The following is a 570,512-nucleotide window of genomic DNA, read 5'->3' as shown; positions in this document are numbered from 1 at the left end:
GTACCGAAGTGAGAGACAGTGCCTGTAGAAGTGAACCCAATTGAGAATCTGTGCCTGTTGAAATGTACACCAGTGAGGGTCAGTCACTGTGGAAATGTACCCCAGTGAGAGTCAATGCCTTTAGAAGTGTACCCCATTCAGAGTCAGTGCCTGTGGAAGTTTACCCCATTCAGAGTCAGTGCCTGTGGAATTGCACCCCAGTGAGAGTCAGTGCCTGTGGAAGTGTCCCCCAGTGTGAGTCAGTGCCTGTGGAAGTTTACCCCATGCAGATTCAGTACCTGTAGAAGTTTACCCCATTCTGATTCAGTGCCTGCAGAAGTTTACACCATTCAGAGTCACTGCCTGTGGAAGTTTACCCCATTCAGAGTCAGTACCTGTGGAAGTGTACCCCAGTGAGCGTCAGTGCCTGTATAAGTGTACCCAAGTGAGAGTCAGTGCCTGTAGAAGTGTAGCCCAGTTCGAGTCAGTGCCTAGCGAACGGTACCCAAGTGACAGTTAGAGCCTGTGGGACTGCACACCAGTGCGAGTCAGTGTGGGTTGAATTGTAACCCAGAGAGAGTCAGTGCCGATAGAAGTGTACCCCAGTGAGAGTCTGTACCTGTAGAAGTGTACCCCTGTGAGAGTCAGTCCCTGTTGAACTGGACCCGAGAGAGTGTCAGTGCCTGTGGAAGTTTACCCCATTCAGAGTCAGTGCCTGTGTAAGAGTACTCCAGTGAGATTCAGTGCCTGCGGAAGTTTACCCCATTCAGAGTCAGTGCCTGTGGAAATGTACCCCCGTGAGAGACATTGCCTGTGGAAGTGTACCCCATTCAGAGTCAGTGCCTGTGTCAGAGTACTCCAGTGAGATTCAGTGCCTGTGGAAGTTTACCCCATTCAGAGTCAGTGCCTGTGGAAATGTACCCCACTGAGAGTCATTGCCTGTGGAACTGTAACCAATTCAGAGTCATTGCTTGTGGAATTTTACCCATTCAGAGTCAGTGCTTGGGGTAGTTTAACACAATCAGATACAGTGCCTGTGGAAGTGTACCCCACTGAGAGTCAGTGCCTGTGGAAGTTTACCCCATTCAGAGTCAGTGCCTGTGGAAGTGTACCCCACTGAGAGTCAGTGCCTGTGGAAGTTTACCCCATTCAGAGTCAGTGCCTGTGGAAGTGCATCCCAGTGAGGGTCAGTGCCTGTGGAAGTTTACCCCATTCAGAGTCAGTGCCTGTGGAAGTGTACCCCAGTGAGAGTCAGTGCCTGTCGAAGTGTACCCAAGTGAGAGTCAGTGCCTGTGGAAGTCTACCCCATTCAGATTCAGTGCCTGTGGATGTGTCCCGCAGTGAGAGTCAGTGCCTGTGGAAGCTTACCCCATTCAGATTCAGTGCCTGTAGAAGTTTACCCCGTTCAGAGTCAGTGCCTGTGGAAGTGTACCCCAGTGAGAGTGAGTGCCTTTGGAAGTTTACCCCATACAGAGTCAGTGCCTGTGGAAGTTTGCCCCATTCAGAGTCAGTGCCTGTGGAAGTGCCCCCAGTGAGAGTCAGGGCCTGTGGAAGTTTACCCCTTTCAGAATCAGTGCCTGTGGAAGTGTCCCCCAGTGTGAGTCAGTGCCTGTGGAAGTTTACCCCATGCAGATTCAGTACCTGTAGAAGTTTACCCCATTCAGATTCAGTGTCTGTAGAAGATTACCCCTTTCAGAGTCACTGCCTGTGGAAGTTTACCCCAGTGAGAGTCAATGCCTGTCGAAGTGCACTCCAGTGAGAGACAGTGCCAGTGGATTCTTAACCCATTCAGAGTCAGTGCCTGTGGAAGTGTACCCCAGTGAGAGTCATTGCCTGTGGAAGTGCACGCCAGTGAGAGACAGTGCCTGTGGAAGTTTACCCCTTTCAGAGTCAGTGCCTGTGGATGTTTACCCCATTCAGATTCAGTACCTGGAGAAGTTTACACCATTCAGATTCAGTGCCTGTAGAAGTTTACCCCATTCAGATTCAGTACCTGTAGAAGTTTACACCATTCAGATTCAGTACCTGTAGAGGTTTACCCCATTCAGAATCAGTGCCTGTGGAAATGTACCCCATTCAGATGCAGAGCCAGTAGAAGTTAACCCCATTCAAAGTCAGTGCCTGTGGAAGTGTACCCCAGTGAGAGTCAGTTCCTTTGGAATTTTACCCCACTCAGAGTCAGTGCCTGTGTCAGTGTACCCCAGTGAGAGTCAGCGCCTGTGAAAGTGTACCCCAGTGAGAGTCAGTGCCTGTGAATGTTTAACCCATTCAGAGACACTGCCTGTGGAAGTGTACCCCAGTGAGAGTCAGTGCCTGTGGAAGTTTACCCCATTCAGAGTCAGTGCCTGTGGAAGTGTACCCCAGTGAGAGTCAGTGCCTGTGGAAGTTTACCCCATTCAGATTCAGTACCTGTAGAAGTTTACCCCATTCAGATTCAGTGCGTGTGGAAGTGTACCCCATTCAGAGTCAGTGCCTGTGGAAGTTTACCCCATTCAGAGTCAATGCCTGTGGAAGTGCACCCCAGTGAGAGTCAGTGCCTTTGGAAGTTTACCCCATTTAGAGTCAGTGCCTGTGGAAGTTTACCCCAGTGAGAGTCAGTGCCTGTTGAAGTTTACCTGATTCAGCTTCAGTCTCTGTAGCAGTTAACACCATTCAGATTCATTGCCTGGAGAAGTGTACCCCAGTGAGATTCAGTGCCAGTGGAAATGTATCCCTGTGAGAGACAGTGCCTGTGGAAATGTACTCCAGTGAGAGTCAGAGGCTGCAGAAGTGTACCAAAGTGAGAGTCAATGCCTGCAGAAGTGTACTAAAGTGAGAGTCAGTGCCTGTGGAAATGTACCCCTGTGAGAGGCAGTGCCTGTGGAAATGTACCCCAGTGAGAGTCAGTGCCTGTAGAAGTGTACCCAAGTGAGAGTCAGTGCCTGTGGAAGTCTACCCCATTCAGATTCAGTGCCTGTGGATGTGTCCCGCAGTGAGAGTCAGTGCCTGTGGAAGCTTACCCCATTCAGATTCAGTGCCTGTAGAAGTCTACCCCGTTCAGAGTCAGTGCCTGTGGAAGTGTACCCCAGTGAGAGTGAGTGCCTTTGGAAGTTTACCCCATACAGAGTCAGTACCTGTGGAAGCTTACCCCATTCAGGTGCAGTGCCTGTGGATGTGGCCCGCAGTGAGAGTCAGTGCCTGTGGAAGCTTACCCCATTCAGATGCAGAGCCTGTAGATGTTTACCCCATTCAGAGTCAGTACCTGTGGAAGTGTACCCCAGTGAGAGTGAGTGCCTGTGGAAGTTTACCCCATACAGAGTCAGTGCCTGTGGAAATGTACCCCAGTGAGAGTCAATGCCTGTGGAAGTTTACCCCATTCAGATTCAGAAACTGTAGACGTTTTCCCCATTCATATTCAGTGCCTGGAGAAGTTTACCCCATTCAGAGTCAGTGCCTGTGTAAGTGTACCCCATTCAGAGTCAGTGCCTGTGGAAGTGTAACACAGTGAGAGTCAGTGCCTGTGGAAGTTTACCCCATTCAGAGTCAGTGCCTGTGGAAGTGTACCCCAGTGACAGTCAGTGCCTGCAGAAGTTTACCCCAGTGAGATTCAGTGGCTGGGGAGTGGCTCTCCATTAGGAGTCACTGCCGATAGAAGTGTTCCCCACTCAGAGTCAGTGCATGTGGAAATGTACCCCAGTGAGAGTCAGTGCCTGTGGAAATGTACCCGAGTGAGAGTCAGGGCCTGTAGAAGTGTACCCAAGTGAGAGTCAGTGCCTGTAGAAGTGTACCCAGGTGAGAGTCAGTGCATGTGGTAATGTACACCAGTGAGAGTCAGTGCCTGTAGAAGTGGACCGAAGTGAGAGACAGTGCCTGTAGAAGTGAACCCAATTGAGAATCTGTGCCTGTGGAAATGTACACCAGTGAGGGTCAGTCACTGTGGAAATGTACCCCAGTGAGAGTCAATGACTTTAGAAGTGTACCCCATTCAGAGTCAGTGCCTGTGGAAGTTTACCCCATTCAGAGTCAGTGCCTGTGGAATTGCACCCCAGTGAGAGTCAGTGCCTGTGGAAGTGTCCCCCAGTGTGAGTCAGTGCCTGTGGAAGTTTACCCCATGCAGATTCAGTACCTGTAGAAGTTTACCCCATTCTGATTCAGTGCCTGCAGAAGTTTACACCATTCAGAGTCACTGCCTGTGGAAGTTTACCCCATTCAGAGTCAGTACCTGTGGAAGTGTACCCCAGTGAGCGTCAGTGCCTGTATAAGTGTACCCAAGTGAGAGTCAGTGCCTGTAGAAGTGTAGCCCAGTTCGAGTCAGTGCCTAGGGAACGGTACCCAAGTGACAGTTAGAGCCTGTGGGACTGCACACCAGTGCGAGTCAGTGTGGGTTGAATTGTAACCCAGAGAGAGTCAGTGCCGATAGAAGTGTACCCCAGTGAGAGTCTGTACCTGTAGAAGTGTACCCCTGTGAGAGTCAGTCCCTGTTGAACTGGACCCGAGAGAGTGTCAGTGCCTGTGGAAGTTTACCCCATTCAGAGTCAGTGCCTGTGTAAGAGTACTCCAGTGAGATTCAGTGCCTGTGGAAGTTTACCCCATTCAGAGTCAGTGCCTGTGGAAATGTACCCCCGTGAGAGACATTGCCTGTGGAAGTGTACCCCATTCAGAGTCAGTGCCTGTGTCAGATTACTCCAGTGAGATTCAGTGACTGTGGAAGTTTACCCCATTCAGAGTCAGTGCCTGTGGAAATGTACCCCACTGAGAGTCATTGCCTGTGGAACTGTAACCAATTCAGAGTCAGTGCTTGTGGAAGTTTACCCATTCAGAGTCAGTGCTTGGGGTAGTTTAACACAATCAGATACAGTGCCTGTGGAAGTGTACCCCACTGAGAGTCAGTGCCTGTGGAAGTTTACCCCATTCAGAGTCAGTGCCTGTGGAAGTGTACCCCACTGAGAGTCAGTGCCTGTGGAAGTTTACCCCATTCAGAGTCAGTGCCTGTGGAAGTGCATCCCAGTGAGGGTCAGTGCCTGTGGAAGTTTACCCCATTCAGAGTCAGTGCCTGTGGAAGTGTACCCCAGTGAGAGTCAGTGCCTGTAGAAGTGTACCCAAGTGAGAGTCAGTGCCTGTGGAAGTCTACCCCATTCAGATTCAGTGCCTGTGGATGTGTCCCGCAGTGAGAGTCAGTGCCTGTGGAAGCTTACCCCATTCAGATTCAGTGCCTGTAGAAGTTTACCCCGTTCAGAGTCAGTGCCTGTGGAAGTGTACCCCAGTGAGAGTGAGTGCCTTTGGAAGTTTACCCCATACAGAGTCAGTGCCTGTGGAAGCTTCCCCCATTCAGGTGCAGTGCCTGTGGATGTGGCCCACAGTGAGAGTCAGTGCCTGTGGAAGCTTACCCCATTCAGATGCAGTGCCTGTAGATGTTTACCCCATTCAGAGTCAGTACCTGTGGAAGTGTACCCCAGTGAGAGTGAGTGCCTTTGGAAGTTTACCCCATACAGAGTCAGTGCCTGTGGAAATGTACCCCAGTGAGAGTCAATGCCTGTGGAAGTTTACCCCATTCAGATTCAGAAACTGTAGACGTTTTCCCCATTCATATTCAGTGCCTGGAGAAGTTTACCCCATTCAGAGTCAGTGCCTGTGTAAGTGTACCCCATTCAGAGTCAGTGCCTGTGGAAGAGTAACACAGTGAGAGTCAGTGCCTGTGGAAGTTTACCCCATTCAGGGTCAGTGCCTGTGGAAGTGTACCCCAGTGACAGTCAGTGCCTGCAGAAGTTTACCCCAGTGAGAGTCAGTGCCTGTAGAAGTGTAGCCCAGTTCGAGTCAGTGCCTAGGGAATGGTACCCAAGTGACAGTTAGAGCCTGTGGGACTGCACACCAGTGCGAGTCAGTGTGGGTTGAATTGTAACCCAGAGAGAGTCAGTGCCGATAGAAGTGTACCCCAGTGAGAGTCTGGACCTGTAGAAGTGTACCCCAGTGAGAGTCAGTCCCTGTAGAAGTGTACCCCTGTGAGAGTCAGTCCCTGTTGAACTGGACCCGAGAGAGTGTCAGTGCCTGTGGAAGTTTACCCCATTCAGAGTCAGTGCCTGTGTAAGAGTACTCCAGTGAGATTCAGTGCCTGTGGAAGTTTACCCCATTCAGAGTCAGTGCCTGTGGAAATGTACCCCCGTGAGAGACATTGCCTGTGGAAGTGTACCCCATTCAGAGTCAGTGCCTGTGTAAGAGTACTCCAGTGAGATTCAGTGCCTGTGGAAGTTTACCCCATTCAGAGTCAGTGCCTGTGGAAATGTACCCCACTGAGAGTCATTGCCTGTGGAACTGTAACCAATTCAGAGTCAGTGCTTGTGGAAGTTTACCCATTCAGAGTCAGTGCTTGGGGTAGTTTAACACAATCAGATACAGTGCCTGTGGAAGTGTGCCCCAGTGAGAGTCAATGCCTGTGAATGTTTACCCCATTCAAGTCAGTGCATGTGGAAGTGTACACCAAAGACAGTCTTTGACTGTGGAAGTTGACCCCATTCAGTGTCATTGCCTGTGGAAGTGCATCCCAGTGAGGGTCAGTGCATGTGGAAATGTACCCCAGTGAGAGTCAGTGCCTGTGGAAATGTACCCCATTCAGAGTCAGTGCCTGTGGAAGTGTACCCCAGTGACAGTCAGTGCCTGTGGAAGTTTACCCCATTCAGAGTCAGTGCCTCTGGAAGTTTACCCCAGTGAGAGTCAGTGCCTGTGGAAGTTTCCCCCATTCAGAGTCAGTGGCTGTGGAAGTGTCCCCCAGTGGGAGTCAGTACCTGTGGAAGTGTACCCCAGTTCGAGTCATCGCCTCTGGAAGTTTACCCCATTCAGAGTCAGTACCTGTGGATGTTTGCGCCATTCAGATTCAGTGCCTGTGGAAGTGTACCCCAGTGAGAGGAAGTGCCTGTGGAAGTTTGCCCCATTCAGAGTCAGTGCCTGTGGAAGTGCCCCCAGTGAGAGTCAGGGCCTGTGGAAGTTTACCCCTTTCAGAATCAGTGCCTGTGGAAGTGTCCCCCAGTGTGAGTCAGTGCCTGTGGAAGTTTACCCCATGCAGATTCAGTACCTGTAGAAGTTTACCCCATTCAGATTCAGTGTCTGTAGAAGATTACCCCTTTCAGAGTCACTGCCTGTGGAAGTTTACCCCAGTGAGAGTCAATGACTGTCGAAGTGCACTCCAGTGAGAGACAGTGCCAGTGGATTCTTAACCCATTCAGATTCAGTGCCTGTGGAAGTGTACCCCAGTGAGAGTCATTGCCTGTGGAAGTGCACTCCAGTGAGAGACAGTGCCTGTAGAAGTTTACCCCTTTCAGAGTCAGTGCCTGTGGAAGTTTACCCCATTCAGATTCAGTACCTGTAGAAGTTTACACCATTCAGATTCAGTGCCTGTAGAAGTTTACCCCATTCAGATTCAGAGCCAGTAGAAGTTAACCCCATTCAGAGTCAGTGCCTGTGGAAGTGCACCCCAGTGAGAGTCAGTTCCTTTGGAATTTTACCCCACTCAGAGTCAGTGCCTGTGTCAGTGTACCCCAGTGAGAGTCAGCGCCTGTGGAAGTGTACCCCAGTGAGAGTCAGTGCCTGTGAATGTTTAACCCATTCAGAGTCAGTGCCTGTGGAAGTGTACCCCAGTGAGAGTCAGTGCCTGTGGAAGTTTACCCCATTCAGAGTCAGTGCCTGTGGAAGTGTACCCCAGTGAGAGTCAGTGCCTGTGGAAGTTTACCCCATTCAGAGTCAGTGCCTGTGGAAGTTTTCCCCATTCAGAGTCAATGCCTGTGGAAGTGCACCCCAGTGAGAGTCAGTGCCTTTGGAAGTTTACCCCATTTAGAGTCAGTGCCTGTGGAAGTTTACCCCAGTGAGAGTCAGTGCCTGTTGAAGTTTACCCGATTCAGCTTCAGTCTCTGTAGAAGTTAACACCATTCAGATTCATTGCCTGGAGAAGTGTACCCCAGTGAGATTCAGTGCCAGTGGAAATGTATCAATGTGAGAGACAGTGCCTGTGGAAATGTACTCCAGTGAGAGTCAGAGGCTGCAGAAGTGTACCAAAGTGAGAGTCAATGCCTGCAGAAGTGTACCCAAGTGAGAGTCAGTGCCTGTGGAAATGTACCCCTGTGAGAGGCAGTGCCTGTGGAAATGTACCCCAGTGAGAGTCAGTGCCTGTAGAAGTGTACCCAAGTCAGAGTCAGTGCCTGTGGAAGTCTACCCCATTCAGATTCAGTGCCTGTGGATGTGTCCCGCAGTGAGAGTCAGTGCCTGTGGAAGCTGACCCCATTCAGATTCAGTGCCTGTAGAAGTTTACCCCGTTCAGAGTCAGTGCCTGTGGAAGTGTACCCCAGTGAGAGTGAGTGCCTTTGGAAGTTTACCCCATACAGAGTCAGTGCCTGTGGAAGCTTACCCCATTCAGGTGCAGTGCCTGTGGATGTGGCCCGCAGTGAGAGTCAGTGCCTGTGGAAGCTTACCCCATTCAGATGCAGTGCCTGTAGATGTTTACCCCATTCAGAGTCAGTACCTGTGGAAGTGTACCCCAGTGAGAGTGAGTGCCTTTGGAAGTTTACCCCATACAGAGTCAGTGCCTGTGGAAATGTACCCCAGTGAGAGTCAATGCCTGTGGAAGTTTACCCCATTCAGATTCAGAAACTGTAGACGTTTTCCCCATTCATATTCAGTGCCTGGAGAAGTTTACCCCATTCAGAGTCAGTGCCTGTGTAAGTGTACCCCATTCAGAGTCAGTGCCTGTGGAAGTGTACCCCAGTGACAGTAAGTGCCTGCAGAAGTTTACCCCAGTGAGATTCAGTGGCTGGGGAGTGGCTCTCCATTCGGAGTCACTGCCTATAAAAGTGTTCCCCACTCAGAGTCAGTGCATGTGGAAATGTACCCCAGTGAGAGTCAGTGCCTGTGGAAATGTACCCGAGTGAGAGTCAGGGCCTGTAGAAGTGTACCCAAGTGAGAGTCAGTGCCTGTAGAAGTGTACCCAGGTGAGAGTCAGTGCATGTGGTAATATACACCAGTGAGAGTCAGTGCCTGTAGAAGTGTACCGAAGTGAGAGACAGTGCCTGTAGAAGTGAACCCAATTGAGAATCTGTGCTTGTGGAAATGTACCCCAGTGAGGGTCAGTCACTGTGGAAATGTACCCCAGTGAGAGTCAATGCCTTTAGAAGTGTACCCCATTCAGAGTCAGTGCCTGTGGAAGTTTACCCCATGCAGATTCAGTACCTGTAGAAGTTTACCCCATTCTGATTCAGTGCCTGCAGAAGTTTACACCATTCAGAGTCACTGCCTGTGGAAGTTTACCCCATTCAGAGTCAGTACCTGTGGAAGTGTACCCCAGTGAGCGTCAGTGCCTGTATAAGTGTACCCAAGTGAGAGTCAGTGCCTGTAGAAGTGTAGCCCAGTTCGAGTCAGTGCCTCGGGAACGGTACCCAAGTGACAGTTAGAGCCTGTGGGACTGCACACCAGTGCGAGTCAGTGTGGGTTGAATTGTCACCCAGAGAGAGTCAGTGCCGATAGAAGTGTACCCCAGTGAGAGTCTGTACCTGTAGAAGTGTACCCCTGTGAGAGTCAGTCCCTGTTGAACTGGACCCGAGAGAGTGTCAGTGCCTGTGGAAGTTTACCCCATTCAGAGTCAGTGCCTTTGGAGGTTTATCCCATTCAGAGTCAGTGCCTGTGGAAATGTACCCCAGTGAGAGTCAGTGCCTGTCCAAGTGTACCCAAGTGAGAGTCAGTGCCTGCAGAAGTGTACCCAAGTGAGAGTCAGTGCCTGTGGAAAATTACCCAAGTGAGAGTCAGTGCCAGTGGAACTGTTCCTCAGAGAGAGTCAGTGCCAGTAGAAATTTGCCCCATTCAGAGTCAGTGCCTGTGGAAGTGTACTCCACTGAGAGTCAGTGCCTGTGGAAGTTTACCCCATTCAGAGTTATTGACTGTGGAAGTGTACCCCAGTGAGAGTCAGTGCCTGTGGAAGTTTACCCAGTCGGAGTCAGTGCCTGTCAAAGTGTACCCCACTGAGAGTCATTGCCTGTGGAACTGTCACCAATTCAGAGTCAGTGCCTGTGGAAATTTACGCCATTCAGATTCAGTGCCTGTGGAAGTGTACCCCAGTGAGAGTAAATGCCTGTGGAAGTTTACCCCATTCAGAATCAGTGCCTGTGGAAGTGGACTGCTGTGAGAGTCAGTGCCTGTGGAAGTTTACCCCATTCAGGTTCAGTGCCTGTGGAAGTGTACCCCAGTGAGAGTCAGTGCCTGTGGAAGATTACGCCATTCAGATTCAGTGCCTGTGGAAGTGTAGTCCTGTGAGTGTCGTTGCCTGTGGAGGTTTACCACATTCAGAGTCAGTGCCTGTGGAAATGTACCCCTGTGAGAGTCAGTGCCTGTAGAAGTGTACCCCAGTGAGATTCAGTGGCTGGGAAGCGGCTCACCATTAGGAGTCACTGCCGATGGAAGTGTACCCCACTCAGAGTCAGTGCATGTGGAAATGTACCCCAGTGAGAGTCAGTGCCTGTGGAAATGTACGCCAGTGAGAGTCAGTGCCTGTGGAAGTGTACCCAAGTGAGAGTCAGTGCCTGTGGAAATGCACCCCAGTGAGAGTCAGTGCCTGTGAAAATGTACCCCAATGAGAATCGGTGCCTCTGGAAGTGTACCCCAGTGAGAGTCAGTGCCTGTGGAAGTTTACCCCATTCAGAGTCAGTGCCTCTGGAAGTGTACCCCAGTGAGAGTCAGTGCCTGTGGAAGTGCACCCAAGTGAGGTTCAATGCCTGTGGAAGTGTACCCCATTCAGAGTCAGTGGCTGTGGAAGTGTCCCCCTGTGAGAGTCAGTGCCTGTGGGAGTGTACCCCAGTTAGAGTCATTGCCTCTGGAAGATTTCCCCATTCAGAGTCAGTACCTGTGGATGTTTACCCCATTCATAGTCAGTGCCTGTGGAAGTTTACCCCATTCAAATTCAGTGCCTGTAGACGATTACCCCATTCAGAGTCAGTGCCTGTGGAAGTGTACCCCATTCAGAGTCAGTGCCTTTGGAAGTTTATCCCATTCTGAGTCAGTGCCTGTGGAAATGTACCCCAGTGAGAGTCAGTGCCTGTCGAAGTGTACCCAAGTAAGAGTCAGTGCCTGTGGAAATTTACCCAAGTGAGAGTCAGTGCCTGTGGAACTGTTCCTCAGAGAGAGTCAGTGCCAGTAGAAATTTGCCCCATTCAGAGTCAGTGCCTGTGGAAGTGTACTCCACTGAGAGTCAGTGCCTGTGGAAGTTTACCCCATTCAGAGTCAGTGCCTATGGAAGTTTACCCAGTCAGAGTCAGTGCCTGTCATAGTGTTCCCCACTGAGAGTCAGTGCCTGTGGAAGTTTACCCCATTCAGTGTCAGTGCCTGTGTAAGTGTACCCCAGTGAGATTCAGTGCCTGTGGAAGTGCACCCCAGTGAGAGTCAGTGCCTGTGGAAGTTTACCCCATTCAGAGTCAGTGCTTGTGTAAGTGTACCCCAGTGAGAGTCAGTGCCTGTGGAAGTTTACCCCATTCAGAGTCAGTACCTGTGTAAGTGTACCCCAGTGAGATTCAGTGCCTGTAGAAGTTTCCCCCATTCCGAATCAGTGGCTGTGTAAGTGTACCCCAGTGAGAGTCAGTGCCTGTGGAAGTGTACCCCTGTGAGAGTCAGTGTCTTTGGAAGTTTACCCCATTCAGATTCAGTACCTTTAGAAGTTTACACCATTCAGATTCAGTGCCTGTAGAAGTTTACACCATTCAGATTCAGTGCCTGTCGAAGTGTACACCAGTTAGAGTCCGTGCCTGTGGAGGTTTACCCCAGTGAGAGTCAGTGCCTGTGGAAGTTTGCCCCATTCAGAGTCAGTGCCTGTGGAAGTGCACCCCAGTGAGAGTCAGGGGCTGTGGAAGTTTACCTCTTTCAGAGTCAGTGCCTGTGGAAGTGTCCCCCAGTGTGAGTCAGTGCCTGTGGAAGTGCCCCCCAGTGAGAGTCAGTGCCTTTGGAAGTTTACCCCACTCAGAGTCAGTGCCTGTGTAAGTGTACCCCAGTAAGAGTCAGTGCCTGTGGATGTTTGACCCTTTCAGAGACAGTGCCTGTGGAAGATACCCCAGTGAGAGTCAGTGCCTGTGGAAGTTTACCCCAATGAGAGTCAGTGCCTGTGGAAGTTTACCCCATTCAGATTCAGTGCCTGTGGAAGTTTGACCCTTTCAGAGACAGTGCCTGTGGAAGATACCCCAGTGAGAGTCAGTGCCTGTGGAAGTTTACCCCAATGAGAGTCAGTGCCTGTGGAAGTTTACCCCATTCAGATTCAGTGCCTGTGGAAGTGTACCTCTGTGAGAGTCAGTGCCTGTGGAAGTTTACCCCATTCAGATTCAGTGCCTGTGGAAGTGTACCTCAGTGAGAGTCAGTGCCTGTGGATGTTTACCCCATTCAGATTCAGTGCCTGTGGAAGTGTACCCCAGTGAGAGTCAGTGCCTGTGGAAGTTTACCCCATTCAGATTCAGTGCCTGTGGAAGTGTACCTCAGTGAGAGTCAGTGCCTGTGGAAGTTTTCCCCAGTCAGATTCAGTGCCTGTGGAAGTGTACCTCAGTGAGAGTCAGTGCCTGTGGAAGTTTACCCCATTCAGATTCAGTGCCTGTGGAAGTGTACCTCAGTGAGAGTCAGTGCCTGTGGAAGTTTACCACATTCAGATTCAGTGCATGGGAAAGTTTACCCCATTCAGAGTCAGTGCCTGTGGAAGTTTACCCCATTCAGATTCAGTGCCTGTGGAAGTGTACCCCAGTGAGAGTCATTGCCTGCAGAAGTTTACCCCATTTAGAGTCAGTGCCTGTGGAAGTTTACCCCAGTGAGAGTCAGTGCCTGTGGAAGTTTACCCCTTTCAGCTTCAGTCCCTGTAGAAGTTTACACCATTCAGATTCAGTGCCTGTAGAAGTGTACCCAGTGAGATTCAGTGCCAGTGGAAATGTACCCCTGTGAGAGTCAGTGCCTGTAGAATTGTACCCCAGTGAGATTCAGTGGCTGGGGAGCGGCTCTCCATTAGGAGTCACTGCCTATAGAAGTGTATCCCATTCAGAGTCAGTGCATGTGGAAAGGTACACCAGTGAGTGTCAGTGCCTGCAGAAGTGTACCCAAGTGAGAGTCAGTGCCTGTCGAAGTGTACCCAAGTGAGAGTCAGTGCCTGAAGAAATGATCCCAAGTGAGAATTGGTGCCTGTTGAAGTTTACCCCATTCAGATTCAGTGCCTGTGGAAGGGTAACCCAGTGAGAGTCAGTGCCTGTGCAAGTTTACCCCATTCAGATTCAGTACCTCTAGAGGTTTACACCATTCAGATTCAGTGCCTATAGAAGTGTACCCCACTCAGAGTCAGTGCATGTGGAAATGTACACCAGCGAGAGTCAGTGCCTGTGGAAATGGACCCCAGTGAGACTCAGTGCCTGCAGAAGTGTACCCAAGTGAGAGTCAGTGCCTGTAGAAGTGTCCCCAAGTGAGAGTCAGTGCCTGTGGAAATGTAACCCAGTGAGAGTCAGTGCCTGAAGAAGTGTACCCAAGTGAGAATCAGTGCCTGTGGAAGTTTACCCCATTCAGATTCAGGGCCTGTGGAAGTGTACCCCAGTGAGAGTCAGGGCCTGTGGAAGTTTACACCATTCAGAGTCAGTGCCTGTGGAAGTGTGCCCCAATGAGAGTCAGTGCCTGTGGAAGTTTACCCCATTCAGAGTCAGTGCCTGTGAAAGTGCACCCAAGTGAGGGTCAGTGCCTGTGGAACAAAAACAAGAAATGCTGGAATCACTCAGCAGGTCTGGCAGCATCTTTGGAAAGAGAAGCAGAGTTTACGTTTCGGGTCAGTGACCATTCTTCGGAACTGACAAATATTAGAAAAGTCACAGATTATAAACATGTGAGGTCGGGGTGGGGCAAGAGATAACAAAGGAGCAGGTGCAGATTGGACCAGGCCTCATAGCTGACCAAAAGTTCACGGAGAAAAGGCAAACAATATGTTAATGGTGTGTTGAAAGACAAAGCAATATTGTTTGCCTTTTCTCCGTGACCTTTTGGTCTGCTATGTGGCCTGGTCCAATCTGCACCTTCTCCTTTGTTATCTCTTGCCCCACCCCCACCTCACTTGTTTATAATCTGTGACTTTTCTAATATTTGTCAGTTCCGTAGAAGGGTCACTGACCCGAAACGTTAACTCTGCTTCTCATTCCACAGATGCTGCCAGACCTGCTGAGTGATTCCAGCATTTCTTGTTTTTGTTTCAGATTTCCAGCATCTGCAGTATTTTGCTTTTATTTCAGTGCCTGTGGAAGTTTACCCCATTCAGAGTCAGTGCCTGTGTAAGTGTCCCCCAGTGAGAGTCAGTGCCTGTGGAAGTATACCCCAGTGAGAGTCAGTGCCTGTGGAAGTTTGCCCCATTCAGAGTCAGTGCCTGTGGAAGTGCACCCCAGTGAGAGTCAGGGTCTGTGCAAGTTTACCTCTTTCAGACTCAGTGCCTGTGGAAGTGTCCCCCAGTGTGAGTCAGTGCCTGTGGAAGTGTACCCCAGTGAGAGTCAGTGCCTGTGGAAGTTTGCCCCATTCAGAGTCAGTGCCTGTGGAAGTGCACCCCAGTGAGAGTCAGTGCCTGTGGAAGTGTACCCCAGTGAGAGTCAGTGCCTGTGGAAGTTTGCCCCATTCAGAGTCAGTGCCTGTGGAAGTGCACCCCAGTGAGAGTCAGGGTCTGTGCAAGTTTTCCTCTTTCAGAGTCAGTGCCTGTGGAAATGTACCCCATTCAGATTCAGAGCCAGTAGAAGTTTACCCCATTCAGAGTCAGTGCCTGTGGAATTGTACCCCAGTGAGAGTCAGTGCCTTTGGAAGTTTACCCCACTCAGAGTCAGTGGCTGTGTAAGTGTACCCCAGTGAGAGTCAGTGCCTGTGGATGTTTGACCCTTTCAGAGACAGTGCCTGTGGAAGTGTACCCCAGTGAGAGTCAGTGCCTGTGGAAGTTTACCCCATTCAGATTCAGTGCCTGTGGAAGTGCCCCCCAGTGAGAGTCAGTGCCTGTGGAAGTTTACCCAGTCAGAGTCAGTGCCTGTCGAAGTGTACCCCACTGAGAGTCATTGTCTGTGGAACTGCAACCAATTCAGAGTCAGTGCCTGTGGAACTTTTCCCCATTCAGATTCAGTGCCTGTGGAAGTGTACTGCTGTGAGAGTCAGTGCCTGTGGAAGTTTACGCCATTCAGATTAAGTGCCTGTGGAAGTGTACTCCTGTGAGAGTCAATGCCTGTGGAAGTTTACCACATTCCGAGTCAGTGCCTGTGGAAATGTACCCCTGTGAGAGTCAGTGCCTGTAGAAGTGTACCGCAGTGAGATTCAGTGGCTGGGAAGCGGCTCTACATTAGGAGTCACTGCCTATGAAAGTGTACCCCACTCAGAGTCAGTGCATGTGGAAATGTACCCCAGTGAGAGTCAGTGCCTGTGGAAATGTTCGCCAGTGAGAGTCAGTGCCTGTAGAAGTGTACCCAAGTGAGAGTCAGTGCCTGTGGAAATGCACCCCAGTGAGAGTCAGTGCCTGTGAAAATGTACCCCAGTGAGAGTCAGTGCCTCTGGAAGTGTACCCCAGTGAGGGTCAGTGCCTCTGGAAGTGTACCACAGTGCGAGTCAGTGCCTGTGGAAGTGCACCCAAGTGAGGGTCAATGCCTGTGGAAGTGTACCCCATTCAGAGTCTGTGGCTGTGGAAGTGTCCCCCTGTGAGAGTCAGTGCCTGTGTGAGTGTACCCCAGTTAGAGTCATTGCCTCTGGAAGATTTCCCCATTCAGATTCAGTCCCTGTGGATGTTTACCCCATTCATAGTCAGTGCCTGTGGAAGTTTCCCCCATTCAGATTCAGTGCCTGTGGAAGTGTACCCCAGTGAGAGTCAGTGCCTGTTGAAGTTTACCCCATTCAGAGTCAGTGCCTGTGGAAGTTTACCCCATTCAGATTCAGTACCTGTAGAGGTTTACCCCATTCAGATTCAGAGCCTGTAGAAGTTAACCCCATTCAGAGTCAGTGCCTGTGGAAGTGCACCCAAGTGAGGGTCAGTGCCTGTGGAACAAAAACAAGAAATGCTGGAATCACTCAACAGGTCTGGCAGCATCTTTGGAAAGAGAAGCAGAGTTAACGTTTCGGGTCAGTGACCCTTCTTTGGAACTGACAAATATTAGAAAAGTCACAGATTATAAACAGGTGAGGTGGGGGTGGGGCAAGAGATAACAAAGGAGAAGGTGCAGATTGGACCAGGCCACATAGCTGACCAAAAGTTCACGGAGAAAAGGCAAACAATATGTTAATGGTGTGATGAAAGACAAAGCAATGTTGTTTGCCTTTTCTCCTTGTCCTTTTGGTCTGCTATGAGGCCTGGTCCAATCTGCACCTTCTCTTTTGTTATCTCTTGCTTCACCCCCACCTCACTTGTTTATAATCTGTGACTTTTCTAATATTTGTCAGTTCCGAAGAAGGGTCACTGACCCGAAACGTTAACTCTGCTTCTCTTTCCACAAATGATGCCAGACCTGGTGAGTGATTCCAGCATTTCTTGTTTTTGTTTCAGATTTCCAGCATCCGCAGTATTTTGGTTTTATTTCAGTGCCTGTGGAAGTTTACACCATTCAGAGTCAGTGCCTGTGGAAGTGTCCCCCAGTGGGAGTCAGTGCCTGTGGAAGTGTACCCCAGTTCGAGTCAATGCCTCTGGAAGTTTGCCCCATTCAGAGTCAGTACCTGTGGATGTTTACGCCATTCAGATTCAGTGCCTGTGGAAGTCCACCCCAGTGAGAGTCAGTACCGGTGGAAGTTTGCCCCATTCAGAGTCAGTGCTTGTGGAAGTGCCCCCCAGTGAGAGTCAGGGCCTGTGGAAGTTTACCCCTTTCAGAATCAGTGCCTGTGGAAGTGTCCCCCAGTCTGAGTCAGTGCCTGTGGAAGTTTACCCCATGCAGATTCAGTACCTGTAGAAGTTTACCCATTTCAGATTCAGTGTCTGTAGAAGATTACCCCTTTCAGAGTCACTGCCTGTGGAAGTTTACCCCATTCAGTGTCAGTACCTGTGGAAGTGTACCCCATTGAGAGTCAGTGCCTGTGGAAGTTTAACCCCATTCAGATTCAGTGCCTGTGGAAGTGTACCCCAGTGAGATTCAGTGCCTGTGGAAGTTTAACCCCATTCAGATTCAGTGCCTGTGGAAGTGTACCCCAGTGAGAGTCATTGCCTGTGGAAGTGCACTCCAGGGAGAGACAGTGCCTGTGGAAGTTTACCCCATTCAGAATCAGTACCTGTAGAAGTTTACACCATTCAGATTCAGTGCCTGCAGAAGTGTACCCCATTCAGATTCAGTGCCTGTGGAAGTTTACCCCATTCAGAGTCAGTGCCTGTGGAATTGCACCCCAGTGAGAGTCAGTGCCTGTGGAAGTGTCCCCCAGTGTGAGTCAGTGCCTGTGGAAGTTTACCCCATGCAGATTCAGTACCTGTAGAAGTTTACCCCATTCTGATTCAGTGCCTGCAGAAGTTTACAACATTCAGAGTCACTGCCTGTGGAAGTTTACCCCATTCAGAGTCAGTACCTGTGGAAGTGTACCCCAGTGAGCATCAGTGCCTGTATAAGTGTACCCAAGTGAGAGTCAGTGCCTGTAGAAGTGTAGCCCAGTTCGAGTCAGTGCCTCGGGAACGGTACCCAAGTGCCAGTTAGAGCCTGTGGGACTGCACACCAGTGCGAGTCAGTGTGGGTTGAATTGTAACCCAGAGAGAGTCAGTGCCGATAGAAGTGTACCCCAGTGAGAGTCTGTACCTGTCGAAGTGTACCCCTGTGAGAGTCAGTCCCTGTTGAACTGGACCCGAGAGAGTGTCAGTGCCTGTGGATGTTTACCCCATTCAGAGTCAGTGCCTGTGTAAGAGTACTCCAGTGAGATTCAGTGCCTGTGGAAGTTTACCCCATTCAGAGTCAGTGCCTGTGGAAATGTACCCCCGTGAGAGACATTGCCTGTGGAAGTGTACCCCATTCAGAGTCAGTGCCTGTGTAAGAGTACTCCAGTGAGATTCAGTGCCTGTGGAAGTTTACCCCATTCAGAGTCAGTGCCTGTGGAAATGTACCCCACTGAGAGTCATTGCCTGTGGAACTGTAACCAATTCAGAGTCAGTGCTTGTGGAAGTTTACCCATTCAGAGTCAGTGCTTGGGGTAGTTTAACACAATCAGATACAGTGCCTGTGGAAGTGTACCCCACTGAGAGTCAGTGCCTGTGGAAGTTTACCCCATTCAGAGTCAGTGCCTGTGGAAGTGTACCCCACTGAGAGTCAGTGCCTGTGGAAGTTTACCCCATTCAGAGTCAGTGCCTGTGGAAGTGCATCCCAGTGAGGGTCAGTGCCTGTGGAAGTTTACCCCATTCAGAGTCAGTGCCTGTGGAAGTGTACCCCAGTGAGAGTCAGTGCCTGCAGAAGTGTACCCAAGTGAGAGTCAGTGCCTGTGGAAGTCTACCCCATTCAGATTCAGTGCCTGTGGATGTGTCCCGCAGTGAGAGTCAGTGCCTGTGGAAGCTTACCCCATTCAGATTCAGTGCCTGTAGAAGTTTACCCCGTTCAGAGTCAGTGCCTGTGGAAGTGTACCCCAGTGAGAGTGAGTGCCTTTGGAAGTTTACCCCATACAGAGTCAGTGCCTGTGGAAGCTTCCCCCATTCAGGTGCAGTGCCTGTGGATGTGGCCCGCAGTGAGAGTCAGTGCCTGTGGAAGCTTACCCCATTCAGATGCAGTGCCTGTAGATGTTTACCCCATTCAGAGTCAGTACCTGTGGAAGTGTACCCCAGTGAGAGTGAGTGCCTTTGGAAGTTTACCCCATACAGAGTCAGTGCCTGTGGAAATGTACCCCAGTGAGAGTCAATGCCTGTGGAAGTTTACCCCATTCAGATTCAGAAACTGTAGACGTTTTCCCCATTCATATTCAGTGCCTGGAGAAGTTTACCCCATTCAGAGTCAGTGCCTGTGTAAGTGTACCCCATTCAGAGTCAGTGCCTGTGGAAGTGTACCCCAGTGAGAGTCAATGCCTGTGAATGTTTACCCCATTCAAGTCAGGGCATGTGGAAGTGTACACCAAAGACAGTCTTTGACTGTGGCAGTTGACCCCATTCAGTGTCATTGCCTGTGGAAGTGCATCCCAGTGAGGGTCAGTGCCTGTGGAAGTGTACCACACTCAGAGTCAGTGCATGTGGAAATGTACCCCAGTGAGAGTCAGTGCCTGTGGAAATGTACCCCATTCAGAGTCAGTGCCTGTGGAAGTGTACCCCAGTGACAGTCATTGCCTGTGGAAGTTTACCCCATTCAGAGTCAGTGCCTGTGGAAGTGCACCCAAGTGAGGGTCAGTGCCTGTGGAAATGCACCGCAGTGAGAGTCAGTGCCTGTGAAAATGTACCCCAGTGAGATTCAGTGCCTGCAGAAGTGTACCCAAATGAGAGTCAGTGCCTGTGGAAGTTTACCCCATTCAGATTCAGTGCCTGTGGAAGTGTACCCCAGTGAGAATCAGTGCCTGTGGAAGTTTACCCCATTCAGAGTCAGTGCCTCTGGAAGTTTACCCCAGTGAGAGTCAGTGCCTGTGGAAGTTTACCCCATTCAGAGTCAGTGGCTGTGGAAGTGTCCCCCAGTGGGAGTCAGTACCTGTGGAAGTGTACCCCAGTTCGAGTCATCGCCTCTGGAAGTTTACCCCATTCAGAGTCAGTACCTGTGGATGTTTGCGCCATTCAGATTCAGTGCCTGTGGAAGTGTACCCCAGTGAGAGTAAGTGCCTGTGGAAGTTTGCCCCATTCAGAGTCAGTGCCTGTGGAAGTGCCCCCAGTGAGAGTCAGGGCCTGTGGAAGTTTACCCCTTTCAGAATCAGTGCCTGTGGAAGTGACCCCCAGTGTGAGTCAGTGCCTGTGGAAGTTTACCCCATGCAGATTCAGTGTCTGTAGAAGATTACCCCTTTCAGAGTCACTGCCTGTGGAAGTTTACCCCAGTGAGAGTCAATGCCTGTCGAAGTGCACTCCAGTGAGAGACAGTGCCAGTGGATTCTTAACCCATTCAGAGTCAGTGCCTGTGGAAGTGTACCCCAGTGAGAGTCATTGCCTGTGGAAGTGCACTCCAGTGAGAGACAGTGCCTGTGGAAGTTTACCCCTTTCAGAGTCAGTGCCTGTGGAAGTTTACCCCATTCAGATTCAGTACCTGTAGAAGTTTACACCATTCAGATTCAGTGCCTGTAGAAGTTTACCCCATTCAGATTCAGTACCTGTAGAAGTTTACACCATTCAGATTCAGTACCTGCAGAGGTTTACCCCATTCAGAATCAGTGCCTGTGGAAATGTACCCCATTCAGATTCAGAGCCAGTAGAAGTTAACCCCATTCAGAGTCAGTGCCTGTGGAAGTGTAAACCAGTGAGAGTCAGCGCCTGTGGAAGTGTACCCCAGTGAGAGTCAGTGCCTGTGAATGTTTAACCCATTCAGAGACACTGCCTGTGGAAGTGTACCCCAGTGAGAGTCAGTGCCTGTGGAAGTTTACCCCATTCAGAGTCAGTGCCTGTGGAAGTGTACCCCAGTGAGAGTCAGTGCCTGTGGAAGTTTACCCCATTCAGATTCAGTACCTGGAGAAGTTTACCCCATTCAGATTCAGTGCGTGTGGAAGTGTACCCCATTCAGAGTCAGTGCCTGTGGAAGTTTACCCCATTCAGAGTCAATGCCTGTGGAAGTGCACCCCAGTGAGAGTCAGTGCCTTTGGAAGTTTACCCCATTTAGAGTCAGTGCCTGTGGATGTTTACCCCAGTGAGAGTCAGTGCCTGTTGAAGTTTACCCGATTCAGCTTCAGTCTCTGCAGCAGTTAACACCATTCAGATTCATTGCCTGGAGAAGTGTACCCCAGTGAGATTCAGTGCCAGTGGAAATGTATCCCTGTGAGAGACAGTGCCTGTGGAAATGTACTCCAGTGAGAGTCAGAGGCTGCAGAAGTGTACCAAAGTGAGAGTCAATGCCTGCAGAAGTGTACCCAAGTGAGAGTCAGTGCCTGTGGAAATGTACCCCTGTGAGAGGCAGTGCCTGTGGAAATGTACCCCAGTGAGAGTCAGTGCCTGTAGAAGTGTACCCAAGTGAGAGTCAGTGCCTGTGGAAGTCTACCCCATTCAGATTCAGTGCCTGTGGATGTGTCCCGCAGTGAGAGTCAGTGCCTGTGGAAGCTTACCCCATTCAGATTCAGTGCCTGTAGAAGTCTACCCCGTTCAGAGTCAGTGCCTGTGGAAGTGTACCCCAGTGAGAGTGAGTGCCTTTGGAAGTTTACCCCATACAGAGTCAGTGCCTGTGGAAGCTTACCCCATTCAGGTGCAGTGCCTGTGGATGTGGCCCGCAGTGAGAGTCAGTGCCTGTGGAAGCTTACCCCATTCAGATGCAGTGCCTGTAGATGTTTACCCCATTCAGAGTCAGTACCTGTGGAAGTGTACCCCAGTGAGAGTGAGTGCCTGTGGAAGTTTACCCCATACAGAGTCAGTGCCTGTGGAAATGTACCCCAGTGAGAGTCAATGCCTGTGGAAGTTTACCCCATTCAGATTCAGAAACTGTAGACGTTTTCCCCATTCATATTCAGTGCCTGGAGAAGTTTACCCCATTCAGAGTCAGTGCCTGTGTAAGTGTACCCCATTCAGAGTCAGTGCCTGTGGAAGTGTAACACAGTGAGAGTCAGTGCCTGTGGAAGTTTACCCCATTCAGAGTCAGTGCCTGTGGAAGTGTACCCCAGTGACAGTCAGTGCCTGCAGAAGTTTACCCCAGTGAGATTCAGTGGCTGGGGAGTGGCTCTCCATTAGGAGTCACTGCCTATAGAAGTGTTCCCCACTCAGAGTCAGTGCATGTGGAAATGTACCCCAGTGAGAGTCAGTGCCTGTGGAAATGTACCCGAGTGAGAGTCAGGGCCTGTAGAAGTGTACCCAAGTGAGAGTCAGTGCCTGTAGAAGTGTACCCAGGTGAGAGTCAGTGCATGTGGTAATGTACACCAGTGAGAGTCAGTGCCTGTAGAAGTGTACCGAAGTTAGAAACAGTGCCTGTAGAAGTGAACCCAATTGAGAATCTGTGCCTGTTGAAATGTACACCAGTGAGGGTCAGTCACTGTGGAAATGTACCCCAGTGAGAGTCAATGCCTTTAGAAGTGTACCCCATTCAGAGTCAGTGCCTGTGGAAGTTTACCCCATTCAGAGTCAGTGCCTGTGGAATTGCACCCCAGTGAGAGTCAGTGCCTGTGGAAGTGTCCCCCAGTGTGAGTCAGTGGCTGTGGAAGTTTACCCCATGCAGATTCAGTACCTGTAGAAGTTTACCCCATTCTGATTCAGTGCCTGCAGAAGTTTACACCATTCAGAGTCACTGCCTGTGGAAGTTTACCCCATTCAGAGTCAGTACCTGTGGAAGTGTACCCCAGTGAGCGTCAGTGCCTGTATAAGTGTACCCAAGTGAGAGTCAGTGCCTGTAGAAGTGTAGCCCAGTTCGAGTCAGTGCCGAGGGAACGGTACCCAAGTGAAAGTTAGAGCCTGTGGGACTGCACACCAGTGCGAGTCAGTGTGGGTTGAATTGTAACCCAGAGAGAGTCAGTGCCGATAGAAGTGTACCCCAGTGAGAGTCTGTACCTGTCGAAGTGTACCCCTGTGAGAGTCAGTCCCTGTTGAACTGGACCCGAGAGAGTGTCAGTGCCTGTGGAAGTTTACCCCATTCAGAGTCAGTGCCTGTGTAAGAGTACTCCAGTGAGATTCAGTGCCTGTGGAAGTTTACCCCATTCAGAGTCAGTGCCTGTGGAAATGTACCCCCGTGAGAGACATTGCCTGTGGAAGTGTACCCCATTCAGAGTCAGTGCCTGTGTAAGAGTACTCCAGTGAGATTCAGTGCCTGTGGAAGTTTACCCCATTCAGAGTCAGTGCCTGTGGAAATGTACCCCACTGAGAGTCATTGCCTGTGGAACTGTAACCAATTCAGAGTCAGTGCTTGTGGAAGTTTACCCATTCAGAGTCAGTGCTTGGGGTAGTTTAACACAATCAGATACAGTGCCTGTGGAAGTGTACCCCACTGAGAGTCAGTGCCTGTGGAAGTTTACCCCATTCAGAGTCAGTGCCTGTGGAAGTGTACCCCACTGAGAGTCAGTGCCTGTGGAAGTTTACCCCATTCAGAGTCAGTGCCTGTGGAAGTGCATCCCAGTGAGGGTCAGTGCCTGTGGAAGTTTACCCCATTCAGAGTCAGTGCCTGTGGAAGTGTACCCCAGTGAGAGTCAATGCCTGTAGAAGTGTACCCAAGTGAGAGTCAGTGCCTGTGGAAGTCTACCCCATTCAGATTCAGTGCCTGTGGATGTGTCCCGCAGTGAGAGTCAATGCCTGTGGAAGCTTACCCCATTCAGATTCAGTGCCTGTCGAAGTTTACCCCGTTCAGAGTCAGTGCCTGTGGAAGTGTACCCCAGTGAGAGTGAGTGCCTTTGGAAGTTTACCCCATACAGAGTCAGTGCCTGTGGAAGCTTCCCCCATTCAGGTGCAGTGCCTGTGGATGTGGCCCACAGTGAGAGTCAGTGCCTGTTGAAGCTTACCCCATTCAGATGCAGTGCCTGTAGATGTTTACCCCATTCAGAGTCAGTACCTGTGGAAGTGTACCCCAGTGAGAGTGAGTGCCTTTGGAAGTTTACCCCATACAGAGTCAGTGCCTGTGGAAATGTACCCCAGTGAGAGTCAATGCCTGTGGAAGTTTACCCCATTCAGATTCAGAAACTGTAGACGTTTTCCCCATTCATATTCAGTGCCTGGAGAAGTTTACCCCATTCAGAGTCAGTGCCTGTGTAAGTGTACCCCATTCAGAGTCAGTGCCTGTGGAAGAGTAACACAGTGAGAGTCAGTGCCTGTGGAAGTTTACCCCATTCAGGGTCAGTGCCTGTGGAAGTGTACCCCAGTGACAGTCAGTGCCTGCAGAAGTTTACCCCAGTGAGATTCAGTGGCTGGGGAGTGGCTCTCCATTAGGAGTCACTGCCGATAGAAGTGTTCCCCACTCAGAGTCAGTGCATGTGGAAATGTACCCCAGTGAGAGTCAGTGCCTGTGGAAATGTACCCGAGTGAGAGTCAGGGCCTGTAGAAGTGTACCCAAGTGAGAGTCAGTGCCTGTAGAAGTGTACCCAGGTGAGAGTCAGTGCATGTGGTAATGTACACCAGTGAGAGTCAGTGCCTGTAGAAGTGGACCGAAGTGAGAGACAGTGCCTGTAGAAGTGAACCCAATTGAGAATCTGTGCCTGTGGAAATGTACACCAGTGAGGGTCAGTCACTGTGGAAATGTACCCCAGTGAGAGTCAATGCCTTTAGAAGTGTACCCCATTCAGAGTCAGTACCTGTGGAAGTTTACCCCATTCAGAGTCAGTGCCTGTGGAATTGCACCCCAGTGAGAGTCAGTGCCTGTGGAAGTGTCCCCCAGTGTGAGTCAGTGCCTGTGGAAGTTTACCCCATGCAGATTCAGTACCTGTAGAAGTTTACCCCATTCTGATTCAGTGCCTGCAGAAGTTTACACCATTCAGAGTCACTGCCTGTGGAAGTTTACCCCATTCAGAGTCAGTACCTGTGGAAGTGTACCCCAGTGAGCGTCAGTGCCTGTATAAGTGTACCCAAGTGAGAGTCAGTGCCTGTAGAAGTGTAGCCCAGTTCGAGTCAGTGCCTAGGGAACGGTACCCAAGTGACAGTTAGAGCCTGTGGGACTGCACACCAGTGCGAGTCAGTGTGGGTTGAATTGTAACCCAGAGAGAGTCAGTGCCGATAGAAGTGTACCCCAGTGAGAGTCTGTACCTGTAGAAGTGTCCCCCTGTGAGAGTCAGTCCCTGTTGAACTGGACCCGAGAGAGTGTCAGTGCCTGTGGAAGTTTACCCCATTCAGAGTCAGTGCCTGTGTAAGAGTACTCCAGTGAGATTCAGTGCCTGTGGAAGTTTACCCCATTCAGAGTCAGTGCCTGTGGAAATGTACCCCCGTGAGAGACATTGCCTGTGGAAGTGTACCCCATTCAGAGTCAGTGCCTGTGTAAGAGTACTCCAGTGAGATTCAGTGCCTGTGGAAGTTTACCCCATTCAGAGTCAGTGCCTGTGGAAATGTACCCCACTGAGAGTCATTGCCTGTGGAACTGTAACCAATTCAGAGTCAGTGCTAATGGAAGTTTACCCATTCAGAGTCAGTGCTTGGGGTAGTTTAACACAATCAGATACAGTGCCTGTGGAAGTGTACCGCAGTGAGAGTAAGTGCCTGTGGAAGTTTACCCCATTCAGGTCAGTGCATGTGGAAGTGGACACCAAAGACAGTCTTTGACTGTGGAAGTTGACCCCATTCAGTGTCATTGCCTGTGGAAGTGCATCCCAGTGAGGGTCAGTGCCTGTGGAAGTGTACCACACTCAGAGTCAGTGCATGTGGAAATGTACCCCAGTGAGAGTCAGTGCCTGTGGAAATGTACGCCAGTGTGAGTCAGTGCCTGTGGAAGTTTACCCCATTTGGATTCAGTGCCTGTGGAAGTGTACCCCAGTGAGAGTCAATGCCTGTGAATGTTTACCCCATTCAAGTCAGTGCATGTGGAAGTGTACACCAAAGACAGTCTTTGACTGTGGAAGTTGACCCCATTCAGTGTCATTGCCTGTGGAAGTGCATCCCAGTGAGGGTCAGTGCCTGTGGAAGTGCACCACACTCAGAGTCAGTGCATGTGGAAATGTACCCCAGTGAGAGTCAGTGCCTGTGGAAATGTACCCCATTCAGAGTCAGTGCCTGTGGAAGTGTACCCCAGTGACAGTCAGTGCCTGTGGAAGTTTACCCCATTCAGAGTCAGTGCCTGTGGAAGTGCACCCAAGTGAGGGTCAGTGCCTGTGGAAATGCACCGCAGTGAGAGTCAGTGCCTGTGAAAATGTACCCCAGTGAGATTCAGTGCCTGCAGAAGTGTACCCAAATGAGAGTCAGTGCCTGTGGAAGTTTACCCCATTCAGATTCAGTGCCTGTGGAAGTGTACCCCAGTGAGAATCAGTGCCTGTGTAAGTTTACCCCATTCAGAGTCAGTGCCTCTGGAAGTTTACCCCAGTGAGAGTCAGTGCCTGTGGAAGTTTACCCCATTCAGAGTCAGTGGCTGTGGAAGTGTCCCCCAGTGGGAGTCAGTACCTGTGGAAGTGTACCCCAGTTCGAGTCATCGCCTCTGGATGTTTACCCCATTCAGAGTCTGTACCTGTGGATGTTTGCGCCATTCAGATTCAGTGCCTGTGGAAGTGTACCCCAGTGAGAGTAAGTGCCTGTGGAAGTTTGCCCCATTCAGAGTCAGTGCCTGTGGAAGTGCCCCCAGTGAGAGTCAGGGCCTGTGGAAGTTTACCCCTTTCAGAATCAGTGCCTGTGGAAGTGTCCCCCAGTGTGAGTCAGTGCCTGTGGAAGTTTACCCCATGCAGATTCAGTACCTGTAGAAGTTTACCCCATTCAGATTCAGTGTCTGTCGAAGTTTACCCCTTTCAGAGTCACTGCCTGTGGAAGTTTACCCCAGTGAGAGTCAATGCCTGTCGAAGTGCACTCCAGTGAGAGACAGTGCCAGTGGATTCTTAACCCATGCAGAGTCAGTGCCTGTGGAAGTGTACCCCAGTGAGAGTCATTGCCTGTGGAAGTGCACTCCAGTGAGAGACAGTGCCTGTAGAAGTTTACCCCTTTCAGAGTCAGTGCCTGTGGAAGTTTACCCCATTCAGATTCAGTACCTGTAGAAGTTTACACCATTCAGATTCAGTGCCTGTAGAAGTTTACCCCATTCAGATTCAGAGCCAGTAGAAGTTAACCCCATTCAGAGTCAGTGCCTGTGGAAGTGCACCCCAGTGAGAGTCAGTTCCTTTGGAATTTTACCCCACTCAGAGTCAGTGCCTGTGTCAGTGTACCCCAGTGAGAGTCAGCGCCTGTGGAAGTGTACCCCAGTGAGAGTCAGTGCCTGTGAATGTTTAACCCATTCAGAGACAGTGCCTGTGGAAGTGTACCCCAGTGAGAGTCAGTGCCTGTGGAAGTTTACCCCATTCAGAGTCAGTGCCTGTGGAAGTGTACCCCAGTGAGAGTCAGTGCCTGTGGAAGTTTACCCCATTCAGAGTCAGTGCCTGTGGAAGTTTACCCCATTCAGAGTCAATGCCTGTGGAAGTGCACCCCAGTGAGAGTCAGTGCCTTTGGAAGTTTACCCCATTTAGAGTCAGTGCCTGTGGAAGTATACCCCAGTGAGAGTCAGTGCCTGTTGAAGTTTACCCGATTCAGCTTCAGTCTCTGTAGAAGTTAACACCATTCAGATTCATTGCCTGGAGAAGTGTACCCCAGTGAGATTCAGTGCCAGTGGAAATGTATCAATGTGAGAGACAGTGCCTGTGGAAATGTACTCCAGTGAGAGTCAGAGGCTGCAGAAGTGTACCAAAGTGAGAGTCAATGCCTGCAGAAGTGTACCCAAGTGAGAGTCAGTGCCTGTGGAAATGTACCCCTGTGAGAGGCAGTGCCTGTGGAAATGTACCCCAGTGAGAGTCAGTGCCTGTAGAAGTGTACCCAAGTGAGAGTCAGTGCCTGTGGAAGTCTACCCCATTCAGATTCAGTGCCTGTGGATGTGTCCCGCAGTGAGAGTCAGTGCCTGTGGAAGCTGACCCCATTCAGATTCAGTGCCTGTAGAAGTTTACCCCGTTCAGAGTCAGTGCCTGTGGAAGTGTACCCCAGTGAGAGTGAGTGTCTTTGGAAGTTTACCCCATACAGAGTCAGTGCCTGTGGAAGCTTACCCCATTCAGGTGCAGTGCCTGTGGATGTGGCCCGCAGTGAGAGTCAGTGCCTGTGGAAGCTTACCCCATTCAGATGCAGTGCCTGTAGATGTTTACCCCATTCAGAGTCAGTACCTGTGGAAGTGTACCCCAGTGAGAGTGAGTGCCTTTGGAAGTTTACCCCGTACAGAGTCAGTGCCTGTGGAAATGTACCCCAGTGAGAGTCAATGCCTGTGGAAGTTTACCCCATTCAGATTCAGAAACTGTAGACGTTTTCCCCATTCATATTCAGTGCCTGGAGAAGTTTACCCCATTCAGAGTCAGTGCCTGTGTAAGTGTACCCCATTCAGAGTCAGTGCCTGTGGAAGTGTAACACAGTGAGAGTCAGTGCCTGTGGAAGTTTACCCCATTCAGAGTCAGTGCCTGTGGAAGTGTACCCCAGTGACAGTCAGTGCCTGCAGAAGTTTACCCCAGTGAGATTCAGTGGCTGGGGAGTGGCTCTCCATTAGGAGTCACTGCCTATAAAAGTGTTCCCCACTCAGAGTCAGTGCATGTGGAAATGTACCCCAGTGAGAGTCAGTGCCTGTGGAAATGTACCCGAGTGAGAGTCAGGGCCTGTAGAAGTGTACCCAAGTGAGAGTCAGTGCCTGTAGAAGTGTACCCAGGTGAGAGTCAGTGCATGTGGTAATATACACCAGTGAGAGTCAGTGCCTGTAGAAGTGTACCGAAGTGAGAGACAGTGCCTGTAGAAGTGAACCCAATTGAGAATCTGTGCTTGTGGAAATGTACACCAGTGAGGGTCAGTCACTGTGGAAATGTACCCCAGTGAGAGTCAATGCCTTTAGAAGTGTACCCCATTCAGAGTCAGTGCCTGTGGAAGTTTACCCCATGCAGATTCAGTACCTGTAGAAGTTTACCCCATTCTGATTCAGTGCCTGCAGAAGTTTACACCATTCAGAGTCACTGCCTGTGGAAGTTTACCCCATTCAGAGTCAGTACCTGTGGAAGTGTACCCCAGTGAGCGTCAGTGCCTGTATAAGTGTACCCAAGTGAGAGTCAGTGCCTGTAGAAGTGTAGCCCAGTTCGAGTCAGTGCCTAGGGAACGGTACCCAAGTGACAGTTAGAGCCTGTGGGACTGCACACCAGTGCGAGTCAGTGTGGGTTGAATTGTAACCCAGAGAGAGTCAGTGCCGATAGAAGTGTACCCCAGTGAGAGTCTGTACCTGTAGAAGTGTACCCCTGTGAGAGTCAGTCCCTGTTGAACTGGACCCGAGAGAGTGTCAGTGCCTGTGGAAGTTTACCCCATTCAGAGTCAGTGTCTGTGTAAGAGTACTCCAGTGAGATTCAGTGCCTGTGGAAGTTTACCCCATTCAGAGTCAGTGCCTGTGGAAATGTACCCCCGTGAGAGACATTGCCTGTGGAAGTGTACCCCATTCAGAGTCAGTGCCTGTGTAAGAGTACTCCAGTGAGATTCAGTGCCTGTGGAAGTTTACCCCATTCAGAGTCAGTGCCTGTGGAAATGTACCCCACTGAGAGTCATTGCCTGTGGAACTGTAACCAATTCAGAGTCAGTGCTAATGGAAGTTTACCCATTCAGAGTCAGTGCTTGGGGTAGTTTAACACAATCAGATACAGTGCCTGTGGAAGTGTACCGCAGTGAGAGTAAGTGCCTGTGGAAGTTTACCCCATTCAGGTCAGTGCATGTGGAAGTGGACACCAAAGACAGTCTTTGACTGTGGAAGTTGACCCCATTCAGTGTCATTGCCTGTGGAAGTGCATCCCAGTGAGGGTCAGTGCCTGTGGAAGTTTACCCCATTCAGAGTCAGTGCCTGTGGAAGTGTACCCCACTGAGAGTCAGTGCCTGTGGAAGTTTACCCCATTCAGAGTCAGTGCCTCTAGAAGTTTACACCATTCAGATTCAGTGCCTATAGAAGTGTACCACACTCAGAGTCAGTGCATGTGGAAATGTACCCCAGTGAGAGTCAGTGCCTGTGGAAATGTAGCCCAGTGAGAGTCAGTGCCTGAAGAAGTGATCCCAAGTGAGAGTCAGTGACTGTGGAAGTTTACCCCATTCAGATTTAGTGCCTGTGGAAGTGTACCCCAGTGAGAGTTAATGCCTAGGGAACGGTATCCAAGCGACAGCTAGAGCCTGGGGGACTGCACCCCAGTGAGAGACAGTGCCTGTGGAAGTGTACCCCACTGAGAGTTATTGCCTGTGGAAGTTTACCCCATTCGGATTCAGTGCCAGTGGAAGTGTACCCCAGTGAGAGTCAATGCCTGTGGATGTTTACCGTATTCAGAGTCAGTGCATGTGGAAGTGTGCACCAAAGAGAGTCTCTGCCTGTGGAAGTTGACCCCATTCAGTGTCATTGCCTGTGGAAGTGCATCCAAGTGAGGGTCAGTGACTGTGGAAGTTTACCCCATTCAGAGTCCGTGCCTGTGGAAGTGTCCTCCAGTGAGATTCAGTGCCTGTGGAAGAGTACCCCAGTGAGAGTCATTGCCTCTGGAAGTTTACGACATTCAGATTCAGTGATTGTGGACGTTAACCCCAGTGAGAGTCATTGCCTCTAGAAGTTTACGCCATTCAGAATCAGTGCCTGTGGAAGTTTACCCCATTCAGATTCAGTGCCTGTGGAAGTTTACCCCATTCAGAGTCAGTGCCTGTGGAAGTTTACCCCATTCAGATTCAGTGCCTGTGGAAGTGTCCCCCAGTGAGAGTCAGTGCTTGTGGAAGTTTACCCCATTCAGATTCAGTACCTGTAGAAGTTTACCCCATTCAGATGCAGTGCCTGTAGAAGTTTACCCCATTCAGAGTCAGTGCCTTTGGAAGTTTACCCCATTCAGAGTCAGTACCTGTGGAAGGGTACCCCAGTGAGAGTCAGTGCCTTTGGAAGTTTACCCCATACAGAGTCAGTGCCTGTGTAAGTGTACCCCAGTGAGAGTCAGTGCCTGTAGAAGTGTACCCCAGTGAGAGTCAATGCCTGTGGAAGTTTACCCCATTCAGATTCAGTAACTGTAGAAGTTTACCCCATTCAAATTCAGTGCCTATATACGATTACCCCATTCAGAGTCAGTGCCTTTGGAGGTTTATCCCATTCAGAGTCAGTGCCTGTGGAAATGTACCCCAGTGAGAGTCAGTGCCTGTCGAAGTGTACCCAAGTGAGAGTCAGTGCCTGTGGAAAATTACCCAAGTGATAGTCAGTGCCAGTGGAACTCTTCCTCAGAGAGAGTCAGTGCCAGTAGAAATTTGCCCCATTCAGAGTCAGTGCCTGTGGAAGTGTACTCCACTGAGAGTCAGTGCCTGTGGAAGTTTACCCCATTCAGAGTTATTGACTGTGGAAGTGTACCCCAGTGAGAGTCAGTGCCTGTGGAAGTTTACCCAGTCGGAGTCAGTGCCTGTCAAAGTGTACCCCACTGAGAGTCATTGCCTGTGGAACTGTCACCAATTCAGAGTCAGTGCCTGTGGAAATTTACGCCATTCAGATTCAGTGCCTGTGGAAGTGTACCCCAGTGAGAGTAAATGCCTGTGGAAGTTTACCCCATTCAGAATCAGTGCCTGTGGAAGTGGACTGCTGTGAGAGTCAGTGCCTGTGGAAGTTTACCCCATTCATGTTCAGTGCCTGTGGAAGTGTACCCCAGTGAGAGTCAGTGCCTGTGGAAGATTACGCCATTCAGATTCAGTGCCTGTGGAAGTGTACTCCTGTGAGAGTCAATGCCTGTGGAGGTTTACCATATTCAGAGTCAGTGCCTGTGGAAATGTACCCCTGTGAGAGTCAGTGCCTGTAGAAGTGTACCCCAGTGAGATTCAGTGGCTGGGAAGCGGCTCACCATTAGAAGTCACTGCCGATGGAAGTGTACCCCACTCAGAGTCAGTGCATGTGGAAATGTACCCCAGTGAGAGTCAGTGCCTGTGGAAATGTACGCCAGTGAGAGTCAGTGCCTGTGGAAGTGTACCCAAGTGAGAGTCAGTGCCTGTGGAAATGCACCCCAGTGAGAGTCAGTGCCTGTGAAAATGTACCCCAATGAGAATCGGTGCCTCTGGAAGTGTACCCCAGTGAGAGTCAGTGCCTGTGGAAGTTTACCCCATTCAGAGTCAGTGCCTCTGGAAGTGTACCCCAGTGAGAGTCAGTGCCTGTGGAAGTGCACCCAAGTGAGGTTCAATGCCTGTGGAAGTGTACCCCATTCAGAGTCAGTGGCTGTGGAAGTGTCCCCCTGTGAGAGTCAGTGCCTGTGGGAGTGTACCCCAGTTAGAGTCATTGCCTCTGGAAGATTTCCCCATTCAGAGTCAGTACCTGTGGATGTTTACCCCATTCAAATTCAGTGCCTGTCGACGATTACCCCATTCAGAGTCAGTGCCTGTGGAAGTTTATCCCATTCTGAGTCAGTGCCTGTGGAAATGTACCCCAGTGAGAGTCAGTGCCTGTCGAAGTGTACCCAAGTAAGAGTCAGTGCCTGTGGAAATTTACCCAAGTGAGAGTCAGTGCCTGTGGAACTGTTCCTCAGATAGAGTCAGTGCCAGTAGAAATTTTCCCCATTCAGAGTCAGTGCCTGTGGAAGTGTACTCCACTGAGAGTCAGTGCCTGTGGAAGTTTACCCCATTCAGAGTCAGTGCCTATGGAAGTTTACCCAGTCAGAGTCAGTGCCTGTCATAGTGTACCCCACTGAGAGTCAGTGCCTGTGGAAGTTTACCCCATTCAGTGTCAGTGCCTGTGTAAGTGTACCCCAGTGAGATTCAGTGCCTGTGGAAGTGTACCCCAGTGAGAGTCAGTGCCTGTGGAAGTTTACCCCATTCAGAGTCAGTGCCTGTGTAAGTGTACCCCAGTGAGAGTCAGTGCCTGTGGAAGTTTACCCCATTCAGAGTCAGTGCCTGTGTAAGTGTACCCCAGTGAGATTCAGTGCCTGTAGAAGTTTCCCCCATTCAGAGTCAGTGCCTGTGGAAGTGTACCCCAGTGAGATTCAGTGCCTTTGGAAGTTTTCCCCATTCAGAGTCAGTGGCTGTGTAAGTGTACCCCAGTGAGAATCAGTGCCTGTGGAAGTGTACCCCTGTGAGAGTCAGTGTCTTTGGATGTTTACCCCATTCAGATTCAGCACCTTTAGAAGTTTACACCATTCAGATTCAGTGCCTGTAGAAGTTTACACCATTCAGATTCAGTGCCTGTCGAAGTGTACACCAGTTAGAGTCCGTGCCTGTGGAGGTTTACCCCAGTGAGAGTCAGTGCCTGTGGAAGTTTGCCCCATTCAGAGTCAGTGCCTGTGGAAGTGCACCCCAGTGAGAGTCAGGGCCTGTGGAAGTTTACCTCTTTCAGAGTCAGTGCCTGTGGAAGTGTCCCCCAGTGTGAGTCAGTGCCTGTGGAAGTGCCCCCCAGTGAGAGTCAGTGCCTTTGGAAGTTTACCCCACTCAGAGTCAGTGCCTGTGTAAGTGTACCCCAGTGAGAGTCAGTGCCTGTGGATGTTTGACCCTTTCAGAGACAGTGCCTGTGGAAGTGTACCCCAGTGAGAGTCAGTGCCTGTGGAAGTTTACCCCATTCAGATTCAGTGCCTGTGGAAGTGTACCTCAGTGAGAGTCAGTGCCTGTGGAAGTTTTCCCCATTCAGATTCAGTGCATGGGAAAGTTTACCCCATTCAGAGTCAGTGCCTGTGGAAGTTTACCCCATTCAGAGTCAGTGCCTGTGGAAGTGTACCCCAGTGAGAGTCATTGCCTGCAGAAGTTTACCCCATTTAGAATCAGTGCCTGTGGAAGTTTACCCCAGTGAGAGTCAGTGCCTGTGTAAGTGTACCTCAGTGAGAGTCAGTGCCTGTGGAAGTTTACCCCTTTCAGCTTCAGTCCCTGTAGAAGTTTACACCATTCAGATTCAGTGCCTGTAGAAGTGTACCCAGTGAGATTCAGTGCCAGTGGAAATGTACCCCTGTGAGAGTCAGTGCCTGTAGAATTGTACCCCAGTGAGATTCAGTGGCTGGGAAGTGGCTCTCCATTAGGAGTCACTGCCTATAGAAGTGTATCCCATTCAGAGTCAGTGCATGTGGAAAGGTACACCAGTGAGTGTCAGTGTCTGCAGAAGTGTACCCAAGTGAGAGTCAGTGCCTGTCGAAGTGTACCCAAGTGAGAGTCAGTGCCTGAAGAAATGATCCCAAGTGAGAATTGGTGCCTGTTGAAGTTTACCCCATTCAGATTCAGTGCCTGTGGAAGGGTAACCCAGTGAGAGTCAGTGCCTGTGCAAGTTTACCCCATTCAGATTCAGTACCTCTAGAGGTTTACACCATTCAGATTCAGTGCCTATAGAAGTGTACCCCACTCAGAGTCAGTGCATGTGGAAATGTACACCAGCGAGAGTCAGTGCCTGTGGAAATGGACCCCAGTGAGACTCATGCCTGCAGAAGTGTACGCAAGTGAGAGTCAGTGCCTGTAGAAGTGTACCCAAGTGAGAGTCAGTGCCTGTGGAAATGTAACCCAGTGAGAGTCAGTGCCTGAAGAAGTGTACCCAAGTGAGAATCAGTGCCTGTGGAAGTTTACCCCATTCAGATTCAGGGCCTGTGGAAGTGTACCCCAGTGAGAGTCAGGGCCTGTGGAAGTTTACACCATTCAGAGTCAGTGCCTGTGGAAGTGTGCCCCAGTGAGAGTCAGTGCCTGTGGAATTTTACCCCATTCAGAGTCAGTGCATGTGGAAGTGCACCCAAGTGAGGGTCAGTGCCTGTGGAACAAAAACAAGAAATGCTGGAATCACTCAGCAGGTCTGGCAGCATCTTTGGAAAGAGAAGCAGAGTTTACGTTTCGGGTCAGTGACCATTCTTCGGAACTGACAAATATTAGAAAAGTCACAGATTATAAACATGTGAGGTGGGGGTGGGGCAAGAGATAACAAAGGAGCAGGTGCAGATTGGACCAGGCCTCATAGCTGACCAAAAGTTCACGGAGAAAAGGCAAACAATATGTTAATGGTGTGTTGAAAGACAAAGCAATATTGTTTGCCTTTTCTCCGTGACCTTTTGGTCTGCTATGTGGCCTTGTCCAATCTGCACCTTCTCCTTTGTTATCTCTTGCCCCACCCCACCTCACTTGTTTATAATCTGTGACTTTTCTAATATTTGTCAGTTCCGTAGAAGGGTCACTGACCCGAAACGTTAACTCTGCTTCTCATTCAACAGATGCTGCCAGACCTGCTGAGTGATTCCAGCATTTCTTGTTTTTGTTTCAGATTTCCAGCATCTGCAGTATTTTGCTTTTATTTCAGTGCCTGTGGAAGTTTACCCCATTCAGAGTCAGTGCCTGTGTAAGTGTCCCCCAGTGAGAGTCAGTGCCTGTGGAAGTGTACCCCAGTGAGAGTCAGTGCCTGTGGAAGTTTGCCCCATTCAGAGTCAGTGCCTGTGGAAGTGCACCCCAGTGAGAGTCAGGGTCTGTGCAAGTTTACCTCTTTCAGAGTCAGTGCCTGTGGAAGTGTCCCCCAGTGTGAGTCAGTGCCTGTGGAAATGTACCCCATTCAGATTCAGAGCCAGTAGACGTTTACCCCATTCAGAGTCAGTGCCTGTGGAAGTGTACCCCAGTGAGAGTCAGTGCCTTTGGAAGTTTACCCCACTCAGAGTCAGTGCCTGTGTAAGTGTACCCCAGTGATAGTCAGTGCCTGTGGATGTTTGACCCTTTCAGAGACAGTGCCTGTGGAAGTGTACCCCAGTGAGAGTCAGTACCTGTGGAAGTTTACCCCATTCAGATTCAGTCCCTGTAGAAGTTTACCCCATTCAGATTCAGTGCGTGGGAAAGTGTACCCCATTCAGAGTCAGTGCCTGTGGAAGTTTACCCCATTCAGAGTCAGTGCCTGTGGAAGTGTACCCCAGTGAGAGTCATTGCCTGCAGAAGTTTACCCCATTTAGAGTCAGTGCCTGTGGAAGTTTATCCCAGTGAGAGTCAGTGCCTGTGGATGTATACCCCTTTCAGCTTCAGTCCCTGTAGAAGTTTACACAATTCAGATTCAGTGCCTGTCGAAGTGTACCCAGTGAGAGTCAGTGCCAGTGGAAATGTACCCCTGTGAGAGTCAGTGCCTGTCGAAGTGTACCCCAGTGAGATTCAGTGGCTGGGAAGCGGCTCTCCATTAGGAGTCACTGCCGATAGAAGTGTATCCCATTCAGAGTCAGTGCATGTGGAAAGGTACACCAGTGAGTGTCAGTGCCTGCAGAAGTGTACCCAAGTGAGAATCAGTGCCTGAAGAAATGATCCCAAGTGAGAGTTGGTGCCTGTGGAAGTTTACCCCATTCAGATTCAGTGCCTGTGGAAGTGTAACCCAGTGAGAATCAGTGCCTGTGGAAGTTTACCCCTTTCAGAGTCAGTGCCTGTGAAAATGTACCCCAGTGAGAGTCAGTGCCTGCAGAAGTGTACCCAAGTGAGAGTCGGTGCCTGTGGAAGTTTACCTCATTCAGATTCAGTGCCTGTGGAAATGTACCCCAGTGAGAGTCAGTGCCTGTGGAAGTTTACCCCATTCAGAGTCAGTGCCTCTGGAAGTGTACCCCAGTGAGAGTCAGTGCCTGTGGAAGTTTACCCCATTCAGAGTCAGTGCCTCTGGAAGTGTACCCCAGTGAGTGTGTGTGCCTGTGGAAGTGCACCCAAGTGAGGGTCAATGCCTGTGGAAGTGTACCCCATTCAGAGAGTGGCAGTGGAATTGTCACCCTGTGAGAGTCAGTGCCTGTGGGAGTGTACCCCAGTTAGTGTCATTGCCTCTGGAAGATTATCCCATTCAAAGTCAGTACCTGTGGATGTTTACCCCATTCAGTGTCAGTACCTGTGGAAGTTTGCCCCATTCAGAGTCAGTGCCTGTCGAAGTGTACCCCAGTTCGAGTCAGTGCCTGTGGAAGTTTACCCCATTCAGAGTCAGTGCATGTGTAAATGAACCCCAGTGAGAGTCAGTGCCTGTGGAAGTGTACCCCAGTGAGAGTCGTTGCCTGTGGAAGTTTACCTCATTCAGAGTCAGTGCCTGTGGAAGTTTACCCCATGCAGATTCAGTACCTGTAGAAGTTTACCCCCATCAGATTCAGTGTCTGTAGAAGTGTACCCCTTTCAGAGTCACTGCCTGTGGACGTTTACCCCATTCAGTGTCAGTACCTGTGGAAGTGTACCCCAGTGAGAGTCAGTGCCTGCAGAAGTGTACCCAAGTGAGAGTCGGTGCCTGTGGAAGTTTACCTCATTCAGATTCAGTGCCTGTGGAAATGTACCCCAGTGAGAGTCAGTGCCTGTGGAAGTTTACCCCATTCAGAGTCAGTGCCTCTGGAAGTGTACCCCAGTGAGAGTCAGTGCCTGTGGAAGTTTACCCCATTCAGAGTCAGTGCCTCTGGAAGTGTACCCCAGTGAGTGTGTGTGCCTGTGGAAGTGCACCCAAGTGAGGGTCAATGCCTGTGGAAGTGTACCCCATTCAGAGAGTGGCAGTGGAATTGTCACCCTGTGAGAGTCAGTGCCTGTGGGAGTGTACCCCAGTTAGTGTCATTGCCTCTGGAAGATTATCCCATTCAAAGTCAGTACCTGTGGATGTTTACCCCATTCAGTGTCAGTACCTGTGGAAGTTTGCCCCATTCAGAGTCAGTGCCTGTCGAAGTGTACCCCAGTTCGAGTCAGTGCCTGTGGAAGTTTACCCCATTCAGAGTCAGTGCATGTGTAAATGAACCCCAGTGAGAGTCAGTGCCTGTGGAAGTGTACCCCAGTGAGAGTCGTTGCCTGTGGAAGTTTACCTCATTCAGAGTCAGTGCCTGTGGAAGTTTACCCCATGCAGATTCAGTACCTGTAGAAGTTTACCCCCATCAGATTCAGTGTCTGTAGAAGTGTACCCCTTTCAGAGTCACTGCCTGTGGACGTTTACCCCATTCAGTGTCAGTACCTGTGGAAGTGTACCCCAGTGAGAGTCAGTGCCTGTGGAAGTTTACCCCAGTGAGAGTCAGTGCCGGTGGAAGTTTAACCCATTCAGAGTGAGTGCTGTGGAAGTTTACCCAAGTGAGAGTCAGTGCCTGCAGAAGTGTACCCAAGTGAGAGTCAGTGCCTGTAGAAGTGTACTCAAGTGAGAGTCAGTGCCTGAAGAAGTGATCCCAAGTGAGAGTCTGTGCCTGTGGAAGTTTACCCCATTCAGATTCAGTGCCTGTGTAGTGTACCCCTGTGAGAGTCAGTGCCTGTGGAAGTTTACCCCATTCAGAGTCAGTGCCTGTGGAAGTGTACCCCAGTGAGATTCAGTGGCTGGGGAGCGGCTCTCCATTAGGAATCACTGCCTATAGAAGTGTACCCCATTCAGAGTCAGTGCATGTGGAAAGGTACACCAGTGAGAGTCAGTGCCTGCAGAAGTGTACCCAAGTGAGAGTCAGTGCCTGTAGAAGTGTACCCAAGTGAGAGTCAGTGCCTGAAGAAGTGATCCCAAGTGAGAGTCGGTGCCTGTGGAAGTTTACCCCATTCAGAATCAGTGCCTGTGGAAGTTTACCCAATTCAGAGTGAATGCATGCGGAAGAGTACTTCACTGAGAGTCAGTGCCTGTGGAAGTGTAGCCCAGTGAGAGACAGTGCCTGTGGAAGTGTACCCCAGTCAGAGTCAGTGCCTGTCGAAGTGTACACCACTGAGAGTCATTGCCTGTGGAAATGTAACCAATTCAGAGTCAGTGCCTGTGGAAGTTTACCCCATTCATAGTCAGTGCCTGTGGAAGTGTACCCCAGTGAGAGTTAGTTCCTGTGGAAGTTTACCCCATTCAGAGTCAGTGCCTGTGGAAGTGTACCCCAGTGAGAGTCAGTGCCTGTGGATGTTTACCCCATTCAGATTCAGTGCCTGTAGAAGTGTACCCGAGTGAGATTCAGTGGCTGGGGAGCGGCTCTCCATTAGGTGTCACTGCCGATAGAAGTGTATGCCATTCAGAGTCAGTGCATGTGGAAATGTACCCCAGTGAGAGTCAGTGCCTGTGGAAGTTTACCCCATTCAGAGTCAGTGTCTGTGGAAGTGTACCCCAGTGAAAGTCAGTACCTGTGGATGTTTACCCCATTCAGAGTCAGTGCCTGTGGAAGTGTACCCCATTCAGAGTCAGTGCCTGTGGAAGTGTACCCCAGTGACAGTCAGTGCCTGCGGAAGTGTACCCCCGTTCGAGTCAGTGCCTTGGGTACGGTATCTAAGTGACAGCGAGAGCCTGTGGGACTGCACCCCAGTGAGAGACAGTGCATGTGGAAGTGTACCCCACTGAGAGTTATAGCTTGTGGAACTGTAACCAATTCAGAGTCAGTGCCTGTGGAAGTTTACACATTCAGAGTCAGTGCCTGGGGAAGTTCACCCCATTCAGATTCAGTGCCTATGGAAGTGTACCCCAGTGAGAGTAAGTGCCTGTGGAAGTTTACCCCATTCGGATTCAGTGCCAGTGGAAGTGTAATCCAGTGGGAGTCAATGCCTGTGGATGTTTACCCCATTCGGAGTCAGCGCATGTGGAAGTGTGCACCAAAGAGAGTCTTTGCCTGTGGAAGTTGACCCCATTCAGTGTCATTCCCTGTGGAAGTGCATCCCAGTGAGGGTCAGTGCCTGTGGAAGTTTACCCCATTCAGAGTCAGTGCCTGTGGAAGTGTCCCCCAGAGAGATTCAGTGCTTGTGGAAGAGTACTCCAGTGAGAGTCATTGCCTCTGGAAGTTTACGCCACTCAGAGTCAGTGCCTGTGGAAGTTTACCCCATTCAGATTCAGTACCTGTAGAAGTTTACCACATTCAGATTCAGTGCCTGTCGAAGTGTACCCCAGTTAGAGTCAGTGCCTGTGGAAGTTTACCCCATTCAGAGTCAGTGCATGTGTAAATGTACCCCATTGAGATTCAGTGCCTGTGGAAGTGTACCCAAGTGAGAGTCAGTGCCTGTGGAAGTTTACCCCATTCAGGGTCAGTGCCTGTGCAAGTTTACCCTATACAGATTCAGTACCTCTAGAAGTTTACTCATTCAGATTCAGTGCCTATAGAAGTGTACCCCACTCAGAGTCAGTGCATGTGGAAATGTACACCAGTGAGACTCAGTGCCTGTGGAAATGTACCCCAGTGAGAGTCAGTGCCAGTGGAAATGTACCCCAGTGAGAGTCAGTACCTGAAGAATTGTACCCAAGTGAGAATCAGTGCCTGTGGAAGTTTACCCCATTCAGATTCAGTGCCTGTGGAAGTGTACCCCAGTGAGAGTCAGTGCCTGTGGAGGTTTACCCCATTCAGAGTCAGTGCCTGTGGAAGTGTGCCCCAGTGAGAGTCAGTGCCTGTTGAAGTTGACCCCATTCAGAGTCAGTGCCTGTGGAAGTGCACCCAAGTGAGGGTCAGTGCCTGTGGAACAAAAACAAGAAATGCTGGAATCACTCAGCAGGTCTGGCAGCAACTTTGGAAAGAGAAGCAGAGTTTACGTTTCGGGTCAGTGACCCTTCTTCGGAACTGACAAATATTAGAAAAGTCACAGATTATAAACATGTGAGGTGGGGGTGGGGCAAGAGATAACAAACGAGAAGGTGCAGATTGGACCAGGCCACATAGCTGACCAAAAGTTCACGGAGAAAAGGCATACAATATGTTAATGGTGTGTTGAAAGACAAAGCAATATTGTTTGCCTTTTCTCCGTGAACGTTTGGTCAGCTATGTGGCCTGGTCCAATCTGCACCTTCTCGTTTGTTATCTCTTGCCCCACCCCCACCTCACTTGTTTATAATCTGTGACTTTTCTAATATTTGTCAGTTCCGAAGAAGGGTCACTGACCCGAAACGTTAACTCTGCTTCTCTTTCCACAGATGCTGCCAGACCTGCTGAGTGATGCCAGCATTTCTTGTTTTTGTTTCAGATTTCCAGCATCCGCAGTATTTTGCTTTTATTTCAGTGCCTGTGGAAGTTTACCCCATTCAGAGTTAGTGCCTGTGGAAGTGTCCCCCAGTGGGAGTCAGTGCCTGTGGAAGTGTACCCCAGTTCGAGTCATTGCCTCTGGAAGTTTACCCCAGTGAGAGTCAGTGCCTGTGGAAGTTTGCCCCATTCAGATTCAGTGCCTGTGGAAGTGCCCCCCAGTGAGAGTCAGGGCCTGTGGAAGTTTACCCCATGCAGATTCAGTGTCTGTAGAAGATTACCCCTTTCAGAGTCACTGCCTGTGGAAGTTTACCCCATTCAGTGTCAGTCCCTGTGGAAGTGTACCCCAGTGAGAGTCAGTGCCTGTGGAGGTTTACCCCAGTGAGAGTCAGTGCTTGTGGAAGTTTAACCCATTCAGAGTCAGTGCCTGTGGAAGTTTACCCCAGTGAGAGTTAGTGCCTCTGGAAGTTTAACCCATTCAGAGTCAGTGCCTGTGGAAGTGCACCCCAGTGAGAGTCATTGCCTGTGGAAGTGCACTCCAGTGAGAGACAGTGCCTGTGGAAGCTTACCCCATTCAGAGTCAGTGCCTGTGGAAGTTTACCCCATTCAGATTCAGTACCTGTAGAAGTTTACACCATTCAGATTCAGTGCCTGTCGATGTTTACCCCATTCAGATTCAGTACCTGTAGAAGTTTACCCCATTCAGATTCAGAGCCAGTAGAAGTTAACCCCATTCAGAGTCAGTGCCTGTGGAAGTTTACCCCATTCAGAGTCAGTGCCTGTGGAAGTGTACCCCAGTGAGAGTCAGTGCCTGTGGAAGTGTACCCCAGTGAGAGTCAGTGCCTGTGGAAGTTTACCCCATTCAGATTCAGTGCGTGTGGTAGTGTAACCCATTCAGAGTCAGTGCCTGTGGAAGTTTACCCCATTCAGAGTCAGTGCCTTTGGAAGTTTATCTAATTTAGAGTCAGTGCCTGTGGAAGTTTACCCCAGTGAGAGTCAGTGCCTGTGGAAGTTTACCCCATTCAGCTTCAGTCCCTGTAGAAGTTTACACCATTCAGATTCAGTGCCTGTACAAGTGTACCCCAGTGAGATTCAGTGTCAGTGGAAATGTATCCCTGTGAGAGTCAGTGCCTGTGGAAATGTACTCCTGTGAGAGTCAGAGGCTACAGAAGTGTACCAAAGTGAGATTCAGTGCCTGTGGAAACGTACCCCAGTGAGAGTCAGTGCCTGTGGAAATGTACCCCATTCAGATTCAGTGCCTGTAGAAGTGTACCCAAGTGAGAGTCAGTGCCTGTGGAAGTTTACCCCATTCAGATTCAGCGCCTGTGGATGTATCCCCCAGTGAGAGTCAGTGCCTGTGGAAGTTTACACCATTCAGATTCAGTACCTGTAGAAGTTTACCCCATTCAGATGCAGTGCCTGTAGAAGTTTACCCCATTCAGAGTCTGTGCCTGTGGAAGTTTACCCCATTCAGAGTCAGTCCCTGTGGAAGTGTACCCCAGTGAGAGTCAGTGCCTTTGGAAGTTTACCCCATACAGAGTCAGTGCCTGTGGAAGTGTACCCCAGTGAGAGTCACTGCCTGTGGAAGTTTACCACATTCTGATTCAGAAACTGTAGATGTTTTCCCCATTCATATTCAGGGCCTGGAGAAGTTTACCCCATTCAGAGTCAGTGCCAGTTTAAGTGTACCCCATTCAGAGTCAGCGCCTCTGGAAGTGTAACACAGTGAGAGTCAGTGCCTGTGGAAGTTTACCCCATTCAGAGTCAGTGCCTGTGGAAGTGCAACACAGTGAGAGTCAGTGCCTGTGGAAGTGTACCCCAGTGACAGTCAGTGCCTGCAGAAGTGTACCCCAGCGAGATTCAGTGGCTGGGGAGCGGCTCTCCATTTGGAGTCACTGCCCATAGAAGTGTACCCCACTCAGAGTCAGTGCATGTGGAAATGTACCCCAGTGAGAGTCAGTGCCTGTGGAAATGTACCCGAGTGAGAGTCAGGGCCTGTAGAAGTGTACCCAAGTGAGAGTCAGTGCCTGTAGAAGTGTACCCAATTGAGAGTCAGTGCCAGTAGAAATGTTCCCCAGTGAGAGTCAGTGCCTCTGGAAATGTACCCCAGTGAGAGTCAGTGCCTGTAGAAGTGTACCCAAGTGAGAGACAGCGCCTGTAGAAGTGTACCCAATTGAGAATCTATGCCTGTGGAAATGTACACCAGTGAGAGTCAGTCACTGTGGAAATGTACCCAATGAGAGTCAATGCGTGCAGAAGTGTACCCCATTCAGAGTCAGTGCCTGTGGAAGTTTACCCCATTGATAGTCAGTGCCTGTGGAATTGCACCCCAGTGAGAGTCAGTGCCAGTGGAAGTTTACCCCATTCTGAGTCAGTGCCTGTGGAAGTGTCCCCCAGTGTGAGTCAGTGCCTGTGGAATTTTACCCCATTCAGATTCAGTACCTGTAGAGGTTTACCCCATTCAGATTCAGTGCCTGCAGGAGTTTACACCATTCAGTGTCACTGCCTGTCGAATTTTACCCCATTCAGAGTCAGTACCTGTGGAAGTGCACCACAGTGAGCATCAGTGCCTGTATAAGTGTACCCAAGTGAGAGTCAGTGCCTGTAGAAGTGTACCCCAGTTCGAGTCAGTGCCTAGGGAACGGTACCCAAGTGACAGTTAGAGCCTGTTGGACTGCACCCCAGTGCGAGTCAGTGTGGGTTGAATTGTAACCCAGAGAGAGTTTTTGCCGACAGAAGTGTACCCCACTGAGATTCTGTACCTGCAGAAGTGTACCCCTGTGAGAGTCAGTCCCTGTTGAACTGGACCCGAGAGAGTGTCAGTGCCTGTGGAACAGTTTACCCCATTCAGAGTCAGTGCCTGTGTTAGAGTACTCCAGTGAGAGACAGTGCCTGTGGAAGTGTACCCCAGTCAGAGTCAGTGCCTGTCGAAGTGTACCCCACTGAGAGTCATTGCCTGTGGAACTGTAACCAATTCAGAGCCAGTGCTTGTGGAAGTTTACCCCATTCGGATTTAGTGCCTGTGGAAGTGTACCCCAAAGAGAGTCTTTGCCTGTGGAAGTTGACCCCATTCAGTGTCATTGCCTGTGGAAGTGCATCCCAGTGAGGGTCAGTGCCTGTGGAAGTTTATCCCATTCAGAGTCAGTGCCTTTGGAAGTGTTCCCCAGTGAGATTCAGTGCCTGTGGAAGAGTACCCCAGTGTGAGTCATTGCCTCTGGAAATTTACGCCATTCAGAGTCAGTGCCTGTGGAAGTTTACCCCATTCAGATTCAGTGCCTGTGGAAGTGTAGCCCAGTGAGAGCCAGTGCCTGTGGACGTTTACCACAGTGAGAGTCATTGCCTCCAGAAGTTTACGCCATTCAGATTCAGTGCCTGTGGAAGTTTACCCCATTCAGTTTCAGTGCCTGTGGCAGTCTACCTCATTCAGACACAGTGCCTGTGGAAGTTTACCCCATTCAGAGTCAGTGCCTGTGGAAGTGTACCCCAGTGAGAGTCAGTGCCTGTGGAAGTGTACCCCACTCAGAGTCAGTGCCTTTGGAAGTTTACCCCACTCAGAGTCAGTTACTGTGTAAGTGTACCCCAGTGAGAGTCAGTGCCTGTGGAAGTGTACCCCAGTGAGAGTCAGTGCCTGTGGAAGAGTGCCCCAGTGAGAGTCAGTGCCTGTGGAAGTTTACCCCATTCAGAGTCAGTGCCTGTGTAAGTGCACCCCAGTGAGAGTCATTGCCTGTGGAAGTTTACCCCATTCAGTTTCAGTGCCTGTGGAAGTGTACCCCATTCAGAGTCAGTGCCTCTGGAAGTGCACCCAAGTGAGGGTCAGTGCCTGTGGAACAAAAACAAGAAATGCTGGAACCACTCAGCAGATCTGGCAGCATCTTTGGAAAGAGAAGCAGAGTTTACGTTTCGGGTCAGTGACCCTTCTTCGGAACTGACAAATATTAGAAAAGTCACAGATTATAAACAAGTGAGGTGGGGGTGGGGCAAGAGATAACAAAGGAGCAGGTGCAGATTGGACCAGGCCACATAGCTGACCAAAAGGTCACGGAGAAAAGGCAAACAATATGTTAATGGTGTGTTGAAAGACAAAGCAATATTGTTTGCCTTTTCTCCGTGACCTTTTGGTCTGCTATGTGGCCTGGTCCAATCTGCACCTTCTCCTTTGTTATCTCTTTCCCCACCCCCACCTCACTTGTTTATAATCTGTGACTTTTCTAATATTTGTCAGTTCCGAAGAAGGGTCACTGACCCGAAACGTTAACTCTGCTTCTCTTTCCACAGATGCTGCCAGACCTGCTGAGTGATTCCAGCATTTCTTGTTTTTGTTTCAGATTTCCAGCCTCCGCAGTATTTTGCTTTTATTTCAGTGCCTGTGGAAGTTTACCCCATTCAGAGTCAGTGCCTGTGGAAGTGTCCCCCAGTGGGAGTCAGTGCCTGTGGAAGTGTACCCCAGTGAGAGACAGTACCTGTGGATGTTTACGCCATTCAGATTCAGGGCCTGTGGAAGTGTACCCCTTTCAGAGTCAGTGCCTGTGGAAGTGTCCCCCAGTGTGAGTCAGTGCCTGTGGAAGTTTACCCCATGCAGATTCAGTACCTGTAGAAGTTTACCCCATTCAGATTCAGTGTCTGTAGAAGATTACCCCTTTCAGAGTCACTCCCTGTGGAAGTTTACCCCATTCAGAGTCAGTGCCTGTGGAGGTGTACCCCAGTGAGAGTCAGTGCCTGTGGAAGTGTACCCCAGTTCGGGTCATTGCCTCTGGAAGTTTACCCCATTCAGAGTCAGTACCTGTGGATGTTTACGCCATTCACTTTCAGTGCCTGTGGAAGTGTACCCCAGTGAGAGTCAGTGCCTGTGGAAGTTTAACCCATTCAGAGTCAGAGCCTGTGGAAGTTTAACCCATTCAGATTCAGTGCCTGTGGAAATTTAACCCATTCAGAGTCAGTGCCTGTGGAAGTTTACCCCAGTGAGAGTCATTGCCTGTGGAAGTGCACTCCAGTGAGAGACAGTGCCTGTGGAAGTTTACCCCATTCAGATTCAGTGCCTGTGGAAATGTACCCCATTCAGATTCAGAGCCAGTAGAAGTTAACCCCATTCAGAGTCAGTGCCTGTGGAAGTTTACCCCATTCAGAGTCAGTGCCTGTGGAAGTGTACCCCAGTGAGAGTCAGTGCCTTTATAAGTTTACCCCACTCAGAGTCAGTGCCTGTGTAAGTGTACCCCAGTGAGAGGCATTGCCTGTGGAAGTGTACCCCAGTAACAGTCTTTGCCTGTGGATGTTCAACCCATTCAGAGACAGTGCCTGTGGAAGTGTACCCCATTCAGAGTCAGTGCCTGTGGAAGTTTACCCCATTCAGAGTCAGTTCCTGTGGAAGTTTACCCCAGTGAGAGTCAGTGCCTGTCGAAGTTTACCCAAGTGAGAGTCAGTGCCTGTGGAAATATACCCCAGTGAGAGTCAGTGCCTTTGGAAGTTTACCCCAGTGAGAGTCAGTGCCTGTGGAAGTGTACCCAAGTGAGAGTCAGTGCCTGTGGAAGATTACCCCATTCAGAGTCAGTGCCTATGGAAGTGTACCCCAGTGACAGTCAGTGCCTGTGGAAGTTTATCCCATTCAGAGTCAGTGCCTGTGGAAGTTTACCCCAGTGAGAGTCAGTGCCTGTGGAAATGTACCCCTGTGAGAGTCAGTGCCTTTGGAAGTGTGCCCCTGTGAGAGTCAGTGCCTGTGGAAGTTTACCCCATTCAGAGTCATTGCCTGTGGAATTGCACCCCAGTGAGAGTCAGTGCCTGCGGAGGTTTACCCCATTCAGATACAGTGCCTGTGGAAGTGTACCCCATTCAGAGTCAGTGCCTGTGGAAGTGCACCCAAGTGAGGGTCAGTGCCTGTGGAACAAAAACAAGAAATGCTGGAATCACTCAGCAGGTCTGGCAGCATCTTTGGAAAGAGAAGCAGAGTTTACGTTTCGGGTCAGTGACCCTTCTTCGGAACTGAAAATATTAGAAAAGTCACAGATTATAAACAAGTGTGGTGGGGGTGGGGCAAGAGATAACAAAGGAGCAGGTGCAGATTGGACCAGGCCTCATAGCTGACCAAAAGTTCACGGAGAAAAGGCAAACAATATGTTAATGGTGTGTTGAAAGACAAAGCAATATTGTTTGACTTTTCTCCGTGACCTTTTGGTCTGCTATGAGGCCTGGTCCAATCTGCACCTTCTCCTTTGTTATCTCTTGCCCCACCCCCACCTCACTTGTTTATAATCTGTGACTTTTCTAATATTTGTCAGTTCAGAAGAAGGGTCACTGACCCGAAACGTTAACTCTGCTTCTCTTTCCACAGATGCTGCCAGACCTGCTGAGTGATTCCAGCATTTCTTGTTTTTGTTTCAGATTTCCAGCATCCGCAGTATTTTGCTTTTATTTCAGTGCCTGTGGAAGTTTACCCCATTCAGAGTTAGTGCCTGTGGAAGTGTCCCCCAGTGGGAGTCAGTGCCTGTGGAAGTGTACCCCAGTGAGAGTCATTGCCACTGGAAGTTTACCCCAGTGCGAGTCAGTACCTGAGGATGTTTAACCCATTCAGAGTCAGTGCCTGTGGAAGTGTACCCCAGTGAGAGTCATTACCTGTGGAAGTGCACTCTAGTGAGAGACAGTGCCTGTGGAAGTTGACCGCATTCAGAGTCAGTGCCTGTGGAAGTGCACCCCATTCAGATTCAGTACCTGTACAAGTTTACCCCTTTCAGAGTCACTGCCTGTGGAAGTGTACCTCAGTGAGAGTCAGTGCCTGTGGATGTTTAACCCATTCAGAGACAGTGCCTGTGGAAGTGTACCCCAGTGAGCGACAGTGCCTGTGGAAGTGTACCCCAGTGAGAGTCATTGCCTCTGGAAGTGTACTCCAGTGAGAGTCAGTGCCTGTGGAAGTTTACCCCATTCAGATTCAGTACCTGTAGACGTTTACCACTTTCAGATTCAGTGCCTGTCGAAGTTTACCCCATTCAGAGTCAGTGCCTGTGGAAGTTTACTCCATTCAGAGTCTGTGCCTGTGGAAGTGTACCCCAGTGAGAGTCTGTGCCTTTGGAAGTTTACCCCATTCGGAGTCAGTGCCTGTGGAAGTGTACCACAGTGTGTGTCAGTGCCTTTGGAAGTTTACCCCATTCAGAGGCAGTGCCTGTGGAAGTGTCCTCCAGTGGGAGTCAGTGCCTGTGGAAGTGTACCCCAGTGAGAGTCATTGCCACTGGAAGTTTACCCCAGTGAGAGTCAGTACCTGAGGATGTTTACGCCATCCAGATTCAGTGCCTGCGGAAGTGCACCCCAGTGAGAGTCAGGGCCTGTGGATGTTTACCCCTTTCAGAGTCAGTGCCTGTGGAAGTGTCCCCCAGTGTGAGTCAGTGCCTGTGGAAGTTTACCCCATGCAGATTCAGTACCTGTAGAAGTTTACCCCATTCAGAGTCACTGCCAGTGGAAGTTTACCCCATTCAGAGTCAGTGCCTGTGGAAGTGTCCCCCAGTGGGAGTCAGTGCCTGTGGAAGTGTACCCCAGTTCGAGTCATTGCCTCTGGAAGTTTACCCCATTCAGAGTCAGTACCTGTGGATGTTTACGCCATTCAGATTCAGTGCCTGTGGAAGTGTACCCCAGTGAGAGTCAGGGCCTGTGGAAGTTTACCCCTTTCAGAATCAGTGCCTGTGGAAGTGTACCCCAGTGAGATTTAGTGGCTGGGGAGCGGCTCTTCATTAGGAGTCACTGCCTATAGAAGTGTTTCCCATTCAGAGTCAGTGCCTGTGGAAGTTTACCCCATTCAGTGTCAGTGCCTTTGGAAGTGTGCCCCAGTGAGAGTCAGTGCCTGTGGAAGTTTACCCCATTCAGAGTCAGTGCCTGTGGAAGTGCACCCAAGTGAGGGTCAGTGCCTGTGGAACAAAAACAAGAAATGCTGGAATCACTCAGCAGGTCTGGCAGCATCTGTGGAAAGAGAAGCAGAGTTAACGTTTCGGGTCAGTGACCCTTCTTCGGAACTGACAAATATTAGAAAAGTCACAGATTATAAACAAGTGAGGTGGGGGTGGGGCAAGAGATAACAAAGGAGCAGGTGCAGATTGGACCAGGCCTCATAGCTGACCAAAAGTTCATGGAGAAAAGGCAAACAATATGTTAATGGTGTGTTGAAAGACAAAGCAATATTGTTTGCCTTTTCTCCGTGACCTTTTGGTCTGCTATGAGGCCTGGTCCAATCTGCACCTTCTCCTTTGTTATCTCTTGCCCCACCCCCACCTCACTTGTTTATGATCTGTGACTTTAATAATATTTGTCAGTTCCGAAGAAGGGTCACTGACCCGAAACGTTAACTCTGCTTCTCTTTCCACAGATGCTGCCAGACCTGCTGAGTGATTCCAGCATTTCTTATTTTTGTTTCAGATTTCCAGCATCCGCAGTATTTTGCTTTTATTTCAGTGCCTGTGGAAGTGTCCCCCAGTGGGAGTCAGTGCCTGTGGAAGTGTACCCCAGTGAGAGTCATTGCCACTGGAAGTTTACACCAGTGCGAGTCAGTACCTGTGGATGTTTACGCCATTCAGATTCAGTGCCTGTGGAAGTGTACCCCAGTGAGAATCAGGGCCTGTGGAAGTTTACCCCTTTCAGAGTCAGTGCCTGTGGAAGTGTCCCCCAGTGTGAGTCAGTGCCTGTGGAAGTTTACCCCTTTCAGAGTCAGTGCCTGTGGAAGTGTCCCCCAGTGTGAGTCAGTTCCTGTGGAAGTTTACCCCATGCAGATTCAGTACCTGTAGAAGTTTACCCCATTCAGATTCAGAGTCTGTAGAAGATTACCCCTTTCAGAGTCACTGCCTGTGGAAGTTTACCCCATTCAGAGTCAGTGCCTGTGGAAGTGTACCCCAGTGAGAGTCAGGGCCTGTGGAAGTTTACCCCTTTCAGAGTCAGTGCCTGTGGAAGTGTCCCCCAGTGTGAGTCAGTTCCTGTGGAAGTTTACCCCATGCAGATTCAGTACCTGTAGAAGTTTACCCCATTCAGATTCAGAGTCTGTAGAAGATTACCCCTTTCAGAGTCACTGCCTGTGGAAGTTTACCCCATTCAGAGTCAGTGCCTGTGGAAGTGTCCCCCAGTGGGAGTCAGTGCCTGTGGAAGTGTACCCCAGTTCGAGTCAGTGCCTGTGCAAGTTTAACCCATTCAGAGTCACTGCTTGTGGAAGTTTACCCCAGTGAGAGTCATTGCCTGTGGAAGTTGACCGCATTCAGAGTCAGTGCCTGTGGAAGTTTACCCCATTCAGATTCAGTACCTGTACAAGTTTACCCCTTTCAGAGTCACTGCCTGTGGAAGTTTACCCCATTCAGTGTCAGTGCCTGTGTAAGTGTACCCCAGTGAGAGTCATTGCCTGTGGAAGTGTACCTCAGTGAGAGTCAGTGCCTGTGGATGTTTAACCCATTCAGAGACAGTGCCTGTGGAAGTGTACACCATTCAGAGTCAGTGCCTGTGGAAGTTTACCCCAGTGAGCGACAGTGCCTGTGGAAGTGTACCCCAGTGAGAGTCATTGCCTCTGGAAGTGTACCCCAGTGAGAGTCAGTACCTGTGGAAGTTTACCCCATTCAGATTCAGTTCCTGTAGACGTTTACCACATTCAGATTCAGTGCCTGTCGAAGTTTACCCCATTCAGAGTCAGTGCCTGTGGAAGGTTACCCCATTCAGAGTCAGTGCCTGTGGAAGTGTACCCCAGTGAGAGTCTGTGCCTTTGGAAGTTTACCCCATTCGGAGTCAGTGCCTGTGGAAGTGTACCACAGTGTGTGTCAGTGCCTTTGGAAGTTTACCCCATTCAGAGTCAGTGCCTGTGGAAGTGTACCCCAGTGACAGTCAGTGCCTGTGGAAGTTTACCCCATTCAGATTCAGTACCTGTCAAAGTTTACCCCATTCAGAGTCAGTGCCTGTGGAAGTTTACCCCATTCAGAGTCAGTGCCTGTGGAAGTGTCCCCCAGTGAGCGTCAGTGCCTTTGGAAGATGACCCCAGTGAGAGTCAGTGCCTGTCGAAGTGTACCCAAGTGAGAGTCAGTGCCTGTGGAAGTTTACCCCATTCAGAGTCAGTGCCTGTGGAAGTGTACCCCAGTGACAGTCAGTGCCAGTGGATGTTTATCCCATTCAGAGTCAGTGCCTGTGGATGTTTACCCCAGTGAGAGTCAGTGCCTGTGGATGTTTACCCCATTCAGCTTCATTACCTGTAGATGTTAACCCCATTCAGATTCAGTGCCTGTGGAAGTGTACCCCAGTGAAAGTCAGTGCCAATGGAAATGTACCCCAGTGAGAGTCAGTGCCTGTGGAAATGTACCCCAGTGAGAGTCAGTGCCTGTAGAAGTGTACCCCAGTGAGATTCAGTGGCTGGGGAGCGGCTCTCCATTAGGAGTCACTGCCTATAGAAGTGTATCCCATTCAGAGTCAGTGCCTGCAGAAGTGTACCCAAGTGAGAGTCAGTGCCTGTAGAAGTGTAATCAAGTGAGAGTCAGTGCCAATGGAAATGTACCCCAGTGAGAGTTAGTGCCTGTGGAAATGTACCCCAGTGAGAGTCAGTGCCTGAAGAAGTTTACCCAAGTGAGAGTCAGTGCCTGTGGAAGTTTACCCCATTCAGATTCAGAGCCAGTAGAAGTTACCCCCATTCAGAGTCAGTGCCTGTGGAAGTTTACCCCATTCAGAGTCAGTGCCTGTGGAAGTGTACCCCAGTGAGAGTCAGTGCCTTTGGAAGATTTCCCCACTCAGAGTCAGTGGCTGTGTAAGTGTACCCCAGTTAGAGTCATTGCCTGTGGAAGTGTACCCCAGTGAGAGTCAGTGCCTGTGGATGTTTAACCCATTCAGAGTCAGTGCCTGTGGAAGTTTACCCCATTCAGAGTCAGTGCCTGTGGAAGTCTTCCCCAGTGAGTGTCTGTGCCTTTGGATGTTTACCCCATTCGGAGTCAGTGCCTGTGGAAGTGTACCCCAGTGAGAGTCAGTGCCTGTGGAAGTTTACCCCATTCAGATTCAGTACCTGTAGAAGTTTACCACATTCAGATTCAGTGCCTGTCGAAGTTTACCCCATTCAGAGTCAGTGCCTGTGGAAGTGTACCCCAGTGACAGTCAGTGCCTGTGGAAGTTTACCCCATTCAGATTCAGTACCTGTAGAAGTTTACCACATTCAGATTCAGTGCCTGTGGAAGTTTATCCCATTCAGAGTCAGTGCCTGTGGATGTTTACCCCATTCAGCTTCAGTACCTGCAGATGTTAACCCCATTCAGATTCAGTGCCTGTAGAAGAGTACCCCAGTGAGAAACAGTGGCTGTGGAGCGGCTCTCCATTAGGAGTCACTGCCTATAGAAGTGTATCCCATTCAGAGTCAGTGCATGTGGAAAGGTACACCAGTGAGAGTCAGTGCCTGCAGAAGTGTACCCAAGTGAGAGTCAGTGCCTGTAGAAGTGTACCCAAGTGAGAGTCAGTGCCAATGGAAATGTACCCCAGTGAGAGTCAGTGCCTGTGGAAATGTACCCCAGTGAGAGTCAGTGCCTGAAGAAGTTTACCAAGTGAGAGTCAGTGCCTGTGGATGTTTACCCCATTCAGATTCAGTACCTGTAGAAGTTTACCACATTCAGATTCAGTGCCTGTCGAAGTTTACCCCATTCAGAGTCAGTGCCTGTGGAAGTGTACCCCAGTGACAGTCAGCGCCTGTGGAAGTTTATCCCATTCAGAGTCAGTGCCTGTGGATGTTTACCCCATTCAGCTTCAGTACCTGCAGATGTTAACCCCATTCAGATTCAGTGCCTGCAGAAGTGTACCCCAGTGAGAGTCAGTGCCAGTGGAAATGTACCCCTGTGAGAGTCAGTGCCAGTGGAAGTGTACCCCAGTGAGATTCAGTGGCTGGGGAGCGGCTCTCCATTAGGAGTCACTGCCTATAGAAGTGTATCCCATTCAGAGTCAGTGCATGTGGAAAGGTACACCAGTGAGAGTCAGTGCCTGTAGAAGTGTACCCAAGTGAGAGTCAGTGCCTGTAGAAGTGTACCCAAGTGAGAGTCAGTGCCAATGGAAATGTACCCCAGTGAGAGTCAGTGCCTGTGGAAATGTACCCCAGTGAGAGTCAGTGCCTGAAGAAGTTTACCAAGTGAGAGTCAGTGCCTGTGGATGTTTACCCCATTCAGCTTCAGTACCTGTGGACGTGTACCCCATTCAGAGTCAGTGTCTGTGGAAGTGTACCCCAGTGACAGTCAGTGCCTGTGGAAGTTTACCCTATTCAGAATCAGTGCCTGTGGAAATGCACCCAAGTGAGGGTCAGTGCCTGTGGATGTTTACCGCATTCTAAGTCAGTGCATGTGGAAGTGTACCCCAGTGAGAGTCAGTGCCTGTGGAAGTTTACCCCATTCAGAGTCAGTGCCTGTGGAAGTGCCCCCCAGTGAGAGTCAGTGCCTGTGGAAGTTTGCCCCATTCAGAGTCAGTGCCTGTGGAAGTGCCCCCCAGTGAGAGTCAGTGCCTGTGGAAGTTTACCCAGTCAGAGTCAGTGCCTGTCGAAGTGTACCCCACTGAGAGTCATTGTCTGTGGAACTGCAACCAATTCAGAGTCAGTGCCTGTGGAACTTTTCCCCATTCAGATTCAGTGCCTGTGGAAGTGTACCCCAGTGAGTGTAAATGCCTGTCGAAGTTTACCCCATTCAGAATCAGTGCCTGTGGAAGTGTACTGCTGTGAGAGTCAGTGCCTGTGGAAGTTTTCCCCATTCAGATTCAGTGCCTGTGGAAGTGTACCCCAGTGAGAGTCAGTGCCTGTGGAAGTTTACGCCATTCAGATTAAGTGCCTGTGGAAGTGTACTCCTGTGAGAGTCAATGCCTGTGGAAGTTTACCACATTCCGAGTCAGTGCCTGTAGAAATGTACCCCTGTGAGAGTCAGTGCCTGTAGAAGTGTACCGCAGTGAGATTCAGTGGCTGGGAAGCGGCTCTCCATTAGGAGTCACTGCCTATGGAAGTGTACCCCACTCAGAGTCAGTGCATGTGGAAATGTACCCCAGTGAGAGTCAGTGCCTGTGGAAATGTTCGCCAGTGAGAGTCAGTGCCTGTAGAAGTGTACCCAAGTGAGAGTCAGTGCCTGTGGAAATGCACCCCAGTGAGAGTCAGTGCCTGTGAAAATGTACCCCAGTGAGAGTCAGTGCCTCTGGAAGTGTACCCCAGTGAGGGTCAGTGCCTCTGGAAGTGTACCCCAGTGCGAGTCAGTGCCTGTGGAAGTGCACCCAAGTGAGGGTCAATGCCTGTGGAAGTGTACCCCATTCAGAGTCTGTGGCTGTGGAAGTGTCCCCCTGTGAGAGTCAGTGCCTGTGTGAGTGTACCCCAGTTAGAGTCATTCCCTCTGGAAGATTTCCCCATTCAGATTCAGTCCCTGTGGATGTTTACCCCATTCATAGTCAGTGCCTGTGGAAGTTTCCCCCATTCAGATTCAGTGCCTGTGGAAGTGTACCCCAGTGAGAGTCAGTGCCTGTTGAAGTTTACCCCATTCAGAGTCAGTGCCTGTGGAAGTTTACCCCATTCAGATTCAGTACCTGTAGAGGTTTACCCCATTCAGATTCAGAGCCTGTAGAAGTTAACCCCATTCAGAGTCAGTGCCTGTGGAAGTGCACCCAAGTGAGGGTCAGTGCCTGTGGAACAAAAACAAGAAATGCTGGAATCACTCAACAGGTCTGGCAGCATCTTTGGAAAGAGAAGCAGAGTTAACGTTTCGGGTCAGTGACCCTTCTTTGGAACTGACAAATATTAGAAAAGTCACAGATTATAAACAGGTGAGGTGGGGGTGGGGCAAGAGATAACAAAGGAGAAGGTGCAGATTGGACCAGGCCACATAGCTGACCAAAAGTTCACGGAGAAAAGGCAAACAATATGTTAATGGTGTGATGAAAGACAAAGCAATGTTGTTTGCCTTTTCTCCTTGTCCTTTTGGTCTGCTATGAGGCCTGGTCCAATCTGCACCTTCTCTTTTGTTATCTCTTGCTTCACCCCCACCTCACTTGTTTATAATCTTTGACTTTTCTAATATTTGTCAGTTCCGAAGAAGGGTCACTGACCCGAAACGTTAACTCTGCTTCTCTTTCCACAGATGCTGCCAGACCTGGTGAGTGATTCCAGCATTTCTTGTTTTTGTTTCAGATTTCCAGCATCCGCAGTATTTTGGTTTTATTTCAGTGCCTGTGGAAGTTTACACCATTCAGAGTCAGTGCCTGTGGAAGTGTCCCCCAGTGGGAGTCAGTGCCTGTGGACGTGTACCCCAGTTCGAGTCATTGCCTCTGGAAGTTTACCCCATTCAGAGTCAGTACCTGTGGATGTTTACGCCATTCAGATTCAGTGCCTGTGGAAGTCCACCCCAGTGAGAGTCAGTACCGGTGGAAGTTTGCCCCATTCAGAGTCAGTGCTTGTGGAAGTGCCCCCCAGTGAGAGTCAGGGCCTGTGGAAGTTTACCCCTTTCAGAATCAGTGCCTGTGGAAGTGTCCCCCAGTCTGAGTCAGTGCCTGTGGAAGTTTACCCCATGCAGATTCAGTACCTGTAGAAGTTTACCCATTTCAGATTCAGTGTCTGTAGAAGATTACCCCTTTCAGAGTCACTGCCTGTGGAAGTTTACCCCATTCAGTGTCAGTACCTGTGGAAGTGTACCCCAGTGAGAGTCAGTGCCTGTGGAAGTTTAACCCCATTCAGATTCAGTGCCTGTGGAAGTGTACCCCAGTGAGATTCAGTGCCTGTGGAAGTTTAACCCCATTCAGATTCAGTGCCTGTGGAAGTGTCCCCCAGTGAGCGACAGTGCCTGTGGAAGTGTACCCCAGTGAGAGTCATTGCCTCTGGAAGTGTACCCCAGTGAGAGTCAGTGCCTGTGGAAGTTTGCCCCATTCAGAGTCAGTGCCTGTGGAAGTGTACCCCAGTGAGAGTCATTGCCTCTGGAAGTGCCCCTGAGTGAGAGTCAGGGCCTGTGGAAGTTTACCCCATTCAGTATCAGTGCCTGTGGAAGTGTCCCCCAGTGTGAGTCAGTGCCTGTGGAAGTTTCCCCCATTCAGATTCAGTGCCTGTGGAAGTTAACCCCATTCAGATTCAGAGCCTGTAGAAGTTTACCCCATTCAGAGTCAGTGCCTGTGGAAGTGTACCCCAGTGAGAGTCAGTGCCTTTGGAAGTTTACCCCAGTGAGAGTCAGTGCCTGTCGAAGTGTACCCAAGTGAGAGTCAGTGCCTGTGGAAGTTTACCCCATGCAGAGTCAGTGCCTGTGGAAGTTTACCCCATTCAGATTCAGTGTCTGTAGAAGATTACCCCTTTCCGAGTCAGTGCCTGTAGAAGTGTACCCCAGTGAGAGTCAGTGCCAGTGGAAATGTATGCCTGTGAGAGTCAGTGCCAGTGGAAGTGTACCCCAGTGAGATTCAGTGGCTGGGGAGCGGCTCTCCATTAGGAGTCACTGCCAAAAGAAGTGTGTCCCATTCAGAGTCAGTGCATGTGGAAAGGTACACCAGTGAGAGTCAGTGCCTGCAGAAGTGTACCCAAGTGAGAGTCAGTGCCTGTACAAGTGTACCCAAGTGAGAGTCAGTGCCTGTGGAAATGTACCCCAGTGAGAGTCAGTGCCTGAAGAAGTTTACCCAAGTGAGAGTCAGTGCCTGTGGAAGTTTACCCCATTCAGCTTCAGTGCCTGTGGAAGTGTACCCCATTCAGATTCAGTGTCTGTGGAAGTGTACCCCAGTGACTGTCAGTGCCTGTGGAAGTTTACCCTATTCAGAGTCAGTGTCTGTGGAAGTGTACCCCAGTGACTGTCAGTGCCTGTGGAAGTTTACCCTATTCAGATTCAGTGCCTGTGGAAGTGTACCCCAGTGAGAGTCAGTGCCTGTGGAAGTGTTTTTTTTTTAGAACATTACAGCGCAGTACAGGCCCTTCGGCCCTCGATGTTGCGCCAACCTGTGAAACCATCTGACCGACACTATTCCATTTTCATCGATATGTCTATCCAATGTCCACTTAAATGCCCTTAAAGTTGGCGAACCTACTACTGTTGCAGGCAGGGCGTTCCACGTCCTTACTACTCTCTGAGTAAAGAAACTACCTCTCACATCTGTCCTATATCTATCACCCCTCAACTTAAAGCTATGTCCCCTCGTGTTTGCCATCACCATCCGAGGGAAAAGACGCTCACTATCCACCCTATCTAACCCTCTGATTATCTTAAATGTCTCTATTAAGTCACCTCTCCTCCTCCTTCTCTCCAACGAAAACAACCTCAAGTCCCTCAGCCTTTCCTCGTAAGGCCTTCCCTCCATACCAGGCAACATCCTAGTAAATCTCCTCTGCACCCTTTCCATAGCTTCCACATCCTTCCTATAATGCGGTGACCAAAACTGGACGCAATACTCCAGGTGCGGTCTCACCAGAGTTTTGTACAGCTGCAGCATGACCTCGTGGCTCCGAAACTCGACCCCCCTACTAATAAAAGCTAACACACCATATGCCTTCTTAACAGCCCTATTAACCTGGTTAGCAACCTTCAGGGATTTATGCACCTGGACACCAAGATCTCTCTGTTCATCTACACTACCAAGAATGTTCCCATTAGCCCAGTACTCTGCATTCCTGTTACTCCTTCCAAAGTGAATCACCTCACACTTTTCCGCATTAAACTCCATTTGCCATCTCTCAGCCCAGCTCTGCAGCCTATCTATGTCTCTCTGTACCCGACAACATCCTTCGGCACTATCCACAACTCCACCGACCTTAGTGTCATCTGCAAATTTACTAACCCACCCTTCTACACCCTCTTCCAGGTCATTTATAAAAATGACAAACAGCAGTGGCCCCAAAACAGATCCTTGCGGTACACCACTAGTAACTAAACTCCAGGATGAACATTTGCCATCAACCACCACCCTCTGTCTTCTTTCAGCTAGCCAATTTCTGATCCAAAGCTCTAAATCACCTTCAACCCCATACTTGCGTATTTTCTGCAATAGCCTACCGTGGGGAACCTTATCAAACGCCTTACTAAAATCCATATACACCACATCCACTGCTTTACCCTCATCCACCTGTTTGGTCACCTTCTCGAAAAACTCAATAAGGTTTGTGAGGCACGACCTACCTTTCACAAAACCGTGCTGACTATCTCTAATGTACTTATTCTTTTCAAGATGATTATAAATCTTGTCTCTTATAACCTTTTCCAACATTTTACCCACAACCGAAGTAAGGCTCACAGGTCTATAATTACCAGGGCTGTCTCTACTCCCCTTCTTGAACAAGGGGACAACATTTGCAATCCTCCAGTCTTCCGGCACTATTCCTGTCGACAATGACGACATAAAGATCAAGGACAAAGGCTTTGCAATCTCCTCCCTAGCTTCCCAGAGAATCCTAGGATAAATCCCATCTGGCCCAGGGGACTTATCTATTTTCACACTTTCCAAAATTGCTAACACCTCCTCCTTGTGAACCTCAATCCCATCTAGCCTCGTAGTTTGAATCTCAGTATTCTCAACAACATTTTCTTTCTCTACTGTAAATACTGACGCAAAATATTCATTTAACACTTCCCCTATCTCCTCTGATTCCACACACAACTTCCCACTACTATCCTTGATTGGCCCTAATCTAACTCTAGTCATTCTTTTATTCCTGATATACCTATAGAAAGCCTTAGGGTTTTCCCTGATCCGATCCACCAATGACTTCTCGTGTCCTCTCCTTGCTCTTCTTAGCTCTCCCTTTAGATCCTTCCTGGCTAGCTTGTAGCTCTCAAGCGCCCTAACTGAGCCTTCACGTCTCATCCTAACATAAGCCTCCCTCTTCCTCTTGACAAGCGCTTCAACTTCTTTAGTAAACCACGGCTCCCTCGCTCGACAACTTCCTCCCTGCCTGACAGTTACATACTTATCAAGGACACGCAGTAGCTGCTCCTTGAATAAGCTCCACATTTCGATTGTTCCCATCCCCTGCAGTTTCTTTCCCCATCCTACGCATCCTAAATCTTGCCTAATCGCATCATAATTTCCTTTCCCCCAGCTATAATTTTTACCCTGCGGTATATACCTGTCCCTGCCCATCGCTAAGGTAAACCTCACCGAATTGTGATCACTATCACCAAAGTGCTCACCTACATCTAAATCTAACACCTGGCCGGGTTCATTTCCCAGTACCAAATCCAATGTGGCATCGCCCCTGGTAGGCCTGTCCACATACTGTGTCAGAAAACCCTCCTGCACACACTGGACAAAAACTGACCCATCTAAAGTACTCGAACTATAGTATTTCCAGTCGATATTTGGAAAGTTAAAGTCCCCCGTAACAACTACCCTGTTACTCTCACCCCTGTCGAGAATCATCTTCGCTATCCTTTCCTCTACATCTCTGGAACTATTCGGAGGTCTATAAAAGACTCCCAACAGGGTAACCTCACCTCTCCTGTTTCTAACCTCAGCCCATACTACCTCAGTAGACGAGTCCTCAAACGTCCTTTCTGTCGCTGTAATACTCTTCTTGATTCACAATGCCACACCCCCCCCTCTTTTACCATCTTCTCTGTTCTTACTGAAACATCTAAATCCCGGAATCTGCAACATCCATTCCTGCCCCTGCTCTACCCATGTCTCCGAAATGGCCACTACACCGAGATCCCAGGTACCAACCCATTCTGCAAGCTCACCCACCTTATTCCGGATGCTCCTGGCGTTGAAATAGACACACTTTAAACCAGGTTCTTGCTTGCCAGTGCCCTCTTGCGTCCTTGTAACCATATCCCTGACCTCACTACTCTCAACATCCTGTACACTGGCACTACAATTTAGGTTCCCATTCCCCTGCTGAATTAGTTTAAACCCCCCCCGAAGAGCACTAGCAAACCTCCCACCCAGGATATTGGTATCCCTCTGGTTCAGGTGAAGACCATCCTGTTTGTAGAGGTCCCACCTACCCCAGAAAGAGCCCCAATTATCCAGGAAACCAAAACCCTCCCTCCTGCACCATCCCTGCAGCCAGGTGTTCAACTCCTCTCTCTCCCTATTCCTCGCTTCGCTATCACGTGGCACGGGCAACAACCCAGAGATAACAACTCTGTTTGTTCTCGCTCTATGCTTCCACCCTAGCTCCCTGAATTTCTGTCTTAAATCCCCATCTCTCTTCCTACCTATGTCGTTGGTGCCAATGTGGACCACGACTTGGGGCTGCTCCCCCTCCCCCTTAAGGATCCCAAAAAGACGATCCAAGACATCACGAACCCTGGCACCTGGGAGGCAACACACCAACCGTGAGTCTCTCTCGTTCCTACAGAACCTCCTATCTGTTCCCCTAACTATGGAGTCCCCAATGACTAATGTTCTGCTCCTCTTCCCCCTTCCCTTCTGAGCAACAGGGACAGACTCTGTGCCAGATATCTGTACCCCATTGTTTACCCCTGGTAAGTCGTCCCCCGCAACAGTATCCAAAACGGTATACCTGTTGTTGAGGGAAACGGCCACAGGGGATCCCTGCACTGCCTGCTGGTTCCCTCTCCTTCCCCTGACGGTAACCCATCTACCTACTTCTTTTACCTGGGCAGTCAGTTACCCTGGAAACACATTACTCAGTTACCCCGGAAACAGGGTGAACAGTAACCCTGGAAACAGATTCGTCAGTTACCCCGGAAAAAGGGTGATCAGTTATCCTGGTAACAGGGCAGTCAGTTACCCCGGAAACAGGGCAGTCAGTTACCCTGGAAAAAGGGCAGTCAGTTACCCCGGAAACAGGGCAGTCAGTTACCCCAGAAACAGGGTGATCAGTTACGCTGGAAACACATTAATCAGTTAACCCGGAAACAGGGTGAACAGTTATCCTGGAAACAGGGCGGTCAGTTACCCCGGAAACAGGGCAGTTTTTTACCTTGGAAACAGGGCACACAGTTATCCCGGAAACAGGGTGATCAGATACCCTGGAAACAGGGCAGTCAGTTATCCTGGAAACAGGGCGGTCAGTTACCCCGCTAACAGGGCGGACAGTTACCCTGGAAACAGGGCAGTCATTTACCCTGGAAACAGGGCAGTCAGTTATCCTGGAAACAGGGTGATCAGTTACCCTGGAAACTGTGCAGTCAGTAATCCTGGAAACAGGGTGATCAGTTGCCCTGGAAACTGGGCAGTCAGTTAACCTGGAAACAGGGCAGTCAGATACCCTGGAAACAGGGCAGTCAGTTATCCTGGAAACAGGGCATTCAGTTACCCCGGAAACTGGGAGATCAGTTACCCCGGAAACAGGGCATTCCGTTATCCTGGAAACAGGGCAGTCAGTTACCCTGGAAACAGGGTGGTCAGTTACCCCGGAAACAGGGTGATCAGTTATCCTGGAAACAGGGCAGTCAGTTATCCTGGAAACAGGGCAGTCAGTTATCCTGGAAACAGCACGGTCAGTTACCCCGGAAACAGGGTGGTCAGTTTCCCTGGAAACAGGGCAGTCAGTTATCCTGGAAACAGGGCAGTCAGTTATCCTGGAAACAGGGCAGTCAGTTACCCTGGAAACAGGGCAGTCAGTTATCCCGGAAACAGGGCGGACAGTTACCCCGGAAACAGAGCGGTCAGATATCCCGGAAACAGGGTGATCAGTTACCCTGGAAACAGGGCAGTCAGTTATCCTGGAAACAGGGTGATCAGTTACCCTGGAAACAGGGCAGTCAGTTACCCTGGAAACAGGGCAGTTTTTTTACCCTGGAAACAGGGCACACAGTTATCCCGGAAACAGGGTGATCAGTTACCCTGGAAACAGGGCAGTCAGTTATCCTGGAAACAGGGCAGTCAGTTACCCCGAAAACAGGGCGGTCAGTTACCCTGGAAACAGGGCAGTCATTTACCGCGGAAACAGGGTGAACTGTTAACCTGGAAACAGGGCAGTCAGTTACCCCGGAAACAGGGCTGTCACTTACCCTGGAAACAGGGCAGTCAGTTAACCCGGAAACAGGGTGATCACTTACCCCAGAAACAGGATGAACAGTTACCCTGGAAACAGGGCAGTCAGTTACCCCGGAAACAGGGCAGTCAGTTCCCCTGGAAACAGGGCAGTCAGTTACCCTGGAAACACATTACTCAGTTACCCCGGAAACAGGGTGAACAGTTATCCTGGAAACAGGGCGGTCAGTTACCCCGGAAACAGGGCAGATTTTTACCTTGGAAACAGGGCACACAGTTATCCCGGAAACAGGGTGATCAGATACCCTGGAAACAGGGCAGTCAGTTATCCTGGAAACAGGGCGGTCAGTTACCCTGGAAACAGGGCAGTCATTTACCCCGGAAACGGGGCAGTCAGTTATCCTGGAAACAGGGTGATCAGTTACCCCGGAAACTGGGCAGTCATTTTTACTGGAAACAGGGTGATCAGTTACCCTGGAAACAGGGCAGTCAGATACCCTGGAAACAGGGCGGTCAGTTACCCCGGAAACTGGGAGATCAGTTACCCCGGAAACAGGGCATTCAGTTACCCTGGAAACAGGGCAGTCAGTTATCCTGGAAGCAGGGTGGTCAGTTACCCTGGAAACAGGGTGGTCAGTTAACCCTGAAACAGGGTTATCAGTTATCCTGGAAACAGAGCGGTCAGTTTCCGCGGAAACAGGGCAGTCAGTTACCCTGGAAACAGGGCAGTCAGTTATCCCGGAAACAGGGCAGTCAGTTATCCGGGAAACAGGGCGGTCAGTAACCCTGGAAACAGATTACTCAGTTACCCCGGAAACAGGGTGAACAGTTATCCTGGAAACAGGGCAGTCAGTTACCCCGGAATCAGGGCAGTTTTTTACCTTGGAAACAAGGCACACAGTTATCCCGGAAACAGGGTGATCAGATACCCTGGAAACAGGGCAGTCAGTTATCCTGGAAACAGGGCGGTCAGTTACCCCGCAAACAGGGCGGTCAGTTACCCTGGAAACAGGGCAGTCATTTACCCCGGAAACGGGGCAGTCAGTTATCCTGGAAACAGGGTGATCAGTTACCCTGGAAACTGGGCAGTCAGTTATCCTGGAAACAGGGTGATCAGTTACCCCGGAAACTGGGAGATCAGTTACCCTGGAAACAGGGCATTCAGTTACCCTGGAAACAGGGCAGTCAGTTTCCCTGGAAACAGGGCAGTCAGACACCCTGGAAACAGGGCAGTCAGTTATCCTGGAAACAGGGCGGTCAGTTACCCCGGAAACTGGGAGATCAGTTACCCTGGAAACAGGGCATTCAGTTACCCTGGAAACAGGGCAGTCAGTTTCCCTGGAAACAGGTCTGTCTGTTATCCCGGAAACAGGGCAGTCAGTTATCCCGGAAACAGGGTGATCAGTTATCCTGTAAACAGGGCGGTCAGTTACCCCGGAAACAGGGCAGTTTTTTATCCTGGAAACAGGGCACACAGTTACCCCGGAAACAGGGTGAACTGTTACCCTGGAAACAGGGCAGTCAGTTACCCCGGAAACAGTGCGGTCACTTACCCTGGAAAGAGGGCAGTCAGTTAACCCGGAAACAGAGTGATCAGTTACCCCGGAAACAGGGTGAACTGTTACCCAGGAAACAGGGCAGTCAGTTACCCCGGAAACAGGGTGATCAGTTACACAGGAAACAGGGAGATCAGTTACCCTGGAATCAGGGAGATCTGTTACCCTGGAAACAGGGCAGTCAGTAACCCTGGAAACAGATTACTCAGTTACCCCGGAAACAGGGTGAACAGTTATCCTGGAAACAGGGCAGTCAGTTACCCCGGAATCAGGGCAGTTTTTTACCTTGGAAACAAGGCACACAGTTATCCCGGAAACAGGGTGATCAGATACCCTGGAAACAGGGCAGTCAGTTATCCTGGAAACAGGGCGGTCAGTTACCCCGCAAACAGGGCGGTCAGTTACCCTGGAAACAGGGCAGTCATTTACCCCGGAAACGGGGCAGTCAGTTATCCTGGAAACAGGGTGATCAGTTACCCTGGAAACTGGGCAGTCAGTTATCCTGGAAACAGGGTGATCAGTTACCCCGGAAACTGGGAGATCAGTTACCCTGGAAACAGGGCATTCAGTTACCCTGGAAACAGGGCAGTCAGTTTCCCTGGAAACAGGGCAGTCAGACACCCTGGAAACAGGGCAGTCAGTTATCCTGGAAACAGGGCGGTCAGTTACCCCGGAAACTGGGAGATCAGTTACCCTGGAAACAGGGCATTCAGTTACCCTGGAAACAGGGCAGTCAGTTTCCCTGGAAACAGGTCTGTCTGTTATCCCGGAAACAGGGCAGTCAGTTATCCCGGAAACAGGGTGATCAGTTATCCTGTAAACAGGGCGGTCAGTTACCCCGGAAACAGGGCAGTTTTTTATCCTGGAAACAGGGCACACAGTTACCCCGGAAACAGGGTGAACTGTTACCCTGGAAACAGGGCAGTCAGTTACCCCGGAAACAGTGCGGTCACTTACCCTGGAAAGAGGGCAGTCAGTTAACCCGGAAACAGAGTGATCAGTTACCCCGGAAACAGGGTGAACTGTTACCCAGGAAACAGGGCAGTCAGTTACCCCGGAAACAGGGTGATCAGTTACACAGGAAACAGGGAGATCAGTTACCCTGGAATCAGGGAGATCTGTTACCCTGGAAACAGGGCAGTCAGTTACCCCGGAAACAGGGTGATCAGTTACCCTGGAATCAGGGAGATCTGTTACCCTGGAAACAGGGCAGTCAGTTACCCGGAAACAGGGTGATCATTTACTCTGGAAACAGGGAGATCAGTTACCCTGGAAACAGGGCAGTCAGTTATCCTGGAAACAGGGCAGTCAGTTCCCCTGGAAACAGGGCAGTCAGTTACCCTGGAAACACATTACTCAGATACCCCGGAAACAGGGTGAACAGTTATCCTGGAAACAGGGCGGTCAGTTAACCCGGAAACAGGGCAGATTTTTACCTTGGAAACAGGGCACACAGTTATCCCGGAAACAGGGTGATCAGATACCCTGGAAACAGGGCAGTCAGTTATCCTGGAAACAAGGCGGTCAGTTACCCTGGAAACAGGGCAGTCATTTACCCCGGAAATGGGGCAGTCAGTTATCCTGGAAACAGGGTGATCAGTTACCCTGGAAACTGGGCAGTCATTTTTACTGGAAACAGGGTGATCAGTTACCCTGGAAACAGGGCAGTCAGATACCCTGGAAACAGGCAGTCAGTTATCCTTGAAACAGGGCGGTCAGTTACCCTGGAAACTGGGAGATCAGTTACCCCGGAAACAGGGCATTCAGTTACCCTGGAAACAGGGCAGTCAGTTATCCTGGAAACAGGGCAGTCAGTTATCCTGGAAACAGGGCGGTCAGTTACCCCGGAAACAGGGTGGTCAGTTACCCTGGAAACAGGGCAGTCAGTTATCCTGGAAACAGGGCGGACAGTTACCCTGGAAACAGGGCAGTCAGTTATCCTGGAAACAGGGTGATCAGTTACCCTGGAAACAGGGCAGTCAGTTACCCCGGAAACAGGGCAGTTTTTTACCCTGGAAACAGGGCACACAGTTATCCCGGAAACAATGTGATCAGTTACCCTGGAAACAGGGCAGTCAGTTATCCTGGAAACAGGGCAGTCAGTTACCCCGAAAACAGGGCGGTCAGTTACCCTGGAAACAGGGCAGTCATTTACCGCGGAAACAGGGTGAACTGTTAACCTGGAAACAGGGCAGTCAGTTACCCTGGAAACAGGGCAGTCAGTTAACCCGGAAACAGGGTGATCAGTTACCCCGGAAACAGGATGAACAGTTACCCTGGAAACAGGGCAGTCAGTTACCCCGGAAACAGGGCAGTCATTTCCCCTGGAAACAGGGCAGTCAGTTACCCTGGAAACACATTACTCAGTTACCCCGGAAACAGGGTGAACAGTTATACTGGAAACAGGGCGGTCAGTTACCCCGGAAACAGGGCAGATTTTTACCTTGGAAACAGGGCACACAGTTATCCCGGAAATAAGGTGATCAGATACCCTGGAAACAGGGCGGTCAGTTACCCTGGAAACAGGGCAGTCATTTACCCCGGAAACGGGGCAGTCAGTTATCCTGGAAACAGGGTGATCAGTTACCCTGGAAACTGGGCAGTCATTTTTACTGGAAACAGGGTGATCAGTTACCCTGGAAACAGGGCAGTCAGATACCCTGGAAACAGGCAGTCAGTTATCCTGGAAACAGGGCGGTCAGTTACCCCGGAAACTGGGAGATCAGTTACCCCGGAAACAGGGCATTCAGTTACACTGGAAACAGGGCAGTCAGTTATCCTGGAAGCAGGGTGGTCAGTTACCCTGGAAACAGGGTTATCAGTTATCCTGGAAACAGAGCGGTCAGTTACCGCGGAAACAGGGCAGTCAGTTACCCTGGAAACAGGGCAGTCAGTTATCCGGGAAACAGGGCGGTCAGTAACCCTGGAAACAGATTACTCAGTTACCCCGGAAACAGGGTGAACAGTTATCCTGGAAACAGGGCAGTCAGTTACCCCGGAATCAGGGCAGTTTTTTACCTTGGAAACAAGGCACACAGTTATCCCGGAAACAGGGTGATCAGATACCCTGGAAACAGGGCAGTCAGTTATCCTGGAAACAGGGCGGTCAGTTACCCCGCAAACAGGGCGGTCAGTTACCCTGGAAACAGGGCAGTCATTTACCCCGGAAACGGGGCAGTCAGTTATCCTGGAAACAGGGTGATCAGTTACCCTGGAAACTGGGCAGTCAGTTATCCTGGAAACAGGGTGATCAGTTACCCTGGAAACTGGGCAGTCACTTACCCTGGAAACAGGGCAGTCAGATACCCTGGAAACAGGGCAGTCAGTTATCCTGGAAACAGCGCGGTCAGTTACCCCGGAAACTGGGAGATCAGTTACCCTGGAAACAGGGCATTCCGTTACCCTGGAAACAGGGCAGTCAGTTACCCTGGAAACAGGTCTGTCAGTTATCCCGGAAACAGGGCAGTCAGTTATCCCGGAAACAGGGTGATCAGTTATCCTGGAAACAGGGCGGTCAGTTACCCCGGAAACAGGGCAGTTTTTTATCCTGGAAACAGGGCACACAGTTACCCCGGAAACAGGGTGAACTGTTACCCTGGAAACAGGGCAGTCAGTTACCCCGGAAACAGTGCGGTCACTTACCCTGGAAACAGGGCAGTCAGTTAACCCGGAAACAGAGTGATCAGTTACCCCGGAAACAGGGTGAACTGTTACCCAGGAAACAGGGCAGTCAGTTACCCCGGAAACAGGGTGATCAGTTACACAGGAAACAGGGAGATCAGTTACCCTGGAATCAGGGAGATCTGTTACCCTGGAAACAGGGCAGTCAGTTACCCCGGAAACAGGGTGATCAGTTACCCTGGAATCAGGGAGATCTGTTACCCTGGAAACAGGGCAGTCAGTTATCCTGGAAACAGGGCAGTCAGTTCCCCTGGAAACAGGGCAGTCAGTTACCCTGGAAACACATTACTCAGTTACCCCGGAAACAGGGTGAACAGTTATCCTGGAAACAGGGCGGTCAGTTACCCCGGAAACAGGGCAGATTTTTACCTTGGAAACAGGGCACACAGATATCCCGGAAACAGGGTGATCAGATACCCTGGAAACAGGGCAGTCAGTTATCCTGGAAACAGGGCGGACAGTTACCCTGGAAACAGGGCAGTCATTTACCCCGGAAACGGGGCAGTCAGTTACCCTGGAAACAGGGCAGTCAGTTAACCCGGAAACAGGGTGATCATTTACCCCGGAAACAGGATGAACAGTTACCCTGGAAACAGGGCAGTCAGTTACCCAGGAAACAGGGCAGTCAGTTCCCCTGGAAACAGGGCAGTCAGTTACCCTGGAAACACATTACTCAGTTACCCCGGAAACAGGGTGAACAGTTATCCTGGAAACAGGGCGGTCAGTTACCCCGGAAACAGGGCAGATTTTTACCTTGGAAACAGGGCACACAGTTATCCCGGAAATAAGGTGATCAGATACCCTGGAAACAGGGCAGTCATTTATCCTGGAAACAGGGCGGTCAGTTACCCTGGAAACAGGGCAGTCATTTACCCCGGAAACGGGGCAGTCAGTTATCCTGGAAACAGGGTGATCAGTTACCCTGGAAACTGGGCAGTCATTTTTACTGGAAACAGGGTGATCAGTTACCCTGGAAACAGGGCAGTCAGATACCCTGGAAACAGGCAGTCAGTTATCCTGGAAACAGGGCGGTCAGTTACCCCGGAAACTGGGAGATCAGTTACCCCGGAAACAGGGCATTCAGTTACCCTGGAAACAGGGCAGTCAGTTATCCTGGAAGCAGGGTGGTCAGTTACCCTGGAAACAGGGTGGTCAGTTAACCCTGAAACAGGGTTATCAGTTATCCTGGAAACAGAGCGGTCAGTTACCGCGGAAACAGGGCAGTCAGTTACCCTGGAAACAGGGCAGTCAGTTATCCCGGAAACAGGGCAGTCAGTTATCCGGGAAACAGGGCGGTCAGTAACCCTGGAAACAGATTACTCAGTTACCCCGGAAACAGGGTGAACAGTTATCCTGGAAACAGGGCAGTCAGTTACCCCGGAATCAGGGCAGTTTTTTACCTTGGAAACAAGGCACACAGTTATCCCGGAAACAGGGTGATCAGATACCCTGGAAACAGGGCAGTCAGTTATCCTGGAAACAGGGCGGTCAGTTACCCCGCAAACAGGGCGGTCAGCTACCCTGGAAACAGGGCAGTCATTTACCCCGGAAACGGGGCAGTCAGTTATCCTGGAAACAGGGTGATCAGTTACCCTGGAAACTGGGCAGTCAGTTATCCTGGAAACAGGGTGATCAGTTACCCTGGAAACTGGGCAGTCACTTACCCTGGAAACAGGGCAGTCATTTATCCTGGAAACAGGGCGGTCATTTACCCCGGAAACTGGGAGATCAGTTACCCTGGAAACAGGGCATTCAGTTACCCTGGAAACAGGGCAGTCAGTTACCCTGGAAACAGGTCTGTCAGTTATCCCGGAAACAGGGCAGTCAGTTATCCCGGAAACAGGGTGATCAGTTATCCTGGAAACAGGGCGGTCAGTTACCCCGGAAACAGGGCAGTTTTTTATCCTGGAAACAGGGCACACAGTTACCCCGGAAACAGGGTGAACTGTTACCCTGGAAACAGGGCAGTCAGTTACCCCGGAAACAGTGCGGTCACTTACCCTGGAAACAGGGCAGTCAGTTAACCCGGAAACAGAGTGATCAGTTACCCCGGAAACAGGGTGAACTGTTACCCAGGAAACAGGGCAGTCAGTTACCCCGGAAACAGGGTGATCAGTTACACAGGAAACAGGGAGATCAGTTACCCTGGAATCAGGGAGATCTGTTACCCTGGAAACAGGGCAGTCAGTTACCCCGGAAACAGGGTTATCAGTTACCCTGGAATCAGGGAGATCTGTTACCCTGGAAACAGGGCAGTCAGTTACCCGGAAACAGGGTGATCATTTACTCTGGAAACAGGGAGATCAGTTACCCTGGAAACAGGGCAGTCAGTTATCCTGGAAACAGGGCAGTCAGTTCTCCTGGAAAAAGGGCAGTCAGTTACCCTGGAAACACATTACTCAGTTACCCCGGAAACAGGGTGAACAGTTATCCTGGAAACAGGGCGGTCAGTTACCCCGGAAACAGGGCAGATTTTTACCTTGGAAACAGGGCACACAGTTATCCCGGAAACAGGGTGATCAGATACCCTGGAAACAGGGCAGTCAGTTATCCTGGAAACAGGGCGGACAGTTACCCTGGAAACAGGGCAGTCATTTACCCCGGAAACGGGGCAGTCAGTTATCCTGCAAACAGGGTGATCAGATACCCTGGAAACAGGCAGTCAGTTATCCTGGAAACAGGGCGGTCAGTTACCCCGGAAACTGGGAGATCAGTTACCCCGGAAACAGGGCATTCAGTTATCCTGGAAACAGGGCGGACAGTTACCCTGGAAACAGGGCAGTCATTTACCCCGGAAACAGGGCAGATTTTTACCTTGGAAACAGGGCACACAGTTATCCCGGAAACAGGGTGATCAGATACCCTGGAAACAGGGCAGTCAGTTATCCTGGAAATGGGGCGGACAGTTACCCTGGAAACAGGGCAGTCATTTACCCTGGAAACTGGGCAGTCATTTTTACTGGAAACAGGGTGATCAGTTACCCTGGAAACAGGGCAGTCAGTTATCCTGGAAACAGGGCGGTCAGTTACCCCGGAAACTGGGAGATCAGTTACCCCGGAAACAGGGCATTCAGTTACCCTGGAAACAGGGCAGTCAGTTATCCTGGAAGCAGGGTGGTCAGTTACCCTGGAAACAGGGTGGTCAGTTAACCCTGAAACAGGGTTATCAGTTATCCTGGAAACAGAGCGGTCAGTTACCGCGGAAACAGGGCAGTCAGTTACCCTGGAAACAGGGCAGTCAGTTATCCCGGAAACAGGGCAGTCAGTTATCCCGGAAACGGGGCAGTCAGTTATCCTGGAAACAGGGTGATCAGTTACCCTGGAAACTGGGCAGTCAGTTATCCTGGAAACAGGGTGATCAGTTACCCTGGAAACTGGGCAGTCACTTACCCTGGAAACAGGGCAGTCATTTATCCTGGAAACAGGGCGGTCATTTACCCCGGAAACTGGGAGATCAGTTACCCTGGAAACAGGGCATTCAGTTACCCTGGAAACAGGGCAGTCAGTTACCCTGGAAACAGGTCTGTCAGTTATCCCGGAAACAGGGCAGTCAGTTATCCCGGAAACAGGGTGATCAGTTATCCTGGAAACAGGGCGGTCAGTTACCCCGGAAACAGGGCAGTTTTTTATCCTGGAAACAGGGCACACAGTTACCCCGGAAACAGGGTGAACTGTTACCCTGGAAACAGGGCAGTCAGTTACCCCGGAAACAGTGCGGTCACTTACCCTGGAAACAGGGCAGTCAGTTAACCCTGAAACAGGGTTATCAGTTATCCTGGAAACAGAGCGGTCAGTTACCGCGGAAACAGGGCAGTCAGTTACCCTGGAAACAGGGCAGTCAGTTATCCCGGAAACAGGGCAGTCAGTTATCCCGGAATCAGGGCGGTCAGTAACCCTGGAAACAGATTACTCAGTTACCCCGGAAACAGGGTGAACAGTTATCCTGGAAACAGGGCAGTCAGTTACCCCGGAATCAGGGCAGTTTTTTACCTTGGAAACAAGGCACACAGTTATCCCGGAAACAGGGTGATCAGATACCCTGGAAACAGGGCAGTCAGTTATCCTGGAAACAGGGCGGTCAGTTACCCCGCAAACAGGGCGGTCAGTTACCCTGGAAACAGGGCAGTCATTTACCCCGGAAACGGGGCAGTCAGTTATCCTGGAAACAGGGTGATCAGTTACCCTGGAAACTGGGCAGTCAGTTATCCTGGAAACAGGGTGATCAGTTACCCTGGAAACTGGGCAGTCACTTACCCTGGAAACAGGGCAGTCAGATACCCTGGAAACAGGGCAGTCAGTTATCCTGGAAACAGGGCGGTCAGTTACCCCGGAAACTGGGAGATCAGTTACCCTGGAAACAGGGCATTCAGTTACCCTGGAAACAGGGCAGTCAGTTACCCTGGAAACAGGTCTGTCAGTTATCCCAGAAACAGGGCAGTCAGTTATCCCGGAAACAGGGTGATCAGTTATCCTGGAAACAGGGCGGTCAGTTACCCCGGAAACAGCGCAGTTTTTTATCCTGGAAACAGGGCACACAGTTACCCCGAAAACATGGTGATCAGTTTCCCTGGAAACAGGGCAGTCATTTACCCCGGAAACAGGGTGAACTGTTACCCTGGAAACAGGGCAGTCAGTTACCCCGGAAACAGTGCGGTCACTTGCCCTGGAAACAGGGCAGTCAGTTAACCCGGAAACAGAGTGATCAGTTACCCCGGAAACAGGGTGAACTGTTACCCAGGAAACAGGGCAGTCAGTTACCCCGGAAACAGGGTGAACAGTTACACAGGAAACAGGGAGATCAGTTACCCTGGAATCAGGGAGAAATTGTTACCCTGGAAACAGGGCAGTCAGTTACCCCGGAAACAGGGTGATCAGTTACCCTGGAATCAGGGAGATCTGTTACCCTGGAAACAGGGCAGTCAGTTACCCGGAAACAGGGTGATCATTTACTCTGGAAACAGGGAGATCAGTTACCCTGGAAACAGGGCAGTCAGTTATCCTGGAAACAGGGCGGTCAGTTACCCCGGAAACAGGGCAGTCAGTTACCCCGGAAACAGGGCAGTCAGTTATCCCGAGAACAGGGCGGACAGTTAGCCCGGAAACAGAGCGGTCTGATATCCCGGAAACAGGGTGATCAGTTACCCTGGAAAAAGGGCAGTCTGTTATCCTGGAAACAGGGTGATCAGTTACCCTGGAAACAGGGCAGTCAGTTACCCCGGAAACAGGGCAGTTTTTTACCCTGGAAACAGGGCAAACATTTATCCCGGAATCAGGGTGATCAGTTACCCTGGAAACAGGGCAGTCAGTTATCCTGGAAACAGGGCAGTCAGTTAAACCGAAAACAGGGCGGTCAGTTACCCTGGAAACAGGGCAGTCATTTACCCCGGAAACAGGGTGATCAGTTACCCTGGAAACAGGGCAGTCAGTTACCCCGGAAACAGGGCAGTTTTTTACCCTGGAAACAGGGCACACAGTTATCCCGGAAACAGGGTGATCAGTTACCCCGGAAACAGGGCAGTCAGTTATCCTGGAAACAGGGCAGTCAGTTACCCCGGAAACAGGGCAGTAAGTTATCCCGGAAACAGGGTGAACAGTTACCCTGGAAACAGGGCTGTGAGTTACCCCGGAAACAGGGCCGTCAGTTCCCCTGGAAACAGGGCAGTCAGTTACCCTGGAAACAGGGCAGTCAGTTATCCCGGAAACAGGGCAGTCAGTTATCCCGGAAACAGGGTGATCAGTTACCCTGGAAACTGGGCAGTCTGTTACCCTGGAAACAGGGCGGTCAGTTACCCTGGAAACAGGGCAGTCAGTTATCCTGGAAACAGGGTGATCAGTTACCCTGGAAACAGGGCATTCAGTTACCCCAGAAACAGGGAGGTCAGTTGCACTGGAAACAGGGCAGTCAGTTACCCCGGAAACAGGGTGATCAGTTACCCTGGAAACAGGGCAGTCAGTTACCCCGGAAACAGGGCAGTTTTTTACCCTGGAAACAGGGCACACAGTTATCCCGGAAACAGGGTGATCAGTTTCCCTGGAAACAGGGCAGTCAGTTACTCCAGAAACAGGGCGGTCAGTTGCACTGGAAACAGGGCAGTCAGTTACCCAGGAAACAGGGCAGTCAGTTATCCCGGAAAAAGGGCAGTCAGTTATCCCGGAAACAGGGTGATCAGTTACCCCGGAAACAGTGCGGTCACTTTCCCTGGAAACAGGGCAGTCAGTTAACCCGGAAACAGAGTGATCAGTTACCCCGGAAACAGGGTGAACAGTTACCCAGGAAACAGGGCCGTCAGTTACCCCGGAATCAGTGGGGTCAGTTGCCCTGGAAACAGGGCAGTCAGTTACCCCGGAAACAGGGTGATCAGTTACACAGGAAACAGGGAGATCAGTTACCCTGGAAACAGGGCAGTCAGTTACCCCGGAAACAGGGTGATCAGTTACCCTGGAAACAGGGAGATCTGTTACCCTGGAAAAAGGGCAGTCAGTTACCCGGAAACAGGGCAGTCAGTTATCCTGGAAACAGGGTGGTCAGTTACCCCGGAAACAGGGTGGTCAGTTACCCTGGAAACAGGGCAGTCAGTTATCCCGGAAACAGGGTGAACAGTTACCCTGGAAACAGGGCTGTGAGTTAGTAGAAGTTACCCCCATTCAGAGTCAGTGCCTGTGGAAGTTTACCCCATTCAGAGTCAGTGCCTGTGGAAGTGTACCCCAGTGAGAGTCAGTGCCTTTGGAAGATTTCCCCACTCAGAGTCAGTGGCTGTGTAAGTGTACCCCAGTTAGAGTCATTGCCTGTGGAAGTGTACCCCAGTGAGAGTCAGTGCCTGTGGATGTTTAACCCATTCAGAGTCAGTGCCTGTGGAAGTTTACCCCATTCAGAGTCAGTGCCTGTGGAAGTCTTCCCCAGTGAGTGTCTGTGCCTTTGGATGTTTACCCCATTCGGAGTCAGTGCCTGTGGAAGTGTACCCCAGTGAGAGTCAGTGCCTGTGGAAGTTTACCCCATTCAGATTCAGTACCTGTAGAAGTTTACCACATTCAGATTCAGTGCCTGTCGAAGTTTACCCCATTCAGAGTCAGTGCCTGTGGAAGTGTACCCCAGTGACAGTCAGTGCCTGTGGAAGTTTACCCCATTCAGATTCAGTACCTGTAGAAGTTTACCACATTCAGATTCAGTGCCTGTGGAAGTTTATCCCATTCAGAGTCAGTGCCTGTGGATGTTTACCCCATTCAGCTTCAGTACCTGCAGATGTTAACCCCATTCAGATTCAGTGCCTGTAGAAGAGTACCCCAGTGAGAAACAGTGGCTGGGGAGCGGCTCTCCATTAGGAGTCACTGCCTATAGAAGTGTATCCCATTCAGAGTCAGTGCATGTGGAAAGGTACACCAGTGAGAGTCAGTGCCTGCAGAAGTGTACCCAAGTGAGAGTCAGTGCCTGTAGAAGTGTACCCAAGTGAGAGTCAGTGCCAATGGAAATGTACCCCAGTGAGAGTCAGTGCCTGTGGAAATGTACCCCAGTGAGAGTCAGTGCCTGAAGAAGTTTACCAAGTGAGAGTCAGTGCCTGTGGATGTTTACCCCATTCAGATTCAGTACCTGTAGAAGTTTACCACATTCAGATTCAGTGCCTGTCGAAGTTTACCCCATTCAGAGTCAGTGCCTGTGGAAGTGTACCCCAGTGACAGTCAGCGCCTGTGGAAGTTTATCCCATTCAGAGTCAGTGCCTGTGGATGTTTACCCCATTCAGCTTCAGTACCTGCAGATGTTAACCCCATTCAGATTCAGTGCCTGCAGAAGTGTACCCCAGTGAGAGTCAGTGCCAGTGGAAATGTACCCCTGTGAGAGTCAGTGCCAGTGGAAGTGTACCCCAGTGAGATTCAGTGGCTGGGGAGCGGCTCTCCATTAGGAGTCACTGCCTATAGAAGTGTATCCCATTCAGAGTCAGTGCATGTGGAAAGGTACACCAGTGAGAGTCAGTGCCTGTAGAAGTGTACCCAAGTGAGAGTCAGTGCCTGTAGAAGTGTACCCAAGTGAGAGTCAGTGCCAATGGAAATGTACCCCAGTGAGAGTCAGTGCCTGTGGAAATGTACCCCAGTGAGAGTCAGTGCCTGAAGAAGTTTACCAAGTGAGAGTCAGTGCCTGTGGATGTTTACCCCATTCAGCTTCAGTGCCTGTGGACGTGTACCCCATTCAGAGTCAGTGTCTGTGGAAGTGTACCCCAGTGACAGTCAGTGCCTGTGGAAGTTTACCCTATTCAGAATCAGTGCCTGTGGAAATGCACCCAAGTGAGGGTCAGTGCCTGTGGATGTTTACCGCATTCTAAGTCAGTGCATGTGGAAGTGTACCCCAGTGAGAGTCAGTGCCTGTGGAAGTTTACCCCATTCAGAGTCAGTGCCTGTGGAAGTGCCCCCCAGTGAGAGTCAGTGCCTGTGGAAGTTTGCCCCATTCAGAGTCAGTGCCTGTGGAAGTGCCCCCCAGTGAGAGTCAGTGCCTGTGGAAGTTTACCCAGTCAGAGTCAGTGCCTGTCGAAGTGTACCCCACTGAGAGTCATTGTCTGTGGAACTGCAACCAATTCAGAGTCAGTGCCTGTGGAACTTTTCCCCATTCAGATTCAGTGCCTGTGGAAGTGTACCCCAGTGAGTGTAAATGCCTGTCGAAGTTTACCCCATTCAGAATCAGTGCCTGTGGAAGTGTACTGCTGTGAGAGTCAGTGCCTGTGGAAGTTTTCCCCATTCAGATTCAGTGCCTGTGGAAGTGTACCCCAGTGAGAGTCAGTGCCTGTGGAAGTTTACGCCATTCAGATTAAGTGCCTGTGGAAGTGTACTCCTGTGAGAGTCAATGCCTGTGGAAGTTTACCACATTCCGAGTCAGTGCCTGTAGAAATGTACCCCTGTGAGAGTCAGTGCCTGTAGAAGTGTACCGCAGTGAGATTCAGTGGCTGGGAAGCGGCTCTCCATTAGGAGTCACTGCCTATGGAAGTGTACCCCACTCAGAGTCAGTGCATGTGGAAATGTACCCCAGTGAGAGTCAGTGCCTGTGGAAATGTTCGCCAGTGAGAGTCAGTGCCTGTAGAAGTGTACCCAAGTGAGAGTCAGTGCCTGTGGAAATGCACCCCAGTGAGAGTCAGTGCCTGTGAAAATGTACCCCAGTGAGAGTCAGTGCCTCTGGAAGTGTACCCCAGTGAGGGTCAGTGCCTCTGGAAGTGTACCCCAGTGCGACTCAGTGCCTGTGGAAGTGCACCCAAGTGAGGGTCAATGCCTGTGGAAGTGTACCCCATTCAGAGTCTGTGGCTGTGGAAGTGTCCCCCTGTGAGAGTCAGTGCCTGTGTGAGTGTACCCCAGTTAGAGTCATTCCCTCTGGAAGATTTCCCCATTCAGATTCAGTCCCTGTGGATGTTTACCCCATTCATAGTCAGTGCCTGTGGAAGTTTCCCCCATTCAGATTCAGTGCCTGTGGAAGTGTACCCCAGTGAGAGTCAGTGCCTGTTGAAGTTTACCCCATTCAGAGTCAGTGCCTGTGGAAGTTTACCCCATTCAGATTCAGTACCTGTAGAGGTTTACCCCATTCAGATTCAGAGCCTGTAGAAGTTAACCCCATTCAGAGTCAGTGCCTGTGGAAGTGCACCCAAGTGAGGGTCAGTGCCTGTGGAACAAAAACAAGAAATGCTGGAATCACTCAACAGGTCTGGCAGCATCTTTGGAAAGAGAAGCAGAGTTAACGTTTCGGGTCAGTGACCCTTCTTTGGAACTGACAAATATTAGAAAAGTCACAGATTATAAACAGGTGAGGTTGGGGTGGGGCAAGAGATAACAAAGGAGAAGGTGCAGATTGGACCAGGCCACATAGCTGACCAAAAGTTCACGGAGAAAAGGCAAACAATATGTTAATGGTGTGATGAAAGACAAAGCAATGTTGTTTGCCTTTTCTCCTTGTCCTTTTGGTCTGCTATGAGGCCTGGTCCAATCTGCACCTTCTCTTTTGTTATCTCTTGCTTCACCCCCACCTCACTTGTTTATAATCTTTGACTTTTCTAATATTTGTCAGTTCCGAAGAAGGGTCACTGACCCGAAACGTTAACTCTGCTTCTCTTTCCACAGATGCTGCCAGACCTGGTGAGTGATTCCAGCATTTCTTGTTTTTGTTTCAGATTTCCAGCATCCGCAGTATTTTGGTTTTATTTCAGTGCCTGTGGAAGTTTACACCATTCAGAGTCAGTGCCTGTGGAAGTGTCCCCCAGTGGGAGTCAGTGCCTGTGGACGTGTACCCCAGTTCGAGTCATTGCCTCTGGAAGTTTACCCCATTCAGAGTCAGTACCTGTGGATGTTTACGCCATTCAGATTCAGTGCCTGTGGAAGTCCACCCCAGTGAGAGTCAGTACCGGTGGAAGTTTGCCCCATTCAGAGTCAGTGCTTGTGGAAGTGCCCCCCAGTGAGAGTCAGGGCCTGTGGAAGTTTACCCCTTTCAGAATCAGTGCCTGTGGAAGTGTCCCCCAGTCTGAGTCAGTGCCTGTGGAAGTTTACCCCATGCAGATTCAGTACCTGTAGAAGTTTACCCATTTCAGATTCAGTGTCTGTAGAAGATTACCCCTTTCAGAGTCACTGCCTGTGGAAGTTTACCCCATTCAGTGTCAGTACCTGTGGAAGTGTACCCCAGTGAGAGTCAGTGCCTGTGGAAGTTTAACCCCATTCAGATTCAGTGCCTGTGGAAGTGTACCCCAGTGAGATTCAGTGCCTGTGGAAGTTTAACCCCATTCAGATTCAGTGCCTGTGGAAGTGTCCCCCAGTGAGCGACAGTGCCTGTGGAAGTGTACCCCAGTGAGAGTCATTGCCTCTGGAAGTGTACCCCAGTGAGAGTCAGTGCCTGTGGAAGTTTGCCCCATTCAGAGTCAGTGCCTGTGGAAGTGTACCCCAGTGAGAGTCATTGCCTCTGGAAGTGCCCCTGAGTGAGAGTCAGGGCCTGTGGAAGTTTACCCCATTCAGTATCAGTGCCTGTGGAAGTGTCCCCCAGTGTGAGTCAGTGCCTGTGGAAGTTTCCCCCATTCAGATTCAGTGCCTGTGGAAGTTAACCCCATTCAGATTCAGAGCCTGTAGAAGTTTACCCCATTCAGAGTCAGTGCCTGTGGAAGTGTACCCCAGTGAGAGTCAGTGCCTTTGGAAGTTTACCCCAGTGAGAGTCAGTGCCTGTCGAAGTGTACCCAAGTGAGAGTCAGTGCCTGTGGAAGTTTACCCCATGCAGAGTCAGTGCCTGTGGAAGTTTACCCCATTCAGATTCAGTGTCTGTAGAAGATTACCCCTTTCCGAGTCAGTGCCTGTAGAAGTGTACCCCAGTGAGAGTCAGTGCCAGTGGAAATGTATGCCTGTGAGAGTCAGTGCCAGTGGAAGTGTACCCCAGTGAGATTCAGTGGCTGGGGAGCGGCTCTCCATTAGGAGTCACTGCCAAAAGAAGTGTGTCCCATTCAGAGTCAGTGCATGTGGAAAGGTACACCAGTGAGAGTCAGTGCCTGCAGAAGTGTACCCAAGTGAGAGTCAGTGCCTGTACAAGTGTACCCAAGTGAGAGTCAGTGCCTGTGGAAATGTACCCCAGTGAGAGTCAGTGCCTGAAGAAGTTTACCCAAGTGAGAGTCAGTGCCTGTGGAAGTTTACCCCATTCAGCTTCAGTGCCTGTGGAAGTGTACCCCATTCAGATTCAGTGTCTGTGGAAGTGTACCCCAGTGACTGTCAGTGCCTGTGGAAGTTTACCCTATTCAGAGTCAGTGTCTGTGGAAGTGTACCCCAGTGACTGTCAGTGCCTGTGGAAGTTTACCCTATTCAGATTCAGTGCCTGTGGAAGTGTACCCCAGTGAGAGTCAGTGCCTGTGGAAGTGTTTTTTTTTTAGAACATTACAGCGCAGTACAGGCCCTTCGGCCCTCGATGTTGCGCCAACCTGTGAAACCATCTGACCGACACTATTCCATTTTCATCGATATGTCTATCCAATGTCCACTTAAATGCCCTTAAAGTTGGCGAACCTACTACTGTTGCAGGCAGGGCGTTCCACGTCCTTACTACTCTCTGAGTAAAGAAACTACCTCTCACATCTGTCCTATATCTATCACCCCTCAACTTAAAGCTATGTCCCCTCGTGTTTGCCATCACCATCCGAGGGAAAAGACGCTCACTATCCACCCTATCTAACCCTCTGATTATCTTAAATGTCTCTATTAAGTCACCTCTCCTCCTCCTTCTCTCCAACGAAAACAACCTCAAGTCCCTCAGCCTTTCCTCGTAAGGCCTTCCCTCCATACCAGGCAACATCCTAGTAAATCTCCTCTGCACCCTTTCCATAGCTTCCACATCCTTCCTATAATGCGGTGACCAAAACTGCACGCAATACTCCAGGTGCGGTCTCACCAGAGTTTTGTACAGCTGCAGCATGACCTCGTGGCTCCGAAACTCGACCCCCCTACTAATAAAAGCTAACACACCATATGCCTTCTTAACAGCCCTATTAACCTGGTTAGCAACCTTCAGGGATTTATGCACCTGGACACCAAGATCTCTCTGTTCATCTACACTACCAAGAATGTTCCCATTAGCCCAGTACTCTGCATTCCTGTTACTCCTTCCAAAGTGAATCACCTCACACTTTTCCGCATTAAACTCCATTTGCCATCTCTCAGCCCAGCTCTGCAGCCTATCTATGTCTCTCTGTACCCGACAACATCCTTCGGCACTATCCACAACTCCACCGACCTTAGTGTCATCTGCAAATTTACTAACCCACCCTTCTACACCCTCTTCCAGGTCATTTATAAAAATGACAAACAGCAGTGGCCCCAAAACAGATCCTTGCGGTACACCACTAGTAACTAAACTCCAGGATGAACATTTGCCATCAACCACCACCCTCTGTCTTCTTTCAGCTAGCCAATTTCTGATCCAAAGCTCTAAATCACCTTCAACCCCATACTTGCGTATTTTCTGCAATAGCCTACCGTGGGGAACCTTATCAAACGCCTTACTAAAATCCATATACACCACATCCACTGCTTTACCCTCATCCACCTGTTTGGTCACCTTCTCGAAAAACTCAATAAGGTTTGTGAGGCACGACCTACCTTTCACAAAACCGTGCTGACTATCTCTAATGTACTTATTCTTTTCAAGATGATTATAAATCTTGTCTCTTATAACCTTTTCCAACATTTTACCCACAACCGAAGTAAGGCTCACAGGTCTATAATTACCAGGGCTGTCTCTACTCCCCTTCTTGAACAAGGGGACAACATTTGCAATCCTCCAGTCTTCCGGCACTATTCCTGTCGACAATGACGACATAAAGATCAAGGACAAAGGCTTTGCAATCTCCTCCCTAGCTTCCCAGAGAATCCTAGGATAAATCCCATCTGGCCCAGGGGACTTATCTATTTTCACACTTTCCAAAATTGCTAACACCTCCTCCTTGTGAACCTCAATCCCATCTAGCCTCGTAGTTTGAATCTCAGTATTCTCAACAACATTTTCTTTCTCTACTGTAAATACTGACGCAAAATATTCATTTAACACTTCCCCTATCTCCTCTGATTCCACACACAACTTCCCACTACTATCCTTGATTGGCCCTAATCTAACTCTAGTCATTCTTTTATTCCTGATATACCTATAGAAAGCCTTAGGGTTTTCCCTGATCCGATCCACCAATGACTTCTCGTGTCCTCTCCTTGCTCTTCTTAGCTCTCCCTTTAGATCCTTCCTGGCTAGCTTGTAGCTCTCAAGCGCCCTAACTGAGCCTTCACGTCTCATCCTAACATAAGCCTCCCTCTTCCTCTTGACAAGCGCTTCAACTTCTTTAGTAAACCACGGCTCCCTCGCTCGACAACTTCCTCCCTGCCTGACAGTTACATACTTATCAAGGACACGCAGTAGCTGCTCCTTGAATAAGCTCCACATTTCGATTGTTCCCATCCCCTGCAGTTTCTTTCCCCATCCTACGCATCCTAAATCTTGCCTAATCGCATCATAATTTCCTTTCCCCCAGCTATAATTTTTACCCTGCGGTATATACCTGTCCCTGCCCATCGCTAAGGTAAACCTCACCGAATTGTGATCACTATCACCAAAGTGCTCACCTACATCTAAATCTAACACCTGGCCGGGTTCATTTCCCAGTACCAAATCCAATGTGGCATCGCCCCTGGTAGGCCTGTCCACATACTGTGTCAGAAAACCCTCCTGCACACACTGGACAAAAACTGACCCATCTAAAGTACTCGAACTATAGTATTTCCAGTCGATATTTGGAAAGTTAAAGTCCCCCGTAACAACTACCCTGTTACTCTCACCCCTGTCGAGAATCATCTTCGCTATCCTTTCCTCTACATCTCTGGAACTATTCGGAGGTCTATAAAAGACTCCCAACAGGGTAACCTCACCTCTCCTGTTTCTAACCTCAGCCCATACTACCTCAGTAGACGAGTCCTCAAACGTCCTTTCTGTCGCTGTAATACTCTTCTTGATTCACAATGCCACACCCCCCCCTCTTTTACCATCTTCTCTGTTCTTACTGAAACATCTAAATCCCGGAATCTGCAACATCCATTCCTGCCCCTGCTCTACCCATGTCTCCGAAATGGCCACTACACCGAGATCCCAGGTACCAACCCATTCTGCAAGCTCACCCACCTTATTCCGGATGCTCCTGGCGTTGAAATAGACACACTTTAAACCAGGTTCTTGCTTGCCAGTGCCCTCTTGCGTCCTTGTAACCATATCCCTGACCTCACTACTCTCAACATCCTGTACACTGGCACTACAATTTAGGTTCCCATTCCCCTGCTGAATTAGTTTAAACCCCCCCCCCGAAGAGCACTAGCAAACCTCCCACCCAGGATATTGGTATCCCTCTGGTTCAGGTGAAGACCATCCTGTTTGTAGAGGTTCCACCTGCCCCAGAAAGAGCCCCAATTATCCAGGAAACCAAAACCCTCCCTCCTGCACCATCCCTGCAGCCAGGTGTTCAACTCCTCTCTCTCCCTATTCCTCGCTTCGCTATCACGTGGCACGGGCAACAACCCAGAGATAACAACTCTGTTTGTTCTCGCTCTAAGCTTCCACCCTAGCTCCCTAAATTTCTGTCTTAAATCCCCATCTCTCTTCCTACCTATGTCGTTGGTGCCAATGTGGACCACGACTTGGGGCTGCTCCCCCTCCCCCTTAAGGATCCCAAAAAGACGATCCAAGACATCACGAACCCTGGCACCTGGGAGGCAACACACCAACCGTGAGTCTCTCTCGTTCCTACAGAACCTCCTATCTGTTCCCCTAACTATGGAGTCCCCAATGACTAATGTTCTGCTCCTCTTCCCCCTTCCCTTCTGAGCAACAGGGACAGACTCTGTGCCAGATATCTGTACCCCATTGTTTACCCCTGGTAAGTCGTCCCCCGCAACAGTATCCAAAACGGTATACCTGTTGTTGAGGGAAACGGCCACAGGGGATCCCTGCACTGCCTGCTGGTTCCCTCTCCTTCCCCTGACGGTAACCCATCTACCTACTTCTTTTACCTGGGCAGTCAGTTACCCTGGAAACACATTACTCAGTTACCCCGGAAACAGGGTGAACAGTAACCCTGGAAACAGATTCGTCAGTTACCCCGGAAAAAGGGTGATCAGTTATCCTGGTAACAGGGCAGTCAGTTACCCCGGAAACAGGGCAGTCAGTTACCCTGGAAAAAGGGCAGTCAGTTACCCCGGAAACAGGGCAGTCAGTTACCCCAGAAACAGGGTGATCAGTTACGCTGGAAACACATTAATCAGTTAACCCGGAAACAGGGTGAACAGTTATCCTGGAAACAGGGCGGTCAGTTACCCCGGAAACAGGGCAGTTTTTTACCTTGGAAACAGGGCACACAGTTATCCCGGAAACAGGGTGATCAGATACCCTGGAAACAGGGCAGTCAGTTATCCTGGAAACAGGGCGGTCAGTTACCCCGCTAACAGGGCGGACAGTTACCCTGGAAACAGGGCAGTCATTTACCCTGGAAACAGGGCAGTCAGTTATCCTGGAAACAGGGTGATCAGTTACCCTGGAAACTGTGCAGTCAGTAATCCTGGAAACAGGGTGATCAGTTGCCCTGGAAACTGGGCAGTCAGTTAACCTGGAAACAGGGCAGTCAGATACCCTGGAAACAGGGCAGTCAGTTATCCTGGAAACAGGGCATTCAGTTACCCCGGAAACTGGGAGATCAGTTACCCCGGAAACAGGGCATTCCGTTATCCTGGAAACAGGGCAGTCAGTTACCCTGGAAACAGGGTGGTCAGTTACCCCGGAAACAGGGTGATCAGTTATCCTGGAAACAGGGCAGTCAGTTATCCTGGAAACAGGGCAGTCAGTTATCCTGGAAACAGCACGGTCAGTTACCCCGGAAACAGGGTGGTCAGTTTCCCTGGAAACAGGGCAGTCAGTTATCCTGGAAACAGGGCAGTCAGTTATCCTGGAAACAGGGCAGTCAGTTACCCTGGAAACAGGGCAGTCAGTTATCCCGGAAACAGGGCGGACAGTTACCCCGGAAACAGAGCGGTCAGATATCCCGGAAACAGGGTGATCAGTTACCCTGGAAACAGGGCAGTCAGTTATCCTGGAAACAGGGTGATCAGTTACCCTGGAAACAGGGCAGTCAGTTACCCCGGAAACAGGGCAGTTTTTTTACCCTGGAAACAGGGCACACAGTTATCCCGGAAACAGGGTGATCAGTTACCCTGGAAACAGGGCAGTCAGTTATCCTGGAAACAGGGCAGTCAGTTACCCCGAAAACAGGGCGGTCAGTTACCCTGGAAACAGGGCAGTCATTTACCGCGGAAACAGGGTGAACTGTTAACCTGGAAACAGGGCAGTCAGTTACCCCGGAAACAGGGCTGTCACTTACCCTGGAAACAGGGCAGTCAGTTAACCCGGAAACAGGGTGATCACTTACCCCAGAAACAGGATGAACAGTTACCCTGGAAACAGGGCAGTCAGTTACCCTGGAAACAGGGCAGTCAGTTCCCCTGGAAACAGGGCAGTCAGTTACCCTGGAAACACATTACTCAGTTACCCCGGAAACAGGGTGAACAGTTATCCTGGAAACAGGGCGGTCAGTTACCCCGGAAACAGGGCAGATTTTTACCTTGGAAACAGGGCACACAGTTATCCCGGAAACAGGGTGATCAGATACCCTGGAAACAGGGCAGTCAGTTATCCTGGAAACAGGGCGGTCAGTTACCCTGGAAACAGGGCAGTCATTTACCCCAGAAACAGGGCAGTCAGTTATCCTGGAAACAGGGTGATCAGTTACCCCGGAAACTGGGCAGTCATTTTTACTGGAAACAGGGTGATCAGTTACCCTGGAAACAGGGCAGTCAGATACCCTGGAAACAGGGCGGTCAGTTACCCCGGAAACTGGGAGATCAGTTACCCCGGAAACAGGGCATTCAGTTACCCTGGAAACAGGGCAGTCAGTTATCCTGGAAGCAGGGTGGTCAGTTACCCTGGAAACAGGGTGGTCAGTTAACCCTGAAACAGGGTTATCAGTTATCCTGGAAACAGAGCGGTCAGTTACCGCGGAAACAGGGCAGTCAGTTACCCTGGAAACAGGGCAGTCAGTTATCCCGGAAACAGGGCAGTCAGTTATCCGGGAAACAGGGCGGTCAGTAACCCTGGAAACAGATTACTCAGTTACCCCGGAAACAGGGTGAACAGTTATCCTGGAAACAGGGCAGTCAGTTACCCCGGAATCAGGGCAGTTTTTTACCTTGGAAACAGGGCACACAGTTATCCCGGAAACAGGGTGATCAGATACCCTGGAAACAGGGCAGTCAGTTATCCTGGAAACAGGGCGGTCAGTTACCCCGCAAACAGGGCGGTCAGTTACCCTGGAAACAGGGCAGTCATTTACCCCGGAAACGGGGCAGTCAGTTATCCTGGAAACAGGGTGATCAGTTACCCTGGAAACTGGGCAGTCAGTTATCCTGGAAACAGGGTGATCAGTTACCCCGGAAACTGGGAGATCAGTTACCCTGGAAACAGGGCATTCAGTTACCCTGGAAACAGGGCAGTCAGTTTCCCTGGAAACAGGGCAGTCAGACACCCTGGAAACAGGGCAGTCAGTTATCCTGGAAACAGGGCGGTCAGTTACCCCGGAAACTGGGAGATCAGTTACCCTGGAAACAGGGCATTCAGTTACCCTGGAAACAGGGCAGTCAGTTTCCCTGGAAACAGGTCTGTCTGTTATCCCGGAAACAGGGCAGTCAGTTATCCCGGAAACAGGGTGATCAGTTATCCTGTAAACAGGGCGGTCAGTTACCCCGGAAACAGGGCAGTTTTTTATCCTGGAAACAGGGCACACAGTTACCCCGGAAACAGGGTGAACTGTTACCCTGGAAACAGGGCAGTCAGTTACCCCGGAAACAGTGCGGTCACTTACCCTGGAAACAGGGCAGTCAGTTAACCCGGAAACAGAGTGATCAGTTACCCCGGAAACAGGGTGAACTGTTACCCAGGAAACAGGGCAGTCAGTTACCCCGGAAACAGGGTGATCAGTTACACAGGAAACAGGGAGATCAGTTACCCTGGAATCAGGGAGATCTGTTACCCTGGAAACAGGGCAGTCAGTTACCCCGGAAACAGGGTGATCAGTTACCCTGGAATCAGGGAGATCTGTTACCCTGGAAACAGGGCAGTCAGTTACCCGGAAACAGGGTGATCATTTACTCTGGAAACAGGGAGATCAGTTACCCTGGAAACAGGGCAGTCAGTTATCCTGGAAACAGGGCAGTCAGTTCCCCTGGAAACAGGGCAGTCAGTTACCCTGGAAACACATTACTCAGATACCCCGGAAACAGGGTGAACAGTTATCCTGGAAACAGGGCGGTCAGTTAACCCGGAAACAGGGCAGATTTTTACCTTGGAAACAGGGCACACAGTTATCCCGGAAACAGGGTGATCAGATACCCTGGAAACAGGGCAGTCAGTTATCCTGGAAACAGGGCGGTCAGTTACCCTGGAAACAGGGCAGTCATTTACCCCGGAAACGGGGCAGTCAGTTATCCTGGAAACAGGGTGATCAGTTACCCTGGAAACTGGGCAGTCATTTTTACTGGAAACAGGGTGATCAGTTACCCTGGAAACAGGGCAGTCAGATACCCTGGAAACAGGCAGTCAGTTATCCTTGAAACAGGGCGGTCAGTTACCCTGGAAACTGGGAGATCAGTTACCCCGGAAACAGGGCATTCAGTTACCCTGGAAACAGGGCAGTCAGTTATCCTGGAAACAGGGCAGTCAGTTATCCTGGAAACAGGGCGGTCAGTTACCCCGGAAACAGGGTGGTCAGTTACCCTGGAAACAGGGCAGTCAGTTATCCTGGAAACAGGGCGGACAGTTACCCTGGAAACAGGGCAGTCAGTTATCCTGGAAACAGGGTGATCAGTTACCCTGGAAACAGGGCAGTCAGTTACCCCGGAAACAGGGCAGTTTTTTACCGTGGAAACAGGGCACACAGTTATCCCGGAAACAATGTGATCAGTTACCCTGGAAACAGAGCAGTCAGTTATCCTGGAAACAGGGCAGTCAGTTACCCCGAAAACAGGGCGGTCAGTTACCCTGGAAACAGGGCAGTCATTTACCGCGGAAACAGGGTGAACTGTTAACCTGGAAACAGGGCAGTCAGTTACCCTGGAAACAGGGCAGTCAGTTAACCCGGAAACAGGGTGATCAGTTACCCCGGAAACAGGATGAACAGTTACCCTGGAAACAGGGCAGTCAGTTACCCCGGAAACAGGGCAGTCATTTCCCCTGGAAACAGGGCAGTCAGTTACCCTGGAAACACATTACTCAGTTACCCCGGAAACAGGGTGAACAGTTATACTGGAAACAGGGCGGTCAGTTACCCCGGAAACAGGGCAGATTTTTACCTTGGAAACAGGGCACACAGTTATCCCGGAAATAAGGTGATCAGATACCCTGGAAACAGGGCGGTCAGTTACCCTGGAAACAGGGCAGTCATTTACCCCGGAAACGGGGCAGTCAGTTATCCTGGAAACAGGGTGATCAGTTACCCTGGAAACTGGGCAGTCATTTTTACTGGAAACAGGGTGATCAGTTACCCTGGAAACAGGGCAGTCAGATACCCTGGAAACAGGCAGTCAGTTATCCTGGAAACAGGGCGGTCAGTTACCCCGGAAACTGGGAGATCAGTTACCCCGGAAACAGGGCATTCAGTTACCCTGGAAACAGGGCAGTCAGTTATCCTGGAAGCAGGGTGGTCAGTTACCCTGGAAACAGGGTTATCAGTTATCCTGGAAACAGAGCGGTCAGTTACCGCGGAAACAGGGCAGTCAGTTACCCTGGAAACAGGGCAGTCAGTTATCCCGGAAACAGGGCAGTCAGTTATCCGGGAAACAGGGCGGTCAGTAACCCTGGAAACAGATTACTCAGTTACCCCGGAAACAGGGTGAACAGTTATCCTGGAAACAGGGCAGTCAGTTACCCCGGAATCAGGGCAGTTTTTTACCTAGGAAACAAGGCACACAGTTATCCCGGAAACAGGGTGATCAGATACCCTGGAAACAGGGCAGTCAGTTATCCTGGAAACAGGGCGGTCAGTTACCCCGCAAACAGGGCGGTCAGTTACCCTGGAAACAGGGCAGTCATTTACCACGGAAACGGGGCAGTCAGTTATCCTGGAAACAGGGTGATCAGTTACCCTGGAAACTGGGCAGTCAGTTATCCTGGAAACAGGGTGATCAGTTACCCTGGAAACTGGGCAGTCACTTACCCTGGAAACAGGGCAGTCAGATACCCTGGAAACAGGGCAGTCAGTTATCCTGGAAACAGCGCGGTCAGTTACCCCGGAAACTGGGAGATCAGTTACCCTGGAAACAGGGCATTCCGTTACCCTGGAAACAGGGCAGTCAGTTACCCTGGAAACAGGTCTGTCAGTTATCCCGGAAACAGGGCAGTCAGTTATCCCGGAAACAGGGTGATCAGTTATCCTGGAAACAGGGCGGTCAGTTACCCCGGAAACAGGGCAGTTTTTTATCCTGGAAACAGGGCACACAGTTACCCCGGAAACAGGGTGAACTGTTACCCTGGAAACAGGGCAGTCAGTTACCCCGGAAACAGTGCGGTCACTTACCCTGGAAACAGGGCAGTCAGTTAACCTGGAAACAGAGTGATCAGTTACCCCGGAAACAGGGTGAACTGTTACCCAGGAAACAGGGCAGTCAGTTACCCCGGAAACAGGGTGATCAGTTACACAGGAAACAGGGAGATCAGTTACACTGGAATCAGGGAGATCTGTTACCCTGGAAACAGGGCAGTCAGTTACCCCGGAAACAGGGTGATCAGTTACCCTGGAATCAGGGAGATCTGTTACCCTGGAAACAGGGCAGTCAGTTATCCTGGAAACAGGGCAGTCAGTTCCCCTGGAAACAGGGCAGTCAGTTACCCTGGAAACACATTACTCAGTTACCCCGGAAACAGGGTGAACAGTTATCCTGGAAACAGGGCGGTCAGTTACCCCGGAAACAGGGCAGATTTTTACCTTGGAAACAGGGCACACAGATATCCCGGAAACAGGGTGATCAGATACCCTGGAAACAGGGCAGTCAGTTATCCTGGAAACAGGGCGGACAGTTACCCTGGAAACAGGGCAGTCATTCACCCCGGAAATGGGGCAGTCAGTTACCCTGGAAACAGGGCAGTCAGTTAACCCGGAAACAGGGTGATCATTTACCCCGGAAACAGGATGAACAGTTACCCTGGAAACAGGGCAGTCAGTTACCCAGGAAACAGGGCAGTCAGTTCCCCTGGAAACAGGGCAGTCAGTTACCCTGGAAACACATTACTCAGTTACCCCGGAAACAGGGTGAACAGTTATCCTGGAAACAGGGCGGTCAGTTACCCCGGAAACAGGGCAGATTTTTACCTTGGAAACAGGGCACACAGTTATCCCGGAAATAAGGTGATCAGATACCCTGGAAACAGGGCAGTCATTTATCCTGGAAACAGGGCGGTCAGTTACCCTGGAAACAGGGCAGTCATTTACCCCGGAAACGGGGCAGTCAGTTATCCTGGAAACAGGGTGATCAGTTACCCTGGAAACTGGGCAGTCATTTTTACTGGAAACAGGGTGATCAGTTACCCTGGAAACAGGGCAGTCAGATACCCTGGAAACAGGCAGTCAGTTATCCTGGAAACAGGGCGGTCAGTTACCCCGGAAACTGGGAGATCAGTTACCCCGGAAACAGGGCATTCAGTTACCCTGGAAACAGGGCAGTCAGTTATCCTGGAAGCAGGGTGGTCAGTTACCCTGGAAACAGGGTGGTCAGTTAACCCTGAAACAGGGTTATCAGTTATCCTGGAAACAGAGCGGTCAGTTACCGCGGAAACAGGGCAGTCAGTTACCCTGGAAACAGGGCAGTCAGTTATCCCGGAAACAGGGCAGTCAGTTATCCGGGAAACAGGGCGGTCAGTAACCCTGGAAACAGATTACTCAGTTACCCCGGAAACAGGGTGAACAGTTATCCTGGAAACAGGGCAGTCAGTTACCCCGGAATCAGGGCAGTTTTTTACCTTGGAAACAAGGCACACAGTTATCCCGGAAACAGGGTGATCAGATACCCTGGAAACAGGGCAGTCAGTTATCCTGGAAACAGGGCGGTCAGTTACCCCGCAAACAGGGCGGTCAGCTACCCTGGAAACAGGGCAGTCATTTACCCCGGAAACGGGGCAGTCAGTTATCCTGGAAACAGGGTGATCAGTTACCCTGGAAACTGGGCAGTCAGTTATCCTGGAAACAGGGTGATCAGTTACCCTGGAAACTGGGCAGTCACTTACCCTGGAAACAGGGCAGTCATTTATCCTGGAAACAGGGCGGTCATTTACCCCGGAAACTGGGAGATCAGTTACCCTGGAAACAGGGCATTCAGTTACCCTGGAAACAGGGCAGTCAGTTACCCTGGAAACAGGTCTGTCAGTTATCCCGGAAACAGGGCAGTCAGTTATCCCGGAAACAGGGTGATCAGTTATCCTGGAAACAGGGCGGTCAGTTACCCCGGAAACAGGGCAGTTTTTTATCCTGGAAACAGGGCACACAGTTACCCCGGAAACAGGGTGAACTGTTACCCTGGAAACAGGGCAGTCAGTTACCCCGGAAACAGTGCGGTCACTTACCCTGGAAACAGGGCAGTCAGTTAACCCGGAAACAGAGTGATCAGTTACCCCGGAAACAGGGTGAACTGTTACCCAGGAAACAGGGCAGTCAGTTACCCCGGAAACAGGGTGATCAGTTACACAGGAAACAGGGAGATCAGTTACCCTGGAATCAGGGAGATCTGTTACCCTGGAAACAGGGCAGTCAGTTACCCCGGAAACAGGGTTATCAGTTACCCTGGAATCAGGGAGATCTGTTACCCTGGAAACAGGGCAGTCAGTTACCCGGAAACAGGGTGATCATTTACTCTGGAAACAGGGAGATCAGTTACCCTGGAAACAGGGCAGTCAGTTATCCTGGAAACAGGGCAGTCAGTTCTCCTGGAAAAAGGGCAGTCAGTTACCCTGGAAACACATTACTCAGTTACCCCGGAAACAGGGTGAACAGTTATCCTGGAAACAGGGCGGTCAGTTACCCCGGAAACAGGGCAGATTTTTACCTTGGAAACAGGGCACACAGTTATCCCGGAAACAGGGTGATCAGATACCCTGGAAACAGGGCAGTCAGTTATCCTGGAAACAGGGCGGACAGTTACCCTGGAAACAGGGCAGTCATTTACCCCGGAAACGGGGCAGTCAGTTATCCTGCAAACAGGGTGATCAGATACCCTGGAAACAGGCAGTCAGTTATCCTGGAAACAGGGCGGTCAGTTACCCCGGAAACTGGGAGATCAGTTACCCCGGAAACAGGGCATTCAGTTATCCTGGAAACAGGGCGGACAGTTACCCTGGAAACAGGGCAGTCATTTACCCCGGAAACAGGGCAGATTTTTACCTTGGAAACAGGGCACACAGTTATCCCGGAAACAGGGTGATCAGATACCCTGGAAACAGGGCAGTCAGTTATCCTGGAAATGGGGCGGACAGTTACCCTGGAAACAGGGCAGTCATTTACCCTGGAAACTGGGCAGTCATTTTTACTGGAAACAGGGTGATCAGTTACCCTGGAAACAGGGCAGTCAGTTATCCTGGAAACAGGGCGGTCAGTTACCCCGGAAACTGGGAGATCAGTTACCCCGGAAACAGGGCATTCAGTTACCCTGGAAACAGGGCAGTCAGTTATCCTGGAAGCAGGGTGGTCAGTTACCCTGGAAACAGGGTGGTCAGTTAACCCTGAAACAGGGTTATCAGTTATCCTGGAAACAGAGCGGTCAGTTACCGCGGAAACAGGGCAGTCAGTTACCCTGGAAACAGGGCAGTCAGTTATCCCGGAAACAGGGCAGTCAGTTATCCCGGAAACGGGGCAGTCAGTTATCCTGGAAACAGGGTGATCAGTTACCCTGGAAACTGGGCAGTCAGTTATCCTGGAAACAGGGTGATCAGTTACCCTGGAAACTGGGCAGTCACTTACCCTGGAAACAGGGCAGTCATTTATCCTGGAAACAGGGCGGTCATTTACCCCGGAAACTGGGAGATCAGTTACCCTGGAAACAGGGCATTCAGTTACCCTGGAAACAGGGCAGTCAGTTACCCTGGAAACAGGTCTGTCAGTTATCCCGGAAACAGGGCAGTCAGTTATCCCGGAAACAGGGTGATCAGTTATCCTGGAAACAGGGCGGTCAGTTACCCCGGAAACAGGGCAGTTTTTTATCCTGGAAACAGGGCACACAGTTACCCCGGAAACAGGGTGAACTGTTACCCTGGAAACAGGGCAGTCAGTTACCCCGGAAACAGTGCGGTCACTTACCCTGGAAACAGGGCAGTCAGTTAACCCTGAAACAGGGTTATCAGTTATCCTGGAAACAGAGCGGTCAGTTACCGCGGAAACAGGGCAGTCAGTTACCCTGGAAACAGGGCAGTCAGTTATCCCGGAAACAGGGCAGTCAGTTATCCCGGAATCAGGGCGGTCAGTAACCCTGGAAACAGATTACTCAGTTACCCCGGAAACAGGGTGAACATTTATCCTGGAAACAGGGCAGTCAGTTACCCCGGAATCAGGGCAGTTTTTTACCTTGGAAACAAGGCACACAGTTATCCCGGAAACAGGGTGATCAGATACCCTGGAAACAGGGCAGTCAGTTATCCTGGAAACAGGGCGGTCAGTTACCCCGCAAACAGGGCGGTCAGTTACCCTGGAAACAGGGCAGTCATTTACCCCGGAAACGGGGCAGTCAGTTATCCTGGAAACAGGGTGATCAGTTACCCTGGAAACTGGGCAGTCAGTTATCCTGGAAACAGGGTGATCAGTTACCCTGGAAACTGGGCAGTCACTTACCCTGGAAACAGGGCAGTCAGATACCCTGGAAACAGGGCAGTCAGTTATCCTGGAAACAGGGCGGTCAGTTACCCCGGAAACTGGGAGATCAGTTACCCTGGAAACAGGGCATTCAGTTACCCTGGAAACAGGGCAGTCAGTTACCCTGGAAACAGGTCTGTCAGTTATCCCAGAAACAGGGCAGTCAGTTATCCCGGAAACAGGGTGATCAGTTATCCTGGAAACAGGGCGGTCAGTTACCCCGGAAACAGCGCAGTTTTTTATCCTGGAAACAGGGCACACAGTTACCCCGAAAACATGGTGATCAGTTTCCCTGGAAACAGGGCAGTCATTTACCCGGGAAACAGGGTGAACTGTTACCCTGGAAACAGGGCAGTCAGTTACCCCGGAAACAGTGCGGTCACTTGCCCTGGAAACAGGGCAGTCAGTTAACCCGGAAACAGAGTGATCAGTTACCCCGGAAACAGGGTGAACTGTTACCCAGGAAACAGGGCAGTCAGTTACCCCGGAAACAGGGTGAACAGTTACACAGGAAACAGGGAGATCAGTTACCCTGGAATCAGGGAGAAATTGTTACCCTGGAAACAGGGCAGTCAGTTACCCCGGAAACAGGGTGATCAGTTACCCTGGAATCAGGGAGATCTGTTACCCTGGAAACAGGGCAGTCAGTTACCCGGAAACAGGGTGATCATTTACTCTGGAAACAGGGAGATCAGTTACCCTGGAAACAGGGCAGTCAGTTATCCTGGAAACAGGGCGGTCAGTTACCCCGGAAACAGGGCAGTCAGTTACCCCGGAAACAGGGCAGTCAGTTATCCCGAGAACAGGGCGGACAGTTAGCCCGGAAACAGAGCGGTCTGATATCCCGGAAACAGGGTGATCAGTTACCCTGGAAAAAGGGCAGTCTGTTATCCTGGAAACAGGGTGATCAGTTACCCTGGAAACAGGGCAGTCAGTTACCCCGGAAACAGGGCAGTTTTTTACCCTGGAAACAGGGCAAACATTTATCCCGGAATCAGGGTGATCAGTTACCCTGGAAACAGGGCAGTCAGTTATCCTGGAAACAGGGCAGTCAGTTAAACCGAAAACAGGGCGGTCAGTTACCCTGGAAACAGGGCAGTCATTTACCCCGGAAACAGGGTGATCAGTTACCCTGGAAACAGGGCAGTCAGTTACCCCGGAAACAGGGCAGTTTTTTACCCTGGAAACAGGGCACACAGTTATCCCGGAAACAGGGTGATCAGTTACCCCGGAAACAGGGCAGTCAGTTATCCTGGAAACAGGGCAGTCAGTTACCCCGGAAACAGGGCAGTAAGTTATCCCGGAAACAGGGTGAACAGTTACCCTGGAAACAGGGCTGTGAGTTACCCCGGAAACAGGGCCGTCAGTTCCCCTGGAAACAGGGCAGTCAGTTACCCTGGAAACAGGGCAGTCAGTTATCCCGGAAACAGGGCAGTCAGTTATCCCGGAAACAGGGTGATCAGTTACCCTGGAAACTGGGCAGTCTGTTACCCTGGAAACAGGGCGGTCAGTTACCCTGGAAACAGGGCAGTCAGTTATCCTGGAAACAGGGTGATCAGTTACCCTGGAAACAGGGCATTCAGTTACCCCAGAAACAGGGAGGTCAGTTGCACTGGAAACAGGGCAGTCAGTTACCCCGGAAACAGGGTGATCAGTTACCCTGGAAACAGGGCAGTCAGTTACCCCGGAAACAGGGCAGTTTTTTACCCTGGAAACAGGGCACACAGTTATCCCGGAAACAGGGTGATCAGTTTCCCTGGAAACAGGGCAGTCAGTTACTCCAGAAACAGGGCGGTCAGTTGCACTGGAAACAGGGCAGTCAGTTACCCAGGAAACAGGGCAGTCAGTTATCCCGGAAAAAGGGCAGTCAGTTATCCCGGAAACAGGGTGATCAGTTACCCCGGAAACAGTGCGGTCACTTTCCCTGGAAACAGGGCAGTCAGTTAACCCGGAAACAGAGTGATCAGTTACCCCGGAAACAGGGTGAACAGTTACCCAGGAAACAGGGCCGTCAGTTACCCCGGAATCAGTGGGGTCAGTTGCCCTGGAAACAGGGCAGTCAGTTACCCCGGAAACAGGGTGATCAGTTACACAGGAAACAGGGAGATCAGTTACCCTGGAAACAGGGCAGTCAGTTACCCCGGAAACAGGGTGATCAGTTACCCTGGAAACAGGGAGATCTGTTACCCTGGAAAAAGGGCAGTCAGTTACCCGGAAACAGGGCAGTCAGTTATCCTGGAAACAGGGTGGTCAGTTACCCCGGAAACAGGGTGGTCAGTTACCCTGGAAACAGGGCAGTCAGTTATCCTGGAAACAGGGCAGTCAGTTATCCTGGAAAGAGGGCGGTCAGTTACCCCGGAAACAGGGTGATCAGTTCCCCTGGAAACAGGGCAATCAGTTTTCCCGGAAACAGGGCGTACATTTACCCTGGAAACAGGCAGTCAGTTATCCTGGAAACAGGGCGGTCAGTTACCCCGGAAACTGGGAGATCAGTTACCCCGGAAACAGGGCATTCAGTTACCGTGGAAACAGGGCAGTCAGTTATCCTGGAAGCAGGGTGGTCAGTTACCCTGGAAACAGGATGGTCAGTTAACCCTGAAACAGGGTGATCAGTTATCCAGGAAACAGAGCGGTCAGTTACCGCGGAAACAGGGCAGTCAGTTACCCTGGAAACAGGGCAGTCAGTTATCCTGGAAACAGGGCAGTCAGTTATCCCGGAAACAGGGTGATCAGTTGCCCTGGATTCTGGGCAGTCAGTTACCCAGGAAACAAATTACTCAGTTACCCCGGAAACAGGGTGAACAGTTATCCTGGAAACAGGGCAGTCAGTTACCCCGGAATCAGGGCAGTTTTTTACCTTGGAAACAAGGCACACAGTTATCCCGGAAACAGGGTGATCAGATACCCTGGAAACAGGGCAGTCAGTTATCCTGGAAACAGGGCGGTCAGTTACCCCGCAAACAGGGCGGTCATTTACCCTGGAAACAGGGCAGTCAGTTACCCTGGAAACAGGGCAGTCATTTACCCCGGAAACGGGGCAGTCAGTTATCCTGGAAACAGGGTGATCAGTTACCCTGGAAACTGGGCAGTCAGTTATCCTGGAAACAGGGTGATCAGTTACCCTGGAAACTGGGCAGTCACTTACCCTGGAAACAGGGCAGTCAGATACCCTGGAAACAGGGCAGTCAGTTATCCTGGAAACAGGGCGGTCAGTTACCCCGGAAACTGGGAGATCAGTTACCCCGGAAACAGGGCATTCAGTTACCCTGGAAACAGGGCAGTCAGTTACCCTGGAAACAGGGCTGTCAGTTATCCCGGAAATAGGGCAGTCAGTTATCCCGGAAACAGGGTGATCAGTTATCCTGCAAACAGGGCGGTCAGTTACCCCGGAAACAGGGCAGTTTTTTACCCTGGAAACAGGGCAGTCATTTACCCCGGAAACAGGGTGATCAGTTATCCTGGAAACAGGGCGGTCAGTTACCCCGGAAACAGGGCAGTTTTTTATCCTGGAAACAGGGCACACAGTTACCCCGAAAACATGGTGATCAGTTTCCCTGGAAACAGGGCAGTCATTTACCCCGGAAACAGGGTGAACTGTTACCCTGGAAACAGGGCAGTCAGTTACCCTGGAAACAGTGCGGTCACTTACCCTGGAAGCAGGGCAGTCAGTTAACCCGGAAACAGATAGATCAGTTACCCCGGAAACAGGGTGAACTGTTACCCAGGAAACAGGGCAGTCAGTTACCCCGGAAACAGGGTGATCAGTTACCCTGGAATCAGGGAGATCTGTTACCCTGGAAACAGGGCAGTCAGTTACCCCGGAAAAAGGGTGATCAGTTACCCTGGAATCAGGGAGATCTGTTACCCTGGAAACAGGGCAGTCAGTTACCCGGAAACAGGGTGATCATTTACTCTGGAAACAGGGAGATCAGTTACCCTGGAAACAGGGCAGTCAGTTATCCTGGAAACAGGGCGGTCAGTTACCCCGGAAACAGGGCGGTCAGTTACCCCGGAAACAGGGCAGTCAGTTATCCCGGAAACAGGGCGGACAGTTACCCCGGAAACAGAGCGGTCAGATATCCCGGAAAAAGGGTGATCAATTACCCTGGAAAAAGGGCAGTCTGTTATCCTGGAAACAGGGTGATCAGTTATCCTGGAAACAGGGCAGTCAGTTACCCCGGAAACAGGGCAGTTTTTTACCCTGGAAACAGGGCACACAGTTATCCCGGAATCAGGGTGATCAGTTACCCTGGAAACAGGGCAGTCAGTTATCCTGGAAACAGGGCAGTCAGTTACCCCAAAAACAGGGCGGTCAGTTACCCTGGAAACAGGGCAGTCATTTACCCCGGAAACAGGTTGATCAGTTACCCTGGAAACAGGGCAATCAGTTACCCCGGAAACAGGGCAGTTTTTTCCCCTGGAAACAGGGCACACAGTTATCCCGGAAACAGGGTGATCAGTTACCCTGGAAACAGGGCAGTCAGTTATCCTGGAAACAGGGCAGTCAGTTACCCCGAAAACAGGGAGGTCAGTTACCCCAAAAACATGGCAGTCATTTACCCCGGAAACAGGGTGATCAGTTACCCTGGAAACAGGGCAGTCAGTTACCCCGGAAACAGGGCAGTTTTTTACCCTGGAAACAGGGCACACAGTTATCCCGGAAACAGGGTGATCAGTTACCCCGGAAACAGGGCAGTCAGTTATCCTGGAAACAGGGCAGTCAGTTACCCCGGAAACAGGGCAGTAAGTTATCCCGGAAACAGGGTGAACAGTTACCCTGGAAACAGGGCTGTGAGTTACCCCGGAAACAGGGCCGTCAGTTCCCCTGGAAACAGGGCAGTCAGTTACCCTGGAAACAGGGCAGTCAGTTATCCCGGAAACAGGGCAGTCAGTTATCCCGGAAACAGGGTGATCAGTTACCCTGGAAACTGGGCAGTCTGTTACCCTGGAAACAGGGCGGTCAGTTACCCTGGAAACAGGGCAGTCAGTTATCCTGGAAACAGGGTGATCAGTTACCCTGGAAACAGGGCATTCAGTTACCCCAGAAACAGGGAGGTCAGTTGCACTGGAAACAGGGCAGTCAGTTACCCCGGAAACAGGGTGATCAGTTACCCTGGAAACAGGGCAGTCAGTTACCCCGGAAACAGGGCAGTTTTTTACCCTGGAAACAGGGCACACAGTTATCCCGGAAACAGGGTGATCAGTTTCCCTGGAAACAGGGCAGTCAGTTACTCCAGAAACAGGGCGGTCAGTTGCACTGGAAACAGGGCAGTCAGTTACCCAGGAAACAGGGCAGTCAGTTATCCCGGAAAAAGGGCAGTCAGTTATCCCGGAAACAGGGTGATCAGTTACCCCGGAAACAGTGCGGTCACTTTCCCTGGAAACAGGGCAGTCAGTTAACCCGGAAACAGAGTGATCAGTTACCCCGGAAACAGGGTGAACAGTTACCCAGGAAACAGGGCCGTCAGTTACCCCGGAATCAGTGGGGTCAGTTGCCCTGGAAACAGGGCAGTCAGTTACCCCGGAAACAGGGTGATCAGTTACACAGGAAACAGGGAGATCAGTTACCCTGGAAACAGGGCAGTCAGTTACCCCGGAAACAGGGTGATCAGTTACCCTGGAAACAGGGAGATCTGTTACCCTGGAAAAAGGGCAGTCAGTTACCCGGAAACAGGGCAGTCAGTTATCCTGGAAACAGGGTGGTCAGTTACCCCGGAAACAGGGTGGTCAGTTACCCTGGAAACAGGGCAGTCAGTTATCCTGGAAACAGGGCAGTCAGTTATCCTGGAAAGAGGGCGGTCAGTTACCCCGGAAACAGGGTGATCAGTTCCCCTGGAAACAGGGCAATCAGTTTTCCCGGAAACAGGGCGTACATTTACCCTGGAAACAGGCAGTCAGTTATCCTGGAAACAGGGCGGTCAGTTACCCCGGAAACTGGGAGATCAGTTACCCCGGAAACAGGGCATTCAGTTACCGTGGAAACAGGGCAGTCAGTTATCCTGGAAGCAGGGTGGTCAGTTACCCTGGAAACAGGATGGTCAGTTAACCCTGAAACAGGGTGATCAGTTATCCAGGAAACAGAGCGGTCAGTTACCGCGGAAACAGGGCAGTCAGTTACCCTGGAAACAGGGCAGTCAGTTATCCTGGAAACAGGGCAGTCAGTTATCCCGGAAACAGGGTGATCAGTTGCCCTGGATTCTGGGCAGTCAGTTACCCAGGAAACAAATTACTCAGTTACCCCGGAAACAGGGTGAACAGTTATCCTGGAAACAGGGCAGTCAGTTACCCCGGAATCAGGGCAGTTTTTTACCTTGGAAACAAGGCACACAGTTATCCCGGAAACAGGGTGATCAGATACCCTGGAAACAGGGCAGTCAGTTATCCTGGAAACAGGGCGGTCAGTTACCCCGCAAACAGGGCGGTCATTTACCCTGGAAACAGGGCAGTCAGTTACCCTGGAAACAGGGCAGTCATTTACCCCGGAAACGGGGCAGTCAGTTATCCTGGAAACAGGGTGATCAGTTACCCTGGAAACTGGGCAGTCAGTTATCCTGGAAACAGGGTGATCAGTTACCCTGGAAACTGGGCAGTCACTTACCCTGGAAACAGGGCAGTCAGATACCCTGGAAACAGGGCAGTCAGTTATCCTGGAAACAGGGCGGTCAGTTACCCCGGAAACTGGGAGATCAGTTACCCCGGAAACAGGGCATTCAGTTACCCTGGAAACAGGGCAGTCAGTTACCCTGGAAACAGGGCTGTCAGTTATCCCGGAAATAGGGCAGTCAGTTATCCCGGAAACAGGGTGATCAGTTATCCTGCAAACAGGGCGGTCAGTTACCCCGGAAACAGGGCAGTTTTTTACCCTGGAAACAGGGCAGTCATTTACCCCGGAAACAGGGTGATCAGTTATCCTGGAAACAGGGCGGTCAGTTACCCCGGAAACAGGGCAGTTTTTTATCCTGGAAACAGGGCACACAGTTACCCCGAAAACATGGTGATCAGTTTCCCTGGAAACAGGGCAGTCATTTACCCCGGAAACAGGGTGAACTGTTACCCTGGAAACAGGGCAGTCAGTTACCCTGGAAACAGTGCGGTCACTTACCCTGGAAGCAGGGCAGTCAGTTAACCCGGAAACAGATAGATCAGTTACCCCGGAAACAGGGTGAACTGTTACCCAGGAAACAGGGCAGTCAGTTACCCCGGAAACAGGGTGATCAGTTACCCTGGAATCAGGGAGATCTGTTACCCTGGAAACAGGGCAGTCAGTTACCCCGGAAAAAGGGTGATCAGTTACCCTGGAATCAGGGAGATCTGTTACCCTGGAAACAGGGCAGTCAGTTACCCGGAAACAGGGTGATCATTTACTCTGGAAACAGGGAGATCAGTTACCCTGGAAACAGGGCAGTCAGTTATCCTGGAAACAGGGCGGTCAGTTACCCCGGAAACAGGGCGGTCAGTTACCCCGGAAACAGGGCAGTCAGTTATCCCGGAAACAGGGCGGACAGTTACCCCGGAAACAGAGCGGTCAGATATCCCGGAAAAAGGGTGATCAGTTACCCTGGAAAAAGGGCAGTCTGTTATCCTGGAAACAGGGTGATCAGTTATCCTGGAAACAGGGCAGTCAGTTACCCCGGAAACAGGGCAGTTTTTTACCCTGGAAACAGGGCACACAGTTATCCCGGAATCAGGGTGATCAGTTACCCTGGAAACAGGGCAGTCAGTTATCCTGGAAACAGGGCAGTCAGTTACCCCAAAAACAGGGCGGTCAGTTACCCTGGAAACAGGGCAGTCATTTACCCCGGAAACAGGTTGATCAGTTACCCTGGAAACAGGGCAATCAGTTACCCCGGAAACAGGGCAGTTTTTTCCCCTGGAAACAGGGCACACAGTTATCCCGGAAACAGGGTGATCAGTTACCCTGGAAACAGGGCAGTCAGTTATCCTGGAAACAGGGCAGTCAGTTACCCCGAAAACAGGGAGGTCAGTTACCCCAAAAACATGGCAGTCAGTTACCCCGGAAACAGGGCTGTCACTTACCCTGGAAAAAGGGCAGTCAGTTAACCCGGAAACAGGTTGATCAGTTATCCCGGAAACAGTGTGAAAAGTTACCCTGGAAACAGGGCTGTGAGTTACCCTGGAAACAGGGCCGTCAGTTCCCCTGGAAACAGGGCAGTCAGTTACCCTGGAAACAGGGCAGTCAGTTATCCCGGAAACAGGGCAGTCAGTTATCCCGGAAACAGGGTGATCAGTTACCCTGGAAACTGGGCAGTCTTTTACCCTGGAAACAGGGCGGTCAGTTACCCTGGAAACAGGGCAGTCAGTTATCCTGGAAACAGGGTGATCAGTTACCCTGGAAACAGGGCATTCAGTTACCCCAGAAACAGGGCGGTCAGTTGCACTGGAAACAGGGCAGTCAGTTATCCCGGATACAGGGTGATCAGTTACCCTGGAAACTGGGCAGTCTGTTACCCTGGAAACAGGGCGGTCAGTTACCCTGGAAACAGGGCAGTCAGTTATCCTGGAAACAGGGTGATCAGTTACCCTGGAAACAGGGCATTCAGTTACCCCAGAAACAGGGCGGTCAGTTGCACTGGAAACAGGGCAGTCAGTTACCCCGGAAACAGGGTGATCAGTTACCCTGGAAACAGGGCAGTCAGTTACCCCGGAAACAGGGCAGTTTTTTACCCTGGAAACAGGGCACACAGTTATCCCGGAAACAGGGTGATCAGTTTCCCTGGAAACAGGGCAGTCAGTTACTCCAGAAACAGGGCGGTCAGTTGCACTGGAAACAGGGCAGTCAGTTACCCAGGAAACAGGGCAGTCAGTTATCCCGGAAAAAGGGCAGTCAGTTATCCCGGAAACAGGGTGATCAGTTACCCCGGAAACAGTGCGGTCACTTTCCCTGGAAACAGGGCAGTCAGTTAACCCGGAAACAGAGTGATCAGTTACCCCGGAAACAGGGTGAACAGTTACCCAGGAAACAGGGCCGTCAGTTACCCCGGAATCAGTGGGGTCAGTTGCCCTGGAAACAGGGCAGTCAGTTACCCCGGAAACAGGGTGATCAGTTACACAGGAAACAGGGAGATCAGTTACACTGGAAACAGGGCAGTCAGTTACCCCGGAAACAGGGTGATCAGTTACCCTGGAAACAGGGAGATCTGTTACCCTGGAAAAAGGGCAGTCAGTTACCCGGAAACAGGGCAGTCAGTTATCCTGGAAACAGGGTGGTCAGTTACCCCGGAAACAGGGTGGTCAGTTACCCTGGAAACAGGGCAGTCAGTTATCCTGGAAACAGGGCAATCAGTTATCCTGGAAACAGGGCGGTCAGTTACCCCGGAAACAGGGTGATCAGTTCCCCTGTAAACAGGGCAGTCAGTTTTCCCGGAAACAGGGCGTACATTTACCCTGGAAACAGAGCGGTCAGATATCCCGGAAACAGGGTGATCAGTTACCCTGGAAACAGGGCAGTCAGTTATCCTGGAAACAGGGTGATCAGTTACCCTGGAAACAGGGCAGTCAGTTGCCCCGGAAACAGGGCAGTTTTTTACCCTGGAAACAGGGCACACAGTTATCCCGGAAACAGGGTGATCAGTTTCCCCGAAAACAGGGCGGTCAGTTACCCTGGAAACAGGGCAGTCATTTACCCCGGAAACAGGGTGAACTGCTAACCTGGAAACAGGGCAGTCAGTTACCCCGGAAACAGGGCTGTCACTGACCCTGGAAACAGGGCAGTCAGTTAACACGGAAACAGGGTGATCAGTTACCCCGGAAACAGGGTGAACATTTACCCTGGAAACAGGGCAGTCAGTTACCCCGGAAACAGGGCAGTCATTTCCCCTGGAAACAGGGCAGTCAGCTACCCTGGAAACAGGGCAGTCAGTTATCCCGGAAACAGGGCATTCAGTTGTCCCGGAAACAGGGTGATCAGTTACCCTGGAAACAGGGCAGTCAGTTATCCCGGAAACAGGGTGATCAGTTACCCTGGATACTGGGCAGTCAGTACCCCTGGAAACTCGTTACTCAGTTACCCCGGAAACAGGGTGATCAGTTATCCTGGAAACAGGGCGGTCAGTTACCCCGGAAAAAGGGCAGTTTTTTACCTTGGAAACAGGGCACACAGTTATCCCGGAAACAGGGTGATCAGATACCCTGGAAACAGGGCAGTCAGTTATCCTGTAAACAGGGCGGTCAGTTACCCCGCAAACAGGGCGGTCAGTTACCCTGGAAACAGGGCTGTCACTTACCCTGGAAACAGGGCAGTCAGTTAACCCGGAAACAGGGCTGTCACTTACCCTGGAAACAGGGCAGTCAGTTACCCTGGAAACAGGGCAGTCAGTTATCCCGGAAACAGGGCAGTCAGTTATCCCGGAAACAGGGTGATCAGTTACCCTGGAAACTGGGCAGTCTGTTACCCTGGAAACAGGGCGGTCAGTTACCCTGGAAACAGGGCAGTCAGTTATCCTGGAAACAGGGTGATCAGTTACCCTGGAAACAGGGCATTCAGTTACCCCAGAAACAGGGCGGTCAGTTGCACTGGAAACAGGGCAGTCAGTTACCCCGGAAACAGGGTGATCAGTTACCCTGGAAACTGGGCAGTCTGTTACCCTGGAAACAGGGCGGTCAGTTACCCTGGAAACAGGGTGGTCAGTTATCCTGGAAACAGGGTGATCAGTTACCCTGGAAACAGGGCATTCAGCTACCCCAGAAACAGGGCGGTCAGTTGCACTGGAAACAGGGCAGTCAGTTACCCCGGAAACAGGGTGATCAGTTACCCTGGAAACAGGGCAGTCAGTTACCCCGGAAACAGGGCAGTTTTTTACCCTGGAAACAGGGCACACAGTTATCCCGGAAACAGGGTGATCAGTTTCCCTGGAAACAGGGCAGTCAGTTACTCCAGAAACAGGGCGGTCAGTTGCACTGGAAACAGGGCAGTCAGTTACCCAGGAAACAGGGCAGTCAGTTATCCCGGAAAAAGGGCAGTCAGTTATCCCGGAAACAGGGCAATCAGTTACCCCGGAAACAGGGCAGTTTTTTACCCTGGAAACAGGGCACACAGTTATCCCGGAAACAGGGTGATCAGTTACCCTGGAAACAGGGCAGTCAGTTATCCTGGAAACAGGGCAGTCAGTTACCCCGAAAACAGGGAGGTCAGTTACCCCGAAAACAGGGCAGTCAGTTACCCCGGAAACAGGGCTGTCACTTACCCTGGAAAAAGGGCAGTCAGTTAACCCGGAAACAGGTTGATCAGTTATCCCGGAAACAGTGTGAAAAGTTACCCTGGAAACAGGGCTGTGAGTTACCCTGGAAACAGGGCCGTCAGTTCCCCTGGAAACAGGGCAGTCAGTTACCCTGGAAACAGGGCAGTCAGTTATCCCGGAAACAGGGCAGTCAGTTATCCCGGAAACAGGGTGATCAGTTACCCTGGAAACTGGGCAGTCTGTTACCCTGGAAACAGGGCGGTCAGTTACCCTGGAAACAGGGCAGTCAGTTATCCTGGAAACAGGGTGATCAGTTACCCTGGAAACAGGGCATTCAGTTACCCCAGAAACAGGGCGGTCAGTTGCACTGGAAACAGGGCAGTCAGTTATCCCGGATACAGGGTGATCAGTTACCCTGGAAACTGGGCAGTCTGTTACCCTGGAAACAGGGCGGTCAGTTACCCTGGAAACAGGGCAGTCAGTTATCCTGGAAACAGGGTGATCAGTTACCCTGGAAACAGGGCATTCAGTTACCCCAGAAACAGGGCGGTCAGTTGCACTGGAAACAGGGCAGTCAGTTACCCCGGAAACAGGGTGATCAGTTACCCTGGAAACAGGGCAGTCAGTTACCCCGGAAACAGGGCAGTTTTTTACCCTGGAAACAGGGCACACAGTTATCCCGGAAACAGGGTGATCAGTTTCCCTGGAAACAGGGCAGTCAGTTACTCCAGAAACAGGGCGGTCAGTTGCACTGGAAACAGGGCAGTCAGTTACCCAGGAAACAGGGCAGTCAGTTATCCCGGAAAAAGGGCAGTCAGTTATCCCGGAAACAGGGTGATCAGTTACCCCGGAAACAGTGCGGTCACTTTCCCTGGAAACAGGGCAGTCAGTTAACCCGGAAACAGAGTGATCAGTTACCCCGGAAACAGGGTGAACAGTTACCCAGGAAACAGGGCCGTCAGTTACCCCGGAATCAGTGGGGTCAGTTGCCCTGGAAACAGGGCAGTCAGTTACCCCGGAAACAGGGTGATCAGTTACACAGGAAACAGGGAGATCAGTTACACTGGAAACAGGGCAGTCACTTACCCCGGAAACAGGGTGATCAGTTACCCTGGAAACAGGGAGATCTGTTACCCTGGAAAAAGGGCAGTCAGTTACCCGGAAACAGGGCAGTCAGTTATCCTGGAAACAGGGTGGTCAGTTACCCCGGAAACAGGGTGGTCAGTTACCCTGGAAACAGGGCAGTCAGTTATCCTGGAAACAGGGCAATCAGTTATCCTGGAAACAGGGCGGTCAGTTACCCCGGAAACAGGGTGATCAGTTACCCTGTAAACAGGGCAGTCAGTTTTCCCGGAAAAAGGGCGTACATTTACCCTGGAAACAGAGCGGTCAGATATCCCGGAAACAGGGTGATCAGTTACCCTGGAAACAGGGCAGTCAGTTATCCTGGAAACAGGGTGATCAGTTACCCTGGAAACAGGGCAGTCAGTTGCCCCGGAAACAGGGCAGTTTTTTACCCTGGAAACAGGGCACACAGTTATCCCGGAAACAGGGTGATCAGTTTCCCCGAAAACAGGGCGGTCAGTTACCCTGGAAACAGGGCAGTCATTTACCCCGGAAACAGGGTGAACTGCTAACCTGGAAACAGGGCAGTCAGTTACCCCGGAAACAGGGCTGTCACTGACCCTGGAAACAGGGCAGTCAGTTAACACGGAAACAGGGTGATCAGTTACCCCGGAAACAGGGTGAACATTTACCCTGGAAACAGGGCAGTCAGTTACCCCGGAAACAGGGCAGTCATTTCCCCTGGAAACAGGGCAGTCAGTTACCCTGGAAACAGGGCAGTCAGTTATCCCGGAAACAGGGCATTCAGTTGTCCCGGAAACAGGGTGATCAGTTACCCTGGAAACAGGGCAGTCAGTTATCCCGGAAACAGGGTGATCAGTTACCCTGGATACTGGGCAGTCAGTACCCCTGGAAACTCGTTACTCAGTTACCCCGGAAACAGGGTGATCAGTTATCCTGGAAACAGGGCGGTCAGTTACCCCGGAAAAAGGGCAGTTTTTTACCTTGGAAACAGGGCACACAGTTATCCCGGAAACAGGGTGATCAGATACCCTGGAAACAGGGCAGTCAGTTATCCTGTAAACAGGGCGGTCAGTTACCCCGCAAACAGGGCGGTCAGTTACCCTGGAAACAGGGCTGTCACTTACCCTGGAAACAGGGCAGTCAGTTAACCCGGAAACAGGGCTGTCACTTACCCTGGAAACAGGGCAGTCATTTACCCTGGAAACAGGGCAGTCAGTTATCCCGGAAACAGGGCAGTCAGTTATCCCGGAAACAGGGTGATCAGTTACCCTGGAAACTGGGCAGTCTGTTACCCTGGAAACAGGGCGGTCAGTTACCCTGGAAACAGGGCAGTCAGTTATCCTGGAAACAGGGTGATCAGTTACCTTGGAAACAGGGCATTCAGTTACCCCAGAAACAGGGCGGTCAGTTGCACTGGAAACAGGGCAGTCAGTTACCCCGGAAACAGGGTGATCAGTTACCCTGGAAACTGGGCAGTCTGTTACCCTGGAAACAGGGCGGTCAGTTACCCTGGAAACAGGGCAGTCAGTTATCCTGGAAACAGGGTGATCAGTTACCCTGGAAACAGGGCATTCAGCTACCCCAGAAACAGGGCGGTCAGTTGCACTGGAAACAGGGCAGTCAGTTACCCCGGAAACAGGGTGATCAGTTACCCTGGAAACAGGGCAGTCAGTTACCCCGGAAACAGGGCAGTTTTTTACCCTGGAAACAGGGCACACAGTTATCCCGGAAACAGGGTGATCAGTTTCCCTGGAAACAGGGCAGTCAGTTACTCCAGAAACAGGGCGGTCAGTTGCACTGGAAACAGGGCAGTCAGTTACCCAGGAAACAGGGCAGTCAGTTATCCCGGAAAAAGGGCAGTCAGTTATCCCGGAAACAGGGTGATCAGTTACCCCGGAAACAGTGCGGTCACTTTCCCTGGAAACAGGGCAGTCAGTTAACCCGGAAACAGAGTGAGCAGTTACCCCGGAAACAGGGTGAACAGTTACCCAGGAAACAGGGCCGTCAGTTACCCCGGAATCAGTGGGGTCAGTTGCCCTGGAAACAGGGCAGTCAGTTACCCCGGAAACAGGGTGATCAGTTACACAGGAAACAGGGAGATCAGTTACCCTGGAAACAGGGCAGTCAGTTCCCCCGGAAACAGGGTGATCAGTTACCCTGGAAACAGGGAGATCTGTTACCCTGGGAAAAGGGCAGTCAGTTACCCGGAAACAGGGCAGTCAGTTATCCTGGAAACAGGGTGGTCAGTTACCCCGGAAACAGGGTGGTCAGTTACCCTGGAAACAGGGCAGTCAGTTATCCTGGAAACAGGGCAATCAGTTATCCTGGAAACAGGGCGGTCAGTTACCCCGGAAACAGGGTGATCAGTTACCCTGTAAACAGGGCAGTCAGTTTTCCCGGAAGCAGGGCGTACATTTACCCTGGAAACAGAGTGGTCAGATATCCCGGAAACAGTGTGATCAGTTACCCTGGAAACAGGGCAGTCAGTTATCCTGGAAACAGGGTGATCAGTTACCCTGGAAACAGGGCAGTCAGTTGCCCCGGAAACAGGGCAGATTTTTACCCTGGAAACAGGGCACACAGTTATCCCGGAAACAGGGTGATCAATTTCCCCGAAAACAGGGCGGTCAGTTACCCTGGAAACAGGGCAGTCATTTACCCCGGAAACAGGGTGAACTGCTAACCTGGAAACAGGGCAGTCAGTTACCCCGGAAACAGGGCTGTCACTGACCCTGGAAACAGGGCAGTCAGTTAACACGGAAACAGGGTGATCAGTTACCCCGGAAACAGGGTGAACATTTACCCTGGAAACAGGGCAGTCAGTTACCCCGGAAACAGGGCAGTCATTTCCCCTGGAAACAGGGCAGTCAGTTACCCTGGAAACAGGGCAGTCAGTTATCCCGGAAATAGGGTGATCAGTTACCCTGGATACTGGGCAGTCAGTACCCCTGGAAACTCGTTACTCAGTTACCCCGGAAACAGGGTGATCAGTTATCCTGGAAACAGGGCGGTCAGTTACCCCGGAAAAAGGGCAGTTTTTTACCTTGGAAACAGGGCACACAGTTATCCCGGAAACAGGGTGATCAGATACCCTGGAAACAGGGCAGTCAGTTATCCTGTAAACAGGGCGGTCAGTTACCCCGCAAACAGGGCGGTCAGTTACCCTGGAAACAGGGCTGTCACTTACCCTGGAAACAGGGCAGTCAGTTAACCCGGAAACAGGGCTGTCACTTACCCTGGAAGCAGGGCAGTCAGTTACCCCGGAAACAGGGCAGTCAGTTCCCCTGGAAACAGGGCAGTCAGTTATCCCGGAAACAGGGCATTCAGTTGTCCCGGAAACAGGGTGATCAGTTACCCTGGAAACAGGGCAGTCAGTTATCCCGGAAACAGGGTGATCAGTTACCCTGGATACTGGGCAGTCAGTACCCCTGGAAACACGTTACTCAGTTACCCCGGAAACAGGGTGATCAGTTATCCTGGAAACAGGGCGGTCAGTTATCCCGGAAAAAGGGCAGTTTTTTACCTTGGAAGCAGGGCACACAGTTATCCCGGAAACAGGGTGATCAGATACCCTGGAAACAGGGCAGTCAGTTATCCTGTAAACAGGGCGGTCAGTTACCCCGCAAACAGGGCGGTCAGTTACCCTGGAAACAGGGTGGTCATTTATCGCGGAAAAAGGGTGAACTGTTAACCTGGAAACAGGGCAGTCAGTTACCCCGGAAACAGGGCTGTCACTTACCCTGGAAACAGGGCAGTCAGTTAACCCGGAAACAGGGTGATCAGTTACCCCGGAAACAGGATGAACTGTTACCCTGGAAACAGGGCAGTCAGTTACCCCGGAAACAGGGCAGTCAGTTCCCCTGGAAACAGGGCAGTCAGTTACCCTGGAAACACATTACTCAGTTACCCCGGAAACAGGGTGAACAGTTATCCTGGAAACAGGGCGGTCAGTTACCCCGGAAACAGGGCAGATTTTTACCTTGGAAACAGGGCACACAGTTATCCCGGAAACAGGGTGATCAGATACCCTGGAAACAGGGCAGTCAGTTATCCTGGAAACAGGGCGGTCAGTTACCCCGCAAACAGGGCGGTCAGTTACCCTGGAAACAGGGTGATCAGTTACCCTGGAAACTGGGCAGTCATTTTTACTGGAAACAGGGTGATCAGTTACCCTGGAAACAGGGCAGTCAGATACCCTGGAAACAGGCAGTCAGTTATCCTGGAAACAGGGCGGTCAGTTACCCCGGAAACTGGGAGATCAGTTACCCCGGAAACAGGGCATTCAGTTACCGTGGAAACAGGGCAGTCAGTTATCCTGGAAGCAGGGTGGTCAGTTACCCTGGAAACAGGGTGGTCAGTTAACCCTGAAACAGGGTGATCAGTTTTCCTGGAAACAGAGCGGTCAGTTACCGCGGAAACAGGGCAGTCAGTTACCCTGGAAACAGGGCAGTCAGTTATCCCGGAAACAGGGCAGTCAGTTATCCCGGAAACAGGGTGATCAGTTGCCCTGGATTCTGGGCAGTCAGTTACCCAGTCAACAAATTACTCAGTTACCCCGGAAACATGGTGAACAGTTATCCTGGAAACAGGGCAGTCAGTTACCCCGGAATCAGGGCAGTTTTTTACCTTGGAAACAAGGCACACAGTTATCCCGGAAACAGGGTGATCAGATACCCTGGAAACAGGGCAGTCAGTTATCCTGGAAACAGGGCGGTCAGTTACCCCGCAAACAGGGCGGTCAGTTACCCTGGAAACAGGGCAGTCATTTACCCCGGAAACGGGGCAGTCAGTTATCCTGGAAACAGGGTGATCAGTTACCCTGGAAACTGGGCAGTCAGTTATCCTGGAAACAGGGTGATCAGTTACCCTGGAAACTGGGCAGTCACTTACCCTGGAAACGGGGCAGTCAGATATCCTGGAAACAGGGCAGTCAGTTACCCTGGAAACAGGGCAGTCAGTTATCCCGGAAACAGGGCAGTCAGTTATCCCGGAAACAGGGTGATCAGTTGCCCTGGATTCTGGGCAGTCAGTTACCCAGGAAACAAATTACTCAGTTACCCCGGAAACAGGGTGAACAGTTATCCTGGAAACAGGGCAGTCAGTTACCCCGGAATCAGGGCAGTTTTTTACCTTGGAAACAAGGCACACAGTTATCCCTGCAACAGGGTGATCAGATACCCTGGAAACAGGGCAGTCAGTTATCCTGGAAACAAAGCGGTCAGTTACCCCGCAAACAGGGCGGTCAGTTACCCTGGAAACAGGGCAGTCATTTACCCCGGAAACGGGGCAGTCAGTTATCCTGGAAACAGGGTGATCAGTTACCCTGGAAACTGGGCAGTCAGTTATCCTGGAAACAGGGTGATCAGTTACCCTGGAAACTGGGCAGTCACTTACCCTGGAAACAGGGCAGTCAGATACCCTGGAAACAGGGCAGTCAGTTATCCTGGAAACAGGGCGGTCAGTTACCCCGGAAACTGGGAGATCAGTTACCCTGGAAACGGGGCATTCAGTTACCCTGGAAACAGGGCAGTCAGTTACCCTGGAAACAGGGCTGTCAGTTATCCCGGAAACAGGGCAGTCAGTTATCCCGGAAGCAGGGTGATCAGTTATCCTGGAAACAGGGCGGTCAGTTATCCCGGAAACAGGGCAGTTTTTTACCCTGGAAACAGGGCAGTCATTTACCCCGGAAACAGGGTGATCAGTTTCCCCGAAAACAGGGCGGTCAGTTACCCTGGAAACAGGGCAGTCATTTACCCCGGAAACAGGGTGAACTGCTAACCTGGAAACAGGGCAGTCAGTTACCCCGGAAACAGGGCTGTCACTGACCCTGGAAACAGGGCAGTCAGTTAACACGGAAACAGGGTGATCAGTTACCCCGGAAACAGGGTGAACATTTACCCTGGAAACAGGGCAGTCAGTTACCCCGGAAACAGGGCAGTCATTTCCCCTGGAAACAGGGCAGTCAGTTACCCCGGAAACGAGGCAGTCAGTTATCCTGGAAACAGGGTGATCAGTTACCCTGGAAACTGGGCAGTCAGTTATCCTGGAAACAGGGCGGTCCGTTACCCCGGAAACTGGGAGATCAGTTACCCCGGAAACAGGGCACACAGTTACCCCGAAAACATGGTGATCAGTTTCCCTGGAAACAGGGCAGTCATTTACCCCGGAAACGGGGCAGTCAGTTATCCTGGAAACAGGGCGGTCAGTTACCCCGGAAACTGGGAGATCAGTTACCCCGGAAACAGGGCACACAGTTACCCCGAAAACATGGTGATCAGTTTCCCTGGAAACAGGGCAGTCATTTACCCCGGAAACAGGGTGAACTGTTACCCTGGAAACAGGGCAGTCAGTTACCCCGGAAACAGTGCGGTCACTTACCCTGGAAACAGGGCAGTCAGTTAACCCGGAAACAGAGTGATCAGTTACCCCGGAAACAGGGTAAACTGTTACCCAGGAAACAGGGCAGTCAGTTACCCCGGAAACAGGGTGATCAGTTACACAGGAAACAGGGAGATCAGTTACCCTGGAAACAGGGCAGTCAGTTACCCCGGAAACAGGGTGATCAGTTACCCTGGAATCAGGGAGATCTGTTACCCTGGAAACAGGGCAGTCAGTTACCCGGAAACAGGGTGATCATTTACCCTGGAAACAGGGAGATCAGTTACCCTGGAAACAGGGCAGTCAGTTATCCTGGAAACAGGGCGGTCAGTTACCCCGGAAACAGAGCGGTCAGATATCCCGGAAACAGGGTGATCAGTTACCCTGGAAACAGGGCAGTCTGTTATCCTGGAAACAGGGTGATCAGTTACCCTGGAAACAGGGCAGTCAGTTACCCAGGAAACAAATTACTCAGTTACCCCGGAAACAGGGTGAACAGTTATCCTGGAAACAGGGCAGTCAGTTACCCCGGAATCAGGGCAGTTTTTTACCTTGGAAACAAGGCACACAGTTATCCCTGCAACAGGGTGATCAGATACCCTGGAAACAGGGCAGTCAGTTATCCTGGAAACAAGGCGGTCAGTTACCCCGCAAACAGGGCGGTCAGTTACCCTGGAAACAGGGCAGTCATTTACCCCGGAAACGGGGCAGTCAGTTATCCTGGAAACAGGGTGATCAGTTACCCTGGAAACTGGGCAGTCAGTTATCCTGGAAACAGGGTGATCAGTTACCCTGGAAACTGGGCAGTCACTTACCCTGGAAACAGGGCAATCAGATACCCTGGAAACAGGGCAGTCAGTTATCCTGGAAACAGGGCGGTCAGTTACCCCGGAAACTGGGAGATCAGTTACCCCGGAAACGGGGCATTCAGTTACCCTGGAAACAGGGCAGTCAGTTACCCTGGAAACAGGGCTGTCAGTTATCCCGGAAACAGGGCAGTCAGTTATCCCGGAAGCAGGGTGATCAGTTATCCTGGAAACAGGGCGGTCAGTTATCCCGGAAACAGGGCAGTTTTTTACCCTGGAAACAGGGCAGTCATTTCCCCCGGAAACGGGACAGTCAGTTATCCTGGAAACAGGGCGGTCCGTTACCCCGGAAACTGGGAGATCAGTTACCCCGGAAACAGGGCACACAGTTACCCCGAAAACATGGTGATCAGTTTCCCTGGAAACAGGGCAGTCATTTACCCCGGAAACGGGGCAGTCAGTTATCCTGGAAACAGGGCGGTCAGTTACCCCGGAAACTGGGAGATCAGTTACCCCGGAAACAGGGCACACAGTTACCCCGAAAACATGGTGATCAGTTTCCCTGGAAACAGGGCAGTCATTTACCCCGGAAACAGGGTGAACTGTTACCCTGGAAACAGGGCAGTCAGTTACCCTGGAAACAGTGCGGTCACTTACCCTGGAAACAGGGCAGTCAGTTAACCCGGAAACAGAGTGATCAGTTACCCCGGAAACAGAGTAAACTGTTACCCAGGAAACAGGGCAGTCAGTTACCCCGGAAACAGGGTGATCAGTTACACAGGAAACAGGGAGATCAGTTACCCTGGAAACAGGGCAGTCAGTTACCCCGGAAACAGGGTGATCAGTTACCCTGGAATCAGGGAGATCTGTTACCCTGGAAACAGGGCAGTCAGTTACCCGGAAACAGGGTGATCATTTACCCTGGAAACAGGGAGATCAGTTACCCTGGAAACAGGGCAGTCAGTTATCCTGGAAACAGGGCGGTCAGTTACCCCGGAAACAGAGCGGTCAGATATCCCGGAAACAGGGTGATCAGTTACCCTGGAAACAGGGCAGTCTGTTATCCTGGAAACAGGGTGATCAGTTACCCTGGAAACAGGGCAGTCAGTTACCCCGGAAACAGGGCAGTTTTTTACCCTGCAAACAGGGCACACAGTTATCCCGGAAACAGGGTGATCAGTTACCCTGGAAACAGGGCAGTCAGTTATCCTGGAAACAGGGCAGTCAGTTACCCCGAAAACAGGGCGGTCAGTTACCCTGGAAAAAGGGCAGTCATTTGCCCCGGAAACAGGGTGATCAGTTACCCTGGAAACAGGGCAGTCAGTTACCCCGGAAACAGGGCAGTTTTTTACCCTGGAAACAGGGCACACAGTTATCCCGGAAACAGGGTGATCAGTTACCCAGGAAACAGGGCAGTCAGTTATCCTGGAAACAGGGCAGTCAGTTACCCCGAAAACAGGGAGGTCAGTTACCCCGAAAACAGGGCAGTCAGTTATCCCGGAAACAGGGCTGTCACTTACCCTGGAAAAAGGGCAGTCAGTTAACCCGGAAACAGGATGATCAGTTATCCCGGAAACAGGGTGAACAGTTACCCTGGAAACAGGGCTGTGAGTTACCCCAGAAACAGGGCCGTCAGTTCCCCTGGAAACAGGGCAGTCAGTTACCCTGCAAACAGGGCAGTCAGTTATCCCGGAAACAGGGCAGTCAGTTATCCCGGAAACAGGGTGATCAGTTACCCTGGAAACTGGGCAGTCTGTTACCCTGGAAACAGGGCGGTCAGTTACCCTGGAAACAGGGCATTCAGTTACCCCAGAAGCAGGGCGGTCAGTTCAATGGAAACAGGGCAGTCAGTTACCCCGGAAACAGGGTGATCAGTTACCCTGGAAACAGGGCAGTTTTTTACCCTGGAAACAGGGCACACAGTTATCCCGGAAACAGGGTGATCAGTTTCCCTGGAAACAGGGCAGTCAGTTACCCCAGAAACAGGGCGGTCAGTTGCACTGGAAACAGGGCAGTCAGTTACCCTGGAAGCAGGGCAGTCAGTTATCACGGAAAAAGGGCAGTCAGTTATCCCGGAAACAGGGTGATCAGTTACCCCGGAAACAGTGCGGTCACTTACCCTGGAAACAGGGCAGTCAGTTAACCCGGAAACAGAGTGAGCAGTTACCCCGGAAACAGGGTGAACAGTTACCCAGTAAACAGGGCCGTCAGTTACCCCGGAATCAGTGGGGTCAGTTGCCCTGGAAACAGGTCAGTCAGTTACCCCGGAAACAGGGTGATCAGTTACACAGGAAACAGGGAGATCAGTTACCCTGGAAACAGGGCAGTCAGTTACCCCTGAAACAGGGTGATCAGTTACCCTGGAAACAGGGAGATCTGTTACCCTGGAAAAAGGGCAGTCAGTTACCCGGAAACAGGGCAGTCAGTTATCCTGGAAACAGGGTGGTCAGTTACCCCGGAAACAGGGTGGTCAGTTACCCTGGAAACAGGGCAGTCAGTTATCCTGGAAACAGGGCAGTCAGTTATCCTGGAAACAGGGCGGTCAGTTACCCCGGAAACAGGGTGATCAGTTACCCTGGAAACAGGGCAGTCAGTTTTCCCGGAAACAGGGCGTACAGTTACCCTGGAAACAGAGCGGTCAGATATCCCGGAAACAGGGTGATCAGTTACCCTGGAAACAGGGCAGTCAGTTATCCTGGAAACAGGGTGATCAGTTACCCTGGAAACAGGGCAGTCAGTTACCCCGGAAACAGGGCAGTTTTTTACCCTGGAAATAGGGCACACAGTTATCCCCGAAACAGGTTGATCAGTTACCCCGAAAACAGGGCGGTCAGTTACCCTGGAAACAGGGCAGTCATTTACCCCGGAAACAGGGTGAACTGTTAACCTGGAAACAGGGTGAACATTTACCCTGGAAACAGGGCAGCCATTTACCCCGGAAACAGGGCAGTCAGTTCCCCTGGAAACAGGGCAGTCAGTTACCCTGGAAACAGGGCAGTCAGTTATCCCGGAAACAGGGCATTCAGTTGTCCCGGAAACAGGGTGATCAGTTACCCTGGAAACAGGGCAGTCAGTTATCCCGGAAACAGGGTGATCAGTTACCCTGGATACTGGGCAGTCAGTTCCCCTGGAAACACGTTACTCAGTTACGCCGGAAACAGGGTGATCAGTTATCCTGGAAACAGGGCGGTCAGTTACCCCGGAAAAAGGGCAGTTTTTTACCTTGGAAACAGGGCACACAGTTATCCCGGAAACAGGGTGATCAGATACCCTGGAAACAGGGCAGTCAGTTATCCTGGAAACAGGGCGGTCAGTTACCCCGCAAACAGGGCGGTCAGTTACTCTGGAAACAGGGCAGTCATTTACCCCGGAAACGGGGCAGTCAGTTATCCTGGAAACAGGGTGATCAGTTACCCTGGAAACTGGGCAGTCAGTTATCCTGGAAACAGGGTGATCAGTTACCCTGGAAACTGGGCAGTCAGTTACCCTGGAAACAGGGCAGTCCGATACCCTGGAAACAGGGCAGTCAGTTATCCTGGAAACAGGGCGGTCAGTTACCCTGGAAACTGGGAGATCAGTTACCCCGGAAACAGGGCATTCAGTTACCCTGGAAACAGGGCAGTCAGTTATCCTGGAAACAGGGTGGTCAGTTACCCTGGAAACAGGGTGGTCAGTTACCCCGGAAACAGGGTGATCAGCTATCCTGGAAACAGAGCGGTCAGTTACCGCGGAAACAGGGTGATCAGTTACCCTGGAAATAGGGCGGACAGTAATCCCGGAAACAGGGCCGTCAGTTACCCTGCAAACAGGGCCGTCAGTTCCCCTGGAAACAGGGCAGTCAGTTACCCTGCAAACAGGGCAGTCATTTATCCCGGAAACAGGGCAGTCAGTTATCCCGGAAACAGGGTGATCAGTTACCCTGGAAACTGGGCAGTCTGTTACCCTGGAAACAGGGCGGTCAGTTACCCTGGAAACAGGGCAGTCAGTTATCCTGGAAACAGGGTGATCAGTTACCCTGGAAACAGGGCAGTCAGTTACCCCGGAAACAGGGTGAACAGTTACCCTGGAAACAGGGCAGTTTTTTACCCTGGAAACAGGGCACACAGTTATCCCGGAAACAGGGTGATCAGTTTCCCTGGAAACAGGGCAGTCAGTTACCCCAGAAACAGGGCGGTCAGTTGCACTGGAAACAGGGCAGTCAGTTACCCTGGAAACAGGGCAGTCAGTTATCCCGGAAAAAGGGCAGTCAGTTATCCCGGAAACAGGGTGATCAGTTACCCCGGAAACAGTGCGGTCACTTACCCTGGAAACAGGGCAGTCAGTTAACCCGGAAACAGAGTGAGCAGTTACCCCGGAAACAGGGTGAACAGTTACCCAGGAAACAGGGCCGTCAGTTACCCCGGAATCAGTGGGGTCAGTTGCCCTGTAAACAGGGCAGTCAGTTACCCCGGAAACAGGGTGATCAGTTACACAGGAAACAGGGAGATCAGTTACCCTGGAAACAGGGCAGTCAGTTACCCCGGAAACAGGGTGATCAGTTACCCTGGAAACAGGGAGATCTGTTACCCTGGAAAAAGGGCAGTCAGTTACCCGGAAACAGGGCAGTCAGTTATCCTGGAAACAGGGTGGTCAGTTACCCCGGAAACAGGGTGGTCAGTTACCCTGGAAACAGGGCAGTCAGTTATCCTGGAAACAGGGCAGTCAGTTATCCTGGAAACAGGGCGGTCAGTTACCCCGGAAACAGGGTGATCAGTTACCCTGGAAACAGGGCAGTCAGTTTTCCCGGAAACAGGGCGTACAGTTACCCTGGAAACAGAGCGGTCAGATATCCCGGAAACAGGGTGATCAGTTACCCTGGAAACAGGGCAGTCAGTTATCCTGGAAACAGGGTGATCAGTTACCCTGGAAACAGGGCAGTCAGTTACCCCGGAAACAGGGCAGTTTTTTACCCTGGAAATAGGGCACACAGTTATCCCCGAAACAGGTTGATCAGTTACCCCGAAAACAGGGCGGTCAGTTACCCTGGAAGCAGGGCAGTCATTTACCCAGGAAACAGGGTGAACTGTTAAACTGGAAACAGGGCAGTCAGTTACCCCGGAAACAGGGCTGTCACTGACCCTGGAAACAGGGCAGTCAGTTAACCCGGAAACAGGGTGATCAGTTACCCCGGAAACAGGGTGAACATTTACCCTGGAAACAGGGCAGTCAGTTACCCCGGAAACAGGGCAGTCAGTTCCCCTGGAAACAGGGCAGTCAGTTACCCTGGAAACAGGGCAGTCAGTTATCCCGGAAACAGGGCATTCAGTTGTCCCGGAAACAGGGTGATCAGTTACCCTGGAAACAGGGCAGTCAGTTATCCCGGAAAAAGGGTGATCAGTTACCCTGGATACTGGGCAGTCAGTTCCCCTGGAAACACGTTACTCAGTTACCCCGGAAACAGGGTGATCAGTTATCCTGGAAACAGGGCGGTCAGTTACCCCGGAAACGGGGCAGTCAGTTATCCTGGAAACAGGGTGATTAGTTACCCTGGAAACTGGGCAGTCAGTTATCCTGGAAACAGGGTGATCAGTTACCCTGGAAACTGGGCAGTCAGTTACCCCGGAAACAGGGCAGTCAGTTCCCCTGGAAACAGGGCAGTCAGTTACCCTGGAAACAGGGCAGTCAGTTATCCCGGAAACAGGGCATTCAGTTGTCCCGGAAACAGGGTGATCAGTTACCCTGGAAACAGGGCAGTCAGTTATCCCGGAAAAAGGGTGATCAGTTACCCTGGATACTGGGCAGTCAGTTCCCCTGGAAACACGTTACTCAGTTACCCCGCAAACAGGGCGGTCAGTTACCCTGGAAACAGGGCAGTCATTTACCCCGGAAACGGGGCAGTCAGTTATCCTGGAAACAGGGTGATCAGTTACCCTGGAAACTGGGCAGTCAGTTATCCTGGAAACAGGGTGATCAGTTACCCTGGAAACTGGGCAGTCAGTTACCCTGGAAACAGGGCAGTCCGATACCCTGGAAACAGGGCATTCAGTTGTCCCGGAAACAGGGTGATCAGTTACCCTGGAAACAGGGCAGTCAGTTATCCCGGAAACAGGGTGATCAGTTACCCTGGATACTGGGCAGTCAGTTCCCCTGGAAACACGTTACTCAGTTACCCCGGAAACAGGGTGATCAGTTATCCTGGAAACAGGGCGGTCAGTTACCCCGGAAAAAGGGCAGTTTTTTACCTTGGAAACAGGGCACACAGTTATCCCGGAAACAGGGTGATCAGATACCCTGGAAACAGGGCAGTCAGTTATCCTGGAAACAGGGCGGTCAGTTACCCCGCAAACAGGGCAGTCAGTTACCCTGGAAACAGGGCAGTCATTTACCCCGGAAACGGGGCAGTCAGTTATCCTGGAAACAGGGTGATCAGTTACCCTGGAAACTGGGCAGTCAGTTATCCTGGAAACAGGGTGATCAGTTACCCTGGAAACTGGGCAGTCAGTTACCCTGGAAACAGGGCAGTCCGATACCCTGGAAACAGGGCAGTCAGTTATCCTGGAAACAGGGCGGTCAGTTACCCTGGAAACTGGGAGATCAGTTACCCCGGAAACAGGGCATTCAGTTACCCTGGAAACAGGGCAGTCAGTTATCCTGGAAACAGGGTGGTCAGTTACCCTGGAAACAGGGTGGTCAGTTACACCGGAAACAGGGTGATCAGCTATCCTGGAAACAGAGCGGTCAGATACCGCGGAAACAGGGTGATCAGTTACCCTGGAAACAGGGCGGTCAGTAATCCCGGAAACAGGGCCGTCAGTTACCCTGCAAACAGGGCCGTCAGTTCCCCTGGAAACAGGGCAGTCAGTTACCCTGCAAACAGGGCAGTCAGTTATCCCGGAAACAGGGCAGTCAGTTATCCCGGAAACAGGGTGATCAGTTACCCTGGAAACTGGGCAGTCTGTTACCCTGGAAACAGGGCGGTCAGTTACCCTGGAAACAGGGCAGTCAGTTATCCTGGAAACAGGGTGATCAGTTACCCTGGAAACAGGGCATTCAGTTACCCCAGAAGCAGGGCGGTCAGTTGCAATGGAAACAGGGCAGTCAGTTACCCCGGAAACAGGGTGATCAGTTACCCTGGAAACAGGGCAGTTTTTTACCCTGGAAACAGGGCACACAGTTATCCCGGAAACAGGGTGATCAGTTTCCCTGGAAACAGGGCAGTCAGTTACCCCAGAAACAGGGCGGTCAGTTGCACTGGAAACAGGGCAGTCAGTTACCCTGGAAACAGGGCAGTCAGTTATCCCGGAAAAAGGGCAGTCAGTTATCCCGGAAACAGGGTGATCAGTTACCCCGGAAACAGTGCGGTCACTTACCCTGGAAACAGGGCAGTCAGTTAACCCGGAAACAGAGTGAGCAGTTACCCCGGAAACAGGGTGAACAGTTACCCAGGAAACAGGGCCGTCAGTTACCCCGGAATCAGTGGGGTCAGTTGCCCTGTAAACAGGGCAGTCAGTTACCCCGGAAACAGGGTGATCAGTTACACAGGAAACAGGGAGATCAGTTACCCTGGAAACAGGGCAGTCAGTTACCCCGGAAACAGGGTGATCAGTTACCCTGGAAACAGGGAGATCTGTTACCCTGGAAAAAGGGCAGTCAGTTACCCGGAAACAGGGCAGTCAGTTATCCTGGAAACAGGGTGGTCAGTTACCCCGGAAACAGGGTGGTCAGTTACCCTGGAAACAGGGCAGTCAGTTATCCTGGAAACAGGGCAGTCAGTTATCCTGGAAACAGGGCGGTCAGTTACCCCGGAAACAGGGTGATCAGTTACCCTGGAAACAGGGCAGTCAGTTTTCCCGGAAACAGGGCGTACAGTTACCCTGGAAACAGAGCGGTCAGATATCCCGGAAACAGGGTGATCAGTTACCCTGGAAACAGGGCAGTCAGTTATCCTGGAAACAGGGTGATCAGTTACCCTGGAAACAGGGCAGTCAGTTACCCCGGAAACAGGGCAGTTTTTTACCCTGGAAATAGGGCACACAGTTATCCCCGAAACAGGTTGATCAGTTACCCCGAAAACAGGGCGGTCAGTTACCCTGGAAGCAGGGCAGTCATTTACCCCGGAAACAGGGTGAACTGTTAAACTGGAAACAGGGCAGTCAGTTACCCCGGAAACAGGGCTGTCACTGACCCTGGAAACAGGGCAGTCAGTTAACCCGGAAACAGGGTGATCAGTTACCCCGGAAACAGGGTGAACATTTACCCTGGAAACAGGGCAGTCAGTTACCCCGGAAACAGGGCAGTCAGTTCCCCTGGAAACAGGGCAGTCAATTACCCTGGAAACAGGGCAGTCAGTTATCCCGGAAACAGGGCATTCAGTTGTCCCGGAAACAGGGTGATCAGTTACCCTGGAAACAGGGCAGTCAGTTATCCCGGAAAAAGGGTGATCAGTTACCCTGGATACTGGGCAGTCAGTTCCCCTGGAAACACGTTACTCAGTTACCCCGGAAACAGGGTGATCAGTTATCCTGGAAACAGGGCGGTCAGTTACCCCGGAAAAAGGTCAGTTTTTTACCTTGGAAACAGGGCACACAGGTATCCCGGAAACAGGGTGATCAGATACCCTGGAAACAGGGCAGTCAGTTATCCTGGAAACAGGGCGGTCAGTTACCCCGCAAACAGGGCGGTCAGTTACCCTGGAAACAGGGCAGTCGTTTACCCCAGAAACGGGGCAGTCAGTTATCCTGGAAACAGGGTGATCAGTTACCCTGGAAACTGGGCAGTCAGTTATCCTGGAAACAGGGTGATCAGTTACCCTGGAAACTGGGCAGTCAGTTACCCTGGAAACAGGGCAGTCCGATACCCTGGAAACAGGGCAGTCAGTTATCCTGGAAACAGGGCGGTCAGTTACCCCGGAAACTGGGAGATCAGTTACCCCGGAAACAGGGCATTCAGTTACCCTGGAAACAGGGCAGTCAGTTATCCTGGAAACAGGGTGGTCAGTTACCCTGGAAACAGGGTGGTCAGTTACCCCGGAAACAGGGTGATCAGCTATCCTGGAAACAGAGCGGTCATTTACCGCGGAAACAGGGCAGTCAGTTACCCTGGAAACAGGGCGGTCAGTTATCCCGGAAACAGGGCAGTCAGTTTTCCCGGAAACAGGGTGATCGGTTGCCCTGGATTCTGGGCAGTCAGTTACCCAGGAAACAAATTACTCAGTTACCCCGGAAACAGGGTCAACAGTTATCCTGGAAACAGGGCAGTCAGTTAACCCGGAATCAGGGCAGTTTTTTACTTTGGAAACAAGGCACACAGTTATCCCGGAAACAGGGTGATCAGATACCCTGGAAACTGGGCAGTCAGTTATCCAGGAAACAGGGCGGTCAGTTACCCCGCAAACAGGGCGGTCAGTTACCCCGGAAACGGGGCAGTCAGTTATCCTGGAAACAGGGTGATCAGTTACCCTGGAAACTGGGCAGTCAGTTATCCTGGAAACAGGGTGATCAGTTACCCTGGAAACTGGGCAGTCACTTACCCTGGAAACAGGGCAGTCAGATACCCTGGAAACAGGGCAGTCAGTTATCCTGGAAACAGGGCGGTCAGTTACCCCGGAAACTGGGAGATCAGTTACCCCGGAAACAGGACATTCAGTTACCCTGGAAACAGGGCAGTCAGTTTCCCTGGAAACAGGGCTGTCAGTTATCCCGGAAACAGGGCAGTCAGTTATCCCGGAAACAGGGTGATCAGTTATCCTGGAAACAGGGCGGTCAGTTACCCCGGAAACAGGGCAGTTTTTTACCCTGGAAACAGGGCACACAGTTACCCCGAAAACATGGTGATCAGTTTCCCTGGAAACAGGGCAGTCATTTACCCCGGAAACAGGGTGAACTGTTACCCTGGAAACAGGGCAGTCAGTTACCCCGGAAACAGTGCGGTCACTTACCCTGGAAACAGGGCAGTCAGTTAACCCGGAAACAGAGTGATCAGTTACCCCGGAAACAGGGTGAACTGTTACCCAGGAAACAGGGCAGTCAGTTACCCCGGAAACAGGGTGAGCAGTTACACAGGAAACAGGGAGATCAGTTACCCTGGAAACAGGTCAGTCAGTTACCCTGGAAACAGGGTGATCAGTTACCCTGGAATCAGGGAGATCTGTTACCCTGGAAACAGGGCAGTCAGTTACCCGGAAACAGGGTGATCATTTACCCTGGCAACAGGGAGATCAGTTACCCTGGAAACAGGGCAGTCAGTTATCCTGGAAACAGGGCGGTCAGTTACCCCGGAAACAGGGCGGTCAGTTACCCCGGAAACAGGGCAGTCAGTTATCCCGGAAACAGGGCGGACAGTTACCCCGGAAACAGAGCGGTCAGATATCCCGGAAACAGGGTGATCAGTTACCCTGGAAACAGGGCAGTCAGTTACCCCGGAAACAGAAATGTTTTTTACCCTGGAAAAAGGGCACACATTTATCCCGGAAAAAGGGTGATCAGTTACCCTGGAAACAGGGCAGTCAGTTATCCTGGAAACAGGGCAGTCAGTTACCCCGAAAACAGGGCGGTCAGTTACCCTGGAAACAGGGCAGTCATTTACCCCGGAAACAGGGTGATCAGTTACCCTGGAAACAGGGCAGTCAGTTACCCCGGAAACAGGGCAGTTTTTTACCCTGGAAACAGGACACACAGTTATCCCGGAAACAGGGTGATCAGTTACCCTGGAAACAGGGCAGTCAGTTATCCTGGAAACAGGGTGATCAGTTACCCTGGAAACAGGGTGGTCAGTTACCCCAGAAACAGGGTGATCAGCTATCCTGGAAACAGGGCGGACAGTTACCCCGGAAACAGAGCGGTCAGATATCCCGCAAACAGGGTGATCAGTTACCCTGGAAACAGGGCAGTCTGTTATCCTGGAAACAGGGTGATCAGTTACCCTGGAAACAGGGCAGTCAGTTACCCCGGAAACAGGGCAGTTTTTTACCCTGGAAACATGGCACACAGTTTTCCCGGAAACAGGGTGATCAGTTACCCTGGAAACAGGGCAGTCAGTTATCCTGGAAACAGGGCAGTCATTTACCCCGGAAACAGGGTGATCAGTTACCCTGGAAACAGGGCAGTCAGTTACCCCGGAAACAGGGCAGTTTTTTACCCTGGAAACAGGGCACACAGTTATCCCGGAAACAGGGTGATCAGTTACCCTGGAAACAGGGCAGTCAGTTATCCTGGAAACAGGGCAGTCAGTTACCCCGAAAACAGGGAGGTCAGTTACCCCGAAAACAGGGCAGTCAGTTACCCCGGAAACAGAGCTGTCACTTACCCTGGAAAAAGGGCAGTCAGTTAACCCGGAAACAGGATGATCAGTTATCCCGGAAACAGGGTGAACAGTTACCCTGGAAACAGGGCTGTGAGTTACCCCGGAAACAGGGCTGTCAGTTCCCCTGGAAACAGGGCAGTCAGTTACCCTGGAAACAGGGCAGTCAGTTATCCCGGAAACAGGGCAGTCTGTTATCCCGGAAACAGGGTGATCAGTTACCCTGGAAACTGGGCAGTCTGTTACCCTGGAAACAGGGCGGTCAGTTACCCTGGAAACAGGGCAGTCAGTTATCCTGGAAACAGGGTGATCAGTTACCCTGGAAACAGGGCATTCAGTTACCCCAGAAACAGGGCGGTCAGTTGCACTGGAAACAGGGCAGTCAGTTACACCGGAAACTGGGTGATCAGTTACCCTGGAAACAGGGCAGTCAGTTACCCCGGAAACAGGGCAGTTTTTTCCCCTGGAAACAGGGCACACAGTTATCCCGGAAACAGGGTGATCAGTTTCCCTGGAAACAAGGCAGACAGTTACCCCAGAAACAGGGCGGTCAGTTGCACTGGAAACAGGGCAGTCAGTTACCCTGGAAACAGGGCAGTCAGTTATCCCGGAAACATGGTGATCAGTTACCCCGGAAACAGTGCGGTCACTTACCCTGGAAACAGGGCAGTCAGTTAACCCGGAAACAAAGTGATCAGTTACCCCGTAAACAGGGTGAACAGTTACCCAGGAAACAGGGCCGTCAGTTACCCCGGAATCAGTGGGGTCAGTTGCCCTGGAAACAGGGCAGTCAGTTACCCCGGAAACAGGGTGATCAGTTGCACAGGAAACAGGGAGATCAGTTACCCTGGAAACAGGGCAGTCATTTACCCCGGAAACAGGGTGATCAGTTAGCCTGGAAACAGGGAGATCTGTTACCCTGGAAAAAGGGCAGTCAGTTACCCGGAAACAGGGCAGTCAGTTATCCTGGAAACAGGGTGGTCAGTTACCCCGGAAACAGGGTGGTCAGTTATCCTGGAAACAGGGCAGTCAGTTACCCCGAAAACATGGTGATCAGTTTCCCTGGAAACAGGGCAGTCATTTACCCTGGAAACAGGGTGAACTGTTACCCTGGAAACAGGGCAGTCAGTTACCCCGGAAACAGTGCGGTCACTTACCCTGGAAACAGGGCAGTCAGTCAACCCGGAAACAGAGTGATCAGTTACCCCGGAAACAGGGCGAACTGTTACCCAGGAAACAGGGCAGACAGTTACCCCGGAAACAGGGTGATCAGTTACACAGGAAACAGGGAGATCAGTTACCCTGGAAACAGGGCAGTCAGTTACCCCGAAAACAGGGTGATCAGTTACCCTGGAATCAGGGAGATCTGTTACCCTGGAAACAGGGCAGTCAGTTACCCGGAAACAGGGTGATCATTTACTCTGGAAACAGGGAGATCAGTTACCCTGGAAACAGGGCAGTCAGTTATCCTGGAAACAGGGCGGTCAGTTACCCCGGAAACAGGGCGGTCAGTTACCCCGGAAACAGGGCAGTCCGTTATCCCGGAAACAGGGCGGACAGTTACCCCGGAAACAGAGCGGTCAGATATCCCGTAAACAGGGCGATCAGTTACCCTGGAAACAGGGCAGTCTGTTATCCTGGAAACAGGGTGATCAGTTACCCTGGAAACAGGGCAGTCAGTTACCCCGGAAACAGGGCAGTTTTTTACCCTGGAAACAGGGCACACAGTTATCCCAGAAACAGGGTGATCAGTTACCCTGGAAACAGGGCAGTCAGTTATCCTGGAAAAAGGGCAGTCAGTTACCCCGAAAACAGGGCGGTCAGTTACCCTGGAAACAGGGCAGTCATTTACCCCGGAAACAGGGTGATCAGTTACCCTGGAAACAGGGCAGTCAGTTACCCCGGAAACAGGGCGGTTTTTTACCCTGGAAACAGGGCACACAGTTGTCCCGGAAACAGGGTGATCAGTTACCCTGGAAACAGGGCAGTCAGTTATCCTGGAAACAGGGCAGTCAGTTACCCCGAAAACAGGGCAGTCAGTTACCCCGGAAACAGGGCTGTCACTTACCCTGGAAAAAGGGCAGTCAGTTAACCCGGAAACAGGATGATCAGTTATCCCGGAAACAGGGTGAACAGTTACCCTGGAAACAGGGCTGTGAGTTACCCCGGAAACAGGGCCGTCAGTTCCCCTGGAAACAGGGCAGTCAGTTACCCTGGAAACAGGGAGGTCAGTTACCCCGAAAACAGGGCAGTCAGTTACCCCGGAAACAGGGCTGTCACTTACCCTGGAAAAAGGGCAGTCATTTACCCCGGAAACAGGGTGATCAGTTACCCTCGAAACAGGGCAGTCAGTTACCCCGGAAACAGGGCAGTTTTTTACCCTGGAAACAGGGCACACAGTTATCCCGGAAACAGGGTGATCAGTTACCCCGAAAACAGGGCAGTCAGTTACCCCGGAAACAGGGCTGTCACTTACCCTGGAAAAAGGGCAGTCAGTTAACCCGGAAACAGGATGATCAGTTATCCCGGAAACAGGGTGAACAGTTACCCTGGAAACAGGGCTGTGAGTTACCCCGGAAACAGGGCTGTCAGTTCCCCTGGAAACAGGGCAGTCAGTTACCCTGGAAACAGGGCAGTCAGTTATCCCGGAAACAGGGCAGTCTGTTATCCCGGAAACAGGGTGATCAGTTACCCTGGAAACTGGGCAGTCTGTTACCCTGGAAACAGGGCGGTCAGTTACCCTGGAAACAGGGCAGTCAGTTATCCTGGAAACAGGGTGTTCAGTTACCCTGGAAACAGGGCATTCAGTTACCCCAGAAACAGGGCGGTCAGTTGCACTGGAAACAGGGCAGTCAGTTACCCCGGAAACAGGGTGATCAGTTACCCTGGAAACAGGGCAGTCAGTTACCCCGGAAACAGGGCAGTTTTTTACCCTGGAAACAGGGCACACAGTTATCCCGGAAACAGGGTGATCAGTTTCCCTGGAAACAGGGCAGACAGTTACCCCAGAAACAGGGCGGTCAGTTGCACTGGAAACAGGGCAGTCAGTTACCCTGGAAACAGGGCAGTCAGTTATCCCGGAAACAGGGTGATCAGTTACCCCGGAAACAGTGCGGTCACTTACCCTGGAAACAGGGCAGTCAGTTAACCCGGAAACAGAGTGATCAGTTACCCCGGAAACAGGGTGAACAGTTACCCAGGAAACAGGGCCGTCAGTTACCCCGGAATCAGTGGGGTCAGTTGCCCTGGAAACAGGGCAGTCAGTTACCCCGGAAACAGGGTGATCAGTTGCACAGGAAACAGGGAGATCAGTTACCCTGGAAACAGGGCAGTCATTTACCCCGGAAACAGGGTGATCAGTTAGCCTGGAAACAGGGAGATCTGTTACCCTGGAAAAAGGGCAGTCAGTTACCCGGAAACAGGGCAGTCAGTTATCCTGGAAACAGGGTGGTCAGTTACCCCGGAAACAGGGTGGTCAGTTATCCTGGAAACAGGGCAGTCAGTTACCCTGGAAACAGGGCAGTTTTTTACCCTGGAAACAGGGCACACAGTTACCCCGAAAACATGGTGATCAGTTTCCCTGGAAACAGGGCAGTCATTTACCCTGGAAACAGGGTGAACTGTTACCCTGGAAACAGGGCAGTCAGTTACCCCGGAAACAGTGCGGTCACTTACCCTGGAAACAGGGCAGTCAGTTAACCCGGAAACAGAGTGATCAGTTACCCCGGAAACAGGGTGATCAGTTACACAGGATACAGGGAGCTCAGTTACCCTGGAAACAGGACAGTCAGTTACCCCGAAAACAGGGTGATCAGTTACCCTGGAATCAGGGAGATCTGTTACCCTGGAAACAGGGCAGTCAGTTCCCCGGAAACAGGGTGATCATTTACCCTGGAAACAGGGAGATCAGTTACCCTGGAAACAGGGCAGTCAGTTATCCTGGAAACAGGGCGGTCAGTTACCCCGGAAACAGGCCGGTCAGTTACCCCGGAAACAGGGCAGTCAGTTATCCCGGAAACAGGGCGGACAGTTACCCCGGAACAGGGCAGTCAGTTATCCCGGAAACAGAGCGGTCAGATATCCCGGAAACAGGGCGATCAGTTACCCTGGAAACAGGGCAGTCTGTTATCCTGGAAACAGGGTGATCAGTTACCCTGGAAACAGGGCAGTCAGTTACCCCGGAAACAGGGCAGTTTTTTACCCTGGAAACAGGGCACACAGTTATCCCGGAAACAGGGTGATCAGTTACCCTGGAAACAGGGCAGTCAGTTATCCTGGAAAAAGGGCAGTCAGTTACCCCGAAAACAGGGCGGTCAGTTACCCTGGAAACAGGGCAGTCATTTACCCCGGAAACAGGGTGATCAGTTACCCCGGAAACAGGGCGGTTTTTTACCCTGGAAACAGGGCACACAGTTATCCCGGAAACAGGGTGATCAGTTACCCTGGAAACAGGGCAGTCAGTTATCCTGGAAACAGGGCAGTCAGTTACCCCGAAAACAGGGAGGTCAGTTACCCCGAAAACAGGGCAGTCAGTTACCCCGGAAACAGGGCTGTCACTTACCCTGGAAAAAGGGCAGTCAGTTAACCCGGAAACAGCATGATCAGTTATCCCGGAAACAGGGTGAACAGTTACCCTGGAAACAGGGCTGTGAGTTACCCCGGAAACAGGGCCGTCAGTTCCCCTGGAAACAGGGCAGTCAGTTACCCTGGAAACAGGGAGGTCAGTTACCCCGAAAACAGGGCAGTCAGTTACCCCGGAAACAGGGCTGTCACTTACCCTGGAAAAAGGGCAGTCATTTAACCCGGAAACAGGGTGATCAGTTACCCTGGAAACAGGGCAGTCAGTTACCCCGGAAACAGGGCAGTTTTTTACCCTGGAAACAGGGCACACAGTTATCCCGGAAACAGGGTGATCAGTTACCCTGGAAACAGGGCAGTCAGTTATCCTGGAAACAGGGCAGTCAGTTACCCCGAAAACAGGGAGGTCAGTTACCCCGAAAACAGGGCAGTCAGTTACCCCGGAAACAGGGCTGTCACTTACCCTGGAAAAAGGGCAGTCAGTTAACCCGGAAACAGGATGATCAGTTATCCCGGAAACAGGGTGAACAGTTACCCTGGAAACAGGGCTGTGAGTTACCCCGGAAACAGGGCCGTCAGTTCCCCTGGAAACAGGGCAGTCAGTTACCCTGGAAACAGGGCAGTCAGTTATCCCGGAAAAAGGGCAGTCTGTTATCCCGGAAACAGGGTGATCAGTTACCCTGGAAACTGGGCAGTCTGTTACCCTGGAAACAGGGCGGTCAGTTACCCTGGAAACAGGGCAGTCAGTTATCCTGGAAACAGGGTGATCAGTTACCCTGGAAACAGGGCATTCAGTTACCCCAGAAACAGGGTGATCAGTTACCCTGGAAACAGGGCAGTCAGTTACCCCGGAAACAGGGCAGTATTTTACCCTGGAAACAGGGCACACAGTTATCCCGGAAACAGGGTGATCAGTTTCCCTGGAAACAGGGCAGACAGTTACCCCAGAAACAGGGCGGTCAGTTGCACTGGAAACAGGGCACTCAGTTACCCTGGAAACAGGGCAGTCAGTTATCCCGGAAAAAGGGCAGTCAGTTATCCCGGAAACAGGGTGATCAGTTACCCCGGAAACAGTGCGGTCACTTACCCTGGAAACAGGGCAGTCAGTTAACCCGGAAACAGAGTAATCAGTTACCCCGGAAACAGGGTGAACAGTTACCCAGGAAACAGGGCCGTCAGTTACCCCGGAATCAGTGGGGTCAGTTGCCCTGGAAACAGGGCAGTCAGTTACCCCGGAAACAGGGTGATCAGTTGCACAGGAAACAGGGAGATCAGTTACCCTGGAAACAGGGCAGTCATTTACCCCGGAAACAGGGTGATCAGTTACCCTGGAAACAGGGAGATCTGTTACCCTGGAAAAAGGGCAGTCAGTTACCCGGAAACAGGGCAGTCAGTTATCCTGGAAACAGGGTGGTCAGTTACCCCGGAAACAGGGTGAACAGTTATCCTGGAAACAGGGCAGTCAGTTACCCTGGAAACAGGGCAGTTTTTTACCCTGGAAACAGGGCACACAGTTACCCCGAAAACATGGTGATCAGTTTCCCTGGAAACAGGGCAGTCATTTACCCCGGAAACAGGGTGAACTGTTACCCTGGAAACAGGGCAGTCAGTTACCCCGGAAACAGTGCGGTCACTTACCCTGGAAACAGGGCAGTCAGTTAACCCAGAAACAGAGTGATCAGTTACCCCGGAAACAGGGTGAACTGTTACGCAGGAAACAGGGAAGACAGTTACCCCGGAAACAGGGTGATCAGTTACACAGGAAACAGGGAGATCAGTTACCCTGCAAACAGGGCAGTCAGTTACCCCGCAAACAGGGTGATCAGTTACCCTGGAATCAGGGAGATCTGTTACCCTGGAAACAGGGCAGTCAGTTACCCGGAAACAGGGTGATCATTTACCCTGGAAACAGGGAGATCAGTTACCCTGGAAACAGGGCAGTCAGTTATCCTGGAAACAGGGCGTTCAGTTACCCCGGAAACAGGGCGGTCAGTTACCCCGGAAACAGGGCAGTCAGTTATCCCGGAAACAGGGCGGACAGTTACCCCGGAAACAGAGCGGTCAGATATCCCGGAAACAGGGCGATCAGTTACCCTGGAAACAGGGCAGTCTGTTATCCTGGAAACAGGGTGATCAGTTACCCTGGAAACAGGGCAGTCAGTTACCCCGGAAACAGGGCAGTTTTTTACCCTGGAAACAGGGCACACAGTTATCCCGGAAACAGGGTGATCAGTTACCCTGGAAACAGGGCAGTCAGTTATCCTGGAAAAAGGGCAGTCAGTTACCCCGAAAACAGGGCGGTCAGTTACCCTGGAAACAGGGCAGTCATTTACCCCGGAAACAGGGTGATCTGTTACCCTGGAAACAGGGCAGTCAGTTACCCCGGAAACAGGGCGGTTTTTTACCCTGGAAACAGGGCACACAGTTATCCCGGAAACAGGGTGATCAGTTACCCTGGAAACAGGGCAGTCAGTTATCCTGGAAACAGGGCAGTCAGTTACCCCGAAAACAGGGAGGTCAGTTACCCCGAAAACAGGGCAGTCAGTTACCCCGGAAACAGGGCTGTCACTTACCCTGGAAAAAGGGCAGTCAGTTAACCCGGAAACAGGATGATCAGTTATCCCGGAAACAGGGTGAACAGTTACCCTGGAAACAGGGCTGTGAGTTACCCCGGAAACAGGGCCGTCAGTTCCCCTGGAAACAGGGCAGTCAGTTACCCTGGAAACAGGGAGGTCAGTTACCCCGAAAACAGGGCAGTCAGTTACCCCGGAAACAGGGCTGTCACTTACCCTGGAAAAAGGGCAGTCATTTACCCCGGAAACAGGGTGATCAGTTACCCTGGAAACAGGGCAGTCAGTTACCCCGGAAACAGGGCAGTTTTTTACCCTGGAAACAGGGCACACAGTTATCCCGGAAACAGGGTGATCAGTTACCCCGAAAACAGGGCAGTCAGTTACCCCGGAAACAGGGCTGTCACTTACCCTGGAAAAAGGGCAGTCAGTTAACCCGGAAACAGGATGATCAGTTATCCCGGAAACAGGGTGAACAGTTACCCTGGAAACAGGGCTGTGAGTTACCCCGGAAACAGGGCTGTCAGTTCCCCTGGAAACAGGGCAGTCAGTTACCCTGGAAACAGGGCAGTCAGTTATCCCGGAAACAGGGTGATCAGTTACCCTGGAAACTGGGCAGTCTGTTACCCTGGAAACAGGGCGGTCAGTTACCCTGGAAACAGGGCAGTCAGTTATCCTGGAAACAGGGTGATCAGTTACCCTGGAAACAGGGCATTCAGTTACCCCAGAAACAGGGCGGTCAGTTGCACTGGAAACAGGGCAGTCAGTTACCCCGGAAACAGGGTGATCAGGTACCCTGGAAACAGGGCAGTCAGTTACCCCGGAAACAGGGCAGTTTTTTACCCTGGAAACAGGGCACACAGTTATCCCGGAAACAGGGTGATCAGTTTCCCTGGAAACAGGGCAGACAGTTACCCCAGAAACAGGGCGGTCAGTTGCACTGGAAACAGGGCAGTCAGTTACCCTGGAAACAGGGCAGTCAGTTATCCCGGAAACAGGGTGATCAGTTACCCCGGAAACAGTGCGGTCACTTACCCTGGAAACAGGGCAGTCAGTTAACCCGGAAACAGAGTGATCAGTTACCCCGGAAACAGGGTGAACAGTTACCCAGGAAACAGGGCCGTCAGTTACCCCGGAATCAGTGGGGTCAGTTGCCCTGGAAACAGGGCAGTCAGTTACCCCGGAAACAGGGTGATCAGTTGCACAGGAAACAGGGAGATCAGTTACCCTGGAAACAGGGCAGTCATTTACCCCAGAAACAGGGTGATCAGTTAGCCTGGAAACAGGGAGATCTGTTACCCTGGAAAAAGGGCAGTCAGTTACCCGGAAACAGGGCAGTCAGTTATCCTGGAAACAGGGTGGTCAGTTACCCCGGAAACAGGGTGGTCAGTTATCCTGGAAACAGGGCAGTCAGTTACCCTGGAAACAGGGCAGTTTTTTACCCTGGAAACAGGGCACACAGTTACCCCGAAAACATGGTGATCAGTTTCCCTGGAAACAGGGCAGTCATTTACCCTGGAAACAGGGTGAACTGTTACCCTGGAAACAGGGCAGTCAGTTACCCCGGAAACAGTGCGGTCACTTACCCTGGAAACAGGGCAGTCAGTTAACCCGGAAACAAAGTGATCAGTTACCCCGGAAACAGGGTGAACTGTTACCCAGGAAACAGGGCAGACAGTTACTCCGGAAACAGGGTTATCAGTTACACAGGATACAGGGAGATCAGTTACCCTGGAAACAGGGCAGTCAGTTACCCCGAAAACAGGGTGATCAGTTACCCTGGAATCAGGGAGATCTGTTACCCTGGAAACAGGGCAGTCAGTTACCCGGAAACAGGGTGATCATTTACCCTGGAAACATGGAGATCAGTTACCCTGGAAACAGGGCAGTCAGTTATCCTGGAAACAGGGCGGTCAGTTACCCCAGAAACAGGGCGGTCAGTTACCCCGGAAACAGGGCAGTCAGTTATCCCGGAAACAGGGCGGACAGTTACCCCGGAAACAGAGCGGTCAGATATCCCGGAAACAGGGCGATCAGTTACCCTGGAAACAGGGCAGTCTGTTATCCTGGAAACAGGGTGATCAGTTACCCTGGAAACAGGGCAGTCAGTTACCCCAGAAACAGGGCGGTCAGTTGCACTGGAAACAGGGCAGTCAGTTACCCCGGAAACAGGGTGATCAGTTACCCTGGAAACAGGGCAGTCAGTTACCCCGGAAACAGGGCAGTTTTTTACCCTGGAAACAGGGCACACAGTTATCCCGGAAACAGGGTGATCAGTTTCCCTGGAAACAGGGCAGACAGTTACCCCAGAAACAGGGCGGTCAGTTGCACTGGAAACAGGGCAGTCAGTTACCCTGGAAACAGGGCAGTCAGTTATCCCGGAAACAGGGTGATCAGTTACCCCGGAAACAGTGCGGTCACTTACCCTGGAAACAGGGCAGTCAGTTAACCCGGAAACAGAGTGATCAGTTACCCCGGAAACAGGGTGAACAGTTACCCAGGAAACAGGGCCGTCAGTTACCCCGGAATCAGTGGGGTCAGTTGCCCTGGAAACAGGGCAGTCAGTTACCCCGGAAACAGGGTGATCAGTTGCACAGGAAACAGGGAGATCAGTTACCCTGGAAACAGGGCAGTCATTTACCCCGGAAACAGGGTGATCAGTTAGCCTGGAAACAGGGAGATCTGTTACCCTGGAAAAAGGGCAGTCAGTTACCCGGAAACAGGGCAGTCAGTTATCCTGGAAACAGGGTGGTCAGTTACCCCGGAAACAGGGTGGTCAGTTATCCTGGAAACAGGGCAGTCAGTTACCCTGGAAACAGGGCAGTTTTTTACCCTGGAAACAGGGCACACAGTTACCCCGAAAACATGGTGATCAGTTTCCCTGGAAACAGGGCAGTCATTTACCCTGGAAACAGGGTGAACTGTTACCCTGGAAACAGGGCAGTCAGTTACCCCGGAAACAGTGCGGTCACTTACCCTGGAAACAGGGCAGTCAGTTAACCCGGAAACAGAGTGATCAGTTACCCCGGAAAAAGGGTGAACTGTTACCCAGGAAACAGGGCAGACAGTTACTCCGGAAACAGGGTGATCAGTTACACAGGATACAGGGAGATCAGTTACCCTGGAAACAGGGCAGTCAGTTACCCCGAAAACAGGGTGATCAGTTACCCTGGAATCAGGGAGATCTGTTACCCTGGAAACAGGGCAGTCAGTTACCCGGAAACAGGGTGATCATTTACCCTGGAAACAGGGAGATCAGTTACCCTGGAAACAGGGCAGTCAGTTATCCTGGAAACAGGGCGGTCAGTTACCCCGGAAACAGGGCGGTCAGTTACCCCGGAAACAGGGCAGTCAGTTATCCCGGAAACAGGGCGGACAGTTACCCCGGAAACAGAGCGGTCAGATATCCCGGAAACAGGGCGATCAGTTACCCTGGAAACAGGGCAGTCTGTTATCCTGGAAACAGGGTGATCAGTTACCCTGGAAACAGGGCAGTCAGTTACCCCGGAAACAGGGCAGTTTTTTACCCTGGAAACAGGGCACACAGTTATCCCGGAAACAGGGTGATCAGTTACCCTGGAAACAGGGCAGTCAGTTATCCTGGAAAAAGTGCAGTCAGTTACCCCGAAAACAGGGCGGTCAGTTACCCTGGAAATAGGGCAGTCATTTACCCCGGAAACAGGGTGATCAGTTACCCTGGAAACAGGGCAGTCAGTTACCCCGGAAACAGGGCAGTTTTTTACCCTGGAAACAGGGCACACAGTTATCCCGGAAACAGGGTGATCAGTTACCCTGGAAACAGGGCAATCAGTTATCCTGGAAACAGGGCAGTCAGTTACCCCGAAAACAGGGAGGTCAGTTACCCCGAAAACAGGGCAGTCAGTTACCCCGGAAACAGGGCTGTCACTTACCCTGGAAAAAGGGCAGTCAGTTAACCCGGAAACAGCATGATCAGTTATCCCGGAAACAGGGTGAACAGTTACCCTGGAAACAGGGCTGTGAGTTACCCCGGAAACAGGGCCGTCAGTTCCCCTGGAAACAGGGCAGTCAGTTACCCTGGAAACAGGGAGGTCAGTTACCCCGAAAACAGGGCAGTCAGTTACCCCGGAAACAGGGCTGTCACTTACCCTGGAAAAAGGGCAGTCATTTACCCCGGAAACAGGGTGATCAGTTACCCTGGAAACAGGGCAGTCAGTTACCCCGGAAACAGGGCAGTTTTTTACCCTGGAAACAGGGCACACAGTTATCCCGGAAACAGGGTGATCAGTTACCCTGGAAACAGGGCAGTCAGTTATCCTGGAAACAGGGCAGTCAGTTACCCCGAAAACAGGGCAGTCAGTTACCCCGAAAACAGGGCAGTCAGATACCCCGGAAACAGGGCTGTCACTTACCCTGGAAAAAGGGCAGTCAGTTAACCCGGAAACAGGATGATCAGTTATCCCGGAAACAGGGTGAACAGTTACCCTGGAAACAGGGCTGTGAGTTACCCCGGAAACAGGGCCGTCAGTTCCCCTGGAAACAGGGCAGTCAGTTACCCTGGAAACAGGGCAGTCAGTTATCCCGGAAAAAGGGCAGTCTGTTATCCCGGAAACAGGGTGATCAGTTACCCTGGAAACTGGGCAGTCTGTTACCCTGGAAACAGGGCGGTCAGTTACCCTGGAAACAGGGCCGTCAGTTATCCTGGAAACAGGGTGATCAGTTACCCTGGAAACAGGGCATTCAGTTACCCCAGAAACAGGGTGATCAGTTACCCTGGAAACAGGGCAGTCAGTTACCCCGGAAACAGGGCAGTATTTTACCCTGGAAACAGGGCACACAGTTATCCCGGAAACAGGGTGATCAGTTTCCCTGGAAACAGGGCAGACAGTTACCCCAGAAACAGGGCGGTCAGTTGCACTGGAAACAGGGCACTCAGTTACCCTGGAAACAGGGCAGTCAGTTATCCCGGAAAAAGGGCAGTCAGTTATCCCGGAAACAGGGTGATCAGTTACCCCGGAAACAGTGCGGTCACTTACCCTGGAAACAGGGCAGTCAGTTAACCCGGAAACAGAGTGATCAGTTACCCCGGAAACAGGGTGAACAGTTACCCAGGAAACAGGGCCGTCAGTTACCCCGGAATCAGTGGGGTCAGTTGCCCTGGAAACAGGGCAGTCAGTTACCCCGGAAACAGGGTGATCAGTTGCACAGGAAACAGGGAGATCAGTTACCCTGGAAACAGGGCAGTCATTTACCCCGGAAACAGGGTGATCAGTTAGCCTGGAAACAGGGAGATCTGTTACCCTGGAAAAAGGGCAGTCAGTTACCCGGAAACAGGGCAGTCAGTTATCCTGGAAACAGGGTGGTCAGTTACCCCGGAAACAGGGTGGTCAGTTATCCTGAAACAGGGCAGTCAGTTACCCTGGAAACAGGGCAGTTTTTTACCCTGGAAACAGGGCACACAGTTACCCCGAAAACATGGTGATCAGTTTCCCTGGAAACAGGGCAGTCATTTACCCCGGAAACAGGGTGAACTGTTACCCTGGAAACAGGGCAGTCAGTTACCCCGGAAACAGTGCGGTCACTTACCCTGGAAACAGGGCAGTCAGTTAACCCAGAAACAGAGTGATCAGTTACCCCGGAAACAGGGTGAACTGTTACGCAGGAAACAGGGCAGACAGTTACCCCGGAAACAGGGAGATCAGTTACACAGGAAACAGGGAGATCAGTTACCCTGGAAACAGGGCAGTCAGTTACCCCGAAAACATGGTGATCAGTTACCCTGGAATCAGGGAGATCTGTTACCCTGGAAACAGGGCAGTCAGTTACCCGGAAACAGGGTGATCATTTACCCTGGAAACAGGGAGATCAGTTACCCTGGAAACAGGGCAGTCAGTTATCCTGGAAACAGGGCGGTCAGTTACCCCGGAAACAGGGCGGTCAGTTACCCCGAAAACAGGGCAGTCAGTTATCCCGGAAACAGGGCGGACAGTTACCCCGGAAACAGAGCGGTCAGATATCCCGGAAACAGGGCGATCAGTTACCCTGGAAACAGGGCAGTCTGTTATCCTGGAAACAGGGTGATCAGTTACCCTGGAAACAGGGCAGTCAGTTACCCCGGAAACAGGGCAGTTTTTTACCCTGGAAACAGGGCACACAGTTATCCCGGAAACAGGGTGATCAGTTACCCTGGAAACAGGGCAGTCAGTTATCCTGGAAAAAGGGCAGTCAGTTACCCCGAAAACAGGGCGGTCAGTTACCCTGGAAACAGGGCAGTCATTTACCCCGGAAACAGGGTGATCAGTTACCCTGGAAACAGGGCAGTCAGATACCCCGGAAACAGGGCAGTTTTTTACCCTAGAAACAGGGCACACAGTCATCCCGGAAACAGGGTGATCAGTTACCCTGGAAACAGGGCAGTCAGTTATCCCGGAAACAGGGCAGTCAGTTACCCCGAAAACAGGGAGGTCAGTTACCCCGAAAACAGGGCAGTCAGTTACCCCGGAAACAGGGCTGTCACTTACCCTGGAAAAAGGGCAGTCAGTTAACCCGGAAACAGGATGATCAGTTATCCCGGAAACAGGGTGAACAGTTACCCTGGAAACAGGGCTGTGAGTTACCCCGGAAACAGGGCCGTCAGTTCCCCTGGAAACAGGGCAGTCAGTTACCCTGGAAACAGGGCAGTCAGTTATCCCGGAAACAGGGTGATCAGTTACCCTGGAAACTGGGCAGTCTGTTACCCTGGAAACAGGGCGGTCAGTTACCCTGGAAACAGGGCAGTCAGTTATCCTGGAAACAGGGTGATCAGTTACCCTGGAAACAGGGCATTCAGTTACCCCAGAAACAGGGCGGTCAGTTGCACTGGAAACAGGGCAGTCAGTTCCCCCGGAAACAGGGTGATCAGTTACCCTGGAAACAGGGCAGTCAGTTACCCCGGAAACTGGGCAGTTTTTTACCCTGGAAACAGGGCACACAGTTATCCCGGAAACAGGGTGATCAGTTTCCCTGGAAACAGGGCAGTCAGTTACCCCAGAAACAGGGCGGTCAGTTGCACTGGAAACAGGGCAGTCAGTTACCCTGGAAACAGGGCAGTCAGTTATCCCGGAAAAAGGGCAGTCAGTTATCCCGGAAACAGGGTGATCAGTTACCCCGGAAACAGTGCGGTCACTTACCCTGGAAACAGGGCAGTCAGTTAACCCGGAAACAGAGTGATCAGTTACCCCGGAAACAGGGTGAACAGCTACCCAGGAAACAGGGCCGTCAGTTACCCCGGAATCAGTGGGGTCAGTTGCCCTGGTAACAGGGCAGTCAGTTACCCCGGAAACAGGGTGATCAGTTACACAGGAAACAGGGAGATCAGTTACCCTGGAAACAGGGCAGTCAGTTACCCCGGAAACAGGGTGATCAGTTACCCTGGAAACAGGGAGATCTGTTACCCTGGAAAAAGGGCAGTCAGTTACCCGGAAACAGGGTGAACAGTTATCCTGGAAACAGGGTGGTCAGTTACCCCGGAAACAGGGTGGTCAGTTACCCTGGAAACAGGGCAGTCAGTTATCCTGGAAACAGGGCAGTCAGTTATCCTGGAAACAGGGCGGTCAGTTACCCCGGAAACAGGGTGATCAGTTACCCTGGAAACAGGGCAGTCAGTTTTCCCGGAAACAGGGCGTACAGTTACCCTGGAAACAGAGCGGTCAGATATCCCGGAAACAGGGTGATCAGTTACCCTGGAAACAGGGCAGTCAGTTATCCTGGAAACAGGGTGATCAGTTACCCTGGAAACAGGGCAGTCAGTTACCCCGGAAACAGGGCAGTTTTTTACCCTGGAAATAGGGCACATAGTTATCCCGGAAACAGGGTGATCAGTTACCCCGAAAACAGGGCGGTCAGTTACCCTGGAAACAGGGCAGTCATTTACCCCGGAAACAGGGTGAACTGTTAACCTGGAAACAGGGCAGACAGTTACCCCGGAAACAGGGCTGTCACTGACCCTGGAAACAGGGCAGTCAGTTAACCCGGAAACAGGGTGATCAGTTACCCCGGAAACAGGGTGAACATTTACCCTGGAAACAGGGCAGTCAGTTACCCCGGAAACAGGGCAGTCAGTTCCCCTGGAAACAGGGCAGTCAGTTACCCTGGAAACAGGGCAGTCAGTTATCCCGGAAACAGGGCATTCAGTTGTCCCGGAAAAAGGGTGATCAGTTACCCTGGAAACAGGGCAGTCAGTTATCCCGGAAACAGGGTGATCAGTTACCCTGGATACTGGGCAGTCAGTTCCCCTGGAAACACGTTACTCAGTTACCCCGGAAACAGGGTGAACAGTTATCCTGGAAACAGGGCGGTCAGTTACCCCGGAAAAAGGGCAGTTTTTTACCTTGGAAACAGGGCACACAGTTATCTCGGAAACAGGGTGATCAGATACCCTGGAAACAGGGCAGTCAGTTATCCTGGAAACAGGGCAGTCATTTACCCCGGAAACGGGGCAGTCCGTTATCCTGGAAACAGGGTGATCAGTTACCCTGGAAACTGGGCAGTCAGTTATCCTGGAAACAGGGTGATCAGTTACCCTGGAAAGTGGGCAGTCAGTTACCCTGGAAACAGGGCAGTCCGATACCCTGGAAACAGGGCAGTCAGTTATCCTGGAAACAGGGCGGTCAGTTACCCCGGAAACTGGGAGATCAGTTACCCCGGAAACAGGGCATTCAGTTACCCTGGAAACAGGGCAGTCAGTTATCCTGGAAACAGGGTGGTCAGTTACCCTGGAAACAGGGTGGTCAGTTACCCCGGAAACAGGGTGATCAGCTATCCTGGAAACAGGGTGGACAGTTACCCCGGAAACAGAGCGGTCAGATATCCCGCAAACAGGGTGATCAGTTACCCTGGAAACAGGGCAGTCTGTTATCCTGGAAACAGGGTGATCAGTTACCCTGGAAACAGGGCAGTCAGTTACCCCGGAAACAGGGCAGTTTTTTACCCTGGAAACAGGGCACACAGTTATCCCGGAAACAGGGTGATCAGTTAACCTGGAAACAGGGCAGTCAGTTATCCTGGAAACAGGGCAGTCAGTTACCCCGAAAACAGGGCGGTCAGTTACCCTGGAAACAGGGCAGTCATTTACCCCAGAAACAGGGTGATCAGTTACCCTGGAAACAGGGCAGTCAGTTACCCCGGAAACAGGGCAGTTTTTTACCCTGGAAACAGGGCACACAGTTATCCCGGAAACAGGGTGATCAGTTACCCTGGAAACAGGGCAGTCAGTTATCCTGGAAACAGGGCAGTCAGTTACCCCGAAAACAGGGAGGTCAGTTACCCCGAAAACAGGGCAGTCAGTTACCCCGGAAACAGGGCTGTCACTTACCCTGGAAAAAGGGCAGTCAGTTAACCCAGAAACAGGATGATCAGTTATCCCGGAAACAGGGTGAACAGTTACCCTGGAAACAGGGCTGTGAGTAACCCCGGAAACAGGGCCGTCATTTCCCCTGGAAACAGGGCAGTCAGTTACCCTGGAAACAGGGCAGTCAGTTATCCCGGAAACAGGGCAGTCAGTTATCCCGGAAAAAGGGTGATCAGTTACCCTGGAAACTGGGCAGTCTGTTACCCTGGAAAAAGGGCGGTCAGTTACCCTGGAAACAGGGCAGTCAGTTATCCTGGAAACAGGGTGATCAGTTACCCTGGAAACAGGGCATTCAGTTACCCCAGAAACAGGGCGGTCAGTTGCACTGGAAACAGGGCAGTCAGTTACCCCGGAAACAGGGTGATCAGTTACCCTGGAAACAGGGCAGTCAGTTACCCCGGAAACTGGGCAGTTTTTTACCCTGGAAACAGGGCACACAGTTATCCCGGAAACAGGGTGATCAGTTTCCCTGGAAACAGGGCAGTCAGTTACCCCAGAAACAGGGCGGTCAGTTGCACTGGAAACAGGGCAGTCAGTTACCCTGGAAACAGGGCAGTCAGTTATCCCAGAAAAAGGGCAGTCAGTTATCCCGGAAACAGGGTGATCAGTTACCCCGGAAACAGTGCGGTCACTTACCCTGGAAACAGGGCAGTCAGTTAACCCGGAAACAGAGTGATCAGTTACCCCGGAAACAGGGTGAACAGTTACCCAGGAAACAGGGCCGTCAGTTACCCCGGAATCAGTGGGGTCAGTTGCCCTGGAAACAGGGCAGTCAGTTACCCCGGAAACAGGGTGATCAGTTACACAGGAAACAGGGAGATCAGTTACCCTGGAAACAGGGCAGTCAGTTACCCCGGAAACAGGGTGATCAGTTACCCTGGAAACAGGGAGATCTGTTACCCTGGAAAAAGGGCAGTCAGTTACCCGGAAACAGGGTGAATAGTTATCCTGGAAACAGGGTGGTCAGTTACCCCGGAAACAGGGTGGTCAGTTACCCTGGAAACAGGGCAGTCAGTTATCCTGGAAACAGGGCAGTCAGTTATCCTGGAAACAGGGCGGTCAGTTACCCCGGAAACAGGGTGATCAGTTACCCTGGAAACAGGGCAGTCAGTTTTCCCGGAAACAGGGCGTACAGTTACCCTGGAAACAGAGCGGTCAGATATCCCGGAAACAGGGTGATCAGTTACCCTGGAAACAGGGCAGTCAGTTATCCTGGAAACAGGGTGATCAGTTACCCTGGAAACAGGGCAGTCAGTTACCCCGGAAACAGGGCATTTTTTTACCCTGGAAATAGGGCACATAGTTATCCCGGAAACAGGGTGATCAGTTACCCCGAAAACAGGGCGGTCAGTTACCCTGGAAACAGGGCAGTCATTTACCCCGGAAACAGGGTGAACTGTTAACCTGGAAACAGGGCAGACTGTTACCCCGGAAACAGGGCTGTCACTGACCCTGGAAACAGGGCAGTCAGTTAACCCGGAAACAGGGTGATCAGTTACCCCGGAAACAGGGTGAACAGTTACCCAGGAAACAGGGCCGTCAGTTACCCCGGAATCAGTGGGGTCAGTTGCCCTGGAAACAGGGCAGTCAGTTACCCCGGAAACAGGGTGATCAGTTACACAGGAAACAGGGAGATCAGTTACCCTGGAAACAGGGCAGTCAGTTACCCCGGAAACAGGGTGATCAGTTACCCTGGAAACAGGGAGATCTGTTACCCTGGAAAAAGGGCAGTCAGTTACCCGGAAACAGGGTGAATAGTTATCCTGGAAACAGGGTGGTCAGTTACCCCGGAAACAGGGTGGTCAGTTACCCTGGAAACAGGGCAGTCAGTTATCCTGGAAACAGGGCAGTCAGTTATCCTGGAAACAGGGCGGTCAGTTACCCCGGAAACAGGGTGATCAGTTACCCTGGAAACAGGGCAGTCAGTTTTCCCGGAAACAGGGCGTACAGTTACCCTGGAAACAGAGCGGTCAGATATCCCGGAAACAGGGTGATCAGTTACCCTGGAAACAGGGCAGTCAGTTATCCTGGAAACAGGGTGATCAGTTACCCTGGAAACAGGGCAGTCAGTTACCCCGGAAACAGGGCATTTTTTTACCCTGGAAATAGGGCACATAGTTATCCCGGAAACAGGGTGATCAGTTACCCCGAAAACAGGGCGGTCAGTTACCCTGGAAACAGGGCAGTCATTTACCCCGGAAACAGGGTGAACTGTTAACCTGGAAACAGGGCAGACAGTTACCCCGGAAACAGGGCTGTCACTGACCCTGGAAACAGGGCAGTCAGTTAACCCGGAAACAGGGTGATCAGTTACCCCGGAAACAGGGTGAACATTTACCCTGGAAACAGGGCAGTCTGTTACCCCGGAAACAGGGCAGTCAGTTCCCCTGGAAACAGGGCAGTCAGTTACCCTGGAAACAGGGCAGTCAGTTATCCCGGAAACAGGGCATTCAGTTGTCCCGGAAAAAGGGTGATCAGTTACCCTGGAAACAGGGCAGTCAGTTATCCCGGAAACAGGGTGATCAGTTACCCTGGATACTGGGCAGTCAGTTCCCCTGGAAACACGTTACTCAGTTACCCCGGAAACAGGGTGATCAGTTATCCTGGAAACAGGGCGGTCAGTTACCCCGGAAAAAGGGCAGTTTTTTACCTTGGAAACAGGGCACACAGTTATCCCGGAAACAGGGTGATCAGATACCCTGGAAACAGGGCAGTCAGTTATCCTGGAAACAGGGCAGTCATTTACCCCGGAAACGGGGCAGTCAGTTATCCTGGAAACAGGGTGATCAGTTACCCTGGAAACTGGGCAGTCAGTTATCCTGGAAACAGGGTGATCAGTTACCCTGGAAACTGGGCAGTCAGTTACCCTGGAAACAGGGCAGTCCAATACCCTGGAAACAGGGCAGTCAGTTATCCTGGAAACAGGGCGGTCAGTTACCCCGGAAACTGGGAGATCAGTTACCCCGGAAACAGGGCATTCAGTTACCCTGGAAACAGGGCAGTCAGTTATCCTGGAAACAGGGTGGTCAGTTACCCTGGAAACAGGGTGGTCAGTTACCCCGGAAACAGGGTGATCAGCTATCCTGGAAACAGGGCGGACAGTTACCCCGGAAACAGAGCGGTCAGATATCCCGCAAACAGGGTGATCAGTTACCCTGGAAACAGGGCAGTCTGTTATCCTGGAAACAGGGTGATCAGTTACCCTGGAAACAGGGCAGTCAGTTACCCCGGAAACAGGGCAGTTTTTTACCCTGGAAACAGGGCACACAGTTATCCCGGAAACAGGGTGATCAGTTAACCTGGAAACAGGGCAGTCAGTTATCCTGGAAACAGGGCAGTCAGTTACCCCGAAAACAGGGCGGTCAGTTACCCTGGAAACAGGGCAGTCATTTACCCCGGAAACAGGGTGATCAGTTACCCTGGAAACAGGGCAGTCAGTTACCCCGGAAACAGGGCAGTTTTTTACCCTGGAAACAGGGCACACAGTTATCCCGGAAACAGGGTGATCAGTTACCCTGGAAACAGGGCAGTCAGTTATCCTGGAAACAGGGCTGTCAGTTACCCCGAAAACAGGGAGGTCAGTTACCCCGAAAACAGGGCAGTCAGTTACCCCGGAAACAGGGCTGTCACTTACCCTGGAAAAAGGGCAGTCAGTTAACCCGGAAACAGGATGATCAGTTATCCCGGAAACAGGGTGAACAGTTACCCTGGAAACAGGGCTGTGAGTTACCCCGGAAACAGGGCCGTCATTTCCCCTGGAAACAGGGCAGTCAGTTACCCTGGAAACAGGGCAGTCAGTTATCCCGGAAACAGGGCAGTCAGTTATCCCGGAAAAAGGGTGATCAGTTACCCTGGAAACTGGGCAGTCTGTTACCCTGGAAAAAGGGCGGTCAGTTACCCTGGAAACAGGGCAGTCAGTTATCCTGGAAACAGGGTGATCAGTTACCCTGGAAACAGGGCATTCAGTTACCCCAGAAACAGGGCGGTCAGTTGCACTGGAAACAGGGCAGTCAGTTACCCCGGAAACAGGGTGATCAGTTACCCTGGAAACAGGGCAGTCAGTTACCCCGGAAACTGGGCAGTTTTTTACCCTGGAAACAGGGCACACAGTTATCCCGGAAACAGGGTGATCAGTTTCCCTGGAAACAGGGCAGTCAGTTACCCCAGAAACAGGGCGGTCAGTTGCACTGGAAACAGGGCAGTCAGTTACCCTGGAAACAGGGCAGTCAGTTATCCCGGAAAAAGGGCAGTCAGTTATCCCGGAAACAGGGTGATCAGTTACCCCGGAAACAGTGCGGTCACTTACCCTGGAAACAGGGCAGTCAGTTAACCCGGAAACAGAGTGATCAGTTACCCCGGAAACAGGGTGAACAGTTACCCAGGAAACAGGGCCGTCAGTTACCCCGGAATCAGTGGGGTCAGTTGCCCTGGAAACAGGGCAGTCAGTTACCCCGGAAACAGGGTGATCAGTTACACAGGAAACAGGGAGATCAGTTACCCTGGAAACAGGGCAGTCAGTTACCCCGGAAACAGGGTGATCATTTACCCTGGAAACAGGGAGATCTGTTACCCTAGAAAAAGGGCAGTCAGTTACCCGGAAACAGGGCAGTCAGTTATCCTGGAAACAGGGCAGTCAGTTATCCTGGAAACAGGGCAGTCAGTTACCCCGGAAACAGGGTGATCAGTTACCCTGGAAACAGGGCAGTCAGTTATCCTGGAAACAGGGCGGTCAGTTACCCCGGAAACAGGGTGATCAGTTACCCTGGAAACAGGGCAGTCAGTTTTCCCGGAAACAGGGCGTACAGTTACCCTGGAAACAGAGCGGTCAGATATCCCGGAAACAGGGTGATCAGTTACCCTGGAAACAGGGCAGTCAGTTATCCTGGAAACAGGGTGATCAGTTTCCCTGGAAACAGGGCAGTCAGTTACCCCGGAAACAGGGCAGTTTTTTACCCTGGAAATAGGGCACACAGTTATCCCCGAAACAGGGTGATCAGTTACCCCGAAAACAGGGCGGTCAGTTACCCTGGAAACAGGGCAGTCATTTACCCCGGATACAGGGTGAACTGTTAACCTGGAAACAGGGCAGTCAGTTACCCCGGAAACAGGGCTGTCACTGACCCTGGAAAAAGGGCTGTCACTGACCCTGGAAACAGGGCAGTCAGTTAACCCGGAAACAGGGTGATCAGTTATCCCGGAAACAGGGTGAACATTTACCCTGGAAACAGGGCAGTCAGTTACCCCGGAAACAGGGCAGTCAGTTCCCCTGGAAAACGGGCAGTCAGTTACCCTGGAAACAGGGCAGTCAGTTATCCCGGAAACAGGGCATTCAGTTGTCCCGGAAACAGGGTGATCAGTTACCCTGGAAACAGGGCAGTCAGTTATCCCGGAAACAGGGTGATCAGTTACCCTGGATACTGGGCAGTCAGTTCCCCTGGAAACACGTTACTCAGTTACCCCGGAAACAGGGTGATCTGTTATCCTGGAAACAGGGCGGTCAGTTACCCCGGAAAAAGGGCAGTTTTTTACCTTGGAAACAGGGCACACAGTTATCCCGGAAACAGGGTGATCAGATACCCCGGAAACAGGGCAGTCAGTTATCCTGGAAAAAGGGCAGTTAGTTACCCCGAAAACAGGGCGGTCAGTTACCCTGGAAACAGGGCAGTCATTTACCCCGGAAACAGGGTGAACTGTTACCCTGGAAACAGGGCAGTCAGTTACCCCGGAAACAGTGCGGTCACTTACCCTGGAAACAGGGCAGTCAGTTAACCCGGAAACAGAGTGATCAGTTACCCCGGAAACAGGGTGAACTGTTACCCAGGAAACAGGGCAGTCAGTTACCCCGGAAACAGGTTGATCAGTTACACAGGAAACAGGGAGATCAGTTACCCTGGAAACAGGGCAGTCAGTTACCCCGGAAACAGGGTGATCAGTTACCCTGGAATCAGGGAGATCAGTTACCCTGGAAAAAGGGCAGTCAGTTATCCTGGAAACAGGGCGGTCAGTTACCCCGGAAACAGGGCGGTCAGTTACCCCGGAAACAGGGCAGTCAGTTATCCCGGAAACAGGGCGAACAGTTACCCCGGAAACAGAGCGGTCAGATATCCCGGAAACAGGGTGATCAGTTACCCTGGAAACAGGGCAGCCTGTTATCCTGGAAACAGGGTGATCAGTTACCCTGGAAACAGGGCAGTCAGTTACCCCGGAAACAGGGCAGTTTTTTACCCTGGAAACAGGGCACACAGTTAGCCCGGAAACAGGGTGATCAGTTACCCTGGAAACAGGGCAGTCAGTTATCCTGGAAACAGGGCAGTCAGTTACCCCGAAAACAGGGCGGTCAGTTACCCTGGAAACAGGGCAGTCATTTACCCCGGAAACAGGGTGATCAGTTACCCTGGAAACAGGGCAGTCAGTTACCCCGGAAACAAGGCAGTTTTTTACCCTGGAAACAGGGCACACAGTTATCCCGGAAACAGGGTGATCAGTTACCCTGGAAACAGGGCAGTCAGTTATCCTGGAAACAGGGCAGTCAGTTACCCCGAAAACAGGGAGGTCAGTTACCCCGAAAACAGGGCAGTCAGTTACCCCGGAAACAGGGCTGTCACTTACCCTGGAAAAAGGGCAGTCAGTTAACCCGGAAACAGGATGATCAGTTATCCCGGAAACAGGGTGAACAGTTACCCTGGAAACAGGGCTGTGAGTTACCCCGGAAACAGGGCCGTCATTTCCCCTGGAAACAGGGCAGTCAGTTACCCTGGAAACAGGGCAGTCAGTTATCCCGGAAACAGGGCAGTCAGTTATCCCGGAAACAGGGTGATCAGTTACCCTGGAAACTGGGCAGTCTGTTACCCTGGAAAAAGGGCGGTCAGTTACCCTAGAAACAGGGCAGTCAGTTATCCTGGAAACAGGGTGATCAGTTACCCCGGAAACAGGGTGATCAGTTACCCTGGAAACAGGGTAGTCAGTTACCCCGGAAACAGGGAAGTTTTTTACCCTGGAAACAGGGCACACAGTTATCCAGGAAACAGGGTGATCAGTTTCCCTGGAAACAGGGCAGTCAGTTACCCCAGAAACAGGGCGGTCAGTTGCACTGGAAACAGGGTACTCAGTTACCCTGGAAACAGGGCAGTCAGTTATCCCGAAAAAAGGGCAGTCAGTTATCCCGGAAATAGGGTGATCTGTTACCCCGGAAACAGTGCGTTCACTTACCTTGGAAACAGGGCAGTCAGTTAACCCGGAAACAGAGTGATCAGTTACACCGGAATCAGTGGGGTCAGTTGCCCTGGAAACAGGGCAGTCAGTTATCCCGGAAACAGGGTGATCAGTTACACAGGAAACAGGGAGATCAGTTACCCTGGAAACAGGGTAGTCAGTTACCCCGGAAACAGGGTGATCATTTACCCTGGAAACAGGGAGATCTGTTACCCTGGAAAATGGGCAGTCAGTTACCCGGAAACAGGGCAGTCAGTTATCCTGGAAACAGGGTGGTCAGTTACCCCGGAAACTGGGTGGTCAGTTACCCTGGAAACAGGGCAGTCAGTTATCCTGGAAACAGGGCAGTCAGTTATCCTGGAAACAGGGCGGTCAGTTACCCCGGAAACAGGGTGATCAGTTACCCTGGAAACAGGGCAGTCAGTTATCCCGGAAAAAGGGCAGTCAGTTATCCCGGAAACAGGGTGATCAGTTACCCCGGAAACAGTGCGGTCACTTACCCTGGAAACAGGGCAGTCAGTTAACCCGGAAACAGAGTGATCAGTTACCCCGGAAACAGGGTGAACAGTTACACAGGAAACAGGGCCGTCAGTTACCCCGGAATCAGTGGGGTCAGTTGCCCTGGAAACAGGGCAGTCAGTTACCCCGGAAACAGGGTGAACAGTTACCCTGGAAACAGGGCTGTGAGTTACCCCGGAAACAGGGCCGTCATTTCCCCTGGAAACAGGGCAGTCAGTTACCCTGGAAACAGGGCAGTCAGTTATCCCGGAAACAGGGCAGTCAGTTATCCCGGAAACAGGGTGATCAGTTACCCTGGAAACTGGGCAGTCTGTTACCCTGGAAAAAGGGCGGTCAGTTACCCTAGAAACAGGGCAGTCAGTTATCCTGGAAACAGGGTGATCAGTTACCCCGGAAACAGGGTGATCAGTTACCCTGGAAACAGGGTAGTCAGTTACCCCGGAAACAGGGCAGTTTTTTACCCTGGAAACAGGGCACACAGTTATCCCGGAAACAGGGTGATCAGTTTCCCTGGAAACAGGGCAGTCAGTTACCCCAGAAACAGGGCGGTCAGTTGCACTGGAAACAGGGTACTCAGTTACCCTGGAAACAGGGCAGTCAGTTATCCCGAAAAAAGGGCAGTCAGTTATCCCGGAAACAGGGTGATCTGTTACCCCGGAAACAGTGCGTTCACTTACCTTGGAAACAGGGCAGTCAGTTAACCCGGAAACAGAGTGATCAGTTACACCGGAATCAGTGGGGTCAGTTGCCCTGGAAACAGGGCAGTCAGTTATCCCGGAAACAGGGTGATCAGTTACACAGGAAACAGGGAGATCAGTTACCCTGGAAACAGGGTAGTCAGTTACCCCGGAAACAGGGTGATCATTTACCCTGGAAACAGGGAGATCTGTTACCCTGGAAAATGGGCAGTCAGTTACCCGGAAACAGGGCAGTCAGTTATCCTGGAAACAGGGTGGTCAGTTACCCCGGAAACTGGGTGGTCAGTTACCCTGGAAACAGGGCAGTCAGTTATCCTGGAAACAGGGCAGTCAGTTATCCTGGAAACAGGGCGGTCAGTTACCCCGGAAACAGGGTGATCAGTTACCCTGGAAACAGGGCAGTCAGTTATCCCGGAAAAAGGGCAGTCAGTTATCCCGGAAACAGGGTGATCAGTTACCCCGGAAACAGTGCGGTCACTTACCCTGGAAACAGGGCAGTCAGTTAACCCGGAAACAGAGTGATCAGTTACCCCGGAAACAGGGTGAACAGTTACCCAGGAAACAGGGCCGTCAGTTACCCCGGAATCAGTGGGGTCAGTTGCCCTGGAAACAGGGCAGTCAGTTACCCCGGAAACAGGGTGAACAGTTACCCTGGAAACAGGGCTGTGAGTTACCCCGGAAACAGGGTGATCATTTACCCTGGAAACAGGGAGATCTGTTACCCTGGAAAATGGGCAGTCAGTTACCCGGAAACAGGGCAGTCAGTTATCCTGGAAACAGGGTGGTCAGTTACCCCGGAAACAGGGTGATCAGTTACCCTGGAAAAAGGGCAGTCAGTTATCCCGGAAAAAGGGCAGTCAGTTATCCCGGAAACAGGGTGATCAGTTACCCCGGAAACAGTGCGGTCACTTACCCTGGAAACAGGGCAGTCAGTTAACCCGGAAACAGAGTGATCAGTTACCCCGGAAACAGGGTGAACAGTTACCCAGGAAACAGGGCCGTCAGTTACCCCGGAATCAGTGGGGTCAGTTGCCCTGGAAACAGGGCAGTCAGTTACCCCGGAAACAGGGTGAACAGTTACCCTGGAAACAGGGCTGTGAGTTACCCCGGAAACAGGGCCGTCATTTCCCCTGGAAACAGGGCAGTCAGTTACCCTGGAAACAGGGCAGTCAGTTATCCCGGAAACAGGGCAGTCAGTTATCCCGGAAACAGGGTGATCAGTTACCCTGGAAACTGGGCAGTCTGTTACCCTGGAAAAAGGGCGGTCAGTTACCCTAGAAACAGGGCAGTCAGTTATCCTGGAAACAGGGTGATCAGTTACCCCGGAAACAGGGTGATCAGTTACCCTGGAAACAGGGTAGTCAGTTACCCCGGAAACAGGGCAGTTTTTTACCCTGGAAACAGGGCACACAGTTATCCCGGAAACAGGGTGATCAGTTTCCCTGGAAACAGGGCAGTCAGTTACCCCAGAAACAGGGCGGTCAGTTGCACTGGAAACAGGGTACTCAGTTACCCTGGAAACAGGGCAGTCAGTTATCCCGAAAAAAGGGCAGTCAGTTATCCCGGAAACAGGGTGATCTGTTACCCCGGAAACAGTGCGTTCACTTACCTTGGAAACAGGGCAGTCAGTTAACCCGGAAACAGAGTGATCAGTTACACCGGAATCAGTGGGGTCAGTTGCCCTGGAAACAGGGCAGTCAGTTATCCCGGAAACAGGGTGATCAGTTACACAGGAAACAGGGAGATCAGTTACCCTGGAAACAGGGTAGTCAGTTACCCCGGAAACAGGGTGATCATTTACCCTGGAAACAGGGAGATCTGTTACCCTGGAAAATGGGCAGTCAGTTACCCGGAAACAGGGCAGTCAGTTATCCTGGAAACAGGGTGGTCAGTTACCCCGGAAACTGGGTGGTCAGTTACCCTGGAAACAGGGCAGTCAGTTATCCTGGAAACAGGGCAGTCAGTTATCCTGGAAACAGGGCGGTCAGTTACCCCGGAAACAGGGTGATCAGTTACCCTGGAAACAGGGCAGTCAGTTATCCCGGAAAAAGGGCAGTCTGTTATCCCGGAAACAGGGTGATCAGTTACCCCGGAAACAGTGCGGTCACTTACCCTGGAAACAGGGCAGTCAGTTAACCCGGAAACAGAGTGATCAGTTACCCCGGAAACAGGGTGAACAGTTACCCAGGAAACAGGGCCGTCAGTTACCCCGGAATCAGTGGGGTCAGTTGACCTGGAAACAGGGCAGTCAGTTACCCCGGAAACAGGGTGATCAGTTACACAGGAAACAGGGAGATCAGTTACCCTGGAAACAGGGCAGTCAGTTACCCCGGAAACAGGGTGATCATTTACCCTGGAAACAGGGCAGTCAGTTATCCTGGAAACAGGGCAGTCAGTTATCCTGGAAACAGGTCAGTCAGTTATCCTGGAAACAGGGCGGTCATTTACCCCGGAAACAGGGTGATCAGTTACCCTGGAAACAGGGCAGTCAGTTATCCTGGAAACAGGGCGGTCAGTTACCCCGGAAACAGGGTGATCAGTTACCCTGGAAACAGGGCAGTCAGTTTTCCCGGAAACAGGGCGTACAGTTACCCTGGAAACAGAGCGGTCAGATATCCCGGAAACAGGGTGATCAGTTACCCTGGAAACAGGGCAGTCAGTTATCCTGGAAACAGGGTGATCAGTTTCCCTGGAAACAGGGCAGTCAGTTACCCCGGAAACAGGGCAGTTTTTTACCCTGGAAATAGGGCACACAGTTATTCCCGAAACAGGGTGATCAGTTACCCCGAAAACAGGGCGGTCAGTTACCCTGGAAACAGGGCAGTCATTTACCCCGGAAACAGGGTGAACTGTTAACCTGGAAACAGGGCAGTCAGTTACCCCGGAAACAGGGCTGTCACTGACCCTGGAAACAGGGCAGTCAGTTAACCCGGAAACAGGGTGATCAGTTATCCCGGCAACAGGGTGAACATTTACCCTGGAAACAGGGCAGTCAGTTACCCCGGAAACAGGGCAGTCAGTTCCCCTGGAAACAGGGCAGTCAGTTACCCTGGAAACAGGGCAGTCAGTTATCCCGGAAACAGGGCATTCAGTTGTCCCGGAAACAGGGTGATCAGTTACCCTGGAAACAGGGCAGTCAGTTATCCCGGAAACAGGGTGATCAGTTACCCTGGATACTGGGCAGTCAGTTCCCCTGGAAACACGTTACTCAGTTACCCCGGAAACAGGGTGATCTGTTATCCTGGAAACAGGGCGGTCAGTTACCCCGGAAAAAGGGCAGTTTTTTACCTTGGAAACAGGGCACACAGTTATCCCGGAAACAGGGTGATCAGATACCCTGGAAACAGGGCAGTCAGTTATCCTGGAAAAAGGGCAGTCAGTTACCCCGAAAACAGGGCGGTCAGTTACCCTGGAAACAGGGCAGTCATTTACCCCGGAAACAGGGTGAACTGTTACCCTGGAAACAGGGCAGTCAGTTACCCCGGAAACAGTGCGGTCACTTACCCTGGAAACAGGGCAGTCAGTTAACCCGGAAACAGAGTGATAAGTTACCCCGGAAACAGGGTGAACTGTTACCCAGGAAACAGGGCAGTCAGTTACCCCGGAAACAGGGTGATCAGTTACACAGGAAACAGGGAGATCAGTTACCCTGGAAACAGGGCAGTCAGTTACCCCGGAAACAGGGTGATCAGTTACCCCGGAAACAGGGTGAACTGTTACCCAGGAAACAGGGCAGTCAGTTACCCCGGAAACAGGGTGATCAGTTACACAGGAAACAGGGAGATCAGTTACCCTGGAAACAGGGCAGTCAGTTACCCTGGAAACAGGGTGATCAGTTACCCTGGAATCAGGGAGATCTGTTACCCTGGAAACAGGGCAGTCAGTTACCCGGAAACAGGGTGATCATTTACCCTGGCAACAGGGAGATCAGTTACCCTGGAAACAGGGCAGTCAGTTATCCTGGAAACAGGGCGGTCAGTTAGCCCGGAAACAGGGCGGTCAGTTACCCCGCAAACAGGGCAGTCAGTTATCCCGGAAACAGGGCGGTCAGTTACCCTGGAAACAGGGCAGTCAGTTATCCTGGAAACAGGGTGATCAGTTACCCTGGAAACAGGGCATTCAGTTACCCCAGAAACAGGGCGGTCAGTTGCACTGGAAACAGGGCAGTCAGTTACCCCGGAAACAGGGTGATCAGTTACCCTGGAAACAGGGCAGTCAGTTACCCCGGAAACAGGGCAGTTTTTTACCCAGGAAACAGGGCACACAGTTATCCCGGAAACAGGGTGATCAGTTTCCCTGGAAACAGGGCAGACAGTTACCCCAGAAACAGGGCGGTCAGTTGCACTACAAACAGGGCAGTCAGTTACCCTGGAAACAGGGCAGTCATTTATCCCGGAAAAAGGGCAGTCAGTTATCCCGGAAACAGGGTGATCAGTTACCCCGGAAACAGTGCGGTCACTTACTCTGGAAACAGGGCAGTCAGTTAACCCGGAAACAGAGTGATCAGTTACCCCGGAAACAGGGTGAACAGTTGCACAGGAAACAGGGAGATCAGTTACCCTGGAAACAGGGCAGTCATTTACCCCGGAAACAGGGTGATCAGTTAGCCTGGAAACAGGGAGATCTGTTACCCTGGAAAAAGGGCAGTCAGTTACCCGGAAACAGGGCAGTCAGTTATCCTGGAAACAGGGTGGTCAGTTACCCCGGAAACAGGGTGGTCAGTTATCCTGGAAACAGGGCAGTCAGTTACCCTGGAAACAGGGCAGTTTTTTACCCTGGAAACAGGGCACACAGTTACCCCGAAAACATGGTGATCAGTTTCCCTGGAAACAGGGCAGTCATTTACCCTGGAAACAGGGTGAACTGTTACCCTGGAAACAGGGCAGTCAGTTACCCCGGAAACAGTGCGGTCACTTACCCTGGAAACAGGGCAGACAGTTACCCCGGAAACAGGGTGATCAGTTACACAGGAAACAGGGAAATCAGTTACCCTGGAAACAGGGCAGTCAGTTACCCCGAAAACAGGGTGATCAGTTACCCTGGAATCAGGGAGATCTGTTACCCTGGAAACAGGGCAGTCAGTTACCCGGAAACAGGGTGATCATTTACCCTGGAAACAGGGAGATCAGTTACCCTGGAAACAGGGCAGTCAGTTATCCTGGAAACAGGGCAGTCAGTTACCCCGGAAACAGGGCGGTCAGTTACCCCGGAAACAGGGCAGTCAGTTATCCCGGAAACAGGGCGGACAGTTACCCCGGAAACAGAGCGGTCAGATATCTCGGAAACAGGGCGATCAGTTACCCTGGAAACAGGGCAGTCTGTTATCCTGGAAACAGGGTGATCAGTTACCCTGGAAACAGGGCAGTCAGTTACCCCGGAAACAGGGCAGTTTTTTACCCTGGAAACAGGGCACACAGTTATCCCGGAAACAGGGTGATCAGTTACCCTGGAAACAGGGCAGTCAGTTATCCTGGAAAAAGGGCAGTCAGTTACCCCGAAAACAGGGCGGTCAGTTACCCTGGAAACAGGGCAGTCATTTACCCCGGAAACAGGGTGATCAGTTACCCTGGAAACAGGGCAGTCAGTTACCCCGGAAACAGGGCAGTTTTTTACCCTGGAAACAGGGCACACAGTTATCCCGGAATCAGGGTGATCAGTTACCCTGGAAACAGGGCAGTCAGTTATCCTGGAAACAGGGCAGTCAGTTACCCCGAAAACAGGGAGGTCAGTTACCCCGAAAACAGGGCAGTCAGTTACCCCGGAAACAGGGCTGTCACTTACCCTGGAAAAAGGGCAGTCAGTTAACCCGGAAACAGCATGATCAGTTATCCCGGAAACAGGGTGAACAGTTACCCTGGAAACAGGGCTGTGAGTTACCCCGGAAACAGGGCCGTCAGTTCCCCTGGAAACAGGGCAGTCAGTTACCCTGGAAACAGGGAGGTCAGTTACCCCGAAAACAGGGCAGTCAGTTACCCCGGAAACAGGGCTGTCACTTACCCTGGAAAAAGGGCAGTCATTTACCCCGGAAACAGGGTGATCAGTTACCCTGGAAACAGGGCAGTCAGTTACCCCGGAAACAGGGCAGTTTTTTACCCTGGAAACAGGGCACACAGTTATCCCGGAAACAGGGTGATCAGTTACCCTGGAAACAGGGCAGTCAGTTATCCTGGAAACAGGGCAGTCAGTTACCCCGAAAACAGGGAGGTCAGTTACCCCGAAACAGGGCAGTCAGTTACCCCGGAAACAGGGCTGTCACTGACCCTGGAAAAAGGGCAGTCAGTTAACCCGGAAACAGGATGATCAGTTATCCCGGAAACAGGGTGAACAGTTACCCTGGAAACAGGGCTGTGAGTTACCCCGGAAACAGGGCCGTCAGTTCCCCTGGAAACAGGGCAGTCAGTTACCCTGGAAACAGGGCAGTCAGTTATCCCGGAAACAGGGCAGTCTGTTATCCCGGAAACAGGGTGATCAGTTACCCTGGAAACTGGGCAGTCTGTTACCCTGGAAACAGGGCGGTCAGTTATCCTGGAAACAGGGCAGTCAGTTATCCTGGAAACAGGGTGATCAGTTACCCTGGAAACAGGGCATTCAGTTACCACAGAAACAGGGTGATCAGTTACCCTGGAAACAGGGCAGTCAGTCACCCCAGAAACAGGGCAGTATTTTACCCTGGAAACAGGGCACACAGTTATCCCGGAAACAGGGTGATCAGTTTCCCTGGAAACAGGGCAGACAGTTACCCCAGAAACAGGGCGGTCAGTTGCACTGGAAACAGGGCACTCAGTTACACTGGAAACAGGGCAGTCAGTTATCCCGGAAAAAGGGCAGTCAGTTATCCCGGAAACAGGGTGATCAGTTACCCCGGAAACAGTGCGGTCACTTACCCTGGAAACAGGGCAGTCAGTTAACCCGGAAACAGAGTGATCAGTTACCCCGGAAACAGGGTGAACAGTTACCCAGGAAACAGGGCCGTCAGTTACCCCGGAATCAGTGGGGTCAGTTGCCCTGGAAACAGGGCAGTCAGTTACCCCGGAAACAGGGTGATCAGTTGCACAGGAAACAGGGAGATCAGTTACACTGGAAACAGTGCAGTCATTTACCCCGGAAACAGGGTGATCAGTTAGCCTGGAAACAGGGAGATCTGTTACCCTGGAAAAAGGGCAGTCAGTTACCCCGGAAACAGGGTGGTCAGTTATCCTGGAAACAGGGCAGTCAGTTACCCCGGAAACAGGGCAGTCAGTTATCCCGGAAACAGGGCGGACAGTTACCCCGGAAACAGGGCAGTCAGTTATCCCGGAAACAGGGCGGACAGTTACCCCGGAAACAGAGCGGTCAGATATCTCGGAAACAGGGCGATCAGTTACCCTGGAAACAGGGCAGTCTGTTATCCTGGAAACAGGGTGATCAGTTACCCTGGAAACAGGGCAGTCAGTTACCCCGGAAACAGGGCAGTTTTTTACCCTGGAAACAGGGCACACAGTTATCCCGGAAACAGGGTGATCAGTTACCCTGGAAACAGGGCAGTCAGTTATCCTGGAAAAAGGGCAGTCAGTTACCCCGAAAACAGGGCGGTCAGTTACCCTGGAAACAGGGCAGTCATTTACCCCGGAAACAGGGTGATCAGTTACCCTGGAAACAGGGCAGTCAGTTACCCCGGAAACAGGGCAGTTTTTTACCCTGGAAACAGGGCACACAGTTATCCCGGAAACAGGGTGATCAGTTACCCTGGAAACAGGGCAGTCAGTTATCCTGGAAACAGGGCAGTCAGTTACCCCGAAAACAGGGAGGTCAGTTACCCCGAAAACAGGGCAGTCAGTTACCCCGGAAACAGGGCTGTCACTTACCCTGGAAAAAGGGCAGTCAGTTAACCCGGAAACAGCATGATCAGTTATCCCGGAAACAGGGTGAACAGTTACCCTGGAAACAGGGCTGTGAGTTACCCCGGAAACAGGGCCGTCAGTTCCCCTGGAAACAGGGCAGTCAGTTACCCTGGAAACAGGGAGGTCAGTTACCCCGAAAACAGGGCAGTCAGTTACCCCGGAAACAGGGCTGTCACTTACCCTGGAAAAAGGGCAGTCATTTACCCCGGAAACAGGGTGATCAGTTACCCTGGAAACAGGGCAGTCAGTTACCCCGGAAACAGGGCAGTTTTTTACCCTGGAAACAGGGCACACAGTTATCCCGGAAACAGGGTGATCAGTTACCCTGGAAACAGGGCAGTCAGTTATCCTGGAAACAGGGCAGTCAGTTACCCCGAAAACAGGGAGGTCAGTTACCCCGAAACAGGGCAGTCAGTTACCCCGGAAACAGGGCTGTCACTGACCCTGGAAAAAGGGCAGTCAGTTAACCCGGAAACAGGATGATCAGTTATCCCGGAAACAGGGTGAACAGTTACCCTGGAAACAGGGCTGTGAGTTACACCGGAAACAGGGCCGTCAGTTCCCCTGGAAACAGGGCAGTCAGTTACCCTGGAAACAGGGCAGTCAGTTATCCCGGAAACAGGGCAGTCTGTTATCCCGGAAACAGGGTGATCAGTTACCCTGGAAACTGGGCAGTCTGTTACCCTGGAAACAGGGCGGTCAGTTATCCTGGAAACAGGGCAGTCAGTTATCCTGGAAACAGGGTGATCAGTTACCCTGGAAACAGGGCATTCAGTTACCCCAGAAACAGGGTGATCAGTTACCCTGGAAACAGGGCAGTCAGTCACCCCGGAAACAGGGCAGTATTTTGCCCTGGAAACAGGGCACACAGTTATCCCGGAAACAGGGTGATCAGTTTCCCTGGAAACAGGGCAGACAGTTACCCCAGAAACAGGGCGGTCAGTTGCACTGGAAACAGGGCACTCAGTTACCCTGGAAACAGGGCAGTCAGTTATCCCGGAAAAAGGGCAGTCAGTTATCCCGGAAACAGGGTGATCAGTTACCCCGGAAACAGTGCGGTCACTTACCCTGGAAACAGGGCAGTCAGTTAACCCGGAAACAGAGTGATCAGTTACCCCGGAAACAGGGTGAACAGTTACCCAGGAAACAGGGCCGTCAGTTACCCCGGAATCAGTGGGGTCAGTTGCCCTGGAAACAGGGCAGTCAGTTACCCCGGAAACAGGGTGATCAGTTGCACAGGAAACAGGGAGATCAGTTACACTGGAAACAGTGCAGTCATTTACCCCGGAAACAGGGTGATCAGTTAGCCTGGAACCAGGGAGATCTGTTACCCTGGAAAAAGGGCAGTCAGTTACCCCGGAAACAGGGTGGTCAGTTATCCTGGAAACAGGGCAGTCAGTTACCCCGGAAACAGGGCAGTTTTTTACCCTGGAAAAAGGGCAGTCAGTTAACCCGGAAACAGCATGATCAGTTATCCCGGAAACAGGGTGAACAGTTACCCTGGAAACAGGGCTGTGAGTTACCCCGGAAACAGGGCCGTCAGTTCCCCTGGAAACAGGGCAGTCAGTTACCCCGGAAACAGGGCTGTCACTTACCCTGGAAAAAGGGCAGTCATTTACCCCGGAAACAGGGTGATCAGTTACCCTGGAAACAGGGCAGTCAGTTACCCCGGAAACAGGGCAGTTTTTTACCCTGGAAACAGGGCACACAGTTATCCCGGAAACAGGGTGATCAGTTACCCTGGAAACAGGGCAGTCAGTTATCCTGGAAACAGGGCAGTCAGTTACCCCGAAAACAGGGAGGTCAGTTACCCCGAAAACAGGGCAGTCAGTTACCCCGGAAACAGGGCTGTCACTGACCCTGGAAAAAGGGCAGTCAGTTAACCCGGAAACAGGATGATCAGTTATCCCGGAAACAGGGTGAACAGTTACCCTGGAAACAGGGCTGTGAGTTACCCCGGAAACAGGGCCGTCAGTTCCCCTGGAAACAGGGCAGTCAGTTACCCTGGAAACAGGGCAGTCAGTTATCCCGGAAACAGGGCAGTCTGTTATCCCGGAAACAGGGTGATCAGTTACCCTGGAAACTGGGCAGTCTGTTACCCTGGAAACAGGGCGGTCAGTTATCCTGGAAACAGGGCAGTCAGTTATCCTGGAAACAGGGTGATCAGTTACCATGGAAACAGGGCATTCAGTTACCCCAGAAACAGGGTGATCAGTTACCCTGGAAACAGGGCAGTCAGTCACCCCGGAAACAGGGCAGTATTTTACCCTGGAAACAGGGCACACAGTTATCCCGGAAACAGGGTGATCAGTTTCCCTGGAAACAGGGCAGACAGTTACCCCAGAAACAGGGCGGTCAGTTGCACTGGAAACAGGGCACTCAGTTACCCTGGAAACAGGGCAGTCAGTTATCCCGGAAAAAGGGCAGTCAGTTATCCCGGAAACAGGGTGATCAGTTACCCCGGAAACAGTGCGGTCACTTACCCTGGAAACAGGGCAGTCAGTTAACCCGGAAACAGAGTGATCAGTTACCCCGGAAACAGGGTGAACAGTTACCCAGGAAACAGGGCCGTCAGTTACCCCGGAATCAGTGGGGTCAGTTGCCCTGGAAACAGGGCAGTCAGTTACCCCAGAAACAGGGTGATCAGTTGCACAGGAAACTGGGAGATCAGTTACACTGGAAACAGTGCAGTCATTTACCCCGGAAACAGGGTGATCAGTTAGCCTGGAAACAGGGAGATCTGTTACCCTGGAAAAAGGGCAGTCAGTTACCCCGGAAACAGGGTGGTCAGTTATCCTGGAAACAGGGCAGTCAGTTACCCCGGAAACAGGGCAGTTTTTTACCCTGGAAACAGGGCACACAGTTACCCCGAAAACATGGTGATCAGTTTCCCTGGAAACAGGGCAGTCATTTACCCCGGAAACAGGGTGAACTGTTACCCTGGAAACAGGGCAGTCAGTTACCCCGGAAACAGTGCGGTCACTTACCCTGGAAACAGGGCAGTCAGTTAACCCGGAAACAGAGTGATCAGTTACCCCGGAAACAGGGTGAACTGTTACGCAGGAAACAGGGCAGACAGTTACCCCGGAAACAGGGTGATCAGTTACACAGGAAACAGGGAGATCAGTTACCCTGGAAACAGGGCAGTCAGTTACCCCGAAAACAGGGTGATCAGTTACCCTGGAATCAGGGAGATCTGTTACCCTGGAAACAGGGCAGTCAGTTACCCGGAAACAGGGTGATCATTTACCCTGGAAACAGGGAGATCAGTTACCCTGGAAACAGGGCAGTCAGTTATCCTGGAAACAGGGCGGTCAGTTACCCCGGAAACAGAGCGGTCAGATATCCCGGAAACAGGGCGATCAGTTACCCTGGAAACAGGGCAGTCTGTTATCCTGGAAACAGGGTGATCAGTTACCCTGGAAACAGGGCAGTCAGTTACCCCGGAAACAGGGCAGTTTTTTACCCTGGAAACAGGGCACACAGTTATCCCGGAAACAGGGTGATCAGTTACCCTGGAAACAGGGCAGTCAGTTATCCTGGAAACAGGGCAGTCAGTTACCCCGAAAACAGGGAGGTCAGTTACCCCGAAAACAGGGCAGTCAGTTACCCCGGAAACAGGGCTGTCACTTACCCTGGAAAAAGGGCAGTCAGTTAACCCGGAAACAGGATGATCAGTTATCCCGGAAACAGGGTGAACAGTTACCCTGGAAACAGGGCTGTGAGTTACCCCGGAAACAGGGCCGTCAGTTCCCCTGGAAACAGGGCAGTCAGTTACCCTGGAAACAGGGAGGTCAGTTACCCCGAAAACAGGGCAGTCAGTTACCCCGGAAACAGGGCTGTCACTTACCCTGGAAAAAGGGCAGTCATTTACCCCGGAAACAGGGTGATCAGTTACCCTGGAAACAGGGCAGTCAGTTACCCCGGAAACAGGGCAGTTTTTTACCCTGGAAACAGGGCACACAGTTATCCCGGAAACAGGGTGATCAGTTACCCTGGAAACAGGGCAGTCAGTTATCCTGGAAACAGGGCAGTCAGTTACCCCGAAAACAGGGAGGTCAGTTACCCCGAAAACAGGGCTGTCACTTACCCTGGAAAAAGGGCAGTCAGTTAACCCGGAAACAGGATGATCAGTTATCCCGGAAAAAGGGTGAACAATTACCCTGGAAACAGGGCTGTGAGTTACCCCGGAAACAGGGCCGTCAGTTCCCCTGGAAACGGGGCAGTCAGTTACCCTGGAAACAGGGCAGTCAGTTATCCCGGAAACAGGGCAGTCTGTTATCCCGGAAACAGGGTGATCAGTTACCCTGGAAACTGGGCAGTCTGTTACCCTGGAAACAGGGCGGTCAGTTTCCCTGGAAACAGGGCAGTCAGTTATCCTGGAAACAGGGTGATCAGTTACCCTGGAAACAGGGCATTCAGTTACCCCAGAAACAGGGTGATCAGTTACCCTGGAAACAGGGCAGTCAGTTATCCCGGAAACAGGGCAGTATTTTACCCTGGAAACAGGGCACACAGTTATCCCGGAAACAGGGTGATCAGTTTCCCTGGAAACAGGGCAGACAGTTACCCCAGAAACAGGGCGGTCAGTTGCACTGGAAACAGGGCACTCAGTTACCCTGGAAACAGGGCAGTCAGTTATCCCGGAAAAAGGGCAGTCAGTTATCCCGGAAACAGGGTGATCAGTTACCCCGGAAACAGTGCGGTCACTTACGCTGGAAACAGGGCAGTCAGTTAACCCGGAAACAGAGTGATCAGTTACCCCGGAAACAGCGTGAACAGTTACCCAGGAAACAGGGCCGTCAGTTACCCCGGAATCAGTGGGGTCAGTTGCCCTGGAAACAGGGCAGTCAGTTACCCCGGAAACAGGGTGATCAGTTGCACAGGAAACAGGGAGATCAGTTACACTGGAAACAGGGCAGTCATTTACCCCGGAAACAGGGTGATCAGTTAGCCTGGAAACAGGGAGATCTGTTACCCTGGAAAAAGGGCAGTCAGTTACCCGGAAACAGGGCAGTCAGTTATCCTGGAAACAGGGTGGTCAGTTACCCCGGAAACAGGGTGGTCAGTTATCCTGGAAACAGGGCAGTCAGTTACCCCGGAAACAGGGCAGTTTTTTACCCTGGAAACAGGGCACACAGTTACCCCGAAAACATGGTGATCAGCTTCCCTGGAAACAGGGCAGTCATTTACCCCGGAAACAGGGTGAACTGTTACCCTGGAAACAGGGCAGTCAGTTACCCCGGAAACAGTGCGGTCACTTACCCTGGAAACAGGGCAGTCAGTTAACCCGGAAACAGAGTGATCAGTTACCCCGGAAACAGGGTGAACTGTTACGCAGGAAACAGGGCAGACAGTTACCCCGGAAACAGGGTGATCAGTTACACAGGAAACAGGGAGATCAGTTACCCTGGAAACAGGGCAGTCAGTTACCCCGAAAACAGGGTGATCAGTTACCCTGGAATCAGGGAGATCTGTTACCCTGGAAACAGGGCAGTCAGTTACCCGGAAACAGGGTGATCATTTACCCTGGAAACAGGGAGATCAGTTACCCTGAAAACAGGGCAGTCAGTTATCCTGGAAACAGGGCGGTCAGTTACCCCGGAAACAGGGCGGTCAGTTACCCCGAAAACAGGGCAGTCAGTTATCCCGGAAACAGGGCGGACAGTTACCCCGGAAACAGAGCGGTCAGATATCCCGGAAACAGGGCGATCAGTTACCCTGGAAACAGGGCAGTCTGTTATCCTGGAAACAGGGTGATCAGTTACCCTGGAAACAGGGCAGTCAGTTACCCCGGAAACAGGGCAGTTTTTTACCCTGGAAACAGGGCACACAGTTATCCCGGAAACAGGGTGATCAGTTACCCTGGAAACAGGGCAGTCAGTTATCCTGGAAACAGGGCAGTCAGTTACCCCGAAAACAGGGAGGTCAGTTACCCCGAAAACAGGGCTGTCAGTTACCCCGGAAACAGGGCTGTCACTTACCCTGGAAAAAGGGCAGTCAGTTAACCCGGAAACAGGATGATCAGTTATCCCGGAAACAGGGTGAACAGTTACCCTGGAAACAGGGCTGTGAGTTACCCCGGAAACAGGGCCGTCAGTTCCCCTGGAAACAGGGCAGTCAGTTACCCTGGAAACAGGGCAGTCAGTTATCCCGGAAACAGGGCAGTCTGTTATCCCGGAAACAGGGTGATCAGTTACCCTGGAAACTGGGCAGTCTGTTACCCTGGAAACAGGGCGGTCAGTTACCCCGGAAACAGGGCGGTCAGTTACCCCGAAAACAGGGCAGTCAGTTATCCCGGAAACAGGGCGGACAGTTACCCTGGAAACAGGGCAGTCAGTTATCCTGGAAACAGGGTGATCAGTTACCCTGGAAACAGGGCATTCAGTTACCCCAGAAACAGGGTGATCAGTTACCCTGGAAACAGGGCAGTCAGTTATCCCGGAAACAGGGCAGTATTTTACCCTGGAAACAGGGCACACAGTTATCCCGGAAACAGGGTGATCAGTTTCCCTGGAAACAGGGCAGACAGTTACCCCAGAAACAGGGCGGTCAGTTGCACTGGAAACAGGGCACTCAGTTACCCTGGAAACAGGGCAGTCAGTTATCCCGGAAAAAGGGCAGTCAGTTATCCCGGAAACAGGGTGATCAGTTACCCCGGAAACAGTGCGGTCACTTACGCTGGAAACAGGGCAGTCAGTTAACCCGGAAACAGAGTGATCAGTTACCCCGGAAACAGCGTGAACAGTTACCCAGGAAACAGGGCCGTCAGTTACCCCGGAATCAGTGGGGTCAGTTGCCCTGGAAACAGGGCAGTCAGTTACCCCGGAAACAGGGTGATCAGTTGCACAGGAAACAGGGAGATCAGTTACACTGGAAACAGGGCAGTCATTTACCCCGGAAACAGGGTGATCAGTTAGCCTGGAAACAGGGAGATCTGTTACCCTGGAAAAAGGGCAGTCAGTTACCCGGAAACAGGGCAGTCAGTTATCCTGGAAACAGGGTGGTCAGTTACCCCGGAAACAGGGTGGTCAGTTATCCTGGAAACAGGGCAGTCAGTTACCCCGGAAACAGGGCAGTTTTTTACCCTGGAAACAGGGCACACAGTTACCCCGAAAACATGGTGATCAGCTTCCCTGGAAACAGGGCAGTCATTTACCCCGGAAACAGGGTGAACTGTTACCCTGGAAACAGGGCAGTCAGTTACCCCGGAAACAGTGCGGTCACTTACCCTGGAAACAGGGCAGTCAGTTAACCCGGAAACAGAGTGATCAGTTACCCCGGAAACAGGGTGAACTGTTACGCAGGAAACAGGGCAGACAGTTACCCCGGAAACAGGGTGATCAGTTACACAGGAAACAGGGAGATCAGTTACCCTGGAAACAGGGCAGTCAGTTACCCCGAAAACAGGGTGATCAGTTACCCTGGAATCAGGGAGATCTGTTACCCTGGAAACAGGGCAGTCAGTTACCCGGAAACAGGGTGATCATTTACCCTGGAAACAGGGAGATCAGTTACCCTGGAAACAGGGCAGTCAGTTATCCTGGAAACAGGGCGGTCAGTTACCCCGGAAACAGGGCGGTCAGTTACCCCGAAAACAGGGCAGTCAGTTATCCCGGAAACAGGGCAGTCAGTTACCCTGGAAACAGGGCAGTCAGTTATCCCGGAAACAGGGCAGTCTGTTATCCCGGAAACAGGGTGATCAGTTACCCTGGAAACTGGGCAGTCTGTTACCCTGGAAACAGGGCGGTCAGTTACCCCGGAAACAGGGCGGTCAGTTACCCCGAAAACAGGGCAGTCAGTTATCCCGGAAACAGGGCGGACAGTTACCCCGGAAACAGAGCGGTCAGATATCCCGGAAACAGGGCGATCAGTTACCCTGGAAACAGGGCAGTCTGTTATCCTGGAAACAGGGTGATCAGTTACCCTGGAAACAGGGCAGTCAGTTACCCCGGAAACAGGGCAGTTTTTTACCCTGGAAACAGGGCACACAGTTATCCCGGAAACAGGGTGATCAGTTACCCTGGAAACAGGGCAGTCAGTTATCCTGGAAACAGGGCAGTCAGTTACCCCGAAAACAGGGAGGTCAGTTACCCCGAAAACAGGGCAGTCAGTTACCCCGGAAACAGGGCTGTCACTTACCCTGGAAAAAGGGCAGTCAGTTAACCCGGAAACAGGATGATCAGTTATCCCGGAAACAGGGTGAACAGTTACCCTGGAAACAGGGCTGTGAGTTACCCCGGAAACAGGGCCGTCAGTTCCCCTGGAAACAGGGCAGTCAGTTACCCTGGAAACAGGGAGGTCAGTTACCCCGAAAACAGGGCAGTCAGTTACCCCGGAAACAGGGCTGTCACTTACCCTGGAAAAAGGGCAGTCATTTACCCCGGAAACAGGGTGATCAGTTACCCTGGAAACAGGGCAGTCAGTTACCCCGGAAACAGGGCAGTTTTTTACCCTGGAAACAGGGCACACAGTTATCCCGGAAACAGGGTGATCAGTTACCCTGGAAACAGGGCAGTCAGTTATCCTGGAAACAGGGCAGTCAGTTACCCCGAAAACAGGGAGGTCAGTTACCCCGAAAACAGGGCAGTCAGTTACCCCGGAAACAGGGCTGTCACTTACCCTGGAAAAAGGGCAGTCAGTTAACCCGGAAACAGGATGATCAGTTATCCCGGAAACAGGGTGAACAGTTACCCTGGAAACAGGGCTGTCAGTTCCCCTGGAAACAGGGCAGTCAGTTACCCTGGAAACAGGGCAGTCAGTTATCCCGGAAACAGGGCAGTCTGTTATCCCGGAAACAGGGTGATCAGTTACCCTGGAAACTGGGCAGTCTGTTACCCTGGAAACAGGGCGGTCAGTTACCCTGGAAACAGGGCAGTCAGTTATCCTGGAAACAGGGTGATCAGTTACCCTGGAAACAGGGCATTCAGTTACCCCAGAAACAGGGTGATCAGTTACCCTGGAAACAGGGCAGTCAGTTACCCCGGAAACAGGGCAGTATTTTACCCTGGAAACAGGGCACACAGTTATCCCGGAAACAGGGTGATCAGTTTCCCTGGAAACAGGGCAGACAGTTACCCCAGAAACAGGGCGGTCAGTTGCACTGGAAACAGGGCACTCAGTTACCCTGGAAACAGGGCAGTCAGTTATCCCGGAAAAAGGGCAGTCAGTTATCCCGGAAACAGGGTGATCAGTTACCCCGGAAACAGTGCGGTCACTTACCCTGGAAACAGGGCAGTCAGTTAACCCGGAAACAGAGTGATCAGTTACCCCGGAAACAGGGTGAACAGTTACCCAGGAAACAGGGCCGTCAGTTACCCCGGAATCAGTGGGGTCAGTTGCCCTGGAAACAGGGCAGTCAGTTACCCCGGAAACAGGGTGATCAGTTGCACAGGAAACAGGGAGATCAGTTACACTGGAAACAGGGCAGTCATTTACCCCGGAAACAGGGTGATCAGTTAGCCTGGAAACAGGGAGATCTGTTACCCTGGAAAAAGGGCAGTCAGTTACCCGGAAACAGGGCAGTCAGTTATCCTGGAAACAGGGTGGTCAGTTACCCCGGAAACAGGGTGGTCAGTTATCCTGGAAACAGGGCAGTCAGTTACCCCGGAAACAGGGCAGTTTTTTACCCTGGAAACAGGGCACACAGTTACCCCGAAAACATGGTGATCAGTTTCCCTGGAAACAGGGCAGTCATTTACCCCGGAAACAGGGTGAACTGTTACCCTGGAAACAGGGCTGTCAGTTACCCCGGAAACAGTGCGGTCACTTACCCTGGAAACAGGGCAGTCAGTTAACCCGGAAACAGAGTGATCAGTTACCCCGGAAACAGGGTGAACTGTTACGCAGGAAACAGGGCAGACAGTTACCCCGGAAACAGGGTGATCAGTTACACAGGAAACAGGGAGATCAGTTACCCTGGAAACAGGGCAGTCAGTTACCCCGAAAACAGGGTGATCAGTTACCCTGGAAACAGGGAGATCTGTTACCCTGGAAACAGGGCAGTCAGTTACCCGGAAACAGGGTGATCATTTACCCTGGAAACAGGGAGATCAGTTACCCTGGAAACAGGGCAGTCAGTTATCCTGGAAACAGGGCGGTCAGTTACCCCGGAAAGAGGGCGGTCAGTTACCCCGAAAACAGGGCAGTCAGTTATCCCGGAAACAGGGCGGACAGTTACCCCGGAAACAGAGCGGTCAGATATCCCGGAAACAGGGTGATCAGTTACCCTGGAAACAGGGCAGTCTGTTATCCTGGAAACAGGGTGATCAGTTACCCTGGAAACAGGGCAGTCAGTTACCCCGGAAACAGGGCAGTTTTTTACCCTGGAAACAGGGCACACAGTTATCCCGGAAACAGGGTGATCAGTTACCCTGGAAACAGGGCAGTCAGTTATCCTGGAAACAGGGCAGTCAGTTACCCCGAAAACAGGGAGGTCAGTTACCCCGAAAACAGGGCAGTCAGTTACCCCGGAAACAGGGCTGTCACTTACCCTGGAAAAAGGGCAGTCAGTTAACCCGGAAACAGGATGATCAGTTATCCCGGAAACAGGATGAACAGTTACCCTGGAAACAGGGCTGTGAGTTACCCCGGAAACAGGGCCGTCAGTTCCCCTGGAAACAGGGCAGTCAGTTACCCTGGAAACAGGGAGGTCAGTTACCCCGAAAACAGGGCAGTCAGTTACCCCGGAAACAGGGCTGTCACTTACCCTGGAAAAAGGGCAGTCATTTACCCCGGAAACAGGGTGATCAGTTACCCTGGAAACAGGGCAGTCAGTTACCCCGGAAACAGGGCAGTTTTTTACCCTGGAAACAGGGCACACAGTTATCCCGGAAACAGGGTGATCAGTTACCCTGGAAACAGGGCAGTCAGTTATCCTGGAAACAGGGCAGTCAGTTACCCCGAAAACAGGGAGGTCAGTTACCCCGAAAACAGGGCAGTCAGTTACCCCGGAAACAGGGCTGTCACTTTCCCTGGAAAAAGGGCAGTCAGTTAACCCGGAAACAGGATGATCAGTTATCCCGGAAACAGGGTGAACAGTTACCCTGGAAACAGGGCTGTGAGTTACCCCGGAAACAGGGCCGTCAGTTCCCCTGGAAACAGGGCAGTCAGTTACCCTGGAAACAGGGCAGTCAGTTATCCCGGAAACAGGGCAGTCTGTTATCCCGGAAACAGGGTGATCAGTTACCCTGGAAACTGGGCAGTCTGTTACCCTGGAAACAGGGCGGTCAGTTACCCTGGAAACAGGGCAGTCAGTTATCCTGGAAACAGGGTGATCAGTTACCCTGGAAACAGGGCATTCAGTTACCCCAGAAACAGGGTGATCAGTTACCCTGGAAACAGGGCAGTCAGTTACCCCGGAAACAGGGCAGTATTTTACCCTGGAAACAGGGCACACAGTTATCCCGGAAACAGGGTGATCAGTTTCCCTGGAAACAGGGCAGACAGTTACCCCAGAAACAGGGCGGTCAGTTGCACTGGAAACAGGGCACTCAGTTACCCTGGAAACAGGGCAGTCAGTTATCCCGGAAAAAGGGCAGTCAGTTATCCCGGAAACAGGGTGATCAGTTACCCCGGAAACAGTGCGGTCACTTACCCTGGAAACAGGGCAGTCAGTTAACCCGGAAACAGAGTGATCAGTTACCCCGGAAACAGGGTGAACAGTTACCCAGGAAACAGGGCCGTCAGTTACCCCGGAATCAGTGGGGTCAGTTGCCCTGGAAACAGGGCAGTCAGTTACCCCGGAAACAGGGTGATCAGTTACACAGGAAACAGGGAGATCAGTTACCCTGGAAACAGGGCAGTCAGTTACCTCGGAAACAGGGTGATCAGTTACCCTGGAAACAGGGAGATCTGATACCCTGGAAAAAGGGCAGTCAGTTACCAGGAAACAGGGTGAACAGTTATCCTGGAAACAGGGTGGTCAGTTACCCCGGAAACAGGGTGGTCAGTTACCCTGGAAACAGGGCAGTCAGTTATCCTGGAAACAGGGCAGTCAGTTATCCTGGAAACAGGGCGGTCAGTTACCCCGGAAACAGGGTGATCAGTTACCCTGGAAACAGGGCAGTCAATTTTCCCGGAAACAGGGCGTACAGTTACCCTGGAAACAGAGCGGTCAGATATCCCGGAAACAGGGTGATCAGTTACCCTGGAAACAGGGCAGTCAGTTATCCTGGAAACAGGGTGATCAGTTACCCTGGAAACAGGGCAGTCAGTTACCCCGGAAACAGGGCAGTTTTTTACCCTGGAAATAGGGCACATAGTTATCCCGGAAACAGGGTGATCAGTTACCCCGAAAACAGGGCGGTCAGTTACCCTGGAAACAGGGCAGTCATTTACCCCGGAAACAGGGTGAACTGTTAACCTGGAAACAGGGCAGACAGTTACCCCGGAAACAGGGCTGTCACTGACCCTGGAAACAGGGCAGTCAGTTAACCCGGAAACAGGGTGATCAGTTACCCCGGAAACAGGGTGAACATTTACCCTGGAAACAGGGCAGTCAGTTACTTCGGAAACAGGGCAGTCAGTTCCCCTGGAAACAGGGCAGTCAGTTACCCTGGAAACAGGGCAGTCAGTTATCCCGGAAACAGGGCATTCAGTTGTCCCGGAAAAAGGGTGATCAGTTACCCTGGAAACAGGGCAGTCAGTTATCCTGGAAACAGGGCGGTCAGTTACCCCAGAAACTGGGAGATCAGTTACCCCGGAAACAGGGCATTCAGTTACCCTGGAAACAGGGCAGTCAGTTATCCTGGAAACAGGGTGGTCAGTTACCCTGGAAACAGGGTGGTCAGTTACCCCGGAAACAGGGTGATCAGCTATCCTGGAAACAGGGCGGACAGTTACCCCGGAAACAGAGCGGTCAGATATCCCGCAAACAGGGTGATCAGTTACCCTGGAAACAGGGCAGTCTGTTATCCAGGAAACAGGGTGATCAGTTACCCTGGAAACAGGGCACTCAGTTACCCCAGAAACAGGGCAGTTTTTTACCCTGGAAACAGGGCACACAGTTATCCCGGAAACAGGGTGATCAGTTACCCTGGAAACAGGGCAGTCATTTACCCCGGAAACAGGGTGATCAGTTACCCTGGAAACAGGGCACTCAGTTACCCCGGAAACAGGGCAGTTTTTTACAGTGGAAACAGGGCACACAGTTATCCCGGAAACAGGGTGATCAGTTACCCTGGAAACAGGGCAGTCAGTTATCATGGAAACAGGGCAGTCAGTTACCCCGAAAACAGGGAGGTCAGTTACCCCGAAAACAGGGCAGTCAGTTACCCCGGAAACAGGGCTGTCACTTACCCTGGAAAAAGGGCAGTCAGTTAACCCGGAAACAGGATGATCAGTTATCCCGGAAACAGGGTGAACAGTTACCCTGGAAACAGGGCTGTGAGTTACCCCGGAAACAGGGCCGTCATTTCCCCTGGAAACAGGGCAGTCAGTTACCCTGGAAACAGGGCAGTCAGTTATCCCGGAAACAGGGCAGTCAGTTATCCCGGAAAAAGGGTGATCAGTTACCCTGGAAACTGGGCAGTCTGTTACCCTGGAAACAGGGCGGTCAGTTACCCTGGAAACAGGGCAGTCAGTTATCCTGGAAACAGGGTGATCAGTTACCTTGGAAACAGGGCATTCAGTTACCCCAGAAACAGGGCGGTCAGTTGCACTGGAAACAGGGCAGTCAGTTACCCCGGAAACAGGGTGATCAGTTACCCTGGAAACAGGGCAGTCAGTTACCCCGGAAACTGGGCAGTTTTTTACCCTGGAAACAGGGCACACAGTTATCCCGGAAACAGGGTGATCAGTTTCCCTGGAAACAGGGCAGTCAGTTACCCCAGAAACAGGGCGGTCAGTTGCACTGGAAACAGGGCAGTCAGTTACCCTGGAAACAGGGCAGTCAGTTATCCCGGAAAAAGGGCAGTCAGTTATCCCGGAAACAGGGTGATCAGTTACCCCGGAAACAGTGCGGTCACTTACCCTGGAAACAGGGCAGTCAGTTAACCCGGAAACAGAGTGATCAGTTTCCCCGGAAACAGGGTGAACAGTTACCCAGGAAACAGCGCCGTCAGTTACCCCGGAATCAGTGGGGTCAGTTGCCCTGGAAACAGGGCAGTCAGTTACCCCGGAAACAGGGTGATCATTTACCCTGGAAACAGGGAGATCTGTTACCCTAGAAAAAGGGCAGTCAGTTACCCGGAAACAGGGCAGTCAGTTATCCTGGAAACAGGGCAGTCAGTTATCCTGGAAACAGGGCAGTCAGTTACCCGGAAACAGGGCAGTCAGTTATCCTGGAAACAGGGCAGTCAGTTATCCTGGAAACAGGGCAGTCAGTTATCCTGGAAACAGGGCGGTCAGTTACCCCGGAAACAGGGTGATCAGTTACCCTGGAAACAGGGCAGTCAGTTATCCTGGAAACAGGGCGGTCAGTTACCCCGGAAACAGGGTGATCAGTTACCCCGGAAACAGGGCAGTCAGTTTTCCCGGAAACAGGGCGTACAGTTACCCTGGAAACAGAGCGGTCAGATATCCCGGAAACAGGGTGATCAGTTACCCTGGAAACAGGGCAGTCAGTTATCCTGGAAACAGGGTGATCAGTTTCCCTGGAAACAGGGCAGTCAGTTACCCCGGAAACAGGGCAGTTTTTTACCCTGGAAATAGGGCACACAGTTATCCCCGAAACAGGGTGATCATTTACCCCGAAAACAGGGCGGTCAGTTACCCTGGAAACAGGGCAGTCATTTACCCCGGAAACAGGGTGAACTGTTAACCTGGAAACAGGGCAGTCAGTTACCCCGGAAACAGGGCTGTCACTGACCCTGGAAACAGGGCTGTCACTGACCCTGGAAGCAGGGCAGTCAGTTAACCCGGAAACAGGGTGATCAGTTATCCCGGAAACAGGGTGAACATTTACCCTGGAAACAGGGCAGTCAGTTACCCCGGAAACAGGGCAGTCAGTTCCCCTGGAAACAGGGCAGTCAGTTACCCTGGAAACAGGGCAGTCAGTTATCCCGGAAACAGGGCATTCAGTTGTCCCGGAAACAGGGTGATCAGTTACCCTGGAAACAGGGCAGTCAGTTATCCCGGAAACAGGGTGATCATTTACCCTGGATACTGGGCAGTCAGTTCCCCTGGAAACACGTCACTCAGTTACCCCGGAAACAGGGTGATCTGTTATCCTGGAAACAGGGCGGTCAGTTACCCCGGAAAAAGGGCAGTTTTTTACCTTGGAAACAGGGCACACAGTTATCCCGGAAACAGGGTGATCAGATACCCTGGAAACAGGGCAGTCAGTTATCCTGGAAAAAGGGCAGTCAGTTACCCCGAAAACAGGGCGGTCAGTTACCCTGGAAACAGGGCAGTCATTTACCCCGGAAACAGGGTGAACTGTTACCCTGGAAACAGGGCAGTCAGTTACCCCGGAAACAGTGCGGTCACTTACCCTGGAAACAGGGCAGTCAGTTAACCCGGAAACAGAGTGATCAGTTACCCCGGAAACAGGGTGAACTGTTACCCAGGAAACAGGGCAGTCAGTTACCCCGGAAACAGGGTGATCAGTTACACAGGAAACAGGGAGATCAGTTACCCTGGAAACAGGGCAGTCAGTTACCCCGGAAACAGGGTGATCAGTTACCCTGGAATCAGGGAGATCTATTACCCTGGAAACAGGGCAGTCAGTTACCCGGAAACAGGGTGATTATTTACCCTGGAAACAGGGAGATCAGTTACCCTGGAAACAGGGCAGTCAGTTATCCTGGAAACAGGGCGGTCAGTTACCCCGGAAACAGGGCGGTCAGTTACCCCGGAAACAGGGCAGTCAGTTATCCCGGAAACAGGTCGGACAGTTACCCCGGAAACAGAGCGGTCAGATATCCCGGAAACAGGGTGATCAGTTACCCTGGAAACAGGGCAGTCTGTTATCCTGGAAACAGGGTGATCAGTTACCCTGGAAACAGGGCAGTCAGTTACCCCGGAAAGAGGGCACTTTTTTTACCCTGGAAACAGGGCACACAGTTATCCCGGAAACAGGGTGATCAGTTACCCTGGAAACAGGGCAGTCAGTTATCCTGGAAACAGGGCAGTCAGTTACCCCGAAAACAGGGCGGTCAGTTACCCTGGAAACAGGGCAGTCAGTTAACCCGGAAACAGAGTGATCAGTTACCCCGGAAACAGGGTGAACTGTTACCCAGGAAACAGGGCAGTCAGTTACCCCGGAAACAGGGTGATCAGTTACACAGGAAACAGGGAGATCAGTTACCCTGGAAACAGGGCAGTCAGTTACCCCGGAAACAGGGTGATCAGTTACCCTGGAATCAGGGAGATCTATTACCCTGGAAACAGGGCGGTCAGTTACCCCGGAAACAGGGCAGTCAGTTATCCCGGAAACAGGGCGGACAGTTACCCCGGAAACAGAGCGGTCAGATATCCCGGAAACAGGGTGATCAGTTACCCTGGAAACAGGTAAGTCTGTTATCCTGGAAACAGGGTGATCAGTTACCCTGGTAACAGGGCAGTCAGTTACCCCGGAAACAGGGCAGTTTTTTACCCTGGAAACAGGGCACACAGTTATCCCGGAAACAGGTTGATCAGTTACCCTGGAAACAGGGCAGTCAGTTATCCTGGAAACAGGGCAGTCAGTTACCCCGAAAATAGGGCAGTCAGTTATCCTGGAAACAGGGCAGTCAGTTACCCCGAAAACAGGGTGAACAGTTACCCAGGAAACAGGGCCGTCAGTTACCCCGGAATCAGTGGGGTCAGTTGCCCTGGAAACAGGGCAGTCAGTTATCCCGGAAACAGGGTGATCAGTTACACAGGAAACAGGGAGATCAGTTACCCTGGAAACAGGGCAGTCAGTTACCCCGGAAACAGGGTGATCATTTACCCTGGAAACAGGGAGATCTGTTACCCTGGAAAAAGGGCAGTCAGTTACCCGGAAACAGGGCAGTCAGTTATCCTGGAAACAGGGTGGTCAGTTACCCCGGAAACTGGGTGGTCAGTTACCCTGGAAACAGGGCAGTCAGTTATCCTGGAAACAGGGCAGTCAGTTATCCTGGAAACAGGGCGGTCAGTTACCCCGGAAACAGGGTGATCAGTTACCCTGGAAACAGGGCAGTCAGTTATCCCGGAAAAAGGGCTGTCAGTTATCCCGGAAACAGGGTGATCAGTTACCCCGGAAACAGTGCGGTCACTTACCCTGGAAACAGGGCAGTCAGTTAACCCGGAAACAGAGTGATCAGTTACCCCGGAAACAGGGTGAACAGTTACCCAGGAAACAGGGCCGTCAGTTACCCCGGAATCAGTGGGGTCAGTTGCCCTGGAAACAGGGCAGTCAGTTACCCCGGAAACAGGGTGATCAGTTACCCTGGAAACAGGGCAGTCAGTTACCCCGGAAACAGGGTGATCATTTACCCTGGAAACAGGGAGATCTGTTACCCTAGAAAAAGGGCAGTCAGTTACCCGGAAACAGGGCAGTCAGTTATCCTGGAAACAGGGCAGTCAGTTATCCTGGAAACAGGGCAGTCAGTTATCCTGGAAACAGGGCGGTCAGTTACCCCGGAAACAGGGTGATCAGTTACCCTGGAAACAGGGCAGTCAGTTATCCTGGAAACAGGGCGGTCAGTTACCCCGGAAACAGGGTGATCAGTTACCCTGGAAACAGGGCAGTCAGTTTTCCCGGAAACAGGGCAGTTTTTTACCCTGGAAACAGGGCACACAGTTATCCCGGAAACAGGGTGATCAGTTACCCTGGAAACAGGGCAGTCAGTTATCCTGGAAACAGGGCAGTCAGTTACCCCGAAAACAGGGAGGTCAGTTACCCCGAAAACAGGGCAGTCAGTTACCCCGGAAACAGGGCTGTCACTTACCCTGGAAAAAGGGCAGTCAGTTAACCCGGAAACAGGATGATCAGTTATCCCGGAAACAGGGTGAACAGTTACCCTGGAAACAGGGCTGTGAGTTACCCCGGAAACAGGGCCGTCATTTCCCCTGGAAACAGGGCAGTCAGTTACCCTGGAAACAGGGCGGTCAGTTATCCCGGAAACAGGGCAGTCAGTTATCCCGGAAAAAGGGTGATCAGTTACCCTGGAAACAGGGCAGTCAGTTATCCTGGAAACAGGGTGATCAGTTACCTTGGAAACAGGGCATTCAGTTACCCCAGAAACAGGGCGGTCAGTTGCACTGGAAACAGGGCAGTCAGTTACCCCGGAAACAGGGTGATCAGTTACCCTGTAAACAGGGCAGTCAGTTACCCCGGAAACTGGGCAGTTTTTTACCCTGGAAACAGGGCACACAGTTATCCCGGAAACAGGGTGATCAGTTTCCCTGGAAACAGGGCAGTCAGTTACCCCAGAAACAGGGCGGTCAGTTGCACTGGAAACAGGGCAGTCAGTTACCCTGGAAACAGGGCAGTCAGTTATCCCGGAAAAAGGGCAGTCAGTTATCCCGGAAACAGGGTGATCAGTTACCCCGGAAACAGTGCGGTCACTTACCCAGGAAACAGGGCAGTCAGTTAACCCGGAAACAGAGTGATCAGTTTCCCCGGAAACAGGGTGAACAGTTACCCAGGAAACAGGGCCGTCAGTTACCCCGGAATCAGTGGGGTCAGTTGCCCTGGAAACAGGGCAGTCAGTTACCCCGGAAACAGGGTGATCAGTTACACAGGAAACAGGGAGATCAGTTACCCTGGAAACAGGGCAGTCAGTTACCCCGGAAACAGGGTGATCATTTACCCTGGAAACAGGGAGATCTGTTACCCTAGAAAAAGGGCAGTCAGTTACCCGGAAAAAGGGCAGTCAGTTATCCTGGAAACAGGGCAGTCAGTTATCCTGGAAACAGGGCAGTCAGTTATCCTGGAAACAGGGCGGTCAGTTACCCCGGAAACAGGGTGATCAGTTACCCTGGAAACAGGGCAGTCAGTTATCCTGGAAACAGGGCGGTCAGTTACCCCGGAAACAGGGTGATCAGTTACCCTGGAAACAGGGCAGTCAGTTTTCCCGGAAACAGGGCGTACAGTTACCCTGGAAACAGGGCAGTCAGTTACCCCGGAAACAGGGCAGTTTTTTACCCTGGAAATAGGGCACACAGTTATCCCCGAAACAGGGTGATCAGTTACCCTGAAAACAGGGCGGTCAGTTACCCTGGAAACAGGGCAGTCATTTACCCCGGAAACAGGGTGAACTGTTAACCTGGAAACAGGGCAGTCAGTTACCCCGGAAACAGGGCTGTCACTGACCCTGGAAACAGGGCTGTCACTGACCCTGGAAGCAGGGCAGTCAGTTAACCCGGAAACAGGGTGATCAGTTATCCCGGAAACAGGGTGAACATTTACCCTGGAAACAGGGCAGTCAGTTACCCCGGAAACAGGGCAGTCAGTTCCCCTGGAAACAGGGCAGTCAGTTACCCTGGAAACAGGGCAGTCAGTTATCCCGGAAACAGGGCATTCAGTTGTCCCGGAAACAGGGTGATCAGTTACCCTGGAAACAGGGCAGTCAGTTATCCCGGAAACAGGGTGATCAGTTACCCTGGATACTGGGCAGTCAGTTCCCCTGGAAACACGTTACTCAGTTACCCCGGAAACAGGGTGATCTGTTATCCTGGAAACAGGGCGGTCAGTTACCCCGGAAAAAGGGCAGTTTTTTACCTTGGAAACAGGGCACACAGTTATCCCGGAAACAGGGTGATCAGATACCCTGGAAACAGGGCAGTCAGTTATCCTGGAAAAAGGGCAGTCAGTTACCCCGAAAACAGGGCGGTCAGTTACCCTGGAAACAGGGCAGTCATTTACCCCGGAAACAGGGTGAACTGTTACCCTGGAAACAGGGCAGTCAGTTACCCCGGAAACAGTGCGGTCACTTACCCTGGAAACAGGGCAGTCAGTTAACCCGGAAACAGAGTGATCAGTTACCCCGGAAACAGGGTGAACTGTTACCCAGGAAACAGGGCAGTCAGTTACCCCGGAAACAGGGTGATCAGTTACACAGGAAACAGGGAGATCAGTTACCCTGGAAACAGGGCAGTCAGTTACCCCGGAAACAGGGTGATCAGTTACTCTGGAATCAGGGAGATCTATTACCCTGGAAACAGGGCAGTCAGTTACCCGGAAACAGGGTGATTATTTACCCTGGAAACAGGGAGATCAGTTACCCTGGAAACAGGGCAGTCAGTTATCCTGGAAACAGGGCGGTCAGTTACCCCGGAAACAGGTAAGTCTGTTATCCTGGAAACAGGGTGATCAGTTACCCTGGAAACAGGGCAGTCAGTTACCCCGGAAACAGGGTGATCAGTTACCCTGGAAACAGGTAAGTCTGTTATCCTGGAAACAGGGTGATCAGTTACCCTGGAAACAGGGCAGTCAGTTACCCCAGAAACAGGGCAGATTTTTACCCTGGAAACAGGGCACACAGTTATCCCGGAAACAGGGTGATCAGTTACCCTGGAAACAGGGCAGTCAGTTATCCTGGAAACAGGGCAGTCAGTTACCCCGAAAATAGGGCAGTCAGTTATCCTGGAAACAGGGCAGTCAGTTACCCCGAAAACAGGGTGAACAGTTACCCAGGAAACAGGGCCGTCAGTTACCCCGGAATCAGTGGGGTCAGTTGCCCTGGAAACAGGGCAGTCAGTTATCCCGGAAACAGGGTGATCAGTTACACAGGAAACAGGGAGATCAGTTACCCTGGAAACAGGGCAGTCAGTTACCCCGGAAACAGGGTGATCATTTACCCTGGAAACAGGGAGATCTGTTACCCTGGAAAAAGGGCAGTCAGTTACCCGGAAACAGGGCAGTCAGTTATCCTGGAAACAGGGTGGTCAGTTACCCCGGAAACTGGGTGGTCAGTTACCCTGGAAACAGGGCAGTCAGTTATCCTGGAAACAGGGCAGTCAGTTATCCTGGAAACAGGGCGGTCAGTTACCCCGGAAACAGGGTGATCAGTTACCCTGGAAACAGGGCAGTCAGTTATCCCGGAAAAAGGGCTGTCAGTTATCCCGGAAACAGGGTGATCAGTTACCCCGGAAACAGTGCGGTCACTTACCCTGGAAACAGGGCAGTCAGTTAACCCGGAAACAGAGTGATCAGTTACCCCGGAAACAGGGTGAACAGTTACCCAGGAAACAGGGCCGTCAGTTACCCCGGAATCAGTGGGGTCAGTTGCCCTGGAAACAGGGCAGTCAGTTACCCCGGAAACAGGGTGATCAGTTACCCTGGAAACAGGGCAGTCAGTTACCCCGGAAACAGGGTGATCATTTACCCTGGAAACAGGGAGATCTGTTACCCTAGAAAAAGGGCAGTCAGTTACCCGGAAACAGGGCAGTCAGTTATCCTGGAAACAGGGCAGTCAGTTATCCTGGAAACAGGGCAGTCAGTTATCCTGGAAACAGGGCGGTCAGTTACCCCGGAAACAGGGTGATCAGTTACCCTGGAAACAGGGCAGTCAGTTATCCTGGAAACAGGGCGGTCAGTTACCCCGGAAACAGGGTGATCAGTTACCCTGGAAACAGGGCAGTCAGTTTTCCCGGAAACAGGGCAGTTTTTTACCCTGGAAACAGGGCACACAGTTATCCCGGAAACAGGGTGATCAGTTACCCTGGAAACAGGGCAGTCAGTTATCCTGGAAACAGGGCGGTCAGTTACCCCGAAAACAGGGAGGTCAGTTACCCCGAAAACAGGGCAGTCAGTTACCCCGGAAACAGGGCTGTCACTTACCCTGGAAAAAGGGCAGTCAGTTAACCCGGAAACAGGATGATCAGTTATCCCGGAAACAGGGTGAACAGTTACCCTGGAAACAGGGCTGTGAGTTAGCCCGGAAACAGGGCCGTCATTTCCCCTGGAAACAGGGCAGTCAGTTACCCTGGAAACAGGGCAGTCAGTTATCCCGGAAACAGGGCAGTCAGTTATCCCGGAAAAAGGGTGATCAGTTACCCTGGAAACTGGGCAGTCTGTTACCCTGGAAACAGGGCGGTCAGTTACCCTGGAAACAGGGCAGTCAGTTATCCTGGAAACAGGGTGATCAGTTACCTTGGAAACAGGGCATTCAGTTACCCCAGAAACAGGGCGGTCAGTTGCACTGGAAACAGGGCAGTCAGTTACCCCGGAAACAGGGTGATCAGTTACCCTGGAAACAGGGCAGTCAGTTACCCCGGAAACTGGGCAGTTTTTTACCCTGGAAACAGGGCACACAGTTATCCCGGAAACAGGGTGATCAGTTTCCCTGGAAACAGGGCAGTCAGTTACCCCAGAAACAGGGCGGTCAGTTGCACTGGAAACAGGGCAGTCAGTTACCCTGGAAACAGGGCAGTCAGTTATCCCGGAAAAAGGGCAGTCAGTTATCCCGGAAACAGGGTGATCAGTTACCCCGGAAACAGTGCGGTCACTTACCCTGGAAACAGGGCAGTCAGTTAACCCGGAAACAGAGTGATCAGTTTCCCCGGAAACAGGGTGAACAGTTACCCAGGAAACAGGGCCGTCAGTTACCCCGGAATCAGTGGGGTCAGTTGCCCTGGAAACAGGGCAGTCAGTTACCCCGGAAACAGGGTGATCAGTTACACAGGAAACAGGGAGATCAGTTACCCTGGAAACAGGGCAGTCAGTTACCCCGGAAACAGGGTGATCATTTACCCTGGAAACAGGGAGATCTGTTACCCTAGAAAAAGGGCAGTCAGTTACCCGGAAACAGGGCAGTCAGTTATCCTGGAAACAGGGCAGTCAGTTATCCTGGAAACAGGGCAGTCAGTTACCCCGGAAACAGGGTGATCAGTTACCCTGGAAACAGGGCAGTCAGTTATCCTGGAAACAGGGCGGTCAGTTACCCCGGAAACAGGGTGATCAGTTACCCTGGAAACAGGGCAGTCAGTTTTCCCGGAAACAGGGCGTACAGTTACCCTGGAAACAGAGCGGTCAGATATCCCGGAAACAGGGTGATCAGTTACCCTGGAAACAGGGCAGTCAGTTATCCTGGAAACAGGGTGATCAGTTTCCCTGGAAACAGGGCAGTCAGTTACCCCGGAAACAGGGCAGTTTTTTACCCTGGAAATAGGGCACACAGTTATCCCCGAAACAGGGTGATCAGTTACCCCGAAAACAGGGCGGTCAGTTACCCTGGAAACAGGGCAGTCATTTACCCCGGAAACAGGGTGAACTGTTAACCTGGAAACAGGGCAGTCAGTTACCCCGGAAACAGGGCTGTCACTGACCCTGGAAACAGGGCTGTCACTGACCCTGGAAGCAGGGCAGTCAGTTAACCCGGAAACAGGGTGATCAGTTATCCCGGAAACAGGGTGAACATTTACCCTGGAAACAGGGCAGTCAGTTACCCCGGAAACAGGGCAGTCAGTTCCCCTGGAAACAGGGCAGTCAGTTTCCCTGGAAACAGGGCAGTCAGCTATCGCGGAAACAGGGCTTTCAGTTGTCCCGGAAACAGGGTGATCAGTTACCCTGGAAACAGGGCAGTCAGTTATCCCGGAAACAGGGTGATCAGTTACCCTGGATACTGGGCAGTCAGTTCCCCTGGAAACACGTTACTCAGTTACCCCGGAAACAGGGTGATCTGTTATCCTGGAAACAGGGCGGTCAGTTACCCCGGAAAAAGGGCAGTTTTTTACCTTGGAAACAGGGCACACAGTTATCCCGGAAACAGGGTGATCAGATACCCTGGAAACAGGGCAGTCAGTTATCCTGGAAAAAGGGCAGTCAGTTACCCCGAAAACAGGGCGGTCAGTTACCCTGGAAACAGGGCAGTCATTTACCCCGGAAACAGGGTGAACTGTTACCCTGGAAACAGGGCAGTCAGTTACCCCGGAAACAGTGCGGTCACTTACCCTGGAAACAGGGCAGTCAGTTAACCCGGAAACAGAGTGATCAGTTACCCCGGAAACAGGGTGAACTGTTACCCAGGAAACAGGGCAGTCAGTTACCCCGGAAACAGGGTGATCAGTTACACAGGAAACAGGGAGATCAGTTACCCTGGAAACAGGGCAGTCAGTTACCCCGGAAACAGGGTGATCAGTTACCCTGGAATCAGGGAGATCTATTACCCTGGAAACAGGGCAGTCAGTTACCCGGAAACAGGGTGATTATTTACCCTGGAAACAGGGAGATCAGTTACCCTGGAAACAGGGCAGTCAGTTATCCTGGAAACAGGGCGGTCAGTTACCCCGGAAACAGGGCGGTCAGTTACCCCGGAAACAGGGCAGTCAGTTATCCCGGAAACAGGTCGGACAGTTACCCCGGAAACAGAGCGGTCAGATATCCCGGAAACAGGGTGATCAGTTACCCTGGAAACAGGGCAGTCTGTTATCCTGGTAACAGGGTGATCAGTTACCCTGGAAACAGGGCAGTCAGTTACCCCGGAAAGAGGGCATTTTTTTACCCTGGAAACAGGGCACACAGTTATCCCGGAAACAGGGTGATCAGTTACCCTGGAAACAGGGCAGTCAGTTATCCTGGAAACAGGGCAGTCAGTTACCCCGAAAACAGGGCGGTCAGTTACCCTGGAAACAGGGCAGTCAGTTAACCCGGAAACAGAGTGATCAGTTACCCCGGAAACAGGGTGAACTGTTACCCAGGAAACAGGGCAGTCAGTTACCCCGGAAACAGGGTGATCAGTTACACAGGAAACAGGGAGATCAGTTACCCTGGAAACAGGGCAGTCAGTTACCCCGGAAACAGGGTGATCAGTTACCCTGGAATCAGGGAGATCTATTACCCTGGAAACAGGGCGGTCAGTTACCCCGGAAACAGGGCAGTCAGTTATCCCGGAAACAGGGCGGACAGTTACCCCGGAAACAGAGCGGTCAGATATCCCGGAAACAGGGTGATCAGTTACCCTGGAAACAGGTAAGTCTGTTATCCTGGAAACAGGGTGATCAGTTACCCTGGAAACAGGGCAGTCAGTTACCCCGGAAACAGGGCAGTTTTTTACCCTGGAAACAGGGCACACAGTTATCCCGGAAACAGGGTGATCAGTTACCCTGGAAACAGGGCAGTCAGTTATCCTGGAAACAGGGCAGTCAGTTACCCCGAAAACAGGGCAGTCAGTTATCCTGGAAACAGGGCAGTCAGTTACCCCGAAAACAGGGTGAACAGTTACCCAGGAAACAGGGCCGTCAGTTACCCCAGAATCAGTGGGGTCAGTTGCCCTGGAAACAGGGCAGTCAGTTATCCCGGAAACAGGGTGATCAGTTACACAGGAAACAGGGAGATCAGTTACCCTGGAAACAGGGCAGTCAGTTACCCCGGAAACAGGGTGATCATTTACCCTGGAAACAGGGAGATCTGTTACCCTGGAAAAAGGGCAGTCAGTTACCCGGAAACAGGGCAGTCAGTTATCCTGGAAACAGGGTGGTCAGTTACCCCGGAAACTGGGTGGTCAGTTACCCTGGAAACAGGGCAGTCAGTTATCCTGGAAACAGGGCAGTCAGTTATCCTGGAAACAGGGCGGTCAGTTACCCCGGAAACAGGGTGATCAGTTACCCTGGAAACAGGGCAGTCAGTTATCCCGGAAAAAGGGCTGTCAGTTATCCCGGAAACAGGGTGATCAGTTACCCCGGAAACAGTGCGGTCACTTACCCTGGAAACAGGGCAGTCAGTTAACCCGGAAACAGAGTGATCAGTTACCCCGGAAACAGGGTGAACAGTTACCCAGGAAACAGGGCCGTCAGTTACCCCGGAATCAGTGGGGTCAGTTGCCCTGGAAACAGGGCAGTCAGTTACCCCGGAAACAGGGTGATCAGTTACCCTGGAAACAGGGCAGTCAGTTACCCCGGAAACAGGGTGATCATTTACCCTGGAAACTGGGAGATCTGTTACCCTAGAAAAAGGGCAGTCAGTTACCCGGAAACAGGGCAGTCAGTTATCCTGGAAACAGGGCAGTCAGTTATCCTGGAAACAGGGCAGTCAGTTATCCTGGAAACAGGGTGATCAGTTACCCTGGAAACAGGGCAGTCAGTTATCCTGGAAACAGGGCGGTCAGTTACCCCGGAAACAGGGTGATCAGTTACCCTGGAAACAGGGCAGTCAGTTTTCCCGGAAACAGGGCGTACAGTTACCCTGGAAACAGAGCGGTCAGATATCCCGGAAACAGGGTGATCAGTTACCCTGGAAACAGGGCAGTCAGTTATCCTGGAAACAGGGTGATCAGTTTCCCTGGAAACAGGGCAGTCAGTTACCCCAGAAACAGGGCAGTTTTTTACCCTGGAAATAGGGCACACAGTTATCCCCGAAACAGGGTGATCAGTTACCCCGAAAACAGGGTGAACAGTTACCCAGGAAACAGGGCCGTCAGTTACCCCGGAATCAGTGGGGTCAGTTGCCCTGGAAACAGGGCAGTCATTTACCCCGGAAACAGGGTGAACTGTTAACCTGGAAACAGGGCAGTCATTTACCCCGGAAACAGGGCTGTCACTGACCCTGGAAACAGGGCAGTCAGTTAACCCGGAAACAGGGTGATCAGTTATCCCGGAAACAGGGTGAACATTTACCCTGGAAACAGGGCAGTCAGTTACCCCGGAAACAGGGCAGTCAGTTCCCCTGGAAACAGGGCAGTCAGTTACCCTGGAAACAGGGCAGTCAGTTATCCCGGAAACAGGGCATTCAGTTGTCCCGGAAACAGGGTGATCAGTTACCCTGGAAACAGGGCAGTCAGTTATCCCGGAAACAGGGTGATCAGTTACCCTGGATACTGGGCAGTCAATTCCCCTGGAAACACGTTACTCAGTTACCCCGGAAACAGGGTGATCTGTTATCCTGGAAACAGGGCGGTCAGTTACCCCGGAAAAAGGGCAGTTTTCTACCTTGGAAACAGGGCACACAGTTATCCCGGAAACAGGGTGATCAGATACCCTGGAAACAGGGCAGTCAGTTATCCTGGAAAAAGGGCAGTCAGTTACCCCGAAAACAGGGTGGTCAGTTACCCTGGAAACAGGGCAGTCATTTACCCTGGAAACAGGGTGAACTGTTACCCTGGAAACAGGGCAGTCAGCTACCCCGGAAACAGTGCGGTCACTTACCCTGGAAACAGGGCAGTCAGTTAACCCGGAAACAGAGTGATCAGTTACCCCGGAAACAGGGTGAACTGTTACCCAGGAAACAGGGCAGTCAGTTACCCCGGAAACAGGGTGATCAGTTACACAGGAAACAGGGAGATCAGTTACCCTGGAAACAGGGCAGTCAGTTACCCCGGAAACAGGGTGATCAGTTACCCTGGAATCAGGGAGATCTATTACCCTGGAAACAGGGCAGTCAGTTACCCGGAAACAGGGTGATCATTTACCCTGGAAACAGGGAGATCAGTTACCCTGGAAACAGGGCAGTCAGTTATCCTGGAAACAGGGCGGTCAGTTACCCCGGAAACAGGGCGGTCAGTTACCCCGGAAACAGGGCTGTCAGTTATCCCGGAAACAGGGCAGTCATTTACCCCGGAAACAGGGTGAACTGTTAACCTGGAAACAGGGCAGTCAGTTACCCCGGAAACAGGGCTGTCACTAACCCTGGAAACAGGGCAGTCAGTTAACCCGGAAACAGGGTGATCAGTTATCCCGGAAACAGGGTGAACATTTACCCTTGAAACAGGGCAGTCAGTTACCCCGGAAACAGGGCAGTCAGTTCCCCTAGAAACAGGGCAGTCAGTTACCCTGGAAACAGGGCAGTCAGTTATCCCGGAAACAGGGCATTCAGTTGTCCCGGAAACAGGGTGATCAGTTACCCTGGAAACAGGGCAGTCATTTACCCTGGAAACAGGGTGAACTGTTACCCTGGAAACAGGGCAGTCAGTTACCCTGGATACTGGGCAGTCAGTTCCCCTGGAAACACGTTACTCAGTTACCCCGGAAACAGGGTGATCTGTTATCCTGGAAACAGGGCGGTCAGTTACCCCGGAAAAAGGGCAGTTTTTTACCTTGGAAACAGGGCACACAGTTATCCCGGAAACAGGGTGATCAGATACCCTGGAAACAGGGCAGTCAGTTATCCTGGAAAAAGGGCAGTCAGTTACCCCGAAAACAGGGCGGTCAGTTACCCTGGAAACAGGGCAGTCATTTACCCCGGAAACAGGGTGAACTGTTACCCTGGAAACAGGGCAGTCAGTTACCCCGGAAACAGTGCGGTCACTTACCCTGGAAACAGGGCAGTCAGTTAACCCGGAAACAGAGTGATCAGTTACCCCGGAAACAGGGTGAACTGTTACCCAGGAAACAGGGCAGTCAGTTACCCCGGAAACAGGGTGATCAGTTACACAGGAAACAGGGAGATCAGTTACCCTGGAAACAGGGCAGTCAGTTACCCCGGAAACAGGGTGATCAGTTACCCTGGAATCAGGGAGATCTATTACCCTGGAAACAGGGCAGTCAGTTACCCGGAAACAGGGTGATCATTTACCCTGGAAACAGGGAGATCAGTTACCCTGGAAACAGGGCAGTCAGTTATCCTGGAAACAGGGCGGTCAGTTACCCCGGAAACAGGGCGGTCAGTTACCCCGGAAACAGGGCAGTCAGTTATCCCGGAAACAGGGCGGACAGTTACCCCGGAAACAGAGCAGTCAGATATCCCGGAAACAGGGTGATCAGTTACCCTGGAAACAGGGCAGTCTGTTATCCTGGAAACAGGGTGATCAGTTACCCTGGAAACAGGGCAGTCAGTTACCCCGGAAACAGGGCATTTTTTTACCCTGGAAACAGGGCACACAGTTATCCCGGAAACAGGGTGATCAGTTACCCTGGAAACAGGGCAGTCAGTTATACTGGAAACAGGGCAGTCAGTTACCCCGAAAACAGGGCGGTCAGTTACCCTGGAAACAGGGCAGTCATTTACCCCGGAAACAGGGTGATCAGTTACCCTGGAAACAGGGCAGTCAGTTACCCCGGAAACAAGGCAGTTTTTTACCCTGGAAACAGGGCACACAGTTATCCCGGAAACAGGGTGTTCAGTTACCCTGGAAACAGGGCAGTCAGTTATCCTGGAAACAGGGCAGTCAGTTACCCGGAAACAGGGTGATCATTTACCCTGGAAACAGGGAGATCAGTTACCCTGGAAACAGGGCAGTCAGTTATCCTGGAAACAGGGCGGTCAGTTACCCCGGAAACAGGGCGGTCAGTTACCCCGGAAACAGGGCAGTCAGTTATCCCGGAAACAGGGCAGTCATTTACCCCGGAAACAGGGTGAACAGTTAACCTGGAAACAGGGCAGTCAGTTACCCCGGAAACAGGGCTGTCACTAACCCTGGAAACAGGGCAGTCAGTTAACCCGGAAACAGGGTGATCAGTTAAACCGGAAACAGGGTGAACATTTACCCTTGAAACAGGGCAGTCAGTTACCCCGGAAACAGGGCAGTCAGTTCCCCTGGAAACAGGGCAGTCAGTTACCCTGGAAACAGGGCAGTCAGTTATCCCGGAAACAGGGCATTCAGTTGTCCCGGAAACAGGGTGATCAGTTACCCTGGAAACAGGGCAGTCAGTTATCCCGGAAACAGGGCAGTCAGTTACCCCGGAAACAGGGCAGTCAGTTACCCTGGATACTGGGCAGTCAGTTCCCCTGGAAACACGTTACTCAGTTACCCCGGAAACAGGGTGATCTGTTATCCTGGAAACAGGGCGGTCAGTTACCCCGGAAAAAGGGCAGTTTTTTACCCTGGAAACAGGGCACACAGTTATCCCGGAAACAGGGTGATCAGATACCCTGGAAACAGGGCAGTCAGTTATCCTGGAAAAAGGGCAGTCAGTTACCCCGAAAACAGGGCAGTCAGTTACCCTGGAAACAGGGCAGTCATTTACCCCGGAAACAGGGTGAACTGTTACCCTGGAAACAGGGCAGTCAGCTACCCCGGAAACAGTGCGGTCACTTACCCTGGAAACAGGGCAGTCAGTTAACCCGGAAACAGAGTGATCAGTTACCCCGGAAACAGGGTGAACTGTTACCCAGGAAACAGGGCAGTCAGTTACCCCGGAAACAGGGTGATCAGTTACACAGGAAACAGGGAGATCAGTTACCCTGGAAACAGGGCAGTCAGTTACCCCGGAAACAGGGTGATCAGTTACCCTGGAATCAGGGAGATCTATTACCCTGGAAACAGGGCAGTCAGTTACCCGGAAACAGGGTGATCATTTACCCTGGAAACAGGGAGATCAGTTACCCTGGAAACAGGGCAGTCAGTTATCCTGGAAACAGGGCGGTCAGTTACCCCGGAAACAGGGCGGTCAGTTACCCCGGAAACAGGGCAGTCAGTTATCCCGGAAACAGGGCGGACAGTTACCCCGGAAACAGAGCGGTCAGATATCCCGGAAACAGGGTGATCAGTTACCCTGGAAGCAGGGCAGTCTGTTATCCTGGAAACAGGGTGATCAGTTACCCTGGAAACAGGGCAGTCAGTTACCCTGGAAACAGGGCATTTTTTTACCCTGGAAACAGGGCACACAGTTATCCCGGAAACAGGGTGATCAGTTACCCTGGAAACAGGGCAGTCAGTTATACTGGAAACAGGGCAGTCAGTTACCCCGAAAACAGGGCGGTCAGTTACCCTGGAAACAGGGCAGTCATTTACCCCGGAAACAGGGTGATCAGTTACCCTGGAAACAGGGCAGTCAGTTACCCCGGAAACAAGGCAGTTTTTTACCCTGGAAACAGGGCACACAGTTATCCCGGAAACAGGGTGATCAGTTACCCTGGAAACAGGGCAGTCAGTTATCCTGGAAACAGGGCAGTCAGTTACCCCGAAAACAGGGAGGTCAGTTACCCCGAAAACAGGGCAGTCAGTTACCCCGGAAACAGGGCTGTCACTGACCCTGGAAAAAGGGCAGTCAGTTAACCCGGAAACAGGATGATCAGTTATCCCGGAAACAGGGTGAACAGTTACCCTGGAAACAGGGCTGTGAGTTACCCCGGAAACAGGGCCGTCAGTTCCCCTGGAAACAGGGCAGTCAGTTACCCTGGAAACAGGGCAGTCAGTTACCCTGGAAACAGGGCAGTCTGTTATCCTGGAAACAGGGTGATCAGTTACCCTGGAAACAGGGCAGTCAGTTACCCCGGAAACAGGGCAGTTTTTTACCCTGGAAACAGGGCACACAGTTATCCCGGAAACAGGGTGATCAGTTACCCTGGAAACAGGGCAGTCAGTTATCCTGGAAACAGGGCAGTCAGTTACCCCGAAAACAGGGCGGTCAGTTACCCTGGAAACAGGGCAGTCATTTACCCCGGAAACAGGGTGATCAGTTACCCTGGAAACAGGGCAGTCAGTTACCCCGGAAACAAGGCAGTTTTTTACCCTGGAAACAGGGCACACAGTTATCCCGGAAACAGGGTGATCAGTTACCCTGGAAACAGGGCAGTCAGTTATCCTGGAAACAGGGCAGTCAGTTACCCCGAAAACAGGGAGGTCAGTTACCCCGAAAACAGGGCAGTCAGTTACCCCGGAAACAGGGCTGTCACTTACCCTGGAAAAAGGGCAGTCAGTTAACCCGGAAACAGGATGATCAGTTATCCCGGAAACAGGGTGAACAGTTACCCTGGAAACAGGGCTGTGAGTTACCCCGGAAACAGGGCCGTCAGTTCCCCTGGAAACAGGGCAGTCAGTTACCCTGGAAACAGGGCAGTCAGTTATCCCGGAAACAGGGCAGTCAGTTATCCCGGAAACAGGGTGATCAGTTACCCTGGAAACTGGGCAGTCTGTTACCCTGGAAACAGGGCGGTCAGTTACCCTAGAAACAGGGCAGTCAGTTATCCTGGAAACAGGGTGATCAGCTACCCTGGAAACAGGGCATTCAGTTACCCCAGAAACAGGGCGGTCAGTTGCACTGGAAACAGGGCAGTCAGTTACCCCGGAAACAGGGTGATCAGTTACCCTGGAAACAGGGTAGTCAGTTACCCCGGAAACAGGGCAGTTTTTTACCCTGGAAACAGGGCACACAGTTATCCCGGAAACAGGGTGATCAGTTTCCCTGGAAACAGGGCAGTCAGTTACCCCAGAAACAGGGCGGTCAGTTGCACTGGAAACAGGGCACTCAGTTACCCTGGAAACAGGGCAGTCAGTTATCCCGGAAAAAGGGCAGTCAGTTATCCCGGAAACAGGGTGATCAGTTACCCCGGAAACAGTGCGGTCACTTACCTTGGAAACAGGGCAGTCAGTTAACCCGGAAACAGAGTGATCAGTTACCCCGGAAACAGGGTGAACAGTTACCCAGGAAACAGGGCCGTCAGTTACCCCGGAATCAGTGGGGTCAGTTGCCCTGGAAACAGGGCAGTCAGTTATCCCGGAAACAGGGTGATCAGTTACACAGGAAACAGGGAGATCAGTTACCCTGGAAACAGGGCAGTCAGTTACCCCGGAAACAGGGTGATCATTTACCCTGGAAACAGGGAGATCTGTTACCCTGGAAAAAGGGCAGTCAGTTACCCGGAAACAGGGCAGTCAGTTATCCTGGAAACAGGGTGGTCAGTTACCCCGGAAACTGGGTGGTCAGTTACCCTGGAAACAGGGCAGTCAGTTATCCTGGAAACAGGGCAGTCAGTTATCCTGGAAACAGGGCGGTCAGTTACCCCGGAAACAGGGTGATCAGTTACCCTGGAAACAGGGCAGTCCGTTATCCCGGAAAAAGGGCAGTCAGTTATCCCGGAAACAGGGTGATCAGTTACCCCGGAAACAGTGCGGTCACTTACCCTGGAAACAGGGCAGTCAGTTAACCCGGAAACAGAGTGATCAGTTACCCCGGAAACAGGGTGAACTGTTACCCAGGAAACAGGGCAGTCAGTTACCCCAGAAACAGGGCGGTCAGTTGCACTGGAAACAGGGCACTCAGTTACCCTGGAAACAGGGCAGTCAGTTATCCCGGAAAAAGGGCAGTCAGTTATCCCGGAAACAGGGTGATCACTTACCCCGGAAACAGTGCGGTCACTTACCTTGGAAACAGGGCAGTCAGTTAACCCGGAAACAGAGTGATCAGTTACCCCGGAAACAGGGTGAACAGTTACCCAGGAAACAGGGCCGTCAGTTACCCCGGAATCAGTGGGGTCAGTTGCCCTGGAAACAGGGCAGTCAGTTATCCCGGAAACAGGGTGATCAGTTACACAGGAAACAGGGAGATCAGTTACCCTGGAAACAGGGCAGTCAGTTACCCCGGAAACAGGGTGATCATTTACCCTGGAAACAGGGAGATATGTTACCCTGGAAAAAGGGCAGTCAGTTACCCGGAAACAGGGCAGTCAGTTATCCTGGAAACAGGGTGGTCAGTTACCCCGGAAACTGGGTGGTCAGTTACCCTGGAAACAGGGCAGTCAGTTATCCTGGAAACAGGGCAGTCAGTTATCCTGGAAACAGGGCGGTCAGTTACCCCGGAAACAGGGTGATCAGTTACCCTGGAAACAGGGCAGTCAGTTATCCCGGAAAAAGGGCAGTCAGTTATCCCGGAAACAGGGTGATCAGTTACCCCGGAAACAGTGCGGTCACTTACCCTGGTAACAGGGCAGTCAGTTAACCCGGAAACAGAGTGATCAGTTACCCCGGAAACAGGGTGAACAGTTACCCAGGAAACAGGGCCGTCAGTTACCCCGGAATCAGTGGGGTCAGTTGCCCTGGAAACAGGGCAGTCAGTTACCCCGGAAACAGGGTGATCAGTTACACAGGAAACAGGGAGATCAGTTACCCTGGAAACAGGGCAGTCAGTTACCCCGGAAACAGGGTGATCATTTACCCTGGAAACAGGGAGATCTGTTACCCTAGAAAAAGGGCAGTCAGTTACCCGGAAACAGGGCAGTCAGTTATCCTGGAAACAGGGCAGTCAGTTATCCTGGAAACAGGGCGGTCAGTTACCCCGGAAACAGGGTGCTCAGTTACCCTGGAAACAGGGCAGTCAGTTATCCTGGAAACAGGGCGGTCAGTTACCCCGGAAACAGGGTGATCAGTTACCCTGGAAACAGGGCAGTCAGTTTTCCCGGAAGCAGGGCGTACAGTTGCCCTGGAAACAGAGCGGTCAGATATCCCGGAAACAGGGTGATCAGTTACCCTGGAAACAGGGCAGTCAGTTATCCTGGAAACAGGGTGATCAGTTTCCCTGGAAACAGGGCAGTCAGTTACCCCGGAAACAGGGCAGTTTTTTACCCTGGAAATAGGGCACACAGTTATCCCCGAAACAGGGTGATCAGTTACCCCGAAAACAGGGCGGTCAGTTACCCTGGAAACAGGGCAGTCATTTACCCCGGAAACAGGGTGTACTGTTAACCTGGAAACAGGGCAGTCAGTTACCCCGGAAACAGGGCTGTGACTGACCCTGGAAACAGGGCAGTCAGTTAACCCGGAAACAGGGTGATCAGTTATCCCGGAAACAGGGTGAACATTTACCCTGGAAACAGGGCAGTCAGTTACCACGGAAACAGGGCAGTCAGTTCCCCTGGAAACAGGGCAGTCAGTTACCCTGGAAACAGGGCAGTCAGTTATCCCGGAAACAGGGCATTCAGTTGTCCCGGAAACAGGGTGATCAGTTACCCTGGAAACAGGGCAGTCAGTTATCCCGGTAACAGGGTGATCAGTTACCCTGGATACTGGGCAGTCAGTTCCCCTGGAAACACGTTACTCAGTTACCCCGGAAACAGGGTGATCTGTTATCCTGGAAACAGGGCGGTCAGTTACCCCGGAAAAAGGGCAGTTTTTTACCTTGGAAACAGGGCACACAGTTATCCCGGAAACAGGGTGATCAGATACCCTGGAAACAGGGCAGTCAGTTATCCTGGAAAAAGGGCAGTCAGTTACCCCGAAAACAGGGCGGTCAGTTACCCTGGAAACAGGGCAGTCATTTACCCCGGAAACAGGGTGAACTGTTACCCTGGAAACAGGGCAGTCAGTTACCCCGGAAACAGTGCGGTCACTTACCCTGGAAACAGGGCAGTCAGTTAACCCGGAAACAGAGTGATCAGTTACCCCGGAAACAGGGTGAACTGTTACCCAGGAAACAGGGCAGTCAGTTACCCCGGAAACAGGGTGATCAGTTACACAGGAAACAGGGAGATCAGTTACCCTGGAAACAGGGCAGTCAGTTACCCCGGAAACAGGGTGATCAGTTACCCTGGAATCAGGGAGATCTATTACCCTGGAAACAGGGCGGTCAGTTACCCCGGAAACAGGGCAGTCAGTTACCCCGGAAACAGAGCGGTCAGATATCCCGGAAACAGGGTGATCAGTTACCCTGGAAACAGGGCAGTCTGTTATCCTGGAAACAGGGTGATCAGTTACCCTGGAAACAGGGCAGTCAGTTACCCCGGAAACAGGGCAGTTTTTTACCCTGGAAACAGGGCACACAGTTATCCCGGAAACAGGGTGATCAGTTACCCTGGAAACAGGGCAGTCAGTTATCCTGGAAACAGGGCAGTCAGTTACCCCGAAAACAGGGAGGTCAGTTACCCCGAAAACAGGGCAGTCAGTTACCCCGGAAACAGGGCTGTCACTTACCCTGGAAAAAGGGCAGTCAGTTAACCCGGAAACAGGATGATCAGTTATCCCGGAAACAGGGTGAACAGTTACCCTGGAAACAGGGCTGTGAGTTACCCCGGAAACAGGGCCGTCAGTTCCCCTGGAAACAGGGCAGTCAGTTACCCTGGAAACAGGGCAGTCAGTTATCCCGGAAACAGGGCAGTCAGTTATCCCGGAAACAGGGTGATCAGTTACCCTGGAAACTGGGCAGTCTGTTACCCTGGAAACAGGGCGGTCAGTTACCCTAGAAACAGGGCAGTCAGTTATCCTGGAAACAGGGTGATCAGTTACCCTGGAAACAGGGCATTCAGTTACCCCAGAAACAGGGCGGTCAGTTGCACTGGAAACAGGGCAGTCAGTTACCCCGGAAACAGGGTGATCAGTTACCCTGGAAACAGGGCAGTCAGTTACCCCGGAAACAGGGCAGTTTTTTACCCTGGAAACAGGGCACACAGTTATCCCGGAAACAGGGTGATCAGTTTCCCTGGAAACAGGGCAGTCAGTTACCCCAGAAACAGGGCGGTCAGTTGCACTGGAAACAGGGCACTCAGTTACCCTGGAAACAGGGCAGTCAGTTATCCCGGAAAAAGGGCAGTCAGTTATCCCGGAAACAGGGTGATCAGTTACCCCGGAAACAGTGCGGTCACTTACCTTGGAAACAGGGCAGTCAGTTAACCCGGAAACAGAGTGATCAGTTACCCCGGAAACAGGGTGAACAGTTACCCAGGAAACAGGGCCGTCAGTTACCCCGGAATCAGTGGGGTCAGTTGCCCTGGAAACAGGGCAGTCAGTTACCCCGGAAACAGGGTGATCAGTTACACAGGAAACAGGGAGATCAGTTACCCTGGAAACAGGGCAGTCAGTTACCCCGGAAACAGGGTGATCATTTACCCTGGAAACAGGGAATCTGTTACCCTGGAAAAAGGGCAGTCAGTTACCCGGAAACAGGGCAGTCAGTTATCCTGGAAACAGGGTGGTCAGTTACCCCGGAAACTGGGTGGTCAGTTACCCTGGAAACAGGGCAGTCAGTTATCCTGGAAACAGGGCAGTCAGTTATCCTGGAAACAGGGCGGTCAGTTACCCCGGAAACAGGGTGATCAGTTACCCTGGAAACAGAGCGGTCAGATATCGGAAACAGGGTGATCAGTTACCCTGGAAACAGGGCAGTCAGTTATCCTGGAAACAGGGTGATCAGTTACCCTGGAAACAGGGCAGTCAGTTACCCCGGAAACAGGGCAGTTTTTTACCCTGGAAACAAGTCACACAGTTATCCCGGAAACAGGGTGATCAGTTACCCGAAAACAGGGCGGTCAGTTACCCTGGAAACAGGGCAGTCATTTACCCCGGAAACAGGGTGAACTGTTAACCTGGAAACAGGGCAGTCAGTTACCCCGGAAACAGGGCTGTCACTGACCCTGGAAACAGGGCAGTTAGTTAACCCGGAAACAGGGTGATCAGTTATCCCGGAAACAGGGTGAACATTTACCCTGGAAACAGGGCAGTCAGTTACTCCGGAAACAGGGCAGTCAGTTCCCCTGGAAACAGGGCAGTCAGTTACCCTGGAAACAGGGCAGTCAGTTATCCCGGAAACAGGGCATTCAGTTGTCCCGGAAACAGGGTGATCAGTTACCCTGGAAACAGGGCAGTCAGTTATCCTGGAAACAGGGCGGTCAGTTACCCCGCAAACAGGGCGGTCAGTTATCCTGGAAACAGGGCAGTCATTTACCCCGGAAACGGGGCAGTCAGTTATCCTGGAAACAGGGTGATCAGTTACCCTGGAAAGTGGGCAGTCAGTTATCCTGGAAACAGGGTGATCAGTTACCCTGGAAACAGGGCAGTCCGATACCCTGGAAACAGGGCAGTCAGTTATCCTGGAAACAGGGCGGTCAGTTACCCCGGAAACTGGGAGATCAGTTACCCCGGAAACAGGGCATTCAGTTACCCTGGAAACAGGGCAGTCTGTTATCCTGGAAACAGGGTGGTCAGTTACCCTGGAAACAGGGTGGTCAGTTACCCCGGAAACAGGGTGATCAGCTATCCTGGAAACAGAGCGGTCAGTTACCGCGGAAACAGGGCAGTCAGTTACCCTGGAAACAGGGCAGTCAGTTATCCCGGAAACAGGGCAGTCAGTTATCCCGGAAACTGGGCGGTCAGTTCCCACGGAAACAGGGCAGTTTTTTACCCTGGAAACAGGGCACACAGTTATCCCGGAAACAGGGTGATCAGTTACACTGGAAACAGGGCAGACAGTTATCCTGGAAACAGGGCAGTCATTTACCCCGAAAACAGGGCGGTCAGTTACCCTGGAAACAGGGCAGTCATTTACCCCGGAAACAGGGTGAACTGTTAACCTGGAAACAGGGCAGTCAGTTACCCCGGAAGCAGGGCTGTCACTTACCCTGGAAACAGGGCAGTCAGTTATCCCGGAAACAAGGCAGTCAGTTAACCCGGAAACAGGGAGATCAGTTACCCCGGAAACAGGGTGAACAGTTACCCTGGAAACAGGGCAGTCAGTTACCCTGGAAACAGGGCACTCAGTTCTCCTGCAAACAGGGCAGTCAGTTACCCTGGAAACAGGGCAGTCAGTTATCCCGGAAACTAGGCAGTCAGTTATCCCCGAAACAGGGTGATCAGTTACCCTAGAAACAGGGCAGTCAGTTATCCCGGAAACAGGGTGATCAGTTACCCTGGAAACGGGGCAGTCAGTTACCCTGGAAACAGGGCAGTCAGTTATCCTGGAAACAGGGTGATCAGTTACCCTGGAAACTGGGAGGCAGTTACCCTGGAAACAGGGGAGTCAGTTATCCCGGAAACAGGATGACCAGTTACCCTGGAAACTGGGCAGTCAGTTACCCTGGAAACAGGGCAGTCAGTTATCCTGGAAACAGGGTGATCAGTTACCCTGGAAACAGGGCAGTCAGTTACCCCGGAAACAGGGCAGTTTTTCACCCTGGAAACAGGGCACACAGTTATCCCGGAAACAGGGTGATCAGTTACCCTGGAAACAGGGCAGTCAGTTATCCTGGAAACAGGGCAGTCAGTTACCCCGAAATCAGGGCGGTCAGTTTCCCTGGAAACTGGGCAGTCATTTACCCCGGAAACAGGGTGATCAGTTACCCTGGAAACAGGGCACACAGTTATCCCGGAAACAGGGTGATCAGTTATCCTGGAAACAGGGCAGTCAGTTATCCTGGAAAGAGGGCAGTCAGTTACCCAGAAATCAGGGCCGTCAGTTACCCCGAAAACAGGGCAGTCAGTTACCCCAGAAACAGGGCTGTCACTTACCCTGGAAACAGGGCAGTCAGTTAACCCGGAAACAGGATGATCAGTTACCCCGGAAACAGGGTGAACAGTTACCCTGGAAACAAGGCACACAGTTATCCTGGAAACAGGGTGATCAGTTACCCTGGAAACAGGGCAGTCAGTTATCCTGGAAACAGGGCAGTCATTTACCCCAAAAACAGGGCGGTCAGTTACCCTGGAAACAGGGCAGTCATTTACCCCGGAAACAGGGTGAACTGTTAACCTGGAAACAGGGCAGTCAGTTACCCCGGAAGCAGGGCTGTCACTTACCCTGGAAACAGGGCAGTCAGTTATCCCGGAAACAAGGCAGTCAGTTAACCCGGAAACAGGGAGATCAGTTACCCCGGAAACAGGGTGAACAGTTACCCTGGAAACAGGGCAGTCAGTTACCCCGGAAACAGGGCAGTCAGTTCCCCTGCAAACAGGGCAGTCAGTTACCCTGGAAACAGGGCAGTCAGTTATCCCGGAAACAAGGCAGTCAGTTATCCCCGAAACAGGGTGATCAGTTACCCTAGAAACAGGGCAGTCAGTTACCCCGGAAACAGGGCAGTCAGTTACCCTGGAAACAGGGCAGTCCGTTATCCCGGAAACAAGGCAGTCAGTTATCCCGGAAACAGGGTGATCAGTTACCCTGGAAACGGGGCAGTCAGTTAACCTGGAAACAGGGCAGTCAGTTATCCTGGAAACAGGTTGATCAGTTACCCTGGAAACTGGGAGGCAGTTACCCTGGAAACAGGGGAGTCAGTTATCCCGGAAACAGGATGACCAGTTACCCTGAAAACTGGGCAGTCAGTTACCCTGGAAACAGGGCAGTCAGTTATCCTGGAAACAGGGTGATCAGTTACCCTGGAAACAGGGCAGTCAGTTACCCCGGAAACAGGGCAGTTTTTCACCCTGGAAACAGGGCACACAGTTATCCCGGAAACAGGGTGATCAGTTACCCTGGAAACAGGGCAGTCAGTTATCCTGGAAACAGGGCAGTCTGTTACCCCGAAAACAGGGCGGTCAGTTTCCCTGGAAACTGTGCAGTCATTTACCCCGGAAACAGGGTGATCAGTTACCCTGGAAACAGGGCAGTCAGTTACCCCAGAAACAGGGCAGTTTTTTACCCTGGAAACAGGGCACACAGTTATCCCGGAAACAGGGTGATCAGTTACCCTGGAAACAGGGCAGTCAGTTTTCCTGGAAACAGGGCAGTCAATTACCCAGAAAACAGGGCCGTCAGTTACCCCGAAAACAGGGCAGTCAGTTACCCCGGAAACAGGGCTGTCACTTACCCTGGAAACAGGGCAGTCAGTTAACCCGGAAACAGGATGATCAGTTACCCCGGAAACAGGGTGAACAGTTACCCTGGAAACAGGGCTGTGAGTTACCCCGGAAACAGGGCCGTCAGTTCCCCTGGAAACAGGGCATTCCGTTACCCTGGAAACAGGGCAGTCAGTTATCCCGGAAACAGGGCAGTCAGTTATCCCGGAAGCAGGGTGATCAGTTACGCTGGAAACTGGGCAGTCTGTTACCCTGGAAACAGGGCGGTCAGTTACCCTGGAAACAGGGCAGTCAGTTATCCTGGAAACAGGGTGATCAGTTACCCTGGAAACAGGGCAGTCAGTTACCCCGGAAACAGGGTGATCAGTTACCCTGGAAACAGGGAGATCAGTTACCCTGGAAACAGGGCAGTCAGTTACCCCGGAAACAGGGCAGTTTTTTACCCTGGAAACAGGGCACACAGTTACCCCGGAAACAGGGTGATCAGTTTCCCTGGAAACAGGGCAGTCAGTTACCCCGGAAACAGTGCGGTCACTTAGCCTGGAAACAGGGCAGTCAGTTAACCCGGAAACAGAGTGATCAGTTACCCCGGAAACAGGGTGAACAGTTAACGAGGAAACAGGGCCGTCAGTTACCCCGGAAACAGGGTGATCAGTTACACAGGAAACAGGGAGTTAAGTTACCCTGGAAACAGGGCAGTCAGTTACCCCGGAAACAGGGTGATCAGTTACCCTGGAAACAGGGAGATCTGTTACCCTGGAAACAGGGCAGTCAGTTACCCGGAAACAGGGCAGTCAGTTATCCTGGAAACAGGGCGGTCAGTTACCCCAGAAACAGGCTGGTCAGTTACCCTGGAAACAGGGCAGTCAGTTATCCTGGAAACAGGGCAATCAGTTATCCTGGAAACAGGGCGGTCAGTTACCCCGGAAACAGGGTGGTCAGTTACCCTGGAAACAGGGCAGTCAGTTATCCCAGAAACAGGGCGGACAGTTACCCTGGAAACAGAGCGGTCAGATATCCCGGAAACAGGGTGATCAGTTACCCTGGAAACAGGGCAGTCAGTTATCCTGGAAACAGGGTGATCAGTTACCCTGGCAACAGGGCAGTCAGTTACGCCGGAAACAGGGCAGTTTTCTCCCGGGAAACAGGGCACACAGTTATCCCGGAAACAGGGTGATCATTTAACCTGGAAACAGGGCAGTCAGTTATCCCCGAAACAGGGTGATCAGTTACCCTAGAAACAGGGCAGTCAGTTACCCCGGAAACAGGGCAGTCAGTTACCCTGGAAACAGGGCAGTCCGTTATCCCGGAAACAAGGCAGTCAGTTATCCCGGAAACAGGGTGATCAGTTACCCTGGAAACGGGGCAGTCAGTTAACCTGGAAACAGGGCAGTCAGTTATCCTGGAAACAGGGTGATCAGTTACCCTGGAAACTGGGAGGCAGTTACCCTGGAAACAGGGAGTCAGTTATCCCGGAAACAGGATGACCAGTTACCCTGAAAACTGGGCAGTCAGTTACCCTGGAAACAGGGCAGTCAGTTATCCTGGAAACAGGGTGATCAGTTACCCTGGAAACAGGGCAGTCAGTTATCCTGGAAACAGGGCAGTCTGTTACCCCGAAAACAGGCCGGTCAGTTACCCTGGAAACAGGGCAGTCAGTTACCCCAGAAACAGGGCAGTTTTTTACCCTGGAAACAGGGCACACAGTTATCCCGGAAACAGGGTGATCAGTTACCCTGGAAACAGGGCAGTCAGTTATCCTGGAAACAGGGCAGTCAGTTACCCAGAAAACAGGGCCGTCAGTTACCCCGAAAACAGGGCAGTCAGTTACCCCGGAAACAGGGCTGTCACTTACCCTGGAAACAGGGCAGTCAGTTAACCCGGAAACAGGATGATCAGTTACCCCGGAAACAGGGTGAACAGTTACCCTGGAAACAGGGCTGTGAGTTACCCCGGAAACAGGGCAGTCAGTTCCCCTGGAAACAGGGCGTTCTGTTACCCTGGAAACAGGGCAGTCAGTTATCCCGGAAACAGGGCAGTCAGTTATCCCGGAAAAAGGGTGATCAGTTACCCTGGAAACTGGGCAGTCTGTTACCCTGGAAACAGGGCGGTCAGTTACACTGGAAACAGGGCAGTCAGTTATCCTGGAAACAGGGTGATCAGTTCCCCTGGAAACAGGGCAGTCAGTTACCCCAGAAACAGGGTGATCAGTTACCCTGGAAACAGGGAGATCAGTTACCCTGGAAACAGGGCAGTCAGTTACCCCGGAAACAGGGCACTCAGTTCTCCTGCAAACAGGGCAGTCAGTTACCCTGGAAACAGCGCAGTCAGTTATCCCGGAAACTAGGCAGTCAGTTATCCCCGAAACAGGGTGATCAGTTACCCTAGAAACAGGGCAGTCAGTTATCCCGGAAACAGGGTGATCAGTTACCCTGGAAACGGGGCAGTCAGTTACCCTGGAAACAGGGCAGTCAGTTATCCTGGAAACAGGGTGATCAGTTACCCTGGAAACTGGGAGGCAGTTACCCTGGAAACAGGGGAGTCAGTTATCCCGGAAACAGGATGACCAGTTACCCTGGAAACTGGGCAGTCAGTTACCCTGGAAACAGGGCAGTCAGTTATCCTGGAAAAAGGGTGATCAGTTACCCTGGAAACAGGGCAGTCAGTTACCCCGGAAACAGGGCAGTTTTTCACCCTGGAAACAGGGCACACAGTTATCCCGGAAACAGGGTGATCAGTTACCCTGGAAACAGGGCAGTCAGTTATCCTGGAAACAGGGCAGTCAGTTACCCCGAAATCAGGGCGGTCAGTTTCCCTGGAAACTGGGCAGTCATTTACCCCGGAAACAGGGTGATCAGTTACCCTGGAAACGGGGCAGTCAGTTACCCCAGAAACAGGGCAGATTTTTTACCCTGGAAACAGGGCACACAGTTATCCCGGAAACAGGGTGATCAGTTACCCTGGAAACAGGGCAGTCAGTTATCCTGGAAACAGGGCAGTCAGTTACCCAGAAAACAGGGCCGTCAGTTACCCCGAAAACAGGGCAGTCAGTTACCCCGGAAACAGGGCTGTCACTTACCCTGGAAACAGGGCAGTCAGTTAACCCGGAAACAGGATGATCAGTTACCCCGGAAACAGGGTGAACAGTTACCCTGGAAACAAGGCACACAGTTATCCTGGAAACAGGGTGATCAGTTACCCTGGAAACAGGGCAGTCAGTTATCCTGGAAACAGGGCAGTCATTTACCCCGAAAACAGGGCGGTCAGTTACCCTGGAAACAGGGCAGTCATTTACCCCGGAAACAGGGTGAACTGTTAACCTGGAAACAGGGCAGTCAGTTACCCCGGAAGCAGGGCTGTCACTTACCCTGGAAACAGGGCAGTCAGTTATCCCGGAAACAAGGCAGTCAGTTAACCCGGAAACAGGGAGATCAGTTACCCCGGAAACAGGGTGAACAGTTACCCTGGAAACAGGGCAGTCAGTTACCCCGGAAACAGGGCAGTCAGTTCCCCTGCAAACAGGGCAGTCAGTTACCCTGGAAACAGGGCAGTCAGTTATCCCGGAAACAAGGCAGTCAGTTATCCTCGAAACAGGGTGATCAGTTACCCTAGAAACAGGGCAGTCAGTTACCCCGGAAACAGGGCAGTCAGTTACCCTGGAAACAGGGCAGTCCGTTATCCCGGAAACAAGGCAGTCAGTTATCCCGGAAACAGGGTGATCAGTTACCCTGGAAACGGGGCAGTCAGTTAACCTGGAAACAGGGCAGTCAGTTATCCTGGAAACAGGGTGATCAGTTACCCTGGAAACTGGGAGGCAGTTACCCTGGAAACAGGGGAGTCAGTTATCCCGGAAACAGGATGACCAGTTACCCTGAAAACTGGGCAGTCAGTTACCCTGGAAACAGGGCAGTCAGTTATCCTGGAAACAGGGTGATCAGTTACCCTGGAAACAGGGCAGTCAGTTACCCCGGAAACAGGGCAGTTTTTCACCCTGGAAACAGGGCACACAGTTATCCCGGAAACAGGGTGATCAGTTTCCCTGGAAACAGGGCAGTCAGTTATCCTGGAAACAGGGCAGTCTGTTACCCCGAAAACAGGGCGGTCAGTTTCCCTGGAAACTGGGCAGTCATTTACCCCGGAAACAGGGTGATCAGTTACCCTGGAAACAGGGCAGTCAGTTACCCCAGAAACAGGGCAGTTTTTTACCCTGGAAACAGGGCACACAGTTATCCCGGAAACAGGGTGATCAGTTACCCTGGAAACAGGGCAGTCAGTTATCCTGGAAACAGGGCAGTCAATTACCCAGAAAACAGGGCCGTCAGTTACCCCGAAAACAGGGCAGTCAGTTACCCCGGAAACAGGGCTGTCACTTACCCTGGAAACAGGGCAGTCAGTTAACCCGGAAACAGGGCATTCAGTTACCCTGGAAACAGGGTGAACAGTTACCCTGGAAACAGGGCTGTCAGTTACCCCGGAAACAGGGCCGTCAGTTCCCCTGGAAACAGGGCATTCCGTTACCCTGGAAACAGGGCAGTCAGTTATCCCGGAAACAGGGCAGTCAGTTATCCCGGAAGCAGGGTGATCAGTTACCCTGGAAACTGGGCAGTCAGTTACCCCGGAAACAGGGTGATCAGTTACCCTGGAAACAGGGAGATCAGTTACCCTGGAAACAGGGCAGTCAGTTACCCCGGAAACAGGGCAGTTTTTTACCCTGGAAACAGGGCACACAGTTACCCCGGAAACAGGGTGATCAGTTTCCCTGGAAACAGGGCAGTCAGTTACCCCGGAAACAGTGCGGTCACTTAGCCTGGAAACAGGGCAGTCAGTTAACCCGGAAACAGAGTGATCAGTTACCCCGGAAACAGGGTGAACAGTTAACGAGGAAACAGGGCCGTCAGTTACCCCGGAAACAGGGTGATCAGTTACACAGGAAAAGGGAGTTCAGTTACCCTGGAAACAGGGCAGTCAGTTACCCCGGAAACAGGGTGATCAGTTACCCTGGAAACAGGGAGATCTGTTACCCTGGAAACAGGGCAGTCAGTTACCCGGAAACAGGGCAGTCAGTTATCCTGGAAACAGGGCGGTCAGTTACCCCGGAAACAGGCTGGTCAGTTACCCTGGAAACAGGGCAGTCAGTTATCCTGGAAACAGGGCAATCAGTTATCCTGGAAACAGGGCGGTCAGTTACCCCGGAAACAGGGTGGTCAGTTACCCTGGAAACAGGGCAGTCAGTTATCCCGGAAACAGGGCGGACAGTTACCCTGGAAACAGAGCGGTCAGATATCCCGGAAACAGGGTGATCAGTTACCCTGGAAACAGGGCAGTCAGTTATCCTGGAAACAGGGTGATCAGTTACCCTGGCAACAGGGCAGTCAGTTCCGCCGGAAACAGGGCAGTTTTCTCCCGGGAAACAGGGCACACAGTTATCCCGGAAACAGGGTGATCATTTAACCTGGAAACAGGGCAGTCAGTTATCCCCGAAACAGGGTGATCAGTTACCCTAGAAACAGGGCAGTCAGTTACCCCGGAAACAGGGCAGTCAGTTACCCTGGAAACAGGGCAGTCCGTTATCCCGGAAACAAGGCAGTCAGTTATCCCGGAAACAGGGTGATCAGTTACCCTGGAAACGGGGCAGTCAGTTAACCTGGAAACAGGGCAGTCAGTTATCCTGGAAACAGGGTGATCAGTTACCCTGGAAACTGGGAGGCAGTTACCCTGGAAACAGGGGAGTCAGTTATCCCGGAAACAGGATGACCAGTTACCCTGAAAACTGGGCAGTCAGTTACCCTGGAAACAGGGCAGTCAGTTATCCTGGAAACAGGGTGATCAGTTACCCTGGAAACAGGGCAGTCAGTTATCCTGGAAACAGGGCAGTCTGTAACCCCGAAAACAGGCCGGTCAGTTTCCCTGGATACTGGGCAGTCATTTACCCCGGAAACAGGGTGATCAGTTACCCTGGAAACAGGGCAGTCAGTTACCCCAGAAACAGGGCAGTTTTTTACCCTGGAAACAGGGCACACAGTTATCCCGGAAACAGGGTGATCAGTTACCCTGGAAACAGGGCAGTCAGTTATCCTGGAAACAGGGCAGTCAGTTACCCAGAAAACAGGGCCGTCAGTTACCCCGAAAACAGGGCAGTCAGTTACCCCGGAAACAGGGCTGTCACTTACCCTGGAAACAGGGCAGTCAGTTAACCCGGAAACAGGATGATCAGTTACCCCGGAAACAGGGTGAACAGTTACCCTGGAAACAGGGCTGTGAGTTACCCCGGAAACAGGGCAGTCAGTTCCCCTGGAAACAGGGCATTCAGTTACCCTGGAAACAGGGCAGTCAGTTATCCCGGAAACAGGGCAGTCAGTTATCCCGGAAACAGGGCAGTCAGTTACCCTGGAAACTGGGCAGTCTGTTACCCTGGAAACAGGGCGGTCAGTTACACTGGAAACAGGGCAGTCAGTTATCCTGGTAACAGGGTGATCAGTTCCCCTGGAAACAGGGCAGTCAGTTACCCCGGAAACAGGGTGATCAGTTACCCTGGAAACAGGGAGATCAGTTACCCTGGAAACAGGGCAGTCAGTTACCCCGGAAACAGGGCAGATTTTTACCCTGGAAACAGGGCACACAGTTACCCCGGAAACAGGGTGATCAGTTTCCCTGGAAACAGGGCAGTCAGTTACCCCGGAAACAGTGCGGTCACTTAGCCTGGAAACAGGGCAGTCAGTTAACCCGGAAACAGAGTGATCAGTTACCCCGGAAACAGGGTGAACAGTTAACGAGGAAACAGGGCCGTCAGTTACCCCGGAAACAGGGTGATCAGTTACACAGGAAACAGGGAGTTCAGTTACCCTGGAAACAGGGCCGTCAGTTACCCCGGAAACAGGGTGATCAGTTACACAGGAAACAGGGAGTTCAGTTACCCTGGAAACAGGGCAGTCAGTTACCTGGAAACAGGGCAGTCAGTTACCCTGGAAACAGGGCGGTCAGTTACCCCGGAAACAGGCTGGTCAGTTACCCTGGAAACAGGGCAGTCAGTTATCCTGGAAACAGGGCAATCAGTTATCCTGGAAACAGGGCTGTCAGTTACCCCGGAAACAGGGTGGTCATTTACCCTGGAAAAAGGGCAGTCAGTTATCCCGGAAACAGGGCGGACAGTTACCCTGGAAACAGAGCGGTCAGATATCCCGGAAACAGGGTGATCAGTTACCCTGGAAACAGGGCAGTCAGTTATCCTGGAAACAGGGTGATCAGTTACCCTGGAAACAGGGCAGTCAGTTACCCCGGAAACAGGGCAGTTTTCTACCCGGGAAACAGGGCACACAGTTATCCCGGAAACAGGGTGATCATTTAACCTGGAAACAGGGCAGTCAGTTATCCTGGAAACAGGGCAGTCAGTTACCCCGAAAACAGGGCGGTCAGTTACCCTGGAAACAGGGTGAACGGTTAACCTGGAAACAGGGCAGTCAGTTATCCTGGAAACAGGGAAATCAGTTATCCTGGAAACAGGGCGGTCGGTTACCCCGGAGACAGGGTGGTCAGTTACCCTGGAAACAGGGCAGTCAGTTATCCCGGAAACAGGGCGGACAGTTACCCTGGAAACAGAGCGGTCAGATATCCCGGAAACAGGGTGATCAGTTACCCTGGAAACAGGGCAGTCAGTTATCCTGGAAACAGGGTGATCAGTTACCCTGGAAACAGGGCAGTCAGTTACCCCGGAAACAGGGCAGTTTTTTACCCGGGAAACAGGGCACACAGTTATCCCGGAAACAGGGTGATCATTTAACCTGGAAACAGGGCTTTCAGTTACCCTGGAAACAGGGCAGTCAGTTATCCCGGAAACAGGGCAGTCAGTTATCCCGGAAGCAGGGTGATCAGTTACCCTGGAAACTGGGCAGTCAGTTACCCCGGAAACAGGGTGATCAGTTACCCTGGAAACAGGGAGATCAGTTACCCTGGAAACAGGGCAGTCAGTTACCCCGGAAACAGGGCAGTTTTTTACCCTGGAAACAGGGCACACAGTTACCCCGGAAACAGGGTGATCAGTTTCCCTGGAAACAGGGCAGTCAGTTACCCCGGAAACAGTGCGGTCACTTAGCCTGGAAACAGGGCAGTCAGTTAACCCGGAAACAGAGTGATCAGTTACCCCGGAAACAGGGTGAACAGTTAACGGGGAAACAGGGCCGTCAGTTACCCCGGAAACAGGGTGATCAGTTACACAGGAAACAGGGAGTTCAGTTACCCTGGAAACAGGGCAGTCAGTTACCCCGGAAACAGGGTGATCAGTTCCCCTGGAAACAGGGAGATCTGTTACCCTGGAAACAGGGCAGTCAGTTAACCGGAAACAGGGCAGTCAGTTATCCTGGAAACAGGGCGGTCAGTTACCCCGGAAACAGGCTGGTCAGTTACCCTGGAAACAGGGCAGTCAGTTATCCTGGAAACAGGGCAATCAGTTATCCTGGAAACAGGGCGGTCAGTTACCCCGGAAACAGGGTGGTCAGTTACCCTGGAAACAGGGCAGTCAGTTATCCCGGAAACAGGGCGGACAGTTACCCTGGAAACAGAGCGGTCAGATATCCCGGAAACAGGGTGATCAGTTACCCTGGAAACAGGGCAGTCAGTTATCCTGGAAACAGGGTGATCAGTTACCCTGGCAACAGGGCAGTCAGTTACGCCGGAAACAGGGCAGTTTTCTCCCGGGAAACAGGGCACACAGTTATCCCGGAAACAGGGTGATCATTTAACCTGGAAACAGGGCAGTCAGTTATCCCCGAAACAGGGTGATCAGTTACCCTAGAAACAGGGCAGTCAGTTACCCCGGAAACAGGGCAGTCAGTTACCCTGGAAACAGGGCAGTCCGTTATCCCGGAAACAAGGCAGTCAGTTATCCCGGAAACAGGGTGATCAGTTACCCTGGAAACGGGGCAGTCAGTTAACCTGGAAACAGGGCAGACAGTTATCCTGGAAACAGGGTGATCAGTTACCCTGGAAACTGGGAGGCAGTTACCCTGGAAACAGGGGAGTCAGTTATCCCGGAAACAGGATGACCAGTTACCCTGAAAACTGGGCAGTCAGTTACCCTGGAAACAGGGCAGTCAGTTATCCTGGAAACAGGGTGATCAGTTACCCTGGAAACAGGGCAGTCAGTTATCCTGGAAACAGGGCAGTCTGTTACCCCGAAAACAGGCCGGTCAGTTTCCCTGGATACTGGGCAGTCATTTACCCCAGAAACAGGGCAGTTTTTTACCCTGGAAACAGGGCACACAGTTATCCCGGAAACAGGGTGATCAGTTACCCTGGAAACAGGGCAGTCAGTTATCCTGGAAACAGGGCAGTCAGTTACCCAGAAAACAGGGCCGTCAGTTACCCCGAAAACAGGGCAGTCAGTTACCCCGGAAACAGGGCTGTCACTTACCCTGGAAACAGGGCAGTCAGTTAACCCGGAAACAGGATGATCAGTTACCCCGGAAACAGGGTGAACAGTTACCCTGGAAACAGGGCTGTGAGTTACCCCGGAAACAGGGCAGTCAGTTCCCCTGGAAACAGGGCATTCAGTTACCCTGGAAACAGGGCAGTCAGTTATCCCGGAAACAGGGCAGTCAGTTATCCCGGAAACAGGGTGATCAGTTACCCTGGAAACTGGGCAGTCTGTTACCCTGGAAACAGGGCGGTCAGTTACACTGGAAACAGGGCAGTCAGTTATCCTGGAAACAGGTTGATCAGTTCCCCTGGAAACAGGGCAGTCAGTTACCCCGGAAACAGGGTGATCAGTTACCCTGGAAACAGGGAGATCAGTTACCCTGGAAACAGGGCAGTCAGTTACCCCGGAAACAGGGCAGATTTTTACCCTGGAAACAGGGCACACAGTTACCCCGGAAACAGGGTGATCAGTTTCCCTGGAAACAGGGCAGTCAGTTACCCCGGAAACAGTGCGGTCACTTAGCCTGGAAACAGGGCAGTCAGTTAACCCGGAAACAGAGTGATCAGTTACCCCGGAAACAGGGTGAACAGTTAACGAGGAAACAGGGCCGTCTGTTACCCCGGAAACAGGGTGATAAGTTACACAGGAAACAGGGAGTTCAGTTACCCTGGAAACAGGGCCGTCAGTTACCCCGGAAACAGGGTGAACAGTTACACAGGAAACAGGGAGTTCAGTTACCCTGGAAACAGGGCAGTCAGTTACCTGGAAACAGGGCAGTCAGTTACCCTGGAAACAGGGCGGTCAGTTACCCCGGAAACAGGCTGGTCAGTTACCCTGGAAACAGGGCAGTCAGTTATCCTGGAAACAGGGCAATCAGTTATCCTGGAAACAGGGCGGTCAGTTACCCCGGAAACAGGGTGGTCATTTACCCTGGAAAAAGGGCAGTCAGTTATCCCGGAAACAGGGCGGACAGTTACCCTGGAAACAGAGCGGTCAGATATCCCGGAAACAGGGTGATCAGTTACCCTGGAAACAGGGCAGTCAGTTATCCTGGAAACAGGGTGATCAGTTACCCTGGAAACAGGGCAGTCAGTTACCCCGGAAACAGGGCAGTTTTCTACCCGGGAAACAGGGCACACAGTTATCCCGGAAACAGGGTGATCATTTAACCTGGAAACAGGGCAGTCAGTTATCCTGGAAACAGGGCAGTCAGTTACCCCGAAAACAGGGCGGTCAGTTACCCTGGAAACAGGGTGAACGGTTAACCTGGAAACAGGGCAGTCAGTTATCCTGGAAACAGGGAAATCAGTTATCCTGGAAACAGGGTGGTCAGTTACCCCGGAAACAGGGTGGTCAGTTACCCTGGAAACAGGGCACACAGTTATCCCGGAAACAGGGTGATCATTTAACCTGGAAACAGGGCGTTCAGTTACCCTGGAAACAGGGCAGTCAGTTACCCCGAAAAGAGGGCGGTCAGTTACCCTGGAAACAGGGTGAACTGTTAACCTGGAAACAGGGTGAACATTTACCCTGGAAACAGGGCAGTCAGTTACCCCAGAAACAGGGCAGTCAGTTCCCCTGGAAACAGGGCAGTCAGTTACCCTGGAAACAGGGCAGTCAGTTAACCCGGAAACAGGGCAGTCAGTTATCCCGGAAACAGGGTGATCAGTTACCCTGGAAACAGGGCCGTCAGTCATCCCGGAAACAGTGTGATCAGTTACCCTGGACACTGGGCAGTCAGTTACCCTGGAAACACATTACTCAGTTACCCCGGAAACAGGGTGAACAGTTATCCTGGAAACAGGGCGGTCAGTTACCCCGGAAACAGGGCAGTTTTTTACCTTGGAAACAGAGGCACACAGTTATCCCGGAAACAGGGTGATCAGATACGCTGGAAACAGGGCAGTCAGTTATCCAGGAAACAGGGCGGTCAGTGACCCCGCAAACAGGGCGGTCAGTTACCCTGGAAACAGGGCAGTCATTTACCCCGGAAACGGGGCAGTCAGTTATCCTGGAAACAGGGTGATCAGTTACCCTGGAAACTGGGCAGTCAGTTATCCTGGAAACAGGGTGATCAGTTACCCTGGAAACTGGGCAGTCAGTTACCCTGGAAACAGGGCAGTCAGATACCCTGGAAACAGGGCAGTCAGTTATCCTGGAAACAGGGCGGTCAGATACCCTGGAAAATGGGAGATCAGTTACCCCGGAAACAGGGCATTCAGTTACCCCGGAAACAGGGCAGTCAGTTATCCAGGAAACAGGGTGGTCAGTTACCCTGGAAACAGGGTGGTCAGTTACCCCGGAAACAGGGTGATCAGTTATCCTGGAAACAGAGCGGTCAATTACCGTGGAAACAGGGCAGTCAGTTATCCCGGAAACAGGGCAGTCAGTTATCCCGGAAACAGGGTGATCAGTTATCCTGGAAACAGGGCGGTCAGTTACCCCGGAAACAGGGCAGTTTTTTACCCTGGAAACAGGGCACACAGTTATCCCGGAAACAGGGTGATCAGTTACCCTGGAAACTGGGCAGTCAGTTATCCTGGAAACAGGGCATTCAGTTACCCCGAAAACAGGGCGGTCAGTTACCCTGGAAACAGGGCAGTCATTTACCCCGGAAACAGGGTGAACTGTTAATCTGGAAACAGGGCAGTCAGTTACCCCGGAAGCAGGGCTGTCACTTACCCTGGAAACAGGGCAGTCAGTTAACCCGGAAACAAGGTGATCAGTTACCCCGGAAACAGGGTGAACAGTTACCCTGGAAACAGGGCAGTCAGTGACCCCGGAAACAGGGCAGTCTGTTCCCCTGGAAACAGGGCAGTCAGTTATCCCGGAAACAGGTCAGTCAGTTATCCCGGAAACAGGGTGATCAGTTACCCTGGAAACAGGGCAGTCAGTTATCCCGGAAACAGGGTGATCAGTTACCCTGGATACTGGGCAGTCAGTTACCCTGGAAACACATTACTCAGTTACCCCGGAAACAGGGTGAACAGTTATCCTGGAAACAGGGCGTTCAGTTACCCCGGAAACAGGGCAGTTTTTTACCTTGGAAACAGGGCACACAGTTATCCCGGAAACAGGGTGATCAGATACCCTGGAAACAGGGCAGTCAGTTATCCAGGAAACAGGGTGAACTGTTACCCTGGAAACAGGGCAGTCAGTTACCCCGGAAACAGTGCAGTCACTTACCCTGGAAACAGGGCAGTCAGTTAACCCGGAAACAGTGTGATCAGTTACCCCGGAAACAGGTTGAACAGTTACCCAGGAAACAGGGCAGTCAGTTACCCCGGAAACAGGCTGATCAGTTACACAGGAAACAGGGAGATCAGTTACCCTGGAAACAGGCATTCAGTTACCCCGGAAACAGGGTGATCAGTTACACTGTAAACAGGGCAGTCAGTTATCCTGGAAACAGGGCAGTCAGTTACCCCGAAAACAGGGCGGTCAGTTACCCTGGAAACAGAGCAGTCATTTACCCCGGAAACAGGGTGAACTGTTAACCTGGAAACAGGGTGATCATTTACCCCGGAAACAGGGAGATCAGTTACCCTGGAAACAGGGCAGTCAGATATCCTGGAAACATGGCGGTCAGTTACCCCGGAAACAGGGCGGTCAGTTACCCTGGAAACAGGGTGATCAGTTACCCTGGAAACAGGGAGATCTGTTACCCTGGAAACAGGGCAATCAGTTACCCAGAAACAGGGTGATCATTTACCCCGGAAACAGGGAGATCAGTTACCCTGGATACAGGGCAGTCAGTTATCCCGGAAACAGGGCGGACAGTTAGCCCGGAAACAGATCGGTCAGATATCCCGGAAACAGGGTGATCAGTTACCCTGGAAACAAGGCAGTCAATTATCCTGGAAACAGGGTGATCAGTTACCCTGGAAACAGGGCAGTCAGTTACCCCGGAAACAGGGCAGATTTTTACCCTGGAAACAGGGCACACAGTTATCCCGGAAACAGGGTGATCAGTTACCCTGGAAACAGGGCAGTCAGTTATCCTGGAAACAGGGCGGTCAGTTACCCTGGAAACAGGGAGATCTGTTACCCTGGAAACAGGGCAGTCAGTTAACCGGAAACAGGGTGATCATTTACCCCGGAAACAGGGAGATCAGTTACCCTGGAAACAGGGCCGTCAGTTATCCTGGAAACAATGTGATCAGTTACCCTGGAAACAGGGCAGTCAGTTACCCTGGAAACAGGGCGGTTAGTTAACCTGGAAACAGGGCAGTCAGTTATCCCGGAAACAGGGTGATCAGTTACCCTGGTAACAGGGCTGACAGTTACCCCGGAAACAGGGTGATCAGTTACCTTGGAAACAGGGCTGTCAGTTACCCTGGGAACAGGGCGGTTAGTTACCCTGGAAAGAGGGCAGTCAGTTACCCTGGAAACAGGACGGTCAGTTAACCTGGAAACAGGGCGGTCAGTTACCCTGGAAACAGGGCGGTCAGTTACCCTGGAAACAGGGTGATCAGTTATCCCGGAATCAGGGTGATTAGTTTTTTCCCGGAAACAGGGTGATCAGTTACCCGGAAACAGGGCGATTCTTTTACCCGGAAACGGGACGTTCAGTTACCCTGGAAACAGGGTGATCAGTTATCCTGGAAACTGGGCAGTCAATTACCCTGGAAACAGGGCAGTCAGTTATTCCGGAAACAGGGTGATCTGTGACCCTGGAAACTGGGCAGTCAGTTACCCTGGAAACAGGGCAGTCAGTTACCCCGGAAACAGGGCAGTCAGTTACCCTGGAAACAGGGCAGTCAGTTATCCCGGAAACAGGGCAGTCAGTTACCCCGGAAACAGGGTGATCTGCTACCCTGGAAACAGGGCAGTCAGTTACCCCGGAAACAGGACAGTCAGTTACCCTGGAAACAGGGCAGTCAGTTATCCCGGAAACAGGGCAGTCAGTTATCCCGGACACAGGGTGATCAGTTACCCTGGAAACTGGGCAATCAGTTACCCTGGAAACAGGGCAGTCAGTTACCCCGGAAACAGGGCAGTCAGTTACCCTGGAAACTGGGCAGTCAGTTACCCTGGAATCAGGGCAGTCAGTTATCCTGGAAACAGGGTGATCAGTTCCCCTGGAAACAGGGCAGTCAGTTATCCCGGAAACAGGGCCGTCAGATTATCCCGGAAAAAGGGTGATCAGTTACCCTGGAAATTGGGCAGTCAGTTACCCTGGAAACAGGGCAGTCAGTTACTCCGGAAACAGGGCAGTCAGTTAACCTGGAAACAGGTCAGGCTGTTACCCCGGAAACTGGGCAGTCAGTTACCCTGGAAACAGGGCGGTCAGTCACCCTGGAAACAGGTTAGTCAATTACCCCGGAAACAGGGTGATCAGTTATCCCGGAAACAGGGCAGTCATTTCCCCTGGAAACAGGGCAGTCAGTTACCCTGGAAAAAGGGCAGTCAGTTATCCCGGAAACAGGGCAGTCAGTTATCCCGGAAACAGGGTGATCAGTTACCCTGGAAACTGGGCTGTCTGTTCCCCTGGAAACAGGGCGGTCAGTTATCCTGGAAACAGGGTGATCAGTTATCCTGGAAACTGGGCAGTCAGTTACCCTGGAAACAGGGCAGTCAGTTACCCTGGAAACAGGGCAGTCAGTTACCCCGGAAACAGGGCAGTCAGTTACCCCGGAAACAGGGCGGTCAGTAACCCTGGAAACAGATTAGTCAGTTATCCCGGAAACAGGGTGATTAGTTATCCTGGAAACAGGGCAGTCAGTTAGCCTGGAAACAGGGCAGTCAGTTACCCCGGAAACAGGGCAGTCAGTTACCCTGGAAACAGGGCAGTCAGTTATCCCGAAAACAGGGCAGTCAGTTATCCCGGAAACAGGGTGATCAGTTACCCTGGAAACAGGGCACTCAGTTACCCCGGAAACAGTGCAGTCAGTTACCCTGGAAACAGGGCAGTCTGTTATCCCGGAAACAGGGCAGTCAGTAATCCCGGAAAGAGGGTGATCAGTTCCCCTGGAAACTGGGCAGTCAGTTACCCTGGAAACAGGGCAGTCAGTTACCCCGGAAACAGGGAGTCAGTTACCCTGGAAACTGTGCAGTCAATTACCCTGGAAACAGGGGAGTCAGTTATCCCGGAAACAGGATGATCAGTTACCCTGGAAACTGGGCAGTCAGGTACCCTGGAAACAGGGCATTCAGTTCCCCCTGAAACAGGGTGATCAGTAACCCTGGAAACAGATTACTCAGTTACCCCGGAAACAGGCTGAACAGTTATCCTGGAAACAGGGCGGTAAGTTACCCTGGAAACAGGGCAGTTTTTTACCCTGGAAACAGGGCACACAGTTATCCCGGAAACAGGGTGATCAGTTACCCTGGAAACAGGGCAGTCAGTTCCCCTGGAAACAGGGCAGTCAGTTACCCTGGAAAAAGGGCAGTCAGTTATCCCGGAAACAGGGCAGTCAGTTATCCCGGAAACAGGGTGATCAGTTACCCTGGAAACTGGGCTGTCTGTTCCCCTGGAAACAGGGCGGTCAGTTATCCCGGAAACAGGGTGATCAGTTACCCTGGAAACAGGGCACTCAGTTACCCCGGAAACAGTGCAGTCAGTTACCCTGGAAACAGGGCAGTCTGTTATCCCGGAAACAGGGCAGTCAGTTATCCCGGAAAGAGGGTGATCAGTTCCCCTGGAAACTGGGCAGTCAGTTACCCCGGAAACAGGGCAGTCAGTTACCCTGGAAACTGGGCAGTCAGTTACCCTGGAATCAGGGCAGTCAGTTATCCTGGAAACAGGGTGATCAGTTCCCCTGGAAACAGGGCAGTCAGTTATCCCGGAAACAGGGCCGTCAGATTATCCCGGAAAAAGGGTGATCAGTTACCCTGGAAATTGGGCAGTCAGTTACCCTGGAAACAGGGCAGTCAGTTACTCCGGAAACAGGGCAGTCAGTTAACCTGGAAACAGGTCAGGCTGTTACCCCGGAAACTGGGCAGTCAGTTACCCTGGAAACAGGGCGGTCAGTCACCCTGGAAACAGGTTAGTCAATTACCCCGGAAACAGGGTGATCAGTTACCCCGGAAACAGGGCAGTCAGTTCCCCTGGAAACAGGGCAGTCAGTTACCCTGGAAAAAGGGCAGTCAGTTATCCCGGAAACAGGGCAGTCAGTTATCCCGGAAACAGGGTGATCAGTTACCCTGGAAACTGGGCTGTCTGTTCACCTGGAAACAGGGCGGTCAGTTATCCTGGAAACAGGGTGATCAGTTATCCTGGAAACTGGGCAGTCAGTTACCCTGGAAACAGGGCAGTCAGTTATCCTGGAAACAGGGCAGTCAGTTACCCCGGAAACAGGGCAGTCAGTTACCCCAGAAGCAGGGCGGTCAGTAACCCTGGAAACAGATTCGTCAGTTATCCCGGAAACAGGGTGATTAGTTATCCTGGAAACAGGGCAGTCAGTTAGCCTGGAAACAGGGCAGTCAGTTACCCCGGAAACAGGGCAGTCAGTTACCCTGGAAACAGGGCAGTTAGTTATCCCGAAAACAGGGCAGTCAGTTATCCCGGAAACAGGGTGATCAGTTACCCTGGAAACAGGGCAGTCAGTAATCCCGGAAAGAGGGTGATCAGTTCCCCTGGCAACTGGGCAGTCAGTTACCCTGGAAACAGGGCAGTCAGTTACCCCGGAAACAGGGCAGTCAGTTACCCTGGAAACTGTGCAGTCAGTTACCCTGGAAACAGGGGAGTCAGTTATCCCGGAAACAGGATGATCAGTTACCCTGGAAACTGGGCAGTCAGGTACCCTGGAAACAGGGCAGTCAGTTCCCCCTGAAACAGGGTGATCAGTAACCCTGGAAACAGATTACTCAGTTACCCCGGAAACAGGGTGAACAGTTATCCTGGAAACAGGGCGGTAAGTTACCCCGGAAACAGGGCAGTTTTTTACCCTGGAAACAGGGCACACAGTTATCCCGGAAACAGCGTGATCAGTTACCCTGGAAACAGGGCAGTCAGTTCCCCTGGAAACAGGGCAGTCAGTTACCCTGGAAAAAGGGCAGTCAGTTATCCCGGAAACAGGGCAGTCAGTTATCCCGGAAACAGGGTGATCAGTTACCCTGGAAACTGGGCTGTCTGTTCCCCTGGAAACAGGGCGGTCAGTTATCCCGGAAACAGGGTGATCAGTTACCCTGGAAACAGGGCACTCAGTTACCCCGGAAACAGTGCAGTCAGTTACCCTGGAAACAGGGCAGTCTGTTATCCCGGAAACAGGGCAGTCAGTTATCCCGGAAAGAGGGTGATCAGTTCCCCTGGAAACTGGGCAGTCAGTTACCCCGGAAACAGGGCAGTCAGTTACCCTGGAAACTGGGCAGTCAGTTACCCTGGAATCAGAGCAGTCAGTTATCCTGGAAACAGGGTGATCAGTTCCCCTGGAAACAGGGCAGTCAGTTATCCCGGAAACAGGGCCGTCAGATTATCCCGGAAAAAGGGTGATCAGTTACCCTGGAAATTGGGCAGTCAGTTACCCTGGAAACAGGGCAGTCAGTTACTCCGGAAACCGGGCAGTCAGTTAACCTGGAAACAGGTCAGGCTGTTACCCCGGAAACTGGGCAGTCAGTTACCCTGGAAACAGGGCGGTCAGTCACCCTGGAAACAGGTTAGTCAATTACCCCGGAAACAGGGTGATCAGTTACCCCGGAAACAGGGCAGTCATTTCCCCTGGAAACAGGGCAGTCAGTTACCCTGGAAAAAGGGCAGTCAGTTATCCCGGAAACAGGGCAGTCAGTTATCCCGGAAACAGGGTGATCAGTTACCCTGGAAACTGGGCTGTCTGTTCCCCTGGAAACAGGGCGGTCAGTTATCCTGGAAACAGGGTGATCAGTTATCCTGGAAACTGGGCAGTCAGTTACCCTGGAAACAGGGCAGTCAGTTATCCTGGAAACAGGGCAGTCAGTTACCCCGGAAACAGGGCAGTCAGTTACCCCGGAAACAGGGCGGTCAGTAACCCTGGAAACAGATTAGTCAGTTATCCCGGAAACAGGGTGATTAGTTATCCTGGAAACAGGGCAGTCAGTTAGCCTGGAAACGGGGCAGTCAGTTACCCCGGAAACAGGGCAGTCAGTTACCCTGGAAACAGGGCAGTCAGTTATCCCGAAAACAGGGCAGTCAGTTATCCCGGAAACAGGGTGATCAGTTACCCTGGAAACAGGGCACTCAGTTACCCCGGAAACAGGGGCAGTCTGTTATCCCGGAAACAGGGCAGTCAGTAATCCCGGAAAGAGGGTGATCAGTTCCCCTGGAAACTGGGCAGTCAGTTACCCTGGAAACAGGGCAGTCAGTTACCCCGGAAACAGGGCAGTCAGTTACCCTGGAAACTGGGCAGTCAGTTACCCTGGAAACAGGGGAGTCAGTTATCCCGGAAACAGGATGATCAGTTACCCTGGAAACTGGGCAGTCAGGTACCCTGGAAACAGGGCAGTGAGTTCCCCCTGAAACAGGGTGATCAGTAACCCTGGAAACAGATTACTCAGTTACCCCGGAAACAGGGTGAACAGTTATCCTGGAAACAGGGCGGTAAGTTACCCCGGAAACAGGGCAGTTTTTTACCCTGGAAACAGGGCACACAGTTATCCCGGAAACAGGGTGATCAGTTACCCTGGAAACAGGGCAGTCAGTTCCCCTGGAAACAGGGCAGTCAGTTACCCTGGAAAAAGGGCAGTCAGTTATCCCGGAAACAGGGCAGTCAGTTATCCCGGAAACAGGGTGATCAGTTACCCTGGCAACTGGGCTGTCTGTTCCCCTGGAAACAGGGCGGTCAGTTATCCCGGAAACAGGGTGATCAGTTACCCTGGAAACAGGGCACTCAGTTACCCCGGAAACAGTGCAGTCAGTTACCCTGGAAACAGGGCAGTCTGTTATCCCGGAAACAGGGCAGTCAGTTATCCCGGAAAGAGGGTGATCAGTTCCCCTGGAAACTGGGCAGTCAGTTACCCTGGAAACAGGGCAGTCAGTTACTCCGGAAACAGGGCAGTCAGTTACCCTGGAAACTAGGCAGTCAGTTACCCTGGAAACAGGGGAGTCAGTTATCCCGGAAACAGGATGATCAGTTACCCTGGAAACTGGGCAGTCAGGTACCCTGGAAACAGGGCAGTCAGTTCCCCCTGAAACAGGGTGATCAGTAACCCTGGAAACAGATTACTCAGTTACCCCGGAAACAGGGTGAACAGTTATCCTGGAAACAGGGCGGTAAGTTACCCCGGAAACAGGGCAGTTTTTTACCCTGGAAACAGGGCACACAGTTATCCCGGAAACAGGGTGATCAGTTACCCTGGAAACAGGGCAGTCAGTTATCCTGGAAACAGGGCGGTCAGTTCCCCCGAAAACAGGGCGGCCAGCTACCCTGGAAACAGGGCAGTCATTTACCCCGGAAACAGGGTGAACTGTTACCCTGGAAACAGGGCAGTCAGTTACCCCGGAAACAGGGCCGTCACGTACCCTGGAAACAGGGCAGTCAGTTAACCCGGAAACAGGGCAGTCAGTTATCCCGGAAACAGGGTGATCAGTTACCCTGGAAACTGGGCAGTCAGTTATCCCGGAAACAGGGTGGTCAGTTACCCTGGAAACAATGCAGTCAGTTATCCTGGAAACAGGGTGATCAGTTACCCTGGAAACTGGGCAGTCAGTTACCCTGGAAACAGGGCAATCAGTTATCCTGGAAACAGGGCGGTCAGTTACCCCGGAAACTGGGAGATCAGTTACCCCGGAAACAGGGCATTCAGTTACCCTGGAAACAGAGCAGTCAGTTACCCCGGAAACAGGGTGATCAGTTATCCTGGAAACAGGGCGGTCAGTTATCCTGGAAACAGGGCAGTCAGTTAACCCGGAAACAAGGTGATCAGTTACCCCGGAAACAGGGTGAACAGTTACCCTGGAAACAGGGCAGTCAGTTACTCCCGAAACAGGGCAGTCTGTTCCCCTGGAAACAGGGCAGTCAGTTATCCCGGGAACAGGGCAGTCAGTTATCCCGGAAACAGGGTGATCAGTTACCCTGGAAACAGGGCAGTCAGTTATCCCGGAAACAGGGTGATCAGTTACCCTGGATACTGGGCAGTCAGTTACCCTGGAAACACATTACTCAGTTACCCCGGAAACAGGGTGAACAGTTATCCTGGAAACAGGGCGGTCAGTTACCCCGGAAACAGGGCAGTTTTTTACCTTGGAAACAGGGCACACAGTTATCCCGGAAACAGGGTGATCAGATACCCTGGAAACAGGGCAGTCAGTTATCCTGGAAACAGGGCGGTCAGTTACCCCGAAAACAGGGCGGCCAGCTACCCTGGAAACAGGGCTGTCATTTACCCCGGAAACAGGGTGAACTGTTACCCTGGAAACAGGGCAGTCAGTTACCCCGGAAACAGGGCCGTCACGTACCCTGGAAACAGGGCAGTCACGTACCCTGGAAACAGGGCATTCAGTTAACCCGGAAACAGGGCAGTCAGTTATCCCGGAAACAGGGTGATCAGTTACCCTGGAAACTGGGCAGTCAGTTATCCCGGAAACAGGGTGGTCAGTTACCCTGGAAACAATGCAGTCAGTTATCCTGGAAACAGGGTGATCAGTTACCCTGGAAACTGGGCAGTCAGTTACCCTGGAAACAGGGCAATCAGTTATCCTGGAAACAGGGCGGTCAGTTACCCCGGAAACTGGGAGATCAGTTACCCCGGAAACAGGGCATTCAGTTACCCTGGAAACAGAGCAGTCAGTTACCCCGGAAACAGGGTGATCAGTTATCCTGGAAACAGGGCGGTCAGTTATCCTGGAAACAGGGCAGTCAGTTAACCCGGAAACAAGGTGATCAGTTACCCCGGAAACAGGGTGAACAGTTACCCTGGAAACAGGGCAGTCAGTTACTCCCGAAACAGGGCAGTCTGTTCCCCTGGAAACAGGGCAGTCAGTTATCCCGGGAACAGGGCAGTCAGTTATCCCGGAAACAGGGTGATCAGTTACCCTGGAAACAGGGCAGTCAGTTATCCCGGAAACAGGGTGATCAGTTACCCTGGATACTGGGCAGTCAGTTACCCTGGAAACACATTACTCAGTTACCCCGGAAACAGGGTGAACAGTTATCCTGGAAACAGGGCGGTCAGTTACCCCGGAAACAGGGCAGTTTTTTACCTTGGAAACAGGGCACACAGTTATCCCGGAAACAGGGTGATCAGATACCCTGGAAACAGGGCAGTCAGTTATCCTGGAAACAGGGCGGTCAGTTACCCCGAAAACAGGGCGGCCAGCTACCCTGGAAACAGGGCTGTCATTTACCCCGGAAACAGGGTGAACTGTTACCCTGGAAACAGGGCAGTCAGTTACCCCGGAAACAGGGCCGTCACGTACCCTGGAAACAGGGCAGTCACGTACCCTGGAAACAGGGCAGTCAGTTAACCCGGAAACAGGGCAGTCAGTTATCCCGGAAACAGGGTGATCAGTTACCCTGGAAACTGGGCAGTCAGTTATCCCGGAAACAGGGTGGTCAGTTACCCTGGAAACAATGCAGTCAGTTATCCTGGAAACAGGGTGATCAGTTACCCTGGAAACTGGGCAGTCAGTTACCCTGGAAACAGGGCAATCAGTTATCCTGGAAACAGGGCGGTCAGTTACCCCGGAAACTGGGAGATCAGTTACCCCGGAAACAGGGCATTCAGTTACCCTGGAAACAGAGCAGTCAGTTACCCCGGAAACAGGGTGATCAGTTATCCTGGAAACAGGGCGGTCAGTTATCCTGGAAACAGGGCAGTCAGTTAACCCGGAAACAAGGTGATCAGTTACCCCGGAAACAGGGTGAACAGTTACCCTGGAAACAGGGCAGTCAGTTACCCCGGAAACAGGGCAGTCTGTTCCCCTGGAAACAGGGCAGTCAGTTATCCCGGAAACAGGGCAGTCAGTTATCCCGGAAACAGGGTGATCAGTTACCCTGGAAACAGGGCAGTCAGTTATCCCGGAAACAGGGTGATCAGTTACCCTGGATACTGGGCAGTCAGTTACCCTGGAAACACATTACTCAGTTACCCCGGAAACAGGGTGAACAGTTATCCTGGAAACAGGGCGGTCAGTTACCCCGGAAACAGGGCAGTTTTTTACCTTGGAAACAGGGCACACAGTTATCCCGGAAACAGGGTGATCAGATACCCTGGAAACAGGGCAGTCATTTATCCAGGAAACAGGGCGGTCAGTTACCCCGCAAACAGGGCGGTCAGTTACTCTGGAAACAGGGCAGTCATTTACCCCGGAAACAGGGTGAACTGTTACCCTGGAAACAGGGCAGTCAGTTACCCCGGAAACAGTGCAGTCACTTACCCTGGAAACAGGGCAGTCAGTTAACCCGGAAACAGTGTGATCAGTTACCCCGGAAACAGGCTGAACAGTTACCCAGGAAACAGGGCAGTCAGTTACCCCGGAAACAGGGTGATCAGTTACACAGGAAACAGGGAGATCAGTTACCCTGGAAACAGGGCAGTCAGTTACCCCGGAAACAGGGTGATCAGTTACCCTGGAAACAGGGAGATCTGTTACCCTGGAAACAGGGCAGTCAGTTACCCGGAAACAGGGTGATCATTTACCCCGGAAACAGGGAGATCAGTTACCCTGGAAACAGGGCAGTCAGATATCCCGGAAACAGGGTGATCAGTTACCCTGTAAACAGGGCAGTCAGTTATCCTGGAAACAGGGCAGTCAGTTACCCCGAAAACAGGGCGGTCAGTTACCCTGGAAACAGGGCAGTCATTTACCCCGGAAACAGGGTGAACTGTTAACCTGGAAACAGGGCAGTCAGTTACCCCGGAAGCAGGGCTGTCACTTACCCTGGAAACAGGGCAGTCAGTTAACCCGGAAACAAGGTGATCAGTTACCCCGGAAACAGGGTGAACAGTTCCCCTGGAAACAGGGCAGTCAGTTATCCCGGAAACAGGGCAGTCAGTTATCCCGGAAACAGGGTGATCAGTTACCCTGGAAACAGGGCAGTCAGTTATCCCGGAAACAGGGTGATCAGTTACCCTGGATACTGGGCAGTCAGTTACCCTGGAAACACATTACTCAGTAACCCCGGAAACAGGGTGAACAGTTATCCTGGAAACAGTTCGGTCAGTTACCCCGGAAACAGGGCAGTTTTTTACCTTGGAAACAGGGCACACAGTTATCCCGGAAACAGGGTGATCAGATACCCTGGAAACAGGGCAGTCAGTTATCCAGGAAACAGGAAGGTCAGTTACCCCGCAAACAGGGCGGTCAATTACTCTGGAAACAGGGCAGTCATTTACCCCGGAAACAGGGTGAACTGTTACCCTGGAAACAGGGCAGTCAGTTACCCCGGAAACAGTGCGGTCACTTACCCTGGAAACAGGGCAGTCAGTTAACCCGGAAAAAGCGTGATCAGTTACCCCGGAAACAGGGTGAACAGTTACCCAGGAAACACGGCAGTTTGTTACCCCGGAAACCGGGTGATCAGTTACACAGAAAACAGGGAGATCAGTTACCCTGGAAACAGGGCAGTCAGTTACCCCGGAAACAGGGTGATCAGTTACCATGGAAACAGGGAGATCTGTTACCCTGGAAACAGGGCAGACAGTTACCCGGAAACAGGGTGATCATTTACCCCGGAAACAGGGAGATCAGTTACCCTGGAAACAGGGCAGTCAGATATCCTGGAAACAGGGCGGTCAGTTACCCCGGAAACAGGGCGGTCAGTTACCCTGGAAAGAGGGTGATCAGTTACCCTGGAAACAGGGCAGTCAGTTACCCAGAAACAGGGTGATCATTTACCCCGGAAACAGGGAGATCAGTTACCCTGGAAACAGGGCAGTCAGTTATCCCGGAAACAGGGCGGACAGTTACCCCGGAAACAGAGCGGTCAGATATCCCGGAAACAGGGTGATCAGTTACCCTGGAAACAAGGCAGTCAATTATCCTGGACACAGGGTGATCAGTTACCCTGGAAACAGGGCAGTCAGTTACCCCGGAAACAGGGCAGTTTTTTACCCTGGAAACAGGGCACACAGTTATCCCGCAAACAGGGTGATCAGTTACCCTGGAAACAGGGCAGTCAGTTATCCTGGAAACAGGGCGGTCAGTTACCCTGGAAACAGGGAGATCTGTTACCCTGGAAAAAGGGCAGTCAGTTAACCGGAAACCGGGTGATCATTTACCCCGGAAACAGGGAGATCAGTTACCCTGGAAACAGGGCCGTCAGTTATCCTGGAAACAGGGTGATCAGTTACCCTGGAAACAGGGCAGTCAGTTACCCTGGAAACAGGGCTGTTAGTTAACCTGGAAACAGGGCAGTCAGTTATCCCGGAAACAGGGTGATCAGTTACCCTGGTAACAGGGCTGACAGTTACCCCGGAAACAGGGTGATCAGTTACCCTGGAAACAGGGCTGTCAGTTACCCTGGAAACAGGGCGGTTAGTTACCCTGGAAACAGGGCAGTCAGTTTCCCTGGAAACAGGACGGTCAGTTAACCTGGAAACAGGGCGGTCAGTTACCCTGGAAACAGAGCGGTCAGTTACCCTGGAAACAGGGTGATCAGTTATCCCGGAATCAGGGTGATTAGTTTTTTCCCGGAAACAGGGTGATCGGTTACCCGGAAACAGGGCGATTCGTTTTCCTGGAAACAGGACGTTCAGTTACCCTGGAAACAGGGTGATCAGTTACCCTGGAAACTGGGCAGTCAGTTACCCTGGAAACAGGGCAGTCAGTTATTCCGGAAACAGGGTGATCTGTGACCCTGGAAACTGGGCAGTCAGTTACCCTGGAAACAGGGCAGTCAGTTAACCCGGAAACAAGGTGATCAGTTACCCCGGAAACAGGGTGAACAGTTACCCTGGAAACAGGGCAGTCAGTTACCCCGGAAACAGGGCAGTCTGTTCCCCTGGAAACAGGGCAGTCAGTTATCCCGGAAACAGGGCAGTCAGTTATCCCGGAAACAGGGTGATCAGTTACCCTGGAAACAGGGCAGTCAGTTATCCCGGAAACAGGGTGATCAGTTACCCTGGATACTGGGCAGTCAGTTACCCTGGAAACACATTACTCAGTTACCCCGGAAACAGGGTGAACAGTTATCCTGGAAACAGGGCGGTCAGTTACCCCGGAAACAGGGCAGTTTTTTACCTTGGAAACAGGGCACACAGTTATCCCGGAAACAGGGTGATCAGATACCCTGGAAACAGGGCAGTCAGTTACCCCGGAAACAGTGCAGTCACTTACCCTGGAAACAGGGCAGTCAGTTAACCCGGAAAAAGCGTGATCAGTTACCCCGGAAACAGGGTGAACAGTTACCCAGGAAACACGGCAGTTTGTTACCCCGGAAACCGGGTGATCAGTTACACAGAAAACAGGGAGATCAGTTACCCTGGAAACAGGGCAGTCAGTTACCCCGGAAACAGGGTGATCAGTTACCATGGAAACAGGGAGATCTGTTACCCTGGAAACAGGGCAGACAGTTACCCGGAAACAGGGTGATCATTTACCCCGGAAACAGGGAGATCAGTTACCCTGGAAACAGGGCAGTCAGATATCCTGGAAACAGGGCGGTCAGTTACCCCGGAAACAGGGCGGTCAGTTACCCTGGAAAGAGGGTGATCAGTTACCCTGGAAACAGGGCAGTCAGTTACCCAGAAACAGGGTGATCATTTACCCCGGAAACAGGGAGATCAGTTACCCTGGAAACAGGGCAGTCAGTTATCCCGGAAACAGGGCGGACAGTTACCCCGGAAACAGAGCGGTCAGATATCCCGGAAACAGGGTGATCAGTTACCCTGGAAACAAGGCAGTCAATTATCCTGGACACAGGGTGATCAGTTACCCTGGAAACAGGGCAGTCAGTTACCCCGGAAACAGGGCAGTTTTTTACCCTGGAAACAGGGCACACAGTTATCCCGCAAACAGGGTGATCAGTTACCCTGGAAACAGGGCAGTCAGTTATCCTGGAAACAGGGCGGTCAGTTACCCTGGAAACAGGGAGATCTGTTACCCTGGAAAAAGGGCAGTCAGTTAACCGGAAACCGGGTGATCATTTACCCCGGAAACAGGGAGATCAGTTACCCTGGAAACAGGGCCGTCAGTTATCCTGGAAACAGGGTGATCAGTTACCCTGGAAACAGGGCAGTCAGTTACCCTGGAAACAGGGCTGTTAGTTAACCTGGAAACAGGGCAGTCAGTTATCCCGGAAACAGGGTGATCAGTTACCCTGGTAACAGGGCTGACAGTTACCCCGGAAACAGGGTGATCAGTTACCCTGGAAACAGGGCTGTCAGTTACCCTGGAAACAGGGCGGTTAGTTACCCTGGAAACAGGGCAGTCAGTTTCCCTGGAAACAGGACGGTCAGTTAACCTGGAAACAGGGCGGTCAGTTACCCTGGAAACAGAGCGGTCAGTTACCCTGGAAACAGGGTGATCAGTTATCCCGGAATCAGGGTGATTAGTTTTTTCCCGGAAACAGGGTGATCGGTTACCCGGAAACAGGGCGATTCGTTTTCCTGGAAACAGGACGTTCAGTTACCCTGGAAACAGGGTGATCAGTTACCCTGGAAACTGGGCAGTCAGTTACCCTGGAAACAGGGCAGTCAGTTATTCCGGAAACAGGGTGATCTGTGACCCTGGAAACTGGGCAGTCAGTTACCCTGGAAACAGGGCAGTCAGTTAACCCGGAAACAAGGTGATCAGTTACCCCGGAAACAGGGTGAACAGTTACCCTGGAAACAGGGCAGTCAGTTACCCCGGAAACAGGGCAGTCTGTTCCCCTGGAAACAGGGCAGTCAGTTATCCCGGAAACAGGGCAGTCAGTTATCCCGGAAACAGGGTGATCAGTTACCCTGGAAACAGGGCAGTCAGTTATCCCGGAAACAGGGTGATCAGTTACCCTGGATACTGGGCAGTCAGTTACCCTGGAAACACATTACTCAGTTACCCCGGAAACAGGGTGAACAGTTATCCTGGAAACAGGGCGGTCAGTTACCCCGGAAACAGGGCAGTTTTTTACCTTGGAAACAGGGCACACAGTTATCCCGGAAACAGGGTGATCAGATACCCTGGAAACAGGGCAGTCATTTATCCAGGAAACAGGGCGGTCAGTTACCCCGCAAACAGGGCGGTCAGTTACTCTGGAAACAGGGCAGTCATTTACCCCGGAAACAGGGTGAACTGTTACCCTGGAAACAGGGCAGTCAGTTACCCCGGAAACAGTGCAGTCACTTACCCTGGAAACAGGGCAGTCAGTTAACCCGGAAACAGTGTGATCAGTTACCCCGGAAACAGGCTGAACAGTTACCCAGGAAACAGGGCAGTCAGTTACCCCGGAAACAGGGTGATCAGTTACACAGGAAACAGGGAGATCAGTTACCCTGGAAACAGGGCAGTCAGTTACCCCGGAAACAGGGTGATCAGTTACCCTGGAAACAGGGAGATCTGTTACCCTGGAAACAGGGCAGACAGTTACCCGGAAACAGGGTGATCATTTACCCCGGAAACAGGGAGATCAGTTACCCTGGAAACAGGGCAGTCAGATATCCCGGAAACAGGGTGATCAGTTACCCTGTAAACAGGGCAGTCAGTTATCCTGGAAACAGGGCAGTCAGTTACCCCGAAAACAGGGCGGTCAGTTACCCTGGAAACAGGGCAGTCATTTACCCCGGAAACAGGGTGAACTGTTAAACTGGAAACAGGGCAGTCAGTTACCCCGGAAGCAGGGCTGTAACTTACCCTGGAAACAGGGCAGTCAGTTAACCCGGAAACAAGGTGATCAGTTACCCCGGAAACAGGGTGAACAGTTCCCCTGGAAACAGGGCAGTCAGTTATCCCGGAAACAGGGCAGTCAGTTATCCCGGAAACAGGGTGATCAGTTACCCTGGAAACAGGGCAGTCAGTTATCCCGGAAACAGGGTGATCAGTTACCCTGGATACTGGGCAGTCAGTTACCCTGGAAACACATTACTCAGTAAACCCGGAAACAGGGTGAACAGTTATCCTGGAAACAGTTCGGTCAGTTACCCCGGAAACAGGGCAGTTTTTTACCTTGGAAACAGGGCACACAGTTATCCCGGAAACAGGGTGATCAGATACCCTGGAAACAGGGCAGTCAGTTATCCAGGAAACAGGAAGGTCAGTTACCCCGCAAACAGGGCGGTCAGTTACTCTGGAAACAGGGCAGTCATTTACCCCGGAAACAGGGTGAACTGTTACCCTGGAAACAGGGCAGTCAGTTACCCCGGAAACAGTGCGGTCACTTACCCTGGAAACAGGGCAGTCAGTTAACCCGGAAAAAGCGTGATCAGTTACCCCGGAAACAGGGTGAACAGTTACCAAGGAAACACGGCAGTTTGTTACCCCGGAAACAGGGTGATCAGTTACACAGAAAACAGGGAGATCAGTTACCCTGGAAACAGGGCAGTCAGTTACCCCGGAAACAGGGTGATCAGTTACCATGGAAACAGGGAGATCTGTTACCCTGGAAACAGGGCAGACAGTTACCCGGAAACAGGGTGATCATTTACCCCGGAAACAGGGAGATCAGTTACCCTGGAAACAGGGCAGTCAGATATCCTGGAAACAGGGCGGTCAGTTACCCCGGAAACAGGGTGGTCAGTTACCCTGGAAAGAGGGTGATCAGTTACCCTGGAAACAGGGAGATCTGTTACCCTGGAAAAAGGGCAGTCAGTTACCCAGAAACAGGGTGATCATTTACCCCGGAAACAGGGAGATCAGTTACCCTGGAAACAGGGCAGTCAGTTATCCCGGAAACAGGGCGGACAGTTACCCCGGAAACAGAGCGGTCAGATATCCCGGAAACAGGGTGATCAGTTACCCTGGAAACAAGGCAGTCAATTATCCTGGACACAGGGTGATCAGTTACCCTGGAAACAGGGCAGTCAGTTACCCCGGAAACAGGGCAGTTTTTTACCCTGGAAACAGGGCACACAGTTATCCCGGAAACAGGGTGATCAGTTACCCTGGAAACAGGGCAGTCAGTTATCCTGGAAACAGGGCGGTCAGTTACCCTGGAAACAGGGAGATCTGTTACCCTGGAAAAAGGGCAGTCAGTTAACCGGAAACCGGGTGATCATTTACCCCGGAAACAGGGAGATCAGTTACCCTGGAAACAGGGCCGTCAGTTATCCTGGAAACAGGGTGATCAGTTACCCTGGAAACAGGGCAGTCAGTTACCCTGGAAACAGGGCTGTTAGTTAACCTGGAAACAGGGCAGTCAGTTATCCCGGAAACAGGGTGATCAGTTACCCTGGTAACAGGGCTGACAGTTACCCCGGAAACAGGGTGATCAGTTACCCTGGAAACAGGGCTGTCAGTTACCCTGGAAACAGGGCGGTTAGTTACCCTGGAAACAGGGCAGTCAGTTTCCCTGGAAACAGGACGGTCAGTTAACCTGGAAACAGGGCGGTCAGTTACCCTGGAAACAGGGCGGTCAGTTACCCTGGAAACAGGGTGATCAGTTATCCCGGAATCAGGGTGATTAGTTTTTTCCCGGAAACAGGGTGATCGGTTACCCGGAAACAGGGCGATTCGTTTTCCTGGAAACAGGACGTTCAGTTACCCTGGAAACAGGGTGATCAGTTACCCTGGAAACTGGGCAGTCAGTTACCCTGGAAACAGGGCAGTCAGTTATTCCGGAAACAGGGTGATCTGTGACCCTGGAAACTGGGCAGTCAGTTACCCTGGAAACAGGGCAGTCAGTTACCCCGGAAACAGGGCAGTCAGTTACCCTGGAAACAGGGCAGTCAGTTATCCCGGAAACAGGGCAGTCAGTTACCCCGGAAACAGGGTGATCTGCTACCCTGGAAACAGGGCAGTCAGTTACCCCGGAAACAGGACAGTCAGTTACCCTGGAAACAGGGCAGTCAGTTATCCCGGAAACAGGGCAGTCAGTTATCCCGGACACAGTGCGGTCACTTACCCTGGAAACAGGGCAGTCAGTTAACCCGGAAAAAGCGTGATCAGTTACCCCGGAAACAGGGTGAACAGTTACCCAGGAAACACGGCAGTCAGTTACCCCGGAAACAGGGTGATCAGTTACACAGAAAACAGGGAGATCAGTTACCCTGGAAACAGGGCAGTCAGTTACCCCTGAAACAGGGTGATCAGTTACCATGGAAACAGGGAGATCTGTTACCCTGGAAACAGGGCAGACAGTTACCCGGAAACAGGGTGATCATTTACCCCGGAAACAGGGAGATCAGTTACCCTGGAAACAGGGCAGTCAGATATCCTGGAAACAGGGCGGTCAGTTACCCCGGAAACAGGGTGGTCAGTTACCCTGGAAAGAGGGTGATCAGTTACCCTGGAAACAGGGAGATCTGTTACCCTGGAAACAGGGCAGTCAGTTACCCAGAAACAGGGTGATCATTTACCCCGGAAACAGGGAGATCAGTTACCCTGGAAACAGGGCAGTCAGTTATCCCGGAAACAGGGCGGACAGTTACCCCGGAAACAGAGCGGTCAGATATCCCAGAAACAGGGTGATCAGTTACCCTGGAAACAAGGCAGTCAATTATCCTGGACACAGGGTGATCAGTTACCCTGGAAACAGGGCAGTCAGTTACCCCGGAAACAGGGCAGTTTTTTACCCTGGAAACAGGGCACACAGTTATCCCGGAAACAGGGTGATCAGTTACCCTGGAAACAGGGCAGTCAGTTATCCTGGAAACAGGGCGGTCAGTTACCCTGGAAACAGGGAGATCTGTTACCCTGGAAAAAGGGCAGTCAGTTAACCGGAAACCGGGTGATCATTTACCCCGGAAACAGGGAGATCAGTTACCCTGGAAACAGGGCCGTCAGTTATCCTGGAAACAGGGTGATCAGTTACCCTGGAAACAGGGCAGTCAGTTACCCTGGAAACAGGGCTGTTAGTTAACCTGGAAACAGGGCAGTCAGTTATCCCGGAAACAGGGTGATCAGTTACCCTGGTAACAGGGCTGACAGTTACCCCGGAAACAGGGTGATCAGTTACCCTGGAAACAGGGCTGTCAGTTACCCTGGAAACAGGGCGGTTAGTTACCCTGGAAACAGGGCAGTCAGTTTCCCTGGAAACAGGACGGTCAGTTAACCTGGAAACAGGGCGGTCAGTTACCCTGGAAACAGGGCGGTCAGTTACCCTGGAAACAGGGTGATCAGTTATCCCGGAATCAGGGTGATTAGTTTTTTCCCGGAAACAGGGTGATCGGTTACCCGGAAACAGGGCGATTCGTTTTCCTGGAAACAGGACGTTCAGTTACCCTGGAAACAGGGTGATCAGTTACCCTGGAAACTGGGCAGTCAGTTACCCTGGAAACAGGGCAGTCAGTTATTCCGGAAACAGGGTGATCTGTGACCCTGGAAACTGGGCAGTCAGTTACCCTGGAAACAGGGCAGTCAGTTACCCCGGAAACAGGGCAGTCAGTTACCCTGGAAACAGGGCAGTCAGTTATCCCGGAAACAGGGCAGTCAGTTACCCCGGAAACAGGGTGATCTGCTACCCTGGAAACAGGGCAGTCAGTTACCCCGGAAACAGGACAGTCAGTTACCCTGGAAACAGGGCAGTCAGTTATCCCGGAAACAGGGCAGTCAGTTATCCCGGACACAGTGCGGTCACTTACCCTGGAAACAGGGCAGTCAGTTAACCCGGAAAAAGCGTGATCAGTTACCCCGGAAACAGGGTGAACAGTTACCCAGGAAACACGGCAGTCAGTTACCCCGGAAACAGGGTGATCAGTTACACAGAAAACAGGGAGATCAGTTACCCTGGAAACAGGGCAGTCAGTTACCCCGGAAACAGGGTGATCAGTTACCATGGAAACAGGGAGATCTGTTACCCTGGAAACAGGGCAGACAGTTACCCGGAAACAGGGTGATCATTTACCCCGGAAACAGGGAGATCAGTTACCCTGGAAACAGGGCAGTCAGATATCCTGGAAACAGGGCGGTCAGTTACCCCGGAAACAGGGTGGTCAGTTACCCTGGAAAGAGGGTGATCAGTTACCCTGGAAACAGGGAGATCTGTTACCCTGGAAACAGGGCAGTCAGTTACCCAGAAACAGGGTGATCATTTACCCCGGAAACAGGGAGATCAGTTACCCTGGAAACAGGGCAGTCAGTTATCCCGGAAACAGGGCGGACAGTTACCCCGGAAACAGAGCGGTCAGATATCCCAGAAACAGGGTGATCAGTTACCCTGGAAACAAGGCAGTCAATTATCCTGGAAACAAGGTGATCAGTTACCCTGGAAACAGGGCAGTCAGTTACCCCGGAAACAGGGCAGTTTTTTACCCTGGAAACAGGGCACACAGTTATCCCGGAAACAGGGTGATCAGTTACCCTGGAAACAGGGCAGTCAGTTATCCTGGAAACAGGGCGGTCAGTTACCCTGGAAACAGGGAGATCTGTTACCCTGGAAAAAGGGCAGTCAGTTAACCGGAAACCGGGTGATCATTTACCCCGGAAACAGGGAGATCAGTTACCCTGGAAACAGGGCCGTCAGTTATCCTGGAAACAGGGTGATCAGTTACCCTGGAAACAGGGCAGTCAGTTACCCTGGAAACAGGGCTGTTAGTTAACCTGGAAACAGGGCAGTCAGTTATCCCGGAAACAGGGTGATCAGTTACCCTGGTAACAGGGCTGACAGTTACCCCGGAAACAGGGTGATCAGTTACCCTGGAAACAGGGCTGTCAGTTACCCTGGAAACAGGGCGGTTAGTTACCCTGGAAACAGGGCAGTCAGTTTCCCTGGAAACAGGACGGTCAGTTAACCTGGAAACAGGGCGGTCAGTTACCCTGGAAACAGGGCGGTCAGATACCCTGGAAACAGGGTGATCAGTTATCCCGGAATCAGGGTGATTAGTTTTTTCCCGGAAACAGGGTGATCGGTTACCCGGAAACAGGGCGATTCGTTTTCCTGGAAACAGGACGTTCAGTTACCCTGGAAACAGGGTGATCAGTTACCCTGGAAACTGGGCAGTCAGTTACCCTGGAAACAGGGCAGTCAGTTATTCCGGAAACAGGGTGATCTGTGACCCTGGAAACTGGGCAGTCAGTTACCCTGGAAACAGGGCAGTCAGTTACCCCGGAAACAGGGCAGTCAGTTACCCTGGAAACAGGGCAGTCAGTTATCCCGGAAACAGGGCAGTCAGTTACCCCGGAAACAGGTTGATCTGCTACCCTGGAAACAGGGCAGTCAGTTACACCGGAAACAGGACAGTCAGTTACCCTGGAAACAGGGCAGTCAGTTATCCCGGAAACAGGGCAGTCAGTTATCCCGGACACAGGGTGATCAGTTACCCTGGAAACTGGGCAATCAGTTACCCTGGAAACAGGGCAGTCAGTTACCCCGGAAACAGGGCAGTCAGTTACCCTGGAAACTGGGCAGTCAGTTACCCTGGAATCAGGGCAGTCAGTTATCCCGGAAACAGGGTGATCAGTTCCCCTGGAAACAGGGCAGTCAGTTATCCCGGAAACAGGGCCGTCAGATTATCCCGGAAAAAGGGTGATCAGTTACCCTGGAAATTGGGCAGTCAGTTACCCTGGAAACAGGGCAGTCAGTTACTCCGGAAACAGGGCAGTCAGTTAACCTGGAAACAGGTCAGGCTGTTACCCCGGAAACTGGGCAGTCAGTTACCCTAGAAGCAGGGCGGTCAGTCACCCTGGAAACAGGTTAGTCAATTACCCCGGAAACAGGGTGATCAGTTACCCCGGAAACAGGGCAGTCAGTTCCCCTGGAAACAGGGCAGTCAGTTACCCTGGAAAAAGGGCAGTCAGTTATCCCGGAAACAGGGCAGTCAGTTATCCCGGAAACAGGGTGATCAGTTACCCTGGAAACTGGGCTGTCTGTTCCCCTGGAAACAGGGCGGTCAGTTATCCTGGAAACAGGGTGATCAGTTATCCTGGAAACTGGGCAGTCAGTTACCCTGGAAACAGGGCAGTCAGTTACCCTGGAAACAGGGCAGTCAGTTATCCTGGAAACAGGGCAGTCAGTTACCCCGGAAACAGGGCAGTCAGTTACCCCGGAAACAGGGCGGTCAGTAACCCTGGAAACAGATTAGTCAGTTATCCCGGAAACAGGGTGATTAGTTATCCTGGAAACAGGGCAGTCAGTTACCCCGGAAACAGGGCAGTCAGTTACCCTGGAAACAGGGCAGTCAGTTATCCCGAAAACAGGGCAGTCAGTTATCCCGGAAACAGGGTGATCAGTTACCCTGGAAACAGGGCACTCAGTTACCCCGGAAACAGTGCAGTCAGTTACCCTGGAAACAGGGCAGTCTGTTATCCCGGAAACAGGGCAGTCAGTTATCCCGGAAAGAGGGTGATCTGTTCCCCTGGAAACTGGGCAGTCAGTTACCCTGGAAACAGGGCAGTCAGTTATCCCGGAAACAGGGCAGTCAGTTACCCTGGAAACTGGGCAGTCAGTTACCCTGGAAACAGGGGAGTCAGTTATCCCGGAAACAGGATGATCAGTTACCCTGGAAACTGGGCAGTCAGGTACCCTGGAAACAGGGCAGTCAGTTCCCCCTGAAACAGGGTGATCAGTAACCCTGGAAACAGATTACTCAGTTACCCCGGAAACAGGGTGAACAGTTATCCTGGAAACAGGGCGGTAAGTTACCCCGGAAACAGGGCAGTTTTTTACCCTGGAAACATGGCACACAGTTATCCCGGAAACAGGGTGATCAGTTACCCTGGAAACAGGGCAGTCAGTTATCCTGGAAACAGGGCGGTCAGTTACCCCGAAAACAGGGCGGCCAGCTACCCTGGAAACAGGGCAGTCATTTACCCCGGAAACAGGGTGAACTGTTACCCTGGAAACTGGGCAGTCAGTTACCCCGGAAACAGGGCAGTCAGTTACCCTGGAAACAGGGCAGTCAGTTACTCCGGAAACAGGGCAGTCAGTTAACCTGGAAACAGGTCAGGCTGTTACCCCGGAAACTGGGCAGTCAGTTACCCTGGAAACAGGGCGGTCAGTCACACTGGAAACAGGTTAGTCAATTACCCCGGAAACAGGGTGATCAGTTACCCCGGAAACAGGGCAGTCAGTTCCCCTGGAAACAGGGCAGTCAGTTACCCTGGAAAAAGGGCAGTCAGTTATCCCGGAAACAGGGCAGTCAGTTATCCCGGAAACAGGGTGATCAGTTACCCTGGAAACTGGGCTGTCTGTTCCCCTTGGTAACAGGGCGGTCAGTTATCCTGGAAACAGGGTGATCAGTTATCCTGGAAACTGGGCAGTCAGTTACCCTGGAAACAGGGCAGTCAGTTATCCTGGAAACAGGGCAGTCAGTTACCCCGGAAACAGGGCAGTCAGTTACCCCGGAAACAGGGCGGTCAGCAACCCTGGAAACAGATTAGTCAGTTATCCCGGAACAGGGTGATTAGTTATCCTGGAAACAGGGCAGTCAGTTACCCTGGAAACAGGGCAGTCAGTTATCCCGAAAACAGGGCAGTCAGTTATCCCGGAAACAGGGTGATCAGTTACCCTGGAAACAGGGCACTCAGTTACCCCGGAAACAGTGCAGTCAGTTACCCTGGAAACAGGATGATCAGTTACCCTGGAAACTGGGCAGTCAGGTACCCTGGAAACAGGGCAGTCAGTTACCCCGGAAACAGGGCAGTCAGTTACCCTGGAAACTGGGCAGTCAGTTACCCTGGAAACAGGGGAGTCAGTTATCCCGGAAACAGGATGATCAGTTACCCTGGAAACTGGGCAGTCAGGTACCCTGGAAACAGGGCAGTCAGTTCCCCCTGAAACAGGGTGATCAGTAACCCTGGAAACAGATTACTCAGTTACCCCGGAAACAGGGTGAACAGTTATCCTGGAAACAGGGCGGTAAGTTACCCTGGAAACAGGGCACACAGTTATCCCGGAAACAGGGTGATCAGTTACCCTGAAACAGGGCAGTCAGTTATCCTGGAAAAAGGGCGGTCAGTTACCCCGAAAACAGGGCGGCCAGCTACCCTGGAAACAGGGCAGTCATTTACCCCGGATACAGGGTGAACAGTTATCCTGGAAACTGGGTGATCAGTTACCCCGGAAACAGGGCAGGCAGTTACCATGGAAACAGGGCAGTCATTTACCCCGGAAACAGGGTGAACTGTTACCCTGGAAACAGGGCAGTCAGTTAACCCGGAAACAGGGCAGTCAGTTATCCCGGAAACAGGGTGATCAGTTACCCTGGAAACTGGGCAGTCAGTTATCCCGGAAACAGGGTGGTCAGTTACCCTGGAAACAGGGCAGTCAGTTATCCTGGAAACAGGGTGATCAGTTACCCTGGAAACTGGGCAGTCAGTTACCCTGGAAACAGGGCAATCAGTTATCCTGGAAACAGGGCGGTCAGTTACCCCGGAAACTGGGAGATCGGTTACCCCGGAAACAGGGCATTCAGTTACCCTGGAAACAGAGCAGTCAGTTACCCCGGAAACAGGGTGATCAGTTATCCTGGAAACAGGGCGGTCAGTTATCCTGGAAACAGGGCAGTCAGTTAACCCGGAAACAAGGTGATCAGTTACCCCGGAAACAGGGTGAACAGTTACCCTGGAAACAGGGCAGTCAGTTACCCCGGAAACAGGGCAGTCTGATCCCCTGGAAACAGGGCAGTCAGTTATCCCGGAAACAGGGCAGTCAGTTATCCCGGAAACAGGGTGATCAGTTACCCTGGAAACAGGGCAGTCAGTTATCCCGGAAACAGGGTGATCAGTTACCCTGGATACTGGGCAGTCAGTTACCCTGGAAACAGGGTGATCAGTTACCCCGGAAACAGGGTGAACAGTTATCCTGGAAACAGGGCGGTCAGTTACCCCGGAAACAGGGCAGTTTTTTACCTTGGAAACAGGGCACACAGTTATCCCGGAAACAGGGTCATCAGATACCCTGGAAACAGGGCAGTCATTTGTCCAGGAAACAGGGCGGTCAGTTACCCCGCAAACAGGGCGGTCAGTTACTCTGGAAACAGGGCAGTCATTTACCCCGGAAACAGGGTGAACTGTTACCCTGGAAACAGGGCAGTCAGTTACCCCGGAAACAGTGCAGTCACTTACCCTGGAAACAGGGCAGTCAGTTAACCCGGAAACAGTGTGATCAGTTACCCCGGAAACAGGTTGAACAGTTACCCAGGAAACAGGGCAGTCAGTTACCCCGGAAACAGGGTGATCAGTTACACAGGAAACAGGGAGATCAGTTACCCTGGAAACAGGGCAGTCAGTTACCCCGGAAACAGGGTGATCAGTTACCCTGGAAACAGGGAGATCTGTTACCCTGGAAACAGGGCAGTCAGTTACCCGGAAACAGGGTGATCATTTACCCCGGAAACAGGGAGATCAGTTACCCTGGAAACAGGGCAGTCAGATATCCCGGAAACAGGGTGATCAGTTACCCTGTAAACAGGGCAGTCAGTTATCCTGGAAACAGGGCAGTCAGTTACCCCGAAAACAGGGCGGTCAGTTACCCTGGAAACAGGGCAGTCATTTACCCCGGAAACAGGGTGAACTGTTAACCTGGAAACAGGGCAGTCAGTTACCCCGGAAGCAGGGCTGTCACTTACCCTGGAAACAGGGCAGTCAGTTAACCCGGAAACAAGGTGATCAGTTACCCCGGAAACAGGGTGAACAGTTCCCCTGGAAACAGGGCAGTCAGTTATCCCGGAAACAGGGCAGTCAGTTATCCCGGAAACAGGGTGATCAGTTACCCTGGAAACAGGGCAGTCAGTTATCCCGGAAACAGGGTGATCAGTTACCCTGGATACTGGGCAGTCAGTTACCCTGGAAACACATTACTCAGTTACCCCGGAAACAGGGTGAACAGTTATCCTGGAAACAGGGCGGTCAGTTACCCCGGAAACAGGGCAGTTTTTTACCTTGGAAACAGGGCACACAGTTATCCCGGAAACAGGGTGATCAGATACCCTGGAAACAGGGCAGTCAGTTATCCAGGAAACAGGGCGGTCAGTTACCCCGCAAACAGGGCGGTCAGTTACTCTGGAAACAGGGCAGTCATTTACCCCGGAAACAGGGTGAACTGTTCCCCTGGAAACAGGGCAGTCAGTTACCCCGGAAACAGTGCGGTCACTTAGCCTGGAAACAGGGCAGTCAGTTAACCCGGAAACAGTGTGATCAGTTACCCCGGAAACAGGGTGAACAGTTACCCAGGAAACACGGCAGTCAGTTACCCCGGAAACAGGGTGATCAGTTACACAGAAAACAGGGAGATCAGTTACCCTGGAAACAGGGCAGTCAGTTACCCCGGAAACAGGGTGATCAGTTACCATGGAAACAGGGAGATCTGTTACCCTGGAAACAGGGCAGTCAGTTACCCGGAAACAGGGTGATCATTTACCCCGGAAACAGGGAGATCAGTTACCCTGGAAACAGGGCAGTCAGATATCCTGGAAACAGGGCGGTCAGTTACCCCGGAAACAGGGCGGTCAGTTACCCTGGAAAGAGGGTGATCAGTTATGCTGGAAACAGGGAGATCTGTTACCCTGGAAACAGGGCAGTCAGTTACCCAGAAACAGGGTGATCATTTACCCCGGAAAAAGGGTGATCAGTTACCCTGGAAACAAGGCAGTCAATTATCCTGGAAACAGGGTGATCAGTTACCCTGGAAACAGGGCAGTCAGTTACCCCGGAAACAGGGCAGTTTTTTACCCTGGAAACAGGGCACACAGTTATCCCGGAAACAGGGTGATCAGTTACCCTGGAAACAGGGCAGTCAGTTATCCTGGAAACAGGGCGGTCAGTTACCGTGGAAACAGGGAGATCTGTTACCCTGGAAAAAGGGCAGTCAGTTATCCTGGAAACAGGGTGATCAGTTACCCTGGAAACAGGGCAGTCAGTTATCCTGGAAACAGGGCGGTCAGTTACCGTGGAAACAGGGAGATCTGTTACCCTGGAAAAAGGGCAGTCAGTTATCCTGGAAACCGGGTGATCATTTACCCCGGAAACAGGGAGATCAGTTACCCTGGAAACAGGGCCGTCAGTTATCCTGGAAACAGGGTGATCAGTTACCCTGGAAACAGGGCAGTCAGTTACCCTGGGAACAGGGCGGTTAGTTAACCTGGAAACAGGGCAATCAGTTATCCCGGAAACAGGGTGATCAGTTACCCTGGTAACAGGGCTGACAGTTACCCCGGAAACAGGGTGATCAGTTACCCTGGAAACAGGGCTGTCAGTTACCCTGGAAACAGGGCAGTTAGTTACCCTGGAAACAGGGCAGTCAGTTTCCCTGGAAACAGGACGGTCAGTTAACCTGGAAACAGGGCGGTCAGTTACCCTGGAAACAGGGCGGTCAGTTACCCTGGAAACAGGGTGATCAGTTATCCCGGAATCAGGGTGATTAGTTTTTTCCCGGAAACAGTGTGATCAATTACCCGGAAACAGGGCGATTCGTTTTCCTGGAAACAGGACGTTCAGTTACCCTGGAAACAGGGTGATCATTTACCCTGGAAACTGGGCAGTCAGTTACCCTGGAAACAGGGCAGTCAGTTATTCCGGAAACAGGGTGATCTGTGATCCTGGAAACTGGGCAGTCAGTTACCCTGGAAACAGGGCAGTCAGTTACCCCGGAAACAGGGCAGTCAGTTACCCTGGAAACAGGGCAGTCAGTTATCCCGGAAACAGGGCAGTCAGTTACCCCGGAAACAGGGTGATCTGCTACCCTGGAAACAGGGCAGTCAGTTACCCCGGAAACAGGACAGTCAGTTACCCTGGAAACAGGGCAGTCAGATATCCCGGAAACAGGGCAGTCAGTTATCCCGGACACAGGGTGATCAGTTACCCTGGAAACTGGGCAATCAGTTACCCTGGAAACAGGGCAGTCAGTTACCCCGGAAACAGGGCAGTCAGTTACCCTGGAAACTGGGCAGTCAGTTACCCTGGAATCAGGGCAGTCAGTTATCCCGGAAACAGGGTGATCAGTTCCCCTGGAAACAGGGCAGTCAGTTATCCCGGAAACAGGGCCGTCAGATTATCCCGGAAAAAGGGTGATCAGTTATCCTGGAAATTGGGCAGTCAGTTACCCTGGAAACAGGGCAGTCAGTTACTCCGGAAACAGGGCAGTCAGTTAACCTGGAAACAGGTCAGGCTGTTACCCCGGAAACTGGGCAGTCAGTTACCCTAGAAACAGGGCGGTCAGTCACCCTGGAAACAGGTTAGTCAATTACCCCGGAAACAGGGTGATCAGTTACCCCGGAAACAGGGCAGTCAGTTCCCCTGGAAACAGGGCAGTCAGTTACCCTGGAAAAAGGGCAGTCAGTTATCCCGGAAACAGGGCAGTCAGTTATCCCGGAAACAGGGTGATCAGTTACCCTGGAAACTGGGCTGTCTGTTCCCCTGGAAACAGGGCGGTCAGTTATCCTGGAAACAGGGTGATCAGTTATCCTGGAAACTGGGCAGTCAGTTACCCTGGAAACAGGGCAGTCAGTTACCCTGGAAACAGGGCAGTCAGTTATCCTGGAAACAGGGCAGTCAGTTACCCCGGAAACAGGGCAGTCAGTTACCCCGGAATCAGGGCGGTCAGTAACCCTGGAAACAGATTAGTCAGTTATCCCGGAAACAGGGTGATTAGTTATCCTGGAAACAGGGCAGTCAGTTACCCCGGAAACAGGGCAGTCAGTTACCCTGGAAACAGGGCAGTCAGTTATCCCGAAAACAGGGCAGTCAGTTATCCCGGAAACAGGGTGATCAGTTACCCTGGAAACAGGGCACTCAGTTACCCCGGAAACAGTGCAGTCAGTTACCCTGGAAACAGGGCAGTCTGTTATCCCGGAAACAGGGCAGTCAGTTATCCCGGAAAGAGGGTGATCAGTTCCCCTGGAAACTGGGCAGTCAGTTACCCTGGAAACAGGGCAGTCAGTTATCCCGGAAACAGGGCAGTCAGTTACCCTGGAAACTGGGCAGTCAGTTACCCTGGAAACAGGGGAGTCAGTTATCCCGGAAACAGGATGATCAGTTACCCTGGAAACTGGGCAGTCAGGTACCCTGGAAACAGGGCAGTCAGTTCCCCCTGAAACAGGGTGATCAGTAACCCTGGAAACAGATTACTCAGTTACCCCGGAAACAGGGTGAACAGTTATCCTGGAAACAGGGCGGTAAGTTACCCCGGAAACAGGGCAGTTTTTTACCCTGGAAACAGGGCACACAGTTATCCCGGAAACAGGGTGATCAGTTACCCTGGAAACAGGGCAGTCAGTTATCCTGGAAACAGGGCGGTCAGTTACCCAGAAAACAGGGCGGCCAGCTACCCTGGAAACAGGGCAGTCATTTACCCCGGAAACAGGATGAACTGTTACCCTGGAAACAGGGCAGTCAGTTACCCCGGAAGCAGGGCCGTCACTTACCCTGGAAACAGGGCAGTCAGTTAACACGGAAACAGGGCAGTCAGTTATCCCGGAAACAGGGTGATCAGTTACCCTGGAAACTGGGCAGTCAGTTATCCCGGAAACAGGGTGGTCAGTTACCCTGGAAACAGGGCAGTCAGTTATCCTGGAAACAGGGTGATCAGTTACCCTGGAAACTGGGCAGTCAGTTACCCTGGAAGCAGGGCAATCAGTTATCCTGGAAACAGGGCGGTCAGTTACCCCGGAAACTGGGAGATCAGTTACCCCGGAAACAGGGCATTCAGTTACCCTGGAAACAGAGCAGTCAGTTACCCCGGAAACAGGGTGATCAGTTACCTGGAAACAGGGCGGTCAGTTACCCCGGAAACAGGGCAGTCAGTTACCCCGGAAACAGGGCGGTCAGTAACCCTGGAAACAGATTCGTCAGTTACCCCGGAAACAGGGTGATCAGTTATCCTGGTAACAGGGCGGTCAGTTAGCCTCGATACAGGGCAGTCAGTTACCGCGGAAACAGGGCAGTCAGTTACCCTGGAAACTGGGCAGTCAGTTACCCTGGAAACAGGGGAGTCAGTTATCCCGGAAACAGGATGATCAGTTACCCTGGAAACTGGGCAGTCAGGTACCCTGGAAACAGGGCAGTCAGTTCCCCCTGAAACAGGGTGATCAGTAACCCTGGAAACAGATTACTCAGTTACCCCGGAAACAGGGTGAACAGTTATCCTGGAAACAGGGCGGTAAGTTACCCCGGAAACAGGGCAGTTTTTTACCCTGGAAACAGGGCACACAGTTATCCCGGAAACAGGGTGATCAGTTACCCTGGAAACAGGGCAGTCAGTTATCCTGGAAACAGGGCGGTCAGTTACCCAGAAAACAGGGCGGCCAGATACCCTGGAAACAGGGCAGTCATTTACCCCGGAAACAGGATGAACTGTTACCCTGGAAACAGGGCAGTCAGTTACCCCGGAAGCAGGGCCGTCACTTACCCTGGAAACAGGGCAGTCAGTTAACCCGGAAACAGGGCAGTCAGTTATCCCGGAAACAGGGTGATCAGTTACCCTGGAAACTGGGCAGTCAGTTATCCCGGAAACAGGGTGGTCAGTTACCCTGGAAACAGGGCAGTCAGTTATCCTGGAAACAGGGTGATCAGTTACCCTGGAAACTGGGCAGTCAGTTACCCTGGAAGCAGGGCAATCAGTTATCCTGGAAACAGGGCGGTCAGTTACCCCGGAAACTGGGAGATCAGTTACCCCGGAAACAGGGCATTCAGTTACCCTGGAAACAGAGCAGTCAGTTACCCCGGAAACAGGGTGATCAGTTACCTGGAAACAGGGCGGTCAGTTACCCCGGAAACAGGGCAGTCAGTTACCCCGGAAACAGGGCGGTCAGTAACCCTGGAAACAGATTCGTCAGTTACCCCGGAAACAGGGTGATCAGTTATCCTGGTAACAGGGCGGTCAGTTAGCCTCGATACAGGGCAGTCAGTTACCGCGGAAACAGGGCAGTCAGTTACCCTGGAAACAGGGTAGTCAGTTATCCCGGAAACAGGGCAGTCACTTATCCCGGAAACAGGGTGATCAGTTACCCTGGAAGCAGGGCAGTTGGTTACCCCGGAAACAGTGCAGTCAGTTACCCGAGAAACAGGGTGATCTGTTACCCTGGAAACAGGGCAGTCAGTTAACCAGAAACAGGGCGGTCAGTTACCCTGGAAACAGGGTGATCAGTTACCCTGGAAACAGGGAGATCTGTTACCCTGGAAACAGGGCAGTCAGTTACCCGGAAACAGGGTGATCATTTACCCCGGAAACAGGGAGATCAGTTACCCTGGAAACAGGGCCGTCAGTTATCCCGGAAACAGGGCGGTCTGTTACCACGGAAACAGAGCGGTCAGATATCCCGGAAACAGGGTGATGAGTTACCCTGGAAACAGGGCAATCAGTTATCCTGGAAACAGGGTGATCAGTTACCCTGGAAACAGGGCAGTCAGTTACCCCGGAAACAGGGCAGTTTTTTACCCAGGAAACAGGGCACACAGTTATCCCGGAAACAGGGTGGTCAGTTACCCTGGAAACAGGGCAGTCAGTGATCCTGGAAACAGGGCAGCCAGTTACCCCGAAAACAGGGTGGTCAAGTACCCTGGAAACAGGGCAGTCATTTACCCCGGAAACAGGGTGATCAGTTAACCTGGAAGCAGGGCAGTCAGTTACCCCGGAAACAGGGCACTTTTTTCCCCTGGAAACAGGGCCGTCAGTTATCCTGGAAACAGGGTGATCAGTTACCCTGGAAACAGGGCAGTCAGTTATCCTGGAAACAGGGCAGTCAGTTACCCCGAAAACAGGGCGGTCAGTTACCCTGGAAACAGGGCAGTCAGTTATCCCGGAAACAGGGTGATCAGTTACCCTGGAAACTGGGCAGTCTGTTACCCTGGAAACAGGGCGGTCAGTTACCCTGGAAACAGGGCAGTCAGTTATCCTGGAAACAGGGTGATCAGTTACCCTGGAAACAGGGCGGTCATTTACCCCGGAAACAGGGCGGTCAGTTGCACTGGAAACAGGGCAGTCAGTTACCCCTGAAACAGGGTGATCAGTTACCCTCGAAACAGGGTGATCAGTTACCCTGGAAACAGGGCAGTCAGTTACCCTGGAAACAGGGTGATCAGTTACCCTGGAAACAGGGAGATCAGTTACCCTGGAAACAGGGCAGTCAGTTACCCGGAAACAGGGTGTTCAGTTACCCCGGAAACAGGGAGATCAGTTACACTGGAAACAGGGCAGTCAGTTATCCTGGAAACAGGGCGGTCAGTTACCCCGGAAACAGGGTGGTCAGTTACCCTGGAAACAGGGCAGTCAGTTATCCCGGAAACAGGGCGGACAGTTACCCCATAAACAGAGCGGTCAGTTATCCCCGAAACAGGGTGAACAGTTTCCCTGGAAACAGGGCCGTCAGTTATCCTGGAAACAGGGTGATCAGTTACCCTGGAAACAGGGCAGTCAGTTACCCTGGAAACAGGGCGGTTAGTTAACCTGGAAACAGGGCAGTCAGTTATCCCGGAAACAGGGTGATCAGTTACCCTGCTAACAGGGCTGACAGTTACCCCGGAAACAGGGTGATCAGTTACCCTGGAAACAGGGCTGTCAGTTACCCTGGAAACAGGGCGGTTAGTTACCCTGGAAACAGGGCAGTCAGTTTCCCTGGAAACAGGACGGTCAGATAACCTGGAAACAGGGCGGTCAGTTACCCTGGAAACAGGGTGATCAGTTATCCCGGAAACAGGGTCATCAGTTACCCTGGAAACAGGGAGTCAGTTATCCCGGAAACAGGCTGATCAGTTACCCTGGAAACAGGGCAGTCAGTTACCCTGGAAACAGGGCGGTCAGTTACCGTGGAAACAGGGTGATCAGTTATCCCGGAATCAGGGTGATTAGTTTTTTCCCGGAAACAGGGTGATCAGTTACCCGGTAACAGGGCGATTCGTTTTGCCGGAAACAGGACGTTCAGTTACCCTGGAAACAGGGTGATCAGTTACCCTGGAAACTGGGCAGTCAGTTACCCTGGAAACAGGGCAGTCAGTTACCCGGAAACAGGGTGTTCAGTTACCCCGGAAACAGGGAGATCAGTTACACTGGAAACAGGGCAGTCAGTTATCCTGGAAACAGGGCGGTCAGTTACCCCGGAAACAGGGTGGTCAGTTACCCTGGAAACAGGGCAGTCAGTTATCCCGGAAACAGGGCGGACAGTTACCCCGTAAACAGAGCGGTCAGTTATCCCGGAAACAGGGTGAACAGTTTCCCTGGAAACAGGGCCGTCAGTTATCCTGGAAACAGGGTGATCAGTTACCCTGGAAACAGGGCAGTCAGTTACCCTGGAAACAGGGCGGTTAGTTAACCTGGAAACAGGGCAGTCAGTTATCCCGGAAACAGGGTGATCAGTTACCCTGGTAACAGGGCTGACAGTTACCCCGGAAACAGGGTGATCAGTTACCCTGGAAACAGGGCTGTCAGTTACCCTGGAAACAGGGCGGTTAGTTACCCTGGAAACAGGGCAGTCAGTTTCCCTGGAAACAGGACGGTCAGTTACCCCGGAAACAGGGCAGTCAGTTATCCCGGAAAAAGGGTGATCAGTTACCCTGGAAACTGGGCGGTCAGTTAGCCTGGAAACAGGGCAGTCAGTTTCCCCGGAAACAGGGCAGTCAGTTACCCTGGAAACAGGGCATTCTGTTATCCCGGAAACAGGGAAGTCAGTTAACCTGGAAACAGGGCAGTCAGTTACCCTGGAAACAGGTTAGTCAATTACCCCAGAAACAGGGTGATCAGTTACCCCGGAAACAGGGCAGTCAGTTCCCCTGGAAACAGGGCAGTCAGTTACCCCGGAAACAGGGCACTCAGTTACCCTGGAAACAGGGCAGTCAGTTATCCCGGAAACCGGGCAGTCAGTTACCCCGGAAACAGGGTGATCAGTTATCGTGGAAACAGGGCAGTCAGTTACCCCGGAAACAGGGCAGCCATTTACCCTGGAAACTGGGCAGTCAGTTTTCCTGGAAACAGTGTGGTCAGTGACCCTGGAAACAGGGTGGTCAGTTATCCTGGAAACAGGGTGGTCAGTTACCCCGGAAACAGGGGAGTCAGTTATCCCGGAAACAGGGTGATCAGTTACCCTGGAAACAGGGCAGTCAGTTAGCCTGGAAACAGGGCAGTCAGTTACCCCTAAAACAGGGCAGTCAGTTAACCTGGAAACAGGACAGTCAGTTATCCCGGAAACAGGGCTGTCAGTTATCCCAGAAACAGGGTGATCAGTTACCCTGGAAACAGGGCAGTCAGTTACCCCGGAAACAGGGCTGTCAGTTAACCTGGAAACAGGGCAGTCAGTTATCCCGGAAATAGGGCAGTCAGTTATCCCGGAAACAGGGTGATCAGTTACCCTGGAAACAGGGCAGTCAGTTACCCCGGCAACAGGGCAGTCAGTTACCCTGGAAACAGGGCAGTCAGTTATCCCGGAAACAGGGCAGTCAGTTACCATGGAAACAGGGCTGTCAGTTACCCTGGAAACCGGGCAGACAGTTCCGCTGGAAACAGGGCAGTCAGTTACCCCGGAAACTGGGCAGTCAGTTACCCTGGAAACAGGGCAGTCAGTTATCCTGGAAGCAGGGTGGTCAGTGACCCTGGAAATCGGGTGGTCAGTTACCCCGGAAATAGGGCGGTCAGTTATCCTGGAAACAGGGCGTTCAGTTACCCCGGAAACAGGGCAGTCAGTTATCCCGGAAAAAGGGTGATCAGTTACCCTGGAAACTGGGCAGTCAGTTCGCCTGGAAACAGGGCAGTCAGTTTCCCCGGAAACAGGGCAGTCAGTTACCCTGGAAACAGGGCAGTCAGTAACCCTGGAAACAGGTTAGTCAGTTACCCCAGAAACAGGGTGATCACTTACCCTGGAAACTGGGCAGTCATTTACCCTGGAAACTGGGCAGTCAGTTTTCCTGGAAACAGTGTGGTCACTGACCCTGGAAACAGGGTGGTCAGTTATCCAGGAAACAGGGAGATCAGTTACCCCGGAAAAAGGGCAGTCAGTTACCCCGGAAACAGGGTGATCAGTTATCGTGGAAACAGGGCAGTCAGTTACCCCGGAAACAGGGCAGTCATTTACCCTGGAAACAGGGCAGTCAGTTAGCCTGGATACAGGGCAGTCAGTTACACCTAAAACAGGGCAGTCAGTTAACCTGGAAACAGGACAGTCAGTTATCCCGGAAACAGGGCTGTCAGTTATCCCGGAAACAGGGTGATCAGTTACCCTGGAAACAGGGCAGTCAGTTACCCCGGAAACAGGGCAGTCAGTTAACCTGGAAACAGGGCAGTCAGTTATCCCGGATACAGGGCAGTCAGTTATCCCGGAAACAGGGTGATCAGTTACCCTGGAAACAGGGCAGTCAGTTACCCCGGCAACAGGGCAGTCAGTTACCCTGGAAACAGGGCAGTCAGTTATCCCGGAAACAGGGCAGTCAGTTACCCTGGAAACAGGGCTGTCAGTTACCCCGGAAACAGGGCCGTCAGTTACCCTGGAAGCAGGGCAATCAGTTACCCCGGAAACTGGTCAGTCAGTTACCCTGGAAACAGGGCAGTCAGTTATCCCGGAAAAAGGGTGATCAGTTAACCTGGAAACTGGGCAGTCAGTTACCCTGGAAACAGGGCAGTCAGTTTCCCCGGAAACAGGGCAGTCAGTTAACCTGGAAACAGGGCAGTCAGTTACCCCGGAAACTGGGCAGTCAGTTACCCAGGAAACTGGGCAGTCAGTTAGCCCAGAAACCGGGCAGTCAGTTACCCTGGAAACAGGGCAGTCAGTTACCCCGGAAACTGGGCAGTCAGTTACCCTGGAAACAGGGCAGTCAGTTATCCTGGAAGCAGGGTGGTCAGTGACCCTGGAAACAGGGTGGTCAGTTACCCCGGAAATAGGGCGGTCAGTTATCCTGGAAACAGGGCGGTCAGTTACCCCGGAAACAGGGCAGTCAGTTATCCCGGAAAAAGGGTGATCAGTTACCCTGGAAACTGGGCGGTCAGTTAGCCTGGAAACAGGGCAGTCAGTTTCCCCGGAAACAGGGCAGTCAGTTACCCTGGAAACAGGGCATTCTGTTATCCCGGAAACAGGGAAGTCAGTTAACCTGGAAACAGGGCAGTCAGTTACCCTGGAAACAGGTTAGTCAATTACCCCAGAAACAGGGTGATCAGTTACCCCGGAAACAGGGCAGTCAGTTCCCCTGGAAACAGGGCAGTCAGTTACCCCGGAAACAGGGCACTCAGTTACCCTGGAAACAGGGCAGTCAGTTATCCCGTGAAACCGGGCAGTCAGTTACCCCGGAAACAGGGTGATCAGTTATCGTGGAAACAGGGCAGTCAGTTACCCCGGAAACAGGGCAGCCATTTACCCTGGAAACTGGGCAGTCAGTTTTGCTGGAAACAGTGTGGTCAGTGACCCTGGAAACAGGGTGGTCAGTTATCCTGGAAACAGGGTGGTCAGTTACCCCGGAAACAGGGGAGTCAGTTATCCCGGAAACAGGGTGATCAGTTACCCTGGAAACAGGGCAGTCAGTTAGCCTGGAAACAGGGCAGTCAGTTACCCCTAAAACAGGGCAGTCAGTTAACCTGGAAACAGGACAGTCAGTTATCCCGGAAACAGGGCTGTCAGTTATCCCGGAAACAGGGTGATCAGTTACCCTGGAAACAGGGCAGTCAGTTACCCCGGAAACAGGGCTGTCAGTTAACCTGGAAACAGGGCAGTCAGTTATCCCGGATACAGGGCAGTCAGTTATCCCGGAAACAGGGTGATCAGTTAACCTGGAAACAGGGCAGTCAGTTACCCCGGCAACAGGGCAGTCAGTTACCCTGGAAACAGGGCAGTCAGTTATCCCGGAAACAGGGCAGTCAGTTACCATGGAAACAGGGCTGTCAGTTAACCTGGAAACCGGGCAGACAGTTCCGCTGGAAACAGGGCAGTCAGTTACCCCGGAAACTGGGCAGTCAGTTACCCTGGAAACAGGGCAGTCAGTTATCCTGGAAGCAGGGTGGTCAGTGACCCTGGAAATCGGGTGGTCAGTTACCCCGGAAATAGGGCGGTCAGTTATCCTGGAAACAGGGCGTTCAGTTACCCCGGAAACAGGGCAGTCAGTTATCCCGGAAAAAGGGTGATCAGTTACCCTGGAAACTGGGCAGTCAGTTCGCCTGGAAACAGGGCAGTCAGTTTCCCCGGAAACAGGGCAGTCAGTTACCCTGGAAACAGGGCAGTCAGTAACCCTGGAAACAGGTTAGTCAGTTACCCCAGAAACAGGGTGATCACTTACCCTGGAAACTGGGCAGTCATTTACCCTGGAAACTGGGCAGTCAGTTTTCCTGGAAACAGTGTGGTCACTGACCCTGGAAACAGGGTGGTCAGTTATCCAGGAAACAGGGAGATCAGTTACCCCGGAAAAGGGCAGTCAGTTACCCCGGAAACAGGGTGATCAGTTATCGTGGAAACAGGGCAGTCAGTTACCCCGGAAACAGGGCAGTCATTTACCCTGGAAACAGGGCAGTCAGTTAGCCTGGAAACAGGGCAGTCAGTTACCCCTAAAACAGGGCATTCAGTTAACCTGGAAACAGGACAGTCAGTTATCCTGGAAACAGGGCAGTCAGTTATCCCGGAAACAGGGTGATCAGTTACCCTGGAAACAGGGTAGTCAGTTACCCCGGAAACAGGGCAGTCAGTTAACCTGGAAACAGGGCAGTCAGTTATCCCGGAAACAGGGCAGTCAGTTATCCCAGAAACAGGGTGATCTGTTACCCTGGAAACAGGGCAGTCAGTTACCCCGGCAACAGGGCAGTCAGTTACCCTGGAAACAGGGCAGTCATTTATCCCGGAAACAGGGCAGTCAGTTCCCCTGGAAACAGGGCAGTCAGTTACCCCGGAAACCGGGCAGTCAGTTACCCTGGAAGCAGGGCAATCAGTTACCCCGGAAACTGGTCAGTCAGTTACCCTGGAAACAGGGCAGTCAGTTATCCCGGAAAAAGGGTGATCAGTTAACCTGGAAACTGGGCAGTCAGTTACCCTGGAAACAGGGCAGTCAGTTTCGCCGGAAACAGGGCAGTCAGTTAACCTGGAAACAGGGCAGTCAGTTACCCCGGAAACTGGGCAGTCAGTTACCCAGGAAACTGGGCAGTCAGTTAGCCCAGAAACCGGGCAGTCAGTTACCCTGGAAACAGGGCAGTCAGTTACCCCGGAAACTAGGCAGTCAGTTACCCTAGAAACAGGGCAGTCAGTTATCCTGGAAGCAGGGTGGTCAGTGACCCTGGAAACAGGGTGGTCAGTTACCCCGGAAATAGGGCGGTCAGTTATCCTGGAAACAGGGCGGTCAGTTACCCCAGAAACAGGGCAGTCAGTTATCCCGGAAAAAGGGTGATCAGTTACCCTGGAAACTGGGCAGTCAGTTAGCCTGGAAACAGGGCAGTCAGTTTCCCGGAAACAGGGCATTCAGTTACCCTGGAAACAGGGCAGTCAGTTACCACGGAAATAGGGCAGTCAGTTACCCTGTAAACAGGGCATTCAGTTATCCCGGAAACAGGGAAGTCAGTTACCCTGGAAACAGGGCGGTCAGTTACCCTGGAAACAGGTTAGTCAATTACCCCAGAAGCAGGGTGATCAGTTCCCCCGGAAACAGGGCTGTCAGTTCCCCTGGAAACAGGGCAGTCAGTTATCCCGGAAACAGGGCAGTCAGTTACCCTGGAAACAGGGCAGTCAGTTACCCCGGAAACCGGGCAGTCAGTTACCCTGGAAGCAGGGCTGTCAGTTACCCCTGAAACTGGTGAGTCAGTTACCCTGGAAACAGGGCTGTCAGTTACCCCTGAAACTGGTGAGTCAGTTAACCTGGAAACTGGGCAGTCAGTTTCCCTGGAAACAGGGCAGTCAGTAACCCTGGAAACAGGTCAGTCAGTTACCCCAGAAACAGGGTGATCAGTTACACTGGAAACTGGGCAGTCATTTACCCTGGAAACTGGGCAGTCAGTTACACCGGAAACAGGGTGATCAGTTATTGTGGAAACAGGGCAGTCAGTTACCCCTGAAACAGGGCAGTCATTTACCCTGGAAACTGGGCAGTCAGTTTTCCTGGAAACAGTGTGGTCAGTGACCCTGGAAACAGGGTGGTCAGTTATCCTGGAAACAGGGTGGTCACTTACCCCGGAAACAGGGGAGTCAGTTATCCCGGAAACAGGGTGATCAGTTACCCTGGAAACAGGGCAGTCAGTTAGCCTGGAAACAGGGCAGTCAGTTACCCTAAAACAGGGTGATCAGTTACCCTGGAAACAGGGCAGTCAGTTACCCCAGAAACAGGGCAGTCAGTTAACCTGGAAACAGGGCAGTCAGTTACCCCTGAAACTGGTGAGTCAGTTACCCTGGAAACAGGGCAGTCAGATATCCCGGAAAAAGGGTGATCAGTTCACCTGGAAACTGGGCAGTCAGTTACCCTGGAAACAGGGCAGTCAGTTTCCCTGGAAACAGGACAGTCAGTTACCCTGTAAACAGGGCAGTCAGTTACCCCGGAAACTGGGCCGTCAGTTACCCTGGAAACAGGGCTGTCAGTTACCCCGGAAACCGGGCAGTCAGTTCCCCTGGAAACAGGGCAGTCAGTTACCCCGGAAACTGGGCAGTCAGTTACCCTGGAAACAGGGCAGTCAGTTATCCCGGAAAAAGAGTGATCAGTTACCCTGGAAACTGGGCAGTCAGTTAGCCTGGAAACAGGGCAGTCAGTTTCCCCGGAAACAGGGCAGTCAGTTACCCTGGAAACAGGGCAGTCAGTAACCCTGGAAACAGGTTAGTCAGTTACCCCAGAAACAGGATGATCAGTTACCCTGGAAACTGGGCAGTCATTTACCCTGGAAACTGGGCAGTCAGTTTTCCTGGAAACAGTGTGGTCACTGACCCTGGAAACAGGGCGGTCAGTTATCCTGGAAACAGGGAGATCAGTTACCCCGGAAACAGGGTGATCAGTTATTGTGGAAACAGGGCAGTCAGTTACCCCTGAAACAGGGCAGTCATTTACCCTGGAAACTGGGCAGTCAGTTTTCCTGGAAACAGTGTGGTCAGTGACCCTGGAAACAGTGTGGTCAGTTATCCTGGAAACAGGGTGGTCAGTTACCCCGGAAACAGGGGAGTCAGTTATCCCGGAAAGAGGGTGATCAGTTACCCTGGAAACAGGGCAGTCAGTTAGCCTGGAAACAGGGCAGTCAGTTACCCTAAAACAGGGCAGTCAGTTAACCTGGAAACAGGACAGTCAGTTATCCCGGAAACAGGGCAGTCAGTTATCCCGGAAACAGGGTGATCAGTTACCCTGGAAACAGGGCAGTCAGTTACCCCGGAAACAGGGCAGTCAGTTAACCTGGAAACAGGGCAGTCAGTTATCCCGGAAACAGAGCAGTCAGTTATCCCGGAAACAGGGTGATCAGTTACCCTGGAAACAGGGCAGTCAGTTACCCCGGCAACAGGGCAGTCAGTTACCCTGGAAACAGGGCAGTCAGTTATCCCGGAAACAGGGCAGTCAGTTACCCTGGAAACAGGGCAGTCAGTTACCCCGGAAACCGGGCAGTCAGTTACCCTGGAAGCAGGGCAATCAGTTACCCTGGAAACTGGTCAGTCAGTTACCCTGGAAACAGGGCAGTCAGTTATCCCTGAAACAGGGCAGTCAGTTATCCCGGAAAAAGGTTGATCAGTAAACCTGGAAACTGGGCAGTCAGTTAGCCTGGAAACAGGGCAGTCAGTTTCCCCGGAAAAAGGGCAGTCGATTACCCTGGAAACAGGGCAGTCAGTTACCCCGGAAACAGGTCAGTCAGTTATCCTGGAAACAGGGCATTCAGTTATCCCGGTAACAGGGCAGTCAGTTATCCCGGAAAAAGGGTGATCAGTTACCCTGGAAACTGGGCAGTCAGTTACCCTGGAAACAGGGCAGTCAGTTACCCTGGAAACAGGTTTGTCAGTTACCCCGGAAATAGGGCGGTCAGTTATCCTGGAAACAGGGCGGTCAGTTACCCCGGAAACAGGGCAGTCAGTTATCCCGGAAAAAGGGTGATCAGTTACCCTGGAAACTGGGCAGTCAGTTAGCCTGGAAACAGGGCAGTCAGTTTCCCCGGAAAAAGGGCAGTCGGTTACCCTGGAAACAGGGCAGTCAGTTACCCCGGAAACTGTTCAGTCAGTTATCCTGGAAACAGGGCATTCAGTTATCCCGGAAACAGGGCAGTCAGTTATCCCGGAAAAAGGGTGATCAGTTACCCTGGAAACTGGGCAGTCAGTTACCCTGGAAACAGGGCAGTCAGTTACCCTGGAAACAGGGCAGTCAGTTCCGCTGGAAACAGGGCAGTCAGTTACCCCGGAAACTGGGCAGTCAGTTACCCTGGAAACAGGGCAGTCAGTTATCCTGGAAGCAGGGTGGTCAGTGACCCTGGAAATCGGGTGGTCAGTTACCCCGGAAATAGGGCGGTCAGTTATCCTGGAAACAGGGCGTTCAGTTACCCCGGAAACAGGGCAGTCAGTTATCCCGGAAAAAGGGTGATCAGTTACCCTGGAAACTGGGCAGTCAGTTCGCCTGGAAACAGGGCAGTCAGTTTCCCCGGAAACAGGGCAGTCAGTTACCCTGGAAACAGGGCAGTCAGTAACCCTGGAAACAGGTTAGTCAGTTACCCCAGAAACAGGGTGATCACTTACCCTGGAAACTGGGCAGTCATTTACCCTGGAAACTGGGCAGTCAATTTTCCGGGAAACAGTGTGGTCACTGACCCTGGAAACAGGGTGGTCAGTTATCCAGGAAACAGGGAGATCAGTTACCCCGGAAAAAGGGCAGTCAGTTACCCCGGAAACAGGGTGATCAGTTATCGTGGAAACAGGGCAGTCAGTTACCCCGGAAACAGGGCAGTCATTTACCCTGGAAACAGGGCAGTCAGTTAGCCTGGATACAGGGCAGTCAGTTACACCTAAAACAGGGCAGTCAGTTAACCTGGAAACAGGACAGTCAGTTATCCCGGAAACAGGGCTGTCAGTTATCCCGGAAACAGGGTGATCAGTTACCCTGGAAACAGGGCAGTCAGTTACCCCGGAAACAGGGCAGTCAGTTAACCTGGAAACAGGGCAGTCAGTTATCCCGGATACAGGGCAGTCAGTTATCCCGGAAACAGGGTGATCAGTTACCCTGGAAACAGGGCAGTCAGTTACCCCGGCAACAGGGCAGTCAGTTACCCTGGAAACAGGGCAGTCAGTTATCCCGGAAACAGGGCAGTCAGTTACCCTGGAAACAGGGCTGTCAGTTACCCCGGAAACAGGGCCGTCAGTTACCCTGGAAGCAGGGCAATCAGTTACCCCGGAAACTGGTCAGTCAGTTACCCTGGAAACAGGGCAGTCAGTTATCCCGGAAAAAGGGTGATCAGTTAACCTGGAAACTGGGCAGTCAGTTACCCTGGAAACAGGGCAGTCAGTTTCCCCGGAAACAGGGCAGTCAGTTAACCTGGAAACAGGGCAGTCAGTTACCCCGGAAACTGGGCAGTCAGTTACCCAGGAAACTGGGCAGTCAGTTAGCCCAGAAACCGGGCAGTCAGTTACCCTGGAAACAGGGCAGTCAGTTACCCCGGAAACTGGGCAGTCAGTTACCCTGGAAACAGGGCAGTCAGTTATCCTGGAAGCAGGGTGGTCAGTGACCCTGGAAACAGGGTGGTCAGTTACCCCGGAAATAGGGCGGTCAGTTATCCTGGAAACAGGGCGGTCAGTTACCCCGGAAACAGGGCAGTCAGTTATCCCGGAAAAAGGGTGATCAGTTACCCTGGAAACTGGGCGGTCAGTTAGCCTGGAAACAGGGCAGTCAGTTTCCCCGGAAACAGGGCAGTCAGTTACCCTGGAAACAGGGCATTCTGTTATCCCGGAAACAGGGAAGTCAGTTAACCTGGAAACAGGGCAGTCAGTTACCCTGGAAACAGGTTAGTCAATTACCCCAGAAACAGGGTGATCAGTTACCCCGGAAACAGGGCAGTCAGTTCCCCTGGAAACAGGGCAGTCAGTTACCCCGGAAACAGGGCACTCAGTTACCCTGGAAACAGGGCAGTCAGTTATCCCGGAAACCGGGCAGTCAGTTACCCCGGAAACAGGGTGATCAGTTATCGTGGAAACAGGGCAGTCAGTTACCCCGGAAACAGGGCAGCCATTTACCCTGGAAACTGGGCAGTCAGTTTTGCTGGAAACAGTGTGGTCAGTGACCCTGGAAACAGGGTGGTCAGTTATCCTGGAAACAGGGTGGTCAGTTACCCCGGAAACAGGGGAGTCAGTTATCCCGGAAACAGGGTGATCAGTTACCCTGGAAACAGGGCAGTCAGTTAGCCTGGAAACAGGGCAGTCAGTTACCCCTAAAACAGGGCAGTCAGTTAACCTGGAAACAGGACAGTCAGTTATCCCGGAAACAGGGCTGTCAGTTATCCCGGAAACAGGGTGATCAGTTACCCTGGAAACAGGGCAGTCAGTTACCCCGGAAACAGGGCTGTCAGTTAACCTGGAAACAGGGCAGTCAGTTATCCCGGATACAGGGCAGTCAGTTATCCCGGAAACAGGGTGATCAGTTACCCTGGAAACAGGGCAGTCAGTTACCCCGGCAACAGGGCAGTCAGTTACCCTGGAAACAGGGCAGTCAGTTATCCCGGAAACAGGGCAGTCAGTTACCATGGAAACAGGGCTGTCAGTTAACCTGGAAACCGGGCAGACAGTTCCGCTGGAAACAGGGCAGTCAGTTACCCCGGAAACTGGGCAGTCAGTTACCCTGGAAACAGGGCAGTCAGTTATCCTGGAAGCAGGGTGGTCAGTGACCCTGGAAATCGGGTGGTCAGTTACCCCGGAAATAGGGCGGTCAGTTATCCTGGAAACAGGGCGTTCAGTTACCCCGGAAACAGGGCAGTCAGTTATCCCGGAAAAAGGGTGATCAGTTACCCTGGAAACTGGGCAGTCAGTTCGCCTGGAAACAGGGCAGTCAGTTTCCCCGGAAACAGGGCAGTCAGTTACCCTGGAAACAGGGCAGTCAGTAACCCTGGAAACAGGTTAGTCAGTTACCCCAGAAACAGGGTGATCACTTACCCTGGAAACTGGGCAGTCATTTACCCTGGAAACTGGGCAGTCAGTTTTCCTGGAAACAGTGTGGTCACTGACCCTGGAAACAGGGTGGTCAGTTATCCAGGAAACAGGGAGATCAGTTACCCCGGAAAAGGGCAGTCAGTTACCCCGGAAACAGGGTGATCAGTTATCGTGGAAACAGGGCAGTCAGTTACCCCGGAAACAGGGCAGTCATTTACCCTGGAAACAGGGCAGTCAGTTAGCCTGGAAACAGGGCAGTCAGTTACCCCTAAAACAGGGCATTCAGTTAACGTGGAAACAGGACAGTCAGTTATCCTGGAAACAGGGCAGTCAGTTATCCCGGAAACAGGGTGATCAGTTACCCTGGAAACAGGGTAGTCAGTTACCCCGGAAACAGGGCAGTCAGTTAACCTGGAAACAGGGCAGTCAGTTATCCCGGAAACAGGGCAGTCAGTTATCCCAGAAACAGGGTGATCTGTTACCCTGGAAACAGGGCAGTCAGTTACCCCGGCAACAGGGCAGTCAGTTACCCTGGAAACAGGGCAGTCAGTTATCCCGGAAACAGGGCAGTCAGTTCCCCTGGAAACAGGGCAGTCAGTTACCCCGGAAACCGGGCAGTCAGTTACCCTGGAAGCAGGGCAATCAGTTACCCCGGAAACTGGTCAGACAGTTACCCTGGAAACAGGGCAGTCAGTTATCCCGGAAAAAGGGTGATCAGTTAACCTGGAAACTGGGCAGTCAGTTACCCTGGAAACAGGGCAGTCAGTTTCGCCGGAAACAGGGCAGTCAGTTAACCTGGAAACAGGGCAGTCAGTTACCCCGGAAACTGGGCAGTCAGTTACCCAGGAAACTGGGCAGTCAGTTAGCCCAGAAACCGGGCAGTCAGTTACCCTGGAAACAGGGCAGTCAGTTACCCCGGAAACTAGGCAGTCAGTTACCCTAGAAACAGGGCAGTCAGTTATCCTGGAAGCAGGGTGGTCAGTGACCCTGGAAACAGGGTGGTCAGTTACCCCGGAAATAGGGCGGTCAGTTATCCTGGAAACAGGGCGGTCAGTTACCCCAGAAACAGGGCAGTCAGTTATCCCGGAAAAAGGGTGATCAGTTACCCTGGAAACTGGGCAGTCAGTTAGCCTGGAAACAGGGCAGTCAGTTTCCCGGAAACAGGGCATTCAGTTACCCTGGAAACAGGGCAGTCAGTTACCACGGAAATAGGGCAGTCAGTTACCCTGTAAACAGGGCATTCAGTTATCCCGGAAACAGGGAAGTCAGTTACCCTGGAAACAGGGCGGTCAGTTACCCTGGAAACAGGTTAGTCAATTACCCCAGAAACAGGGTGATCAGTTCCCCCGGAAACAGGGCTGTCAGTTCCCCTGGAAACAGGGCAGTCAGTTATCCCGGAAACAGGGCAGTCAGTTACCCTGGAAACAGGGCAGTCAGTTACACCGGAAACCGGGCAGTCAGTTACCCTGGAAGCAGGGCTGTCAGTTACCCCTGAAACTGGTGAGTCAGTTACCCTGGAAACAGGGCTGTCAGTTACCCCTGAAACTGGTGAGTCAGTTAACCTGGAAACTGGGCAGTCAGTTTCCCTGGAAACAGGGCAGTCAGTAACCCTGGAAACAGGTCAGTCAGTTACCCCAGAAACAGGGTGATCAGTTACACTGGAAACTGGGCAGTCATTTACCCTGGAAACTGGGCAGTCAGTTACCCCGGAAACAGGGTGATCAGTTATTGTGGAAACAGGGCAGTCAGTTACCCCTGAAACAGGGCAGTCATTTACCCTGGAAACTGGGCAGTCAGTTTTCCTGGAAACAGTGTGGTCAGTGACCCTGGAAACAGGGTGGTCAGTTATCCTGGAAACAGGGTGGTCAGTTACCCCGGAAACAGGGGAGTCAGTTATCCCGGAAACAGGGTGAACAGTTACCCTGGAAACAGGGCAGTCAGTTAGCCTGGAAACAGGGCAGTCAGTTACCCTAAAACAGGGCAGTCAGTTAACCTGGAAACAGGACAGTCAGTTATCCCGGAAATAGGGCAGTCAGTTATCCCGGAAACAGGGTGATCAGTTACCCTGGAAACAGGGCAGTCAGTTACCCCGGAAACAGGGCAGTCAGTTAACCTGGAAACAGGGCAGTCAGTTACCCCTGAAACTGGTGAGTCAGTTACCCTGGAAACAGGGCAGTCAGATATCCCGGAAAAAGGGTGATCAGTTCACCTGGAAACTGGGCAGTCAGTTACCCTGGAAACAGGGCAGTCAGTTTCCCTGGAAACAGGACAGTCAGTTACCCTGTAAACAGGGCAGTCAGTTACCCCGGAAACTGGGCCGTCAGTTACCCTGGAAACAGGGCTGTCAGTTACCCCGGAAACCGGGCAGTCAGTTCCCCTGGAAACAGGGCAGTCAGTTACCCCGGAAACTGGGCAGTCAGTTACCCTGGAAACAGGGCAGTCAGTTATCCCGGAAAAAGAGTGATCAGTTACCCTGGAAACTGGGCAGTCAGTTAGCCTGGAAACAGGGCAGTCAGTTTCCCCGGAAACAGGGCAGTCAGTTACCCTGGAAACAGGGCAGTCAGTAACCCTGGAAACAGGTTAGTCAGTTACCCCAGAAACAGGATGATCAGTTACCCTGGAAACTGGGCAGTCATTTACCCTGGAAACTGGGCAGTCAGTTTTCCTGGAAACAGTGTGGTCACTGACCCTGGAAACAGGGCGGTCAGTTATCCTGGAAACAGGGAGATCAGTTACCCCGGAAACAGGGTGATCAGTTATTGTGGAAACAGGGCAGTCAGTTACCCCTGAAACAGGGCAGTCATTTACCCTGGAAACTGGGCAGTCAGTTTTCCTGGAAACAGTGTGGTCAGTGACCCTGGAAACAGTGTGGTCAGTTATCCTGGAAACAGGGTGGTCAGTTACCCCGGAAACAGGGGAGTCAGTTATCCCGGAAAGAGGGTGATCAGTTACCCTGGAAACAGGGCAGTCAGTTAGCCTGGAAACAGGGCAGTCAGTTACCCTAAAACAGGGCAGTCAGTTAACCTGGAAACAGGACAGTCAGTTATCCCGGAAACAGGGCAGTCAGTTATCCCGGAAACAGGGTGATCAGTTACCCTGGAAACAGGGCAGTCAGTTACCCCGGAAACAGGGCAGTCAGTTAACCTGGAAACAGGGCAGTCAGTTATCCCGGAAACAGAGCAGTCAGTTATCCCGGAAACAGGGTGATCAGTTACCCTGGAAACAGGGCAGTCAGTTACCCCGGCAACAGGGCAGTCAGTTACCCTGGAAACAGGGCAGTCAGTTATCCCGGAAACAGGGCAGTCAGTTACCCTGGAAACAGGGCAGTCAGTTACCCCGGAAACCGGGCAGTCAGTTACCCTGGAAGCAGGGCAATCAGTTACCCTGGAAACTGGTCAGTCAGTTACCCTGGAAACAGGGCAGTCAGTTATCCCTGAAACAGGGCAGTCAGTTATCCCGGAAAAAGGTTGATCAGTAAACCTGGAAACTGGGCAGTCAGTTAGCCTGGAAACAGGGCAGTCAGTTTCCCCGGAAAAAGGGCAGTCGGTTACCCTGGAAACAGGGCAGTCAGTTACCCCGGAAACAGGTCAGTCAGTTATCCTGGAAACAGGGCATTCAGTTATCCCGGAAACAGGGCAGTCAGTTATCCCGGAAAAAGGGTGATCAGTTACCCTGGAAACTGGGCAGTCAGTTACCCTGGAAACAGGGCAGTCAGTTACCCTGGAAACAGGTTTGTCAGTTACCCCGGAAATAGGGCGGTCAGTTATCCTGGAAACAGGGCGGTCAGTTACCCCGGAAACAGGGCAGTCAGTTATCCCGGAAAAAGGGTGATCAGTTACCCTGGAAACTGGGCAGTCAGTTAGCCTGGAAACAGGGCAGTCAGTTTCCCCGGAAAAAGGGCAGTCGGTTACCCTGGAAACAGGGCAGTCAGTTACCCCGGAAACTGTTCAGTCAGTTATCCTGGAAACAGGGCATTCAGTTATCCCGGAAACAGGGCAGTCAGTTATCCCGGAAAAAGGGTGATCAGTTACCCTGGAAACTGGGCAGTCAGTTACCCTGGAAACAGGGCAGTCAGTTACCCTGGAAACAGGTTTGTCAGTTACCCCATAAACAGGGTGATCAGTTACCCCGGAAACAGGGCTATCAGTTCCCCTGGAAACAGGTTAGTCAGTTACCCCAGAAACAGGGTGATCAGTTACCCCGGAAACAGTGGAGTCAGTTCCCCTTGAAACAGGGCAGTCAGTTACCCTGGAAACAGGTTAGTCAGTTAGCCTGGAAACAGGGCAGTCAGTTACCCCTAAAACAGGGCAGTCAGTTAACCTGGAAACAGGACAGTCAGTTATCCCGGAAACAGTGCTGTCAGTTATCCCGGAAACAGGGTGATCAGTTACCCTGGAAACAGGGCAGTCAGTTACCCCGGAAACAGGGCTGTCAGTTAACCTGGAAACAGGGCAGTCAGTTATCCCGGATACAGGGCAGTCAGTTATCCCGGAAACAGGGTGATCAGTTACCCTGGAAACAGGGCAGTCAGTTACCCCGGCAACAGGGCAGTCAGTTACCCTGGAAACAGGGCAGTCAGTTATCCCGGAAACAGGGCAGTCAGTTCCCATGGAAACAGGGCTGTCAGTTACCCTGGAAACCGGGCAGACAGTTCCGCTGGAAACAGGGCAGTCAGTTACCCCGGAAACTGGGCAGTCAGTTACCCTGGAAACAGGGCAGTCAGTTATCCTGGAAGCAGGGTGGTCAGTGACCCTGGAAATCGGGTGGTCAGTTACCCCGGAAATAGGGCGGTCAGTTATCCTGGAAACAGGGCGTTCAGTTACCCCGGAAACAGGGCAGTCAGTTATCCCGGAAAAAGGGTGATCAGTTACCCTGGAAACTGGGCAGTCAGTTCGCCTGGAAACAGGGCAGTCAGTTTCCCCGGAAACAGGGCAGTCAGTTACCCTGGAAACAGGGCAGTCAGTAACCCTGGAAACAGGTTAGTCAGTTACCCCAGAAACAGGGTGATCACTTACCCTGGAAACTGGGCAGTCATTTACCCTGGAAACTGGGCAGTCAGTTTTCCTGGAAACAGTGTGGTCACTGACCCTGGAAACAGGGTGGTCAGTTATCCAGGAAACAGGGAGATCAGTTACACTGGAAAAAGGGCAGTCAGTTACCCCGGAAACAGGGTGATCAGTTATCGTGGAAACAGGGCAGTCAGTTACCCCGGAAACAGGGCAGTCATTTACCCTGGAAACAGGGCAGTCAGTTAGCCTGGAAACAGGGCAGTCAGTTACCCCTAAAACAGGGCATTCAGTTAACCTGGAAACAGGACAGTCAGTTATCCTGGAAACAGGGCAGTCAGTTATCCCGGAAACAGGGTGATCAGTTACCCTGGAAACAGGGTAGTCAGTTACCCCGGAAACAGGGCAGTCAGTTAACCTGGAAACAGGGCAGTCAGTTATCCCGGAAACAGGGCAGTCAGTTATCCCAGAAACAGGGTGATCTGTTACCCTGGAAACAGGGCAGTCAGTTACCCCGGCAACAGGGCAGTCAGTTACCCTGGAAACAGGGCAGTCAGTTATCCCGGAAACAGGGCAGTCAGTTCCCCTGGAAACAGGGCAGTCAGTTACCCCGGAAACCGGGCAGTCAGTTACCCTGGAAGCAGGGCAATCAGTTACCCCGGAAACTGGTCAGTCAGTTACCCTGGAAACAGGGCAGTCAGTTATCCCGGAAAAAGGGTGATCAGTTAACCTGGAAACTGGGCAGTCAGTTACCCTGGAAACAGGGCAGTCAGTTTCGCCGGAAACAGGGCAGTCAGTTAACCTGGAAACAGGGCAGTCAGTTACCCCGGAAACTGGGCAGTCAGTTACCCAGGAAACTGGGCAGTCAGTTAGCCCAGAAACCGGGCAGTCAGTTACCCTGGAAACAGGGCAGTCAGTTACCCCGGAAACTAGGCAGTCAGTTACCCTAGAAACAGGGCAGTCAGTTATCCTGGAAGCAGGGTGGTCAGTGACCCTGGAAACAGGGTGGTCAGTTACCCCGGAAATAGGGCGGTCAGTTATCCTGGAAACAGGGCGGTCAGTTACCCCAGAAACAGGGCAGTCAGTTATCCCGGAAAAAGGGTGATCAGTTACCCTGGAAACTGGGCAGTCAGTTAGCCTGGAAACAGGGCAGTCAGTTTCCCGGAAACAGGGCATTCAGTTACCCTGGAAACAGGGCAGTCAGTTACCACGGAAATAGGGCAGTCAGTTACCCTGTAAACAGGGCATTCAGTTATCCCGGAAACAGGGAAGTCAGTTACCCTGGAAACAGGGCGGTCAGTTACCCTGGAAACAGGTTAGTCAATTACCCCAGAAACAGGGTGATCAGTTCCCCCGGAAACAGGGCTGTCAGTTCCCCTGGAAACAGGGCAGTCAGTTATCCCGGAAACAGGGCAGTCAGTTACCCTGGAAACAGGGCAGTCAGTTACCCCGGAAACCGGGCAGTCAGTTACCCTGGAAGCAGGGCTGTCAGTTACCCCTGAAACTGGTGAGTCAGTTACCCTGGAAACAGGGCTGTCAGTTACCCCTGAAACTGGTGAGTCAGTTAACCTGGAAACTGGGCAGTCAGTTTCCCTGGAAACAGGGCAGTCAGTAACCCTGGAAACAGGTCAGTCAGTTACCCCAGAAACAGGGTGATCAGTTACACTGGAAACTGGGCAGTCATTTACCCTGGAAACTGGGCAGTCAGTTACCCCGGAAACAGGGTGATCAGTTATTGTGGAAACAGGGCAGTCAGTTACCCCTGAAACAGGGCAGTCATTTACCCTGGAAACTGGGCAGTCAGTTTTCCTGGAAACAGTGTGGTCAGTGACCCTGGAAACAGGGTGGTCAGTTATCCTGGAAACAGGGTGGTCAGTTATCCCGGAAACAGGGTGATCAGTTACCCTGGAAACAGGGCAGTCAGTTAGCCTGGAAACAGGGCAGTCAGTTACCCTAAAACAGGGCAGTCAGTTAACCTGGAAACAGGACAGTCAGTTATCCCGGAAATAGGGCAGTCAGTTATCCCGGAAACAGGGTGATCAGTTACCCTGGAAACAGGGCAGTCAGTTACCCCGGAAACAGGGCAGTCAGTTAACCTGGAAACAGGGCAGTCAGTTACCCCTGAAACTGGTGAGTCAGTTACCCTGGAAACAGGGCAGTCAGATATCCCGGAAAAAGGGTGATCAGTTCACCTGGAAACTGGGCAGTCAGTTACCCTGGAAACAGGGCAGTCAGTTTCCCTGGAAACAGGACAGTCAGTTACCCTGTAAACAGGGCAGTCAGTTACCCCGGAAACTGGGCCGTCAGTTACCCTGGAAACAGGGCTGTCAGTTACCCCGGAAACCGGGCAGTCAGTTCCCCTGGAAACAGGGCAGTCAGTTACCCCGGAAACTGGGCAGTCAGTTACCCTGGAAACAGGGCAGTCAGTTATCCCGGAAAAAGAGTGATCAGTTACCCTGGAAACTGGGCAGTCAGTTAGCCTGGAAACAGGGCAGTCAGTTTCCCCGGAAACAGGGCAGTCAGTTACCCTGGAAACAGGGCAGTCAGTAACTCTGGAAACAGGTTAGTCAGTTACCCCAGAAACAGGATGATCAGTTACCCTGGAAACTGGGCAGTCATTTACCCTGGAAACTGGGCTGTCAGTTTTCCTGGAAACAGTGTGGTCACTGACCCTGGAAACAGGGCGGTCAGTTATCCTGGAAACAGGGAGATCAGTTACCCCGGAAACAGGGTGATCAGTTATTGTGGAAACAGGGCAGTCAGTTACCCCTGAAACAGGGCAGTCATTTACCCTGGAAACTGGGCAGTCAGTTTTCCTGGAAACAGTGTGGTCAGTGACCCTGGAAACAGGGTGGTCAGTTATCCTGGAAACAGGGTGGTCAGTTACCCCGGAAACAGGGGAGTCAGTTATCCCGGAAAGAGGGTGATCAGTTACCCTGGAAACAGGGCAGTCAGTTAGCCTGGAAACAGGGCAGTCAGTTACCCTAAAACAGGGCAGTCAGTTAACCTGGAAACAGGACAGTCAGTTATCCCGGAAACAGGGCAGTCAGTTATCCCGGAAACAGGGTGATCAGTTACCCTGGAAACAGGGCAGTCAGTTACCCCGGAAACAGGGCAGTCAGTTAACCTGGAAACAGGGCAGTCAGTTATCCCGGAAACAGAGCAGTCAGTTATCCCGGAAACAGGGTGATCAGTTACCCTGGAAACAGGGCAGTCAGTTACCCCGGCAACAGGGCAGTCAGTTACCCTGGAAACAGGGCAGTCAGTTATCCCGGAAACAGGGCAGTCAGTTACCCTGGAAACAGGGCAGTCAGTTACCCCGGAAACCGGGCAGTCAGTTACCCTGGAAGCAGGGCAATCAGTTACCCTGGAAACTGGTCAGTCAGTTACCCTGGAAACAGGGCAGTCAGTTATCCCTGAAACAGGGCAGTCAGTTATCCCGGAAAAAGGTTGATCAGTAAACCTGGAAACTGGGCAGTCAGTTAGCCTGGAAACAGGGCAGTCAGTTATCCCGGAAACAGGGCAGTCAGTTACCCTGGAAACAGGGCAGTCAGTTACCCCGGAAACCGGGCAGTCAGTTACCCTGGAAGCAGTGCAGTCAGTTACCCCGGAAACTGCGCCATCAGTTACCCTGGAAACAGGGCATTCAGTTATCCCGGAAACAGGGGAGTCAATTATCCCGGAAAAACGGTGATCAGTTAACCTGGAAACTGGGCAGTCAGTTACCCTGGAAACAGGGCAGTCAGTTTCCCCGGAAACAGGGCAGTCAGTTACCCTGGAAACAGGGCAGTCAGTTACCCCGGAAACTGGGCAGTCAGTTACCCTGTAAACAGGGCAGTCAGTTACCCCAGAAACCGGGCAGTCAGTTACCCTGGAAGCAGGGTGGTCAGTGACCCTGGAAACAGGGTGGTCAGTTACCCCGGAAATAGGGCGGTCAGTTATCCTGGAAACAGGGCGGTCAGTTACCCCGGAAACAGGGCAGTCAGTTATCCCGGAAAAAGGGTGATCAGTTACCCTGGAAACTGGGCAGTCAGTTAGCCTGGAAACAGGGCAGTCAGTTATCACGGAACAGGGCAGTCAGTTATCCCGGAAACAGGGTGATCAGTTACCCTGGAAACTGGGCAGTCTGTTACCCTGGAAACAGGGCAGTCAGTTATCCCGGAAACAGGGTGATCAGTTACCCTGGAAACAGGGCAGTCAGTTACCCCGGAAGCAGGGCAGTCAGTTACCCTGGAAACAGGGCATTCAGTTACCCCGGAAACTGGGCAGTCAGTTTATCTGGAAACAGGGCAGTCAGTCATCCTGGAACAGGTTAGTCAGTTACCCCAGAAACAGTTTCATCAGTTACCCCGGAAACAGGGCAGTCAGTTCCCCTGGAAACAGGGCAGTCAGATAACCTGGCAACAGGGCAGTCAGTTAACCTGGAAACAGGGTAGTCAGTTATCCCGGAAACTGGGCAGTCAGTTACCCTGGAAGCAGGGTGGTCAGTGACCCTGGAAACAGGGTGGTCAGTTACCCCGGAAATAGGGCGGTCAGTTATCCTGGAAACAGGGCGTTCAGTTACCCCGGAAACAGGGCAGTCAGTTATCCCGGAAAAAGGGTGATCAGTTACCCTGGAAACTGGGCAGTCAGTTAGCCTGGAAACAGGGCAGTCAGTTTCCCCGGAAAAAGGGCAGTCGGTTACCCTGGAAACAGGGCAGTCAGTTACCCCGGAAACAGGTCAGTCAGTTATCCTGGAAACAGGGCATTCAGTTATCCCGGAAACAGGGCAGTCAGTTATCCCGGAAAAAGGGTGATCAGTTACCCTGGAAACTGGGCAGTCAGTTACCCTGGAAACAGGGCAGTCAGTTACCCTGGAAACAGGTTTGTCAGTTACCCCATAAACAGGGTGATCAGTTACCCCGGAAACAGGGCTATCAGTTCCCCTGGAAACAGATTAGTCAGTTACCCCAGAAACAGGGTGATCAGTTACCCCGGAAACAGTGGAGTCAGTTCCCCTTGAAACAGGGCAGTCAGTTACCCTGGAAACAGGTTAGTCAGTTACCCCAGAAGCAGGGTGATCAGTTCCCCCGGAAACAGGGCAGTCAGTTCCCCTGGAAACACGGCAGTCAGTTACCCTGGTAACAGGGCAGTGAGCTATTCCGGAAACAGGGCAGTCAGTTTCCCCGGAAACAGGGCAGTCAGTTACCCTGGAAACAGGGCAGTCAGTTACCCCGGAAAATGGGCAGTCAGTTACCCTGGAAACAGGGCAGTCAGTTATCCTGGAAACAGGGCAGTCCGTTATCCTGGAAACAGGGCAGTCCGTTATCCTGGAAACAGGGCGTTCAGTTATCCTGGAAACAGGGCGTTCAGTTATCCTGGAAACAGGGCAGTCCGTTATCCTGGAAACAGGGCGTTCAGTTATCCTGGAAACAGGGCAGTCAGATATCCTGGAAACAGGGCGGCCAGTTACCCCGGAAATAGGGAGGTCAGTTATCCTGGAAACAGTGCGGTCAGTTACCGCGGAACAGGGCAGTCAGTTACCCTGGAAACAGGGCAGTCAGTTATCCCGGAAACAGGGTAGTCAGTTACCCTGGAAACAGGGCAGTCAGTTACCCCGGAAACCGGGCAGTCAGTTACCCTGGAAGCAGTGCAGTCAGTTACCCCGGAAACTGCGCCATCAGTTACCCTGGAAACAGGGCATTCAGTTATCCCGGAAACAGGGCAGTCAATTATCCCGGAAAAACGGTGATCAGTTAACCTGGAAACTGGGCAGTCAGATACCCTGGAAACAGGGCAGTCAGTTTCCCCGGAAACAGGGCAGTCAGTTACCCTGGAAACAGGGCAGTCAGTTACCCCGGAAACTGGGCAGTCAGTTACCCTGGAAACAGGGCAGTCAGTTACCCCGGAAACCGGGCAGTCAGTTACCCTGGAAACAGGGCAGTCAGTTACCCTGGAAACTGGGCAGTCAGTTACCCTGGAAGCAGGGTGGTCAGTGACCCTGGAAACAGGGTGGTCAGTTACCCCGGAAATAGGGCGGTCAGTTATCCTGGAAACAGGGCGGTCAGTTACCCCGGAAACAGGGCAGTCAGTTATCCCGGAAAAAGGGTGATCAGTTACCCTGGAAACTGGGCAGTCAGTTAGCCTGGAAACAGGGCAGTCAGTTTCCCCGGAAACAGGGCAGTCAGTTACCCTGGAAACAGGGCAGTCAGTTACCCCGGAAACAGGGCAGTCAGTTATCCTGGAAACAGGGCATTCAGTTATCCCGGAAACAGGGCAGTCAGTTATCCCGGAAAAAGGGTGATCAGTTACCCTGGAAACTGGGCAGTCAGTTACCCCGGCAACAGGGCAGTCAGTTTCCCTGGAAACAGGGAAGTCAGTTACCCTGGAAACAGGGCAGTCAGTTACCCTGGAAACAGGTTTGTCAGTTACCCCATAAACAGGGTGATCAGTTACCCCGGAAACAGGGCTGTCAGTTCCCCTGGAAACAGGGCAGTCAGTTACCCTGGAAACAGGTTAGTGAGTTACCCCAGAAACAGGGTGATCAGTTACCCCGGAAACAGGGCAGTCAGTTCCCCTTGAAACAGGGCAGTCAGTTACCCTGGAAACAGGTTAGTCAGTTACCCTGGAAACAGGGTGATCAGTTACCCCGGAAACTGGGCAGTCAGTCACCCTGGAAACAGGTTAGTCAGTTACCCCAGAAACAGGGTGATCAGTTCCCCCGGAAACAGGGCAGTCAGTTCCCCTGGAAACACGGCAGTCAGTTACCCTGGTAACAGGGCAGTGAGCTATCCCGGAAACAGGGTGAACAGTTACCCTGGAAACAGGGCAGTCAGTTACCTTGGAAACAGGGTGAACAGTTACCCTGGAAACAGGGCAGTCAGTTACCTTGGAAACAGGTCTGTCAGTTACCCTGGAAACAGGGCAGTCAGTTATCCCGGAAACAGGGTGAACAGTTACCCTGGAAACAGGGCAGTCAGTTACCTTGGAAACAGGTCTGTCAGTTACCCTGGAAACAGGGCAGTCAGTTATCCTGGCAACAGGGAGGTCAGTTACCCCGGAAACAGGGTGATCAGTTACCCTGGAAACTGGGCAGTCAGTTATCCTGGAAACAGGGTGGTCTGTGAGCCTGGAAACAGGGTGGTCAGTTACCCCGGAAACAGGGTGATCAGTTATCCTGGAAACAGGGCAGCCAATTACCCCGGAAACAGGGTGATCAGTTATCCTGGAAGCAGGGCAGTCAGTTAGCCTGGAAACAGGGCAGTCAGTTACCCCGGAAACAGGGCAGTCAGTTACCATGGAAACAGGGCAGTCAGTTATCCCGGAAACAGGGCAGTCAGTTATCCCGGAAACAGGGTGATCAGTTACCCTGGAAACAGGGCAGTCAGTTACCCCGGAAACAGGGCAGTCAGTTACCCTGGAAACAGGGCAGTCAATTATCACGGAAACATGGCAGTCAGTTATCCCGGAAACAGGGTGATCAGTTACCCTGGAAACTGGGCAGTCAGTTAACCTGGAAACAGGGCAGTCAGTTAGCCTGGAAACTGGGCAGTCAGTTACCCTGGAAACAGGGCAGTCAGTTATCCCGGAAACAGGGTGATCAGTTACCCTGGAAACAGGGCAGTCAGTTATCACGCAAAAAGGGTGAACAGTTACCCTGGAAACTGGGCAGTCAGTTACCCTGGAAACAGGGCAGTCAGTTACGCCGGAAGCAGGGCAGTCAGTTACCCTGGAAACAGGGCATTCAGTTACCCCGGAAACTGGGCAGTCAGTTTATCTGGAAACAGGACAGTCAGTCACCCTGGAACAGGTTAGTCAGTTACCCCGGAAACAGTTTCATCAGTTACCCCGGAAACAGGGCAGTCAGTTCCCCTGGAAACAGGGCAGTCAGTTAACCTGGCAACAGGGCAGTCAGTTACCCTGGTAACAGGGCAGTGAGTTATCCCGGAAACAGGGCAGTCAGTTATCCCGGAAACAGGGTGAACAGATACCCTGGAAACTGGGCAGTCAGTTACCTTGGAAAAAGGGCGGTCAGTTACCCTGGAAACAGGGCAGTCAAGTATCCTGGCAACAGGGAGGTCAGTTACCCCGGAAACAGGGAGATCAGTTACCCCAGATACAGGGCAGTCATTTATCCTGGAAACTGGGCAGTCAGTTTTCCTGGAAACATTGTGGTCACTGACCCTGGAAACAGGGTGGTCAGTTATCCTGGAAACAGGGAGATCAGTTATCGTGGAAACAGGGCAGTCAGTTACCCCGGAAACAGGGCAGTCATTTACCCTGGAAACTGGGCAGTCAGTTTTCCTGGAAACAGTGTGGTCAGTGACCCTGGAAACAGGGTGGTCAGTTATCCTGGAAACAGGGGATTCAGTTATCCCGGAAACAGGGTGATCAGTTACCCTGGAAACAGGCAGTCAGTTAGCCTGGAAACAGGGCAGTCAGTTACCCCTAAAACAGGGCAGTCAGTTAACCTGGAAACAGGGCAGTCAGTTATCCCGGAAACAGGGCAGTCAGTTATCCCGGAAACAGGGTGATCAGTTACCCTGGAAAAAGGGCAGTCAGTTATCCCGGACACAGGGAAGTCAGTTATCCCGGAAACAGGGTGATCAGTTACCCTGGAAACAGGGCCGTCAGTTACCCCGGAAACAGGGCAGTCAGTTACCCTGGAAACAGGGCAGTCAGTTATCCCGGAAACAGGGCAGTTAGTTACCCTGGAAACAGGGCAGTCAGTTACCCCGGAAACCGGGCAGTCAGTTACCCTGGAAAAAGGGCAGTCAGTTATCCCGGAAACAGGGCAGTCAGTTACCCTGGAAACAAGGCAGTCAGTTACCCCGGAAACCGGGCAGTCAGTTACCCTGGAAACAGGGCAGTCAGTTTCCCCGGTAACAGGGCAGTCAGTTACCCTGGAAACAGGGCAGTCAGTTACCCCGGAAACTGGGCCGTCAGTTACCCTTGAAACAGGGCTGTCAGTTACCCCGGAAACCGGGCAGTCAGTTACCCTCGAAACAGGGCAGTCAGTTATCCTGGAAGCAGGGTGGTCAGTGACCCTGGTAATCGGGTGGTCAGTTTCCCCGGAAATAGGGCGTTCAGTTATCCTGGAAACAGGGCGTTCAGTTACCCCGGAAACAGGGCAGTCAGTTATCCCGGAAAAAGGGTGATCAGTTACCCTGGAAACTGGGCAGTCAGTTAGCCTGGAAACAGGGCAGTCAGTTTCCCCGGAAACAGGGCAGTCAGTTACCCTGGAAACAGGGCAGTCAGTTACCTTGGAAACAGGGCATTCTGTTATCCCGGATACAGGGCGGTCAGTTATCCTGGAAAAAGGGTGATCAGTTACCCTGGAAACAGGGCAGTCAGTTACCCTGGAAACAGGGCAGTCAGTTTCCCCGGAAACAGGGAAGTCAGTTACCCAGGAAACAGGGCAGTCAGTTACCCTGGAAACAGGTTAGTCAGTTAGCCCAGAAACAGGGTGATCAGCTACCCCGGAAACAGGGCTGTCAGTTCCCCTGGAAACAGGGCAGTCAGTAACCCTGGAAACAGGTTAGTCAGTTACCCCAGAAACAGGGTGATCAGTTACCCCGGAAACAGGGCAGTCAGTTCCCCTGGAAACAGGGCAGTCAGTTCCCCTGGAAACAGGTTGGTCAGTTACCCCAGAAACAGGGTGTTCAGTTACCCCGGAAACTGGGCAGTCAGTCACCCTGGAAACAGGTTAGTCAGTTACCCCAGAAACAGGGTGTTCAGTTACCCCGGAAACTGGGCAGTCAGTCACCCTGGAAACAGGTTAGTCAGTTACCCCAGAAACAGGGTGATCAGTTACCCTGGAAACAGGGCAGTGAGCTATCCCGGAAACAGGGCAGTCAGTTACCCCAGATACAGGGCAGTCATTTATCCTGGAAACTGGGCAGTCAGTTTTCCTGGAAACATTGTGGTCACTGACCCTGGAAACAGGGTGGTCAGTTATCCTGGAAACAGGGAGATCAGTTATCGTGGAAACAGGGCAGTCAGTTACCCCGGAAACAGGGCAGTCATTTACCCTGGAAACTGGGCAGTCAGTTTTCCTGGAAACAGTGTGGTCAGTGACCCTGGAAACAGGGTGGTCAGTTATCCTGGAAACAGGGGATTCAGTTATCCCGGAAACAGGGTGATCAGTTACCCTGGAAACAGGCAGTCAGTTAGCCTGGAAACAGGGCAGTCAGTTACCCCTAAAACAGGGCAGTCAGTTAACCTGGAAACAGGGCAGTCAGTTATCCCGGAAACAGGGCAGTCAGTTATCCCGGAAACAGGGTGATCAGTTACCCTGGAAAAAGGGCAGTCAGTTATCCCGGACACAGGGCAGTCAGTTATCCCGGAAACAGGGTGATCAGTTACCCTGGAAACAGGGCCGTCAGTTACCCCGGAAACAGGGCAGTCAGTTACCCTGGAAACAGGGCAGTCAGTTATCCCGGAAACAGGGCAGTCAGTTACCCTGGAAACAGGGCAGTCAGTTACCCCGGAAACCGGGCAGTCAGTTACCCTGGAAACAGGGCAGTCAGTTATCCCGGAAACAGGGCAGTCAGTTACCCTGGAAACAAGGCAGTCAGTTACCCCGGAAACCGGGCAGTCAGTTACCCTGGAAACAGGGCAGTCAGTTTCCCCGGAAACAGGGCAGTCAGTTACCCTGGAAACAGGGCAGTCAGTTACCCCGGAAACTGGGCCGTCAGTTACCCTTGAAACAGGGCTGTCAGTTACCCCGGAAACCGGGCAGTCAGTTACCCTCGAAACAGGGCAGTCAGTTATCCTGGAAGCAGGGTGGTCAGTGACCCTGGAAATCGGGTGGTCAGTTACCCCGGAAATAGGGCGTTCAGTTATCCTGGAAACAGGGCGTTCAGTTACCCCGGAAACAGGGCAGTCAGTTATCCCGGAAAAAGGGTGATCAGTTACCCTGGAAACTGGGCAGTCAGTTAGCCTTGAAACAGGGCAGTCAGTTTCCCCGGAAACAGGGCAGTCAGTTACCCTGGAAACAGGGCAGTCAGTTACCTTGGAAACAGGGCATTCTGTTATCCCGGATACAGGGCGGTCAGTTATCCTGGAAAAAGGGTGATCAGTTACCCTGGAAACAGGGCAGTCAGTTACCCTGGAAACAGGGCAGTCAGTTTCCCCGGAAACAGGGAAGTCAGTTACCCTGGAAACAGGGCAGTCAGTAACCCTGGAAACAGGTTAGTCAGTTAGCCCAGAAACAGGGTGATCAGCTACCCCGGAAACAGGGCTGTCAGTTCCCCTGGAAACAGGGCAGTCAGTAACCCTGGAAACAGGTTAGTCAGTTACCCCAGAAACAGGGTGATCAGTTACCCCGGAAACAGGGCAGTCAGTTCCCCTGGAAACAGGGCAGTCAGTTCCCCTGGAAACAGGTTGGTCAGTTACCCCAGAAACAGGGTGTTCAGTTACCCCGGAAACTGGGCAGTCAGTCACCCTGGAAACAGGTTAGTCAGTTACCCCAGAAACAGGGTGTTCAGTTACCCCGGAAACTGGGCAGTCAGTCACCCTGGAAACAGGTTAGTCAGTTACCCCAGAAACAGGGTGATCAGTTACCCTGGAAACAGGGCAGTGAGCTATCCCGGAAACAGGGCAGTCAGTTATCCTGGAAACAGGGTGAACAGTTACCCTGGAAACTGGGCAGTCAGTTACCTTGGAAAAAGGGCGGTCAGTTACCCTGGAAACAGGGCAGTCAGTTATCCTGGAAACAGGGCGGTCAGTTACCCCGGAAACAGGGCAGTCAGTTACCCTGGAAACAGGGCAGTCAGTTATCCTGGAAACAGTGTGGTCAGTGAGCCTGGAAACAGGGTGGTCAGTTACCCCGGAAACAGGGTGATCAGTTACCCTGGAAACAGGGCAGTCAGTTATCACGCAAAAAGGGTGATCAGTTACCCTGGAAACTGGGCAGTCAGTTACCCTGGAAACAGGGCAGTCAGTTACCCCGGAAGCAGGGCAGTCAGTTACCCTGGAAACAGGGCATTCAGTTACCCCGGAAACTGGGCAGTCAGTTTATCTGGAAACAGGGCAGTCAGTCACCCTGGAACAGGTTAGTCAGTTACCCCGGAAACAGGGTGATCAGTTACCCCGCAAACAGGGCTGTCAGTTCCCCTGGAAACAGGGCAGTCAGTTCCCCTGGAAACAGGTTGGTCAGTTACCCCAGAAACAGGGTGTTCAGTTACCCCGGAAACTGGGCAGTCAGTCACCCTGGAAACAGGTTAGTCAGTTACCCCAGAAACAGGGTGATCAGTTACCCCGGAAACAGGGCAGTCAGTTATCCTGGAAACAGGGTGAACAGTTACCCTGGAAACTGGGCAGTCAGTTACCTTGGAAAAAGGGCGCTCAGTTACCCTGGAAACAGGGCAGTCAGTTATCCTGGAAACAGGGCGGTCAGTTACCCCGGAAACAGGGAGATCAGTTACCCCGGAAACAGGGCAGTCAGTTACCCTGGAAACAGGGCAGTCAGTTATCCTGGAAACAGTGTGGTCAGTGAGCCTGGAAACAGGGTGGTCAGTTACCCCGGAAACAGGGTGATCAGTTACCCTGGAAACAGGGCAGTCAGTTATCACGCAAAAAGGGTGATCAGTTACCCTGGAAACTGGGCAGTCAGTTACCCTGGAAACAGGGCATTCAGTTACCCCGGAAACTGGGCAGTCAGTTTATCTGGAAACAGGGCAGTCAGTCCCCCTGGAAACAGGGCAGTCAGTTTCCCCGGAAACAGGGAAGTCAGTTACTCTGGAAACTGGGCAGTCAGTTACCCTGGAAACAGGGCAGTCAGTTTCCCCGGAAACAGGGAAGTCAGTTCCCCTGGAAACAGGGCAGTCAGTTACCCTGGAAACAGGTTAGTCAGTTACCCCAGAAACAGGGTGATCAGTTACCCCGGAAACTGGGCAGTCAGTCACCCTGGAAACAGGTTCGTCAGTTACCCCAGAAACAGGGTGATCAGTTACCCCGGAAACTGGGCAGTCAGTCACCCTGGAAACAGTTTCGTCAGTTACCCCAGAAACAGGGTGATCAGTTACCCCCGAAACAGGGCAGTCAGTTCCCCTGGAAACACGGCAGTCAGTTACACTGGTAACAGGGCAGTGAGCTATCCCGGAAACAGGGCAGTCAGTTATCCCGGAAACAGGGTGAACAGTTACCCTGGAAACTGGGCAGTCAGTTACCCTGGAAACAGGGCAGTCAGTTATCCTGGAAACAGGGTGGTCAGTGAGCCTGGAAACAGGGCAGTCAGTTATCCTGGAAACAGGGAGGTCAGTTACCCCGGAAACAGGGAGATCAGTTACCCCGGAAACAGGGCAGTCAGTTACCCTGGAAACAGGGCAGTCAGTTATCCTGGAAACAGGGTGGTCAGTGAGCTTGGAAACAGGGTGGTCAGTTACCCCGGAAACAGGGTGATCAGTTATCCTGGAAACAGGGCAGCCAGTTACCCCGGAAACAGGGTGATCAGTTATCCTGGAAACAGGGCAGTCAGTTCGCCTGGAAACAGGGCAGTCAGTTATCCCGGAAACAGGGCAGTCAGTTATCCCGGAAACAGGGTGATCAGTTACCCTGGAAACAGGGCAGTCAGTTACCCTGGAAACAGGGCAGTCTGTTAGCCTGGAAACAGGGCAGTCAGTTAGCCTGGAAACTGGGCAGTCAGTTACCCCGGAAACAGGGCAGTCATTTACCCTGGAAACTGGGCAGTCATTTATCCCGGCAACATGGCAGTCAGTTATCCTGGAAACAGGGTGGTCAGTTACCCCGGAAACAGGGGAGTCAGTTATCCCGGAAACAGGGTGATCAGTTACCCTGGAAACAGGGCAGTCAGTTAGCCTGGAAAAAGGGCAGTCAGTTACCCCTAAAACAGGGCAGTCAGTTAACCTGGAAACAGGGTGATCAGTTACCCTGGAAACAGGGCAGTCAGTTACCCTGGAAACAGGGCAGTCAGTTTCCCCGGAAACAGGGAAGTCAGTTACCCTGGAAACAGGGCAGTCAGTAACCCTGGAAACAGGTTAGTCAGTTAGCCCAGAAACAGGGTGATCAGCTACCCCGGAAACAGGGCTGTCAGTTCCCCTGGAAACAGGGCAGTCAGTAACCCTGGAAACAGGTTAGTCAGTTACCCCAGAAACAGGGTGATCAGTTACCCCGGAAACAGGGCAGTCAGTTCCCCTGGAAACAGGGCAGTCAGTTCCCCTGGAAACAGGTTGGTCAGTTACCCCAGAAACAGGGTGTTCAGTTACCCCGGAAACTGGGCAGTCAGTCACCCTGGAAACAGGTTAGTCAGTTACCCCAGAAACAGGGTGTTCAGTTACCCCGGAAACTGGGCAGTCAGTCACCCTGGAAACAGGTTAGTCAGTTACCCCAGAAACAGGGTGATCAGTTACCCTGGAAACAGGGCAGTGAGCTATCCCGGAAACAGGGCAGTCAGTTATCCTGGAAACAGGGTGAACAGTTACCCTGGAAACTGGGCAGTCAGTTACCTTGGAAAAAGGGCGGTCAGTTACCCTGGAAACAGGGCAGTCAGTTATCCTGGAAACAGGGCGGTCAGTTACCCCGGAAACAGGGAGATCAGTTACCCCGGAAACAGGGCAGTCAGTTACCCTGGAAACAGGGCAGTCAGTTATCCTGGAAACAGTGTGGTCAGTGAGCCTGGAAACAGGGTGGTCAGTTACCCCGGAAACAGGGTGATCAGTTACCCTGGAAACAGGGCAGTCAGTTATCACGCAAAAAGGGTGATCAGTTACCCTGGAAACTGGGCAGTCAGTTACCCTGGAAACAGGGCAGTCAGTTACCCCGGAAGCAGGGCAGTCAGTTACCCTGGAAACAGGGCATTCAGTTACCCCGGAAACTGGGCAGTCAGTAAATCTGGAAACAGGGCAGTCAGTCACCCTGGAACAGGTTAGTCAGTTACCCCGGAAACAGGGTGATCAGTTACCCCGCAAACAGGGCTGTCAGTTCCCCTGGAAACAGGGCAGTCAGTTCCCCTGGAAACAGGTTGGTCAGTTACCCCAGAAACAGGGTGTTCAGTTACCCCGGAAACTGGGCAGTCAGTCACCCTGGAAACAGGTTAGTCAGTTACCCCAGAAACAGGGTGATCAGTTACCCCGGAAACAGGGCAGTCAGTTATCCTGGAAACAGGGTGAACAGTTACCCTGGAAACTGGGCAGTCAGTTACCTTGGAAAAAGGGCGCTCAGTTACCCTGGAAACAGGGCAGTCAGTTATCCTGGAAACAGGGCGGTCAGTTACCCCGGAAACAGGGAGATCAGTTACCCCGGAAACAGGGCAGTCAGTTACCCTGGAAACAGGGCAGTCAGTTATCCTGGAAACAGTGTGGTCAGTGAGCCTGGAAACAGGGTGGTCAGTTACCCCGGAAACAGGGTGATCAGTTACCCTGGAAACAGGGCAGTCAGTTATCACGCAAAAAGGGTGATCAGTTACCCTGGAAACTGGGCAGTCAGTTACCCTGGAAACAGGGCATTCAGTTACCCCGGAAACTGGGCAGTCAGTTTATCTGGAAACAGGGCAGTCAGTCCCCCTGGAACAGGTTAGTCAGTTACCCCGGAAACAGGGTGATCAGTTACCCCGGAAACAGGGCAGTCAGTGACCCCGGAAATAGGTAGGTCAGTTATCCCGGAAAAAGTGTGATCAGTTACCCTGGAAACTGGGCAGTCAGTTAGCCTGGAAAGAGGGCAGTCAGTTTCCCCGGAAACAGGGCAGTCAGTTACCCTGGAAACAGGGCAGTCAGTTACCCCGGAAACTGGGCCGTCAGTTACCCTGGAAACAGGGCATTCAGTTATCCCGGAAACAGGGCAGTCAGTTATTCCGGAAAAAGGGTGATCAGTTACCCTGGAAACTGGGCAGTCTGTTACCCTGGAAACAGGGCAGTCAGTTTCCCCGGAAACAGGGAAGTCAGTTACTCTGGAAACAGGGCAGTCAGTTACCCTGGAAACAGGGCAGTCAGTTTCCCCGGAAACAGGGAAGTCAGTTACTCTGGAAACTGGGCAGTCAGTTACCCTGGAAACAGGGCAGTCAGTTTCCCCGGAAACAGGGAAGTCAGTTCCCCTGGAAACAGGGCAGTCAGTTACCCTGGAAACAGGTTAGTCAGTTACCCCAGAAACAGGGTGATCAGTTACCCCGGAAACTGGGCAGTCAGTCACCCTGGAAACAGGTTCGTCAGTTACCCCAGAAACAGGGTGATCAGTTACCCCGGAATCTGGGCAGTCAGTCACCCTGGAAACAGTTTCGTCAGTTACCCCAGAAACAGGGTGATCAGTTACCCCCGAAACAGGGCAGTCAGTTCCCCTGGAAACACGGCAGTCAGTTACCCTGGTAACAGGGCAGTGAGCTATCCCGGAAACAGGGCAGTCAGTTATCCCGGAAACAGGGTGAACAGTTACCCTGGAAACTGGGCAGTCAGTTACCCTGGAAACAGGGCAGTCAGTTATCCTGGAAACAGGGTGGTCAGTGAGCCTGGAAACAGGGCAGTCAGTTATCCTGGAAACAGGGAGGTCAGTTACCCCGGAAACAGGGAGATCAGTTACCCCGGAAACAGGGCAGTCAGTTACCCTGGAAACAGGGCAGTCAGTTATCCTGGAAACAGGGTGGTCAGTGAGCTTGGAAACAGGGTGGTCAGTTACCCCGGAAACAGGGTGATCAGTTATCCTGGAAACAGGGCAGCCAGTTACCCCGGAAACAGGGTGATCAGTTATCCTGGAAACAGGGCAGTCAGTTCGCCTGGAAACAGGGCAGTCAGTTATCCCGGAAACAGGGCAGTCAGTTATCCCGGAAACAGGGTGATCAGTTACCCTGGAAACAGGGCAGTCAGTTACCCTGGAAACAGGGCAGTCTGTTAGCCTGGAAACAGGGCAGTCAGTTAGCCTGGAAACTGGGCAGTCAGTTACCCCGGAAACAGGGCAGTCATTTACCCTGGAAACTGGGCAGTCATTTATCCCGGCAACATGGCAGTCAGTTATCCTGGAAACAGGGTGGTCAGTTACCCCGGAAACAGGGGAGTCAGTTATCCCGGAAACAGGGTGATCAGTTACCCTGGAAACAGGGCAGTCAGTTAGCCTGGAAAAAGGGCAGTCAGTTACCCCTAAAACAGGGCAGTCAGTTAACCTGGAAACAGGGTGATCAGTTACCCTGGAAAGAGGGCAGTCAGTTACCTCGGAAACAGGGCAGTCAGTTACCCTGGAAAAAGGGCAGTCATTTATCCCGGAAACAGGGCAGTCAGTTATCCCGGAAAAAGGGTGATCAGTTACCCTGGAAACAGGGCAGTCAGTTACCTCGGAAACAGGGCAGTCAGTTACCCTGGAAACAGGGCAGTCAGTTACCCTGGAAACAGGGCAGTCAGTTACCCCGGAAACCGGGCAGTCAGTTACCCTGGAAGCAGGGCAGTCAGTTAGCCTGGAAACAGGGCAGTCAGTTATCCCGGAAACAGGGCAGTCAATTATCCCGGAAAAATGGTGATCAGTTAACCTGGAAACTGGGCAGTCAGTTACCCTGGAAACAGGGCAGTCAGTTTCCCCGGAAACAGGGCAGTCAGTTACCCTGGAAACAGGGCAGTCAGTTACCCCGGAAACTGGGCAGTCAGTTACCCTGGAAACAGGGCAGTCAGTTACACGGGAAACCGGGCAGTCAGTTACCCCGGAAACTGGGCAGTCAGTTACCCTGGAAGCAGGATGGTCAGTGACCCTGGAAACAGGGTGGTCAGTTACCCCGGAAATAGGGCGGTCAGTTATCCTGGAAACAGGGCGGTCAGTTACCCCGGAATCAGGGCAGTCAGCTATCCCGGAAAAAGGGTGATCAGTTACCCTGGAAAATGGGCAGTCCGTTAGCCTGTAAGCAGGGCAGTCAGTTATCCTGGAAACAGGGCGGTCAGTTACCCTGGAAACAGGGCAGTCAGTTATCCCGGAAAAAGGGTGATCAGTTACCCTGGAAAATGGGCAGTCCGTTAGCCTGTAAACAGGGCAGTCAGTTTCCCCGGAAACAGGGCGGTCAGTTACCCTGGAAACAGGGCATTCAGTTATCCTGGAAACAGGGCATTCAGTTATCCCGGAAACAGGGCAGTCATTTATCCCGGAAAAAGGGTGATCAGTTACCCTGGAAACTGGGCAGTCAGTTACCCTGGAAACAGGGCAGTCAGTTTCCCTGGAAACAGGGAAGTCAGTTACCCTGGAAACAGGGCAGTCAGTTACCCTGGAAACAGGTTTGTCAGTTACCCCAGAAACAGGGTGATCAGCTACCCCGGAAACAGGGCTGTCAGTTCCCCTGGAAACAGGGCAGTCAGTTACCCTGGAAACAGGTTAGTCAGTTACCCCAGAAACAGGGTGATCAGATACCCCGGAAACAGGGCAGTCAGTCCCCCTTGAAACAGGGCAGTCAGTTACCCTGGAAACAGGTTAGTCAGTTACACCAGAAACAGGGTGATCAGTTACCCCGGAAACTGGGCAGTCAGTTACCCCGGAAACCTGGCAGTCAGTTACCCTGGAAACAGGGCAGTCAGTTATCCCGGAAACAGGGCAGTCAGTTACCCTGGAAACAAGGCAGTCAGTTACCCCGGAAACCGGGCAGTCAGTTACCCTGGAAACAGGGCAGTCAGTTTCCCCGGAAACAGGGCAGTCAGTTACCCTGGAAACAGGGCAGTCAGTTACCCCGGAAACTGGGCCGTCAGTTACCCTTGAAACAGGGCTGTCAGTTACCCCGGAAACCGGGCAGTCAGTTACCCTCGAAACAGGGCAGTCAGTTATCCTGGAAGCAGGGTGGTCAGTGACCCTGGAAATCGGGTGGTCAGTTACCCCGGAAATAGGGCGTTCAGTTATCCTGGAAACAGGGCGTTCAGTTACCCCGGAAACAGGGCAGTCAGTTATCCCGGAAAAAGGGTGATCAGTTACCCTGGAAACTGGGCAGTCAGTTAGCCTGGAAACAGGGCAGTCAGTTTCCCCGGAAACAGGGCAGTCAGTTACCCTGGAAACAGGGCAGTCAGTTACCCTGGAAACAGGGCATTCTGTTATCCCAGATACAGGGCGGTCAGTTATCCTGGAAAAAGGGTGATCAGTTACCCTGGAAACTGGGCAGTCAGTTACCCTGGAAACAGGGCAGTCAGTTTCCCCGGAAACAGGGAAGTCAGTTACCCTGGAAACAGGGCAGTCAGTTACCCTGGAAACAGGTTAGTCAGTTACCCCAGAAACAGGGTGATCAGTTACCCCGGAAACAGGGCTGTCAGTTCCCCTGGAAACAGGGCAGTCAGTTCCCCTGGAAACAGGTTGGTCAGTTACCCCAGAAACAGGGTGTTCAGTTACCCCGGAAACTGGGCAGTCAGTCACCCTGGAAACAGGTTAGTCAGTTACCCCAGAAACAGGGTGATCAGTTACCCCGGAAACAGGGCAGTCAGTTCCCCTGGAAACACAGCAGTCAGTTACCCTGGAAACAGGGCAGTGAGCTATCCCGGAAACAGGGCAGTCAGTTATCCTGGAAACAGGGTGAACAGTTACCCTGGAAACTGGGCAGTCAGTTACATTGGAAAAAGGGCGGTCAGTTACCCTGGAAACAGGGCAGTCAGTTATCCTGGAAACAGGGCGGTCAGTTACCCCGGAAACAGGGAGATCAGTTACCCCGGAAACAGGGCAGTCAGTTACCCTGGAAACAGGGCAGTCAGTTATCCTGGAAACAGTGTGGTCAGTGAGCCTGGAAACAGGGTGGTCAGTTACCCCGGAAACAGGGTGATCAGTTACCCTGGAAACAGGGCAGTCAGTTATCACGCAAAAAGGGTGATCAGTTACCCTGGAAACTGGGCAGTCAGTTACCCTGGAAACAGGGCAGTCAGTTACCCCGGAAGCAGGGCAGTCACTTACCCTGGAAACAGGGCAGTCAGTTATCACACAAAAAGGGTGATCAGTTACCCTGGAAACTGGGCATTCAGTTACCCCGGAAACTGGGCAGTCAGTTTATCTGGAAACAGGGCAGTCAGTCACCCTGGAACAGGTTAGTCAGTTACCCCGGAAACAGGGTGATCAGTTACCCCGGAAACAGGGCAGTCAGTGACCCCGGAAATAGGTAGGTCAGTTATCCCGGAAAAAGTGTGATCAGTTACCCTGGAAACTGGGCAGTCAGTTAGCCTGGAAAGAGGGCAGTCAGTTTCCCCGGAAACAGGGCAGTCAGTTACCCTGGAAACAGGGCAGTCAGTTACCCCGGAAACTGGGCAGTCAGTTACCCTGGAAACAGGGCATTCAGTTATCCCGGAAACAGGGCAGTCAGTTATTCCGGAAAAAGGGTGATCAGTTACCCTGGAAACTGGGCAGTCAGTTACCCTGGAAACAGGGCAGTCAGTTTCCCCGGAAACAGGGAAGTCAGTTACTCTGGATTCAGGGCAGTCAGTTACCCTGGAAACAGGGCAGTCAGTTTCCCCGGAAACAGGGAAGTCAGTTACTCTGGAAACTGGGCAGTCAGTTACCCTGGAAACAGGGCAGTCAGTTTCCCCGGAAACAGGGAAGTCAGTTCCCCTGGAAACAGGGCAGTCAGTTACCCTGGAAACAGGTTAGTCAGTTACCCCAGAAACAGGGTGATCAGTTACCCCGGAAACTGGGCAGTCAGTCACCCTGGAAACAGGTTCGTCAGTTACCCCAGAAACAGGGTGATCAGTTACCCCGGAAACTGGGCAGTCAGTCACCCTGGAAACAGTTTCGTCAGTTACCCCAGAAACAGGGTGATTAGTTACCCCCGAAACAGGGCAGTCAGTTCCCCTGGAAACACGGCAGTCAGTTACCCTGGTAACAGGGCAGTGAGCTATCCCGGAAACAGGGCAGTCAGTTATCCCGGAAACAGGGTGAACAGTTACCCTGGAAACTGGGCAGTCAGTTACCCTGGAAACAGGGCAGTCAGTTATCCTGGAAACAGGGTGGTCAGTGAGCCTGGAAACAGGGCAGTCAGTTATCCTGGAAACAGGGAGGTCAGTTACCCCGGAAACAGGGAGATCAGTTACCCCGGAAACAGGGCAGTCAGTTACCCTGGAAACAGGGCAGTCAGTTATCCTGGAAACAGGGTGGTCAGTGAGCTTGGAAACAGGGTGGTCAGTTACCCCGGAAACAGGGTGATCAGTTATCCTGGAAACAGGGCAGCCAGTTACCCCGGAAACAGGGTGATCAGTTATCCTGGAAACAGGGCAGTCAGTTAGCCTGGAAACAGGGCAGTCAGTTATCCCGGAAACAGGGCAGTCAGTTATCCCGGAAACAGGGTGATCAGTTACCCTGGAAACAGGGCAGTCAGTTACCCCGGAAACAGGGCAGTCTGTTAGCCTGGAAACAGGGCAGTCAGTTAGCCTGGAAACTGGGCAGTCAGTTATCCCGGAAACAGGGCAGTCATTTACCCTGGAAACTGGGCAGTCAGTTTTCCTGGAAACAGTGTGGTCAGTGACCCTGGAAACAGGGTGGTCAGTTATCCTGGAAACAGGGTGGTCAGTTACCCCGGAAATAGGGCGGTCAGTTATCCTGGAAACAGGGCAGTCAGTTACCCTGGAAAAAGGGCAGTTAGTTATCCCGGAAAAAGGGTGATCAGTTACCCTGGAAACTGGGCAGTCAGTTACCCTGGAAACAGGGCAGTCAGTTTTCCCGGAAACAGGGAAGTCAGTTACTCTGGATACAGGGCAGTCAGTTACCCTGGAAACAGGGCAGTCAGTTTCCCCGGAAACAGGGAAGTCAGTTACTCTGGAAACTGGGCAGTCAGTTACCCTGGAAACAGGGCAGTCAGTTTCCCCGGAAACAGGGAAGTCAGTTCCCCTGGAAACAGGGCAGTCAGTTACCCTGGAAACAGGTTAGTCAGTTACCCCAGAAACAGGGTGATCAGTTACCCCGGAAACTGGGCAGTCAGTCACCCTGGAAACAGGTTCGTCAGTTACCCCAGAAACAGGGTGATCAGTTACCCCGGAAACTGGGCAGTCAGTCACCCTGGAAACAGTTTCGTCAGTTACCCCAGAAACAGGGTGATTAGTTACCCCCGAAACAGGGCAGTCAGTTCCCCTGGAAACACGGCAGTCAGTTACCCTGTTAACAGGGCAGTGAGCTATCCCGGAAACAGGGCAGTCAGTTATCCCGGAAACAGGGTGAACAGTTACCCTGGAAACTGGGCAGTCAGTTACCCTGGAAACAGGGCAGTCAGTTATCCTGGAAACAGGGTGGTCAGTGAGCCTGGAAACAGGGCAGTCAGTTATCCTGGAAACAGGGAGGTCAGTTACCCCGGAAACAGGGAGATCAGTTACCCCGGAAACAGGGCAGTCAGTTACCCTGGAAACAGGGCAGTCAGTTATCCTGGAAACAGGGTGGTCAGTGAGCTTGGAAACAGGGTGGTCAGTTACCCCGGAAACAGGGTGATCAGTTATCCTGGAAACAGGGCAGCCAGTTACCCCGGAAACAGGGTGATCAGTTATCCTGGAAACAGGGCAGTCAGTTAGCCTGGAAACAGGGCAGTCAGTTATCCCGGAAACAGGGCAGTCAGTTATCCCGGAAACAGGGTGATCAGTTACCCTGGAAACAGGGCAGTCAGTTACCCCGGAAACAGGGCAGTCTGTTAGCCTGGAAACAGGGCAGTCAGTTAGCCTGGAAACTGGGCAGTCAGTTACCCCGGAAACAGGGCAGTCATTTACCCTGGAAACTGGGCAGTCAGTTTTCCTGGAAACAGTGTGGTCAGTGACCCTGGAAACAGGGTGGTCAGTTATCCTGGAAACAGGGTGGTCAGTTACCCCGGAAACAGGGGAGTCAGTTATCCCGGAAACAGGGTGATCAGTTACCCTGGAAACAGGGCAGTCAGTTAGCCTGGAAAAAGGGCAGTCAGTTACCCCTAAAACAGGGCAGTCAGTTAACCTGGAAACAGGGCAGTCAGTTATCCCGGAAAAAGGGTGATCAGTTACCCTGGAAACAGGGCAGTCAGTTACCCCGGAAACAGGGCAGTCAGTTACCCTGGAAACAGGGCAGTCAGTTATCCCGGAAACAGGGCAGTCAGTTACCCTGGAAACAGGGCAGTCAGTTACCCCGGAAACCGGGCAGTCAGTTACCCTGGAAGCAGGGCAGTCAGTTAGCCTGGAAACAGGGCAGTCAGTTATCCCGGAAACAGGGCAGTCAATTATCCCGTAAAAATGGTGATCAGTTAACCTGGAAACTGGGCAGTCAGTTACCCTGGAAACAGGGCAGTCAGTTTCCCCGGAAACAGGGCAGTCAGTTACCCTGGAAACAGGGCAGTCAGTTACCCCGGAAACTGGGCAGTCAGTTACCCTGGAAACAGGGCAGTCAGTTACACGGGAAACCGGGCAGTCAGTTACCCTGGAAACTGGGCAGTCAGTTACCCTGGAAGCAGGATGGTCAGTGACCCTGGAAACAGGGTGGTCAGTTTCCCCGGAAATAGGGCGGTCACTTATCCTGGAAACAGGGCGGTCAGTTACCCCCGAAACAGTGCAGTCAGTTATCCTGGAAAAAGGGTGATCAGTTACCCTGGAAAATGGGCAGTCCGTTAGCCTGTAAACAGGGCAGTCAGTTTCCCCGGAAACAGGGCGGTCAGTTACCCTGGAAACAGGGCAGTCAGTTATCCCGGAAAAAGGGTGATCAGTTACCCTGGAAAATGGGCAGTCCGTTAGCCTGTAAACAGGGCAGTCAGTTTCCCCGGAAACAGGGCGGTCAGTTACCCTGGAAACAGGGCAGTCAGTTATCCCGGAAAAAGGGTGATCAGTTACCCTGGAAAATGGGCAGTCCGTTAGCCTGTAAACAGGGCAGTCAGTTTCCCCGGAAACAGGGCGGTCAGTTACCCTGGAAACAGGGCAGTCAGTTATCCCGGAAAAAGGGTGATCAGTTACCCTGGAAACAGGGCAGTCAGTTACCCCGGAAACAGGGCAGTCAGTTACCCTGGAAACAGGGCAGTCAGTTATCCCGGAAACAGGGCAGTCAGTTACCCTGGAAACAGGGCAGTCAGTTACCCCGGAAACCGGGCAGTCAGTTACCCTGGAAGCAGGGCAGTCAGTTAGCCTGGAAACAGGGCAGTCAGTTATCCCGGAAACAGGGCAGTCAATTATCCCGTAAAAATGGTGATCAGTTAACCTGGAAACTGGGCAGTCAGTTACCCTGGAAACAGGGCAGTCAGTTTCCCCGGAAACAGGGCAGTCAGTTACCCTGGAAACAGGGCAGTCAGTTACCCCGGAAACTGGGCAGTCAGTTACCCTGGAAACAGGGCAGTCAGTTACACGGGAAACCGGGCAGTCAGTTACCCCGGAAACTGGGCAGTCAGTTACCCTGGAAGCAGGATGGTCAGTGACCCTGGAAACAGGGTGGTCAGTTTCCCCGGAAATAGGGCGGTCACTTATCCTGGAAACAGGGCGGTCAGTTACCCCCCCAACAGTGCAGTCAGTTATCCTGGAAAAAGGGTGATCAGTTACCCTGGAAAATGGGCAGTCCGTTAGCCTGTAAACAGGGCAGTCAGTTTCCCCGGAAACAGGGCGGTCAGTTACCCTGGAAACAGGGCAGTCAGTTATCCCGGAAAAAGGGTGATCAGTTACCCTGGAAAATGGGCAGTCCGTTAGCCTGTAAACAGGGCAGTCAGTTTCCCCGGAAACAGGGCGGTCAGTTACCCTGGAAACAGGGCAGTCAGTTATCCTGGAAACAGGGCATTCAGTTATCCCGGAAACAGGGCAGTCATTTATCCCGGAAAAAGGGTGATCAGTTACCCTGGAAACTGGGCAGTCAGTTACCCTGGAAACAGGGCAGTCACTTTCCCTGGAAACAGGGCAGTCAGTTACCCTGGAAACAGGGCAGTCAGTTACCCTGGAAACAGGTTTGTCAGTTACCCCAGAAAGAGGGTGATCAGCTACCCCGGAAACAGGGCTGTCAGTTCCCCTGGAAACAGGGCAGTCAGTTACCCTGGAAACAGGTTAGTCAGTTACCCCAGAAACAGGGTGATCAGTTACCCCGGAAACAGGGCAGTCAGTTCCCCTTGAAACAGGGCAGTCAGTTACCCCAGAAACAGGTTAGTCAGTTACCCCAGAAACAGGGTGATCAGTTACCCCGGAAACTGGGCAGTCAGTCACCCTGGAAACAGGTTCGTCAGTTCCCCCAGAAACAGGGCAGTCAGTTACCCCGGAAACAGGGCAGTCAGTTCCCCTGGAAACACGGCAGTCAGTTACCCTGGTAACAGGGCAGTGAGCTATCCCGGAAACAGGGCAGTCAGGTTTCCCGGAAACAGGGTGAACAGTTACCCTGGAAACTGGGCAGTCAGTTACCCCGGAAACAGGGTGATCAGTTATCCTGGAAACAGGGCAGTCAGTTAGCCTGGAAACAGGGCAGTCAGTTACCCCGGAAACGGGGCAGTCAGTTACCATGGAAACAGGGCAGTCAGTTATCCCGGAAACAGGGCAGTCAGTTATCCCGGAAACAGGGTGATCAGTTACCCTGGAAACAGGGCAGTCAGTTACCCCGGAAACAGGGCAGTCAGTTACCCTGGAAACAGGGCAGTCAGTTATCACAGAAACAGGGCAGTCAGTTATCCCGGAAACAGGGTGATCAGTTACCCTGGAAACTGGGCAGTCAGTTAACCTGGAAACAGGGCAGTCAGTTACCCCGGAAACAGGGCTGTCAGTTAGCCTGGAAACTGGGCAGTCAGTTACCCCGGAAACAGGGCAGTCAGTTATCCCGGAAACAGGGTGATCAGTTACCCCGGAAACAGGGCAGTCAGTCACCCTGGAAACAGGTTCGTCAGTTACCCCAGAAACAGGGTGATCAGTTACCCCGGAAACTGGGCAGTCAGTCACCCTGGAAACAGTTTCGTCAGTTACCCCAGAAACAGGGTGATCAGTTACCCCCGAAACAGGGCAGTCAGTTCCCCTGGAAACACGGCAGTCAGTTACCCTGGTAACAGGGCAGTGAGCTTTCCCGGAAACAGGGCAGTCAGTTATCCCGGAAACGGGGTGAACAGTTACCCTGGAAACTGGGCAGTCAGTTACCCTGGAAACAGGGCAGTCAGTTATCCTGGAAACAGGGTGGTCAGTGAGCCTGGAAACAGGGCAGTCAGTTATCCTGGAAACAGGGAGGTCAGTTACCCCGGAAACAGGGAGATCAGTTACCCCGGAAACAGGGCAGTCAGTTACCCTGGAAACAGGGCAGTCAGTTATCCTGGAAACAGGGCGGTCAGTGAGCCTGGAAACAGGGTGGTCAGTTACCCCGGAAACAGGGTGATCAGTTATCCTGGAAACAGGGCAGCCAGTTACCCCGGAAACAGGGTGATCAGTTATCCTGGAAACAGGGCAGTCAGTTAGCCTGGAAACAGGGCAGTCAGTTATCCCGGAAACAGGGCATTCAGTTATCCCGGAAACAGGGTGATCAGTTACCCTGGAAACAGGGCAGTCAGTTACCCCGGAAACAGGTCAGTCTGTTAGCCTGGAAACAGGGCAGTCAGTTAGCCTGGAAACTGGGCAGTCAGTTACATCGGAAACAGGGCAGTCATTTACCCTGGAAACTGGGCAGTCAGTTTTCCTGGAAACAGTGTGGTCAGTGACCCTGGAAACAGGGTGGTCAGTTATCCTGGAAACAGGGTGGTCAGTTACCCCGGAAACAGGGGAGTCAGTTATCCCGGAAACAGGGTGATCAGTTACCCTGGAAACAGGGCAGTCAGTTAGCCTGGAAAAAGGGCAGTCAGTTACCCCTAAAACAGGGCAGTCAGTTAACCTGGAAACAGGGCAGTCATTTATCCCGGAAACAGGGCAGTCAGTTATCCCGGAAAAAGGGTGATCAGTTACCCTGGAAACAGGGCAGTCAGTTACCCCGGAAACAGGGCAGTCAGTTACCCTGGAAACAGAGCAGTCAGTTATCCCAGAAACAGGGCAGTCAGTTACCCTGGAAACAGGGCAGTCAGTTACCCCGGAAACCGGGCAGTCAGTTACCCTGGAAGCAGGGCAGTCAGTTAGCCTGGAAACAGGGCAGTCAGTTATCCTGGAAACAGGGCAGTCAATTATCCCGGAAAAATGGTGATCAGTTAACCTGGAAACTGGGCAGTCAGTTACCCTGGAAACAGGGCAGTCAGTTTCCCCGGAAACAGGGCAGTCAGTTACCCTGGAAACAGGGCAGTCAGTTACCCCGGAAACTGGGCAGTCAGTTACCCTGGAAACAGGGCAGTCAGTTACACGGGAAACCGGGCAGTCAGTTACCCCGGAAACTGGGCAGTCAGTTAACCTGGAAGCAGGATGGTCAGTGACCCTGGAAACAGGGTGGTCAGTTACCCCGGAAATAGGGCGGTCAGTTATCCTGGAAACAGGGCGGTCAGTTACCCCGGAAACAGGGCAGTCAGTTATCCCGGAAAAAGGGTGATCAGTTACCCTGGAAAATGGGCAGTCCGTTAGCCTGTAAACAGGGCAGTCAGTTTCCCCGGAAACAGGGCGGTCAGTTACCCTGGAAACAGGGCAGTCAGTTATCCCGGAAAAAGGGTGATCAGTTACCCTGGAAAATGGGCAGTCCGTTAGCCTGTAAACAGGGCAGTCAGTTTCCCCGGAAACAGGGCGGTCAGTTACCCTGGAAACAGGGCAGTCAGTTATCCTGGAAACAGGGCATTCAGTTATCCCGGAAACAGGGCAGTCATTTATCCCGGAAAAAGGGTGATCAGTTACCCTGGAAACTGGGCAGTCAGTTACCCTGGAAACAGGGCAGTCAGTTTCCCTGGAAACTGGGAAGTCAGTTACACTGGAAACAGGGCAGTCAGTTACCCTGGAAACAGGTTTGTCAGTTACCCCAGAAACAGGGTGATCAGCTACCCCGGAAACAGGGCTGTCAGTTCCCCTGGAAACAGGGCAGTCAGTTACCCTGGAAACAGGTTAGTCAGTTACCCCAGAAACAGGGTGATCAGTTACCCCGGAAACAGGGCAGTCAGTTCCCCTTGAAACAGGGCAGTCAGTTACCCCAGAAACAGGGTGATCAGTTACCCCGGAAACTGGGCAGTCAGTCACCCTGGAAACAGGTTCGTCAGTTCCCCCAGAAACAGGGCAGTCAGTTACCCCGGAAACAGGGCAGTCAGTTCCCCTGGGAACACGGCAGTCAGTTACCCTGGTAACAGAGCAGTGAGCTATCCCGGAAACAGGGCAGTCAGGTTTCCCGGAAACAGGGTGAACAGTTTCCCTGGAAACTGGGCAGTCAGTTACCCCGGAAACAGGGTGATCAGTTATCCTGGAAACAGGGCAGTCAGTTAGCCTGGAAACAGGGCAGTCAGTTACCCCGGAAACGGGGCAGTCAGTTACCATGGAAACAGGGCAGTCAGTTATCCCGGAAACAGGGCAGTCAGTTATCCCGGAAACAGGGTGATCAGTTACCCTGGAAACAGGGCAGTCAGTTACCCCGGAAACAGGGCAGTCAGTTACCCTGGAAACAGGGCAGTCAGTTATCACAGAAACAGGGCAGTCAGTTATCCCGGAAACAGGGTGATCAGTTACCCTGTAAACTGGGCAGTCAGTTAACCTGGAAACAGGGCAGTCAGTTATCCCGGAAACAGGGCTGTCAGTTAGCCTGGAAACTGGGCAGTCAGTTACCCCGGAAACAGGGCAGTCAGTTATCCCGGAAACAGGGTGATCAGTTACCCTGGAAACAGGGCAGTCAGTTATCACGCAAAAAGGGTGATCAGTTACCCTGGAAACTGGGCAGTCAGTTACCCTGGAAACAGGGCAGTCAGTTTCCCTGGAAACAGGGAAGTCAGTTACCCTGGAAACAGGGCAGTCAGTTACCCTGGAAACAGGTTTGTCAGTTACCCCAGAAACAGGGTGATCAGTTACCCTGGAAACAAGGCATTCAGTTACCCCGGAAACTGGGCAGTCAGTTTGTCTGGAAACAGGGCAGTCAGTCACCCTGGAACAGGTTAGTCAGTTACCCCGGAAACAGTGTGATCAGATACCCCGGAAACAGGGCAGTCAGTTCCCCTGGAAACAGGGCAGTCTGTTAACCTGGCAACAGGGCATTCAGTTAAACTGGAAACAGGGCAGTCAGTTATCCTGGAAACAGGGCAGTCCGTTATCCTGGAAACAGGGCGGTCAGTTACCCCGGAAATAGGGAGGTCAGTTATCCTGGAAACAGGGCGGTCAGTTACCCCGGAAACAGGGAGATCAGTTACCCCAGATACAGGGCAGTGATTTACCCTGGAAACTGGGCATGCAGTTTTCCTGGAAACAGTGTGGTCACTGACCCTGGAAACAGGGTGGTCAGTTATCCTGGAAACAGGGAGATCAGTTACCCCGGAAAAAGGGCTGTCAGTTACCCCGGAAACAGCGTGATCAGTTATTGTGGAAACAGGGCAGTCAGTTACCCCGGAAACAGTGCAGTCATTTACCCTGGAAACTGGGCAGTCGTTTTTCCTGGAAACAGTGTGGTCAGTGACCCTGGAAACAGGGTGGTCAGTTATCCTGGAAACAGTGTGTTCAGTTACCCCGGAAACAGGGGAGTCAGTTATCCCGGAAACAAGGTGATCAGTTACCTTGGAAACACGGCAGTCAGTTAGCCTGGAAACAGGGCAATCGGTTACCCCTAAAACAGGGCAGTCTGTTAACCTGGAAACAGAGCAGTCAGTTATCCCGGAAACAGGGCAGTCAGTTATCCCGGAAACAGGGTGATCAGTTACCCTGGAAACAGGGCAGTCAGTTACCCCGGAAACAGGGCAGTCAGTTAACCTGGCAACAGGGCAGTCAGTTATCCTGGAAACAGGGCAGTCATTTACCCTGGAAACTGGGCAGTCGTTTTTCCTGGAAACAGTGTGGTCAGTGACCCTGGAAACAGGGTGGTCAGTTATCCTGGAAACAGTGTGGTCAGTTACCCCGGAAACAGGGGAGTCAGTTATCCCGGAAACAAGGTGTTCAGTTACCTTGGAAACAGGGCAGTCAGTTAGCCTGGAAACAGGGCAATCAGTTACCCCTAAAACAGGGCAGTCTGTTAACCTGGAAACAGAGCAGTCAGTTATCCCGGAAACAGGGCAGTCAGTTATCCCGGAAACAGGGTGATCAGTTACCCTGGAAACAGGGCAGTCAGTTACCCCGGAAACAGGGCAGTCAGTTAACCTGGCAACAGGGCAGTCAGTTATCCTGGAAACAGGGCAGTCAGTTATCCCGGAAACTGGGCAGTCAGTTACCCTGGAAACAGGGCAGTCAGTTACCCCGGAAACCGGGCAGTCAGTTACCCTGGAAGCAGGGCTGTCAGTTACCCCGGAAACTGGTCAGTCAGTTACCCTGGAAACAGGGCAGTCAGATATCCCGGAAAAAGGGTGATCAGTTAACCTGGAAACTGGGCAGTCAGTTACCCTGGAAACAGGGCAGTCAGTTTCCCCGGAAACAGGACAGTCAGTTACCCTGGAAACAGGGCAGTCAGTTACCCCGGAAACTGGGCCGTCAGTTACCCTGGAAACAGGGCTGTCAGTTACCCCGGAAACCGGGCAGTCAGTTCCCCTGGAAACAGGGCAGTCAGTTACCCCGGAAACCGGGCAGTCAGTTACCCTGGAAACAGGGCAGTCAGTTATCCTGGAAGCAGGGTGGTCAGTGACCCAGGAAATCGGGTGGTCAGTTACCCCGGAAATAGGGCTGTCAGTTATCCTGGAAACAGGGCAGTCAGTTACCCCGGAAACCGGGCAGTCAGTTACCCTGGAAGCAGGGCTGTCAGTTACCCCGGAAACTGGTCAGTCAGTTACCCTGGAAACAGGGCAGTCAGATATCCCGGAAAAAGGGTGATCAGTTAACCTGGAAACTGGGCAGTCAGTTACCCTGGAAACAGGGCAGTCAGTTTCCCCGGAAACAGGACAGTCAGTTACCCTGGAAACAGGGCAGTCAGTTACCCCTAAAACAGGGCAGTCTGTTAACCTGGAAACAGAGCAGTCAGTTATCCCGGAAACAGGGCAGTCAGTTATCCCGGAAACAGGGTGATCAGTTACCCTGGAAACAGGGCAGTCAGTTACCCCGGAAACAGGGCAGTCAGTTAACCTGGCAACAGGGCAGTCAGTTATCCTGGAAACAGGGCAGTCAGTTATCCCGGAAACTGGGCAGTCAGTTACCCTGGAAACAGGGCAGTCAGTTACCCCGGAAACCGGGCAGTCAGTTACCCTGGAAGCAGGGCTGTCAGTTACCCCGGAAACTGGTCAGTCAGTTACCCTGGAAACAGGGCAGTCAGATATCCCGGAAAAAGGGTGATCAGTTAACCTGGAAACTGGGCAGTCAGTTACCCTGGAAACAGGGCAGTCAGTTTCCCCGGAAACAGGACAGTCAGTTACCCTGGAAACAGGGCAGTCAGTTACCCCGGAAACTGGGCCGTCAGTTACCCTGGAAACAGGGCTGTCAGTTACCCCGGAAACCGGGCAGTCAGTTCCCCTGGAAACAGGGCAGTCAGTTACCCCGGAAACCGGGCAGTCAGTTACCCTGGAAACAGGGCAGTCAGTTATCCTGGAAGCAGGGTGGTCAGTGACCCAGGAAATCGGGTGGTCAGTTACCCCGGAAATAGGGCTGTCAGTTATCCTGGAAACAGGGCAGTCAGTTACCCCGGAAACCGGGCAGTCAGTTACCCTGGAAGCAGGGCTGTCAGTTACCCCGGAAACTGGTCAGTCAGTTACCCTGGAAACAGGGCAGTCAGATATCCCGGAAAAAGGGTGATCAGTTAACCTGGAAACTGGGCAGTCAGTTACCCTGGAAACAGGGCAGTCAGTTTCCCCGGAAACAGGACAGTCAGTTACCCTGGAAACAGGGCAGTCAGTTACCCCGGAAACTGGGCCGTCAGTTACCCTGGAAACAGGGCTGTCAGTTACCCCGGAAACCGGGCAGTCAGTTCCCCTGGAAACAGGGCAGTCAGTTACCCCGGAAACTGGGCAGTCAGTTACCCTGGAAACAGGGCAGTCAGTTATCCTGGAAGCAGGGTGGTCAGTGACCCTGGAAATCGGGTGGTCAGTTACCCCGGAAATAGGGCTGTCAGTTATCCTGGAAACAGGGCGTTCAGTTACCCCGGAAACAGGGCAGTCAGTTATCCCGGAAAAAGGGTGATCAGTTACCCTGGAAACTGGGTAGTCAGTTAGCCTGGAAACAGGGCAGTCAGTTTCCCCGGAAACAGGGCAGTCAGTTACCCTGGAAACAGGGCATTCTGTTATCCCGGAAACAGGGCGGTCAGTTATCCTGGAAAAAGGGTGATCATTTACCCTGGAAACTGGGCAGTCAGTTACCCTGGAAACAGGGCGGTCAGTTCCCCTGGAAACAGGGCAGTCAGTTACCCTGGAAACATGGCAGTCAGTTATCCCGGTAACAGGGCGGTCAGTTATCCCGGAAACAGGGTGATCAGTTACCCCGGAAAAAGGGCTGTCAGTTCCCCTGGAAACAGGGCAGTCAGTAACCCTGGAAACATGTTAGTCAGTTACCCCAGAAACAGGGTGATCAGTTACCCCGGAAACAGGGCAGTCAGTTCCCCTGGAAACAGGGCAGTCTGTTACCCTGGAAACAGGTTAGTCAGTGACCCCAGAAACAGGGTGATCAGTTACCCCGGAAACTGGGCATTCAGTCACCCTGGAAACAGTTTAGTCAGTTACCCCAGAAACAGGGTGATCAGTTACCCCGGAAACAGGGCAGTCAGTTCCCCTGGAAACACGGCAGTCAGTTACCCTGGAAACAGGGCAGTGAGCTATCCCGGAAACAGGGCATTCAGTTATCCCGGAAACAGGGTGAACAGTTACCCTGGAAACTGGGCAGTCAGTTACCTTGGAAAAGGGGCGGTCAGTTACCCTGGAAACAGGGCAGTCAGTTATCCTGGAAACAGGGCGGTCAGTTACCCCGGAAACAGGGAGATCAGTTACTCCGGAAACAGGGCAGTCAGTTACCCTGGAAACAGGGCAGTCAGTTATCCTGGAAACAGGGTGGTCAGTGAGCCTGGAAACAGGGTGGTCAGTTACCCCGGAAACAGGGTGATCAGTTACCCTGGAAACAGGGCAGTCAGTTATCACGCAAAAAGGGTGATCAGTTACCCTGGAAACTGGGCAGTCAGTTACCCTGGAAACAGGGCAGTCAGTTACCCCGGAAGCAGGGCAGTCAGTTTATCCGGAAACAGGGCAGTCAGTCACCCTGGAACAGGTTAGTCAGTTACCCCGGAAACAGGGTGATCAGTTACCCCGGAAACAGGGCAGTCAGTTACCCCGGAAATAGGTAGGTCAGTTATCCTGGAAACAGGGCGGTCAGTTTCCCCGGAAACAGGGAGATCAGTTACCCCAGATACAGGGCAGTCATTTACCCTGGAAACTGGTCAGTCACTTACCCTGGAAACTGGGCAGTCAGTTTTCCTGGAAACAGTGTGGTCACTGACCCTGGAAACAGGGTGGTCAGTTATCCTGGAAACAGGGAGATCAGTTACCCCGGAAAAAGGGCAGTCAGTTACCCCGGAAACAGGGTGATCAGTTATCGTGGAAACAGGGCAGTCAGTTACCCCGGAAACAGGGCAGCCATTTACCCTGGAAACTGGGCAGTCAGTTTTCCTGGAAACAGTGTGGTCAGTGACCCTGGAAACAGGGTGGTCAGTTATCCTGGAAACAGGGTGGTCAGTTACCCTGGAAACAGGGGAGTCAGTTATCCCGGAAACAGGGTGATCAGTTACCCTGGAAACAGGGCAGTCAGTTAGCCTGGATACAGGGCAGTCAGTTACACCTAAAACAGGGCAGTCAGTTAACCTGGAAACAGGACAGTCAGTTATCCCGGAAACAGGGCTGTCAGTTATCCCGGAAACAGGGTGATCAGTTACCCTGGAAACAGGGCAGTCAGTTACCCCGGAAACAGGGCAGTCAGTTAACCTGGAAACAGGGCAGTCAGTTATCCCGGATACAGGGCAGTCAGTTATCCCGGAAACAGGGTGATCAGTTACCCTGGAAACAGGGCAGTCAGTTACCCCGGCAACAGGGCAGTCAGTTACCCTGGAAACAGGGCAGTCAGTTATCCCGGAAACAGGGCAGTCAGTTACCCTGGAAACAGGGCTGTCAGTTACCCCGGAAACCGGGCCGTCAGTTACCCTGGAAGCAGGGCAATCAGTTACCCCGGAAACTGGTCAGTCAGTTACCCTGGAAACAGGGCAGTCAGTTATCCCGGAAAAAGGGTGATCAGTTAACCTGGAAACTGGGCAGTCAGTTACCCTGGAAACAGGGCAGTCAGTTTCCCCGGAAACAGGGCAGTCAGTTAACACTGAAACAGGGCAGTCAGTTACCCCGGAAACTGGGCAGTCAGTTACCCAGGAAACTGGGCAGTCAGTTAGCCCAGAAACCGGGCAGTCAGTTACCCTGGAAACAGGGCAGTCAGTTACCCCGGAAACTGGGCAGTCAGTTACCCTGGAAACAGGGCAGTCAGTTATCCTGGAAGCAGGGTGGTCAGTGAGCCTGGAAACAGGGTGGTCAGTTACCCCGGAAATAGGGCGGTCAGTTATCCTGGAAACAGGGCGGTCAGTTACCCCGGAAACAGGGCAGTCAGTTATCCCGGAAAAAGGGTGATCAGTTACCCTGGAAACTGGGCGGTCAGTTAGCCTGGAAACAGGGCAGTCAGTTTCCCCGGAAACAGGGCAGTCAGTTACCCTGGAAACAGGGCATTCTGTTATCCCGGAAACAGGGAAGTCAGTTAACCTGGAAACAGGGCAGTCAGTTACCCTGGAAACAGGTTAGTCAATTACCCCAGAAACAGGGTGATCAGTTACCCCGGAAACAGGGCAGTCAGTTCCCCTGGAAACAGGGCAGTCAGTTACCCCGGAAACAGGGCACTCAGTTACCCTGGAAACAGGGCAGTCAGTTATCCCGGAAACCGGGCAGTCAGTTACCCCGGAAACAGGGTGATCAGTTATCGTGGAAACAGGGCAGTCAGTTACCCCGGAAACAGGGCAGCCATTTACCCTGGAAACTGGGCAGTCAGTTTTCCTGGAAACAGTGTGGTCAGTGACCCTGGAAACAGGGTGGTCAGTTATCCTGGAAACAGGGTGGTCAGTTACCCCGGAAACAGGGGAGTCAGTTATCCCGGAAACAGGGTGATCAGTTACCCTGGAAACAGGGCAGTCAGTTAGCCTGGAAACAGGGCAGTCAGTTACCCCTAAAACAGGGCAGTCAGTTAACCTGGAAACAGGACAGTCAGTTATCCCGGAAACAGGGCTGTCAGTTATCCCGGAAACAGGGTGATTAGTTACCCTGGAAACAGGGCAGTCAGTTATCCCGGAAATAGGGCAGTCAGTTATCCCGGAAACAGGGTGATCAGTTACCCTGGAAACAGGGCAGTCAGTTACCCCGGCAACAGGGCAGTCAGTTACCCTGGAAACAGGGCAGTCAGTTATCCCGGAAACAGGGCAGTCAGTTACCATGGAAACAGGGCTGTCAGTTACCCTGGAAACCGGGCAGACATTTCCGCTGGAAACAGGGCAGTCAGTTACCCCGGAAACTGGGCAGTCAGTTACCCTGGAAACAGGGCAGTCAGTTATCCTGGAAGCAGGGTGGTCAGTGACCCTGGAAATCGGGTGGTCAGTTACCCCGGAAATAGGGCGGTCAGTTATCCTGGAAACAGGGCGTTCAGTTACCCCGGAAACAGGGCAGTCAGTTATCCCGGAAAAAGGGTGATCAGTTACCCTGGAAACTGGGCAGTCAGTTCGCCTGGAAACAGGGCAGTCAGTTTCCCCGGAAACAGGGCAGTCAGTTACCCTGGAAACAGGGCAGTCAGTAACCCTGGAAACAGGTTAGTCAGTTACCCCAGAAACAGGGTGATCACTTACCCTGGAAACTGGGCAGTCATTTACCCTGGAAACTGGGCAGTCAGTTTTCCTGGAAACAGTGTGGTCACTGACCCTGGAAACAGGGTGGTCAGTTATCCAGGAAACAGGGAGATCAGTTACCCCGGAAAAAGGGCAGTCAGTTACCCCGGAAACAGGGTGATCAGTTATCGTGGAAACAGGGCAGTCAGTTACCCGGAAACAGGGCAGTCATTTACCCTGGAAACAGGGCAGTCAGTTAGCCTGGATACAGGGCAGTCAGTTACACCTAAAACAGGGCAGTCAGTTAACCTGGAAACAGGACAGTCAGTTATCCCGGAAACAGGGCTGTCAGTTATCCCGGAAACAGGGTGATCAGTTACCCTGGAAACAGGGCAGTCAGTTACCCCGGAAACTGGGCAGTCAGTTACCCTGGAAACAGGGCAGTCAGTTATCCTGGAAGCAGGGTGGTCAGTGACCCTGGAAATCGGGTGGTCAGTTACCCCGGAAATAGGGCGGTCAGTTATCCTGGAAACAGGGCGTTCAGTTACCCCGGAAACAGGGCAGTCAGTTATCCCGGAAAAAGGGTGATCAGTTACCCTGGAAACTGGGCAGTCAGTTCGCCTGGAAACAGGGCAGTCAGTTTCCCCGGAAACAGGGCAGTCAGTTACCCTGGAAACAGGGCAGTCAGTAACCCTGGAAACAGGTTAGTCAGTTACCCCAGAAACAGGGTGATCACTTACCCTGGAAACTGGGCAGTCATTTACCCTGGAAACTGGGCAGTCAGTTTTCCTGGAAACAGTGTGGTCACTGACCCTGGAAACAGGGTGGTCAGTTATCCAGGAAACAGGGAGATCAGTTACCCCGGAAAAAGGGCAGTCAGTTACCCCGGAAACAGGGTGATCAGTTATCGTGGAAACAGGGCAGTCAGTTACCCGGAAACAGGGCAGTCATTTACCCTGGAAACAGGGCAGTCAGTTAGCCTGGATACAGGGCAGTCAGTTACACCTAAAACAGGGCAGTCAGTTAACCTGGAAACAGGACAGTCAGTTATCCCGGAAACAGGGCTGTCAGTTATCCCGGAAACAGGGTGATCAGTTACCCTGGAAACAGGGCAGTCAGTTACCCCGGAAACAGGGCAGTCAGTTAACCTGGAAACAGGGCAGTCAGTTATCCCGGATACAGGGCAGTCAGTTATCCCGGAAACAGGGTGATCAGTTACCCTGGAAACAGGGCAGTCAGTTACCCCGGCAACAGGGCAGTCAGTTACCCTGGAAACAGGGCAGTCAGTTATCCCGGTAACAGGGCAGTCAGTTACCCTGGAAACAGGGCTGTCAGTTACCCCGGAAACCGGGCCGTCAGTTACCCTGGAAGCAGGGCAATCAGTTACCCCGGAAACTGGTCAGTCAGTTACCCTGGAAACAGGGCAGTCAGTTATCCCGGAAAAAGGGTGATCAGTTAACCTGGAAACTGGGCAGTCAGTTACCCTGGAAACAGGGCAGTCAGTTTCCCCGGAAACAGGGCAGTCAGTTAACCTGGAAACAGGGCAGTCAGTTACCCCGGAAACTGGGCAGTCAGTTACCCAGGAAACTGGGCAGTCAGTTAGCCCAGAAACCGGGCAGTCAGTTCCCCTGGAAACAGGGCAGTCAGTTACCCCGGAAACTGGGCAGTCAGTTACCCTGGAAACAGGGCAGTCAGTTATCCTGGAAGCAGGGTGGTCAGTGAGCCTGGAAACAGGGTGGTCAGTTACCCCGGAAATAGGGCGGTCAGTTATCCTGGAAACAGGGCGGTCAGTTACCCCGGAAACAGGGCAGTCAGTTATCCCGGAAAAAGGGTGATCAGTTACCCTGGAAACTGGGCGGTCAGTTAGCCTGGAAACAGGGCAGTCAGTTTCCCCGGAAACAGGGCAGTCAGTTACCCTGGAAACAGGGCATTCTGTTATCCCGGAAACAGGGAAGTCAGTTAACCTGGAAACAGGGCAGTCAGTTACCCTGGAAACAGGTTAGTCAATTACCCCAGAAACAGGGTGATCAGTTACCCCGGAAACAGGGCAGTCAGTTCCCCTGGAAACAGGGCAGTCAGTTACCCCGGAAACAGGGCACTCAGTTACCCTGGAAACAGGGCAGTCAGTTATCCCGGAAACCGGGCAGTCAGTTACCCCGGAAACAGGGTGATCAGTTATCGTGGAAACAGGGCAGTCAGTTACCCCGGAAACAGGGCAGCCATTTACCCTGGAAACTGGGCAGTCAGTTTTCCTGGAAACAGTGTGGTCAGTGACCCTGGAAACAGGGTGGTCAGTTATCCTGGAAACAGGGTGGTCAGTTACCCCGGAAACAGGGGAGTCAGTTATCCCGGAAACAGGGTGATCAGTTACCCTGGAAACAGGGCAGTCAGTTAGCCTTGAAACAGGGCAGTCAGTTACCCCTAAAACAGGGCAGTCAGTTAACCTGGAAACAGGACAGTCAGTTATCCCGGAAACAGGGCTGTCAGTTATCCCGGGAACAGGGTGATCAGTTACCCTGGAAACAGGGCAGTCAGTTACCCCGGAAACAGGGCTGTCAGTTAACCTGGAAACAGGGCAGTCAGTTATCCCGGATACAGGGCAGTCAGTTATCCCGGAAACAGGGTGATCAGTTACCCTGGAAACAGGGCAGTCAGTTACCCCGGCAACAGGGCAGTCAGTTACCCTGGAAACAGGGCAGTCAGTTATCCCGGAAACAGGGCAGTCAGTTACCATGGAAACAGGGCTGTCAGTTACCCTGGAAACCGGGCAGACAGTTCCGCTGGAAACAGGGCAGTCAGTTACCCCGGAAACTGGGCAGTCAGTTACCCTGGAAACAGGGCAGTCAGTTATCCTGGAAGCAGGGTGGTCAGTGACCCTGGAAATCGGGTGGTCAGTTACCCCGGAAATAGGGCGGTCAGTTATCCTGGAAACAGGGCGTTCAGTTACCCCGGAAACAGGGCAGTCAGTTATCCCGGAAAAAGGGTGATCAGTTACCCTGGAAACTGGGCAGTCAGTTCGCCTGGAAACAGGTTAGTCAGTTACCCCAGAAACAGGGTGATCACTTACCCTGGAAACTGGGCAGTCATTTACCCTGGAAACTGGGCAGTCAGTTTTCCTGGAAACAGTGTGGTCACTGACCCTGGAAACAGGGTGGTCAGTTATCCAGGAAACAGGGAGATCAGTTACCCCGGAAAAAGGGCAGTCAGTTACCCCGGAAACAGGGTGATCAGTTATCGTGGAAACAGGGCAGTCAGTTACCCCGGAAACAGGGCAGTCATTTACCCTGGAAACAGGGCAGTCAGTTAGCCTGGAAACAGGGCAGTCAGTTACCCCTAAAACAGGGCATTCAGTTAACCTGGAAACAGGACAGTCAGTTATCCTGGAAACAGGGCAGTCAGTTATCCCGGAAACAGGGTGATCAGTTACCCTGGAAACAGGGTAGTCAGTTACCCCGGAAACAGGGCAGTCAGTTAACCTGGAAACAGGGCAGTCAGTTATCCCGGAAACAGGGCAGTCAGTTATCCCAGAAACAGGGTGATCTGTTACCCTGGAAACAGGGCAGTCAGTTACCCCGGCAACAGGGCAGTCAGTTACCCTGGAAACAGGGCAGTCAGTTATCCCGGAAACAGGGCAGTCAGTTCCCCTGGAAACAGGGCAGTCAGTTACCCCGGAAACCGGGCAGTCAGTTACCCTGGAAGCAGGGCAATCAGTTACCCCGGAAACTGGTCAGTCAGTTACCCTGGAAACAGGGCAGTCAGTTATCCCGGAAAAAGGGTGATCAGTTAACCTGGAAACTGGGCAGTCAGTTACCCTGGAAACAGGGCAGTCAGTTTCACCGGAAACAGGGCAGTCAGTTAACCTGGAAACAGGGCAGTCAGTTACCCCGGAAACTGGGCAGTCAGTTACCCAGGAAACTGGGCAGTCAGTTAGCCCAGAAACCGGGCAGTCAGTTACCCTGGAAACAGGGCAGTCAGTTACCCCGGAAACTAGGCAGTCAGTTACCCTAGAAACAGGGCAGTCAGTTATCCTGGAAGCAGGGTGGTCAGTGACCCTGGAAACAGGGTGGTCAGTTACCCCGGAAATAGGGCGGTCAGTTATCCTGGAAACAGGGCGGTCAGTTACCCCAGAAACAGGGCAGTCAGTTATCCCGGAAAAAGGGTGATCAGTTACCCTGGAAACTGGGCAGTCAGTTAGCCTGGAAACAGGGCAGTCAGTTTCCCGGAAACAGGGCATTCAGTTACCCTGGAAACAGGGCAGTCAGTTACCACGGAAATAGGGCAGTCAGTTACCCTGTAAACAGGGCATTCAGTTATCCCGGAAACAGGGAAGTCAGTTACCCTGGAAACAGGGCAGTCAGTTACCCTGGAAACAGGGCAGTCAGTTACCCCGGAAACCGGGCAGTCAGTTACCCTGGAAGCAGGGCTGTCAGTTACCCTGGAAACAGGTTAGTCAATTACCCCAGAAACAGGGTGATCAGTTCCCCCGGAAACAGGGCTGTCAGTTCCCCTGGAAACAGGGCAGTCAGTTATCCCGGAAACAGGGCAGTCAGTTACCCTGGAAACAGGGCAGTCAGTTACCCCGGAAACCGGGCAGTCAGTTACCCTGGAAGCAGGGCTGTCAGTTACCCCTGAAACTGGTGAGTCAGTTACCCTGGAAACAGGGCTGTCAGTTACCCCTGAAACTGGTGAGTCAGTTAACCTGGAAACTGGGCAGTCAGTTTCCCTGGAAACAGGGCAGTCAGTAACCCTGGAAACAGGTCAGTCAGTTACCCCAGAAACAGGGTGATCAGTTACACTGGAAACTGGGCAGTCATTTACCCTGGAAACTGGGCAGTCAGTTACCCCGGAAACAGGGTGATCAGTTATTGTGGAAACAGGGCAGTCAGTTACCCCTGAAACAGGGCAGTCATTTACCCTGGAAACTGGGCAGTCAGTTTTCCTGGAAACAGTGTGGTCAGTGACCCTGGAAACAGGGTGGTCAGTTATCCTGGAAACAGGGTGGTCAGTTACCCCGGAAACAGGGGAGTCAGTTATCCCGGAAACAGGGTGATCAGTTACCCTGGAAACAGGGCAGTCAGTTAGCCTGGAAACAGGGCAGTCAGTTACCCTAAAACAGGGCAGTCAGTTAACCTGGAAACAGGACAGTCAGTTATCCCGGAAATAGGGCAGTCAGTTATCCCGGAAACAGGGTGATCAGTTACCCTGGAAACAGGGCAGTCAGTTACCCCGGAAACAGGGCAGTCAGTTAACCTGGAAACAGGGCAGTCAGTTACCCCTGAAACTGGTGAGTCAGTTACCCTGGAAACAGGGCAGTCAGATATCCCGGAAAAAGGGTGATCAGTTCACCTGGAAACTGGGCAGTCAGTTACCCTGGAAACAGGGCAGTCAGTTTCCCTGGAAACAGGACAGTCAGTTACCCTGTAAACAGGGCAGTCAGTTACCCCGGAAACTGGGCCGTCAGTTACCCTGGAAACAGGGCTGTCAGTTACCCCGGAAACCGGGCAGTCAGTTCCCCTGGAAACAGGGCAGTCAGTTACCCCGGAAACTGGGCAGTCAGTTACCCTGGAAACAGGGCAGTCAGTTATCCCGGAAAAAGAGTGATCAGTTACCCTGGAAACTGGGCAGTCAGTTAGCCTGGAAACAGGTCAGTCAGTTTCCCCGGAAACAGGGCAGTCAGTTACCCTGGAAACAGGGCAGTCAGTAACCCTGGAAACAGGTTAGTCAGTTACCCCAGAAACAGGATGATCAGTTACCCTGGAAACTGGGCAGTCATTTACCCTGGAAACTGGGCAGTCAGTTTTCCTGGAAACAGTGTGGTCACTGACCCTGGAAACAGGGCGGTCAGTTATCCTGGAAACAGGGAGATCAGTTACCCCGGAAACAGGGTGATCAGTTATTGTGGAAACAGGGCAGTCAGTTACCCCTGAAACAGGGCAGTCATTTACCCTGGAAACTGGGCAGTCAGTTTTCCTGGAAACAGTGTGGTCAGTGACCCTGGAAACAGGGTGGTCAGTTATCCTGGAAACAGGGTGGTCAGTTACCCCGGAAACAGGGGAGTCAGTTATCCCGGAAAGAGGGTGATCAGTTACCCTGGAAACAGGGCAGTCAGTTAGCCTGGAAACAGGGCAGTCAGTTACCCTAAAACAAGGCAGTCAGTTAACCTGGAAACAGGACAGTCAGTTATCCCGGAAACAGGGCAGTCAGTTATCCCGGAAACAGGGTGATCAGTTACCCTGGAAACAGGGCAGTCAGTTACCCCGGAAACAGGGCAGTCAGTTAACCTGGAAACAGGGCAGTCAGTTATCCCGGAAACAGAGCAGTCAGTTATCCCGGAAACAGGGTGATCAGTTACCCTGGAAACAGGGCAGTCAGTTACCCCGGCAACAGGGCAGTCAGTTACCCTGGAAACAGGGCAGTCAGTTATCCCGGAAACAGGGCAGTCAGTTACCCTGGAAACAGGGCAGTCAGTTACCCCGGAAACCGGGCAGTCAGTTACCCTGGAAGCAGGGCAATCAGTTACCCTGGAAACTGGTCAGTCAGTTACCCTGGAAACAGGGCAGTCAGTTATCCCTGAAACAGGGCAGTCAGTTATCCCGGAAAAAGGTTGATCAGTAAACCTGGAAACTGGGCAGTCAGTTACCCCGGAAACAGGGCTGTCAGTTCCCCTGGAAACAGGGCAGTCAGTTAACCCAGAAACAGGGCAGTCAGTTACCCTGGAAACAGGGCAGTCAGTTATCCCGGAAACAGGGCAGTCAGTTACCCTGGAAACAGGGCAGTCAGTTACCCCGGAAACCGGGCAGTCAGTTACCCTGGAAGCAGGGCTGTCAGTTACCGATGAAACTGGTGAGTCAGTTACCCTGGAAACAGGGCAGTCAGATATCCCGGAAAAAGGGTGATCAGTTAACCTGGAAACTGGGCAGTCAGTTACCCTGGAAACAGGGCAGTCAGTTTCCCCGGAAACAGGGCAGTCAGTTAACACTGAAACAGGGCAGTCAGTTACCCCGGAAACCGGGCAGTCAGTTCCCCTGGAAACAGGGCAGTCAGTTACCCCGGAAACTGGGCAGTCAGTTACCCTGGAAACAGGGCAGTCAGTTATCCTGGAAGCAGGGTGGTCAGTGACCCTGGAAATCGGGTGGTCAGTTACCCCGGAAATAGGGCGGTCAGTTATCCTGGAAACAGGGCGTTCAGTTACCCCGGAAACAGGGCAGTCAGTTATCCCGGAAAAAGGGTGATCAGTTACCCTGGAAACTGGGTAGTCAGTTAGCCTGGAAACAGGGCAGTCAGTTTCCCCGGAAACAGGGCAGTCAGTTACCCTGGAAACAGTGCAGTCAGTTACCCCAGATACAGGGCAGGCAGTTACCCTGGAAACAGGGCATTCTGTTATCCCGGAAACAGGGCGGTCAGTTATCCTGGAAAAAGGGTGATCAGTTACCCTGGAAACTGTGCAGTCAGTTACCCTGGAAACAGGGCAGTCAGTTTCCCCGGAAACAGGGAAGTCAGTTACCCTGGAAACAGGGCAGTCAGTTACCCTGGAAACAGGTTGGTCAGTTACCCCAGAAACAGGGTGATCAGTTACCCCGGAAACAGGGCAGTCAGTTCCCCTGGAAACAGGGCAGTCAGTTACCCTGGAAACAGGTAAGTCTGTTACCCCAGAAACAGGGTGATCAGTTACCCCGGAAACTGGGCAGTCAGTCACCCTGGAAACAGGTTAGACAGTTACCCCAGAAACAGGGTGATCAGTTAACCCGGAAACAGGGCAGTCAGGTCCCCTGGAAACACGGCAGTCAGTTACCCTGGAAACAGGGCAGTGAGCTATCCCGGAAACAGGGCAGTCAGTTATCCCGGAAACAGGGTGAACAGTTACCCTGGAAACTGGGCAGTCAGTTACCTAGGAAAAAGTGCGGTCAGTTACCCTGGAAACAGGGCAGTCAGTTATCCTGGAAACAGGGCGGTCAGTTACCCCGGAAACAGGGAGATCAGTTACCCCGGAAACAGGGCAGTCAGTTACCCTGCAAACAGGGCGGTCAGTTATCCTGGAAACAGGGTGGTCAGTGAGCCTGGAAACAGGGTGGTCAGTTACCCCGGAAACAGGGTGATCAGTTACCCTGGAAACAGGGCAGTCAGTTATCACGCAAAAAGGGTGATCAGTTACCCTGGAAACTGGGCAGTCAGTTACCCTGGAAACAGGGCTGTCAGTTACCCTGGAAGCAGGGCAGTCAGTTACACTGGAACAGGTTCGTCAGTTACCCCGGAAACAGGGTGATCAGTTACCCCGGAAACAGGGCAGTCAGTTACCCCGGAAATAGGTAGGTCAGTTATCCTGGAAACAGGGCGGTCAGTTACCCCGGAAACAGGGAGATCAGTTACCCCAGAGACAGGGCAGTCATTTACCCTGGAAACTGGGCAGTCATTTACCCTGGAAACTGGGCAGTCAGTTTTCCTGGAAACAGTGTGGTCAATGACCCTGGAAACAGGGTGGTCAGTTATCCTGGAAACAGGGAGATCAGTTACCCCGGAAAAAGGGCAGTCAGTTACCCCGGAAATATGGTGATCAGTTACCTTGGAAACAGGGCAGTCAGTTAGCCTGGAAACAGGGCAGTCAGTTACCCCTAAAACAGGGCAGTCAGTTAACCTGGAAACAGGACAGTCAGTTTTCCCGGAAACAGGGCAGTCAGTTTTCCCAGAAACAGGGTGATCAGTTACCCTGGAAACAGGGCAGTCAGTTACCCCGGAAACAGGGCAGTCAGTTAACCTGGAAACAGGGCAGTCAGTTATCCCAGAAACAGGGCAGTCAGTTATCCCGGAAACAGGGTGATCAGTTACCCTGGAAACAGGGCAGTCAGTTACCCCGGAAACTGGTCAGTCAGTTACCCTGGAAACAGGGCAGTCAGTTATCCCGGAAAAAGGGTGATCAGTTAACCTGGAAACTGGTCAGTCAGTTACCCTGGAAACAGGGCAGTCAGTTATCCCGGAAAAAGGGTGATCAGTTAACCTGGAAACTGGGCAGTCAGTTACCCCGGAAACAGGGCTGTCAGTTCCCCTGGAAACAGGGCAGTCAGTTACCCCGGAAACAGGGCAGTCAGTTACCCTGGAAACAGGGCAGTCAGTTATCCCGGAAACAGGGCAGTCAGTTACCCTGGAAACAGGGCAGTCAGTAACCCCGGAAACCGGGCAGTCAGATTACCCTGGAAGCAGGGCTGTCAGTTACCCCGGAAACTGGTGAGTCAGTTACCCTGGAAACAGGGCAGTCAGATATCCCGGAAAAAGGGTGATCAGTTAACCTGGAAACTGGGCAGTCAGTTACCCTGGAAACAGGGCAGTCAGTTTCCCCGGAAACAGGACAGTCAGTTACCCTGGAAACAGGGCAGTCAGTTACCCCGGAAACTGGGCCGTCAGTTACCCTGGAAACAGGGCTGTCAGTTACCCCGGAAACCGGGCATTCAGTTCCCCTGGAAACAGGGCAGTCAGTTCCCCCGGAAACTGGGCAGTCAGTTACCCTGGAAACAGGGCAGTCAGTTATCCTGGAAGCAGGGTGGTCAGTGACCCTGGAAATCGTTTGGTCAGTTACCCCGGAAATAGGGCGGTCAGTTATCCTGGAAACAGGGCGTTCAGTTACCCCGGAAACAGGGCAGTCAGTTATCCCGGAAAAAGGGTGATCAGTTACCCTGGAAACTGGGCAGTCAGTTAGCCTGGAAACAGGGCAGTCAGTTTCCCCGGAAACAGGGCAGTCAGTTACCCTGGAAACAGGGCAGTCAGTTACCCCAGATACAGGGCAGTCAGTTACCCTGGAAACAGGGCATTCTGTTATCCCGGAAACAGGGCGGTCAGTTATCCTGGAAAAAGGGTGATCAGTTACCCTGGAAACTGTGCAGTCAGTTACCCTGGAAACAGGGCAGTCAGTTTCCCCGGAAACAGGGAAGTCAGTTACCCTGGAAACAGGGCAGTCAGTTACCCTGGAAACAGGTTAGTCAGTTACCCCAGAAACAGGGTGATCAGTTGCCCCGGAAACAGGGCTGTCAGTTCCCCTGGAAACAGGGCACTCAGTAACCCTGGAAACAGGTTAGTCAGTTACCCCAGAAGCAGGGTGATCAGTTACCCCGGAAACAGGGCAGTCAGTTCCCCTGGAAACAGGGCAGTCAGTTACCCTGGAAACAGGTAAGTCTGTGACCCCAGAAACAGGGTGATCAGTTACCCCGGAAACTGGGCAGTCAGTCACCCTGGAAACAGGTTAGACAGTTACCCCAGAAACAGGGTGTTCAGTTACCCCGGAAACAGGGCAGTCAGTTCCCCTGGAAACACGGCAGTCAGTTACCCTGGAAACAGGGCAGTGAGCTATCCAGGAAAAAGGGCTGTCAGTTATCCCGGAAACAGGGTGAACAGTTACCCTGGAAACTGGGCAGTCAGTTACCTTGGAAAAAGGGCGGTCAGTTACCCTGGAAACAGGGCAGTCAGTTATCCTGGAAACAGGGCGGTCAGTTACCCCGGAAACAGGGAGATCAGTTACCCCGGAAACAGAGCAGTCAGTTACCCTGGAAACAGGGCGGTCATTTATCCTGGAAACAGGGTGGTCAGTGAGCCTGGAAACAGGGTGGTCAGTTACCCCGGAAACAGGGTGATCAGTTACCCTGGAAACAGGGCAGTCAGTTATCACGCAAAAAGGGTGATCAGTTACCCTGGAAACTGGGCAGTCAGTTACCCTGGAAACAGGGCTGTCAGTTACCCCGGAAGCAGGGCAGTCAGTTACCCTGGAACAGGTTAGTCAGTTACCCCGGAAACAGGGTGATCAGTTACCCCGGAAACAGGGCAGTCAGTTACCCCGGAAATAGGTAGGTCAGTTATCCTGGAAACAGGGCGGTCAGTTACGCCGGAAACAGGGAGATCAGTTACCCCAGAGACAGGGCAGTCATTTACCCTGGAAACTGGGCAGTCATTTACCCTGGAAACTGGGCAGTCAGTTTTCCTGGAAACAGTGTGGTCACTGACCCTGGAAACAGGGTGGTCAGTTATCCAGGAAACAGGGCAGTCAGTTACCCCAGATACAGGGCAGTCAGTTACCCTGGAAACAGGGCATTCTGTTATCCCGGAAACAGGGCGGTCAGTTATCCTGGAAAAAGGGTGATCAGTTACCCTGGAAACTGTGCAGTCAGTTACCGTGGAAACAGGGCAGTCAGTTTCCCCGGAAACAGGGAAGTCAGTTACCCTGGAAACAGGGCAGTCAGTTACCCTGGAAACAGGTTAGTCAGTTACCCCAGAAACAGGGTGATCAGTTGCCCCGGAAACAGGGCTGTCAGTTCCCCTGGAAACAGGGCACTCAGTAACCCTGGAAACAGGTTAGTCAGTTACCCCAGAAACAGGGTGATCAGTTACCCCGGAAACAGGGCAGTCAGTTCCCCTGGAAACAGGGCAGTCAGTTACCCTGGAAACAGGTAAGTCTGTGACCCCAGAAACAGGGTGATCAGTTACCCCGGAAACTGGGCAGTCAGTCACCCTGGAAACAGGTTAGACAGTTACCCCAGAAACAGGGTGTTCAGTTACCCCGGAAACAGGGCAGTCAGTTCCCCTGGAAACACGGCAGTCAGTTACCCTGGAAACAGGGCAGTGAGCTATCCAGGAAAAAGGGCTGTCAGTTATCCCGGAAACAGGGTGAACAGTTACCCTGGAAACTGGGCAGTCAGTTACCTTGGAAAAAGGGCGGTCAGTTACCCTGGAAACAGGGCAGTCAGTTATCCTGGAAACAGGGCGGTCAGTTACCCCGGAAACAGGGAGATCAGTTACCCCGGAAACAGAGCAGTCAGTTACCCTGGAAACAGGGCGGTCATTTATCCTGGAAACAGGGTGGTCAGTGAGCCTGGAAACAGGGTGGTCAGTTACCCCGGAAACAGGGTGATCAGTTACCCTGGAAACAGGGCAGTCAGTTATCACGCAAAAAGGGTGATCATTTACCCTGGAAACTGGGCAGTCAGTTACCCTGGAAACAGGGCTGTCTGTTACCCCGGAAGCAGGGCAGTCAGTTACCCTGGAACAGGTTAGTCAGTTACCCCGGAAACAGGGTGATCAGTTACCCCGGAAACAGGGCAGTCAGTTACCCCGGAAATAGGTAGGTCAGTTATCCTGGAAACAGGGCGGTCAGTTACGCCGGAAACAGGGAGATCAGTTACCCCAGAGACAGGGCAGTCATTTACCCTGGAAACTGGGCAGTCATTTACCCTGGAAACTGGGCAGTCAGTTTTCCTGGAAACAGTGTGGTCACTGACCCTGGAAACAGGGTGGTCAGTTATCCTGGAAACAGGGAGATCAGTTACCCCGGAAACCGGGCAGTCAGTTACCCTGGAAGCAGGGCAATCAGTTACCCCGGAAACTGGTCAGTCAGTTACCCTGGAAACAGGGCAGTCAGTTATCCCGGAAAAAGGGTGATCGGTTAACCTGGAAACTGGTCAGTCAGTTACCCTGGAAACAGGGCAGTCAGTTATCCCGGAAAAAGGTTGATCAGTAAACCTGGAAACTGGGCAGTCAGTTACCCCGGAAACAGGGCTGTCAGTTCCCCTGGAAACAGGGCAGTCAGTTACCCCGGAAACAGGGCAGTCAGTTACCCTGGAAACAGGGCAGTCAGTTATCCCGGAAACTGGGCAGTCAGTTACCCTGGAAACAGGGCAGTCAGTTACCCCGGAAACCGGGCAGTCAGTTACCCTGGAAGCAGGGCTGTCAGTTACCCCGGAAACAGGACAGTCAGTTACCCTGGAAACAGGGCAGTCAGATATCCCGGAAAAAGGGTGATCAGTTAACCTGGAAACTGGGCAGTCAGTTACCCTGGAAACAGGGCAGTCAGTTTCCCCGGAAACAGGACAGTCAGTTACTCTGGAAACAGGGCAGTCAGTTACCCCGGAAACTGGGCCGTCAGTTACCCTGGAAACAGGGCTGTCAGTTACCCCGGAAACCGGGCAGTCAGTTCCCCTGGAAACAGGGCAGTCAGTTACCCCGGAAACTGGGCAGTCAGTTACCCTGGAAACAGGGCAGTCAGTTATCCTGGAAGCAGGGTGGTCAGTGACCCTGGAAATCGGGTGGTCAGTTACACCGGAAATAGGGCGGTCAGTTATCCTGGAAACAGGGCGTTCACTTACCCTGGAAACAGGGCAGTCAGTTATCCCGGAAAAAGGGTGATCAGTTACCCTGGAAACTGGGCAGTCAGTTAGCCTGGAAACAGGGCAGTCAGTTTCCCCGGAAACAGGGCAGTCAGTTACCCTGGAAACAGGGCAGTCAGTTACCCCAGATACAGGGCAGTCAGTTACCCTGGAAACAGGGCATTCTGTTATCCCGGAAACAGGGCGGTCAGTTATACTGGAAAAAGGGTGATCAGTTACCCTGGAAACTGTGCAGTCAGTTACCCTGGAAACAGGGCAGTCAGTTTCCCCGGAAACAGGGAAGTCAGTTACCCTGGAAACAGGGCAGTCAGTTACCCTGGAAACAGGTTAGTCAGTTACCCCAGAAACAGGGTGATCAGTTACCCCGGAAAAAGGGCTGTCAGTTCCCCTGGAAAAAGGGCAGTCAGTAACCCTGGAAATAGGTTAGTCAGTTACCCCAGAAACAGGGTGATCAGTTACCCCGGAAACAGGGCAGTCAGTTCCCTTGGAAACAGGGCAGTCAGTTACCCTGGAAACAGGTAAGTCTGTTACCCCAGAAACAGGGTGATCAGTTACCCCGGAAACTGGGCAGTCAGTCACCCTGGAAACAGGTTAGACAGTTACCCCAGAAACAGGGTGATCAGTTACCCCGGAAACAGGGCAGTCAGTTCCCCTGGAAACACGGCAGTCAGTTACCCTGGAAACAGGGCTGTGAGCTATCCCGGAAAAAGGGCAGTCAGTTATCCCGGAAACAGGGTGAACAGTTACCCTGGAAACTGGGCAGTCAGTTACCTTGGAAAAAGGGCGGTCAGTTAAGCTGGAAACAGGGCAGTCAGTTATCCTGGAAACAGGGCGGTCAGTTACCCCGGAAACAGGGAGATCAGTTACCCCGGAAACAGGGCAGTCAGTTACCCTGGAAACAGGGCGGTCAGTTATCCTGGAAACAGGGTGGTCAGTGAGCCTGGAAACAGGGTGGTCAGTTACCCCGGAAACAGGGTGATCAGTTACCCTGGAAAAAGGGCGGTCAGTTAAGCTGGAAACAGGGCAGTCAGTTATCCTGGAAACAGGGCGGTCAGTTACCCCGGAAACAGGGAGATCAGTTACCCCGGAAACAGGGCAGTCAGTTACCCTGGAAACAGGGCGGTCAGTTATCCTGGAAACAGGGTGGTCAGTGAGCCTGGAAACAGGGTGGTCAGTTACCCCGGAAACAGGGTGATCAGTTACCCTGGAAACAGGGCAGTCAGTTATCATGCAAAAAGGGTGATCAGTTACCCTGGAAACTGGGCAGTCAGTTACCCTGGAAACAGGGCTGTCAGTTACCCCGGAAGCTGGGCAGTCAGTTACCCTGGAACAGGTTAGTCAGTTACCCCGGAAACAGGGTGATCAGTTACCCCGGAAACAGGGCAGTCAGTTACCCCGGAAATAGGTAGGTCAGTTATCCTGGAAACAGGGCGGTCAGTTACCCCGGAAACAGGGAGATCAGTTACCCCAGAGACAGGGCAGTCATTTACCCTGGAAACTGGGCAGTCATTTACCCTGGAAACTGGGCAGTCAGTTTTCCTGGAAACAGTGTGGTCACTGACCCTGGAAACAGGGTGGTCAGTTATCCTGGAAACAGGGAGATCAGTTACCCCGGAAAAAGGGCAGTCAGTTACCCCGGAAACAGGGTGATCAGTTATCGTGGAAACAGGGCACTCAGTTACCCCAGAATCAGGGCAGTCATTTACCCTGGAAACTGGGCAGTCAGTTTTCCTGGAAACAGTGTGGTCAGTGACCCTGGAAACAGGGTGGTCATTATCCTGGAAACAGGGTGGTCAGTTACCCCGGAAACAGGGGAGTCAGTTATCCCGGAAACAGGGTGATCAGTTACCCTGGAAACAGGGCAGTCAGTTAGCCTGGAAACAGGGCAGTCAGCTACCCCTAAAACAGGGCAGTCAGTTAACCTGGAAACAGGACAGTCAGTTTTCCCAGAAACAGGGCAGTCAGTTATCCAGGAAACAGGGTGATCAGTAACCCTGGAAACAGGGCAGTCAGTTACCCCGGAAACAGGGCAGTCAGTTAACCTGGAAACAGGGCAGTCAGTTATCCCGGAAACATGGCAGTCAGTTATCCCGGAAACAGGGTGAGCAGTTACCCTGGAAACAGGGCATTCAGTTACCCCGGAAACAGGGCAGTCAGTTACCCTGGAAAAAGGGCTGTCAGTTATCCCGGAAACAGCGCAGTCAGTTACCCTGGAAACAGGGCAGTCAGTTACCCCGGAAACCGGGCAGTCAGTTACCCTGGAAGCAGGGCAATCAGTTACCCCGGAAACTGGTCATTCAGTTACCCTGGAAACAGGGCAGTCAGTTATCCCAGAAAAAGGGTGATCAGTTAACCTGGAAACTGGGCAGTCAGTTACCCTGGAAACATGGCAGTCAGTTTCCCCGGAAACAGGGCAGTCATTTAACCTGGAAACAGGGCAGTCTGTTACCCCGGAAACTGGGCAGTCAGTTACCCTGGAAACTGGGCAGTCAGTTAGCCCAGAAACCGGGCAGTCAGTTACCCTGGAAACAGGGCAGTCAGTTACCCCGGAAACAGGGCAGTCAGTTACCCTGGAAACAGGGCAGTCAGTTATCCTGGAAGCAGGGTGGTCAGTGACCCTGGAAACAGGGTGGTCAGTTACCCCGGAAATAGGGCGGTCAGTTATCCCGGAAACAGGGCGGTCAGTTACCGCGGAAAAAGGGCAGTCAGTTATTCCGGAAAAAGGGTGATCAGTTACCCTGGAAACTGGGCAGTCAGTTAGCCTGGAAACAGGGCAGTCAGTTTCCCCGTAAACAGGGCAGTCAGTTACCCTGGAAACAGGGCTGTCAGTTACCCCGGAAACAGGGCAGTCAGTTACCCTGGAAAAAGGGCATTCTGTTATCCCGGAAACAGGGAAGTCAGTTACCCTGGAAACAGGGCAGTCAGTTACCCAGGAAACAGGTTAGTCAATTACCCCAGTAACAGGGTGATCAGTTACCCCGGAAACAGGGCTGTCAGTTCCCCTGGAAACAGGGCAATCAGTAACCCTGGAAACAGGTTAGTCAGTTACCCCAGAAACAGGATGATCAGTTACCCCGGAAACAGGGCAGTCAGTTCCCCTGGAAACAGGCAGTCAGTTACCCTGGAAACAGGTTAGTCAGTTACCCCAGAAACAGGGTGATCAGTTACCCCGGAAATTGGGCAGTCAGTCACCCTGGAAACAGGTTAGTCAGTTACCCCAGAAACAGGGTGATCAGTTACCCCGGAAACAGGGCAGTCAGTTCCCCTGGAAACACGGCAGTCAGTTACCCTGGAAACAGGGCAGTGAGCTGTCCTGGAAACAGGGCAGTCAGTTATCACGGAAACAGGGTGAACAGTTACCCTGGAAACTGGGCAGTCAGTTACCTTGGAAAAAGGGCGGTCAGTTACCCTGGAAACAGGTTAGTCAGTTACCCCAGAAACAGGGTGATCAGTTACCCCGGAAAAAGGGCTGTCAGTTCCCCTGGAAAAAGGGCAGTCAGTAACCCTGGAAATAGGTTAGTCAGTTACCCCAGAAACAGGGTGATCAGTTACCCCGGAAACAGGGCAGTCAGTTCCCCTGGAAACAGGGCAGTCAGTTACCCTGGAAACAGGTAAGTCTGTTACCCCAGAAACAGGGTGATCAGTTACCCCGGAAACTGGGCAGTCAGTCACCCTGGAAACAGGTTAGACAGTTACCCCAGAAACAGGGTGATCAGTTACCCCGGAAACAGGGCAGTCAGTTCCCCTGGAAACACGGCAGTCAGTTACCCTGGAAACAGGGCTGTGAGCTATCCCGGAAAAAGGGCAGTCAGTTATCCCGGAAACAGGGTGAACAGTTACCCTGGAAACTGGGCAGTCAGTTACCTTGGAAAAAGGGCGGTCAGTTACCCTGGAAACAGGGCAGTCAGTTATCCTGGAAACAGGGCGGTCAGTTACCCCGGAAACAGGGAGATCAGTTACCCCGGAAACAGGGCAGTCAGTTACCCTGGAAACAGGGCGGTCAGTTATCCTGGAAACAGGGTGGTCAGTGAGCCTGGAAACAGGGTGGTCAGTTACCCCGGAAACAGGGTGATCAGTTACCCTGGAAACAGGGCAGTCAGTTATCATGCAAAAAGGGTGATCAGTTACCCTGGAAACTGGGCAGTCAGTTACCCTGGAAACAGGGCTGTCAGTTACCCCGGAAGCTGGGCAGTCAGTTACCCTGGAACAGGTTAGTCAGTTACCCCGGAAACAGGGTGATCAGTTACCCCGGAAACAGGGCAGTCAGTTACCCCGGAAATAGGTAGGTCAGTTATCCTGGAAACAGGGCGGTCAGTTACCCCGGAAACAGGGAGATCAGTTACCCCAGAGACAGGGCAGTCATTTACCCTGGAAACTGGGCAGTCATTTACCCTGGAAACTGGTCAGTCAGTTTTCCTGGAAACAGTGTGGTCACTGACCCTGGAAACAGGGTGGTCAGTTATCCTGGAAACAGGGAGATCAGTTACCCCGGAAAAAGGGCAGTCAGTTACCCCGGAAACAGGGTGATCAGTTATCGTGGAAACAGGGCACTCAGTTACCCCAGAATCAGGGCAGTCATTTACCCTGGAAACTGGGCAGTCAGTTTTCCTGGAAACAGTGTGGTCAGTGACCCTGGAAACAGGGTGGTCATTATCCTGGAAACAGGGTGGTCAGTTACCCCGGAAACAGGGGAGTCAGTTATCCCGGAAACAGGGTGATCAGTTACCCTGGAAACAGGGCAGTCAGTTAGCCTGGAAACAGGGCAGTCAGTTACCCCTAAAACAGGGCAGTCAGTTAACCTGGAAACAGGACAGTCAGTTTTCCCGGAAACAGGGCAGTCAGTTATCCAGGAAACAGGGTGATCAGTAACCCTGGAAACAGGGCAGTCAGTTACCCCGGAAACAGGGCAGTCAGTTAACCTGGAAACAGGGCAGTCAGTTATCCCGGAAACATGGCAGTCAGTTATCCCGGAAACAGGGTGAGCAGTTACCCTGGAAACAGGGCATTCAGTTACCCCGGAAACAGGGCAGTCAGTTACCCTGGAAAAAGGGCTGTCAGTTATCCCGGAAACAGCGCAGTCAGTTACCCTGGAAACAGGGCAGTCAGTTACCCCGGAAACCGGGCAGTCAGTTACCCTGGAAGCAGGGCAATCAGTTACCCCGGAAACTGGTCATTCAGTTACCCTGGAAACAGGGCAGTCAGTTATCCCAGAAAAAGGGTGATCAGTTAACCTGGAAACTGGGCAGTCAGTTACCCTGGAAACATGGCAGTCAGTTTCCCCGGAAACAGGGCAGTCATTTAACCTGGAAACAGGGCAGTCTGTTACCCCGGAAACTGGGCAGTCAGTTACCCTGGAAACTGGGCAGTCAGTTAGCCCAGAAACCGGGCAGTCAGTTACCCTGGAAACAGGGCAGTCAGTTACCCCGGAAACAGGGCAGTCAGTTACCCTGGAAACAGGGCAGTCAGTTATCCTGGAAGCAGGGTGGTCAGTGACCCTGGAAACAGGGTGGTCAGTTACCCCAGAAATAGGGCGGTCAGTTATCCCGGAAACAGGGCGGTCAGTTACCGCGGAAAAAGGGCAGTCAGTTATTCCGGAAAAAGGGTGATCAGTTACCCTGGAAACTGGGCAGTCAGTTAGCCTGGAAACAGGGCACTCAGTTTCCCCGTAAACAGGGCAGTCAGTTACCCTGGAAACAGGGCTGTCAGTTACCCCGGAAACAGGGCAGTCAGTTACCCTGGAAAAAGGGCATTCTGTTATCCCGGAAACAGGGAAGTCAGTTACCCTGGAAACAGGGCAGTCAGTTACCCAGGAAACAGGTTAGTCAATTACCCCAGTAACAGGGTGATCAGTTACCCCGGAAACAGGGCTGTCAGTTCCCCTGGAAACAGGGCAATCATTAACCCTGGAAACAGGTTAGTCAGTTACCCCAGAAACAGGATGATCAGTTACCCCGGAAACAGGGCAGTCAGTTCCCCTGGAAACAGGCAGTCAGTTACCCTGGAAACAGGTTAGTCAGTTACCCCAGAAACAGGGTGATCAGTTACCCCGGAAATTGGGCAGTCAGTCACCCTGGAAACAGGTTAGTCAGTTACCCCAGAAACAGGGTGATCAGTTACCCCGGAAACAGGGCAGTCAGTTCCCCTGGAAACACGGCAGTCAGTTACCCTGGAAACAGGGCAGTGAGCTGTCCTGGAAACAGGGCAGTCAGTTATCACGGAAACAGGGTGAACAGTTACCCTGGAAACTGGGCAGTCAGTTACCTTGGAAAAAGGGCGGTCAGTTACCCTGGAAACAGGGCAGTCAGTTATCCTGGAAACAGGGTGGTCAGTGAGCCTGGAAACAGGGTGGTCAGTTACCCCGGAAACAGGGTGATCAGTTATCCTGGAAACAGGGCAGCCAGTTACCCCGGAAGCAGGGTGATCAGTAATCCTGGAAACAGGGCAGTCAGTTAGCCTGGAAACAGGGCAGTCAGTTACCCTGGAAACAGGGCAGTCAGTTATCCCGGAAACAGTGCAGTCAGTTATCCCGGAAACACGGTGATCAGTTACCCTGGAAACAGTGTGGTCAGTGACCCTGGAAACAGGGTGGTCATTATCCTGGAAACAGGGTGGTCAGTTACCCCGGAAACAGGGGAGTCAGTTATCCCGGAAACAGGGTGATCAGTTACCCTGGAAACAGGGCAGTCAGTTAGCCTGGAAACAGGGCAGTCAGTTACCCCTAAAACAGGGCAGTCAGTTAACCTGGAAACAGGACAGTCAGTTTTCCCGGAAACAGGGCAGTCAGTTATCCAGGAAACAGGGTGATCAGTAACCCTGGAAACAGGGCAGTCAGTTACCCCGGAAACAGGGCAGTCAGTTAACCTGGAAACAGGGCAGTCAGTTATCCCGGAAACATGGCAGTCAGTTATCCCGGAAACAGGGTGAGCAGTTACCCTGGAAACAGGGCATTCAGTTACCCCGGAAACAGGGCAGTCAGTTACCCTGGAAAAAGGGCTGTCAGTTATCCCGGAAACAGCGCAGTCAGTTACCCTGGAAACAGGGCAGTCAGTTACCCCGGAAACCGGGCAGTCAGTTACCCTGGAAGCAGGGCAATCAGTTACCCCGGAAACTGGTCATTCAGTTACCCTGGAAACAGGGCAGTCAGTTATCCCAGAAAAAGGGTGATCAGTTAACCTGGAAACTGGGCAGTCAGTTACCCTGGAAACATGGCAGTCAGTTTCCCCGGAAACAGGGCAGTCATTTAACCTGGAAACAGGGCAGTCTGTTACCCCGGAAACTGGGCAGTCAGTTACCCTGGAAACTGGGCAGTCAGTTAGCCCAGAAACCGGGCAGTCAGTTACCCTGGAAACAGGGCAGTCAGTTACCCCGGAAACAGGGCAGTCAGTTACCCTGGAAACAGGGCAGTCAGTTATCCTGGAAGCAGGGTGGTCAGTGACCCTGGAAACAGGGTGGTCAGTTACCCCGGAAATAGGGCGGTCAGTTATCCCGGAAACAGGGCGGTCAGTTACCGCGGAAAAAGGGCAGTCAGTTATTCCGGAAAAAGGGTGATCAGTTACCCTGGAAACTGGGCAGTCAGTTAGCCTGGAAACAGGGCAGTCAGTTTCCCCGTAAACAGGGCAGTCAGTTACCCTGGAAACAGGGCTGTCAGTTACCCCGGAAACAGGGCAGTCAGTTACCCTGGAAAAAGGGCATTCTGTTATCCCGGAAACAGGGAAGTCAGTTACCCTGGAAACAGGGCAGTCAGTTACCCAGGAAACAGGTTAGTCAATTACCCCAGTAACAGGGTGATCAGTTACCCCGGAAACAGGGCTGTCAGTTCCCCTGGAAACAGGGCAATCAGTAACCCTGGAAACAGGTTAGTCAGTTACCCCAGAAACAGGATGATCAGTTACCCCGGAAACAGGGCAGTCAGTTCCCCTGGAAACAGGCAGTCAGTTACCCTGGAAACAGGTTAGTCAGTTACCCCAGAAACAGGGTGATCAGTTACCCCGGAAATTGGGCAGTCAGTCACCCTGGAAACAGGTTAGTCAGTTACCCCAGAAACAGGGTGATCAGTTACCCCGGAAACAGGGCAGTCAGTTCCCCTGGAAACACGGCAGTCAGTTACCCTGGAAACAGGGCAGTGAGCTGTCCTGGAAACAGGGCAGTCAGTTATCACGGAAACAGGGTGAACAGTTACCCTGGAAACTGGGCAGTCAGTTACCTTGGAAAAAGGGCGGTCAGTTACCCTGGAAACAGGGCAGTCAGTTATCCTGGAAACAGGGTGGTCAGTGAGCCTGGAAACAGGGTGGTCAGTTACCCCGGAAACAGGGTGATCAGTTATCCTGGAAACAGGGCAGCCAGTTACCCCGGAAGCAGGGTGATCAGTAATCCTGGAAACAGGGCAGTCAGTTAGCCTGGAAACAGGGCAGTCAGTTACCCTGGAAACAGGGCAGTCAGTTATCCCGGAAACAGTGCAGTCAGTTATCCCGGAAACACGGTGATCAGTTACCCTGGAAACAGGGCAGTCAGTTACCCCGGAAACAGGGCAGTCAGTTACCCTGGAAACAGGGCAGTCAGTTATCCTGGAAACAGGGCAGTCAGTTATCCTGGAAACAGGGCAGTCAGTTAGCCTGGAAACAGGGCAGTCAGTTACCCTAAAACAGGGCAGTCAGTTAACCTGGAAACAGGACAGTCAGTTATCCCGGAAACAGGGCAGTCAGTTATCCCGGAAACAGGGTGATCAGTTACCCTGGAAACAGGGCAGTCAGTTACCCCGGAAACAGGGCAGTCAGTTAACCTGGAAACAGGGCAGTCAGTTATCCCAGAAACAGGGCAGTCAGTTATCCCGGAAACAGGGTGATCAGTTACCCTGGAAACAGGGCAATCAGTAACCCTGGAAACAGGTTAGTCAGTTACCCCAGAAACAGGATGATCAGTTACCCCGGAAACAGGGCAGTCAGTTCCCCTGGAAACAGGCAGTCAGTTGCCCTGGAAACAGGTTAGTCAGTTACCCCAGAAACAGGGTGATCAGTTACCCCGGAAATTGGGCAGTCAGTCACCCTGGAAACAGGTTAGTCAGTTACCCCAGAAACAGTGTGATCAGTTACCCCGGAAACAGGGCAGTCAGTTCCCTTGGAAACACGGCAGTCAGTTACCCTGGAAACAGGGCAGTGAGCTATCCCGGAAACAGGGCAGTCAGTTATCCCGGAAACAGGGTGAACAGTTACCCTGGAAACTGGGCAGTCAGGTACCCCGGAAACAGGTTAGTCTGTTACCCCGGAAACAGGATGATCAGTTACCCCGGAAACTGGGCAGTCAGTTCCCCTGGAAACAGGGCAGTCAGTTACCCTGGAAACAGGGCAGTGAGCTATCCCGGAAACAGGGCAGTCAGGTTTCCCGGAAACAGGGTGAACAGTTAACCTGGAAACTGGGCAGTCAGTTACCCAGGAAACTGGGCGGTCAGTTACCCTGGAAACAGGGCAGTCTGTTACCCTGGAAACAGGGCAGTCAGTTATCCCGGAAAAAGGGTGATCAGTTACCCTGGAAACAGGGCAATCAGTTACCCTGGAAACAGGGCAGTCAGTTACCCCGGAAGCAGGGCAGTCAGTTACCCTGGAAACAGGGCATTCAGTCACCCTGGAAACAGGTTAGTCAGTTACCCCGGAAACAGTGTGATCAGTTACCCCGGAAACAGGGCAGTCAGTTCCCCTGGAAACAGTTGAGTCTGTTACCCTGGAAACAGGGCAGTCAGTTATCCTGGAAACAGGGCAGTCAGTTATCCTGGAAACAGGGCGGTCAGTTACCCCGGAAATAGGGAGGTCAGTTATCCTGGAAACAGGGCGGTTAGTTACCCCGGAAACAGGGAGATCAGTTACCCCGGAAACAGGGCAGTCAGTTTCCCTGGAAACAGGGCAGTCAGTTATCCTGGAAACAGGGTGGTCAGTGACCCTGGAAACAGGGTGGTCAGTTACCCCGGAAACAGGGCAGTCAGTTACCCTGGAAACAGGTTAGTCATTTACCCCAGAAACAGGGTGATCAGTTACCCCGGAAACCGGGCAGTCAGTCACCCTGGAAACAGGTTAGTCAGTTACCCCAGAAACAGGGTGATCAGTTACCCCGGAAACTGGGCAGTCAGTTCCCCTGGAAACACGGCAGTCAGTTACCCTGGAAACAGGGCAGTGAGCTATTCCGGAAACAGGGCAGTCAGTTATCCCGGAAACAGGGTGAACAGTTACCCTGGAAACTGGGCAGTCAGTTACCCTGGAAAAAGGGCGGTCAGTTACCCTGGAAACAGGGCAGTCAGTTATCCTGGAAACAGGGCGGTCAGTTACCCCGGAAAGAGGGAGATCAGTTACCCCAGAAACACGGCAGTCAGTTACCCTGGAAACAGGGCAGTCAGTTATCCTGGAAACAGGGTGGTCAGTGAGCCTGGAAACAGGGTGGTCAGTTACCCCGGAAAAAGGGTGATCAGTTATCCTGGAAACAGGGCAGCCAGTTACCCCGGAAACAGGGTGATCAGTTATCCTGGAAACAGGGCAGTCAGTTAGCCTGGAAACAGGGCAGTCAGTTACCCCGGAAACAGGGCAGTCAGTTACCCTGGAAATAGGGCAGTCAGTTATCCCTGAAACAGGGCAGTCAGTTATCCCGGAAACAGGGTGATCAGTTACCCTGGAAACAGGGCAGTCAGTTACCCTGGAAACAGGGCAGTCAGTTGTCCCGGAAACAGGGCAGTCATTTATCCCGGAAACAGGGTGATCAGTTACCCTGGAAACTGGGCAGTCAGTTAACATGGAAACAGGGCAGTCTGTTACCCCGGAAACAGGGCAGTCAGTTAGCCTGAAAACTGGGCAGTCAGTTACCCTGGAAACAGGGCAGTCAGTTATCCCGGAAACAGGGTGATCAGTTACCCTGGAAACTGGGTGGTCAGTTACCCTGGAAACAGGGCAGTCAGTCACCCTGGAACAGGTTAGTCAGTTACCCCGGAAACAGGGTGATCAGTTACCCCGGAAACAGGGCAGGCAGTTCCCCTGGAAACAGGGCAGTCAGTTACCCTGGAAACAGGGCAGTCAGTTAACCTGGAAACAGGGCAGTCAGTTATCCTGGAAACAGGGCAGTCCGTTATCCTGGAAACAGGGCGGTCAGTTACCCCGGAAATAGGGAGGTCAGTTATCCTGTAAACAGGGCAGTCAGTTACCCCGGAAAGAGGGAGATCAGTTACCCCGGAAACAGGGCAGTCATTTACCCTGGAAACTGGGCAGTCAGTTATCCTGGAAACAGTGTGGTCAGTGACCCTGGAAACAGGGTGGTCAGTTATCCTGGAAACAGGGCGCTCAGTCACCCTGGAAACAGGTTCGTCTGTTACCCCGGAAACAGGGTGATCAGTTACACCGGAAAAAGGGCAGACAGTTCCCCTGGAAGCAGGGGAGTCAGTTACCCCGGAAACAGGGCAGTCAGTTCCCCTGGAAACACGGCAGACAGTTACCCTGGAAACAGGGCAGTGAGCTATCCCGGAAACAGGGCAGTCAGTTATCCCGGAAACAGGGTGAACAGTTACCCTGGAAACTGGGCAGTCAGTTACCTTGGAAAAAGGGTGGTCAGTTACCCTGGAAACAGGGCAGTCAGTTATCCTGGAAACAGGGTGGTCAGTGAGCCTGGAAACAGGGTGGTCAGTTACCCCGGAAACAGGGTGATCAGTTATCCTGGAAACAGGGCAGCCAGTTACCCCGGAAACAGGGTGATCAGTAATCCTGGAAACAGGGCAGTCAGTTAGCCTGGAAACAGGGCAGTCAGTTACCCTGGAAACAGGGCAGTCTGTTATACCGGAAACAGGGCAGTCAGTTACCCCGGAAACAGGGTGATCAGTAATCCTGGAAACAGGGCAGTCAGTTACGCCGGAAACAGGGCAGTCAGTTACCCTGGAAACAGGGCAGTCAGTTATCCCGGAAACAGTGCAGTCGTTATCCCGGAAACACGGTGATCAGTTACCCTGGAAACAGGGCAGTCGGTTACCCCGGAAACAGGGCAGTCAGTTACCCTGGAAACAGGGCAGTCAGTTATCCCGGAAACAGGGCAGTCAGTTATCCCGGAAACAGGGTGATCAGTTACCCTGGAAACAGGGCAGTCAGTTAGCCTGGAAACAGGGCAGTCAGTTACCCCGGCAAAAGGGCAGTCAGTTACCCTGGAAACAGAGCAGTCAGTTATCCCGGAAACAGGGCAGTCAGTTACCCTGGAAACAGGGCAGTCAGTTACCCCGGAAACCGGGCAGTCAGTTACCCTGGAAGCAGGGCAATCAGTTACCCCGGAAACTGGTCAGTCAGTTACCCTGGAAACAGGGCAGTCAGTTATCCCGGAAAAAGGGTGATCGGTTAACCTGGAAACTGGTCAGTCAGTTACCCTGGAAACAGGGCAGTCAGTTATCCCGGAAAAAGGTTGATCAGTAAACCTGGAAACTGGGCAGTCAGTTACCCCGGAAACAGGGCTGTCAGTTCCCCTGGAAACAGGGCAGTCAGTTACCCCGGAAACAGGGCAGTCAGTTACCCTGGAAACAGGGCAGTCAGTTATCCCGGAAACAGGGCAGTCAGTTACCCTGGAAACAGGGCAGTCAGTTACCCCGGAAACCGGGCAGTCAGTTACCCTGGAAGCAGGGCTGTCAGTTACCCTGGAAACAGGTTAGTCAGTTACCCCAGAAACAGGGTGATCAGTTACCACGGAAACAGGGCAGTCAGTTCCCCTGGAAACACGGCAGTCAGTTACCCTGGAAACAGGGCAGTGAGCTATCCCGGAAACTGGGCAGTCAGTTACCTTGGAAAAAGGGCGGTCAGTCACCCTGTAAACAGGGCAGTCAGTTATCCTGGAAACAGGGCGGTCAGTTACCCCGGAAACAGGGAGATCAGTTACCCCGGAAACAGGGCAGTCAGTTACACTGGAAACAGGGCAGTCAGTTATCCTGGAAACAGGGTGGTCAGTGAGCCTGGAAACAGGGTGGTCAGTTACCCCGGAAACAGGGTGATCAGTTATCCTTGAAACAGGGCAGCCAGTTACCCCGGAAACAGAGTGATCAGTTATCCTGGAAACAGGGCAGTCAGTTAACCTGGAAACAGGGCAGTCAGTTATCCTGGAAACAGGGTGGTCAGTGACCCTGGAAACAGGGTGGTCAGTTACCCCGGAAACAGGGCAGTCAGTTACCCTGGAAACAGGTTAGTCAGTTACCCCAGAAACAGGGTGATCAGTTACCCCGGAAACTGGGCAGTCAGTCACCCTGGAAACAGGTTAGTCAGTTACCCCAGAAACAGGGTGATCAGTTACCCCGGAAACAGGGCAGTCAGTTCCCCTGGAAACACTGCAGTCAGTTACCCTGGAAACAGGGTGAACAGTTACCCTGGAAACAGGGCAGTCAGTTCCCCTGGAAACACTGCAGTCAGTTACCCTGGAAACAGGGCAGTGAGCTATTCCGGAAACAGGGCAGTCAGTTATCCCGGAAACAGGGTGAACAGTTACCCTGGAAACTGGGCAGTCAGGTACCCCGGAAACAGGTTAGTCTGTTACCCCGGAAACAGGATGATCAGTTACCCCGGAAACTGGGCAGTCAGTTCCCCTGGAAACAGGGCAGTCAGTTACCCTGGAAACATGGCAGTGAGCTATCCCGGAAACAGGGCAGTCAGGTTTCCCGGAAACAGGGTGAACAGTTAACCTGGAAACTGGGCAGTCAGTTACCCAGGAAACAGGGCGGTCAGTTCCCCTGGAAACAGGGCAGTCTGTTACCCTGGAAACAGGGCAGTCAGTTATCCCGGAAAAAGGGTGATCAGTTACCCTGGAAACAGGGCAATCAGTTACCCTGGAAACAGGGCAGTCAGTTACCCCGGAAGCAGGGCAGTCAGTTACCCTGGAAACAGGGCAGTCAGTTACCCTGGAAACAGGGCATTCAGTCACCCTGGAAACAGGTTAGTCAGTTACCCCGGAAACAGTGTGATCAGTTACCCTGGAAACAGGGCAGTCAGTTAGCCTGGAAACAGGGCAGTCAGTTATCCTGGAAACAGGGCAGTCAGTTATCCTGGAAACAGGGCGGTCAGTTACCCCGGAAATAGGGAGGTCAGTTATCCTGGAAACAGGGCGGTTAGTTACCCCGGAAACAGGGAGATCAGTTACCCCGGAAACAGGGCAGTCAGTTTCCCTGGAAACAGGGCAGTCAGTTATCCTGGAAACAGGGTGGTCAGTGACCCTGGAAACAGGGTGGTCAGTTACCCCGGAAACAGGGCAGTCAGTTACCCTGGAAACAGGTTAGTCATTTACCCCAGAAACAGGGTGATCAGTTACCCCGGAAACCGGGCAGTCAGTCACCCTGGAAACAGGTTAGTCAGTTACCCCAGAAACAGGGTGATCAGTTACCCCGGAAACCGGGCAGTCAGTTCCCCTGGAAACACGGCAGTCAGTTACCCTGGGAACAGGGCAGTGAGCTATTCCGGAAACAGGGCAGTCAGTTATCCCGGAAACAGGGTGAACAGTTACCCTGGAAACTGGGCAGTCAGTTACCCTGGAAAAAGGGCGGTCAGTTACCCTGGAAACAGGGCAGTCAGTTATCCTGGAAACAGGGCGGTCAGTTACCCCGGAAAGAGGGAGATCAGTTACCCCAGAAACACGGCAGTCAGTTACCCTGGAAACAGGGCAGTCAGTTATCCTGGAAACAGGGTGTTCAGTGAGCCTGGAAACAGGGAGGTCAGTTACCCCGGAAAAAGGGTGATCAATTATCCTGGAAACAGGGCAGCCAGTTACCCCGGAAACAGGGTGATCAGTTATCCTGGAAACAGGGCAGTCAGTTAGCGTGGAAACAGGGCAGTCAGTTACCCCGGAAACAGGGCAGTCAGTTACCCTGGAAACAGGGCAGTCAGTTGTCCCTGAAACAGGGCAGTCAGTTATCCCGGAAACAGGGTGATCAGTTACCCTGGAAACAGGGCAGTCAGTTACCCTGGAAACAGGGCAGTCAGTTGTCCCGGAAACAGGGCAGTCATTTATCCCGGAAACAGGGTGATCAGTTACCCTGGAAACTGGGCAGTCAGTTAACATGGAAACAGGGCAGTCTGTTACCCCGGAAACAGGGCAGTCAGTTAGCCTGGAAACTGGGCAGTCAGTCACCCTGGAAACAGGATAGTCAGTTACCCCGGAAACAGTGTGATCAGTTACCCCGGAAACAGGGCAGTCAGTTCCCCTGGAAACAGTTGAGTCTGTTACCCTGGAAACAGGGCAGTCAGTTATCCTGGAAACAGGGCAGTCAGTTATCCTGGAAACAGGGCGGTCAGTTACCCCGGAAATAGGGAGGTCAGTTATCCTGGAAACAGGGCGGTTAGTTACCCCGGAAACAGGGAGATCAGTTACCCCGGAAACAGGGCAGTCAGTTTCCCTGGAAACAGGGCAGTCAGTTATCCTGGAAACAGGGTGGTCAGTGACCCTGGAAACAGGGTGGTCAGTTACCCCGGAAACAGGGCAGTCAGTTACCCTGGAAACAGGTTAGTCATTTACCCCAGAAACAGGGTGATCAGTTACCCCGGAAACCGGGCAGTCAGTCACCCTGGAAACAGGTTAGTCAGTTACCCCAGAAACAGGGTGATCAGTTACCCCGGAAACTGGGCAGTCAGTTCCCCTGGAAACACGGCAGTCAGTTACCCTGGAAACAGGGCAGTGAGCTATTCCGGAAACAGGGCAGTCAGTTATCCCGGAAACAGGGTGAACAGTTACCCTGGAAACTGGGCAGTCAGTTACCCTGGAAAAAGGGCGGTCATTTACCGTGGAAACAGGGCAGTCAGTTATCCTGGAAACAGGGTGGTCAGTTACCCCGGAAAGAGGGAGATCAGTTACCCCAGAAACACGGCAGTCAGTTACCCTGGAAACAGGGCAGTCAGTTATCCTGGAAACAGGGTGGTCAGTGAGCCTGGAAACAGGGTGGTCAGTTACCCCGGAAAAAGGGTGATCAGTTATCCTGGAAACAGGGCAGCCAGTTACCCCGGAAACAGGGTGATCAGTTATCCTGGAAACTGGGCAGTCAGTTAGCCTGGAAACAGGGCAGTCAGTTACCCCGGAAACAGGGCAGTCAGTTACCCTGGAAACAGGGCAGTCAGTTATCCCTGAAACAGGGCAGTCAGTTATCCCGGAAACAGGGTGATCAGTTACCCTGGAAACAGGGCAGTCAGTTACCCTGGAAACAGGGCAGTCAGTTGTCCCGGAAACAGGGCAGTCATTTATCCCGGAAACAGGGTGATCAGTTACCCTGGAAACTGGGCAGTCAGTTAACATGGAAACAGGGCAGTCTGTTACCCCGGAAACAGGGCAGTCAGTTAGCCTGGAAACTGGGCAGTCAGTTACCCTGGAAACAGGGCAGTCAGTTATCCCGGAAACAGGGTGATCAGTTACCCTGGAAACTGGTCAGTCAGTTACCCTGGAAACAGGGCAGTCAGTTATCCCGGAAAAAGGGTGATCGGTTAACCTGGAAACTGGTCAGTCAGTTACCCTGGAAACAGGGCAGTCAGTTATCCCGGAAAAAGGTTGATCAGTAAACCTGGAAACTGGGCAGTCAGTTACCCCGGAAACAGGGCTGTCAGTTCCCCTGGAAACAGGGCAGTCAGTTACCCCGGAAACAGGGCAGTCAGTTACCCTGGAAACAGGGCAGTCAGTTATCCCGGTAACAGGGCAGTCAGTTACCCTGGAAACAGGGCAGTCAGTTACCCCGGAAACCGGGCAGTCAGTTACCCTGGAAGCAGGGCTGTCAGTTACCCTGGAAACTGGTGAGTCAGTTACCTGGAAACAGGTTAGTCAGTTACCCCAGAAACAGGGTGATCAGTTACCACGGAAACAGGGCAGTCAGTTCCCCTGGAAACACGGCAGTCAGTTACCCTGGAAACAGGGCAGTGAGCTATCCCGGAAACTGGGTAGTCAGTTACCTTGGAAAAAGGGCGGTCAGTCACCCTGTAAACAGGGCAGTCAGTTATCCTGGAAACAGGGCGGTCAGTTACCCCGGAAACAGGGAGATCAGTTACCCCGGAAACAGGGCAGTCAGTTACACTGGAAACAGGGCAGTCAGTTATCCTGGAAACAGGGTGGTCAGTGAGCATGGAAACAGGGTGGTCAGTTACCCCGGAAACAGGGTGATCAGTTATCCTTGAAACAGGGCAGCCAGTTACCCCGGAAACAGAGTGATCAGTTATCCTGGAAACAGGGCAGTCAGTTAGCCTGGAAACAGGGCAGTCAGTTATCCTGGAAACAGGGTGGTCAGTGACCCTGGAAACAGGGTGGTCAGTTACCCCGGAAACAGGGCAGTCAGTTACCCTGGAAACAGGTTAGTCAGTTACCCCAGAAACAGGGTGATCAGTTACCCCGGAAACTGGGCAGACAGTCACCCTGGAAACAGGTTAGTCAGTTACCCCAGAAACAGGGTGATCAGTTACCCCGGAAACAGGGCAGTCAGTTCCCCTGGAAACACTGCAGTCAGTTACCCTGGAAACAGGGTGAACAGTTACCCTGGAAACAGGGCAGTCAGTTCCCCTGGAAACACTGCAGTCAGTTACCCTGGAAACAGGGCAGTGAGCTATTCCGGAAACAGGGCAGTCAGTTATCCCGGAAACAGGGTGAACAGTTACCCTGGAAACTGGGCAGTCAGGTACCCCGGAAACAGGTTAGTCTGTTACCCCGGAAACAGGATGATCAGTTACCCCGGAAACTGGGCAGTCAGTTCCCCTGGAAACAGGGCAGTCAGTTACCCTGGAAACAGGGCAGTGAGCTATCCCGGAAACAGGGCAGTCAGGTTTCCCGGAAACAGGGTGAACAGTTAACCTGGAAACTGGGCAGTCAGTTACCCAGGAAACAGGGCGGTCAGTTCCCCTGGAAACAGGGCAGTCTGTTACCCTGGAAACAGGGCAGTCAGTTATCCCGGAAAAAGGGTGATCAGTTACCCTGGAAACAGGGCAATCAGTTACCCTGGAAACAGGGCAGTCAGTTACCCCGGAAGCAGGGCAGTCAGTTACCCTGGAAACAGGGCAGTCAGTTACCCTGGAAGCAGGGCATTCAGTCACCCTGGAAACAGGTTAGTCAGTTACCCCGGAAACAGTGTGATCAGTTACCCCGGAAACAGGGCAGTCAGTTCCCCTGGAAACAGGGGAGTCTGTTACCCTGGAAACAGGGCAGTCAGTTAGCCTGGAAACAGGGCAGTCAGTTATCCTGGAAACAGGGCAGTCAGTTATCCTGGAAACAGGGCGGTCAGTTACCCCGGAAATAGGGAGGTCAGTTATCCTGGAAACAGGGCGGTTAGTTACCCCGGAAACAGGGAGATCAGTTACCCCGGAAACAGGGCAGTCAGTTTCCCTGGAAACAGGGCAGTCAGTTATCCTGGAAACAGGGTGGTCAGTGACCCTGGAAACAGGGTGGTCAGTTACCCCGGAAACAGGGCAGTCAGTTACCCTGAAAACAGGTTAGTCATTTACCCCAGAAACAGGGTGATCAGTTACCCCGGAAACCGGGCAGTCAGTCACCCTGGAAACAGGTTAGTCAGTTACCCCAGAAACAGGGTGATCAGTTACCCCGGAAACTGGGCAGTCAGTTCCCCTGGAAACACGGCAGTCAGTTACCCTGGAAACAGGGCAGTGAGCTATTCCGGAAACAGGGCAGTCAGTTATCCCGGAAACAGGGTGAACAGTTACCCTGGAAACTGGGCAGTCAGTTACCCTGGAAAAAGGGCGGTCAGTTACCCTGGAAACAGGGCAGTCAGTTATCCTGGAAACAGGGCGGTCAGTTACCCCGGAAAGAGGGAGATCAGTTACCCCAGAAACACGGCAGTCAGTTACCCTGGAAACAGGGCAGTCAGTTATCCTGGAAACAGGGTGTTCAGTGAGCCTGGAAACAGGGAGGTCAGTTACCCCGGAAAAAGGGTGATCAGTTATCCTGGAAACAGGGCAGCCAGTTACCCCGGAAACAGGGTGATCAGTTATCCTGGAAACAGGGCAGTCAGTTAGCGTGGAAACAGGGCAGTCAGTTACCCCGGAAACAGGGCAGTCAGTTACCCTGGAAACAGGGCAGTCAGTTATCCCTGAAACAGGGCAGTCAGTTATCCCGGAAACAGGGTGATCAGTTACCCTGGAAACAGGGCAGTCAGTTACCCTGGAAACAGGGCAGTCAGTTGTCCCGGAAACAGGGCAGTCATTTATCCCGGAAACAGGGTGATCAGTTACCCTGGAAACTGGGCAGTCAGTTAACATGGAAACAGGGCAGTCTGTTACCCCGGAAACAGGGCAGTCAGTTAGCCTGGAAACTGGGCAGTCAGTTACCCTGGAAACAGGGCAGTCAGTTATCCTGGAAACAGGGTGGTCAGTGAGCCTGGAAACAGGGTGGTCAGTTACACCGGAAACAGGGTGATCAGTTATCCTGGAAACAGGGCAGTCAGTTACCCTGGAAACAGGGCAGTCAGTTACCCCGGAAGCAGGGCAGTCAGTTACCCTGGAAACAGGGCAGTCAGTCACCCTGGAACAGGTTAGTCAGTTACCCCGGAAACAGGGTGATCAGTTACCCCGGAAACAGGGCAGGCAGTTCCCCTGGAAACAGGGCAGTCAGTTACCCTGGAAACAGGGCAGTCAGTTAACCTGGAAACAGGGCAGTCAGTTATCCTGGAAACAGGGCAGTCCGTTATCCTGGAAACAGGGCGGTCAGTTACCCCGGAAATAGGGAGGTCAGTTATCCTGTAAACAGGGCGGTCAGTTACCCCGGAAAGAGGGAGATCAGTTACCCCGGAAACAGGGCAGTCATTTACCCTGGAAACTGGGCAGTCAGTTATCCTGGAAACAGTGTGGTCAGTGACCCTGGAAACAGGGTAGTCAGTTATCCTGGAAACAGGGCGCTCAGTCACCCTGGAAACAGGTTCGTCAGTTACCCCGGAAACAGGGTGATCAGTTACACCGGAAAAAGGGCAGACAGTTCCCCTGGAAGCAGGGGAGTCAGTTACCCTGGAAAAAGGGCAGTCAGTTAACCTGGAAACAGGGCCGTCAGTTATCCTGGAAACAGGGCAGACAGTTATCCTGGAAACAGGGCAGTCAGTTACCCTGGAAACAGGGCAGTCAGTTACCCCGGAAACCGGCAGTCAGTTACCCTGGAAACAGGGCGGTCAGTTATCCTGGAAACAGGGTGGTCAGTGAGCCTGGAAACAGGGTGGTCAGTTACCCCGGAAACAGGGTGATCAGTTACCCTGGAAACAGGGCAGTCAGTTATCATGCAAAAAGGGTGATCAGTTACCCTGGAAACTGGGCAGTCAGTTACCCTGGAAACAGGGCTGTCAGTTACCCCGGAAGCTGGGCAGTCAGTTACCCTGGAACAGGTTAGTCAGTTACCCCGGAAACAGGGTGATCAGTTACCCCGGAAACAGGGCAGTCAGTTACCCCGGAAATAGGTAGGTCAGTTATCCTGGAAACAGGGCGGTCAGTTACCCCGGAAACAGGGAGATCAGTTACCCCAGAGACAGGGCAGTCATTTACCCTGGAAACTGGGCAGTCATTTACCCTGGAAACTGGGCAGTCAGTTTTCCTGGAAACAGTGTGGTCACTGACCCTGGAAACAGGGTGGTCAGTTATCCTGGAAACAGGGAGATCAGTTACCCCGGAAAAAGGGCAGTCAGTTACCCCGGAAACAGGGTGATCAGTTATCGTGGAAACAGGGCACTCAGTTACCCCAGAATCAGGGCAGTCATTTACCCTGGAAACTGGGCAGTCAGTTTTCCTGGAAACAGTGTGGTCAGTGACCCTGGAAACAGGGTGGTCATTATCCTGGAAACAGGGTGGTCAGTTACCCCGGAAACAGGGGAGTCAGTTATCCCGGAAACAGGGTGATCAGTTACCCTGGAAACAGGGCAGTCAGTTAGCCTGGAAACAGGGCAGTCAGTTACCCCTAAAACAGGGCAGTCAGTTAACCTGGAAACAGGACAGTCAGTTTTCCCGGAAACAGGGCAGTCAGTTATCCAGGAAACAGGGTGATCAGTAACCCTGGAAACAGGGCAGTCAGTTACCCCGGAAACAGGGCAGTCAGTTAACCTGGAAACAGGGCAGTCAGTTATCCCGGAAACATGGCAGTCAGTTATCCCGGAAACAGGGTGAGCAGTTACCCTGGAAACAGGGCATTCAGTTACCCCGGAAACAGGGCAGTCAGTTACCCTGGAAAAAGGGCTGTCAGTTATCCCGGAAACAGCGCAGTCAGTTACCCTGGAAACAGGGCAGTCAGTTACCCCGGAAACCGGGCAGTCAGTTACCCTGGAAGCAGGGCAATCAGTTACCCCGGAAACTGGTCATTCAGTTACCCTGGAAACAGGGCAGTCAGTTATCCCAGAAAAAGGGTGATCAGTTAACCTGGAAACTGGGCAGTCAGTTACCCTGGAAACATGGCAGTCAGTTTCCCCGGAAACAGGGCAGTCATTTAACCTGGAAACAGGGCAGTCTGTTACCCCGGAAACTGGGCAGTCAGTTACCCTGGAAACTGGGCAGTCAGTTAGCCCAGATACCGGGCAGTCAGTTACCCTGGAAACAGGGCAGTCAGTTACCCCGGAAACAGGGCAGTCAGTTACCCTGGAAACAGGGCAGTCAGTTATCCTGGAAGCAGGGTGGTCAGTGACCCTGGAAACAGGGTGGTCAGTTACCCCGGAAATAGGGCGGTCAGTTATCCCGGAAACAGGGCGGTCAGTTACCGCGGAAAAAGGGCAGTCAGTTATTCCGGAAAAAGGGTGATCAGTTACCCTGGAAACTGGGCAGTCAGTTAGCCTGGAAACAGGGCAGTCAGTTTCCCCGTAAACAGGGCAGTCAGTTACCCTGGAAACAGGGCTGTCAGTTACCCCGGAAACAGGGCAGTCAGTTACCCTGGAAAAAGGGCATTCTGTTATCCCGGAAACAGGGAAGTCAGTTACCCTGGAAACAGGGCAGTCAGTTACCCAGGAAACAGGTTAGTCAATTACCCCAGTAACAGGGTGATCAGTTACCCCGGAAACAGGGCTGTCAGTTCCCCTGGAAACAGGGCAATCAGTAACCCTGGAAACAGGTTAGTCAGTTACCCCAGAAACAGGATGATCAGTTACCCCGGAAACAGGGCAGTCAGTTCCCCTGGAAACAGGCAGTCAGTTACCCTGGAAACAGGTTAGTCAGTTACCCCAGAAACAGGGTGATCAGTTACCCCGGAAATTGGGCAGTCAGTCACCCTGGAAACAGGTTAGTCAGTTACCCCAGAAACAGGGTGATCAGTTACCCCGGAAACAGGGCAGTCAGTTCCCCTGGAAACACGGCAGTCAGTTACCCTGGAAACAGGGCAGTGAGCTGTCCTGGAAACAGGGCAGTCAGTTATCACGGAAACAGGGTGAACAGTTACCCTGGAAACTGGGCAGTCAGTTACCTTGGAAAAAGGGCGGTCAGTTACCCTGGAAACAGGGCAGTCAGTTACCCTGGAAACAGGTTAGTCAGTTACCCCAGAAACAGGGTGATCAGTTACCCCGGAAAAAGGGCTGTCAGTTCCCCTGGAAAAAGGGCAGTCAGTAACCCTGGAAATAGGTTAGTCAGTTACCCCAGAAACAGGGTGATCAGTTACCCCGGAAACAGGGCAGTCAGTTCCCCTGGAAACAGGGCAGTCAGTTACCCTGGAAACAGGTAAGTCTGTTACCCCAGAAACAGGGTGATCAGTTACCCCGGAAACTGGGCAGTCAGTCACCCTGGAAACAGGTTAGACAGTTACCCCAGAAACAGGGTGATCAGTTACCCCGGAAACAGGGCAGTCAGTTCCCCTGGAAACACGGCAGTCAGTTACCCTGGAAACAGGGCTGTGAGCTATCCCGGAAAAAGGGCAGTCAGTTATCCCGGAAACAGGGTGAACAGTTACCCTGGAAACTGGGCAGTCAGTTACCTTGGAAAAAGGGCGGTCAGTTACCCTGGAAACAGGGCAGTCAGTTATCCTGGAAACAGGGCGGTCAGTTACCCCGGAAACAGGGAGATCAGTTACCCCGGAAACAGGGCAGTCAGTTACCCTGGAAACAGGGCGGTCAGTTATCCTGGAAACAGGGTGGTCAGTGAGCCTGGAAACAGGGTGGTCAGTTACCCCGGAAACAGGGTAATCAGTTACCCTGGAAACAGGGCAGTCAGTTATCATGCAAAAAGGGTGATCAGTTACCCTGGAAACTGGGCAGTCAGTTACCCTGGAAACAGGGCTGTCAGTTACCCCGGAAGCTGGGCAGTCAGTTACCCTGGAACAGGTTAGTCAGTTACCCCGGAAACAGGGTGATCAGTTACCCCGGAAACAGGGCAGTCAGTTACCCCGGAAATAGGTAGGTCAGTTATCCTGGAAACAGGGCGGTCAGTTACCCCGGAAACAGGGAGATCAGTTACCCCAGAGACAGGGCAGTCATTTACCCTGGAAACTGGGCAGTCATTTACCCTGGAAACTGGGCAGTCAGTTTTCCTGGAAACAGTGTGGTCACTGACCCTGGAAACAGGGTGGTCAGTTATCCTGGAAACAGGGAGATCAGTTACCCCGGAAAAAGGGCAGTCAGTTACCCCGGAAACAGGGTGATCAGTTATCGTGGAAACAGGGCACTCAGTTACCCCAGAATCAGGGCAGTCATTTACCCTGGAAACTGGGCAGTCAGTTTTCCTGGAAACAGTGTGGTCAGTGACCCTGGAAACAGGGTGGTCATTATCCTGGAAACAGGGTGGTCAGTTACCCCGGAAACAGGGGAGTCAGTTATCCCGGAAACAGGGTGATCAGTTACCCTGGAAACAGGGCAGTCAGTTAGCCTGGAAACAGGGCAGTCAGTTACCCCTAAAACAGGGCAGTCAGTTAACCTGGAAACAGGACAGTCAGTTTTCCCGGAAACAGGGCAGTCAGTTATCCAGGAAACAGGGTGATCAGTAACCCTGGAAACAGGGCAGTCAGTTACCCCGGAAACAGGGCAGTCAGTTAACCTGGAAACAGGGCAGTCAGTTATCCCGGAAACATGGCAGTCAGTTATCCCGGAAACAGGGTGAGCAGTTACCCTGGAAACAGGGCATTCAGTTACCCCGGAAACAGGGCAGTCAGTTACCCTGGAAAAAGGGCTGTCAGTTATCCCGGAAACAGCGCAGTCAGTTACCCTGGAAACAGGGCAGTCAGTTACCCCGGAAACCGGGCAGTCAGTTACCCTGGAAGCAGGGCAATCAGTTACCCCGGAAACTGGTCATTCAGTTACCCTGGAAACAGGGCAGTCAGTTATCCCAGAAAAAGGGTGATCAGTTAACCTGGAAACTGGGCAGTCAGTTACCCTGGAAACATGGCAGTCAGTTTCCCCGGAAACAGGGCAGTCATTTAACCTGGAAACAGGGCAGTCTGTTACCCCGGAAACTGGGCAGTCAGTTACCCTGGAAACTGGGCAGTCAGTTAGCCCAGATACCGGGCAGTCAGTTACCCTGGAAACAGGGCAGTCAGTTACCCCGGAAACAGGGCAGTCAGTTACCCTGGAAACAGGGCAGTCAGTTATCCTGGAAGCAGGGTGGTCAGTGACCCTGGAAACAGGGTGGTCAGTTACCCCGGAAATAGGGCGGTCAGTTATCCCGGAAACAGGGCGGTCAGTTACCGCGGAAAAAGGGCAGTCAGTTATTCCGGAAAAAGGGTGATCAGTTACCCTGGAAACTGGGCAGTCAGTTAGCCTGGAAACAGGGCAGTCAGTTTCCCCGTAAACAGGGCAGTCAGTTACCCTGGAAACAGGGCTGTCAGTTACCCCGGAAACAGGGCAGTCAGTTACCCTGGAAAAAGGGCATTCTGTTATCCCGGAAACAGGGAAGTCAGTTACCCTGGAAACAGGGCAGTCAGTTACCCAGGAAACAGGTTAGTCAATTACCCCAGTAACAGGGTGATCAGTTACCCCGGAAACAGGGCTGTCAGTTCCCCTGGAAACAGGGCAATCAGTAACCCTGGAAACAGGTTAGTCAGTTACCCCAGAAACAGGATGATCAGTTACCCCGGAAACAGGGCAGTCAGTTCCCCTGGAAACAGGCAGTCAGTTACCCTGGAAACAGGTTAGTCAGTTACCCCAGAAACAGGGTGATCAGTTACCCCGGAAATTGGGCAGTCAGTCACCCTGGAAACAGGTTAGTCAGTTACCCCAGAAACAGGGTGATCAGTTACCCCGGAAACAGGGCAGTCAGTTCCCCTGGAAACACGGCAGTCAGTTACCCTGGAAACAGGGCAGTGAGCTGTCCTGGAAACAGGGCAGTCAGTTATCACGGAAACAGGGTGAACAGTTACCCTGGAAACTGGGCAGTCAGTTACCTTGGAAAAAGGGCGGTCAGTTACCCTGGAAACAGGGCAGTCAGTTACCCTGGAAACAGGTTAGTCAGTTACCCCAGAAACAGGGTGATCAGTTACCCCGGAAAAAGGGCTGTCAGTTCCCCTGGAAAAAGGGCAGTCAGTAACCCTGGAAATAGGTTAGTCAGTTACCCCAGAAACAGGGTGATCAGTTACCCCGGAAACAGGGCAGTCAGTTCCCCTGGAAACAGGGCAGTCAGTTACCCTGGAAACAGGTAAGTCTGTTACCCCAGAAACAGGGTGATCAGTTACCCCGGAAACTGGGCAGTCAGTCACCCTGGAAACAGGTTAGTCAGTTACCCCAGAAACAGGGTGATCAGTTACCCCGGAAACAGGGCAGTCAGTTCCCCTGGAAACACGGCAGTCAGTTACCCTGGAAACAGGGCTGTGAGCTATCCCGGAAAAAGGGCAGTCAGTTATCCCGGAAACAGGGTGAACAGTTACCCTGGAAACTGGGCAGTCAGTTACCTTGGAAAAAGGGCGGTCTGTTACCCTGGAAACAGGGCAGTCAGTTATCCTGGAAACAGGGCGGTCAGTTACCCCGGAAACAGGGAGATCAGTTACCCCGGAAACAGGGCAGTCAGTTACCCTGGAAACAGGGCGGTCAGTTATCCTGGAAACAGGGTGGTCAGTGAGCCTGGAAACAGGGTGGTCAGTTACCCCGGAAACAGGGTAATCAGTTACCCTGGAAACAGGGCAGTCAGTTATCATGCAAAAAGGGTGATCAGTTACCCTGGAAACTGGGCAGTCAGTTACCCTGGAAACAGGGCTGTCAGTTACCCCGGAAGCTGGGCAGTCAGTTACCCTGGAACAGGTTAGTCAGTTACCCCGGAAACAGGGTGATCAGTTACCCCAGAAACAGGGCAGTCAGTTACCCTGGAAACAGGTAAGTCTGTTACCCCAGAAACAGGGTGATCAGTTACCCCGGAAACTGGGCAGTCAGTCACCCTGGAAACAGGTTAGACAGTTACCCCAGAAACAGGGTGATCAGTTACCCCGGAAACAGGGCAGTCAGTTCCCCTGGAAACACGGCAGTCAGTTACCCTGGAAACAGGGCTGTGAGCTATCCCGGAAAAAGGGCAGTCAGTTATCCCGGAAACAGGGTGAACAGTTACCCTGGAAACTGGGCAGTCAGTTACCTTGGAAAAAGGGCGGTCAGTTACCCTGGAAACAGGGCAGTCAGTTATCCTGGAAACAGGGCGGTCAGTTACCCCGGAAACAGGGAGATCAGTTACCCCGGAAACAGGGCAGTCAGTTACCCTGGAAACAGGGCGGTCAGTTATCCTGGAAACAGGGTGGTCAGTGAGCCTGGAAACAGGGTGGTCAGTTACCCCGGAAACAGGGTAATCAGTTACCCTGGAAACAGGGCAGTCAGTTATCATGCAAAAAGGGTGATCAGTTACCCTGGAAACTGGGCAGTCAGTTACCCTGGAAACAGGGCTGTCAGTTACCCCGGAAGCTGGGCAGTCAGTTACCCTGGAACAGGTTAGTCAGTTACCCCGGAAACAGGGTGATCAGTTACCCCAGAAACAGGGCAGTCAGTTACCCCGGAAATAGGTAGGTCAGTTATCCTGGAAACAGGGCGGTCAGTTACCCCGGAAACAGGGAGATCAGTTACCCCAGAGACAGGGCAGTCATTTACCCTGGAAACTGGGCAGTCATTTACCCTGGAAACTGGGCAGTCAGTTTTCCTGGAAACAGTGTGGTCACTGACCCTGGAAACAGGGTGGTCAGTTATCCTGGAAACAGGGAGATCAGTTACCCCGGAAAAAGGGCAGTCAGTTACCCCGGAAACAGGGTGATCAGTTATCGTGGAAACAGGGCACTCAGTTACCCCAGAATCAGGGCAGTCATTTACCCTGGAAACTGGGCAGTCAGTTTTCCTGGAAACAGTGTGGTCAGTGACCCTGGAAACAGGGTGGTCATTATCCTGGAAACAGGGTGGTCAGTTACCCCGGAAACAGGGGAGTCAGTTATCCCGGAAACAGGGTGATCAGTTACCCTGGAAACAGGGCAGTCAGTTAGCCTGGAAACAGGGCAGTCAGTTACCCCTAAAACAGGGCAGTCAGTTAACCTGGAAACAGGACAGTCAGTTTTCCCGGAAACAGGGCAGTCAGTTATCCAGGAAACAGGGTGATCAGTAACCCTGGAAACAGGGCAGTCAGTTACCCCGGAAACAGGGCAGTCAGTTAACCTGGAAACAGGGCAGTCAGTTATCCCGGAAACATGGCAGTCAGTTATCCCGGAAACAGGGTGAGCAGTTACCCTGGAAACAGGGCATTCAGTTACCCCGGAAACAGGGCAGTCAGTTACCCTGGAAAAAGGGCTGTCAGTTATCCCGGAAACAGCGCAGTCAGTTACCCTGGAAACAGGGCAGTCAGTTACCCCGGAAACCGGGCAGTCAGTTACCCTGGAAGCAGGGCAATCAGTTACCCCGGAAACTGGTCATTCAGTTACCCTGGAAACAGGGCAGTCAGTTATCCCAGAAAAAGGGTGATCAGTTAACCTGGAAACTGGGCAGTCAGTTACCCTGGAAACATGGCAGTCAGTTTCCCCGGAAACAGGGCAGTCATTTAACCTGGAAACAGGGCAGTCTGTTACCCCGGAAACTGGGCAGTCAGTTACCCTGGAAACTGGGCAGTCAGTTAGCCCAGAAACCGGGCAGTCAGTTACCCTGGAAACAGGGCAGTCAGTTACCCCGGAAACAGGGCAGTCAGTTACCCTGGAAACAGGGCAGTCAGTTATCCTGGAAGCAGGGTGGTCAGTGACCCTGGAAACAGGGTGGTCAGTTACCCCGGAAATAGGGCGGTCAGTTATCCCGGAAACAGGGCGGTCAGTTACCGCGGAAAAAGGGCAGTCAGTTATTCCGGAAAAAGGGTGATCAGTTACCCTGGAAACTGGGCAGTCAGTTAGCCTGGAAACAGGGCAGTCAGTTTCCCTGTAAACAGGGCAGTCAGTTACCCTGGAAACAGGGCTGTCAGTTACCCCGGAAACAGGGCAGTCAGTTACCCTGGAAAAAGGGCATTCTGTTATCCCGGAAACAGGGAAGTCAGTTACCCTGGAAACAGGGCAGTCAGTTACCCAGGAAACAGGTTAGTCAATTACCCCAGTAACAGGGTGATCAGTTACCCCGGAAACAGGGCTGTCAGTTCCCCTGGAAACAGGGCAATCAGTAACCCTGGAAACAGGTTAGTCAGTTACCCCAGAAACAGGATGATCAGTTACCCCGGAAACAGGGCAGTCAGTTCCCCTGGAAACAGGCAGTCAGTTACCCTGGAAACAGGTTAGTCAGTTACCCCAGAAACAGGGTGATCAGTTACCCCGGAAATTGGGCAGTCAGTCACCCTGGAAACAGGTTAGTCAGTTACCCCAGAAACAGGGTGATCAGTTACCCCGGAAACAGGGCAGTCAGTTCCCCTGGAAACACGGCAGTCAGTTACCCTGGAAACAGGGCAGTGAGCTGTCCTGGAAACAGGGCAGTCAGTTATCACGGAAACAGGGTGAACAGTTACCCTGGAAACTGGGCAGTCAGTTACCTTGGAAAAAGGGCGGTCAGTTACCCTGGAAACAGGGCAGTCAGTTATCCTGGAAACAGGGTGGTCAGTGAGCCTGGAAACAGGGTGGTCAGTTACCCCGGAAACAGGGTGATCAGTTATCCTGGAAACAGGGCAGCCAGTTACCCCGGAAGCAGGGTGATCAGTAATCCTGGAAACAGGGCAGTCAGTTACCCTGGAAACAGGGCAGTCAGTTATCCCGGAAACAGTGCAGTCAGTTATCCCGGAAACACGGTGATCAGTTACCCTGGAAACAGTGTGGTCAGTGACCCTGGAAACAGGGTGGTCATTATCCTGGAAACAGGGTGGTCAGTTACCCCGGAAACAGGGGAGTCAGTTATCCCGGAAACAGGGTGATCAGTTACCCTGGAAACAGGGCAGTCAGTTAGCCTGGAAACAGGGCAGTCAGTTACCCCTAAAACAGGGCAGTCAGTTAACCTGGAAACAGGACAGTCAGTTTTCCCGGAAACAGGGCAGTCAGTTATCCAGGAAACAGGGTGATCAGTAACCCTGGAAACAGGGCAGTCAGTTACCCCGGAAACAGGGCAGTCAGTTAACCTGGAAACAGGGCAGTCAGTTATCCCGGAAACATGGCAGTCAGTTATCCCGGAAACAGGGTGAGCAGTTACCCTGGAAACAGGGCATTCAGTTACCCCGGAAACAGGGCAGTCAGTTACCCTGGAAAAAGGGCTGTCAGTTATCCCGGAAACAGCGCAGTCAGTTACCCTGGAAACAGGGCAGTCAGTTACCCCGGAAACCGGGCAGTCAGTTACCCTGGAAGCAGGGCAATCAGTTACCCCGGAAACTGGTCATTCAGTTACCCTGGAAACAGGGCAGTCAGTTATCCCAGAAAAAGGGTGATCAGTTAACCTGGAAACTGGGCAGTCAGTTAGCCAGGAAACAGGGCAGTCAGTTACCCCTAAAACAGGGCAGTCAGTTAACCTGGAAACAGGACAGTCAGTTTTCCCGGAAACAGGGCAGTCAGTTATCCAGGAAACAGGGTGATCAGTAACCCTGGAAACAGGGCAGTCAGTTACCCCGGAAACAGGGCAGTCAGTTACCCTGGAAACAGTGTGGTCAGTGACCCTGGAAACAGGGTGGTCATTATCCTGGAAACAGGGTGGTCAGTTACCCCGGAAACAGGGGAGTCAGTTATCCCGGAAACAGGGTGATCAGTTACCCTGGAAACAGGGCAGTCAGTTAGCCTGGAAACAGGGCAGTCAGTTACCCCTAAAACAGGGCAGTCAGTTAACCTGGAAACAGGACAGTCAGTTTTCCCGGAAACAGGGCAGTCAGTTATCCAGGAAACAGGGTGATCAGTAACCCTGGAAACAGGGCAGTCAGTTACCCCGGAAACAGGGCAGTCAGTTAACCTGGAAACAGGGCAGTCAGTTATCCCGGAAACATGGCAGTCAGTTATCCCGGAAACAGGGTGAGCAGTTACCCTGGAAACAGGGCATTCAGTTACCCCGGAAACAGGGCAGTCAGTTACCCTGGAAAAAGGGCTGTCAGTTATCCCGGAAACAGCGCAGTCAGTTACCCTGGAAACAGGGCAGTCAGTTACCCCGGAAACCGGGCAGTCAGTTACCCTGGAAGCAGGGCAATCAGTTACCCCGGAAACTGGTCATTCAGTTACCCTGGAAACAGGGCAGTCAGTTATCCCAGAAAAAGGGTGATCAGTTAACCTGGAAACTGGGCAGTCAGTTACCCTGGAAACATGGCAGTCAGTTTCCCCGGAAACAGGGCAGTCATTTAACCTGGAAACAGGGCAGTCAGTTAGCCCAGAAACCGGGCAGTCAGTTACCCTGGAAACAGGGCAGTCAGTTACCCCGGAAACAGGGCAGTCAGTTACCCTGGAAACAGGGCAGTCAGTTATCCTGGAAGCAGGGTGGTCAGTGACCCTGGAAACAGGGTGGTCAGTTACCCCGGAAATAGGGCGGTCAGTTATCCCGGAAACAGGGCGGTCAGTTACCGCGGAAAAAGGGCAGTCAGTTATTCCGGAAAAAGGGTGATCAGTTACCCTGGAAACTGGGCAGTCAGTTAGCCTGGAAACAGGGCAGTCAGTTTCCCCGTAAACAGGGCAGTCAGTTACCCTGGAAACAGGGCTGTCAGTTACCCCGGAAACAGGGCAGTCAGTTACCCTGGAAAAAGGGCATTCTGTTATCCCGGAAACAGGGAAGTCAGTTACCCTGGAAACAGGGCAGTCAGTTACCCAGGAAACAGGTTAGTCAATTACCCCAGTAACAGGGTGATCAGTTACCCCGGAAACAGGGCTGTCAGTTCCCCTGGAAACAGGGCAATCAGTAACCCTGGAAACAGGTTAGTCAGTTACCCCAGAAACAGGATGATCAGTTACCCCGGAAACAGGGCAGTCAGTTCCCCTGGAAACAGGCAGTCAGTTACCCTGGAAACAGGTTAGTCAGTTACCCCAGAAACAGGGTGATCAGTTACCCCGGAAATTGGGCAGTCAGTCACCCTGGAAACAGGTTAGTCAGTTACCCCAGAAACAGGGTGATCAGTTACCCCGGAAACAGGGCAGTCAGTTCCCCTGGAAACACGGCAGTCAGTTACCCTGGAAACAGGGCAGTGAGCTGTCCTGGAAACAGGGCAGTCAGTTATCACGGAAACAGGGTGAACAGTTACCCTGGAAACTGGGCAGTCAGTTACCTTGGAAAAAGGGCGGTCAGTTACCCTGGAAACAGGGCAGTCAGTTATCCTGGAAACAGGGTGGTCAGTGAGCCTGGAAACAGGGTGGTCAGTTACCCCGGAAACAGGGTGATCAGTTATCCTGGAAACAGGGCAGCCAGTTACCCCGGAAGCAGGGTGATCAGTAATCCTGGAAACAGGGCAGTCAGTTAGCCTGGAAACAGGGCAGTCAGTTACCCTGGAAACAGGGCAGTCAGTTATCCCGGAAACAGTGCAGTCAGTTATCCCGGAAACACGGTGATCAGTTACCCTGGAAACAGGGCAGTCAGTTACCCCGGAAACAGGGCAGTCAGTTACCCTGGAAACAGGGCAGTCAGTTATCCCGGAAACAGGGCAGTCAGTTATCCTGGAAACAGGGCAGTCAGTTAGCCTGGAAACAGGGCAGTCAGTTACCCTAAAACAGGGCAGTCAGTTAACCTGGAAACAGGACAGTCAGTTATCCCGGAAACAGGGCAGTCAGTTATCCCGGAAACAGGGTGATCAGTTACCCTGGAAACAGGGCAGTCAGTTACCCCGGAAACAGGGCAGTCAGTTAACCTGGAAACAGGGCAGTCAGTTATCCCAGAAACAGGGCAGTCAGTTATCCCGGAAACAGGGTGATCAGTTACCCTGGAAACAGGGCAATCAGTAACCCTGGAAACAGGTTAGTCAGTTACCCCAGAAACAGGATGATCAGTTACCCCGGAAACAGGGCAGTCAGTTCCCCTGGAAACAGGCAGTCAGTTGCCCTGGAAACAGGTTAGTCAGTTACCCCAGAAACAGGGTGATCAGTTACCCCGGAAATTGGGCAGTCAGTCACCCTGGAAACAGGTTAGTCAGTTACCCCAGAAAAAGTGTGATCAGTTACCCCGGAAACAGGGCAGTCAGTTCCCTTGGAAACACGGCAGTCAGTTACCCTGGAAACAGGGCAGTGAGCTATCCCGGAAACAGGGCAGTCAGTTATCCCGGAAACAGGGTGAACAGTTACCCTGGAAACTGGGCAGTCAGGTACCCCGGAAACAGGTTAGTCTGTTACCCCGGAAACAGGATGATCAGTTACCCCGGAAACTGGGCAGTCAGTTCCCCTGGAAACAGGGCAGTCAGTTACCCTGGAAACAGGGCAGTGAGCTATCCCGGAAACAGGGCAGTCAGGTTTCCCGGAAACAGGGTGAACAGTTAACCTGGAAACTGGGCAGTCAGTTACCCAGGAAACTGGGCGGTCAGTTACCCTGGAAACAGGGCAGTCTGTTACCCTGGAAACAGGGCAGTCAGTTATCCCGGAAAAAGGGTGATCAGTTACCCTGGAAACAGGGCAATCAGTTACCCTGGAAACAGGGCAGTCAGTTACCCCGGAAGCAGGGCAGTCAGTTACCCTGGAAACAGGGCATTCAGTCACCCTGGAAACAGGTTAGTCAGTTACCCCGGAAACAGTGTGATCAGTTACCCCGGAAACAGGGCAGTCAGTTCCCCTGGAAACAGTTGAGTCTGTTACCCTGGAAACAGGGCAGTCAGTTATCCTGGAAACAGGGCAGTCAGTTATCCTGGAAACAGGGCGGTCAGTTACCCCGGAAATAGGGAGGTCAGTTATCCTGGAAACAGGGCGGTTAGTTACCCCGGAAACAGGGAGATCAGTTACCCCGGAAACAGGGCAGTCAGTTTCCCTGGAAACAGGGCAGTCAGTTATCCTGGAAACAGGGTGGTCAGTGACCCTGGAAACAGGGTGGTCAGTTACCCCGGAAACAGGGCAGTCAGTTACCCTGGAAACAGGTTAGTCATTTACCCCAGAAACAGGGTGATCAGTTACCCCGGAAACCGGGCAGTCAGTCACCCTGGAAACAGGTTAGTCAGTTACCCCAGAAACAGGGTGATCAGTTACCCCGGAAACTGGGCAGTCAGTTCCCCTGGAAACACGGCAGTCAGTTACCCTGGAAACAGGGCAGTGAGCTATTCCGGAAACAGGGCAGTCAGTTATCCCGGAAACAGGGTGAACAGTTACCCTGGAAACTGGGCAGTCAGTTACCCTGGAAAAAGGGCGGTCAGTTACCCTGGAAACAGGGCAGTCAGTTATCCTGGAAACAGGGCGGTCAGTTACCCCGGAAAGAGGGAGATCAGTTACCCCAGAAACACGGCAGTCAGTTACCCTGGAAACAGGGCAGTCAGTTATCCTGGAAACAGGGTGGTCAGTGAGCCTGGAAACAGGGTGGTCAGTTACCCCGGAAAAAGGGTGATCAGTTATCCTGGAAACAGGGCAGCCAGTTACCCCGGAAACAGGGTGATCAGTTATCCTGGAAACAGGGCAGTCAGTTAGCCTGGAAACAGGGCAGTCAGTTACCCCGGAAACAGGGCAGTCAGTTACCCTGGAAATAGGGCAGTCAGTTATCCCTGAAACAGGGCAGTCAGTTATCCCGGAAACAGGGTGATCAGTTACCCTGGAAACAGGGCAGTCAGTTACCCTGGAAACAGGGCAGTCAGTTGTCCCGGAAACAGGGCAGTCATTTATCCCGGAAACAGGGTGATCAGTTACCCTGGAAACTGGGCAGTCAGTTAACATGGAAACAGGGCAGTCTGTTACCCCGGAAACAGGGCAGTCAGTTAGCCTGAAAACTGGGCAGTCAGTTACCCTGGAAACAGGGCAGTCAGTTATCCCGGAAACAGGGTGATCAGTTACCCTGGAAACTGGGTGGTCAGTTACCCTGGAAACAGGGCAGTCAGTCACCCTGGAACAGGTTAGTCAGTTACCCCGGAAACAGGGTGATCAGTTACCCCGGAAACAGGGCAGGCAGTTCCCCTGGAAACAGGGCAGTCAGTTACCCTGGAAACAGGGCAGTCAGTTAACCTGGAAACAGGGCAGTCAGTTATCCTGGAAACAGGGCAGTCCGTTATCCTGGAAACAGGGCGGTCAGTTACCCCGGAAATAGGGAGGTCAGTTATCCTGTAAACAGGGCGGTCAGTTACCCCGGAAAGAGGGAGATCAGTTACCCCGGAAACAGGGCAGTCATTTACCCTGGAAACTGGGCAGTCAGTTATCCTGGAAACAGTGTGGTCAGTGACCCTGGAAACAGGGTGGTCAGTTATCCTGGAAACAGGGCGCTCAGTCACCCTGGAAACAGGTTCGTCTGTTACCCCGGAAACAGGGTGATCAGTTACACCGGAAAAAGGGCAGACAGTTCCCCTGGAAGCAGGGGAGTCAGTTACCCCGGAAACAGGGCAGTCAGTTCCCCTGGAAACACGGCAGACAGTTACCCTGGAAACAGGGCAGTGAGCTATCCCGGAAACAGGGCAGTCAGTTATCCCGGAAACAGGGTGAACAGTTACCCTGGAAACTGGGCAGTCAGTTACCTTGGAAAAAGGGTGGTCAGTTACCCTGGAAACAGGGCAGTCAGTTATCCTGGAAACAGGGTGGTCAGTGAGCCTGGAAACAGGGTGGTCAGTTACCCCGGAAACAGGGTGATCAGTTATCCTGGAAACAGGGCAGCCAGTTACCCCGGAAACAGGGTGATCAGTAATCCTGGAAACAGGGCAGTCAGTTAGCCTGGAAACAGGGCAGTCAGTTACCCTGGAAACAGGGCAGTCTGTTATCCCGGAAACAGGGCAGTCAGTTACCCCGGAAACAGGGTGATCAGTAATCCTGGAAACAGGGCAGTCAGTTACGCCGGAAACAGGGCAGTCAGTTACCCTGGAAACAGGGCAGTCAGTTATCCCGGAAACAGTGCAGTCGTTATCCCGGAAACACGGTGATCAGTTACCCTGGAAACAGGGCAGTCGGTTACCCCGGAAACAGGGCAGTCAGTTACCCTGGAAACAGGGCAGTCAGTTATCCCGGAAACAGGGCAGTCAGTTATCCCGGAAACAGGGTGATCAGTTACCCTGGAAACAGGGCAGTCAGTTAGCCTGGAAACAGGGCAGTCAGTTACCCCGGCAAAAGGGCAGTCAGTTACCCTGGAAACAGAGCAGTCAGTTATCCCGGAAACAGGGCAGTCAGTTACCCTGGAAACAGGGCAGTCAGTTACCCCGGAAACCGGGCAGTCAGTTACCCTGGAAGCAGGGCAATCAGTTACCCCGGAAACTGGTCAGTCAGTTACCCTGGAAACAGGGCAGTCAGTTATCCCGGAAAAAGGGTGATCGGTTAACCTGGAAACTGGTCAGTCAGTTACCCTGGAAACAGGGCAGTCAGTTATCCCGGAAAAAGGTTGATCAGTAAACCTGGAAACTGGGCAGTCAGTTACCCCGGAAACAGGGCTGTCAGTTCCCCTGGAAACAGGGCAGTCAGTTACCCCGGAAACAGGGCAGTCAGTTACCCTGGAAACAGGGCAGTCAGTTATCCCGGAAACAGGGCAGTCAGTTACCCTGGAAACAGGGCAGTCAGTTACCCCGGAAACCGGGCAGTCAGTTACCCTGGAAGCAGGGCTGTCAGTTACCCTGGAAACAGGTTAGTCAGTTACCCCAGAAACAGGGTGATCAGTTACCACGGAAACAGGGCAGTCAGTTCCCCTGGAAACACGGCAGTCAGTTACCCTGGAAACAGGGCAGTGAGCTATCCCGGAAACTGGGCAGTCAGTTACCTTGGAAAAAGGGCGGTCAGTCACCCTGTAAACAGGGCAGTCAGTTATCCTGGAAACAGGGCGGTCAGTTACCCCGGAAACAGGGAGATCAGTTACCCCGGAAACAGGGCAGTCAGTTACACTGGAAACAGGGCAGTCAGTTATCCTGGAAACAGGGTGGTCAGTGAGCATGGAAACAGGGTGGTCAGTTACCCCGGAAACAGGGTGATCAGTTATCCTTGAAACAGGGCAGCCAGTTACCCCGGAAACAGAGTGATCAGTTATCCTGGAAACAGGGCAGTCAGTTAGCCTGGAAACAGGGCAGTCAGTTATCCTGGAAACAGGGTGGTCAGTGACCCTGGAAACAGGGTGGTCAGTTACCCCGGAAACAGGGCAGTCAGTTACCCTGGAAACAGGTTAGTCAGTTACCCCAGAAACAGGGTGATCAGTTACCCCGGAAACTGGGCAGTCAGTCACCCTGGAAACAGGTTAGTCAGTTACCCCAGAAACAGGGTGATCAGTTACCCCGGAAACAGGGCAGTCAGTTCCCCTGGAAACACTGCAGTCAGTTACCCTGGAAACAGGGTGAACAGTTACCCTGGAAACAGGGCAGTCAGTTCCCCTGGAAACACTGCAGTCAGTTACCCTGGAAACAGGGCAGTGAGCTATTCCGGAAACAGGGCAGTCAGTTATCCCGGAAACAGGGTGAACAGTTACCCTGGAAACTGGGCAGTCAGGTACCCCGGAAACAGGTTAGTCTGTTACCCCGGAAACAGGATGATCAGTTACCCCGGAAACTGGGCAGTCAGTTCCCCTGGAAACAGGGCAGTCAGTTACCCTGGAAACATGGCAGTGAGCTATCCCGGAAACAGGGCAGTCAGGTTTCCCGGAAACAGGGTGAACAGTTAACCTGGAAACTGGGCAGTCAGTTACCCAGGAAACAGGGCGGTCAGTTATCCCGGAAAAAGGGTGATCAGTTACCCTGGAAACAGGGCAATCAGTTACCCTGGAAACAGGGCAGTCAGTTACCCTGGAAACAGGGCATTCAGTCACCCTGGAAACAGGTTAGTCAGTTACCCCGGAAACAGTGTGATCAGTTACCCTGGAAACAGAGCAGTCAGTTAGCCTGGAAACAGGGCAGTCAGTTATCCTGGAAACAGGGCAGTCAGTTATCCTGGAAACAGGGCGGTCAGTTACCCCGGAAATAGGGAGGTCAGTTATCCTGGAAACAGGGCGGTTAGTTACCCCGGAAACAGGGAGATCAGTTACCCCGGAAACAGGGCAGTCAGTTTCCCTGGAAACAGGGCAGTCAGTTATCCTGGAAACAGGGTGGTCAGTGACCCTGGAAACAGGGCAGTCAGTTACCCTGGAAACAGGTTAGTCATTTACCCCAGAAACAGGGTGATCAGTTACCCCGGAAACCGGGCAGTCAGTCACCCTGGAAACAGGTTAGTCAGTTACCCCAGAAACAGGGTGATCAGTTACCCCGGAAACCGGGCAGTCAGTTCCCCTGGAAACACAGCAGTCAGTTACCCTGGAAACAGGGCAGTGAGCTATTCCGGAAACAGGGCAGTCACTTATCCCGGAAACAGGGTGAACAGTTACCCTGGAAACTGGGCAGTCAGTTACCCTGGAAAAAGGGCGGTCAGTTACCCTGGAAACAGGGCAGTCAGTTATCCTGGAAACAGGGCGGTCAGTTACCCCGGAAAGAGGGAGATCAGTTACCCCAGAAACACGGCAGTCAGTTACCCTGGAAACAGGGCAGTCAGTTATCCTGGAAACAGGGTGTTCAGTGAGCCTGGAAACAGGGAGGTCAGTTACCCCGGAAAAAGGGTGATCAGTTATCCTGGAAACAGGGCAGCCAGTTACCCCGGAAACAGGGTGATCAGTTATCCTGGAAACAGGGCAGTCAGTTAGCGTGGAAACAGGGCAGTCAGTTACCCCGGAAACAGGGCAGTCAGTTACCCTGGAAACAGGGCAGTCAGTTGTCCCTGAAACAGGGCAGTCAGTTATCCCGGAAACAGGATGATCAGTTACCCTGGAAACAGGGCAGTCAGTTACCCTGGAAACAGGGCAGTCAGTTGTCCCGGAAACAGGGCAGTCATTTATCCCGGAAACAGGGTGATCAGTTACCCTGGAAACTGGGCAGTCAGTTAACATGGAAACAGGGCAGTCTGTTACCCCGGAAACAGGGCAGTCAGTTAGCCTGGAAACTGGGCAGTCAGTCACCCTGGAAACAGGATAGTCAGTTACCCCGGAAACAGGGTGATCAGTTACCCCGGAAACAGGGCAGTCAGTTCCCCTGGAAACAGTTGAGTCTGTTACCCTGGAAACAGGGCAGTCAGTTATCCTGGAAACAGGACAGTCAGTTATCCTGGAAACAGGGCGGTCAGTTACCCCGGAAATAGGGAGGTCAGTTATCCTGGAAACAGGGCGGTTAGTTACCCCGGAAACAGGGAGATCAGTTACCCCGGAAACAGGGCAGTCAGTTTCCCTGGAAACAGGGCAGTCAGTTATCCTGGAAACAGGGTGGTCAGTGACCCTGGAAACAGGGTGGTCAGTTACCCCGGAAACAGGGCAGTCAGTTACCCTGGAAACAGGTTAGTCATTTACCCCAGAAACAGGGTGATCAGTTACCCCGGAAACCGGGCAGTCAGTCACCCTGGAAACAGGTTAGTCAGTTACCCCAGAAACAGGGTGATCAGTTACCCCGGAAACTGGGCAGTCAGTTCCCCTGGAAACACGGCAGTCAGTTACCCTGGAAACAGGGCAGTGAGCTATTCCGGAAACAGGGCAGTCAGTTATCCCGGAAACAGGGTGAACAGTTACCCTGGAAACTGGGCAGTCAGTTACCCTGGAAAAAGGGCGGTCATTTACCGTGGAAACAGGGCAGTCAGTTATCCTGGAAACAGGGTGGTCAGTTACCCCGGAAAGAGGGAGATCAGTTACCCCAGAAACACGGCAGTCAGTTACCCTGGAAACAGGGCAGTCAGTTATCCTGGAAACAGGGTGGTCAGTGAGCCTGGAAACAGGGTGGTCAGTTACCCCGGAAAAAGGGTGATCAGTTATCCTGGAAACAGGGCAGCCAGTTACCCCGGAAACAGGGTGATCAGTTATCCTGGAAACTGGGCAGTCAGTTAGCCTGGAAACAGGGCAGTCAGTTACCCCGGAAACAGGGCAGTCAGTTACCCTGGAAACAGGGCAGTCAGTTATCCCTGAAACAGGGCAGTCAGTTATCCCGGAAACAGGGTGATCAGTTACCCTGGAAACAGGGCAGTCAGTTACCCTGGAAACAGGGCAGTCAGTTGTCCCGGAAACAGGGCAGTCATTTATCCCGGAAACAGGGTGATCAGTTACCCTGGAAACTGGGCAGTCAGTTAACATGGAAACAGGGCAGTCTGTTACCCCGGAAACAGGGCAGTCAGTTAGCCTGGAAACTGGGCAGTCAGTTACCCTGGAAACAGGGCAGTCAGTTATCCCGGAAACAGGGTGATCAGTTACCCTGGAAACTGGTCAGTCAGTTACCCTGGAAACAGGGCAGTCAGTTATCCCGGAAAAAGGGTGATCGGTTAACCTGGAAACTGGTCAGTCAGTTACCCTGGAAACAGGGCAGTCAGTTATCCCGGAAAAAGGTTGATCAGTAAACCTGGAAACTGGGCAGTCAGTTACCCCGGAAACAGGGCTGTCAGTTCCCCTGGAAACAGGGCAGTCAGTTACCCCGGAAACAGGGCAGTCAGTTACCCTGGAAACAGGGCAGTCAGTTATCCCGGTAACAGGGCAGTCAGTTACCCTGGAAACAGGGCAGTCAGTTACCCCGGAAACCGGGCAGTCAGTTACCCTGGAAGCACGGCTGTCAGTTACCCTGGAAACTGGTGAGTCAGTTACCTGGAAACAGGTTAGTCAGTTACCCCAGAAACAGGGTGATCAGTTACCACGGAAACAGGGCAGTCAGTTCCCCTGGAAACACGGCAGTCAGTTACCCTGGAAACAGGGCAGTGAGCTATCCCGGAAACTGGGCAGTCAGTTACCTTGGAAAAAGGGCGGTCAGTCACCCTGTAAACAGGGCAGTCAGTTATCCTGGAAACAGGGCGGTCAGTTACCCCGGAAACAGGGAGATCAGTTACCCCGGAAACAGGGCAGTCAGTTACACTGGAAACAGGGCAGTCAGTTATCCTGGAAACAGGGTGGTCAGTGAGCATGGAAACAGGGTGGTCAGTTACCCCGGAAACAGGGTGATCAGTTATCCTTGAAACAGGGCAGCCAGTTACCCCGGAAACAGAGTGATCAGTTATCCTGGAAACAGGGCAGTCAGTTAGCCTGGAAACAGGGCAGTCAGTTATCCTGGAAACAGGGTGGTCAGTGACCCTGGAAACAGGGTGGTCAGTTACCCCGGAAACAGGGCAGTCAGTTACCCTGGAAACAGGTTAGTCAGTTACCCCAGAAACAGGGTGATCAGTTACCCCGGAAACTGGGCAGACAGTCACCCTGGAAACAGGTTAGTCAGTTACCCCAGAAACAGGGTGATCAGTTACCCCGGAAACAGGGCAGTCAGTTCCCCTGGAAACACTGCAGTCAGTTACCCTGGAAACAGGGTGAACAGTTACCCTGGAAACAGGGCAGTCAGTTCCCCTGGAAACACTGCAGTCAGTTACCCTGGAAACAGGGCAGTGAGCTATTCCGGAAACAGGGCAGTCAGTTATCCCGGAAACAGGGTGAACAGTTACCCTGGAAACTGGGCAGTCAGGTACCCCGGAAACAGGTTAGTCTGTTACCCCGGAAACAGGATGATCAGTTACCCCGGAAACTGGGCAGTCAGTTCCCCTGGAAACAGGGCAGTCAGTTATCCCTGAAACAGGGCAGTCAGTTAGCGTGGAAACAGGGCAGTCAGTTACCCCGGAAACAGGGCAGTCAGTTACCCTGGAAACAGGGCAGTCAGTTATCCCTGAAACAGGGCAGTCAGTTATCCCGGAAACAGGGTGATCAGTTACCCTGGAAACAGGGCAGTCAGTTACCCTGGAAACAGGGCAGTCAGTTGTCCCGGAAACAGGGCAGTCATTTATCCCGGAAACAGGGTGATCAGTTACCCTGGAAACTGGGCAGTCAGTTAACATGGAAACAGGGCAGTCTGTTACCCCGGAAACAGGGCAGTCAGTTAGCCTGGAAACTGGGCAGTCAGTTACCCTGGAAACAGGGCAGTCAGTTATCCTGGAAACAGGGTGGTCAGTGAGCCTGGAAACAGGGTGGTCAGTTACACCGGAAACAGGGTGATCAGTTATCCTGGAAACAGGGCAGTCAGTTACCCTGGAAACAGGGCAGTCAGTTACCCCGGAAGCAGGGCAGTCAGTTACCCTGGAAACAGGGCAGTCAGTCACCCTGGAACAGGTTAGTCAGTTACCCCGGAAACAGGGTGATCAGTTACCCCGGAAACAGGGCAGGCAGTTCCCCTGGAAACAGGGCAGTCAGTTACCCTGGAAACAGGGCAGTCAGTTAACCTGGAAACAGGGCAGTCAGTTATCCTGGAAACAGGGCAGTCCGTTATCCTGGAAACAGGGCGGTCAGTTACCCCGGAAATAGGGAGGTCAGTTATCCTGTAAACAGGGCGGTCAGTTACCCCGGAAAGAGGGAGATCAGTTACCCCGGAAACAGGGCAGTCATTTACCCTGGAAACTGGGCAGTCAGTTATCCTGGAAACAGTGTGGTCAGTGACCCTGGAAACAGGGTAGTCAGTTATCCTGGAAACAGGGCGCTCAGTCACCCTGGAAACAGGTTCGTCAGTTACCCCGGAAACAGGGTGATCAGTTACACCGGAAAAAGGGCAGACAGTTCCCCTGGAAGCAGGGGAGTCAGTTACCCTGGAAAAAGGGCAGTCAGTTAACCTGGAAACAGGGCCGTCAGTTATCCTGGAAACAGGGCAGACAGTTATCCTGGAAACAGGGCAGTCAGTTACCCTGGAAACAGGGCAGTCAGTTACCCCGGAAACCGGCAGTCAGTTACCCTGGAAGCAGGGTGATAAGTTACCCTGGAAACTGGGCAGTCAGTTAACCTGGAAACAGGGCAGTCAGTTACCCCGGAAACAGGGCAGTCAGTTAGCCTGGAAACTGGTCAGTCAGTTACCCTGGAAACATGGCAGTCAGTTATCCCAGAAAAAGGTTGATCAGTAAACCTGGAAACTGGGCAGTCAGTTATCCCGGAAACAGGGCAGTCAGTTACCCTGGAAACAGGGCAGTCAGTTACCCCGGAAACCGGGCAGTCAGTTACCTGGAAACAGGGCGGTCAGTTACCCCAGAAACAGGGTGATCAGTTACCACGGAAACAGGGCAGTCAGTTCCCCTGGAAACACGGCAGTCAGTTACCCTGGAAACAGGGAGATCAGTTACCCCGGAAACAGGGAGATCAGTTACCCCGGAAACAGGGCAGTCAGTTACACTGGAAACAGGGCAGTCAGTTATCCTGGAAACAGGGTGGTCAGTGAGCATGGAAACAGGGTGGTCAGTTACCCCGGAAACAGGGTGATCAGTTATCCTTGAAACAGGGCAGCCAGTTACCCCGGAAACAGAGTGATCAGTTATCCTGGAAACAGGGCAGTCAGTTAGCCTGGAAACAGGGCAGTCAGTTACCCCGGAAACAGGGCAGTCAGTTACCCTGGAAACAGGGCAGTCAGTTATCCCGGAAACAGGGCAGTCAGTTACCCTGGAAACAGGGCAGTCAGTTACCCCGGAAACCGGGCAGTCAGTTACCCTGGAAGCAGGGCAGTCAGTTACCCCGGAAACTGGGCAGTCAGTTACCCTGGAAACAGGGCAGTCATTCACCCTGGAACAGGTTAGTCAGTTACCCCGGAAATAGGGTGATCAGTTACCCCGGAAACAGGGCAGTTTGTTCCCCTGGAAAAAGGGCAGTCAGTTACCCTGGAAACAGGGCAGTCAGTTAACCTGGAAACAGGGCAGTCAGTTATCCTGGAAACAGGGCAGTCCGTTATCCTGGAAACAGGGCGGTCAGTTACCCCGGAAATAGGGAGGTCAGTTATCCTGGAAACAGGGCGGTCAGTTACCCCGGAAACAGGGAGATCAGTTACCCCGGAAACAGGGCAGTCAGTTATCCTGGAAACAGTGCGGTCAGTCACCCTGGAAACATGTTAGTCAGTTAACCCGGAAACAGGGTGATCAGTTACCCCGGAAAAAGGGCAGTCAGTTCCCCTGGAAACAGGGGAGTCAGTTACCCCGGAAACAGGGCAGTCAGTTAAGCTGGAAACAGGGCAGTCAGTTATCCTGGAAACAGGGCAGACAGTTATCCTGGAAACAGGGCGGTCAGTTACCTCGGAAATAGGGAGGTCAGTTATCCTGGAAACTGGGCGGTCAGTTACCCCGGAAACAGTGAGATCAGTTACCCCGGAAACAGAGCAGTCAGTTACCCTGGAAACAGGGCAGTCAGTTATCCTTGAAACAGGGCAGCCAGTTACCCCGGAAACAGAGTGATCAGTTATCCTGGAAACAGGGCAGTCAGTTAGCCTGGAAACAGGGCAGTCAGTTATCCTGGAAACAGGGTGGTCAGTGACCCTGGAAACAGGGTGGTCAGTTACCCCGGAAACAGGGCAGTCAGTTACCCTGGAAACAGGTTAGTCAGTTACCCCAGAAACAGGGTGATCAGTTACCCCGGAAACTGGGCAGACAGTCACCCTGGAAACAGGTTAGTCAGTTACCCCAGAAACAGGGTGATCAGTTACCCCGGAAACAGGGCAGTCAGTTCCCCTGGAAACACTGCAGTCAGTTACCCTGGAAACAGGGTGAACAGTTACCCTGGAAACAGGGCAGTCAGTTCCCCTGGAAACACTGCAGTCAGTTACCCTGGAAACAGGGCAGTGAGCTATTCCGGAAACAGGGCAGTCAGTTATCCCGGAAACAGGGTGAACAGTTACCCTGGAAACTGGGCAGTCAGGTACCCCGGAAACAGGTTAGTCTGTTACCCCGGAAACAGGATGATCAGTTACCCCGGAAACTGGGCAGTCAGTTCCCCTGGAAACAGGGCAGTCAGTTACCCTGGAAACAGGGCAGTGAGCTATCCCGGAAACAGGGCAGTCAGGTTTCCCGGAAACAGGGTGAACAGTTAACCTGGAAACTGGGCAGTCAGTTACCCAGGAAACAGGGCGGTCAGTTCCCCTGGAAACAGGGCAGTCTGTTACCCTGGAAACAGGGCAGTCAGTTATCCCGGAAAAAAGGTGATCAGTTACCCTGGAAACAGGGCAATCAGTTACCCTGGAAACAGGGCAGTCAGTTACCCCGGAAGCAGGGCAGTCAGTTACCCTGGAAACAGGGCAGTCAGTTACCCTGGAAGCAGGGCATTCAGTCACCCTGGAAACAGGTTAGTCAGTTACCCCGGAAGCAGTGTGATCAGTTACCCCGGAAACAGGGCAGTCAGTTCCCCTGGAAACAGGGGAGTCTGTTACCCTGGAAACAGGGCAGTCAGTTAGCCTGGAAACAGGGCAGTCAGTTATCCTGGAAACAGGGCAGTCAGTTATCCTGGAAACAGGGCGGTCAGTTACCCCGGAAATAGGGAGGTCAGTTATCCTGGAAACAGGGCGGTTAGTTACCCCGGAAACAGGGAGATCAGTTACCCCGGAAACAGGGCAGTCAGTTTCCCTGGAAACAGGGCAGTCAGTTATCCTGGAAACAGGGTGGTCAGTGACCCTGGAAACAGGGTGGTCAGTTACCCCGGAAACAGGGCAGTCAGTTACCCTGAAAACAGGTTAGTCATTTACCCCAGAAACAGGGTGATCAGTTACCCCGGAAACCGGGCAGTCAGTCACCCTGGAAACAGGTTAGTCAGTTACCCCAGAAACAGGGTGATCAGTTACCCCGGAAACTGGGCAGTCAGTTCCCCTGGAAACACGGCAGTCAGTTACCCTGGAAACAGGGCAGTGAGCTATTCCGGAAACAGGGCAGTCAGTTATCCCGGAAACAGGGTGAACAGTTACCCTGGAAACTGGGCAGTCAGTTACCCTGGAAAAAGGGCGGTCAGATACCCTGGAAACAGGGCAGTCAGTTATCCTGGAAACAGGGCGGTCAGTTACCCCGGAAAGAGGGAGATCAGTTACCCCAGAAACACGGCAGTCAGTTACCCTGGAAACAGGGCAGTCAGTTATCCTGGAAACAGGGTGTTCAGTGAGCCTGGAAACAGGGAGGTCAGTTACCCCGGAAAAAGGGTGATCAGTTATCCTGGAAACAGGGCAGCCAGTTACCCCGGAAACAGGGTGATCAGTTATCCTGGAAACAGGGCAGTCAGTTAGCGTGGAAACAGGGCAGTCAGTTACCCCGGAAACAGGGCAGTCAGTTACCCTGGAAACAGGGCAGTCAGTTATCCCTGAAACAGGGCAGTCAGTTATCCCGGAAACAGGGTGATCAGTTACCCTGGAAACAGGGCAGTCAGTTACCCTGGAAACAGGGCAGTCAGTTGTCCCGGAAACAGGGCAGTCATTTATCCCGGAAACAGGGTGATCAGTTACCCTGGAAACTGGGCAGTCAGTTAACATGGAAACAGGGCAGTCTGTTACCCCGGAAACAGGGCAGTCAGTTAGCCTGGAAACTGGGCAGTCAGTTACCCTGGAAACAGGGCAGTCAGTTATCCTGGAAACAGGGTGGTCAGTGAGCCTGGAAACAGGGTGGTCAGTTACACCGGAAACAGGGTGATCAGTTATCCTGGAAACAGGGCAGTCAGTTACCCTGGAAACAGGGCAGTCAGTTACCCCGGAAGCAGGGCAGTCAGTTACCCTGGAAACAGGGCAGTCAGTCACCCTGGAACAGGTTAGTCAGTTACCCCGGAAACAGGGTGATCAGTTACCCCGGAAACAGGGCAGGCAGTTCCCCTGGAAACAGGGCAGTCAGTTACCCTGGAAACAGGGCAGTCAGTTAACCTGGAAACAGGGCAGTCAGTTATCCTGGAAACAGGGCAGTCCGTTATCCTGGAAACAGGGCGGTCAGTTACCCCGGAAATAGGGAGGTCAGTTATCCTGTAAACAGGGCGGTCAGTTACCCCGGAAAGAGGGAGATCAGTTACCCCGGAAACAGGGCAGTCATTTACCCTGGAAACTGGGCAGTCAGTTATCCTGGAAACAGTGTGGTCAGTGACCCTGGAAACAGGGTAGTCAGTTATCCTGGAAACAGGGCGCTCAGTCACCCTGGAAACAGGTTCGTCAGTTACCCCGGAAACAGGGTGATCAGTTACACCGGAAAAAGGGCAGACAGTTCCCCTGGAAGCAGGGGAGTCAGTTACCCTGGAAAAAGGGCAGTCAGTTAACCTGGAAACAGGGCCGTCAGTTATCCTGGAAACAGGGCAGACAGTTATCCTGGAAACAGGGCAGTCAGTTACCCTGGAAACAGGGCAGTCAGTTACCCCGGAAACCGGCAGTCAGTTACCCTGGAAGCAGGGTGATAAGTTACCCTGGAAACTGGGCAGTCAGTTAACCTGGAAACAGGGCAGTCAGTTACCCCGGAAACAGGGCAGTCAGTTAGCCTGGAAACTGGTCAGTCAGTTACCCTGGAAACATGGCAGTCAGTTATCCCAGAAAAAGGTTGATCAGTAAACCTGGAAACTGGGCAGTCAGTTATCCCGGAAACAGGGCAGTCAGTTACCCTGGAAACAGGGCAGTCAGTTACCCCGGAAACCGGGCAGTCAGTTACCCTGGAAGCAGGGCTGTCAGTTACCCCGGAAACGGGTGAGTCAGTTACCTGGAAACAGGTTAGTCAGTTACCCCAGAAACAGGGTGATCAGTTACCACGGAAACAGGGCAGTCAGTTCCCCTGGAAACACGGCGGTCAGTTACCCTGGAAACAGGGAGATCAGTTACCCCGGAAATAGGGAGATCAGTTCCCCCGGAAACAGGGCAGTCAGTTACACTGGAAACAGGGCAGTCAGTTATCCTGGAAACAGGGTGGTCAGTGAGCATGGAAACAGGGTGGTCAGTTACCCCGGAAACAGGGTGATCAGTTATCCTTGAAACAGGGCAGCCAGTTACCCCGGAAACAGAGTGATCAGTTATCCTGGAAACAGGGCAGTCAGTTAGCCTGGAAACAGGGCAGTCAGTTACCCCGGAAACAGGGCAGTCAGTTACCCTGGAAACAGGGCAGTCAGTTATCCCGGAAACAGGGCAGTCAGTTACCCTGGAAACAGGGCAGTCAGTTACCCCGGAAACCGGGCAGTCAGTTACCCTGGAAGCAGGGCAGTCAGTTACCCCGGAAACTGGGCAGTCAGTTACCCTGGAAACAGGGCAGTCATTCACCCTGGAACAGGTTAGTCAGTTACCCCGGAAATAGGGTGATCAGTTACCCCGGAAACAGGGCAGTTTGTTCCCCTGGAAAAAGGGCAGTCAGTTACCCTGGAAACAGGGCAGTCAGTTAACCTGGAAACAGGGCAGTCAGTTATCCTGGAAACAGGGCAGTCCGTTATCCTGGAAACAGGGCGGTCAGTTACCCCGGAAATAGGGAGGTCAGTTATCCTGGAAACAGGGCGGTCAGTTACCCCGGAAACAGGGAGATCAGTTACCCCGGAAACAGGGCAGTCAGTTATCCTGGAAACAGTGCGGTCAGTCACCCTGGAAACATGTTAGTCAGTTAACCCGGAAACAGGGTGATCAGTTACCCCGGAAAAAGGGCAGTCAGTTCCCCTGGAAACAGGGGAGTCAGTTACCCCGGAAACAGGGCAGTCAGTTAAGCTGGAAACAGGGCAGTCAGTTATCCTGGAAACAGGGCAGACAGTTATCCTGGAAACAGGGCGGTCAGTTACCTCGGAAATAGGGAGGTCAGTTATCCTGGAAACAGGGCGGTCAGTTACCCCGGAAACAGTGAGATCAGTTACCCCGGAAACAGAGCAGTCAGTTACCCTGGAAACAGGGCAGTCAGTTATCCTGGAAACAGGGTGGTCAGTGACCCTGGAAACAGGGTGGTCAGTTACCCCGGAAATAGGGCGGTCAGTTATCCTGGAAACAGGGCAGTCAGTTACCCCGGAAACAGGGCAGTTAGTTATCCCGGAAAAAGGGTGATCAGTTACCCTGGAAACTGGGCAGTCAGTTAGCCTCGAAAAAGGGCAGTCAGTTTCCCCGGAAACAGGGCAGTCAGTTACCCTGGAAACTGGGCAGTCAGTTAGCCCAGAAACAGGGTGTTCAGTTACCCCGGAAACAGGGCAGTCAGTTCCCCTGGAAACAGGGCAGTCAGTTACCCTGGAAACAGGTTAGTCAGTTACCCCAGAAACAGGGTGATCAGTTACCCCGGAAACAGGGCAGTCAGTTACCCTGGAAACAGGGCAGTCAGTTATCCTGGAAACAGGGTGGTCAGTGAGCCTGTAAACAGGGTGGTCAGTTACCCCGGAAACAGGGTGATCAGTTATCCTTGAAACAGGGCAGCCAGTTACCCCGGAAACAGGGTGATCAGTTGTCCTGGAAACAGGGCAGTCAGTTAGCCTGGAAACAGGGCAGTCAGTTACCCCAGAAACAGGGCAGTCAGTTACCCTGGAAACAGGGCAGTCAGTTACCCCAGAAACAGGGCAGTCAGTTACCCTGGAAACTGGGCAGTCAGTTACCCTGGAAACAGGGCAGTCATTTACCCTGGAACAGGTTAGTCAGTTACCCCGGAAATAGGGTGATCAGTTACCCCGGAAACAGGGCAGTTTGTTCCCCTGGAAAAAGGGCAGTCAGTTACCCTGGAAACAGGGCAGTCAGTTAACCTGGAAACAGGGCAGTCAGTTATCCTGGAAACAGGGCAGTCCGTTATCCTGGAAACAGGGCGGTCAGTTACCCCGGAAATAGGGAGGTCAGTTATCCTGGAAACAGGGCGGTCAGTTACCCCGGAAACAGGGAGATCAGTTACCCCGGAAACAGGGCAGTCAGTTATCCTGGAAACAGTGCGGTCAGTCACCCTGGAAACATGTTAGTCAGTTAACCCGGAAACAGGGTGATCAGTTACCCCGGAAAAAGGGCAGTCAGTTCCCCTGGAAACAGGGGAGTCAGTTACCCCGGAAACAGGGCAGTCAGTTAAGCTGGAAACAGGGCAGTCAGTTATCCTGGAAACAGGGCAGACAGTTATCCTGGAAACAGGGCGGTCAGTTACCTCGGAAATAGGGAGGTCAGTTATCCTGGAAACAGGGCGGTCAGTTACCCCGGAAACAGTGAGATCAGTTACCCCGGAAACAGAGCAGTCAGTTACCCTGGAAACAGGGCAGTCAGTTATCCTGGAAACAGGGTGGTCAGTGACCCTGGAAACAGGGTGGTCAGTTACCCCGGAAATAGGGCGGTCAGTTATCCTGGAAACAGGGCAGTCAGTTACCCCGGAAACAGGGCAGTTAGTTATCCTGGAAAAAGGGTGATCAGTTACCCTGGAAACTGGGCAGTCAGTTAGCCTCGAAAAAGGGCAGTCAGTTTCCCCGGAAACAGGGCAGTCAGTTATCCCGGAAACAGGGCAGTCAGTTACCCTGGAAACAGGGCAGTCAGTTACCCTGGAAGCAGGGCAGTTAGTTACCCCGGAAACTGGGCAGTCAGTTATCCCGGAAACAGGGCAGTCAGTTACCCCGGAAACAGGGCAGTCAGTTACCCTGGAAGCAGGGCAGTCAGTTACCCCGGAAACTGGGCAGTCAGTTACCCTGGAAACAGGGCAGTCATTCACCCTGGAACAGGTTAGTCAGTTACCCCGGAAATAGGGTGATCAGTTACCCCGGAAACAGGGCAGTTTGTTCCCCTGGAAACAGGGCAGTCAGTTAACCTGGAAACAGGGCAGTCAGTTATCCTGGAAACAGGGCAGTCCGTTATCCTGGAAACAGGGCGGTCAGTTACCCCGGAAACAGGGCAGTCAGTTATCCTGGAAACAGGGCGGTCAGTTACCCCGGAAAGAGGGAGATCAGTTACCCCAGAAACACGGCAGTCAGTTACCCTGGAAACAGGGCAGTCAGTTATCCTGGAAACAGGGTGTTCAGTGAGCCTGGAAACAGGGAGGTCAGTTACCCCGGAAAAAGGGTGATCAGTTATCCTGGAAACAGGGCAGCCAGTTACCCCGGAAACAGGGTGATCAGTTATCCTGGAAACAGGGCAGTCAGTTAGCGTGGAAACAGGGCAGTCAGTTACCCCGGAAACAGGGCAGTCAGTTACCCTGGAAACAGGGCAGTCAGTTATCCCTGAAACAGGGCAGTCAGTTATCCCGGAAACAGGGTGATCAGTTACCCTGGAAACAGGGCAGTCAGTTACCCTGGAAACAGGGCAGTCAGTTGTCCCGGAAACAGGGCAGTCATTTATCCCGGAAACAGGGTGATCAGTTACCCTGGAAACTGGGCAGTCAGTTAACATGGAAACAGGGCAGTCTGTTACCCCGGAAACAGGGCAGTCAGTTAGCCTGGAAACTGGGCAGTCAGTTACCCTGGAAACAGGGCAGTCAGTTATCCTGGAAACAGGGTGGTCAGTGAGCCTGGAAACAGGGTGGTCAGTTACACCGGAAACAGGGTGATCAGTTATCCTGGAAACAGGGCAGTCAGTTACCCTGGAAACAGGGCAGTCAGTTACCCCGGAAGCAGGGCAGTCAGTTCCCCTGGAAACAGGGCAGTCAGTTAACCTGGAAACAGGGCAGTCAGTTATCCTGGAAACAGGGCAGTCCGTTATCCTGGAAACAGGGCGGTCAGTTACCCCGGAAATAGGGAGGTCAGTTATCCTGGAAACAGGGCGGTCAGTTACCCCGGAAACAGGGAGATCAGTTACCCCGGAAACAGGGCAGTCAGTTATCCTGGAAACAGTGCGGTCAGTCACCCTGGAAACATGTTAGTCAGTTAACCCGGAAACAGGGTGATCAGTTACCCCGGAAAAAGGGCAGTCAGTTCCCCTGGAAACAGGGGAGTCAGTTACCCCGGAAACAGGGCAGTCAGTTAAGCTGGAAACAGGGCAGTCAGTTATCCTGGAAACAGGGCAGACAGTTATCCTGGAAACAGGGCGGTCAGTTACCTCGGAAATAGGGAGGTCAGTTATCCTGGAAACAGGGCGGTCAGTTACCCCGGAAACAGTGAGATCAGTTACCCCGGAAACAGAGCAGTCAGTTACCCTGGAAACAGGGCAGTCAGTTATCCTGGAAACAGGGTGGTCAGTGACCCTGGAAACAGGGTGGTCAGTTACCCCGGAAATAGGGCGGTCAGTTATCCTGGAAACAGGGCAGTCAGTTACCCCGGAAACAGGGCAGTTAGTTATCCCGGAAAAAGGGTGATCAGTTACCCTGGAAACTGGGCAGTCAGTTAGCCTCGAAAAAGGGCAGTCAGTTTCCCCGGAAACAGGGCAGTCAGTTACCCTGGAAACTGGGCAGTCAGTTAGCCCAGAAACAGGGTGTTCAGTTACCCCGGAAACAGGGCAGTCAGTTCCCCTGGAAACAGGGCAGTCAGTTACCCTGGAAACAGGTTAGTCAGTTACCCCAGAAACAGGGTGATCAGTTACCCCGGAAACAGGGCAGTCAGTTACCCTGGAAACAGGGCAGTCAGTTATCCTGGAAACAGGGTGGTCAGTGAGCCTGTAAACAGGGTGGTCAGTTACCCCGGAAACAGGGTGATCAGTTATCCTTGAAACAGGGCAGCCAGTTACCCCGGAAACAGGGTGATCAGTTGTCCTGGAAACAGGGCAGTCAGTTAGCCTGGAAACAGGGCAGTCAGTTACCCCAGAAACAGGGCAGTCAGTTACCCTGGAAACAGGGCAGTCAGTTACCCCAGAAACAGGGCAGTCAGTTACCCTGGAAACTGGGCAGTCAGTTACCCTGGAAACAGGGCAGTCATTTACCCTGGAACAGGTTAGTCAGTTACCCCGGAAATAGGGTGATCAGTTACCCCGGAAACAGGGCAGTTTGTTCCCCTGGAAAAAGGGCAGTCAGTTACCCTGGAAACAGGGCAGTCAGTTAACCTGGAAACAGGGCAGTCAGTTATCCTGGAAACAGGGCAGTCCGTTATCCTGGAAACAGGGCGGTCAGTTACCCCGGAAATAGGGAGGTCAGTTATCCTGGAAACAGGGCGGTCAGTTACCCCGGAAACAGGGAGATCAGTTACCCCGGAAACAGGGCAGTCAGTTATCCTGGAAACAGTGCGGTCAGTCACCCTGGAAACATGTTAGTCAGTTAACCCGGAAACAGGGTGATCAGTTACCCCGGAAAAAGGGCAGTCAGTTCCCCTGGAAACAGGGGAGTCAGTTACCCCGGAAACAGGGCAGTCAGTTAAGCTGGAAACAGGGCAGTCAGTTATCCTGGAAACAGGGCAGACAGTTATCCTGGAAACAGGGCGGTCAGTTACCTCGGAAATAGGGAGGTCAGTTATCCTGGAAACAGGGCGGTCAGTTACCCCGGAAACAGTGAGATCAGTTACCCCGGAAACAGAGCAGTCAGTTACCCTGGAAACAGGGCAGTCAGTTATCCTGGAAACAGGGTGGTCAGTGACCCTGGAAACAGGGTGGTCAGTTACCCCGGAAATAGGGCGGTCAGTTATCCTGGAAACAGGGCAGTCAGTTACCCCGGAAACAGGGCAGTTAGTTATCCTGGAAAAAGGGTGATCAGTTACCCTGGAAACTGGGCAGTCAGTTAGCCTCGAAAAAGGGCAGTCAGTTTCCCCGGAAACAGGGCAGTCAGTTATCCCGGAAACAGGGCAGTCAGTTACCCTGGAAACAGGGCAGTCAGTTACCCTGGAAGCAGGGCAGTCAGTTACCCCGGAAACTGGGCAGTCAGTTATCCCGGAAACAGGGCAGTCAGTTACCCCGGAAACAGGGCAGTCAGTTACCCTGGAAGCAGGGCAGTCAGTTACCCCGGAAACTGGGCAGTCAGTTACCCTGGAAACAGGGTGGTCAGTGAGCCTGGAAACAGGGTGGTCAGTTACACCGGAAACAGGGTGATCAGTTATCCTGGAAACAGGGCAGTCAGTTACCCTGGAAACAGGGCAGTCAGTTACCCCGGAAGCAGGGCAGTCAGTTCCCCTGGAAACAGGGCAGTCAGTTAACCTGGAAACAGGGCAGTCAGTTATCCTGGAAACAGGGCAGTCCGTTATCCTGGAAACAGGGCGGTCAGTTACCCCGGAAATAGGGAGGTCAGTTATCCTGGAAACAGGGCGGTCAGTTACCCCGGAAACAGGGAGATCAGTTACCCCGGAAACAGGGCAGTCAGTTATCCTGGAAACAGTGCGGTCAGTCACCCTGGAAACATGTTAGTCAGTTAACCCGGAAACAGGGTGATCAGTTACCCCGGAAAAAGGGCAGTCAGTTCCCCTGGAAACAGGGGAGTCAGTTACCCCGGAAACAGGGCAGTCAGTTAAGCTGGAAACAGGGCAGTCAGTTATCCTGGAAACAGGGCAGACAGTTATCCTGGAAACAGGGCGGTCAGTTACCTCGGAAATAGGGAGGTCAGTTATCCTGGAAACAGGGCGGTCAGTTACCCCGGAAACAGTGAGATCAGTTACCCCGGAAACAGAGCAGTCAGTTACCCTGGAAACAGGGCAGTCAGTTATCCTGGAAACAGGGTGGTCAGTGACCCTGGAAACAGGGTGGTCAGTTACCCCGGAAATAGGGCGGTCAGTTATCCTGGAAACAGGGCAGTCAGTTACCCCGGAAACAGGGCAGTTAGTTATCCCGGAAAAAGGGTGATCAGTTACCCTGGAAACTGGGCAGTCAGTCAGCCTCGAAAAAGGGCAGTCAGTTTCCCCGGAAACAGGGCAGTCAGTTACCCTGGAAACTGGGCAGTCAGTTAGCCCAGAAACAGGGTGTTCAGTTACCCCGGAAACAGGGCAGTCAGTTCCCCTGGAAACAGGGCAGTCAGTTACCCTGGAAACAGGTTAGTCAGTTACCCCAGAAACAGGGTGATCAGTTACCCCGGAAACAGGGCAGTCAGTTACCCTGGAAACAGGGCAGTCAGTTATCCTGGAAACAGGGTGGTCAGTGAGCCTGTAAACAGGGTGGTCAGTTACCCCGGAAACAGGGTGATCAGTTATCCTTGAAACAGGGCAGCCAGTTACCCCGGAAACAGGGTGATCAGTTGTCCTGGAAACAGGGCAGTCAGTTAGCCTGGAAACAGGGCAGTCAGTTACCCCAGAAACAGGGCAGTCAGTTACCCTGGAAACAGGGCAGTCAGTTACCCCAGAAACAGGGCAGTCAGTTACCCTGGAAACTGGGCAGTCAGTTACCCTGGAAACAGGGCAGTCATTTACCCTGGAACAGGTTAGTCAGTTACCCCGGAAATAGGGTGATCAGTTACCCCGGAAACAGGGCAGTTTGTTCCCCTGGAAAAAGGGCAGTCAGTTACCCTGGAAACAGGGCAGTCAGTTAACCTGGAAACAGGGCAGTCAGTTATCCTGGAAACAGGGCAGTCCGTTATCCTGGAAACAGGGCGGTCAGTTACCCCGGAAATAGGGAGGTCAGTTATCCTGGAAACAGGGCGGTCAGTTACCCCGGAAACAGGGAGATCAGTTACCCCGGAAACAGGGCAGTCAGTTATCCTGGAAACAGTGCGGTCAGTCACCCTGGAAACATGTTAGTCAGTTAACCCGGAAACAGGGTGATCAGTTACCCCGGAAAAAGGGCAGTCAGTTCCCCTGGAAACAGGGGAGTCAGTTACCCCGGAAACAGGGCAGTCAGTTAAGCTGGAAACAGGGCAGTCAGTTATCCTGGAAACAGGGCAGACAGTTATCCTGGAAACAGGGCGGTCAGTTACCTCGGAAATAGGGAGGTCAGTTATCCTGGAAACAGGGCGGTCAGTTACCCCGGAAACAGTGAGATCAGTTACCCCGGAAACAGAGCAGTCAGTTACCCTGGAAACAGGGCAGTCAGTTATCCTGGAAACAGGGTGGTCAGTGACCCTGGAAACAGGGTGGTCAGTTACCCCGGAAATAGGGCGGTCAGTTATCCTGGAAACAGGGCAGTCAGTTACCCCGGAAACAGGGCAGTTAGTTATCCTGGAAAAAGGGTGATCAGTTACCCTGGAAACTGGGCAGTCAGTTAGCCTCGAAAAAGGGCAGTCAGTTTCCCCGGAAACAGGGCAGTCAGTTATCCCGGAAACAGGGCAGTCAGTTACCCTGGAAACAGGGCAGTCAGTTACCCTGGAAGCAGGGCAGTCAGTTACCCCGGAAACTGGGCAGTCAGTTATCCCGGAAACAGGGCAGTCAGTTACCCCGGAAACAGGGCAGTCAGTTACCCTGGAAGCAGGGCAGTCAGTTACCCCGGAAACTGGGCAGTCAGTTACCCTGGAAACAGGGCAGTCATTCACCCTGGAACAGGTTAGTCAGTTACCCCGGAAATAGGGTGATCAGTTACCCCGGAAACAGGGCAGTTTGTTCCCCTGGAAACAGGGCAGTCAGTTAACCTGGAAACAGGGCAGTCAGTTATCCTGGAAACAGGGCAGTCCGTTATCCTGGAAACAGGGCGGTCAGTTACCCCGGAAACAGGGCAGTCAGTTATCCTGGAAACAGGGCGGTCAGTTACCCCGGAAAGAGGGAGATCAGTTACCCCAGAAACACGGCAGTCAGTTACCCTGGAAACAGGGCAGTCAGTTATCCTGGAAACAGGGTGTTCAGTGAGCCTGGAAACAGGGAGGTCAGTTACCCCGGAAAAAGGGTGATCAGTTATCCTGGAAACAGGGCAGCCAGTTACCCCGGAAACAGGGTGATCAGTTATCCTGGAAACAGGGCAGTCAGTTAGCGTGGAAACAGGGCAGTCAGTTACCCCGGAAACAGGGCAGTCAGTTACCCTGGAAACAGGGCAGTCAGTTATCCCTGAAACAGGGCAGTCAGTTATCCCGGAAACAGGGTGATCAGTTACCCTGGAAACAGGGCAGTCAGTTACCCTGGAAACAGGGCAGTCAGTTGTCCCGGAAACAGGGCAGTCATTTATCCCGGAAACAGGGTGATCAGTTACCCTGGAAACTGGGCAGTCAGTTAACATGGAAACAGGGCAGTCTGTTACCCCGGAAACAGGGCAGTCAGTTAGCCTGGAAACTGGGCAGTCAGTTACCCTGGAAACAGGGCAGTCAGTTATCCTGGAAACAGGGTGGTCAGTGAGCCTGGAAACAGGGTGGTCAGTTACACCGGAAACAGGGTGATCAGTTATCCTGGAAACAGGGCAGTCAGTTACCCTGGAAACAGGGCAGTCAGTTACCCCGGAAGCAGGGCAGTCAGTTCCCCTGGAAACAGGGCAGTCAGTTAACCTGGAAACAGGGCAGTCAGTTATCCTGGAAACAGGGCAGTCCGTTATCCTGGAAACAGGGCGGTCAGTTACCCCGGAAACAGGGCAGTCAGTTATCCTGGAAACAGGGCGGTCAGTTACCCCGGAAAGAGGGAGATCAGTTACCCCAGAAACACGGCAGTCAGTTACCCTGGAAACAGGGCAGTCAGTTATCCTGGAAACAGGGTGTTCAGTGAGCCTGGAAACAGGGAGGTCAGTTACCCCGGAAAAAGGGTGATCAGTTATCCTGGAAACAGGGCAGCCAGTTACCCCGGAAACAGGGTGATCAGTTATCCTGGAAACAGGGCAGTCAGTTAGCGTGGAAACAGGGCAGTCAGTTACCCCGGAAACAGGGCAGTCAGTTACCCTGGAAACAGGGCAGTCAGTTATCCCTGAAACAGGGCAGTCAGTTATCCCGGAAACAGGGTGATCAGTTACCCTGGAAACAGGGCAGTCAGTTACCCTGGAAACAGGGCAGTCAGTTGTCCCGGAAACAGGGCAGTCATTTATCCCGGAAACAGGGTGATCAGTTACCCTGGAAACTGGGCAGTCAGTTAACATGGAAACAGGGCAGTCTGTTACCCCGGAAACAGGGCAGTCAGTTAGCCTGGAAACTGGGCAGTCAGTTACCCTGGAAACAGGGCAGTCAGTTATCCTGGAAACAGGGTGGTCAGTGAGCCTGGAAACAGGGTGGTCAGTTACACCGGAAACAGGGTGATCAGTTATCCTGGAAACAGGGCAGTCAGTTACCCTGGAAACAGGGCAGTCAGTTACCCCGGAAGCAGGGCAGTCAGTTACCCTGGAAACAGGGCAGTCAGTCACCCTGGAACAGGTTAGTCAGTTACCCCGGAAACAGGGTGATCAGTTACCCCGGAAACAGGGCAGGCAGTTCCCCTGGAAACAGGGCAGTCAGTTACCCTGGAAACAGGGCAGTCAGTTAACCTGGAAACAGGGCAGTCAGTTATCCTGGAAACAGGGCAGTCCGTTATCCTGGAAACAGGGCGGTCAGTTACCCCGGAAATAGGGAGGTCAGTTATCCTGTAAACAGGGCGGTCAGTTACCCCGGAAAGAGGGAGATCAGTTACCCCGGAAACAGGGCAGTCATTTACCCTGGAAACTGGGCAGTCAGTTATCCTGGAAACAGTGTGGTCAGTGACCCTGGAAACAGGGTAGTCAGTTATCCTGGAAACAGGGCGCTCAGTCACCCTGGAAACAGGTTCGTCAGTTACCCCGGAAACAGGGTGATCAGTTACACCGGAAAAAGGGCAGACAGTTCCCCTGGAAGCAGGGGAGTCAGTTACCCTGGAAAAAGGGCAGTCAGTTAACCTGGAAACAGGGCCGTCAGTTATCCTGGAAACAGGGCAGACAGTTATCCTGGAAACAGGGCAGTCAGTTACCCTGGAAACAGGGCAGTCAGTTACCCCGGAAACCGGCAGTCAGTTACCCTGGAAGCAGGGTGATAAGTTACCCTGGAAACTGGGCAGTCAGTTAACCTGGAAACAGGGCAGTCAGTTACCCCGGAAAAGGGCAGTCAGTTAGCCTGGAAACTGGTCAGTCAGTTACCCTGGAAACATGGCAGTCAGTTATCCCAGAAAAAGGTTGATCAGTAAACCTGGAAACTGGGCAGTCAGTTATCCCGGAAACAGGGCAGTCAGTTACCCTGGAAACAGGGCAGTCAGTTACCCCGGAAACCGGGCAGTCAGTTACCCTGGAAGCAGGGCTGTCAGTTACCCCGGAAACTGGTGTGTCAGTTACCTGGAAACAGGTTAGTCAGTTACCCCAGAAACAGGGTGATCAGTTACCACGGAAACAGGGCAGTCAGTTCCCCTGGAAACACGGCAGTCAGTTACCCTGGAAACAGGGAGATCAGTTACCCCGGAAATAGGGAGATCAGTTCCCCCGGAAACAGGGCAGTCAGTTACACTGGAAACAGGGCAGTCAGTTATCCTGGAAACAGGGTGGTCAGTGAGCATGGAAACAGGGTGGTCAGTTACCCCGGAAACAGGGTGATCAGTTATCCTTGAAACAGGGCAGCCAGTTACCCCGGAAACAGAGTGATCAGTTATCCTGGAAACAGGGCAGTCAGTTAGCCTGGAAACAGGGCAGTCAGTTACCCCGGAAACAGGGCAGTCAGTTACCCTGGAAACAGGGCAGTCAGTTATCCCGGAAACAGGGCAGTCAGTTACCCTGGAAACAGGGCAGTCAGTTACCCCGGAAACCGGGCAGTCAGTTACCCTGGAAGCAGGGCAGTCAGTTACCCCGGAAACTGGGCAGTCAGTTACCCTGGAAACAGGGCAGTCATTCACCCTGGAACAGGTTAGTCAGTTACCCCGGAAATAGGGTGATCAGTTACCCCGGAAACAGGGCAGTTTGTTCCCCTGGAAAAAGGGCAGTCAGTTACCCTGGAAACAGGGCAGTCAGTTAACCTGGAAACAGGGCAGTCAGTTATCCTGGAAACAGGGCAGTCCGTTATCCTGGAAACAGGGCGGTCAGTTACCCCGGAAATAGGGCGGTCAGTTATCCTGGAAACAGGGCGGTCAGTTACCCCGGAAACAGGGAGATCAGTTACCCCGGAAACAGGGCAGTCAGTTATCCTGGAAACAGTGCGGTCAGTCACCCTGGAAACATATTAGTCAGTTAACCCGGAAACAGGGTGATCAGTTACCCCGGAAAAAGGGCAGTCAGTTCCCCTGGAAACAGGGGAGTCAGTTACCCCGGAAACAGGGCAGTCAGTTAAGCTGGAAACAGGGCAGTCAGTTATCCTGGAAACAGGGCAGACAGTTATCCTGGAAACAGGGTGGTCAGTTACCTCGGAAATAGGGAGGTCAGTTATCCTGGAAACAGGGCGGTCAGTTACCCCGGAAACAGTGAGATCAGTTACCCCGGAAACAGAGCAGTCAGTTACCCTGGAAACAGGGCAGTCAGTTATCCTGGAAACAGGGTGGTCAGTGACCCTGGAAACAGGGTGGTCAGTTACCCCGGAAATAGGGCGGTCAGTTATCCTGGAAACAGGGCAGTCAGTTACCCCGGAAACAGGGCAGTTAGTTATCCCGGAAAAAGGGTGATCAGTTACCCTGGAAACTGGGCAGTCAGTTAGCCTCGAAAAAGGGCAGTCAGTTTCCCCGGAAACAGGGCAGTCAGTTACCCTGGAAACTGGGCAGTCAGTTAGCCCAGAAACAGGGTGTTCAGTTACCCCGGAAACAGGGCAGTCAGTTCCCCTGGAAACAGGGCAGTCAGTTACCCTGGAAACAGGTTAGTCAGTTACCCCAGAAACAGGGTGATCAGTTACCCCGGAAACAGGGCAGTCAGTTACCCTGGAAACAGGGCAGTCAGTTATCCTGGAAACAGGGTGGTCAGTGAGCCTGTAAACAGGGTGGTCAGTTACCCCGGAAACAGGGTGATCAGTTATCCTTGAAACAGGGCAGCCAGTTACCCCGGAAACAGGGTGATCAGTTGTCCTGGAAACAGGGCAGTCAGTTAGCCTGGAAACAGGGCAGTCAGTTACCCCAGAAACAGGGCAGTCAGTTACCCTGGAAACAGGGCAGTCAGTTACCCCAGAAACAGGGCAGTCAGTTACCCTGGAAACTGGGCAGTCAGTTACCCTGGAAACAGGGCAGTCATTTACCCTGGAACAGGTTAGTCAGTTACCCCGGAAATAGGGTGATCAGTTACCCCGGAAACAGGGCAGTTTGTTCCCCTGGAAAAAGGGCAGTCAGTTACCCTGGAAACAGGGCAGTCAGTTAACCTGGAAACAGGGCAGTCAGTTATCCTGGAAACAGGGCAGTCCGTTATCCTGGAAACAGGGCGGTCAGTTACCCCGGAAATAGGGAGGTCAGTTATCCTGGAAACAGGGCGGTCAATTACCCCGGAAACAGGGAGATCAGTTACCCCGGAAACAGGGCAGTCAGTTATCCTGGAAACAGTGCGGTCAGTCACCCTGGAAACATGTTAGTCAGTTAACCCGGAAACAGGGTGATCAGTTACCCCGGAAAAAGGGCAGTCAGTTCCCCTGGAAACAGGGGAGTCAGTTACCCCGGAAACAGGGCAGTCAGTTAAGCTGGAAACAGGGCAGTCAGTTATCCTGGAAACAGGGCAGACAGTTATCCTGGAAACAGGGCGGTCAGTTACCTCGGAAATAGGGAGGTCAGTTATCCTGGAAACAGGGCGGTCAGTTACCCCGGAAACAGTGAGATCAGTTACCCCGGAAACAGAGCAGTCAGTTACCCTGGAAACAGGGCAGTCAGTTATCCTGGAAACAGGGTGGTCAGTGACCCTGGAAACAGGGTGGTCAGTTACCCCGGAAATAGGGCGGTCAGTTATCCTGGAAACAGGGCAGTCAGTTACCCCGGAAACAGGGCAGTTAGTTATCCTGGAAAAAGGGTGATCAGTTACCCTGGAAACTGGGCAGTCAGTTAGCCTCGAAAAAGGGCAGTCAGTTTCCCCGGAAACAGGGCAGTCAGTTATCCCGGAAACAGGGCAGTCAGTTACCCTGGAAACAGGGCAGTCAGTTACCCCGGAAACCGGGCAGTCAGTTACCCTGGAAGCAGGGCAGTCAGTTACCCCGGAAACTGGGCAGTCAGTTACCCTGGAAACAGGGCAGTCATTCACCCTGGAACAGGTTAGTCAGTTACCCCGGAAATAGGGTGATCAGTTACCCCGGAAACAGGGCAGTTTGTTCCCCTGGAAACAGGGCAGTCAGTTAACCTGGAAACAGGGCAGTCAGTTATCCTGGAAACAGGGCAGTCCGTTATCCTGGAAACAGGGCGGTCAGTTACCCCGGAAATAGGGAGGTCAGTTACCCTGGAAACAGGGCAGTCAGTTACCCCAGAAACAGGGCAGTCAGTTACCCTGGAAACTGGGCAGTCAGTTACCCTGGAAACAGGGCAGTCATTTACCCTGGAACAGGTTAGTCAGTTACCCCGGAAATAGGGTGATCAGTTACCCCGGAAACAGGGCAGTTTGTTCCCCTGGAAAAAGGGCAGTCAGTTACCCTGGAAACAGGGCAGTCAGTTAACCTGGAAACAGGGCAGTCAGTTATCCTGGAAACAGGGCAGTCCGTTATCCTGGAAACAGGGCGGTCAGTTACCCCGGAAATAGGGAGGTCAGTTATCCTGGAAACAGGGCGGTCAGTTACCCCGGAAACAGGGAGATCAGTTACCCCGGAAACAGGGCAGTCAGTTATCCTGGAAACAGTGCGGTCAGTCACCCTGGAAACATGTTAGTCAGTTAACCCGGAAACAGGGTGATCAGTTACCCCGGAAAAAGGGCAGTCAGTTCCCCTGGAAACAGGGGAGTCAGTTACCCCGGAAACAGGGCAGTCAGTTAAGCTGGAAACAGGGCAGTCAGTTATCCTGGAAACAGGGCAGACAGTTATCCTGGAAACAGGGCGGTCAGTTACCTCGGAAATAGGGAGGTCAGTTATCCTGGAAACAGGGCGGTCAGTTACCCCGGAAACAGTGAGATCAGTTACCCCGGAAACAGAGCAGTCAGTTACCCTGGAAACAGGGCAGTCAGTTATCCTGGAAACAGGGTGGTCAGTGACCCTGGAAACAGGGTGGTCAGTTACCCCGGAAATAGGGCGGTCAGTTATCCTGGAAACAGGGCAGTCAGTTACCCCGGAAACAGGGCAGTTAGTTATCCTGGAAAAAGGGTGATCAGTTACCCTGGAAACTGGGCAGTCAGTTAGCCTCGAAAAAGGGCAGTCAGTTTCCCCGGAAACAGGGCAGTCAGTTATCCCGGAAACAGGGCAGTCAGTTACCCTGGAAACAGGGCAGTCAGTTACCCCGGAAACCGGGCAGTCAGTTACCCTGGAAGCAGGGCAGTCAGTTACCCCGGAAACTGGGCAGTCAGTTACCCTGGAAACAGGGCAGTCATTCACCCTGGAACAGGTTAGTCAGTTACCCCGGAAATAGGGTGATCAGTTACCCCGGAAACAGGGCAGTTTGTTCCCCTGGAAACAGGGCAGTCAGTTAACCTGGAAACAGGGCAGTCAGTTATCCTGGAAACAGGGCAGTCCGTTATCCTGGAAACAGGGCGGTCAGTTACCCCGGAAATAGGGAGGTCAGTTATCCTGGAAACAGGGCGGTCAGTTACCCCGGAAACAGGGAGATCAGTTACCCCGGAAACAGGGCAGTCATTTACCCTGGAAACTGGGCAGTCAGTTATCCTGGAAACAGTGCGGTCAGTCACCCTGGAAACATATTAGTCAGTTAACCCGGAAACAGGGTGATCAGTTACCCCGGAAAAAGGGCAGTCAGTTCCCCTGGAAACAGGGGAGTCAGTTACCCCGGAAACAGGGCAGTCAGTTAAGCTGGAAACAGGGCAGTCAGTTATCCTGGAAACAGGGCAGACAGTTATCCTGGAAACAGGGCGGTCAGTTACCTCGGAAATAGGGAGGTCAGTTATCCTGGAAACAGGGCGGTCAGTTACCCCGGAAACAGTGAGATCAGTTACCCCGGAAACAGAGCAGTCAGTTACCCTGGAAACAGGGCAGTCAGTTATCCTGGAAACAGGGTGGTCAGTGACCCTGGAAACAGGGTGGTCAGTTACCCCGGAAATAGGGCGGTCAGTTATCCTGGAAACAGGGCAGTCAGTTACCCCGGAAACAGGGCAGTTAGTTATCCCGGAAAAAGGGTGATCAGTTACCCTGGAAACTGGGCAGTCAGTTAGCCTCGAAAAAGGGCAGTCAGTTTCCCCGGAAACAGGGCAGTCAGTTACCCTGGAAACTGGGCAGTCAGTTAGCCCAGAAACAGGGTGTTCAGTTACCCCGGAAACAGGGCAGTCAGTTCCCATGGAAACAGGGCAGTCAGTTACCCTGGAAACAGGTTAGTCAGTTACCCCAGAAACAGGGTGATCAGTTACCCCGGAAACAGGGCAGTCAGTTACCCTGGAAACAGGGCAGTCAGTTATCCTGGAAACAGGGTGGTCAGTGAGCCTGTAAACAGTGTGGTCAGTTACCCCGGAAACAGGGTGATCAGTTATCCTTGAAACAGGGCAGCCAGTTACCCCGGAAACAGGGTGATCAGTTGTCCTGGAAACAGGGCAGTCAGTTAGCCTGGAAACAGGGCAGTCAGTTACCCCAGAAACAGGGCAGTCAGTTACCCTGGAAACAGGGCAGTCAGTTACCCCAGAAACAGGGCAGTCAGTTACCCTGGAAACTGGGCAGTCAGTTACCCTGGAAACAGGGCCGTCAGTTATCCCAGAAACAGGGTGATCAGTTACCCTGGAAACAGGGCAGTCAGTTACCCCGGCAACTGGGCAGTCAGTTACCCTGGAAACAGGGCAGTCAGTCACCCTAGAACAGGTTAGTCAGTTACCCCGGAAACAGGGTGATCAGTTACCCCGGAAACAGGGCAGTCAGTTCCCCTGGAAACAGGGCAGTCAGTTACCCTGGCAACAGGGCAGTCAGTTAACCTGGAAACAGGGCAGTCAGTTATCCTGGAAACAGGGCAGTCCGTTATCCTGGAAACAGGGCGGTCAGTTACCCCGGAAATAGGGAGGTCAGTTATCCTGGAAACAGGGCGGTCAGTTATCCCGGAAACAGGGAGATCAGTTACCCCGGAAACAGCGCAGTCATTTACCCAGGAAATTGGGCAGTCATTTACCCTGGAAACTGGGCAGTCAATTTTCCTGGAGACAGTGCGGTCAGTGACGCTGGAAACAGGGTGGTCAGTTATTCTGGAAACGGGGAGATCAGTTACCCCGGAAACAGGGCAGTCAGTTACCCCGGAAACAGGGTGATCAGTTATCCTGGAAACAGGGCAGTCAGTTACCCCGGAAACAGGGCAGTCATTTAACCTGGAAACTGGGCAGTCAGTTTTCCTGGAAACAGTGCGGTCAGTGTCCCTGGAAACAGGGTGGTCAGTTATCATGGAAACAGGGTGGTCAGTTACCCCGGAAACAGGGGAGTCAGTTATCCCGGAAACAGGGTGATCAGTTACCCTGGAAACAGGGCAGTCAGTTAGCCTGGAAACAGGGCAGTCAGTTACCCCTAAAACAGGGCAATCAGTTAACCTGGAAACAGGGCAGCCAGTTATCCAGGAAACAGGGCAGTCAGTTACCCCGGAAACAGGGTGATCAGTTACCCTGGAAACAGGGCAGTCAGTTACCCCGGAAACAGTGAGATCAGTTACCCCGGAAACAGAGCAGTCAGTTAACCTGGAAACAGGGCAGCCAGTTATCCAGGAAACAGGGCGGTCAGTTACCTCGGAAATAGGGAGGTCAGTTATCCTGGAAACAGGGCGGTCAGTTACCCCGGAAACAGTGAGATCAGTTACCCCGGAAACAGAGCAGTCAGTTACCCTGGAAACAGGGCAGTCAGTTATCCTGGAAACAGGGTGGTCAGTGACCCTGGAAACAGGGTGGTCAGTTACCCCGGAAATAGGGCGGTCAGTTATCCTGGAAACAGGGCAGTCAGTTAGCCCGGAAACAGGGCAGTTAGTTATCCCGGAAAAAGGGTGATCAGTTACCCTGGAAACTGGGCAGTCAGTTAGCCTCGAAAAAGGGCAGTCAGTTTCCCCGGAAACAGGGCAGTCAGTTACCCTGGAAACTGGGCAGTCAGTTAGCCCAGAAACAGGGTGTTCAGTTACCCCGGAAACAGGGCAGTCAGTTCCCCTGGAAACAGGGCAGTCAGTTACCCTGGAAACAGGTTAGTCAGTTACCCCAGAAACAGGGTGATCAGTTACCCCGGAAACAGGGCAGTCAGTTACCCTGGAAACAGGGCAGTCAGTTATCCTGGAAACAGGGTGGTCAGTGAGCCTGTAAACAGGGTGGTCAGTTACCCCGGAAACAGGGTGATCAGTTATCCTTGAAACAGGGCAGCCAGTTACCCCGGAAACAGGGTGATCAGTTGTCCTGGAAACAGGGCAGTCAGTTAGCCTGGAAACAGGGCAGTCAGTTACCCCAGAAACAGGGCAGTCAGTTACCCTGGAAACAGGGCAGTCAGTTACCCCAGAAACAGGGCAGTCAGTTACCCTGGAAACTGGGCAGTCAGTTACCCTGGAAACAGGGCAGTCATTTACCCTGGAACAGGTTAGTCAGTTACCCCGGAAATAGGGTGATCAGTTACCCCGGAAACAGGGCAGTTTGTTCCCCTGGAAAAAGGGCAGTCAGTTACCCTGGAAACAGGGCAGTCAGTTAACCTGGAAACAGGGAAGTCAGTTATCCTGGAAACAGGGCAGTCCGTTATCCTGGAAACAGGGCGGTCAGTTACCCCGGAAATAGGGAGGTCAGTTATCCTGGAAACAGGGCGGTCAGTTACCCCGGAAACAGGGAGATCAGTTACCCCGGAAACAGGGCAGTCAGTTATCCTGGAAACAGTGCGGTCAGTCACCCTGGAAACATGTTAGTCAGTTAACCCGGAAACAGGGTGATCAGTTACCCCGGAAAAAGGGCAGTCAGTTCCCCTGGAAACAGGGGAGTCAGTTACCCCGGAAACAGGGCAGTCAGTTAAGCTGGAAACAGGGCAGTCAGTTATCCTGGAAACAGGGCAGACAGTTATCCTGGAAACAGGGCGGTCAGTTACCTCGGAAATAGGGAGGTCAGTTATCCTGGAAACAGGGCGGTCAGTTACCCCGGAAACAGTGAGATCAGTTACCCCGGAAACAGAGCAGTCAGTTACCCTGGAAACAGGGCAGTCAGTTATCCTGGAAACAGGGTGGTCAGTGACCCTGGAAACAGGGTGGTCAGTTACCCCGGAAATAGGGCGGTCAGTTATCCTGGAAACAGGGCAGTCAGTTACCCCGGAAACAGGGCAGTTAGTTATCCTGGAAAAAGGGTGATCAGTTACCCTGGAAACTGGGCAGTCAGTTAGCCTCGAAAAAGGGCAGTCAGTTTCCCCGGAAACAGGGCAGTCAGTTATCCCGGAAACAGGGCAGTCAGTTACCCTGGAAACAGGGCAGTCAGTTACCCCGGAAACCGGGCAGTCAGTTACCCTGGAAGCAGGGCAGTCAGTTACCCCGGAAACTGGGCAGTCAGTTACCCTGGAAACAGGGCAGTCATTCACCCTGGGACAGGTTAGTCAGTTACCCCGGAAATAGGGTGATCAGTTACCCCGGAAACAGGGCAGTTTGTTCCCCTGGAAACAGGGCAGTCAGTTAACCTGGAAACAGGGCAGTCAGTTATCCTGGAAACAGGGCAGTCCGTTATCCTGGAAACAGGGCGGTCAGTTACCCCGGAAATAGGGAGGTCAGTTATCCTGGAAACAGGGCGGTCAGTTACCCCGGAAACAGGGAGATCAGTTACCCCGGAAACAGGGCAGTCATTTACCCTGGAAACTGGGCAGTCAGTTATCCTGGAAACAGTGCGGTCAGTCACCCTGGAAACATGTTAGTCAGTTAACCCGGAAACAGGGTGATCAGTTACCCCGGAAAAAGGGCAGTCAGTTCCCCTGGAAACAGGGGAGTCAGTTACCCCGGAAACAGGGCAGTCAGTTAAGCTGGAAACAGGGCAGTCAGTTATCCTGGAAACAGGGCAGACAGTTATCCTGGAAACAGGGCGGTCAGTTACCTCGGAAATAGGGAGGTCAGTTATCCTGGAAACAGGGCGGTCAGTTGCCCCGGAAACAGTGAGATCAGTTACCCCGGAAACAGAGCAGTCAGTTACCCTGGAAACAGGGCAGTCAGTTATCCTGGAAACAGGGTGGTCAGTGACCCTGGAAACAGGGTGGTCAGTTACCCCGGAAATAGGGCGGTCAGTTATCCTGGAAACAGGGCAGTCAGTTACCCCGGAAACAGGGCAGTTAGTTATCCCGGAAAAAGGGTGATCAGTTACCCTGGAAACTGGGCAGTCAGTTAGCCTCGAAAAAGGGCAGTCAGTTTCCCCGGAAACAGGGCAGTCAGTTACCCTGGAAACTGGGCAGTCAGTTAGCCCAGAAACAGGGTGTTCAGTTACCCCGGAAACAGGGCAGTCAGTTCCCATGGAAACAGGGCAGTCAGTTACCCTGGAAACAGGTTAGTCAGTTACCCCAGAAACAGGGTGATCAGTTACCCCGGAAACAGGGCAGTCAGTTACCCTGGAAACAGGGCAGTCAGTTATCCTGGAAACAGGGTTGTCAGTGAGCCTGTAAACAGTGTGGTCAGTTACCCCGGAAACAGGGTGATCAGTTATCCTTGAAACAGGGCAGCCAGTTACCCCGGAAACAGGGTGATCAGTTGTCCTGGAAACAGGGCAGTCAGTTAGCCTGGAAACAGGGCAGTCAGTTACCCCAGAAACAGGGCAGTCAGTTACCCTGGAAACAGGGCAGTCAGTTACCCCAGAAACAGGGCAGTCAGTTACCCTGGAAACTGGGCAGTCAGTTACCCTGGAAACAGGGCCGTCAGTTATCCCAGAAACAGGGTGATCAGTTACCCTGGAAACAGGGCAGTCAGTTACCCCGGCAACTGGGCAGTCAGTTACCCTGGAAACAGGGCAGTCAGTCACCCTGGAACAGGTTAGTCAGTTACCCCGGAAACAGGGTGATCAGTTACCCCGGAAACAGGGCAGTCAGTTCCCCTGGAAACAGGGCAGTCAGTTACCCTGGCAACAGGGCAGTCAGTTAACCTGGAAACAGGGCAGTCAGTTATCCTGGAAACAGGGCAGTCCGTTATCCTGGAAACAGGGCGGTCAGTTACCCCGGAAATAGGGAGGTCAGTTATCCTGGAAACAGGGCGGTCAGTTATCCCGGAAACAGGGAGATCAGTTACCCCGGAAACAGCGCAGTCATTTACCCAGGAAATTGGGCAGTCATTTACCCTGGAAACTGGGCAGTCAATTTTCCTGGAGACAGTGCGGTCAGTGACGCTGGAAACAGGGTGGTCAGTTATTCTGGAAACGGGGAGATCAGTTACCCCGGAAACAGGGCAGTCAGTTACCCCGGAAACAGGGTGATCAGTTATCCTGGAAACAGGGCAGTCAGTTACCCCGGAAACAGGGCAGTCATTTAACCTGGAAACTGGGCAGTCAGTTTTCCTGGAAACAGTGCGGTCAGTGACCCTGGAAACAGGGTGGTCAGTTATCATGGAAACAGGGTGGTCAGTTACCCCGGAAACAGGGGAGTCAGTTATCCCGGAAACAGGGTGATCAGTTACCCTGGAAACAGGGCAGTCAGTTAGCCTGGAAACAGGGCAGTCAGTTACCCCTAAAACAGGGCAATCAGTTAACCTGGAAACAGGGCAGCCAGTTATCCAGGAAACAGGGCAGTCAGTTACCCCGGAAACAGGGTGATCAGTTACCCTGGAAACAGGGCAGTCAGTTACCCCGGAAACAGGGCAGTCAGTTACCCTGGAAACAGGGCAGTCAGTTATCCCGGAAACAGGGCAGTCAGTTACCCTGGAAGCAGGGTATTCATTTACCCCGGAAACCGGTCAGTCAGTTACCCTGGAAACAGGGCAGTCAGTTACCCCGGAAACTGGGCAGTCAGTTACCCTGGAAACAGGGCTTTCAGTTATCCCGGAAACAGGGCAGTCAGTTATCCCGGAAAAAGGGTTTTCAGTTAACCTGGAAACTGGGCAGTCAGTTACCCTGGAAACAGGGCTTTCAGTTATCCCGGAAACAGGGCAGTCAGTTATCCCGGAAAAAGGGTTTTCAGTTAACCTGGAAACTGGGCAGTCAGTTCCCCTGAAAACAGGGCAGTCAGTTTCCCCGGAAACAGGGCAGTCAGTTACCAAGGAAACAGGGCAGTCAGCTACCCTGGAAACAGGGCAGTCAGTTATCCCGGAAACAGGGCAGTCAGTGATCCCGGAAACAGGGTGATCAGTTACCCTGGAAACAGGGCAGTCAGTTACCCCGGAAACAGGGCAGTCAGTTACCCTGGAAACAGGGCAGTCAGTTAGCCTGGAAACTGGGCAGTCAGTTACTCTGGAAACAGGGCCGTCAGTTATCCCGGAAACAGGGTGATCAGTTACCCTGGAAACAGGGCAGTCAGTTACCCCGGCAACTGGGCAGTCAGTTACCCTGCAAACAGGGCAGTCAGTCACCCTGGAACAGGTTAGTCAGTTACCCCGGAAACAGGGTGATCAGTTACCCCGGAAACAGGGCAGTCAGTTCCCCTGGAAACAGGGCAGTCAGTTACCCTGGCAACAGGGCAGTCAGTTAACCTGGAAACAGGGCAGTCAGTTATCCTGGAAACAGGGCAGTCCGTGATCCTGGAAACAGAGCGGTCAGTTACCCCGGAAATAGGGAGGTCAGTTATCCTGGAAACAGGGAGATCAGTTACCCCGGAAACAGGGCAGTCATTTACCCAGGAAATTGGGCAGTCATTTACCCTGGAAACTGGGCAGTCAATTTTCCTGGAGACAGTGTGGTCAGTGACGCAGGAAACAGGGTGGTCAGTTATCCTGGAAACGGGGAGATCAGTTACCCCGGAAACAGGGCTGTCAGTTACCCCGGAAACAGAGTGATCAGTTATCCTGGAAACAGGGCAGTCAGTTACCCCGGAAACAGGGCAGTCATTTACCCTGGAAACTGGGCAGTCAGTTTTCCTGGAAACATTGTGGTCAGTGACCCTGGAAACAGGGTGGTCAGTTATCATGGAAACAGGGTGGTCAGTTACCCCGGAAACAGGGGAGTCAGTTATCCCGGAAACAGGGTGATCAGTTACCCTGGAAACAGGGCAGTCAGTTAGCCTGGAAACAGGGCAGTCAGTTACCCCTAAAACAGGGCAATCAGTTAACCTGGAAACAGGGCAGTCAGTTATCCCGGAAACAGGGCAGTCAGTTATCCCGGAAACAGGTCAGTCAGTTACCCTGGAAACAGGGCAGTCAGTTATCCCGGAAACAGGGCAGTCAGTTACCCTGGAAACAGGGTATTCAGTTACCCCGGAAACCGGTCAGTCAGTTACCCTGGAAACAGGGCAGTCAGTTACCCCGGAAACTGGGCAGTCAGTTACCCTGGAAACAGGGCTTTCAGTTTTCCCGGAAACAGGGCAGTCAGTTATCCCGGAAAAAGGGTTTTCAGTTAACCTGGAAACTGGGCAGTCAGTTACCAAGGAAACAGGGCAGTCAGCTACCCTGGAAACAGGGCAGTCAGTTATCCCGGAAACAGGGCAGTCAGTGATCCCGGAAACAGGGTGATCAGTTACCCTGGAAACAGGGCAGTCAGTTACCCCGGAAACAGGGCAGTCATTTACCCTGGAAACTGGGCAGTCAGTTTTCCTGGAAACAGTGTGGTCAGTGACCATGGAAACAGGGTGGTCAGTTATCCTGGAAACAGGGTGGTCAGTTACCCCGGAAACAGGGGAGTCAGTTATCCCGGAAACAGGGTGATCAGTTACCCTGGAAACAGGGCAGTCAGTTAGCCTGGAAACAGGGCAGTCAGTTACCCCTAAAACTGAGCAGTCAGTTAACCTGGAAACAGGGCAGACAGTTATCCCGGAAACAGGGCAGTCAGTTATCCCGGAAACAGGGTGATAAGTTACCCTGGAAACTGGGCAGTCAGTTAACCTGGAAACAGGGCAGTCAGTTACCCTGGAAACAGGGCAGTCAGTTATCCCGGAAACAGGGCAGTCAGTTACCATGGAAACAGGGCAGTCAATTACCCCGGAAACCGGGCTGTCAGTTACACTGGAAGCAGTGCAGTCAGTTACCCCGGAAACTGGGCAATCAGTTACCCTGGAAACAGGGCATTCAGTTATCCCGGAAACAGGGCAGTCAATTATCCCGGAAAAACTGTGATCAGTTAAAGTGGAAACTGGGCAATCAGTTACCCTGGAAACAGGGCAGTCAGTTTCCCCGGAAACAGGGCAGTCAGTTACCCTGGAAACAGGGCAGTCAGTTACCCCGGAAACTGGGCAGTCAGTTACCCTGGAAACAGGGCAGTCAGTTACCCCGGAAACCGGGCAGTCAGTTACCCTGGAAACAGGGCAGTCAGTTACCCCGGAAACTGGGCAGTCAGTTACCCTGGAAGCAGGGTGGTCAGTTACCCCGGAAATAGGGCGGTCAGTTATCCTGGAAACAGGGCGGTCAGTTACCCCGGAAACAGGGCAGTCAGTTATCCCGGAAAAAGGGTGATCAGTTACCCTGGAAACTGGGCAGTCAGTTAGCCTGGAAACAGGGCAGTCAGTTTCCCCGGAAACAGGGCAGTCAGTTACCCTGGAAACAGGGCAGTCAGTTACCCCGGAAACAGGGCACTCAGTTATCCTGGAAACAGGGCATTCAGTTATCCCGGAAACAGGGCAGTCAGTTATCCCGGAAAAAAGGTGATCAGTTACCCTGGAAACTGGGCAGTCAGTTACCCTGGAAACAGGGCAGTCAGTTTCCCTGGAAACAGGGAAGTCAGTTATCCTGGAAACAGGGCAGTCAGTTACCCTGGAAACAGGCTTGTCAGTTACCCCGGAAACAGGGCTGTCAGTTCCCCTGGAAACAGGGCAGTCAGTTACCCTGGAAACAGGTTAGTCAGTTACACCAGAAACAGGGTGATCAGTTACCCCGGAAACAGTGGAGTCAGTTCCCCTTGAAACAGGGCAGTCAGTTACCCTGGAAACAGGTTAGTCAGTTACCCCAGAAACAGGGTGATCAGTTAGCCCGGAAACTGGGCAGTCAGTCACCCTGGAAACAGGGCATTCAGTCACCCTGGAAACAGGTTAGTCAGTTACCCCGGAAACAGGGTGATCCGTTACCCCGGAAACAGGGCAGTCAGTTCCCCTGGAAACAGGGGAGTCTGTTACCCGGAAACAGGGCAGTCAGTTAACCTGGAAGCAGGGCAGTCAGTTATCCTGGAAACAGGGCAGTCAGTTATCCTGGAAACAGGGCGGTCAGTTACCCCGGAAATAGGGAGGTCAGTTATCCTGGAAACAGTGCGGTCAGTTACCCCGGAAACAGGGAGATCAGTTACCCCGGAAACAGAGCAGTCAGTTACCCTGGAAACAGGGCAGTCAGTTATCCTGGAAACAGGGTGGTCAGTGACCCTGGAAACAGGGTGGTCAGTTACCCCGGAAATACTGCGGTCAGTTATCCTGGAAACAGGGCAGTCAGTTACCCCGGAAACAGGGCAGTTAGTTATCCCGGAAAAAGGGTGATCAGTTACCCTGGAAACTGGGCAGTCAGTTAGCCTCGAAAAAGGGCAGTCAGTTTCCCCGGAAACAGGTCAGTCAGTTATCCCGGAAACAGGGCAGTCAGTTACCCTGGAAACAGGGCAGTCAGTTACCCCGGAAACCGGGCAGTCAGTTACCCTGGAAGCAGGGCAGTCAGTTACCCCGGAAACTGGGCAGTCAGTTACCCTGGAAACAGGGCAGTCATTCACCCTGGAACAGGTTAGTCAGTTACCCCGGAAATAGGGTGATCAGTTCCCCCGGAAACAGGGCAGTTTGTTCCCCTGGAAACAGGGCAGTCAGTTAACCTGGAAACAGGGCAGTCAGTTATCCTGGAAACAGGGCAGTCCGTTATCCTGGAAACAGGGCGGTCAGTTACCCCGGAAATAGGGAGGTCAGTTATCCTGGAAACAGGGCGGTCAGTTACCCCGGAAACAGGGAGATCAGTTACCCCGGAAACAGGGCAGTCATTTACCCTGGAAACTGGGCAGTCAGTTATCCTGGAAACAGTGCGGTCAGTCACCCTGGAAACATGTTAGTCAGTTAACCCGGAAACAGGGTGATCAGTTACCCCGGAAAAAGGGCAGTCAGTTCCCCTGGAAACAGGGGAGTCAGTTACCCCGGAAACAGGGCAGTCAGTTAAGCTGGAAACAGGGCAGTCAGTTATCCTGGAAACAGGGCAGACAGTTATCCTGGAAACAGGGCGGTCAGTTACCTCGGAAATAGGGAGGTCAGTTATCCTGGAAACAGGGCGGTCAGTTACCCCGGAAACAGTGAGATCAGTTACCCCGGAAACAGAGCAGTCAGTTACCCTGGAAACAGGGCAGTCAGTTATCCTGGAAACAGGGTGGTCAGTGACCCTGGAAACAGGGTGGTCAGTTACCCCGGAAATAGGGCGGTCAGTTATCCTGGAAACAGGGCAGTCAGTTACCCCGGAAACAGGGCAGTTAGTTATCCCGGAAAAAGGGTGATCAGTTACCCTGGAAACTGGGCAGTCAGTTAGCCTCGAAAAAGGGCAGTCAGTTTCCCCGGAAACAGGGCAGTCAGTTACCCTGGAAACTGGGCAGTCAGTTAGCCCAGAAACAGGGTGTTCAGTTACCCCGGAAACAGGGCAGTCAGTTCCCCTGGAAACAGGGCAGTCAGTTACCCTGGAAACAGGTTAGTCAGTTACCCCAGAAACAGGGTGATCAGTTACCCCGGAAACAGGGCAGTCAGTTACCCTGGAAACAGGGCAGTCAGTTATCCTGGAAACAGGGTGGTCAGTGAGCCTGTAAACAGGGTGGTCAGTTACCCCGGAAACAGGGTGATCAGTTATCCTTGAAACAGGGCAGCCAGTTACCCCGGAAACAGGGTGATCAGTTGTCCTGGAAACAGGGCAGTCAGTTAGCCTGGAAACAGGGCAGTCAGTTACCCCAGAAACAGGGCAGTCAGTTACCCTGGAAACAGGGCAGTCAGTTACCCCAGAAACAGGGCAGTCAGTTACCCTGGAAACTGGGCAGTCAGTTACCCTGGAAACAGGGCCGTCAGTTATCCCGGAAACAGGGTGATCAGTTACCCTGGAAACAGGGCAGTCAGTTACCCCGGCAACTGGGCAGTCAGTTACCCTGGAAACAGGGCAGTCAGTCACCCTGGAACAGGTTAGTCAGTTACCCCGGAAACAGGGTGATCAGTTACCCCGGAAACAGGGCAGTCAGTTCCCCTGGAAACAGGGCAGTCAGTTACCCTGGCAACAGGGCAGTCAGTTAACCTGGAAACAGGGCAGTCAGTTATCCTGGAAACAGGGCAGTCCGTTATCCTGGAAACAGGGCGGTCAGTTACCCCGGAAATAGGGAGGTCAGTTATCCTGGAAACAGGGCGGTCAGTTATCCCGGAAACAGGGAGATCAGTTACCCCGGAAACAGCGCAGTCATTTACCCAGGAAATTGGGCAGTCATTTACCCTGGAAACTGGGCAGTCAATTTTCCTGGAGACAGTGCGGTCAGTGACGCTGGAAACAGGGTGGTCAGTTATTCTGGAAACGGGGAGATCAGTTACCCCGGAAACAGGGCAGTCAGTTACCCCGGAAACAGGGTGATCAGTTATCCTGGAAACAGGGCAGTCAGTTACCCCGGAAACAGGGCAGTCATTTAACCTGGAAACTGGGCAGTCAGTTTTCCTGGAAACAGTGCGGTCAGTGACCCTGGAAACAGGGTGGTCAGTTATCATGGAAACAGGGTGGTCAGTTACCCCGGAAACAGGGGAGTCAGTTATCCCGGAAACAGGGTGATCAGTTACCCTGGAAACAGGGCAGTCAGTTAGCCTGGAAACAGGGCAGTCAGTTACCCCTAAAACAGGGCAATCAGTTAACCTGGAAACAGGGCAGCCAGTTATCCAGGAAACAGGGCAGTCAGTTACCCCGGAAACAGGGTGATCAGTTACCCTGGAAACAGGGCAGTCAGTTACCCCGGAAACAGGGCAGTCAGTTACCCTGGAAACAGGGCAGTCAGTTATCCCGGAAACAGGGCAGTCAGTTACCCTGGAAGCAGGGTATTCATTTACCCCGGAAACCGGTCAGTCAGTTACACTGGAAACAGGGCAGTCAGTTACCCCGGAAACTGGGCAGTCAGTTACCCTGGAAACAGGGCTTTCAGTTATCCCGGAAACAGGGCAGTCAGTTATCCTGGAAAAAGGGTTTTCAGTTAACCTGGAAACTGGGCAGTCAGTTACCCTGGAAACAGGGCTTTCAGTTATCCCGGAAACAGGGCAGTCAGTTATCCCGGAAAAAGGGTTTTCAGTTAACCTGGAAACTGGGCAGTCAGTTCCCCTGAAAACAGGGCAGTCAGTTTACCCGGAAACAGGGCAGTCAGTTACCAAGGAAACAGGGCAGTCAGCTACCCTGGAAACAGGGCAGTCAGTTATCCCGGAAACAGGGCAGTCAGTGATCCCGGAAACAGGGTGATCAGTTACCCCGGAAATAGGGCAGTCAGTTACCCCGGAAACAGGGCAGTCAGTTACCCTGGAAACAGGGCAGTCAGTTAGCCTGGAAACTGGGCAGTCAGTTACTCTGGAAACAGGGCCGTCAGTTATCCCGGAAACAGGGTGATCAGTTACCCTGGAAACAGGGCAGTCAGTTACCCCGGCAACTGGGCAGTCAGTTACCCTGCAAACAGGGCAGTCAGTCACCCTGGAACTGGTTAGTCAGTTACCCCGGAAACAGGGTGATCAGTTACCCCGGAAACAGGGCAGTCAGTTCCCCTGGAAACAGGGCAGTCAGTTACCCTGGCAACAGGGCAGTCAGTTAACCTGGAAACAGGGCAGTCAGTTATCCTGGAAACAGGGCAGTCCGTGATCCTGGAAACAGAGCGGTCAGTTACCCCGGAAATATGGAGGTCAGTTATCCTGGAAACAGGGCGGTCAGTTATCCCGGAAACAGGGAGATCAGTTACCCCGGAAACAGGGCAGTCATTTACCCAGGAAATTGGGCAGTCATTTACCCTGGAAACTGGGCAGTCAATTTTCCTGGAGACAGTGTGGTCAGTGACGCAGGAAACAGGGTGGTCAGTTATCCTGGAAACGGGGAGATCAGTTACCCCGGAAACAGGGCTGTCAGTTACCCCGGAAACAGAGTGATCAGTTATCCTGGAAACAGGGCAGTCAGTTACCCCGGAAACAGGGCAGTCATTTACCCTGGAAACTGGGCAGTCAGTTTTCCTGGAAACATTGTGGTCAGTGACCCTGGAAACAGGGTGGTCAGTTATCATGGAAACAGGGTGGTCAGTTACCCCGGAAACAGGGGAGTCAGTTATCCCGGAAACAGGGTGATCAGTTACCCTGGAAACAGGGCAGTCAGTTAGCCTGGAAACAGGGCAGTCAGTTACCCCTAAAACAGGGCAATCAGTTAACCTGGAAACAGGGCCGTCAGTTATCCCGGAAACAGGGCAGTCAGTTATCCCGGAAACAGGTCAGTCAGTTACCCTGGAAACAGGGCAGTCAGTTATCCCGGAAACAGGGCAGTCAGTTACCCTGGAAACAGGGTATTCAGTTACCCCGGAAACCGGTCAGTCAGTTACCCTGGAAACAGGGCAGTCAGTTACCCCGGAAACTGGGCAGTCAGTTACCCTGGAAACAGGGCTTTCAGTTATCCCGGAAACAGGGCAGTCAGTTATCCCGGAAAAAGGGTTTTCAGTTAACCTGGAAACTGGGCAGTCAGTTACCAAGGAAACAGGGCAGTCAGCTACCCTGGAAACAGGGCAGTCAGTTATCCCGGAAACAGGGCAGTCAGTGATCCCGGAAACAGGGTGATCAGTTACCCTGGAAACAGGGCAGTCAGTTACCCCGGAAACAGGGCAGTCAGTTACCCTGGAAACAGGGCAGACAGTTAGCCTGGAAACTGGGAAGTCAGTTACCCCGGAAACAGGGCAGTCATTAACCCTGGAAACTGGGCAGTCAGTTTTCCTGGAAACAGTGTGGTCAGTGACCATGGAAACAGGGTGGTCAGTTATCCTGGAAACAGGGTGGTCAGTTACCCCGGAAACAGGGGAGTCAGTTATCCCGGAAACAGGGTGATCAGTTACCCTGGAAACAGGGCAGTCAGTTCGCCTGGAAACAGGGCAGTCAGTTACCCCTAAAACAGAGCAGTCAGTTAACCTGGAAACAGGGCAGACAGTTATCCCGGAAACAGGGCAGTCAGTTATCCCGGAAACAGGGTGATAAGTTACCCTGGAAACTGGGCAGTCAGTTAACCTGGAAACAGGGCAGTCAGTTACCATGGAAACAGGGCAGTCAATTACCCCGGAAACCGGGCTGTCAGTTACACTGGAAGCAGTGCAGTCAGTTACCCCGGAAACTGGGCAATCAGTTACCCTGGAAACAGGGCATTCAGTTATCCCGGAAACAGGGCAGTCAATTATCCCGGAAAAACTGTGATCAGTTAAAGTGGAAACTGGGCAATCAGTTACCCTGGAAACAGGGCAGTCAGTTTCCCCGGAAACAGGGCAGTCAGTTACCCTGGAAACAGGGCAGTCAGTTACCCCGGAAACTGGGCAGTCAGTTACCCTGGAAACAGGGCAGTCAGTTACCCCGGAAACCGGGCAGTCAGTTACCCTGGAAACAGGGCAGTCAGTTACCCCGGAAACTGGGCAGTCAGTTACCCTGGAAGCAGGGTGGTCAGTGACCCTGGAAACAGGGTGGTCAGTTACCCCGGAAATAGGGCGGTCAGTTATCCTGGAAACAGGGCGGTCAGTTACCCCGGAAACAGGGCAGTCAGTTATCCCGGAAAAAGGGTGATCAGTTACCCAGGAAACTGGGCAGTCAGTTAGCCTGGAAACAGGGCAGTCAGTTTCCCCGGAAACAGGGCAGTCAGTTACCCTGGAAACAGGGCAGTCAGTTACCCCGGAAACAGGGCACTCAGTTATCCTGGAAACAGGGCATTCAGTTATCCCGGAAACAGGGCAGTCAGTTATCCCGGAAAAAAGGTGATCAGTTACCCTGGAAACTGGGCAGTCAGTTACCCTGGAAACAGGGCAGTCAGTTTCCCTGGAAACAGGGAAGTCAGTTATCCTGGAAACAGGGCAGTCAGTTACCCTGGAAACAGGCTTGTCAGTTACCCCGGAAACAGGGCTGTCAGTTCCCCTGGAAACAGGGCAGTCAGTTACCCTGGAAACAGGTTAGTCAGTTACACCAGAAACAGGGTGATCAGTTACCCCGGAAACAGTGGAGTCAGTTCCCCTTGAAACAGGGCAGTCAGTTACCCTGGAAACAGGTTAGTCAGTTACCCCAGAAACAGGGTGATCAGTTAGCCCGGAAACTGGGCAGTCAGTCACCCTGGAAACAGGGCATTCAGTCACCCTGGAAACAGGTTAGTCAGTTACCCCGGAAACAGGGTGATCCGTTACCCCGGAAACAGGGCAGTCAGTTCCCCTGGAAACAGGGGAGTCTGTTACCCTGGAAACAGCGCAGTCAGTTAACCTGGAAGCAGGGCAGTCAGTTATCCTGGAAACAGGGCAGTCAGTTATCCTGGAAACAGGGCGGTCAGTTACCCCGGAAATAGGGAGGTCAGTTATCCTGGAAACAGTGCGGTCAGTTACCCCGGAAACAGGGAGATCAGTTACCCTGGAAACAGGGCAGTCAGTTACCCTGGAAACAGGGTGGTCAGTGACACTGGAAACAGGGTGTTCAGTTACCCCGGAAACAGGGCAGTCAGTTACCCTGGAAACAAGTTAGTCAGTTACTCCAGAAACAGGGTGATCAGTTACCCCGGAAACTGGGCAGTCAGTCACCCTGGAAACAGGTTAGTCAGTTACCCCAGAAACAGGCTGATCAGTTACCCCGGAAACAGGGCAGTCAGTTCCCCTGGAAACACTGCAGTCAGTTACCCTGGAAACAGGGCAGTGAGCTATTCCGGAAATAGGGCAGTCCGTTATCCCGGAAACAGGGCAGTCAGTTATCCCGGAAACAGGGTGAACAGATACCCTGGAAACTGGGCAGTCAGTTACCCCGGAAACAGGTTAGTCAGTTACCCCGGAAACAGGGTGATCAGTTACCCCGGAAACTGGGCAGTAAGTTCCCCTGGAAACAGGGCAGTCAGTTACCCTGGAAACAGGGCAGTGAGCTATCCCGGAAACAGGGCAGTCAGGTTTCCCGGAAACAGGGTGAACAATTACCCTGGAAACTGGGCAGTCAGTTACCCCGGAAACAGGTTAGTCAGTTACCCCGGAAACAGGGTGATCAGTTACCCCGGAAACTGGGCAGTAAGTTCCCCTGGAAACAGGGCAGTCAGTTACCCAGGAAACAGGGCGGTCAGTTACCCTGGAAACAGGGCAGTCTGTTATCCTGGAAACAGGGTGATCAGTCACCCTGGAAACTGGGCAGTCAGTTACCCTGGAAACAGGGCAGTCAGTTATCCTGGAAAAAGGGTGATCAGTTACCCTGGAAACAGGGCAATCAGTTACCCTGGAAACAGGGCAGTCAGTTACCCCAGAAGCAGAGCAGTCAGTTACCCTGGAAACAGGGCAGTCAGTTATCCTGGAAACAGGGCATTCAGTCACCCTGGAAACAGGTTAGTCAGTTACCCCGGAAACAGTGTGATCAGTTACCCCGGAAACAGGGCAGTCAGTTCCCCTGGAAACAGGGGAGTCTGTTACCCTGGAAAAAGGGGAGTCAGTTAACCTGGAAACAGGGCAGTCAGTTATCCTCGAAACAGGGCAGTCAGTTATCCTGGAAACAGGGCGGTCAGTTACCCCGGAAATAGGGAGGTCAGTTATCCTGGAAACAGGGAGATCAGTTACCCCGGAAACAGGGCAGTCAGTTAACCTGGAAACAGGGCGGTCAGTTATCCTGGAAACAGGGTGTTCAGTGACCCTGGAAACAGGGTGGTCAGTTACCCCGGAAACAGGGCAGTCAGTTACCCTGGAAACAGGTTAGTCAGTTTCCCCAGAAACAGGGTGATCAGTTACCCCGGAAACTGGGCAGTCAGTCACCCTGGAAACAGGTTAGTCAGTTACCCCAGAAACAGGGTGATCAGTTACCCCGGAAACAGGGCAGTCAGTCCCCCTGGAAACAGGGCAGTCAGTTACCCTGGAAACAGGGCAGTGAGCTATTCCGGAAACAGGGCAGTCAGTTATCCTGGAAACAGGGTGAACAGTTACCCTGGAAACTGGGCAGTCAGTTACCCTGGAAAAAGGGCGGTCAGTTACCCTGGAAACAGGGCAGTCAGTTATCCTGGAAACAGGTCGGTCAGTTACCCCGGAAAGAGGGAGATCAGTTACCCCGGAAACAGGGCAGTCAGTTACCCTGGAAACAGGGCAGTCAGTTATCCTGGAAACAGGGTGGTCAGTGAGCCTGGAAACAGGGTGGTCAGTTACCCCGGAAACAGGGTGATCAGTTATCCTGGAAACAGGGCAGCCAGTTACCCCGGAAACAGGGTGATCAGTTATCCTGGAAACAGGGCAGTCAGTTAGCCTGGAAACAGGGCAGTCAGTTACCCCGGAAACAGGGCAGTCAGTTACCCTGGAAACAGGGCAGTCAGTTATCCCTGAAACAGGGCAGTCAGTTATCCCGGTAACAGGGTGATCAGTTACCCTGGAAACAGAGCAGTCAGTTATCCCGCAAAAAGGGTGATCAGTTACCCTGGAAACTGGGCAGTCAGTTACCCTGGAAACAGGGCAGTCAGTTACCCTGGAAACAGGGCAGTCGTTATCCCGGAAACAGGGCAGTCATTTATCCCGGAAACAGGGTGATCAGTTACCCTGGAAACTGGGCTGTCAGTTAACATGGAAACAGGGCAGTCTGTTACCCCGGAAACAGGGCAGTCAGTTAGCCTGGAAACTGGGCAGTCAGTTACCCCGGAAACAGGGCAGTCAGTTATCCCGGAAACAGGGTGATCAGTTACCCTGGAAACAGGGCAGTCAGTTCTCCCGCAAAAAGGGTGATCAGTTACCCTGGAAACTGGGCAGTCAGTTACCCCGGAAACAGGGCAGTCAGTTACCCCGGAAGCAGGGCAGTCAGTTACCCTGGAAACAGGGCAGTCAGGTATCCCGGAAACAGGGTGAACAGTTACCCTGGAAACAGGGCAGTCAGTTACCCTGGAAAAAGGGCGGTCAGTTACCCCGGAAACAGGGAGATCAGTTACCCTGGAAACAGGGCACTCAGTTACCCTGGAAACAGGGCAGTCAGTTATCCTGGAAACAGGGTGGTCAGTGAGCCTGGAAACAGGGTGGTCAGTTACCCCGGAAACAGGTTGATCATTTATCCTGCAAACAGGGCAGCCAGTTACCCCGGAAACAGGGTGATCAGTTATCCTGGAAACAGGGCAGTCAGTTAGCCTGGAAACAGGGCAGTCAGTTACCCCGGAAACAGGGCAGTTAGTTACCCTGGAAACAGGGCAGTCAGTTTTCCCGGAAACAGGGCAGTCAGTTATCCCGGAAACAGGGTGATCAGTTGCACTGGAAACAGGGCAGTCATTTACCTCGGAAACAGGGCAGTCAGTTAACCTGGAAACAGGGCAGTCAGTTATCCCGGAAACAGGGCAGTCAGTTATCCCGGAAACAGGGTGATAAGTTACCCTGCAAACTGGGCAGTCAGTTAACCTGGAAACAGGGCAGTCGGTTACCCCGCAAACAGGGCAGTCAGTTAGCCTGGAAAGTGGGCTGTCAGTTACCCTGGAAACAGGGCAGTCAGTTATCCCGGAAACAGGGTGATCAGTTACCCTGGAAACAGGGCAGTCAGTTATCCCGCAAAAAGGGTGATCAGTTACCCTGGAAACTGGGCAGTCAGTTACCCTGGAAACAGGGCAGTCAGTTATCCCGGAAACAGGGCAGTCAGTTACCCTGGAAACAGGGCAGTCAGTTACCCCGGAAACTGGGCAGTCAGTTACCCTGGAAACAGGGCAGTCAGTCACCCTGGAACAGGTTAGTCAGTTACCCCAGAAATAGGGTGATCAGTTACCCCGGAAACAGGGCTGTTTGTTCCCCTGGAAAAAGGGCAGTCAGTTACCCTGGAAACAGGGCAGTCAGTTAACCTGGAATCAGGGCAGTCAGTTATCCTGGAAACAGGGCAGTCCGTTATCCTGGAAACAGGGCGGTCAGTTACCCCGGAAATAGGGAGGTCAGTTATCCTGTAAACAGGGCGGTCAGTTACCCCGGAAACAGGGAGATCAGTTACCCCGGAAACAGGGCAGTCATTTACCCTGGAAACTGGGCAGTCAGTTATCCTGGAAACAGTGTGGTCAGTGACCCTGGAAACAGGGTGGTCAGTTATCCTGGAAACAGGGCGGTCAGTAACCCTGGAAACAGGTTCATCAGTTACCCCGTAAACAGGGTGATCAGTTACCCCGGAAAAAGGGCAGACAGTTCCCCTGGAAACAGGGGAGTCAGTTACCCTGGAAAAATGGCCGTCAGTTATCCTGGAAACAGGGCAGACAGTTATCCTGGAAACAGGACGGTCAGTTACCCCGGAAATAGGGAGGTCAGTTATCCTGGAAACAGGGCGGTCAGTTACCCCAGAAACAGGGAGATCAGTTACCCCGGAAACAGGGCAGTCAGTTACCATGGAAACAGGGCAGTCAGTTATCCTGGAAACAGGGTGGTCAGTGACCCTGGAAACAGGGTGGTCAGTTACCCCGGAAATAGGGTGGTCAGTTATCCTGGAAACAGTGCGGTCAGTTACCCCAGAAACAGGGCAGTTAGTTATCCCGGAAAAAGGGTGATCAGTTACCCTCTAAACTGGGCAGTCAGTTAGCCTGGAAACAGGACGGTCAGTTTCCCCGGAAACAGGGCAGTCAGTTACCCTGGAAACAGGGCAGTCAGTTAACCCGGAAAATGGGCAGTCAGTTCCCCTGGAAACAAGGCATTCAGTTATCCCGGAAACAGGGCAGTCAGTTATCCCGGAAAAAGGGTTATCAGTTACCCTGGAAACTGGGCAGTCAGTTACCCTGGAAACAGGGCAGTCAGTTACCCCGGAAACTGGGCAGTCAGTTACCCTGGAAACACGGCAGTCAGTTACCCTGGAAACAGGGCAGTGAGCTATTCCGGAAACAGGGCAGGCAGTTATCCCGGAAACAGGGTGAACAGTTACCCTGGAAACAGGGCAGTCAGTTACCCTGGAAAAAGGGCGGTCAGTTACCCTGGAAACAGGGCAGTCAGTTATCCTGGAAACAGGGCGGTCAGTTACTCCGGAAACAGGGAGATCAGTTACCCCGGAAACAGGGCAGTCAGTTACCCTGGAAACAGGGCAGTCAGTTATCCTGGAAACAGGGTGGTCAGTGAGCCTGGAAACAGAGTGGTCAGTTACCCCGGAAACAGGTTGATCATTTATCCTGCAATCAGGGCAGCAAGTTACCCCGGAAACAGGGTGATCAGTTATCCTGGAAACAGGGCAGTCAGTTAGCCTGGAAACAGGGCAGTCAGTTACCCCGGAAACAGGGCAGTCAGTTACCCTGGAAACAGGGCAGTCAGTTTTCCCGGAAATAGGGCAGTCAGTTATCCCGGAAACAGGGTGATCAGTTACACTGGAAACAGGGCAGTCATTTACCTCGGAAACAGGGCAGTCAGTTAACCTGGAAACAGGTCAGTCAGTTATCCCGGAAACAGGGCAGTCAGTTATCCCGGAAACAGGGTGATAAGTTACCCTGGAAACTGGGCAGTCAGTTAACCTGGAAACAGGGCAGTCAGTTAGCCTGGAAAGTGGGCAGTCAGTTACCCTGGAAACAGGGCAGTCAGTTATCCCGGAAACAGGGTGATCAGTTACCCTGGAAACAGGGCAGTCAGTTATCCCGCAAAAAGGGTGATCAGTTACCCTGGAAACTGGGCAGTCAGTTACCCTGGAAACAGGGCAGTCAGTTATCCCGGAAACAGGGCAGTCAGTTACCCTGGAAACAGGGCAGTCAGTTACCCCGGAAACTGGGCAGTCAGTTACCCTGGAAACAGGGCAGTCAGTTACCCCGGAAACTGGGCAGTCAGTTACCCTGGAAACACGGCAGTCAGTTACCCTGGAAACAGGGCTGTGAGCTATTCCGGAAACAGGGCAGTCAGTTATCCCGGAAACAGGGTGAACAGTTACCCTGGAAACAGGGCAGTCAGTTACCCTGGAAAAAGGGCGGTCAGTTACCCCGGAAACAGGGAGATCAGTTACCCCGGAAACAGGGCAGTCAGTTACCCTGGAAACAGGGCAGTCAGTTATCCTGGAAACAGGGTGGTCAGTGAGCCTGGAAACAGGGTGGTCAGTTACCCCGGAAACAGGTTGATCATTTATCCTGCAAACAGGGCAGCCAGTTACCCCGGAAACAGGGTGATCAGTTATCCTGGAAACAGGGCAGTCAGTTAGCCTGGAAACAGGGCAGTCAGTTAACCCGGAAACAGGGCAGTTAGTTACCCTGGAAACAGGGCAGTCAGTTTTCCCGGAAACAGGGCAGTCAGTTATCCCGGAAACAGGGTGATCAGTTGCACTGGAAACAGGGCAGTCATTTACCTCGGAAACAGGGCAGTCAGTTAACCTGGAAACAGGGCAGTCAGTTATCCCGGAAACAGGGCAGTCAGTTATCCCGGAAACAGGGTGATAAGTTACCCTGGAAACTGGGCAGTCAGTTAACCTGGAAACAGGGCAGTCAGTTACCCCGGAAACAGGGCAGTCAGTTAGCCTGGAAAGTGGGCAGTCAGTTACCCTGGAAACAGGGCAGTCAGTTATCCCGGAAACAGGGTGATCAGTTACCCTGGAAACAGGGCAGTCAGTTATCCCGCAAAAAGGGTGATCAGTTACCCTGGAAACTGGGCAGTCAGTTACCCTGGAAACAGGGCAGTCAGTTATCCCGGAAACAGGGCAGTCAGTTACCCTGGAAACAGGGCAGTCAGTTACCCCGGAAACTGGGCAGTCAGTTACCCTGGAAACAGGGCAGTCAGTCACCCTGGAACAGGTTAGTCAGTTACCCCAGAAATAGGGTGATCAGTTACCCCAGAAACAGGGCAGTTTGTTCCCCTGGAAAAAGGGCAGTCAGTTACCCTGGAAACAGGGCAGTCAGTTAACCTGGAATCAGGGCAGTCAGTTATCCTGGAAACAGGGCAGTCCGTTATCCTGGAAACAGGGCGGTCAGTTACCCCGGAAATAGGGAGGTCAGTTATCCTGTAAACAGGGCGGTCAGTTACCCCGGAAACAGGGAGATCAGTTACCCCGGAAACAGGGCAGTCATTTACCCTGGAAACTGGGCAGTCAGTTATCCTGGAAACAGTGTGGTCAGTGACCCTGGAAACAGGGTGGTCAGTTATCCTGGAAACAGGGAGGTCAGTAACCCTGGAAACAGGTTCATCAGTTACCCCGGAAACAGGGTGATCAGTTACCCCGGAAAACGGCAGACAGTTCCCCTGGAAACAGGGGAGTCAGTTACCCTGGAAAAAGGGCAGTCAGTTAACCTGGAAACAGGGCCGTCAGTTATCCTGGAAACAGGGCAGACAGTTATCCTGGAAACAGGAAGGTCAGTTACCCCGGAAATAGGGAGGTCAGTTATCCTGGAAACAGGGCGGTCAGTTACCCCAGAAACAGGGAGATCAGTTACCCCGGAAACTGGGCAGTCAGTTACCCTGGAAACAGGGCAGTCAGTTACCCCGGAAACTGGGCAGTCAGTTACCCTGGAAACACGGCAGTCAGTTACCCTGGAAACAGGGCAGTGAGCTATTCCAGAAACAGGGCAGGCAGTTATCCCGGAAACAGGGTGAACAGTTACCCTGGAAACAGGGCAGTCAGTTACCCTGGAAAAAGGGCGGTCAGTTACCCTGGAAACAGGGCAGTCAGTTATCCTGGAAACAGGGCGGTCAGTTACTCCGGAAACAGGGAGATCAGTTACCCCGGAAACAGGGCAGTCAGTTACCCTGGAAACAGGGCAGTCAGTTATCCTGGAAACAGGGTGGTCAGTGAGCCTGGAAACAGAGTGGTCAGTTACCCCGGAAACAGGTTGATCATTTATCCTGCAAACAGGGCAGCCAGTTACCCCGGAAACAGGGTGATCAGTTATCCTGGAAACAGGGCAGTCAGTTAGCCTGGAAACAGGGCAGTCAGTTACCCCGGAAACAGGGCAGTCAGTTACCCTGGAAACAGGGCAGTCAGTTTTCCCGGAAATAGGGCAGTCAGTTATCCCGGAAACAGGGTGATCAGTTACACTGGAAACAGGGCAGTCATTTACCTCGGAAACAGGGCAGTCAGTTAACCTGGAAACAGGGCAGTCAGTTATCCCGGAAACAGGGCAGTCAGTTATCCCGGAAACAGGGTGATAAGTTACCCTGGAAACTGGGCAGTCAGTTAACCTGGAAACAGGGCAGTCAGTTAGCCTGGAAAGTGGGCAGTCAGTTACCCTGGAAACAGGGCAGTCAGTTATCCCGGAAACAGGGTGATCAGTTACCCTGGAAACAGGGCAGTCAGTTATCCCGCAAAAAGGGTGATCAGTTACCCTGGAAACTGGGCAGTCAGTTACCCTGGAAACAGGGCAGTCAGTTATCCCGGAAACAGGGCAGTCAGTTACCCTGGAAACAGGGCAGTCAGTTACCCCGGAAACTGGGCAGTCAGTTATCCTGGAAACAGGGCAGTCAGTTAACCTGGAATCAGGGCAGTCAGTTATCCTGGAAACAGGGCAGTCCGTTATCCTGGAAACAGGGCGGTCAGTTACCCCGGAAATAGGGAGGTCAGTTATCCTGTAAACAGGGCGGTCAGTTACCCCGGAAACAGGGAGATCAGTTACCCCGGAAACAGGGCAGTCATTTACCCTGGAAACTGGGCAGTCAGTTATCCTGGAAACAGTGTGGTCAGTGACCCTGGAAACAGGGTGGTCAGTTATCCTGGAAACAGGGCGGTCAGTAACCCTGGAAACAGGTTCATCAGTTACCCCGTAAACAGGGTGATCAGTTACCCCGGAAAAAGGGCAGACAGTTCCCCTGGAAACAGGGGAGTCAGTTACCCTGGAAAAAGGGCAGTCAGTTAACCTGGAAACAGGGCCGTCAGTTATCCTGGAAACAGGGCAGACAGTTATCCTGGAAACAGGACGGTCAGTTACCCCGGAAATAGGGAGGTCAGTTATCCTGGAAACAGGGCGGTCAGTTACCCCAGAAACAGGGAGATCAGTTACCCCGGAAACAGGGCAGTCAGTTACCATGGAAACAGAGCAGTCAGTTATCCTGGAAACAGGGTGGTCAGTGACCCTGGAAACAGGGTGGTCAGTTACCCCGGAAATAGGGTGGTCAGTTATCCTGGAAACAGTGCGGTCAGTTACCCCAGAAACAGGGCAGTCAGTTATCGCGGAAAAAGGTTGATCAGTTACCCTGGAAACTGGGCAGTCAGTTAGCCTGGAAACAGGACGGTCAGTTTCCCCGGAAACAGGGCAGTCAGTTACCCTGGAAACAGGGCAGTCAGTTAACCCGTAAAATGGGCAGTCAGTTCCCCTGGAAACAAGGCATTCAGTTATCCCGGAAACAGGGCAGTCAGTTATCCCGGAAAAAGGGTTATCAGTTACCCTGGAAACTGGGCAGTCAGTTACCCTGGAAACAGGGCAGTCAGTTACCCCGGAAACTGGGCAGTCAGTTACCCTGGAAACACGGCAGTCAGTTACCCTGGAAACAGGGCAGTGAGCTATTCCGGAAACAGGGCAGTCAGTTATCCCGGAAACAGGGTGAACAGTTACCCTGGAAACAGGGCAGTCAGTTACCCTGGAAACAGGGCAGTCAGTTATCCCGGAAACAGGGTGATCAGTTACCCTGGAAACAGGGCAGTCAGTTATCCCGCAAAAAGGGTGATCAGTTACCCTGGAAACTGGGCAGTCAGTTACCCTGGAAACAGGGCAGTCAGTTATCCCGGAAACAGGGCAGTCAGTTACCCTGGAAACAGGGCAGTCAGTTACCCCGGAAACTGGGCAGTCAGTTATCCTGGAAACAGGGCAGTCAGTTAACCTGGAATCAGGGCAGTCAGTTATCCTGGAAACAGGGCAGTCCGTTATCCTGGAAACAGGGCGGTCAGTTACCCCGGAAATAGGGAGGTCAGTTATCCTGTAAACAGGGCGGTCAGTTACCCCGGAAACAGGGAGATCAGTTACCCCGGAAACAGGGCAGTCATTTACCCTGGAAACTGGGCAGTCAGTTATCCTGGAAACAGTGTGGTCAGTGACCCTGGAAACAGGGTGGTCAGTTATCCTGGAAACAGGGCGGTCAGTAACCCTGGAAACAGGTTCATCAGTTACCCCGTAAACAGGGTGATCAGTTACCCCGGAAAAAGGGCAGACAGTTCCCCTGGAAACAGGGGAGTCAGTTACCCTGGAAAAAGGGCAGTCAGTTAACCTGGAAACAGGGCCGTCAGTTATCCTGGAAACAGGGCAGACAGTTATCCTGGAAACAGGACGGTCAGTTACCCCGGAAATAGGGAGGTCAGTTATCCTGGAAACAGGGCGGTCAGTTACCCCAGAAACAGGGAGATCAGTTACCCCGGAAACAGGGCAGTCAGTTACCATGGAAACAGAGCAGTCAGTTATCCTGGAAACAGGGTGGTCAGTGACCCTGGAAACAGGGTGGTCAGTTACCCCGGATATAGGGTGGTCAGTTATCCTGGAAACAGTGCGGTCAGTTACCCCAGAAACAGGGCAGTCAGTTATCCCGGAAAAAGGGTGATCAGTTACCCTGGAAACTGGGCAGTCAGTTAGCCTGGAAACAGGACGGTCAGTTTCCCCGGAAACAGGGCAGTCAGTTACCCTGGAAACAGGGCAGTCAGTTAACCCGTAAAATGGGCAGTCAGTTCCCCTGGAAACAAGGCATTCAGTTATCCCGGAAACAGGGCAGTCAGTTATCCCGGAAAAAGGGTTATCAGTTACCCTGGAAACTGGGCAGTCAGTTACCCTGGAAACAGGGCAGTCAGTTACCCCGGAAACTGGGCAGTCAGTTACCCTGGAAACACGGCAGTCAGTTACCCTGGAAACAGGGCAGTGAGCTATTCCGGAAACAGGGCAGTCAGTTATCCCGGAAACAGGGTGAACAGTTACCCTGGAAACAGGGCAGTCAGTTACCCTGGAAAAAGGGCGGTCAGTTACCCTGGAAACAGGGCAGTCAGTTATCCTGGAAACAGGGCGGTCAGTTACCCCGGAAACAGGGAGATCAGTTACCCCGGAAACAGGGCAGTCAGTTACCCTGGAAACAGGGCAGTCAGTTATCCTGGAAACAGGGTGGTCAGTGAGCCTGGAAACAGGGTGGTCAGTTACCCCGGAAACAGGTTGATCATTTATCCTGGAAACAGGGCAGCCAGTTACCCCGGAAACAGGGTGATCAGTTATCCTGGAAACAGGGCAGTCAGTTAGCCTGGAAACAGGGCAGTCAGTTACCCCGGAAACAGGGCAGTTAGTTACCCTGGAAACAGGGCAGTCAGTTTTCCCGGAAACAGGGCAGTCAGTTATCCCGGAAACAGGGTGATCAGTTGCACTGGAAACAGGGCAGTCATTTACCTCGGAAACAGGGCAGTCAGTTAACCTGGAAACAGGGCAGTCAGTTATCCCGGAAACAGGGCAGTCAGTTATCCCGGAAACAGGGCAGTCAGTTAGCCTGGAAAGTGGGCAGTCAGTTACCCTGGAAACAGGGCAGTCAGTTATCCCGGAAACAGGGTGATCAGTTACCCTGGAAACAGGGCAGTCAGTTATCCCGCAAAAAGGGTGATCAGTTGCCCTGGAAACTGGGCAGTCAGTTACCCTGGAAACAGGGCAGTCAGTTATCCCGGAAACAGGGCAGTCAGTTACCCTGGATACAGGGCAGTCAGTTACCCCGGAAACTGGGCAGTCAGTTACCCTGGAAACAGGGCAGTCAGTCACCCTGGAACAGGTTAGTCAGTTACCCCAGAAATAGGGTGATCAGTTACCCCGGAAACAGGGCAGTTTGTTCCCCTGGAAAAAGGGCAGTCAGTTACCCTGGAAACAGGGTAGTCAGTTAACCTGGAAACAGGGCAGTCAGTTATCCTGGAAACAGGGCAGTCCGTTATCCTGGAAACAGGGCGGTCAGTTACCCCGGAAATAGGGAGGTCAGTTATCCTGGAAACAGGGCGGTCAGTTACCCCGGAAACAGGGAGATCAGTTACCCCGGAAACAGGGCAGTCATTTACCCTGGAAACTGGGCAGTCAGTTATCCTGGAAACAGGGCGGTCAGTCACCCTGGAAACAGGTTAGTCAGTAACCCCGGAAACAGGGTGATCAGTTACCCCGGAAACAGGGCAGTCAGTTCCCCTGGAAACAGGGGAGTCAGTTACCCTGGAAACAGGGCAGTCAGTTATCCTGGAAACAGGGCAGACAGTTATCCCGGAAAAAGGGTGATCAGTTCACATGGAAACTGGGCAGTCAGTTAGCCTGGAAACAGGGCAGTCAGTTTCCCCGGAATCAGGGCAGTCAGTTACCCTGGAAGCAGGGCAGTCAGTTTCCCCGGAAACAGGGAAGTCAGTTACCCTGGAAACAGGGCAGTCAGTTACCCTGGAAACAGGTTCGTCAGTTACCCCAGAAACAGGGTGATCAGTTACCCCGGAAACAGGGCAGTCAGTTCCCCTGGAAACAGGGCAGTCAGTTACCCTGGAAACAGGTTAGTCAGTTACCCCAGAAACAGGGTAATCAGTTACCCCGGAAACAGGGAAGTCAGTTCCCCTGGAAACAGGGCAGTCAGTTACCCTGGAAACAGGTTAGTCAGTTACCCCAGAAACATGGTAATCAGTTACCCCGGAAACAGGGAAGTCAGTTCCCCTGGAAACAGGGCAGTCAGTTACCCTGCAAACAGGTTAGTCAGTTACCCCAGAAATAGGGTGATCTGTTACCCCGGAAACTGGGCAGTCAGTCACCCTGGAAACAGGTTAGTCAGTTACCCCAGAAACAGGGTGATCAGTTACCCCGGAAACAGGGCAGTCAGTTCCCCTGGAAAAACGGCAGTCAGTTACCCTGGAAACAGGGCAGTGAGCTATCCCGGAAACAGGGCAGTCAGTTATCCCGGAAACAAGGTGAACAGTTACCCTGGAAACTGGGCTGTCAGTTACCCTGGAAAAAGGGCGGTCAGTTAACCTGGAAACAGGGCAGTCAGTTATCCTGGAAACAGGGCAGTCAGTTACCCTGGAAACAGGGCAGTCAGTTATCTTGGAAACAGGGCAGTCAGTTATCCTGGAAACAGGGTGGTCAGTTATCCCGGAAAAAGGGTGATCAGTTACCGTGGAAACAGGGCAATCAGTTACCCCGGAAACAGGGCAGTCAGTTACCCCGGAAGCAGGGCAGTCAGGTACCCTGGAAACAGGGCAGTCAGTTACCCTGGAAAAAGGTTAGTCAGTTACCCCGGAAACAGGGTGATCCGTTCCCCCGGAAACAGGGCAGTCAGTTCCCCTGGAAACAGGGGAGTCTGTTACCCTGGAAAAAGGGCAGTCAGTTAACCTGGAAGCAGGGCAGTCAGTTATCCTGGAAACAGGGCAGTCAGTTATCCTGGAAACAGGGCGGTCAGTTACCCCGGAAATAGGGAGGTCAGTTATCCTGGAAACAGGGCGGTCAGTTACCCCGGAAACCGGGAGTTCAGTTACCCCGGAAACAGGGCAGTCAGTTACCCTGGAAACTGGGCAGTCAGTTATCCTGGAAACAGAGTGGTCAGTGACCCAGGAAACAGGGTGGTCAGTTACCCCGGAAACAGGGCAGTCAGTTACCCTGGAAACAGGTTAGTCAGTTACCCCAGAAACAGGGTGATCAGTTACCCCGGAAACTGGGCAGTCAGTCACCCTGGAAACAGGTTAGTCAGTTATCCCAGAAACAGGGTGATCAGTTACCCCGGAAACAGGGCAGTCAGTTCCCCTGGAAACACTGCTGTCAGTTACCCTGGAAACAGGGCAGTGAGCTATTCCGGAAACAGGGCAGTCAGTTATCCCGGAAACAGGGTGAACAGTTACCCTGGAAACTGGGCAGTCAGTTACCCCGGAAACAGGTTAGTCAGTTACCCCGGAAACAGGGTGATCAGTTACCCCGGAAACTGGGCAGTCAGTTCCCCTGGAAACACTGCTGTCAGTTACCCTGGAAACAGGGCAGTGAGCTATCCCGGAAACAGGGCAGTCAGGTTTCCCGGAAACAGGGTGAACAGTTAATCTGGAAACTGGGCAGTCAGTTACCCAGGAAACAGGGCTGTCAGTTACCCTGGAAGCAGGGCAGTCTGTTACCCTGGAAACAGGGCAGTCAGTTACCCTGGAAACAGGGCAGTCTGTTACCCTGGAAACAGGGCAGTCAGTTACCCTGGAACAAGGGCAGTCTGTTACCCTGGAAACAGGGCAGCCAGTTACCCTGGAAACAGGGCAGTCTGTTATCCTGGAAACAGGGTGAACAGTTAACCTGGAAACTGGGCAGTCAGTTACCCCGGAAACAGGGAAGTCAGTTCCCCTGGAAACAGGGCAGTCAGTTACCCTGGAAACAGGTTAGTCTGTTACCCCAGAAACAGGGTAATCAGTTACCCCGGAAACAGGGAAGTCAGTTCCCCTGGAAACAGGGCAGTCAGTTACCCTGCAAACAGGTTAGTCAGTTACCCCAGAAATAGGGTGATCTGTTACCCCGGAAACTGGGCAGTCAGTCACCCTGGAAACAGGTTAGTCAGTTACCCCAGAAACAGGGTGATCAGTTACCCCGGAAACAGGGCAGTCAGTTCCCCTGGAAAAACGGCAGTCAGTTACCCTGGAAACAGGGCAGTGAGCTATCCCGGAAACAGGGCAGTCAGTTATCCCGGAAACAAGGTGAACAGTTACCCTGGAAACTGGGCTGTCAGTTACCCTGGAAAAAGGGCGGTCAGTTACCCTGGAAACAGGGCAGTCAGTTATCCTGGAAACAGGGCAGTCAGTTACCCTGGAAACAGGGCAGTCAGTTATCTTGGAAACAGGGCAGTCAGTTATCCTGGAAACAGGGCGGTCAGTTACCCCAGAAATAGGGCATTCAGTTATCCTGGAAACAGGGTGGTCAGTTATCCCGGAAAAAGGGTGATCAGTTACCGTGGAAACAGGGCAATCAGTTACCCCGGAAACAGGGCAGTCAGTTACCCCGGAAGCAGGGCAGTCAGTTACCCTGGAAACAGGGCAGTCAGTTACCCTGGAAACAGGGCATTCAGTCACCCTGGAAATAGGTTAGTCAGTTACCCCGGAAACAGGGTGATCCGTTCCCCCGGAAACAGGGCAGTCAGTTCCCCTGGAAACAGGGGAGTCTGTTACCCTGGAAAAAGGGCAGTCAGTTAACCTGGAAGCAGGGCAGTCAGTTATCCTGGAAACAGGGCAGTCAGTTATCCTGGAAACAGGGCGGTCAGTTACCCCGGAAATAGGGAGGTCAGTTATCCTGGAAACAGGGCGGTCAGTTACCCCGGAAAACGGGAGTTCAGTTACCCCGGAAACAGGGCAGTCAGTTACCCTGGAAACTGGGCAGTCAGTTATCCTGGAAACAGAGTGGTCAGTGACCCAGGAAACAGGGTGGTCAGTTACCCCGGAAACAGGGCAGTCAGTTACCCTGGAAACAGGTTAGTCAGTTACCCCAGAAACAGGGTGATCAGTTACCCCGGAAACTGGGCAGTCAGTCACCCTGGAAACAGGTTAGTCAGTTATCCCAGAAACAGGGTGATCAGTTACCCCAGAAACAGGGCAGTCAGTTCCCCTGGAAACAATGCTGTCAGTTACCCTGGAAACAGGGCAGTGAGCTATTCCGGAAACAGGGCAGTCAGTTATCCCGGAAACAGGGTGAACAGTTACCCTGGAAACTGGGCAGTCAGTTACCCCGGAAACAGGTTAGTCAGTTACCCCGGAAACAGGGTGATCAGTTACCCCGGAAACTGGGCAGTCAGTTCCCCTGGAAACACTGCTGTCAGTTACCCTGGAAACAGGGCAGTGAGCTATCCCGGAAACAGGGCAGTCAGGTTTCCCGGAAACAGGGTGAACAGTTAATCTGGAAACTGGGCAGTCAGTTACCCAGGAAACAGGGCTGTCAGTTACCCTGGAAACAGGGCAGTCTGTTACCCTGGAAACAGGGCAGTCAGTTACCCTGGAAACAGGGCAGTCTGTTACCCTGGAAACAGGGCAGTCAGTTACCCTGGAAACAGGGCAGTCTGTTACCCTGGAAACAGGGCAGCCAGTTACCCTGGAAACAGGGCAGTCTGTTATCCTGGAAACAGGGTGAACAGTTAACCTGGAAACTGGGCAGTCAGTTACCCAGGAAACAGGGCGGTCAGTTACCTTGGAAACAGGGCAGTCTGTTATCCTGGAAACAGGGTGATCAGTTACCCTGGAAACAGGGCAATCAGTTACCCTGGAAACAGGGCAGTCAGTTACCCCGGAAGCAGGGCAGTCAGTTACCCTGGAAACAGGGCAGTCAGTTACCCTGGAAACAGGGCATTCAGTCAGCCTGGAAACAGGTTAGTCAGTTACCCCGGAAACAGGGTGATCCGTTACCCCGGAAACAGGGCAGTCAGTACCCCTGGAAACAGGGGAGTCTGTTACCCTGGAAAAAGGGCAGTCAGTTAACCTGGAAGCAGGGCAGTCAGTTATCCTGGAAACAGGGCAGTCAGTTATCCTGGAAACAGGGCGGTCAGTTACCCCGGAAATAGGGAGGTCAGTTATCCTGGAAACAGGGCGGTCAGTTACCCCGGAAACAGGGAGTTCAGTTACCCCGGAAACAGGGCAGTCAGTTACCCTGAAAACAGGGCAGTCAGTTATCCTGGAAACAGGGTGGTCAGTGACCCTGGAAACAGGGTGGTCAGTTACCCCGGAAACAGGGCAGTCAGTTACCCTGGAAACAGGTTAGTCACTTACCCCAGAAACAGGGTGATCAGTTACCCCGGAAACAGGGCAGTCAGTTACACTGGAAACAGGGCAGTCAGTCACCCTGGAAACAGGTTAGTCAGTTACCCCAGAAACAGGGTGATCAGTTACCCCGGAAACAGGGCAGTCAGTTCCCCTGGAAACACTGCAGTCAGTTACCCTGGAAACAGGGCAGTGAGCTATCACGGAAAAAGGGCAGTCAGTTATCCCGGAAACAGGGTGAACAGTTACCCTGGAAACTGGGCAGTCAGTTACCCTGGAAACATGGCAGTCATTTACCCTGGAAACAGGGCAGTGAGCTATTCCGGAAAGAGGGCAGTCAGTTATCCCGGAAACAGGGTGAACATTTAGCCTGGAAACTGGGCAGTCAGTTACCCCGGAAACAGGTTAGTCAGTTACCCCGGAAACAGGGTGATCAGTTACCCCGGAAACTGGGCAGTCAGTTCCCCTGGAAACAGGGCAGTCAGTTACCCTGGAAACAGGGCAGTGAGCTATCCCGGAAACAGGGCAGTCAGGTTTCCCGGAAACAGGGTGAACAGTTAACCTGGAAACTAAGCAGTCAGTTACCCAGGAAACAGGGCGGTCAGTTACCCTGGAAACAGGGCAGTCTGTTACCCTGGAAACAGGGCAGTCAGTTACCCCGGAAAAAGGGTGATCAATTACCCTGGAAACAGGGCTATCAGTTACCCTGGAAACAGGGCAGTCAGTTAACCCGGAAGCAGGGCAGTCTGTTAACATGGAAACAGGGCAGTCAGTTAACCTGGAAACAGGGCATTCAGTCACCCTGGAAACAGGGCAGTCAGTTACCCCGGAAACAGTGTGATCAGTTACCCTGGAAACAGGGCAGTTAGTTAACCTGGAAACAGGGCAGTCAGTTATCCTGGAAACAGGGCAGTCAGTTATCCTGGAAACAGGGCGGTCAGTTACCCCGGAAATAGGGAGGTCAGTTATCCTGGAATCAGGGCGGTCAGTTACCCTGGAAACAGGGTGGTCAGTTACCCCGGAAACAGGGCAGTCAGTTACCTTGGAAACAGGTTAGTCAGTTACCCCAGAAACAGGGCAGTCAGTTACCCCGGAAACAGGGCAGTCAGTTACCCTGGAAACAGGGCAGTCAGTTATCCCTGAAACAGGGCAGTCAGTTATCCCGGAAACAGGGTGATCAGTTACCCTGGAAACAGGGCAGTCAGTTACCCCGGAAACAGGGCAGTCAGTTACCCTGGAAACAGGGCAGTCAGTTATCCCGGAAACAGGGCAGTCATTTATCCCGGAAACAGGGTGATCAGTTACCATGGAAACTGGGCAGTCAGTTAACATGGAAACAGGGCAGTCTGTTACCCCGGAAACAGGGCAGTCAGTTAGCCTGGAAACTGGGCAGTCATTTACCCTGGAAACAGGGCAGTCAGTTATCCCGGAAACAGGGTGATCAGTTACCCTGGAAACAGGGCAGTCAGTTATCCCGCAAAAAGGGTGATCAGTTACCCTGGAAACTGGGCAGTCAGTTACCCTGGAAACAGGGCAGTCAGTTACCCCGGAAGCAGGGCAGTCAGTTACCCTGGAAACAGGGCAGTCAGTCACCCTGGAACAGGTTAGTCAGTCACCCCGGAAACAGGGTGATCAGTTACCCCGGAAACAGGGCAGGCAGTTCCCCTGGAAACAGGGCAGTCAGTTACCCTGGAAACAGGGCAGTCAGTTAACCTGGAAACAGGGCAGTCATTATCCTGGAAACAGGGCAGTCCGTTATCCTGGAAACAGGGCGGTCAGTTACCCCGGAAATAGGGAGGTCAGTTATCCTGGAAACAGGGCGGTCAGTTACCCCGGAAAGAGGGAGATCAGTTACCCCGGAAACAGGGCAGTCATTTACCCTGGAAACTGGGCAGTCAGTTATCCTGGAAACAGAGTGGTCAGTGACCCTGGAAACAGGGTGGTCAGTTATCCTGGAAACAGGGCGGTCAGTCACCCTGGAAACAGGTTCGTCAGTTACCCCTGAAACAGGGTGATCAGTTACCCCGGAAAAAGGGCAGACAGTTCCCCTGGAAACAGGGGAGTCAGTTACCCTGGAAACTGGGCCGTCAGTTATCCTGGAAACAGGGCAGACAGTTATCCTGGAAACAGGGCGGTCAGCTACCCCGGAAATAGGGAGGTCAGTTATCCTGGAAACAGGGCGGTCAGTTACCCCGGAAACAGGGAGATCAGTTACCCCGGAAACAGCGCAGTCAGTTACCATGGAAACAGGGCAGTCAGTTATCCTGGAAACAGGGTGGTCAGTGACCCTGGAAACAGGGTGGTCAGTTACCCCGTAAATAGGGCGGTCAGTTATCCTGGAAACAGGGCGGTCAGTTACCCCGGAAACAGGGCAGTCAGTTATCCCGGAAAAAGGGTGATCAGTTACCCTAGAAACTGGGCAGTCAGTTAGCCTGGAAACAGGACAGTCAGTTTCCCCAGAAACAGGGCATTCAGTTACCCTGGAAACAGGGCAGTCAGTTACCCCGGAAAATGGCAGTCAGTTCCCCTGGAAACAAGGCATTCAGTTATCCCGGAAACAGGGCAGTCAGTTATCCCGGAAAAAGGGTTATCAGTTACCCTGGAAACTGGGCAGTCAGTTACCCTGGAAACAGGGCAGTCAGTTTCCCCGGAAACAGGGAAGTCAGTTACCCTGGAAACAGGGCAGTCAGTTACCCTGGAACCTGGGCAGTCAGTTACCCTGGAAACACGGCAGTCAGTTACCCTGGAAACAGGGCAGTGAGCTATTCCGGAAACAGTGCAGTCAGTTATCCCGGAAACAGGGTGAACAGTTACCCTGGAAACAGGGCAGTCAGTTACCCTGGAAAAAGGGCGGTCAGTTACCCTGGAAACAGGGCAGTCAGTTATCCTGGAAACAGGGCGGTCAGTTACCCCGGAAACAGGGAGATCAGTTACCCCGGAAACAGGGCAGTCAGTTACCCTGGAAACAGGGCAGTCAGTTATCCTGGAAACAGGGTTGTCAGTGAGCCTGGAAACAGGGTGGTCAGTTACACCGGAAACAGGTTGATCATTTATCCTGCAAACAGGGCAGCCAGTTACCCCGGAAACAGGATGATCAGTTATCCTGGAAACAGGGCAGTCAGTAAGCCTGGAAACAGGGCAGTCAGTTACCCCAGAAACAGGGCAGTCAGTTACCCTGGAAACCGGGCAGTCAGTTATCCCGGAAACAGGGCAGTCAGTTATACCGGAAACAGGGTGATCAGTTACACTGGAAACAGGGCAGTCATTTACTCCGGAAACAGGGCAGTCAGTTAACCTGGAAACAGGGCAGTCAGTTATCCCGGAAACAGGGCAGTCAGTTATCCCGGAAACAGGGTGATAAGTTACCCTGGAAACTGGGCAGTCAGTTAACCTGGAAACAGGGCAGTCAGTTACCCCGGAAACAGGGCAGTCAGTTAGCCTGGAAAGTGGGCAGTCAGTTACCCTGGAAACAGTTCAGTCAGTTATCCCGGAAACAGGTTGATCAGTTACCCTGGAAACAGGGCAGTCAGTTATCCCGCAAAAAGGTTGATCAGTTACCCTGGAAACAGGGCAGTCAGTTACCCTGGAAACAGGGCAGTCAGTTACCCCGGAAACTGGGCAGTCAGTTACCCCGGAAACAGGGCAGTCAGTCACCCTGGAACAGGTTAGTCAGTTACCCCGGAAATCGGGTGATCAGTTACGCCGGTAACAGGGCAGTTTGTTCCCCTGGAAAAAGGGCAGTCAGTTACTCTGGAAATAGGGCAGTCAGTTAACCTGGAAACAGGGCAGTCAGTTATCCTGGAAACAGGGCAGTCCGTTATCCTGGAAACAGGGCGGTCAGTTACCCCGGAAATAGGGAGGTCAGTTATCCTGGAAACAGGGCGGTCAGTTACCCCGGAAACAGGGAGATCAGTTACCCCGGAAACAGGGCAGTCATTTACCCTGGAAACTGGGCAGTCAGTTATCCTGGAAACAGGGCGGTCAGTCACCCTGGAAACATGTTAGTCAGTTACCCCGGAAACAGGGTGATCAGTTACCCCGGAAACAGGGCAGTCAGTTCCCCTGGAAAGAGGGGAGTCAGTTACCCTGGAAACAGGGCAGTCAGTTAAGCTGGAAACAGGGCAGTCAGTTATCCTGGAAACAGGGCAGACAGTTATCCTGGAAACAGGGCGGTCAGTTACCCCGGAAATAGGGAGGTCAGTTATCCTGGAAACAGGGCGGTCAGTTACCCCGGAAACAGTGAGATCAGTTACCCCGGAAACAGAGCAGTCAGTTACCCTGGAAACAGGGCAGTCAGTTATCCTGGAAACAGGGTGGTCAGTGACCCTGGAAATAGGGTGGTCAGTTACCCCGGAAATAGGGCGGTCAGTTATCCTGGAAACAGGGCAGTCAGTTACCCCGTAAACAGGGCAGTTAGTTATCCCGGAAAAAGGGTGATCAGTTAGCCTGGAAACTGGGCAGTCAGTTAGCCACGAAACAGGGCAGTCAGTTTCCCCGGAAACAGGGCAGTCAGTTACCCTGGAAACAGGGCAGTCAGTTACCCCAGAAACAGGGTGATCAGTTACCCCGGAAACAGGGCAGTCAGTTCCCCTGGAAACAGGGCAGTCAGTTACCCCGGAAACAGGGCAGTCAGTTACCCTGGAAACAGGGCAGTCATTTATCCCGGAAACAGGGTGATCAGTTACCCTGGAAACTGGGCAGTCAGTTAACATGGAAACAGGGCAGTCTGTTACCCCGGAAACAGGGCAGTCAGTTAGCCTGGAAACTGGGCAGTCAGTTACCCTGGAAACAGGGCAGTCAGTTATCCCGGAAACAGGGTGATCAGTTACCCTGGAAACAGGGCAGTCAGTTATCCCGCAAAAAGGGTGATCAGTTACCCTGGAAACTGGGCAGTCAGTTACCCTGGAAACAGGGCAGTCAGTTACCCCGGAAGCAGGGCAGTCAGTTACCCTGGAAACAGGGCAGTCAGTCACCCTGGAACAGGTTAGTCAGTTACCCCGGAAACAGGGTGATCAGTTACCCCGGAAACAGGGCAGGCAGTTCCCCTGGAAACAGGGCAGTCAGTTACCCTGGAAACAGGGCAGTCAGTTAACCTGGAAACAGGGCAGTCATTATCCTGGAAACAGGGCAGTCCGTTATCCTGGAAACAGGGCGGTCAGTTACCCCTGAAATAGGGAGGTCAGTTATCCTGGAAACAGGGCGGTCAGTTACCCCGGAAAGAGGGAGATCAGTTACCCCGGAAACAGGGCAGTCATTTACCCTGGAAACTGGGCAGTCAGTTATCCTGGAAACAGTTTGGTCAGTGACGTTGGAAACAGGGTGGTCAGATATCCTGGAAACAGGGCGGTCAGTCACCCTGGAAACAGGTTCGTCAGTTACCCCTGAAACAGGGTGATCAGTTACCCCGGAAAAAGGGCAGACAGTTCCCCTGGAAACAGGGGAGTCAGTTACCCTGGAAACAGGGCCGTCAGTTATCCTGGAAACAGGGCAGACAGTTATCCTGGAAACAGGGCGGTCAGTTACCCCGGAAATAGGGAGGTCAGTTATCCTGGAAACAGGGCGGTCAGTTACCCCGGAAACAGGGAGATCAGTTACCCCGGAAACAGCGCAGTCAGTTACCATGGAAACAGGGCAGTCAGTTATCCTGGAAACAGGGTGGTCAGTGACCCTGGAAACAGGGTGGTCAGTTACCCCGTAAATAGGGCGGTCAGTTATCCTGGAAACAGGGCGGTCAGTTACCCCGGAAACAGGGCAGTCAGTTATCCCGGAAAAAGGGTGATCAGTTACCCTGGAAACTGGGCAGTCAGTTAGCCTGGAAACAGGACAGTCAGTTTCCCCGGAAACAGGGCATTCAGTTACCCTGGAAACAGGGCAGTCAGTTACCCCGGAAAATGGCAGTCAGTTCCCCTGGAAACAAGGCATTCAGTTATCCCGGAAACAGGGCAGTCAGTTATCCCGGAAAAAGGGTTATCAGTTACCCTGGAAACTGGGCAGTCAGTTACCCTGGAAACAGGGCAGTCAGTTTCCCCGGAAACAGGGAAGTCAGTTACCCTGGAAACAGGGCAGTCAGTTACCCCGGAACCTGGGCAGTCAGTTACCCTGGAAACACGGCAGTCAGTTACCCTGGAAACAGGGCAGTGAGCTATTCCGGAAACAGGGCAGTCAGTTATCCCGGAAACAGGGTGAACAGTTACCCTGGAAACAGGGCAGTCAGTTACCCTGGAAAAAGGGCGGTCAGTTACCCTGGAAACAGGGCAGTCAGTTATCCTGGAAACAGGGCGGTCAGTTACCCCGGAAACAGGGAGATCAGTTACCCCGGAAACAGGGCAGTCAGTTACCCTGGAAACAGGGCAGTCAGTTATCCTGGAAACAGGGTTGTCAGTGAGCCTGGAAACAGGGTGGTCAGTTACACCGGAAACAGGTTGATCATTTATCCTGCAAACAGGGCAGCCAGTTACCCCGGAAACAGGATGATCAGTTATCCTGGAAACAGGGCAGTCAGTAAGCCTGGAAACAGGGCAGTCAGTTACCCCGGAAACAGGGCAGTCAGTTACCCTGGAAACCGGGCAGTCAGTTATCCCGGAAACAGGGCAGTCAGTTATACCGGAAACAGGGTGATCAGTTACACTGGAAACAGGGCAGTCATTTACTCCGGAAACAGGGCAGTCAGTTAACCTGGAAACAGGGCAGTCAGTTATCCCGGAAACAGGGCAGTCAGTTATCCCGGAAACAGGGTGATAAGTTACCCTGGAAACTGGGCAGTCAGTTAACCTGGAAACAGGGCAGTCAGTTACCCCGGAAACAGGGCAGTCAGTTAGCCTGGAAAGTGGGCAGTCAGTTACCCTGGAAACAGGTCAGTCAGTTATCCCGGAAACAGGTTGATCAGTTACCCTGGAAACAGGGCAGTCAGTTATCCCGCAAAAAGGTTGATCAGTTACCCTGGAAACAGGGCAGTCAGTTACCTTGGAAACAGGGCAGTCAGTTATCCCGGAAACAGGGCAGTCAGTTACCCTGGAAACAGGGCAGTCAGTTACCCCGGAAACTGGGCAGTCAGTTACCCCGGAAACAGGGCAGTCAGTCACCCTGGAACAGGTTAGTCAGTTACCCCGGAAATCGGGTGATCAGTTACGCCGGTAACAGGGCAGTTTGTTCCCCTGGAAAAAGGGCAGTCAGTTACTCTGGAAACAGGGCAGTCAGTTAACCTGGAAACAGGGCAGTCAGTTATCCTGGAAACAGGGCAGTCCGTTATCCTGGAAACAGGGCGGTCAGTTACCCCGGAAATAGGGAGGTCAGTTATCCTGGAAACAGGGCGGTCAGTTACCCCGGAAACAGGGAGATCAGTTACCCCGGAAACAGGGCAGTCATTTACCCTGGAAACTGGGCAGTCAGTTATCCTGGAAACAGGTCGGTCAGTCACCCTGGAAACATGTTAGTCAGTTACCCCGGAAACAGGGTGATCAGTTACCCCGGAAACAGGGCAGTCAGTTAGCCTGGAAACAGGGCAGTCAGTTATCCTGGAAACAGGGTTGTCAGTGAGCCTGGAAACAGGGTGGTCAGTTACCCCGTAAATAGGGCGGTCAGTTATCCTGGAAACAGGGCGGTCAGTTACCCCGGAAACAGGGCAGTCAGTTATCCCGGAAAAAGGGTGATCAGTTACCCTAGAAACTGGGCAGTCAGTTAGCCTGGAAACAGGACAGTCAGTTTCCCCGGAAACAGGGCATTCAGTTACCCTGGAAACAGGGCAGTCAGTTACCCCGGAAAATGGCAGTCAGTTCCCCTGGAAACAAGGCATTCAGTTATCCCGGAAACAGGGCAGTCAGTTATCCCGGAAAAAGGGTTATCAGTTACCCTGGAAACTGGGCAGTCAGTTACCCTGGAAACAGGGCAGTCAGTTTCCCCGGAAACAGGGAAGTCAGTTACCCTGGAAACAGGGCAGTCAGTTACCCTGGAACCTGGGCAGTCAGTTACCCTGGAAACACGGCAGTCAGTTACCCTGGAAACAGGGCAGTGAGCTATTCCGGAAACAGTGCAGTCAGTTATCCCGGAAACAGGGTGAACAGTTACCCTGGAAACAGGGCAGTCAGTTACCCTGGAAAAAGGGCGGTCAGTTACCCTGGAAACAGGGCAGTCAGTTATCCTGGAAACAGGGCGGTCAGTTACCCCGGAAACAGGGAGATCAGTTACCCCGGAAACAGGGCAGTCAGTTACCCTGGAAACAGGGCAGTCAGTTATCCTGGAAACAGGGTTGTCAGTGAGCCTGGAAACAGGGTGGTCAGTTACACCGGAAACAGGTTGATCATTTATCCTGCAAACAGGGCAGCCAGTTACCCCGGAAACAGGATGATCAGTTATCCTGGAAACAGGGCAGTCAGTAAGCCTGGAAACAGGGCAGTCAGTTACCCCGGAAACAGGGCAGTCAGTTACCCTGGAAACCGGGCAGTCAGTTATCCCGGAAACAGGGCAGTCAGTTATACCGGAAACAGGGTGATCAGTTACACTGGAAACAGGGCAGTCATTTACTCCGGAAACAGGGCAGTCAGTTAACCTGGAAACAGGGCAGTCAGTTATCCCGGAAACAGGGCAGTCAGTTATCCCGGAAACAGGGTGATAAGTTACCCTGGAAACTGGGCAGTCAGTTAACCTGGAAACAGGGCAGTCAGTTACCCCGGAAACAGGGCAGTCAGTTAGCCTGGAAAGTGGGCAGTCAGTTACCCTGGAAACAGGTCAGTCAGTTATCCCGGAAACAGGTTGATCAGTTACCCTGGAAACAGGGCAGTCAGTTATCCCGCAAAAAGGTTGATCAGTTACCCTGGAAACAGGGCAGTCAGTTACCTTGGAAACAGGGCAGTCAGTTATCCCGGAAACAGGGCAGTCAGTTACCCTGGAAACAGGGCAGTCAGTTACCCCGGAAACTGGGCAGTCAGTTACCCCGGAAACAGGGCAGTCAGTCACCCTGGAACAGGTTAGTCAGTTACCCCGGAAATCGGGTGATCAGTTACGCCGGTAACAGGGCAGTTTGTTCCCCTGGAAAAAGGGCAGTCAGTTACTCTGGAAATAGGGCAGTCAGTTAACCTGGAAACAGGGCAGTCAGTTATCCTGGAAACAGGGCAGTCCGTTATCCTGGAAACAGGGCGGTCAGTTACCCCGGAAATAGGGAGGTCAGTTATCCTGGAAACAGGGCGGTCAGTTACCCCGGAAACAGGGAGATCAGTTACCCCGGAAACAGGGCAGTCATTTACCCTGGAAACTGGGCAGTCAGTTATCCTGGAAACAGGGCGGTCAGTCACCCTGGAAACATGTTAGTCAGTTACCCCGGAAACAGGGTGATCAGTTACCCCGGAAACAGGGCAGTCAGTTCCCCTGGAAAGAGGGGAGTCAGTTACCCTGGAAACAGGGCAGTCAGTTAAGCTGGAAACAGGGCAGTCAGTTATCCTGGAAACAGGGCAGACAGTTATCCTGGAAACAGGGCGGTCAGTTACCCCGGAAATAGGGAGGTCAGTTATCCTGGAAACAGGGCGGTCAGTTACCCCGGAAACAGTGAGATCAGTTACCCCGGAAACAGAGCAGTCAGTTACCCTGGAAACAGGGCAGTCAGTTATCCTGGAAACAGGGTGGTCAGTGACCCTGGAAATAGGGTGGTCAGTTACCCCGGAAATAGGGCGGTCAGTTATCCTGGAAACAGGGCAGTCAGTTACCCCGTAAACAGGGCAGTTAGTTATCCCGGAAAAAGGGTGATCAGTTAGCCTGGAAACTGGGCAGTCAGTTAGCCACGAAACAGGGCAGTCAGTTTCCCCGGAAACAGGGCAGTCAGTTACCCTGGAAACAGGGCAGTCAGTTACCCCAGAAACAGGGTGATCAGTTACCCCGGAAACAGGGCAGTCAGTTCCCCTGGAAACAGGGCAGTCAGTTACCCCGGAAACAGGGCAGTCAGTTACCCTGGAAACAGGGCAGTCATTTATCCCGGAAACAGGGTGATCAGTTACCCTGGAAACTGGGCAGTCAGTTAACATGGAAACAGGGCAGTCTGTTACCCCGGAAACAGGGCAGTCAGTTAGCCTGGAAACTGGGCAGTCAGTTACCCTGGAAACAGGGCAGTCAGTTATCCCGGAAACAGGGTGATCAGTTACCCTGGAAACAGGGCAGTCAGTTATCCCGCAAAAAGGGTGATCAGTTACCCTGGAAACTGGGCAGTCAGTTACCCTGGAAACAGGGCAGTCAGTTACCCCGGAAGCAGGGCAGTCAGTTACCCTGGAAACAGGGCAGTCAGTCACCCTGGAACAGGTTAGTCAGTTACCCCGGAAACAGGGTGATCAGTTACCCCGGAAACAGGGCAGGCAGTTCCCCTGGAAACAGGGCAGTCAGTTACCCTGGAAACAGGGCAGTCAGTTAACCTGGAAACAGGGCAGTCATTATCCTGGAAACAGGGCAGTCCGTTATCCTGGAAACAGGGCGGTCAGTTACCCCTGAAATAGGGAGGTCAGTTATCCTGGAAACAGGGCGGTCAGTTACCCCGGAAAGAGGGAGATCAGTTACCCCGGAAACAGGGCAGTCATTTACCCTGGAAACTGGGCAGTCAGTTATCCTGGAAACAGTGTGGTCAGTGACGTTGGAAACAGGGTGGTCAGATATCCTGGAAACAGGGCGGTCAGTCACCCTGGAAACAGGTTCGTCAGTTACCCCTGAAACAGGGTGATCAGTTACCCCGGAAAAAGGGCAGACAGTTCCCCTGGAAACAGGGGAGTCAGTTACCCTGGAAACAGGGCCGTCAGTTATCCTGGAAACAGGGCAGACAGTTATCCTGGAAACAGGGCGGTCAGTTACCCCGGAAATAGGGAGGTCAGTTATCCTGGAAACAGGGCGGTCAGTTACCCCGGAAACAGGGAGATCAGTTACCCCGGAAACAGCGCAGTCAGTTACCATGGAAACAGGGCAGTCAGTTATCCTGGAAACAGGGTGGTCAGTGACCCTGGAAACAGGGTGGTCAGTTACCCCGTAAATAGGGCGGTCAGTTATCCTGGAAACAGGGCGGTCAGTTACCCCGGAAACAGGGCAGTCAGTTATCCCGGAAAAAGGGTGATCAGTTACCCTGGAAACTGGGCAGTCAGTTAGCCTGGAAACAGGACAGTCAGTTTCCCCGGAAACAGGGCATTCAGTTACCCTGGAAACAGGGCAGTCAGTTACCCCGGAAAATGGCAGTCAGTTCCCCTGGAAACAAGGCATTCAGTTATCCCGGAAACAGGGCAGTCAGTTATCCCGGAAAAAGGGTTATCAGTTACCCTGGAAACTGGGCAGTCAGGTACCCTGGAAACAGGGCAGTCAGTTTCCCCGGAAACAGGGAAGTCAGTTACCCTGGAAACAGGGCAGTCAGTTACCCCGGAACCTGGGCAGTCAGTTACCCTGGAAACACGGCAGTCAGTTACCCTGGAAACAGGGCAGTGAGCTATTCCGGAAACAGGGCAGTCAGTTATCCCGGAAACAGGGTGAACAGTTACCCTGGAAACAGGGCAGTCAGTTACCCTGGAAAAAGGGCGGTCAGTTACCCTGGAAACAGGGCAGTCAGTTATCCTGGAAACAGGGCGGTCAGTTACCCCGGAAACAGGGAGATCAGTTACCCCGGAAACAGGGCAGTCAGTTACCCTGGAAACAGGGCAGTCAGTTATCCTGGAAACAGGGTTGTCAGTGAGCCTGGAAACAGGGTGGTCAGTTACACCGGAAACAGGTTGAACATTTATCCTGCAAACAGGGCAGCCAGTTACCCCGGAAACAGGATGATCAGTTATCCTGGAAACAGGGCAGTCAGTAAGCCTGGAAACAGGGCAGTCAGTTACCCCGGAAACAGGGCAGTCAGTTACCCTGGAAACCGGGCAGTCAGTTATCCCGGAAACAGGGCAGTCAGTTATACCGGAAACAGGGTGATCAGTTACACTGGAAACAGGGCAGTCATTTACTCCGGAAACAGGGCAGTCAGTTAACCTGGAAACAGGGCAGTCAGTTATCCCGGAAACAGGGCAGTCAGTTATCCCGGAAACAGGGTGATAAGTTACCCTGGAAACTGGGCAGTCAGTTAACCTGGAAACAGGGCAGTCAGTTACCCCGGAAACAGGGCAGTCAGTTAGCCTGGAAAGTGGGCAGTCAGTTACCCTGGAAACAGGTCAGTCAGTTATCCCGGAAACAGGTTGATCAGTTACCCTGGAAACAGGGCAGTCAGTTATCCCGCAAAAAGGTTGATCAGTTACCCTGGAAACAGGGCAGTCAGTTACCTTGGAAACAGGGCAGTCAGTTATCCCGGAAACAGGGCAGTCAGTTACCCTGGAAACAGGGCAGTCAGTTACCCCGGAAACTGGGCAGTCAGTTACCCCGGAAACAGGGCAGTCAGTCACCCTGGAACAGGTTAGTCAGTTACCCCGGAAATCGGGTGATCAGTTACGCCGGTAACAGGGCAGTTTGTTCCCCTGGAAAAAGGGCAGTCAGTTACTCTGGAAACAGGGCAGTCAGTTAACCTGGAAACAGGGCAGTCAGTTATCCTGGAAACAGGGCAGTCCGTTATCCTGGAAACAGGGCGGTCAGTTACCCCGGAAATAGGGAGGTCAGTTATCCTGGAAACAGGGCGGTCAGTTACCCCGGAAACAGGGAGATCAGTTACCCCGGAAACAGGGCAGTCATTTACCCTGGAAACTGGGCAGTCAGTTATCCTGGAAACAGGGCGGTCAGTCACCCTGGAAACATGTTAGTCAGTTACCCCGGAAACAGGGTGATCAGTTACCCCGGAAACAGGGCAGTCAGTTCCCCTGGAAAGAGGGGAGTCAGTTACCCTGGAAACAGGGCAGTCAGTTAAGCTGGAAACAGGGCAGTCAGTTATCCTGGAAACAGGGCAGACAGTTATCCTGGAAACAGGGCGGTCAGTTGCCCCGGAAATAGGGAGGTCAGTTATCCTGGAAACAGGGCGGTCAGTTACCCCGGAAACAGTGAGATCAGTTACCCCGGAAACAGAGCAGTCAGTTACCCTGGAAACAGGGCAGTCAGTTATCCTGGAAACAGGGTGGTCAGTGACCCTGGAAATAGGGTGGTCAGTTACCCCGGAAATAGGGCGGTCAGTTATCCTGGAAACAGGGCAGTCAGTTACCCCGGAAACAGGGCAGTTAGTTATCCCGGAAAAAGGGTGATCAGTTAGCCTGGAAACTGGGCAGTCAGTTAGCCACGAAACAGGGCAGTCAGTTTCCCCGGAAACAGGGCAGTCAGTTACCCTGGAAACAGGGCAGTCAGTTACCCCAGAAACAGGGTGATCAGTTACCCCGGAAACAGGGCAGTCAGTTCCCCTGGAAACAGGGCAGTCAGTTACCCTGGAAACAGGTTAGTCAGTTACCCCAGAAACAGGGTGATCAGTTACCCCGGAAACTGGGCAGTCAGTCACCCTGGAAACAGGTTAGTCAGTTACCCCAGAAACTGGGTGATCAGTTACCACGGAAACAGGGCAGTCAGTTCCCCTGGAAACACGGCAGTCAGTTACCCTGAAAATAGGGCAGTGAGCTATCCCGGAAACAGGGCAGTCAGTTACCTTGGAAAAAGGGCGGTCAGTTACCCTGGAAACAGGGCAGTCAGTTATCCTGGAAACAGGGCGGTCAGTTACCCCGGAACAGGGAGATCAGTTACCCCGGAAACAGGGCAGTCAGTTACCCTGGAAAAAGGGCAGTCAGTTATCCTGGAAACAGGGTGGTCAGTGAGCCTGGAAACAGGGTGGTCAGTTACCCCGGAAACAGGGTGATCAGTTATCCTTGAAACAGGGCAGTCAGTTACCCCGGAAACAGGGCAGTCAGTTACCCTGGAAACAGGGCAGTCAGTTATCCCGTAAACAGGGCAGTCAGTTATCCGGAAACAGGGTGATCAGTTACCCTGGAAACTGGGCAGTCAGTTAACATGGAAACAGGGCAGACAGTTATCACGGAAACAGGGTGATCAGTTACCCTGGAAACAGGGCAGTCAGTTACCCCGGCAACTGGGCAGTCAGTTACCCTGGAAACAGGGCAGTAAGTCACCCTGGAACAGGTTAGTCAGTTACCCCGGAAACAGGGTGATCAGTTACCCCGGAAACAGGGCAGTCAGTTCCCCTGGAAACAGGGCAGTCAGTTACCCTGGCAACAGGGCAGTCAGTTAACCTGGAAACAGGGCAGTCAGTTATCCTGGAAATAGGGCAGTCCGTTATCCTGGAAACAGGGCGGTCAGTTACCCAGGAAATAGGGAGGTCAGTTATCCTGGAAACAGGGCGGTCAGTTACCCCGGAAACAGGAAGATCAGTTACCCCGGAAACAGGGCAGTCATTTACCCAGGAAATTGGGCAGTCATTTACCCTGGAAACTGGGCAGTCAATTTTCCTGGAGACAGTGTGGTCAGTGAAGCTGGAAACAGGGTGGTCAGTTATCCTGGAAACGGGGAGATCAGTTATCCCGGAAACAGGGCAGTCAGTTATCCCGGAAACAGGGTGATAAGTTACCCTGGAAACTGGGCAGTCAGTTAACCTGGAAACAGGGCAGTCAGTTACCCCGGAAACAGGGCAGTCAGTTAGCCTGGAAAGTGGGCAGTCAGTTACCCTGGAAACAGGTCAGTCAGTTATCCCGGAAACAGGGTGATCAGTTACCCTGGAAACAGGGCAGTCAGTTATCCCGCAAAAAGGTTGATCAGTTACCCTGGAAACAGGGCAGTCAGTTACCTTGGAAACAGGGCAGTCAGTTATCCCGGAAACAGGGCAGTCAGTTACCCTGGAAACAGGGCAGTCAGTTACCCCGGAAACTGGGCAGTCAGTTACCCCGGAAACAGGGCAGTCAGTCACCCTGGAACAGGTTAGTCAGTTACCCCGGAAATCGGGTGATCAGTTACGCCGGTAACAGGGCAGTTTGTTCCCCTGGAAAAAGGGCAGTCAGTTACTCTGGAAACAGGGCAGTCAGTTAACCTGGAAACAGGGCAGTCAGTTATCCTGGAAACAGGGCAGTCCGTTATCCTGGAAACAGGGCGGTCAGTTACCCCGGAAATAGGGAGGTCAGTTATCCTGGAAACAGGGCGGTCAGTTACCCCGGAAACAGGGAGATCAGTTACCCCGGAAACAGGGCAGTCATTTACCCTGGAAACTGGGCAGTCAGTTATCCTGGAAACAGGGCGGTCAGTCACCCTGGAAACATGTTAGTCAGTTACCCCGGAAACAGGGTGATCAGTTACCCCGGAAACAGGGCAGTCAGTTCCCCTGGAAAGAGGGGAGTCAGTTACCCTGGAAACAGGGCAGTCAGTTAAGCTGGAAACAGGGCAGTCAGTTATCCTGGAAACAGGGCAGACAGTTATCCTGGAAACAGGGCGGTCAGTTACCCCGGAAATAGGGAGGTCAGTTATCCTGGAAACAGGGCGGTCAGTTACCCCGGAAACAGTGAGATCAGTTACCCCGGAAACAGAGCAGTCAGTTACCCTGGAAACAGGGCAGTCAGTTATCCTGGAAACAGGGTGGTCAGTGACCCTGGAAATAGGGTGGTCAGTTACCCCGGAAATAGGGCGGTCAGTTATCCTGGAAACAGGGCAGTCAGTTACCCCGGAAACAGGGCAGTTAGTTATCCCGGAAAAAGGGTGATCAGTTAGCCTGGAAACTGGGCAGTCAGTTAGCCACGAAACAGGGCAGTCAGTTTCCCCGGAAACAGGGCAGTCAGTTACCCTGGAAACAGGGCAGTCAGTTACCCCAGAAACAGGGTGATCAGTTACCCCGGAAACAGGGCAGTCAGTTCCCCTGGAAACAGGGCAGTCAGTTACCCTGGAAACAGGTTAGTCAGTTACCCCAGAAACAGGGTGATCAGTTACCCCGGAAACTGGGCAGTCAGTCACCCTGGAAACAGGTTAGTCAGTTACCCCAGAAACTGGGTGATCAGTTACCACGGAAACAGGGCAGTCAGTTCCCCTGGAAACACGGCAGTCAGTTACCCTGAAAATAGGGCAGTGAGCTATCCCGGAAACAGGGCAGTCAGTTACCTTGGAAAAAGGGCGGTCAGTTACCCTGGAAACAGGGCAGTCAGTTATCCTGGAAACAGGGCGGTCAGTTACCCCGGAACAGGGAGATCAGTTACCCCGGAAACAGGGCAGTCAGTTACCCTGGAAAAAGGGCAGTCAGTTATCCTGGAAACAGGGTGGTCAGTGAGCCTGGAAACAGGGTGGTCAGTTACCCCGGAAACAGGGTGATCAGTTATCCTTGAAACAGGGCAGTCAGTTACCCCGGAAACAGGGCAGTCAGTTACCCTGGAAACAGGGCAGTCAGTTATCCCGTAAACAGGGCAGTCAGTTATCCGGAAACAGGGTGATCAGTTACCCTGGAAACTGGGCAGTCAGTTAACATGGAAACAGGGCAGACAGTTATCACGGAAACAGGGTGATCAGTTACCCTGGAAACAGGGCAGTCAGTTACCCCGGCAACTGGGCAGTCAGTTACCCTGGAAACAGGGCAGTAAGTCACCCTGGAACAGGTTAGTCAGTTACCCCGGAAACAGGGTGATCAGTTACCCCGGAAACAGGGCAGTCAGTTCCCCTGGAAACAGGGCAGTCAGTTACCCTGGCAACAGGGCAGTCAGTTAACCTGGAAACAGGGCAGTCAGTTATCCTGGAAATAGGGCAGTCCGTTATCCTGGAAACAGGGCGGTCAGTTACCCAGGAAATAGGGAGGTCAGTTATCCTGGAAACAGGGCGGTCAGTTACCCCGGAAACAGGAAGATCAGTTACCCCGGAAACAGGGCAGTCATTTACCCAGGAAATTGGGCAGTCATTTACCCTGGAAACTGGGCAGTCAATTTTCCTGGAGACAGTGTGGTCAGTGAAGCTGGAAACAGGGTGGTCAGTTATCCTGGAAACGGGGAGATCAGTTACCCCGGAAACAGGGCAGTCAGTTACCCCGGAAACAGGGTGATCAGTTCTCCTGGAAACAGGGCAGTCAGTTACCCCGGAAACAGGGCAGTCATTTACCCTGGAAACTGGGCAGTCAGTTTTCCTGGAAACATTGTGGTCAGTGACCCTGGAAACAGGGTGGTCAGTTATCATGGAAACAGGGTGGTCAGTTACCCCGGAAACAGGGGAGTCAGTTATCCCGGAAACAGGGTGATCAGTTACCCTGGAAACAGGGCAGTCAGTTACCCCAGAAACAGGGTGATCAGTTACCCCGGAAACAGGGCAGTCAGTTCCCCTGGAAACAGTGCAGTCAGTTACCCTGGAAACAGGTTAGTCAGTTACCCCAGAAACAGGGTGATCAGTTACCCCGGAAACTGGGCAGTCAGTCACCCTGGAAACAGGTTAGTCAGTTACCCCAGAAACAGGGTGATCAGTTCCCCCGGAAACTGGGCAGTCAGTCACCCTGGAACAGGTTAGTCAGTTACCCCGGAAATCGGGTGATCAGTTACGCCGGAAACAGGGCAGTTTGTTCCCCTGGAAAAAGGGCAGTCAGTTACTCTGGAAACAGGGCAGTCAGTTAACCTGGAAACAGGGCAGTCAGTTATCCTGGAAACACGGCAGTCAGTTACCCTGGAAACAGGTTAGTCACTTACCCCAGAAACAGGGTGATCAGTTACCCCGGAAACAGGGCAGTCAGTTACCCTGGAAACAGGGCAGTCAGTCTCCCTGGAAACAGGTTAGTCAGTTACCCCAGAAACAGGGTGATCAGTTACCCCGGAAACAGGGCAGTCAGTTCCCCTGGAAACACTGCAGTCAGTTACCCTGGAAACAGGGCAGTGAGCTATCCCGGAAACAGGGCAGTCAGTTATCCCGGAAACAGGGTGAACAGTTACCCTGGAAACTGGGCAGTCAGTTACCCTGGAAACATGGCAGTCAGTTACCCTGGAAACAGGGCAGTGAGCTATTCCGGAAACAGGGCAGTCAGTTATCCCGGAAACAGGGTGAACAGTTAGCCTGGAAACTGGGCAGTCAGTTACCCCGGAAACAGGTTAGTCAGTTACCCCGGAAACAGGGTGATCAGTTACCCCGGAAACTGGGCAGTCAGTTCCCCTGGAAACAGGGCAGTCAGTTACCCTGGAAACAGGGCAGTGAGCTATCCCGGAAACAGGGCAGTCAGGTTTCCCGGAAACAGGGTGAACAGTTAACCTGGAAACTAAGCAGTCACTTACCCAGGAAACAGGGCGGTCAGTTACCCTGGAAACAGGGCAGTCTGTTACCCTGGAAACAGGGCAGTCAGTTATCCCGGAAAAAGGGTGATCAATTACCCTGGAAACAGGGCAATCAGTTACCCTGGAAACAGGGCAGTCAGTTAACCCGGAAGCAGGGCAGTCAGTTACCATGGAAACAGGGCAGTCAGTTAACCTGGAAACAGGGCATTCAGTCACCCTGGAAACAGGTTAGTCAGTTACCCCGGAAACAGTGTGATCAGTTACCCCGGAAACAGGGCAGTCAGTTCCCCTGGAAACAGGGGAGTCAGTTAGACTGGAAACAGGGCAGCTGGTTAACCTGGAAACAGGGCAGTCAGTTATCCTGGAAACAGGGCAGTCAGTTATCCTGGAAACAGGGCGGTCAGTTACCCCGGAAATAGGGAGGTCAGTTATCCTGGAATCAGAGCGGTCAGTTATCCTGGAAACAGGGTGGTCAGTTACCCCGGAAACAGGGCAGTCAGTTACCTTGGAAACAGGTTAGTCAGTTACCCCAGAAAGAGGGTGATCAGTTACCCCGAAAACTGGGCTGTCAGCACCCTGGAAACAGGTTAGTCAGTTACCCCAGAAACAGGGTGATCAGTTACCCCGGAAACAGGGCAGTCAGTTCCCCTGGAAACACGGCAGTCAGTTACCCTGGAAACAGGGCAGTGAGCTATTCCGGAAACAGGGCAGTCAGTTATCCCGGAAACAGGGTGAACAGTTACCCTGGAAACTGGGCAGTCAGTTACCCTTGAAAAAGGGCGGTAAGTTACCCCGGAAACAGGGCAGTCAGTTATCCTGGAAACAGGGCGGTCAGTTACCCCGGAAAGAGGGAGATCAGTTACCCCGGAAACAGGGCAGTCAGTTACCCTGGAAACAGGGCAGTCAGTTATCCTGGAAACAGTGTGGTCAGTGAGCCTGGAAACAGGGTGGTCAGTTACCCCGGAAACAGGGTGATCAGTTATCCTGGAAACAGGGCAGCCAGTTAGCCCGGAAACAGGGTGATCAGTTATCCTGGAAACAGGGCAGTCAGTTAGCCTGGAAACAGGGCAGTCAGTTACCCCGGAAACAGGGCAGTCAGTTACCCTGGAAACAGGGCAGTGAGCTATCCCAGAAACAGGGCAGTCAGGTTTCCCGGAAACAGGGTGAACAGTTAACCTGGAAACTAAGCAGTCAGTTACCCAGGAAACAGGGCGGTCAGTTACCCTGGAAACAGGGCAGTCTGTTACCCTGGAAACAGGGCAGTCAGTTATCCCGGAAAAAGGGTGATCAATTACCCTGGAAACAGGGCAATCAGTTACCCTGGAAACAGGGCAGTCAGTTAACCCGGAAGCAGGGCAGTCAGTTACCATGGAAACAGGGCAGTCAGTTAACCTGGAAACAGGGCATTCAGTCGCCCTGGAAACAGGTTAGTCAGTTACCCCGGAAACAGTGTGATCAGTTACCCCGGAAACAGGGCAGTCAGTTCCCCTGGAAATAGGGGAGTCAGTTACCCTGGAAACAGGGCAGTTAGTTAACCTGGAAACAGGGCAGTCAGTTATCCTGGAAACAGGGCAGTCAGTTATCCTGGAAACAGGGCGGTCAGTTACCCCGGAAATAGGGAGGTCAGTTATCCTGGAATCAGAGCGGTCAGTTACCCTGGAAACAGGGTGGTCACTTACCCCGGAAACAGGGCAGTCAGTTACCTTGGAAGCAGGTTAGTCAGTTACCCCAGAAAGAGGGTGATCAGTTACCCCGAAAACTGGGCAGTCAGTCACCCTGGAAACAGGTTAGTCAGTTACCCCAGAAACAGGGTGATCAGTTACCCCGGAAACAGGGCAGTCAGTTCCCCTGGAAACACGGCAGTCAGTTACCCTGGAAACAGGGCAGTGAGCTATTCCGGAAACAGGGCAGTCAGTTATCCCGGAAACAGGGTGAACAGTTACCCTGGAAACAGGGCAGTCAGTTACCCCGGAAACTGGGCAGTCAGTTCCCCTGGAAATAGGGCAGTCAGTCACCCTGGAAACAGTTTTGTCAGTTGCCCCGGAAACAGGTTGATCAGTTATCCTGGAAACAGGGCAATCAGTTACCCTGGAAACAGGGCAGTCAGTTAACCCGGAAGCAGGGCAGTCAGTTACCATGGAAACAGGGCAGTCAGTTAACCTGGAAACAGGGCATTCAGTCGCCCTGGAAACAGGTTAGTCAGTTACCCCGGAAACAGTGTGATCAGTTACCCCGGAAACAGGGCAGTCAGTTCCCCTGGAAATAGGGGAGTCAGTTACCCTGGAAACAGGGCAGTTAGTTAACCTGGAAACAGGGCAGTCAGTTATCCTGGAAACAGGGCAGTCAGTTATCCTGGAAACAGGGCGGTCAGTTACCCCGGAAATAGGGAGGTCAGTTATCCTGGAATCAGAGCGGTCAGTTACCCTGGAAACAGGGTGGTCACTTACCCCGGAAACAGGGCAGTCAGTTACCTTGGAAGCAGGTTAGTCAGTTACCCCAGAAAGAGGGTGATCAGTTACCCCGAAAACTGGGCAGTCAGTCACCCTGGAAACAGGTTAGTCAGTTACCCCAGAAACAGGGTGATCAGTTACCCCGGAAACAGGGCAGTCAGTTCCCCTGGAAACACGGCAGTCAGTTACCCTGGAAACAGGGCAGTGAGCTATTCCGGAAACAGGGCAGTCAGTTATCCCGGAAACAGGGTGAACAGTTACCCTGGAAACAGGGCAGTCAGTTACCCCGGAAACTGGGCAGTCAGTTCCCCTGGAAATAGGGCAGTCAGTCACCCTGGAAACAGTTTTGTCAGTTGCCCCGGAAACAGGTTGATCAGTTATCCCGGAAACAGGGCAGTCAGTTCCCCTGGAAAAAGGGCAGTCAGTTACCCAGGAAACAGGGCAGTCAGTTATCCCGGAAACTGGGCAGTCAGTTATCCCGGAAACAGGGCAGTCAGTTATCCTGGAAACAGGGTGATCAGTTACCCTGGAAACTGGGCAGTCAGTTACCCTGGAAACAGGGCAGTCAGTTACCCTGGAAACAGGGCAGACATTTCTCCTGGAAACAGGGCGGTCAGTTACCCCGGAAACAGGGAGATCAGTTATCCTGGAAACAGGGCAGTCAGATACCCTGGAAACTGGGCAGTCAGTTACCCTGGAAAAAGGGCAGTCAGTTAGCCAGGAAACAGGGCAGTCAGTTATCCTGGAAACAGGGCGGTCTGTTACCCCGGAAACTGGGAGATCAGTTACCCCGGAAACAGGGCAGTCAATTACCCTGGAAACAGGGCAGTTAGTTATCCTGTAAACAGGGCGGTCAGTTACCCCGGTCACTGGGAGAGCAGTTACCCCGGAAACAGGGCATTCAGTTACCCTGGAAACAGGGCAGTCAGTTACCCTGGAAACAGGGTGATCAGTTACCCTGGAAACAGGGCAGTCAGCTATCCTGGAAACAGGGCAGTCAGTTACCCCGGAAACAGGGTGATCAGTTATCCAGGAAACAGGGTGGTCAGTTACCCCGGAAACATGGCGGTCAGTAACCCTGGAAACAGATTAGTCAGTTACCCCGGAAACAGGGTGATCAGTTATCCTGGAAACAGGGCAGTCAGTTAGCCTGGAAACAGGGCAGTCAGTTACCCCGGAAACAGGGCAGTCAGTTACCCTGGAAACAGGGCAGTCAGTTATCCCGGAAACAGGGCAGTCAGTTACCCTGGAAACTGGGCAGTCAGTTAGCCTGGAAACAGGGCAGTCAGATACCCTGGAAACTGGGCAGTCAGTTACCCTGGAAACAGGGTGATCAGTAATCCAGGAAACAGGGCAGTCAGTTATCCCGGAAAAAGGGTGATCAGTTACCCTGCAAACTGGGCAGTCAGTTACCCTGGAAACAGGGCAGTCAGTTACCCTGGAAACAGGGCAGTTATTTCTCCTGGAAACAGGGCGGTCAGTTACCCTGGAAACAGGGTGATCAGTTATCCTGGAAACAGGGCAGTCAGTTAGCCTGGAAACAGGGCAGTCAGTTACCCCTGAAACAGGGCAGTGAGTTACCCTGGAAACAGGGCGGTCAGCTACCCTGGAAAGAGGGCAGTCAGATATCCTGGAAACAGGGCAGTCAATTACCCTGGAAACAGGGCAGTCAGTTATCCTGGAAACAGGGCAGACAGTTATCCTGGAAACAGGGCGGTCAGTTACCCCGGATATAGGGCGGTCAGTTATCCTGGAAACAGGGCGGTCAGTTACCCCGGATACAGGGAGATCAGTTACCCCGGAAACAGGGCGGTCAGTTAACCTGGAAACAGGGCAGTCAGTTATCCTGGAAATAGGGCAGTCAGTTATCCTGGAAACAGGGCGGTCAGTTACCCTGGAAACAGGGCGGTCAGTTACCCTGGAAACAGGGTGATCAGTTACCCTGGAAACAGGGCAGTCAGCTATCCTGGAAACAGGGCTGTCAGTTACCCTGGAAACAGGGCGGTTAGTTAACCTGGAAACAGGGCAGTCAGTTATCCTGGAAACAGGGCAGTCAGTTACCCTGGAAACAGGGCAGTCAGCTATCCTGGAAACAGGGCAGTCAGTTATCCCGGAAACAGGGTGATCAGTTATCCTGGAAACAGGGCGGTCAGTTACCCTGGAAACAGTGTGGTCAGTTACCCCGGAAACAGGGCAGTCAGTTACCCTGAAACAGGGCAGTCAGTTATCCCGGAAACAGGGTGATCAGTTATCCTGGAAACAGGGCGGTCAGTTATCCCGGCAACAGGGCGGTCAGTTACCCCACAAACAGTGCGGTCAGTTACCCTGGAAACAGGGCAGTCAATTACCTCGGAAACAGTGCGGTCAGTTACCCTGGAAACAGGGCAATGAGTTACCCTGGAAACAGGGTGGTCAGTTACCCCGGAAACAGGGCGGTCAGTTACCCTGGAAACAGGGCAGTCAGTTATCCTGGAAACAGTGAGATCAGTTACCCCGGAAACAGGACGGTCAGTTACCCTGGAAACAGGGCAGTCAATTACCCTGGAAACCGAGCAGGCAGTTATCCTGGAAACAGGGTGGTCAGTTACCCTGGAAACAGGGTGGTCAGTTACCCAGGAAACAGGGTGATCAGTTATCCTGGAAACAGGGCGGTCAGTTACCCCGGAAACAGGGCAGTCAGTTACCCCGGAAACAGGGCGGTCAGTAACCCTGGAAACAGATTAGTCAGTTACCCCGGAAACAGGGTGATCAGTTATCCTGGAAACAGGGCAGTCAGTTAGCCTGGAAACATGGCAGTCAGTTACCCCGGAAACAGGGTGATCAGTTACCCTGGAAACAGGGCAGTCATTAACCCCGGAAACAGGAAGTTCAGTTACCCCGGAAACAGGGCGGTTAATTACCCCAGAAACAGGGTGATCAGTTACCCTGGAAACAGGGTGATCCGTTACCCTGGGACATGGGCAGTCAGTTTCCCTGGAAACAGGGCAGTCAGTTATTCCGGAGACAGGGTGATCAGTTACCCTGGAAACTGGGCAGTCAGTTATCCTGGAAACAGGGCAGTTAGTTACCCCAGAAACAGGGCAGTCAGTTACCCTGGAAACAGGGTGATCAGTTAGCCTGGAAACAGGGCGGTCAGTTACCCCGGAAACAGGTCAGTCACTTACCCTGGAAACAGGGCAGTCAGTTATCCTGGAAACAGGGCAGTCAGTTATCCCGGAAACAGGGTGATCAGTTACCCTGGAAAAAGGGGCAGTCAGTTATCCCGGAAACAGGGCGGTCAGTTATCCCGGAAAAAGGGTGATCAGTTACCATGCAAACTGGGCAGTCAGTTACCCTGGAAACAGGGCAGTCAGTTACCCCGGAAACAGGGCATTCAGTTACCCTTGAAACAGGGCACTCAGTTACCCCGGAAACTGGGCAGTCAGTTCCCCTGGAAATAGGGCAGTCAGTCACCCTGGAAACAGTTTTGTCAGTTGCCCCGGAAACAGGTTGATCAGTTATCCCGGAAACAGGGCAGTCAGTTCCCCTGGAAAAAGGGCAGTCAGTTACCCAGGAAACAGGGCAGTCAGTTATCCCGGAAACTGGGCAGTCAGTTATCCCGGAAACAGGGCAGTCAGTTATCCTGGAAACAGGGTGATCAGTTACCCTGGAAACTGGGCAGTCAGTTACCCTGGAAACAGGGCAGTCAGTTACCCTGGAAACAGGGCAGTCATTTCTCCTGGAAACAGGGCGGTCAGTTACCCCGGAAACAGGGAGATCAGTTATCCTGGAAACAGGGCAGTCAGTTAGCCTGGAAACAGGGCAGTCAGTTACCCCAGAAAAAGGGTGATCAGTTATCCTGGAAACAGGGCAGTCAGTTAGCCTGGAAACAGGGCAGTCAGATACCCTGGAAACTGGGCAGTCAGTTACACTGGAAACAGGGCAGTCAGTTAGCCAGGAAACAGGGCAGTCAGTTATCCTGGAAACAGGGCGGTCTGTTACCCCGGAAACTGGGAGATCAGTTACCCCGGAAACAGGGCAGTCAATTACCCTGGAAACAGGGCAGTTAGTTATCCTGTAAACAGGGCGGTCAGTTACCCCGGACACTGGGAGAGCAGTTACCCCGGAAACTGGGCATTCAGTTACCCTGGAAACAGGGCAGTCAGTTATCCTGGAAACAGGGTGATCAGATACCCTGGAAAAAGGTTGGTCAGTTACCCCGGAAACAGGGTGATCAGTTATCCAGGAAACAGGGTGGTCAGTTACCCCGGAAACAGGGCGGTCAGTTACCCTGGAAACAGGGCAGTCTGTTATCCCGGAAACAGGGCAGTCAGTTACCCTTGAAACAGGGCAGTCATTTCTCCTGGAAACAGGGCGGTCAGTTACCCCGGAAACAGCGTGATCAGTTACACTGGAAACTGGGCAGTCAGTTACCCTGGAAACAGGGCAGTCAGTTACCCTGGAAACAGGGCAGTCATTTCTCCTGGAAACAGGGCGGTCAGTTACCCCGGAAACAGGGAGATCAGTTATCCTGGAAACAGGGCAGTCAGTTATCCTGGAAACAGGGCAGTCAGTTCGCCTGGAAACAGGGCAGTCAGATACCCTGGAAACTGGGCAGTCAGTTACCCTGGAAACAGGGCAGTCAGTTATCCAGGAAACAGGGCAGTCAGTTATCCTGGAAACAGGGCGGTCTGTTACCCCGGAAACTGGGAGATCAGTTACCCCGGAAACAGGGCAGTCAATTACCCTTGAAACAGGGCAGTTAGTTATCCTGTAAACTGGGCGGTCTGTTACCCCGGACACTGGGAGAGCATTTACCCCGGAAACAGGGCATTCAGTTACCCTGGAAACAGGGCAGTCAGTTATCCTGGAAACAGGGTGGTCAGTTACCCTGGAAACAGGTTGGTCAGCTACCCCGGAAACAGGGTGATCAGTTATCCAGGAAACAGGGTGGTCAGTTACCCCGGAAACAGGGCGGTCAGTAACCCTGGAAACAGATTAGTCAGTTACCCCGGAAACAGGGTGATCAGTTATCCTGGAAACAGGGCAGTCAGTTAGCCTGGAAACAGGGCAGTCAGTTACCCTGGAAACAGGGCAGTCTGTTATCCCGGAAACAGGGCAGTCAGTTACCCTTGAAACAGGGCAGTCATTTCTCCTGGAAACAGGGCGGTCAGTTACCCCGGAAACAGGGTGATCAGTTACACTGGAAACTGGGCAGTCAGTTACCCTGGAAACAGGGCAGTCAGTTACCCTGGAAACAGGGCAGTCATTTCTCCTGGAAACAGGGCGGTCAGTTACCCCGGAAACAGGGAGATCAGTTATCCTGGAAACAGGGCAGTCAGTTAGCCTGGAAACAGGGCAGTCAGTTACCCCGGAAACAGGGTGATCAGTTATCCTGGAAACAGGGCAGTCAGTTTGCCTGGAAACAGGGCAGTCAGTTACCTCTGAAACAGGGCAGTCAGTTACCCTGGAAACAGGGCGGTCAGCTACCCTGGAAACAGGGCAGTCAGATATCCTGGAAACAGGGCAGTCAATTACCCTGGAAACAGGGCTGTCAGTTATCCTGGAAACAGGGCAGACAGTTATCCTGGAAACAGGGCGGTCAGTTACCCTGGAAACAGGGTGATCAGTTACCCTGGAAACAGGGCAGTCAGCTATTCTGGAAACAGGGCAGTCAGTTATCCAGGAAACAGGGCAGTCAGTTATCCTGGAAACAGGGCGGTCTGTTACCCCGGAAACTGGGAGATCAGTTACCCCGGAAACAGGGCAGTCAATTACCCTGGAAACAGGGCAGTTAGTTATCCTGTAAACTGGGCGGTCTGTTACCCCGGACACTGGGAGAGCATTTACCCCGGAAACAGGGCATTCAGTTACCCTGGAAACAGGGCAGTCAGTTATCCTGGAAACAGGGTGGTCAGTTACCCTGGAAAAAGCTTCGTCAGCTACCCCGGAAACAGGGTGATCAGTTATCCAGGAAACAGGGTGGTCAGTTACCCCGGAAACAGGGCGGTCAGTAACCCTGGAAACAGATTAGTCAGTTACCCCGGAAACAGGGTGATCAGTTATCCTGGAAACAGGGCAGTCAGTTAGCCTGGAAAGAGGGCAGTCAGTTACCCTGGAAACAGGGCAGTCTGTTATCCCGGAAACAGGGCAGTCAGTTACCCTTGAAACAGGGCAGTCATTTCTCCTGGAAACAGGGCGGTCAGTTACCCCGGAAACAGGGTGATCAGTTACACTGGAAACTGGGCAGTCAGTTACCCTGGAAACAGGGCAGTCAGTTACCCTGGAAACAGGGCAGTCATTTCTCCTGGAAACAGGGCGGTCAGTTACCCCGGAAACAGGGCAGTCAGTTACCCCGGAAACAGGGTGATCAGTTATCCTGGAAACAGGGCAGTCAGTTTGCCTGGAAACAGGGCAGTCATTTACCTCTGAAACAGGGCAGTCAGTTACCCTGGAAACAGGGCGGTCAGCTACCCTGGAAACAGGGCAGTCAGATATCCTGGAAACAGGGCAGTCAATTACCCTGGAAACAGGGCTGTCAGTTATCCTGGAAACAGGGCAGACAGTTATCCTGGAAACAGGGCGGTCAGTTACCCTGGAAACAGGGTGATCAGTTACCCTGGAAACAGGGCAGTCAGCTATCCTGGAAACAGGGCAGTCAGTTACCCCGGAAACAGGGTGATCAGTTATCCAGGAAACAGGGTGGTCAGTTACCCCGGAAACAGGGCGGTCAGTAACCCTGGAAACAGATTAGTCAGTTACCCCGGAAACAGGGTGATCAGTTATCCTGGAAACAGGGCAGTCAGTTAGCCTGGAAACAGGGGAGTCAGTTACCCCGGAAACAGGGCAGTCAGTTACCCTGGAAACAGGGCAGTCAGTTATCCCGGAAACAGGGCAGTCAGTTTCCCTGGAAACTGGGCAGTCAGTTCGCCTGGAAACAGGGCAGTCAGATACCCTGGAAACTGGGCAGTCAGTTACCCTGGAAACAGGGCAGTCAGTTCTCCAGGAAACAGGGCAGTCAGTTATCCCGGAAAAAGGGTGATCAGTTACCCTGCAAACTGGGCAGTCAGTTACCCTGCAAACAGGGCAGTCAGTTACCCTGGAAACAGGGCAGTTATTTCTCCTGGAAACAGGGCGGTCAGTTATCCTGGAAACAGGGCAGTCAGTTAGCCTGGAAACAGGGCAGTCAGTTACCCCTGAAACAGGGCAGCGAGTTACCCTGGAAACAGGTTGGTCAGTTACCATGGAAACAGGGCAGTCAGATATCCTGGAAACAGGGCAGTCAATTACCCTGGAAACAGGGCAGTCAGTTATCCTGGAAACAGGGCAGTCAGTTATCCTGGAAACAGGGAGATCAGTTACCCCGGAAACAGGGCGGTCAGTTACCCTGGAAACAGGGCAGTCAATTACCCTGGAAACTGAGCAGGCAGTTATCCTGGAAACAGGGTGGTCAGTTACCCTGGAAACAGGGTGGTCATTTACCCAGGAAACAGGGTGATCAGTTATCCTGGAAACAGGGCGGTCAGTTACCCCGGAAACAGGGCAGTCAGTTACCACGGAAACAGGGCGGTCAGTAACCCTGGAAACAGATTAGTCAGTTACCCCGGAAACAGGGTGATCAGTTATCCTGGAAACAGGGCAGTCAGTTAGCCTGGAAACAGGGCAGACAGTTACCCCGGAAACAGGGCGATCAGTTACCCTGGAAACAGGGCAGTCATTAACCCCGGAAACAGGAAGTTCAGTTACCCCGGAAACAGGGCGGTTAATTACCCCAGAAACAGGGTGATCAGTTACCCTGGAAACAGGGTGATCCGTTACCCTGGGACATGGGCAGTCAGTTACCCTGGAAACAGGGCAGTCAGTTATTCCGGAAACAGGGTGAACAGTTACCCTGGAAACTGGGCAGTCAGTTATCCTGGAAACAGGGCAGTCAGTTACCCCAGAAACAGGGCAGTCAGTTACCCTGGAAACAGGGCAGTCAGTTATCCCGGAAACAGGGCAGTCAGTTATCCCGGAAACAGGGTGATCAGTTAGCCTGGAAACAGGGCAGTCAGTTACCCCGGAAACAGGGCAGTCAGTTATCCCGGAAACAGGGCAGTCAGTTACCCTGGAAACTGGGCAGTCAGTTAGCCTGGAAACAGGGCAGTCAGATACCCTGGAAACTGGGCAGTCAGTTACCCTGGAAACAGGGCAGTCAGTTATCCAGGAAACAGGGCAGTCAGTTATCCCGGAAAAAGGGTGATCAGTTACCCTGCAAACTGGGCAGTCAGTTACCCTGGAAACAGGGCAGTCAGTTACCCTGGAAACAGGGCAGTTATTTCTCCTGGAAACAGGGCGATCAGTTACCCCGGAAACAGGGTGATCAGTTATCCTGGAAACAGGGCAGTCAGTTAGCCTGGAAACAGGGCAGTCAGTTACCCCTGAAACAGGGCAGTGAGTTACCCTGGAAACAGGGCGGTCAGCTACCCTGGAAACAGGGCAGTCAGATATCCTGGAAACAGGGCAGTCAATTACCCTGGAAACTGGGCAGTCAGTTATCCTGGAAACAGGGCAGACAGTTATCCTGGAAACAGGGCGGTCAGTTACCCCGGATATAGGGCGGTCAGTTATCCTGGAAACAGGGCGGTCAGTTACCCCAGAAACAGGGAGATCAGTTACCCCGGAAACAGGGCGGTCAGTTAACCTGGGAACAGGGCAGTCAGTTATCCTGGAAATAGGGCAGTCAGTTATCCTGGAAACAGGGCGGTCAGTTACCCTGGAAACAGGGCGGTCAGTTACCCTGGAAACAGGGTGATCAGTTACCCTGGAAACAGGGCAGTCAGCTATCCTGGAAACAGGGCAGTCAGTTACCCTGGAAACAGGGCGGTTAGTTATCCTGGAAACAGGGCAGTCAGTTACCCTGGAAACAGGGCAGTCAGCTATCCTGGAAACAGGGCAGTCAGTTATCCCGGAAACAGGGTGATCAGTTATCCTGGAAACAGGGCGGTCAGTTACCCTGGAAACAGTGTGGTCAGTTACCCCGGAAACAGGGCAGTCAGTTACCCTGAAACAGGGCAGTCAGTTATCCCGGAAACAGGGTGATCAGTTATCCTGGAAACAGGGCGGTCAGTTATCCCGGCAACAGGGCGGTCAGTTACCGCACAAACAGTGCGGTCAGTTACCCTGGAAACAGGGCAGTCAATTACCTCGGAAACAGTGCGGTCAGTTACCCTGGAAACAGGGCAATGAGTTACCCTGGAAACAGGGTGGTCAGTTACCCCGGAAACAGGGCGGTCAGTTACCCTGGAAACAGGGCAGTCAGTTATCCTGGAAACTGTGAGATCAGTTACCCCGGAAACAGGACGGTCAGTTACCCTGGAAACAGGGCATTCAATTACCCTGGAAACCGAGCAGGCAGTTATCCTGGAAACAGGGTGGTCAGTTCCCCTGGAAACAGGGTGGTCAGTTACCCAGGAAACAGGGTGATCAGTTATCCTGGAAACAGGGCGGTCAGTTACCCCGGAAACAGGGAAGTCAGTTACCCCGGAAACAGGGCGGTCAGTAACCCTGGAAACAGATTAGTCAGTTACCCCGGAAACAGGGTGATCAGTTATCCTGGAAACAGGGCAGTCAGTTAGCCTGGAAACAGGGCAGACAGTTACCCCGGAAACAGGGCGGTCAGTTACCCTGGAAACAGGGCGGTCAGTTACCCTGGAAACAGGGTGATCAGTTACCCTGGAAACAGGGCAGTCAGCTATCCTGGAAACAGGGCAGTCAGTTACCCTGGAAACAGGGCGGTTAGTTATCCTGGAAACAGGGCAGTCAGTTACCCTGGAAACAGGGCAGTCAGCTATCCTGGAAACAGGGCAGTCAGTTATCCCGGAAACAGGGTGATCAGTTATCCTGGAAACAGGGCGGTCAGTTACCCTGGAAACAGTGTGGTCAGTTACCCCGGAAACAGGGCAGTCAGTTACCCTGAAACAGGGCAGTCAGTTATCCCGGAAACAGGGTGATCAGTTATCCTGGAAACAGGGCGGTCAGTTATCCCGGCAACAGGGCGGTCAGTTACCGCACAAACAGTGCGGTCAGTTACCCTGGAAACAGGGCAGTCAATTACCTCGGAAACAGTGCGGTCAGTTACCCTGGAAACAGGGCAATGAGTTACCCTGGAAACAGGGTGGTCAGTTACCCCGGAAACAGGGCGGTCAGTTACCCTGGAAACAGGGCAGTCAGTTATCCTGGAAACTGTGAGATCAGTTACCCCGGAAACAGGACGGTCAGTTACCCTGGAAACAGGGCATTCAATTACCCTGGAAACCGAGCAGGCAGTTATCCTGGAAACAGGCTGGTCAGTTCCCCTGGAAACAGGGTGGTCAGTTACCCAGGAAACAGGGTGATCAGTTATCCTGGAAACAGGGCGGTCAGTTACCCCGGAAACAGGGAAGTCAGTTACCCCGGAAACAGGGCGGTCAGTAACCCTGGAAACAGATTAGTCAGTTACCCCGGAAACAGGGTGATCAGTTATCCTGGAAACAGGGCAGTCAGTTAGCCTGGAAACAGGGCAGACAGTTACCCCGGAAACAGGGTGATCAGTTACCCTGGAAACAGGGCAGTCATTAACCCCGGAAACAGGAAGTTCAGTTACCCCGGAAACAGGGCGGTTAATTACCCCAGAAACAGGGTGATCAGTTACCCTGGAAACAGGGTGATCCGTTACCCTGGGACATGGGCAGTCAGTTACCCTGGAAACAGGGCAGTCAGTTATTCCGGAAACAGGATGAACTGTTACCCTGGAAACTGGGCAGTCAGTTATCCTGGAAACAGGGCAGTTAGTTACCCCAGAAACAGGGCAGTCAGTTACCCTGGAAACAGGGTTATCAGTTAGCCTGGAAACAGGGCAGTCAGTTACCCCGGAAACAGGGCAGTCAGTTACCCTGGAAACAGGGCAGCCAGTTATCCTGGAAACAGGGCAGTCAGTTATCCCGGAAACAGGATGATCAGTTACCCTGGAAAAAGGGGCAGTCAGTTGTCCCGGAAACAGGGCAGTCAGTTATCCCGGAAAAAGGGTGATCAGTTACCATGCAAACTGGGCAGTCAGTTACCCTGGAAACAGGGCAGTCAGTTACCCCGGAAACAGGGAATTCAGTTACCCTTGAAACAGGGCACTCAGTTACCCCGGAAACTGGGCAGTCAGTTCCCCTGGAAATAGGGCAGTCAGTCACCCTGGAAACAGTTTTGTCAGTTGCCCCGGAAACAGGTTGATCAGTTATCCCGGAAACAGGGCAGTCAGTTCCCCTGGAAAAAGGGCAGTCAGTTACCCAGGAAACAGGGCAGTCAGTTATCCCGGAAACTGGGCAGTCAGTTATCCCGGAAACAGGGCAGTCAGTTATCCTGGAAACAGGGTGATCAGTTACCCTGGAAACTGGGCAGTCAGTTACCCTGGAAACAGGGCAGTCAGTTACCCTGGAAACAGGGCAGTCATTTCTCCTGGAAACAGGGCGGTCAGTTACCCCGGAAACAGGGAGATCAGTTATCCTGGAAACAGGGCAGTCAGTTAGCCTGGAAACAGGGCAGTCAGATACCCTGGAAACTGGGCAGTCAGTTACACTAGAAACAGGGCAGTCAGTTAGCCAGGAAACAGGGCAGTCAGTTATCCTAGAAACAGGGTGGTCTTTTACCCCGGAAACTGGGAGATCAGTTACCCCGGAAACAGGGCAGTCAATTACCCTGGAAACAGGGCAGTCAGTTATCCTGGAAACAGGGTGGTCAGATACCCTGGAAACAGGTTGGTCAGTTACCCCGGAAACAGGGTGATCAGTTATCCAGTAAACAGGGTGGTCAGTTACCCCGGAAACAGGGCGGTCAGTTACCCTGGAAACAGGGCAGTCTGTTATCCCGGAAACAGGGCAGTCAGTTACCCTTGAAACAGGGCAGTCATTTCTCCTGGAAACAGGGCGGTCAGTTACCCCGGAAACAGGGTGATCAGTTACACTGGAAACTGGGCAGTCAGTTACCCTGGAAACAGGGCAGTCAGTTACCCTGGAAACAGGGCAGTCATTTCTCCTGGAAACAGGGCGGTCAGTTACCCCAGAAACAGGGAGATCAGTTATCCTGGAAACAGGGCAGTCAGTTATCCTGGAAACAGGGCAGTCAGTTAGCCTGGAAACAGGGCAGTCAGATACCCTGGAAACTGGGCAGTCAGTTTCCCTGGAAACAGGGCAGTCAGTTATCCAGGAAACAGGGCAGTCAGTTATCCTGGAAACAGGGCGGTCTGTTACCCCGGAAACTGGGAGATCAGTTACCCCGGAAACAGGGCAGTCAATTACCCTGGAAACAGGGCAGTTAGTTATCCTGTAAACTGGGCGGTCAGTTACCCCGGACACTGGGAGAGCATTTACCCCGGAAACAGGGCATTCAGTTACCCTGGAAACAGGGCAGTCAGTTATCCTGGAAACAGGGTGGTCAGTTACCCTGGAAACAGGTTCGTCAGCTACCCCGGAAACAGGGTGATCAGTTATCCAGGAAACAGGGCGGTCAGTAACCCTGGAAACAGATTAGTCAGTTACCCCGGAAACAGGGTGATCAGTTATCCTGGAAACAGGGCAGTCAGTTAGCCTGGAAACAGGGCAGTCAGTTACCCTGGAAACAGGGCAGTCTGTTATCCCGGAAACAGGGCAGTCAGTTACCCTTGAAACAGGGCAGTCATTTCTCCTGGAAACAGGGCGGTCAGTTACCCCGGAAACAGGGTGATCAGTTACACTGGAAACTGGGCAGTCAGTTACCCTGGAAACAGGGCAGTCATTTCTCCTGGAAACAGGGCGGTCAGTTACCCCGGAAACTGGGCAGTCAGTTCCCCTGGAAATAGGGCAGTCAGTCACCCTGGAAACAGTTTTGTCAGTTGCCCCGGAAACAGGTTGATCAGTTATCCCGGAAACAGGGCAGTCAGTTCCCCTGGAAAAAGGGCAGTCAGTTACCCAGGAAACAGGGCAGTCAGTTATCCCGGAAACTGGGCAGTCAGTTATCCCGGAAACAGGGCAGTCAGTTATCCTGGAAACAGGGTGATCAGTTACCCTGGAAACTGGGCAGTCAGTTACCCTGGAAACAGGGCAGTCAGTTACCCTGGAAACAGGGCAGTCATTTCTCCTGGAAACAGGGCGGTCAGTTACCCCGGAAACAGGGAGATCAGTTATCCTGGAAACAGGGCAGTCAGTTAGCCTGGAAACAGGGCAGTCAGATACCCTGGAAACTGGGCAGTCAGTTACACTGGAAACAGGGCAGTCAGTTAGCCAGGAAACAGGGCAGTCAGTTATCCTAGAAACAGGGCGGTCTGTTACCCCGGAAACTGGGAGATCAGTTACCCCGGAAACAGGGCAGTCAATTACCCTGGAAACAGGGCAGTCAGTTATCCTGGAAACAGGGTGGTCAGATACCCTGGAAACAGGTTGGTCAGTTACCCCGGAAACAGGGTGATCAGTTATCCAGTAAACAGGGTGGTCAGTTACCCCGGAAACAGGGCGGTCAGTTACCCTGGAAACAGGGCAGTCTGTTATCCCGGAAACAGGGCAGTCAGTTACCCTTGAAACAGGGCAGTCATTTCTCCTGGAAACAGGGCGGTCAGTTACCCCGGAAACAGGGTGATCAGTTACACTGGAAACTGGGCAGTCAGTTACCCTGGAAACAGGGCAGTCAGTTACCCTGGAAACAGGGCAGTCATTTCTCCTGGAAACAGGGCGGTCAGTTACCCCAGAAACAGGGAGATCAGTTATCCTGGAAACAGGGCAGTCAGTTATCCTGGAAACAGGGCAGTCAGTTAGCCTGGAAACAGGGCAGTCAGATACCCTGGAAACAGGGCAGTCAGTTTCCCTGGAAACAGGGCAGTCACTTATCCAGGAAACAGGGCAGTCAGTTATCCTGGAAACAGGGCGGTCTGTTACCCCGGAAACTGGGAGATCAGTTACCCCGGAAACAGGGCAGTCAATTACCCTGGAAACAGGGCAGTTAGTTATCCTGTAAACTGGGCGGTCAGTTACCCCGGACACTGGGAGAGCATTTACCCCGGAAACAGGGCATTCAGTTACCCTGGAAACAGGGCAGTCAGTTATCCTGGAAACAGGGTGGTCAGTTACCCTGGAAACAGGTTCGTCAGCTACCCCGGAAACAGGGTGATCAGTTATCCAGGAAACAGGGCGGTCAGTAACCCTGGAAACAGATTAGTCAGTTACCCCGGAAACAGGGTGATCAGTTATCCTGGAAACAGGGCAGTCAGTTAGCCTGGAAACAGGGCAGTCAGTTACCCTGGAAACAGGGCAGTCTGTTATCCCGGAAACAGGGCAGTCAGTTACCCTTGAAACAGGGCAGTCATTTCTCCTGGAAACAGGGCGGTCAGTTACCCCGGAAACAGGGTGATCAGTTACACTGGAAACTGGGCAGTCAGTTACCCTGGAAACAGGGCAGTCATTTCTCCTGGAAACAGGGCGGTCAGTTACCCCGGAAACAGGGAGATCAGTTATCCTGGAAACAGGGCAGTCAGTTAGCCTGGAAACAGGGCAGTCAGTTACCCCGGAAACAGGGTGATCAGTTATCCTGGAAACAGGGCAGTCAGTTTGCCTGGAAACAGGGCAGTCAGTTACCTCTGAAACAGGGCAGTCAGTTACCCTGGAAACAGGGCGGTCAGCTACCCTGGAAACAGGGCAGTCAGATATCCTGGAAACAGGGCAGTCAATTACCCTGGAAACAGGGCTGTCAGTTATCCTGGAAACAGGGCAGACAGTTATCCTGGAAACAGGGCGGTCAGTTACCCCGGATATAGGGCGGTCAGTTATCCTGGAAACAGGGCGGTCAGTTACCCCGGAAACAGGGAGATCAGTTACCACGGAAACAGGGCGGTCAGTTAAATTGGAAACAGGGCAGTCAGTTATCCTGGAAATAGGGCAGTCAGTTATCCTGGAAACAGGGCGGTCAGTTACCCTGGAAACAGGGTGATCAGTTACCCTGGAAACAGGGCAGTCAGCTATCCTGGAAACAGGGCAGTCAGTTACCCCGGAAACAGGGTGATCAGTTATCCAGGAAACAGGGTGGTCAGTTACCCCGGAAACAGGGCGGTCAGTAACCCTGGAAACAGATTAGTCAGTTACCCCGGAAACAGGGTGATCAGTTATCCTGGAAACAGGGCAGTCAGTTAGCCTGGAAACAGGGGAGTCAGTTACCCCGGAAACAGGGCAGTCAGTTACCCTGGAAACAGGGCAGTCAGTTATCCCGGAAACAGGGCAGTCAGTTTCCCTGGAAACTGGGCAGTCAGTTAGCCTGGAAACAGGGCAGTCAGATACCCTGGAAACTGGGCAGTCAGTTACCCTGGAAACAGGGCAGTCAGTTCTCCAGGAAACAGGGCAGTCAGTTATCCCGGAAAAAGGGTGATCAGTTACCCTGCAAACTGGGCAGTCAGTTACCCTGGAAACAGGGCAGTCAGTTACCCTGGAAACAGGGCAGTTATTTCTCCTGGAAACAAGGCGGTCAGATACCCCAGAAACAGGGTGATCAGTTATCCTGGAAACAGGGCAGTCAGTTAGCCTGGAAACAGGGCAGTCAGTTACCCCTGAAACAGGGCAGCGAGTTACCCTGGAAACAGGTTGGTCAGTTACCCTGGAAACAGGGCAGTCAGATATCCTGGAAACAGGGCAGTCAATTACCCTGGAAACAGGGCAGTCAGTTATCCTGGAAACAGGGCAGTCAGTTATCCTCGAAACAGGGAGATCAGTTACCCCGGAAACAGGGCGGTCAGTTACCCTGGAAACAGGGCAGTCAATTACCCTGGAAACTGAGCAGGCAGTTATCCTGGAAACAGGGTGGTCAGTTACCCTGGAAACAGGGTGGTCAGTTACCCAGGAAACAGGGTGATCAGTTATCCTGGAAACAGGGCGGTCAGTTACCCCGGAAACAGGGCAGTCAGTTACCACGGAAACAGGGCGGTCAGTAACCCTGGAAACAGATTAGTCAGTTACCCCGGAAACAGGGTGATCAGTTATCCTGGAAACAGGGCAGTCAGTTAGCCTGGAAACAGGGCAGACAGTTACCCCGGAAACAGGGCGATCAGTTACCCTGGAAACAGGGCAGTCATTAACCCCGGAAACAGGAAGTTCAGTTACCCCGGAAACAGGGCGGTTAATTACCCCAGAAACAGGGTGATCAGTTACCCTGAAAACAGGGTGATCCGTTACCCTGGGACATGGGCAGTCAGTTACCCTGGAAACAGGGCAGTCAGTTATTCCGGAAACAGGGTGAACAGTTACCCTGGAAACTGGGCAGTCAGTTATCCTGGAAACAGGGCAGTCAGTTACCCCAGAAACAGGGCAGTCAGTTACCCTGGAAACAGGGCAGTCAGTTATCCCGGAAACAGGGCAGTCAGTTATCCCGGAAACAGGGTGATCAGTTAGCCTGGAAACAGGGCAGTCAGTTACCCCGGAAACAGGGCAGTCAGTTACCCTGGAAACAGGGCAGTCAGTTATCCCGGAAACAGGGCAGTCAGTTATCCGGGAAGCAGTGTGATCAGTTACGCTGGAAACTGGGCAGTCAGTTACCCTGCAAACAGGGCAGTCAGTCACCCCGGAAACAGGGTGATCAGTTACCCTGGAAACTGGGCAGTCAGTTATCCCGGAAAGAGGGCAGTCAGTTATCCCGGAAAAAGGGTGATCAGTTACCGTGGAAACTGGGCAGTCAGCTACCCTGGAAAAAGGGCACTCAGTTACCCCGGAAACAGGGCAGACAGTTACCCTCGAAACAGGGCAGTCAGTTACCCCGGAAACTGGGCAGTCAGTTACCCTGGAAACAGGGCAGTCTGTTATCCCGGAAACAGGGCAGTCAGTTACCCCGGAAAGAGGGCAGTCAGTTATCCCGGAAAAAGGGTGATCAGTTACCGTGGAAACTGGGCAGTCAGCTACCCTGGAAAAAGGGCACTCAGTTACCCCGGAAACAGGGCAGTCAGTTACCCTCGAAACAGGGCAGTCAGTTACCCCGGAAACTGGGCAGTCAGTTACCCTGGAAACAGGTTTGTCAGTTGCCCCGGAAACAGGGTCATCAGTTACCCCGGAAACAGGGCAGTCAGTTCCCCTGGAAACAGGGCAGTCAGTTACCCTGGAAACATGGCAGTCAGTTATCCCGATAACAGGGCGGTCAGTTATCCCGGAAACAGGGTGATCAGTTACCCTGGAAACTGGGCACTCTGTTACCCTGGAAACAGGGCGGTCAGTTCCCCTGGAAACAGGGCAGTCAGTAACCCTGGAAACAGGTGATCAGTTATCCTGGAAACAGGGCAGTCAGTTACCCCGGAAACAGGGTGATCAGTTACCCCGGAAACAGGGCGATTAGTTTCCCCGGAAACAGGGTGATCAGTTAACCGGAAACAGGGCGATCCGTTTTCCCGGAAAAAGGGCGGTCAGTTACCCTGGAAACAGGGCAGTCAGTTACACCGGAAACAGGAAGTTCAATTACCCCGGAAACAGGGCGGTTAATTACCCCAGAAACAGGGCGATCAGTTACCGTGGAAACAGGGTGATCAGTTACCCTGGAAACAGGGCAGTCAGTTATCCTGGAAACAGGGTGATCAGTTACTCTGGAGACAGGGCAGTCAGCTATCCTGGAAACAGGGCAGTCAGTTACCCTCGAAACAGGGCGTTTAGTTAACCTGGAAACAGGGCAGTCAGTTATCCCGGAAACAGGGTGATCAGTTACCCTGGAAACAGGGCAGTCAGTTACCCTGGAAACAGGGCGGTCAGTTACCCTGGAAACAGGGTGATCAGTTATCCCGGAAACAGGGTGATCAGTTACCGTGGAAACGGGGCAGTCAGTTACCCCGGAAACAGGGTGATCAGTTACCCCGGAAACAGGGCGATTCGTTTCCCCGGAAACAGGGTGATCAGTTAACTGGAAACAGGGCAGTCAGTTATCCTGGAAACAGGGCAGTCAGTTCTCCCGGAAACAGGGCAGTCAGTTATCCCGGAAACAGGGTGATCAGTTACCCTGGAAACAGGGCAGTCAGTTACCCCGGAAACAGGGCAGTCAGTTACCCTGGAAACAGGGCAGTCAGTTATCCCGGAAACAGGGCAGTAAGTTATCCCGGAAACAGGGTGATCAGTTACCCTGGAAACTGGGCAGTCAGTTACCCTGGAAACAGGGCAGTCAGTAACCCGGGAAACAGGGCAGTCAGTTACCCTGGAAACTGGGCAGTCAGTTACCCTGGAAACAGGGCAGTCAGTTAACACCGAAACAGGGAGATCAGTTACCCTGGATACAGGGCAGTCAGTTATCCCGGAAACAGGGCGGTCAGTTCCCTTGGAAACAGGGCAGTCAGTTACCCTGGAAAGAGGGCAGTCAGTTATCCCGTAAACAGGGTGATCAGTTACCCTGGATACTGGGCAGTCAGTTAACCTGGAAACAGGGCGGTCAGTTACCCTGGAAACAGGGCAGTCAGTTATCCTGGAAACAGGGTGATCAGTTACCCTGGAATCTGGGCAGTCAGTTACCCTGGAAACAGGGCAGTCAGTTAGCCTGGAAACAGGGCAGTCAGTTACCCCGGAAACAGGGCAGTCAGTTACCATGGAAACAGGGCAGTCAGTTATCCCGGAAACAGGGCAGTCAGTTACCCTGGAAACTGGGCAGTCAGTTACCCTGGAAACAGGGCAGTCAGTTATCCCGGAAACAGGGTGATCAGTTACCCTGGAAAAAGGGCAGTCAGTTATCCCGGAAACAGGGCAGTCAGTTATCCCGGAAAAAGGGTGATCAGTTACCCTGCAAACTGGGCAGTCAGTTACCCTGGATGCAGGGCAGTCAGTTACCCCTGAAACAGGGCAGTCAGTTACCCTTGAAACAGGGCACTCAGTTACCCCGGAAACTGGGCAGTCAGTTCCCCTGGATACAGGGCAGTCAGTCACCCTGGAAACAGTTTAGTCAGTTACCCCGGAAACACGTTGATCAGTTATCCCGGAAACAGGGCAGTCAGTTCCCCTGGAAACAGGGCAGTCAGTTACCCAGGAAACAGGGCAGTCATTTATCCCGGAAACTGGGCAGTCAGTTATCCCGGAAACAGGGCAGTCAGTTATCCTGGAAACAGGGCGGTCAGTTACCTGGAAACAGGGTGATCAGTTACCCTGGAAACTGGGCAGTCAGTTACCCTGGAAACAGGGCAGTCAGTTACCCTGGAAACAGGGCAGTTATTTCTCCTGGAAACAGGGCGGTCAGTTACCCCGGAAACAGGGTGATCAGTTATCCTGGAAACAGGGCAGTCAGTTAGCCTGGAAACAGGGCAGTCAGTTACCCCTGAAACAGGGCAGTGAGTTACCCTGGAAACAGGGCGGTCAGCTACCCTGGAAACAGGGCAGTCAGATATCCTGGAAACAGGGCAGTCAATTACCCTGGAAACAGGGCGGTCAGTTACCCCGGATATAGGGCGGTCAGTTATCCTGGAAACAGGGCGGTCAGTTACCCCGGAAACAGGGACATCAGTTACCCCGGAAACAGGGCGGTCAGTTAACCTGGAAACAGGGCAGTCAGTTATCCTGGAAATAGGGCAGTCTGTTATCCTGGAAACAGGGCGGTCAGTTACCCTGGAAACAGGGCGGTCAGTTACCCTGGAAACAGGGTGATCAGTTACCCTGGAAATAGGGCAGTCAGCTATCCTGGAAACAGGGCAGTCAGTTACCCTGGAAACAGGGCGGTTAGTTAACCTGGAAACAGGGCAGTCAGTTATCCTGGAAACAGGGCAGTCAGTTACCCTGGAAACAGGGCAGTCAGTTACCCTGGAAACAGGGCAGTCAGTTATCCCGGAAACAGGGTGATCAGTTATCCTGGAAACAGGGCGGTCAGTTACCCTGGAAACAGGGTGGTCAGTTACCCTGGAAACAGGGCAGTCAGTTACCCTGAAACAGTGCAGTCAGTTATCCAGGAAACAGCGTGATCAGTTATCCTGGAAACAGGGCAGTCAGTTATCCCGGCAACAGGGCGGTCAGTTACCCCGGAAACAGGGTGGTCAGTTACCCTGGAAATAGGGCAGTCAATTACCTCGGAAACAGGGCGGTCAGTTACCCTGGAAACAGGGCAATGAGTTACCCCGGAAACAGGGTGGTCAGTTACCCCGGAAACAGGGCGGTCAGTTACCCTGGAAACAGGGCAGTCAGTTATCCCGGAAACAGGGAGATCAGTTACCCCGGAAACAGGGCGGTCAGTTACCCTGGAAACAGGGCAGTCAATTACCCTGGAAACCGAGCAGGCAGTTATCCTGGAAACAGGGTGGTCAGTTACCCAGGAAACAGGGTGATCAGTTATCCTGGAAACAGGGCGGTCAGTTACCCCGGAAACAGGGCAGTCAGTTACCCCGGAAACAGGGCGGTCAGTAACCCTGGAAACAGATTAGTCAGTTACCCCGGAAACAGGGTGATCAGTTATACTGGAAACAGGGCAGTCAGTTAGACTGGAAACAGGGCAGACAGTTACCCCGGAAACAGGGTGATCAGTTCCCCTGGAAACAGGGCAGTCATTAACCCTGGAAACAGGAAGTTCAGTTACCCCGGAAACAGGGCGGTTAATTACCCCAGAAACAGGGTGATCAGTTACCCTGGAAACAGGGTGATCCGTTACCCTGGGACATGGGCAGTCAGTTACCCTGGAAACAGGGCAGTCAGTTATTCCGGAAACAGGGTGAACAGTTACCCTGGAAACTGGGCAGTCAGTTATCCCGGAAACAGGGCAGTCAGTTACCCCAGAAACAGGGCAGTCAGTTACCCTGGAAACAGGGCAGTCAGTTATCCCGGAAACAGGGCAGTCAGTTATCCCGGAAACAGGGTGATCAGTTAGCCTGGAAACAGGGCAGTCAGTTACCCCGGAAACAGGGCAGTCAGTTACCCTGGAAACAGGGCAGTCAGTTATCCCGGAAACAGGGCAGTCAGTTATCCCGGAAACAGGGTGATCAGTTACACTGGAAACTGGGAAGTCAGTTACCCTGGAAACAGGGCAGTCAGTCACCCCGGAAACAGGGCAGTCAGTTACCCTGGAAACTGGGCAGTCAGTTACCCTGGAAACAGGGCGGTCAGTTACCCCGGAAACAGGGAGATCAGTTACCCCGGAAACAGGGCGGTCAGTTAACCTGGAAACAGGGCAGTCAGTTATCCTGGAAATAGGGCAGTCAGTTATCCTGGAAACAGGGCAGTCAGTTATCCCGGAAACAGGGTGATCAGTTATCCTGGAAACAGGGCGGTCAGTTACCCTGGAAACAGGGTGGTCAGTTACCCTGGAAACAGGGCAGTCAGTTACCCTGAAACAGTGCAGTCAGTTATCCAGGAAACAGCGTGATCAGTTATCCTGGAAACAGGGCAGTCAGTTACCCTGGAAACTGGGCAGTCAGTTACCCTGGAAACAGGGCGGTCAGTTACCCCGGAAACAGGGAGATCAGTTACCCCGGAAACAGGGCGGTCAGTTAACCTGGAAACAGGGCAGTCAGTTATCCTGGAAATAGGGCAGTCAGTTATCCTGGAAACAGGGCGGTCAGTTACCCTGGAAACAGGGCGGTCAGTTACCCTGGAAACAGTGTGATCAGTTACCCTGGAAACAGGGCAGTCAGCTATCCTGGAAACAGGGCAGTCAGTTAACCTGGAAACAGGGCGGTTAGTTAACCTGGAAACAGGGCAGTCAGTTATCCTGGAAACAGGGCAGTCAGTTACCCTGGAAACAGGGCAGTCAGTTATCCCGGAAACAGGGTGATCAGTTACCCTGGAAACTGGGCAGTCAGTTACCCTGGAAACAGGGCAGTCAGTCACCCCGGAAACAGGGCAGTCAGTTACCCTGGAAACTGGGCAGTCAGTTACCCTGGAAACAGGGCAGTCAGTTATCCCGGAAACAGGGTGATCAGTTACCCTGGAAACTGGGCAGTCAGTTATCCCGGAAAGAGGGCAGTCAGTTATCCCGGAAAAAGGGTGATCAGTTACCCTGGAAACTGGGCAGTCAGCTACCCTGGAAAAAGGGCAGTCAGTTACCCCGGAAACAGGGCAGTCAGTTACCCTCGAAACAGGGCAGTCAGTTACCCCGGAAACTGGGCAGTCAGTTACCCTGGAAACAGGTTAGTCAGTTGCCCCGGAAACAGGGTGATCAGTTACCCCGGAAACAGGGCAGTCAGTTCCCCTGGAAACAGGGCAGTCAGTTACCCTGGAAACAGGGCAGTCAGTTATCCCAGTAACAGGGCGGTCAGTTATCCCGGAAACAGGGTGATCAGTTACCCTGTAAACTGGGCACTCTGTTACCCTGGAAACAGGGCGGTCAGTTCCCCTGGAAACAGGGCAGTCAGTTATCCTGGAAACAGGGTGATCAGTTACCCTGGAAACTGGGCAGTCAGTTACCCTGGAAACAGGGCAGTCAGTTATCCCGGAAACAGGGTGATCAGTTACCCTGGAAAAAGGGCTGTCAGTTATCCCGGAAACAGGGCAGTCAGTTATCCCGGAAAAAGGGTGATCAGTTACCCTGCAAACTGGGCAGTCAGTTACCCTGGAAACAGGGCAGTCAGTTACCCCTGAAACAGGGCAGTCAGTTACCCTTGAAACAGGGCACTCAGTTACCCCGGAAACTGGGCAGTCAGTTCCCCTGGAAACAGGGCAGTCAGTCACCCTGGAAACAGTTTAGTCAGTTACCCCGGAAACACGTTGATCAGTTATCCCGGAAACAGGGCAGTCAGTTCCCCTGGAAACAGGGCAGTCAGTTACCCAGGAAACAGGGCAGTCAGTTATCCCGGAAACTGGGCAGTCAGTTATCCCGGAAACAGGGCAGTCAGTTATCCTGGAAACAGGGCGGTCAGTTACCTGGAAACAGGGTGATCAGTTACCCTGGAAACTGGGCAGTCAGTTACCCTGGAAACAGGGCAGTCAGTTACCCTGGAAACAGGGCAGTTATTTCTCCTGGAAACAGGGCGGTCAGTTACCCCAGAAACAGGGTGATCAGTTATCCTGGAAACAGGGCAGTCAGTTAGCCTGGAAACAGGGCAGTCAGTTACCCCTGAAACAGGGCAGTGAGTTACCCTGGAAACAGGGCGGTCAGCTACCCTGGAAACAGGGCAGTCAGATATCCTGGAAACAGGGCAGTCAATTACCCTGGAAACAGGGCAGTCAGTTATCCTGGAAACAGGGCAGACACTTATCCTGGAAACAGGGCGGTCAGTTACCCCGGATATAGGGCGGTCAGTTATCCTGGAAACAGGGCGGTCAGTTACCCCGGAAACAGGGCGATCAGTTACCCCGGAAACAGGGCGGTCAGTTAACCTGGAAACAGGGCGGTCAGTTATCCTGGAAATAGGGCAGTCTGTTATCCTGGAAACAGGGCGGTCAGTTACGCTGGAAACAGGGCGGTCAGTTACCCTGGAAACAGGGTGATCAGTTACCCTGGAAACAGGGCAGTCAGCTATCCTGGAAACAGGGCAGTCAGTTACCCCGGAAACAGGGCGGTTAGTTAACCTGGAAACAGGGCAGTCAGTTATCCTGGAAACAGGGCAGTCAGTTACCCTGGAAACAGGGCAGTCAGTTACCCTGGAAACAGGGCAGTCAGCTATCCTGGAAACAGGGCAGTCAGTTATCCCGGAAACAGGGTGATCAGTTATCCTGGAAACAGGGCGGTCAGTTACCCTGGAAACAGGGTGGTCAGTTACCCCGGAAACAGGGCAGTCAGTTACCCTGAAACAGTGCAGTCAGTTATCCAGGAAACAGCGTGATCAGTTATCCTGGAAACAGGGCGGTCAGTTATCCCGGCAACAGGGCGGTCAGTTACCCCGGAAACAGGGCGGTCAGTTACCCTGGAAACAGGGCAGTCAATTACCTCGGAAACAGGGCGGTCAGTTACCCTGGAAACAGGGCAATGAGTTACCCTGGAAACAGGGTGGTCAGTTACCCCGTAAACAGGGCGGTCAGTTACCCTGGAAACAGGGCAGTCAGTTATCCCGGAAACAGGGAGATCAGTTACCCCGGAAACAGGGCGGTCAGTTACCCTGGAAACAGGGCAGTCAATTACCCTGGAAACCGAGCAGGCAGCTATCCTGGAAACAGGGTGGTCAGTTACCCAGGAAACAGGGTGATCAGTTATCCTGGAAACAGGGCGGTCAGCTACCCCGGAAACAGGGCAGTCAGTTACCCCGGAAACAGGGCGGTCAGTAACCCTGGAAACAGATTAGTCAGTTACCCCGGAAACAGCGTGATCAGTTATCCTGGAAACAGGGCAGTCAGTTAGCCTGGAAACATGGCAGACAGTTACCCCGGAAACAGGGTGATCAGTTACCCTGGAAACAGGGCAGTCATTAACCCCGGAAACAGGAAGTTCAGTTACCCCGGAAACAGGGCGGTTAATTACCCCAGAAACAGCGTGATCAGTTACCCTGGAAACAGGGTGATCCGTTACCCTGGGGCATGGGCAGTCAGTTACCCTGGAAACAGGGCAGTCAGTTATTCCGGAAACAGGGTGAACAGTTACCCTGGAAACTGGGCAGTCAGTTACCCCAGAAACAGGGCAGTCAGTTACCCTGGAAACAGGGCAGTCAGTTATCCTGGAAACAGGGCGGTCTGTTACCCCGGAAACTGGGAGATCAGTTACCCCGGAAACAGGGCAGTCAATTACCCTGGAAACAGGGCAGTTAGTTATCCTGTAAACTGGGCGGTCAGTTACCCCGGACACTGGGAGAGCAGTTACCCTGGTAACAGGGCATTCAGTTACCCTGGAAACAGGGCAGTCAGTTATCCTGGAAACAGGGTGGTCAGTTACCCTGGAAACAGGTTGGTCAGTTACCCCGGAAACAGGGTGATCAGTTATCCAGGAAACAGGGTGGTCAGTTACCCCGGAAACAGGGCGGTCAGTAACCTTGGAAACAGATTAGTCAGTTACCCCGGAAACAGGGTGATCAGTTATCCTGGAAACAGGGCAGTCAGTTACCCCGGAAACAGGGCAGTCAGTTACCCTGGAAACAGGGCAGTCTGTTATCCCGGAAACAGGGCAGTCAGTTACCCTGGAAACAGGGCAGTCATTTCTCCTGGAAACAGGGCGGTCAGTTACCCCGGAAACAGGGTGATCAGTTACACTGGAAACTGGGCAGTCAGTTACCCTGGAAACAGGGCAGTCAGTTAGCCTGGAAACAGGGCAGTCAGTTACCCCGGAAACAGGGTGATCAGTTATCCTGGAAACAGGGCAGTCAGTTTGCCTGGAAACAGGGCAGTCAGTTACCTCTGAAACAGGGCAGTCAGTTACCCTGGAAACAGGTCGGTCAGCTACCCTGGAAACAGGGCAGTCAGATATCCTGGAAACAGGGCAGTCAATTACCCTGGAAATAGGGCTGTCAGTTATCCTGGAAACAGGGCAGACAGTTATCCTGGAAACAGGGCGGTCAGTTACCCCGGATATAGGGCGGTCAGTTATCCTGGAAACAGGGCGGTCAGTTACCCCGGAAACAGGGAGATCAGTTACCCCGGAAACAGGGCGGTCAGTTAACCTGGAAACAGGGCAGTCAGTTATCCTGGAAATAGGGCAGTCAGTTATCCTGGAAACAGGGCGGTCAGTTACCCTGGAAACAGGGCGGTCAGTTACCCTGGAAACAGGGCAGTTAGTTATCCTGTAAACTGGGCGGTCAGTTACCCCGGACACTGGGAGAGCAGTTACACTGGTAACAGGGCATTCAGTTACCCTGGAAACAGGGCAGTCAGTTATCCTGGAAACAGGGTGGTCAGTTACCCTGGAAACAGGTTGGTCAGTTACCCCGGAAACAGGGTGATCAGTTATCCAGGAAACAGGGTGGTCAGTTACCCCGGAAACAGGGCGGTCAGTAACCTTGGAAACAGATTAGTCAGTTACCCCGGAAACAGGGTGATCAGTTATCCTGGAAACAGGGCAGTCAGTTACCCCGGAAACAGGGCAGTCAGTTACACTGGAAACAGGGCAGTCTGTTATCCCGGAAACAGGGCAGTCAGTTACCCTGGAAACAGGGCAGTCATTTCTCCTGGAAACAGGGCGGTCAGTTACCCCGGAAACAGGGTGATCAGTTACACTGGAAACTGGGCAGTCAGTTACCCTGGAAACAGGGCAGTCAGTTACCCTGGAAACAGGGCAGTAATTTCTCCTGGAAACAGGGCGGTCAGTTACCCCGGAAACAGGGAGATCAGTTATCCTGGAAACAGGGCAGTCAGTTAGCCTGGAAACAGGGCAGTCAGTTACCCCGGAAACAGGGTGATCAGTTATCCTGGAAACAGGGCAGTCAGTTTGCCTGGAAACAGGGCAGTCAGTTACCTCTGAAACAGGGCAGTCAGTTACCCTGGAAACAGGTCGGTCAGCTACCCTGGAAACAGGGCAGTCAGATATCCTGGAAACATGGCAGTCAATTACCCTGGAAATAGGGCTGTCAGTTATCCTGGAAACAGGGCAGACAGTTATCCTGGAAACAGGGCGGTCAGTTACCCCGGATATAGGGCGGTCAGATATCCTGGAAACAGGGCGGTCAGTTACCCCGGAAACAGGGAGATCAGTTACCCCGGAATCAGGGCGGTCAGTTAACCTGGAAACAGGGCAGTCAGTTATCCTGGAAATAGGGCAGTCAGTTATCCTGGAAACAGGGCGGTCAGTTACCCTGGAAACAGGGCGGTCAGTTACCCTCGAAACAGGGTGATCAGTTACCCTGGAAACAGGGCAGTCAGCTATCCTGGAAACAGGGCAGTCAGTTACCCCGGAAACAGGGTGATCAGTTATCCAGGAAACAGGGTGGTCAGTTACCCCGGAAACATGGCGGTCAGTAACCCTGGAAACAGATTAGTCAGTTACCCTGGAAACAGGGCAGTCAGTTACCCTGGAAACAGGGCAGTTATTTCTCCTGGAAACAGGGCGGTCAGTTACCCCGGAAACAGGGTGATCAGTTATCCTGGAAACAGGGCAGTCAGTTAACCTGGAAACAGGGCAGTCAGTTACCCCTGAAACAGGGCAGTGAGTTACCCTGGAAACAAGGCGGTCAGCTACCCTGGAAACAGGGCAGTCAGATATCCTGGAAACAGGGCAGTCAATTACCCTGGAAACAGGGCAGTCAGTTATCCTGGAAACAGGGCAGACAGTTATCCTGGAAACAGGGCGGTCAGTTACCCCGGATATAGGGCGGTCAGTTATCCTGGAAACAGGGCGGTCAGTTACCCCGGAAACAGGGAGATCAGTTTCCCCGGAAACAGGGCGGTCAGTTAACCTGGAAACAGGGCAGTCAGTTATCCTGGAAATAGGGCAGTCAGTTATCCTGGAAACAGGGCGGTCAGTTACCCTGGAAACAGGGCGATCAGTTACCCTGGAAACAGGGCAGTCAGCTATCCTGGAAACAGGGCAGTCAGTTACCCTGGAAACAGGGCGGTTAGTTAACCTGGAAACAGGGCAGTCAGTTATCCTGGAAACAGGGCAGTCAGTTATCCCGGAAACAGGGTGATCAGTTATCCTGGAAACAGGGCGGTCAGTTATCCCGGAAACAGGGTGATCAGTTACCCTGGAAACAGGGCGATCAGTTACCCTGGAAACAGGGCAGTCAGCTATCCTGGAAACAGGGCAGTCAGTTACCCTGGAAACAGGGCGGTTAGTTAACCTGGAAACAGGGCAGTCAGTTATCCTGGAAACAGGGCAGTCAGTTACCCTGGAAACAGGGCAGTCAGCTATCCTGGAAACAAGGCAGTCAGTTATCCCGGAAACAGGGTGATCAGTTATCCTGGAAACAGGGCGGTCAGTTACCCTGGAAACAGTGTGGTCAGTTACCCCGGAAACAGGGCAGTCAGTTACCCTGAAACAGGGCAGTCAGTTATCCCGGAAACAGGGTGATCAGTTATCCTGGAAACAGGGCGGTCAGTTATCCCGGCAACAGGGCGGTCAGTTACCCCGGAAACAGGGCGGTCAGTTACCCTGGAAACAGGGCAGTCAATTACCTCGGAAACAGTGCGGTCAGTTACCCTGGAAACAGGGCAATGAGTTACCCTGGAAACAGGGTGGTCAGTTACCCCGGAAACAGGGCGGTCAGTTACCCTGGAAACAGGGCAGTCAGTTATCCTGGAAACAGCGAGATCAGTTACCCCGGAAACAGGGCGGTCAGTTACCCTGGAAACAGGGCAGTCAATTACCCTGGAAACCGAGCAGGCAGTTATCCTGGAAACAGGGTGGTCAGTTACCCTGGAAACAGGGTGGTCAGTTACCCAGGAAACAGGGTGATCAGTTATCCTGGAAACAGGGCGGTCAGTTACCCCGGAAACAGGGCAGTCATTTACCCCGGAAACAGGGCGGTCAGTCACCCTGGAAACAGATTAGTCAGTTACCCCGGAAACAGGGTGATCAGTTATTCTGGAAACAGGGCAGTCAGTTAGCCTGGAAACAGGGCAGACAGTTACCCCGGAAACAGGGTGATCAGTTACACTGGAAACAGGGCAGTCATTAACCCCGATAACAGGAAGTTCAGTTACCCCGGAAACAGGGCGGTTAATTACCCCAGAAACAGGGTGATCAGTTACCCTGGAAACAGGGTGATCCGTTACCCTGGGACATGGACAGTCAGTTACCCTGGAAACAGGGCAGTCAGTTATTCCGGAAACAGGTTGAACAGTTACCCTGGAAACTGGGCAGTCAGTTATCCTGGAAACAGGGCAGTCAGTTACCCCAGAAACAGGGCAGTCCGTTACCCTGGAAACAGGGTGATCAGTTAGCCTGGAAACAGGGCAGTCAGTTACCCCGGAAACAGGGCAGTCAGTTATCCCGGAAACAGGGTGATCAGTTACCCTGGAAAAAGGGGCAGTCAGTTATCCCGGAAACAGGGCAGTCAGTTATCCCGGAAAAAGGGTGATCAGTTACCATGCAAACTGGGCAGTCAGTTACCCTGGAAACAGGGCAGTCAGTTACCCCGGAAACAGGGCAGTCAGTTACCCTTGAAACAGGGCACTCAGTTACCCCGGAAACTGGGCAGTCAGTTCCCCTGGAAATAGGGCAGTCAGTCACCCTGGAAACAGTTTTGTCAGTTGCCCCGGAAACAGGTTGATCAGTTATCCCGGAAACAGGGCAGTCAGTTCCCCTGGAAAAAGGGCAGTCAGTTACCCAGGAAACAGGGCAGTCAGTTATCCCGGAAACTGGGCAGTCAGTTATCCCGGAAACAGGGCAGTCAGTTATCCTGTAAACAGGGTGATCAGTTACCCTGGAAACTGGGCAGTCAGTTACCCTGGAAACAGGGCAGTCAGTTACCCTGGAAACAGGGCAGTCATTTCTCCTGGAAACAGGGCGGTCAGTTACCCCGGAAACAGGGAGATCAGTTTTCCTGGAAACAGGGTAGTCAGTTCGCCTGGAAACAGGGCAGTCAGTTACCCCAGAAAAAGGGTGATCAGTTATCCCGGAAACTGGGCAGTCAGTTACCCTGGAAACAGGGCAGTCAGTTATCCAGGAAACAGGGCAGTCTGTTACCCCGGAAACTGGGAGATCAGTTACCCCGTAAACAGGGCAGTCAATTACCCTGGAAACAGGGCAGTTAGTTATCCTGTAAACAGGGCGGTCAGTTACCCCGGACACTGGGAGAGCAGTTACCCCGGAAACAGGGCATTCAGTTACCCTGGAAACAGGGCAGTCAGTTATCCTAGAAACAGGGTGGTCAGTTACCCTGGAAACAGGTTGGTCAGTTACCCCGGAAACAGGGTGATCAGTTATCCAGGAAACAGGGTGGTCAGTTACCCCGGAAACAGGGCGGTCAGTAACCCTGGAAACAGATTAGTCAGTTACCCCGGAAACAGGGTGATCAGTTATCCTGGAAACAGGGCAGTCAGTTACCCCGGAAACAGGGCAGTCAGTTACCCTGGAAACAGGGCAGTCTGTTATCCCTGAAACAGGGCAGTCAGTTACCCTTGAAACAGGGCAGTCATTTCTCCTGGAAACAGGGCGGTCAGTTGCCCCGGAAACAGGGTGATCAGTTACACTGGAAACTGGGCAGTCAGTTACCCTGGAAACAGGGCAGTCAGTTACCCTGGAAACAGGGCGGTCATTTCTCCTGGAAACAGGGCGGTCAGTTACCCCGGAAACAGGGAGATCAGTTATCCTGGAAACAGGGCAGTCAGTTATCCTGGAAACAGGGCAGTCAGTTAGCCTGGAAACAGGGCAGTCATATAACCTGGAAACTGGGCAGTCAGTTACCCTGGAAACAGGGCAGTCAGTTATCCAGGAAACAGGGCAGTCACGTATCCTGGAAACAGGGCGGTCTGTTACCTCGGAAACTGGGAGATCAGTTACCCCGGAAACAGGGCAGTCAATTAACATGGAAACAGGGCAGTTAGTTATCCTGTAAAGTGGGCGGTCAGTTACCCCGGACACTGGGAGAGCATTTACCCCGGAAACAGGGCATTCAGTTACCCTGGAAACAGGGCAGTCAGTTATCCTGGAAACAGGGTGGTCTGTTACCCTGGAAACAGGTTGGTCAGCTACCCCGGAAACAGGGTGATCAGTTATCCTGGAAACAGGGCAGTCAGTTACCCCGGAAACAGGGCAGTCAGTTACCCTGGAAACAGGGCAGTCTGTTATCCCGGAAACAGGGCAGTCAGTTACCCTTGAAACAGGGCAGTCATTTCTCCTGGAAACAGGGCGGTCAGTTACCCCGGAAACAGGGTGATCAGTTACACTGGAAACTGGGCAGTCAGTTACCCTGGAAACAGGGCAGTCAGTTACCCTGGAAACAGGGCAGTCATTTCTCCTGGAAACAGGGCGGTCAGTTACCCCGGAAACAGGGAGATCAGTTATCCTGGAAACAGGGCAGTCAGTTAGCCTGGAAACAGGGCAGTCAGTTACCCCGGAAACAGGGTGATCAGTTATCCTGGAAACAGGGCAGTCAGTTTGCCTGGAAACAGGGCAGTCAGTTACCTCTGAAACAGGGCAGTCAGTTACCCTGGAAACAGGGCGGTCAGCTACCCTGGAAACAGGGCAGTCAGATATCCTGGAAACAGGGCAGTCAATTACCCTGGAAACAGGGCTGTCAGTTATCCTGGAAACAGGGCAGACAGTTATCCTGGAAACAGGGCGGTCAGTTACCCCGGATATAGGGCGGTCAGTTATCCTGGAAACAGGGCGGTCAGTTACCCCGGAAACAGGGAGATCAGTTACCCCGGAAACAGGGCGGTCAGTTAACCTGGAAACAGGGCAGTCAGTTATCCTGGAAATAGGGCAGTCAGTTATCCTGGAAACAGGACGGTCAGTTACCCTGGAAACAGGGCGGTCAGTTACCCTGGAAACAGGGCGATCAGTTACCCTGGAAACAGGGCAGTCAGTTACCCTGGAAACAGGGCAGTCAGTTACCCCGGAAACAGGGTGATCAGTTATCCAGGAAACAGGGTGGTCAGTTACCCCGGAAACAGGGCGGTCAGTAACCCTGGAAACAGATTAGTCAGTTACCCCGGAAACAGCTTGATCAGTTATCCTGGAAACAGGGCAGTCAGTTAGCCTGGAAACAGGGGAGTCAGTTACCCCAGAAACAGGGCAGTCAGTTACCCTGGAAACAGGGCGGTCAGTTATCCCGGAAACAGGGCAGTCAGTTACCCTGGAAACTGGGCAGTCAGTTAGCCTGGAAACAGGGCAGTCAGATACCCTGGAAACAGGGCAGTCAGATACCCTGGAAACTGGGCAGTCAGTTACCCCGGAAACAGGGTGATCAGTTATCCTGGAAACAGGGCAGTCAGTTTGCCTGGAAACAGGGCAGTCAGTTACCTCTGAAACAGGGCAGTCAGTTACCCTGGAAACAGGGCGGTCAGCTACCCTGGAAACAGGGCAGTCAGATATCCTGGAAACAGGGCAGTCAATTACCCTGGAAACAGGGCTGTCAGTTATCCTGGAAACAGGGCAGACAGTTATCCTGGAAACAGGGCGGTCAGTTACCCCGGATATAGGGCGGTCAGTTATCCTGGAAACAGGGCGGTCAGTTACCCCGGAAACAGGGAGATCAGTTACCCCGGAAACAGGGCGGTCAGTTAACCTGGAAACAGGGCAGTCAGTTATCCTGGAAATAGGGCAGTCAGTTATCCTGGAAACAGGACGGTCAGTTACCCTGGAAACAGGGCGGTCAGTTACCCTGGAAACAGGGCGATCAGTTACCCTGGAAACAGGGCAGTCAGTTACCCTGGAAACAGGGCAGTCAGTTACCCCGGAAACAGGGTGATCAGTTATCCAGGAAACAGGGTGGTCAGTTACCCCGGAAACAGGGCGGTCAGTAACCCTGGAAACAGATTAGTCAGTTACCCCGGAAACAGCTTGATCAGTTATCCTGGAAACAGGGCAGTCAGTTAGCCTGGAAACAGGGGAGTCAGTTACCCCAGAAACAGGGCAGTCAGTTACCCTGGAAACAGGGCGGTCAGTTATCCCGGAAACAGGGCAGTCAGTTACCCTGGAAACTGGGCAGTCAGTTAGCCTGGAAACAGGGCAGTCAGATACCCTGGAAACTGGGCAGTCAGTTACCCTGGAAACAGGGCAGTCAGTTATCCAGGAAACAGGGCAGTCAGTTATCCCGGAAAAAGGGTGATCAGTTACCCTGCAAACTGGGCAGTCAGTTACCCTGGAAACAGGGCAGTCAGTTACCCTGGAAACAGGGCAGTTATTTCTCCTGGAAACAGGGCGGTCAGTTACCCCGGAAACAGGGTGATCAGTTATCCTGGAAACAGGGCAGTCAGATACCCTGGAAACTGGGCAGTCAGTTACCCTGGAAACAGGGCAGTCAGTTATCCAGGAAACAGGGCAGTCAGTTATCCCGGAAAAAGGGTGATCAGTTACCCTGCAAACTGGGCAGTCAGTTACCCTGGAAACAGGGCAGTCAGTTACCCTGGAAACAGGGCAGTTATTTCTGCTGGAAACAGGGCGGTCAGTTACCCCGGAAACAGGGTGATCAGTTATCCTGGAAACAGGGCAGTCAGTTAGCCTGGAAACAGGGCAGTCAGTTACCCCTGAAACAGGGCAGTCAGTTATCCAGGAAACAGGGCAGTCAGTTATCCTGGAAACAGGGCGGTCTGTTACCTCGGAAACTGGGGTATCAGTTACCCCGGAAACAGGGCAGTCAATTACCCTGGAAACAGGGCAGTTAGTTATCCTGTAAACTGGGCGGTCAGTTACCCCGGACACTGGGAGAGCATTTACCCCGGAAACAGGGCATTCAGTTACCCTGGAAACAGGGCAGTCAGTTATCCTGGAAACAGGGTGGTCAGTTACCCTGGAAACAGGTTCGTCAGCTACCCCGGAAACAGGGTGATCAGTTATCCAGGAAACAGGGTGGTCAGTTACCCCGGAAACAGGGCGGTCAGTAACCCTGGAAACAGATTAGTCAGTTACCCCGGAAACAGGGTGATCAGTTATCCTGGAAACAGGGCAGTCAGTTACCCCGGAAACAGGGCAGTCAGTTACCCTGGAAACAGGGCAGTCTGTTATCCCGGAAACAGGGCAGTCAGTTACCCTTGAAACAGGGCAGTCATTTCTCCTGGAAACAGGGCGGTCAGTTACCCCGGAAACAGGGTGATCAGTTACACTGGAAACTGGGCAGTCAGTTACCCTGGAAACAGGTCAGTCAGTTACCCTGGAAACAGGGCAGTCATTTCTCCTGGAAACAGGGCGGTCAGTTACCCCGGAAACAGGGAGATCAGTTATCCTGGAAACAGGGCAGTCAGTTAGCCTGGAAACAGGGCAGTCAGTTACCCCGGAAACAGGGTGATCAGTTATCCTGGAAACAGGGCAGTCAGTTTGCCTGGAAACAGGGCAGTCAGTTACCTCTGAAACAGGGCAGTCAGTTACCCTGGAAACAGGGCGGTCAGCTACCCTGGAAACAGGGCAGTCAGATATCCTGGAAACAGGGCAGTCAATTACCCTGGAAACAGGGCTGTCAGTTATCCTGGAAACAGGGCAGACAGTTATCCTGGAAACAGGGCGGTCAGTTACCCCGGATATAGGGATGTCAGTTATCCTGGAAACAGGGCGGTCAGTTACCCCGGAAACAGGGAGATCAGTTACCCTGGAAACTGGGCAGTCAGTTAGCCTGGAAACAGGGCAGTCAGATACCCTGGAAACTGGGCAGTCAGTTACCCTGGAAACAGGGCAGTCAGTTATCCAGGAAACAGGGCAGTCAGTTATCCCGGAAAAAGGGTGATCAGTTACCCTGCAAACTGGGCAGTCAGTTACCCTGGAAACAGGGCAGTCAGTTACCCTGGAAACAGGGCAGTTATTTCTCCTGGAAACAGGGCGGTCAGTTACCCCGGAAACAGGGTGATCAGTTATCCTGGAAACAGGGCAGTCAGTTAGCCTGGAAACAGGGCAGTCAGTTACCCCTGAAACAGGGCAGCGAGTTACCCTGGAAACAGGGCGGTCAGCTACCCTGGAAACAGGGCAGTCAGATATCCTGGAAACAGGGCAGTCAATTACCCTGGAAACAGGGCAGTCAGTTATCCTGGAAACAGGGCAGACAGTTATCCTGGAAACAGGGCGGTCAGTTACCCCGGAAACAGGGAGAACAGTTACCCCGGAAACAGGGCGGTCAGTTAACCTGGAAACAGGGCAGTCAGTTATCCTGGAAATAGGGCAGTCAGTTATCCTGGAAACAGGGCGGTCAGTTACCCTGGAAACAGGGCGGTCAGTTACCCTGGAAACAGGGTGATCAGTTACCCTGGAAACAGGGCAGTCAGCTATCCTGGAAACAGGGCATTCAGTTACCCTGGAAACAGGGCGGTTAGTTAACCTGGAATCAGGGCAGTCAGTTATCCTGGAAACAGGGCAGTCAGTTACCCTGGAAACAGGGCAGTCAGTTACCCTGGAAACAGGGCAGTCAGCTATCCTGGAAACAGGGCAGTCAGTTATCCCGGAAACAGGGTGATCAGTTATCCTGGAAACAGGGCGGTCAGTTACCCTGGAAACAGGGCGGTCAGTTACCCTGGAAACAGGGCAATGAGTTACCCTGGAAACAGGGTGGTCAGTTACCCTGGAAACAGGGCGGTCAGTTACCCTGGAAAAAGGGCAGTCAGTTATCCTGGAAACAGGGAGATCAGTTACCCCGGAAACAGGGCGGTCAGTTACCCTGGAAACAGGGCAGTCAATTACCCTGGAAACTGAGCAGGCAGTTATCCTGGAAACAGGGTGGTCAGTTACCCTGGAAACAGGGTGGTCAGTTACCCAGGAAACAGGGTGATCAGTTATCCTGGAAACAGGGCGGTCAGTTACCCCGGAAACAGTGCAGTCAGTTACCCCGGAAACAGGGCGGTCAGTAACCCTGGAAACAGATTAGTCAGTTACCCCGGAAACAGGGTGATCAGTTATCCTGGAAACAGGGCAGTCAGTTAGCCTGGAAACAGGGCAGACAGTTACCCCGGAAACAGGGCGATCAGTTACCCTGGAAACAGGGCAGTCATTAACCCCGGAAACAGGAAGTTCAGTTACCCCGGAAACAGGGCGGTTAATTACCCCAGAAACAGGGTGATCAGTTACCCTGGAAACAGGGTGATCCGTTACCCTGGGACATGGGCAGTCAGTTACCCTGGAAACAGGGCAGTCAGTTATTCCGGAAACAGGGTGAACAGTTACCCTGGAAACTGGGCAGTCAGTTATCCTGGAAACAGGGCAGTCAGTTACCCCAGAAACAGGGCAGTCAGTTACCCTGGAAACAGGGCAGTCAGTTATCCCGGAAACAGGGCAGTCAGTTATCCCGGAAACAGGGTGATCAGTTAGCCTGGAAACAGGGCAGTCAGTTTCCCCGGAAACAGGGCAGTCAGTTACCCTGGAAACAGGGCAGTCAGTTATCCCGGAAACAGGGCAGTCAGTAATCCCGGAAACAGGGTGATCAGTTACCCTGGAAAATGGGCAGTCAGTTACCCTGGAAACAGGGCAGTCAGTCACCCCGGAAACAGGGTGATCAGTTATCCCGGAAACAGGATGATCAGTTACCCTGGAAACTGGGCAGTCAATTACCCTGGAAACAGGGCAGTCAGTTATCCCGGAAACAGGGTGATCAGTTACCCTGGAAACTGGGCAGACAGTTATCCCGGAAAGAGGGCAGTCAGTTATCCCGGAAAAAGGTTGATCAGTTACCCTGGAAACTGTGCAGTCAGCTACCCTGGGAAAAGGGCAGTCAGTTACCCCGGAAACAGGGCAGTCAGTTACCCTCGAAACAGGGCAGTCAGTTATCCAGGAAACAGGGTGGTCTGTTACCCTGGAAACAGGTTGGTCAGCTACCCCGGAAACAGGGTGATCAGTTATCCAGGAAACAGGGTGGTCAGTTACCCCGGAAACAGGGCGGTCAGTAACCCTGGAAACAGATTAGTCAGTTACCCCGGAAACAGGGTGATCAGTTATCCTGGAAACAGGGCAGTCAGTTACCCCGGAAACAGGGCAGTCAGTTACCCTGGAAACAGGGCAGTCTGTTATCCCGGAAACAGGGCAGTCAGTTACCCCGGAAACAGGGCAGTCATTTCTCCTGGAAACAGGGCGGTCAGTTACCCCGGAAACAGGGTGATCAGTTACACTGGAAACTGGGCAGTCAGTTACCCTGGAAACAGGGCAGTCAGTTACCCTGGAAACAGGGCAGTCATTTCTCCTGGAAACAGGGCGGTCAGTTACCCCGGAAACAGGGAGATCAGTTATCCTGGAAAAAGGGCAGTCAGTTAGCCTGGAAACAGGGCAGTCAGTTACCCCGGAAACAGGGTGATCAGTTATCCTGGAAACAGGGCAGTCAGTTTGCCTGGAAACAGGGCAGTCAGTTACCTCTGAAACAGGGCAGTCAGTTACCCTGGAAACAGGGCGGTCAGCTACCCTGGAAACAGGGCAGTCAGATATCCTGGAAACAGGGCAGTCAATTACCCTGGAAACAGGGCTGTCAGTTATCCTGGAAACAGGGCAGACAGTTATCCTGGAAACAGGGCGGTCAGTTACCCCGGATATAGGGCGGTCAGTTATCCTGGAAACAGGGCGGTCAGTTACCCCGGAAACAGGGAGATCAGTTACCCCGGAAACAGGGCGGTCAGTTAACCTGGAAACAGGGCAGTCAGTTATCCTGGAAATAGGGCAGTCAGTTATCCTGGAAACAGGGCGGTCAGTTACCCTGGAAACAGGGCGGTCAGTTACCCTGGAAACAGGGTGATCAGTTACCCTGGAAACAGGGCAGTCAGTTACCCTGGAAACAGGGTGATCAGTTACCCTGGAAACAGGGCAGTCAGCTATCCTGGAAACAGGGCAGTCAGTTACCCCGGAAACAGGGTGATCAGTTATCCAGGAAACAGGGTGGTCAGTTACCCCGGAAACAGGGCGGTCAGTTACCCTGGAAACAGATTAGTCAGTTACCCCGGAAACAGGGTGATCAGTTATCCTGGAAACAGGGCAGTCAGTTAGCCTGGAAACAGGGCAGTCAGTTATCCCGGAAACAGGGCAGTCAGTTACCCTGGAAACTGGGCGGTCAGTTAGCCTGGAAACAGGGCAGTCAGATACCCTGGAAACAGGGCAGTCAGTTATCCCGGAAACAGGGCAGTCAGTTACCCTGGAAACAGGGCAGTCAGTTATCCCGGAAACAGGGCAGTCAGTTACCCTGGAAACTGGGCGGTCAGTTAGCCTGGAAACAGGGCAGTCAGATACCCTGGAAACTGGGCAGTCAGTTACCCTGGAAACAGGACAGTCAGTTATCCAGGAAACAGGGCAGTCAGTTATCCCGGAAAAAGGGTGATCAGTTACCCTGCAAACAGGGCAGTCAGTTACCCTGGAAACAGGGCAGTTATTTCTCCTGGAAACAGGGCGGTCAGTTACCCTGGAAACAGGGTGATCAGTTATCCTGGAAACAGGGCAGTCAGATACCCTGGAAACTGGGCAGTCAGTTACCCTGGAAAGAGGGCAGTCAGTTATCCAGGAAACAGCGCAGTCAGTTATCCCGGAAAAAGGGTGATCAGTTACCCTGCAAACTGGGCAGTCAGTTACCCTGGAAACAGGGTGATCAGTTATCCTGGAAACAGGGCAGTCAGTTAGCCTGGAAACAGGGCAGTCAGTTACCCCTGAAACAGGGCAGCGAGTTACCCTGGAAAAAGGGCGGTCAGCTACCCTGGAAACAGGGCAGTCAGATATCCTGGAAACAGGGCAGTCAATTACCCTGGAAACAGGGCAGTCAGTTATCCTGGAAACAGGGCGGTCAGTTACCCTGGAAACAGGGTGATCAGTTACCCTGGAAACAGGGCAGTCAGTTACCCCTGAAACAGGGCAGCGAGTTACCCTGGAAACAGGGTGGTCGGCTACCCTGGAAACAGGGCAGTCAGATATCCTGGAAACAGGGCAGTCAATTACCCTGGAAACAGGGCAGTCAGTTATCCTGGAAACAGGGCAGTCAATTACCCTGGAAACAGGGCAGTCAGTTATCCTGGAAACAGGGCGGTCAGTTACCCTGGAAACAGGGTGATCAGTTACCCTGGAAACAGGGCAGTCAGCTATCCTGGAAACAGGGCAGTCAGTTACCCTGGAAACAGGGCGGTTAGTTAACCTGGAAACAGGGCAGTCAGTTATCCTGGAAACAGGGCAGTCAGTTACCCTGGAAACAGGGCAGTCAGCTATCCTGGAAACAGGGCAGTCAGTTATCCCGGAAACAGGGTGATCAGTTATCCTGGAAACAGGGCGGTCAGTTACCCTGGAAACAGGGTGGTCAGTTACCCCGGAAACAGGTCAGTCAGTTACCCTGAAACAGGGCAGTCAGTTATCCCGGAAACAGGGTGATCAGTTATCCTGGAAACAGGGCGGTCAGTTATCCCGGCAACAGGGCGGTCAGTTACCCCGGAAACAGGGTGGTCAGTTACCCTGGAAACAGGGCAGTCAATTACCTCGGAAACAGTGCGGTCAGTTACCCTGGAAACAGGGCAATGAGTTACCCTGGAAACAGGGTGGTCAGTTACCCCGGAAACAGGGCGGTCAGTTACCCTGGAAACAGGGCAGTCAGTTATCCTGGAAACAGCGAGATCAGTTACCCCGGAAACAGGGCGGTCAGTTACCCTGGAAACAGGGCAGTCAATTACCCTGGAAACCGAGCAGGCAGTTATCCTGGAAACAGGGTGGTCAGTTACCCTGGAAACAGGGTGGTCAGTTACCCAGGAAACAGGGTGATCAGTTATCCTGGAAACAGGGCGGTCAGTTACCCCGGAAACAGGGCGGTCAGTTACCCTGGAAACAGGGTGATCAGTTACCCTGGAAACAGGGCAGTCAGCTATCCTGGAAACAGGGCAGTCAGTTACCCCGGAAACAGGGCGGTCAGTTACCCTGGAAACAGGGTGATCAGTTACCCTGGAAACAGGGCAGTCAGCTATCCTGGAAACAGGGCGGTCAGTTACCCCGGAAACAGGGCGGTCAGTTACCCTGGAAACAGGGTGATCAGTTACCCCGGAAACAGGGTGATCAGTTATGCAGGAAACAGGGTGGTCAGTTACCCCGGAAACAGGGCGGTCAGTAACCCTGGAAACAGATTAGTCAGTTACCCCGGAAACAGGGTGATCAGTTATCCTGGAAACAGGGCAGTCAGTTAGCCTGGAAACAGGGGAGTCAGTTACCCCGGAAACAGGGCAGTCAGTTACCCTGGAAACAGGGCAGTCAGTTATCCCGGAAACAGGGCAGTCAGTTACCCTGGAAACTGGGCAGTCAGTTAGCCTGGAAACAGGGCAGTCAGTTATCCAGGAAACAGGGCAGTCAGTTATCCCGGAAAAAGGGTGATCAGTTACCCTGCAAACTGGGCAGTCAGTTACCCTGGAAACAGGGCAGTCAGTTACCCTGGAAAAAGGGCAGTTATTTCTCCTGGAAACAGGGCGGTCAGTTACCCCGGAAACAGGGTGATCAGTTATCCTAGAAACAGGGCAGTCAGTTAGCCTGGAAAAAGGGCAGTTATTTCTCCTGGAAACAGGGCGGTCAGTTACCCCGGAAACAGGGTGATCAGTTATCCTAGAAACAGGGCAGTCAGTTACCCTGGAAACAGGGCAGTTATTTCTCCTGGAAACAGGGCGGTCAGTTACCCCGGAAACAGGGTGATCAGTTATCGTGGAAACAGGGCAGTCAGTTACCCTGGAAACAGGGCAGTTATTTCTCCTGGAAACAGGGCGGTCAGCTACCCCGGAAACAGGGTGATCAGTTATCCTGGAAACAGGGCAGTCAGATACCCTGGAAACTGGGCAGTCAGTTACCCTGGAAACAGGGCAGTCAGTTATCCAGGAAACAGGGCAGTCAGTTATCCCGGAAAAAGGGTGATCAGTTACCCTGCAAACTGGGCAGTCAGTTACCCTGGAAACAGGGCAGTTATTTCTCCTGGAAACAGGGCGGTCAGTTATCCTGGAAACAGGGCAGTCAGTTAGCCTGGAAACAGGGCAGTCAGTTACCCCTGAAACAGGGCAGCGAGTTACCCTGGAAATAGGGCGGTCAGCTACCCTGGAAACAGGGCAGTCAGATATCCTGGAAACAGGGCAGTCAGTTATCCTGGAAATAGGGCAGTCAGTTATCCTGGAAACAGGGCGGTCAGTTACCCTGGAAACAGGGCGGTCAGTTACCCTGGAAACAGGGTGATCAGTTACCCTGGAAACAGGGCAGTCAGTTACCCTGGAAACAGGGTGATAAGTTACCCTGGAAACAGGGCAGTCAGCTATCCTGGAAACAGGGCTGTCAGTTACCCCGGAAACAGGGTGATCAGTTATCCAGGAAACAGGGTGGTCAGTTACCCCGGAAACAGGGCGGTCAGTAACCCTGGAAACAGATTAGTCAGTTACCCCGGAAACAGGGTGATCAGTTATCCTGGAAACAGGGCAGTCAGTTAGCCTGGAAACAGGGCAGTCAGTTATCCCGGAAACAGGCCAGTCAGTTACCCTGGAAACTGGGCGGTCAGTTAGCCTGGAAACAGGGCAGTCAGATACCCTGGAAACAGGGCAGTCAGTTATCCCGGAAACAGGGCAGTCAGTTACCCTGGAAACAGGGCAGTCAGTTATCCCGGAAACAGGGCAGTCAGTTACCCGGGAAACTGGGCGGTCAGTTAGCCTGGAAACAGGGCAGTCAGATACCCTGGAAACTGGGCAGTCAGTTACCCTGGAAACAGGGCAGTCAGTTATCCAGGAAACAGGGCAGCGAGTTACCCTGGAAACAGGGTGGTCAGCTACCCTGGAAACAGGGCAGTCAGATATCCTGGAAACAGGGCAGTCAATTACCCTGGAAACAGGGCAGTCAGTTATCCTGGAAACAGGGCAGTCAATTACCCTGGAAACAGGGCAGTCAGTTATCCTGGAGACAGGGCGGTCAGTTACCCTGGAAACAGGGTGATCAGTTACCCTGGAAACAGGGCAGTCAGCTATCCTGGAAACAGGGCAGTCAGTTACCCTGGAAACAGGGCGGTTAGTTAACCTGGAAACAGGGCAGTCAGTTATCCTGGAAACAGGGCAGTCAGTTACCCTGGAAACAGGGCAGTCAGCTATCCTGGAAACAGGGCAGTCAGTTATCCCGGAAACAGGGTGATCAGTTATCCTGGAAACAGGGCGGTCAGTTACCCTGGAAACAGGGTGGTCAGTTACCCCGGAAACAGGTCAGTCAGTTACCCTGAAACAGGGCAGTCAGTTATCCCGGAAACAGGGTGATCAGTTATCCTGGAAACAGGGCGGTCAGTTATCCCGGCAACAGGGCGGTCAGTTACCCCGGAAACAGGGTGGTCAGTTACCCTGGAAACAGGGCAGTCAATTACCTCGGAAACAGTGCGGTCAGTTACCCTGGAAACAGGGCAATGAGTTACCCTGGAAACAGGGTGGTCAGTTACCCCGGAAACAGGGCGGTCAGTTACCCTGGAAACAGGGCAGTCAGTTATCCTGGAAACAGCGAGATCAGTTACCCCGGAAACAGGGCGGTCAGTTACCCTGGAAACAGGGCAGTCAATTACCCTGGAAACCGAGCAGGCAGTTATCCTGGAAACAGGGTGGTCAGTTACCCTGGAAACAGGGTGGTCAGTTACCCAGGAAACAGGGTGATCAGTTATCCTGGAAACAGGGCGGTCAGTTACCCCGGAAACAGGGCGGTCAGTTACCCTGGAAACAGGGTGATCAGTTACCCTGGAAAAAGGGCAGTCAGCTATCCTGGAAACAGGTCAGTCAGTTACCCCGGAAACAGGGCGGTCAGTTACCCTGGAAACAGGGTGATCAGTTACCCTGGAAACAGGGCAGTCAGCTATCCTGGAAACAGGGCGGTCAGTTACCCCGGAAACAGGGCGGTCATTTACCCTGGAAACAGGGTGATCAGTTACCCCGGAAACAGGGTGATCAGTTATGCAGGAAACAGGGTGGTCAGTTACCCCGGAAACAGGGCGGTCAGTAACCCTGGAAACAGATTAGTCAGTTACCCCGGAAACAGGGTGATCAGTTATCCTGGAAACAGGGCAGTCAGTTAGCCTGGAAACAGGGGAGTCAGTTACCCCGGAAACAGGGCAGTCAGTTACCCTGGAAACAGGGCAGTCAGTTATCCCGGAAACAGGGCAGTCAGTTACCCTGGAAACTGGGCAGTCAGTTAGCCTGGAAACAGGGCAGTCAGTTATCCAGGAAACAGGGCAGTCAGTTATCCCGGAAAAAGGGTGATCAGTTACCCTGCAAACTGGGCAGTCAGTTACCCTGGAAACAGGGCAGTCAGTTACCCTGGAAAAAGGGCAGTTATTTCTCCTGGAAACAGGGCGGTCAGTTACCCCGGAAACAGGGTGATCAGTTATCCTAGAAACAGGGCAGTCAGTTAGCCTGGAAACAGGGCAGTCAGATACCCTGGAAACTGGGCAGTCAGTTACCCTGGAAACAGGGCAGTCAGTTATCCAGGAAACAGGGCAGTCAGTTATCCCGGAAAAAGGGTGATCAGTTACCCTGCAAACTGGGCAGTCAGTTACCCTGGAAACAGGGCAGTCAGTTACCCTGGAAACAGGGCAGTTATTTCTCCTGGAAACAGGGCGGTCAGTTACCCCGGAAACAGGGTGATCAGTTATCGTGGAAACAGGGCAGTCAGTTACCCTGGAAACAGGGCAGTTATTTCTCCTGGAAACAGGGCGGTCAGCTACCCCGGAAACAGGGTGATCAGTTATCCTGGAAACAGGGCAGTCAGATACCCTGGAAACTGGGCAGTCAGTTACCCTGGAAACAGGGCAGTCAGTTATCCAGGAAACAGGGCAGTCAGTTATCCCGGAAAAAGGGTGATCAGTTACCCTGCAAACTGGGCAGTCAGTTACCCTGGAAACAGGGCAGTTATTTCTCCTGGAAACAGGGCGGTCAGTTATCCTGGAAACAGGGCAGTCAGTTAGCCTGGAAACAGGGCAGTCAGTTATCCTGGAAACAGGGCAGCGAGTTACCCTGGAAATAGGGCGGTCAGCTACCCTGGAAACAGGGCAGTCAGATATCCTGGAAACAGGGCAGTCAGTTATCCTGGAAATAGGGCAGTCAGTTATCCTGGAAACAGGGCGGTCAGTTACCCTGGAAACAGGGCGGTCAGTTACCCTGGAAACAGGGTGATCAGTTACCCTGGAAACAGGGCAGTCAGTTACCCTGGAAACAGGGTGATCAGTTACCCTGGAAACAGGGCAGTCAGCTATCCTGGAAACAGGGCAGTCAGTTACCCCGGAAACAGGGTGATCAGTTATCCAGGAAACAGGGTGGTCAGTTACCCCGGAAACAGGGCGGTCAGTAACCCTGGAAACAGATTAGTCAGTTACCCCGGAAACAGGGTGATCAGTTATCCTGGAAACAGGGCAGTCAGTTAGCCTGGAAACAGGGCAGTCAGTTATCCCGGAAACAGGCCAGTCAGTTACCCTGGAAACTGGGCGGTCAGTTAGCCTGGAAACAGGGCAGTCAGATACCCTGGAAACAGGGCAGTCAGTTATCCCGGAAACAGGGCAGTCAGTTACCCTGGAAACAGGGCAGTCAGTTATCCCGGAAACAGGGCAGTCAGTTACCCGGGAAACTGGGCGGTCAGTTAGCCTGGAAACAGGGCAGTCAGATACCCTGGAAACTGGGCAGTCAGTTACCCTGGAAACAGGGCAGTCAGTTATCCAGGAAACAGGGCAGTCAGTTATCCCGGAAAAAGGGTGATCAGTTACCCTGCAAACAGGGCAGTCAGTTACCCTGGAAACAGGGCAGTTATTTCTCCTGGAAACAGGGCGGTCAGTTACCCCGGAAACAGGGTGATCAGTTATCCTGGAAACAGGGCAGTCAGATACCCTGGAAACTGGGCAGTCAGTTACCCTGGAAACAGGGCAGTCAGTTATCCAGGAAACAGGGCAGTCAGTTATCCCGGAAAAAGGGTGATCAGTTACCCTGCAAACTGGGCAGTCAGTTACCCTGGAAACAGGGTGATCAGTTATCCTGGAAACAGGGCAGTCAGTTAGCCTGGAAACAGGGCAGTCAGTTACCCCTGAAACAGGGCAGCGAGTTACCCTGGAAACAGGGCGGTCAGCTACCCTGGAAACAGGGCAGTCAGATATCCTGGAAACAGGGCAGTCAATTACCCTGGAAACAGGGCAGTCAGTTATCCTGGAAACAGGGCGGTCAGTTACCCTGGAAACAGGGTGATCAGTTACCCTGGAAACAGGGCAGTCAGTTACCCCTGAAACAGGGCAGCGAGTTACCCTGGAAACAGGGCGGTCAGCTACCCTGGAAACAGGGCAGTCAGATATCCTGGAAACAGGGCAGTCAAATACCCTGGAAACAGGGCAGTCAGTTATCCTGGAAACAGGGCAGTCAATTACCCTGGAAACAGGGCAGTCAGTTATCCTGGAAACAGGGCGGTCAGTTACCCTGGAAACAGGGTGATCAGTTACCCTGGAAACAGGGCAGTCAGCTATCCTGGAAACAGGGCAGTCAGTTACCCTGGAAACAGGGCGGTTAGTTAACCTGGAAACAGGGCAGTCAGTTATCCTGGAAACAGGGCAGTCAGTTACCCTGGAAACAGGGCAGTCAGCTATCCTGGAAACAGGGCAGTCAGTTATCCCGGAAACAGGGTGATCAGTTATCCTGGAAACAGGGCGGTCAGTTACCCTGGAAACAGGGTGGTCAGTTACCCCGGAAACAGGTCAGTCAGTTACCCTGAAACAGGGCAGTCAGTTATCCCGGAAACAGGGTGATCAGTTATCCTGGAAACAGGGCGGTCAGTTATCCCGGCAACAGGGCTGTCAGTTACCCCGGAAACAGGGTGGTCAGTTACCCTGGAAACAGGGCAGTCAATTACCTCGGAAACAGTGCGGTCAGTTACCCTGGAAACAGGGCAATGAGTTACCCTGAAAACAGGGTGGTCAGTTACCCCGGAAACAGGGCGGTCAGTTACCCTGGAAACAGGGCAGTCAGTTATCCTGGAAACAGCGAGATCAGTTACCCCGGAAACAGGGCGGTCAGTTACCCTGGAAACAGGGCAGTCAATTACCCTGGAAACCGAGCAGGCAGTTATCCTGGAAACAGGGTGGTCAGTTACCCTGGAAACAGGGCAGTCAGTTATCCCGGAAACAGGCCAGTCAGTTACCCTGGAAACTGGGCGGTCAGTTAGCCTGGAAACAGGGCAGTCAGATACCCTGGAAACAGGGCAGTCAGTTATCCCGGAAACAGGGCAGTCAGTTACCCTGGAAACAGGGCAGTCAGTTATCCCGGAAACAGGGCAGTCAGTTACCCGGGAAACTGGGCGGTCAGTTAGCCTGGAAACAGGGCAGTCAGATACCCTGGAAACTGGGCAGTCAGTTACCCTGGAAACAGGGCAGTCAGTTATCCAGGAAACAGGGCAGTCAGTTATCCCGGAAAAAGGGTGATCAGTTACCCTGCAAACAGGGCAGTCAGTTACCCTGGAAACAGGGCAGTTATTTCTCCTGGAAACAGGGCGGTCAGTTACCCCGGAAACAGGGTGATCAGTTATCCTGGAAACAGGGCAGTCAGATACCCTGGAAACTGGGCAGTCAGTTACCCTGGAAACAGGGCAGTCAGTTATCCAGGAAACAGGGCAGTCAGTTATCCCGGAAAAAGGGTGATCAGTTACCCTGCAAACTGGGCAGTCAGTTACCCTGGAAACAGGGTGATCAGTTATCCTGGAAACAGGGCAGTCAGTTAGCCTGGAAACAGGGCAGTCAGTTACCCCTGAAACAGGGCAGCGAGTTACCCTGGAAACAGGGCGGTCAGCTACCCTGGAAACAGGGCAGTCAGATATCCTGGAAACAGGGCAGTCAATTACCCTGGAAACAGGGCAGTCAGTTATCCTGGAAACAGGGCGGTCAGTTACCCTGGAAACAGGGTGATCAGTTACCCTGGAAACAGGGCAGTCAGTTACCCCTGAAACAGGGCAGCGAGTTACCCTGGAAACAGGGCGGTCAGCTACCCTGGAAACAGGGCAGTCAGATATCCTGGAAACAGGGCAGTCAATTACCCTGGAAACAGGGCAGTCAGTTATCCTGGAAACAGGGCAGTCAATTACCCTGGAAACAGGGCAGTCAGTTATCCTGGAAACAGGGCGGTCAGTTACCCTGGAAACAGGGTGATCAGTTACCCTGGAAACAGGGCAGTCAGCTATCCTGGAAACAGGGCAGTCAGTTACCCTGGAAACAGGGCGGTTAGTTAACCTGGAAACAGGGCAGTCAGTTATCCTGGAAACAGGGCAGTCAGTTACCCTGGAAACAGGGCAGTCAGCTATCCTGGAAACAGGGCAGTCAGTTATCCCGGAAACAGGGTGATCAGTTATCCTGGAAACAGGGCGGTCAGTTACCCTGGAAACAGGGTGGTCAGTTACCCCGGAAACAGGTCAGTCAGTTACCCTGAAACAGGGCAGTCAGTTATCCCGGAAACAGGGTGATCAGTTATCCTGGAAACAGGGCGGTCAGTTATCCCGGCAACAGGGCTGTCAGTTACCCCGGAAACAGGGTGGTCAGTTACCCTGGAAACAGGGCAGTCAATTACCTCGGAAACAGTGCGGTCAGTTACCCTGGAAACAGGGCAATGAGTTACCCTGAAAACAGGGTGGTCAGTTACCCCGGAAACAGGGCGGTCAGTTACCCTGGAAACAGGGCAGTCAGTTATCCTGGAAACAGCGAGATCAGTTACCCCGGAAACAGGGCGGTCAGTTACCCTGGAAACAGGGCAGTCAATTACCCTGGAAACCGAGCAGGCAGTTATCCTGGAACAGGGTGGTCAGTTACCCTGGAAACAGGGTGGTCAGTTACCCAGGAAACAGGGTGATCAGTTATCCTGGAAACAGGGCGGTCAGTTACCCCGGAAGCAGGGCGGTCAGTTACCCTGGAAACAGGGTGATCAGTTACCCTGGAAACAGGGCAGTCAGCTATCCTGGAAACAGGGCAGTCAGTTACCCCGGAAACAGGGCGGTCAGTTACCCTGGAAACGGGGTGATCAGTTACCCTGGAAACAGGGCAGTCAGCTATCCTGGAAACAGGGCGGTCAGTTACCCCGGAAACAGGGCGGTCAGTTACCCTGGAAACAGGGTGATCAGTTACCCCGGAAACAGGGTGATCAGTTATCCAGGAAACAGGGTGGTCAGTTACCCCGGAAACAGGGCGGTCAGTAACCCTGGAAACAGATTAGTCAGTTACCCCGGAAACAGGGTGATCAGTTATCCTGGAAACAGGGCAGTCAGTTCGCCTGGAAACAGGGGAGTCAGTTACCCCGGAAACAGGGCAGTCAGTTACCCTGGAAACAAGGCAGTCAGTTATCCCGGAAACAGGGCAGTCAGTTACCCTGGAAACTGGGCAGTCAGTTAGCCTGGAAACAGGGCAGTCAGTTATCCAGGAAACAGGGCAGTCAGTTATCCCGGAAAAAGGGTGATCAGTTACCCTGCAAACTGGGCAGTCAGTTACCCTGGAAACAGGGCAGTCAGTTACCCTGGAAAAAGGGCAGTTATTTCTCCTGGAAACAGGGCGGTCAGTTACCCCGGAAACAGGGTGATCAGTTATCCTGGAAACAGGGCAGTCAGTTAGCCTGGAAACAGGGCAGTCAGATACCCTGGAAACTGGGCAGTCAGTTACCCTGGAAACAGGGCAGTCAGTTATCCAGGAAACAGGGCAGTCAGTTATCCCGGAAAAAGGGTGATCAGTTACCCTGCAAACTGGGCAGTCAGTTACCCTGGAAACAGGGCAGTCAGTTACCCTGGAAACAGGGCAGTTATTTCTCCTGGAAACAGGGCGGTCAGTTACCCCGGAAACAGGGTGATCAGTTATCCTGGAAACAGGGCAGTCAGTTACCCTGGAAACAGGGCAGTTATTTCTCCTGGAAACAGGGCGGTCAGCTACCCCGGAAACAGGGTGATCAGTTATCCTGGAAACAGGGCAGTCAGATACCCTGGAAACTGGGCAGTCAGTTACCCTGGAAACAGGGCAGTCAGTTATCCAGGAAACAGGGCAGTCAGTTATCCCGGAAAAAGGGTGATCAGTTACCCTGCAAACTGGGCAGTCAGTTACCCTGGAAACAGGGCAGTCAGTTACCCTGGAAACAGGGCAGTTATTTCTCCTGGAAACAGGGCGGTCAGTTATCCTGGAAACAGGGCAGTCAGTTAGCCTGGAAACAGGGCAGTCAGTTACCCCTGAAACAGGGCAGCGAGTTACCCTGGAAACAGGGCGGTCAGCTACCCTGGAAACAGGGCAGTCAGATATCCTGGAAACAGGGCAGTCAATTACCCTGGAAACAGGGCAGTCAGTTATCCTGGAAACAGGGCGGTCAGTTACCCCGGAAACAGGGTGATCAGTTACCCTGGAAACAGGGCAGTCAGCTATCCTGGAAACAGGGCAGTCAGTTACCCTGGAAACAGGGCGGTTAGTTAACCTGGAAACAGGGCAGTCAGTTATCCTGGAAACAGGGCAGTCAGTTACCCTGGAAACAGGGCAGTCAGCTATCCTGGAAACAGGGCAGTCAGTTATCCCGGAAACAGGGTGATCAGTTATCCTGGAAACAGGGCGGTCAGTTACCCTGGAAACAGGGTGGTCAGTTACCCCGGAAACAGGGCAGTCAGTTATCCTGGAAACAGCGAGATCAGTTACCCCGGAAACAGGGCGGTCAGTTACCCTGGAAACAGGGCAGTCAATTACCCTGGAAACCGAGCAGGCAGTTATCCTGGAAACAGGGTGGTCAGTTACCCTGGAAACAGGGTGGTCAGTTACCCAGGAAACAGGGTGATCAGTTATCCTGGAAACAGGGCGGTCAGTTACCCCGGAAACAGGGCGGTCAGTTACCCTGGAAACAGGGTGATCAGTTACCCTGGAAACAGGGCAGTCAGCTATCCTGGAAACAGGGCAGTCAGTTACCCTGGAAACAGGGTGATCAGTTATCCAGGAAACAGGGTGGTCAGTTACCCCGGAAACAGGGCGGTCAGTAACCCTGGAAACAGATTAGTCAGTTACCCTGGAAACAGGGTGATCAGTTATCCTGGAAACAGGGCAGTCAGTTAGCCTGGAAACAGGGGAGTCAGTTACCCCGGAAACAGGGCAGTCAGTTACCCTGGAAACAGGGCAGTCAGTTATCCCGGAAACAGGGCAGTCAGTTACCCTGGAAACTGGGCAGTCAGTTAGCCTGGAAACAGGGCAGTCAGTTATCCAGGAAACAGGGCAGTCAGTTATCCCGGAAAAAGGGTGATCAGTTACCCTGCAAACTGGGCAGTCAGTTACCCTGGAAACAGGGCAGTCAGTTACCCTGGAAAAAGGGCAGTTATTTCTCCTGGAAACAGGGCGGTCAGTTACCCCGGAAACAGGGTGATCAGTTATCCTGGAAACAGGGCAGTCAGTTAGCCTGGAAACAGGGCAGTCAGATACCCTGGAAACTGGGCAGTCAGTTACCCTGGAAACAGGGCAGTCAGTTAGCCTGGAAACAGGGCAGTCAGTTACCCCTGAAACAGGGCAGCGAGTTACCCTGGAAACAGGGCGGTCAGCTACCCTGGAAACAGGGCAGTCAGATATCCTGGAAACAGGGCAGTCAATTACCCTGGAAACAGGGCAGTCAGTTATCCTGGAAACAGGGCGGTCAGTTACCCTGGAAACAGGGTGATCAGTTCCCCTGGAAACAGGACAGTCAGCTATCCTGGAAACAGGGCAGTCAGTTACCCTGGAAACAGGGCGGTTAGTTAACCTGGAAACAGGGCAGTCAGTTATCCTGGAAACAGGGCAGTCAGTTACCCTGGAAACAGGGCAGTCAGCTATCCTGGAAACAGGGCAGTCAGTTATCCCGGAAACAGGGTGATCAGTTATCCTGGAAACAGGGCGGTCAGTTACCCTGGAAACAGGGTGGTCAGTTACCCTGGAAACAGGGCAGTCAGTTACCCTGAAACAGGGCAGTCAGTTATCCCGGAAACAGGGTGATCAGTTATCCTGGAAACAGGGCGGTCAGTTATCCCGGCAACAGGGCGGTCAGTTACCCCGGAAACAGGGCGGTCAGTTACCCTGGAAACAGGGCAGTCAATTACCTCGGAAACAGTGCGGTCAGTTACCCTGGAAACAGGGCAATGAGTTACCCTGGAAACAGGGTGGTCACTTACACCGGAAACAGGGCGGTCAGTTACCCTGGAAACAGGGCAGTCAGTTATCCTGGAAACAGCGAGATCAGTTACCCCGGAAACAGGGCGGTCAGTTACCCTGGAAACAGGGCAGTCAATTACCCTGGAAACCGCGCAGGCAGTTATCCTGGAAACAGGGTGGTCAGTTACCCTGGAAACAGGGTGGTCAGTTACCCAGGAAACAGGGTGATCAGTTATCCTGGAAACAGGGCAGTCAGTTATCCCGGAAACGGGGCAGTCATTTACCCCGGAAACAGGGCGGTCAGTAACCCTGGAAACAGATTAGTCAGTTACCCCGGAAACAGGGTGATCAGTTATCCTGGAAACAGGGCAGTCAGTTAGCCTGGAAACAGGGCAGACAGTTACCCCGGAAACAGGGTGATCAGTTACCCTGGAAACAGGGCAGTCATTAACCCCGGAAACAGGAAGTTCAGTTACCCCGGAAACAGGGCGGTTAATTACCCCAGAAACAGGGTGATCAGTTACCTTGGAAACAGGGTGATCCGTTACCCTGGGACATGGGCAGTCAGTTACCCTGGAAACAGGGCAGTCAGTTATTCCGGAAACAGGGTGAACAGTTACCCTGGAAACTGGGCAGTCAGTTATCCTGGAAACAGGGCAGTCAGTTACCCCAGAAACAGGGCAGTCAGTTACCCTGGAAACAGGGTGATCAGTTAGCCTGGAAACAGGGCAGTCAGTTACCCCGGAAACAGGGCAGTCAGTTCCGCTGGAAACAGGGCAGTCAGTTATCCCGGAAACAGGGCAGTCAGTTATCCCGGAAACAGGGTGATCAGTTACCCTGGAAAAAGGGGCAGTCAGTTATCCCGGAAACAGGGCAGTCAGTTATCCCGGAAAAAGGGTGATCAGTTACCATGCAAAATGGGCAGTCAGTTACCCTGGAAACAGGGCAGTCAGTTACCCCGGAAACAGGGCAGTCAGTTACCCTGGAAACAGGGCAGTTATTTCTCCTGGAAACAGGGCGGTCAGTTACCCCGGAAACAGGGTGATCATTTATCCTGGAAACAGGGCATTCAGTTAGCCTGGAAACAGGGCAGTCAGTTACCCCTGAAACAGGGCAGCGAGTTACCCTGGAAACAGGGCGGTCAGCTACGCTGGAAACAGGGCAGTCAGATATCCTGGAAACAGGGCAGTCAATTACCCTGGAAACAGGGCAGTCAGTTATCCTGGAAACAGGGCGGTCAGTTACCCTGGAAACAGGGTGATCAGTTCCCCTGGAAACAGGGCGGTTAGTTAACCTGGAAACAGGGCAGTCGGTTATCCTGGAAACAGGGCAGTCAGTTACCCTGGAAACAGGGCAGTCAGCTATCCTGGAAACAGGGCAGTCAGTTATCCCGGAAACAGGGTGATCAGTTATCCTGGAAACAGGGCGGTCAGTTACCCTGGAAACAGGGTGGTCAGTTACCCCAGAAACAGGGCAGTCAGTTACCCTGAAACAGGGCAGTCAGTTATCCCGGAAACAGGGTGATCAGTTATCCTGGAAACAGGGCGGTCAGTTATCCCCGCAACAGGGCGGTCAGTTACCCCGGAAACAGGGCGGTCAGTTACCCTGGAAACAGGGCAGTCAATTACCTCGGAAACAGTGCGGTCAGTTACCCTGGAAACAGGGCAATGAGTTACCCTGGAAACAGGGTGGTCAGTTACCCCGGAAACAGGGCGGTCAGTTACCCTGGAAACAGGGCAGTCAGTTATCCTGGAAACAGCGAGATCAGTTACCCCGGAAACAGGGCGGTCAGTTACCCCGGAAACAGGGCAGTCAATTACCCTGGAAACCGAGCAGGCAGTTATCCTGGAAACAGGGTGGTCAGTTACCCTGGAAACAGGGTGGTCAGTTACCCAGGAAACAGGGCGGTCAGTTACCCAGGAAACGGGGCAGTCATTTACCCCGGAAACAGGGCGGTCAGTAACCCTGGAAACAGATTAGTCAGTTACCCCGGAAACAGGGTGATCAGTTATCCTGGAAACAGGGCAGTCAGTTAGCCTGGAAACAGGGCAGACAGTTACCCCGGAAACAGGGTGATCAGTTACCCTGGAAACAGGGCAGTCATTAACCCCGGAAACAGGAAGTTCAGTTACCCCGGAAACAGGGCGGTTAATTACCCCAGAAACAGGGTGATCAGTTACCCTGGAAACAGGGTGATCCGTTACCCTGGGACATGGGCAGTCAGTTACCCTGGAAACAGGGCAGTCAGTTATTCCGGAAACGGGGTGAACAGTTACCCTGGAAACTGGGCAGTCAGTTATCCTGGAAACAGGGCAGTCAGTTACCCCAGAAACAGGGCAGTCAGTTACCCTGGAAACAGGGTGATCAGTTAGCCTGGAAACAGGGCAGTCAGTTACCCCGGAAACAGGGCAGTCAGTTATCCCGGAAACAGGGCAGTCAGTTATCCCGGAAACAGGGTGATCAGTTACCCTGGAAAAAGGGGCAGTCAGTTATCCCGGAAACAGGGCAGTCAGTTATCCCGGAAAAAGGGTGATCAGTTACCATGCAAACTGGGCAGTCAGTTACCCTGGAAACAGGGCAGTCAGTTACCCCGGAAACAGGGCAGTCAGTTACCCTTGAAACAGGGCACTCAGTTACCCCGGAAACTGGGCAGTCAGTTCCCCTGGAAATAGGGCAGTCAGTCACCCTGGAAACAGTTTTGTCAGTTGCCCCGGAAGCAGGTTGATCAGTTATCCCGGAAACAGGGCAGTCAGTTAGCCTGGAAACAGGGCAGTCAGTTACCCCGGAAACAGGGCAGTCAGTTCCCCTGGAAACAGGGCAGTCAGTTATCCCGGAAACAGGGCAGTCAGTTATCCCGGAAACAGGGTGATCAGTTACCCTGGAAAAAGGGGCAGTCAGTTATCCCGGAAACAGGGCAGTCAGTTATCCCGGAAAAAGGGTGATCAGTTACCATGCAAACTGGGCAGTCAGTTACCCTGGAAACAGGGCAGTCAGTTACCCCGGAAACAGGGCAGTCAGTTACCCTTGAAACAGGGCACTCAGTTACCCCGGAAACTGGCAGTCAGTTCCCCTGGAAATAGGGCAGTCAGTCACCCTGGAAACAGTTTTGTCAGTTGCCCCGGAAGCAGGTTGATCAGTTATCCCGGAAACTGGGCAGTCAGTTCCCCTGGAAAAAGGGCAGTCAGTTACCCAGGAAACAGGGCAGTCAGTTATCCCGGAAACTGGGCAGTCAGTTATCCCGGAAACAGGGCAGTCAGTTATCCTGGAAACAGGGTGATCAGTTACCCTGGAAACTGGGCAGTCAGTTACCCTGGAAACAGGGCAGTCAGTTACCCTGGAAACAGGGCAGTCATTTCTCCTGGAAACAGGGCGGTCAGTTACCCCGGAAAAAGGGAGATCAGTTATCCTGGAAACAGGGTAGTCAGTTAGCCTGGAAACAGGGCAGTCAGTTACCCCAGAAACAGGGTGATCAGTTATCCTGGAAACAGGGCAGTCAGTTAGCCTGGAAACAGGGCAGTCAGTTACCCTGGAAACAGGGCAGTCAGTTATCCAGGAAACAGGCCAGTCAGTTATCCTGGAAACAGGGCGGTCTGTTACCCCGGAAACTGGGAGATCAGTTACCCCGGAAGCAGGGCAGTCAATTACCCTGGAAGCAGGGCAGTTAGTTATCCTGTAAACAGGGCGGTCAGTTACCCCAGACACTGGGAGAGCAGTTACCCCGGAAACAGGGCATTCAGTTACCCTGGAAACAGGGCAGTCAGTTATCCTGGAAACAGGGTAGTCAGTTACCCTGGAAACAGATTGGTCAGTTACCCCGGAAACAGGGTGATCAGTTATCCAGGAAACAGGGTGGTCAGTTACCCCGGAAACAGGGCGGTCAGTAACCCTGGAAACAGATTAGTCAGTTACCCCGGAAACAGGGTGATCAGTTATCCTGGAAACAGGGCAGTCAGTTACCCCGGAAACAGGGCAGTCAGTTACCCTGGAAACAGGGCATTCTGTTATCCCGGAAACAGGGCAGTCAGTTACCCTTGAAACAGGGCAGTCATTTCTCCTGGAAACAGGGCGGTCAGTTACCCCGGAAACAGGGTGATCAGTTACACTGGAAACTGGGCAGTCAGTTACCCTGGAAACAAGGCAGTCAGTTACCCTGGAAACAGGGCAGTCATTTCTCCTGGAAACAGGGCGGACAGTTACTCCGGAAACAGGGCAGTCAGTTAGCCTGGAAACAGGGCAGTCAGATACCCTGGAAACTGGGCAGTCAGTTACCCTGGAAACAGGGCAGTCAGTTATCCAGGAAACAGGGCAGTCAGTTATCCTGGAAACAGGGCGGTCTGTTACCTCGGAAACTGGGGGATCAGTTACCCCGGAAACAGGGCAGTCAATTACCCTGGAAACAGGGCAGTTAGTTATCCTGTAAACTGGGCGGTCAGTTACCCCGGACACTGGGAGAGCATTTACCCCGGAAACAGGGCATTCAGTTACCCTGGAAACAGGGCAGTCAGTTATCCTGGAAACAGGGTGGTCAGTTACCCTGGAAAAAGGTTCGTCAGCTACCCCGGAAACAGGGTGATCAGTTATCCAGGAAACAGGGTGGTCAGTTACCCCGGAAACAGGGCGGTCAGTAACCCTGGAAACAGATTAGTCAGTTACCCCGGAAACAGGGTGATCAGTTATCCTGGAAACAGGGCAGTCAGTTACCCCGGAAACAGGGCAGTCAGTTACCCTGGAAACAGTGCAGTCTGTTATCCCGGAAACAGGGCAGTCAGTTACCCTTGAAACAGGGCAGTCATTTCTCCTGGAAACAGGGCGGTCAGTTACCCCGGAAACAGGGTGATCAGTTACACTGGAAACTGGGCAGTCAGTTACCCTGGAAACAGGGCAGTCAGTTACCCTGGAAACAGGGCAGTCATTTCTCCTGGAAACAGGGCGGTCAGTTACCCCGGAAACATGGAGATCAGTTATCCTGGAAACAGGGCAGTCAGTTAGCCTGGAAACAGGGCAGTCAGTTACCCCGGAAACAGGGTGATCAGTTATCCTGGAAAAAGGGCAGTCAGTTTGCCTGGAAACAGGGCAGTCAGTTACCTCTGAAACAGGGCAGTCAGTTACCCTGGAAACAGGGCGGTCAGCTACCCTGGAAACAGGGCAGTCAGATATCCTGGAAACAGGGCAGTCAATTACCCTGGAAACAGGGCTGTCAGTTATCCTGGAAACAGGGCAGACAGTTATCCTGGAAACAGGGCGGTCATTTACCCCGGATATAGGGCGGTCAGTTATCCTGGAAACAGGGCGGTCAGTTACCCCGGAAACAGGGAGATCAGTTACCCCGGAAACAGGGCGGTCAGCTATCCTGGAAACAGGGCAGTCAGTTACCCCGGAAACAGGGTGATCAGTTATCCAGGAAACAGGGTGGTCAGTTACCCCGGAAACAGGGCGGTCAGTAACCCTGGAAACAGATTAGTCAGTTACCCCGGTAACAGGGTGATCAGTTATCCTGGAAACAGGGCAGTCAGTTAGCCTGGAAACAGGGGAGTTAGTTACCCCGGAAACAGGGCAGTCAGTTACCCTGGAAACAGGGCAGTCAGTTATCCCGGAAACAGGGCAGTCAGTTACCCTGGAAACTGGGCAGTCAGTTAGCCTGGAAACAGGGCAGTCAGATACCCTGGAAACTGGGCAGTCAGTTACCCTGGAAACAGGGCAGTCAGTTATCCAGGAAACAGGGCAGTCAGTTATCCCGGAAAAAGGGTGATCAGTTACCCTGCAAACTGGGCAGTCAGTTACCCTGGAAACAGGGCAGTCAGTTAGCCTGGAAACAGGGCAGTCAGTTACCCCTGAAACAGGGCAGCGAGTTACCCTGGAAACAGGGCGGTCAGCTACCCTGGAAACAGGGCAGTCAGATATCCTGGAAACAGGGCAGTCAATTACCCTGGAAACCGGGCAGTCAGTTATCCTGGAAACAGTGCAGACAGTTATCCTGGAAACAGGGCGGTCAGTTACCCCGGAAACAGGGAGATCAGTTACCCCGGAAACAGGGCGGTCAGTTAACCTGGAAACAGGGCAGTCAGTTATCCTGGAAATAGGGCAGTCAGTTATCCTGGAAACAGGGCGGTCAGTTACCCTGGAAACAGGGCGGTCAGTTACCCTGGAAACAGGGTGATCAGTTACCCTGGAAACAGGGCAGTCAGCTATCCCGGAAACAGGGCAGTCAGTTACCCTGGAAACAGGGCGGTTAGTTAACCTGGAAACAGGGCAGTCAGTTATCCTGGAAACAGGGCAGTCAGTTACCCTGGAAACAGGGCAGTCAGTTACCCTGGAAACAGGGCAGTCAGCTATCCTGGAAACAGGGCAGTCAGTTATCCCGGAAACAGGGTGATCAGTTGTCCTGGAAACAGGGCGGTCAGTTACCCTGGAAACAGGGCGGTCAGTTACCCTGGAAACAGGGCAATGAGTTACCCTGGAAACAGGGTGGTCAGTTACCCTGGAAACAGGGCGGTCAGTTACCCTAGAAAAAGGGCAGTCAGTTATCCTGGAAACAGGGAGATCAGTAACCCCGGAAACAGGGCGGTCAGTTACCCTGGAAACAGGGCAGTCAATTACCCTGGAAAATGAGCAGGCAGTTATCCTGGAAACAGGGTGGTCAGTTACCCTGGAAACAGGGTGGTCAGTTACCCAGGAAACAGGGTGATCAGTTATCCTGGAAACAGGGCGGTCAGTTACCCCGGAAACAGGGCGGTCAGTAACCCTGGAAACAGATTAGTCAGTTACCCCGGAAACAGGGTGATCAGTTATCCTGGAAACAGGGCAGTCAGTTAGCCTGGAAAGAGGGCAGTCAGTTACCCTGGAAACAGGGCGGTCAGTTACCCCAGAAACAGGGCAGTCAGTTACCCTGGAAACAGGGCAGTCAGTTATCCCGGAAACAGGGCAGTCAGTTATCCCGGAAACAGGGTGATCAGTTAGCCTGGAAACAGGGCAGTCAGTTACCCCGGAAACAGGGCAGTCAGTTACCCTGGAAACAGGGCAGTCAGTTATCCCGGAAACAGGGCAGTCAGTTATCCCGGAAACAGGGTGATCAGTTACCCTGGAAACTGGGCAGTCAGTTACCCTGGAAACAGGGCAGTCAGTCACCCCGGAAACAGGGTGATCAGTTATCCCGGAAACAGGGTGATCAGTTACCCTGGAAACTGGGCAGTCAATTACCCTGGAAACAGGGCAGTCAGTTATCCCGGAAACAGGGTGATCAGTTACCCTGGAAACTGGGCAGTCAGTTATCCCGGAAAGAGGGCAGTCAGTTATCCTGGAAAAAGGTTGATCAGTTACCCTGGAAACTGTGCAGTCAGCTACCCTGGGAAAAGGGCAGTCAGTTACCCCGGAAACAGGGCAGTCAGTTACCCTCGAAACAGGGCAGTCAGTTACCCCGGAAACTGGGCAGTCAGTTACCCTGGAAACAGGATTGTCAGTTGCCCCGGAAACAGGGTGATCAGTTACCCCGGAAACAGGGCAGTCAGTTCCCCTGGAAACAGGGCAGTCAGTTACCCTGGAAACAGGGCAGTCAGTTATCCCGGTAACAGGGCGGTCAGTTATCCCGGAAACAGGGTGATCAGTTACCCTGGAAACTGGGCACTCTGTTACCCTGGAAACAGGGCGGTCAGTTCCCCTGGAAACAGGGCAGTCAGTTATCCTGGAAACAGGGTGATCAGTTACCCTGGAAGCTGGGCAGTCAGTTACCCTGGAAACAGGGCAGTCAGTTACCCTGGAAATAGGGCAGTCAGTTCCCCTGGAAACAGGGCAGTCAGTTACCCTGGAAACAGGGCAGTCAGTTATCCCGGTAACAGGGCGGTCAGTTATCCCGGAAACAGGGTGATCAGTTACCCCGGAAACAGGGCAGTCAGTTCCCCTGGAAACAGGGCAGTCAGTTACCCTGGAAACAGGGCAGTCAGTTATCCCGGTAACAGGGCGGTCAGTTATCCCGGAAACAGGGTGATCAGTTACCCCGGAAACAGGGCAGTCAGTTCCCCTGGAAACTGGGCACTCTGTTACCCTGGAAACAGGGCAGTCAGTTATCCCGGTAACAGGGCGGTCAGTTATCCCGGAAACAGGGTAATCAGTTACCCTGGAAACTGGGCACTCTGTTACCCTGGAAACAGGGCGGTCAGTTCCCTGGAAACAGGTGATCAGTTATCCTGGAAACAGGGCAGTCAGTTACCCCGCAAACAGTGTGATCAGTTACCCCGGAAACAGGGCGATTAGTTTCCCCGGAAACAGGGTGATCAGTTAACCGGAAACAGGGCGATCCGTTTTCCCGGAAAAAGGGCGGTCAGTTACCCTGGAAACAGGGCAGTCAGTTACACCGGAAACAGGAAGTTCAATTACCCCGGAAACAGGGCGGTTAATTACCCCAGAAACAGGGCGATCAGTTACCCTGGAAACAGGGTGATCAGTTACCCTGGAAACAGGGCAGTCAGTTATCCTGGAAACAGGGTGATCAGTTACCCTGGAAACAGGGCAGTCAGCTATCCTGGAAACAGGGCAGTCAGTTACCCTTGAAACAGGGCAGTTAGTTAACCTGGAAACAGGGCAGTCAGTTATCCCGGAAAGAGGGTGATCAGTTACCCTGGAAACAGGTCAGTCAGTTACCCTGGAAACAGGGTGGTCAGTTACCCCGGAAACAGGGTGATCAGTTATCCCGGAAACTGGGTGATCAGTTACCGTGGAAACGGGGCAGTCAGTTACCCCGGAAACAGGGTGATCAGTTACCCCGGAAACAGGGCGATTTGTTTCCCCGGAAACAGGGTGATCAGTTAACTGGAAACAGGGCAGTCAGTTCTCCCGGAAACAGGGCAGGTAGTTATCCCGGAAACAGGGTGATCAGTTACCCTGGAAACAGGGCAGTCAGTTACCCCGGAAACAGGGCAGTCAGTTACCCTGGAAACAGGGCAGTCAGTTATCCCGGAAACAGGGCAGTCAGTTATCCCGGAAACAGGGTGATCAGTTACCCTGGAAACTGGGCAGTCAGTTACCCTGGAAACAGGGCAGTCAGTAACCCGGGAAACAGGGCAGTCAGTGACCCTGGAAACTGGCAGTCAATTACCCTGGAAACAGGGCAGTCAGTTAACATCGAAACAGGGAGATCAGTTACCCTGGATACAGGGCAGTCAGTTATCCCGGCAACAGGCCGGTCAGTTCCCCTGGAAACAGGGCAGTCAGTTACCCTGGAAAGAGGGCAGTCAGTTATCCCGTAAACAGGGTGATCAGTTACCCTGGATACTGGGCAGTCTGTTAACCTGGAAACAGGGCGGTCAGTTACCCTGGAAACAGGGCAGTCAGTATCCTGGAAACAGGGTGATCAGTTACCCTGGAATCTGGGCAGTCAGTTACCCTGGAAACAGGGCAGTCAGTTAGCCTGGAAACAGGGCAGTCAGTTACCCCGGAAACAGGGCAGTCAGTTACCATGGAAACAGGGCAGTCAGTTATCCCGGAAACAGGGCAGTCAGTTACCCTGGAAACTGGGCAGTCAGTTACCCTGGAAACAGGGCAGTCAGTTATCCCGGAAACAGGGTGATCAGTTACCCTGGAAACAGGGCAGTCAGTTATCCCGGAAACAGGGCAGTCAGTTATCCCGGAAAAAGGGTGATCAGTTACCCTGCAAACTGGGCAGTCAGTTACCCTGGAAACTGGGCAGTCAGTTACCCCTGAAACAGGGCACTCAGTTACCCCGGAAACTGGGCAGTCAGTTCCCCTGGAAACAGGGCAGTCAGTCACCCTGGAAACAGTTTAGTCAGTTACCCCGGAAACACGTTGATCAGTTATCCCGGAAACAGGGCAGTCAGTTCCCCTGGAAACAGGGCAGTCAGTTACCCAGGAAACAGGGCAGTCAGTTATCCCGGAAACTGGGCAGTCAGTTATCCCGGAAACAGGGCAGTCAGTTATCCTGGAAACAGGGCGGTCAGTTACCTGGAAACAGGGTGATCAGTTACCCTGGAAACTGGGCAGTCAGTTACCCTGGAAACAGGGCAGTCAGTTACCCTGGAAACAGGGCTGTCAGTTATCCTGGAAACAGGGCAGACAGTTATCCTGGAAACAGGGCGGTCAGTTACCCCGGATATAGGGCGGTCAGTTATCCTGGAAACAGGGCGGTCAGTTACCCCGGAAACAGGGAGATCAGTTACCCCGGAAACAGGGCGGTCAGTTAACCTGAAACAGGGCAGTCAGTTATCCTGGAAATAGGGCAGTCAGTTATCCTGGAAACAGGGCGGTCAGTTACCCTGGAAACAGGGCGGTCAGTTACCCTGGAAACAGGGTGATCAGTTACCCTGGAAACAGGGCAGTCAGCTATCCTGGAAACAGGGCAGTCAGTTACCCCGGAAACAGGGTGATCAGTTATCCAGGAAACAGGGCAGTCAGTTACCCCGGAAACAGGGCGGTCAGTAACCCTGGAAACAGATTAGTCAGTTACCCCGGAAACAGGGTGATCAGTTATCCTGGAAACAGGGCAGTCAGTTAGCCTGGAAACAGGGGAGTCAGTTACCCCGGAAACAGGGCAGTCAGTTACCCTGGAAACAGGGCAGTCAGTTATCCCGGAAACAGGGCAGTCAGTTACCCTGGAAACTGGGCAGTCAGTTTGCCTGGAAACAGGGCAGTCAGATACCCTGGAAACTGGGCAGTCAGTTACCCTGGAAACAGGGCAGTCAGTTATCCAGGAAACAGGGCAGTCAGTTATCCCGGAAAAACGGTGATCAGTTACCCTGCAAACTGGGCAGTCAGTTACCCTGGAAACAGGGCAGTCAGTTACCCTGGAAACAGGGCAGTTATTTCTCCTGGAAACAGGGCGGTCAGTTACCCCGGAAACAGGGTGATCAGTTATCCTGGAAACAGGGCAGTCAGTTAGCCTGGAAACAGGGCAGTCAGTTACCCCTGAAACAGGGCAGCGAGTTACCCTGGAAACAGGGAGGTCAGCTACCCTGGAAACAGGGCAGTCAGATATCCTGGAAACAGGGCAGTCAATTACCCTGGAAACAGGGCAGTCAGTTATCCTGGAAACAGGGCAGACAGTTATCCTGGAAACAGGGCGGTCAGTTACCCCGGAAACAGGGAGATCAGTTACCCCGGAAACAGGGCGGTCAGTTAACCTGGAAACAGGGCAGTCAGTTATCCTAGAAATAGGGCAGTCAGTTATCCTGGAAACAGGGCGGTCAGTTACCCTGGAAACAGGGCGGTCAGTTACCCTGGAAACAGGGTGATCAGTTACCCTGGAAACAGGGCAGTCAGCTATCCTGGAAACAGGGCAGTCAGTTACCCTGGAAACAGGGCGGTTAGTTAACCTGGAAACAGGGCAGTCACTTACCCTGGAAACAGGGCAGTCAGTTACCCTGGAAACAGGGCAGTCAGCTATCCTGGAAACAGGGCAGTCAGTTATCCCGGAAACAGGGTGATCAGTTATCCTGGAAACAGGGCGGTCAGTTACCCTGGAAACAGGGCGGTCAGTTACCCTGGAAACAGGGCAATGAGTTACCCTGGAAACAGGGTGGTCAGTTACCCTGGAAACAGGGCGGTCAGTTACCCTGGAAACAGGGCAGTCAGTTATCCTGGAAACAGGGAGATCAGTTACCCCGGAAACAGGGCGGTCAGTTACCCTGGAAACAGGGCAGTCAATTACCCTGGAAACTGAGCAGGCAGTTATCCTGGAAACAGGGTGGTCAGTTACCCAGGAAACAGGGTGATCAGTTATCCTGGAAACAGGGCGGTCAGTTACCCCGGAAACAGGGCAGTCAGTTACCCCGGAAACAGGGCGGTCAGTAACCCTGGAAACAGATTAGTCAGTTACCCCGGAAACAGGGTGATCAGTTATCCTGGAAACAGGGCAGTCAGTTAGCCTGGAAACAGGGCAGACAGTTACCCCGGAAACAGGGCGATCAGTTACCCTGGAAACAGGGCAGTCATTAACCCCGGAAACAGGAAGTTCAGTTACCCCGGAAACAGGGCGGTTAATTACCCCAGAAACAGGGTGATCAGTTACCCTGGAAACAGGGTGATCCGTTACCCTGGGACATGGGCAGTCAGTTACCCTGGAAACAGGGCAGTCAGTTATTCCGGAAACAGGGTGAACAGTTACCCTGGAAACTGGGCAGTCAGTTATCCTGGAAACAGGGCAGTCAGTTACCCCAGAAACAGGGCAGTCAGTTACCCTGGAAACAGGGCAGTCAGTTATCCCGGAAACAGGGCAGTCAGTTACCCCGGAAACAGGGCAGTCAGTTACCCTGGAAACAGGGCAGTCAGTTATCCCGGAAACAGGGCAGTCAGTTATCCCGGAAACAGGGTGATCAGTTACCCTGGAAACTGGGCAGTCAGTTACCCTGGAAACAGGGCAGTCAGTCACCCCGGAAACAGGGTGATCAGTTATCCCGGAAACAGGGTGATCAGTTACCCTGGAAACTGGGCAGTCAATTACCCTGGAAACAGGGCAGTCAGTTATCCCGGAAACAGGGTGATCAGTTACCCTGGAAACTGGGCAGTCAGTTATCCCAGAAAGAGGGCAGTCAGTTATCCCGGAAAAAGGTTGATCAGTTACCCTGGAAACTGGGCAGTCAGCTACCCTGGAAAAAGGGCAGTCAGTTACCCCGGAAACAGGGCAGTCAGTTACCCTCGAAACAGGGCAGTCAGTTACCCCGGAAACTGGGCAGTCAGTTACCCTGGAAACAGGTTTGTCAGTTGCCCCGGAAACAGGGTGATCAGTTACCCCGGAAACAGGGCAGTCAGTTCCCCTGGAAACAGGGCAGTCAGTTACCCTGGAAACAGGGCAGTCAGTTATCCCGGTAACAGGGCGGTCAGTTATCCCGGAAACAGGGTGATCAGTTACCCTGGAAACTGGGCACTCTGTTACCCTGGAAACAGGGCGGTCATTTCCCCTGGAAACAGGGCAGTCAGTTATCCTGGAAACAGGGTGATCAGTTACCCTGGAAGCTGGGCAGTCAGTTACCCTGGAAACAGGGCAGTCAGTTACCCTGGAAATAGGGCGGTCAGTATCCCCGGAAACAGGGTGATCAGTTACCCCGGAAACAGGGCGATTAGTTTCCCCGGAAACAGGGTGATCAGTTAACCGGAAACAGGGCGATCCGCTTTCCCGGAAAAAGGGCGGTCAGTTACCCTGGAAACAGGGCAGTCAGTTACACCGGAAACAGGAAGTTCAATTACCCCGGAAACAGGGCGGTTAATTACCCCAGAAACAGGGTGATCAGTTACCCTGGAAACAGGGTGATCAGTTACCCTGGAAACAGGGCAGTCAGTTATCCTGGAAACAGGGTGATCAGTTACCCTGGAAACAGGGCAGTCAGCTATCCTGGAAACAGGGCAGTCAGTTACCCTTGAAACAGGGCGGTTAGTTAACCTGGAAACAGGGCAGTCAGTTATCCCGGAAACAGGGTGATCAGTTACCCTGGAAACAGGGCAGTCAGTTACCCTGGAAACAGGGCGGTCAGTTACCCTGGAAACAGGGTGATCAGTTACCCCGGAAACAGGGTGATCAGTTACCATGGAAACGGGGCAGTCAGTTACCCCGGAAACAGGGTGATCTGTTTCCCCGGAAACAGGGTGATCAGTTAACTGGAAACAGGGCAGTCAGTTATCCTGGAAACAGGGCAGTCAGTTCTCCCGGAAACAGGGCAGTCAGTTATCCCGGAAACAGGGTGATCAGTTACCCTGGAAACAGGGCAGTCAGTTACCCCGGAAACAGGGCAGTCAGTTACCCTGGAAACAGGGCAGTCAGTTATCCCGGAAACAGGGCAGTCAGTTATCCCGGAAACAGGGTGATCAGTTACCCTGGAAACTGGGCAGTCAGTTACCCTGGAAACAGGGCAGTCAGTAACCCGGGAAACAGGGCAGTCAGTGACCCTGGAAACTGGGCAGTCAATTACCCTGGAAACAGGGCAGTCAGTTAACACCGAAACAGGGAGATCAGTTACCCTGGATACAGGGCAGTCAGTTATCCCGGAAACAGGGCGGTCAGTTCCCCTGGAAACAGGGTAGTCAGTTACCCTGGAAAGAGGGCAGTCAGTTATCCCGTAAACAGGGTGATCAGTTACCCTGGATGCTGGGCAGTCTGTTAACCTGGAAACAGGGCGGTCAGTTACCCTGGAAACAGGGCAGTCAGTTATCCTGGAAACAGGGTGATCAGTTACCCTGGAATCTGGGCAGTCAGTTACCCTGGAAACAGGGCAGTCAGTTAGCCTGGAAACAGGGCAGTCAGTTACCCCGGAAACAGGGCAGTCAGTTACCATGGAAACAGGGCAGTCAGTTATCCCGGAAACAGGGCAGTCAGTTACCCTGGAAACTGGGCAGTCAGTTACCCTGGAAACAGGGCAGTCAGTTATCCCGGAAACAGGGCGGTCAGTTCCCCTGGAAACAGGGCAGTCAGTCACCCCGGACACAGAGTGATCAGTTATCCCGGAAACAGGGTGATCAGTTACCCTGGAAACTGGGCAGTCAATTACCCTGGAAACAGGGCAGTCAGTTATCCCGGAAACAGGGTGATCAGTTACCCTGGAAACAGTGCAGTCAGTTACCCCGGAAACAGGGCAGTCAGTTACCATGGAAACAGGGCAGTCAGTTATCCCGGAAACAGGGCAGTCAGTTACCCTGGAAACTGGGCAGTCAGTTACCCTGGAAACAGGGCAGTCAGTTATCCCGGAAACAGGGTGATCAGTTACCCTGGAAACAGGGCAGTCAGTTATCCCGGAAAGAGGGCAGTCAGTTATCCCGGAAAAAGGGTGATCAGTTACCCTGGAAACTGGGCAGTCAGTTACCCCTGAAACAGGGCACTCAGTTACCCCGGAAACTGGGCAGTCAGTTCCCCTGGAAACAGGGCAGTCAGTCACCCTGGAAACAGTTTAGTCAGTTACCCCGGAAACACGTTGATCAGTTATCCCGGAAACAGGGCAGTCAGTTCCCCTGGAAACAGGGCAGTCAGTTACCCAGGAAACAGGGCAGTCAGTTATCCCGGAAACTGGGCAGTCAGTTATCCCGGAAACAGGGCAGTCAGTTATCCTGGAAACAGGGCGGTCAGTTACCTGGAAACAGGGTGATCAGTTACCCTGGAAACTGGGCAGTCAGTTACCCTGGAAACAGGGCAGTCAGTTACCTTGGAAACAGGGCTGTCAGTTATCCTGGAAACAGGGCAGACAGTTATCCTGGAAACAGGGCGGTCAGTTACCCCGGATATAGGGCGGTCAGTTATCCTGGAAACAGGGCGGTCAGTTACCCCGGAAACAGGGAGATCAGTTACCCCGGAAACAGGGCGGTCAGTTAACCTGGAAACAGGGCAGTCAGTTATCCTGGAAATAGGGCAGTCAGTTATCCTGGAAACAGGGCGGTCAGTTACCCTGGAAACAGGGCGGTCAGTTACCCTGGAAACAGGGTGATCAGTTACCCTGGAAACAGGGCAGTCAGCTATCCTGGAAACAGGGCAGTCAGTTACCCCGGAAACAGGGTGATCAGTTATCCAGGAAACAGGGCAGTCAGTTACCCCGGAAACAGGGCGGTCAGTAACCCTGGAAACAGATTAGTCAGTTACCCCGGAAACAGGGTGATCAGTTATCCTGGAAACAGGGCAGTCAGTTAGCCTGGAAACAGGGGAGTCAGTTACCCCGGAAACAGGGCAGTCAGTTACCCTGGAAACAGGGCAGTCAGTTATCCCGGAAACAGGGCAGTCAGTTACCCTGGAAACTGGGCAGTCAGTTTGCCTGGAAACAGGGCAGTCAGATACCCTGGAAACTGGGCAGTCAGTTACCCTGGAAACAGGGCAGTCAGTTATCCAGGAAACAGGGCAGTCAGTTATCCCGGAAAAACGGTGATCAGTTACCCTGCAAACTGGGCAGTCAGTTACCCTGGAAACAGGGCAGTCAGTTACCCTGGAAACAGGGCAGTTATTTCTCCTGGAAACAGGGCGGTCAGTTACCCCGGAAACAGGGTGATCAGTTATCCTGGAAACAGGGCAGTCAGTTAGCCTGGAAACAGGGCAGTCAGTTACCCCTGAAACAGGGCAGCGAGTTACCCTGGAAACAGGGAGGTCAGCTACCCTGGAATCAGGGCAGTCAGATATCCTGGAAACAGGGCAGTCAATTACCCTGGAAACAGGGCAGTCAGTTATCCTGGAAACAGGGCAGACAGTTATCCTGGAAACAGGGCGGTCAGTTACCCCGGAAACAGGGAGATCAGTTACCCCGGAAACAGGGCGGTCAGTTAACCTGGAAACAGGGCAGTCAGTTATCCTAGAAATAGGGCAGTCAGTTATCCTGGAAACAGGGCGGTCAGTTACCCTGGAAACAGGGCGGTCAGTTACCCTGGAAACAGGGTGATCAGTTACCCTGGAAACAGGGCAGTCAGCTATCCTGGAAACAGGGCAGTCAGTTACCCTGGAAACAGGGCGGTTAGTTAACCTGGAAACAGGGCAGTCAGTTATCCTGGAAACAGGGCAGTCACTTACCCTGGAAACAGGGCAGTCAGTTACCCTGGAAACAGGGCAGTCAGCTATCCTGGAAACAGGGCAGTCAGTTATCCCGGAAACAGGGTGATCAGTTATCCTGGAAACAGGACGGTCAGTTACCCTGGAAACAGGGCGGTCAGTTACCCTGGAAACAGGGCAATGAGTTACCCTGGAAACAGGTTGGTCAGTTACCCTGGAAACAGGGCGGTCAGTTACCCTGGAAACAGGGCAGTCAGTTATCCTGGAAACAGGGAGATCAGTTACCCCGGAAACAGGGCGGTCAGTTACCCTGGAAACAGGGCAGTCAATTACCCTGGAAACTGAGCAGGCAGTTATCCTGGAAACAGGGTGGTCAGTTACCCTGGAAACAGGGTGGTCAGTTACCCAGGAAACAGGGTGATCAGTTATCCTGGAAACAGGGCGGTCAGTTACCCCGGAAACAGGGCAGTCACTTACACCGGAAACAGGGCGGTCAGTAACCCTGGAAACAGATTAGTCAGTTACCCCGGAAACAGGGTGATCAGTTATCCTGGAAACAGGGCAGTCAGTTAGCCTGGAAACAGGGCAGACAGTTACCCCGGAAACAGGGCGATCAGTTACCCTGGAAACAGGGCAGTCATTAACCCCGGAAACAGGAAGTACAGTTACCCCGGAAACAGGGCGGTTAATTACCCCAGAAACAGGGTGATCCGTTACCCTGGAAACAGGGTGATCCGTTACCCTGGGACATGGGCAGTCAGTTACCCTGGAAACAGGGCAGTCAGTTATTCCGGAAACAGGGTGAACAGTTACCCTGGAAACTGGGCAGTCAGTTATCCTGGAAACAGGGCAGTCAGTTACCCCAGAAACAGGGCAGTCAGTTACCCTGGAAACAGGGCAGTCAGTTATCCCGGAAACAGGGCAGTCAGTTATCCCGGAAACAGGGTGATCAGTTAGCCTGGAAACAGGGCAGTCAGTTACCCCGGAAACAGGGCAGTCAGTTACCCTGGAAACAGGGCAGTCAGCTATCCTGGAAACAGGGCAGTCAGTTACCCTGGAAACAGGGCGGTTAGTTAACCTGGAAACAGGGCAGTCAGTTATCCTGGAAACAGGGCAGTCACTTACCCTGGAAACAGGGCAGTCAGTTACCCTGGAAACAGGGCAGTCAGCTATCCTGGAAACAGGGCAGTCAGTTATCCCGGAAACAGGGTGATCAGTTATCCTGGAAACAGGACGGTCAGTTACCCTGGAAACAGGGCGGTCAGTTACCCTGGAAACAGGGCAATGAGTTACCCTGGAAACAGGTTGGTCAGTTACCCTGGAAACAGGGCGGTCAGTTACCCTGGAAACAGGGCAGTCAGTTATCCTGGAAACAGGGAGATCAGTTACCCCGGAAACAGGGCGGTCAGTTACCCTGGAAACAGGGCAGTCAATTACCCTGGAAACTGAGCAGGCAGTTATCCTGGAAACAGGGTGGTCAGTTACCCTGGAAACAGGGTGGTCAGTTACCCAGGAAACAGGGTGATCAGTTATCCTGGAAACAGGGCGGTCAGTTACCCCGGAAACAGGGCAGTCACTTACCCCGGAAACAGGGCGGTCAGTAACCCTGGATACAGATTAGTCAGTTACCCCGGAAACAGGGTGATCAGTTATCCTGGAAACAGGGCAGTCAGTTAGCCTGGAAACAGGGCAGACAGTTACCCCGGAAACAGGGCGATCAGTTACCCTGGAAACAGGGCAGTCATTAACCCCGGAAACAGGAAGTTCAGTTACCCCGGAAACAGGGCGGTTAATTACCCCAGAAACAGGGTGATCCGTTACCCTGGAAACAGGGTGATCCGTTACCCTGGGACATGGGCAGTCAGTTACCCTGGAAACAGGGCAGTCAGTTATTCCGGAAACAGGGTGAACAGTTACCCTGGAAACTGGGCAGTCAGTTATCCTGGAAACAGGGCAGTCAGTTACCCCAGAAACAGGGCAGTCAGTTACCCTGGAAACAGGGCAGTCAGTTATCCCGGAAACAGGGCAGTCAGTTATCCCGGAAACAGGGTGATCAGTTAGCCTGGAAACAGGGCAGTCAGTTACCCCGGAAACAGGGCAGTCAGTTACCCTGGAAACAGGGCAGTCAGTTATCCCGGAAACAGGGCAGTCAGTTATCCCGGAAACAGGGTGATCAGTTACCCTGGAAACTGGGCAGTCAGTTACCCTGGAAACAGGGCAGTCAGTCACCCCGGAAACAGGGTGATCAGTTATCCCGGAAACAGGGTGATCAGTTACCCTGGAAACTGGGCAGTCAATTACCCTGGAAACAGGGCAGTCAGTTATCCCGGAAAAAGGTTGATCAGTTACCCTGGAAACTGGGCAGTCAGCTACCCTGGAAAAAGGGCAGTCAGTTACCCCGGAAACAGGGCAGTCAGTTACCCTCGAAACAGGGCAGTCAGTTACCCCGGAAACTGGGCAGTCAGTTACCCTGGAAACAGGTTTGTCAGTTGCCCCGGAAACAGGGTGATCAGTTACCCCGGAAACAGGGCAGTCAGTTCCCCTGGAAACAGGGCAGTCAGTTACCCTGGAAACAGGGCAGTCAGTTATCCCGGTAACAGGGCGGTCAGTTATCCCGGAAACAGGGTGATCAGTTACCCTGGAAACTGGGCACTCTGTTACCCTGGAAACAGGGCGGTCAGTTCCCCTGGAAACAGGGCAGTCAGTTATCCTGGAAACAGGGTGATCAGTTACCCTGGAAGCTGGGCAGTCAGTTACCCTGGAAACAGGGCAGTCAGTTACCCTGGAAATAGGGCGGTCAGTATCCCCGGAAACAGGGTGATCAGTTACCCCGGAAACAGGGCGATTAGTTTCCCCGGAAACAGGGTGATCAGTTAACCGGAAACAGGGCGATCCGTTTTCCCGGAAAAAGGGCGGTCAGTTACCCTGGAAACAGGGCAGTCAGTTACACCGGAAACAGGAAGTTCAATTACCCCGGAAACAGGGCGGTTAATTACCCCAGAAACAGGGCGATCAGTTACCCTGGAAACAGGGTGATCAGTTACCCTGGAAACAGGGCAGTCAATTATCCTGGAAACAGGGTGATCAGTTACCCTGGAAACAGGGCAGTCAGCTATCCTGGAAACAGGGCAGTCAGTTACCCTTGAAACAGGGCGGTTAGTTAACCTGGAAACAGGGCAGTCAGTTATCCCGGAAACAGGGTGATCAGTTACCCTGGAAACAGGGCAGTCAGTTACCCTGGAAACAGGGCGGTCAGTTACCCTGGAAACAGGGTGATCAGTTATCCCGGAAACAGGGTGATCAGTTACCGTGGAAACGGGGCAGTCAGTTACCCCGGAAACAGGGTGATCTGTTTCCCCGGAAACAGGGTGATCAGTTAACTGGAAACAGGGCAGTCAGTTATCCTGGAAACAGGGCAGTCAGTTCTCCTGGAAACAGGGCAGTCAGTTATCCCGGAAACAGGGTGATCAGTTACCCTGGAAACAGGGCAGTCAGTTACCCCGGAAACAGGGCAGTCAGTTACCCTGGAAACAGGGCAGTCAGTTATCCCGGAAACAGGGCAGTCAGTTATCCCGGAAACAGGGTGATCAGTTACCCTGGAAACTGGGCAGTCAGTTACCCTGGAAACAGGGCAGTCAGTAACCCGGGAAACAGGGCAGTCAGTGACCCTGGAAACTGGGCAGTCAATTACCCTGGAAACAGGGCAGTCAGTTAACACCGAAACAGGGAGATCAGTTACCCTGGATACAGGGCAGTCAGTTATCCCGGAAACAGGGCGGTCAGTTCCCCTGGAAACAGGGCAGTCAGTTACCCTGGAAAGAGGGCAGTCAGTTATCCCGTAAACAGGGTGATCAGTTACCCTGGATGCTGGGCAGTCTGTTAACCTGGAAACAGGGCGGTCAGTTACCCTGGAAACAGGGCAGTCAGTTATCCTGGAAACAGGGTGATCAGTTACCCTGGAATCTGGGCAGTCAGTTACCCTGGAAACAGGGCAGTCAGTTAGCCTGGAAACAGGGCAGTCAGTTACCCCGGAAACAGGGCAGTCAGTTACCATGGAAACAGGGCAGTCAGTTATCCCGGAAACAGGGCAGTCAGTTACCCTGGAAACTGGGCAGTCAGTTACCCTGGAAACAGGGCAGTCAGTTATCCCGGAAACAGGGCGGTCAGTTCCCCTGGAAACAGGGCAGTCAGTCACCCCGGACACAGGGTGATCAGTTATCCCGGAAACAGGGTGATCAGTTACCCTGGAAACTGGGCAGTCAATTACCCTGGAAACAGGGCAGTCAGTTATCCCGGAAACAGGGTGATCAGTTACCCTGGAAACTGGGCAGTCAGTTATCCCAGAAAGAGGGCAGTCAGTTATCCCGGAAAAAGGTTGATCAGTTACCCTGGAAACTGGGCAGTCAGCTACCCTGGAAAAAGGGCAGTCAGTTACCCCTGAAACAGGGCAGTCAGTTACCCTCGAAACAGGGCAGTCAGTTACCCCGGAAACTGGGCAGTCAGTTACCCTGAAAACAGGTTTGTCAGTTGCCCCGGAAACAGGGTGATCAGTTACCCCGGAAACAGGGCAGTCAGTTCCCCTGGAAACAGGGCAATCAGTTACCCTGGAAACAGGGCAGTCAGTTATCCCGGTAACAGGGCGGTCAGTTATCCCGGAAACAGGGTGATCAGTTACCCTGGAAACTGGGCACTCTGTTACCCTGGAAACAGGGCGGTCAGTTCCCCTGGAAACAGGGCAGTCAGTTATCCTGGAAACAGGGTGATCAGTTACCCTGGATGCTGGGCAGTCACTTACCCTGGAAACAGGGCAGTCAGTTACCCTGGAAATAGGGCGGTCAGTGACCCTGGAAACCGGTGATCAGTTACCCCGGAAACAGGGCGATCAGTTACCCCGGAAACAGGGTGATCAGTTACCCCGGAAACAGGGCGATTAGTTTCCCCGGAAACAGGGTGATCAGTTAACCGGAAACAGGGCGATCCGTTTTCCCGGAAACAGGGCAGTCAGTTACCCTGGAAACTGGGCAGTCAGTTACCCTGGAAACAGGGCAGTCAGTTATCCCGGAAACAGGGTGATCAGTTACCCTGGAAAAAGGGCAGTCAGTTATCCCGGAAACAGGGCAGTCAGTTACCCTGGAAACTGGGCAGTCAGTTACCCTGGAAACAGGGCAGTCAGTTATCCCGGAAACAGGGTGATCAGTTACCCTGGAAAAAGGGCAGTCAGTTATCCCGGAAACAGGGCAGTCAGTTATCCCGGAAAAAGGGTGATCAGTTACCCTGCAAACTGGGCAGTCAGTTACCCTGGAAACAGGGCAGTCAGTTACCCCTGAAACAGGGCACTCAGTTACCCCGGAAACTGGGCAGTCAGTTCCCCTGGAAACAGGGCAGTCAGTCACCCTGGAAACAGTTTAGTCAGTTACCCCGGAAACACGTTGATCAGTTATCCCGGAAACAGGGCAGTCAGTTCCCCTGGAAACAGGGCAGTCAGTTACCCAGGAAACAGGGCAGTCAGTTATCCCGGAAACTGGGCAGTCAGTTATCCTGGAAACAGGGCAGTCAGTTATCCTGGAAACAGGGCGGTCAGTTACCTGGAAACAGGGTGATCAGTTACCCTGGAAACTGGGCAGTCAGTTACCCTGGAAACAGGGCAGTCAGTTACCCTGGAAACAGGGCAGTTATTTCTCCTGGAAACAGGGCGGTCAGTTACCCCAGAAACAGGGTGATCAGTTATCCTGGAAACAGGGCAGGTCAGTTAGCCTGGAAACAGGGCAGTCAGTTACCCTGGAAACAGGTCGGTCAGCTACCCTGGAAAGAGTGCAGTCAGATATCCTGGAAACAGGGCAGTCAATTACCCTGGAAACAGGGCAGTCAGTTATCCTGGAAACAGGGCAGACACGTATCCTGGAAACAGGGCGGTCAGTTACCCCGGATATAGGGCGGTCAGTTATCCTGGAAACAGGGCGGTCAGTTACCCCGGAAACAGTGAGATCAGTTACCCCGGAAACAGGGCGGTCAGTTAACCTGGAAACAGGGCAGTCAGTTATCCTGGAAATAGGGCAGTCAGTTATCCTGGAAACAGGGCGGTCAGTTACCCTGGAAACAGGGCAGTCAGCTATCCTGGAAACAGGGCAGTCAGTTACCCTGGAAACAGGGCGGTTAGTTAACCTGGAAACAGGGCAGTCAGTTATCCTGGAAACAGGGCAGTCAGTTACCCTGGAAACAGGGCAGTCAGTTACCCTGGAAACAGGGCAGTCAGCTATCCTGGAAACAGGGCAGTCAGTTACCCTGGAAACAGGGCGGTTAGTTAACCTGGAAACAGGGCAGTCAGTTATCCTGGAAACAGGGCAGTCAGTTACCCTGGAAACAGGGCAGTCAGTTACCCTGGAAACAGGGCAGTCAGCTATCCTGGAAACAGGGCAGTCAGTTATCCCGGAAACAGGGTGATCAGTTATCCTGGAAACAGGGCAGTCAGTTACCCTGGAAACAGGGTGGTCAGTTACCCCGGAAACAGGGCAGTCAGTTACCCTGAAACAGTGCAGTCAGTTATCCAGGAAACAGCGTGATCAGTTATCCTGGAAACAGGGCGGTCAGTTATCCCGGCAACAGGGCGGTCAGATACCCCGGAAACAGGGCGGTCAGTTACCCTGGAAACAGGGCAGTCAATTACCTCGGAAACAGGGCGGTCAGTTACCCTGGAAACAGGGCAATGAGTTACCCTGGAAACAGGGTGGTCAGTTACCCCGGAAACAGGGCGGTCAGTTACCCTGGAAACAGGGCAGTCAATTACCCTGGAAACCGAGCAGGCAGTTATCCTGGAAACAGGGTGGTCAGTTACCCAGGAAACAGGGTGATCAGTTATCCTGGAAACAGGGCGGTCAGTTACCCCGGAAACAGGGCAGTCAGTTACCCCGGAAACAGGGCGGTCAGTAACCCTGGAAACAGATTAGTCAGTTACCCCGGAAACAGGGTGATCAGTTATCCTGGAAACAGGGCAGTCAGTTAGCCTGGAAACAGGGCAGACAGTTACCCCGGAAACAGGGTGATCAGTTACCCTGGAAACAGGGCAGTCATTAACCCTGGAAACAGGAAGTTCAGTTACCCCGGAAACAGGGCGGTTAATTACCCCAGAAACAGGGTGATCAGTTACCCTGGAAACAGGGTGATCCGTTACCCTGGGACATGGGCAGTCAGTTACCCTGGAAACAGGGCAGTCAGATATTCCGGAAACAGGGTGAACAGTTACCCTGGAAACTGGGCAGTCAGTTATCCTGGAAACAGGGCAGTCAGTTACCCCAGAAACAGGGCAGTCAGTTACCCTGGAAACAGGGCAGTCAGTTATCCCGGAAACAGGGCAGTCAGTTATCCCGGAAACAGGGTGATCAGTTAGCCTGGAAACAGGGCAGTCAGTTACCCCGGAAACAGGGCAGTCAGTTACCCTGGAAACAGGGCAGTCAGTTATCCCGGAAACAGGGTGATCAGTTACCCTGGAAACTGGGCAGTCAGTTACCCTGGAAACAGGGCAGTCAGTCACCCCGGAAACAGGGCAGTCAGTTACCCTGGAAACTGGGCAGTCAGTTACCCTGGAAACAGGGCAGTCAGTTATCCCGGTAACAGGGTGATCAGTTACCCTGGAAACTGGGCAGTCAGTTATCCCGGAAAGAGGGCAGTCAGTTATCCCGGAAAAAGGGTGATCAGTTACCCTGGAAACTGGGCAGTCAGCTACCCTGGAAAAAGGGCAGTCAGTTACCCCGGAAACAGGGCAGTCAGTTACCCTCGAAACAGGGCAGTCAGTTACCCCGGAAACTGGGCAGTCAGTTACCCTGGAAACAGGTTAGTCAGTTGCCCCGGAAACAGGGTGATCAGTTACCCCGGAAAAAGGGCAGTCAGTTCCCCTGGAAACAGGGCAGTCAGTTACCCTGGAAACAGGGCAGTCAGTTATCCCGGTAACAGGGCGGTCAGTTATCCCGGACACTGGGAGAGGAGTTACCCCGGAAACAGGGCATTCAGTTACCCTGGAAACAGGGCAGTCAGTTATCCTGGAAACAGGGTGGTCAGTTACCCTGGAAACAGGTTGGTCAGTTACCCCGGAAACAGGGTGATCAGTTATCCAGGAAACAGGGTGGTCAGTTACCCCGGAAACAGGGCGGTCAGTAACCCTGGAAACAGATTAGTCAGTTACCCCGGAAACAGGGTGATCAGTTATCCTGGAAACAGGGCAGTCAGTTACCCCGGAAACAGGGCAGTCAGTTACCCTGGAAACAGGGCAGTCTGTTATCCCGGAAACAGGGCAGTCAGTTACCCTTGAAACAGGGCAGTCATTTCTCCTGGAAACAGGGCGGTCAGTTACCCCGGAAACAGGGTGATCAGTTACACTGGAAACTGGGCAGTCAGTTCCCCTGGAAACAGGGCAGTCAGTTACCCTGGAAACAGGGCAGTCATTTCTCCTGGAAACAGGGCGGTCAGTTACCCCGGAAACAGGGAGATCAGTTATCCTGGAAACAGGGCAGTCAGTTATCCTGGAAACAGGGCAGTCAGTTAGCCTGGAAACAGGGCAGTCAGATACCCTGGAAACTGGGCAGTCAGTTACCCTGGAAACAGGGCAGTCAGTTATCCAGGAAACAGGGCCGTCAGTTATCCTGGAAACAGGGCGGTCTGTTACCTCGGAAACTGGGGTATCAGTTACCCCGGAAACAGGGCAGTCAATTACCCTGGAAACAGGGTAGTTAGTTATCCTGTAAACTGGGCGGTCAGTTACCCCGGACACTGGGAGAGCATTTACCCCGGAAACAGGGCATTCAGTTACCCTGGAAACAGGGCAGTCAGTTATCCTGGAAACAGGGTGGTCAGTTACCCTGGAAACAGGTTCGTCAGCTACCCCGGAAACAGGGTGATCAGTTATCCAGGAAACAGGGTGGTCAGTTACCCCGGAAACAGGGCGGTCAGTAACCCTGGAAACAGATTAGTCAGTTACCCCAGAAACAGGGTGATCAGTTATCCTGGAAAAAGGGCAGTCAGTTACCCCGGAAACAGGGCAGTCAGTTACCCTGGAAACAGGGCAGTCTGTTATCCCGGAAACAGGGCAGTCAGTTACCCTTGAAACAGGGCAGTCATTTCTCCTGGAAACAGGGCGGTCAGTTACCCCGGAAACAGGGTGATCAGTTACACTGGAAACTGGGCAGTCAGTTACCCTGGAAACAGGGCAGTCAGTTAACCTGGAAACAGGGCAGTCATTTCTCCAGGAAACAGGGCGGTCAGTTACCCCGGAAACAGGGAGATCAGTTATCCTGGAAACAGGGCAGTCAGTTAGCCTGGAAACAGGGCAGTCAGTTACCCCGGAAACAGGGTGATCAGTTATCCTGGAAACAGGGCAGTCAGTTTGCCTGGAAACAGGGCAGTCAGTTACCTCTGAAACAGGGCAGTCAGTTACCCTGGAAACAGGGCGGTCAGCTACCCTGGAAACAGGGCAGTCAGATATCCTGGAAACAGGGCAGTCAATTACCCTGGAAACAGGGCTGTCAGTTATCCTGGAAACAGGGCAGACAGTTATCCTGGAAACAGGGCGGTCAGTTACCCCGGATATAGGGCGGTCAGTTATCCTGGAAACAGGGCGGTCAGTTACCCCGGAAACAGGGAGATCAGTTACCCCGGAAACAGGGCGGTCAGTTAACCTGGAAACAGGGCAGTCAGTTATCCTGGAAATAGGGCAGTCAGTTATCCTGGAAACAGGGCGGTCAGTTACCCTGGAAACAGGGCGGTCAGTTACCCTGGAAACAGGGTGATCAGTTACCCTGGAAACAGGGCAGTCAGCTATCCTGGAAACAGGGCAGTCAGTTACCCCGGAAACAGGGTGATCAGTTATCCAGGAAACAGGGTGGTCAGTTACACCGGAAACAGGGCGGTCAGTAACCCTGGAAACAGATTAGTCAGTTACCCCGGAAACAGGGTGATCAGTTATCCTGGAAACAGGGCAGTCAGTTAGCCTGGAAACAGGGCAGTCAGTTACCCCGGAAACAGGGCAGTCAGTTACCCTGGAAACAGGGTAGTCAGTTATCCCGGAAACAGGGCAGTCAGTTTCCCTGGAAACTGGGTAGTCAGTTAGCCTGGAAACAGGGCAGTCAGATACCCTGGAAATAGGGCAGTCAGTTATCCTGGAAACAGGGCGGTCAGTTACCCTGGAAACAGGGCGGTCAGTTACCCTGGAAACAGGGTGATCAGTTACCCTGGAAACAGGGCAGTCAGCTATCCTGGAAACAGGGCAGTCAGTTACCCCGGAAACAGGGTGATCAGTTATCCAGGAAACAGGGTGGTCAGTTACACCGGAAACAGGGCGGTCAGTTACCCTGGAAACAGGGCAGTCAATTACCTCGGAAACAGGGCGGTCAGTTACCCTGGAAACAGGGCAATGAGTTACCCTGGAAACAGGGTGGTCAGTTACCCCGGAAACAGGGCGGTCAGTTACCCTGGAAACAGGGCAGTCAATTACCCTGGAAACCGAGCAGGCAGTTATCCTGGAAACAGGGTGGTCAGTTACCCAGGAAACAGGGTGATCAGTTATCCTGGAAACAGGGCGGTCAGTTACCCCGGAAACAGGGCAGTCAGTTACCCCGGAAACAGGGCGGTCAGTAACCCTGGAAACAGATTAGTCAGTTACCCCGGAAACAGGGTGATCAGTTATCCTGGAAACAGGGCAGTCAGTTAGCCTGGAAACAGGGCAGACAGTTACCCCGGAAACAGGGTGATCAGTTACCCTGGAAACAGGGCAGTCATTAACCCTGGAAACAGGAAGTTCAGTTACCCCGGAAACAGGGCGGTTAATTACCCCAGAAACAGGGTGATCAGTTACCCTGGAAACAGGGTGATCCGTTACCCTGGGACATGGGCAGTCAGTTACCCTGGAAACAGGGCAGTCAGTTATTCCGGAAACAGGGTGAACAGTTACCCTGGAAACTGGGCAGTCAGTTATCCTGGAAACAGGGCAGTCAGTTACCCCAGAAACAGGGCAGTCAGTTACCCTGGAAACAGGGCAGTCAGTTATCCCGGAAACAGGGCAGTCAGTTATCCCGGAAACAGGGTGATCAGTTAGCCTGGAAACAGGGCAGTCAGTTACCCCGGAAACAGGGCAGTCAGTTACCCTGGAAACAGGGCAGTCAGTTATCCCGGAAACAGGGTGATCAGTTACCCTGGAAACTGGGCAGTCAGTTACCCTGGAAACAGGGCAGTCAGTCACCCCGGAAACAGGGCAGTCAGTTACCCTGGAAACTGGGCAGTCAGTTACCCTGGAAACAGGGCAGTCAGTTATCCCGGTAACAGGGTGATCAGTTACCCTGGAAACTGGGCAGTCAGTTATCCCGGAAAGAGGGCAGTCAGTTATCCCGGAAAAAGGGTGATCAGTTACCCTGGAAACTGGGCAGTCAGCTACCCTGGAAAAAGGGCAGTCAGTTACCCCGGAAACAGGGCAGTCAGTTACCCTCGAAACAGGGCAGTCAGTTACCCCGGAAACTGGGCAGTCAGTTACCCTGGAAACAGGTTAGTCAGTTGCCCCGGAAACAGGGTGATCAGTTACCCCGGAAAAAGGGCAGTCAGTTCCCCTAGAAACAGGGCAGTCAGTTACCCTGGAAACAGGGCAGTCAGTTATCCCGGTAACAGGGCGGTCAGTTATCCCGGACACTGGGAGAGGAGTTACCCCGGAAACAGGGCATTCAGTTACCCTGGAAACAGGGCAGTCAGTTATCCTGGAAACAGGGTGGTCAGTTACCCTGGAAACAGGTTGGTCAGTTACCCCGGAAACAGGGTGATCAGTTATCCAGGAAACAGGGTGGTCAGTTACCCCGGAAACAGGGCGGTCAGTAACCCTGGAAACAGATTAGTCAGTTACCCCGGAAACAGGGTGATCAGTTATCCTGGAAACAGGGCAGTCAGTTACCCCGGAAACAGGGCAGTCAGTTACCCTGGAAACAGGGCAGTCTGTTATCCCGGAAACAGGGCAGTCAGTTACCCTTGAAACAGGGCAGTCATTTCTCCTGGAAACAGGGCGGTCAGTTACCCCGGAAACAGGGTGATCAGTTACACTGGAAACTGGGCAGTCAGTTCCCCTGGAAACAGGGCAGTCAGTTACCCTGGAAACAGGGCAGTCATTTCTCCTGGAAACAGGGCGGTCAGTTACCCCGGAAACAGGGAGATCAGTTATCCTGGAAACAGGGCAGTCAGTTATCCTGGAAACAGGGCAGTCAGTTAGCCTGGAAACAGGGCAGTCAGATACCCTGGAAACTGGGCAGTCAGTTACCCTGGAAACAGGGCAGTCAGTTATCCAGGAAACAGGGCCGTCAGTTATCCTGGAAACAGGGCGGTCTGTTACCTCGGAAACTGGGGTATCAGTTACCCCGGAAACAGGGCAGTCAATTACCCTGGAAACAGGGTAGTTAGTTATCCTGTAAACTGGGCGGTCAGTTACCCCGGACACTGGGAGAGCATTTACCCCGGAAACAGGGCATTCAGTTACCCTGGAAACAGGGCAGTCAGTTATCCTGGAAACAGGGTGGTCAGTTACCCTGGAAACAGGTTCGTCAGCTACCCCGGAAACAGGGTGATCAGTTATCCAGGAAACAGGGTGGTCAGTTACCCCGGAAACAGGGCGGTCAGTAACCCTGGAAACAGATTAGTCAGTTACCCCAGAAACAGGGTGATCAGTTATCCTGGAAAAAGGGCAGTCAGTTACCCCGGAAACAGGGCAGTCAGTTACCCTGGAAACAGGGCAGTCTGTTATCCCGGAAACAGGGCAGTCAGTTACCCTTGAAACAGGGCAGTCATTTCTCCTGGAAACAGGGCGGTCAGTTACCCCGGAAACAGGGTGATCAGTTACACTGGAAACTGGGCAGTCAGTTACCCTGGAAACAGGGCAGTCAGTTACCCTGGAAACAGGGCAGTCATTTCTCCAGGAAACAGGGCGGTCAGTTACCCCGGAAACAGGGAGATCAGTTATCCTGGAAACAGGGCAGTCAGTTAGCCTGGAAACAGGGCAGTCAGTTACCCCGGAAACAGGGTGATCAGTTATCCTGGAAACAGGGCAGTCAGTTTGCCTGGAAACAGGGCAGTCAGTTACCTCTGAAACAGGGCAGTCAGTTACCCTGGAAACAGGGCGGTCAGCTACCCTGGAAACAGGGCAGTCAGATATCCTGGAAACAGGGCAGTCAATTACCCTGGAAACAGGGCTGTCAGTTATCCTGGAAACAGGGCAGACAGTTATCCTGGAAACAGGGCGGTCAGTTACCCCGGATATAGGGCGGTCAGTTATCCTGGAAACAGGGCGGTCAGTTACCCCGGAAACAGGGAGATCAGTTACCCCGGAAACAGGGCGGTCAGTTAACCTGGAAACAGGGCAGTCAGTTATCCTGGAAATAGGGCAGTCAGTTATCCTGGAAACAGGGCGGTCAGTTACCCTGGAAACAGGGCGGTCAGTTACCCTGGAAACAGGGTGATCAGTTACCCTGGAAACAGGGCAGTCAGCTATCCTGGAAACAGGGCAGTCAGTTACCCCGGAAACAGGGTGATCAGTTATCCAGGAAACAGGGTGGTCAGTTACACCGGAAACAGGGCGGTCAGTAACCCTGGAAACAGATTAGTCAGTTACCCCGGAAACAGGGTGATCAGTTATCCTGGAAACAGGGCAGTCAGTTAGCCTGGAAACAGGGCAGTCAGTTACCCCGGAAACAGGGCAGTCAGTTACCCTGGAAACAGGGTAGTCAGTTATCCCGGAAACAGGGCAGTCAGTTTCCCTGGAAACTGGGTAGTCAGTTAGCCTGGAAACAGGGCAGTCAGATACCCTGGAAACTGGGCAGTCAGTTACCCTGGAAACAGGGCAGTCAGTTATCCAGGAAACAGGGCAGTCAGATATCCCGGAAAAAGGGTGATCAGTTACCCTGCAAACTGGACAGTCAGTTACCCTGGAAACAGGGCAGTCAGTTACCCTGGAAACAGGGCAGTTATTTCTCCTGGAAACAGGGAGGTCAGTTACCCCGGAAACAGGGTGATCAGTTATCCTGGAAACAGGGCAGTCAGTTAGCCTGGAAACAGGGCAGTCAGTTACCCCTGAAACAGAGCAGCGAGTTACCCTGGAAACAGGGCGGTCAGTTACCCTGGAAACAGGGCAGTCAGTTACCCCGGAAACAGGGATATCAGTTACCCCGGAAACAGGGCGGTCAGTTAACCTGGAAACAGGGCAGTCAGTTATCCTGGAAATAGGGCAGTCAGTTATCCTGGAAACAGGGCGGTCAGTTACCCTGGAAACAGGGCGGTCAGTTACCCTGGAAACAGGGTGATCAGTTACCCTGGAAACAGGGCAGTCAGCTATCCTGGAAACAGGGCAGTCAGTTACCCTGGAAACAGGGCGGTTAGTTAACCTGGAAACAGGGCAGTCAGTTATCCTGGAAACAGGGCAGTCAGTTATCCTGGAAACAGGGCAGTCAGTTACCCTGGAAACAGGGCAGTCAGCTATCCTGGAAACAGGGCAGTCAGTTATCCCGGAAACAGGGTGATCAGTTATCCTGGAAACAGGGTGGTCAGTTACCCTGGAAACAGGGCGGTCAGTTACCCTGGAAACAGGGCAGTCAGTTACCCTGGAAACTGGGCAGTCAGTTACCCTGGAAACAGGGCAGTCAGTTATCCCGGAAACAGGGTGATCAGTTACCCTGGAAACTGGGCAGTCAGTTACCCTGGAAACAGGGCAGTCAGTTACCCCAGAAACAGGGCAGTCAGTTACCCTGGAAACAGGGCAGTCAGTTATCCCGGAAACAGGGCAGTCAGTAATCCCGGAAACAGGGTGATCAGTTAGCCTGGAAACAGGGCAGTCAGTTATCCCGGAAACAGGGCAGTCAGTTACCCTGGAAACAGGGCAGTCAGTTATCCCGGAAACAGGGCAGTCAGTTATCCCGGAAACAGGGTGATCAGTTACCCTGGAAACTGGGCAGTCAGTTACCCTGGAAACAGGGCAGTCAGTCACCCCGGAAACAGGGCAGTCAGTTACCCTGGAAACTGGGCAGTCAGTTACCCTGGAAACTGGGCAGTCAGTTATCCCGGAAAGAGGGCAGTCAGTTATCCCGGAAAAAGGGTGATCAGTTACCCTGGAAACTGGGCAGTCAGCTACCCTGGAAAAAGGGCATTCAGTTACCCCGGAAACAGGGCAGTCAGTTACCCTCGAAACAGGGCAGTCAGTTACCCCGGAAACTGGGCAGTCAGTTACCCTGGAAACAGGTTAGTCAGTTGCCCCGGAAACAGGGTGATCAGTTACCCCGGAAACAGGGCAGTCAGTTCCCCTGGAAACAGGGCAGTCAGTTACCCTGGAAACAGGGCAGTCAGTTATCCCGGTAACAGGGCGGTCAGTTATCCCGGACACTGGGAGTGCAGTTATCCCGGAAACAGGGCATTCAGTTACCCTGGAAACAGGGCAGTCAGTTATCCTGGAAACAGGGTGGTCAGTTACCCTGGAAACAGGTTGGTCAGTTACCCCGGAAAAAGGGTGATCAGTTATCCAGGAAACAGGGTGGTCAGTTACCCCGGAAACAGGGCGGTCAGTAACCCTGGAAACAGATTAGTCAGTTACCCCGGAAACAGGGTGATCAGTTATCCTGGAAACAGGGCAGTCAGTTACCCCGGAAACAGGGCAGTCAGTTACCCTGGAAACAGGGCAGTCTGTTATCCCGGAAACAGGGCAGTCAGTTACCCTTGAAACAGGGCAGTCATTTCTCCTGGAAACAGGGCGGTCAGTTACCCCGGAAACAGGGTGATCAGTTACACTGGAAACTGGGCAGTCAGTTACCCTGGAAACAGGGCAGTCAGTTACCCTGGAAACAGGGCAGTCATTTCTCCTGGAAACAGGGCGGTCAGTTACCCCGGAAACAGGGAGATCAGTTATCCTGGAAACAGGGCAGTCAGTTATCCAGGAAACAGGGCAGTCAGTTAGCCTGGAAACAGGGCAGTCAGATACCCTGGAAACTGGGCAGTCAGTTACCCTGGAAACAGGGCAGTCAGTTATCCAGGAAACAGGGCAGTCAGTTATCCCGGAAAAAGGGTGATCAGTTACCCTGCAAACTGGGCAGTCAGTTACCCTGGAAACAGGGCAGTTAGTTATCCTGTAAACTGGGCGGTCAGTTACCCCGGACACTGGGAGAGCATTTACCCCGGAAACAGGGCATTCAGTTACCCTGGAAACAGGGCAGTCAGTTATCCTGGAAACAGGGTGGTCAGTTACCCTGGAAACAGGTTCGTCAGCTACCCCGGAAACAGGGTGATCAGTTATCCTGGAAACAGGGCGGTCTGTTACCTCGGAAACTGGGATATCAGTTACCCCGGAAACAGGGCAGTCAATTACCCTGGAAACAGGGCAGTTAGTTATCCTGTAAACTGGGCGGTCAGTTACCCCGGACACTGGGAGAGCATTTACCCCGGAAACAGGGCATTCAGTTACCCTGGAAACAGGGCAGTCAGTTATCCTGGAAACAGGGTGGTCAGTTACCCTGGAAACAGGTTCGTCAGCTACCCCGGAAACAGGGTGATCAGTTATCCAGGAAACAGGGTGGTCAGTTACCCCGGAAACAGGGCGGTCAGTAACCCTGGAAACAGATTAGTCAGTTACCCCGGAAACAGGGTGATCAGTTATCCTGGAAAAAGGGCAGTCAGTTACCCCGGAAACAGGGCAGTCAGTTACCCTGGAAACAGGGCAGTCTGTTATCCCGGAAACAGGGCAGTCAGTTACCCTTGAAACAGGGCAGTCATTTCTCCTGGAAACAGGGCGGTCAGTTACCCCGGAAACAGGGTGATCAGTTACACTGGAAACTGGGCAGTCAGTTACCCTGGAAACAGGGCAGTCAGTTACCCTGGAAACAGGGCAGTCATTTCTCCTGGAAACAGGGCGGTCAGTTACCCCGGAAACAGGGAGATCAGTTATCCTGGAAACAGGGCAGTCAGTTAGCCTGGAAACAGGGCAGTCAGTTACCCCGGAAACAGGGTGATCAGTTATCCTGGAAACAGGGCAGTCAGTTTGCCTGGAAACAGGGCAGTCAGTTACCCCTGAAACAGGGCAGCGAGTTACCCTGGAAACAGGGCGGTCAGTTACCCTGGAAACAGGGCAGTCAGTTACCCCGGAAACAGGGATATCAGTTACCCCGGAAACAGGGCGGTCAGTTAACCTGGAAACAGGGCAGTCAGTTATCCTGGAAATAGGGCAGTCAGTTATCCTGGAAACAGGGCGGTCAGTTACCCTGGAAACAGGGCGGTCAGTTACCCTGGAAACAGGGTGATCAGTTACCCTGGAAACAGGGCAGTCAGCTATCCTGGAAACAGGGCAGTCAGTTACCCTGGAAACAGGGCGGTTAGTTAACCTGGAAACAGGGCAGTCAGTTATCCTGGAAACAGGGCAGTCAGTTACCCTGGAAACAGGGCAGTCAGTTACCCTGGAAACAGGGCAGTCAGCTATCCTGGAAACAGGGCAGTCAGTTATCCCGGAAACAGGGTGATCAGTTATCCTGGAAACAGGGTGGTCAGTTACCCTGGAAACAGGGCGGTCAGTTACCCTGGAAAAAGGGCATTCAGTTACCCCGGAAACAGGGCAGTCAGTTACCCTCGAAACAGGGCAGTCAGTTACCCCGGAAACAGGGCAGTCAGTTACCCTGGAAACAGGTTAGTCAGTTGCCCCGGAAACAGGGTGATCAGTTACCCCGGAAACAGGGCAGTCAGTTCCCCTGGAAACAGGGCAGTCAGTTACCCTGGAAACAGGGCAGTCAGTTATCCCGGTAACAGGGCGGTCAGTTATCCCGGACACTGGGAGTGCAGTTATCCCGGAAACAGGGCATTCAGTTACCCTGGAAACAGGGCAGTCAGTTATCCTGGAAACAGGGTGGTCAGTTACCCTGGAAACAGGTTGGTCAGTTACCCCGGAAAAAGGGTGATCAGTTATCCAGGAAACAGGGTGGTCAGTTACCCCGGAAACAGGGCGGTCAGTAACCCTGGAAACAGATTAGTCAGTTACCCCGGAAACAGGGTGATCAGTTATCCTGGAAACAGGGCAGTCAGTTACCCCGGAAACAGGGCAGTCAGTTACCCTGGAAACAGGGCAGTCTGTTATCCCGGAAACAGGGCAGTCAGTTACCCTTGAAACAGGGCAGTCATTTCTCCTGGAAACAGGGCGGTCAGTTACCCCGGAAACAGGGTGATCAGTTACACTGGAAACTGGGCAGTCAGTTACCCTGGAAACAGGGCAGTCAGTTACCCTGGAAACAGGGCAGTCATTTCTCCTGGAAACAGGGCGGTCAGTTACCCCGGAAACAGGGAGATCAGTTATCCTGGAAACAGGGCAGTCAGTTATCCAGGAAACAGGGCAGTCAGTTAGCCTGGAAACAGGGCAGTCAGATACCCTGGAAACTGGGCAGTCAGTTACCCTGGAAACAGGGCAGTCAGTTATCCAGGAAGCAGGGCCGTCAGTTATCCTGGAAACAGGGCGGTCTGTTACCTCGGAAACTGGGGTATCAGTTACCCCGGAAACAGGGCAGTCAATTACCCTGGAAACAGGGCAGTTAGTTATCCTGTAAACTGGGCGGTCAGTTACCCCGGACACTGGGAGAGCATTTACCCCGGAAACAGGGCATTCAGTTACCCTGGAAACAGGGCAGTCAGTTATCCTGGAAACAGGGTGGTCAGTTACCCTGGAAACAGGTTCGTCAGCTACCCCGGAAACAGGGTGATCAGTTATCCAGGAAACAGGGTGGTCAGTTACCCCGGAAACAGGGCGGTCAGTAACCCTGGAAACAGATTAGTCAGTTACCCCGGAAACAGGGTGATCAGTTATCCTGGAAAAAGGGCAGTCAGTTACCCCGGAAACAGGGCAGTCAGTTACCCTGGAAACAGGGCAGTCTGTTATCCCGGAAACAGGGCAGTCAGTTACCCTTGAAACAGGGCAGTCATTTCTCCTGGAAACAGGGCGGTCAGTTACCCCGGAAACAGGGTGATCAGTTACACTGGAAACTGGGCAGTCAGTTACCCTGGAAACAGGGCAGTCAGTTACCCTGGAAACAGGGCAGTCATTTCTCCTGGAAACAGGGCGGTCAGTTACCCCGGAAACAGGGAGATCAGTTATCCTGGAAACAGGGCAGTCAGTTAGCCTGGAAACAGGGCAGTCAGTTACCCCGGAAACAGGGTGATCAGTTATCCTGGAAACAGGGCAGTCAGTTTGCCTGGAAACAGGGCAGTCAGTTACCCCTGAAACAGGGCAGCGAGTTACCCTGGAAACAGGGCGGTCAGTTACCCTGGAAACAGGGCAGTCAGTTACCCCGGAAACAGGGATATCAGTTACCCCGGAAACAGGGCGGTCAGTTAACCTGGAAACAGGGCAGTCAGTTATCCTGGAAATAGGGCAGTCAGTTATCCTGGAAACAGGGCGGTCAGTTACCCTGGAAACAGGGCGGTCAGTTACCCTGGAAACAGGGTGATCAGTTACCCTGGAAACAGGGCAGTCAGCTATCCTGGAAACAGGGCAGTCAGTTACCCTGGAAACAGGGCGGTTAGTTAACCTGGAAACAGGGCAGTCAGTTATCCTGGAAACAGGGCAGTCAGTTACCCTGGAAACAGGGCAGTCAGTTACCCTGGAAACAGGGCAGTCAGCTATCCTGGAAACAGGGCAGTCAGTTATCCCGGAAACAGGGTGATCAGTTATCCTGGAAACAGGGTGGTCAGTTACCCTGGAAACAGGGCGGTCAGTTACCCTGGAAACAGGGCAGTCAGTTACCCTGGAAACTGGGCAGTCAGTTACCCTGGAAACAGGGCAGTCAGTTATCCCGGAAACAGGGTGATCAGTTACCCTGGAAACTGGGCAGTCAGTTATCCTGGAAACAGGGCAGTCAGTTACCCCAGAAACAGGGCAGTCAGTTACCCTGGAAACAGGGCAGTCAGTTATCCCGGAAACAGGGCAGTCAGTAATCCCGGAAACAGGGTGATCAGTTAGCCTGGAAACAGGGCAGTCAGTTATCCCGGAAACAGGGCAGTCAGTTACCCTGGAAACAGGGCAGTCAGTTATCCCGGAAACAGGGCAGTCAGTTATCCCGGAAACAGGGTGATCAGTTACCCTGGAAACTGGGCAGTCAGTTACCCTGGAAACAGAGCAGTCAGTCACCCCGGAAACAGGGCAGTCAGTTACCCTGGAAACTGGGCAGTCAGTTACCCTGGAAACAGGGCAGTCAGTTATCCCGGAAACAGGGTGATCAGTTACCCTGGAAACTGGGCAGTCAGTTATCCCGGAAAGAGGGCAGTCAGTTATCCCGGAAAAAGGGTGATCAGTTACCCTGGAAACTGGGCAGTCAGCTACCCTGGAAAAAGGGCATTCAGTTACCCCGGAAACAGGGCAGTCAGTTACCCTCGAAACAGGGCAGTCAGTTACCCCGGAAACTGGGCAGTCAGTTACCCTGGAAACAGGTTAGTCAGTTGCCCCGGAAACAGGGTGATCAGTTACCCCGGAAACAGGGCAGTCAGTTCCCCTGGAAACAGGGCAGTCAGTTACCCTGGAAACAGGGCAGTCAGTTATCCCGGTAACAGGGCGGTCAGTTATCCCGGACACTGGGAGTGCAGTTACCCCGGAAACAGGGCATTCAGTTACCCTGGAAACAGGGCAGTCAGTTATCCTGGAAACAGGGTGGTCAGTTACCCTGGAAACAGGTTGGTCAGTTACCCCGGAAACAGGGTGATCAGTTATCCAGGAAACAGGGTGGTCAGTTACCCCGGAAACAGGGCGGTCAGTAACCCTGGAAACAGATTAGTCAGTTACCCCGGAAACAGGGTGATCAGTTATCCTGGAAACAGGGCAGTCAGTTACCCCGGAAACAGGGCAGTCAGTTACCCTGGAAACAGGGCAGTCTGTTATCCCGGAAACAGGGCAGTCAGTTACCCTTGAAACAGGGCAGTCATTTCTCCTGGAAACAGGGCGGTCAGTTACCCCGGAAACAGGGTGATCAGTTACACTGGAAACTGGGCAGTCAGTTACCCTGGAAACAGGGCAGTCAGTTACCCTGGAAACAGGGCAGTCATTTCTCCTGGAAACAGGGCGGTCAGTTACCCCGGAAACAGGGAGATCAGTTATCCTGGAAACAGGGCAGTCAGTTATCCTGGAAACAGGGCAGTCAGTTAGCCTGGAAACAGGGCAGTCAGATACCCTGGAAACTGGGCAGTCAGTTACCCTGGAAACAGGGCAGTCAGTTATCCAGGAAACAGGGCCGTCAGTTATCCTGGAAACAGGGCGGTCTGTTACCTCGGAAACTGGGGTATCAGTTACCCCGGAAACAGGGCAGTCAATTACCCTGGAAACAGGGCAGTTAGTTATCCTGTAAACTGGGCGGTCAGTTACCCCGGACACTGGGAGAGCAATTACCCCGGAAACAGGGCATTCAGTTACCCTGGAAACAGGGCAGTCAGTTATCCTGGAAACAGGGTGGTCAGTTACCCTGGAAACAGGTTCGTCAGCTACCCTGGAAACAGGGTGATCAGTTATCCAGGAAACAGGGTGGTCAGTTACCCCGGAAACAGGGCGGTCAGTAACCCTGGAAACAGATTAGTCAGTTACCCCGGAAACAGGGTGATCAGTTATCCTGGAAAAAGGGCAGTCAGTTACCCCGGAAACAGGGCAGTCAGTTACCCTGGAAACAGGGCAGTCTGTTATCCCGGAAACAGGGCAGTCAGTTACCCTTGAAACAGGGCAGTCATTTCTCCTGGAAACAGGGCGGTCAGTTACCCCGGAAACAGGGTGATCAGTTACACTGGAAACTGGGCAGTCAGTTACCCTGGAAACAGGGAAGTCAGTTACCCTGGAAACAGGGCAGTCATTTCTCCTGGAAACAGGGCGGTCAGTTATCCCGGAAACAGGGAGATCAGTTATCCTGGAAACAGGGCAGTCAGTTAGCCTGGAAACAGGGCAGTCAGTTACCCCGGAAACAGGGTGATCAGTTATCCTGGAAACAGGGCAGTCAGTTTGCCTGGAAACAGGGCAGTCAGTTACCTCTGAAACAGGGCAGTCAGTTACCCTGGAAACAGGGCGGTCAGCTACCCTGGAAACAGGGCAGTCAGATATCCTGGAAACAGGGCAGTCAATTACCCTGGAAACAGGGTGATCATTTATCCTGGAAACAGGGCAGTCAGTTAGCCTGGAAACAGGGCAGTGAGTTACCCCGGAAACAGGGCAGTCAGTTACCCTGGAAACAGGGCAGTCAGTTACCCCGGAAACAGGGCAGTCAGTTACCCTGGAAACAGGGCAGTAATTACCCCGGAAACAGGGCAGTCAGTTACCCCGGAAACAGGGCAGTCTGTCACCCTGGAAACAGGTTAGTCAGTTACCCAGGAAACAGATTGATCAGTTACCCCGGAGACAGGGCAGTCAGTTCCCCTGGAAACAGGGCAGTCTGTTGCCCTGGAAACAGGGTGATCAGTTACCCTGGAAACAGGGCAGTCAGTTACCCCGGAAACAGGGTGATCAGTTATCCTGGAAACAGGGCAGTCAGTTAGCCTGGAAACAGGGCAGTCAGTTACCCCGGAAACAGGGCAGTCAGTTACCCTGGAAACAGGGCAGTCAGTTACCCTGGAAACAGGGCGGTCAGTTACCCTGGAAACAGGGTGATCAGTTACCCTGGAAACAGGGCAGTCAGTTAGCCTGGAAACAGGGCAGTCAGTTACCCCGGAAACAGGGTGATCAGTTATCCTGGAAACAGGGCAGTCAGTTAGCCTGGAAACAGGGCAGTCAGTTACCCCGGAAACAGGGCAGTCAGTTACCCTGGAATCAGGGCAGTCAATTACCCTGGAAACAGGGCAGTCAGTTATCCTGGAAACAGGGCAGACAGTTATCCTGGAAACAGGGCGGTCAGTTACCCCGGATATAGGGCGGTCAGTTATCCTGGAAACAGGGCGGTCAGTTACCCCGGAAACAGGGAGATCAGTAACCCCGGAAACAGGACGGTCAGTAAACCTGGAAACAGGGCAGTCAGTTACCCCGGAAAAAGGGAACTCAGTTACCCCGGAAATAGGGCAGTCAGTTATCCTGGAAACAGGGTGATAAGTTTCCGTTGAAACGGGGCAGTCAGTTACCCCGGAAACAGGGTGATCAGTTACCCCGGAAACAGGGCGATTAGTTTCACCGGAAACAGGGTGATCAGTTAACCGGAAACAGGGCGATCCGTTTTCCCGGAAAAAGGGCGGTCAGTGACCCTGGAAACAGGGCAGTCAGTTACCCCGGAAACAGGAACTTCAATTACCCCGGAAACAGGGCGGTTAATTACCCCAGAAACAGGGCGATCAGTTACCCTGGAAACAGGGTGATCCGTTTTCCCGGAAAAAGGGCGGTCAGTGACCCTGGAAACAGGGCAGTCAGTTACCCCGGAAACAGGAACTTCAATTACCCCGGAAACAGGGCGGTTAATTACCCCAGAAACAGGGTGATCAGTTACCCTGGAAACAGGGCAGTCAGCTCTCCTGGAAACAGGGCAGTCAGTTACCCTTGAAACAGGGCGGTCAGTTACCCTGGAAACAGGGTGATCAGTTATCCCGGAAACAGGGTGATCAGTTACCGTGGAAACGGGGCAGTCAGTTCCCTGGAAACAGGGTGATCATTTACCCCGGAAACAGGGCGATTCGTTTCCCCGGAAACAGGGTGATCAGTTAACTGGAAACAGGGCAGTCAGTTATCCTGGAAACAGGGCAGTCAGTTCTCTCGGAAACAGGGCAGTCAGTTATCCCGGAAACAGGGTGATCAGTTACCCTGGAAACAGGGCAGTCAGTTACCCCGGAAACAGGGCAGTCAGTTACCCTGGAAACAGGGCAGTCAGTTATCCCGGAAACAGGGCAGTCAGTTATCCCGGAAACAGGGTGATCAGTTACCCTGGAAACTGGGCAGACAGTTACCCTGGAAACAGGGCAGTCAGTAACCCGGGAAACAGGGCAATCAGTTACCCTGGAAACTGGGCAGTCAGTTACCCTGGAAACAGGGCAGTCAGTTAACACCGAAACAGGGAGATCAGTTACCCTGGATACAGGGCAGTCAGTTATCCCGGAAACAGGGCGGTCAGTTCCCCTGGAAACAGGGCAGTCAGTTACCCTGGAAAGAGGGCAGTCAGTTATCCCGGAAACAGGGTGATCAGTTACCCTGGATACTGGGCAGTCTGTTAACCTGGAAACAGGGCGGTCAGTTACCCTGGAAACAGGGCAGTCAGTTATCCAGGAAACAGGGTGATCAGTTACCCTGGAATCTGGGCAGTCAGTTACCCTGGAAACAGGGCAGTCAGTTACCCCGGAAACAGGGCGGTCAGTAACCCTGGAAACAGGGTGATCAGTTATCCTGGAAACAGGGCAGTCAGTTAGCCTGGAAACAGGGCAGTCAGTTATCCCGGAAACAGGGTGATCAGTTATCCTGGAAACAGGGCAGTCAGTTCCCCTGGAAACAGGGCAGTCAGTTGCCCTGGAAACAGGGCAGTCAGTTACCCCTGAAACAGGGCATTCAGTTACCCTGGAAACAGGGCACTCAGTTACCCCGGAAACTGGGCAGTCAGTCACCCTGGAAACAGGGCAGTCAGTCACCCTGGAAACAGGTTAGTCAGTTATCCTGGAAACAGTGTGATCAGTTACCCTGGAAACTGGGCAGTCAGATACCCTGGAAACAGGGCAGTCAGTTACCCCGGAAACAGGGCAGTCAGTTATCCTGGAAGCAGGGCAGTCAGTTATCCTGGAAACAGGACGGTCAGTTACCCCGGAAACTGGGAGATCAGTTACCCCGGAAACAGGGCATTCAGTTACCCTGGAAACAGGGCAGTCAGTTATCCTGGAACAGGGTGGTCAGTTATCCTGGAAACAGGGTGGTCAGTTACCCTGGAAACAGGTTGGTCAGTTACCCCGGAAACAGGGTGATCAGTTATCCAGGAAACAGGGAGGTCAGTTACCCCGGAAACAGGAGAGTCAGTTCCCCCGGAAACAGGGCGGTCAGTAACCCTGGAAACAGATTAGTCAGTTACCCCGGAACAGGGCAGTCAGTTACCCTGGAAACAGGGCAGTCAGTTACACTGGAAACAGGGCAGTCAGTTATCCCGGAAACAGGGTGATCAGTTACCCTGGAAAAAGGGCAGTCAGTTATCCCGGAAACAGGGCAGTCAGTTATCCCGGAAAAAGGGTGATCAGTTACCCTGGAAACTGGGCAGTCAGTTACCCTGGAAACAGGGCAGTCAGTTACCCCGGAAACAGGGCAGGCAGTTACCCTGGAAACAGGGCAGTCAGTTACCCCGGAAACTGGGCAGTCAGTTCCCCTGGAAACAGGGCAGTCAGTCACCCTGGAAACAGTTTAGTCAGTTACCCCGGAAACAGGGTGATCAGTTATCCCGGAAACAGGGCAGTCAGTTCCCCTGGAAACAGGGCAGTCAGTTAACCAGGAAACAGGGCAGTCAGTTATCCCGGAAACAGGGCAGTCAGTTATCCCGGAAACAGGGCGGTCAGTTACCTGGAAACAGGGTGATCAGTTACCCTGGAAACTGGGCAGTCAGATACCCTGGAAACAGGGCAGTCTGTAACCCTGGAAACAGGGCAGTCAGTTCTCCTGGAAACAGGGCTGACAGTTACACCGGAAACAGGGAGATCAGTTACCCCAGAAACAGGGCGGTCAGTTACCCTGGAAACAGGGCAGTCAATTATCCTGGAAACTGGGCAGGCAGTTATCCTGGAAACAGGGTGGTCAGTTACCCTGGAAACAGGGTGGTCAGTTACCCCGGAAACAGGGTGATCAGTTATCCTGGAAACAGGGCGGTCAGTTACCCCGGAAACAGGGCAGTCAGTTACCCCGGAAACAGGGCGGTCAGTAACCCTGGAAACAGATTAGTCAGTTACCCAGGAAACAGGGTGATCAGTTATCCTGGAAACAGGGCAGTTAGTTAGCCTGGAAACAGGGCAGACAGTTACCCCGGAAACAGGATGATCAGTTACCCAGGAAACAGGGCAGTCAGTTACCCCGGAAACAGGAAGTTCAGTTACCCCGGAAACAGGGCGGTTAATTACCCCATAAACAGGGTGATCAGTTACCCTGGAAACAGGGTGATAAGTTACCCTGGAAACTGGGCAGTCAGTTACCCTGGAAACAGGGCAGTCAGTTATTCCGGAAACAGGGTGATCAGTTACCCTGGAAACTGGGCAGTCAGTTAACCAGGAAACAGGGCAGTCAGTTATCCTGGAAATAGGGCAGTCAGTTATCCTGGAAACAGGGCAGTCAATTACCCAGGAAACTGGGCAGTCAGTAACCCTGTAAACAGTGCAGTCAGTTACCCCGGAAACAGGGAGATCAGTTACCCTGGAAACTGGGCAGTCAGTTACCCTGGAAACAGTGCAGTCAGTTACCCAGGAATCAGGGCAGTCAGTTATCCCGGAAACAGGGTAATCAGTTACCCTGGAAACAGGGCAGTCAGTTATCCCGGAAACAGGGAGATCAGTTACCCTGGAAACTGGGCAGTCAGTTACCCTGGAAACAGTGCAGTCAGTTACCCAGGAATCAGGGCAGTCAGTTATCCCAGAAACAGGGCAGTCAGTTATCGTGGAAACAGGGCGGTCAGTTACCCTGGAAACAGGGCAGTCAGTTACCCTGGAAACAGGGCAGTCAGTTATCCCGGAAACAGGGTGATCAGTTATCCTGGAAACAGAGCGGTCAGTTACCCCGGAAACAGGGCGGTCAGTTACCATGGAAACAGGGCAGTCAGTTGTGCTGGAAACAGGGCGGTCAGTTACCCTGTAAACAGTGCAGTCAGTTACCTCGGAAACAGGGTGATCAGTTACACTGGAAACAGGGCAGTGAGTTACCCTGGAAACAGGGAAGTCAGTTACCCTGGAAACAGGGCAGTCATTTCTCCTGGAAACAGGGCGGTCAGTTATCCCGGAAACAGGGAGATCAGTTATCCTGGAAACAGGGCAGTCAGTTAGCCTGGAAACAGGGCAGTCAGTTACCCCGGAAACAGGGTGATCAGTTATCCTGGAAACAGGGCAGTCAGTTTGCCTGGAAACAGGGCAGTCAGTTACCTCTGAAACAGGGCAGTCAGTTACCCTGGAAACAGGGCGGTCAGCTACCCTGGAAACAGGGCAGTCAGATATCCTGGAAACAGGGCAGTCAATTACCCTGGAAACAGGGTGATCATTTATCCTGGAAACAGGGCAGTCAGTTAGCCTGGAAACAGGGCAGTGAGTTACCCCGGAAACAGGGCAGTCAGTTACCCTGGAAACAGGGCAGTCAGTTACCCCGGAAACAGGGCAGTCAGTTACCCTGGAAACAGGGCAGTAATTACCCCGGAAACAGGGCAGTCAGTTACCCCGGAAACAGGGCAGTCTGTCACCCTGGAAACAGGTTAGTCAGTTACCCAGGAAACAGATTGATCAGTTACCCCGGAGACAGGGCAGTCAGTTCCCCTGGAAACAGGGCAGTCTGTTGCCCTGGAAACAGGGTGATCAGTTACCCTGGAAACAGGGCAGTCAGTTACCCCGGAAACAGGGTGATCAGTTATCCTGGAAACAGGGCAGTCAGTTAGCCTGGAAACAGGGCAGTCAGTTACCCCGGAAACAGGGCAGTCAGTTACCCTGGAAACAGGGCAGTCAGTTACCCTGGAAACAGGGCGGTCAGTTACCCTGGAAACAGGGTGATCAGTTACCCTGGAAACAGGGCAGTCAGTTAGCCTGGAAACAGGGCAGTCAGTTACCCCGGAAACAGGGTGATCAGTTATCCTGGAAACAGGGCAGTCAGTTAGCCTGGAAACAGGGCAGTCAGTTACCCCGGAAACAGGGCAGTCAGTTACCCTGGAATCAGGGCAGTCAATTACCCTGGAAACAGGGCAGTCAGTTATCCTGGAAACAGGGCAGACAGTTATCCTGGAAACAGGGCGGTCAGTTACCCCGGATATAGGGCGGTCAGTTATCCTGGAAACAGGGCGGTCAGTTACCCCGGAAACAGGGAGATCAGTAACCCCGGAAACAGGACGGTCAGTAAACCTGGAAACAGGGCAGTCAGTTACCCCGGAAAAAGGGAACTCAGTTACCCCGGAAATAGGGCAGTCAGTTATCCTGGAAACAGGGTGATAAGTTTCCGTTGAAACGGGGCAGTCAGTTACCCCGGAAACAGGGTGATCAGTTACCCCGGAAACAGGGCGATTAGTTTCACCGGAAACAGGGTGATCAGTTAACCGGAAACAGGGCGATCCGTTTTCCCGGAAAAAGGGCGGTCAGTGACCCTGGAAACAGGGCAGTCAGTTACCCCGGAAACAGGAACTTCAATTACCCCGGAAACAGGGCGGTTAATTACCCCAGAAACAGGGCGATCAGTTACCCTGGAAACAGGGTGATCCGTTTTCCCGGAAAAAGGGCGGTCAGTGACCCTGGAAACAGGGCAGTCAGTTACCCCGGAAACAGGAACTTCAATTACCCCGGAAACAGGGCGGTTAATTACCCCAGAAACAGGGTGATCAGTTACCCTGGAAACAGGGCAGTCAGCTCTCCTGGAAACAGGGCAGTCAGTTACCCTTGAAACAGGGCGGTCAGTTACCCTGGAAACAGGGTGATCAGTTATCCCGGAAACAGGGTGATCAGTTACCGTGGAAACGGGGCAGTCAGTTCCCTGGAAACAGGGTGATCATTTACCCCGGAAACAGGGCGATTCGTTTCCCCGGAAACAGGGTGATCAGTTAACTGGAAACAGGGCAGTCAGTTATCCTGGAAACAGGGCAGTCAGTTCTCTCGGAAACAGGGCAGTCAGTTATCCCGGAAACAGGGTGATCAGTTACCCTGGAAACAGGGCAGTCAGTTACCCCGGAAACAGGGCAGTCAGTTACCCTGGAAACAGGGCAGTCAGTTATCCCGGAAACAGGGCAGTCAGTTATCCCGGAAACAGGGTGATCAGTTACCCTGGAAACTGGGCAGACAGTTACCCTGGAAACAGGGCAGTCAGTAACCCGGGAAACAGGGCAATCAGTTACCCTGGAAACTGGGCAGTCAGTTACCCTGGAAACAGGGCAGTCAGTTAACACCGAAACAGGGAGATCAGTTACCCTGGATACAGGGCAGTCAGTTATCCCGGAAACAGGGCGGTCAGTTCCCCTGGAAACAGGGCAGTCAGTTACCCTGGAAAGAGGGCAGTCAGTTATCCCGGAAACAGGGTGATCAGTTACCCTGGATACTGGGCAGTCTGTTAACCTGGAAACAGGGCGGTCAGTTACCCTGGAAACAGGGCAGTCAGTTATCCAGGAAACAGGGTGATCAGTTACCCTGGAATCTGGGCAGTCAGTTACCCTGGAAACAGGGCAGTCAGTTACCCCGGAAACAGGGCGGTCAGTAACCCTGGAAACAGGGTGATCAGTTATCCTGGAAACAGGGCAGTCAGTTAGCCTGGAAACAGGGCAGTCAGTTATCCCGGAAACAGGGTGATCAGTTATCCTGGAAACAGGGCAGTCAGTTCCCCTGGAAACAGGGCAGTCAGTTGCCCTGGAAACAGGGCAGTCAGTTACCCCTGAAACAGGGCATTCAGTTACCCTGGAAACAGGGCACTCAGTTACCCCGGAAACTGGGCAGTCAGTTACCCTGGAAACAGGGCAGTCAGTCACCCTGGAAACAGGTTAGTCAGTTATCCTGGAAACAGTGTGATCAGTTACCCTGGAAACTGGGCAGTCAGATACCCTGGAAACAGGGCAGTCAGTTACCCCGGAAACAGGGCAGTCAGTTATCCTGGAAGCAGGGCAGTCAGTTATCCTGGAAACAGGACGGTCAGTTACCCCGGAAACTGGGAGATCAGTTACCCCGGAAACAGGGCATTCAGTTACCCTGGAAACAGGGCAGTCAGTTATCCTGGAACAGGGTGGTCAGTTATCCTGGAAACAGGGTGGTCAGTTACCCTGGAAACAGGTTGGTCAGTTACCCCGGAAACAGGGTGATCAGTTATCCAGGAAACAGGGAGGTCAGTTACCCCGGAAACAGGAGAGTCAGTTCCCCCGGAAACAGGGCGGTCAGTAACCCTGGAAACAGATTAGTCAGTTACCCCGGAACAGGGCAGTCAGTTACCCTGGAAACAGGGCAGTCAGTTACACTGGAAACAGGGCAGTCAGTTATCCCGGAAACAGGGTGATCAGTTACCCTGGAAAAAGGGCAGTCAGTTATCCCGGAAACAGGGCAGTCAGTTATCCCGGAAAAAGGGTGATCAGTTACCCTGGAAACTGGGCAGTCAGTTACCCTGGAAACAGGGCAGTCAGTTACCCCGGAAACAGGGCAGGCAGTTACCCTGGAAACAGGGCAGTCAGTTACCCCAGAAACTGGGCAGTCAGTTCCCCTGGAAACAGGGCAGTCAGTCACCCTGGAAACAGTTTAGTCAGTTACCCCGGAAACAGGGTGATCAGTTATCCCGGAAACAGGGCAGTCAGTTCCCCTGGAAACAGGGCAGTCAGTTAACCAGGAAACAGGGCAGTCAGTTATCCCGGAAACAGGGCAGTCAGTTATCCCGGAAACAGGGCGGTCAGTTACCTGGAAACAGGGTGATCAGTTACCCTGGAAACTGGGCAGTCAGATACCCTGGAAACAGGGCAGTCTGTAACCCTGGAAACAGGGCAGTCAGTTCTCCTGGAAACAGGGCTGACAGTTACACCGGAAACAGGGAGATCAGTTACCCCAGAAACAGGGCGGTCAGTTACCCTGGAAACAGGGCAGTCAATTATCCTGGAAACTGGGCAGGCAGTTATCCTGGAAACAGGGTGGTCAGTTACCCTGGAAACAGGGTGGTCAGTTACCCCGGAAACAGGGTGATCAGTTATCCTGGAAACAGGGCGGTCAGTTACCCCGGAAACAGGGCAGTCAGTTACCCCGGAAACAGGGCGGTCAGTAACCCTGGAAACAGATTAGTCAGTTACCCAGGAAACAGGGTGATCAGTTATCCTGGAAACAGGGCAGTTAGTTAGCCTGGAAACAGGGCAGACAGTTACCCCGGAAACAGGATGATCAGTTACCCAGGAAACAGGGCAGTCAGTTACCCCGGAAACAGGAAGTTCAGTTACCCCGGAAACAGGGCGGTTAATTACCCCATAAACAGGGTGATCAGTTACCCTGGAAACAGGGTGATAAGTTACCCTGGAAACTGGGCAGTCAGTTACCCTGGAAACAGGGCAGTCAGTTATTCCGGAAACAGGGTGATCAGTTACCCTGGAAACTGGGCAGTCAGTTAACCAGGAAACAGGGCAGTCAGTTATCCTGGAAATAGGGCAGTCAGTTATCCTGGAAACAGGGCAGTCAATTACCCAGGAAACTGGGCAGTCAGTAACCCTGTAAACAGTGCAGTCAGTTACCCCGGAAACAGGGAGATCAGTTACCCTGGAAACTGGGCAGTCAGTTACCCTGGAAACAGTGCAGTCAGTTACCCAGGAATCAGGGCAGTCAGTTATCCCGGAAACAGGGTAATCAGTTACCCTGGAAACAGGGCAGTCAGTTATCCCGGAAACAGGGAGATCAGTTACCCTGGAAACTGGGCAGTCAGTTACCCTGGAAACAGTGCAGTCAGTTACCCAGGAATCAGGGCAGTCAGTTATCCCAGAAACAGGGCAGTCAGTTATCGTGGAAACAGGGCGGTCAGTTACCCTGGAAACAGGGCAGTCAGTTACCCTGGAAACAGGGCAGTCAGTTATCCCGGAAACAGGGTGATCAGTTATCCTGGAAACAGAGCGGTCAGTTACCCCGGAAACAGGGCGGTCAGTTACCATGGAAACAGGGCAGTCAGTTGTGCTGGAAACAGGGCGGTCAGTTACCCTGTAAACAGGGCAGTCAGTTACCTCGGAAACAGGGTGATCAGTTACACTGGAAACAGGGCAGTGAGTTACCCTGGAAACAGGGCGGTCAGTTACCCCGGAAACAGGAGGTCAGTTACCCTGGAAACAGGGCAGTCAGTTATCCCGGAAACAGGGTGATCAGTTATCCTGGAAACAGGGCAGTAACCCCGGAAACAGGGCAGTCATTTATCCTGGAAACAGGGCGGTCAGTTACCCTGGAAACAGGGCAGTCAGTTACCCTGGACACAGGGCAGTCAGTTATCCTGGAAACAGGGCGGTCAGGTACCCTGGAAACCGGTTAGTCAGTTACCCCGGAAACAGGGAAATCAGTTACCCCGGAAACAGGGCATTCAGTTACCCTGGAAACAGGGCAGTCTGTTATCCTGGAAACAGGGTGGTCAGTTACCCTGGAAACAGGGCTTTCAGTTACCCCGGAAACAGGGAGATCAGTTACCCCGGAAACAGGGTGGTCAGTTACCCTGGAAACAGGGTGGTCAGTTACCCTGGAAACAGGGCAGTCAGTTACCCCGGAAACAGGGCAGTCAGTTACCCTGGAAACAGGGCAGTAATTACCCCGGAAACTGGGCAGTCAGTTACCCCGGAAACAGGGCAGTCTGTCACCCTGGAAACAGGTTAGTCAGTTACCCCGGAAACTGGGCAGTCAGTTACCCTGGAAACAGTGCAGTCAGTTACGCAGGAATCAGGGCAGTCAGTTATCCCAGAAACAGGGCAGTCAGTTATCGTGGAAACAGGGCGGTCAGTTATCCTGGAATCAGGGCAGTCAATTACCCAGGAAAGTGGGCAGTCAGTAACCCTGTAAACAGGGCAGTCAGTTACCCCGGAAACAGGGAGATCAGTTACCCTGGAAACTGGGCAGTCAGTTACCCTGGAAACAGTGCAGTCAGTTACCCAGGAATCAGGGCAGTCAGTTATCCCGGAAACAGGGTAATCAGTTACCCTGGAAACAGGGCAGTCAGTTATCCCAGAAACAGGGTGATCAGTTACCCTGGAAACAGGGCAGTCAGTTACCCTGGAAACAGGGCAGTCAGCTATCCTGGAAACAGGGCACTCAGTTACCCAGGAAACTGGGCAGTCAGTAACCCTGTAAACAGGGCAGTCAGTTACCCCGGAAACAGGGAGATCAGTTACCCTGGAAACTGGGCAGTCAGTTACCCTGGAAACAGTGCAGTCAGTTACCCAGGAATCAGGGCAGTCAGTTATCCCAGAAACAGGGCAGTCAGTTATCGTGGAAACAGGGCGGTCAGTTACCCCGGAAACAGGGCAGTCAGTTACCCTGGAAACAGGGCAGTCAGTTATCCCGGAAACAGGGTGATCAGTTATCCTGGAAACAGAGCGGTCAGTTACCCCGGAAACAGGGCGGTCAGTTACCCCGGAAACAGGGCGGTCAGTTACCATGGAAACAGGGCAGTCAGTTGTGCTGGAAACAGGGCGGTCAGTTACCCTGTAAACAGGGCAGTCAGTTACCTCGGAAACAGGGTGATCAGTTACACTGGAAACAGGGCAGTGAGTTACCCTGGAAACAGGGCGGTCAGTTACCCCGGAAACAGGAGGTCAGTTACCCTGGAAACAGGGCAGTCAGTTATCCCGGAAACAGGGTGATCAGTTATCCTGGAAACAGGGCAGTAACCCCGGAAACAGGGCAGTCAGTTATCCTGGAAACAGGGCGGTCAGTTACCCTGGAAACAGGGCAGTCAGTTACCCTGGAAACAGGGCAGTCAGTTATCCTGGAAACAGGGCGGTCAGGTACCCTGGAAACCGTTTAGTCAGTTACCCCGGAAACAGGTAGATCAGTTACCCCGGAAACAGGGCATTCAGTTACCCTGGAAACAGGGCAGTCTGTTATCCTGGAAACAGGGTGGTCAGTTACCCTGGAAACAGGGCTGTCAGTTACCCTGGAAACAGGGCTGTCATTTACCCCGGAAACAGGGAGATCAGTTACCCCGGAAACAGGGTGGTCAGTTACCCTGGAAACAGGGTGGTCAGTTATCCGGAAACAGGGTGATCAGTTATCCCGGAAACAGGGCGGTCAGTTCACCTGGAAACAGATTAGTCAGTTACCCCGGAAACAGGTTGATCAGTTATCCTGGAAACAGGGCAGTCAGTTAGCCTGGAAACAGGGCAGTGAGTTACCCCGGAAACAGGGCAGTCAGTTACCCTGGAAACAGGGCAGTCAGTTACCCCGGAAACAGGGCAGTCAGTTACCCTGGAAACAGGGCAGTAATTACCCCGGAAACTGGGCAGTCAGTTACCCCGGAAACAGGGCAATCTGTCACCCTGGAAACAGGTTAGTCAGTTACCCCGGAAACAGATTGATCAGTTACCCCGGAAACAGGGCAGTCAGTTCCCCTGGAAACAGGGCAGTCAGTTGCCCTGGAAACAGGGCAGTCAGTTACCCCTGAAACAGGATAGTCAGTTACCCTGGAAACAGGGCGGTCAGTTACCCTGGAAACAGGGTGATCAGTTACCCTGAAAACAGGGCAGTCAGTTAGCCTGGAAACAGGGCAGTCAGTTACCCCGGAAACAGGGTGATCAGTTATCCTGGAAACAGGGCAGTCAGTTAGCCTGGAAACAGGGCAGTCAGTTACCCCGGAAACAGGGCAGTCAGTTACCCTGGGAACAGGGCAGTCAATTACCCTGGAAACAGGGCAGTCAGTTATCCTGGAAACAGGGCAGACAGTTATCCTGGAAACAGGGCGGTCAGTTACCCCGGATATAGGGCGGTCAGTTATCCTGGAAACAGGGCGGTCAGTTACCCCGGAAACAGGGAGATCAGTAACCCCGGAAACAGGACGGTCAGTTAACCTGGAAACAGGGCAGTCAGTTACCCCGGAAAAAGGGAGCTCAGTTACCCCGGAAACAGGGCAGTCAGTTAACCTGGAAACAGGGCAGTCAGTTATCCGGGAAATAGGGCAGTCAATTATCCTGGAAACTGGGCGGTCAGTTACCCCGGAAATAGGGCGGTCAGTTATCCTGGAAAAAGTGCGATCAGTTACCCCGGAAACAGGGCAGTCAGTTACCCTGGAAACAGGGTGATCAGTTTCCGTGGAAACGGGGCAGTCAGTTACCCCGGAAACAGGGTGATCAGTTACCCCGGAAACAGGGCGATTAGTTTCACCGGAAACAGGGTGATCAGTTAACCGGAAACAGGGCGATCCGTTTTCCCGGAAAAAGGGCGGTCAGTTACCCTGGAAACACGGCAGTCAGTTACCCCGGAAACAGGAAGTTCAATTACCCCGGAAACAGGGTGGTTAATTACCCCAGAAACAGGGCGATCAGTTACCCTGGAAACAGGGTGATCAGTTACCCTGGAAACAGGGCAGTCAGTTATCCTGGAAACAGGGTGATCAGTTACCCTGGAAACAGGGCAGTCAGCTATCCTGGAAACAGGGCAGTCAGTTACCCTTGAAACAGGGCGGTTAGTTAACCTGGAAACAGGGCCGTCAGTTATCCCGGAAACAGGGTGATCAGTTACCCTGGAAACAGGGTGATCAGTTATCCCGGAAACAGGGTGATCAGTTACCGTGGAAACGGGGCAGTCAGTTCCCTGGAAACAGGGTGATCAGTTACCCCGGAAACAGGGCGATTCGTTTCCCCGGAAACAGGGTGATCAGTTAACTGGAAACAGGGCAGTCAGTTATCCTGGAAACAGGGCAGTCAGTTCTCTCGGAAACAGGGCAGTCAGTTATCCCGGAAACAGGGTGATCAGTTACCCTGGAAACAGGGCAGTCAGTTACCCCGGAAACAGGGCAGTCAGTTACCCTGGAAACAGGGCAGTCAGTTATCCCGGAAACAGGGCAGTCAGTTATCCCGGAAACAGGGTGATCAGTTACCCTGGAAACTGGGCAGACAGTTACCCTGGAACAGGGCAGTCAGTAACCCGGGAAACAGGGCAGTCAGTTACCCTGGAAACTGGGCAGTCAGTTACCCTTGAAACAGGGCAGTCAGTTAACACCGAAACAGGGAGATCAGTTACCCTGGATACAGGGCAGTCAGTTATCCCGGAAACAGGGCGGTCAGTTCCCCTGGAAACAGGGCAGTCAGTTACCCTGGAAAGAGGGCAGTTATTTATCCCGGAAACAGGGTGATCAGTTACCCTGGATACTGGGCAGTCTGTTAACCTGGAAACAGGGCGGTCAGTTACCCTGGAAACAGGGCAGTCAGTTATCCAGGAAACAGGGTGATCAGTTATCCTGGAATCTGGGCAGTCAGTTACCCTGGAAACAGGGCAGTCAGTTACCCCGGAAACAGGGCGGTCAGTAACCCTGGAAACAGGGTGATCAGTTATCCTGGAAACAGGGCAGTCAGTTAGCCTGGAAACAGGGCAGTCAGTTATCCCGGAAACAGGGTGATCAGTTATCCTGGAAACAGGGCAGTCAGTTTGCCTGGAAACAGGGCAGTCAGTTGCCCTGGATACAGGGCAGTCAGTTACCCCTGAAACAGGGCACTCAGTTACCCTGGAAACAGGGCACTCAGTTACCCCGGAAACTGGGCAGTCAGTTACCCTGGAAACAGGGCAGTCAGTCACCCTGGAAACAGGTTAGTCAGTTATCCTGGAAACAGTGTGATCAGTTACCCTGGAAACTGGGCAGTCAGATACCCTGGAAACAGGGCAGTCAGTTACCCCGGAAACAGGGCAGTCAGTTATCCTGGAAGCAGGGCAGTCAGTTATCCTGGAAACAGGACGGTCAGTTACCCCGGAAACTGGGAGATCAGTTACCCCGGAAACAGGGCATTCAGTTACCCTGGAAACAGGGCAGTCAGTTATCCTGGAACAGGGTGGTCAGTTATCCTGGAAACAGGGTGGTCAGTTACCCTGGAAACAGGTTGGTCAGTTACCCCGGAAACAGGGTGATCAGTTATCCAGGAAACAGGGCGGTCAGTTACCCCGGAAACAGGAGAGTCAGTTCCCCCGGAAACAGGGCGGTCAGTAACCCTGGAAACAGATTAGTCAGTTACCCCGGAACAGGGCAGTCAGTTACCCTGGAAACAGGGCAGTCAGTTACACTGGAAACAGGGCAGTCAGTTATCCCGGAAACAGGGTGATCAGTTACCCTGGAAAAAGGGCAGTCAGTTATCCCGTAAACAGGGCAGTCAGTTATCCCGGAAAAAGGGTGATCAGTTACCCTGGAAACTGGGCAGTCAGTTACCCTGGAAACAGGGCAGTCAGTTACCCCGGAAACAGGGCAGGCAGTTACCCTGGAAACAGGGCAGTCAGTTACCCCGGAAACTGGGCAGTCAGTTCCCCTGGAAACAGGGCAGTCAGTTACCCCGGAAACAGGGCAGTCAGTTACCCTGGAAACAGGGCAGTCAGTTACCCCGGAAACAGGGCAGTCAGTTACCCTGGAAACAGGGCAGTAATTACCCCGGAAACTGGGCAGTCAGTTACCCCGGAAACAGGGCAGTCTGTCACCCTGGAAACAGGTTAGTCAGTTACCCTGGAAACAGATTGATCAGTTACCCCGGAAACAGGGCAGTCAGTTCCCCTGGAAACAGGGCAGTCAGTTGCCCTGGAAACAGGGCAGTCAGTTACCCCTGAAACAGGATAGTCAGTTACCCTGGAAACAGGGCGGTCAGTTACCCTGGAAACAGGGTGATCAGTTACCCTGGAAACAGGGCAGTCAGTTAGCCTGGAAACAGGGCAGTCAGTTACCCCGGAAACAGGGTGATCAGTTATCCTGGAAACAGGGCAGTCATTTAGCCTGGAAACAGGGCAGTCAGTTACCCCGGAAACAGGGCAGTCAGTTACCCTGGAAACAGGGCAGTCAATTACCCTGGAAACAGGGCAGTCAGTTATCCTGGAAACAGGGCAGACAGTTATCCTGGAAACAGGGCGGTCAGTTACCCCGGATATAGGGCGGTCAGTTATCCTGGAAACAGGGCGGTCAGTTACCCCGGAAACAGGGAGATCAGTAACCCCGGAAACAGGACGGTCAGTTAACCTGGAAACAGGGCAGTCAGTTACCCCGGAAAAAGGGAGCTCAGTTACCCCGGAAACAGGGCAGTCAGTTAACCTGGAAACAGGGCGGTCAGTTACCCCGGAAATAGGGCGGTCAGTTATCCTGGAAAAAGTGCGATCAGTTACCCCGGAAACAGGGCAGTCAGTTACCCTGGAAACAGGGTGATCAGTTTCCGTGGAAACGGGGCAGTCAGTTACCCCGGAAACAGGGTGATCAGTTACCCCGGAAACAGGGCGATTAGTTTCACCGGAAACAGGGTGATCAGTTAACCGGAAACAGGGCGATCCGTTTTCCCGGAAAAAGGGCGGTCAGTTACCCTGGAAACACGGCAGTCAGTTACCCCAGAAACAGGAAGTTCAATTACCCCGGAAACAGGGCGGTTAATTACCCCAGAAACAGGGCGATCAGTTACCCTGGAAACAGGGTGATCAGTTACCCTGGAAACAGGGCAGTCAGTTATCCTGGAAACAGGGTGATCAGTTACCCTGGAAACAGGGCAGTCAGCTATCCTGGAAACAGGGCAGTCAGATACCCTTGAAACAGGGCGGTTAGTTAACCTGGAAACAGGGCCGTCAGTTATCCCGGAAACAGGGTGATCAGTTACCCTGGAAGCAGGGCAGTCAGTTACCCTGGAAACAGGGCGGTCAGTTACCCTGGAAACAGGGTGATCAGTTATCCCGGAAACAGGGTGATCAGTTACTGTGGAAACGGGGCAGTCAGTTCCCTGGAAACAGGGTGATCAGTTACCCCGGAAACAGGGCGATTCGTTTCCCCGGAAACAGGGTGATCAGTTAACTGGAAACAGGGCAGTCAGTTATCCTGGAAACAGGGCAGTCAGTTCTCTCGGAAACAGGGCAGTCAGTTATCCCGGAAACAGGGTGATCAGTTACCCTGGAAACAGGGCAGTCAGTTACCCCGGAAACAGGGCAGTCAGTTACCCTGGAAACAGGGCAGTCAGTTATCCCGGAAACAGGGCAGTCAGTTATCCCGGAAACAGGGTGATCAGTTACCCTGGAAACTGGGCAGACATTTACCCTGGAAACAGGGCAGTCAGTAACCCGGGAAACAGGGCAGTCAGTTACCCTGGAAACCGGGCAGTCAGTTACCCTGGAAACAGGGCTGTCATTTAACACCGAAACAGGGAGATCTGTTACCCTGGATACAGGGCAGTCAGTTATCCCGGAAACAGGGCGGTCAGTTCCCCTGGAAACAGGGCAGTCAGTTACCCTGGAAAGAGGGCAGTCATTTATCCCGGAAACAGGGTGATCAGTTACCCTGGATACTGGGCAGTCTGTTAACCTGGAAACAGGGCGGTCAGTTACCCTGGAAACAGGGCAGTCAGTTATCCAGGAAACAGGGTGATCAGTTACCCTGGAATCTGGGCAGTCAGTTACCCTGGAAACAGGGCAGTCAGTTACCCCGGAAACAGGGTGGTCAGTAACCCTGGAAACAGGGTGATCAGTTATCCTGGAAACAGGGCAGTCAGTTAGCCTGGAAACAGGGCAGTCAGTTATCCCGGAAACAGGGTGATCAGTTATCCTGGAAACAGGGCAGTCAGTTCCCCTGGAAACAGGGCAGTCAGTTGCCCTGGAAACAGGGCAGTCAGTTACCCCTGAAACAGGGCACTCAGTTACCCTGGAAACAGGGCACTCAGTTACCCCGGAAACTGGGCAGTCAGTCACCCTGGAAACAGGGCAGTCAGTCACCCTGGAAACAGGTTAGTCAGTTATCCTGGAAACAGTGTGATCAGTTACCCTGGAAACTGGGCAGTCAGATACCCTGGAAACAGGGCAGTCAGTTACCCCGGAAACAGGGCAGTCAGTTATCCTGGAAGCAGGGCAGTCAGTTATCCTGGAAACAGGACGGTCAGTTACCCCGGAAACTGGGAGATCAGTTACCCCGGAAACAGGGCATTCAGTTACCCCGGAAACAGGGCGATTAGTTTCACCGGAAACAGGGTGATCAGTTAACCGGAAACAGGGCGATCCGTTTTCCCGGAAAAAGGGCGGTCAGTTACCCTGGAAACACGGCAGTCAGTTACCCCAGAAACAGGAAGTTCAATTACCCCGGAAACAGGGCGGTTAATTACCCCAGAAACAGGGCGATCAGTTACCCTGGAAACAGGGTGATCAGTTACCCTGGAAACAGGGCAGTCAGTTATCCTGGAAACAGGGTGATCAGTTACCCTGGAAACAGGGCAGTCAGCTATCCTGGAAACAGGGCAGTCAGATACCCTTGAAACAGGGCGGTTAGTTAACCTGGAAACAGGGCCGTCAGTTATCCCGGAAACAGGGTGATCAGTTACCCTGGAAGCAGGGCAGTCAGTTACCCTGGAAACAGGGCGGTCAGTTACCCTGGAAACAGGGTGATCAGTTATCCCGGAAACAGGGTGATCAGTTACTGTGGAAACGGGGCAGTCAGTTCCCTGGAAACAGGGTGATCAGTTACCCCGGAAACAGGGCGATTCGTTTCCCCGGAAACAGGGTGATCAGTTAACTGGAAACAGGGCAGTCAGTTATCCTGGAAACAGGGCAGTCAGTTCTCTCGGAAACAGGGCAGTCAGTTATCCCGGAAACAGGGTGATCAGTTACCCTGGAAACAGGGCAGTCAGTTACCCCGGAAACAGGGCAGTCAGTTACCCTGGAAACAGGGCAGTCAGTTATCCCGGAAACAGGGCAGTCAGTTATCCCGGAAACAGGGTGATCAGTTACCCTGGAAACTGGGCAGACATTTACCCTGGAAACAGGGCAGTCAGTAACCCGGGAAACAGGGCAGTCAGTTACCCTGGAAACCGGGCAGTCAGTTACCCTGGAAACAGGGCTGTCATTTAACACCGAAACAGGGAGATCTGTTACCCTGGATACAGGGCAGTCAGTTATCCCGGAAACAGGGCGGTCAGTTCCCCTGGAAACAGGGCAGTCAGTTACCCTGGAAAGAGGGCAGTCATTTATCCCGGAAACAGGGTGATCAGTTACCCTGGATACTGGGCAGTCTGTTAACCTGGAAACAGGGCGGTCAGTTACCCTGGAAACAGGGCAGTCAGTTATCCAGGAAACAGGGTGATCAGTTACCCTGGAATCTGGGCAGTCAGTTACCCTGGAAACAGGGCAGTCAGTTACCCCGGAAACAGGGTGGTCAGTAACCCTGGAAACAGGGTGATCAGTTATCCTGGAAACAGGGCAGTCAGTTAGCCTGGAAACAGGGCAGTCAGTTATCCCGGAAACAGGGTGATCAGTTATCCTGGAAACAGGGCAGTCAGTTCCCCTGGAAACAGGGCAGTCAGTTGCCCTGGAAACAGGGCAGTCAGTTACCCCTGAAACAGGGCACTCAGTTACCCTGGAAACAGGGCACTCAGTTACCCCGGAAACTGGGCAGTCAGTCACCCTGGAAACAGGGCAGTCAGTCACCCTGGAAACAGGTTAGTCAGTTATCCTGGAAACAGTGTGATCAGTTACCCTGGAAACTGGGCAGTCAGATACCCTGGAAACAGGGCAGTCAGTTACCCCGGAAACAGGGCAGTCAGTTATCCTGGAAGCAGGGCAGTCAGTTATCCTGGAAACAGGACGGTCAGTTACCCCGGAAACTGGGAGATCAGTTACCCCGGAAACAGGGCATTCAGTTACCCTGGAAACAGGGCAGTCAGTTATCCTGGAACAGGGTGGTCAGTTATCCTGGAAACAGGGTGGTCAGTTACCCTGGAAACAGGTTGGTCAGTTACCCCGGAAACAGGGTGATCAGTTATCCAGGAAACAGGGCGGTCAGTTACCCCGGAAACAGGAGAGTCAGTTCCCCCGGAAACAGGGCGGTCAGTAACCCTGGAAACAGATTAGTCAGTTACCCCGGAACAGGGCAGTCAGTTACCCTGGAAACAGGGCAGTCAGTTACACTGGAAACAGGGCAGTCAGTTATCCCGGAAACAGGGTGATCAGTTACCCTGGAAAAAGGGCAGTCAGTTATCCCGGAAAAAGGGTGATCAGTTACCCTGGAAACTGGGCAGTCAGTTACCCTGGAAACAGGGCAGTCAGTTACCCCGGAAACAGGGCAGGCAGTTACCCTGGAAACAGGGCAGTCAGTTACCCCGGAAACTGGGCAGTCAGTTCCCCTGGAAACAGGGCAGTCAGTCACCCTGGAAACAGTTTAGTCAGTTACCCCGAAACAGGGTGATCAGTTATCCCGGAAACAGGGCAGTCAGTTCCCCTGGAAACAGGGCAGTCAGTTAACCAGGAAACAGGGCAGTCAGTTATCCCGGAAACAGGGCAGTCAGTTATCCCGGAAACAGGGCGGTCAGTTACCTGGAAACATGGTGATCAGTTACCCTGGAAACTGGGCAGTCAGTTACCCTGGAAACAGGGCAGTCTGTAACCCTGGAAACAGGGCAGTCAGTTCTCCTGGAAACAGGGCTGACAGTTACACCGGAAACAGGGAGATCAGTTACCCCAGAAACAGGGCGGTCAGTTGCCCTGGAAACAGGGCAGTCAATTATCCTGGAAACCGGGCAGGCAGTTATCCTGGAAACAGGGTGGTCAGTTACCCTGGAAACAGGGTGGTCAGTTACCCCGGAAACATGGTGATCAGTTATCCTGGAAACAGGGCGGTCAGTTACCCCGGAAACAGGGCAGTCAGTTACCCCGGAAACACGGCGGTCAGTAACCCTGGAAACAGATTAGTCAGTTACCCAGGAAACAGGGTGATCAGTTATCCTGGAAACAGGGCAGTTAGTTAGCCTGGAAACAGGGCAGACAGTTACCCCGGAAACAGGATGATCAGTTACCCAGGAAACAGGGCAGTCAGTTACCCCGGAAACAGGAAGTTCAGTTACCCCGGAAACAGGGCGGTTAATTACCCCAGAAACAGGGTGATCAGTTACGGTGGAAACAGGGTGATCCGTTACCCTGGAAACTGGGCAGTCAGTTACCCTGGAAACAGGGCAGTCAGTTATTCCGGAAACAGGGTGAGCAGTTACACTGGAAACTGGGCAGTCAGTTACCCTGGAAACAGGGCAGTCAGTTATCCTGGAAACAGGGTGATCAGTTACCCTGGAAACTGGGCAGTCAGTTACCCTGGAAACAGGGCAGTCAGTTACCCCGGAAACAGGGCGGTCAGTTACCCTGGAAACAGGGTGATCAGTTACCCTGGAAACAGGGCAGTCAGCTAGTCTGGAAACAGGGCAGTCAGTTACCCCAGAAACAGGGTCATCAGTTATCCTGGAAACAGGGCAGTCAGTTAGCCTGGAAACAGGGCAGTCAGTTACCCCGGAAACAGGGCAGTCAGTTACCCTGGAAACAGGGCAGTCAGTTATCCCGGAAACAGGGTGATCAGTTATCCTGGAAACAGGGCGGTCAGTTACCCCGGAAACAGGGCGGTCAGTTACCCCGGAAACAGGGCGGTCAGTTACCATGGAAACAGGGCAGTCAGTTGTGCTGGAAACAGGGCGGTCAGTTACCCTGTAAACAGGGCAGTCAGTTACCTCGGAAACAGGGTGATCAGTTACACTGGAAACAGGGCAGTGAGTTACCCTGGAAACAGGGCGGTCAGTTACCCCGGAGACAGGCGGTCAGTTACCCTGGAAACAGGGCAGTCAGTTATCCCGGAAACAGGGCAGTCAGTTACCCTGGAAACAGGGCAGTCAGTTATCCTGGAAACAGGGCGGTCAGGTACCCTGGAAACCGTTTAGTCAGTTACCCCGGAAACAGGGAGATCAGTTACCCCGGAAACAGGGCATTCAGTTACCCTGGAAACAGGGCAGTCTGTTATCCTGGAAACAGGGTGGTCAGTTACACTGGAAACAGGGCTGTCAGTTACCCCGGAAACAGACAGTCAGTTACCCTGGAAACAGGGCAGTCAGTTATCCCGGAAACAGGGTAATCAGTTCCCCTGGAAACAGGGCAGTCAGTTATCGTGGAAACAGGGCGGTCAGTTACCCCGGAACCAGGGCAGTCAGTTACCCTGGAAACAGGGCAGTCAATTATCCCGGAAACAGGGTGATCAGTTATCCTGGAAACAGGGCGGTCAGTTACCCCGGAAACAGGGCAGTCAGTTACCCCGGAAACACGGCGGTCAGTAACCCTGGAAACAGATTAGTCAGTTACCCAGGAAACAGGGTGATCAGTTATCCTGGAAACAGGGCAGTTAGTTAGCCTGGAAACAGGGCAGACAGTTACCCCGGAAACAGGATGATCAGTTACCCAGGAAACAGGGCAGTCAGTTACCCCGGAAACAGGAAGTTCAGTTACCCCGGAAACAGGGCGGTTAATTACCCCAGAAACAGGGTGATCAGTTACGGTGGAAACAGGGTGATCCGTTACCCTGGAAACTGGGCAGTCAGTTACCCTGGAAACAGGGCAGTCAGTTATTCCGGAAACAGGGTGAGCAGTTACACTGGAAACTGGGCAGTCAGTTACCCTGGAAACAGGGCAGTCAGTTATCCTGGAAACAGGGTGATCAGTTACCCTGGAAACTGGGCAGTCAGTTACCCTGGAAACAGGGCAGTCAGTTACCCCGGAAACAGGGCGGTCAGTTACCCTGGAAACAGGGTGATCAGTTACCCTGGAAACAGGGCAGTCAGCTAGTCTGGAAACAGGGCAGTCAGTTACCCCAGAAACAGGGTGATCAGTTATCCTGGAAACAGGGCAGTCAGTTAGCCTGGAAACAGGGCAGTCAGTTACCCCGGAAACAGGGCAGTCAGTTACCCTGGAAACAGGGCAGTCAGTTATCCCGGAAACAGGGTGATCAGTTATCCTGGAAACAGGGCGGTCAGTTACCCCGGAAACAGGGCGGTCAGTTACCCCGGAAACAGGGCGGTCAGTTACCATGGAAACAGGGCAGTCAGTTGTGCTGGAAACAGGGCGGTCAGTTACCCTGTAAACAGGGCAGTCAGTTACCTCGGAAACAGGGTGATCAGTTACACTGGAAACAGGGCAGTGAGTTACCCTGGAAACAGGGCGTTCAGTTACCCCGGAGACAGGCGGTCAGTTACCCTGGAAACAGGGCAGTCAGTTATCCCGGAAACAGGGCAGTCAGTTACCCTGGAAACAGGGCAGTCAGTTATCCTGGAAACAGGGCGGTCAGGTACCCTGGAAACCGTTTAGTCAGTTACCCCGGAAACAGGGAGATCAGTTACCCCGGAAACAGGGCATTCAGTTACCCTGGAAACAGGGCAGTCTGTTATCCTGGAAACAGGGTGGTCAGTTACCCTGGAAACAGGGCTGTCAGTTACCCCGGAAACAGACAGTCAGTTACCCTGGAAACAGGGCAGTCAGTTATCCCGGAAACAGGGTAATCAGTTCCCCTGGAAACAGGGCAGTCAGTTATCGTGGAAACAGGGCGGTCAGTTACCCCGGAACCAGGGCAGTCAGTTACCCTGGAAACAGGGCAGTCAATTATCCCGGAAACAGGGTGATCAGTTATCCTGGAAACAGGGCGGTCAGTTACCCCGGAAACAGGGCGGTCAGTTACCCCGGAAACAGGGCGGTCAGTTACCATGGAAACAGGGCAGTCTGTTGTGCTGGAAACAGGGCGGTCAGTTACCCTGTAAACAGGGCAGTCAGTTACCTCGGAAACAGGGTGATCAGTTACACTGGAAACAGGGCAGTGAGTTACCCTGGAAACAGGGCGGTCAGTTACCCCGGAAACAGGGCGGTCAGTTACCCTGGAAACAGGGCAGTCAGTTATCCCGGAAACAGGGCAGTCAGTTACCCTGGAAACAGGGCGGTCAGGTACCCTGGAAACCGTTTAGTCAGTTACCCCGGAAACAGGGAGATCAGTTACCCCGGAAACAGGGCATTCAGTTACCCTGGAAACAGGGCAGTCTGTTATCCTGGAAACAGGGTGGTCAGTTACCCTGGAAACAGGGCTGTCAGTTACCCCGGAAACAGGGAGATCAGTTACCCCGGAAACAGGGTGGTCAGTTACCCTGGAAACAGGGCTGTCAGTTACCCCGGAAACAGGGAGATCAGTTACCCCGGAAACAGGGTGGTCAGTTATCCTGGAAACAGGGTGGTCAGTTACCCCGGAAACAGGGTGATCAGTTATCCCGGAAACAGGGCGGTCAGTAACCCTGGAAACAGATTAGTCAGTTACCCTGGAAACAGGGTGATCAGTTATCCTGGAAACAGGGCAGTCAGTTAGCCTGGAAACAGGGCAGTGAGTTACCCCGGAAACAGGGCAGTCAGTTACCCTGGAAACAGGGCAGTCAGTTACCCCGGAAACAGGGCAGTCAGTTACCCTGGAAACAGGGCAGTAATTACCCCGGAAACTGGGCAGTCAGTTACCCCGGAAACAGGGCAGTCTGTCACCCTGGAAACAGGTTAGTCAGTTACCCCGGAAACAGATTGATCAGTTACCCCGGAAACAGGGCAGTCAGTTCCCCTGGAAACAGGGCAGTCAGTTGCCCTGGAAACAGGGCAGTCAGTTACCCTTGAAACAGGATAGTCAGTTACCCTGGAAACAGGGCGGTCAGTTACCCTGGAAACAGGGCGATCAGTTACCCTGGAAACAGGGCAGTCAGTTAGCCTGGAAACAGGTCAGTCAGTTACCCTGGAAACAGGGTGATCACTTATCCTGGAAACAGGGCAGTCAGTTAGCCTGGAAACTGGGCAGTCAGTTACCCCGGAAACAGGGCAGTCAGTTACCCTGGAAACAGGGCAGTCAATTACCCTGGAAACAGGGCAGTCAGTTAGCCTGGAAACAGGGCAGACAGTTATCCTGGAAACAGGGCGGTCAGTTACGCCGGATATAGGGCGGTCAGTTATCCTGGAAACAGGGTGGTCAGTTACCCCGGAAACAGGGAGATCAGTAACCCCGGAAACAGGGCGGTCAGTTAACCTGGAAACAGGGCAGTCAGTTATCCTGGAAATAGGGCAGTCAGTTATCCTGGAAACAGGGCGGTCAGTTACCCCGGAAATAGGGCGGTCAGTTATCCTGGAAACAGGGCGATCAGTTACCCCGGAAACAGGGCAGTCAGTTACCCTGGAAACAGGGTGATCAGTTACCGTGGAAACGGGGCAGTCAGTTACCCCGGAAACAGGGTGATCAGTTACCCCGGAAACAGGGCGATTAGTTTCCCCGGAAACAGGGTGATCAGTTAACCGGAAACAGGGCGATCCGTTTTCCCGCAAACAGGGCGGTCAGTTACCCTGGAAACAGGACGTTCAGTAACCCCGGAAACATGGCGGTTAATTACCCCAGAAACAGGGTGATCAGTTACCCTGGAAACAGGGTGATCAGTTACCCTGGAAACAGGGCAGTCAGCTATCCTGGAAACAGGGCAGTCAGTTACCCTGGAAACAGTGCGGTTAGTTAACCTGGAAACTGGGCAGTCAGTTATCCCAGAAACAGAGTGATCAGTTACCCTGGAAACAGGGCAGTCAGTTACCTCGGAAACAGGGTGATCAGTTACACTGGAAACAGGGCAGTGAGTTACCCTGGAAACAGGGCGTTCAGTTACCCCGGAGACAGGCGGTCAGTTACCCTGGAAACAGGGCAGTCAGTTATCCCGGAAACAGGGCAGTCAGTTACCCTGGAAACAGGGCAGTCAGTTATCCTGGAAACAGGGCGGTCAGGTACCCTGGAAACCGTTTAGTCAGTTACCCCGGAAACAGGGAGATCAGTTACCCCGGAAACAGGGCATTCAGTTACCCTGGAAACAGGGCAGTCTGTTATCCTGGAAACAGGGTGGTCAGTTACCCTGGAAACAGGGCTGTCAGTTACCCCGGAAACAGACAGTCAGTTACCCTGGAAACAGGGCAGTCAGTTATCCCGGAAACAGGGTAATCAGTTCCCCTGGAAACAGGGCAGTCAGTTATCGTGGAAACAGGGCGGTCAGTTACCCCGGAACCAGGGCAGTCAGTTACCCTGGAAACAGGGCAGTCAATTATCCCGGAAACAGGGTGATCAGTTATCCTGGAAACAGGGCGGTCAGTTACCCCGGAAACAGGGCGGTCAGTTACCCCGGAAACAGGGCGGTCAGTTACCATGGAAACAGGGCAGTCTGTTGTGCTGGAAACAGGGCGGTCAGTTACCCTGTAAACAGGGCAGTCAGTTACCTCGGAAACAGGGTGATCAGTTACACTGGAAACAGGGCAGTGAGTTACCCTGGAAACAGGGCGGTCAGTTACCCCGGAAACAGGGCGGTCAGTTACCCTGGAAACAGGGCAGTCAGTTATCCCGGAAACAGGGCAGTCAGTTACCCTGGAAACAGGGCGGTCAGGTACCCTGGAAACCGTTTAGTCAGTTACCCCGGAAACAGGGAGATCAGTTACCCCGGAAACAGGGCATTCAGTTACCCTGGAAACAGGGCAGTCTGTTATCCTGGAAACAGGGTGGTCAGTTACCCTGGAAACAGGGCTGTCAGTTACCCCGGAAACAGGGAGATCAGTTACCCCGGAAACAGGGTGGTCAGTTACCCTGGAAACAGGGCTGTCAGTTACCCCGGAAACAGGGAGATCAGTTACCCCGGAAACAGGGTGGTCAGTTATCCTGGAAACAGGGTGGTCAGTTACCCCGGAAACAGGGTGATCAGTTATCCCGGAAACAGGGCGGTCAGTAACCCTGGAAACAGATTAGTCAGTTACCCTGGAAACAGGGTGATCAGTTATCCTGGAAACAGGGCAGTCAGTTAGCCTGGAAACAGGGCAGTGAGTTACCCCGGAAACAGGGCAGTCAGTTACCCTGGAAACAGGGCAGTCAGTTACCCCGGAAACAGGGCAGTCAGTTACCCTGGAAACAGGGCAGTAATTACCCCGGAAACTGGGCAGTCAGTTACCCCGGAAACAGGGCAGTCTGTCACCCTGGAAACAGGTTAGTCAGTTACCCCGGAAACAGATTGATCAGTTACCCCGGAAACAGGGCAGTCAGTTCCCCTGGAAACAGGGCAGTCAGTTGCCCTGGAAACAGGGCAGTCAGTTACCCTTGAAACAGGATAGTCAGTTACCCTGGAAACAGGGCGGTCAGTTACCCTGGAAACAGGGCGATCAGTTACCCTGGAAACAGGGCAGTCAGTTAGCCTGGAAACAGGTCAGTCAGTTACCCTGGAAACAGGGTGATCACTTATCCTGGAAACAGGGCAGTCAGTTAGCCTGGAAACTGGGCAGTCAGTTACCCCGGAAACAGGGCAGTCAGTTACCCTGGAAACAGGGCAGTCAATTACCCTGGAAACAGGGCAGTCAGTTAGCCTGGAAACAGGGCAGACAGTTATCCTGGAAACAGGGCGGTCAGTTACGCCGGATATAGGGCGGTCAGTTATCCTGGAAACAGGGTGGTCAGTTACCCCGGAAACAGGGAGATCAGTAACCCCGGAAACAGGGCGGTCAGTTAACCTGGAAACAGGGCAGTCAGTTATCCTGGAAATAGGGCAGTCAGTTATCCTGGAAACAGGGCGGTCAGTTACCCCGGAAATAGGGCGGTCAGTTATCCTGGAAACAGGGCGATCAGTTACCCCGGAAACAGGGCAGTCAGTTACCCTGGAAACAGGGTGATCAGTTACCGTGGAAACGGGGCAGTCAGTTACCCCGGAAACAGGGTGATCAGTTACCCAGGAAACAGGGCGATTAGTTTCCCCGGAAACAGGGTGATCAGTTAACCGGAAACAGGGCGATCCGTTTTCCCGCAAACAGGGCGGTCAGTTACCCTGGAAACAGGACGTTCAGTAACCCCGGAAACATGGCGGTTAATTACCCCAGAAACAGGGTGATCAGTTACCCTGGAAACAGGGTGATCAGTTACCCTGGAAACAGGGCAGTCAGCTATCCTGGAAACAGGGCAGTCAGTTACCCTGGAAACAGTGCGGTTAGTTAACCTGGAAACTGGGCAGTCAGTTATCCCAGAAACAGAGCATTCAGTTACCCTGGAAACAGGGCAGTCAGTTACCCTGGAAACAGGGCAGTCAGCTATCCTGGAAACAGGGCAGTCAATTATCCCGGAAACAGGGTGATCAGTTACCCAGGAAACTGGGCAGTCAGTAACCCTGTAAACAGGGCAGTCATTTCCCCCGGAAACAGGGAGATCAGTTACCCTGGAAACTGGGCAGTCAGTGACCCTGGAAACAGTGCAGTCAGTTACCCTGGAATCAGGGCAGTCAGTTATCCCAGAAACAGGGTGATCAGTTACCCTGGAAACTGGGCAGTCAGTTACCCTGGAAACAGACAGTCAGTTACCCTGGAAACAGGGCAGTCAGTTATCCCGGAAACAGGGTAATCAGTTACCCTGGAAACAGGGCAGTCAGTTATCGTGGAAACAGGGCGGTCAGTTAGCCCGGAAACAGGGCAGTCAGTTAGCCTGGAAACAGGGCAGTCAGTTATCCCGGAAACAGGGTGATCAGTTATTCTGGAAACAGGGCGGTCAGTTACCCCGGAAACAGGGCGGTCAGTTACCCCGGAAACAGGGCGGTCAGTTACCATGGAAACAGGGCAGTCAGTTGTGCTGGAAACAGGGCGGTCAGTTGCCCTGTAAACAGGGCAGTCAGTTACCTCGGAAACAGGGTGATCAGTTACACTGGAAACAGGGCAGTGAGTTACCCTGGAAACAGGGCGGTCAGTTACCCCGGAAACAGGGCGGTCAGTTACCCTGGAAACAGGGCAGTCAGTTATCCCGGAAACAGGGTGATCAGTTATCCTGGAAACAGGGCAGTAACCCCGGAAACAGGGCAGTCAGTTATCCTGGAAACAGGGCGGTCAGTTACCCTGGAAACAGGGCAGTCAGTTACCCTGGAAACAGGGCAGTCAGTTATCCTGGAAACAGGGCGGTCAGGTACCCTGGAAACCGTTTAGTCAGTTACCCCGGAAACAGGGAGATCAGTTACCCCGGAAACAGGGCATTCAGTTACCCTGGAAACAGGGCAGTCTGTTATCCTGGAAACAGGGTGGTCAGTTACCCTGGAAACAGGGCTGTCAGTTACCCCGGAAACAGGGAGATCAGTTACCCCGGAAACAGGGTGGTCAGTTACCCTGGAAACAGGGTGGTCAGTTACCCCGGAAACAGGGTGATCAGTTATCCTGGAAACAGGGCAGTCAGTTAGCCTGGAAACAGGGCAGTGAGTTACCCCGGAAACAGGGCAGTCAGTTACCCTGGAAACAGGGCAGTCAGTTACCCCGGAAACAGGGCAGTCAGTTACCCTGGAAACAGGGCAGTAATTACCCCGGAAACTGGGCAGTCAGTTACCCCGGAAACAGGGCAGTCTGTCACCCTGGAAACAGGTTAGTCAGTTACCCAGGAAACAGATTGATCAGTTACCCCGGAGACAGGGCAGTCAGTTCCCCTGGAAACAGGGGAGTCTGTTACCCTGGAAACAGGGCATTCAGTTACCCCGGAAACAGGGCAGTCTGTCACCCTGGAAACAGGTTAGTCAGTTACCCAGGAAACAGATTGATCAGTTACCCCGGAGACAGGGCAGTCAGTTACCCCGGAAACAGGGTGATCAGTTATCCTGGAAACAGGGCAGTCAGTTAGCCTGGAAACAGGGCAGTGAGTTACCCCGGAAACAGGGCAGTCAGTTACCCTGGAAACAGGGCAGTCAGTTACCCCGGAAACAGGGCAGTCAGTTACCCTGGAAACAGGGCATTAATTACCCCGGAAACTGGGCAGTCTGTTACCCCGGAAACAGGGCAGTCAGTTCCCCTGGATACAGGGCAGTCAGTTGCCCTGGAAACAGGGCAGTCAGTTACCCCTGAAACAGGATAGTCAGTTACCCTGGAAACAGGGCAGTCTGTTACCACGGAAACTAGGCAGTCAGTTACCCTGGAAACAGGGCTGTCAGTTACCCCGGAAACAGGGAGATCAGTTACCCCGGAAACAGGGTGGTCAGTTACCCTGGAAACAGGGTGTTCAGTTACCCCGGAAACAGGGTGATCAGTTATCCCGGTAACAGGGCGGTCAGTAACCCTGGAAACAGATTAGTCAGTTACCCAGGAAACAGGGTGATCAGTTATCCTGGAAACAGGGCAGTCAGTTAGCCTGGAAACTGGGCAGTGAGTTACCCCGGAAACAGGGCAGTCAGTTCCCCTGGATACAGGGCAGTCAGTTGCCCTGGAAACAGGGCAGTCAGTTACCCCTGAAACAGGATAGTCAGTTACCCTGGAAACAGGGCAGTCTGTTACCCCGGAAACTAGGCAGTCAGTTACCCTGGAAACAGGGCTGTCAGTTACCCCGGAAACAGGGAGATCAGTTACCCCGGAAACAGGGTGGTCAGTTACCCTGGAAACAGGGTGTTCAGTTACCCCGGAAACAGGGTGATCAGTTATCCCGGTAACAGGGCGGTCAGTAACCCTGGAAACAGATTAGTCAGTTACCCAGGAAACAGGGTGATCAGTTATCCTGGAAACAGGGCAGTCAGTTAGCCTGGAAACTGGGCAGTGAGTTACCCCGGAAACAGGGCAGTCAGTTACCCTGGAAACAGGGCAGTCAGTTACCCCGGAAACAGGGCAGTCAGTTACCCTGGAAACAGGGCAGTAATTACCCCGGAAACTGGGCAGTCAGTTACCCCGGAAACAGGGCAGTCTGTCACCCTGGAAACAGGTTAGTCAGTTACCCCGGAAACAGATTGATCAGTTACCCCGGAAACAGGGCAGTCAGTTCCCCTGGAAACAGGTCAGTCAGTTGCCCTGGAAACAGGGCAGTCAGTTACCCCTGAAACAGGATAGTCAGTTACCCTGGAAACAGGGCAGTCTGTTACCCCGGAAACTGGGCAGTCAGTTACCCTGGAAACAGGGCAGTCAGTCACCCTGGAAACAGGTTAGACAGATATCCTGGAAAAAGGGTGATCAGTTACCCTGTAAACTGGGCAGTCAGATACCCTGGAAACAGGGCAGTTAGTTACCCTGGAAACAGGGCAGTCAGTTATCCTGGAAACAGGGCAGTCAGTTATCCTGGAAACAGGGCGGTCTGTTACCCCGGAAACTGGGAGATCAGTTACCACGGAAACAGGGCATTCAGTTACCCTGGAAACAGGGCAGTAAGTTATCCTGTAAACTGGGCGGTCAGTAACCCCGGACACTGGGAGAGCAGTTACCCCGGAAATAGGGCAGTCAGTTCTCCTGGAAACAGGCTGGTCAGTTACCCTGGAAACAGGTTGGTCAGTTACCCAGGAAACAGGGTGATCAGTTATCCAGGAAACAGGACGGTCAGTTACCCCGGAAACAGGGCGGTCAGTAACCCTGGAAACAGATTAGTCAGTTACCCCGGAAACAGGGTGATCAGTTATCCTGGAAACAGGGCAGTCAGTTAGCCTGGAAACAGGGCAGTGAGTTACCCCGGAAACAGGGCAGTCAGTTACCCTGGAAACAGGGCAGTCAGTTATCCCGGAAACAGGGCAGTCAGTTACCCTGGAAACTGGGCAGTCAGTTACCCTGGAAACAGGGCAGTCAGTTATCCCGGAAACAGGGTGATCAGTTACCCTGGAAAAAGGGGCAGTCAGTTATCCCGGAAACAGGGCAGTCAGTTATCCCGGAAAAAGGGTGATCAGTTACCATGCAAACTGGACAGTCAGTTACCCTGGAAACAGGGCAGTCAGTTACCCCGGAAACAGGGCAGTCAGTTACCCTTGAAACAGGGCACTCAGTTACCCCGGAAACTGGGCAGTCAGTTCCCCTGGAAACAGGGCAGTCAGTCACCCTGGAAACAGTTTTGTCAGTTACACCGGAAACAGGTTGATCAGTTGTCCCGGAAACAGGGGAGTCAGTTCCCTTGGAAACAGGGCAGTCAGTTACCCAGGAAACAGTGCAGTCAGTTATCCCGGAAACTGGGCAGTCAGTTATCCCAGAAACAGGGCAGTCAGTTATCCTGGAAACAGGGTGATCAGTTACCCTGGAAACTGGGCAGTCAGTTACCCTGGAAACAGGGCAGTCAGTTACCCTGGAAACAGGGCAGTCATTTCTCCTGGAAACAGGGCGCTCAGTTACCCCGGAAACAGGGAGATCAGTTATCCTGGAAACAGGGCAGTCAGTTAGCCTGGAAACAGGGCAGTCAGTTACCCCAGAAACAGGGTGATCAGTTATCCTGGAAACAGGGCAGTCAGTTAGCCTGGAAACAGGGCAGTCAGATACCCTGGAAACTGGGCAGTCAGTTACCCTGGAAACAGGGCAGTCAGTTATCCAGGAAACAGGGCAGTCAGTTATCCTGGAAACAGGGCGGTCTGTTACCCCGGAAACTGGGAGATCAGTTACCCCGGAAACAGGGCAGTCAATTACCCTGGAAACAGGGCAGTTAGTTATCCTGTAAACTGGGCGGTCAGTTACCCCGGACACTGGGAGAGCAGTTACCCTGGAAACAGGGCATTCAGTTACACTGGAAACAGGGCAGTCAGTTATCCTGGAAACAGGGTGGTCAGTTACCCTGGAAACAGGTTGGTCAGTTACCCCGGAAACCGGGTGATCAGTTATCCAGGAAACAGGGTGGTCAATTACCCCGGAAACAGGGCGGTCAGTAACCCTGGAAACAGATTAGTCAGTTACCCTGGAAACAGGGTAATCAGTTATCCTGGAAACTGGGCAGTCAGTTACCCCGGAAACAGGGCAGTCAGTTACCCTGGAAACAGGGCAGTCTGTTATCCCGGAAACAGGGCAGTCAGTTACCCTGGAAACAGGGCAGTCATTGCTCCTGGAAACAGGGCGGTCAGTTACCCCGGAAACAGGGTGATCAGTTACACTGGAAACTGGGCAGTCAGTTACCCTGGAAACAGGGCAGTCAGTTATCCTGGAAACAGGGCAGTCATTTCTCCTGGAAACAGGGCGGTCAGTTACCCCGGAAACAGGGAGATCAGTTATCCTGGAAACTGGGCAGTCAGTTAGCCTGGAAACAGGGCAGTCAGTTACCCCGGAAACAGGGTGATCAGTTATCCTGGAAACAGGGCAGTCAGTTTGCCTGGAAACAGGGCAGTCAGTTACCTCTGAAACAGGGCAGTCAGTTACCCTGGAAACAGGGCGGTCAGCTACCCTGGAAACAGGGCAGTCAGATATCCTGAAAACAGGGCAGTCAATTACCCTGGAAATAGGGCTGTCAGTTATCCTGGAAACAGTGCAGACAGTTATCCTGGAAACAGGGCGGTCAGTTACCCCGGATATAGGGCGGTCAGTTATCCTGGAAACAGGGCGGTCAGTTACCCCGGAAACAGGGAGATCAGTTACCCCGGAAACAGGGCGGTCAGTTAACCTGGAAGCAGGGCAGTCAGTTATCCTGGAAATAGGGCAGTCAGTTATCCTGGAAACAGGGCGGTCAGTTACACTGGAAACAGGGCGGTCAGTTACCCTGGAAACAGTGTGATCAGTTACCCTGGAAACAGGGCAGTCAGCTATCCTGGAAACAGGGCAGTCAGTAACCCCGGAAACAGGGTGATCAGTTATCCAGGAAACAGGGTGGTCAGTTACCACGGAAACAGGGCGGTCAGTAACCCTGGAAACAGATTAGTCAGTTACCCCGGAAACAGGGTGATCAGTTATCCTGGAAACAGGGCAGTCAGTTAGCCTGGAAACAGGGCAGTCAGTTACCCCGGAAACAGGGCAGTCAGTTACCCTGGAAACAGGGCAGTCAGTTATCCCGGAAAAAGGGTGATCAGTTATCCTGGAAACAGGGCAGTCAGTTACCCTGGAAACAGGGCAGTTATTTCTCCTGGAAACAGGGCGGTCAGTTACCCCGGAAACAGGGTGATCAGTTATCCTGGAAACAGGGCAGTCAGTTAGCCTGGAAACAGGAAAGTCAGTTCCCCCTGAAACAGGGCAGTGAGTTTCCCTGGAAACAGGGCGGTCAGCTACCCTGGAAACAGGGCAGTCAGATATCCTGGAAACAGGGCAGTCAATTACCCTGGAAACAGGGCAGTCAGTTATCCTGGAAACAGGGCAGACAGTTATCCTGGAAACAGGGCGGTCAGTTACCCCGGATATAGGGCATTCAGTTATCCTGGAAACAGGGCGGTCAGTTACCCCGGAAACAGGGAGAACAGTTAGCCCGGAAACAGGGCAGTCAGTTATCCTGGAAACAGGGCGGTCAGTTACCCTGGAAACAGGGCGGTCAGTTACCCTGGAAACAGGGTGATCAGTTACCCTGGAAACAGGGCAGTCAGCTATCCTGGAAACAGGGCAGTCAGTTACCCTGGAAACAGGGCAGTCAGCTATCCTGGAAACAGGGCAGTCAGTTATCCCGGAAACAGGGTGATCAGTTATCCTGGAAACAGGGCGGTCAGTTACCCTGGAAACAGGGTGGTTAGTTACCCCGGAAACAGGGCAGTCAGTTACCCTGAAACAGGGCAGTCAGTTATCCCGGAAACAGGGTGATCAGTTATCCTGGAAACAGGGTGGTCAGTTACCCCGGAAACAGGGAGATCAGTTACCCCGGAAACAGGGCGGTCAGTTAACCTGGAAACAGGGCAGTCAGTTATCCTGGAAATAGGGCAGTCAGTTACCCTGGAAACAGGGCGGTTAGTTAACCTGGAAACAGGGCAGTCAGTTATCCTGGAAACAGGGCAGTCAGTTACCCTGGAAACAGGGCAGTCAGCTATCCTGGAAACAGGGCAGTCAGTTATCCCGGAAACAGGCTGATCAGTTATCCTGGAAACAGGGCGGTCAGTTACCCTGGAAACAGGGTGGTCAGTTACCCCGGAAACAGGGCAGTCAGTTACCCTGAAACAGGGCAGTCAGTTATCCCGGAAACAGGGTGATCAGTTATCCTGGAAACAGGGCGGTCTGTTATCCCGGCAACAGGGCGGTCAGTTACCCCGGAAACAGGGCGGTCAGTTACCCTGTAAACAGGGCAGTCAATTACCTCGGAAACAGGGCGGTCAGTTACCCTGGCAACAGGGCAATGAGTTACCCTGGAAACAGGGTGGTCAGTTACCCCGGAAACAGGGCGGTCAGTTACCCTGGAAACAGGGCAGTCAGTTATCCTGGAAACAGCGAGATCAGTTACCCCGGAAACAGGGCGGTCAGTTACCCTGGAAACAGGGCAGTCAATTACACTGGAAACCGAGCAGGCAGTTATCCTGGAAACAGGGTGGTCAGTTACCCTGGAAACAGGGTGGTCAGTTACCCAGGAAACAGCGTGATCAGTTATCCTGGAAACAGGGCGGTCAGTTACCCCGGAAACAGGGCAGTCAGTTACCCCGGAAACAGGGCGGTCAGTAACCCTGGAAACAGATTAGTCAGTTACCCCGGAAACAGGGTGATCAGTTATCCTGGAAACAGGGCGGTCAGTTACCCTGGAAACAGGGCGGTCAGTTACCCTGGAAACAGGGTGATCAGTTACCCTGGAAACAGGGCAGTCAGCTATCCTGGAAACAGGGCAGTCAGTTACCCTGGAAACAGGGCAGTCAGCTATCCTGGAAACAGGGCAGTCAGTTATCCCGGAAACAGGGTGATCAGTTATCCTGGAAACAGGGCGGTAGGTTACCCTGGAAACAGGGTGGTTAGTTACCCCGGAAACAGGGCAGTCAGTTACCCTGAAACAGGGCAGTCAGTTATCCCGGAAACAGGGTGATCAGTTATCCTGGAAACAGGGCGGTCAGTTACCCCGGAAACAGGGAGATCAGTTACCCCGGAAACAGGGCGGTCAGTTAACCTGGAAACAGGGCAGTCAGTTATCCTGGAAATAGGGCAGTCAGTTACCCTGGAAACAGGGCGGTTAGTTAACCTGGAAACAGGGCAGTCAGTTATCCTGGAAACAGGGCAGTCAGTTATCCCGGAAACAGGCTGATCAGTTATCCTGGAAACAGGGCGGTCAGTTACCCTGGAAACAGGATGGTCAGTTACCCCGGAAACAGGGCAGTCAGTTACCCTGAAACAGGGCAGTCAGTTATCCCGGAAACAGGGTGATCAGTTATCCTGGAAACAGGGCGGTCTGTTATCCCGGCAACAGGGCAGTCAGTTACCCCGGAAACAGGGCGGTCAGTTACCCTGTAAACAGGGCAGTCAATTACCTCGGAAACAGGGCGGTCAGTTACCCTGGCAACAGGGCAATGAGTTACCCTGGAAACAGGGTGGTCAGTTACCCCGGAAACAGGGCGGTCAGTTACCCTGGAAACAGGGCAGTCAGTTATCCTGGAAACAGCGAGATCAGTTACCCCGGTAACAGGGCGGTCAGTTACCCTGGAAACAGGGCAGTCAATTACCCTGGAAACCGAGCAGGCAGTTATCCTGGAAACAGGGTGGTCAGTTACCCTGGAAACAGGGTGGTCAGTTACCCAGGAAACAGCGTGATCAGTTATCCTGGAAACAGGGCGGTCAGTTACCCCGGAAACAGGGCAGTCAGTTACCCCGGAAACAGGGCGGTCAGTAACCCTGGAAACAGATTAGTCAGTTACCCCGGAAACAGGGTGATCAGTTATCCTGGAAACAGGGCGGTCAGTTACCCTGGAAACAGGGCAGTCTGTTATCCCGGAAATAGGGTGATCAGTTATCCTGGAAACAGGGCAGTAACCCCGGAAACAGGGCAGTCAGTTATCCTGGAAACAGGGCGGTCAGTTACCCTGGAAACAGGGCAGTCAGTTACCCTGGAAACAGGGCAGTCAGTTGTGCTGGAAACAGGGCGGTCAGTTACCCTGTAAACAGGGCAGTCAGTTACCTCGGAAACAGGGTGATCAGTTACACTGGAAACAGGGCAGTGAGTTACCCTGGAAACAGTGCGGTCAGTTACCCCGGAAACAGGGCGGTCAGTTACCCTGGAAACAGGGCAGTCAGTTATCCCGGAAACAGGGTGATCAGTTATCCTGGAATCAGGGCAGTAACCCCGGAAACAGGGCAGTCAGTTATCCTGGAAACAGGGCGGTCAGTTACCCTGGAAACAGGGCAGTCAGTTACCCTGGAAACAGGGCAGTCAGTTATCCTGGAAACAGGGCGGTCAGGTACCCTGGAAACCGTTTAGTCAGTTACCCCGGAAAAAGGGAGATCAGTTACCCCGGAAACAGGGCATTCAGTTACCCTGGAAACAGGGCAGTCTGTTATCCTGGAAACAGGGTGGTCAGTTACCCTGGAAACAGGGCTGTCAGTTACCCCGGAAACAGGGAGATCAGTTACCCCGGAAACAGAGTGGTCAGTTACCCTGGAAACAGGGTGGTCAGTTACCCCGGAAACAGGGTGATCAGTTATCCCGGAAACAGGGCAGTCAGTTAGCCTGGAAACAGGGCAGTGAGTTACCCCGGAAACAGGGCAGTCAGTTACCCTGGAAACAGGGCAGTCAGTTACCCCGGAAACAGGGCAGTCAGTTACCCTGGAAACAGGGCAGTAATTACCCCGGAAACTGGGCAGTCAGTTACCCCGGAAACAGGGCAGTCTGTCACCCTGGAAACAGGTTAGTCAGTTACCCCGGAAACAGATTGATCAGTTACTCCGGAAACAGGGCAGTCAGTTCCCCTGGAAACAGGGCAGTCAGTTGCCCTGGAAACAGGGCAGTCAGTTACCCCTGAAACAGGATAGTCAGTTACCCTGGAAACAGGGCAGTCTGTTACCCCGGAAACTGGGCAGTCAGTTACCCTGGAAACAGGGCAGTCAGTCACCCTGGAAGCAGGTTAGACAGATATCCGGGAAAAAGGGTGATCAGTTACCCTGGAAACTGGGCAGTCAGATACCCTGGAAACAGGGCAGTTAGTTACCCTGGAAACAGGGCAGTCAGTTATCCTGGAAACAGGGCAGTCAGTTACCCTGTAAACACGGCAGTCAATTACCTCGGAAACAGGGCGGTCAGTTACCCTGGCAACAGGGCAATGAGTTACCCTGGAAACAGGGTGGTCAGTTACCCCGGAAACAGGGCGGTCAGTTACCCTGGAAACAGTGCAGTCAGTTATCCTGGAAACAGCGAGATCAGTTACCCCGGAAACAGGGCGGTCAGTTACCCTGGAAACAGGGCAGTAACCCCGGAAACAGGGCAGTCAGTTATCCTGGAAACAGGGCAGTCAGTTACCCTGGAAACAGGGCAGTCAGTTACCCTGGAAACAGGGCAGTCAGTTATCCTGGAAACAGGGCGGTCAGGTACCCTGGAAACCGTTTAGTCAGTTACCCCGGTAAAAGGGAGATCAGTTTCCCCGGAAACAGGGCATTCAGTTACCCTGGAAACAGGGCAGTCTGTTATCCTGGAAACAGGGTGGTCAGTTACCCTGGAAACAGGGCTGTCAGTTACCCCGGAAACAGGGAGATCAGTTACCCCGGAAACAGAGTGGTCAGTTACCCTGGAAACAGGGTGGTCAGTTACCCCGGAAACAGGGTGATCAGTTATCCCGGAAACAGGGCAGTCAGTTAGCCTGGAAACAGGGCAGTGAGTTACCCCGGAAACAGGGCAGTCAGTTACCCTGGAAACAGGGCAGTCAGTTACCCCGGAAACAGGGCAGTCAGTTACCCTGGAAACAGGGCAGTAATTACCCCGGAAACTGGGCAGTCAGTTACCCCGGAAACAGGGCAGTCTGTCACCCTGGAAACAGGTTAGTCAGTTACCCCGGAAACAGATTGATCAGTTACCCCGGAAACAGGGCAGTCAGTTCCCCTGGAAACAGGGCAGTCAGTTGCCCTGGAAACAGGGCAGTCAGTTACCCCTGAAACAGGATAGTCAGTTACCCTGGAAACAGGGCAGTCTGTTACCCCGGAAACTGGGCAGTCAGTTACCCTGGAAACAGGGCAGTCAGTCACCCTGGAAGCAGGTTAGACAGATATCCGGGAAAAAGGGTGATCAGTTACCCTGGAAACTGGGCAGTCAGATACCCTGGAAACAGGGCAGTTAGTTACCCTGGAAACAGGGCAGTCAGTTATCCTGGAAACAGGGCAGTCAGTTACCCTGTAAACACGGCAGTCAATTACCTCGGAAACAGGGCGGTCAGTTACCCTGGCAACAGGGCAATGAGTTACCCTGGAAACAGGGTGGTCAGTTACCCCGGAAACAGGGCGGTCAGTTACCCTGGAAACAGTGCAGTCAGTTATCCTGGAAACAGCGAGATCAGTTACCCCGGAAACAGGGCGGTCAGTTACCCTGGAAACAGGGCAGTCAATTACCCTGGAAACCGAGCAGGCAGTTATCCTGGAAACAGGGTGGTCAGTTACCATGGAAACAGGGTGGTCAGTTACCCAGGAAACAGCGTGATCAGTTATCCTGGAAACAGGGCGGTCAGTTACCCCGGAAACAGGGCAGTCAGTTACCCCGGAAACAGGGCGGTCAGTAACCCTGGAAACAGATTAGTCAGTTACCCCGGAAACAGGGTGATCAGTTATCCTGGAAACAGGGCGGTCAGTTACCCTGGAAACAGGGCAGTCTGTTATCCCGGAAATAGGGTGATCAGTTATCCTGGAAACAGGGCAGTAACCCCGGAAACAGGGCAGTCAGTTATCCTGGAAACAGGGCGGTCAGTTACCCTGGAAACAGGGCAGTCAGTTACCCTGGAAACAGGGCAGTCAGTTGTGCTGGAAACAGGGCGGTCAGTTACCCTGTAAACAGGGCAGTCAGTTACCTCGGAAACAGGGTGATCAGTTACACTGGAAACAGGGCAGTGAGTTACCCTGGAAACAGGGCGGTCAGTTACCCCGGAAACAGGGCGGTCAGTTACCCTGGAAACAGGGCAGTCAGTTATCCCGGAAACAGGGTGATCAGTTATCCTGGAAACAGGGCAGTAACCCCGGAAACAGGGCAGTCAGTTATCCTGGAAACAGGGCGGTCAGTTACCCTGGAAACAGGGCAGTCAGTTACCCTGGAAACAGGGCAGTCAGTTATCCTGGAAACAGGGCGGTCAGGTACCCTGGAAACCGTTTAGTCAGTTATCCCGGAAACAGGGAGATCAGTTACCCCGGAAACAGGGCATTCAGTTACCCTGGAAACAGGGCAGTCTGTTATCCTGGAAACAGGATGGTCAGTTACCCTGGAAACAGGGCTGTCAGTTACCCCGGAAACAGGGAGATCAGTTACCCCGGAAACAGAGTGGTCAGTTACCCTGGAAACAGGGTGGTCAGTTACCCCGGAAACAGGGTGATCAGTTATCCCGGAAACAGGGCAGTCAGTTAGCCTGGAAACAGGGCAGTGAGTTACCCCGGAAACAGGGCAGTCAGTTACCCTGGAAACAGGGCAGTCAGTTACCCCGGAAACAGGGCAGTCAGTTACCCTGGAAACAGGGCAGTAATTACCCCGGAAACTGGGCAGTTAGTTACCCCGGAAACAGGGCAGTCTGTCACCCTGGAAACAGGTTAGTCAGTTACCCCGGAAACAGATTGATCAGTTACCCCGGAAACAGGGCAGTCAGTTCCCCTGGAAACAGGGCAGTCAGTTACCCTGGAAACAGGGCAGTCTGTTACCCCGGAAACTGGGCAGTCAGTTACCCTGGAAACAGGGCAGTCAGTCACCCTGGAAGCAGGTTAGACAGATATCCTGGAAAAAGGGTGATCAGTTACCCTGGAAACAGGGCAGTTAGTTACCCTGGAAACAGGGCAGTCAGTTATCCTGGAAACAGGGCAGTCAGTTATCCTGGAAACAGGGCGGACTGTTACCCCGGAAACTGGGAGATCAGTTACCATGGAAACAGGGCCTTCAGTTACCCTGGAAACAGGGCAGTCAGTTATCCTGTAAACTGGGCGGTCAGTTACCCCGGACACTGGGAGAGCAGTTACCCCGGAAACAGGGCAGTCAGTTCTCCTGGAAACAGGGTGGTCAGTTACCCTGGAAACAGGTTGGTCAGTTACCCAGGAAACAGGGTGATCAGTTATCCAGGAAACAGGGCGGTCAGTTACCCCGGAAACATGGCGGTCAGTAACCCTGGAAACAGATTAGTCAGTTACCCCGGAAACAGGGTGATCAGTTATCCTGGAAACAGGGCAGTCAGTTAGCCTGGAAACAGGGCAGTAATTACCCCGGAAACTGGGCAGTCAGTTACCCCGGAAACAGGGCAGTCTGTCACCCTGGAAACAGGTTAGTCAGTTACCCAGGAAACAGATTGATCAGTTACCCCGGAGACAGGGCAGTCAGTTCCCCTGGAAACAGGGGAGTCTGTTACCCTGGAAACAGGGCAGTCAGTTACCCCGGAAACAGGGCAGTCTGTCACCCTGGAAACAAGTTAGTTAGTTACCCAGGAAACAGATTGATCAGTTACCCCGGAGACAGGGCAGTCAGTTACCCCGGAAACAGGGTGATCAGTTATCCTGGAAACAGGGCAGTCAGTTAGCCTGGAAACAGGGCAGTGAGTTACCCCGGAAACAGGGCAGTCAGTTACCCTGGAAACAGGGCAGTCAGTTACCCCGGAAACAGGGCAGTCAGTTATCCCGGAAACAGGGTGATCAGTTACCCTGGAAAAAGGGGCAGTCAGTTATCCCGGAAACAGGGCAGTCAGTTATCCCGGAAAAAGGGTGATCAGTTACCATGCAAACTGGACAGTCAGTTACCCTGGAAACAGGGCAGTCAGTTACCCCGGAAACAGGGCAGTCAGTTACCCTTGAAACAGGGCAGTGAGTTACCCCGGAAACAGGGCAGTCAGTTACCCTGGAAACAGGGCAGTCAGTTACCCCGGAAACAGGGCAGTCAGTTACCCTGGAAACAGGGCAGTAATTACCCCGGAAACTGGGCAGTCTGTTACCCCGGAAACATGGCAGTCAGTTCCCCTGGAAACAGGGCAGTCAGTTGCCCTGGAAACAGGGCAGTCAGTTACCCCTGAAACAGGATAGTCAGTTACCCTGGAAACAGGGCAGTCTGTTACCCCGGAAACTAGGCAGTCAGTTACCCTGGAAACAGGGCTGTCAGTTACCCCGGAAACAGGGAGATCAGTTACCCCGGAAACAGGGTGGTCAGTTACCCTGGAAACAGGGTGGTCAGTTACCCCGGAAACAGGGTGATCAGTTATCCCGGAAACAGGGCGGTCAGTAACCCTGGAAACAGATTAGTCAGTTACCCCGGAAACAGGGCGATCAGTTATCCTGGAAACAGGGCAGTCAGTTAGCCTGGAAACTGGGCAGTGAGTTACCCCGGAAACAGGGCAGTCAGTGCCCTGGAAACAGGGCAGTCAGTTACCCCGGAAACAGGGCAGTCAGTTACCCTGGAAACAGGGCAGTAATTACCCTGGAAACTGGGCAGTCAGTTACCCCGGAAACAGGGCAGTCTGTCACCCTGGAAACAGGTTAGTCAGTTACCCCGGAAACAGATTGATCAGTTACCCCGGAAACAGGGCAGTCAGTTCCCCTGGAATCAGGTCAGTCAGTTGCCCTGGAAACAGGGCAGTCAGTTACCCCTTAAACAGGATAGTCAGTTACCCTGGAAACAGGGCAGTCTGTTACCCCGGAAACTGAGCAGTCAGTTACCCTGGAAACAGGGCAGTCAGTCACCCTGGAAACAGGTTAGACAGATATCCTGGAAAAAGGGTGATCAGTTACCCTGTAAACTGGGCAGTCAGATACCCTGGAAACAGGGCAGTTAGTTACCCTGGAAACAGGGCAGTCAGTTATCCTGGAAACAGGGCAGTCAGTTATCCTGGAAACAGGGCGGTCTGTTACCCCGGAAACTGGGAGATCAGTTACCACGGAAACAGGGCATTCAGTTACCCTGGAAACAGGGCAGTAAGTTATCCTGTAAACTGGGCGGTCAGTAACCCCGGACACTGGGAGAGCAGTTACCCCGGAAATAGGGCAGTCAGCTCTCCTGGAAACAGGCTGGTCAGTTACCCTGGAAACAGGTTGGTCAGTTACCCAGGAAACAGGGTGATCAGTTATCCAGGAAACAGGACGGTCAGTTACCCCGGAAACAGGGCGGTCAGTAACCCTGGAAACAGATTAGTCAGTTACCCCGTAAACAGGGTGATCAGTTATCCTGGAAACAGGGCAGTCAGTTAGCCTGGAAACAGGGCAGTGAGTTACCCCGGAAACAGGGCAGTCAGTTACCCTGGAAACAGGGCAGTCAGTTATCCCGGAAACAGGGCAGTCAGTTACCCTGGAAACTGGGCAGTCAGTTACCCTGGAAACAGGGCAGTCAGTTATCCCGGAAACAGGGTGATCAGTTACCCTGGAAAAAGGGGCAGTCAGTTATCCCGGAAACAGGGCAGTCAGTTATCCCGGAAAAAGGGTGATCAGTTACCATGCAAACTGGACAGTCAGTTACCCTGGAAACAGGGCAGTCAGTTACCCCGGAAACAGGGCAGTCAGTTACCCTTGAAACAGGGCACTCAGTTACCCCGGAAACTGGGCAGTCAGTTCCCCTGGAAACAGGGCAGTCAGTCACCCTGGAAACAGTTTTGTCAGTTACCCCGGAAACAGGTTGATCAGTTGTCCCGGAAACAGGGCAGTCAGTTCCCCTGGAAACAGGGCAGTCAGTTACCCAGGAAACAGTGCAGTCAGTTATCCCGGAAACAGGGCAGTCAGTTATCCTGGAAACAGGGTGATCAGTTACCCTGGAAACTGGGCAGTCAGTTACCCTGGAAACAGGGCAGTCAGTTACCCTGGAAACAGGGCAGTCATTTCTCCTGGAAACAGGGCGCTCAGTTACCCCGGAAACAGGGAGATCAGTTATCCTGGAAACAGGGCAGTCAGTTACCCCGGAAACAGGGCAGTCAGTTACCCTGGAAACAGGGCAGTAATTACCCTGGAAACTGGGCAGTCAGTTACCCCGGAAACAGGGCAGTCTGTCACCCTGGAAACAGGTTAGTCAGTTACCCCGGAAACAGATTGATCAGTTACCCCGGAAACAGGGCAGTCAGTTCCCCTGGAATCAGGTCAGTCAGTTGCCCTGGAAACAGGGCAGTCAGTTACCCCTTAAACAGGATAGTCAGTTACCCTGGAAACAGGGCAGTCTGTTACCCCGGAAACGGAGCAGTCAGTTACCCTGGAAACAGGGCAGTCAGTCACCCTGGAAACAGGTTAGACAGATATCCTGGAAAAAGGGTGATCAGTTACCCTGTAAACTGGGCAGTCAGATACCCTGGAAACAGGGCAGTTAGTTACCCTGGAAACAGGGCAGTCAGTTATCCTGGAAACAGGGAAGTCAGTTATCCTGGAAACAGGGCGGTCTGTTACCCCGGAAACTGGGAGATCAGTTACCACGGAAACAGGGCATTCAGTTACCCTGGAAACAGGGCAGTAAGTTATCCTGTAAACTGGGCGGTCAGTAACCCCGGACACTGGGAGAGCAGTTACCCCGGAAATAGGGCAGTCAGTTCTCCTGGAAACAGGCTGGTCAGTTACCCTGGAAACAGGTTGGTCAGTTACCCAGGAAACAGGGTGATCAGTTATCCAGGAAACAGGACGGTCAGTTACCCCGGAAACAGGGCGGTCAGTAACCCTGGAAACAGATTAGTCAGTTACCCCGTAAACAGGGTGATCAGTTATCCTGGAAACAGGGCAGTCAGTTAGCCTGGAAACAGGGCAGTGAGTTACCCCGGAAACAGGGCAGTCAGTTACCCTGGAAACAGGGCAGTCAGTTATCCCGGAAACAGGGCAGTCAGTTACCCTGGAAACTGGGCAGTCAGTTACCCTGGAAACAGGGCAGTCAGTTATCCCGGAAACAGGGTGATCAGTTACCCTGGAAAAAGGGGCAGTCAGTTATCCCGGAAACAGGGCAGTCAGTTATCCCGGAAAAAGGGTGATCAGTTACCATGCAAACTGGACAGTCAGTTACCCTGGAAACAGGGCAGTCAGTTACCCCGGAAACAGGGCAGTCAGTTACCCTTGAAACAGGGCACTCAGTTACCCCGGAAACTGGGCAGTCAGTTCCCCTGGAAACAGGGCAGTCAGTCACCCTGGAAACAGTTTTGTCAGTTACCCCGGAAACAGGTTGATCAGTTGTCCCGGAAACAGGGCAGTCAGTTCCCCTGGAAACAGGGCATTCAGTTACCCAGGAAACAGTGCAGTCAGTTATCCCGGAAACTGGGCAGTCAGTTATCCCGGAAACAGGGCAGTCAGTTATCCTGGAAACAGGGTGATCAGTTACCCTGGAAACTGGGCAGTCAGTTACCCTGGAAACAGGGCAGTCAGTTACCCTGGAAACAGGGCAGTCATTTCTCCTGGAAACAGGGCGCTCAGTTACCCCGGAAACAGGGAGATCAGTTATCCTGGAAACAGGGCAGTCAGTTAGCCTGGAAACAGGGCAGTCAGTTACCCCAGAAACAGGGTGATCAGTTATCCTGGAAACAGGGCAGTCAGTTAGCCTGGAAACAGGGCAGTCAGATACCCTGGAAACTGGGCAGTCAGTTACCCTGGAAACAGGGCAGTCAGTTATCCAGGAAACAGGGCAGTCAGTTATCCTGGAAACAGGGCGGTCTGTTACCCCGGAAACTGGGAGATCAGTTACCCCGGAAACAGGGCAGTCAATTACCCTGGAAACAGGGCAGTTAGTTATCCTGTAAACTGGGCGGTCAGTTACCCCGGACACTGGGAGAGCAGTTACCCTGGAAACAGTGCATTCAGTTACACTGGAAACAGGGCAGTCAGTTATCCTGGAAACAGGGTGGTCAGTTACCCTGGAAACAGGTTGGTCAGTTACCCCGGAAACAGGGTGATCAGTTATCCAGGAAACAGGGTGGTCAATTACCCCGGAAACAGGGCGGTCAGTAACCCTGGAAACAGATTAGTCAGTTACCCTGGAAACAGGGTAATCAGTTATCCTGGAAACAGGGCAGTCAGTTACCCCGGAAACAGGGCAGTCAGTTACCCTGGAAACAGGGCAGTCTGTTATCCCGGAAACAGGGCAGTCAGTTACCCTGGAAACAGGGCAGTCATTGCTCCTGGAAACAGGGCGGTCAGTTACCCCGGAAACAGGGTGATCAGTTACACTGGAAACTGGGCAGTCAGTTACCCTGGAAACAGGGCAGTCAGTTATCCTGGAAACAGGGCAGTCATTTCTCCTGGAAACAGGGCGGTCAGTTACCCCGGAAACAGGGAGATCAGTTATCCTGGAAACAGGGCAGTCAGTTAGCCTGGAAACAGGGCAGTCAGTTACCCCGGAAACAGGGTGATCAGTTATCCTGGAAACAGGGCAGTCAGTTTGCCTGGAAACAGGGCAGTCAGTTACCTCTGAAACAGGGCAGTCAGTTACCCTGGAAACAGGGCGGTCAGCTACCCTGGAAACAGGGCAGTCAGATATCCTGAAAACAGGGCAGTCAATTACCCTGGAAATAGGGCTGTCAGTTATCCTGGAAACAGTGCAGACAGTTATCCTGGAAACAGGGCGGTCAGTTACCCCGGATATAGGGCGGTCAGTTATCCTGGAAACAGGGCGGTCAGTTACCCCGGAAACAGGGAGATCAGTTACCCCGGAAACAGGGCGGTCAGTTAACCTGGAAGCAGGGCAGTCAGTTATCCTGGAAATAGGGCAGTCAGTTATCCTGGAAACAGGGCGGTCAGTTACCCTGGAAACAGGGCGGTCAGTTACCCTGGAAACAGTGTGATCAGTTACCCTGGAAACAGGGCAGTCAGCTATCCTGGAAACAGGGCAGTCAGTTACCCCGGAAACAGGGTGATCAGTTATCCAGGAAACAGGGTGGTCAGTTACCACGGAAACAGGGCGGTCAGTAACCCTGGAAACAGATTAGTCAGTTACCCCGGAAACAGGGTGATCAGTTATCCTGGAAACAGGGCAGTCAGTTAGCCTGGAAACAGGGCAGTCAGTTACCCCGGAAACAGGGCAGTCAGTTACCCTGGAAACAGGGCAGTCAGTTATCCCGGAAACAGGGCAGTCAGTTACCCTGGAAACTGGGCAGTCAGTTACCCTGGAAACAGGGCAGTCAGATACCCTGGAAACTGGGCAGTCAGTTACCCTGGAAACAGGGCAGTCAGTTATCCAGGAAACAGGGCAGTCAGTTATCCCGGAAAAAGGGTGATCAGTTATCCTGGAAACAGGGCAGTCAGTTACCCTGGAAACAGGGCAGTTATTTCTCCTGGAAACAGGGCGGTCAGTTACCCCGGAAACAGGGTGATCAGTTATCCTGGAAACAGGGCAGTCAGTTAGCCTGGAAACAGGGAAGTCAGTTCCCCCTGAAACAGGGCAGTGAGTTACCCTGGAAACAGGGCGGTCAGCTACCCTGGAAACAGGGCAGTCAGATATCCTGGAAACAGGGCAGTCAATTACCCTGGAAACAGGGCAGTCAGTTATCCTGGAAACAGGGCAGACAGTTATCCTGGAAACAGGGCGGTCAGTTACCCCGGATATAGGGCGGTCAGTTATCCTGGAAACAGGGCGGTCAGTTACCCCGGAAACAGGGAGAACAGTTAGCCCGGAAACAGGGCAGTCAGTTATCCTGGAAATAGGGCAGTCAGTTATCCTGGAAACAGGGCGGTCAGTTACCCTGGAAACAGGGCGGTCAGTTACCCTGGAAACAGGGTGATCAGTTACCCTGGAAACAGGGCAGTCAGCTATCCTGGAAACAGGGCAGTCAGTTACCCTGGAAACAGGGCAGTCAGCTATCCTGGAAACAGGGCAGTCAGTTATCCCGGAAACAGGGTGATCAGTTATCCTGGAAACAGGGCGGTCAGTTACCCTGGAAACAGGGTGGTTAGTTACCCCGGAAACAGGGCAGTCAGTTACCCTGAAACAGGGCAGTCAGTTATCCCGGAAACAGGGTGATCAGTTATCCTGGAAACAGGGCGGTCAGTTACCCCGGAAACAGGGAGATCAGTTACCCCGGAAACAGGGCGGTCAGTTAACCTGGAAACAGGGCAGTCAGTTATCCTGGAAATAGGGCAGTCAGTTATCCTGGAAACAGGGCGGTCAGTTACCCTGGAAACAGGGCGGTCAGTTACCCTGGAAACAGGGTGATCAGTTAACCCGGAAACAGGGCAGTCAGCTATCCTGTAAACAGAGCAGTCAGTTACCCTGGAAACAGGGCGGTTAGTTAACCTGGAAACAGCGCAGTCAGTTATCCTGGAAACAGGGCAGTCAGTTACCCTGGAAACAGGGCAGTCAGCTATCCTGGAAACAGGGCAGTCAGTTATCCCGGAAACAGGCTGATCAGTTACCCCGGAAACAGGGCAGTCAGTTACCCTGAAACAGGGCAGTCAGTTATCCCGGAAACAGGGTGATCAGTTATCCTGGAAACAGGGCGGTCTGTTATCCCGGCAACAGGGCGGTCAGTTACCCCGGAAACAGGGCGGTCAGTTACCCTGTAAACAGGGCAGTCAATTACCTCGGAAACAGGGCGGTCAGTTACCCTGGCAACAGGGCAATGAGTTACCCTGGAAACAGGGTGGTCAGTTACCCCGGAAACAGGGCGGTCAGTTACCCTGGAAACAGGGCAGTCAGTTATCCTGGAAACAGCGAGATCAGTTACCCCGGAAACAGGGCGGTCAGTTACCCTGGAAACAGGGCAGTCAATTACCCTGGAAACCGAGCAGGCAGTTATCCTGGAAACAGGGTGGTCAGTTACCCTGGAAACAGGGTGGTCAGTTACCTAGGAAACAGCGTGATCAGTTATCCTGGAAACAGGGCGGTCAGTTATCCAGGAAACAGGGCAGTCAGTTACCCCGGAAACAGGGCGGTCAGTAACCCTGGAAACAGATTAGTCAGTTACCCCGGAAACAGGGTGATCAGTTATCCTGGAAACAGGGCGGTCAGTTACCCTGGAAACAGGGCAGTCTGTTATCCCGGAAATAGGGTGATCAGTTATCCTGGAAACAGGGCAGTAACCCCGGAAACAGGGCAGTGAGTTACCCCGGAAACAGGGCAGTCAGTTACCCTGGAAACAGGGCAGTCAGTTACCCCGGAAACAGGGCAGTCAGTTACCCTGGAAACAGGGCAGTAATTACCCCGGAAACTGGGCAGTCAGTTACCCCGGAAACAGGGCAGTCTGTCACCCTGGAAACAGGTTAGTCAGTTACCCCGGAAACAGATTGATCAGTTACCCCGGAAACAGGGCAGTCAGTTCCCCTGGAAACAGGGCAGTCAGTTGCCCTGGAAACAGGGCAGTCAGTTACCCCTGAAACAGGATAGTCAGTTACCCTGGAAACAGGGCAGTCTGTTACCCCGGAAACTGGGCAGTCAGTTACCCTGGAAACAGGGCAGTCAGTCACCCTGGAAGCAGGTTAGACAGATATCCGGGAAAAAGGGTGATCAGTTACCCTGGAAACTGGGCAGTCAGATACCCTGGAAACAGGGCAGTTAGTTACCCTGGAAACAGGGCAGTCAGTTATCCTGGAAACAGGGCAGTCAGTTACCCTGTAAACACGGCAGTCAATTACCTCGGAAACAGGGCGGTCAGTTACCCTGGCAACAGGGCAATGAGTTACCCTGGAAACAGGGTGGTCAGTTACCCCGGAAACAGGGCGGTCAGTTACCCTGGAAACAGTGCAGTCAGTTATCCTGGAAACAGCGAGATCAGTTACCCCGGAAACAGGGCGGTCAGTTACCCTGGAAACAGGGCAGTCAATTACCCTGGAAACCGAGCAGGCAGTTATCCTGGAAACAGGGTGGTCAGTTACCATGGAAACAGGGTGGTCAGTTACCCAGGAAACAGCGTGATCAGTTATCCTGGAAACAGGGCGGTCAGTTACCCCGGAAACAGGGCAGTCAGTTACCCCGGAAACAGGGCGGTCAGTAACCCTGGAAACAGATTAGTCAGTTACCCCGGAAACAGGGTGATCAGTTATCCTGGAAACAGGGCGGTCAGTTACCCTGGAAACAGGGCAGTCTGTTATCCCGGAAATAGGGTGATCAGTTATCCTGGAAACAGGGCAGTAACCCCGGAAACAGGGCAGTCAGTTATCCTGGAAACAGGGCGGTCAGTTACCCTGGAAACAGGGCAGTCAGTTACCCTGGAAACAGGGCAGTCAGTTGTGCTGGAAACAGGGCGGTCAGTTACCCTGTAAACAGGGCAGTCAGTTACCTCGGAAACAGGGTGATCAGTTACACTGGAAACAGGGCAGTGAGTTACCCTGGAAACAGGGCGGTCAGTTACCCCGGAAACAGGGCGGTCAGTTACCCTGGAAACAGGGCAGTCAGTTATCCCGGAAACAGGGTGATCAGTTATCCTGGAAACAGGGCAGTAACCCCGGAAACAGGGCAGTCAGTTATCCTGGAAACAGGGCGGTCAGTTACCCTGGAAACAGGGCAGTCAGTTACCCTGGAAACAGGGCAGTCATTTATCCTGGAAACAGGGCGGTCAGGTACCCTGGAAACCGTTTAGTCAGTTATCCCGGAAACAGGGAGATCAGTTACCCCGGAAACAGGGCATTCAGTTACCCTGGAAACAGGGCAGTCTGTTATCCTGGAAACAGGATGGTCAGTTACCCTGGAAACAGGGCTGTCAGTTACCCCGGAAACAGGGAGATCAGTTACCCCGGAAACAGAGTGGTCAGTTACCCTGGAAACAGGGTGGTCAGTTACCCCGGAAACAGGGTGATCAGTTATCCCGGAAACAGGGCAGTCAGTTAGCCTGGAAACAGGGCAGTGAGTTACCCCGGAAACAGGGCAGTCAGTTACCCTGGAAACAGGGCAGTCAGTTACCCCGGAAACAGGGCAGTCAGTTACCCTGGAAACAGGGCAGTAATTACCCCGGAAACTGGGCAGTTAGTTACCCCGGAAACAGGGCAGTCTGTCACCCTGGAAACAGGTTAGTCAGTTACCCCGGAAACAGATTGATCAGTTACCCCGGAAACAGGGCAGTCAGTTCCCCTGGAAACAGGGCAGTCAGTTGCCCTGGAAACAGGGCAGTCAGTTACCCCTGAAACAGGATAGTCAGTTACCCTGGAAACAGGGCAGTCTGTTACCCCGGAAACTGGGCAGTCAGTTACCCTGGAAACAGGGCAGTCAGTCACCCTGGAAGCAGGTTAGACAGATATCCTGGAAAAAGGGTGATCAGTTACCCTGGAAACAGGGCAGTTAGTTACCCTGGAAACAGGGCAGTCAGTTATCCTGGAAACAGGGCAGTCAGTTATCCTGGAAACAGGGCGGACTGTTACCCCGGAAACTGGGAGATCAGTTACCATGGAAACAGGGCCTTCAGTTACCCTGGAAACAGGGCAGTCAGTTATCCTGTAAACTGGGCGGTCAGTTACCCCGGACACTGGGAGAGCAGTTACCCCGGAAACAGGGCAGTCAGTTCTCCTGGAAACAGGGTGGTCAGTTACCCTGGAAACAGGTTGGTCAGTTACCCAGGAAACAGGGTGATCAGTTATCCAGGAAACAGGGCGGTCAGTTACCCCGGAAACATGGCGGTCAGTAACCCTGGAAACAGATTAGTCAGTTACCCCGGAAACAGGGTGATCAGTTATCCTGGAAACAGGGCAGTCAGTTAGCCTGGAAACAGGGCAGTAATTACCCCGGAAACTGGGCAGTCAGTTACCCCGGAAACAGGGCAGTCTGTCACCCTGGAAACAGGTTAGTCAGTTACCCAGGAAACAGATTGATCAGTTACCCCGGAGACAGGGCAGTCAGTTCCCCTGGAAACAGGGGAGTCTGTTACCCTGGAAACAGGGCAGTCAGTTACCCCGGAAACAGGGCAGTCTGTCACCCTGGAAACAAGTTAGTTAGTTACCCAGGAAACAGATTGATCAGTTACCCCGGAGACAGGGCAGTCAGTTACCCCGGAAACAGGGTGATCAGTTATCCTGGAAACAGGGCAGTCAGTTAGCCTGGAAACAGGGCAGTGAGTTACCCCGGAAACAGGGCAGTCAGTTACCCTGGAAACAGGGCAGTCAGTTACCCCGGAAACAGGGCAGTCAGTTACCCTGGAAACAGGGCAGTAATTACCCCGGAAACTGGGCAGTCTGTTACCCCGGAAACAGGGCAGTCAGTTCCCCTGGAAACAGGGCAGTCAGTTGCCCTGGAAACAGGGCAGTCAGTTACCCCTGAAACAGGATAGTCAGTTACCCTGGAAACAGGGCAGTCTGTTACCCCGGAAACTAGGCAGTCAGTTACCCTGGAAACAGGGCTGTCAGTTACCCCGGAAACAGGGAGATCAGTTACCCCGGAAACAGGGTGGTCAGTTACCCTGGAAACAGGGTGGTCAGTTACCCCGGAAACAGGGTGATCAGTTATCCCGGAAACAGGGCGGTCAGTAACCCTGGAAACAGATTAGTCAGTTACCCCGGAAACAGGGCGATCAGTTATCCTGGAAACAGGGCAGTCAGTTAGCCTGGAAACTGGGCAGTGAGTTACCCCGGAAACAGGGCAGTCAGTGCCCTGGAAACAGGGCAGTCAGTTACCCCGGAAACAGGGCAGTCAGTTACCCTGGAAACAGGGCAGTAATTACCCTGGAAACTGGGCAGTCAGTTACCCCGGAAACAGGGCAGTCTGTCACCCTGGAAACAGGTTAGTCAGTTACCCCGGAAACAGATTGATCAGTTACCCCGGAAACAGGGCAGTCAGTTCCCCTGGAATCAGGTCAGTCAGTTGCCCTGGAAACAGGGCAGTCAGTTACCCCTTAAACAGGATAGTCAGTTACCCTGGAAACAGGGCAGTCTGTTACCCCGGAAACTGAGCAGTCAGTTACCCTGGAAACAGGGCAGTCAGTCACCCTGGAAACAGGTTAGACAGATATCCTGGAAAAAGGGTGATCAGTTACCCTGTAAACTGGGCAGTCAGATACCCTGGAAACAGGGCAGTTAGTTACCCTGGAAACAGGGCAGTCAGTTATCCTGGAAACAGGGCAGTCAGTTATCCTGGAAACAGGGCGGTCTGTTACCCCGGAAACTGGGAGATCAGTTACCACGGAAACAGGGCATTCAGTTACCCTGGAAACAGGGCAGTAAGTTATCCTGTAAACTGGGCGGTCAGTAACCCCGGACACTGGGAGAGCAGTTACCCCGGAAATAGGGCAGTCAGTTCTCCTGGAAACAGGCTGGTCAGTTACCCTGGAAACAGGTTGGTCAGTTACCCAGGAAACAGGGTGATCAGTTATCCAGGAAACAGGACGGTCAGTTACCCCGGAAACAGGGCGGTCAGTAACCCTGGAAACAGATTAGTCAGTTACCCCGTAAACAGGGTGATCAGTTATCCTGGAAACAGGGCAGTCAGTTAGCCTGGAAACAGGGCAGTGAGTTACCCCGGAAACAGGGCAGTCAGTTACCCTGGAAACAGGGCAGTCAGTTATCCCGGAAACAGGGCAGTCAGTTACCCTGGAAACTGGGCAGTCAGTTACCCTGGAAACAGGGCAGTCAGTTATCCCGGAAACAGGGTGATCAGTTACCCTGGAAAAAGGGGCAGTCAGTTATCCCGGAAACAGGGCAGTCAGTTATCCCGGAAAAAGGGTGATCAGTTACCATGCAAACTGGACAGTCAGTTACCCTGGAAACAGGGCAGTCAGTTACCCCGGAAACAGGGCAGTCAGTTACCCTTGAAACAGGGCACTCAGTTACCCCGGAAACTGGGCAGTCAGTTCCCCTGGAAACAGGGCAGTCAGTCACCCTGGAAACAGTTTTGTCAGTTACCCCGGAAACAGGTTGATCAGTTGTCCCGGAAACAGGGCAGTCAGTTCCCCTGGAAACAGGGCAGTCAGTTACCCAGGAAACAGTGCAGTCAGTTATCCCGGAAACTGGGCAGTCAGTTATCCCGGAAACAGGGCAGTCAGTTATCCTGGAAACAGGGTGATCAGTTACCCTGGAAACTGGGCAGTCAGTTACCCTGGAAACAGGGCAGTCAGTTACCCTGGAAACAGGGCAGTCATTTCTCCTGGAAACAGGGCGCTCAGTTACCCCGGAAACAGGGAGATCAGTTATCCTGGAAACAGGGCAGTCAGTTACCCCGGAAACAGGGCAGTCAGTTACCCTGGAAACAGGGCAGTAATTACCCTGGAAACTGGGCAGTCAGTTACCCCGGAAACAGGGCAGTCTGTCACCCTGGAAACAGGTTAGTCAGTTACCCCGGAAACAGATTGATCAGTTACCCCGGAAACAGGGCAGTCAGTTCCCCTGGAATCAGGTCAGTCAGTTGCCCTGGAAACAGGGCAGTCAGTTACCCCTTAAACAGGATAGTCAGTTACCCTGGAAACAGGGCAGTCTGTTACCCCGGAAACTGAGCAGTCAGTTACCCTGGAAACAGGGCAGTCAGTCACCCTGGAAACAGGTTAGACAGATATCCTGGAAAAAGGGTGATCAGTTACCCTGTAAACTGGGCAGTCAGATACCCTGGAAACAGGGCAGTTAGTTACCCTGGAAACAGGGCAGTCAGTTATCCTGGAAACAGGGCAGTCAGTTATCCTGGAAACAGGGCGGTCTGTTACCCCGGAAACTGGGAGATCAGTTACCACGGAAACAGGGCATTCAGTTACCCTGGAAACAGGGCAGTAAGTTATCCTGTAAACTGGGCGGTCAGTAACCCCGGACACTGGGAGAGCAGTTACCCCGGAAATAGGGCAGTCAGTTCTCCTGGAAACAGGCTGGTCAGTTACCCTGGAAACAGGTTGGTCAGTTACCCAGGAAACAGGGTGATCAGTTATCCAGGAAACAGGACGGTCAGTTACCCCGGAAACAGGGCGGTCAGTAACCCTGGAAACAGATTAGTCAGTTACCCCGTAAACAGGGTGATCAGTTATCCTGGAAACAGGGCAGTCAGTTAGCCTGGAAACAGGGCAGTGAGTTACCCCGGAAACAGGGCAGTCAGTTACCCTGGAAACAGGGCAGTCAGTTATCCCGGAAACAGGGCAGTCAGTTACCCTGGAAACTGGGCAGTCAGTTACCCTGGAAACAGGGCAGTCAGTTATCCCGGAAACAGGGTGATCAGTTACCCTGGAAAAAGGGGCAGTCAGTTATCCCGGAAACAGGGCAGTCAGTTATCCCGGAAAAAGGGTGATCAGTTACCATGCAAACTGGACAGTCAGTTACCCTGGAAACAGGGCAGTCAGTTACCCCGGAAACAGGGCAGTCAGTTACCCTTGAAACAGGGCACTCAGTTACCCCGGAAACTGGGCAGTCAGTTCCCCTGGAAACAGGGCAGTCAGTCACCCTGGAAACAGTTTTGTCAGTTACCCCGGAAACAGGTTGATCAGTTGTCCCGGAAACAGGGCAGTCAGTTCCCCTGGAAACAGGGCAGTCAGTTACCCAGGAAACAGTGCAGTCAGTTATCCCGGAAACTGGGCAGTCAGTTATCCCGGAAACAGGGCAGTCAGTTATCCTGGAAACAGGGTGATCAGTTACCCTGGAAACTGGGCAGTCAGTTACCCTGGAAACAGGGCAGTCAGTTACCCTGGAAACAGGGCAGTCATTTCTCCTGGAAACAGGGCGCTCAGTTACCCCGGAAACAGGGAGATCAGTTATCCTGGAAACAGGGCAGTCAGTTAGCCTGGAAACAGGGCAGTCAGTTACCCCAGAAACAGGGTGATCAGTTATCCTGGAAACAGGGCAGTCAGTTAGCCTGGAAACAGGGCAGTCAGATACCCTGGAAACTGGGCAGTCAGTTACCCTGGAAACAGGGCAGTCAGTTATCCAGGAAACAGGGCAGTCAGTTATCCTGGAAACAGGGCGGTCTGTTACCCCGGAAACTGGGAGATCAGTTACCCCGGAAACAGGGCAGTCAATTACCCTGGAAACAGGGCAGTTAGTTATCCTGTAAACTGGGCGGTCAGTTACCCCGGACACTGGGAGAGCAGTTACCCTGGAAACAGTGCATTCAGTTACACTGGAAACAGGGCAGTCAGTTATCCTGGAAACAGGGTGGTCAGTTATCCTGGAAACAGGTTGGTCAGTTACCCCGGAAACAGGGTGATCAGTTATCCAGGAAACAGGGTGGTCAATTACCCCGGAAACAGGGCGGTCAGTAACCCTGGAAACAGATTAGTCAGTTACCCTGGAAACAGGGTAATCAGTTATCCTGGAAACAGGGCAGTCAGTTACCCCGGAAACAGGGCAGTCAGTTACCCTGGAAACAGGGCAGTCTGTTATCCCGGAAACAGGGCAGTCAGTTACCCTGGAAACAGGGCAGTCATTGCTCCTGGAAACAGGGCGGTCAGTTACCCCGGAAACAGGGTGATCAGTTACACTGGAAACTGGGCAGTCAGTTACCCTGGAAACAGGGCAGTCAGTTATCCTGGAAACAGGGCAGTCATTTCTCCTGGAAACAGGGCGGTCAGTTACCCCGGAAACAGGGAGATCAGTTATCCTGGAAACAGGGCAGTCAGTTAGCCTGGAAACAGGGCAGTCAGTTACCCCGGAAACAGGGTGATCAGTTATCCTGGAAACAGGGCAGTCAGTTTGCCTGGAAACAGGGCAGTCAGTTACCTCTGAAACAGGGCAGTCAGTTACCCTGGAAACAGGGCGGTCAGCTACCCTGGAAACAGGGCAGTCAGATATCCTGAAAACAGGGCAGTCAATTACCCTGGAAATAGGGCTGTCAGTTATCCTGGAAACAGTGCAGACAGTTATCCTGGAAACAGGGCGGTCAGTTACCCCGGATATAGGGCGGTCAGTTATCCTGGAAACAGGGCGGTCAGTTACCCCGGAAACAGGGAGATCAGTTACCCCGGAAACAGGGCGGTCAGTTAACCTGGAAGCAGGGCAGTCAGTTATCCTGGAAATAGGGCAGTCAGTTATCCTGGAAACAGGGCGGTCAGTTACCCTGGAAACAGGGCGGTCAGTTACCCTGGAAACAGTGTGATCAGTTACCCTGGAAACAGGGCAGTCAGCTATCCTGGAAACAGGGCAGTCAGTTACCCCGGAAACAGGGTGGTCAGTTACCACGGAAACAGGGCGGTCAGTAACCCTGGAAACAGATTAGTCAGTTACCCCGGAAACAGGGTGATCAGTTATCCTGGAAACAGGGCAGTCAGTTAGCCTGGAAACAGGGCAGTCAGTTACCCCGGAAACAGGGCAGTCAGTTACCCTGGAAACAGGGCAGTCAGTTATCCCGGAAACAGGGCAGTCAGTTACCCTGGAAACTGGGCAGTCAGTTACCCTGGAAACAGGGCAGTCAGATACCCTGGAAACTGGGCAGTCAGTTACCCTGGAAACAGGGCAGTCAGTTATCCAGGAAACAGGGCAGTCAGTTATCCCGGAAAAAGGGTGATCAGTTATCCTGGAAACAGGGCAGTCAGTTACCCTGGAAACAGGGCAGTTATTTCTCCTGGAAACAGGGCGGTCAGTTACCCCGGAAACAGGGTGATCAGTTATCCTGGAAACAGGGCAGTCAGTTAGCCTGGAAACAGGGAAGTCAGTTCCCCCTGAAACAGGGCAGTGAGTTACCCTGGAAACAGGGCGGTCAGCTACCCTGGAAACAGGGCAGTCAGATATCCTGGAAACAGGGCAGTCAATTACCCTGGAAACAGGGCAGTCAGTTATCCTGGAAACAGGGCAGACAGTTATCCTGGAAACAGGGCGGTCAGTTACCCCGGATATAGGGCGGTCAGTTATCCTGGAAACAGGGCGGTCAGTTACCCCGGAAACAGGGAGAACAGTTAGCCCGGAAACAGGGCAGTCAGTTATCCTGGAAATAGGGCAGTCAGTTATCCTGGAAACAGGGCGGTCAGTTACCCTGGAAACAGGGCGGTCAGTTACCCTGGAAACAGGGTGATCAGTTACCCTGGAAACAGGGCAGTCAGCTATCCTGGAAACAGGGCAGTCAGTTACCCTGGAAACAGGGCAGTCAGCTATCCTGGAAACAGGGCAGTCAGTTATCCCGGAAACAGGGTGATCAGTTATCCTGGAAACAGGGCGGTCAGTTACCCTGGAAACAGGGTGGTTAGTTACCCCGGAAACAGGGCAGTCAGTTACCCTGAAACAGGGCAGTCAGTTATCCCGGAAACAGGGTGATCAGTTATCCTGGAAACAGGGCGGTCAGTTACCCCGGAAACAGGGAGATCAGTTACCCCGGAAACAGGGCGGTCAGTTAACCTGGAAACAGGGCAGTCAGTTATCCTGGAAATAGGGCAGTCAGTTATCCTGGAAACAGGGCGGTCAGTTACCCTGGAAACAGGGCGGTCAGTTACCCTGGAAACAGGGTGATCAGTTAACCCGGAAACAGGGCAGTCAGCTATCCTGTAAACAGAGCAGTCAGTTACCCTGGAAACAGGGCGGTTAGTTAACCTGGAAACAGCGCAGTCAGTTATCCTGGAAACAGGGCAGTCAGTTACCCTGGAAACAGGGCAGTCAGCTATCCTGGAAACAGGGCAGTCAGTTATCCCGGAAACAGGCTGATCAGTTATCCTGGAAACAGGGCGGTCAGTTACCCTGGAAACAGGGTGGTCAGTTACCCCGGAAACAGGGCAGTCAGTTACCCTGAAACAGGGCAGTCAGTTATCCCGGAAACAGGGTGATCAGTTATCCTGGAAACAGGGCGGTCTGTTATCCCGGCAACAGGGCGGTCAGTTACCCCGGAAACAGGGCGGTCAGTTACCCTGTAAACAGGGCAGTCAATTACCTCGGAAACAGGGCGGTCAGTTACCCTGGCAACAGGGCAATGAGTTACCCTGGAAACAGGGTGGTCAGTTACCCCGGAAACAGGGCGGTCAGTTACCCTGGAAACAGGGCAGTCAGTTATCCTGGAAACAGCGAGATCAGTTACCCCGGAAACAGGGCGGTCAGTTACCCTGGAAACAGGGCAGTCAATTACCCTGGAAACCGAGCAGGCAGTTATCCTGGAAACAGGGTGGTCAGTTACCCTGGAAACAGGGTGGTCAGTTACCTAGGAAACAGCGTGATCAGTTATCCTGGAAACAGGGCGGTCAGTTATCCAGGAAACAGGGCAGTCAGTTACCCCGGAAACAGGGCGGTCAGTAACCCTGGAAACAGATTAGTCAGTTACCCCGGAAACAGGGTGATCAGTTATCCTGGAAACAGGGCGGTCAGTTACCCTGGAAACAGGGCAGTCTGTTATCCCGGAAATAGGGTGATCAGTTATCCTGGAAACAGGGCAGTAACCCCGGAAACAGGGCAGTCAGTTATCCTGGAAACAGGGCGGTCAGTTACCCTGGAAACAGGGCAGTCAGTTACCCTGGAAACAGGGCAGTCAGTTGTGCTGGAAACAGGGCGGTCAGTTACCCTGTAAACAGGGCAGTCAGTTACCTCGGAAACAGGGTGATCAGTTACACTGGAAACAGGGCAGTGAGTTACCCTGGAAACAGGGTGATCAGTTACACTGGAAACAGGGCAGTGAGTTACCCTGGAAACAGGGCGGTCAGTTACCCCGGAAACAGGGCGGTCAGTTACCCTGGAAACAGGGCAGTCAGTTATCCCGGAAACAGGGTGATCAGTTATCCTGGAAACAGGGCAGTAACCCCGGAAACAGGGCAGTCAGTTATCCTGGAAACAGGGCGGTCAGTTACCCTGGAAACAGGGCAGTCAGTTACCCTGGAAACAGGGCAGTCAGTTATCCTGGAAACAGGGCGGTCAGGTACCCTGGAAACCGTTTAGTCAGTTACCCCGGAAAAAGGGAGATCAGTTACCCCGGAAACAGGGCATTCAGTTACCCTGGAAACAGGGCTGTCTGTTATCCTGGAAACAGGGTGGTCAGTTACCCTGGAAACAGGGCTGTCAGTTACCCCGGAAACAGGGAGATCAGTTACCCCGGAAACAGAGTGGTCAGTTACCCTGGAAACAGGGTGGTCAGTTACCCCGGAAACAGGGTGATCAGTTATCCCGGAAACAGGGCAGTCAGTTAGCCTGGAAACAGGGCAGTGAGTTACCCCGGAAGCAGGGCGGTCAGTTACCCTGGAAACAGGGCAGTCAGTTACCCCGGAAACAGGGCAGTCAGTTACCCTGGAAACAGGGCAGTAATTACCCCGGAAACTGGGCAGTCAGTTACCCCGGAAACAGGGCAGTCTGTCACCCTGGAAACAGGTTAGTCAGTTACCCCGGAAACAGATTGATCAGTTACCCCGGAAACAGGGCAGTCAGTTCCCCTGGAAACAGGGCAGTCAGTTGCCCTGGAAACAGGGCAGTCAGTTACCCCTGAAACAGGATAGTCAGTTACCCTGGAAACAGGGCAGTCTGTTACCCCGGAAACTGGGCAGTCAGTTACCCTGGAAACAGGGCAGTCAGTCACCCTGGAAGCAGGTTAGACAGATATCCGGGAAAAAGGGTGATCAGTTACCCTGGAAACTGGGCAGTCAGATACCCTGGAAACAGGGCAGTTAGTTACCCTGGAAACAGGGCAGTCAGTTATCCTGGAAACAGGGCAGTCAGTTACCCTGTAAACAGGGCAGTCAATTACCTCGGAAACAGGGCGGTCAGTTACCCTGGCAACAGGGCAATGAGTTACCCTGGAAACAGGGTGGTCAGTTACCCCGGAAACAGGGCGGTCAGTTACCCTGGAAACAGTGCAGTCAGTTATCCTGGAAACAGCGAGATCAGTTACCCCGGAAACAGGGCGGTCAGTTACCCTGGAAACAGGGCAGTCAATTACCCTGGAAACCGAGCAGGCAGTTATCCTGGAAACAGGGTGGTCAGTTACCATGGAAACAGGGTGGTCAGTTACCCAGGAAACAGCGTGATCAGTTATCCTGGAAACAGGGCGGTCAGTTACCCCGGAAACAGGGCAGTCAGTTACCCCGGAAACAGGGCGGTCAGTAACCCTGGAAACAGATTAGTCAGTTACCCCGGAAACAGGGTGATCAGTTATCCTGGAAACAGGGCGGTCAGTTACCCTGGAAACAGGGCAGTCTGTTATCCCGGAAATAGGGTGATCAGTTATCCTGGAAACAGGGCAGTAACCCCGGAAACAGGGCAGTCAGTTATCCTGGAAACAGGGCGGTCAGTTACCCTGGAAACAGGGCAGTCAGTTACCCTGGAAACAGGGCAGTCAGTTGTGCTGGAAACAGGGCGGTCAGTTACCCTGTAAACAGGGCAGTCAGTTACCTCGGAAACAGGGTGATCAGTTACACTGGAAACAGGGCAGTGAGTTACCCTGGAAACAGGGTGGTCAGTTACCCCGGAAACAGGGCGGTCAGTTACCCTGGAAACAGGGCAGTCAGTTATCCCGGAGACAGGGTGATCAGTTATCCTGGAAACAGGGCAGTAACCCCGGAAACAGGGCAGTCAGTTATCCTGGAAACAGGGCGGTCAGTTACCCTGGAAACAGGGCGGTCAGTTACCCTGGAAACAGGGCAGTCAGTTACCCTGGAAACAGGGCAGTCAGTTGTGCTGGAAACAGGGCGGTCAGTTACCCTGTAAACAGGGCAGTCAGTTACCTCGGAAACAGGGTGATCAGTTACACTGGAAACAGGGCAGTGAGTTACCCTGGAAACAGGGTGGTCAGTTACCCCGGAAACAGGGC

Source organism: Heterodontus francisci, chromosome 11, assembly GCF_036365525.1.
Source record: "Heterodontus francisci isolate sHetFra1 chromosome 11, sHetFra1.hap1, whole genome shotgun sequence".
Classification (NCBI taxonomy): domain Eukaryota; kingdom Metazoa; phylum Chordata; class Chondrichthyes; order Heterodontiformes; family Heterodontidae; genus Heterodontus; species Heterodontus francisci.
This window is presented reverse-complemented; position numbering follows the sequence as displayed.